Source organism: Pleurodeles waltl, chromosome 2_2 (genome assembly GCF_031143425.1).
Source record: "Pleurodeles waltl isolate 20211129_DDA chromosome 2_2, aPleWal1.hap1.20221129, whole genome shotgun sequence".
Taxonomy (NCBI): domain Eukaryota; kingdom Metazoa; phylum Chordata; class Amphibia; order Caudata; family Salamandridae; genus Pleurodeles; species Pleurodeles waltl.
This window is the reverse complement of record NC_090439.1, coordinates 1,140,046,830-1,140,623,545: the sequence shown is the minus strand read 5'-3', so window position 1 is coordinate 1,140,623,545 and position 576,716 is coordinate 1,140,046,830. Positions and strand designations below refer to the sequence as shown.

At 46.2% G+C, this 576,716-nt stretch overlaps 1 protein-coding gene across 1 annotated transcript; it reads left to right on the top strand.

The window, feature by feature from the left end:
- The first annotated feature begins 112,965 nt into the window (after positions 1 to 112,965).
- Positions 112,966 to 572,285, top strand: LOC138282969 (NFX1-type zinc finger-containing protein 1-like). The gene is made up of 17 exons (XM_069221050.1): positions 112,966 to 113,123; positions 166,167 to 166,288; positions 188,880 to 190,764; positions 243,484 to 243,558; positions 244,785 to 244,859; positions 245,869 to 246,160; positions 260,073 to 260,198; positions 274,527 to 274,672; positions 285,609 to 285,743; positions 304,207 to 304,339; positions 345,429 to 345,564; positions 400,750 to 400,869; positions 443,952 to 444,106; positions 467,451 to 467,596; positions 498,748 to 498,858; positions 527,881 to 527,976; positions 564,852 to 572,285. The coding sequence occupies exons 2-17, from the start codon at positions 166,254 to 166,256 to the stop codon at positions 567,252 to 567,254; spliced, it is 6,069 nt and encodes a 2,022-aa protein (XP_069077151.1). The 5' UTR covers positions 112,966 to 113,123; positions 166,167 to 166,253; the 3' UTR covers positions 567,255 to 572,285.
- The last annotated feature ends 4,431 nt before the right edge of the window (positions 572,286 to 576,716 follow it).

The window sequence follows — 576,716 nt, the reverse complement described above, 5'->3', positions numbered from 1 at the left end:
CTCTATTTGAGGTGTATTATGTTGTCTTGTAAACATAATCTCTAAACATTTATTACTATAATTTCATATTATTATTAGTATTAATATTTGAACTTTTATTTTCTTCAGTGGTAGCCATAAAACCTCAATTTTGAGTTTTGCTACAGGTCACCAAACCATTGCTAATGCCACCAAGGAAACCGCCAATCGCTAAAGAAAGCCACTAGTTTTGATTTTAATATACAGTTCCAATATTCTACAGCACCTGCTGCCTGAGGGTGATAAAAGCAGTGACATTTTTGTTGAATGCCCATTGCCTTGCTCACCCACTGCATCACTTTATTGACAAAATGAACACCATTGTCATTAGAAATGATCCATGACAAACCAAAATAAGGAAACAGTTCTTTCAATAAACATTTAGTCGTAGTCAGCGCATCATTCTTTTTTGTCAGATATCCCTCCATCCATTTGCTAAAGAGGCACACCACAGTCACAATATACCTTTAGTTGTTATTAGGGGACAGTTCAGCAAAATCCATCTGGAGGTGATCAAACGGTGCTTCTGCTGGTGCAAAATGCCCTGTTGGCAGTGGTATTCCCTATCCTGCGTTATATTGTGAATACCATGCGACTTTTGCAAATTCTGTCTGCCGTTTTCCTTATAATGTTGTTTTCCCAAGATAGTCTCTTGCTATTCACTATGACATCTCGACCTATGTCTGAGAGTCCATGCATCATCAAAATCATAGGATATAACAGTCTATCTGGTAACATATACCTGATACCTGTTTTGTCTTTCCAGTATTCATTTATCAGATACCGTGCTCCTTCCATCTCTGAAATTCTTCTAGTGTAGTTTGTTTTTGTAAATCAACTATACCCCTTTCACTAAAATCATGTTCTATAATTTCATTTAATTGCACTTTTGACCTAATCACATAAGTCCATGATGAAATATTCTGTGCTGTTTCTTTTGCTACCATGTCTGCACATGCATTTCCCTTTGTTACAACATTCACTATTTTCTTATATGCATTACATTTCACAATAGCAACTTTAGCTGGTAGAGATAATGCATTCAAAAGTCGTTCAAACGACAGTCCATGTTGAATTTTTGTTCCTTGAGATGTGACAAATCCTCTTTCAGCCCACGGTTTCTCAACGTTGTGGGCCACACCAAAAGCATACTGACTACCAGTATAAATACTAACAGTGAAACTCGTACTCAATTCACATGCTCTTGTGAGAGCTATCCGTTCTGCAGCTTGGGCAGATAATTCTGTCAACCTACATGTTTCTACTATTGTCTGGAGAGTTGGTATGGCATATGCTATGGTTGTGGTGCCATCTTTTAACTTAAAACATGAACCATCCACCCATAGATCTCCATCTCTTTCTTCCATGGAAGTATCCTGCAAAACTATACAGCCCTTGTTGTGTTCCTCTGTTAGTAATAGACAATCATGTTCAGTAGTGTCTTTTCCTGCCAAGAATAGTAGTAGGGTTGCTGGGTTGAGTGTGTCACATCTGTGTATTTTGACATATGGACTAAATAAACATAGTTCATAATGAGTTAGCCTTGCGTTGGTCAGATGTTGTGTCTGTGTCCTATTTAACAGGTCTACAGAACGTGGCATATGTAGATGGACGGGATGCCCCAAAGTCAAAATCTCGGCTTGCTTTAAAACTGGGGTGGTTTTTTGCATTACATTTGACTGAGCCAAAATATACACACTGAAAGGAGTCAAAAAGATTCTCAGAAATGCACTTCTTAATCTGAAGAAGACATTTATTATAGCTTTTCGCAAGGCTTGTGAAGGAAGGCTTGAATAGCCAAAAGTGTACTTTTAAAATGTGCAACAATGAAGTATGACCCGGTATAAAGAATCTTCATTCTATAAACAGCAAATATATACATGCAAGGATACAAACAGTTATATTATTAATATATGTATATATATACATACACACTCTAAAGCAAATAATTAATAAAAATGCATCACTGTAGGGCCTGTCAGGTGCTTCATCTTCCTTCTGCCAGCAAGCCGATGACCCCATTCGATCTCGAGTAAGAGAGATCTCTACCCTTACAGGAAATATATCAGGCATTCGACGTTTAAAATCCTGATTGAGGTCTCTGAATCTCCTACTGTCGATTTTGGTCTCCTTCATGTCTTAAAAAGCCAAAGAAGGAGCTTTCTGGAAAAACCCCTCCTGCTTGCACAAGAAGTATTAAAAAATGCTGGTTATTTTAGGTCAGAGTTAAAAGAAGAAACAGGTTGGAACTGGCCAGTTTCCCAAGGTGTCTCTCCCAAGCCTAAGCCGTTCCCTGCTGTACCATCCTTTTCGTGCTGACTGACTAACCCCTCCATATTATGTCCTAGCTCTTCGGTAATAATATATCCTAGCTCTTTGGTGAGAAAGAGAACACACAGAATAGAAAACACGTTGCATAACATGTTTGTACTGAAAACTACTCGCACCCTTAACGTGGCAATGAAGCTAAGGCTATGCTGAATACAAAATGGAGTCTGTAACTGGTGATCACTAATGTGACGGTGGACAGCTCAGCCAAGTGCAAAGTGGTGCGACACAAAGTCAGTGGTCAAAATACAAATATCACTACAGGTGGCCACTGGAACTGCACACAGGCAGGCCAACAGGCCCTTGGGTACAGCATCAAGTGTTGTGAAAAAATATGCACATGGTCTCTCTTGTTTCCCTGTAACTATGTAAGGACCCCCAGGGAGTGCCCATCCTGTTCATGCACAAATAGGTGGAAGTCCTTTGTATAATCAGGCATGCCTAATGCCGGGGCATTACAAAGGGCCTGTTTGATTGTCCCAAAACTATGCTGATGAACATCTAACCAAGGCAGTTCTATTGGAGTATCTTTTGTGGTCAATTGTAACAAAGGCTTAGATATTAGTGAAAAATTTGGAATCCATTGTCAAAATCCTGACATTCCCAGAAATGCGCACACCTGCTGTTGTTTGTGGAGGTTGTAGTTGCAATATTGTTTGTATTCTATGAGGGTCCAGATATTGCTGCCCTTTCGACAGGAGGTGTCTCAAATTGACAATCTCCTATTGAACAAATTGAATTTTTTCAGAGGAACCCTTATGTCCATGTTGTGCTAGGAAATTCAGTATATTCAGAGTATTTATAATACATGTATCTTCAGAGGTGCTGGCAATCATATGATCATCTGTATACTGTATTACAGCAGTGTCCGGTGTAGGGTGAAAATTGTCTAACTGTTTTTTAAGTGCACATGAGTAAATGGAAGGACTTTCTGTATACCCTTGTGGAATTCTTGTAAAACAGTAACTCTTATTCCGAAATGTAAAACGGAATAGATATTGTGAATCTTCATGCAAAGGTATAGAAAAGAAAGCATTCCTTAAATAAATAACAGAAACATAGCATGCTGTCTGTGGTATCCCAGCCAATATTGTAGAAATGTTAGGAACAATGGCAAAACGGAGCTGCACAATTTTGCTAATCTCACGAAGGTCAATTAAGAACCTCAAAACATCTGGTTTGTGGGGAGGGGGTTTCACTTTTTTTTTTTTTTTTTAAACAAGGAGTATAGGACTATTACATGGGGAACCCTGTGTTCGTTCATTGATATTGTAATGAATGAGGTCTTGTAGCTCTAATTGCAAGCCTTGTTCTCCTTCGTGGGAAGTGTGGTATTGTGTAAGTGAGCTCCTGCCCTCAAGGTAACATATACTGGAGCAATACCCATTCTACCAACATCATTTTTACTGCATGCCTACACTCTTTTGTCCACCCTGCCATACAACCAGTCTGGCAATGCAGTCTTTGTTCTCAATACATATATAGGCCTGCCATCATGTACATTTTATGTTAACATGCACTTTCTTCAACAGGTCTATTCCTAATAAATTTAATGGGCATTTGCATATTAATACAAATCAGTGTTTATCCATATTGGGCCCTATGGTATAGGTCAAAGGTGCAGAAACAGGACTCTTTATGGGGACAGTTGAACATCTTGCATGTGTTGTACTTTCCTGAGAGGGGTCCAGGTAGGATCAATCTATTCGAGATACAGGGATTGGTGGCTCCGTTATCTACCAGGATTTTTACTCTTTCCCCTTGAATGGTACCCTCAATGTAAGTCCCATTGGGATCTACTGAAATAGTCACCATTTCCCCATCCCCTCTCAGGCCCCTCTATTCAACAAAGTCCCAGTCTGTTTATGAAATGGCGATCATGTTTTTCCTATAAACATAATTAACAGTGTCATCAAAGATGTCATCTGAGTAATCTATGTCTGGATAATTCTGGGACAATTAGAAGCGTCTGTGCCATTTCCTGCTCCCCTTTGTTGCCATCCCCTCTGTACTGACCCACCCCTTTAACCCCCCTTGTGAATGACAGCACTCCGGTACCTAACGGTCGGGAGACTTGCAGTAGTGATATCCATTATAAATTATAAGACCTGGACGCCTATGCAGGGGTGCCGAATGTCCTCGTCTTCCTCTCCTGTACCCACGATGTAGGGTGTGTCCACTTCTTCTCCTTTGGAACTTTCTGCAGTAATACCTTACGTTTTAAATCATTGTGCTTTTTATCTTTAGATACTTCTTCTTAAGCCTGTTTATCTTTATAATGTGTGATGGTCAGAACCTCGGTGAGTGATTTAACTCCCTATTTCGGTTCCTACATATGAATAAATTTTTTTATCTCATCCTGCAAACCATTTACAAGACAACTTGATTAAGCTTGTTGTGCTCCCTCATCTCCAGGTCATCGATTCCACTATGAGCTGAAAAAAGCTTTCCTTTTGTAATCTACAGGGAGTGCAGAATTATTAGGCAAATGAGTATTTTGACCACATCATCCTCTTTATGCATGTTGTCTTACTCCAAGCTGTATAGGCTCGAAAGCCTACTACCAATTAAGCATATTAGGTGATGTGCATCTCTGTAATGAGAAGGGGTGTGGTCTAATGACATCAACACCCTATATCAGGTGTGCATAATTATTAGGCAACTTCCTTTCCTTTGGCAAAATGGGTCAAAAGAAGGACTTGACAGGCTCATAAAAGTCAAAAATAGTGAGATATCTTGCAGAGGGATGCAGCACTCTTAAAATTGCAAAGCTTCTGAAGCGTGATCATCGAACAATCAAGCGTTTCATTCACAATAGTCAACAGGGTCGCAAGAAGCGTGTGGAAAAGCCAAGGCGCAAAATAACTGCCCATGAACTGAGAAAAGTCAAGCGTGCAGCTGCCACAATGCCACTTGCCACCAGTTTGGCCATATTTCAGAGCTGCAACATCACTGGAGTGCCCAAAAGCACAAGGTGTGCAATACTCAGAGACATGGCCAAGGTAAGAAAGGCTGAAAGACGACCACCACTGAACAAGACACACAAGCTGAAACGTCAAGACTGGGCCAAGAAATATCTCAAGACTGATTTTTCTAAGGTTTTATGGACTGATGAAATGAGAGTGAGTCTTGATGGGCCAGATGGATGGGCCCGTGGCTGGATTGGTAAAGGGCAGAGAGCTCCAGTCCGACTCAAACGCCAGCAAGGTGGAGGTGGAGTACTGGTTTGGGCTGGTATCATCAAAGATGAGCTTGTGGGGCCTTTTCGGGTTGAGGATGGAGTCAAGCTCAACTCCCAGTCCTACTGCCAGTTCCTGGAAGATACCTTCTTCAAGCAGTGGTACAGGAAGAAGTCTGCATCCTTCAAGAAAAACATGATTCTCATGCAGGACAATGCTCCATCACACGCGTCCAAGTACTCCACAGCGTGGCTGGCAAGAAAGGGTATAAAAGAAGGAAATCTAATGACATGGCCTCCTTGTTCACCTGATCTGAACCCCATTGAGAACCTGTGGTCCATCATCAAATGTGAGATTTACAAGGAGGGAAAACAGTACACCTCTCTGAACAGTGTCTGGGAGGCTGTGGTTGCTGCTGCACGCAATGTTGATGGTGAACAGATCAAAACACTGACAGAATCCATGGATGGCAGGCTTTTGAGTGTCCTTGCAAAGAAAGGTGGCTATATTGGTCACTGATTTGTTTTTGTTTTGTTTTTGAATGTCAGAAATGTATATTTGTGAATGTTGAGATGTTATATTGGTTTCACTGGTAATAATAAATAATTGAAATGGGTATATATTTTTTTTTGTTAAGTTGCCTAATAACTTTTGGGACCCTGTACTATTAAAGTACATGGTGTTGGATTAACGGTTACGCATTTTTTGGGACCCCACTCGGGAAGTTGAATTAGATTTTTCTTGGATAAAACTGATTGACAAGATGATGATGGGCTAGGTCCACCGCGACTTTCCCGGGATCTCGAAGCTTGCGAATGGAGAGAAAGGAGATGTGGAAACAGCGTTGGCAGTACTAGTGATGGTATGAGTGAAGTTAGGGTTTTTGCGCTTGCACAGCTTATTGCTGCAGGGTGTGTGAAAAGGTTGCGAGGATTTTTCTTTTAAGGATAGCGGAGGTGCGACTCCGAGTGTAGAAGTAGAGAAGTCGTCGAACTTCATAGAGATAGCGGAGGTGCGGCTCCGAGTGTGAGAGTAGGGAAGTCGTCGAACTTCATGTGCGTCTGGCGCTTTGTGCATAAAAAGGTCCACGTGGTTGTTGTTGTTGAGACGGGCCCTGCGAGGTCAAGAGACTCCGGAGTATGTTGATCCATGTTGTGGTCTGGGCGGTTTAGTAGGTTGATCGGGCGTGGTCAACGAGTGGGTACGGGTGTTAGGGAGTGAAAGAAACTTCGACTTCGGGCTTTGACAAGATTCTAAGTGCACTAGAACAGATCATTGACAAGTTGAGAGTAGGTCTGCGGGTCAGATTTGCTTGCGAATGTGGGGACTGAGAAAGACGGAATAGCGGCCAGAGGCTAGTGAAAAGTCCCGAGGCTAGTGAAAGGTCCCTAAGGTCCTGAAGCGATTATGTTACCCTTCCTGTAGTAAACCGACAGATCTGTTTTAGTTTTTGGTAGCTCGCGATACATGCAAAAAGTTTTTACGGGAGGAACTGAGTGAAGGAGGACTAGCCGCAAGGCTTTGTCAGCCGCAGAGTGTGTGAGTGTGACGTCACTAGGAGCCGCGCTGGGATAGGTTGGTTGGAGAGAAGGGTCGCGCACGGATTGGACGCAGTCCGTGGGGCTCGTGTGGAAGGGGAAAGGCAAGTGAAGAGTATTCCGGGAATTAAAGTCACCCATTGATTACAAATTTTGTGGAATAAAAGGTGATCTATTGATTATAAACTTTGGGAAATAAAAGACGAGAAAATGAAATTCCTTAAAGCATTCAGGAGCGCGATGAAGGGGGAGTCTTACATTAAAGCGAGTGTAGGAGAGGAGACGCCGCCCGAGGGTACACCAGCTTACATTGTAATGGAGGAAAAAGGGGTAGCTCCATGTCTTTGGCTAAAGCAATGGCACAAGTGGACAGAGAAACATGGGAGCGTAGCATTCCCGATACATGGGACATTCAATATAAGGATTCTAGAGAATTTGAGATTCACGATGTATGACATGAAGGTGCCCCCAAGGCCAGCACAGTTTGAGGCTCTAGCAATATGGGAACTCATGGCTAGACAGCAACAGAAGAATAAGTTTGAAAAAAGGATGAGGAAAGTAGAAAAGACACTAGCGGATGCTAGGTGGGATAATGCGCAGAAGGTGTGGAGGTCAGATGTATTGCAGGGAATAAAATTGTTCCCCGCAATTACTAAGGAGGGAGAAGAAACAGGTAAGAAAGCTACCTGTAAGACAGACAGGAAGTGTTCCAAGGATAGAGAGGACGAGGAAAAGTTGAGAAGAGAAGAGGAGTTAGAGGATGAGGAGTTGATAATGCAATTGCTGAACGACCGTCCACCACCTTATGCGGAGAATGGACAAGGTCCAAGTACCAGTTCTGCCCCTCCGGCATCGGTACAGAACAGTGAAACCCAGAGTCCAGGAGCACCATCGGGATCTAAGGACCCGAGTTTACTGTTCACCCCGCAGATACCGCAGGTTAGGAGAATATATCCAGATGTGCCCGTGTTGAAACCAGTAGAAAATTATCAACCGCAGATGCCAGGGTACTACAACAGTGATAACAGTGCAGGAATGATTCTAGATCCAACCGTAAGGGGAGTACAGAATGGTTACAACCCAACAATGGCACAAGCTGAATCAACTCAGTTTGTGATGCCTCAAAAGCAGATGCAGGGAGGAAACGCATATGCTCAAATGACGGGGAGCCAGATGGGCATGCCGGCAATGATGACCCAGAATATGGGGATGAACATGCCTCAGAATATGGGAAATGGACAGAATCCAGATGCAATATCACTGCCCATTACCGTAGGTCCAGTGGTACCTTTGTATAGCCAGCCTAACTCAGGCATGAACAGTCAGGGATCAATGCTGCAGAATGGGACAGAGAGGAGGTGCATAGAGAACACTCCAGGGATAACTCCAATAGTGGCTCAGCCAAGTGGATCTGGGTCCCTGATGGAGTTTAGTCCCATATGTGCTCAGTCTACACTGGTGAGGTCAAGTCCTCCACTGATAATACCTTTAACATCGAATACTGAAAAGTTGCCGCAACCATCGATGGCAGTCGATGTCAATGCTACACTGATGGGGGTAAATGCGCAACAGCTGACACAGTGGTTCAACAGTCTAAATTCCACACAAAGTTCAGACAGTGGGAAAGGAGAAGATTACTTGAATAGGATGAGGCTGAACATGGAAGCACAAGAATTGGTGGAAGGGAATATGGGTGTGAACAGATTAGAGTCCTACACGGAAGAGGAGTTGAGGTATCTATGTCCAAAGATCACGAAAGAAGTAAACAAGGTACATAAAAGTTTGCAGGAAGTAGCAGACAGGAACGGGATTGACATAGGCAAGACGAAACACTTGAGCAGGAGCTATAGGTTGGATTTTGGGACCACAGATTTTGAACACATGAGATCAGCAGGCATGAAGGCACACCTTAGAGAATTGTTGCAGAGTGCACAAGTGTGGAGGTGCTTAGACAAGTGGGAAAGCAGATGGGTAAAGAGGAAGGATAAGAGGAGGGACAGTGCTACAGAACACAGTGAGAAAAGACCGCAGAGCAGCGAGACAGTGACCATGTTACCAATGAGGGAGACAGCAGGGGGAAAATTAGTACATGTACCATGGCACAGAAGCGACATTCAGTCTTTTACGAATGATTTTCCCAAACTGAGAGAGAAGCCGATTGAATGGTATCAACAGACTGATAGGTTTGTGAAGCTTGCGAAATGTCTCTGGGAAGACCTGAACACTCTATTCGAGATCGTGGTTCCGGCAGATTTGTGGGAGGATTGCAAAAGAGCTGTAGGTTGGCCGACAAGTGAACCAGAGAGAGACAGAGAGACGGGTGCACCATCACCTATGGTGATGTGTTTGTACTATAAGGTGATTGAGCATTTGAAGACAAAGGTTGCCGCGAAAAATGTGGATTGGCAGAAGATTGATCGAACTGCCCAAGAGGCTAAAGAATCGATTCATAGTTACTATGAGAGGTTGTTGAAGGCGTTCAAGAATTACAGTGGCACGGAAGCAATCGAGGCGAAAGATATGCTTCATTTTGTGTTCAGATTTGTGGAAGGGCTGAGACCAGAGATAAGTCAGATGATAAAATCGCATTTGATTTGCTGGCAGTCGAAACCGATTGATGAGGTCTTGACTTATGCGAAATACTGTAGCGACGAAATTGAAGTGAAACAGAAAAAGCTGAAAGAGAAGGTGATGATGATGCAGCTTAAGGCGGCTCAGACAGGCTTGCAAGGTCTGCAAGGACTGCAAGGGTTGCCAGGGATGCAAGGGTTCCAACAGCAGATGCCGCAACCGCAGCCGCAGTTGCAGGGAAACATGGCGTTTCAGCAGCCGCAGTTGCAGGGAAAAATGGCGTTTCAACCACAGGCCAGAGGCAGAGGCAGAGGCAGAGGAGGTTTTGTGAATAATGGTCCGGATTTGAACACTGTTGTGACAGGTGTGCAGGCAATGAAGAAGGTGATGCCGTGTCACGCGTGCGGAAACGTAGGTCATTGGAAACGCGAGTGCCCGATGGTGGTGCAGGAAGGTGCAGGTGCAGGTGTAGGTGTTGGTCAGCAAAACAATGATGTCAATGCATTTCAGACAATGAGAGGACCGAAAATGAGAGGTCCAAACCCAAATTTTCAGACCATAAATCAATTGCAGGGATTACAACCTATGCAGCCGCAGCAGATGCAGATGCCCCGTATGCAGATGACGCAGATGCAGCCGATGCAAAAGCAGTTACCTATGGTACCTAATCAGCAAATGCAAATACCTTTGGCACCAATGAGTCAGCAGCAAGTGATGGTTCCTCCACAGGTAACGGGTCAGGTAATGAGTACAAATGGCACAGTACAACAGTTCCCATTACACAGTGAGAGTGGAATAAACAATGTATGGGAGAGTGAAAGCTCAGAAGAGGAAGGAGATTGTGTGCTTGCGGCATCCTTGGAAGTTGATCAAAGGGGTCCGTACGTAGAAGGAAGAGTAATGGGTCATCGTGTCTCATTCTTGGTTGACACGGGAGCCACACGTTCAACTGTTAAGAGCAGTGAAGTACCAAATTTGCCGCTCTCAGGGAGGACCGTTCAAGTGGTGGGAGTAGCAAACAGACATCTGACGAACCCAATTACAGATCTGGTACCAGTCAACATTGGTAACTATCAAGGGGTACATCAGTTTGTGGTGTGTGACTCAAGCCCGATAGCACTGTTAGGAAGAGACCTATTGTGTAAATTGGGTTGCTCGATAATGTGTTCAAACGAAGGAATAACAATACAGACGAGCAATGATGGGGAAGAAGAGGACAGTGTAGAGGGGGATGAGATGGAAACAGTCGACGAAGAGTATCCTCTGATTAGTCTTTTCCCGATGATAACCGAAGAAGATATCCCAGCAGAATTACGGGAAACAGTCGGAAAGGAAGTGTGGGACATGACAGGGAAAGAGGTGGGATTGATGAAAGGAGTGGAACCAGTAAAAGTGATGGTAAAGCCCAATGCGATCTTTCCCCAGACCCCACAATACCACATGCCACAAGATACCCTCATGAAAGTTTACCAACTTATTGATGAATTCGTCAAGCAGGGAGTACTGAAAGAAGTATTAAGCAGCCCATGTAATTCGCCGATAATGGGACTAATAAAGCCAAGTGGGAAAGTCCGACTCGTGCAGGATTTGAGGAAAATAAATGACATCATAATAAAGTGCTGCCCTGTCGTGCCGAATCCAGCTGTGATAATGTTTCAGATCCCTTGCGATGCTGAATGGTTTTCAGTCATCGATTTGTCACAAGCATTCTTTTCTGTGCCTCTTCAAGAGGACAGCCAATTCCTCTTTTGTTTCAAATTCCTAGACAGAGTGTACAGTTGGTGTCGCATTCCTCAGGGTTTTTCTGAGTCACCGTCGATATTCAATCAAGTTCTAAAGAAAGATTTGGAAGAGTTAGAATTGCCATTCGAGTCAACCCTAGTACAGTACATTGATGACATACTGGTTGCATCAAAGACAGAAAGTGGCTGCACAGCCGATACCATTGCTCTGTTGAACCATTTGGGAGGGAATGGACACAAGGTGTCTCCTTCCAAACTGCAGTTCTGTCAGAAGAAAGTGAAATACTTGGGTCACCAGATAGAGAAAGGATCACGGAGAATAATGAAGGAAAGAATTACAAGTGTACTTCAAATGAGTCCACCAAAGACAAGGAAGGAGGTGAGGAAGTTTTTGGGAATGGTGGGATATTGTCGCCAGTGGATTCCCAACTTCTCGACTCTAGCGAAGCCTTTGCTGAAATTGACCCAGAAGGATGCCTTGGATCAGATCGAACTGAAAGGGGATGAGATGGATGCTTTTGTTGAATTGAAAGAGTGCATGTGCAGGGCTCCAGCTTTAGGTATGCCTGATTACACAAAGCCTTACACATTGTTTTGCCATGAACGTGATGCATGTTCTTTGTCTGTCTTGACTCAAGCCCATGGTGGCGTAAATAGACCAGTAGCGTATTTTTCAGCTACTCTGGATCCGGTTGCAGCAGCACTCCCAGGGTGTTTGCGCGCCGTAGCAGCAGTTGGTATCAGCCTCACTCAGAGTGAAGGAATAGTGATGGGACACCCAGTAACAGTCATGGTCCCTCACTCAGTTGAGATACTTTTGACCCGCTCCCGAACGCAGCACATGACTGGAGCAAGACTCACAAGGTATGAAACGATTATTCTGGGCTCACCGAATGTGCAGCTGAAAAGGTGCACTACGTTGAATCCAGCTACCTTGCTTCCTGGAGAAAATGCTGAAATTGAGAACGCTGAAGACGTCGAGCATGACTGCCTTCAGGTGACTGAATTTTGCACAAAACCCCGACCGGACATCAAGGATACAAAACTTGATGAAAATGACCAAATTCTTTTTGTTGATGGTTCATGTCTAAGAGATGGGATGGGAATCTTGAAAGCAGGATATGCTGTATGTACGGTAACAGGGATCTTGGAAGCGGGATGGCTCCAAGGAGTCTATTCTGCACAAGTAGCAGAACTTGTAGCCCTTACTAGAGCATGTCAACTGTCTGCATTGATGAAAGTCACCATTTACATTGATAGTCAATATGGGTTTGGGATTGTGCATGACTTTGGACAACTGTGGTCACAGAGAGGTTTCCTGACTTCTTCAGGATCCCCAGTGAAAAATGGGGAGAGAATAAGGGAATTGTTACATGCCATTCAAGTGCCAGCTGAAGTTGCAGTGGTAAAGTGCAGTGCTCACACGAAAGGACAGGATTATGTGTCTCTGGGAAATGCATATGCAGATCAAGTCGCAAGATTTTGTGCTTTGAACTGTATATTGCTAAGGGATGATTGGAATACAATAAGTGAACCAGAACTCGAACCAGCTGAAGCATTTGCCTTGAAGGTCGTAGATACAATAGAAGAACTAAAAGCACTACAGAATAATGTCAGGGAGGATGAAAGAGATTCCTGGATTAAATCACAATGTATAAAGAGACAAGACGAGCTATGGGTTTCACATGAGGGAAAATTTGTTTTGCCAAATAGTCTCTTATCACAGCTTGCGCGGTTCTATCATGGGCAAGCTCACCTAGGGAGAGATGCCATGATAAGATTGTTCAAAACTGATTGGTTTAACCCCAGATTTCGTCAAGCTGCAGAAGCAGTTTGCCATCGATGTGTCACTTGCCAGCAGATGAACCCAGGAAAGGGAACAGTTGTGAACGCGAGTCACATTGGTAGGGCAAGCGGACCTTTTAGTCGTATGCAGATGGACTTCATTGAGATGCCTGTGCATGGAGGTTTAAGATATGTGTTGGTGATTGTGTGTATTTTTAGTCATTGGATTGAGGCATACCCCACACGTAGAAACGACAGCCTTACAGTTGCCAAGCTATTATTGAGAGAGTTAATACCACGTTTCGGATTCCCGATCTCTTTAGAATCAGATAGGGGAAGTCACTTCAATAACGAGGTGATAAAGTTACTCTGTGAAGCACTGAACATTGAGCAAAAGCTGCACTGTAGCTATCGCCCTGAAGCATCAGGACTGGTGGAGCAGATGAATGGTACACTGAAATCAAGAATGGCGAAAATATGTGCATCGACAAATTTGAAATGGCCTGACGCATTGCCCTTAGTGCTAATGTCAATGAGAAACACTCCTGATAGAAAAACTGGACTGTCTCCGCACGAAATTCTCATGGGCAGGGCTATGAGACTTCCTGCAGTTCCCGCAAACATGCTTTTAAATATTACAGATGATATGGTGTTAGACTACTGCAAAGGACTGGCTGACGTGGTTCGCTCTTTCTCTCGCCAGGTGGAAGCGACCACCTTGCCACCGATCCAAGGTCCAGGACACGCACTGAAAGCAGGTGACTGGGTCGTGATAAAGAAGCACGTGAGGAAGTCGTGTCTGGAACCCCGTTGGAAAGGCCCTTTCCAAGTGATCCTGACGACAACTACCGCTGTGAAGTGCGCGGGGGTTCCCAACTGGATCCACGCCAGTCATACAAAGAAGGTGCTGTGTCCCACAGATGAGGAAGTTGAAGCGCTGAAATTGCCAGTGCCTGATAAAACGGTGCCGAGTGCTGAGAAAGAACAGAAGTGAACTGAAAGAGAACAAGCAGAAGCAGGAGAGAAAGAAATATTATTGAAGGGCGAAGAGTCTGACTCGCTTGGGGAAGACCAAGGAGAAAGTTCAGACAGCGACGAAGAAGCTGCAGGTGACAAAGAGCCTGAAGCAGCTGAGGGTAGCAAAAAGCCTGAAGCAGCTGAAGGTGACAAAGAACCTGAAGCAGCTGAAAGTGATACAGAGCCAGAAGAAAGTAACGGTGACGAAGGGCTCGAAAAAGGTGAAAAGGCAGGAGAGCCTGAGCAGAAGGGGGCTTTCCCAGAAACAGACGATACAGAAAAAGAAAAAGAAAACGTGACTGATTCCCCTGAAGGTGGGGACAAAGAAGAGCAGAACGAAAGAGTTCAAACCTCTACAGAAAAGATCGCAGGTCCATCAAACGGACACGGTGCAAAAAGAAGACTAAGTATCTCACCGATAAAAGAAAAGGGTAAAGAAGGTTTGAACGAGGGAGGAAGGCCAAAAGTGAAAGAGAAAAGAAAGGAAGTGACTGTCGTGGAACAATCGTCAAGTGAAGAAAAAGACTTGGCGAAGGAGGAGAGTGCCAGCGAAGGAGAATCGAAAAGAGAAGCAAAATTGAAAAGGAAAAGGATACCAAACAGGAGGTATTCCGGTCCTGAATGGGCATATGCAGTAAATGATGATTGGACTGATGAGTTTGTATCTCTAAGCATCGAGAACGAGGAAGAAGAAGAGATACCAATTGAAAAGAAAAGTTTCATAGACTCTGTTGATTGAAACGGTAGTAAATGGTATTGCTTGTTGCAATCTAACGTGAGACAAACAACCAGTTGAGACATTGCTAAACCGAATTGAGACAAATGCTGCTAACCGATAAGTGACTGGCCTTTTGAAGAAGACGGTGTGAACATTGTGCTCGTTCAGCTTTGTAACTGAATTGCTAAGTAGTTTCATTTATAAGTGCTTCTAGCTCTCTGATTCTATACAGATCATGACGCAAAACAATAGAAAGAAATATTGTAAATACGTGTGTATAGGCTTGGTAGTAACATGTGTACTAATAATAATGGCAATTGTGTTTGGAATGCATGGAAAGGGTGAGAGTGAGACTATTGCTGCTTCTACTATTGCTCCTGTTACTGTCACTGAACTAACACCATTGAAAAGACTAGCAATGGATGAGAGGCTCTTGCATGATAAGAAAGAGCTTTCGTATAACGTTTTCTATCGCTTACTAACAGAGTATGTTGAGACTATGGATGCGAAAGATTGTTATGTGTGTACCCAGATACCGACATCAGTAAAGGAAGGGGTGACTTATCACCACATGCCTCTTACATACGGGATTACATGTAGTATAGTAATGTCTAGGTTTTATGGTCAAACTAACATACAGTATTTTTACTCGAATTATGATGTTACATTTGCTTATGTTCCTATAATAGCGCAGCTAAGCCAGACTGCAAAAGATTGGGATTTTAAAATTATGAGGGAATTTTTCGAGCCAATGCTACCTTTTGAAACGGCTCATGCTCATAGGGAGAACCTTACTTGCTCCGTCTCTGCTGTAGAAATAAGCTTTTTAGATTGCACAGATGATAGAAGGGCACAAATGAAGGCGAAATTAGAAAAAGAGCTACATAAGAGGACTTCAGTAGATAATTATGATTTTGCTGCTATAAAGACACAAGGGAAAATTGCTTTAGATGCTTGGCATGTAGGGAAGTTTTGTATATATCGAGGAGAATCTTATTATGACAATATTTTTGTAGGAGCGAGTGAGTGCAAACATACGTTTATCTTTAAGGCCAAATGGACATTCATGATGAACGGACTTGACCCTGTCATTCCAGGGGTGTATTACATTTGTGGGCATAATGCCTATTATCGTCTTCCAAAGGGATGGTGGGGAAGATGTTATTTGGGTATAGTGTTTCCAAAGGTTTATCAACTGGATGACATATCGATGATTCAAAAGACACCTGGATCCCATCGTATCCAGAAAAGAGAGACCGCAGCTGCTGTGGTAGGTGATATATTTGGAGCCATGATTCCTTCATTGGGAGTTGTGCTGAATTCCATAAAAATAAGAAAGTTGTCTACTATAGTGGATAACATGTTTACAAAGTTTTCAGGTGCTATAATCCTGATAGATGCTGAACTTGCAGCGGAAAGAGCTATGACTCTTCAAAATAGGCTTGCTTTAGACATTCTTTTAGCAAAGGATGGAGGCGTTTGCAAAATGATTGGTGCACGTCACTGCTGCACCTATATACCTGATAATAGTGTGAAGATTAAAACTATGCTTGCTAATCTAACAAAAGAAAGTGCAGATTTGAAAGAACTGAAAGAACCAGGGGTGTGGGAGAAGGTTGGAAAGGGACTTGCTTCAGTGGGACATTGGATTGGGGGAATTTGGAATGGAATATTATTGAAAATAATAGAAGGAATATTAATAGTGATAATTTGTGTATTTGGAATTTGGGGAATAAAAAGGGGAATAATAATGATTATGGAAAGAATTAAGAGAAGAAAAGAAGAGAAAATTATGAAAAGAATGGCAGAAGAATATAAAGCGCAAACTAGGGGAACTAAAAGGAAAAGGGAGCTGACAGAATTTTAATGGGATAAAATTTGTGGGCTAAATTTGTGTGATGACAAGTAGTCATCAGAGGAGGGATTGATGAAGCAGAAAATGAAGGTTTTGATTTATTAACGCATAAACGCAGTGCTGACATAATCATGTGTGACATTAACCGAACTAACAAAGATTGTACGGGGACAAAATGTGCCCTCAGAGTAGTTTGCCAACATTTATATGCGTGCTTTATATAACGTGGTGTATTAGAATTGCACTAATCCGACATAATCATAAACGTATGCTACGATTCGCTTATTTGAAATGCTTTAGCTTAGCATTACTTTAGCGGAGGCTTTGGCCTAGCTGCCTGGTCTCACGATTTAGATGCTCGTATTTTTCCACTGTGCTATTAAACGTGTATTTCTGCTTGAAGCTGTACTTTTCCACAGAAACTGTTCACATGCTTATCTTAAAGTTAGTGCCAGCATGGCATATTTTCTCTTTAATTCAAGGTCGACTTGCAGGTGCGGACAATGGAGGCTCTGAGAGTAAGCTAATCGAGAGACAATGTTGCAACTTGCGTACCCATCTCCAAGGATAATGTATGCTTAAGTAAAAGCTTGAGAACTGTCGTTTTTGATTGGTCAATTTGAAGCTAACCTATGAACCCTCCAATGGAGACCCTACAGGATTCGAACTGTTGTCTATAAAACCCAGGTACATGAGAGGAAAGCTCTCTCTATCATCGGACATCCCGCCATTTTGACTTCGTAGCTACTATGGCCCATTTTGCTGCGACGCCATTTTGAGAGACTTCGATGCTTTCTCTAGTCGAGAGAAAGAGACTTTGACGATTCTTGCCCTAGAGACTTTAACTTTGATTTGTCCCTTTGCATGAAGTAGTAGTTTTACCTTGCCGCCGTGAGGCAATTGCCCCATCCACCCCTACCCATTGGTCCCGTCCCATGCTGATCGAGAAACGGTACCTGTGAGACGAAGACTTCATTGATTGCTGATCGGAATTGGTAATTATGAAAGGAAATTGTAAAATTGCATTGTGTTTCTTTTAGGTGACCAACTGCTGATTTTGATAAGGACCCTAGCTAGGAGTTTTCTAAATTGATGTTGCTAAATTGTTTTTGCATGAAGTCCCACATGCTGATGCTAATTTGAGGTTAGACGAGGATTCCATATGTCACACGATGCAATTTGAGATCTTGTTATGCTGACTAAATGTACGCAATCAGCTCATTACAGATTATCGTATTAGTGCTTTGCATTGCCATTATCGAATGCCTTGTGATTCAAATGCTACATAGATTACACTTGTTTCGACGATATGGACAGCTATTAATGTTCATTTATGTTTATCATTTGGTGTTGAGACACATCTATATCGTGCTAGCTTTGTTAATATAGGGAAATAAATTCACTAACTTTGCAATAAACTGGTGTGGTTATTCCTGGCTGAAAGGTCAGGGTTCGCCGAAATGTATTCTGGATTAATTGTTAAGTGTTATGTTGTTCAAGGGGTTGCTTATGTTCGTTATTGATTATTGATTGATGTGACTGATCGATATAAGAGTACAGAGAGTTCCCACTTAGTCAAAAGATTCATCGGCCTAAAGAGCGTCCGAACACAGGTAAATTGTTACCACGTTCCGCTCTATCACTCAGACGCCAGCAAGGTGGAGGTGGAGTACTGGTTTGGGCTGGTATCATCAAAGATGAGCTTGTGGGGCCTTTTCGGGTTGAGGATGGAGTCAAGCTCAACTCCCAGTCCTACTGCCAGTTCCTGGAAGATACCTTCTTCAAGCAGTGGTACAAGAAGAAGTCTGCATCCTTCAAGAAAAACATGATTCTCATGCAGGACAATGCTCCATCACACGCGTCCAAGTACTCCACAGCGTGGCTGGCAAGAAAGGGTATAAAAGAAGGAAATCTAATGACATGGCCTCCTTGTTCACCTGATCTGAACCCCATTGAGAACCTGTGGTCCATCATCAAATGTGAGATTTACAAGGAGGGAAAACAGTACACCTCTCTGAACAGTGTCTGGGAGGCTGTGGTTGCTGCTGCACGCAATGTTGATGGTGACCAGATCAAAACACTGACAGAATCCATGGATGGCAGGCTTTTGAGTGTCCTTGCAAAGAAAGGTGGCTATATTGGTCACTGATTTGTTTTTGTTTTGTTTTTGAATGTCAGAAATGTATATTTGTGAATGTTGAGATGTTATATTGGTTTCACTGGTAATAATAAATAATTGAAATGGGTATATTTTTTTTTTGTTAAGTTGCCTAATAATTATGCACAGTAATAGTCACCTGCACACACAGATATCCCGCTAACATAGCTAAAACTAAAAACAAACTAAAAACTACTTCCAAAAATATTCAGCTTTGATATTAATGAGTTTTTTGGGTTCATTGAGAACATGGTTGTTGTTCAATAATAAAATTAATCCTCAAAAATACAACTTGCCTAATAATTCTGCACTCCCTGTAGAAAAGAAGGACGTTACACTCTCATCCTTCCCTTGTTTACAGATATTCAGTTTCTTCCAACTCAATCTCTTATGGGGCACTATCTGTTGTACTTGCACCAGTAGTTTAGAGTGCAAGCCTGAAATTACTTGAGTACCATACCCATATCAGTGTCTCTAATATTTTACACATTCTGTGTCTTCCCAGGAGATTTCAGGATCTTCATACATACATGTGTGCCATGTATCGAGTGACAAGTTGCACAAGAACATTTCCTCAATGTCATATAGGGTTGGTTGGCCTATCCGTAATATTTTTCTGTCTGAGAATACCACTCTTCCGGGTTTTCGGTAATATTTGGGTAATCTTTGGAAAAGGAGAGTAATTCTGACTTAGTCCAATGGACGTGGTCGTGGTATACAGGCTTGGTGTCACCAAACCCAGGTACTTCTCTCAAGGGAGCCATTTGTGTGCCTCCTCTCCTCCCCTCGTTTTGTTATTAACGTCTTGACAAACAAAAGAAAGATATACAAAACATTTACAGAAAGTCTGTAAATTTTTTTATTCTGATGTTGAAACTATGTCTACACCTAACACACACCTATCTACTTCTTTATGATTTGGGGGCAGGGACAGAGGGTATTTTTCGTCATTTGGAAATGTGTCTCTAAAAGTTTTCTATTCCTTCCACATATAATTGTTCAACATCCTTGTAGGAAAGTCACTCTTTTGGCATGGTTACCCCCACATTTTGCCTACTATCAGTGTGCTTAGACTGTCTCACTGGGATCCTGCTAACCAGGATCCCAGTGATTGTGCTCTCTTTCTCTAAATGTGGTTGCCTTGGACCTTTGTGCACTCCACATTTGACATACTGGTGACCCCTTATGAGTCCCTAGTATATGGTAATTAGGTGTCTAGGGCATTGGGACATCAGGGGTCCCCCAGGGGCTGCAACATGTATTCTGCCACCCCTGGGAGCCCAGGCAAAATGTGTCTGCAGGCCTGCCATTGCAGCCTGCGTGAAAAGGAGCATGCGCCCTTTCACTAAATGTCACTGTAAGTCACCCCTATGGTAGACCCTCCTAGCCTAGAGGGCAGGGTGCAGTTCCTTGTGTGTGTGGGCACCCCTGCATTAGCAGAGGCGCCTATGAACTCCAGCCCCATTGCATTGGACTTGGTAAGTGTGGGGAAGCCATTTTACCCGAGTACTGGACACAGGTATAGGTGTCAAGCTACATAATGGTAACTCCAAACCTGGGAATGTTTGGTATCAAAAATGTTGAAATCATACCCCAATACTAATGCCAATATTGGTTGTATGATTCCATGCACTCTGGGGGCTCCTTAGAGAACCCCCCAGTATTGTTCCTACCAAACCTCTAGGGTTTTCTGGGCAGCCCGCGCTGCTCCCACCTCTCTGAAAGGCTTCTGCCCTCCTGCTGCTTGACCAGCTCAGACAGGGGAAGGCATAACAAAGGGTTTCCTGTGGGAAAGCGAGGCAACACCCTCTCCCTTGGAATTAAGTGTTACAAGGCTTTGTTAGGGGTAGTCTTCCCAAGCCACCAGTTTGCTTTGAAGGGCACATTTGGTGCCCTCCTTGCATAAACCGGTTTGCACCAGCCCAGGGACTCCTGGTCCCAGCTCTGGCGTGAAACTGGACAAAGAAAAGGGGAGTGACCACTCCCCTGTCCATCACTATCCCAGGGTTGGTGCCCAAAGCTCCTATAGGTAGCCACTCGATTTTGCCATCTTGAAGTCAAAATGTGCAGAGGCCCCTGGGAGCATCTGAGTGGCCAGGTCAGGCAGGTGATGTCAGAGGCCCCCTCCTGATAGGTGGTCACTGTACAATTTGACCAAACTCCCTTTTAGGGCTATGTAGGGACTCTCTTGCGGCTGGGTCCCCGGATTCGACATGCAAGACTCCCCCAGGACTCCTCTGCATTGTTTACTTTGACTTCTGGCCACTGGAATCACAACTGGACTTTTCATGATCCAACAAGACTGTAAATCCTGAGACAACCATGTCTTGCAACATTGATTCCCTGGCTCCTTTCAGCAACTGCAACATTTCCCCAGCTGTGCATCCTCTGAGGTTGGCGAGACTTCAGCCTGCATCAAGAAGCAAGAACGAATCTCCCTTGGAGTGAAGGAGTCAGGCACCTACAGCAACGACGTCCGGCTGCATGGATCTGTTCTCCTCTGGAACTCTGTAGATCTTGCATCACAGGTGGTGGTCTGGAGTGGTTCCCTTGGTCCCCTCTGCCTGCTGTACAACTTGGGAGACGATGAGCCCTTGCTTCTCCTTGCAGGACAGTACCTCTGTGCACTGCGACTCTTGCAGCAACCAAGGCTTGCTGTCTTGCGCTACAAGGGATCTTCAGGCTCCGAGTAGCCCCGGCCTCCAGCACTTCATCCTGCCAAGAACAGTCTTGTCTCTGCTGTTCCAGCGACGGGGGCTCCTCTCCAGGCCTGCCGATTGGGCCTCACTGAAACCTACTGTGCTTGCTGCCAGTGGATTGCCTGTGGAGGCTGCAGCTGCCAGACTCCCCTCCAAGGGTCGGATCCCCTGGTCCTTGCTGGTCCTTTTCAGTCTTGCAGCTCTTCTTTTGCTTCTTTTTGCATTTGCCAAGGCTTGTTGGTAGTTCTCCTAAACCACTGATCCACGACTCAACGACCAACGTGGGACACCATCTGCACCGCTCCAAGGACCTCTTTTCAGCTCCAGGGCCCCACACCTGGTCTTCTTCTGCCCACTGTCGACTCAGATCTTCATCCACAGAAGGGTGGGAAATGGCTCCTGCCCCACTGGACACTCCATCGTAGACTAGACTATCGCCTTCTTTTGCAGGTCGTTTTCTGCCAGAATCCACCTTTGGTGTCTTCTAGTCTGGTCCTGTTTTGCGCAATCCATTTTTTAAGTCCTCTTGTTAGTCCTTGGTAAGACCAGGTCCTTACCTCTCCTGGTCACTGGGGGTCACTTAGGTCCTCACCTCTTGGGGTTCCTAGGTGTTCCCGCTCCCCTCTAACTAATCCAAATCCTTGGGTGGGGGAACTTCACTTTGAATTCCACTATTTAAGTATATGGTTTGGTCCTCCCCTAGGGTCCTAAGTTTTTTCACTAATTCTTACCAATGCTTGTTGTTTCTTGTGACAATTCCTAATTATTACTCTGTGTGTGTGTGTATATATATATATCTAAGTCTCAATAGTGCAATTTATTTCAAAATAACAACCACCAACGCGTTTCAACTCCACATGGAGTCTTGTTCACAGTGAATGAGTCCCTCTTCCCTTTATATATATATATGTATATAGTGTGTACTTATCTCCAGTTGGGGGACTGTCTATAAATAATCCAGTGTTGTGTTACTATAATAAAGTACCTTTGTTTTTGAAACTCTGTGTGATAAGTTGCTGTGCGACTATTGTGGTATTGCATAAGCTTTGCATGTCTCCTAGACAAGTCTTGGCTGCTCATCACAGCTACCTCTAGAGAGCCCTGGTTTACTAGACACTGCCTACATGAATTAATAGGGGTCGCCTGGACCTGGTATAAAGTGCCAACACCATAGGTGTCCACCACACACTAGGCCAGCTTCCGACAATCCTCACAGCTTGATGCTGCTTGTAGGGGTTAAAGTCACTTATAAATGCAATATCTTCCTCTCTGGTGGTGCAGTCCTGCACCCTGGTGGTAAACTGAGTAATGTGTCATATCTCCTCCACCGATAAATTCCTACACATTTTTTAATCATCTTCCTCATCACTTTGACTGTCTTTCTGCACACTACGAGAGGGATAAGCTATGTAGGGGTAAAAATGGTCACTAGCCTGTTAGTGACAATTTGAAAGTAATGAGAGAGCATAACCACTGAGGTTCTGGTTAGCAGAGCCTCAGTGAGACAGTTAGGCACCACACAGGGAACATATACATGCACACCTATGAGCACTGGGGCCCTGTGTGACAGGGTCCCAGTGACACATACATATAGGCCACAAACCTATGAGCACTGGGGTCCTGACCAGCAGGATCCCAGTGACACATAACAAACATACTGAAAACATAGTGTTTTCACTATGAGCACTGAGGCCTGGCTATCAGGATCCCAGTGAGACAGTGAAAACAGTGACAAACACCCTGACATACACTCACAAACAGGCCAAAAGTGGGGGTAACAAGGCTAGAAAGAGGCTACCTTCTCACAGTTATCAAATAACCACATTTTGAGTTGTTTCCGGAATACAAGTGTTTTGCCTACTGACCCCTGGGCCAAGGTGCTCTATAATTTGGAGGCGAGGAAACTGAATGACCGACCGTCTTCTGCTTCTAGTTCTTCAGATGAAAGGGACAGCAGCCCTCTATGCAGTGGAGAGTCGAAGGACCCTCTTCGGTGTGTATGGGGGCATTAGCTGACAGGAGATAGGAGGTCCCTGCCCTCAAAGCCCTCTGTGAGCAATGCACAGTGCCTTGAATTTGATTCTCTAGGCTACTGGTAACTAGTTAAGGTCTATAAGACATTTCCTGTCTGAAGTGCATGTTGGTATTTCTAGTAAGTTACGTGCAGCTGCATTCTGCACGACTTGTAGTTTGCTAATGGCTGCTTTGGGTGCTCCCAAGTAAAGAGAGTTGCCATAGTCCAGGCGAGAAAGGATCAGTGCCTGGAGATCATCAATTCGGTTTTATTCCCATCCAGTTTGAGCCAGGATTTGTCCATCCAACTGGCTCCCACCTCCATGCAAGGTCCTAGGGTGGAAGAAGAAGGAGCCTGGTCTGTGGTGAACGAGAAAAAAAAAACAGTTGAGTGTCATCTGCATAGGTAACTATGGAGATCCTGAACAGTATAACGACGTCCGCAAAAGGATACATTTATAAATCAAAAAGTATTGGGCTTAAGGAGGAGCCCTGCGGAACTCCACATTTGAGAGGGAGTGTATTGGATATGAAGGACTTCTCAAATACCTGGAAGGATCTTTCGTACAGAAAATACCTGAGCCAAACCAAGGCAGTTCCTGAAACTCTGACCATGTGAATCATTTTGAGGAGGATGTCCTGATTCACAGTGTCGAAGCAGTAGCGTAACACAACTGGTGGGGGGCCCCCTCTGGACTCATTAAGGCCAGGTGATGTGCTGAGGGGTCCCACTGGAGCTCGGGGGTCCCCGCACCACAGATGCTGCGGGAGCCTTTGTTACATCACTGTGTCAAAAGCAGCATTTAAATCATGGAGTATAATGGCTGCTGTGCCTCCTTAGTTGAGCCTCCTTTTAAGGTCCTCCACCACTGCTAGAAGGGCTGTTTCAGTACTATGTATAAGCCAGAAACCACTTTGGGTGGGGGGAAGAATATTGTTTGTTTCCATTAATTCAGAGGAATGCATACTAACGTGTTTTCCCAACAATTTACCTAATCCTGGAAGAAGAGTTATAGTTCGTATTATAAATATTCCTTAGCTCCGATGATGTTCTTTAAGTAATAATTTATTTGCAAAATGAATTAACAACAGCCTCCAGCCACAACCGGTAGCAAGCATTTCTCCTCACAGCTGTCAACTGTCACAGCGACGGTTATAGAATGCTGGTAGGAACCAACTGGGAAGGCAAGGGGAAATGGGGAGGAATGGAATGGTACACTTGGATCCCTACGGGCAGGTGGGTACACAATGAAAGGAAGGGGGAAATAGAGAATGTACATTTTATACAAAACGTTACTTATGATAAATTACAACAGTTCGATAATTGGCCATGCAAGCGGGATCTAAGTTAGGTGTTTTTTTAAAATTACTCTGACCATTGTGTGTTCCCACGCCAGAGGAACCACTCCCCTCTCTAAACACAAGTTAGCTATTTGGAGCAGAATAGGGAAAATGTGTTCAGCACCTAAGGAAAAAATCTGGGTGGGGCTAACAAGGGAAGCCCGATTTGACTTGGCTGAAGAGAGTAGCAACATTTTCATATGATTTTGGGGGGGGGGGAATTCTGAGAAAACATTAAGGGCCTCATTATGAGTCTGGTGGTCACTGGACCGCCAGACTCGCAGATGGCGGTCTGACCCCTGGCAATGCTGCATTACAACCCTGGCAGTCGGGCTGCCAGAGAACTGCCAGGATCAGAGATCCCGGCGGTCTGGAGGTGGTAGCGGTCCTAATTTGCCAGGGTAGTGCTACCTTGGGGATTACCACCCCCTACTCTGCCAGCGGTTTCATGAAGGTACAAGGGGGCCCCCTGGCCAGCACCCTCGCAATGTTCACTGAGCATTGCAAGGGTGCTGGTGCACCCTACTCGCTACAGCATTGCTGCCGGCTCGATTACAAGCCGGAGACAATGCTGTAGGCTGTTTCTTGCTAGGCCAGTGGGTTGAAACTCAGGTTTCCGCCCACTGACCTAGCAGGAAACTCTTAATGGGGCCATCGGGGAGGTAACCTGTGTGGCAGCAACCTCCCCGTCGGAAGTTCGGCTAATGATAAAAACCATCTGCCAAACTCATATTGACCCCCTAAATCTACCTTCCTTGAACCTGGAATGGACATACAGGTCTAAGGTTCCTGCTGTGGTTTGGGAAGGAAAGATAGATGTCAGTTACTTTTTCTTGGCAAAAGATGGCTAAGTGGTTATACCTGGCATTGAAAGGTTCAGGGTCCGGGCCATTAGACCTGGGTCCAAGTGGTGCTTTTGTGATTTTAAACATCTCTCTGGGGGAATTTGCTGCCTTGTTAATTCTGGTTTCATAGTAGGTGGCTTGAGCAAGTTTAATCTCTGCATGGTAAGTCCAGACTGTTTGACAATATTGTGCACAGGACAGTGCCTTTGTTCCTTCTTTTTGGTCACCTTTATCTCCATTTTGCTACTATTCTTTTCCTTAATTTTTGCTTCTTACAGCCAGATTTCCCCTTTTCACTTCCTCTACAGAACGTTGCGGCATGACGCCTCTCTGCGCTGATGTCCTAGAAGGTTTTCCTATTTCCTTCTTCATTAATGTTTAATCAAGAGCTAACAACCAAGGAAAGTTGTTACCTTAGTGGCATTTTCTACTGGGAACCTGTTATGGGGACACTGGGCGTCATTCACATTTATTAAGTTCAGAGACACACAATAGGTACTTGGTGGAGTCCTTCTTTGGGTAATCAAGGTGATTACACTTAGATTGTTTGATTGTTGACTGTAAATGAGATGGTGACTGTATCAACATTATTTTTGGGGCTTAAAGCTGTGGCAGAGTGGATATTGGTTAATTGTCTAAAATTAAATTCTGATAAAACTGAGGTTGTGTTGCTAGGTAGGTCCCCTGCATGGTAGCCTGATGTTGTGGGCCTACCCCTAATTCCAGTATGGTGTCTGGAAAACGTAGGAATCATGCTTGATGAGGCTCTCTCAGTGTATATTTAGATCAAGAAACTTATATCCTTCTGATTTCTACATCTGAAGATCTTAGGAAAAATCATCTTCTTACTTCCTTAGAAGGTCTCACTAGACAAGCTGTAGTAGAATCCAATTTTGACTATTTCAATGCTGCCTATCTTGGTATCCCTATTCAACAATTTCAACTGGTCCAGAAAAGCGCTGCTAGTCTGCTGTGGAAACTCCAATGCTGTGGCTTGATTACAAACCACCGGTGGATCTTGCTTCTGATCCAAAAACAAATTCTTTTTAAAACTTGTATGTCTCTTTTGAGGCCTTGTATTACCACAGTCTTCTTTTATTGACAATTTTTCTCCTGGCACTCCTTTACTGCTTGTTGGAGGCTGTCCCTCTATGTATTGTATAAACTAGGCATACTGGAGGTCCAGGCAACCACACGTTGGTTTACAGAGGTAAAAACTAGACCACCTATTGCTCTAATGTTTATGGTAGCTTGGTCGAGCAATTAGGCTAATCTTGGAGAAGTGCAAAGCATTTGTTGTACTCACAGTATCAATAAATGAGACCACACACTCAAAAGAATAACTCAAGACCAATTTACAAAAATACTTCAGATTTTTATAAACATTTTAAGACCAAGATCATCAAAATCATGTAAGTACTTTTAAAGTTATTTATTTTTGAAATAAAAACAAAAGTATTTTTGTGTGTAATTACGCACCATAGTAATCAATGGAGAAAATACTTTAAAAATCCATATAAAATCAAGCTGTGTGTTTACCAATGTCTCCTTTCGCAGGTTTGTCGAGGTCATCAGTGTGCACTATGGAGCAGCTGGAGAGGTTTGGGCGGCTTCTGGTTTCAGTGGGAGCAGCTGCAGGAAGTTGTTGAAGCTGGTGCCAGGCCACGGCGGGGGACCACTTGGAAAATCGCTGCACAGGTGGACTTACTGGTAAGTCTGGTGGGTCCCCTTGAAGTGTCAAGGTTGCAAGGGGTGGGGGACCCCTGGGGCACAGCTGGATCTTTGGTGCAGGGCGGCCGGGTGCAGAGCGAATCAGTGAGCCAGGAGCTGTGCACAAAGGATCCCTTGGAAACAGGAGGTAGGTCTCTTGGAGGGTTGCTTGCAGGTCAACAGGGGCACTCTGGTGGGAGGTCCAGGTGGTTCCTGAAGTCCTTCGACTAGGGTTCCTCCTGGTCCTTTTTCAGTCCGGAATGGACTGTCCTTCTGGTTGTCCAACGTGAGGTGACCAGTACCTAGGGCTAATGCATAGTCCAACCACTGGAGGGCACAGTGCCACCAAACCTGGCACAGTGGCAGGGTTTGTCCTCATGGTCCGAAGGGCAATGTTTGGTCCAGCTTTGGCATCCAGTTCCTTGGTCGGCAGCCAGTCAGTGAAGTGGCCTTCAGTGGGTCTTTAATTCCTTGGTTTGGTGTTTTAGTGTGATGCCTTCACTCTGGAGGGAGATCTTTGGCGATTTGTAAAGAGTGGAGGTCCTCTGGGGGTTTATAGAGTTCTTTCAACGTCCAAGCAACCCCTCAGTGGCGATAGCAGAGTCCTGGGTGCAGCAGGTAGGGTTTGGTGCAGGTTCCTGGTGCAGCAGGGCTTCATTTCTCGAGCCTTGGGTCTTCTTTATTGTTGGTCTTCTTTTGTTCTTTGAATCTGATTTCTTGGTCTAGGGATGCCCACTAAATTCTGTATTTAGTGGGCATTTTAGGGGGTACCTAATAGTGACCCATAGGTCAGCTACCTAACGGTGGCTACACCCACTAAGTGACCACTTCCTGTGGGCAGAGGTCACTTCCCTAACCTGATTGGCTATTTTCCTTCCATGCAAGATGGAGGAAAATTAAATGGAGGAGTCACCTCACATGCAATTCCTTAGGGTTGGTGCAAGCTAGGACTGACTCCTCCCCCTGCCCTTTGTCTGGTTTCCAGACGTTGCTCCCACCAAAAGAGGGAGTTTGCAACAGTAGCAGCCATCTGCTGCTAGCAGCAGGCCTGGGGGTTGCGTTTCAAGGGCGGTAAGCCCTTTGAAACTCGGTAGAAGGGCAGTGCGCATTCCTGAGGGATGGGGTGTTAACAGCTCCACCCAGGAATGGCTTTGTTCTGAGTCCCAGAGAGCAGGTTCTCTCACCCCAGGGGCTCAGAATCTTGTCTGGTGGTGGCAAGCCAGTTGTGACCAGCCAGCAACTATGCCAGGGTAATTAGCTTTGGCAAGGGGCACCTCTAAGGTGACCCCTGGGGACATTTTGTAATAAATCCAATATAGGTACTGGTTTGGATTTAACATTCTACAAAACAACCCAGGGTTCAGGGTAGCCACCATGTAGCTGTGAAACGCGTTCGGACCAGTGTCCAGCACATGCAAGTGGCTGCCCTGTTCACTTACTACGTCCCAGGTTTGGCAAGGATACAGTAGGGGCATATTGATCATTCATCTATGCCCACACATACAGGGAGTGCAGAATTATTAGGCAAATGAGTATTTTGACCACATCATCCTCTTTATGCATGTTGTCTTACTCCAAGCTGTATAGGCTCGAAAGCCTACTACCAATTAAGCATATTAGGTGATGTGCATCTCTGTAATGAGAAGGGGTGTGGTCTAATGACATCAACACCCTATAACAGGTGTGCATAATTATTAGGCAACTTCCTTTCCTTTGGCAAAATGGGTCAAAAGAAGGACTTGACAGGCTCAGAAAAGTCAAAAATCGTGAGATATCTTGCAGAGGGATGCAGCACTCTTAAAATTGCAAAGCTTCTGAAGCGTGATCATCGAACAATCAAGCGTTTCATTCAAAATAGTCAACAGGGTTGCAAGAAGCGTGTGGAAAAGCCAAGGCGCAAAATAACTGCCCATGAACTGAGAAAAGTCAAGCGTGCAGCTGCCACGATGCCACTTGCCACCAGTTTGGCCATATTTCAGAGCTGCAACATCACTGGAGTGCCCAAAAGCACAAGGTGTGCAATACTCAGAGACATGGCCAAGGTAAGAAAGGCTGAAAGACGACCACCACTGAACAAGACACACAAGCTGAAACGTCAAGACTGGGCCAAGAAATATCTCAAGACTGATTTTTCTAAGGTTTTATGGACTGATGAAATGAGAGTGAGTCTTGATGGGCCAGATGGATGGGCCCGTGGCTGGATTGGTAAAGGGCAGAGAGCTCCAGTCCGACTCAGACGCCAGCAAGGTGGAGGTGGAGTACTGGTTTGGGCTGGTATCATCAAAGATGAGCTTGTGGGGCCTTTTCGGGTTGAGGATGGAGTCAAGCTCAACTCCCAGTCCTACTGCCAGTTCCTGGAAGACACCTTCTTCAAGCAGTGGTACAGGAAGAAGTCTGCATCCTTCAAGAAAAACATGGTTTTCATGCAGGACAATGCTCCATCACACGCGTCCAAGTACTCCACAGCGTGGCTGGCAAGAAAGGGTATAAAAGAAGGAAATCTAATGACATGGCCTCCTTGTTCACCTGATCTGAACCCCATTGAGAACCTGTGGTCCATCATCAAATGTGAGATTTACAAGGAGGGAAAACAGTACACCTCTCTGAACAGTGTCTGGGAGGCTGTGGTTGCTGCTGCACGCAATGTTGATGGTGAACAGATCAAAACACTGACAGAATCCATGGATGGCAGGCTTTTGAGTGTCCTTGCAAAGAAAGGTGGCTATATTGGTCACTGATTTTTTTTTTTTTGTTTTTGAATGTCAGAAATGTATATTTGTGAATGTTGAGATGTTATATTGGTTTCACTGGTAATAATAAATAATTGAAATGGGTATATATTTTTTTTTGTTGAGTTGCCTAATAATTATGCACAGTAATAGTCACCTGCACACACAGATATCCCCCTAACATAGCTAAAACTAAAAACAAACTAAAAACTACTTCCAAAAATATTCAGCTTTGATATTAATGAGTTTTTTGGGTTCATTGAGAACATGGTTGTTGTTCAATAATAAAATTAATCCTCAAAAATACAACTTGCCTAATAATTCTGCACTCCCTGTACAATATAGTGCGCCCTACCTTAGGGCTGAAAGACCTGCCAGAGGGGTGGCTTGCCTATAGTACATGCAGTGTGTAGTGGACGGGCCGTGTCAAGTTTGTCTTTTATGAATGCATCAGAACACTCAGCCTGCAATGGCAGTTCTGGATGCATGGCCCTAGAGGGTGGCGCAATCTGTGCTGCAGCCCTCAGGGTCCTACCCTTAGTACCCCATGCCCCAGGTACATAAGTACCACTTATTAGGGAATTATAGTGGCAGCTAAAGGTGTTGCCAATTGCGCCAGTGCATCACAACAGTTGTAGGGAAAGAGATCTGACCCAGGGAACCTGGTTAGCAGGGGCCCTGGGCACTAACAACTTTGAGACTAATACCAGGCAAAAGGTGGGCGCTAACCATGACCAAAGAGGCCTTTTCTCACACTGCTACAGTCTTCCTCAGCCTTACCTTTACAGATTCCTAAAGTTACAAAAACTGTCAAGGTGGTAGATGTTTTGTCTACTCGGTAGCCAAAGCCTATAATTGTCTGCCGTTAGAACTGAGATGTCAGACTAACTTTCTCACGCTTAAGAAACAGCATGAGTTATGGGTATTTATGATGTAGCCTGGAGCTTGGTGTAGGTAGTCTGATTCTCTTTTCAGCACCAGCACATCGCTTTTGTTTATCGAACACTTTACAAAGATCTTAACTAAAGAAGAAGGACATTTGTCAGACGTTCCCGGAGTCCAGCACATTACACATGCATAGGAAACATTTCTGAATAACTCTACAGTGCAGTAGGTCTACAAATCTCATATGACAGCAAACATTACATACCCGGTCTTTGTCAGCTATATCTCATTGCTCGTATGTCAGTGTCAAAATCCAAACCTGCAGGAAGACATCCTATTTCAGCACCCACTTCACCATATTTTACACACAACACAGTGCACTTTGCTGTACAATAGCATGACTAGGACCCATGCCACTAATCGATCAGCTCCTGAGGGTGGGCCATTTTTGATAACCAATGGCATGTTTATGGGTAGGTATGGCCACTAAGCCCGTCCTAATATCACCCTACAGCAGGGGTCTTCAAAGTGGGGGCGGGCCCTCTATAGGGGCCTCAAGGTGTCCCGGGGGGGTGCCAGGCTCTGGCCAAAAGAAGGATTATGCAGATAATATTACTTTGTTTTAACCAGAAAAATGTTTATTGCATTTGTAAAAAGATAACAGAACTTAACTGCAATGTTTAAGTCTAGACCTATTTAAACATTGCCAATTTAATAGAATAGCCCATCAAATATGATAAGCAGACTAGACAGCTAAGGCATCATGTGACTTTGTGTATTATTCTTCATTTGGCATTTTTTTCTGTTTTCTCAGTGGTGAAAGCCCATGGAACATCTAGTAATTGCTTAACGTTTTTCAGCCTGGTACAGGAAGCATTTGTTTCTGTCTTGAAGGACCTCTAGTGGGAAATCACTTGCGACTTAGTGGATAAGGTCTTTTACTTTCACTCAAAGGACCTCTAATAACCGCATAGGATGGTGCAGTGTCCTACATAAAAGTCTTGTGATTGACTCAGGGGCCCTCTAGTAACAAAAGAACTGTAGCTTTCCCTTTCAAGGGGCTCCTGGAAACGGCTAGTCCTTGTGTCTTTGGTCAGGAAGAATCTGGTAATGGCCAAAGGCACTGCAGCATGTCCATGTGTCGGGATCAGGGGCCCCTGGAAATGGTCTAATCTACTGCAGTCGGCCCTTTAGCTGACTCATTGGACCTCTGGGAATGGCTAAAGCTAATGTAACCTGCCCAGTTTCTAACTCAAGACAATTCTAGTGGTGGCTTAAAGTAGTGCAGCCTGTCTGTATATGACTCTAGAGACAGCTAGTAATGAACTACATCAGAATAGTGTAATTACAACTCTTCAAATGATTGCAAATGTGCTCTTTAAAATAGTGAGATTGTCGGCTTTGCCACAATTTGTTATTTCGTCTGATTTTAATTTGATATCCTAAACAATTTTATGAATGTTCTTATTTTATATTATTTTTATTGTTTTTGGAGGGCCCCAATTTCTCCTTTTAAAGAGGTTATAAATATATGTTTAACTTCTCATAGCTACCCTTATTTAACGCTTTAAATTAAATTTTAATGTTTTTCCTCATTTTCAGGCTACATATTATTTGGGAAACACCCCAAATAACTATTATTCGCTTCTATTTTTACTATGAATTAAGACATGATTAAAATGCAATAATGTGTACCCTAATTGTAATTAATTGAAATGAGTTACATGTTTAGATATTAACAATTGTTTTTATATGAATACATTTTTGGGGGCTTTAAATTCATTTGTAAAAACGTAGAAAATGTATTTTTTCCACCAAATAACTTTCTATACTATTTTTATCTAATTTTAATTACATTAAGTACAATCCTTTTTATTGTTGTACATTTACCTATGTTCATGCAGAGCCTGGGAATGTAGTGGTCATTACAATGTCAAGGCAGCAGTGTTGTGTCCCATTCAACCTCTGCTCAATGCGACACAGTTGTATCTCTAATCAGACCACGCCATGCCCAACCTGGTCTGGCCAGCATCTAATCCAGTCGTCTCTGAGCATAACCTGCCTGAACCAGCTCTTCATTCAACCTTACCCAACACAACTTTCAAATGCAGCTCCTAATTGCATACTTGTCCTGCACAACCCTTCTGTGGCAACTGAAGGCGAAGGGACTTCCATGATATTTCCAAAGGGCTCCCAGTACCTAGTTCACACAGAGTTTTTGATGGAAGAAGAGCTAGGAAGCCAGACCACGGGGAACCAGAGGTACAGGGAAAATCGGGCAGTAGGGCTTACGAGAACTTGTAACAAGATTGTTTTTGTAATCATAAATCATGGACAAGTTATGGATAGATTAAAGATTCAAAATCTCTTGGTAACAGTTGAAAGCAGGGGTACTTATTGGCACCTTTGCTTTTCTGTTTATTGTTTGCCATTTCATTATGATCTTTCTGCTTTCCCAGAAGATATACCTCAAAGAATAGGGCATCAATTATTAGTGCACTACGGTATGGATTCTAGTGGCAATGGAATAATTTAGTTGAGTATTGTAAATCTAAACATTTGATGTTTCTTGCTCAAAAGACTGAAGAGTTCAACTCATGTGCAAGATGCACTGAAGTGTAGTGGATCTGACAGCACACACACGGTAATCATTGTGGGAGGCTGCAGGGAGTAACAGTGTGTGAAGGCAGTTCGAGTAGCTGCGCACCGCGCTTTCTGCTTGTTGATGATCTCTGTGGCTCCCCGGGTGCAGAGTCCACGCACGGGATCCTAACAGCATGCCAGCAAGAGAGACGGAGGGGCAGTGTAGCGCCGCGTCATACAGTGGGCACACTTTTGGATGCGCTGATTTCACCAGTTTTCAGCAAACCTCAGATATCAGCCGATACAATGAGGCAGCCTGTGTTTCACTGTGTTCACAGTGTGAAGCCCTGTTGAGCCATTCAGCCTTCTCCAGGTCTGCCTGTCAGGAAAACTATTGCCAGCATTGTTAAGTTCTTCCCCTTTTCCTTGTACCCACGTTGGTTGCAGCGGTGTCATCACTCCTGATGGCTCTTGCGGAGGCTGTTCTTAGAACTAGCTTCTTCAGGTTTAACCTCCACTCAAGATGGTGGCCGCAAATCCTTGTGAGGTCAGCGCTCTAGTGTTTCTACCTTAGTCTTGTGCTGAGGCTTCCCTCCAGCTGTTTCTCTCTGGGAGCCGTGCACTTCAACTGTTATCCAGAGGAGAATGAGCAGTGTTCCTGAGGCGCTTCGTTTCATAGAGAATGCTTCCAGTTGTGAGTAATTAATTCTTTTTCTTGTTACGGTGTGCACACCAGCTACTTTTTCCCTTTTGAAGAAGCTGAATTTTTTCCTTCTTCCAACAACTGGCTATCGGCTTTCTGAGGAGAATTAGCTTTGGCTTAACAGAACTTTAAGCATCTGCAGTAAGGAATCCTTTTGTATGATTTCCAGACTTGCCAATATATATACGTACATATATATTCAAGAACTCTTTGCTTTGCAGACTTGTCAGTCTTAGAGACAAACCTCAGTGCTCAGACTAATTCCTAGAGACTGTGAATGAGAAAACTGAACCTTGAGAAGGAGTTTTCATTTCCTGTAAAATACATTAGTAGTTTGTATATTTGTGAACTTTTGAACTGTTCTCCAGAGAACCTTTGAAACCACTGACTCCTGGAGAAATCAAGATATTAAGTTAACGTTCTCTTAGAGAGAGGCTAGTCTCTCAAAAGATCCAGGTTAGGAGAATGATAGAATTGGGTGAATGTGAATGGCTGAACAGTTGAATGCACAGTAGGAATCTACTTATCTATGCTCTTATCACCCGACTGCAGGTCCTTCCTTTAAAGAAATCCCAATAAAAAGAAAGGTGCAGGTTTTCAGAGACACACACTGAATATCCTATATTCAAGTGGGAAACACGGGCTGGAACTGGATCTGGAGGCGGTCTCTCTTTTTCTATTCTCATTCCCCTTTCCCCCTAGCAGAGGCAGGGTTCAGATAATCAGTTAAAGTCTGGGGCACGCATCTGTTGGAGGTAGTTGAGTAAAAAGCATCTGCTCTAGTGAAAGTTTGATTTATTGAGTAATCTCCTGACACTGCCTATCGGCTCCCTTGGGTGTAGTGGGTTAAGCTTCAGCAATTTTTTTTTTGTTTGCCCATAGCTTTTCCTGCTTCGCCTCCCAGTTTACGTACATCTTGTATATCTGCATATGTACTTGTACATCTCTGCTCGTTTATGGAGAAGGGTTGGAAGCCAACTCTGGCATGTGACATATGTCACACATCATGTCATGTTTTTTGGACATGGTGCTTTATGTAGAATTGTGTTATTACCCCCCCAAAAGTGCCAGTCGGTTATTCTAAAGACTACTTTTTCCCTTGGATTAAATTCAGATTTTTTTTAAAAGAAAATATATAAATGAACCATCTGTTGGTGGAGCTTGAACCTTAGCCAAAATACATACTAATAACTTGTAGGTATTGCTACACCATTTAATAGTTTGAGTTAGTTTTTTGGCTCTAGTTCGTATTAACCTCTGCAGACTACATACGTCCTTCTTTTATTTACGTGGCGATTTTCTTTTGCACGCCACAAATTCACAGTTGCTTTTCATGCTTTATAAACAAAATGAAAAACAACATACAAAAACTAATTCTCCAGGTGGGGTTCGAACCTGGTAAAAAGCAATGCAAACTCATGCATTTAACCACTTTACCAACCAAGCTATTGATAGCTCACTTTGACTGAATGCCTTGTAGTCACGGCAATGGTGATGAAGTCTTTCTTTTATTTTCATGATGATTTTATGTTCTATGCCACAAATTCACAGTTGCTTTTCATACACTGATGACACCTCATATGACATCACTGATGACATCCCTGATGACATCATCCAGTGATGGTAAGTGGCGCTCCTGTTAAGCACTGCTTAGGACCTCACATATGACATCACTGATGACATCTCATATGACATCAATGATGACATCATCCAGTGAGTGTCAGTGGTTGTATATATATCTATATATATATATATATATATTCACTGGAAAAACAAAGGTTACATGGACATTATAGTTAGATTTTGAATTTACTCGTACAAAACACTGCTTATGACATCATCCACACAGTCATACACCCACTCATTTGCTAATACAAACTCTTGGATAGCCACACACACACACGTCTATTCACATACGTATTCAGAGATGCATAAAAGTAGTGATATACAGATATTCATTCAGTCAAACAGCCACTGACACAACCACTCACTCACCCATACACTACTAACTGAGGTACTCACAGATTCATAGTTACTTACACACCCACTCACACACCCACTCATACTCACGCAGCCCATTAATAGATCACTATTCTAGTGACACATCCAGTTAATCAGCCGTAGAAACACTGACACACCCACACACTCACCTATACAGTCACTGACACAGTCAGTGACTTATTATTACAGTCACTTATACACGCAATCGATCAACTATACAACTATTCGCACACCAACTCACTCACATGAACAGTCACTTACATACCCACTCAGTCACCCATGTAGCCATTCACTCAGCCTCTTACTGACCAACCCAAGTTCTCACATTTCCACTCAGTATCCTATATAAAAACTGACCCACTCAGTTTATGATACAGCTACTCATACACCCACTTACTCTCATAGTCACTGACTCAGCCACTCAGTTATACTTACAGATATACGGTAAGTGGCTCACCAAGTCACTCACCAATACATTGACACCCATTCACTTACCCAGACAACCACTCTGACTCCCACTCACTCACACATGCAGCCACCCACAGACCCACTCACTAAATGAAATGTAGCTGCTCACACAGTCACTTGCTCACCTATACAGCAACTTAGACATCCATTCAGTCTCGCACACAGCAAATGATTCAACCACTCATTCACCCATAGACACATTCACACAGTAACTCACACATCCATACAACCACTTACACTCACTGGATGATGTCATCAGTGATGTCGCTGACCTTGTCATGAGTGATGTAATATGTGAGGTCATAAGCAGTGCATTACTGAGGTACCTATAACTGCTGAAGTTCTACAGTTTCGTACGAGTAAATTCGGAACCTAACTATAACGTCCATGTAACCTTTGTTATTTTCAGTGAATTCTAAGTTTTAAAAAAATATATATTTCCTAACTATAACGTCCCTGTTACCTTTATTTTTTTCGGTGAATTTCTAAGGTTTTTTAAATTCTATTTCCTAAATACGTGCAGGGGACAGAGATGAAACTTCAGATTTTGACTGCCAGACCTGCTTTAAAGGTCATCTGTCAAAACCCGAAGTGTTGCTGTGGCTTTGCTTGGCACGGGTGTCCGAAAAGGACCTCCTACATTTTTTAGAACATTTTCCCTGGGGAGTGGTGGTCCCCAGGGCAGCGGGGGGGGGGGCACAGGCCAAACCCCACATTTATTACAAGATCAACCTCCCAACCCCAATTTTTATTTTTTATTTTTTATTTTACGAGCGGATTTGCAGTTCCTCTGCTGAAGCCGAGTCCCAAGATGGCTGACAACACTTTAACAGCTTCTGTTGTTGAAGTGTTATCAGCTAATCAGATCTCAGTACTAGATCGGCAGGGGTCGGCAGGGGTCGCGAATCCTTAGCATCCCTAGATATACAAATTTGTTTTGCCCCTTAATTTCTCAAAAACTACTGAATGGAATTACACCAAAACAAAAAAGCAGTCTTTCTGGACCAGGACTTACCTTCCTGTCACATTTGGTGTAATTCCGTTCAGTAGTTTTTGCGCTATCACTGTTCAAAATCTTACGGAAAGATGAATGGGGAAAATTAGTTTTGGGACCTCCCACATATTTAAACCATACTGATGACATTCTCTGCATGAATAAATTCATGCAATAGTGTTTATTCAAGTTTTCTGAAAACCAGTAATTATTCTGGACGTGCAAATAAATACATTTTCTCAGCCTCAAGCAAGGAGTTTTCTGACATCATCAGTGTACGTCAGGCTATCCCCTTCTGTGCCCAGGATGTAATGGTTAAGTCCTGAGGCACAGTGCGCGTGTGCCCAGGACATAACCATTACGTCCTGGGCACAGAGCCCAGAGGGAGCGCCTCTGTGGGGTTCCCCCTCACCCCCACAAGGCAGGGATGGAAGGAGAAGCCCTTCCCCTTCCACTTACGACCCACCCTCGCCCCCTGTGACGTCAGCGCGCGATCGCGCACTGATTGTCACAAGGCCTCCTCCGATCGGAAGAGAAATGCAAAAGCATTTCTCTTCCGATCACGTGAAGGAGGGCGAGAGGCTTCAAAGGGAAGGAAAGTTATTTCCTTCCCTTTGAAGTCTCTCTCAGGGTTTTAGCAGCAGATTGCAAGCAATCGGCTTCTAAAACGCCCACTAGACACCAGGGATTTTTTTTTTTTTAATGGAATTGGCATGAGGGAGCGATCCCTTGGGCAAGGGTTACTCCCGGGGGGGGTGGGAGAGGCATTTTTTTAAAGGCCTTTTCTGCCCCCCCTGGGGGCAGATCAGCCTATAATTAGGCCTTTTCTGCCCCCAGGGGGAGCAGAAACCTGTAGCACCAGGGATCCATTTTTTTTTTCTTTTTGTATTTTTGAGTTGGGGAGCGACCCCGTAGGCAGGTTATATTTAGGCCATTTCTGCCCCCCTTGGGGGCAGATTGGCCTATTTGTTTTAGGCCAATCTTCCCCCAAGGGGGACAGAAACTACTAGACACCAGGTAGGTTTTTTCCGTGTATTTCACGCAAGGGGTGCGACCCCTTAGGAAAGGGTCACTCCCATTGGGGGCAAATTATATTTAGGCCATTTCTGCCCCCCTTGGGGGCAGATTGGCCTATTTTTATGAGGCCAATCTGCCCCCAAGTGGGGCAGAAACCACTAGGCACCAGGGATTTTTTTTGTTGTTGATGTTTTACAGATGGGGAGCGACCCCTTAGGCAAGGGTCACTTCCCTGGAGGGGCAAATTGTATTTAGGCCATTTCTGCCCCCCCGGGGGCAGATCAGCCTATTGTTATTAGGCCGATCTGCCCCCAGGGGGGGCAGAAACCTCTAGGCGCCAGGGCAAAAAAAATGTTGTGGTTTTTTTTGTTTGTTTGTTTAGAGATGGGGAGCGACCCATTAGGCAAGGGTCGCTCCCCTCGGGGCAAATTGTATTTAGACCATTTCTGCCCCATTTGGGGGCAGATCGGCCGATTTTAGGTCAATCTGCCCCCAGAAACAACTAGGCACCGTTTTTTTTTTTTGCGCCATGCAGGGGGAGCGACCCCGTAGGCAAGGGTCGCTCCCCGGGGGGGTTGGGGAGGCAAATTTATTTTAGGCCATTTCTGCCCCCCCTGGGGCTGGCTGAGCTAGAGGCCAAAATCCACAGGTAGGCACTTTGCAAAAAACACCTCTTTTTCTGTGAAAAAATGTGATGTGTCCACGTTGTGTTTTGGGCCATTTCCTTTCGTGGGCGTTAGGCCTACCCACACAAGTGAGGTACTATTTTTATCGGGAGACTTGGGGGAACGCAGGGTGGAAGGAAATTTGTGGCTCCTCTCAGATTCCAGAACATTCTGTCACCGAAATGAGAGGAAAAAGTGTTTTGTTGGCCAAATTTTGAGGTTTGGAAAGGATTCTGGGTAACAGAACCTGGTCAGGGCCCCACAAGTCACCCCATCTTGGATTCCCCTAGGTGTCTAGTTTTCAAAAATGCGCTGGTTTGCTAGGTTTTCCCAGGTGCTGGCTGAGCTAGAGGCTAAAATCCACAGGTAGGCACTTTGTAAAAAAAATACCTCTGTTTTCTGTGAAAAAATTTGATGTGTCCAAGTTGTGTTTTGGGCCATTTCCTTTTGTGGGCGCCAGGCCTACCCAGACCAGTGAGGTACCATTTTTATCGGGAGACTTGGGGGAACGCTGGGTGGAAGGAAATTTGTGGCTCCTCTTAGATTCCAGAACTTTCTGTCGCCGAAAGGAGAGGAAAAAGTGTTTTTTGGGTCAAATTTTGAGGTTTGCAAAGGATTCTGGGTAACAGAACCTGGTCAGAGCCCCACAAGTCACCCCATCTTGGATTCCCCTAGGTGTCTAGTTTTCAAACATGCACAGGTTTGGTAGGTTTCCCTAGGTGCCAGCTGAGCTAGAGGCCAAAATCCACAGGTAGGCACTTTGCAAAAACACCTCTGTTTTCTGTGAAAAAATGTGATGTGTCCACGTTGTGTTTTGAGCTATTTCCTTTCATGGGCGCTAGGCCTACCCACACAAGTGAGGTACCATTTTTATCGGGAGACTTGGGGGAACACAGAGTAGCAAAACAAGTGTTATTGCCCCTTGTCTTTCTGTAATGTTTTTCCTTCCAAATGTAAGGCAGTGTGTAAAAAAGACATCTATTTGAGAAATGCCCTGTAATTCACATGCTAGTATGGGCACTCCGGAATTCAGAGATGTGCAAATAACCACTGCTCCTCAACACCTTATCTTGTGGCCATTTTGGAAATACAAAGGTTTTCTTGATACCTATTTTTCACTTTTTATATTTCAGCAAATGAATTGCTGTATACCCGGTATAGAATAAAAACCCACTGCAAGGTGCAGCTCATTTATTGACTCTGGGTACCTAGAGTTCTTGATGAACCTACAAGCCCTATATATCCCCGCAACCAGAAGAGTTCAGCTAACGTAACAGTATATTGATTTCAAAAATCTGACATCGCAGGAAAAAGTTACAGAGTAAAACGTGGAGAAAAATGGCAGTTTTTTCACCTCAGTTTCAATCTTTTTTTATTTCAGCTGTTATTTTCTGTAGGAAACACTTGTAGGATGTACACAAATGACCCCTTTCTGAATTCACAATTTTGTCTACTTTTCAGAAATGTTTAGCTTTCTGGGATCCAGTATTGGTTTCTCACCCATTTTGGTCACTAACTGGAAGGAGGCGGGAAGCACCAAAAATAGCAAAAATGGGGTATGTCCCAGTAAAATGTCAGAATTGTATTGAAAAATTGGGTTTTCCAATTCAAGTCTGCCAAGTTCCTGAAAGCTGGAAAGATGGTGATCTTGCCACCGCAAACCCTTTGTTGATGCCATTTTCAGGGGAAAAACCACAAGCTGCCTTCTGCTGCCCTTTTTTCCCATTTTTTGGAAAAAAACTAAATTGTCACTGTATTCTGGCTAATTTCTTGGTCTCCTTCAGGGGAACCCACAAAGTCGGGGTACCTCTAGAATCCCTAGGATGTTGGAAAAAAAGGACGCAAATTTGGCGTGGGTAGCTTATGTGAACAAAAAGTTATGAGGGCCTAAGCGCAAACTGTCCCAAATAGCCAAAAAAAGGCTCGGCACAGGAGGGGGAAAAGGCCTGGCAGCGAAGGGGCTATAGGTCACAGGCACCTAATAGAATACACAATGTAACAACACATTTGCTGGGAGCTTCTTGCTAAAATAAATATTTTACTCTAGATTATATGATGGGGGTCTAAAAATGTTTATTAATCCAAGACCATTAAAAACATGTTGTACTTAATTGTATAGAAATTATTAAAAATGTGTTATTTTGCAATAATCATTACAAAGCCATGTTTGATTGGTTTAATACAAATCTCCATTATAAAAGTTTTAAAATAGTCATTTATAGAATCAATAATTGAATTATATATTAAGTTACCATTTTATAATTTAATATTTAGCAAAGCCCCCAAATATATTGTTTTCTTAATGTTGATTCAGTCATGAATAAAACTAGATTTTAATATGTGATCTATATTTTGCAGGTGGTGTCTACAAATGGGCTGCATTCATTTATTACAGTTCTCCTATGTGGTGGCAAGAATCAGTACGTGATCATGCAGATGGGTTGCCAGGTTTTTTATATCCACCTTTAATCTATATACCTGAAATTGCTGGTCAGTTTGCTAGAAACACCAACAGCTGAACACAGCAACAATTCTTTCAACCCAATGATGGGCGACAATGTGCAGCAACTGAGTGTAGGAGGCTGGACTGGCTTGTAGTGAGTACCAAGGGGTACTTGCACCTTGCACCAGGCCCAGTTATCCCTTATTAGTGTATAGGGTGTCTAGCAGCTTAGGCTGATAGATAATGGTAGCTTAGCAGAGCAGCTTAGGCTGAACTAGGAGACGTGTGAAGCTACTACAGTACCACTTAGTGTCATATGCACAATATCATAAGAAAACACAATACACAGTTATACTAAAAATAAAGGTACTTTATTTTTATGACAATATGCCAAAGTATCTTAGAGTGTACCCTCAGTGAGAGGATAGGAAATATACACAAGATATATATACACAATAGCAAAAATATGCAGTATAGTCTTAGAAAACAGTGCAAACAATGTATAGTTACAATAGGATGCAATGGGGAAACATAGGGATAGGGGCAACACAAACCATATACTCCAAAAGTGGAATGCGAACCACGAATGGACCCCAAACCTATGTGACCTTGTAGAGGGTCGCTGGGACTATTAGAAAATAGTGAGAGTTAGAAAAATAACCCTCCCCCAGACCCTGAAAAGTGAGTGCAAAGTGCACTAAAGTTCCCCTAAGGACAAAGAAGTCGTGTTAGAGGAATAATGCAGGAAAGACACAAACCAACAATGCAACAACTGTGGATTTCCAATCTAGGGTACCTGTGGAACAAGGGGACCAAGTCCAAAAGTCACAAGCAAGTCGGAGATGGGCAGATGCCCAGGAAATGCCAGCTGCGGGTGCAAAGAAGCTTCTACTGGACAGAAGAAGCTGAGGTTTCTGCAGGAACGAAAAGGGCTAGAGACTTCCCCTTTGGTGGACGGATCCCTCTCGCCTTGGAGAGTCGTGCAAAAGTGTTTTCCCGCCGGAAGGACGCCAACAAGCCTTGCTAGTCGCAAATCGTGCGTTTGGCGTTTTTGGACGCTGCTGGGGCCCAGGAGGGACCAGGAGGTCGCAAATTGGACCTGAAGAGAGAGGGCACGTCGAGCAAGACAAAGAGCCCTCACTGAAGCAGGTAGCACCCAGAGAAGTGCCAGAAACAGGCACTACGAGGATGCGTGAAACGGTGCTCGCCGAAGTTGCACAAAGGAGTCCCACGTCGCCGGAGACCAACTTAGAAAGTCGTGCAATGCAGGTTAGAGTGCCGTGGACCCAGGCTTGGCTGTGCACAAAGGATTTCCGCCGGAAGTGCACAGGGGCCGGAGTAGCTGCAAAGTCACAGTTCCCAGCAATGCAGCCCAGCGAGGTGAGGCAAGGACTTACCTCCACCAAACTTGGGCTGAAGAGTCACTGGACTGTGGGGGTCACTTGGACAGAGTCGCTGGATTCGAGGGACCTCGCTCGTCGTGCTGAGAGGAGACCCAAGGGACCGGTAATGCAGCTTTTTGGTGCCTGCGGTTGCAGGGGGAAGATTCCGTCGACCCACGGGAGATTTCTTCGGAGCTTCTGGTGCATAGAGGAGGCAGACTACCCCCACAGCATGCACAAGCAGGAAAACAGTCGAGAAGGCGGCAGGATCAGCGTTACAGAGTTGCAGTAGTCGTCTTTGCTACTATGTTGCAGGTTTGCAGGCTTCCAGCGCGGTCAGCAGTCGATTCCTTATCAGAAGGTGAAGAGAGAGATGCAGAGGAACTCGGATGAGCTCTTGCATTCGTTATCTGAAGTTTCCCCAGAGACCCTAAATAGCCAGAAAAGAGGGTTTGGCTACCTAGGAGAGAGGATAGGCTACTAACACCTGAAGGAGCCTATCAGCAGGAGTCTCTGACGTCACCTGGTGGCACTGGCCACTCAGAGCAGTCCAGTGTGCCAGCAGCACCTCTGTTTCCAAGATGGCAGAGGTCTGGAGCACACTGGAGGAGCTCTGGACACCTCCCAGGGGAGGTGCAGGTCAGGGGAGTGGTCACTCCCCTTTCCTTTGTCCAGTTTCGCGCCAGAGCAGGGGCTAAGGGGTCCCTGAACCGGTGTAGACTGGCTTATGCAGAATTGGGCACATCTGTGCCCAAGAAAGCATTTCCAGAGGCTGGGGGAGGCTACTCCTCCCCTGCCTTCACACCATTTTCCAAAGGGAGAGGGTGTCACACCCTCTCTCAGAGGAAGTTCTTTGTTCTGCCATCCTGGGCCAGGCCTGGCTGGACCCCAGGAGGGCAGATGCCTGTCTGAGGGGTTGGCAGCAGCAGCAGCTGCAGTGAAAACCCCAGGAAGGGCAGTTTGGCAGTACCAGGGTCTGTGCTACAGACCACTGGGATCATGGGATTGTGCCAACTATGCCAGGATGGCATAGAGGGGGCAATTCCATGATCATAGACATGTTACATGGCCATATTCGGAGTTACCATTGTGAAGCTACACATAGGTAGTGACCTATATGTAGTGCACGCGTGTAATGGTGTCCCCGCACTCACAAAGTTCAGGGAATTGGCTCTGAACAATGTGGGGGCACCTTGGCTAGTGCCAGGGTGCCCTCACACTAAGTAACTTTGCACCTAACCTTTACCATGTAAAGGTTAGACATATAGGTGACTTATAAGTTACTTAAGTGCAGTGTAAAATGGCTGTGAAATAACGTGGACGTTATTTCACTCAGGCTGCAGTGGCAGGCCTGTGTAAGAATTGTCAGAGCTCCCTATGGGTGGCAAAAGAAATGCTGCAGCCCATAGGGATCTCCTGGAACCCCAATACCCTGGGTACCTCAGTACCGTATACTAGGGAATTATAAGGGTGTTCCAGTAAGCCAATGTAAACTGTTAGTGACAATTTGGAAAGAAATGAGAGAGCATAACCACTGAGGTTCTGATTAGCAGAGCCTCAGTGAGACAGTTAGTCACTACACAGGTAACACATTCAGGCACACTTATGAGCACTGGGGCCCTGGGTTACCAGGGTCCCAGTGACACATACAACTAAAACAACATATATACAGTGAAAAATGGGGGTAACATGCCAGGCAAGATGGTGCTTTCCTACACTGAGGAAAATATCCAGAAGGCCACAGAGAAGACTCTGAAGATTGAAATTCCTTGGCTAAAAAATGTAATATCTAACGATCCCACGGAATACATTAAAATGTCTGATAAGGAATTTTATCAGAAAGAGCATCCATTTATCTGGCACACAGAAGATTGTCTTTGTATGATCGATTTCACGAAAAGAAACAGAAGAGAGCAGAATAGAAATTAAGAAAAATTGCTTTGACTCCAGACTTGCTTGGATACATAAACACTGCTGAGGCTGGGCAAGTGAATTGTGCTCTTGCATCGAACCTGTACTTTGTCAGCGATATGAAAGAGTTGCATTTCTTATTTTCCTTTCGTCTTCTATTTCATTTCAACAATGAAAAAATTAATGAAACATGTGAAAAGTAAATGGAAACAATTACATCCGCCAATTTTACTTTACTTTGCTAATGCAAGGATTGCACTTGAAGGAACAAGTCACAGATTTAGACTGAAATTCAATTTTTAAACATGATTATTATTGAAACTATTTATAACAAATAACGTATGAAGTGTAATTCTGCAGGCCGACTTTACAACACTCATTAATGCAATTATCAATTCATACACTTACTGTTCATTAACTTGAGAAGGTCATAATTTAACTGCAGCTCTCTGTGACATACAAGGATATAAGCTACTTTTACTTGGTAGATGCAAAGGAGAACCAAAGAAGAAAATCCAAGGAGTGAATTAAACCTGAACCCAAGCAAGATTTAACACACAAACACTGAAAGAGAATATGAGTCACAGATTTTCTGTTGAAGATTTTCCAATCATTTCAAGTGATGAGATTAATAGAAATAGGAAAGTAGTATTTTAAATTATTAATGTTTGGTACTGTGCCACATGTATGCTTTACTAACATTGACTGAGTCAGGAATTATGCATTGCTAAAAAACACTGTTTATGATATAACAAGAAAAACGTTTTTTTGGTGGGGATTCATGTTTGTAACAAAAGTGATTATTAGTTAAGGTGGATGACTACCCACATTATGTAACAAGAACAAAACATGCCAGGGTGGAACTCCCCCAGTCACTAGAGTAACTTGAGCTCAATCTCTTGGTAGTTAAGGCACAGAGCAGACAGTCTTAACTTGGAGCAATGTGTAATGCATTTATCAGCACCAAAAGAGTAATGAAGCTAAAATAAAACACAATAAATATCTGAATCATAAAATAGTAGAGTAAATACTTATTAATAACATTACTCTAAAATGCCAATAATCTAATGAGGGGACCTTTAGATATGAATTTTTAAATTTGTAGGAAAAATAATTCTCCAAAAAGCGCTAATCACCAATAAGGTACAACTGGCAGTTGTAGACTGGGACCTAGGCATACAAAAGATAGTGGGTAGTTGGATATAGAAACCAGGTTCGACCCTTAACTAATTTTAACCTTAGGACCTAGTCTCAAAAATGTAAGCCAAAATCTTTCAGTGGGACAGCAGGCTATAGCTAGAGATGTTTCCACCAGGTGGGATAGCCATGAAACGATGTCTTCATGAAGCCATTGGTTTAGGAAAAAAAAGCTTCAGAGTGTAAAAAATTACATTTTGCACCTAGAGAAGTGCTCAGATTGTGAAATTCTTTGGCACCTTCACAAAATCAAGATTTCTGCGTTCACAGTCTTATTTTCAGAGCTCAGAACCCTTCAGCGGAATAAGGCTGTGGACTCTATCTGACAACGACTTCACAAAGCAGGTATCCACAAGGTCACTCGGAATAACATTTGATGCTGGGGAGCAAGCAAAATCTGTTTCTTTAGCCCAACAGCAACCTACCTTTGATGGATCGCCTTGGCAGGTTTGTCCCAGTCCTCCAGAGCTCTTCAAGTCAAAAAAGTTTTTAAGTCCCAGGTTTCCACTGGTGGTAGGAGAAATTCAATGAACACAGCCAAGATTTCCAAGACCTCAGGAACATCACTTGGGTTCAAGATTCAATCCATCAGAGGCTACTAGCAAGGTCCAGGGACCCGATCATCTATGTAACTCCAATAGCTATAGGTAAAAGTAAATCCAGCAGACTGTACCGTCTAGCAATAGGATGTTGGTAAATAATCTATCCCTTTCAACAAAGAATCTTGGGCAAAGTGAATTGATCCTAAAAAGAATAGTATAGTTTTTATGAATGAAAAACACTCTTAAGAAAATAAATGGTCTGCCATTAAGTTTGTCTGATCTGTCGTAGTCTGTCCTTATAAAACTCTCAATATCATTCAATAGAATTAAAATCCAACCAAGGAGAAAATCAAGTACATGTGAACCTTCATGCAGGGTGTAATGACCATCAGCATTTTCCTTTCCAAAGTCATTCTTTGATGGCCTTAGATTTGTGTCTGATTTGGGAGGGCACCTTTCACATTGCTCTTGATCATGCTACAGTGTCGGCTTTTACATTGCTCTACCACTTTGTCCAACTCAGAACATACTGAAAGGAAAATAAATTACAAATCTTCCATTCTTTGTATCACCACTGGAGAATGACCCAAAATAACATTTTTGAAAGTAGTATCAAGTGTTTTCGTGTTCATCATGAACCTACACCTCAGAAGTTTTGCCATTTATCCATCCGCCCTACTTAGAGCGAGCAGCAAAAGAGCAAGTTTTCACTGTCAGTCACCACCTGGTAAAGTCTGTTGTAAGGCACAGTGAAAACTTCAAGATGACCTCCAAGAATGGGAGAAAGCTCCCATTGCCAAGGCGTCATTCATTTTTTCATTTTCAAAAACAAAATCCTCCTTCGGGATTTTGTTTTTGAAAACCAAAAAAAAGTTGAAACATGTCAAACTTTCAATGCATATACGGGAGCCACCATGACGGTGGCTCCTGGAAATACAAGTGAGTTCCATTTATCATCGGATAGCTCTAAATGTGGCAGGCGTATTACCTATGCCAATGGCAGAAATGAAGTGTTTCACCATGGCAACCACCCACCAATGTATAGATCAGGCCTTGGACTTTTGAGAAACCACTGTGGAACTTCTAAAACTTGCACTTTCTGAAGGTTGCCTGCCTTATTTGAGTAGTGAATAAGCACTGTCCTCAGAGAGGAACCTGGGACTCAAAGACTTACCGGGACAATGCTAGAGTGCAGGCCATTTCACTTTTGGTCATAAATTAGGGTTGCTTAACATGTTTTGAGTTGTAAGACTGTGTACACCTTGCATCAACCCTCTCTCGCAAGAAGCCTTGGCCCGGTGGACCCGCGCCACCACTGAGACTCAAGTGCCACAGGGGTAGTACTTAGCCCAGTTACTCAGAACCCATAGTAGACCAAGCCTCTGGACATCCAGAGTAAAAGACCTCAGCCACCGTGGCTGGGCTCAGGAACTCCTGCTTGCCCTGTGGCCTTCTAAAAGGGGTCTGACAAGGGGTCTCCCCTGTCACAAGCAGATGACACTTTAATGGCCTCAGTTTTTGTCCTCCAGTCAGGAAGGCACCAAGCCCAGTGGGGGAGGTCTGCCCTCAAATCTGGCGCACAAGGGGAGAAGAGGTTGGGTATTTTGGGGATTTGGGGAGTGAGGGGCACTGTGAGATTGTTTGTTATAAGGGAAACAGGAAATGCTGAAAAGTTGGTATGGTTAACACAAGGAACTTTTACTAAATTGGTTGCAGGGTTAGGCCAGGAATCCCTACACCCGTTAGCTCATGCTTGGCATCTAGCAAATCTAGGCACCCACTTTAGAACACTTTCCTTTCTGGAACTGTAGGAGAATAAAAGAGGACTGGACCTGCTGTCTGAGACCTGAGAGGAGGCCTGAATGACTATATTATGCTTCCTCCTGCCCCGAGGGCAAAGAAGTGGACCCCAAAAGTCAGCTGACCCCTGGGTGACTACAGGGACACAAGCTGCAAGTGGCCTTTTCCCTGAAGTGTCCTGCTAACCGGTAGCACCATGACCTGCCATAGAGCCTGCTGGTGGCCTCTGCCTGAGTGAGACTTTACCCCCCAAGTGCTCTTCCTAAGGTGCTTGGACCCTTTGCTGCATTTAACTGAACTTCTCCCACCACACCTAAAATTGTGGCTTAGAACTTTTTCAGACTTGAAGACTGCCGGAGGCCTGGGACATACCACCCCAGCCTATTAGGCAAGATATCTGTCAAATTTGTGACAGAGTAACATATCTCCAAACTCTAAATCAGGCCCTAAATCTAAAGCTAGAAATCATGACAGGGTAAAGTTGCAAAAAGTATCTGCCAATGAGAGGGCTTCCCTGGAAGGGAATTTTGTATTTTCTCACTTGGAGCTTTTCCTGCCATAACCAACGTTCCAAAGTAAAATCTCCAACCAGGTGAATCCAGCTTGATGTTTCTGATATTTGCTCCTTTGTGGACTGCCTGAGATCGCACCTGGTTCCCAATCTATTGTAATCATTGCCTACCATTGGCGCTGTGCACTTTGTGGTGCAATTTTGCCTTAAAATCATTACAAATTCATATTGCCCTGCCTACCTAGTGTAATCTGTTGTGAAACCCCTTCCACTGCCCTCTCTTATCTGTGTATAGACACTACCCTTCCCTTCTGTCCTCCATGATCTTTTGTACATACCTCTGCCCCCTCCCTCTTGCCTACCATGGTGGTTGTGTTGCCACTAACCCTCCTGCCTGCTATCCAATGTCTTCTGTGCTGCCACAGCTGCCTCACCTGCCCTGTGTGGCCAGCTTGCTGCCCCTGACTCCCTCTCACCTTCCCTCCATTGTCTGTGTTTATACCATTATAGTCTCACTGTTGCCCTCCATGGTGTGTTGTACTTCCAGTGCCAATCCTGCTTTCCCTCCATGGTCAGCTTGCTGCTCCCTTGCACCCTGCCTTCCGTTTTCCATGTGCAGGCCCTATCCCCTTCCTCCTGCCTAGTCTGGTCCCTTGTTGTGCCCCTGCAACATCCCTCCTACCCTTCACGGTATCTTATCTGCAACGGTCCCTCCTGTCTGTCCGCTATGGTCAGCTTGCTGCTCTTGCCTCTTTCCCCTCTGTTCTCTGTTGTCCATGTCCATTGCCCTGTCCCCTCCCAATTGCTTTCCATGGTCCGTTTTGCTGCACTGCTGTCCTGCTTGCCCTGTGTGGTGTATTGTGCTGCTGCAACCCCTGGCACCTGCCCTGTAAGGTCAGTTTGGTACCCCTGCCCATCTCCCTCCTGACCTTTGTTATCCGAGTACCTATCATTAGCCTCTTCCTTCTACCCTCCGTGATCCAATGTACCATATTTGCCAACCTTTTGAACTTTGTAAGAGGGAGATTTCGAAAAACAAACCTGGGAAATTGATTTTACCCATTGACTAACATTTAAAAAGAGGATTTTGTAGGCTGGAGACAGATAAAATAAAGCCCTTTTATTAAGGGCACAGTCTCTCCGGTCTTGACATAAAATTATAGTTAGTGCTCTGAAAAACTAAAATGAGGACCTATTTTCTGAGTTCTCAAAGAGCGACAAAGCACTTTTAAATTATTTGCTATCTTTATGTTTTTTTTAATCTAGTTCATCACTTGATTTTATGTCACTCTTAGGGTAAAGGATGTGGCATTACGGCCAAAGCTGCAGACTTTGCAACCGGAGGACCAGGTTTGAGTTTCGGTGTCAGCTCAACATCCTATGATTGTGGGCAAATCACTTCATCGCTCCATGCCTAAAACCAAAATGAATGTATCCTTCTGTAATGTAACCGATGTTCATGTAAAGCACTCCAATACCTTCGGGTCAGGTTTGTGCTATTTAAAACTGCAAAAAAACTGAAAAAAGTGTTTTGCACTTGTCATTTGGCTATACTTGGGCTACATTTGGGTAATATGAGTGCTATATTTGGGCCCTTTGTTCTTTGGTGGCCATCTTAGGAGACTTATTTGTTATGTAGCTCCCTAATTTCCTCCATTACTGCAGGATCCTCAGTAGAAACTGCTTTCAGTTTTCCACTTAGATTCCATCAAGATGGCATTCAGATGTGACAAGTTTGACATACATTCAGAATGTTAGCACTCTAGTTGCTCATTAGAACACTCTAGTAAAGCTGCTGACCACCAGGGAATTAACTGGCAGTCTGCAGCAGGTGTTGGAAGTGCATCTTTCAGTCTGCATATATGAATGTTTTAAAGAAATAGAAGAGGAAGATATTTGAGAACTCACTTAAAACGTGTCCTTAATTTTTCTTTCTATAGCACTTACCATAATTTCTCTGACAGAATGAACCCCCTCATTGCGTTCCTTACTCAATTAAATGTTTTAAGTTTTACCTGTTTGATTCAATCAAGATGGCTTCAGGTGTGCCACAATTTTGTCAAAAGTAAGACATTAGTGATGACGCTGTTCTTTAGAACTCTCTGGGAGGCTTCAGTAGGACACAAGGTAATCAAGTGACAGGCTGCTTCTGTTGGGCGTTCATGTTTTACTGACAATTTCAGACTTCATTCTCATATGGCTGAGAAAGATAGTGGGAATTTACAGAATATTTGCTCTCATTTTAGCTTCTCGGGCACCTTCCATAACCTCTATAGGAAAATCATGAGAGAACAGTTTTCTTCCAACATGATTCTTGAAATTCCAGAAGGAGGCTTTTTCACAGGGTAAAATCATGTTGAGCACACCATGATTCCTAAAATTAGGATGGTACCATCAAAAAAGTATTTATATTGTAACTACAATCTGTTATCACCCTTTATATGTTCTCCTTTTTGTGATCTCAAAACTTGCCTTTCACTACAATGCATTTCAATGGGGTTCTATCATGTATATTGGTCCTAAGATGGCTTCCAGCACTTCCTGAATGCAGTGCTGAAAGCCAATCAGATCTCACCATGAGATCTGTGCTTAGGGTCTTCCCAGGTCTCCATATTTCTTTGTCCTTCAAAAACTCCAAAACTACTGAACGGATTTACACCAAATAACAATAAGCAGAATCTGCGCACCAAGATCGTTCTTTCTGGCAAATTTAGTATAATTCCGTTTAGCAGTTCGGGCTGTAGTCGTGTCTAAAAACTCTATGGGAAAATGCATGGGGAAAATGTGTTTTGGGAGCCACTGCATGACGAATCACCCCAAAAACTTTCAAGACATAAGCTGAACTGACTGTCAGAATGATTTAAAAAATTTAGTGAAGATTTGTCAAAAGGTGCCAGTTATTGGCACAACAGAAAACGCTTTTCCAATGGAAACTAGGACATAAATATAACAACCATGAAATGTACTCTGTTTCCGATTTGAATGTTTTTAACGCAATCAGTAATAGCAACAGTATTTTTCCATATTCTCTTTAGGGGGAGGATACACAGAGCACTAAAAGTGGTGCACTTTTAATTTCAGATTGAGAAAGGCTGGTGTCCAGCCGAAACGCGTCTGTTCTTTTTGGAGCTGACTGGTGCAATAAATGAGTTGACTTTCTCCTGTCTCCGAGTGCAGGTTCTCTTGATTTAAAGAGACTTAGTGGTAGTTTATGGCGCCAGAGGTAGTGCCTTTCCTTCAACACCTACGGCCAGGCGCGTGCTGGCAAACCGCAACCTTTGGAGGTTGTATAGAGGTCAGTGTGCCCCCAGACACGAAGAGTGACCAGAGATGGAGGGGGCGAGGGGCCATATGTACGAACACTTTTTCCCATAGACACAGAATGGGTAAAAACCTTTTTCTACATCTGGCCCGAGGTCACTGCTGCTGTTGTTTGAAGCAGGGCACCACTGAGGCCTAGCGGTGGGGATTGGAGACTCTCATACTGTTTGGCCATCAGACTTCACCAGATTGAAGGTGGCATTAACTGATTCGCTGCCCTACTTTTGAACGGTAATTGTACTGTGATCCGGGGATTGTGAATGATCAAAGTTATGAACATAGCGTAACAATTCTGAGAGCAATAAGAAAGCCAAAAGGATGTTGCTGGCCACGAAAAAGCTACAATGGATTAACTGAGGGCAGCGTTTATTTTGGAAGCTGTTTTATGTGCCCTTCGAGAGACATGATTAAGCTGTAATGCAGACGGGGTTAAGCACAGTGAGGTGACACGTATTTCATTATTGAAACGCAGAAACCGATAGAAACTTTTACATCATACACGCAGAGTTACACGGAGACATTTATCTGTTATTTACTAACGTTAGGATTAGTAAAGGCATTGCGTGTAGAAGTGCGCACAGGTGAAAGGGAGTGTGGGCTAAGTTGATTAACATACATTCATCTATTTAAGAATGAAACATGAACATTTAGGTGTTTAATTGCTGCACAGAGTATTAATGATATTGCACATATGTGAAATGTACTATGTACTATGTTTCTGATGTGATAACACATTTGAAATGTTTTTGACGCTTTTGACATTGCTGCAGTCAGAAAGAGCAATAATAGTTTTTCCATATTCTCTATAGGGGGAGGATATATAGGGCACTAAAAATGGCGGACACACACGCTTGCTCTCTCTCTCTCTCTTTCTGTCTCACTCTCTCTCTCTCTGTTTTCCTATGAAACTAGGTCCTAACTGTAACTAATATAGGTGCTAGGTTCTAACTATAGCTACCTAGTGGCTACTGGTGAGGTTTATATATATATATTTCAACAGTACTGGATCTTTCATAGATTCACATGCTTGAATCATCCCCATTGTCGAAGTGGGAGTCCCACAGTACATTAACATAGCAGTACACATCATTACCATATGCCCTAATGACAATGAACAGTCTTTTTAACCCCTTCGCTGCCAGGCCTTTTCCCCCTCCTGTGCCAGGCCTTTTTTTGGCTGTTTGGGGCAGTTCGCGCTTAGGCCCTCATAACGTTTTGTCCACATAAGCTACCCACGCCAAATTTGCATTCTTTTTTTTTCAACATCCTAGGGATTCTAGAGGTGCCCAGACTTTGTGGGTTCCCCTGAAGGAGACCAAGGAATTAGCAAAAATACAGCAAAAAGTTTTTTTTTTTTTTTAATGGGGAAATGGCTGCAGAAGAAGGCTTGTGGTTTTTTCCCTGAAGATGGCATCAACAAAGGGTTTGCGGTGCTAAAATCACCATCTTTCCAGCTTTCAGGAACAGGCAGACTTGAATCAGAAAACCACATTTTTCAACACAATTTTGGCATTTTACTTTTTGTGCGCTTTCAGCCTCCTTCCAGTTAGTGACAGAAATGGGTATGAAACCAATGCTGGATCCCAGAAAGCTAAACATTTCTGAAAGGTAGACAAAATTCTGAATTCAGCAAGGGGTAATTTGTGTAGATCCTACAAGGGTTTCCTACAGCAAATAACAGCTGAAATAGACAAATATTGAAATTGAGGTGAAAAAAAAACAGCCATTTTTCTCTATGTTTTGCTTTGTACCTTTTTCCTGCGATATCAGATTTTTTTAAAGCAATATACCGTTATGTTTGCTGGACTCTTCTGGTTGTGGGGATATATAGGGATTGTAGGTTCATCAAGAACCCTAGGTACCCAGAGCCAATAAATGAGCTGCACCTTGCAGTGGGTTTTCATTTTGTACCAGGTATACAACAATTCATTTGCTGAAATATAAAGAGTGAAAAATAGGTATCAAGAAAACCTTTGTATTTCCAAAATGGGCACAAGATAAGGTGGTTATTTGCACATCTCTGAATTCCGGGGTGCTCATACTAGCATGTGAATTACAGGGCATTTCTCAAATAGACATCTTTTTTACATACTGTCTTATATTTGGAAGGATAAAATGTAGAGAAAGACAAGGGGCGATAACACTTGTTTTGCTATTCTGTGTTCCCTCAAGTCTCTCAATAAAAATGATACCTCACTTGTGTGGGTAGGCCTAATGCTCGTGACAGGAAACACAACATGGACACATCACATTTTTACACTGAAATCTGACATGTTTTTTTGCAAAGTGCCTAGCTGTAGGTTTTGGCCTCTAGCTCAGCCGGCACCTAGGGAAACCTACCAAACCTGCGCATTTTTTGAAAACTAGACACCTAGGGGAATCCAAGATGGGGTGACTTGTGGGGCTCTCATCAGGTTCTGTTACCCAGAACCCTTTGCCAACCTCAAAATGTGGCCAAAAAAACACTTTTTCCTCACATTTTGGGGCCAGAAAGTTCTGGAATCTGAGAGGAGCCACACATTTCCTTCCACCCAGCGTTCCCCCAAGTCTCCCAATAAAAATGGTACCTTACTTGTGTGGGTAGGCCTAGCGCCTGCGACAGTATATGCCGCAAAACAAAACGTGGAAACATCACATTTTCCCAAAGAAAACAGAGCTGTTTTTTGCAAAGTGCCTAGCTGTGGATTTTGGCCTTTAGCTCAGCTGGCACCTGGGGAAACCTAACCAAACCTGCGCATTTTTGAAAACTAGACACCTAAAGGAATCCAAGATGGGGTGATTTGTAGGGCTCTCACCAGGTTCTGTTACTCAGAATCCTTTGCAAACCTCAAAATGTGGCCAAATAAACACTTTTTCCTCTCATTTCGATGACAGTTCTGGAATCAGAGGAGCCACAAATTTCCTTCCACCCATCGTTTCCCCAAGTCTCCCAATAAAAATGGTACCTCACCTGTGTGGGTAGGCCTAGCGCCCACAACAGGAAATGCCCCAAACACAACATGGACACATCACATTTTCCCAAAGAAAACAGAGCTGTTTTTTTGCAAAGTGCCTAGCTGTGGATTTTGACCAGTAGCTCAGCCGGCACCTAGGGAAAACTACCAAACCTGAGCATTTTTGAAAACTAAACATCTAGGGTAATCCAAGATAGGGTGACTTGTGGGGCTCTCACCAGATTCTGTTACCCAGAATCCTTTGCAAACCTCAAAATGTGGCCAAAAAAATACTTTTTCCTCACATTTCGGTGACAGAAAGTTCTGGAATCTGAGAGGAGCCACAAATTTCCTTCCACCCAGCATTCCCCCAAGTCTCCTGATAAAAGTGGTACCTCACTTGTGTGGGTAGGCCTAGTGCTCAGGAAATGCCCCAAAACACTATCTGGACACATCAAAATGATCAAATACAAAACTACCTGTTTTTGCAGGACGGCACATGCGTTTTTGGTCCTGGGCTCAGCAGCCATGTAGGGAAACCTGCCAAACCCAAACATTTCTGAAAACTAGACACCTGAGGGAGTCTAGGGAGGTGTGACTTGCATGGATCCGCCAATGTTTTCTTACCCAGAATCCTCAGCAAACCTCAAATGTAGCTAAAGAACAAAAACATTTTTCCCACATTTCTGTGTGGGATCACTGCACAGGGACAGATTTCTTACCACCCAACGTTCCCCTAAGTCTCCCGGTAAATATGATACCTCACTTGTGTAGGTGGACCTGTGACAGGGAAGAGACAAAAACATGTCAAATTTGAACCAAAGCAGGTCCAAAAGGGCAGTTTGAAAAAAATCATTTTTAGGCTGAGAAGAGCAGCAGAATTTTTATCGGTATAGATTAGACAATGTTTGGTGGTAGGAATTTTGTGGATTCCTGCAGATTCCGGAAGGTTCTATCACAAAAGTGTGGGAAAAATGTGTGATTTCCAGCAAAGTTGGAGGTTTGCAGGGCATTGTGGTAAGAAAATGGTGCGTGTGCATGTGAAGCACACCACCCCGGAATCAACCAGATGTTTAGTTTTCAGATGTGTCTAGGTCTTGCGCCCCAAGGTCTAGGCAGCGCCCCAAAGTCCAAAAAGTGAAGCCCCCACCATTCCAAGTGGGATGATTTTGAGAGTTACCAAGCTCTCATGACCCAAATGAAAACCAAAACCCCAAATAATCAAATGTCCTCTTGCTTGCCGTGGGATAAGATGTTTTAGTGTGTGGGGGAAGAGCTGAAAGACTGTTACCCCCTTTATTTGGGGTGAGGGCATAACCAAGCCCATACTGGCTGGTAGCCCACACCCCACTATTTAAAAAAAAAAAAATCTCTGGCATCTAGTAGACTTTCTGCCGCCCCCGCCCCCAAGGGTGTGGATTGGGGGTAATTGCCCAATCTGCCTACTGGTGGGCAGAACAACTTTGGCCCCATTTATTTGGGGTGCCTCTTATTTTGAAAAAAAAAACTTCCGTCGCCTCTGGTGGGCTTTCTGTCTCCCTTGGGGGCAGATGAGCCTTCCCAAAATAGGCGGGGCAGATATGGCCAACAGTAATCTGCCCCCATGGGGAGCGGCCCTTGCCTAAGCGGCTGCTCCCCCCCAAACAAAACACACACCAATCCCTTGCGTCTAGTGGTTTCTGCCCCCCATGGGGGCAGATTGGCGTAACAAAAATAGGTGGATCTGCCCCAAGGGGGACAGAAATAGCCTAAATCCAATTTGCCCCCCAGGGGAGTGACCCTTGCCTAAGGGGTCGCTCCCCATGCATAAAAACATAAAGTAAATAAAAAAATATATATATCCCGAGTGTCTAGAGGTTTTTGCCCTCCCCCGGGGGCAGATCGGCCTAATTATATTAGGCCACTCTGCCTCCGGGGGGCAGAAGAGGCCTAAAAAAAATGTGTCCCCCATGTAGAGCGACCCTTGCCCAAGGGGCCACTCCCCTTATGCGTAAGTATTAAAAAAAAATCCCCGGTGTCTAGTGGTTTCTGCCCCCCCAGGGGCAGATCGGCCTAATTATATGAGGCCGAAATGGCCTAAAAATAATTTGGCCCCACGGGGAGTGACCCTTGCCTAAGGGGTCACTCCCCACATAAAAAATAAAAAAATATATATATATTCCTGGTGTCTAGGGGATTTCTGCACCCCCCGGGGGCAAATCGGCCTAATTATATTAGTCAAATCTGCCCCCAGGGGGGGCAGAAATGGCCTAAAAATAATTTGCCCACCCGGGGAGCGACCCTTGCCTAAGGGGTCACTCCCCACATACAAAAAAATGTAAAAATAAAAAATATCCCTGGTGTCTAGTGGTTTTCTGCCCACCGGTGTGCCGATCGGCCTAATTATATTAGGCTGATCTGCCCCCGGGGAGGGGGGGAATGGTCTTAAAAATAATATGCCTCCCCCCCAGGGAGTGGCCCTTGCCCAATTAGCTGAGCCCCTTATGTGTGAGTATTAAAAAAAAAAAAAAATCCCTGGTGTTGAGTGGCTACTGCCCTCCCCGGGGGCAGAGCGACCTAATTATATTATACCAGTCTGCCCCCGGGGGGGTGCAGAAATGGCCTAAAAATAATTTGACCTCCCCGGGGAGCAACCCTTGCCTAAGGGGTCGCTCACCACAAATAAAAGAAAAAAAATAAACAAAAAATAAAGTTATGCCTGGTGTCGGTTTTCTGCCCCCGTGGGGGAGAAATGGCCTAAACATGATTTTGCCCCCTGGGGAGCAGCCCTTGCCCAAGGGGCCACTCCCTTCTTGACAATTACCTACAAAAATAAAATTCCCTGGTGTCTAGTGGGCATTTCTGCTGCCCGATTGCATCGCGATCGGGCAGCAGAAATTCTTGCAGAGACATGAAAGGAAAGGCCTTTCCTTTCCTTTCATGCCTCTGCCGGCCCCCTCCTCCCAAGCAGAAGAGAAATGCTTTTGCATTTCTCTTCACATCGCGCTGGAAGCATGCTTCCAGAGCGATGGGAGGTGACATCAGATGTCGCTGGGGGGTCGGGGGGTGGGGGGGAGTGATTCCCCTGCCAGCCCTGACCTGGAGGGGTGGCCCTCGGGGGGAGCGCTAGGGCTGGTACCTGGACGTAATGGTTACGTCTGTGGCGCCTGAGAGGCGAAGCCACGGACGTAACCATTACGTCCATGGCTGTCAAGGCGTTAATAACACATCTGTGTCCTTTTTAAACAAAAAAGAACCAAACTTGGCTTCTGACCAATCAGACAACAGCACCCTGTAGCCCCAAGAGAGGCTGATTCCCTCAGATTTTCTACCACATGTAGTGTGATAGAGAGTCTCCCCAGGCTCTGCCCAGTTTGTCTTCATATTTCAGGTATTCCACCTACTGATTCAGTTTGGATATGGCTGATACACCTAAAAAAGTATTGTTTTGATCCTGGGGCAAAAAGGCTACATGTAGATGATCCTCATAATACTGCCTTCATCCTCACCATAGAGTGAAGGACTGTAAGATGCGGCGCAAATTTTCATCAAAAACTCTTAAAGATTGAGAGGGCAGACTCTTATTATGGCTACATAACTCTCAGCCATCTAAAACACTCAGTTCAGAAGAGGACTCTGACTCCTCTGCTGTTCCTCACAAGAAACCATCAAAGAGGAATGTATTCCCTGAGGAACAACCTGATTTAAAAAAAAAGCCTTGAAAAAGTCTCATCATGAGACTGCCAAGGGCGCATCTCATAAAGATGGAAAAGAAAGACATGTGGCTAGTCATAGTAGATCCCATTCTTCTACTCCGTGCAGAAAGTCTGTTACCTCATCTAAACCATCTTCAGAACCATCAACGGGTAAACCACCTTTGAAGTTCACACTGACTGGAGCACCGTCGATGCTACCATCGACAACGACTAGAACAAGTACTATATCATCTACTATGGCTTCATTAACGACAACAACATCGTTGACGTTCGCAGTGACACCTATCCCATCAACGATGACCTTGTTGGCGATGATTTCGGCTACGTCGCAATCATTACTGCCGCTGACAGTACATCCAAGAAAAAGCCTCTGCCATTGTCAACATTACCGTTGATCACGCAACCAACGACATCCTTGTCAACGGCAGAACCAGTTACAAGACTACCACCGCTTACAATTTTAAAAGCAACATCAACGGCATCGTCGACGACACAGTCAATGATAATTAAAATAATAAAGAAGATAATTAAACCAGAGCACACCTCTCCCAGCAAGGTCTCTTTGTTTCCTACTAGCCATCTTTTGGATATAGATGATTCTGACAACGAGGTCGGCCCATTCGGAACAGCGTATAGTCCTTCAGAACTGTGAGTAAAATGCCAAGATTTGGACGAGGAGGATGATGATGAGCAATAGTATGGTGCCTCTTATCAAGAGCTACGATACGCTGATAGACCTTCCCCTTGCCAGCGCTACAGGTCCCATTAACAACTGCAGGTGCCTCTACACTTGGTGCAAGAACCTTTGAGGTTACTGCAGGATTTATGGAAAATGTTGAAGGGTTATCAGACTAGATGCAGAACAGGTATCTGCTCTGCCCCGTCAACTACAAACAACTCCAGAGCATCTTCCTCCTCTGGTTACACCAAGGATGTCAAAAGAAATATAAAGGGTACCCTAGGTCAAAATATAAGGAGCGGGTCAGGACAAACTAGAAGGTGTTTGTTTTCCGCAGGTCGAGCCGGGGGCGTCGGGTGCAGAGTGGAAAGTCTCTCGCTTCCGGCGGGAAACGTGGAGTCTTTAAAGTTGCTTCTTTGTTGCAGAAAGTTGCAGTTTGTTGAACAGGGCCGCTGTTCTCTGGAGCTTCTTGGTCCTTTGGATGCAGGGCAGTCCTCTGAGGCTTCAGAGGTCGCTGGTCCCTGTTGTATGTGTCGCTGTTGCAGTTTTCGTCGAAGTAGGGAGATAGGCCGGTGGGGCTGGGGCCAAATCAGTTGTCGTCTCCGTCTTCACTGCAGGCCTTCAGGTCAGCAGTCCTTCTTCTTCTTTAGGTTGCAGGAATCTGATGTCCTGGGTTCTGGGTGACCCTAAATACTAAATTTAGGGGGGTGTTTAGGTGTGGGAGGGCAGTAGCCAATGGCTACTGTCCTTGAGGGTGGCTACACCCTCCTTGTGCCTCCTCCCTGAGGGGAGGGGGCACATCCCTATTCCTATTGGGGGAATCCTCCAGAACCAAGATGGAGGATTTCTAAAGGCAGGGGTCACCTCAGCTCAGGGCACCTTAGGGGCTGTCCTGACTGGTGGGTGACTCCTCCTTGTTTTTCTCATTATCTCCCCTGGACTTACCGCCAAAAGTGGGGGCTGTGTCCAGGGGGCGGGCATCTCCACTAGCTGGAGTGCCCTGGGGCATTGTAACACGAAGCCTGAGCCTTTGAGGCTCACTGCTAGGTGTTACAGTTCCTGCAGGGGGGAGTTGTTAAGCACCTCCACCCAGAGCAGGCTTTGTTTCTGGCCTCAGAGGGCACAAAGGCCCTCACCCCAGGGGGTCAGAAACTCGTCTCTCAGCAGCAGGCTGGCACAGACCAGTCAGTTCTGCACTGAAGGATTGGGTAAAATACAGGGGGCATCTCTAAGATGCCTTCTGTGTGCATTTTGTAATAAATCCAACACTGGCATGGCTTGAGTGCTTAATTTTTCAAACAGTACACTTGGTATTGATACCATTTCAGTGAAAACTTATCTTATATTTGATTGTGTATGACTATTTGAACTTTCTTTATTAGAGGGATATTTTCTATGAGTGCTCCATTCTTATTTTTTTCACAGTAGTTACTTGCGGGTACAGGTGTCCCTGTCCCGATATACATGCTTGACAACAGGCATGTTTTGGATGTAAGAGCACCGAAACAACACTTGTTATTATAGGAATGTGCGGCAATCATAGGTTTTCTGTTGTCTATTATCTCTAATGATAAAAAGAATAAATATGATAAATCAAGCATGCTGGCAAACCTTATGAATAAAAATAAAACCTCCAGTGTAAAATTAAACCCATCAAAAACCTGTTAGATACTTGTTAACAGGTATTGGAAACAGCTAACAAAGTCAGTGTTTTAAACAAACTGCAGTAGCCCAGAATGTGTAGAAACATGCAAAAGGAATCTAGCTTTTCTCTATCTAGGAGGTGCAAATAATATTCTGTCTGCTTATCATTGTAAGCTATTAAAATAAAGCAGAAGAAAGAAAAGCAATGCTCTGTTTGTTGCTTAAACAGCCACTTCAGGTATGCTCCATGACCTGACCTTCCTTCAACCTCATCTTTTGACTCCGGCAGCAGGCATTGTGATGTCAGACCTCAACTCGTAATAGTCAAGTTCTGACGTCTTTTCTTTCTAATTGGCAACTTGGTGCATGACAAGTTGCAGATTATAACGAAGTTAATGACTGCCATTTATACAGGGATTACAGGATTCCTTGTATTATAAAATGATACATGCAACATTATCACTTGGATATTCACATACTAGGTTGTTTTATTGGTGCAATTAACATCATGCACAATTTGTTTTAAAAACTATCACTGTACAGTAATGTATTTAAGGATCATAAATGGTGGAAAGGTCATGGATTTACTGAATAACTTGTTTATAAACATTTTATGCACCATTTACTGAATACCGAATAAATGCATACATCTATAATGCATGATAAATATACATATGTGTGTGTGTGTGTGGTGTATGTATTCTTGATCAAGGCTGTAGTGCTGGTCGAAACACGTCAGTTTCTGAAGTAAAACTTTTACACTTCGCAGCCTGAGTGAGTGTGTTTGTAGGCAAATGCCTCTGATGGCATGGTTACCCCCTAACCTTTTGCCTTTTGTTGATGCTAGTTATGATTGAAAGTGTGCTGGGACCCTGCTTACCAGGCCCCAGCACCAGTGTTCTTTCCCTAAACTGTACCTTTGTCTCCACAATTGGCACAGCCCTGGCACATAGATAAGCCCCTTGTAAATGGTACCGCCTTGTGTCCAGGGAAGGTCTCTAAGGGCTGCAGCATATATTATGCCACCCTGGGGACCCCTTACTCAGCACATGCACACTGTCCCACAGCTTATGTGCGCTGGTGGGGAGAAAAAGACTAAGTCAACATGGCACTCCCCTCACTTTGCCATGCCCACAACCCACTGCCTGTGGCATAGGTAGGTCACCCCTCTAGCAGGCCTTACAGCCCTAAGGCAGAGTGCACTATACCACAGGTGAGGGCATAGTTGCATGAGCACTATGCCCCTACAGTGTCTAAGACAATTCTTAGACATTGTAAGTGCAGGGTAGCCATAAAGAGTATATGGGCTGGAAGTTTGTCAAACACAAACTCCACAGTTCCATAATGGCTACACTGAATACTGGGAAGTTTGGTATCAAACTTCTCAGCACAATAAATCCACACTGATTCGGATTATTGAGAAATGCACACAGAGGGCATTTTAGAGATGCCCCCTGTATACCAGTCCAACTACTAGTGCTAGGCTGACCAGTTTCTGCCAGCCTGCCACATCCAGAAGGGTTTCTGGCGACATGGGGTGAGTGCCTTTGTCACTCTGTGGCCAGGAACAAAGCTTGTACCGGGTGGAGGTGCTTCACACCTCCCCCTGCAGGAACTGTAACACTTGGCCGTGAGCCACAAAGGCTCAAGCCTAGTGCTTCAGTGCACCATGGCATTCTAGCTAGTGGAGATGCCCGCCCCCCGGACACAGCCCCCACTTATGGCTGCAAGTCCGGAGGAGATAATGAGGAAAACAAGGAGGAGTCCCCCTCCAGTCAGGACACCCCCGAAGGTGTCCTGAGCTGAGGTGACCCCTGCCTTAAGGAATCCTCCATCTTGTTTTGGAGGATTCCCCCCAATAGGATCAGGGATGTGCCCCCCCTCCCCACTAGGAGGAGGCACAAGGAGGGTGTAGCCACCCTCAGGGACAGTAGCCATTGGCTACTGCCCTCCAGCCCTAAACACACCCCTGAATGTAGTATTTAGAGGCGACCCTGAACCCAGGAAACCAGATTCCTGACGACCTACAAAGAAGAAGGACTGCTGACCTGAAAGACCTGCAGAGATGACGGAGACAACAACTGACTTGGCCCCAGCCCTACCGGCCTGTCTCCAGACCCAAAGAACCTGCACAGAGTTGCATCCAGCGGGACCAGCGACCTCTGAGGACTCAGAGGACTGCCCTGTAACCAAAGGACCAAGAAACTCCTGTGGTCAGCGGCTCTGTCCAAAACAGCAACAAAGAAACCATCTTTAAAGGGACTCCAGCCTCACTCCGGAAGTGTGAGTCCCCAAGACTCTGCACCAGACGTCCCCCGCTCATGTCCAGAGGAACCAACACTGCAGAGAGGACCCCCAGGCGACTCCCATGAAATGGACACCCTGAGACGACCTCCCTGCACCGCCACAGCGACGCCTGCAGAGGGAATCCAGAGGCTCCCCCTGACCGCGACTGCCCGGTAACAAAGAACCCAACCCCTAGAAGAAGCACTGCACCTGCAGCCCCCAGACCAGAAAGAAACCAACCACTGTTGCAGGAGTGACCAGCAGGCGGCCCTCATCCTTGCCCAGTCGGTGGCTGGCCCGTGATGCCACCCTCTGCCCTGCCTGCATCGCCAAAGTGACCCCCGGGTCCCTCCATTGAATTCAATTACAAATCCGACACCTTGTTTGCCCACTGCAGCTGGCCGCTCCTGTGCCGCTGAGGGGGTGCTTTATGTGCCTACTTTGGACCCCCCAGTGCTCTACTAAACCCCCCCTGGTCTGCTCCCCGAGGACGCAGGTTACCACCTGCCAGCAGAATGGAACTGGAGCACCCCCTGTCTCCATAGGCACCTATGTTATTTGGGTCCTACTTTGACCCCTGCACCCGACCGGCCCTGTGTTGCTGGTGCTGGGTGTTTGGGGTTGCCTTGAACCCCCAACAGTGGGCTGCCTATGCCCCGGAGACTAAACTTGTAAGTGCTTTACTTACCTGAAAAACTAACCAATACTTACCTCCCCCAGGAACTATTGATTTTTGCAGTGTCCACTTTTAAAATAGCTTATTGCCATTTTTGCCAAAACTGTGTACATTACTGTTTTAATTCAAAGTTCTATATTTACCCATGCCAAATACATTACAATTTATGTACTTATTTGAATTCTGAATCTTGTGGTTGTAAAATAAATGAAGAAAATAATATTTTGTCTATATAAAAACCTATTGGTCTGGAGTTAAGTCTTTGAGTGTATGTTCTCATTTATTGCCTGTGTGTGTACAACAAATGCTTAACACTACCCTCTGATAAGCCTACTGCTCGACCACACTACCACAAAATAGAGCATTAGAATTATCTTTTATTGCAATTATCAACCTCTAAGGGTAACCCTTGGAATCTGTGCACACTATCTCTCACTTTGAGATAGTATATACAGAGCCAACGTCCTACAGTGTTTATTTTGGAATTTGTGGCTATAGGTCGCTGGTGTGCTCCTCTGGCACACCCTCCACTCCCCACGGGTATCAGGTCTGATCCAGGAGCATTATTTGGAAAATATATATATATATAGATATATATATACATATATATATCTATATATATATATATACACACACAGACATACTTATATACAAGAGAGAGACATACAAAGATAGAGACATATATAGAGAGAGCTAGCACAAAACTGCAAAACCAGCTGTTACACAAAAAAGTGATGAATGGAATGCTTGAATTATTCTCAACCACTGATAACTACTTGGACCGCGCATCCCAGTCCATTGTTTCTGGTCCTGCCTGCACGCTGAGTCACAGAAAACAAGCTATCCCTGGCTGGTGAGCCTTAACAGGGGCAAAACCACTCCTAGGGTTCTTTTGTTCTGGTTCAGGGAGGACCGGGCCAAGCAATAGGCCACTAACCCCCACTTAGGTTCAGTTTGGTCTCAATAAATGAAACCCAGCTCAACCCTTGGTAGCTTGGCAATGAGCAACAAGGCTCTTAGAGACAAGTGTGTAAAGCATTTTAAAATCACAAAACAGTAAATAAGTAAAACACCAAACACAATAAGAATCCAATTTATAGAAATAGATTATATTTTTATCTTTAGAATTACACCAAAACTATTAGAATCGGATAAGGGGAACCGGAGATATGAATTTTTAAGAATTAAAGTTTTATAGCGCATAGAAGCAATTAGTGCTTAAAGGGTTAAAAAAAGGTCACACTGGAAAGGGACAAAGTCCAGAGTTCAGGCCACCAACGAGGTAACACTGTCACACTTATTTTCAGAAGTGTTTCTTGAATCAGGAAAGTGGTCCACAGTGCCAGCCAAGGGTTCAGGGGCCCTGGTTTGACTCTTGGGGTACGGGACTACAACTCCCACACTGCACCTCTTCAATTTATGGAGTTGCTCCAAACATCTCCAAACGTCTGGATCTTCTTCCAGATGTCCCTTTTGGGTCCTTGAAGTGTCCACAAGTTGATCCTTGAAGCTTTGAGTTGCTCCTTGGGAGTTAGGACTACAATTTCCAGAAGGCACCTGGTCAGAATCCTCAAATGGCCACTGGACGCTGGTCAGCTGAGCTCTGCTTGCAGGACGTGATGCAGGGGTCTCTGGGCAGCTCCTTTGTACCTGTAGCAAACAGGGAATCCCTTCTTGAAGCAGTAGAAGACAGGCAAAGTCCTTTTAGTGGTGAAGCCCAAGTGTGCAGCTGGTGCAGTACTTTAGAGTACAGTGTCCAGGTCAGGGGTCCAGCAGGTCAGTCCTTCTTCCTCTTTGTCTTGTTCCTTGTAAGGATCTGAGGTATGGGTGCCATAGTTATCCTTGTTACTGGGTAGAAAGCAGGGGGCCCTGGTTATCCAATCACAGGCAGGCTTTCACCTTTGATGACCACTTCCTGGGAAGTGTGGCAAAAATCCATCCCAGGAAGCAACATTCCTCAAACATCCAGCATGGCTGAAAGTTATTTTTGGTGTTTAGATCTGGCTGAGCCTACCCACTGATGTGGCTAAAAATCCTAAACACACCCCTCTCTCCTGCCCTCTCCTAATCTAATCAAGAGGGCACCTAATTGTCTGGGGTTGCCGGATGTGAGGGAGCTCCTGAGCTGCTCCAAATGTCCCTCCCTGCCTCTGAAGATCAGATTGGCTGCTCTCCCCCCTTCCTGCTTCCCCATCTGCTGAGGCAGGTCTCCTTCCCCAGGCACATCCTTTGTGTTCAGCCCAGGCCACTTCGCACCTCATCAGAGGCTGGCCAATCAGAGAAGGGCACTACAGAGCTGAAGTTGGCAACTTTCAGGTAGAGTTTTAACACTCTCTACCTGAACTAGTTATATTAAATCCAACAATTGTAGGTTGTGGGATTTATTATGACAATTTGATCCCAAACTCAAGGTATCTGGCACTTAAGTGGGCTTTGTTAATTCAAATAAAGTCTTCCCGTTTTACCCTATGGAGGCCATTCACTACAGTGAGGGGAAAACAAATTTGGCTGTTTTTACCTCACCAGGGCTTATAAAACAATTTTTATAAGTTCCCTGCTTATAGTTACAAGGCACCCAACCCTAGGGGCACATAGGGCACACCTTAGGTGTGACTTATATGTAAAAATAAGATAGTTTAACACTTTGGAAGTACTTTTAATTCCAAAGTTGAATTTGCATATATAACTTTAGTTTAAAAGCAGCCAGCAAGGCAGGCCTGCCTTTAAAATGACACTGGGCACCTCAGCAGTGCACCTATGGGTGCACTACCTATGCTGGGGTCCCTAAACCTACATGCCCTACCATATACTAGGCACTTATAGGTAGGTTGACTTAGCCAATTATAATTAGCCTAATTTGCATACTCATTTTACACAGAGCACAGCCCCTGGGACTGGTTGGCAGTACCCAGGGCACCATCAGAGTCAGTAAAACACCAGCAAAAAGTGAAAAATGGAGGCAAAACGTTAGGTGGGCTCTGCAATCAGCCCTGTTTTCTCAATGTTTCCATTAGAGCAGGGTCAAGACTCATTTGTATAAGGCTGTGTCCAAACTGAGGTGAATGCTGCCCAAGTAATTACCAGTGGCTGTGATCAACTCAAGCATTCCATCCATCACTTTTTGTATGCTTTACCACATGTTATAAGCACACAATAGTTCAAAATTTCAAATTAATAAGAAGCCAGTAGAGTATTATAGGGCATCTAATTCGTGGTGTAGTCACTTTGCCCTAAAATTCTAATTTCTATCTTGCTATATCTCCTTTAATTATAACAATTCCTATAGCAGTTGGTAAAACTTTCAAAATTGATTGCAGCCTTTTTGTGGTGAGGCCATTTGATAATTGTTTCTAAGTAATACTGCCTAAAACAGAATACTATATTGGTATATTACTATAGACATTAAGTATGCATGCTTGTGCTTCTGTAAAGGAACAATTGTTATTATGATACCTTGACGTTAAACATTTTTTAAGCTATCAAACAACTACTACAAGCAAATTAAAGCAGCCCCTCACTAGACTGTGAAACTTTTAACCTGCTCTTCTAACAACCGAAGAAAAATACCGTAACAGATTTCAGTTGTGTCACTTACTGTAATTATGATATAATACATTTGACAATATTTAGTATTTCAATAGCAAAACCGAAAACCAAAGAGCAAACTATAGATCTGGTGAAATTCTATGGTATCAGATTGTTGAAATAAATAACATTGTCTGGACTTTTATTTCTTTAAACCTAAATATGTTATTTGTTGACATCTGTTCAGTGCCTTTCAATTTCATGTATTCGGGGCAAATACAATAACAGATAGGAAACAGAACTTATTCCATTACTATAGTATACATAAATTATGGCAGTAACCAGGTCCCATATTCTTTGGTGGCCTCTTCTACTATTCAAATAATTTCTTGTTATTATATGATTGATTAAATGAGCGGTAATCCGCATATCCCATAATATAATTTTGTGAACCTCAATTGATGACATAGGATAAGGTAACCAATTGTAAATTTTACAGTTTCACAGGCGATTGAATTTAACATTAAATAACTGTGTGTGTGTGTGTGCGTGTGTGTGTGTGTATGTGTGTGTGTACCACATACAGGGTATGCATTTTTGAGCATGTATGTACACTACATGAGGTATTTGAGCAGTGCCAGAGAACAAAAGAAACATTCCTTTACAATACAATGATAGTTTTATGCATTCTTAGCACAGCATGATTGAAACATTCCGGTTTGTTTTCTGGTGGAGAAAATTACAAACTTTAGGAACAGTGAAACAAAACATCTCAAGTTTAAAGGTAAGCAAATAACAAAGTCTACATTGGGTTTTTTGAAGCAAATAACAAAGTCTACTTTTGAGTTTTTCCTATAAAGCTCAAACTTCATTATGAACAACGTATTTTCAGGGAAGATCTTGTTTTATAGTTATTCAGAGTTGATGGACATTTTCTAAATTAATTGGTATTTATTGATTTATTTTATTGTTGAATATTGTTGAAATTCAGAGTTACAATTGCAGTCCGATACAGTACAATAATCACAGTGTTCTAAGAAGATGGTAGAGAAATGTAGTGGATGGACATTTTACCCCGATAATTAATCTAGGTCCACTCAGTATTGTAGCTCATATGCACCATTATAGATAAGGATTAACTAGTTTTGCCCATCACTCTCATAAATGGACAACCTAAATTAAACTGGTAGCCAATTTATAACCTCAACAGAGCTCAGTAACCTCATGTGTATTTTTGACTTGCTGAAGCTCATTGAAGATCTGTAAGTGTTTATTTAGTCCTAGCAGTTCAGACATGTACATCTCATTTCAATGGTATTCTTAGAATCCTACTTGGTATTCTCCTTCAACCTTTAGGAATTAATCCAAAAAAACTCATTGTTGCTGTGCATATAAAATCTTGTATTTCTTTCAGAATTTTTGAGAGTGACATAATGTTGATAACATACTTCCAAGTACGAGTGTTGATGTGACATCTGACACGTTTCACTTTTGTTCAGTTAGCAAATATGGCTTTTTCAAGGCTCAGTATATTTCAGTCAAAATGAAGAAGTCAAAGATAAGACCTTGTGTCTGGTCAGTCATGCCATGTCCTGTCATGTGTACCTTTAAAGCACCCATCTCACCCAGGAGGAAATCCTAGTGCAGGTAAGCAAGAGGGGGCTACCCTGGCTGCTGCTTATGGGAAGTGCCACATTTTCAGTTTCTTTCTGAATTCAAAGACTGAGGGCCTCAATAGCAGTCTGGCGGGTGGAAAAGGCCGCCCGCCAAATTCCCTCGTTCAGGAGACCACCAGTGTGGTCTCATTCCCACCGGCTCTATTATGAGTTTCCCGCTCGGTCACCTGGTGGAAACACAGCTCCACCTGCTGGCCCAGTGGGAAACACACAACAACATTGACACCGACTCATAATACGGCCGCCAGCAATGCTGTTGTGCGTCGGGTGCATCAGCACCTGTCGCGCAAATCACTGTCTGCAAGGTACCAATGTGTAGTCTTCACTCACCAATGGGGACACCTCCTAACATGTCTGAGTAAGTGCAGCAAGTGTGGCATGTAAAATGTCAGATTGAGATCACAACCTCACAGTAAGTTGACACTCACTGGAAACCTCAGGAATAGAAGGACTGTTATCAACTTGTCAGACTGTATGTTGCACATAGAGATGGATCAAGGGGCATTGGAATGACAGAGGGCAAAATACCAGGACAACTTACCATCAGGATATTGGGAGTATGGATCTGTAGGTGACAAAGATCAACCAGCAGGGTATTAAGAGCAGTATACTGGTACACATATGACACAGTCACATGTGCATCAGCATATGCTACTGTACAGAAAGGATGAAATAGGTGAGTAATATGTCATTATACACAATACTATGTACACACCTATGTACCAATGTGGAGGACTGTACGTCTCGGTGTTCCTAGGAGACATTTTACCTTTTTCACTTACCACATTGTCACAGTTCTGAGTCGTTCACATCATACACTGACCTGGCAGAGAGATGTAAATTAGTGTAGTCAGTACTTACCCCCCTTGTAGCTGCTGTGCTGCCCTCAAATGCCCATCCAACTCAGGGTAGGCATCACCAATATGCGGGCCATTAGGGAGGGTCAAGGTCCGACAGGCACCCCTTCCTCCTTGGGAGGACATCCCCAGCTGGACCTCTGTGGTCCTCCGGGCCCAGCATCTCAGGTCCTCCCACTGCTTCCTACAGTGGGTGTTCCACGGGCTGTGGACCCCCAGGGTCCACACTTTCTTCGTGATGGCATTCCAGATCCCCTTTTTCTGATGGGTGTTGACCAGCATGGATGACACAGACAAGAGGAGAAAGTCATGTCCACATGCTCCATCCCAAAACACATAGGGTGAAAAATCAAGTTAGTGCAAGTAGCCAAACATACCCTTCCTCGCACTTCAAAATCTTTTTCAAGTCACCATCTGCAGTCAGGCCATGTGTGAAGTGGAGTCAGGCATACAACATGCATAACCAGTACCAGGTTTTGGCAAGAAACATATGACCAGACCACAAGAATGTCCTTAAAATGTTATATCTCTACAACTATTTGTCACACCAACATTGATGTTAATGATGTAATGAGCATTTGTGGATCAGCGTATATACATCACACACTACCTACTATGTATCAGGGGCAACAGTCTTTCTATGCACATGTGCCCATGTCCATCTACCCACAAATGATGGCTCAATCCTTCATTCCTGCACATTTCATCTACATCATCATACACTCCACATTTCACCCATTGGTATTGCACTTGACTCACCTGCTCCTCTGGTGCACCATATAGCTGTCCATACAGGGGTATGCCCTCCTCCATAAGCGTGTCAAACTCTTCCAGAGAGAAGGCAGGGGCCCTATTAACTGCAGGACATGGCATGATTGCTCCCAGAGGCAGTACACAGCAGCTCAGGTCGTGGAGGTCTTGCTGGCAGCAGTGTCAGGAGTCAAATGAGGGATTGTGGAGGAGAAGACGATCATGTCTGCCACATACAGGACCGTTACCGCCAGCGGATGTCACCATTGGCCCAAGTGCGCCAAAGGCAGCAATGTATTCAAATGGCAATGTCCACCGCGGTTGTAACCGCCTACCACCACAAAGACATCCGCCGGCGTAGTCAGGTCACTTCCTGATGTCCAGCACAGTAGGTCAGGCAGCTGCGATTTTAGGGCCCATGTATATACGATAAAGTAATGAAAATTGCATCATTTACTGAAAACGCAGTTCTATGAAAATGTGTTAAGTGTTGGCTTACGGTTTAGAAGTATCAATGTGCATGTCATTAGTAGAGGAAATTAAATGAGGTATTTTGGGTTATGTACATGAAACAGTGTTGTCACCATACATACTAATGACAATATGGAGATAGTATATGTGCAACAAATATGTGTTAAATGTCAACTAGGTTGATGTAATTTTTACTGTCAGTGACATGTATCTCCATTTGGAGAACATGCAGCGGTTTAGGGGATTTGAATACAGTACACTTTCATATGTGCTGAATACCACAATGCATGTGACATGATTTAGATATATGTGTGACATTGGTGTGATCTTACCCAAGATTTATAGATCGAGTCATTCATATACATTCTGGGGTTGTCCCACATAATTACCCTGGCCTGAGGAGAGCAAGACAACCTCCAGTGTACTGTCCACTAGCAGACCTGCAGACCATGGAGGATCAACATGTAATCCAAATACATTGCCTGGATAGGCATACAATTATGGATCTATGTCGTCAGTTGGAGCCAGATCTGATGTCTCCCATTCGCAATCCCAATACCATACCTCCAATCATTCAAGTCATGTCAGTGCTGCACTTTCTGGCCACTGGGTCATTTTAAAATGCAGTAGCCCCAACTGCATGGATGTCTCAGTCTACGTTCAGTCTGGTTTTGAAGGCTGTTCTGTCTGCATTGTTAAAACACCTGGACAGCTACATCAGATTTCCTGAACTTGAGGATTTGGCCTATGTGAAGGCAGATTTCTATGCTTTGAGAGACATTCCACATGTGGGTGGAGCCTTAAATGGCACCCATGTAGCCTTGGTTCCCCCAAGGGCTAATGAACAGGTATATTGAAAAAGGAAAAGCGTCCCCTCCATAAACGTCCAAGTGGTCTGTTTGGTTGACCTATGCATTTCAAAATTTTGAGCAAGTTATCCAGGATCAGGCCATGATTCCTTCATCATGCAGAACAGCAATATCCCACTGCTGATGACACGACTATACACAAAGATGACCTGGCTGGTTGGTAAGTCATATATGTCATGTGTGCCTGTTCCTTTTTTCCTGCAACCATATATGTGGATGTCCAAGATTAAAGTTTGGATTGGTGTAACTATACCTTACAGGGGACTTTGGCTACCCAAACCGTCCTTGCTTATTGACACCAGTGAGGTACTCAACGGCGCCAGGGGAAGTCCGCTTCAAGGAGGCCCACGGAAGGAAAAGGCATGTCAAGGAGCGGACTTTTGGGCTCCTGAAGGCAAGATTTCGCAGCATAGACCAGTCTGGAGGAGCCCTCCTCTACTCACCCTACTAGGTATGTCAAATAATTGTTGCCTGCTGCATGCTCCACAACCTTGGCCTGAGACGTCAGATACCATTCATGCCAGATGAGGGGGAGCCTGCAGATCCTGTGGGTAGAAATGTAGATTTACCAAAAGAGGATGAGCATGATGAGGATGAAGCTGGAGACGTCAGGGCAGATGTAATCAATCAGTACTTCAACTGACTCAAAGTATGTGATGTGATGTTACAAATGTGGTTCCTTTAGGTATTGTTTAGGTTATGCATGCTAGGTAATGTTCTATTTACCACCATCAGTGAGGCCTTAGAGGCTCCAATGCTTCATATATGCATGCAGACTATTAATTGGAGTTGCATTATGTATAGAGTCTATTGTTTTGTAAATGCATATTCAAAGTCACATTTGTAGTTATGCATTGACAGTGTGATGTCTGTTGTCCACTCTGGCCTATACCTAATCTTTGGCAATCACAGATTTGCAGATTAGCTGTTTGGCTCATCCTCATCTGGCAATCTCAGACAGTGTCACAGGCAGATGGGATTTGCAGACTGACATGAGAAGTGGACATGGATTACACAGGTACTGTTTAGCATGAGATTTGTGGTGTGCGTGTTCTATGCCCAGACTGTTAGGACAGTGAGATGGAAGTGTCCTTTTCCACAAAAAAGACTGGTTAGGTATTGCAGGTGGCTCAAACAGTGCCATGTGTGTGTGTACATTTGTGTCTAACACATCATGATGTGGTATCCAGACCCTCAACCATCATTATGGTTTGTGTTGTCTGTGTACGAACTGGTGCATAGCTGTCAGTGTGTTTCCTCATTGCAGACCAACGTGTATGTGTCTGAAGACTGACATAGGTGAATGGCAAGCCTACAGATACCTGACCACAGTAATTGTAAGGTTCCATGACTGGGGAAATTAGTACTGACCTCTGTCTGTTTCATGGGCTATGGTTATTTGGAAGCTAAGGTATGGGTATGTGATAAGGCTTTATCTGATGATACATGGAACCAATGTGTCTGCCACTGGGGATGGTGAAAGATTGACATGTCCCTAACTTCTGTATTTTGTGGGTTGGTAGTGAATGACACCTGAGTAGCAACACTGACGTTCACAGCAGTACTTCGCTATGTGCTGATTGCCATACTCCAAATAAATATGTGGAGATGTTCAATACAGGTGATTTGTGTCATGTCTATGTTACAATCCCAATGCAATATGTATCCTGGTTATCCAGTACATGTGATGACCATGACAAAGTTTAACATTGAAGAGTAACATTTGCTACAAAAGGTATCATAGGAGACAGTTGTCTGTGGCTGATACATCACACTTACACAGGATCTGTGGTTAAGAGGTATTTATTGGAGAGTGCACAGCAAAATGAGTGAATTGAAACAAAAATAACATAAAGTAAACAGTGAAGGGTTCAGTCATGGTGAATGAAATCATCAGGGTAGCTGCTACACCATTTGGAAACACAAGTCCAGTGTCCTTGCACCACAAGAAAGTGGAGTTGGGTTTCAGAACAGTCAACAGGGTGTATCAGTGACACACAAGGGGAACCAGGAGAGGTTCACTCCCTGGCAGTGTGTTTGATCTTGGGTTTTGCTCCTCCTGGATGTCTGGGTGGACGTCCACTTTTGCGGGGGGTTCTTCTGCTGCAGAAGGTGGGGTGTCTGAGGCATTCCCTTCCCCTGGCTGGGCCTCAATTCCACTAGCAGCCACAGATGTAGAAGAGCCTGATGTCTCATTGCTAGTGGAAGAGACCTAATGTTGGGTGCCAAACCTACTCGGGTAGTGTCCATGTCCCTCAGCACCCCAGCAATGGAAGCCAGTATGGCATTTTGGGTCTGGTGGTTGTCCCTCTACAGCCGTTGGATCTCTCCCATCATGGTCAGTACCTGGCCCATCATGCCTTGGGAATTTTGGTAGGCTCCCAAGACTTGGGAGGTGGTCTCCTGGTCAGTTTTGTCCTTTGGAGCCCCCATCCTCTGGTCCACACTACACCATCCCTCCCACTTACTGTACCCCCACATACCAGTGCCCCTGGCACAGTGTGTTCACTCCTACTGGTGGCAGGACCATCATTGTCAGAGGTGACATTAGGAGACTCAGGTACCTGTACTAGAGGGCACACAATGGAAGAGACTGTCCTTGGGACACAGGTTTGGGGGCAGATGGTTGCCTGTGATGTGATAGCAACAGGGCAGGGATGAGTCGTTGTGGGCTGGGTGAGGCTGAAAGTTGTTGACTGACTCGGTGTCCCTGATGGGCCAGCTTCGTCCTCAGTGTCCAAACATCCAGGGGTGTTTTCCTCACTGGGCTTTCATCCAGAGGGGTTGTGTCAGTCACTGGCGTCCTCTCCATGTTACCTGTAGGAGAAGTGAAACACACAATTGCTGTAAGTGATGCAACAAGTGATGTATAAATTGGACAACTAAACATGGTATTTGAGATGCACACACTGCCTTTACATGATCGCCTGAAATGACAATGACAGCTGCTACTAAATCTGGGTTAGTATGTTGTTGTTTAGATGGCTGCTGATACCCTCATATCTCGCCTGAGTAAAGACATGACAATGTACATTTCTCTCCTAGTAGGTTGTATGGCATCATTGAGTCAGCTAGAAGCTGAACAATGCACAATGGTGTCAGAGCTGGCACACAATATAGGAGTTACAATTTGGCCTGGGCATCTGTTTGGATGCACTGGAAGTGCATCCAGTTTGCTATTTAGTTGTCCCCCCCAGGTGTGTATATGACATTATTAGTGAGCTCAGAGGCCAGTTTGATTTGGGACACAGCTTTAGTTGTGATTTGCTTGTAATGGTACTGGTAGTGGTTATTTGCATAACTGTAATTGCTATGAAATGTTGGACCATTCAGGATGGATTACTTTGATTGTTAGTTTCACATGCCAGAAATTTCAAATTGAATGCACTGTTCTGGTTTTCTAAATGGTGGAACAGTGCCTTCTGTGAGTTTTAGTGTTGTCAGTTCCCAGTACTTCACATGCCCTTCCCAAACACTATGGTCCAAGGTGAGGTTACTTGACATGTGGCATGGCAGAGAGGGGTATCTGGAGATCTGGACAGAGGAGTGGTGGGCAGTTTGTTCATTGGGGTGGGGAAAGGTGATCAGTGAGCATGCAAGACATAACTGTTTGATAACATGAATGTTGTTGTTACTTACCTGAATCCACTCCCCCAGGTATTCCTGTCAGGCCCTCAGGATGGAGGATGTCTAAAACCTTCTCCTTCCATGATGCAAACTGTGGGGGAGAAGGTGGGGGCCCACCGCCAGTCTTTAGCACCACCACCTGGTGCCTGGATACCATGGAACGTACCTTCCCTCTTAGGTCATTTCACCTCTTTCTGATGTCCTCCCTTGTTCGTGGGTAACTGCCTACAGCATTCACCCTGTTGACTATCCTTTGCCACAACTCCATTTTCCTGGCTATTGATGTTTGCAGGACCTGTGATCCGAACAGATATAGCTCTAGCCTGAAAATTCCATCCACCATGAACCTGAAATCATCATCAGTGAAAGTTCGTTGTTTTTATGGGGACATGGTAGTGGTGTTAAATACGGTGAGGTAGTGAAAAAAGGATGGAAAAATATTAGTATGAGGTGTGGGTGCTGTGGTGGAAGTGGGTGATGGTTGTGTATTTTGTGGGTTGGAAAATTGTGTGTTGTGTATGTTGTAAAAGTGTAGGATGGATGCTGAGTGAAATGTGGAGGAGTGCCTATTGTTTGTTTAGCTAGTTCTTTTTGTTTTTTGGCTACTCGCTGGCTGTGAGTGGCGTTCTGGTTGCAAAGGATTGAGGGTTGTGTAGGGGTATGTTTTATAGTGCAGTGTGTAGATGTCTCAAGTGTATGAATGTGTGTTAGGTGTGGGGTATTCAAACTATCTAATGTGGTGTAGTGTTCTGACTGATGTGAGTTCAGACTGCCGCGGTTTGCACCGCTAATGGTTTTCTGCCATAGAAGAACAGCTCTTGTGATTTGTGGATCGTAATTAGATCAGTTGATTTTTGTTGGCATGGCGGTGCTGGTGGTCAAACAGTCTTTTTTCCGTCCGCCAGTGTCTTGGTGGTTTCGGGAAATTGGCTGTTTTTTTGGTAGTCTGGTTGTGTACCTCTTAATACGGTGGACAGATGACCGCCAACATGGCGGTCTTTTGGCAACCACCACTGTGGTGGTCGTACCGTCACAGAGCCAAACTCATAACGAGGCCCCTAGAGTTTATTTTACTGAGTAATGTTCAATATTGATGTGTATTTTATGTGGCTTGTGAAATTTTGGACTGTGAGTTTGTGGAAAATATATGCAAAGAACGGACGACATACGTTAGATGTTGTAGATCATAAAGTATAAGCATATTTGCTTCTGGACTGTCAGTCCTTAATTAGGAGCAACTGGGGCGTGTCTACACTTGTCATAATAGTAAGTTGTTATCTTATTCACCTTGCCATAATTACTCCTCCTCTTACAATAGAATTTGAAACTGTTATGACTGATCCTTTTTTTTTTCAAACATGCATATGTTTAGCCTAATATGGTTGCACTCTAAAACAGATAAATGTTTAATGCCATGATCTGCACTTTTGCCAACTCCACCCGAGACAATGTATCAAAGCAAATATCGACCAAGCTATATTGTTCATCTCACTGTAGCTCTTTGATGTTGTGGAGTGTCTTACAATCACCAGAGTGTTACATATCTAGCAGCCTTAAAACAAATTATTATCATACAAAATTTTTAATTACTTCCATTACAATATGTACATTTAGCCCTACTTTTCAGATATGTTTGGACTATTTTTAAAAGTGATTTATCAATTGTATGCTAGTATTATACTAATGGATACTTCGATGTTAATTTAGCAATCATTAATGTTTTTGTTAATAATTCCTGTTAAAGATTTCTTTTTCATAAAATAAAGGAAGTAAAGCACTGCTAAGTTGTTGGAAATCTAATGTTCACAGTCACACTTTACTAAGAACTGTTCTTGTCTTCCTTTGGGAATTCTTATTCAAAAGCCAAAGCATCTTCTCATGAAAACATATAGCACATCTGCATTTATGCAGGCATGTTGTGCAACCCCATCTGCAATTGAACCTACTATATTTTTGTATAAACAAAGAAAACAAAGAAAACATTTTATCTTGGGTGAAAAACTACTCCCCTGTTACACAAACAACCATGAAAACAGATGTATTTGTGTTACTTAGTTAAACCTAGGCGCACAAATATTTTTGTGAAAGGGGTCCTTGTTCACTGTGTAGCCTAAAGCCATACAGTAACCCGAATGAAAATAAACCTTAGTAAGTATATCTTTCTTTAAAAGGCCATTGAGATGAAAGGTATTCTCAGTTCCCCAAGGGACTAAACTGAACACTGAACAATTAATCCCAAAAGATGATAAAGTAGGAGCAGCCCAAAGAGCATTTAAAAAAGTGAGACAGGCAAGAGCCTAGTTCAAGTAATGGATACACAGAATGCATGGCTGTAAAGGTGATGGTCTGCCTTTACCAAGAAAGTGAAGATCTGAAAAAGAAGTAAGTTAAGTCATGTCTGTTAATATTATCGCTATGTGTTGTGTAAATATTTGTGACAGTGAGAAGTACTGGGATGTCATCAAATATTAAAATCCACAACTAAGATAACAAATATTGTTAGAGCGAATGTAATATAAATGACTCTGTAGTGATGCTGTTTCATGTGTAAATCAATAGTAACCTTTCTAATCTGAAAAATAAGACATCATGCTCCATTACATTTTATTGACAATGTGTTTATGTTGCTGTGATGATTTTTGAGAAAGTATGACAAATGTAATAAATTGCTCTTGTCTGAAAACTGGTTAAAGAGATGAACATTGTATTAAATATTTTTACATTTCACAGTCGAAAACCTGTTCTTGTGATATATTTGCATGAGTGGATCACTGTATCCCAAAGAACAAAAACTAGAATGGATAGTGTTTGATGCACCAATAAGAGATCATTTTTTGGACACACCATTTTATTGCGGATGCCACAAAGAATTTCTACTTGCATTGGACAGGTAAATATGCTTCCTAATATTGCAATATATACACTGATTCTTGAAAGGGAAAGTGCCAAGCTTTAAGGCACAGTAAATATGGATAATAAGAAAGACAGTTTGTACTGCATAACTCTACATTTATATTTTATGAAAGATACAAGTGATACGTTCACTGTTCTTCTTACCCTATTTGCAAATGAGAACTCATAATAAATGATTAAGTGGTGAAGGATAATGACTTTTGACAAATACACTAGAACCAGGAAAAACATATTTCTTTTATTCAATTTATCTCCCATGACATTATTTGAGGCTAGAATTTCTGCATGTTCTCCCTTTAAGTTGGATCCCAGGCAAGCTGCTACAGACAGATTTTCTCACATTTGTTATTACAGCAGAATACTGCAGTGTTATGCATAGTAATGTTTTATCCAATTGTTTTGGCATTTCCAATGTAGTCTTGCTATGTAAGCAAACTCCCACAAATGTCAAATTATGATCATTCAAAAGTTTTTATAAGAGGAAATGTCAAACTGTTATCAGTAAAAGAACACTAAGGGCCTCATTACGTTTGTGGCGGTCTTCAGACCGCCACACTCGAGGTGGCAGTCAGGGCAACCGATGTTGCGGTGGTCCCACCACCACATTAAAAGCCGCCAGGGTTCCGTCAGCACCAGGGCAGCGCTGCTTGCAGTGCTGCCCTGCGGATTCTGACCTTGCTCTCTGCCTTCCTTTTCATGGCAGTAACACCGCAATGAAAAGGCTGGCAGAGATCAGGTGCAAGGGGCCACAGGGGGGCCCCTGCACTGCCCATGCACTTGGCATGGGCAGTGCAGGGGTTTCCCTGCCCAGCACCCTTGCAATGTTGGCTGTCTGCTTTGCAGACAGCCAACATTGCAAGGGTGTTGGTGCAACCTGCGAGCTACAGCATTGGGACCGACTTGATTACGAGCCAGAGACAATGCTCTAGCTTGTTTCCCACTAGGTTGTCAGGCGGAAACTGAGATTTCCGCCCGCCGACCTAGCGGGAAACTTTTAATAACTCCGGGGGGATGATCGCCATGAAGGAAGTGGTCACCTTGTTGGGAGTTTGGCGGACAGGCTTTCCGATCCACCAAACTCTTAATTAGACCCTACGTAATTAAATAATCAAAACTGATTAAGTTTAAATTAAGTCACAGAATTCGTGAAATTGTTCGATAAAAATGCATCAGAAAACATTTTAAAAGCATGATACTGCAGAATGCATTGTATTTCATGGCTTGATAGGACCAAAGAAGAAATGTGCTCTATTAAATTAATACATTGAAACATTTAAAATAATTTTTAAGGGCTATATGTTACTATATTTTAATATGTTGAACAAGTATTTGTTAAAATTAGTTATATATAGACATGCATTCCATTCAGTGACTTTGCTTTTCTAATAATAATGCCAAATTAACTAACAAACAATTAATATGTAAATATTATTTTTAGACTAAGAAATAGCCTGGAAATCAGCGGTATTGAGAATTTACTTACTGAAGATGAGATAAAGGCATGTATCTTTAAGTAGTTCTCTGAATCTTCCCGTTTGTGTGTTTAAAACATGTATTCATAGTTACAAATGTACTGAAACAAAATGCATTCACCATATTAATGTAAAGTGTATAAGAACCAGTACATACTACAGGAGGTTACTTGGTGTTTGAATATTAGTCAAAACATAGAACAATCATACATTTCTAAGTTCCTGTACTCTTGGAAAAAGTTTAGTTAATAAAGACAAAATTTATGAACGATCCATATCTCTTCTAACCATTAATCAACTTCTTTTCAAAAGCACATTCCTCCATAATGACATAGCTTTGTCATAGAAATACTTTACTACGTTAACCAGGCTCTCCAGCTGTATGAAATATACTGAGACTCATGGTCCCTGTTGAACATGCAACATAAGTGGGCATTAATATCTGAACATATGGTTAAGAAGTAATGTAAACGTGTTGATGACTCTTAAAATCTATGTCAGAGATTTGTGCAATAACAATACTTTCCTAAATCGAGAAATAATGTGAAGTGCTTTGCTGAATATATTTATCAAAAAATAACATATGTCTAACTCATAGACTAGGAAATTAAATGTACACCAATGTCCAGATTTACAAAGGTTTTAGGCAAGCACATGTGCATCACTTACGGGCCTAATCACAAACTGCATTTTATAAAATGCTATTAGCAAACCTACTTGCAGACTGTACACCTCTGCCTTTCCTGTGTTTTTTGTGAGGAGATCTCCACCCTAACTGTTGAGTCTCTGCATAGGTTAGTATATGGTATCAATCAATCAATAAGTCAAATGCATTTATTAAGCACGTGGCTGCTTTGCCCGAAGCTTACTGGCATTCAACACCATGTTAGAGTAATAAATATGGAAGGTACTGAGGGGACTGGCTGGGAAATAGGGAATACTTATGTTTAAAGTGAATTGGATTGGGGGGAGTAAGGAGGTGTTTAAGGAGGGGGTCAAGGAACATGAGGGAGGGGGTTAGGGAGGAAAGCTGACCCACCAACAAAAGAGTAAGACCACTTCGGCAGTTACTACAGCCCAAAATAGTAGTAAATCAGTCCAGCTCAGAGCTGAAGTAAGCCCAGCACCACACATGGCCAACAACTGGTAATGTAATACCCTCCCATGGAAACTAATTGAGATAGGGACTTAAAATAAACACCCCGTAGAAAAACATCTTACAAAAAGATAAATTATAATAAATAGTTAAAAATATAAATAAATATATTTTAATTTTAAAACTAACGTGTAAAAATAGAACTTTTGTATTTAATTACAAAACATGTATTACATTTTTTGCATTTAAAAGTTCATGTAACAATACATTTTCTAAAAATATAAATAAATACATTTGGATTCATTCTGTGCATCCTCTTTAATAATTATTAATGCACAAAAAATATTGCTTCTACTTTAAGTGTGATTTAATTTTTTTATTCAAAATTCCCAAAATTTATTACAATTCAATTTGTATTTACATTAAATAAAGCTTTATTTCTCAATTAAGTTAATAACAGTAACCCATTTGCCTTTAGTTCTACATTTCAAATAAATACTTAAAGTTAATTTCCATTAATATTTATCATAAAAATATTTTTGAAATGTTTTGTTGGTCCATTTTAGTAACGGTGGAACATATAAAATTATGATACAAAACATACACACCATATGCAGTCAATCAATTCAGGTTTGTAAAGAGAACTTAAAGAGTAATATTAATGGTCTTAAATGAAGTGAGGGTTGACCATGAATCTCTAGGAGCAACTAATGTGGTGACCATAGTAAAAAAATGGAGAATGTGAAGGAAAGAAGGTATGTCCCCTCCTAGCTTTTGGGTGGCCCTGAGCAAGTAGTGCTTTCAGGGCCCTGAGTAGGTCCATTGAGCCCATCCCACGTTCCCTTCATCCTTCTTGACCCAAATTCCCTTAGTCTGTTGATCTACAGAAAATACAAGGCTGGGCTCTTACATCTTTCTAGTAGTGCTCCCAAAACTTGCCAGATGACATGCAAACACACACTTATATAAGTTAGGCAGAAACCTAAAAAGACACCACAGGCTTGCGCTCTCATATAAGCAAATAAATTAAAAGGACATGCTCAATAACATACATGCTGACTTGCACTTATTACAGGTGCAGATACATGTAGGTATGTAAGGCCCTACCTTAGCTGTGTAATCCTTCATGATTTACCTCCTGTGCAAAAGTGGTAACATCTGGCTCCCCAGGAGTGGTTCCACTTTTATTTTTCCTCTGTACAATTTTAGCTCTCGAACATCCCCTGTTGTATGCTGCAAAGGCAACAGGTGACTAGAGGAGAAGGCTGTGGGACTTGTGAGATCAGCCACATTGTGCTAATCTCCAGAAAGGTTCAAGAGAACTGCAACTCTTTGTCTCCTAAACCCTACTGAAGATGAACAGTGAGTCAAGTGAAGCTCTTGGAGGTGCCAGAATTGGGGACACTTGGGATTGGAGAGCCATGGACTGAGACAGGGCCCTTGAAACATCAAAAGACATCTGAATTTGAGATTATAGAGGAAGAATGTTGGCAGTTGTGAGTAACGTAATAAACAAACATCAGTAGCACCCTCGAACTTTACCCCTCCCACATCCCACTTGCTCATGTCATAGGCTAACAATTTAAAGACAATCAACAGTTTGAGAGATGGGGAGTAATAAAGGTCGAGCAAAAACACTCCTGGGTATCTAGTGAAATAACAAATATACTGTTCCTGTTAATCCTCCAGGTAAGCACTACTAGTGTATCCAGAGAGAGTGAAGATCAGAGAAATGTTTATATTTTGGAGCAAGAGCCCTCAACCACTGAGATTGGTAGCATTCTTCACCATCAGGCAGCTTCTCATTGGCCCAGCAGTGCAATGCACAACAGGCCCCTCAGGGGTCTCTTTGCCGGAGCTCTTTTTCCAATTATGCCATAAAAAGGTGTTTAATGATGATGAAAGTTATTGCTAATGGTGTAAATTAGTTAGGATGTGACTGTTTAAAAATAACGAGGGACCCCCCCACCTCACTTGTTTAATATTATGGTGGTCCTTGTAAAAGAGTTAGAAACAAAGTGGCACAGGAAGGAAATTAACATTCCTTCTTTTCTTAGAATGTGGTCAACATGTTTCTTGCCTTTATGTAAAGTCAGCAGATCTATGGCAGTTCATCAGAACTTAGAAATTCCTAATCCTTTCTACTTTGGGACTAAAGTTCAGTAATTAAAAAGTACCCAAGTATTGCAGCTACCAAGCAAGCGTGGAAACCAGAGTACCTCTAGTAGACTCTAGAAATACTGTCTTTGAATCCCTGGTTCAGGTTGGATTAGGCCCCTTTTGGATTTGCGGAATCTCAACAGACCGCTGACTTTGTGGTTGGACGCCCTCAAGGAGAATGCCGGTAGACCCACCCCGTCCCCACAATTCTGGTGCTAACAATATATTTTAAAATATATATATTAGGAGGATAGATCTGGAGGACGCAGCTGAGCACACGTATGGCCTTCAAATGAGTTATGGCCAAATATTCCCTTTTAGCATCAAAATCCAGCCCTCACCAGTGCCTTGCACAAACAGATAATGAGCATTCAAGACTGGGATAGCATTGAAGTCAAAAACATACTAAACTTCAAAGTATGTGCCTCTGCCAAGCTCTGCTACTCTTTTACTGCCAGGATCACCAGTGGGAGGATTTTAGACTATCGGAACAGATTGTCAATCTCTTTCTCCTTCCTTCTCCATGAGTGAAGGGAACCACCCTTACCAGATGCATTGACAAGGTGTGCCTATTGTAAACAGATTCAAGGAGATGTCATTGTCAAGAGGCTCCTTTTTCAAGAAAGCCTTGACATGAGGGGAGGAAAATAACACAAGGCCATCAGTTAGTAGGTGTTGGATAATGGGTCATTGATAAGGGCAGGTAAGTACCTACATTTAGCAATAAGCCACTAACCCACTTAGGTCCAGTTAGGTCTCAGTAAATTAAACCTAGCTCAACCCTTGGTAGCTTGGCAGTGAACGTCAAGGCTTAACTTAGGAGACAAAGCGTAAAGCATTGAAACATCACAAAACAGTAATTAAATAAAACACCAGAAACAGTTTAAAAATTCTAAATTAATTTATAACAATAGGAAATATTGTTAGCTTTAAAATGACACCAAAACTAATAAAATCAGATAAGGGGAACTGACTGGAGATATGAATTTTTTAAGAATTAACGCTTTCTAGCACATAGAAACAAAAAGCGCCAATCTGGTCGCACCTCGACTGGGGCAAAGTCAAAGTTTAAGGCCGACCGCGATGGAGCCCAGATCGGCTACAGCCCGCGGGAGGCCTCGGTCAAATGTTTACCTTAGGACTTAGATGATTTTCTGGAGATTTTCTTCAGCGGGACCAAGTCACCAGTCCAATCCGACCTCCTGGAACTCTTTCTCCGATACGCGTCGCAGGAGCCCTCGGTAGAAATGTTTACCTTCGGACTTAGTTGTTTTTTTCATTGTGAAAATCATTCGACCGGAGCAAACCTGAATCTTGATCCGACATCCTTCTAGCCCTCTTCGGATACACTGCCTGGGAGGTCCCGGTCAACTACCTACATTTGGACTTAGTCACTTTTTCGGAGATTTTCTTCACCGGGACGAACCTGCAAGTCAGGCTGGTTCGTGGTTGAGGCAAGCCGGCTAGAGTTGCCGCAGCGGGTCAGTCCCTTTATGGAGCTTTTTACCAAAAGTTCTCCAAACTTCTGGATCTTCTTCCAGATGTTCCTTTAAGGGTCTTTTGAGGTCCACAGCTCACCCCAAGGTTCCAGAAGCTCTTAGATGCTCCTTGAGGGTGCGGACTACAACTCCCAGAATGCACATGGCGCAAACTCCTTTTTGGCCACTAGGCAGTGGTCAGCTGTTTGGTTTCTTCAGGAGTTGGTGCAGGGGACTCTAGTTAGCAAGTTTTCACCTGTAGCAAAAAGGGAGTCCTTCCTTGAACCAGTTGAAGCAAGGCAAAGTCCTTCTTGTGGTGAAGCCCAAGTGTGCAGCTGGTGCAGTTCTCCTGAGTGCAGTGTCCAGGTGCAGGTCAGGGGTCCAGCAGAGCAGTCCTTCTTCTTCTGTAGTTCTTCCTTGTTGGAATCTGATAGGGATCTGAGGTGTGGGTGCAGGTCTGCCAATTTTATCCTTGCTCCTGGGTGAAAAACAAGGGGGTCATGGTTCTCCAGTCAGGGGCCGGGTCCTTTCCCCTGTGATGACCACTTCTTGGGAAGTGTGGCAAAAAACAATCCCAGGGAGCAACATTCCTCAAAAATGCTGAAAGTGATTTTTGGAGGTTACATCTGGCTGAGCCCACCCACTGGTGTGGCTAAAAATCCTAAACACACCCCTCTCCTGCCCTCTCCTAATCTAATCAAGGGGGCACCTAATGGTCTGGGTTTGCAGGATGTGAGGGTGTTGCTGGGTTGCTCCAAATGTCCTTCTCTGCCTTTGAAGACCAGTTTGGTAGCCCTCCCCCCTTCCTGCTTCCCCATCTTCTGAGGGGAGATCTCCTCCCCCGGGCACATCTCTTTGTGTCGAGCCAGGCCACTTCACACCTCATCCAGGCAGTCTGGCCAATCAGAGCAAAGCAGCAAAAACACTGCAGGGCTGAAGTTGGCAACTTTTCAGGTAAAGTTTAAAACTCCTAACCTGAACAAGTTTGGCTGTTTCACCTCACCAGGGCTTATAAAACTATTTTACTGCTTATAGTTACATGGTACCCAGCCCTAGGGGCACATAGGGCATAACCTTAGGGGTGACTTATATATAAAAAAAGGTAGTTTAAGACTTTGGAACTACTTTTAATTCCAAAGTCGAATTTACATGTAACTTTAATTTAAAAGCAGCAAGCAAGGCAGGCCTGCCTTTAAAATGACACTGGGCACCTCAGCAGTGCACCCATTGGGGCACTACCTATGCTGGGGTCCCTAAACCTACATGCCCTACCATATACTAGGGACTTATAGGTAGGTTAATTTTGCCAATTATAAGTAGCCTAATTTGCATATCCACTTTACACAGAGCACTGGCCCTGGGACTGGTAAGCAGTAACTAGGGCACAGCCAAGAGTCAGTAACCACCAGTACCTGTCCAAAAAGTTTGGGGGTGACCAGGGCAAAAAGGAGGACTTTTCTACAGTAGGTGTGTCACAAAAATGTGTTCATAGGCTGTAGGAAAGGGAAGATAGATGGTAAAGTATTTTTTTAGGGGCAAGTATGCAGAAACATACAAGATATTTTACAATTGGGTATATGGAGTGTGAGAGAAAAAAAGAGTTCAAACATAATAGATTGTAGAGCTTAGATAAAAAGAGCAAACAACTAAGCTAGCAGCCCTAATACAGAGTTAGATGAAGTTGAAAGTCTTTCAAATAAGATGAGAGAGGCAGGTATTGTGAGAACAGAAGTAAGCTAGTTGTAGCTTATTAGCATTTCATAGGCGGATTTGGAAGTTTAAAGACCATGGCGGAAGGAAGGTCTAAATGTTCCTCATCAGATGAAGTTGTAAATAGAGCAGATAGGAAAGCAGGCATCATCAACACCCTAAGTAAGAAAATGAGAGCAACACAAACCCATCAGTGTAAGAGTCTATGAGAATGAGGTGAAGAAATGACCACAATATATACTCGGCACTACGGGGCATATTTATGAGTGGGTTGTGCCATGCTTGCACGATCAACTTGGTACATGTATGGCACAAACCACTAAGTCATATTTTTTAACCCACGCAAAGCTACTTTGCATGGCTTACAAAATATGGAGTGAGGCAATGCAGCACAAATCATTGCGTTGTCTTACTTTGCCCTGCGTAGGCGTTCCCTAGGCAAAGGCTTGGATGTTGTCACACAACTCCTATGGATTTTGACACATTCCCAGTTTTACAAGGACTTGTAAACCTTGGAATACGCCAAAATCTTACACCTATCCAGGAGAGGCGTAACAAGGAGAAATATATCTTGCCACATGTATTCCTCTTTCTATGTGTGTTGCATTCTGCAGCACACATAAATAGAGGGAAATACCTCTCAGGATTGTATTTGGGGAGGCAGGGTGCACCTTCCTGCACAAAATCAATCCTGCCTGCAATGCAGACACTCTTCCACCATGGTGCAAGGGTGCCTGCATTGATGCTAGGCTGCCACAAGGGCACCAGGGCAGGGGAAAGGAGAGGAATGTACTGTATTGGATAAATACGGTGCATTCCTGCCCTTTCCCAGTGGCGCAGGACAGTGAGGCAAGGTGACTTGCTGCGCTGCCCTGCACCACAAAGCCCATAAATATGGGGGTAGGTAGTTAGCATTTTCAATAAAAGTAATAGTAAGATCACCCAGGCAAGGCAGTATTGGTAGTGAATACCAGCAGAGGGCCAATTACAAAGACTAGCTAACCTATCAGTATAGGAATAGAATATGAAGCTGTGACTCCACAGCACCATAATGTCTTCACTGAAGAGTGTGAAGTTAGGTATCAAACTCCTCAGCACTATAAACCCACACTGATGCCAGTGTAGGATTTATTGAAAAATGCACACAGAGGGCATCTTAGAGATGCCCTCTGTATGTTAGGCCAACTGCTAGTGTAGGACTGATCAGTCTGTGCCAGCCTGCCACTTTCAGATGTGTTTCTGACCACATGGGGTGAGTGCCTTTATACACTCTGTGGTTGGAAACAAATCCTGTCCTGGGTGAAGATGCTTCACACCTCCCCCTGGAGGAACTGCAACACCTGGCAGTGAGCCTCAAAGGCTAAAGCCACGCGTTACAATGCCCCAGGGCACTCCAGCTAATGGGGATGCCCGCCCCCCCGGACAAAGCCCCACTTTTGGCGGCAAGTCCAGCAGGAAAATTAGGAAAAACAGGGAGGTGTGACCACCCCAGCCTGGACTACCCCTAAGGTGTCCAGAACTGAGTTGACCCACTCCCTGCAGAATCTTCCATCTTGGTTTGGAGGACAGGGACCAATAGGGATAGGAATGCCCCCCCCCTCCCCAAAGGGAGTGGGCACAAGGAGGCTGTAGCCATCTTCAGGGACAGTAGCCATTGGCTACCCCACTCAGAACCCTAAAATGCTGCTAAATCTTGTATTTAAGGGCTCCCTGAACCAAGCTAGTAAGATTCCTGTCGACCTACAAAGAAAAGAAGGACTGCTAAGCTGAGAAACCCCAGCAGAGATAAAGGAAGACAACTGATTTGGCCCCAGCCCTACCGGCTGGTCTCCTGCTTCAAAGAACCTGCAAGAAAAACAGTGATGCATCCAGCGGGCCCAACGACCTCTGACAGCTCCAGAGGACTGCCCTGCACCCCAAAGGAGCAAGAACTCCCGAGGACAGCGGCTCTGTCCAAAAGAAACTTTCAACCAAGGACTCCCACCTCACTGGATGTGTGAGTCCTGACTCCTGTGCAACCGACGCAGCCCGTTTCCAGCCCGTGTCCAGGTGGTCCACCAAGCAAGAAAGAGGCTCCAGGCCCACCCTGGGTTGACCCCCCCACACCCCTACGACGACGCCTGCAGAAAGAATTGAGAGGACCTCCGTCATTGCGAGCTCTGGAGAAAGATATCTGACACCTAAAGGACCCATTGCACCCACAGCCCCCAGGCCTTGGAGAACCTGACCCCCATGCAGCATCGACCAGCAGGGGGCCCTTTTACCTGTCCGACCCGTGGTGTGCCCGAGACACGCCCCCCCACCCCCTTACCCCAGACCTCGCCGGAAGCCTCAGATTGACCCCCGGGATCATTAGACTGCCCTCTTGTGCTGCTACTGCAAAGCAAATGATCAAGCTGAAAAAAATACTTTTTCCTTGAAGACCAGTTGCCCAGGTCCAACTGGACCAGCCCTGGTTAGGGCGAAAGAGAACGAGATCTGCAAAATTGGGACTTAGAACATTTTTGGACTGCTAGAGCGCTGAAGGACCAGGACCTACAACCAGAGTTAATCTAGTGAATGTGCCACAATCCTGGTCTGAAGAAACAGGTTTGTCCTCCTAGGAACTTCTTTGGAGCAATACATCTGTTTCAGCAGGACCATGAAGAGAAAGTATCTTGTCTCGTGTAGTCCTAACCACATATAACCTGCCATTTTACCCCGCTGGAGGAACCGGAGCTTCGAAAAAGAGAGCAAGTACCTAATTTAAACTTTGACTGACTGGTCCTTTGTTACAGATGCGACAAATATCCTGCCCACCTCTTTACAAGTGCATTGAGATAGTAAGCACTTGTAACAAGGTGGACGGGATAAGCAGCTCATTTGTGACAGCGCACCTTTCTACCTAACTCAAAATTAGGCCCTAGGTCCCGCCACAGATTTTGGGACCAGGTTACAATGTCAACCGTAGCTGACCAACATGATGACTTCTATGGGCACGAAATGTGAACTTTTCCTGCTCTGTGCTTTTTTCTCAAAACCAACAGTTTAAAAGGGACCTGACCCAACACCAATCCAACTTTAGTGAAACATTCCTGCATACAGCCTGCTGCATTGCTTGATTTAGAGGGGCTGATTTAGTTTTTGGCACAGAAGGCATTCTGATGAAATGGCTACATAGTACCCTCTCCTCCAAGCTTTTGGTTTATCTGCCCAATTTACATGTAAATAGAATGCCAAGTTTACTCGGAAAAATCAAAATAGACTCTGTGGGCGTAAACCTGTCTCCATCCGAAATATGGCCCTAGTTAGAGCAGGTGGGTGCAAGGCTTTTGTCACCACAAGGTGTAGCTTGGTGGTGAAGGGCATTAAAAAAAATGACCACCACACTATGAGTCATTAGGTCTTTTTATTTTTCAAAACCAAACTTCCCCTTTGTTTTTTTTCTGAAAAATATAACACTTTGTAAAGGTTTGACAAATGGCCCTCATGTTCGTGGGAGCCATCCTTCAAACCTTTCCTACATTGATAAGAATCACCATGACAGCCGTTTCTGCCAATCTATACAGATGTGGGTGGGACCTCTGAACATCTCTAGATGCGGTTGGTGGAGGAAAGGCAGTGTGACTGACATAGGATCATCCAAACCTGACCTAATCCGACCAGTCAGATATTAGTTACAGTTTGGCATCACCATATACATTAGACATCTTAGTCTGAGCATAAATTGGTTTAACAGCTTAGCCCTTTCACACATGTCAGCATGTAACAGCATGGTCCATATAGGGCCCTGAGGACTCTCCTAAGAAAAAAGCTATAGCTTGTAATTCAAATGTGGCTGGTAACACCATTTATAGGTCCCATTTGAATGAGCTACATGGAAATACTGTCTGTTTACTTTCATCAGTAGATTTTGGATGCTAAAAGGGGATATAATTCACAGAAATAACTCCTGGGGAAATGAGGCACTAAATGGATAATCAAAACCAGAATGGCAGATTACCAAGTAAATCTTCTTTTCACAAGAGACTGCCAGGGTTCAACACACAATTTTGTTAAATCGGCAGCCCCCATCAGAATTAACGTTACCAAGAGTACTGCTAATTCTGGGGAGCAAAGTTGATATCCCGCACCAAAGCTCTCCAATGAGTAGCCCAGGACCTGCATGTAGCTATTCAGTACCCTGGAAGTGGCTCTCTGAAGTGTAGTCCATCATACTATACAATTCAGACGGTCTAGCCATTTTGGAATCTTTGTGAGTCAAACCAACAGCAGGGCCACAAACACACAATGGGATGACAAATTTTACCTGCAAAATAATCACCTGTCTCCACCTTCAATTTAGTAAAGTCACATAGATGTTAGTCACTTTACAAAGATTAATCTATTGATCATACACCAGCTGTGGAAACTGAGCCAGAAGATCAGTGTCTTCAATAACCAAGTCAAGTTGCTAGACTCTGGGACTTCTGGAGATAGATTGAAAGTATGTGATGACTGGGTATTCATAGCCTTCTAGCCAACAACAGAAGATACTAGATTGAGAGCAGAGACAGGTATTGGCCTTGTTTGTTTTCGACTGTTAAAATGGTTTGTGTATGTACGTGTGTTTTTCTGTGCATACCAGTGGCGGCTCCTCCGCTAGGTTGGAGGACTGTTGCCCCCCGCCAGCAGAGGCAGCTGCAAAACCTTTACAAGAAAACAATAATAAACTGTATTTATGATTGTTTTCTTGTAAAGGGGTAGGGCTACAGGCTCTGACGAGCACTGCGGAGTGCACAGCACTCCCCCTCAGTGTGCATGCATGTTTGGCTGGCCGTCTCAGACTGGCCAAACACATGCACATAGGGCTTTCTTCAGCCCGGTACTGTGTTGCCGAACTGGGGAGAGCATGCACAGGCTCCCAGTCTGCCTGGGAGTGCCCTGGCTGGGCGCTCCTAGCCAATCCTGATGCTGCTCTGAGCAGCATCAGGATTGGCTGCAGGGCAGATGGGCGCCTGTGCATGCGCCAGAGGAGCGGCGTGCTGGTGTTGGCAGCGGCAGCGACGGCATTCCAAGTAAGTGTTTTTTTTTAAATTGTATTTGTATAGTCCCCCTCCACCTGCACTCTGCCCCGCCCCTTCAGCATGCCGCGAGCCGCGACTGGTACATACGTACACATATCTGTGATATTAAGTATGTGTTGTGTATGTGGTTGGTGATGTGTCCCTCCACGAAAGACAGTGTCTGAGCCTGCCTTTGTACACAGTGTATTAGGTCAAGTCGAAGTGTATCAAAGTGTATGAGAAAAATATAAACAGCAGTCTGATGGAATATTGAAGTGGAAAATATTGTGTGGACAGAATATTTTGTCAAAAATGTTGGAGAACAAAATATTGAGAAGGTAAGTGCAAACAGGTATGTATAGATTTACTATTGTTAACTCCACATCTATGTAACTTGATTATTATATATATATGTACGCGACCCCCAGCTGATTGATGTCTATATCACATTTCATATATTTATCTATTTATATATAACTTATTTGTAATAGTGATATTAAAAACTATGTATAATCCAAAGAAAAACATATATATATATAGTTTTCCCTTTTCTCTGTATATTGTTGCCAACAATTGGAATAATGGATATTTAGAAATGATCAGTTTTGGAAGAGGTTGTTATAAGGGATCATAGGAGACATATATAGTGTGATATTTATAATCTAGACTCAAGTACATGGACAGGAATTGACAGATTGAATTGAAGTCTGTTATGTTACAATATGGCCGCCGTGTTGCACAATTTGTTAGTCAAGTTGCTAAACATTAAAGAAGGACTAGAACATTTAAATAGATAGGTGTAAAAATGTCTGCCAATGTCCAGTTGAAGGCTTTTGCCGAAACGCGTCGACATTTGGCCGGGACAGCGTGTGAGAGTTGTTCTTTTTGGGCACTTAATTGATTATTATTTTGTACATTTTTTAAAAGTGCCGTTCACTTATTATTTGTATGAATTTTCTCAATAAATGGAGCCGACGATTTCTCATATGACTGATTTTTTAAATTGTGCTCATTTTCTACTTTTCACGAGCGTTTGGATATTGTGCAGCCTGTTGGTGCTTTATTAGGCTGCACCGTTCTTCGAAAATTCTCAAATCCTTCTTAGGCTTGGCAGAATATATGCAAAGTATGTCAAGAACTTTGCTAGCACAACAGCTAATTTAAGAGAATTGTTGAAAAATCATACTCAATACAAATGGCTGGATGAGCATCAAGAATCCTTTGTGGAGCTGAAGGGTGCTATCCTTATAGCTCCGTATCTGTGCAGCTTCGACCCCAACAGAAAAACCATACTAACCACAGATGCCAGCAACAAAGCTCTGGAGGCTACCCTCTCCCAAATGATTAATGACAAGGAAAGAATAATTGTGTTTGCCTCACGATCTCTCAGCAAATCCAAAAAGAACTACTTCGTAGTAGAAAAGGAATCCTTGGCATGTGTCTCGGGGGGTCAAACATTTCAAGTTCTTTTTGTGGGGGCTGCAATTCAAAATCCGTACTGATCACAAGCCCCTGACGTACATGTTCACAAACAAAGGAGCTTACAAGTGCACTCCACGTATAGCCAGATGGGTATTAGCATTGGAGGGCTTCTGCTTCAAGATACAATACGTCCCAGGGAATCTTAACACGGCTGCAGACTTCCTTTCCAGGGCTCCATTGAACAAGGAAGAAGAGTATGAAACCTTTGAATATCCCATTTTAGACATTAATTCCTCATCTATCACTAGCAAAGAATGGGAAGATTGCACTGTTGAGGACGAGGTGTTGCAACACCTGAAAGATTACATTTTGCAAGGTTCGCCTAAACGTAAGAGGAACTTAAGGGAGGATATCAGACAATTCTGGGAGGTACGTCAGGAACTCAACATGAATAACAACTTGATAATGAGAAATTACAAAATAATCCCACCAGATGCATTGAAAGGAAAGGTTATATACCTTGTACATGAAGGCCATTTAGGCAGAAGCCTCACAAAGGCCAGACTAAGGGAGCATTACTGGTTTCCTGGCATGGACTCTGCCATTGAATCTAAAGTTAAGAACTGTATCATCTGTGCTAACAGTGATAAATCCAAAACGATTCGTAAAACTCCTATATCCCCAGTGTCTGTTCCAGATAAACCTTGGGAGAAAGTAGCTCTTGACATAATTGGCCCAATCAACCGTAAAGGCCTAGCAAAAAGATTTGCATTTGTATTGGTCGACTATCACTCCCATTGGGTATTTGCACGGTTGATAAATCAGATTACCACAGACTCTCTCATAACATTTTTAAAAGATACTTTTACAATGGAAGGTATACCTTCTACTATTATTACGGACAATGGGGTACAATTCACTTCTCTTGCAATGACCGAATTTTTAACAAATCTTCGACTCAGATGGCATTGTACTGCCCCAGAGCCAATGGAATGGTTGAAAGAACAAGCAGGATGATAAATGAGTGCATCCAATTAGCTTGTGCAAATCACATTCAAGTGGAGAAAGCAATCCAAGACATGCTCTGGGCATATCACACCACCCCTAACCTAATTACAGGGATCTCTCCTTTCACAGCACTCAAAGGAAGGAAACCTTGAACTAATTGTTTTCCTGGTTGGTTAGGAGGAGGAGCTGAAGTAGTGTACAAAACAGAAAGAAGGAAGGATAAACTCATTCAACACCAGAACAAATACACAGAACATTATAACACAACGCACGTAACCAAACAACAAAAATGGGAAATAGGAAACTGGGTCTATGTTACGAAACCGCTAAGAAGAGGTGATGACATCTCCAAATTCTATGGCCCCATGCACAGCGCAAAAGTAAAACACAATGTAGTCATAATGGACAATGGTCAAATGTGGAGCATGGAGAGATTGGTAAAACAACATCCCACGGGCGACAACATGAGTAATGGCACCGCATCAACGCCCAATACCATGTGCTGGAAAGGGAGACATTGGAGTCCTCCCTTTTGGCACAAGGACTATGGGCCAGATGTAGCAGAGGTTTTTACCCATTCTGTGTCTATGGGAAAAAGTGTTCGTACATATGGCCCTATGTCGTGAAGTAGTGTTTCATGTGACAGATCAAGGGGGGGGGTCAAAGTTGACTTTGTGATGCACACACTATCTTGCCAAATAAGTGCCATGTGTTGATGTACTGTAGCGTAACCATTGCTTCATCACATAGTTCAACAATTTATAGGTTGGGGGATGTGTTATAATTAGTATTATTAATATTCTGTCAATTAAACCTTTTGCTATTAGTATTCTAAATATGTAAGAATGGTACTGCCCGTCCTACCTCCCGTTACGCGCTAAATTGTATAACCCTTCGGTTGAGTGGGAGTCTGCTTTAGAATGTTGGTGTGAGGCAGACTGCAGATTGGCTGAATGAAGGGAGGAAGCGGCAAGCGGAGACCAATAAAGGATCCTGCAACGAACCTCGCTTTTGCCTCATACATACATACGTATATGTTGGAAGAAATATAAGAAGGCCTTAGCAAACGACAAGTTCATATTTTGTAAGACCTCTTGGGAGGATTTAGCTCAGGCCTGTGAAACTAGAGATAGTTCCCTGTTTTGGAGGGTGATAAATAGGCCTTGCTTTGCCAACGTAACTGTATTGCTTTATGTCACCACATTTTGGAGATACAATGGGTGGAACATTTTAAAGGGGTTTACAGCTTTGGCCTTAGTAAAGGTGTGGAGGACCAAGGTGGTATAGTGTTGGGCAGAGCTAATGCTGTCTTTACTTTTAGATGACGTTTGTCAGGGTATTGAGGCATTGTCTTGCAATAAGGCCCCAGGACCCAAGAATATACCCCGACTTGTTTGTGGACAACATTGAGATCTGGGGGGCAGCCTTGACAATGGCTCTCAATGCCGCAGTAAGGGACGGTACCCCCCTCGTGGTCTCATAATTGTACCGATATCAAAGAAGGGGACAAGGACAACTCACATGGCGATCGGCCGATATCACTAATTGACGCCTAGGTGAAGGTCCTTGGGAGGGTACTCTTAAATTGGTTGATATTGAAAGCAGATGCAGATTATATATTTTCTGAGGTTCAATATGGCTTTCGGCCAGGCAGACCGACAACAGATCAATGATCAAATTTATACTTACGCATAAATAAGTATACCTTTGCTCTGCCAGGATCACTTCACCTGATATTTATGGACCTCATGTCCGCTTTTCACAGGGTCAATTGCAGGAAGATGTGGGGCCTGCTTCTTGCAACGGGGATGGATCCAGACATTGTGCATCTTTTATCAAACTTGCATGCCAACACTTAGGCTTTAGTGCAGTATTCACAGCGCAGGCAGATAGCACCCAGCACTTTAGCACCAGTAGGGATGTCTACTAGGGGTGTATACTCGCCCCTTTCTTGTTCACCATTTACATTGATGGACTTCAACAAGTTCTCCTCTCACTACAGGCTGACTGCCAAAGGATGGGAAGTAGACCGCTCCCGGTTTTATTGTACGCCTCATGGCATGTACTGCGGTGGGCTTGCAGTCACTACTGGACAAGTTTGTTGCTTTTATGGACAGTTTTGACTTTGTGGTAAAGATTACAAAAACATATGTCATGGTAGTTGGGCCCAGTTCCAAAACTATTAAGGTGGGAAATCAGTCATTGACCAAAGTTTTGGCTTTTTCTTACCTACGGTGCCATTTGATGTGAATAACAATTGTAAGTCCCTGATTGGGGAAAGGAAATATGATCTCATTAAGGCCACAGGGGCAGTAGCCAGTTTTGCCACGAGGTTGGGCTCATGGTCCCAGAGCACTTTAGTTGAGCTACATCAGGCCAAGTGCATCTTCATGGTTCTATGTGGCTCTGAGGTATGGGAATACACAAGGGATGATAAGATCCAGGCCCATATTTATACTTTTTTAGTGCCGCAATTGCGTCATTTTTTGACGCGCCCCAGTTTGCTGAAAATATGTTTCTAAGACAGATTCTGCAGTTATCGCAAAACACCCTGGCCTTCTCCAGCCATGGCACGCCTGGGGAAAAATACAAAGGAAACATTGTTGCTAATATATATATAGTCACCACTAAGTAGTTATAGTTAGGACTTAGTTTCTATATAAAAAGCATATTTTACTTGCCTATATCTTTGGCACCGCTTGATGAATCTTCACAAATCTTTCAGAAAAACAAATTACCAGTCACGTTAGCTTTTGCTTGGAAAGTTTTGAGGTGATCCGTACGAAGGGGGCGAGAAAAAAGGGGGGATCCCAAAACATTTTTCTCCATTCATTTTTCCATAGGGATTTTGAGCAGTGATAGTGCAAAAACTACTGGATGGAATTACACTAAAGTTGGCAGAAAGATAGGCCCTGGTCCAGAAAGAGTGTTTTTATTGTTTTGGTGTAATTCCATTCAGTAGTTTTAGAGAAATTAAAGAAAATCCAAATGTGTACATATTGGGACGCCAAGGATTCGTGACCCCTCCCGATCTTGTGCAGAGATTTGATTGGCTGATAACACTTTAACAGCAGAAGCCCTTGGAGTGTTGACAGCCCTCCTGGGACTCGGCTGAAGTCCTAAAAAAAAGTAAAAAATAAAGAAAAGGGGCAAAATATATATATATATTATATATATATATATATATATATTATATATATATATATATAAATATAAATATATATATATATATATATATATATATATATATATATATATATATATATGTGGAGTTAAGCATAGGAAAACTTTATTTTCCCATAGAAATGTACCTTGCGTCATCTGAATTAAAAAGGAGCTGCGTCAATAGGTCTACAAGAAACAGGAATATCAGTACTCAGAGCAACTCTGATATTGGACTTCTTTACGCTGCATTCTGCAAAGTTTACCGGGGGTAACTAAGGTTCATATTTCTTGTTTGGGACATGCACCTTACTAGGAGGTATTATGCACGATAATTGGAATATAGTAACAATGGGGACAGTGCAATTTTAATGAAAGTATAATTAGATAGGCGTTCGTTTGACAATGTGTATTTTGAATTTGGTTTATATCTTTTAAAATATAAAGGTCTGGGAAGTGTCAGGCAGATACATTTTTGGATTACTGGAATGGGTGTTAGGAAGAATATGCACAAACATTTTTAAAGACTGTGTAAGAAGGGCTTTAGGAACCTGTGAGGGGTGGGGGAGGCAAAATCTGATGTAATGGTTTTAATTAATCTTAAGAAAATAAATAAATACTTTCACAATATTTTTTCTCAATATTCTTGACACAGTATTTTGTCCAAACAATATGTTCTTTGCAAGATTTTGGCCGAGCACTATATAAACATGGTTAGATGTGATTTGTTAGTGTCATGTCTTTCAGAGGCGGGTAATAGTACTTGATTCAAAGCTGAAAAAAAGGCAGGAAAAAACTATATTTTTCAGATGGAATGTGGGTTAGAAAATGTCTAAATGTAGTAGAAACAATGTTTCCATCCAGCTTAATTCAATTAATTCTTGGTGTTTAGGCAGAGGTTCAGTGCTTCCATATTGCTTCTGGTTACGTTAGCTAAAAATATGGGTTATAACACTTTATGTCTTTCTGAGTATAGGCTTGGTAAGCAGTAGAAAAAGTGACTTTGTCACAGTAGCAGAGTCTACAGTATCTGGACTAAGATGGAGAATCCCTGTGCTAGCTGCTATGGGAAGCACTATCAAGACATTCATGGGATGATGTTCTGTCTGCATTGTAGGTTAAGGGTTTCTGAAAGTTATGGCTGTTTTGATAAGATGTTATAAGAATTAAACCTAATTTTGCAAACCATATTTTGCAAGACTTCAATGTAGTCAAATGCTTGTGACATTAGGATGGGTGGTGTTGTGAATACTACTTTAAATAATGAGTAGGATGTTCTGGGTCTAGATAGAGTTCATTCTTAGATGACTTAGGCTGGGTAAACAAATGTTCCCAGGGATTTGAAAGTTGATTGTTAACATGAATTGTTGTATATTGGGTTGCTTTTTAAATGCCCAGCTTTCCCAGTCGTTGTTTATAAGAATATTTAAGAAATTAAGTTTGGAGATCTTGCTTTAGGAGTCCACATTCTAGGCAAATCAGCACCCCAGGACATTGTAAGTGCAGGGTAGCCATAAGAGTTTATGGTCTGGGAGTTTGTCAAACACGAACTCCACAGTTCCATAATGGCTACACTGAAAACTGCGAAGTTTGGTATCAAACTTCTCAGCACAATAAATGCACACTGATGCCAGTGTGCAATTTATTGTAGCATACACCCAGAGGGCATCTTTGAGATGCCCCCTGAATACCTACTCGACTTCTAGTGTAGGCTGACCAGTTTCTGCCAGCCTGCCACACACCAGACTTGTTGCTGGCCACATGGGGAGAGTGCTTTTGTCACTCTGTGGCCAGGAATAAAGCCTGCACTGGGTGGAGGTGCTTCTCACCTCCCCCTGCAGGAACTGCAACACCTGGCGGTGAGCCTCAAAGGCTCACTCCTTTTGTTACAGCGCCCCAGGGCATCCCAGCTAGTGGAGATGCCCGCCCCTCCGGCCACTGCCCCCACCTTTGTCGGAAAGCTGGGGGAGATAATGAGAAAACAAGGAGGAGTCACCCACCAGTCAGGACAGCCCCTAAGGTGTCCTGAGCTGAGGTGACCCCTGCCTTGAGAAATCCTCCATCTTGAGTTTGGAGGATTCCCCCAATAGGATTAGGGATGTGCCCCTCTCCCCACAGGTAGGAGGCACAAAGAGGGTGTATCCACCCTCAAGGACAGTAGCCATTGGCTACTGCCCTCCTAGACCTAAACACACCCCTAAATTCAGTATTTAGGGGCTCCCCAGATCCCAGGAAATCAGATTCCTGCAACCTGAAGAAACAAGAAGGACTGCTGACCTACAAGATTGCAGAGGAGGAGGAAGACAACAACTGCCTTGGCCCCAGCCCTATTGGCCTGTCTCCAACTTCGAAAACCTGCACCAGCGACGCATCCAACAGGGACCAGCGACCTCTGAAGCCTCAGAGGGCTGCCCTGGACTAAAGGACCAAGAAACTGTCGCGCCGCGCGGTGCGGCGCGAGCCGAGAGCTCGACTTCTGCCGGGCGTTCGGCTCGGGCCGCGCACCGCGTTATTAAGACGCGGCGCGCCCCCAGCCTCTCCTGCGCGTTTCGAGGCCCCAGATTTGCTTGGGGCCTCGTTCTTCCTTCTGCCTTTCACTGTCCCAGGGGTCTCTGAACCCTCTTACCTGTTTTTCTTCGTTTCTTTGTCCTTTCTTCTTTTTGCAGTCTGTTGTGTGCCTTTCTTTATGTCTTTTCCTCCTTCCCAGATTCCTGTGCTTTCCCAGCATTCCTTGTTCCCTATTCTCTATGGTTCCTCTACTATTCTGTTCTATATATTGTTTCCCTATCTAAGATGGTGTCCTTTTACTTCCTGTGGGTCACTTCCTGTTTTTTGGTATATAAGGGCTGTGTTTTTCCTCTTTCTTTGCGCTGCAACACTTTCTGCTCAGTTGGTGTCTTCGCTCCTGATTTCCTTGCCTTTTGGTTTTGGACTCAGCATTCTGTGTTTTCTGATTTTTGCTCCTTTTGGATTCCTGTTTGTTTGTTCTTGTTTTTCTCCAGGACTTTTCCTGTTTGGAGGTTTTTCCCCTTTGGAAGGGGTTTTTCCCTCTGGCGCTACTTTCTGAAGGGCACGGTCTGTTCTTGGTGTCTCCATTGCCTACAGCACCGTGGCTACCAGAAAGAGTCGCCCCTTTTTGGGCCAAAGCCGAACATTGAAGATTCACGCCACCAGATCTGCAAATTCCAGGCGCAAGCAGCACGTGAGTCGTGACAGATTGCAGCGCCCAACCATTCCGACGTCCTCAAACACCATGGATAATACAGTGGCGGCTGCTGCAGATCCGGAGCAATCTCTGTTAACCACGATTCAGCAACAAGCCCAGGAATTGCAACAACTACGTAATGAAAATGCTGCGTTACGACAGGCTTTGGCCCTCCGCACCAGTGATGTTCCGACAATCTCCGCTTCTACCCCTTGTTTCTCTGGTGAACCAACCAAGCTTCGCGAGTTCTTGGATGCTTTAACGGTGTATTTCGCCTTCCGACCTACTCAATTCTCCCACGACAGGACCAAGGTGGGTTATCTTATCAGTGCCTTATCCGGTCCAGCCTTGGCCTGGGCAACCCCGATGGTGTCCTCCGACGACCCTGTATTGTCAGACTATTCCGCCTTTGTGAGTCACTTCAAACAAATGTTTAGCCGTCCTGGATTGGAAGCCTCCGCTGAAGAAGCCTTGTGCGACATCCAACAAGGCTCCCAAGACGTCCTGCAATATATAACCCGTTTTCGTCAGCTGGCGGCAGAGACCACTTGGGTGGAACGTACTCTGGTAACATTATTTCGTAGAGGACTCAAAGAAGAAATAAAGGATGAACTAGTGCATTCTACCAGAGCGGAAGATCTTCGTGGCCTGATGGATCAAGCACTGTCCATCGAATATCGTCTTCAGGAACGGAGATCGGAAAAGAAAAGGAGTAGAGGGTTTACCCAGCCAAGTAGCTCACGTGCATACCTGCAGCGTTCCGAGGAACCTCGCACTCCTGCTAGAGACATCGAAGGGGAACCCATGCAGGTGGATACTACCCGAGGTCCGCTCTCTGCTAGTGAACGAGAAGACAGACGCAAGAGAGGGTTGTGCCTGTATTGTGGTTCTGCTGGTCACATACTCCGTACCTGTCCAGTACGTCCGTCCAGACCTTCGGGAAACGCCACCTCCCGTCCTCTGTAAGAAGGGAGGGGACGGGATCTACAGCTATACCTTCCATCAGCTCCTTTAATGACAATACAACTGCCTTGTTCATCTTTCCTGTCCTGTTACAACTTCCTGACGGTCGTCAAGAAAAGACTATGGCATTACTAGACTGTGGTGCTAGTGGTATATACATGGACAAGACATGGGCTACTGCTAACCTAGTTCCTACTCAAGCAAAAGAAGTACCCGAACAGGTACACACTGTGGATGGATCTTTGATATCCTCTGGTCCTGTAGACACCACTACCCTGATGTTAAGTCTACAGGTGGGAAACCATCAAGAACACATCTCCTTCGATCTTATTACGTCCCCTAACCATACCATCATTCTTGGAATTCCGTGGCTCATTAGAATTAACCCATATATAAATTGGGTTACCCGGACAGTCTCTTTGTCTTCGCAATTTTGTCATGAGAACTGTTTTACTTCCGACAAGTATTGGTCTCCGAAAAGATCCTTAGCTACTGAAGGTGCCACTGGTATGTCCATTAATACGGTCCAAGGGGTCCCAGACCACTATTTGGAGTTTCAGGATATTTTCCAAAAACCGTCAAAACCTGTGCTACCTCCACATCGAGAATATGATTGTGCAATTCCATTAGAACCCGGCACAATTGTTCCTTTTGGGAGGATGTACTCCCTCACGGAACCCGAAAGGAAAGTTCTAAAGGAGTATCTGGACGAAAATATACAGAGTGGTCTTATTGTTCCATCGTCGTCTCCGGCTGGGGCCCCTCTCTTTTTTGTGCCCAAGAAGACTAAGGATCTTCGTCCGTGCCTGGATTTTCGAGGTCTGAATAAAATCACCATTAAAGATCGTTATCCTTTGCCTCTCATCAGGGACATACTGGAAGCAATCAGAGGGGCCCAACGTTTTACTAAATTGGATTTACGAGGAGCCTACCACCTTTTACGCATAAGAGAAGGCGACGAATGGAAGACAGCATTCAGGACCCCATTTGGCCATTTTGAATATAGGGTTATGCCGTTTGGTCTTACTAACGCCCCCGCAATCTTCCAGAGATTTATGGACTCAGTGTTTTCAGACCTACTTAATCAGACAGTCGTGATCTACCTAGATGACATTCTTATTTATTCTAGAAATCCTGAACTCCATACTTCCCATGTGAAACAAGTTCTTCAAAGACTTCGTGATCATCAACTATTTTGCAAACCAGAGAAATGTGAGTTCGACATAACGGAAGTCAAATATCTGGGCTATCATTTAAGTCCCACCGGCATAGCTATGGATCAAGAAAAGGTACAAGCTATCCTAGAGTGGCCTTCTCCTTCTACCATAAAAGAAACACAATGTTTCCTAGGTTTAGCAAACTTCTATCGACAATTCATTCTAGACTTTGCCAGTCAGACTAGCCACATAACTCACACCTTAAAGAAGGACAATTTAAAGAAGGGGTTTGTCTGGACTGAGGCTGCTGAAGCAGCCTTTCAAAGCTTAAAGAGAGCCTTCACCCAAGCCCCCATCTTAAGACATCCAGATACCACCAAGCAATTTATAGTAGTAACTGATGCTTCTGAGAGAGCCATCGGAGCTGTCTTACTCCAACGACAAGAGGATGATGGCCTTGAACATCCTGTTTTCTATTTGTCTCATATCCTTTCCACAGCTGAACAACATTATTCCGTACTTGAAAGGGAATTATTGGCTCTGAAAACAGCCTGCCTTGAGTGGAGACAGTTTCTGATGGGTTCCAAGGAACCATTTGAGGTGAGGACAGACCACCGTAATTTACAATGTTTAAGAAATTTTGTATGCCAGAATAGTCGTCAGGCCCGCTGGGCCTTTTTCTTCAGTCAGTACCATTTTTATATTACATATATTCCAGGATCTCAAAACATTCTGGCTGATGCTCTGTCTCGCCGATATCCAGAGTGTTCTCCTTCCTCATCCCAGTATCTTCTAGAACCCAGTAAGATCATTGGAGTGGCTCAGTCTTTCCTGGAAGAAGTACAACAAGAATACGCCAACCTATCGGACCATGACATAGAAGAACTAAGACCATTATTGTACAAGAAACAAGGATATTTTTATTACCAAGACCTGATATTCCTCCCTACAAACAAGGTGCAAAAGAAAGCATTACAAATGTGCCATGATTCCCCTGTAGCTGGTCACAGAGGCATCAAAGCCACACAAGAACTACTTTCACGATTTTTTTGGTGGCCTACCTGGAAACTGGATGTGGAAAGATACGTTCAGGCCTGTCCCATATGTGCCCAAGTCAAAATACCTCACACCAGACCGGCAGGATTACTACAACCTTTGCCTGTTCCATCGGCCCCATGGCATACTATCTCTACTGATTTTATGTGTTCGCTCCCACCATCAGCAGGAAACCGGGTTATCATGGTCACAGTGGATTCTTTCACAAAAATGGCTCATTTCACTGGCCTAAAAAAGCTGCCTACTTCCCAAGAACTAGGTCAAATATTCATAGATCATGTCTTCCGTCTCCATGGACTTCCACATACCATAATCTCTGATAGAGGACCTCAGTACATCTCCCGATTTTGGAAGCATTTTTGTAAAACACTGAATATGAATAGAGCCCTGTCTTCAGGGTTCCATCCTCAGACCAACGGACAGACTGAGCGTCTGAACCAAGGACTAGAGCAATATCTTCGATGCTTTTGCAATTCTACCCAAAGTAACTGGAGCACTTACCTCTCTTTAGCTGAATTTTCCTACAATAACTCAGTCCATAGTGCCTCCAAGGTCACTCCCTTTTTCTGTTCCTATGGTTTTCATCCTACCTCTTTCCCTACTTCTCCACAATCCAACTCTCCTCTACCTGCTATTAACTATTTCTCCAAACGCCTTCTCCAACTCCATAAACTAATTCGATCTAATTTGTTACATACCAAGAGGTATATGAAGAAGGCTGCAGACAAGAGACGTACAACCAATCCAAATTATCATCTGCAAGATAAAGTCTGGCTCTCCTCCAAATTCTTGCCCTCACGTCTCTCTCAAAACAAGTTCACACCTCGTTACTATGGGCCTTTCCGTATTCTCCAGTTGGTCAATCCTGTCACTGTCCGTCTTCACTTACCCCATACATGGAAGATCCATCCGGTTTTTCATGTTTCTCAGCTTAAACCTTATGTGCCTGATCCTTACTCACGTCAGTTTCCTTGTCCACCTCCTGTCCTTGTGAATGATGCTCCTGAATATGAAGTGCAGGAAATCTGTGACTCTCGTCTTTTTCATAAACGACTTCAGTATCTGATTCATTGGAAGGGTTATCCTCTCAGTGAATGTTCATGGGAAGATGCCTCTTCCGTTCACGCTCCTCTCCTGACTCAACGCTTTCACTGTTTATTCCCTCTTAAACCTGGGCCTTCGGGAGGGGGACCTACTGTCGCGCCGCGCGGTGCGGCGCGAGCCGAGAGCTCGACTTCTGCCGGGCGTTCGGCTCGGGCCGCGCACCGCGTTATTAAGACGCGGCGTGCCCCAGCCTCTCCTGCGCGTTTCGAGGCCCCAGATTTGCTTGGGGCCTCGTTCTTCCTTCTGCCTTTCACTGTCCCAGGGGTCTCTGAACCCTCTTACCTGTTTTTCTTCGTTTCTTTGTCCTTTCTTCTTTTTGCAGTCTGTTGTGTGCCTTTCTTTATGTCTTTTCCTCCTTCCCAGATTCCTGTGCTTTCCCAGCATTCCTTGTTCCCTATTCTCTATGGTTCCTCTACTATTCTGTTCTATATATTGTTTCCCTATCTAAGATGGTGTCCTTTTACTTCCTGTGGGTCACTTCCTGTTTTTTGGTATATAAGGGCTGTGTTTTTCCTCTTTCTTTGCGCTGCAACACTTTCTGCTCAGTTGGTGTCTTCGCTCCTGATTTCCTTGCCTTTTGGTTTTGGACTCAGCATTCTGTGTTTTCTGATTTTTGCTCCTTTTGGATTCCTGTTTGTTTGTTCTTGTTTTTCTCCAGGACTTTTCCTGTTTGGAGGTTTTTCCCCTTTGGAAGGGGTTTTTCCCTCTGGCGCTACTTTCTGAAGGGCACGGTCTGTTCTTGGTGTCTCCATTGCCTACAGCACCGTGGCTACCAGAAAGAGTCGCCCCTTTTTGGGCCAAAGCCGAACATTGAAGATTCACGCCACCAGATCTGCAAATTCCAGGCGCAAGCAGCACGTGAGTCGTGACAGAAACTCCTGTGAACAGCGGCCCTGTTCAAAACCAGCAACTTCTTTGCAACAAAGAAGAAACTTCCAAGGACTTCACGTTTTCCGTGAAGCGTGAGACTCTACACTCTGCACCCGACGCCCCCGGCTCGACCTGTAGAAAACCAACACCACAGGGAGGACTCCCCGGCGACTGCGAGCCAATGAGTAGCCAGAGACGACCCCCTGCACCCCCACAACGACGCATGCAGAGAGAATCCAGAGGCTCCCCCTGACCGCGACTGCCTGTAACAAGGGACCTGACGCCTAGAACTAGCACTGCACCCGCAGCCCCCAGGACCTGAAGGGACCGAACCTCAGCGCAGGAGTGACCCCCAGGCAACCCTCTGCCTAGCCCAGGTGGTGGCTGTCCCGAGAAGCCCCCCGTGCCTGCTTGCACCGCTAGAGTGATCCCCGGGTCCCTCCATTGTTTTCTACCTGAAACCCGACACCTGCTTCGCACACTGCACCCGGCCGCCCCTGTGCCGCTGAGGGTGTGTTTTGTGTACCTACTTGTGTCCCCCCCAGTGCTCTACAAAACCCCCCTGGTCTGCCCCCCGAGGACACAGGTACTTACCTGCTGGCAGACTGGAACCCGAGCACCCCTGTTCTCCGTAGGAGCCTCAGTGTTTTGGGCACCTCTTTGACCTCTGCACCTGACTGGCCCTGAGCTGCTGGTGTGGTAACTTTGGGGTTGCCTTGAACCCCCAACGGTGGGCTGCCTATGCCCCAAAACTAAGACTTGTAAGTGTTTTACTTACCTCCTAATCAATCTAACCTTTACTTACCTCCCCCAGGAACTGTTGATTTCTGCACTGTGTCTTGTAGTGAGTACCAAGGGGTACTTGCACCTTGCACCTGGCCCAGTTATCCCTTATTAGTGTATAGGGTGTCTAGCAGCATAGGCTGATAGATAATGGTAGCTTAGCAGAGCAGCTTAGGCTGAACTAGGAGACGAGTGAAGCTCCTACAGTACCACTAATGTCACTTGCACAATATCGTAAGAAAACACAATACACAGATATACTCAAAATAAAGGTACTTTATTTTTATGACAATATGCCAAAGTATCTCAGAGTGTACCCTCAGTATGAGGATAGCAAATATACACAAGTTATATGTACACAATACCAAAAATATGCAGTATAGTCTTAGAAAACAGTGCAAACAATGTATAGTTACAATAGGATGCAATGGGGACACATAGGGGTAGGGGCAACACAAACCATATAACTCCAAAAGTGGAATGCGAACCACGAATGGACCCCAAACCTATGTGACCTTGTAGAGGGTCACTGGGACTATTAGAAAATAGGGAGGGTTAGAAAAATAGCCCACCCCAAGACCCTGAAAAGTGAGTGCAAAGTGCACTAAAGTTCCCCAAAGGACATAGAAGTCGTGATAGGGGAATTCTGCAGGAAAGACACAAACCAGCAATGCAACAACGATGGATTTCCAGTCGAGGGTACCTGTGGGACAAGGGGACCAAGTCCAAAAGTCACAAGCAAGTCGGAGATGGGCAGATGCCCAGGAAATGCCAGCTGTGGGTGCAAAGAAGCTTCTACTGGACAGAAGAAGCTTAGGTTTCTGCAGGAACGACAAGGGCTAGAGACTTCCCCTTTGGAGGACGGTTCCCTCACGCCGTGGAGAGTCGTGCAGAAGTGTTTTCCCACCGAAAGACTGCCAACAAGCCTTGCTAGCTGCAAATCGTGCTGTAAGTGTTTTTGGATGCTGCTGTGGCCCAGGAAGGACCAGGATGTCGCAAATTGCGTCAGGAGACAGAGGGGACATCGAGCAAGACAAGGAGCCCCCTCAGCAGCAGGTAGCACCCAGAGAAGTGCCAGAAACAGGCACTACGAGGATGCGTGAAATGGTGCTCACCCGAAGTTGCACAAAGGAGTCCCACGTCGCCGGAGACCAACTTAGAAAGTCGTGCAATGCAGGTTAGAGTGCCGTGGACCCAGGCTTGGCTGTGCACAAAGGATTTCCGCCGGAAGTGCACAGAGGCCGGAGTAGCTGCAAAAGTCGCGTTTCCCAGCAATGCAGTCTGGCGTGGGGAGGCAAGGACTTACCTCCACCAAACTTGGACTGAAGAGTCACTGGACTGTGGGGGTCACTTGGACACAGTTGCTGGCTTCGAGGGACCTCGCTCGTTGTGCTGAGAGGAGACCCAAGGGACCGGTAATGCAGCTTTTTGGTGCCTGCGGTTGCAGGGGGAAGATTCCGTCGACCCACGGGAGATTTCTTCGGAGCTTCTAGTGCAGAGAGGAGGCAGACTACCCCCACAGCATGCACCACCAGGAAAACAGTCGAGAAGGCGGCAGGATCAGCGTTACAGAGTTGCAGTAGTCGTCTTAGCTACTTTGTTGCAGTTTTGCAGGCTTCCAGCGCGGTCAGCAGTCGATTCCTTGGCAGAAGGTGAAGAGAGAGATGCAGACGAACTCGGATGAGCTCTTGCATTCGTTATCTAAAGTTTCCCCAGAGACAGAGACCCTAAATAGCCAGAAAAGAGGGTTTGGCTACCTAGGAGCGAGGATAGGCTATTAACACCTGAAGGAGCCTATCAGAAGGAGTCTCTGACGTCACCTGGTGGCACTGGCCACTCAGAGCAGTCCAGTGTGCCAGCAGCACCTCTGTTTCCAAGATGGCAGAGGTCTGGAGCCCACTGGAGGAGCTCTGGACACCTCCCAGGGGAGGTGCAGGTCAGGGGAGTGGTCACTCCCCTTTCCTTTGTCCAGTTTCGCGCCAGAGCAGGGCTAAGGGGTCCCTGAACCGGTGTAGACTGGCTTATGCAGAAATGGGCACCAAATGTGCCCATGAAAGCATTTCCAGAGGCTGGGGGAGGCTACTCCTCCCCTGCCTTCACACCATTTTCCAAAGGGAGAGGGTGTAACACCCTCTCTCAGAGGAAGTCCTTTGTTCTGCCATCCTGGGACAAGCCTGGCTGGACCCCAGGGGGGCAGAAACCTGTCTGAGGGGTTGGCAGCAGCAGCAGCTGCAGTGAAACCCCAGGAAAGGCAGTTTGGCAGTACCAGGGTCTGTGCTACAGACCACTGGGATCATGGGATTGTGCCAACTATGCCAGGATGGCATAGAGGGGGCAATTCCATGATCATAGACATGTTACATGGCCATATTCGGAGTTACCATTGTGAAGCTACATATAGGTAGTGACCTATATGTAGTGCACGCGTGTAATGGTGTCCCCGCACTCACAAAGTCCGGGGAATTGGCCCTGAACAATGTGGGGGCACCTTGGCTAGTGCCAGGGTGCCCTCACACTAAGTAACTTTGCACCTAACCTTTACCAGGTAAAGGTTAGACATATAGGTGACTTATAAGTTACTTAAGTGCAGTGTAAAATGGCTGTGAAATAACGTGGACGTTATTTCACTCAGGCTGCAGTGGCAGGCCTGTGTAAGAATTGTCAGAGCTCCCTATGGGTGGCAAAAGAAATGCTGCAGCCCATAGGGATCTCCTGGAACCCCAATACCCTGGGTACCTCAGTACCATATACTAGGGAATTATAAGGGTGTTCCAGTAAGCCAATGTAAATTGGTAAAATTGGTCACTAGCCTGTTAGTGACAATTTGAAAGAAATGAGAGAGCATAACCACTGAGGTTATGGTTAGCAGAGCCTCAGTGAGACAGTTAGGCACTACACAGGGAGCACACACATATAGGCCACAAACTTATGAGCACTGGGGTCCTGACTAGCAGGGTCCCAGTGACACATAACAAACATACTGAAAACATAGGGTTTTCACTATGAGCACTGGGCCCTGGCTAGCAGGATCCCAGTGAGACAGTGAAAACACCCTGGCATACACTCACAAACAGGCCAAAAGTGGGGGTAACAAGGCTAGAAAGAGGCTACTTTCTCACAGTTTTGGGCACCTCTTTGACCTCTGCACCTGTGCTGCTGGTGTGGTAACGTTGGGGTGCCTTGAACCCCCAACGGTGGGCTGCCTATGCCCCAAAACTAAGACTTGTAAGTGTTTTACTTACCTCCTAATCAATCTAACCTTTACTTACCTCCCCCAGGAACTGTTGATTTCTGCACTGTGTCCACTTTGAAAATAACTTATTTCCATTTTTACAAAGACTGTATGTGTTATTGCTTTAATTCAAAGTTCCTAAAGTAGCTAAGTGAAGTACCTTACATTTAAAGTGTTTGATTTAAATCTTGAACCTGTGGTTCTTAAAATAAACTAAGAAAATATATTTTTCAATATAAAAACCTATTAGCCTGAAGTAAGTCTTTGAGTGTGTGTTCCTCATTTATTGCCTGTGTGTGTACAACAAATGCTTAACACTACCCTCTGATAAGCCTGCTGCTCGACCACACTACCACAAAATAGAGCAGTAGAATTATCTACTTTTGCCACTATCTTACCTCTAAGGGGAACCCTTGGACTCTGTGCACACTATTTCTCACTTTGAAATAGTATATACAAAGCCACCTTCCTACAGTTTGTGTTCCCCCTAGGCTCATTTCTAACTATTGTGATTTTCACTAATTGCACTGTTTTCTTGCCTAATTTTGGATACTAGTGTATATAATTTGTGTATTACTTACCTCTTAGGGGAGTATAGTCTATATGGTAATTTTGTCACCAAAATAAAGTACCTTTTTTTGTAACACTGGGTATTTTCTTTCATGTGTGTGAGTACTGTGCGATTTCTGTGGTATTGAATGAGGTTTTCGTGTCTCCTAGATAAGCCTTGGCTGCTCATCCACAGATACCTCTAGAGAGCCTGGTTTCTAGACACTGCCTACACTTCACTGATAGGGGATACCTGGACCTGGTATAAGGTGTAAGTACCACACGTACCCACCACAAACCAGGCCAGCCTCCTACCGAGGGGGGGTGGTTCTTGTGTATTGGACATGGAGTACTGTTAGATTCTGCAGCTTCTCTGTTTCTTAATAATTCACACTCTTTTTCATAGAGTTTTATGTGTTCTCCCAAGGTCAAGCTTCAACACCCCAAACAACAAATGTAAATTAGTGCCAAGAAGCCGGTTTTGTTGATTGTTGTGTTTTATAAAAATATTCTTGAAGGATTAACTTTCACATTTGGTAATGTTGCTCCTCTGTCACTGGGTAAAGCTGGATGCATAAGCCTAAGAAGCTGGGATGGACCACAGGTGCCACTCAAGGTGGTCACGTGCTGCCGCGTTGACTGAAGATACTTGTCAAACTGGTTATTTTTTTTTATTTTTCTGGTCTGCATAGCGGACAGTCAAAATCGTCGTGTTTCCCATCTGATCAGCATAACTCAATTCAAACTCGTTCGGAGGGTGTCACCCTCGGAAGTAAAAGAAATGTCAGTGTATTCAGCACTTAATTTGTAAAAGGAGTGCTCGTACCTGGGCCTCTGCTCGGAAGCCCATTGTTGGTACCAGTGTGCTAACACCGAGCCTGCGTAAGTGAAACCCACCTCATGCCCCTTTCATCCACCCGACACTCCCTGCGCCTTTCATCCACCCCGGACACTCCCTGCGGCTTCCATCCACCACGGACACCACCTGCGCCATTCATCTACCCGGACACTCCCTGCCCCTTTCATCCTCCTGAACACTCCCTCCCCTTTTATCCACCCCGGACACCGCCTGCGCCTTTCATCCACCCCGGACACTCTCTGCGCCTTTCATCCACCCCGGACACTGCCTGCCCCTTTCATCCACCCCGTACACTCCCTGCACCTTTCATTCACCCCAGACACTCCCTGTGCCTTTCATCCACCCAGGACACTGCCTGCGTCTTTCATCCACTCCCGACGCTGCCTACGTCTTTCATCCACTCCCGACACTGCCTGCCCCTTTCATCCACCCCGGACACTCTCTGCACCTTTCATCCACCCCGGACACTCTCTGCGCCTTTCATCCACCCCGGACCCTGCCTGCCCCTTTCATCCACCCCGTACACTCCCTGCACCTTTCATCCACCCCAGACACTCCCTGCGCCTTTCATCCACCCCCAGACACTCCCTGAGCCTTTTATCCACCCCGGACACCGTCTGCGCCTTTCATCCACGTCGGACACCCCCCTGTACCTTTTATCCACCCCAGACACTCCCTAGGTCTTCCATCCTCCCCGGACACTGGCTGCGCCTTTCATCCACCCAGGACACTCCCTGCCCCTTTCATCCACCCTGGACACTTCCGCCCCGGACCCTCCCTGCCCTTTTCATCCACCTCCGACACTCCCTGCCCCTTTCATCCACCCCGGACACTCCCTGCCCTTTTCATCCACCTCCGACACTCCCTGCCCCTTTCATCCACCCCGGACACTCCCTGCCCCTTTCATCCACCCCGGACACTCCCTGCGCCTTTCATCCACCCCGGACACTGCCTGCCCCTTTCATCCACCGCAGACATTCCCTGCGCCATTCATCCACCCGGGGCACTGTCTGCCCCTTTCATCCACCCAACACTCCATGCGCCTTTCATCCACCCGGACACTTCCTGCCCATTTCTCTCGCTCCTGCATGTTCCTGCTTCTTCCCTCTGTAAGTGTTTCTCCGTCTTTCTTCTACTCTGTCTCTCTACTTCGTTTGGTTTCCATCTCTTGCTCAATGTCTGCTCCGTGAAAATAAGTTCCGGTCTCAAAAAAAGCAGCATCTCGAGTGAAGCAGCGACGAGGCGCGCGGGGCTCCGGGTCCCCGGCCCAAGAGAGCGGTGCAGCCCCCCAGATCTCTGGCCCCGGGGCTCGGAGCCCCCGGCCCCTCTCGCCTCAGCGCCGCAGCTTTCTCTTCCCTTGAAACGAAACTCATCTATGTGTGTTCGTCACCTGCAGGAGTGAGCTCCGCTCTCGGAAAGAAGCACCGAGTGCCCACGGGGGCGCAGGAGCGAGCCCCCCAGGAGAGGGCCCCCACAGAAGCCTCATCAGATGCCGGGCTGAACCTCTGGCTGCTGCGCGCCCCCCGGACGCTTCCTTCTCACGGTGAGACCCCGCTGCTGACCCCTAAAACCCTTCACATTACTCTTCCCTGAAGTCTAAAAACCACGCATCACCCCTTAATGCTACCTTTCCCTGAACCCCAAGAACCCCACACGACCCGTGAACTCTTCCTTTCCCTGAACCTTAAAATCTCACTACCCCTGTACCCCTAGTCTAAAAACCCTTACTACCCCTTAACGCCATCAATCCCTTTACCTAAAATCTCCTTAGTAGCCCTCAGTGAACCCTTCCCTGGACCCTGAGATGTCCTCACTGCCCACTGACACTACCTTTCCAAGAACCCTAAAAACTCCATACTCCTGTTAACGCCACCCTTCCCTGAACCCTAAAAACTCCATACTCCCCCTTAATGTAAGCGTCCCTAACCCTAAAACCCCCCTTCCTAGCCCTTATCACTGCCCTTCCGCGAATCCTAAGAACCCCAATACACCCCTTAATGCTTCCCCTAACCCCAACACCCATTACTATCCCCTTGCTTGAACCCGGAAAGAGCCCTACACCCCTTAAGCGCTATCCATCCATGAATCCTAAAAAACCCTTAGTACCCCATAACACTGACCTTCCTTTAAGACTAATGCTACCCTCCCCCGAACTCTAAAATCCCCTACGCCCCCCCTTAATGCAACCAATCCCTGAACCCCACAAGCCCACAATTCTCCTTAGAGCCACCCTCCCCTGAATGCTAAACACACGCGGCTGGTGCCCGCCTCCCCAGGCGCTGCCGTGTACTTCGGGAGGTGTACGTCTCTTTACTCCTGTCTCCACTACACTCCCCTCAGCTCTGTAACTTTTTTTTTTAGCTTTGGACACCCATGACTTTTTTTCATTCTCTTCTATCAGTTTGTGACATTTTGATATGACTGGCGGTAAAGTGCCCCCTCCCGCTCCCCCCGTAGCGTTATCCCTGGATGTTTTGTTATTTTACATTCTGTAACCAGGTCATAGGGGTTTAGAATATTGGAATATTTGTTGGCAGGTGTATGTTTTGGAGACGCACACGTGTTCCTGGGTCTTTGGACAATGTGGTCGTTGGCTGTTCATTTCATGCTGTTTCCGAGTCTCGGGAATTCAGAATATACCAACCTTTGTGGCTCGGGGATATATGTTATATTGCGAGAGCTTCATTTGTTCTGGGAATGCTCACCTATTTTAGAAGGAATGCTTCCTGACGTCATCGGAGGTCAAAGGTCGCGTGTTGATGAGCTTGTGAAGGGGGCGACAGAAGTGTGTAATTTGTAAAAGCTCTTGTGCCAGCCCTGACTCAGCGTCTGAACAAGGAGACAACAAACCCCACCCGGACCAAGCGAGGGTTCAAAAACGAAACTACACAGAGAGTTTCGTTTCAAGGGAAGAGAAAGCTGCGGCGCTGAGGCGGGAGGGGCCGGGGGCTCCGAGCCCCGGGGCCAGAGATCTGGGGGGCTGCACCGCTCTCTTGGGCCGGGGACCCGGAGCCCCGCGCGCCTCGTCGCTGCTTCACTCCAGATGCTGCTTTTGTTGAGACCGGAACTTATTTTCACGGAGCAGACATTGAGCAAGAGATGGAAACCACACGAAGTAGAGAGACAGAGTAGAAGAAAGACGGAGAAACACTCACAGAGGGAAGAAGCAGGAAAATGCAGGAGCGAGAGAAAGGTGCAGGGAGTGTCCGGGGTGGATGAAAGGGGCAGGGAGTGTCGGAGGTGGATGAAAAGGGCAGGCAGTGTCGGGGTTGGATGAAAGGTGCAGGGAGTGTCCGGGGTGGATGAAAGGGGCAGGGAGTGTCCGGGGTGGATGAAAGGGGCAGGGAGTGTCGGAGCTGGATGAAAAGGGCAGGCAGTGTCGGGGTTGGATGAAAGGGGCAGGGAGTGTCCTGGGTGGATGAAAGGCGCAGGGAGTGTCCGGGGTGGATGAAAGGCGCAGGGAGTGTCTTGGGTGGATGAAAGGGTCAGGCAGTGTCCTGGGTGGATGAAAGACGCAGGGAGTGTCGGGGGTAGATAAAAGGGGCAGGGAGTGTACGGGGTGGATGAAAGGCACAGGGAGTGTCCTGGGTGGATGAAAGACGCAGGGAGTGTCGGGGGTGGATAAAAGGGGCAGGGAGTGTACGGGGTGGATGAAAGGCGCAGGGAGTGTCCGGGGTGCATGAAAGGGGCAGGGAGTGTCCGGGGTGGATGAAAGGGGCAGGGGGTGTCCGGGGTGGATGAAAGGGCCAGGGGGTGTCCAGGGTGAATGAAAGGCGCAGGGAGTGTCTGCGGTGGATGAAAGGCGCGGGGAGTGGCTGCGGTGGATGAAAGGCGCAGGGAGTGTCCGGGATGGATGAAAGGCGCAGGGAGTGTCTGCGGTGGATGAAAGGCGCATGGAGTGTTCGGGATGGATGAAAGGTGCATGGAGTGTCCGGGGTGGATGAAAGGCGCAGGGAGTGTCCGGGGTGGATGAAAGGCGCAGGCAGTGTCTGCGGTGGATGAAAGGCACAGGCAGTGTCCTGGGTGGATGAAAGGCGCAGGGAGTTTCTTGGGTGGATGGAAGGTGCAGGGAGTGTCCGGGGTGGATGAAAGGCGCAGGCAGTGCCCGGGGTGGATGAAAGGCGCAGGCAGTGTCCGGGGTGGATGAAAGGCGCATGGAGTGTTCGGGATGGATGAAAGGCGCAGGGAGTGTCAGGGGTGGATGAAAGGATCAGGCAGTGTCCTGGGTGGATAAAAGGCGCATGGAGTGTCCGGGGAGGATGAAAGGCGCAGGCAGTGCCCTGGGTGGATGAAAGGCGCAGGGAGTGCCCTGGGTGGATGAAAGGCGCAGGGAGTTTCTTGGGTGGATGGAAGGAGCAGGGAGTGTCCGGGGTAGATGAAAGGCGCAGGCAGTGCCCGGGGTGGATGAAAGGCGCAGGCAGTGTCCGGGGTGGATGAAAGGCGCAGGCAGTGTCTGCGGTGGATGAAAGGCGCAGGCAGTGTCTGCGGTGGATGAAAGGCGCAGGTAGTGTCCTGGGCTGATGAAAGGCGCAGGGAGTTTCTTGGGTGAATGGAAGGTGCAGGGAGTGTCCGCGGTGGATGGAAGCCTCAGGGAGTGTCCGGGGTGGATGAAAGGCGCAGGTAGTGTCCGGGGTGGATGAAAGGCGCAGGCAGTGTCTGCGGTGGATGAAAGGCGCAGGTAGTGTCCTGGGTGGATGAAAGGCGCAGGGAGTTTCTTGGGTGGATGGAAGGTGCAGGGAGTGTCCGTGGTGGATGAAAGGCGCAGGCAGTGTCTGCGGTGGATGAAAGGCGCAGGGAGTGTCTGCGGTGGATGAAAGGCGCAGGGAATTTCTTGGGTGGATGGAAGGTGCAGGGAGTGTCCGTGGTGGATGAAAGGCGCAGGCAGTGTCTGCGGTGGATGAAAGGCGCAGGGAGTGTCTGCGGTGGATGAAAGGCGCAGGGAGTTTCTTGGGTGGATGGAAGGTGCAGGGAGTGTCCGTGGTGGATGGAAGCCGCAGGGAGTGTCCGGGGTGGATGAAAGGGGCAGGCAGTGTCTGGGATGGATGAAAGGCGCATGGAGTGTCCGGGGTGGATGAAAGGCGCAGGGAGTGTCCGGGGTGGATGAAAGGCGCAGGCAGTGCCCGGGGTGGATGAAAGGAGCAGGCAGTGTCGGGTGGATGAAAGGCGCAGGGAGTGTCGGGGTGGATTAAAGGGGCATGAGGTGGGTTTCACCTACGCAGGCTAGGTGTTTGCACACTGGCACCGACAGTGGGCTTCTGAGCAGAGGCCCAGGTACGAGCGCTCCTTCTTTTACAGATTACGTGTTGAATACACTGACATTTGTTTTAATTCGAGGGGTGACACCCTCCGAACGAGTTTGAAGCGAGTTATGCTGATCAAATGGGAAACACGGGGATTAGGCTGGCCGCTGAATACCTAGACCAAAAAAACACACTAACCAGTTTGACAAGTATCTTCAATCAACTTTTAGGCTGCACCCAGTGACAGAGGCGCACAATTAGAAAACGTGAAAGTTAATCCATCAAGAATATTTTTATAAAACACAACAATCAACAAAACCGGCTTCTTGACATTGATTTACATTTCATATTTGGGGTGTTGAACCTTGACCCTGGCAGAACACATGAGACGGTTACAGAATCCAGCAGTACTGCAGGTCCAACACTCAAGGACCATCTCCCCTGCAGTAAGGGTGGGCACGGCTGTGCCCCTCTAGCAGACCGAGCCTCACGAAGCCTTGTCCTAAGTCCCTGTACCCGGGGTTGGAAGAAGCCGGGAGCAGGTTATAACTGTGCAGAGCTGGAGGCCACCCAGACACTCTCAGCAGGACAACCTTTACTAAGCCGTTGCATTGTGGGAATTGTAGTGTTAGTTGTTATTACACCAAATGGACTATTGCACCGACACCAATGAGCCAATGTTTTGTAAAAACAAGAGCCCAGGACTGGAAGATTGGCCCCCAGCTAACTGAGCCATAAGCACATAGCATGGGTGGGGGCTCTCAGCTGTGGCTAGACCCCCCTTCATCACAGATAGAACAGGGGTATGTGTCTAAGTCCATAGACAGTGGAGTGTGTACAGTGTGAGCACATGACGCCTGGCTGTGCCACAGCACCACGTCACCCGGTGCTGCAGCTGTGACGAGCCGATCAGTAAATGCTAATTACAGGGGAAAGAGAGAGGTTTTTAGGGCTTTCTTGAACTTGACATGCAGAAGGTCAGCAGCAGATCTAAAGAAACTGGTAATTTAATCCGGAGCTGAGCCGCTCTGACCATAAAAGCTCCGCCCTCCCGTCGTGTTTTAGGACATTTCGGAACGCAGATAAGCTTTGCAGTTGCTGATCGGAGGTTCTTCTTGGAATATACCTTTTTCATCTTCTTTGCAGGCGCCAAGGGTCCTTGCCCTGAAGTGCTTTAAAAACTATTCAGAGCGATTTAAAGGCAATCCTTTGTTTTATTGGAAGCCAATGAAATTCCTTCATAGCGCTGGAGGAAGATGATATTCTTGGCCTGTTTAATACCAATTTTACAGCTGCTCCTTGATGTACAGTCTATTTACCAAAATAATCAGGTCTTCCTAACAAGAGAGCATTGCAGTACCAGCGTGTTAGCTTGGGAGGGCAGCATCGGCAGGAGTTTCCTTGGACTTCAGGGAAGTACACAGAAGATAGCAGCAACTTTATCAAGGTGGGTCTCCGTGGGTTGCTTATTGTCCAAGATGACCCCCAGATTGCGAACTGCCTCGGAGTCTTCTGTCAGTGGCCAGAAATTCGAAGGAAGTGTCATGGGGACAGTTAGCTGAACAACACACAAACTCCGTTTTGTCCCCATTTAATTTTATTTTAGGGAGTTGTAGTCTAGCCAATTGACAGTGTTGTTCATACGATTGTGGAAGGAGTCTAAACATCAGGCTTATTGCTTTCTGTAGACCGCACTGATTGGGTTCCATCGGCATAGTTGACCCGCCTCATGTTATGGGTTTTAATAAGTGTTATTAGATGCCACTTATAAATGTTAAAAAATATTTGGGCTCACTGCAGACCCTTGTGGGATCCCAGGTTTGACAGTTTTAAAATCAGAGCAATAAGGGGGTAAAGAAACCGCTTGGCAACAACCTGACAGGAGTAACCACAGCCAGTTAGATACCGTGCTACTAGCTCCACTCATACCTAGTCTTGCTAGTAATGTTCTGTGGTTGACCATGTCAAGAGCAGCTGATAGGTGGAGTAGCACCAGAACTGCTGACTGACTGCTAACCACCCTCATCTGGAGCTCATCCAGTGCCAGTAGCAGCGCTGGTTCAGTTCCATGCCCTGGTCGAAATCCAGACTGCTCCTTCTAGAGGTTTTTCATCTTCGGGATGCATGAACTATTTCTTGCTCGCGTAGTGCTCTAGGATTTTTACAGGAGAAGGTATTAGTCTGTGAGTACTAAGAATCTGAGGATCTGCAGAGGGCTTTCTCAATAGGGGGTGACTGTAGCCTTCTTCCAGGCCCGTGGGACAGACCTAATCCTAATTGGTTACATGTCAGTAGTACTGGGGGGAGTAATTCATCAGGCATGTCTTTCCAGACTGTGGAGTAGAGGATCCAGGCGTGAGCCTGAAGTTATAGACGATGCTGTTCCTTGAAAACAGTCCTTAGACATTGGTTCGGATGGTTCTAACTTAACAATTGGCTAAGTGGAATATCAGCCACACTGGAGGCCTTTATCCCTGATAGGACAGTCATTAATGCTTCATTTCTCACATCTCATAGGCCAGCTTTAGGGCCACCATCTGTCATTTGGTGAGGGTTTCCAAAGTCCTCAGACATTTTTAATCTTGTCAAAGAATTCAGCAAGATTATCATAGAGTGCTTGGGAGGGTTTAGTTATTGCCTGATACACTCTTGATTTGGTAGTTCACGCATAATGTCATACTTGTTTTGCGCTATTTGGAGCTTCTAGAAGTGCATTAGCATAATAATTGGCTTTTGCCTTACAGACCCCCTTTTTATATTTAAGGCGCTCTTTAATCGTTGTTTATCCATGATAGGTAGGAGCTCTGCCATTTTCTTTCCAGATTTTTCCAAGCTTGTTTTGTTGCTTTAATAGTGTACTACATCAGCGAGCTGACGTCTACGCCAAGTTTTAATGTTTTTAATGGGTATTTCATTATCCATCTTCTCTAACATTCTTTTCTCTAAGGCTTCATAATTGTCATCTATTGTCCCAGTAGAATCAAAAGTTGTGGCCAAATGAAATATCTTTCCTTGTGTTGCCCTACTTAATTTATGCCAGGCTCTGCGATGTCTCATCCTGGCTGATTCCATATTCCATGGATTTAGGGCCATATGTACGAACACATTTTCCCATTGACACAGAATGGGAAAAACCCTTTGCTACATCTGGCCCTTAGTTCCTTTCTCTTAAAGTGGAAAGCTGCCAATGTGTGGTCAGCCTAACACATGAGTATAACATCTTCAATTGCAATCAACTCATCTGTTGAGAATATGAGATCCAAAGGGTGGCACCTTGGTGAGTGGGACCATGGATCAATCGTCGTGGCCCCATTTCACAGGATCCTCACAGTTCCTTATAGGAGAGTGATGGATCCCTCCTCCGCCCCATATTGACATCTCCCAGAAAGAAAAAAAATTGAATGTGTTGAAATGATCTCTATGGACGATTGCAAATAGTGACTCGTTGGGCCCGGTGGTCGGTAGCGCAGAATTCCTGAGAAAACCCAGCCCTTTCCCGATTTTAGTGTAAAACCCATTAATTCGGGGCCTACCAGTTGATCTGAAGCCAAAATGGTGAGATTCTATTTCTCTTTAAAAATGATTCCCGTTCCTCCCCCGTTCATGTTTTCCCGTGGCCTGGGCAGGATTATGAAACACATCCCGCCGAAATCTGTGGCCCTTCCCTGTGAGGCCCACGTTGCAGTTACAAACATAAATTATCCAATTATTGGTCTCTCTCATCAGATGCATCTCAAGGGAGCCTTTTTACGAGGGACCTCGCGTTAATAAGGCCGCATTTCGTTGTATCAAATGATTCCTTGACAATGACCGAGTTGTCACGTTTCCCAGGTAGAAGCATGATGTGCTCCATTCCAGCCAAGGTTTTTTCGGTTGTTTTCTGGGACTTGAAGTTCTGTTTTATAATGGAATACACAAGTCTGGGAATTCAAGGAGAAACCCTGCACCGGAGCCGCACATCACGGATGGGTCTGGGGAGGATGCAGGGCTGCTGCTGTGACCAGGGACGCATGTGTGGCCACGTAAGCAGTAATGCAGCGAGCAGTGCTGTGGAGCTAGGGGCCTGGGACTGCGGCTAGCTGTGCCTTGCTCCTCATCGAGGCATTTACTCAGGGCATGATTTATACTTTTTTTTAGCGCCGCATTTGTGTCATATTTTTGTTTTACGCAAAAGCGCCGCAACCGTACAAAATATAATTGAATTTTGTAAGTTTGCGCTGGTTTTGTGTAAAAAAATTGACGCAAATGTGGTGCTAAAACAGTATAAATCAGGGCCTCAGTGCTTAATTTGAGCCGGTTGTTTCCGGCGTGGGGCACGGGCACTTATGTTTGAGGGCCGCCACTTCGTTTTCTGTCTCAAGCGTTCACTGCCTGGAAAAGACACATTTGGGAAAGACGGAGGAAGAGAAAGACGGGAAAGCGTTACAATGGGAGAAAACAGAAAGCTGCAAGAGTGAGCTGAAGGGGCAGGGAGTGGCTGTAAATGGTTTAAAGAGGCCAGAGAGGGCTTCAGGATTACACAGCCTCTTTAGTCAGTGTTCACACTTTTAATTGTAGACACTGTGGGGGTGATTCTGATTCTGGCGGGCGGCGGAGGCCGCCCGCCAGAATTCCGCCCCCATTATACCGCTCCGCGGTCAGAAGACCGCGGAGGGTATTATGAGTTTTTCCCTGGGCTGGCGGGCGGTCTCCAAAAGACCGCCCGCCAGCCCAGGGAAAAACTCCCTTCCCACGAGGATGCCGGCTCGTAATCGAGCCGGCGGAGTGGGAAGGTGCGACGGGTGCAGTGGCACCCGTCGCGTATTTCAGTGTCTGCAAGGCAGACACTGAAATACTTTGCGGGGCCCTCTTACGGGGGCCCCTGCCGTGCCCATGCTATTGGCATGGGCACGGCAGGGGCCCCCAGGGGCCCAGCGACCCCACCTACCGCCATCCTGTTCATGGCGGCTTTCCCGCCATGAACAGGATGGCGGTAGGGGGGGTCAGAATCCTCATGGCTGCGGAGCGCGCTCCGCAGCCATGGAGGATTCAAACGAGCAGCGGAAAGTCAGCGGGAGACCGCTGACTTTCCGCTTCTGACCGCGGCTGAACCGCCGCGGTCAGAATGCTCGTTGGAGCACCGCCAGCCTGTTGGCGGTGCTCCCGTGGTCGGTGGCCCTGGCGGCCACCGGCCGCCAGGGTCAGAATGACCCCCTGTGTGTTTCAGAGGAGAGCTTTGGGATCTGGCACGTTTTTATTTACAAATTAACCACCGGATGCACTCATACCTAGTGACTGTGAATACACCAGATTGGAGTGTATGCAGTGTGTACAGCACTTGAGCTCAAGCTATCCCACACAAGCACAGTGCTGTGGTGCTGGGGCCACAGGGCTGTTCCTGTTCCTGCACTGCTCCTCAGTGCGGGATGCTGTCAAATACTGGACAGTGAAAACATACTTTGCTGTCAGTTCAGTATCTGTTACCTGAGCTCTGGTTGCACCACAGGTGCACACTGCTGTGGTACCAGGGTCCTGTTGCAGTGGCTGGTCCTGCCGTGCTCCTCACCGACGGATGCTGTAAGTCCCAGTGACTATGAATAATACAGACTGGTGTGTATGTTGTGTGTACAGCACTTGAGCTGTAGCTACCCCACAGAAGCAGTGCTGTCATGTTAGGGCCCCGGTACTGTGGCTGCTCTACCATGCTCCTCAGTGAAGGATACACTCAGACTCTGTGAGTGAGAATACATACAGGTTGGTGTGTATGCAGCATGTCCAGCACTTCGTCTCTAAGTTCCACACTAAAGCACAGTGCTGTTGCGCAGGGGCCCCAAGGCTGCGGCTTGATCCTGCCTGCTCCTCAGTGAGGGATTCACTTGAGCTCTAGCTGCCACACAGAAGCTCTCTGCTGTAGCCGGTCCTGCTCTGCCCCTCAGTGAGTCCAGCATTTGAGCTCTAGCTGCCCCACAGAATCATAGTGCTGTGGTGCTGGGGCCCCAGAGCTTTGGCTGGATATTGCCTGCTTCTCAGTGAGGGATGCCCTTGAGCTCTAGCTGCTACACAGAAGTACAGTGCACAATTCTGAGGCACGTCCTTCCCTGCTCCTCAGTAAGTCTAGAACTTGACCTCTAGCTGCCACACAGCAACACACTGCTGTGGCACGTCCTGCCCTGCTCCTCAGTGAGTCCAGCACTTGAGCTCTAGCTGCACCCTATAGGAAGTTGGCTCTCTATATAGTGTACCAAAATAAGGTGCACTGTACAGAGTGTCCAGGTATCCCTTATTAGTGTACGGGGGATGGGATTGCTGTAGCAATCCCAAGGTGCTTTATTTATGGTAGTGTGGTCAAGCAGCCTTAGGCTTATAAGAGGGGAGTGTTGGGCATTTGTTGCACACAGAGAGTCAATAAATGAGACATACACTCAATAAGAAAATCCAACACCAATTTAGAAAAATACATTTTTATATTTATTTAGACACCAAGATCTACTAGTTTAGCTAACTACTTTTCGAGTTATCAATTTTTTGATGGATACATCTACCTGTGGATTCCTCACCTTATGAAAATCCTCAATGCACCAGCATTCCACTGAAACCTTTCTTCATAGCTCTCCACCTCGATGAGAACGTCATAAAGCCTCTGCTCCATGTGCTGTAATCGGAGCCATAAGAAGCCCTCATTGGCATGCTGATGCCAATTCCCTTTTTAAGGCGCCTTCGATGCATGACCTTTTTTTTTTCATCTCTCCCTTAGGTTAGTACTGATGACAGTGTTTCAATTTAGGAAAACAGTAGAGCCTGTTTATTTGCTACAATGTCTCCACTGAGAAAGTCCGAATTAAAGCCCTGCTGGGAGTGTGATGGTCAGATGTCGATCACTGACCCTCATGATGATTGTCTCTTGTGTCTCAGCTCGGACCACGACATTGACACCTGTTCTTCTTGTCATAAGATGAACTCAAAGGCTTTGAAAGGAAGAGAGGCAAATATTGTGGGTACACTAGCACATCCAAGAGCTCAATTACAGTAAGATGCTGTTGCTTGCAACATTCCGACTTATTTGGGTATATTTATTACATCCTTGAATAGAAAGTTTGCAATAAGCAATGCTTGTTAGATGTTTCATTTATTATAACCAATGCTTGTTGATTATGCACATTGTATTCCACCTGCTCCAACTGTAACTGCCAAAACATGTGCTCTTCACAATGTGATCTGTATTGGACATGTGCCACAATCAGGAGGATAATTGCTTGTTTCCCTAACAAGCACTCAACTGCCAAAAGGCACATGTGAACATTTGATTATTTAAGGATGCTTGCGAGTCTGAGGCCTTGCTTGGCTTCGTACCTATTGCTCTGCGCAACTGTTTCCAGTCAAGTCAAGTTCCTTGTACTCCAGCCTGCCTGCAGCCAAATTCCAGTGCAAGTCAAGTTCCTTCTTCTCCAGCCTGCCTCCAGATGAGTTCCAGTGTTCCTCGTTCTCCGACCAGCTTCCATATGAGTTCCAGCATTTCTTGTCCCCCGGACAGCCTCCAGTTGAGTTCCGGGTATCCTCACCCTCAGGTCAGCTTCCTGCAGAGTCCCAGCTCTCCTCTTCTATCTTCTGCTGACAAACCTGTATTTCCTGTAAACAAGAGAAAATAAGAAAGGTGAAAAAACCCAGTTTGGGTTCTTCTGAAAATTTCAAGCATGTAACTTCATTTCAAGGTAAAGAAAGATTAATTGCTTGAATGAAACAAAACAGAGCTTGGTCTTTCAAATAATTTATGACAATAAAAACTAGTGTGATTTATCGTTTGGGTGGGAATCCAAGCTACCGCTAAACAGACATTAAGGAAAGATGCATTTCCTGTAGCAAGCGCTACGCTAAGAATTAGAAGCTTGGAAGTAGAGCAAGTTTATCAAAACTATTATTGACAAGAGATTACGCCAGAACACCAAGTCAAGTTGGTTGTTTTTGAGTTTTGGCATTGTTTCAGAGACTCTGAAAGTATTGTAAAAAGAGGAAGAGACTTGTTCAGCCTTATAGAAATGTATGCACAATGTGTCAACAATAACTGACATTAAGCAATATACAATGTCGCAATAGTTTATGCAAGTTCATTGTATTAATGAAGTAATTTTTTTGGAGCCCAGAATCCTAAAAACCAAGAACCCAGTATTTTGAGAAATCAGAAGCCCTGATGTCCAACACGACACGCAGTCCAGGGTCCAGCAGTCCGATTCTACAGTCCACGAAGCAGAAGTTGGTATTTTCTCCTTTTCTCTTCCCAAAACCCCCTTCCCCTTGAGGACTCTTCATCACGGTCATGTTAATCCTCACCAGGATTGGGGAATTGTCATAGCCCCATCGGAACGCCTGGAATTCATGTGAGTGGCTTGCACAGAACAGCAAAGTTCTTTATGGCCAAGGCAAGGAAGGACAAAAGAAGCTGTCAGAAGTCCCGACCTCGTTTGGAGTCGCCCTCTCCTCACTTCTCGAAGTCATCTAGAAGGAAGCATTTCATTTTGGGTCAGTCAGTGCAGGTCTTGACAGACAATACTACTGCGATGTAGTATGTCAGCATATTGCTACAGTGCTAAGGTTTATTAAAGGACTTACTAATAGGTATCCTCCCACTCCCTTTATCATGCCTTAATTTGGTACTAAATTACCTTATGTGTACTCCCTTTGAACCCTTACATAGTTGCCTTCAAAGTTATTTACTTTCAAAACTGTTTTTCTGCTTGCCATAATGTCTGCTAGACATATTAGTGAATTGCAGGCATTAAGTGTGAAACCTTCTCTCACGACTTTCTATGCAGATGTTGGTGTTGAGAACCAGGGCTGCTTTCCACTTAGGCCAATCTATCACCCCTCCTACTTTCTATCCTCCTCCACATCCATCTAAAGAGGAGGAAAGGCTTCATTGTTTGAACCCTTGAAGGGCAGTGAGCTTTTATGTGAACAGAACTCGTGGTCACCAGCTGGATGATCAGCTGTTTGTTGGCTATGTGGGCACAATGAAAGGAAAAGCAGTGCAAAAGAGGACATTGTCTAGATGGATCGTCTTGTGCATAAAGATCTGCTACGCCAAGGCTAACAAAGATCCACCTGAAAGTATTAGAGCTCATTCCGCTATAGTTAAGTCTTCTACTTCTGCCTTAGCTAGAGATGTCCCTGTGGTTGACATTTGTAAGGCAGCATCCTGGTCCTCCCTCTACATGTTTGCAGGAGCGGCTCGCGGCAAGCAAAGGAGGTGGGGCAGCGTGCGGGGGAGGGGTAGGAGGGAGAAATTTAAAAAAAAAAAAACCACTTACCTTAACCCTGCGTGCCGCCGCTCCTCTGTCTCCTCGCTGCAGGCACAGGCTCCCACCCTGCGGCCAATCCTGACGCTGCTTCAAGCAGTGTCAGGATTGGCTGGGAGTGCCCAGCGAGGGCGCTACCAGGCAGACTGGGAGCCTGTGCAGGCTCTCTCTAGCCCGGCAACTGTGTTGCTGGGCATGAGAGAGCCTACTGTGCATGTGTGTTTGGCAGGCCCGAGACGGCCAGCCAAACACACATGCGCCCTGAGGGGGGGAGCTGAGCACTCCGCCTTACTGCTCGTCACCCCCGTGGCCCCGCCCTTTTACCAAAAAACGATAATAAATACAGATTATTGTTTTTTGGTAAAAGGTGTGCAGCTGCCACTGCTGGCGGGGGCAGCGCTCCTCAGCCCTAATGGAGGAGCCGCCCCTGCATGTTTGTGAAGCACTATTGCTTGGACTCTGAAGTGAGGAGGGACAGTCATTTTGCTCATTCTGTTTTACAGGATTTTTTGGTATAGGCAGACAGGCACCCACCTCTGAGTGTGGAACTGTTTGGGGAATCTATTCAAAAGGTGAGGAATCCACAGGTAGATGTTTTTCGGGTGGATACAGTATCTACCTGGAAATTCATCACTGACCCCCCACCTCCCCGTTGCTTATCAGCCTATGCAAAAAAGAATTCTGTTTGTATATTGTTTATGTACTTTCATTTTATGTACATATTTATGTACATATCTGAATTGGGACATGTTGTTGCACCTGTGATGTTGGTTTCGCCCGAAGGCATGAAAAAAGTGAGTGGAAACTGACTTCAGCATGCCGACGAAGGCTTCTCATGGCTCCGGTGCCGGAGCCACGTGCAGAGCCGTGGCCTTATGATGTTCTCGTCAACGTGTAGAGCTATGAAGAAAAGTTTCCGTGGAATGCTGGCGCAGTGGGAGTATTCAAAAGGTGAAGAATTCACAGGTAGCGACTGTATCCACCAGAAAAAGCCTTTCCGAAGGTAAGTTTTTTGTTCTTCAGACAAAATACACCTATCATATTTGATGCATGATCCTCGAACGCGGTAATGTTATCCAATGGGAGAAACCTACACAGCATAGGGTCACTTGCAAATGACTTACATCCTTGTAATTCCGGACTTAAGGTAAGTAGGGGCCAAGGTTCTTAGAACTACCAGCACTTTTTGTTTACCTGCCCTGGGGTGTCAGGGTACAGAGGTGCTAATCGCCAAGGTATCCTCAAACGCTACTGCTGAAGTCAATGGGGAAACCTGTAAGCAGAAAAATGCTGCAAGTGGGGACTTAGGGACAAGTCCGTCAGGACCTGAAGGGGGACTCAGTTCTTGAGGGTCTCTAGAGCAAGGGTGCACTGTTGGTAGTCTTGAACTCAGGCTGTGGGGCTCAGGTGCATAGGTGTTTGTTGGGCGGGTCGCTTGCATTGGAGGCTCTCACTTTTGGGGTTGTCCAGTCGATGGGGCCAAAACAGGACAGCAGGGCCACTCTTAGTGCTGGCCTTGGTGATGCTGATGTCCCACATCGGTAGGTTGGTCTTGGCGGTGTTGATGTCTGGGCTGCACACAGAACAAGCATTGGTTGCTGCAAGGGGACCGGTAATCTGGGTATTGGTGCAAGGCGGCTCCTGGGTGCCCTGGCGTCTCCAAACTTGGTGCGGAGATGGATCTGACCTCCTAGAGCAAGGCAACCTCCTGCTGGTTGGCTGCTGCGTTGTTGGATGTGGTGGTCAGCAGATGGTTGAACCATACATTGCGGTCCTTGGCTGCAGGGAAGTGACTCCTTCACTTCAAGGGAAATGTTGACGGGTTGGCGAAGTGCTGGCAGACCTCGGAGGCTTTTGAAGGATGCACAGCTGCAGGACAAGTCAGGTCTTTGCAATTGTTGAGACAGGTGCAGGCAGGCATGGTTTCGTGCCAAGTCCACAGGTAGTCTTCAGTTCTTGCTGTCTTCGGCCCTTCTTTGTCCTTCTTCTTCTTTGGTCAGGTGAATCTGAGTTCCAGGTGTCACAGGGCCACCTAAATACTGAATTTCGAGGTGTTAAGGGAAGTAAAAGGTAGTTGCCAATGGGCTACTTACCCCTGGAGTCACTACATCCCCATATGAGTAATTCCTGTGGTGTGTGGGTATAGCCCTGTCCCAGAGTTCCTAATTCCACAAAAAGCAAATGGTGGAATCTCTCTTTCGTGGAGCACATCATGTAGCCTACCTTAGGGGAGTGACTAGCGTAGTGGTGCAACACATCTACTGCATAGCTAATTTTCTGCCTGTCCTGATGTCAAATGAGCCGCAGGGCAGGGGGTGGCATCTCCCCGGTCTGCCGATAGCCAGGGTTCCATATCTAAGGTAGCATGGAGTTTGAAGTCCCTGGCCTTGATATGCTAAATCACTAGCCATCCTGCTGGAGGAAGTGTGAACACCTTCCTCCAGAGCAGGCATTGTTTCTTGCCTCAGAGAGTGTGGGCTCTCACCTGCAAGGGGTCAGAAACTTGTCTGTGGTGGGAGGCTGGATGTTATACATGACAGACTTACAGTGGTCTTCCCTCAGCTTTTTGATCCCTCCATTTTTCTGATCTCCTTTTTGCTGGTTTTCAGACTCTGTGCACTTTACCCCTGCTGACCAGTGCTAAAGTGCTTGTGTTCTCTCCCCTAAACATGGTAACATTGGGTCATATCCAATTGGCATATTGTACCTGTAAGTCCCTAGTAAAGTGCACTAATGTGTGCCCAGGGCCTGTAAATTAAATGCTACTAGTGGGCCTGCAGCATTGATTGTGCCACCCACATAAGTAGTCCCTTAACCATGTCACAGGTCTGTTGTTGCTAGGCCTGTGTGTGCAGTTTCACTGCCACTTCAACTTGGCATATAAAACTACTTGCCAGGCCTTAAATTCTCCTTTTCTTCCATATAAGTCAGCCCTAAGGTAGGCCCTAGGTAACCCATCAGGCAGGTACTATGTAAGTAAAAGGCAGGACATGTACTTATAAGTTTTACATGTCCTGGTAGTAAAAAACTCCCAAAGTCGTTTTTCAATACTGTGAAACCTACTCCTTTCATATGCCAGCATTAGAGATTCCCTTATATGTTTTTAAGCGGTAATTTCTGATCTGAGAGGAATAGAATTGTCATATTTGGTATGATTGGAATGGTAGTGAGAAATCCTACTTACTGGTGAAGTTGGATTCTACATTATTATTTTAGAAATGCCCCTTTTAGAAAGTAGTCATTTCTCGACACTTACTGCCATCTGTGCCTTACAGCTTGTCTCCAGTCCACGTCTGGTCTGTGCTGGTTGACAGCTCACCTTGTGCATTCCACCCAGGCAGCCATAAACACAGGACACTCAGCTACATCTGCATACAGATGGGCTTTCCTGGGCAGGAAGGGTGGAGGGGCTCTTTCTTCCACGTCAAAGGTCAGAGGCCTGTCCTCACACAAAGGACTGATAACCCCACACAGGGCTCTTGGCAGACAAGGCTGGGTTGAAAGGGGAACTTGTGCACTTCAAAACCACCTTTTGAAGTTCCCTCCCACTTCAAAGTCACTTTGGGGTATACATGCTGGGTCTGTGACCCCCACCAAATCAGATACTTCTGGACCTACAACTAGACTCTGCCCAAAGTACTCATCTGGACTGCTTTTCTGGAAGGACTGCTGGCCTGCTTGTTGCCCTGCTGCTTGCTGACCCCTGCCCCTACTAGAAGGACTGTGCCTTCCTCCTCAAGAGCTCTCCAAGGGCTTCGATTGAGCTTGCCTCCCGTTCTGAGGTCGCAGGGCTCTCAAAAGCTTCACCAAAGAGAAGAAAATCCAGCACATCGGAAAATTGACGCAATGCCTGCCAGATCAACGCAATGCGTGAGTTGCGACTGAAAAATCAATGCATCGCCTGCCAAATTGACGCAGCGCCTGTTGCCTCTGTTCAATGCGTTCTGAGTTTTCCATGCATCGTCCCTGGGCGTCAAAATAACCCTGCTTTGCAGTGAGAAACCAAGGCTGCACTCCTGGAAACCGACGCATCGCCTTGCAGCGTGGAAAGAAATGATGCATCACCTTTGCCGGGCCAGAAAAATCGATGCATCGCTTCACTTTTTGACACATCTCCTCCTCTGAGGCCCCTCTGCATGGTTATGTTTGATGCATCCTGGGTACTATGTGTTAAAAGGATACAACAACTGATTCTTAAGGATTGAGACTCATTTAAACATTTAAAAAGTGATTTCTTGACTTGTGCATATTGGACTTTTGTCTCTTTGGCCTTATTTTATTCAGATAAATATTATCTATTTTCCTAAACTTCCTTAAGTGGAGTACTGTTTGTGGTGTTTCACTGTGTTACTGTATGAACCATTGCACAAATACTTTACACATTGCCTTCTAAGTTAAACCTGCCTGCTCTGTGCCAAGCTACCAGAGGGTGAACACAGGATACTTTAGGTTGTGTTGTGACTTACCCTGACTAGGACTGTGGTCCATACTTGGACAGGGTGCATACCTCTGCCATCTAACACTGGGCAATACCAGTCAGCCAGCACACTCGAGGATTAGTAGGTTTTATGGGGCACCTCTAAAGTGACCACTGGCTGCATGTCATAAGAAATCCAATACTAGAATTAGTATGAATTTATTTAGACAAGGTGTTTGATACCAAAAACCATAGGTTTCAGTGAAGCCATTATGTAGCCGGGGAACTCGCAATGACCAGTACCCAGTACATATACTTAAGATGGCTTCCCTGTTCACTTGTGCCATCTGGTAATTGAAGAGAGCACAGGGACACATCTGCTCATGCGGCTATGCCCTCATATGTAATATAATGCATGTAATATAATGCACCCTGCAAAGGCTGCTGTAGGGGTGATTTACGTATATCACATGCAATGACTTTGGCATGGCACACAGTGAATGTGCCACATTGTGTTTTCACTCATGGTTTGCACCATGACACGCAGTCTGCGATCGTAGGATGAATACAATTCTATGGGGGTCCCTTAGTGTGGCATAATACATGCTGCAGCCCTTAGGGACCCTCTTTGGTACCCTTGCCCTAGATACCAGGGGTGCCATTTAATAGGGACTTGCAGGGGTGCAAAAGTCCTTGCCAATTGGTTTCCTTTTTTTAGGGAAATAGCACAGGCACTGGGGCCTGGTTTGCAAAGACCCGGTGACATCAGTCAAAAAACATTAGTACCCATGTGAAAAAGTGAGAGTAACCATAACAAAAAGGGGCACTTTGCTTCACCCTATAGAAGCACAGTGCTGTGGCATCTTCTGCCCTGCTCCTCAGTGAGTCCAGCTCTAGCTGCCCCACGGACGCACAGTGCTGTGGCATCTTCTGCCCTGCTCCTCAGTGATCCAGCTCTAGCTGCCCCACGGACGCACAGTGCTGTGGCATCTTCTGCCCTACTCCTCAGTGAGTCCGGCTCTAGCTGCCCCACGGACGCACAGTGCGGTGGCACGTCCTGCCCTGCTCCTCAGTGAGTCCGGCTCTAGCTGCCCCACGGACGCACAGTGCTGTGGCATCTTCTGCCCTGCTCCTCAGTGATCCAGCTCTAGCTGCCCCACGGACGCACAGTGCTGTGGCATCTTCTGCCCTACTCCTCAGTGAGTCCGGCTCTAGCTGCCCCACGGACGCACAGTGCTGTGGCATCTTCTGCCCTGCACCTCAGTGAGTCCGGCTCTAGCTGCCCCACGGACGCACAGTGCTGTGGCATCTTCTGCTCTGCACCTCAGTGAGTCCGGCTCTAGCTGCCCCACGGACGCACAGTGCTGTGGCATCTTCTGCCCTGCTCCTCAGTGAGTCCGGCTCTAGCTGCCCCACGGACGCACAGTGCTGTGGCATCTTCTGCCCTGCTCCTCAGTGAGTCCGGCTCTAGCTGCCCCACGGACGCACAGTGCTGTGGCATCTTCTGCCCTGCTCCTCAGTGAGTCCGGCTCTAGCTGCCCCACGGACGCACAGTGCGGTGGCACGTCCTGCCCTGCTCCTCAGTGAGTCCGGCTCTAGCTGCCCCACGGACGCACAGTGCTGTGGCATCTTCTGCCCTGCACCTCAGTGAGTCCGGCTCTAGCTGCCCCACGGACGCACAGTGCGGTGGCACGTCCTGCCCTGCTCCTCAGTGAGTCCGGCTCTAGCTGCCCCACGGACGCACAGTGCTGTGGCACGTCCTGCCCTGCTCCTCAGTGAGTCCGGCTCTAGCTGCCCCACGGACGCACAGTGCTGTGGCATCTTCTGCCCTACTCCTCAGTGAGTCCGGCTCTAGCTGCCCCACGGACGCACAGTGCGGTGGCACGTCCTGCCCTGCTCCTCAGTGAGTCCGGCTCTAGCTGCCCCACGGACGCACAGTGCTGTGGCATCTTCTGCCCTGCACCTCAGTGAGTCCGGCTCTAGCTGCCCCACGGACGCACAGTGCGGTGGCACGTCCTGCCCTGCTCCTCAGTGAGTCCGGCTCTAGCTGCCCCACGGACGCACAGTGCTGTGGCACGTCCTGCCCTGCTCCTCAGTGAGTCCGGCTCTAGCTGCCCCACGGACGCACAGTGCTGTGGCATCTTCTGCCCTACTCCTCAGTGAGTCCGGCTCTAGCTGCCCCACGGACGCACAGTGCTGTGGCATCTTCTGCCCTGCTCCTCAGTGAGTCCGGCTCTAGCTGCCCCACGGACGCACAGTGCTGTGGCATCTTCTGCCCTGCTCTTCAGTGAGTCCGGCTCTAGCTGCCCCACGGACGCACAGTGCTGTGGCATCTTCTGCCCTGCTCTTCAGTGAGTCCGGCTCTAGCTGCCCCACGGACGCACAGTGCTGTGGCATCTTCTGCCCTGCTCCTCAGTGAGTCCGGCTCTAGCTGCCCCACGGACGCACAGTGCTGTGGCATCTTCTGCCCTGCTCTTCAGTGAGTCCGGCTCTAGCTGCCCCACGGACGCACAGTGCTGTGGCATCTTCTGCCCTGCACCTCAGTGAGTCCGGCTCTAGCTGCCCCACGGACGCACAGTGCTGTGGCATCTTCTGCCCTGCTCCTCAGTGAGTCCGGCTCTAGCTGCCCCACGGACGCACAGTGCTGTGGCATCTTCTGCCCTGCTCCTCAGTGAGTCCGGCTCTAGCTGCCCCACGGACGCACAGTGCTGTGGCATCTTCTGCCCTACTCCTCAGTGAGTCCGGCTCTAGCTGCCCCACGGACGCACAGTGCTGTGGCATCTTCTGCCCTGCTCCTCAGTGAGTCCGGCTCTAGCTGCCCCACGGACGCACAGTGCTGTGGCATCTTCTGCCCTACTCCTCAGTGAGTCCGGCTCTAGCTGCCCCACGGACGCACAGTGCTGTGGCATCTTCTGCCCTGCTCCTCAGTGATCCAGCTCTAGCTGCCCCACGGACGCACAGTGCTGTGGCATCTTCTGCCCTGCTCCTCAGTGAGTCCGGCTCTAGCTGCCCCACGGACGCACAGTGCTGTGGCATCTTCTGCCCTACTCCTCAGTGAGTCCAGCTCTAGCTGCCCCACGGACGCACAGTGCTGTGGCATCTTCTGCCCTGCTCCTCAGTGATCCAGCTCTAGCTGCCCCACGGACGCACAGTGCTGTGGCATCTTCTGCCCTGCACCTCAGTGAGTCCGGCTCTAGCTGCCCCACGGACGCACAGTGCTGTGGCATCTTCTGCCCTGCTCCTCAGTGATCCAGCTCTAGCTGCCCCACGGACGCACAGTGCTGTGGCATCTTCTGCCCTGCTCCTCAGTGAGTCCGGCTCTAGCTGCCCCACGGACGCACAGTGCTGTGGCATCTTCTGCCCTGCTCCTCAGTGAGTCCGGCTCTAGCTGCCCCACGGACGCACAGTGCTGTGGCATCTTCTGCCCTGCTCCTCAGTGAGTCCGGCTCTAGCTGCCCCACGGACGCACAGTGCTGTGGCATCTTCTGCCCTGCACCTCAGTGAGTCCGGCTCTAGCTGCCCCACGGACGCACAGTGCTGTGGCATCTTCTGCCCTGCTCTTCAGTGAGTCCGGCTCTAGCTGCCCCACGGACGCACAGTGCTGTGGCGCTAGGCCCCGGGGCTCCTCTCACACTGCCAGCCCCCGCCCCTCCCTGGTTCCTTGTTGACGGTGACTTCCGCCTCGGGTTACGGACAGACCGGTGAGGCCGGTGAGTGTCCCCCGGGTGCCCGGCCCTGGGCGCCGCACCTGCCTCCCCCAGAGCCCGCTTCCGTCGGAGTGCGGGGGTCTCCCCGGCGCTGCGCACGTACAGAGCCGCTTGACCCTCGACAGCGCCTAGAGGCTGAGAGTGCGGGGGTGGGGCGAGAGAGACACACGGGGTAAGTGCCAGAGGCTCAGTGTGTGCATCAAGGAAGGGGTGAGGTATAAAAGTGGGAGGGAGGATTTGAAAGTAAGGGGACACCCAGCGAGAGCAGGGGTTTAATTTGGGCCGGATCCTGCCAGTTACAGTTAAAACCACCGACCGACTTCCAAGAATGAGTGTAAAGCTCCGGTTTACACATCACCTTTTAGTTCACATTAGAGTTCATCAGAGCATTTGCTTTTTCACACACGGTGTGTTTTTGTGGCTGTGTTCATACGACGCGTGACTCTTGTATGATGCGCACTGAAGTGAGTCGCCGCAGGGTCGGCGGGGGAGGTCTGGTTCTGGGGGTGCATGTACTGGGACGAGGCTGAGGGAGGCTGGAGGCTGTGCCCGTGCCTCGCTGGTCAGGTCAGTGGGGCATAAAGGCGTTCAGGCGAACTGCTCATCCAGTCCTTGGCCTCTCCGCAGAGCGCTGCTTGCGCACTTATACCTGTAGTTGTGATTCTGCAGGCGCGATCGTGAAGGAGGCACTCGGCGGTGGGAATACTGACTGCACCAAAAGAAAAGAAAACGCTTCATTTACAGGCGAAGGGAGGGAAAGAAGGGGTGGGTGTGTGAGGGAGAGGGCACAGTGGGTGCGCAGCCAGAGCCAGTCAGGCGAGGGAGGGGCCTGGGTTACCCGAGGAGGGCAGGGGGTGAGTGAGTGGGCACCCTCTGAGTCGAAGGACACTGGAGTGTTGAGGGGGCACAGAGCGGGTCAGGGAGGTATGGGGCACACCCCTGCACACGGCGGAGGAGCCAGACAAGGGGGTGCATTAGCAAGGGGTCACCGAGGCGGCGAATACCCCGACTGATCGAGGTGCTCAAAGGGTGGGCGAGGGAGGCGTGGGCTTGAGACGGGGGGTGACGGGGTAAGTGGTGCATGGTGTGGGTGAAGGAGAGAAAGGAAGAGGTGACCTGATTGGACAGGGTGGTGGTGAGGGTGTCACAGAGTGGGTAAGGTGGCATGGGGTGGGGGAGTGTGTCACAGAGTGGGTAAGGTGGCATCGGGTGGGTGAGTGTACCACAAGATGGGGAAGGTGGCATAGAGTGGGTGAGGATATCACAGAGTGGATAAGGTGGCATAGAGTGGGTGAGGATATCACAGAGTGGGTAAGGTGGCATGGAGTGGGTGAGGGTATCACAGAGTGGGTAAAGTGGCATGGGGTGGGCGAGGGTGTCGCAGAGTGGGTAAGGTGGCATGGGTGGGTGAGGGTGTTCCAGAGTGGGTAAGGTGGCATGAAGTGGGTGAGGGTGTCACAGAGTGGGTAAGGTGCCATAGAGTGGATGTTGTCACAGAGTGGGTAAGGTTGCATGGGGTGGGAAAGGTGGCATGGAGTGGGTGAGGGTTTCACAGAGGGGGTTAGGTGGCAGGGGTGGGTGAGTGTTTCACAAAGTGGGTAAGGTGGCATGGGGTAGTGAGGGTGTCACAGAGTGGGTAAGGTGGCATGAGGTGGGTGAGCGTGTCACAGAGTGGGGTAGGTGGCAAGGGGTGGGTGAGGTGGCAAGGGGTGGGGGAGTGTTTCACAGAGCAGCTAAAGTGGCATGGGGTGGGTGAGGGTGTCACAGAGAGAGTAAGGTGGCGTGGGGTGGGTGAGGGTGTCACCGAGTGGGTTAGGTAGCGTGGGGTGGGCGACTGTGTCACAGAGTGGGTAAGGTGGCATGGGATGGGTGAGGATGTCACAGAGTGGGTGAGTAGGCACAAAGTGGAGGAGGGAGGCACAGTGAGGCCATGGGGGCACTGCGTAAGCAAGAGAACTATAGCAGGGGAGGGTCATAGATTTGGGGTAATGAATGTGTGAGTGGGGTGTACTCTGGGTGAGGGGGAAGAAGTGCCTTGATTGGACACAGGAGGCACATAATGGGTAATGGGCATGCAGTGATTGACGGGGTATTTTCACAAAATATCAGAACCCAGAAATATCAGGAAAAAAATGTTGTGATACAAAAATCTCGTAATGCAGAAATATCGTTGTCAAGAATATAGCATTTTTCAGGTAAGTAATATCTTTACTAAGAATATCGTTGTTGTTAATATAATTTTCAATACTTTAGTTGTAAAAATTATTGTTAATTATTTTATTGTGTTTTAGTTCATATATCAATTTTATGTGTCATTATAGTTTGTATAATTATTATTCATTTCTTTAAATACAGTTTGTAATTTTAAGTGATTTACGATTTTTAATTTAATTGTTAACAGTAATTTCTAGTGTCATAGCAGGTTGTTGGGTTTGCAGGGAGATAGGGTGAGAAGATAATTAAGTCATAATTATCTATGAATTAATATTTTTAAAGTAAGTATCTGATTTCTATTAATCATTTAGATTATGTAATATTGACGAAATTAATTGTATTATAGGGGCAGGTGGCTATTTTTGTAGGGGTATAGGGTGGAAAGGTAATTATGTAATAATTAACAGTTAATTTGTAATATATTATTAATTACTTAACTGATTATTATGTATGCACATTATGTAATAGTTATGTAAAAGTGAATTATTTTAGTTACATTTTAGTTGTGAGTTCTTAGGGTTGTAGGAGTATAGGGTGGACAGTTAAGTAATATGTACACAATTATTGTATAATTAATGTGAACTGTGTAACAATTATACAGTTTATATTTTTGGTGTGGGCTGCTGGGTATGTAGGGATGTTGGGTGGGAAGATAATTAAGTAATAATCATTTAACAATTAATTGTTAATCAGGTATTTAGTTGATTATCAATTATGTAAATGGTGTTATACTTCTGTATTATAGTTATGGCTTGCTAGGCTTGTAGGCGTATAAGGTGGCAGGTTAATTAAGAAATAAGTATTTATAAATTGAAAATTAAATATTACACTGTATATGCATTTTGTAAATTGGTTAATTGTTTTTCATTTAATATTTTTATATATATAAATATATATATTTATATATTTTTTGTTAAGTGATGTTTATATTAAGAGTTTTATATTTTTACTAAATTAATATGGTTATGCAAATATGTAATGTGTTTGAAGTGGAGTAGTTTACATACTGTTGCTTAGACTGGCATAGGAATAGTAAATTTCACCCATCTGAAGTCCAGCGCTTTCCCTAATGGTCCTTAGACTGGAGTGGGAATAGTAATTTCACCCCCTCCGAAATCCAACACTTTCCCTACTAATGCACAGACTGGAGTGGGAATAGTGAACGTATCCCATCTGAAGTCCAACGCTTTCACTACTGTTGTACTGTTCGGAGTGTGAATAATATATGTAGCCCCTCTCAAGTTCTACACTTTGTCTACTGTTGCATTAAGTGGAGTAGAATAGTGTATGTATTATTCCCAGACTTAAATACATTTCCTAATAATGTTAAAATATATTTATTGTTCAATTTTGTTTGTCATTTTGAATTTATAGTATTTATTTATATTTTTAATAGTTTCTATATGTTTAGAATATTTTTTGTAAATGTCTTTTTTGTACATTTTTATTTTATTTGTTTAGTAATTTATAAAATGTTTAGAATTGAATTGTTACTGTTTTATGTTTCATGTAAGAAAAAACTATATTTATATTTTTTATATATTTGTGTATATATAAATAGATCTAATGTGCTTTTTATAGTACATTTAAAACAAATTAAAAAATATGTGAAATATATATTTCAGTGTGTTTATATATACATAATTCACACACGTATGTGTGTTAATATAAGTATGTATGTGTATATAGTATTAAATATTAGTGCGATTTATTTAACTAACATCTTAATGTTATATATTAAAATACTTAAGATTTACTACTTTAAACTCTATATATTAAGAAATTGTATTTTTGTATATTTTTAACAAGATTTTTTTCGATATTTTTGTACTTTCCATTACAAGGATAGGGATACAATATTTTTAACACAATCTTTTTGTCACACAATATTGTTGGCTCTTATATTATGTCAGTGATCCGGTTGGGGGTGCCTTAGTGGTTGAGGTGACACCAAATGGGCAAGAGAGCATGAAGTGGTGAGGTGGCGCTAAGTGGGTAATGAGGTAGTGGGTGCATGAGGGGCATGGTGCCGGTGGGAAGGCCCAGCATGTGTGAGGGGACACGCAGCGAGAGAGGGAGGCAGGGCGAGTGAGGGGCAAAGAGTGGATAAATAGACAAAGTGAACGAGGGGCCTTGAGAGGTTGGGGGCGCAGTGTGTGTGTGTGTGTGTGTGGAGGACTCACAGTGCACCCAGGGCCACAGATTGGATAAACAGGCAAAGGGAGGAGAAGAGACACAGATGGGTTGCAGGGAACGTAGAATGTGTGGGGGCAACAGAGTGGGTTGGAGCACTGAGCGGATAAAGGGACAGTGAGTGAAGGGGCGTGGATTGTTTGCGAGAGGTGCATGAAGGGGCAGAGAGTGAGGGGAAGAGTGCCTCCATGCGTAAAGTGGGCAGAGAGGGCACACATGAGTCAAGGGGCAGAAAGTACACATGCGTGGAGGACAGAGAATGTACACATGCATGGGGGAGCAGAGAGTGCACACATGCGTGAGGGGGCAGAGAGGGCGCACATGCGCGGGGGCAGAGAGTGTACATATGCTTAAGAGGGTAGAGAGTGCATACATGCGTGAGGGAGCAGGGAATGCATACATGCGTGAGGGGGCAGAGAGGGCACACGCGCGGGGGCAGAGAGTGTACATATGCATTCTGGGGCTAGAGAGTGTACACGTGTAAGGGGGTAGAGAGTGCATACATGCGTGAGGGAGCAGAGTGCACACATGTATGAGGGGCAGGGAATGCATACATGCGTTAGGGTGCAGAGAGTATACACGTGTGAAAGGGGCACAAAGTGTACGCATGTGTGAGGGGGCAGAGAGTGTACGCATGCGTGAGGGGGCAGAGAGTGTACGCATGCGTGAGGGGGCAGAGAGTGTACGCATGCGTGAGGGGGCAGAGAGTGTACGCATGCGTGAGGGTGCAGCGAGTGTACAGATGACGGGAGAGGACAAGAACACATGAAGGGAGAATGAGACACCCAAGAAGGGAGAAGACAGGCGCACATAAAGAGAGAATAAGACACACATGAGGGGAGAATGAGACACCAATGAAGGAAAGGAGAGGACAGGCAGACATGAGGGGAGAACAGGGGGCACATGAAGGGGAATTGAGACATGCATAAAGGGCAGACCTACATGAAGGGGGGATGAGACACCAATGGATGGGTATGAGACATGCATGAAGGGAGAGGGCAGACCTACATGAAGGGGGAACGAGACGCCCATGAAGGAAGAGGACAGGCATACAGAAAGGAAGAATTGGACACACATGAGTGAAGACGACAGACACACATGAAGAGGAAATGAGACATGCATGAAGGGGGAATGAGACATGCATGAAGGGGGAATGAGACATGCATGAAGGGGGAATGAGACATGCATGAATGAAGAGGACTGGCAAATGTAAAGGGGATAAGATGCATTTGAAAGAAGAGGACAGGCACACATGAAGGGGGAGTGAGACACCCATGAAGGGGGAATGAGGCACACATGAAGGGAGAGGACAGTCACACATGAAGGGGGAATGAGACACCCATGAAGGGAGAGGACAGTCACACATGAAGGGGGAATGAGACACCCATGAAGGGAGAGGACAGTCACACATGAAGGGGGAATGAGGCACACATGAAGGGAGAGGACAGTCACACATGAAGGGGGAATGAGACACCCATGAAGGGAGAGGACAGTCACATACGAAGGGGGAATGAGACACACATGGAGGAGAAGTGAGGCACACATGAATAGGAATGGTACATTCATGAAGGGGAATGAGGGATACATGAAGGAAGAATGCAGGCTTATGTGAAGGAGAATGGTACACACATGAAGGGGGGATGAGACATACATGGGGGATCAGACTCACATGAAAGGATATGACAAGCACACATGAATGGAGGACGATACATACATGAAGAGGGAATGAGACACATACAGGGAGAACGAGACATATAAAAAGGGGAAATAAGACATAAATGAAGGTAGAGGACAGACACATGAAGGGAGAATGAAACACACATGAAGGGAAAGTGAGACATCAATAATGGGGGAATAAGACACCCAAGAAGGGAGAGGGAATGAGATGCCTATGAAGGGAGAGGACTGGCACACATGAAGGGAAATGAGACATACATGAAGAGGAATGAGACATGCACTCATGAAGGAGAATTAAGCACATATGACGTAAGAAGACGGGGGAATGAGACACTCTGAGGGAAGAAGACAGGCACACATGAAACTGGGATTAGACACACATGAAGAAAGAAGACAGGCGCACGTGAAGAAAGAATGCAACACACAAAGAAAGAAGACAGACACACATGAAGGAAGAATGGACACATGAAATGGGGATTAGACACAGATGAAGAAAGAAGACAGGCGCACATGAAGGAAGAATGCACACATGAAACGGGGATTAGACACACATGAAGAAAGAAGACAGGCGCACATGAAGGAAGAATGCAGACATGAAACGGGGATTATACACACATGAAGAAAGAAGACAGGCGCACGTGATGGAAGAATGTAACACGCGAAGAAAGAAGACAGGCACACATGAAGGAAGAATGCAGCACACATGAAGGGAGAGGACAGACACACATGAAAGGGGGTTGTGACCCACATGAAGGGAAGTGAAACACACATGAAGAGGAATAAGACATCCATGAAGTGGAGTGAGGGTCACATGAGGGAAGAGGATACGCTCATGTGCAGTGGGAACGAGACACCAAAGAAGGGAGAATGAGACACACATGAAGGGGCATTAGACACACATGAAGGAGGAATGAGACACACGAAGGGATAGGGCAGGCATACATGAAGGGAAAACAATACATACATGTAGAGGGAATGAGACACATACAGGGATAATGAGACACACATAAAGCGGAAATGAGGCACACATGAACAAGAATGAGGAACAGATGAAGGGAGAGGACAGGTACACATGAAGGGGGAACAATACATGCAGAGTGAATGAGAGACGCTGGAAGAATGAGCTATATCTGAAGGGGAAATAAGGCACACATGAAGGGGGAAAAGGCACATATGAAAAGATAATGAAACACATGAAGGGGATGTGTGGCACACATGAAAGGGAATGAGACACATGAGTGTAGATGACAGGTGCACGTGAAGGGAGAATGAGGCACATGAAGAGGTCACGCACACATGAAGGAAGAGAAGGGGCACACATGAAAGAAGAGGACAGGCACACATGAAGGAAGAGGACAGACACACATGAAGGGAGAGGACAGACACACATGAAGGGAGAGGACAGGCACACAGGAAAGGGGAATGAGGCACACATGTAGGGGAAATGATACCCAAATGAAGATGAATGAGACACACAGAGGAGAATGAGACATACATGAAGAGATCTAAGACATATGAAGGGAGAGAACAGGTACACATGAAGAGGGAAAGCTACATGACTAGGGAATGAGACACATCAGGAAAATGAGATAAACCTGAAGGGGAAATGAGGCACACATGAGGAGGGAATGAGATACACATGAAGACGACATGAGACATATATGAGGGGAGAATGAGACACGTATGAAGGGGAATGAGAGACACACGAACAGAGACTATAGGCACATGATGGAGGAATCAGGCACACATGAAGAGGAATGAGACATTCACAGGGGCGGCTCCTCCACTGGGGCGGAGGAGTGTTGCCCCCGCCAGCAGCAGCCGCTGCACACTTTTAACAACCAAATGATACTAAACTATGTTTATTATCGTTTGATTGTTAAAGAGGCGGGCCATGGAGCATGCCGAGGACGAGGGGAGTGCACTGTGCACTCCCCTCAGTGTGCATGTGGGTTTGGCCGGCCGTCTGGGGCCGTCCAAACACACATGCGCACAGGGCTCTCTCAAGCCCAACAACACAGTTGCCGGGCTGGAGAGAGCCTGCACAGGCTCCCCGTCTGCCTGGGAGCGCCCTCCCAGCCAATCCTAACGCTGCTCAGAGCAGCGTCAGGATTGGCGCAGGGCAGGCTGGGAGCCTGTGCCTGCCTGGAGCAATGAGGGAGAGAGGAGCAGGTAGGTTTTATTTTGTATATATATGTTTGAATTGTATTATTATTCCCTCCCCACTCCCCGCCCCGTCATGCGTCGCGCCGCCCCTTTTAATCCCTGCAAGTCGCGACTGGACATACATGAAGGGGGAACGATACACACATGAAGTGGAATAAGGCACATGAAAGAGGAGTGAGACAACCATGAAGGGACAACAAGAAACACCTGAAGGAAGGATGGAGGCACAAGAGGGGAAAGTGAGACCTGCATGAAGGGGGAATGAAACAGATGAAGGGAGAACGAGACACACAATCATTGTTCTTTCTCCATATAAATAAACTGGAAGTGGGGTTGCTGGGTCTTGGGACAGACACCGTAAGCCGTAGCCATCTACCTTTGCTTCTATATGCAGATGATGCAGTACTGATTTCCTGCAGCTCAGTCCTACTACTCAGGTTCAGGGCCTTTAACAGTGGATATAGCCCATGGCGTTGGACTGCAGGGCTGGAGTGCTGCCACTCTGGTTCAGGGCCTTTAACCCCTTCTGTGCCGCGGACGTAATGGTTACGTCCTGAGGCACAGTTCTCGTGTGCCCAGGACGTAACCATTACGTCCTGGGCACAGAGCCCAAAGGGAGCGCTAGCGCTCCCTCTGTGGGGTCCCTCCCCACCACCCCAAGGCAGGGATGGAAGGGGAAGACCTTCCCCTTCCACCACCTTCCCACCCCGACCTCCCCCAGCCCCCCGTGACGTCAGCACGCGATTGCGCGCTGATTGTCACAGAGGGCCTCCTCCATCGCGCTGGAAGCTCAGCTTCCAGCGCGATCGGAAGAGAAATCCAAAGCATTTCTCTTCCGACCACGTGGAGGAGGCAAGAGAGGCTTCAAAGGGAAGGAAAATAATTTCCTTCCCTTTGAAGTCTCTCTCAGCGTTTCAAAAGCCGGATTGTAAAGCAATCCGGCTTTTGAAACGCCCACTAGACACCAGGGATTTATTTTTGTAAATGTAATTGGCATGAGGGAGCGACCCCTTGGGCAAGGGTCGCTCCCAGGGGGGGCATTTTTTTAAAAGGCCTTTTCTGCCCCCAAGGGGGGCAGAAACTTCTAGGCACCAGTGATCATTTTTTTGTTGTTGTTGTTTTTGTTTTGTTTTGTAATTTTGAGGTGGGAAGCGACCCCTTAGGCAATGGTCGCTCCCCTAGGGGGCAAATTATATTTAGGCCATTTCTGCCCCCCTTGGGGGCCGATTGGCCTATTTTTATGAGGCCAATCTTCCCCCAAGGGGGACAGAAACCACTAGACACCAGGGAGTTTTTTTTTTTCTCACAAATTTCACGCAAGGGGAGCGACCACTTAGGCAAGGGTCGCTCCCCTGGGGGTCAAATTTATTTGAGGCCATTTCTGCCCCCCTGGGGGGCAGATCAGCCTATTTTAATTAGGCCGATCTGCCCCCAAGGGGGGCAGCAACCACTGGGCACTGGGGATTTTTTGTTGTTGTTGTTGTTTTACAGATGGGGAGCGACCCCTTAGGCAAGGGTCGCTCCCCTGGAGGGGCAAATTGTATTTTAGTCATTTCTGCCCCCTTTGGGGGCAGAACGTAGGATTTTGGGTCAATCTGCCCCCAAGGGGGGCAGAAACCACTAGGCACCAGGGATCTTTTTTTTTTGCGCCAACGTCACGCAAGGGGAGCGACCCCGTAGGCAAGGGTCACTCCCCAGGGGTGTGGGGGGGACAAATTTATTTTAGGCCATTTCTGCCCCCCCTGGGGGCAGATCGGCCTATTGTTATTAGGCCGATCTGCCCCCAGGGGGGGCAGAAACCTCTAGGCGCCAGGGCAACATTTTGTTTGTGTTTTTTTTTTTTGTTTGTTTGTTTTTTTAGAGATGGGGAGCGACCCATTAGGCAAGGGTCGCGCCCCTGGGGAGCAACCCATTAGGCAAGGGTCGCTCCCCTGGGGAGCAAATTGTATTTAGACCATTTCTGCCCCCCTTGGGGGCAAATCGGCCGATTTTAAGTCAATCTGACCCCACGGGGGGCAGAAACAACTATGCACGGGGATCTTTTTTTTTGCGCCAATGTCACGCAGGGGGAGCGACCCCGTAGGCAAGGGTCGCTCCCCAGGGTGGTTGGGAGGCCGGCTGAGCTAGAGGCCAAAATCCACAGGTAGGCACTTTGCAAAAAACACCTCTGTTTTCTGTGAAAAAATGTGATGTGTCCACGTTGTGTTTTGGGCCATTTCCTTTCGAGGGCGCTAGGCCTACCCACACAAGTGAGGTACCATTTTTATCAGGAGACTTGGGGGAACGCTGGGTGGAAGGAAATTTGTGGCTCCTCTCAGATTCCAGAACTCTCTGTCACCAAAATGAGAGGAAACAGTGTTTTTTTGGCCAAATCTTGAGGTTTGCAAAGGATTCTGGGTAACAGAACGAACCTGGTCAGAGCCCCACAAGTCACCCCATCTTGGATTCCCCTAAGTGTCTAGTTTTCAAAAATGCGCTGGTTTGCTAGGTTTCCCCAGGTGCCGGCTGAGCTAGAGGCCAAAATCCACAGGTAGGCATTTTGTAAAAAACACCTCTGTTTTATGTGAAAAAATGTGATGTGTCCACGTTGTGTTTTGGGCCATTTCCTTTCGTGGGCGCTAGGCCTCCCACACAAGTGAGGTACCATTTTTATCGGGAGACTTGGGGGAACGCTGGGTGTAAGGAAATTTGTGGCTCCTCTCAGATTCCAGAACTTTCTGTCACCAAAATGAGAGGGAAAAGTGTTTTTTTTGGTCAAATTTTGAGGCTTGTAAAGGATTCTGGGTAACAGAACCTGGTCAGAGCCCCACAAGTCACCCCATCTTGGATTCCCCTACGTGTCTAGTTTTCAAAAATAAGCTGGTTTGCTAGGTTTCCCCAGGTGCCGGCTGAGCTAGAGGCCACAATTCACAGGTAGGCACTTTGTAAAAAACACCTGTGTTTTCTGTGAAAAAATGTGATGTGTCCACATTGTGTTTTGAGCCATTTCCATTCGTGGGCGCTAGGCCTACCCACACAAGTGAGGTACCATTTTTAGCTGGAGACTTGGGGGAACACAGAATAGCAAAACAAGTGTTATTGCCCATTGTCTTTCTCTACATTTTCTCCTTCCAAATTTAAGGCAGTGTGTAAAAAAGACATCTATTTGAGAAATGCCCTGTAATTCACATGCTAGTATGGGCACCCCGGAATTCAGAGATGTGCAAATAACCACTGCTTCTCAACACCTTATCTTGTGGCCATTTTGGAAATACAAAGGTTTTCTTGATACCTATTTTTCACTTTTTATATTTCAGCAAATGAATTGCTGTATACCCAGTATAAAATAAAAACCCATTGCAAGGTGCAGCTCATTTATTGGCTCTGGGTACCTAGAGTTCTTGATGAACCTACAAGCCCTATGTATCCCCGCAACCAGAAGAGTCCAGCTGACGTAACGGTATATTGCTGTAAAAAATCCGACATTGCAGGAAAAAGTTACAGAGTAAAATGTGGAGAAAAATGGCTGTTTTTGTCACCTCAATTTCAATATTTGTTTATTTCAGCTGTTATTTTCTGTAGGAAACACTTGTAGGATCTACACAAATGACCCCTTGCTGAATTCAGAATATTGTCTACATTTCAGAAATGTTTAGCTTTCTGGGATCCAGCATTGGTTTCTCACCCATTTTGGTCACTAACTGGAAGGAGGCTGAAAGCACAAAAAAATAGTAAAAATGGGGTGTATGTCCCAGTAAAATGTAAAAATTGTATTGAAAAAGTGGGTTTTCCAATTCAAATCTGTCTGTTCCTGAAAGCTGGGAAGATGGTAATCTTGCCACCACAAACCCATTGTTGGTGCCATTTTCAGGGGAAAAAACACGAGCTGCCTTCTGCAGCCCTTTTTCCAATTTTTTTGAAAAAAACAAAATTGTCACTGTATTTTGGCTAATTTCTTGGTCTCCTTCAGGGGAACCCACAAAGTCTGGGTACCTCTAGAATCCCTAGGATGTTGGAAAAAAAGAATGCTAATTTGGCGAAGGTAGCTTATGTGAACAAAAAGTTTTAAGGGCCTAAGCGCGAACTGCCCCAAATAGCCAAAAAAAGGCTCGGCACAGGAGGGGGAAAAGGCCTGGCAGCGAAGGGGCTAACAGTAGATAGAGCCCAAGACGTTGGACTGCAGGGCTGGAGTGCTGCTACTCTGGTTTTCTCTGCTGTTAGTTTCAATCAGACGGGGCTGCGTGCTTTCACTACCTATTCAACTTGTATGCTGAATCTATAATGAGAGCAGCTTATATGAAAGATGAGCATGGATACACAATTAGCAAAAGAACAACCTTCCTTGTGCTGATTTCACATCTGTCAGAGCCCTAATAAATAATAAAAGTGAAGGAGGGTACTGAAAGAATGGGACTGCAGCTAGAAGTAGCAGAGGCCAAAGTAATGACAACAGGCGCAGCCGCCAACTTTAAAGTTGAGCATGCGCACTGCTAGAAGGAGGCCCTATATGTGTTACTCTGCAAAACCCTAACTAAGTATAAAATGAAACACAGTGAAAAAAAGATAGGAGTGATGAAATATTGCTATAATGTATTATTTTTTTGAACATATGTGGACCTGAAGAAGTTGTCCAGTTGCAAAGCACCTGTTGGTCTGACCTTTAAATAAAGCTCATGGATTGAATTTTGAACTTTGTACTCTCAAATCATTGATTGAATCAACTTAAAAGTTGAGGATGAAGACCTAGACGTGACGGACAGCATCTGTCTCCTGGAATCTGCTATCGATAATAAAGGTTCCAGCAGAAAGACAAAAGCCACAGACTAGCACTGGGCAGAGCTGAAGTAATATAGTGATGTGAATACAAGAATAAAGGTCCAAACTGCGCAAGTGATAATATTCCTCTAAACAACGCATAGACGTGAAAGTTGGTGGCTGAAGAAACAGGAGAGGAAGAGCATAGATGCCTTTAAACTCTGGCATTGAAGGAGACAGCATAGAAAACCATGTGCACCTGGGTGAACAAACAGATATATTTTTGATCAAATCAAGCCAGAACTTTCTCGAGAAGTGAGACAACCAAATTGAAGCTGTACCTTGGACACATAGGGGGTCATTACAAGTTTGGTGGTCCCAGAGCTGCCAACAGGCTGGCGGAGAAGACCCCCAAATTATGACACTGGCAGTATTCCCTACGGAATAAAGCCAAAGCACCGCCGGCACTGCCACTGACCGCTGTAGACGACTAAAGGCACCTGCAGGCCGACGAAGAGCATGTTTCAGTCGGACCTATTATGAGGCTGCATACAGCCAAGATTTCCACTGAAGTCGCACCACCACGAAAACCCAGACGGAAACGAACTGTATGAAAGGAGACGCTCCCCTTCAGCAAGCCATACATGTCTGGAGCCACCATGGAACCATAAGTAGACGTCATCCCGCTGCTCTTGCTCGCCAAAAGACTACGGAATCTTCATTGATGACAACAACAGCAACCGTAAGTACATCTCACCTGTTACTGCTATATATTGTTAATTTTTGTACACTTACACAACATACCATGGGGAAGGGGGTGCGAGGGCGACACTCAAGCGTAACTGTACACTGACACGCTCACTCAAATTCAGCCACACAGACATCCACACATACACACACAAACATGTAAAAAAACACACACTTACACACAAAAATACAGCACAGGCCAAGTTTCTCACAATACACCACAACAGGTCACATCAACACCACAACCGCATCATCGTCAACACAATGGCAAGCACTCACAATAGACACTACCCAGGGACACATCACACATACAACACAACGTACAACCAACAGGAAACAAACGCACACAATTACACAATCATACAACTTACAAATCAACACACACATCACACTCACAGCACATCATATCTATCATACCATGCACAATACACACACTCTCACACATTTCAAAGCACACAAAGCCACACGCCACAACAACAAACACATGTCAACACAAACAACACAGAACACCATCACAACAACATGTCTGCAACATACACATGCCAATCACACAACACACACCCTATCCCTAGGGGACAAAGCACTACACACACACCCTCACACACTGCCCACACAATACAGGAAGCACAAGTACCACAAGCACACAAATACTCACACACAACCAGTGTCAGCCAGGAATAAGTGAAACCTAGGATGGGAAAAGCGAGACAAAGATGTAACCAGAAAATCAACAATTGGTTGGTCTGAATATATTTGTGACACAACAAATAGAAAAGTCCAAAGCCAGATGCCAGTCCAATGTAAAAACAATGTGGTGCACAACTGGCACAATATGGTGCCCCAGCTTGACTCCTGACTGCCATGTAACCTCCACAGGTAGGGGCATCAAGGGGACAGGCAGGCACCTCAGGGATTATCTGCAGGGGGTGGTGGCGGAAGGGGGGGGGTCGGGTTTAGGCTTGGGAGGGGGGCTTTGGGAATTTTGCTTGAGGGGGTTAGTTGTAGGTTTGGGGGAGGGTTGGGTCATCTTGGGAGGGGTAGACCTCTTGGCGAAGGGAGAGGCATGGGTACTTGCAGGGAGGTAGGGGAGGCCTTGGAGGTGGAAGGGATGGACTTGGCGAGGGAAACAGCACGTTTAGGGGTTTCACGGAGGCAGAGAAGTAGGGAAAAGGGCAAACTCAGAAAGAAAGATTTTTTACACACATGGGGATGGTCATAGCAAGAGGGTTTGGGTGTGGAGGGAGAGGTAGTGGTTGTATGAGATGTTGGTGTGGACATCTTGGGTGCATGTGTGTGGGAGGTATGCTTGTGGTTGGCGGGTGTCTGTTGGGTGGGTGAGTGACAGCGTTTTTGTGTCTTGGGCTGAGGGGGCTAGAGGTGCTGGGAGATGCTGTGTTAGGTGCGTGGCTGTCTGTTGGGGTGGTGACTGCAGGTATGTGGATGTGCTACATGTAGGAGTGTCAGTGGTTGTGGTGTCTGTGGGTGTGATGACTGAGGTGGATGTCTGAAGGGTGCTGTCTGTGGGTAGGATGGATATGGTGGCTGGATCTGTGAATGTTTGTGTGATTTCTAAAGGTGTGTCAGGTGTGCTGTCTGTGATGCTTGAGGTGGTGGGGGTGCCAGGGCAGGTTGTGACTGTTACCCTGTGTGCATCTAAATGTTGCTTGTGTGTATGCCGGTGGTGTGTACTATGGTGCTTTAGTTTGTCTGAGCTGCCCGTGTATGTTGAGGTGGATGCATGCCTGTCTGTTCGTGTGCTTTCGCTGGGTCGGGGAAGGGGGGATTGGGAATGGGAAGAGGAAAGTGGAGGGGGACGGTAGACAAAGGTTGACTGGCTGCCGCCAGTGTGGAGGCCAGTCCCTGAAAGGATCTCTGTAGGCCATCCAGTGCACCTTGTATCCCCTCCAGGAACACATTACTCTGTTGGATTTGAGTTGCCAGCCCATGGATGGCATTCAAGATGGTCGACTGACCCACAGAGATCAACCTCAGGAGGGCAGCAGGGCTAAAGGAGATGCCCTCCCTCTTGGGTGAGCAGGCATGGCCAGCTGGGTGGGGAGCTACAGGGATGGCGGTGGTAGAAAGGGGCGTGGCGGACAGAGATGGTGCTGGGATGGTCCCAGATGGGTCCGCCACCGCCAGGGAGTGTCCACTGGAGGAGGATTCCAAAGATGATGAGGTGAATCCCGTCTCCCCCGTGACACTCCCCTCACCCTCCGGGCCACTGGGTCCCTCGGTGTCAGTGGTATCATGACTTGAGGTCCCATGGCCAGCAGCTTCCCCACTTGGGTGTGCCCCATCTCCTTCACCTGCTGATGCTTGAAAACAGAAAGAGAGGTAGGGTCATTACATTCTTTTCATACACTAACATCACACTGTACACATCATTTACATTGCATCTAGGTGTACTACACCCCCAGGTAGAACCAGGTTAGTGCCAACATCATGTCACAAAAAGATACAATGTAATCCCCAATATAACTACATTGTCACACACCAGCTAAGCTACCTATTTCACACCTACAATGCCATCATATCAGTAGAACTATCACATTAACCATTCTGTGACAAGCTGACTTTACAACATGATTCAGGGTCCCTATCCACAGCAACATAGTCAACCAACAACCAAGCTATGGGAAGTAGTGGTAACATTGATTTCCACATATAACATTCACAAAATCTACACATACTTGCATTACCTGATGTCATGTACCAGGAAAGGAACCTTATCATATGCTAAACACAAGACAGCATGTTGCAGACAAGCCAAGTCACAGAGTTTGCAACGTTCACAATGGAAATTTGCAAACTTGCACCTACTGTATTTGGCATTTCCAAATTTGGGGTATGATAGCGTCTAAACACATGTCACCAATACATGTACCAATAGTAATGTAGGAAAGCATGATACGTACTTTGTTGACCTACTCATCTTAGTCATTGCCCACCTGTAAACAAAGTCTTACACACTTATAGGGGCCTATTTAGTCCAGAGCATTTACTCACAGACAAGCACAGGTGGCATAACTACTCCTTAAATACAATGGGTACCTGTCATGTGCATGAAAGCCACATACAGTTCAACATATCATGATGAGTGGCAACATCAATAGCCCAATGATTAAGTGGCAACATCACTATCCACACATCAGACATGAGTAGTCTTGCATCTGTATAGGAAAATATCAGTGACACAAACCACATGCGTGGATAACATGATAGAGACATACACCTTGATGCAAGTCAAATGACTGACTACACATACCATTCTACCCAGATGTGAATGTGAACTACACCTGCATCACAATGTAGTCAGTGCAAAGAATATGCTTCCGTACTAAAAGCATTCAAAACATAACCAAAATTAGCAGAAAAAAATATGTTTAAGACACATTACAATGTTGATTTATGGCAGAACCTTACAAAGTACACACAATGTTGGCAAAAACCAGTGACAAATGTAACTGTTAATAAGATGTATAAGCCCACAACACAATGGCTAAGGAAATAGCTGTGTAGCCACTTACCATCCAAAGAACATGTACATGGTACTGACATTCAGAGCTCTGATATCAATGTATGTGTTGCAATATGAGTCTAGCAATACCTCCATGGTTGCCTACATGTAGGATGTCCACTCAGATGACACATTACAGGGGCCAATGTACAGCTCGCACTTACCAAAGGGGTTCACCTACTAACATCTCTGAGTATGTTTAGCAAATATGGCATGTGAAATTTCAGATGGACATCACAACCTCACATGAACTTGTCACTCATCAGAAACCTCATGAAAAGATGGAATGACTTAAACTTGTCAGACTCTATGTTGCACATAGATATGGATCAAGGATCATTGAATTGGCCAGAGGGCAATGACCTGGCCAACTTACCATCATGATATTGGGAGTATGGCTATGTAGTTGGCAAGGAACAACCAGCAGGGTATATAAAGCAGTATAGCGATACACATATGACACAGTCACATGTTTATTATCATATACATTTGTATAGAAAGGATAACATAGGAGAGTAATATGTCCCTATACACAATAGAATGTGCACACCTGTGCCCCAATGTTGAGAACTGTACATCTGTGTTCCTTGGAGATCTTTGACCCTTTGCACTTACCCATTTTCACAGCTTAGATTGTGTCACCTCATACACTGACCTGGCAGAGGGATGAAAATGTTTTAAGTCTGTACTTACCCCCTTGTGGCTGCTGTGCTGCCCTCAAACGCCCATCCAACTCAGGGTAGGCCACCAACATGTGGGCCATTAGGGGGTTCAAGGTCTGACAGGCACCCCTTCCTCCTTGGGAGGATATCCCCAGCTGGGCCTCTGTGGTCTTTTCCGGGCCCAGCATCTCAGGTTCTTCCACCGCTTTCTACAGTGGGTGCTCCGCCTGCTGTGGACTCCCAGGGTCCGCACTTTCTAGGCGATGGCATGTCAGATCCCCTTTTTCTGATGGATGTTGATATGCATGGATGACACAGACAGAGGAGAAAGTCATGTTCACATGCACAATATCAACACAAGAAGGGTGAAACAAAAGTTAGTGCAAGTAACCATACATACACTTCCTCCAAACTCCCCTAATTTGTGGAATGACCATCTGCAGTTAGGCCATGTGTGAAGATGAGTCAGGCATACAACATGCATATCCAGCACCAGGTGTTGGCTAGAAACATATAACCAGACTACTAGCATGTCTTAAAACATCCTATAAGTATACACCTATGTATAACACCACCTTCAATTATAATGTTATACAGTTTGTAGATGGGTCAGAGTACATACATCACACTCTCTCTACTATGCATCAGGGCTCACAATCTATCTATGCACATGTGTACATGTCAATCTACCCACACATATTATCCCACATATTCATTCAACCACATTTCCTGAACATCATCAATCACTCAACGTTTCAAACATTGGTATTGCATTACACTTACCTCCTCCTCTGGTGCACCATAGAGCGGTTCATACAGGGGTAGACCTCCTCCACAAGATTTTCCAGCTCGTCAGCTGAAAAGGCAGGGGCCCTATCACCTGTAGGATGTGGCATGATTGCTCCCAGAGGTAGTTCATAGCAGCTCAGGTTGTGGAGGTCTTGCTGGCAGTATGTCAGGAGTCAGGTGAGAGATGAATTATGAGATGGTGGTCACATCCACCAAGTACAGGACCGTCGGCGGACGCTGCCATTGCCCCAAGTCGGCCAAAGGCAGCAATGTGTTCCAATAGCAATGTCCACCACGGTTGTGACCGCCTACCGCCATGATGACATCCTCCGGCGGAGTTAGGTCACTTCATGATGTCTAGTACAGTGGGTCAGGCACTGCCATTTTAAGGCTTATATATGTATGTTTAGCTTATTAAAGATGTGCCATTGACTAAGAATCATATTTATGATTATGTGTGAACTGCTGGCTTTATGCAAACATGTAGCAATGTGCATGTAATATTTAGAGGATGTTAAAATTATGTATCCTGAGTTATGTACATGAAACAGTATTGTCAGCAGAGTAATGACAATCTTAACATAGTATAGGCGTACTACAGATGTTTCACGTGCTAAGTAAGTTAATTTCACTTTTACTGTCAGTGACATGTTTCTCCATTTAAAGAACATGCTAGGGGTTAGGGGATCTGATTGCAAATTTTAGGCAAATGTTGCCTAGGTATGTGCTGAGTACAACATTTTCACTGTTCCATGTGACAAAATGTAGCTTTATCTGTGACATTAGTGTGATCATACTTATGATGTATAGATTGAGTCATACACATACAATCTGGTGTTGTCCCACATAGATACCCTGGTATGAGAAGAGCAAGACTACCTCCAGTGCACCGTCCACTAGCAGACCTGCACACCTGCACACCATGGAGGAGCGACATGTCATCCAAATATACCGCTTGGATAGACAGGCAATCATGGATCTCTGTTGTCAGTTGGAGCCAGATCTGATGCCTGCCATTCGTAATCCCAAAAGCATACCTCCCACTGTCCAAGTCATGTCAGTGCTACACTTCCTGGCCACTAGGTCCTTTCAAACTACAGTGGCCCTAACTGCAGGGATGTCTCAGCCCATGTTCACTCTGGTTTTGAAGGCTGTACTGTGTGCAGTGTTGAAACACCTGGACAGCTACAACAGATTTCCCCAGTGTGAGGATTTGGCCCTTGTAAAGATGGATTTTTATGCTTTGGGACACATTCCACATGTGGTTGAATCCATAGATGGCACCTCTGTAGCCTTGGTTACCCCAAGTGCCAATGAGCAGGTATATAGGAACAGGATCCAAGTGGCCAGTTTGGCTTACCTCTACATATCACAAGTTTCTGCAAAGTATCCTGGGTCAGTCCATGATTCCTTCATCATGCTGAACAGCAATATCCCACTGCTAATGACACAACAATACACAGAGAGGCCTAGCTGGTTGGTAAGTCATATATGTCATGTGTGTCTATAGCTTTTATCTGCTACCATATAAGGGCATGTCCAAGATTAATTTTTGGATTGTTGTAACTATACTTTTCAGGGAACTCTGGCTACCCAAACCGTCCTTGGTTGTTGACACCAGTGAGGTACCCAACCACGCCAGGTGAAGTCAGCATCACTGAGGCCCATGGAAGGACAAGGAGTGTCGTGGAGCAGACTTTTGGGCTCCTGAAGGCAAGATTTTGCAGCATTGATAAGTCTGGAAGAGCCCTCCTCTTCTCACCCAACAAAGTTTTTCAAACTATTGTTGCCTGCTGCATGCTCCACAACCTCGCCCTGAGATGTCATAATGATTTATGTTGTATGTAAACTAACTTATACATAGCTGTCAGATTGTTTCCCCTTTGCCGACAATGTGCATGTGTCTGAAGATTGACATAGGTGAGCGGCAAGCCTCCACATACCTGACCATGGTAAGTGATAGGTTCCATGACTGGGGACATTAGTACTGACCTCTGTCTGTTACATGGTGTATGGTAATTTGGGAGCTATGGTATGGGTATATGATAAGGCTTTAGCTGATGATGCACTGAAGCCATAAGTTTGCCTCCTGGGATAGTGACAAACTGACATGTCCCTATCTTCAGAAGTCTGTGGGTTGGAATAGTATGACACCTATGCTGAAACAATGAAGTTAGCAGCAGTACTTCAATATGGGGTAATTGGCCGTCTCCAAATAAATATGTGAGACTGTGCAGTACAAGTGATTTGTGTCATGTACAGTATATGATACATTGCCAATGCAATATGTATCCTGGTTATACAGTACATGTGTAATGACCATGACACAGGTTTTACATTAGAGAGAAACATTTTAGTACAAGAGTTGTTATACATGACAGTTGTATATGGTCGATAAATCACACCTTCACATAATCTGTGGTTAAGTGGCATTTATTGGGGAGTCCACAGCAAAATGAGTGAATTGAAACAAACATACCACAAAGTAAACAGTGAAGGGTTCAGTCGTGGTGGATGAAATCATCAGGGCAGCTGCTACATCATTTGGAAACACAAGTCCACTGTCCCTGCACCATAGGAAAATGGAGATAGGCCTCAGGACAGTCAGCAGGGTGTGTCTGTGGCACACAAGGGGAACCAATCAGTAGAGATTCACTTCCTGGCAGTGGTTTTGGTCGTGGCATCTGCTCCTCCAGGATGTCTGGGTGGACGTCCACATTTGCTGGGGGTTCTTCTGTTCAGAAGGTGGGGTGTCTGAGGGATTACCTTCCCCTGGCAGGGCCTCCATTCCACCAGCAGCCACAGATGTATAAGGGCCTGATGTTTCATTGCTGGTGGAAGAGGCCTGATGTTGGGTACTAAACCTACTCAGGGTGGTATTCATGTCTCTCAGCACACAAGCAATGGAAGCCAGGATGGCATTTTGGGTCTGCCACTGCTGCATAGTTACCTGGCGGTTGTTCCGCTGCAGCTGTTGGATCTCTCCCATCATAGCCAGTACCTGTCCCATCATGCCCTGGGAATCTTGGTAGGCTCACAAGACTTGGGCAATAGTGTCCTGGTCAGTTGTGTCCCTTGCAGCCCCCATCCTCTGCCCCACACTATCCCTCCCATGGACCCTATCCCCACGCACCTGTGCTACTGGCACAATGTGCCCACTCCCACTGGTGGGAGGTCCATCATTGTCAGGGGTGACAACAGGAGGCTCAGGTACCTCTATGGGGAGGGGGTCAGCAAATACATGTTGAAAGACACTGCCCTTCGGATACAGGTTTGGGGGCGAATGGTTGTCTGTGATGTGGATGCAACAGGGCTGGGAGGAGTTGATTTGGGCAGGGTTAGGCTCACAGATGTTTACTGACCAGGTGTCTCAGATGGGCCAGCTTCGTCTTCAGTGTGCAAACATCCAGGGGTATTTTCCTCACTAGGGCCTTCATCCAGAGGGGTAGTGTCAGTCTCTGGTGTGTTTTCCATGTTGAGTATGGTAAGGTTACCTGTAGGAGAAGTGGAACACACAGTTGCTGTAAGTGATGCAATAATTGATGTTTAACTTTGACAACTAGACATGCAATGTGACATGCATACAATGCTTTTACATGATCCCCTGAGATGACAATGACAGCTTCTTCCAAATCTGGTTTAGAGCAATGTAGGACAGAGAGATTTGCAATTCCATACACCATGCTCCAAGCAGACATGACAATGTACATTTATTACCTAGTACGGTGTATGGCATCATTGATTAAACTAACAGCTGGAGAGTGCACAATGATGACAGAGCTGGTAAACAGTGTGGAAGTTTGACCTGGGCCTCTCTATTGTTGTACTGCGAGTACATCCAGTTTCCCATATAGTCCCCCTCCCCAGGTGAGTATGTGACATTGTTTGGAAGACCAGTTTGGTAGGGGACACAGCTGTAGCTGTGTTTTGCTTGTCATAGTACTGGTAGTGGGCCATAGCATTGTTGTCACTGCCATGGACTGTTAAGTAGCGGTGCATTCAGGAGGGGTTATATTGATTGTTAGTGTCACATGCAAGACATTTTAAAATGTTGTACACTGTTCTGGCTTTGCAGAGTCTGAGAGGCAGGACCTGATATTCACACAACCCACATTTTGTATGGAATTATGTTCTTCATAATTCCCTGAAGCTTCTGAATCTAAATGTCCTGATACCTCCTTTTTTTGACCTTGTGACAAAATCACCCGCATCAAACTATCATAAGAGCCGCAGCTGTCTGCATAGTATTCGCTACCTACCTAAGAACAGACTTGAATTCTTTGCTCTACAAGGCAGCTCACTTATTTGTCAAATAACCTGGATTTCTGTTAGCTGTGGCCTCACAGTGGTCAATGTCATGGACGCTTGGCTTTTAAAGGTTCTTTTTTTATTAAAAAAAGTCATAGCCTACAACAGTTCAGGCACAAATAATGTACACATCTTTCTCTCTCTGTCTTTAGATATGGGCTGCCTTATACTGCTTAATTGCACAGACCCAGTTGCTTTTTTGGTCTTTTCTGAATGACATTCAGATTAGTGATTATCCAATCGCACCACAAAGTTTGTGAGCTTTTCACACTTCGTAGGAGGATTAACCAGGACATCCATAACTTCCTTTTCCTTCTGGGAATCCGTCTCGACTGTCAATTGATTAAACAAGGCAATACAGTTTAACAGAGCTTGACGGCCCTGTTTAAAAATTAACAGCTCATTATCTGAAGACATAGGGGGTTATTCCAACTTTGGAGGAGTGTTAATCCGTCCCAAAAGTGACGGTAAAGTGACGGATATACCACCAGCCGTATTACGAGTTCCATAGGATATAATGGACTCGTAATACGGCTGGTGGTAAATCCGTCACTTTTCCGTCACTTTTTGGACGGATTAACACCTCCTCCAAAGTTGGAATAACCCCCATAGTGCCTGATTACGAGTTCGCTGGATGGTTTTGCCAGCCTACCGAACTTCTGATGGGGAGGTTGCTGCCATAGTGGCTACCTCCCCGCCGGGCCTATTACAAGTTTCCCACTAGGTCGGCGGGTGGAAACCTGAGTTTCTGCCCGCCGACCTAGCAGGAAACATCCTACAGCATTGTCTCCAGCTTGTAATCGGGCCAGCAGCAATGCTGTAGGATGCAGGGTGCACCAGCACCCTGGCAATGTTCACATTCTGCAAAGCATACAGTGAACATTGCGACGATGCTGGCCAGGGAGGCCCCTGCACTGCCCATGCCAAGTGCATGGGCAGTGCAGTGCACCTCTTCTCCGCCAGTCTTTTCATTGCAGTGTTACTACCATGAAATCGCTGTGGGAAAACTAAGTCGTAATCCCCAGGACATCGCTGCTTGTAGCGCTGCTCTGGCAGATTAGGACTGCCACAACCGCCAGACCGCCGGGACAACTAATCTTGACGGTGCTGGCGTTCTGACCGCAGCACGACCACCATGGTCATAATGTGGTGCTCATACCGCCGCATTGGCAGCAGTCCGAAGGCCAATGCAAGTGAGACTCGTAATGACCACCATAGCATGTGTTTTCTTGTCAAACAACCTCTGCGTCTGATCAAAGAAAGCAGAGGGATTATAAAGCAAAGATTATTGCTTCAATTTTCTGTATTTCTGCTTAATTAAGACAAAGAAAAAGCTTTCTTATTTTGGTCATCAGGGAAAATCATGGGTTTTCCCAACATGTGTATCTGCCATCATTGGATCTCCAGAAATTGGATTAGAAGGAGGAGGGAGGCATAGGCGATATGAGTGGGGGTGAAAGGTGGGGAGTAGGGCTCAGCTATGGCGTGAGACTGAGTTGCAAGGCAAGCTGGTGGGTTAGAGAACCCTGGGGGTGAGAGATGAGTACAGCTGTGGAGGCTGATTCTAGGAAGTGGTGGGACTTTATATTTGATTCATTTGGACGGGGGTTGATAGGGAAGGCACAATATGGGAACCAAGAGATCCTGTGCTTTCCCCTAATTCTTAATTTCCTTGTAGCAAGTGACATTTTGGGTTTTGGCTGATTTAGCTGTGCATAGATGGATTTCTGTTGCAGTAGCTTGATTTGTGGCCTGGATGTTGGTGTGTGAGGGCTTCACATCCTGGCAGTCATTATTAACAGATTCAGATGTGACTATTTACATTCTCTGGAGGTGGGAGTGGGTTGATCCTGGTGTTACTGACATTGGAGTAGCTGGAAGAGGCCACAGGGGTGATTGCCTTCGCCCTGCAGAATTTGAGTTGTATAACTCCTAGGTGTGTCTCTCAGCCTTGGTGATGGGCTGTCCTTATAGCCCATTAAGTATGTGTGCACTGTGTGTGTCTGGGGTATGTTTTAAACTTCTACATTGTAATTTCAGAGTCTGAGACATCATTCAGAGATAAAAATGTATTTTTTAAGATATTTTATTGACATTTTGATTTAGCTTCACAAGTGCATTAGAGATCACCTTAGTATCGTACTTTTTGCCATCATGCTTCCACGGGAGATGGCCTCATATAACACTCAGTACATGTGTTCAAGGTACAGTGATGCATATCAATCTACTGGTCCCCCTTTCTACTCCATCAGGCACATTCTGTTACAGTTCAAAAGAAGTCACTAGGGAGGACATTCAGATGACCAGTGGAAAGAATTTAACATAATAGCAGTAGAACTGTTAACATAATTCACTGATTGAACAGTGAGTTCTGGGAGAGGTAGCCTCTAGTATCCCATTCAGGAGTCTTTGCTGGAAAGGGAGGGTAGGCAAGGTCCCCGTGTAGATACCTCAACCCAGCAAGCATGTCTCAGCCATGCCCTCATGGCATTTGTGTCACTTCTTGTAGTCTGGACACTCTAGTTAACGGGCGAACAGTCGCTCCAGGGGCACCATCCTCCACAGGGTCCAGGCATTCCTACAAGGCCATCGGAGTCCGTGCCCAGGTTGTGCTAAACATATATCGAGATGTAGTCCCCCCGCTAGGTGTCATTTTCCAGGGCAGTGGGGCAAAGACACAACACTGGGGTTGCCAGTCTATCCAAACTCAGTTGAAGTCCTATAAGTAATGGATTATGATCTGAGGTAGTGCGGCCTAGATACTTGGTGCGAGAAACAAATGCAGAAAGGGGTGCTGAGCATAGGACCTTACCTAAACAGACATGGAGGGCAGAGGCTAGAATAATAGGAGTAATAGGAGTAATTCCTTTCTACGCCATGGTGCATCCTCAAAACATCATCCAACCCCCAGCTGCCTGTCCAGTCCCAACACCCCTTTGCGAGTCTACGAGCAGTCGCCCCCAGAAGCAGCAGAGTGAAGCAGTCAGGACCAGTGGCTGCCACACAGTTAAAGTCCCCTCCCATAATGATGTCCCTCCCAGTAAGAGAGCCCAACAGTGCTGACATTTGGGCTAGGGATATTAGCTGACCAAGATTATGAGCATACACAGGAGTTTACCATTCAGTCTCCATTCCATGAAAACATACCTACCTTCCTTATCTATGTGGATATTAGTGGCTTCAAAGGGAATGCCTGACAGGACCCAGATCTAGGTGCCCCAAGCATAGGCAGAGAATTCCGTGGCATACACTTGCCCCATCCAGCGCCTCCGGAGGAGCTGTATCTCCACAGCAGTAAGGTGCATCTCTTGCAGGAGGGCTATATGCCCTGCAGACGGACTGCTGTACCCATGCCACTAATGTTCCATGTCATTAAACTAAACTCTATGAGTGTTGTACTCAGATGAATGTGGCTCGGGCTAATTCAGGGCCTCCCCATTACGCCCTTACCAAAGAGTGACCACACAGCTCCCGGAACCCCCAAAACTGAGAAACAATTCCCCAACCCCACTACCCCAAAGCAGTCTGGCAATATCCAGTCACACAAACGTAGGCATGACAAAAAATACATAAAGTGTAGAACCATTACCCATTATTCAGTGGTCACGGGTGAGTGTGAGGGAGTGGTTAACCTGCACAACCAGTGCATGTCAGTGTCTGCCCCGGCCTCACACCCCACATCCTGTCCATTGTAGCTCTCACTCATAAGTGGCATGGCAAGGGGAGCTAACACAGCCCCCAAAACTCCTCTCAGGCAATGCAGGCAGTAGCAGGAGTCCAAGCTCCCCCAGTGAATAACATGCGGCATGGCAATAGAAATGCTAACAGCAGCAACATTGCAAAAGAACCAGGAGGTGCCATAGGCCACAGTCAGGAGAGTCTCTGCATGTTTACCTGGGAACTCCTGATATGTCCCCATGAAGCAGGTGAAGTAGTGCCCCCCCCCAATCCCCTTGCCCAGAGACCTTACCAACTTGTTAACATACAATCAAATTAGGTCGTCCGTCTTCTGTGGAGTCACAAGTGGTAGACTCCACTTGTCCACTGATGCTTCATCTGAGGTGATATCAACAGAGTATTTGTCCAAATGAGCCTCAGTGTCAAGAGTCCGAAGTGTGGCTGTAGGTGAGGCCTAACAAAGCCAATAGGGCCACCACCTTGTCTCTGTCCACTTAGGCCTTCGTCAGGCCTCAAATGCGGCTTGTGTTTGACTGATCCCGACATCTCCTGTGCGGGCATCGGCGCAGTAAGGGTCGATCCTCCTGCACAATGTCGGTTGTGCCCTCCGCCTTGTACTTGCCCAACCAGTCCCAGGCATTAGTTCAGTTCAGAAAATTGTGTGTGGTGTCATCTACTATTACCAACAGCTTGGCCGGAAATAGGAGGGAATGGGGACATCAATAGCTTGTTACTCTTGATTAACCTCCAGAAAAGAGGTTCTTTTGGTCTGCACTGCCATGATAAAGTCCGGGAACAAGGTCAGTGCTAAATTGTCCACTCGAAACGGGCCATTCTTGTGGGCTTTCTGAAGCAAGATATTCCAATAAAGCAGCAATCTGGCCACCACTGGTCTTGTTGGGTGACCCCGGGCAGGGGGCCATGCGAGCACCCTGTGTGAACGGTTAAGGGCGAAGAAGGGAGTAAGTCGTGCTGGTGCTACCTGAGTAGTCATCCAGTTTTCCAGGGGCGCAATCCTAGTGCTACCTTCCATACCTTCAGGTAGTCCCATGACCATCATGGTATTGTGCCGATTACAGCCCTCAGTGTCCTCGGCCCTCCTTTCCAGAGTTTTCACAGTCTCAGTGAGTTTGGTCAGCTGTTGCTGTATCGACTGTTGTGCTAGCCTGAGCTCCCTGACTGCCATCTGCGTCTCCTTGAATTTATCTGCAAGCCTATGGTGGTCCGCCGACAGGAGGCCCAGTTCCTCTGAGATACTGCCTATCTGCGCCTTTAGGGAGGTCTTGGAGTCCATTATTGCCGCCAGGATTTTCTCCAGGGTCTGTTAGAGAGCTGGCAACACTTGCTCTGTTCCACTCATCGGTGGCTGTTCACCTGCCGTGTGCGACCCCTGTACTCCTGCATTTGCACTAGTACCCCTCGCTCTGGACTTACCTATATTGTTGTGATCTGTGGCAGACAGTCTGCGATATAGCCACCCTTCAGAGCATCTCCCCAACAGTCTGGTGGTAAAGACCAAATCCATCAAGGGAGACTCGCTTCCAGCTCCGCATTGCTATCTCCCAACAGTGGCACACCCTCAGGAAATCTCAACCAGAGGTCAAAGCCTACAATCACTGGGGGAGGGAGGCACTCCATGCTGCTCACGTGTCGGGACTTCACTGTCTGTCTCCAGGCCCCATACAGCATTACGGCTGTCCAATGGTAGTGGAGGGGTGGATCTTCGGTTTAACTGCTTGGGTCCAGGCCACCCAAACAACCATTGCTGTGCAGCTCCCCACTGGCTATGTGCCGTCCAAAGGGAGGTCCTGCCATTGGACCAAAGGGTTGGAGCACTTCTTCGCCCCAAGCTGCCTCACAGGGACTCATGAGGCCTCCACAGGGCTGAAGGGAGGGCCAATGTTACCCCTCCATTAGGTTATGAGTGTCCCAGCACACCTGAGCCTCTGCCAGGGCCCAGGAGCGCAGTCCAATGGGTGAGGGTAGGGGCCAAAGACTCATGAGTGTCTCACGCCCAAGGTGCACCTCTGCAGGAGGTCCAACTGCCATGCCCCAGTGCAATCGGAGGTGCTGTAGACCTGTTTGCAGACCCCAACAGGGTAACGGGAGTCACCACAGCCACGGCACTGTCATACAGATACCCCGCCTGCATGGCCTCTCACAAGTCTCTACAGTAGACCCATGTCGGATCGCTCCCTGCCGGTACTTCCAGCTGTGCCATGCTCCCTCATGGAGAGTTGAACCACCCTGCCTGGGCTGCGTCTCCTCATGCTCTGGGCACAATGCACTGGCTGACATTTTGAAAGCCCTATGGCAGCTGCACAATCCTCAATTCTCTCGGCCCCCAGGCAGACTCAGTCATCGCTACAGTGCCCCCCAGTCTCTCTGCCATAGGGGGCAGGCCCTTTGGTCAGTGCTGCCGGATGGGGTTCATGAGAATACCAGATGGATAAATGCAGGCGGAAGCTCGCCAAGATGCTCCTCACTCCATTTTTGTTTGGAAAGAAATAAAAAGCCTCAGAAAAAACTATAAAATTGTTCAAAAATCTTTTTATATTAAAGTAACTTGATATTGAGAGTAAAAAAAGTCAACAGAACTTTGACAAGGACTACCTGGAAAGGAACTATAGGTTAACAAACATTCTGAAAATTAACAGTTTAAAGAATACTCTCAGCTCAGTAATCAAGCTTTTCAACTTAGATTATCAATAACCTGTTCCTGCCTACTGTTATCAAAGCATCTGTGGGTCTCCTTCGAACATCTTTAGCAAAATGCTTTAAATCCACGTTTGATGGTGGGGTGGCAGTTGTCAACATACATCTTATTATGGAGCTGTCAATTTAGTAATTTTCAACGATTGGGGGCACGACACAAAGGGAGACCCCGCCTTCCCATCCCAAAAGAGGGTGATGCAGGGGGGTTAAAATATTATAGTCACTTTGGAGGAGTGATTAATCTCTCCCTCCCCCTGGCTACCCAAATGATATTCAAAATCTGGAGGGACATTAGTAGAGATCTGGAATGGAAACTGAGATTCAGAAGAAGTTTTTGCCAGGTTGTGGATTCACAGGGATTCAAACAATGGGATAGTTAAGAATCCCCTGGTTGAGGGGTTGATGTAGGGAACAGTGATGAAATCATTTGCTGATTCCATGAGACCTCCATAAGGGTCAATTCTTCAGCTATCTTCAGCCCAGCTATACGTTGACTTCCTGTGTGTCTGACCTGGAGGAACTCCTAGATTTCAGTCCACTGGAGGCAAATATTGATGGATGTGCTGAAGTATCGTAAGATCACACAAATGTATTGCTCCTTACTTAGAAATAGCCCAGATTCCTTTGATCGGTTGCATCATGCTTTTGGAACATGACTTGGAACCATTCTCCGAAGAGGACTGGGGGAAGATGCAAGCATCCTCTTGAGGATCTGCCATTGCACTAGAATTTCAATTAATCCAACTCAATTAGACACATCTTACTTACCTCACACAAGGCAGGTTGTGGATGTTTGGTGTGCTAGTCTCCCTGCTTTGCACATCACATACGAGAGATCGTATCCAAATGATATGGAGTTGCAGGTGTATTGCTCCTTTCCAGGAGGGAATACTTCATTCTTGGAGCAAGGTGTTGGGTTTAGTGCCTGCAGTTCACAATATGGCCATTCTACACGTTAGTGTTGACTTGGACTGAAATAGATATGAGAAGGTCCTCCTGTGGCTGGGGGTTCTCATTGTGAAATGAGACATTGCCAAGCTCTGAAAGGAGACAAGCTTCCCTGCACTAGAGGGACGTAAAGAAGCCCTCGGCCACTGTATGAGCCTTGAGAAACGTTTATTTAACTAGAGGGTCCCACAGGAGCAGTATAAAACCTGGAAAGAATGGTGTCATTATTGGGAGATCTAGTTAGATCCACGAGGGACGAAGCCCTGGTCTGCCAACAATGAAGTCTGTAGATACAGATATGAAGAAGTTGGAAATGTAGTCGTGTTTACAGCTGTGCAAAGCTGTTAAATTTTAAACTGTTTATTTTTGTGGGAGCTGTCATTGCATACTACCTCTGACTTTGGTTGTACTCTTCTTTGTTGGTATGATGTTAGAGGGAAATCTGTTAATAAAATAAAACAAATCATTTTGACACAATAATATAGGTTTAATCGATTTTCAGCTGGGAACAACAGGCAGTCTCACATAGAGGCCATGACTGAAGTTCAAAGTTCTGGTTCAAGCACCAGTAGCATTTATACTGTAAAAACCACAAAAAACTGTGGTCAAGAGTTCAGCATTTACGTAAGCAACTACAAGCAGTACAGATAAGATAATGAGGTGCCTCTGGAAAGAAGCACTTGCGCTTGTTGGCCTCATGGGTGTGTAAGTTACAATGATGTCATTCACCATATCTATCTTTCTGCACAACAAGAGATTATATGTTGCGTGCTGCTCATGGTAGCCCTCCCTTGCAAATACTTATCTGACCCTTTACACAGTTCCCCTTAACACAATATGAATGACTTGTGGTTTTTAGGACCCCTGTGCTAAGGAAGGATACGCCCTTCTGTTCCACCCTGTTCATGCTAAGTGAACATTTTGAAAGCAACCGTTGGTGCAGCTTTAAAGAAAAACTCTTGTTCTAATGTGGCTTGGGCCTCTTGTGTGTTTCAGCACAGCTAACTTAACAATGCAGCATGTGTATAAGTTTCCTAAGTAATAAGTGTTTGTTTGTCCTAAATATGACCTGCCTTGTCTATTGAAACCCACAGTCTGTCTTCTTTTAACATGTCATGTATTAAGCCTTTCACTACTTACATTGGTTTACAACTGTATAGCCTAAAATGTTTGTATTGGGATTTGGGAACTTTTGTTTGTTTGTATGTGATGTATTCCTATTCTTCCTACATCAATGAACATCCATAAAAAGTTTGCAAAGCTATCGAATTGATCTAATGTACATAGGTGTGTATGTGGCATTTAGACAGCACAAACCTAGCCGAAAAACAGCATTACCTGCAGAAACTGCTCCTATCAGTTACACTCTGTTTAGCGCGGCTAAAGCTTTTGGTCAGAGGGAGACACGTTAAGAAATTGCAATTGAGCGACGTGTTTAACAAGGAATTCATGAGTTCATTATACAGTAGATTTATTTTCTGAACTGATTAACAGGTTTAATCAGGCTTTTGTAAAATGTATATTATGATGTATAGTTTTGTTTTATTTGTAAGGATGATGCCTTTATCTAAATAAAACATTTTCATTTTTATATTTTGGCAGTGTGTAGGGGGTTCGGCTTCTGATCGCCTTCTGCGCTCATCATCCATGTTGTGATCTGGGGACTCCACACCACCATCGTGCCACGGAATGGCGGACTTACCTCAAAGGGACTTACGTCATCGGTCAGTTCTGTGTTCAGGTTTGGATCCAGGCATGGGATGTTTGTTAAATTTGTTGGCCCTGAAAGCGCCCTGGAAGTGTCTCAACCGCTTCCTTGGTTAGTTCAGGCAACGGCAGGCCTAGCGTTTCTCAATCCTGAATGTGCAGGAGCTCACCATTCCAAGAAACAAGCCCAAGCTCAAGTCACTGGAGACAGCCATCTTGGATATGATATCACCTTTGCAAGATCTGGCTTCATGCTCTTCTCAAACACGTTTTGCTACAGCTTTTGGCTTTAGGCCTTGGCTGAGGACATAAATAGATAAAAACTAAAACATAAAATCATCCAAAGCATGAAGCTTGTTTACAAATATGTGTATTCAATATCTTGCATACCGCACGTAGGATACACTGGTAAACTTAAACTAAATTGGGCCTGGTTGGAAACTGATATGGTTGATGTCAATCAGTCATGGTCTGAACATTGAAATTATAAATTCAATCAACCATTGCTGCAAATAGTTCATTTAAACAGAATGGGACAGATTTAAGAGCCCCTAGCGCCTCCTTGCGCCACATTAGTGTCGTTTTTTTTACGCTAATGTGGCCCAACAAGGCCAATATCGCAGCACCAGATTTACAAAGAGGCTCACTGCATGCATTGCGCCACTTTGCAACCCTTTGCGCCACATTCTGCCTGCACCAGGTATTATGTATGCAAAGGGGGCGTTCCACCGTTATGGGGGCCAAAAAAATGACGCACAGAAATCCAAGAGATTTCATGACATCATGTGTTTTTTGCACTTTTAATGTCTGCTCAGAGCAGGTGTTAAAAAGAAGCACTCCATTGATTTCAATGGGCCTCAATGGGCTTTGCAGGATTAGCATCACATTTTTTTACGCTAGTCCTGCAAAGCTCCAAACTAGCGTCAAAAATGTTAACACTAGTTTCCATAACTACCGCCATGGTGACCTTATCTCAGATACGGTGCACACATGGTGGCATTAGGGGGCGCTAAGGGGTGCAAGTAAAGTGGCGCTGCACAGAGCGCAGTGCCATTTGCCTTAAATCAGGCCCTATGTTTATTATCACACAGTTTTCCGTGGATATTAAATCATGAATATCTTTCCTAACCCGATCTGGATAGATCTCCCTAAACCCTCAGGAAAGCACAGGTATGTGAACTTATTTGCTTAAGCAAGGAGAATAGGCAACTTGTGACCCACACATTTTTCTCAACCCGACCTGGAGCGCATGCGGATTAGGCAAGTAACAAAGCTGTCAGTGATCACAGCTATGTAATTTATTGTTGTGGGTTACGGAAAGCCTTTCCTTAAAACAAGCACACATCAAAAACCAACATCCAACAACCAACAGCCCATTTAAAGCCCATTGTGGTGCACAGCATGTGTAAAAATATAACAGCAGATGTAAAGAAAATAGTAGCGGGCAAACAATGAATGAGCAGAATGTAAACATTATATATGTAGCCAACGGATGACATCGTGGATAGCCCCCTTGCATCTTAGCCCTTAGCATGAAATGATTGACATTTTATCAAGATTCTTTTTACATATTGGTTAGTTGACTGGGGTGTGAGCCTTAGCCAAAGAGCAACTACAGTTCTGGTCAGGGTAAGGTAGAGGCAAACCCTAAATTAACCTTTGCTCACCCTCTGGTAGCTTGGCACAGAACAGTCAGCTTTAACTTAGATGCAGTGTGTAAAGTATTAGTGCAACACCTCAAAAAGTGAAAACACCATACAATAGATACCACACCAAGTTAGAAAAATAGACTTTCATACATAAAACAGGAACAAAACTCCAATAAGTTGAACTTGTGTTATGAATTTTTAAAGAATAAACTGTAAGGTAGACCTTAGAAGCAAGAAGCACCAATCAGGGATAGGGATATCTAGACCGGGACAAAGTAAAAAAGTCAGGCCGACAGTGATGGAGCACAGACCAGCTACTGGGACCCAGTTAGGCCTGCTCAACTAAAGTACCTTAATCCGGGTTCTGGAGCGTTGCATCAGTTCTCACCCATTCAGTAGAGGAAATGTGTCGGTTCTTCCTCAGGCAACAGCAGCAATGCATCAGTTTCAAGATGCGGGGAGGGTTCCTGATGTGTCGGCGTTGAGGATCCAGGCGAGTGGGCTTGTGATGTGATGCGAAGACGGGTGTCGAAGATGCGCTGTCCAGTGGAGACAATGCGTGGGGTCCAATGAGTTTCAGCATCTCTGTTGACGCTGCCATCGACGGGAATGCGAGGTGCTTGCGCCAGGAAAAGCATTGTAGAGTCTGTTGCATCGGTTCCGACCCACACAGTAGAGGAAATACTTAGTTCTGCTCCACACAGCAGCGATGATGCTTCGGTTCTGCTCCTGCAGCAGAGGATGCGTTGGTTCCACTAGCATAAAATACCTAGGTCCACTTTCAAGGGTTTAGAACGGGGGTGGAATGACTCGACAGGGCAGACTCACAGATGGCAGCATCCATGTGCAGAAGCAGGGTGGTTGAAAATCTTTTATATCCCTGAGACTTCAAATCAGGAGATCAGCCAGCTAGGGCTTGAAGTCACTCTGAGTTCAAGCGATGCAGGTCCAGTCCTTCTCACCCAGGCAAAAAATCAGCAGGCAGCAGGGCAGCATTCAAGTAAAGAAAGCATGAGCTGTGATTATTAGGCAGATAAAACATATAATTGTAACCAGTGTTATTAGAATGATGAAAAAGTTGTACAATTCAACCATGATAATTGTTGCTAATGTTGTAAAGTATTTGGGCAACACACACACAGTAACACAATGAAAACACTACAAAAAGTACTCCACACAGGCTTAGAAAAATAGATAATATTTTAATGAGTAAAACAAGACCAAAATGACAAAAAAACAATCAGTAGACGTTGAGTTATGACTTCTAAAAGAATAAACCAAAAAAAGCGCTAAAAGATTACTTGAGGCCATGCTAGACCAGGGTAAATCTAAAGTTCAGGCTGACCGCGATTTAGGGCTGGCCTGCCACAGAACCCACGCAGGGTCCACTCATAAAGTACCTCAGATGGAAGAAGTGTCAACATCGAGGACTTGATGCATGGAGCAGAGGAGGAGAGGTGTCCAGGAGATCTAGGCGATGCGTCATATCAAAGCTGTGCAGCGTCAAGGTTGTGTTGAACATTAGGCAGTGTTAAGCATTGAGGCGATGCGTCGTCATTAAACTGCTGGGTTAGAGCCAAGCTGTGCAGGGTCGAAGATGCATTGAAATCTAAGGAAGATGCATCGCTTAGTCGGTAATGTGGTGCCCGTGGTTCAGGTAGCAGCGGTGATACCCTGGTTTCCTTGGGTTTCAGCACAGATAATGTCTTTCAAGGGCCCAGGACTGGATTGGCACCACTTGGCTGAGAAGGACTCACAGCAGACAGAGTCCAGGTGCTGGTTGCAGGCAGTCTCTGATGTCCGTGGGGCTGTAGGAGAACAGGGGGCAAGTCAACAAGCCCTTGGAGTCACTCTGGGTTCAGATGAGAGGGGTCCAGTCCTTCCTCAGCAGAGCAGAGATCAGCAGGCAGCAGGGTAACTCAGCAAAGCAGAGAGCAGTCCTTCTTGGAAAGCAGTACAACTGAGTGCCACTTCTTGTAGCACAGCAGTCCTTACTCCTGGCAGAGTTCTTCACAGGTCCAGTGGTGTAATGACTTGGTAGGGTCAAGGACCCGGTTTATTCTACTCAAATGTGCCTTTGAAGTGGGGGTGATTTCAAAGCCGGGTCTTTGAAGTGCACACAGGTCCTTTCCCCCAAACCCTGGCTCCAGACTGTAGGAAGCTGGCCTGGTGTGTGGAGGGTACCTATGGTACTCACATATTATACCAGTTCCAGGTATCCCCTATTAGTGTAGAAGCCAGGCTCTCTAGAGGTAGCTGTGGATGAGCGGCCAAGGCGTATCTGGGAGGCATGCAAAGCTCATGCAAAACCACTGTCTCACAGCACTTCACACGAGAGAAAACACTCAGTGTTACAAAAATATAGTACTTTATTTTAGTGACACAATTACCATAAAGTACTAGAGAGGCAACCCTCTAACAGGAGGTAAGTAACACACTAGTAATCAGAAATAGGCATAAATAGCAATAGAAAACATGCAAATAGCAATAGACAATAGTGACCCTAGGGGGAGCCCAAACCATATACTGAAAACATGGAATGCTAATGCAGGGCCCCCACCTAGGTAAGTGGAATGTGTAGAGGGGAGCTGGGGAATCTAGGAAACACAAAAGGAAAATACCAAAGTGTCCCCCAGCGACCAGGAAGAAAGGAGTAAGTTACTGGATTTTCCCCCAAACCACTCAAAAGGCCTAAAAATAAGATAATGCAACACCCAGACAAGACTGCAAGAAACCAGCAGTGGATTCCTGAAGAGGAAGACCTTTGGAAGAAGGGGACCAAGTCCAGAAGTCACAGATGCCTCCGATGGGGGCAGGAACCACTACCCACTGGGCTGTGGTTTCAGGAGTTGGTCGACTGTAGGACAAAGACAGTCAGAATTGCAGCCGTGGAGTCGGTGAACAGTTCCTGGAGGATGCAGTCGATGTCCCACACTGGATGGAAGATTGCAGTTGGTCAGTGGCATGGAAAAGCCACCAACAAGCCTTGGCAAAGGCAGAAATCCCTGAAGCAAAAGTGGAGCTGCCAGGGACCCGCAAGGTCCAGGAGGACTCAACCCACAAGGGAAGTCATGGGGGGGACCCTCGACAAGGCAGACAGTGCACAGACGAAAAGGCAGTCCCCACAGGAGACCCACTGGAAGAGGAACCAGGAGTCGCAGAGGAGCCCACGCAGCACAACTGAAGAAATGTACGCAGAGGGCTGTACATCGCAGGTAAGAGTGCTGGGGGTGGAGCCTGAAGATCCCTTGGAGAAGATGCCAACAAGCCTTGGTAGCTGCAAGAGACACAGTGCATGGGGGTATTGTCCTGTGTGGGAAGTCAAGGGCTTACCTCCACCAAAATTGGACAGCTGCTAGAGAGGACCAAAAAACCCACTCCAGACCACTACCCATGATGCAGGATCCAAGCAGCTCAGGATGAGATGAGATCCACACAGCAGGTCGTTGTTGAAGTTGGTGCTTGCGGATTCAGAGGAGTGACTTCTTCACTCCAAAGGAGATTCCTTCTTCCTTCTCATGCAGGCTGAAGACTTGCCGCTCTCAGAGGATGTACAGGTGGGGAAATGTAACAGAAGCTGGAAGGGCTGTGGAAACAGTGTTGCAAGCAGAGTCTTTGTTACGGATGCAGATTGTTGGTTTCTGGAGGGTCCAGTCACAATTCCAGTGGTCAGAAGTCAAAGTGGAGTTTGCAGAGGAGTACTGCTGGAATCTTGCAAGCCGAATTTGAGGACCCACCCAAGAGGGAGTCCCTATAGCTCAGACAGGGGGATTGGTTGCCTAGCCAGGTGACCACATTTCAGAAGGGGGCTCTGATGTCACCTACGTGACCTGGCCACTCAAATGCTCCCAGAGGCCTCTGCCCACCCTGGATTCAAGGTGGCAGAATCAAGGGACCATCTGGAGGAGCTCGGGGCACCACCCCTTGGGTGGTGATGGATGGGGGAGTGGTCACTCCCCTTTCCATTGCCCAGTTTCACACCGGGGCAGGGACTGGAGATCCCGGAACCGGTACAGACTGGTTTATGCAAGGAGGACACCAAATGTGCCGTTCAAAGCATACCAGTGGCTTGGGGAAGCTACCCCTCTAAGCCATGCAACACCTATTTCCAAAGGGAGAGGGCGTTATCCCCCTATCCCAAAGGAAATCCTTTGTTCTGCCTTCCTGGGCTTAAGCTGTTCACGCAGCAGGAGGGCAGAAACATGTCTGAGGGGTGGCAGCAGCTTGGGCTGCAGAGAAGACCCCAGAATGCTGGTAGGAGCAATGCTGAGGGTCCTTTAAGGAGCCCCCAGAATGCATGCAATCATACTTTACTTCCAATACTTGCAACAGTATTGTAGTATGATTCCAACATGTTTGATACCAAACATGCCTAGGTTCGGAGTTGCAATTATGTAGCTGGAGATAGGTAGTGACCTATGTCCAGTACACGTGTAAAATGGTGTCCTCGCACTCACGAAGTCCATGAAAATGGAGCTGTAGTTTGTAGGGGGACCTCTGCTCATGCAGAGGTGCCCACAAACACAGGTACTTGCACCCTGCCCTCTGGGCTGGAGGAGCCTACCATAGGGGTGACTAACAGTGACCTGGTGCAGTGACCTGTACTGAAAAGGGTGCATGCACCCTTTCATGCAGGCTGCAATGCAGGCCTGCTAATACACTTTGCATGGGGTCCCCACAGGTGACATAATACGTGCTGCAGCCCATGGGGAACCCCTGGTAGCCCAATGCCCTGGGTGCCATATACTAGGGACTTATATGGGGGTACCGGTACACCAAATGTGGGGTGTATGTGGTTCATGTAACCAAGTTTAAAGGTAGAGAGCAGAGTCACTGGGGTCCTGGTTAGGAGGATCCCTGTGAACACAGTCCAAACATACTGACATGACAGCATGCAAAACGTGGGGTGTAACCATGCCAGAAAGAGGGTACTTTCCTACATAGACTACGAGTAGAGGGTAATCAGCCCTTTGTGTGGAGACAGGCACTCCCTTTTCAGGTGTAAGTATCAGCTACCCCTCCCCCTTCTTTCCCAGGAAGAGCCTACCACTGCAGAATGCAGATGAGTACTCGGACACACCTAACCTTTCTGTCTAGAGGGCTGTCTATAGGGAATGCACAAAGTGTAGCTGTCACCCATCCCAGATGTGAATTGCAGACAAGCTGCAGGCACACAGATCTATAAGAGCAGAGACATGCCCACTTTCTAAAAGTGGTATTTCTAAAATAGTAATGTGAAACCCGACCTTACCAATAAAGAGGATTTATCATTACCATACCAATTAAATGAAACATGATGTAGCTACTCTTTTCTGATCAGAAATTACAGCTAAAACCTTATCAAGGAATTCCCAATGCTGGCCTATGAGAGGAGTAGGTGTCACAATAGTGAAAAAATAACTTCCATGATGGCTTCACCGAATGCTGGGAAGTTTGGTATCAAACTTCTCAGCTCAATAAACGCACATTGATGCCAGTTTTGGTTTTATTGCAAAGTGCACATAAAGTGCATCTTAGAGATGCCCCCTGAAACTCACCCAACCCTCTTGTGTGTGGCTGACCGGTTTCTGCCAGCCTGCCACCACCAGGCAAGATTCTGACCCCATGAGGTGAGAGTCATGGGGTCTCTCTGGAGTCAGAGTCAGGAGTCAGACTCTGGAGTCAGAGGCAAAGCCTGCTCTGGGTGGAGGTGCTTCACACCTCCCCCCTGCAGAAACAGCAATGAGTGCTGAGCCTCAAAGGCTCCCGCCTTTTGTTCTGCTGACCCAGGGCACTCCAGCTAGTGGAGATCCCCACCTCTGGACCAAGCCCCATTTTTGGCAGTAGGTCTGGCGGGAAAATTAGTAAACAGGAGGTGGAGTGTCCACCCCAACTGGGACCAGCCCTAGGATGCCCAGAGCTGAGGTGAACCCCTTCCTCTCTGAAGAATCCTCCATCTAGTTTTGGCAGAAGATAGCCAATAGGGCTAGGAATGTGCCCAACTCGCCAGAGGGAGTGGGCAGATGAAGGGTGTAGCCACCCTCAGGGCCAATAGCCATTGGCTACTGCCCTAAATCCTGTATTTAGGGGCACCCTTGAGCCTTGCTCTTCAGATTTCGGATAATCTAAAGAAGAAGGACTAAAGAGCCGCACCAGCAATGAAGACTCCAGATGACAAATGACTTGGCCCCAGCCCGACTGGACTGTGCAGCTTCAAGTACTGCAGGACCATTGACTTCTACAAAGCCTCAGAGGACTGCTGGCCTTCTCTAAAGAACAAGAACTCCTGAGGGCAGCTGCCCTGTCCACAATGAAACCGCCAACAAGGACTCCAGAACCCTCTGGATTTGCGAGTCCTGCCCACTCTGCTTACGACACCCACGGCCCAAGTCCAGGTGGCCCACCGGACCAGAGAGAGTCCTCAGGCGATTCCGACCTCGAGTCCGCCCTGGGTTAACCCCTCTTGGCCCACACAATGATGCCTGCAGCCTAAATCCAGAGAACCCCGCTGACCGCTACCGGCTCCGGTGAAGATACCTGACCCCAAAAGGTACCCCTGCATATGCAGCCCCCTGGCATTGGGAAACCCAGCCGACAGCCACTGATGTCCAGAGGGATCCCAACTTACCAGTCCTGACGTTAGTCTTCTTCAGCCGACTCCGAGGACCAAGCCTGCAGCCTCTTTGTGAACCCCTAGTTCCTCATTGAATTGTATTGGGTGCCCAACGCTGTGTTTCCACCCTGCACCCAGCTGCCTCCACGCCACTGAGGGTGTATGTTTGGTGCTGACCTGCGGCTCCTTGGTGATCGACCCCCTTGGGGGCTTGTACCCTGAAATCACGGGTACTACCTGCAAACCGTCCGTTTCTGAGTGCCCCCAGTCTCTGTTGGAATATATTGGGTGCCCAACACCAACTTTGACCTCTGCAACCGGCCGGCCCCCTGTGGCTGGTGGTGCGCCCTTGGTGTCTTCCTAAACCTTGCCCTCTGGACACTTTAATCCCCGAAGACTAGGACTGTAAGTCGAGTACTTACCTGTAAACTGTGCTAGTACTTTACCTCCCCTAGGACTGCATTGCCTTCAATGATTTTGCCATTGGAAAGTATTACTTACCTGAAACCTGTGTTCACTGTGAATTACAAAGAAAGTGCATCTGATATTGAAAGCAATACATTTTTGGAACTGTACTTACCTGCAATAAAGATCCTTTTGGTTCTAGAGATAAAGTAACAAAGTATATTTTTTGATACATAAATATTTACCTGGAGTTAGTCATTGAATGTGTGCCTCACTTCTTGACTGTGTGTATGTACAACAAATGCTTAGCACTACCCTCTGATAAGCCTAACTGTTCTTCCACACCACCACAAAAGAGAGCATTAGTATTATCTACTTTAGCCTCTGTAAAGCCTCTGGGGAACACCTGGACTTTGTACACACTATACCTCATTTTGGTGTAGTATATAGAGAGCCAGCTTCCTACATTGGTGGATCAGCAGGGGAGTCTACAACTTTGCATTTGCTGGACTACTCATCTAACATCTGATCACAAGACTAAGGGGGTCATTCTGACCCTGGCGGCCGGTGGCCGCCAGGGCCACCGACCACGGGAGCACCGCCAACAGGCTGGCGGTGCTCCCACGAGCATTCTGACCGCTGCGGTTCAGCCGCGGTCAGAAGTGGCAAGTCGGCGGGCTCCCGCCGACTTACCGCTGCTCGGGGGAATCCTTCATGGCGGCGGAGCGCGCTCCGCCGCCATGAGGATTCTGACCCCCCCTACCGCCATGAACAGGATGGCGGTAGGGGGGGTCGCGGGGCCCCTGGGGGCCCCTGCCGTGCCCATGCCAATGGCATGGGCACGGCAGGGGCCCCCGTAAGAGGGCCCCGCAAAGTATTTCAGTGTCTGCCTTGCAGACACTGAAATACGCGACGGGTGCCACTGCACCCGTCGCACCTTCCCACTCCGCCGGCTCGATTACGAGTCGGCATCCTCGTGGGAAGGGAGTTTTTCCCTGGGCTGGCGGGCGGTCTTTTGGAGACCGCCCGCCAGCCCAGGGAAAAACTCATGATACCCTCCGCGGTCTTCTGACCGCGGAGCGGTATAATGGGGGCGGAATTCTGGCGGGCGGCCTCCGCCGCCCGCCAGAATCAGAATCACCCCCTAAGTGCCCAAATTACCTTTAAATTCAAGTGATTTTTTAATTGACAATTTTTCCAAATTTTCTAAAGCTTTTGCTAAGGCCTTGGTTAAGTCCCCTGTAGCATTTCTTTAATAGTTAAAAAAATTATTATAGTTAGCGGTAATCTAGGTATCTAGGTATCTAGAAGTAGTTTCAGTTCCTAAATGAAACCCCCAACTTTAGTAAAGTAATGAGCAACTCAGAGAACATGGTTGCGGAGCTCGACCTGACCCCTTACCTCCATCTCAAGATGAGAGAATTAAGGACTCTATGCAGTCTCAAAAAGATTAAAACTGGTTCCAACCCTACCAAGGTCGAGCTCCAGGAACTCGTCACAGAGTACACGAAGGAACACCCTTCTGAGAAGGATGACCTTCCCTCAAAAGAGGAAGTTCGAAAAGAGGACAACTCCCCCCGTCCTACCCTAACTAAGGAGGACAGGGCTCTTGTGCCTCTGATTCATAGAATAGCTTTGGAAGATAGGTGCATAGCTATAGAGAGGGAGAGAGTAGAAATGGGACTAGCACCTATTAATGGTGGCAGCAACCTAATAACTAGGGACAAAGAGAAATCTTATGACCCTAAAATCCCCAAAGGGATTGTCCCCAAGTATGAGAATAGTGATGATATCACCAAATGGTTCACAGTCTTTGAGAAGGCCTGTCGAATGAGATGAGTTAAAAAGTCTCACCGGGGAGCTCTCCTTTGGAGACTATTCACTCGTAAGTGTAGGGATAGACACCTCACACTCACTGGAGCAGATGCTGAGTCCTATGGCCTCATGAAGGGTACCCTGAATGAGGGCTTTGGACTCACCACTGAGGATTATAGGATGAAATTCAGGGGGGTTCACAAAACCTAGAGACAGTCTTGGGTTGACTACATAGACTACTCACTTAAAACACTAGATAGCTGGTTAACTGGAAGTGAAGTGCATGATTATGATGGGCTATATAATCTGTTTATGGAAAAACACATCTTAAGTAATTGCAGTAATAAAAAGTTGCATCAATATCTGGCAGACCTAGGTCCAATTTCTCCCCAAGAATTGGGAAAGAATGCAGACCACTGGGACAAGACTAGGGTGACCAAGACTTCCACTGGGGGGGAGGAGGGGGGGAGTGGTGACCAAAATAAAGGGGTTACAAAGCCTTTCCAGGGGAAGGTGGTGAGACACCTGAGGATAAAAGTAAAGAGTCTTTCAAAACCCTGCTCAGGATGGTGGGCCTTGAACCTCTTCAGTATCCACACGTGGGTACAAAAGTAAAAACTTTGATCCCAAAAAGGCCTGGTGTTTGAACTGTAAATAGACTTGGTCTGTTCCACAAAGAATACCCCTAGTACTGCCCCAGCTAGCACTGGTGTAGCCAGTCTCCAGATGGGATTTGCATTGTGCTGAGAGGAAATCAGGGTACACACTGAAGCTATTTTAATCTCTGAGGGTGGGGTAGATGTTGCCACTCTTGCTGTCTGGCCCCCTAACATGAATAAATACAGAAAACACCTGTAGGAAGTTGGCTCTGTATATACTATCTCAAAGGTTCCCCTTAGAGGTTGATAGTGGCAAATTTAGATAATACTAATGCTCTATTTTGTGGTAGTGTGGTCGAGCAGTAGGCTTATCAGAGGGTAGTGTTAAGCATTTGTTGTACACACACAGGCAATAAATGAGAACACACACTCAAATACTTAATTCCAGGCCAATAGGTTTTTATATAGAAAAATATTATTTTCTTAATTTATTTTAGAACCACAAGATTCAGAATTTAGGTAAGTACATAAATTGTAATGTACTTGGCATAGGTAAATATGGAACTTTGAATTAAAACAGTAATGTACACAGTTTTGGCAAAAATTACAATAAGCTATTTTAAAAGTGGACAATGCAAAAATCAACAGTTCCTGGGGGAGGTAAGTATTGGTTAGTTTCTCAGGTAAGTAAAGCACTTACAAGTTCAGTCTGTTGGGCATAGGCAGCCCACCGTTGGGGCTTCAAGTTAACCCCAAACACCCAGCATCAGCAACACAGGGCCGGTCAGGTGCAGAGGTCAAAGTAGGGCCCAAATTACATAGGCGCCTATGGAGAACAGGGGTGCTCCGGTTCCAGTCTGCTAGCAGGTGTGTACCTGGGTCCTCGGGGAGCAGACCAGGGGGGTTTTGTAGAGCACTGGGGGGGGGGTCCTAAACAGGCACACAAAATACAACCCTAGTGGCACAGGGGCGTCCGGGTGCAGTGTGTGAACAAGGCATCGGGTTTTGTAGTGAAGTCAATGGAGGGACCCGGGGGTCACTCTGGTGATGCAGCCAGGGCACAGAGGGGCTTCTCGGGCCAGCCACCGAATACTCTAAGATGAGGGCCACCTGCTGATCACTCCCGCGCTGGTGGTTGGTTCCTCTGGGACCTGGGGGCTGCGGGTGTAGTGCTTCTTCCAGGCGTCGGGTTCCTTTGTTACCGGGCAGTCTCAGTCAGGGGGAGCCTCTGGATCCTCTGTGGAGGCATCGGTGTGGGGGTGCAGGGAGGTCGACTTAGGATGTGCACATCGCTGGAGTCACCTGGGGGTCCTCTCTTCGGTGTTGGTTTCTCTGGAAACGAGCCAGGGGCATCGGGTGCAGAGTGTGAAGACTCACGCTTCCGGAGTGAGGCTGGAGTCTTCTTTAAACTTGGTTTCTTTGTTGCAGTTTTGGACAGAGCCGCTGTCCTCTGGAGTTTCTTGGTCCTTTAGGTGCAGATCAGTCCTCTGAGTCCTCAGAGGTCGTAGGTCCCGCTGGATGCGTTGCTATGCAGGTTCTTTGAGTCTGGAGACAGGCCGGTAGGGCTGGGGCCAAGTCAGTTGTCGTCTCCATCGTCTCTCTGGGGCTTTCAGGTCACCAGTCCTTCTTCTTTCTTCAGGTTGCAGGAATCTGATTTCCTGGGTTCAGGATCGCCCCTAAATACTAAATTTAGGGGTGTGTTTAGGTCTGGGGGCATTAGCCAATGGCTACTGTGCTGGAGGGTGGCTACACCCTCTTTGTGCCTGCTCCCTTTGGGGAACGGGGTACAACCCTAATCCTATTGGGGGGAATCCTCCAAAACAAGATGGAGGATTTCCTAAGGCAGGGGTCACCTCAGCTCAGGGCACCTTAGGGGCTGTCCTGACTGGAGGGTGATTCCTCCTTGTTTTTCTCATTATCTCCTCCGGACTTGTCGCCAAAAGTGGAGGCTGTGTCCGGGGGTGGGCATCTCCACTAGCTGGAGTGCCCTGGGGCATTTTAACATGAAGCCTGAACCTTTGAGGCTCACTGCTAGGTGTTACAGTTCCTGCAGGGGGGAGGTGTGAAGCACCTCCACCCAGTGCAGGCTTTGTTTCTGGCCTCAGAGAAAATCTGTGCATTTTGTAATAATTCCAGCACTGGCATCAGCGTGGGTTTATTATTCTGAGAAGTTTGATGCCAAACTTCCCAGTGTTCAGTGTAGCCATTATGGAACTGTGGAGTTCGTTTTGACAAACTCCCAGACCATATACTTAATATGGCCACTGTGTACTTACAATGTCTAAGAATAGACTTAGACACTGTAGGGGCATATTTGCTCATGCAGCTATGCCCTCACCTGTGGTATAGTGCACCCTTCCTTAGGGCTTTAAGGCCTGTTAGAGGGGTGACTTACCTATGCCACAGGCAGTATTTTGTGTGCATGACATCCTGAGGGGGATGCTATGTCGACTTTGCCTTTTTCTCCCCACTAACTCACACAATATGCAATGGCAGTGTGCATGTGTTAGGTGAGGGGACCCTTAGGGTGGCACAACACATGCTGCAGCCCTTAGGGACATTCCCTGGTCACAGGGCCCTTGGTACCACTGGTACCTTTTACAAGGGACTTATCTGTGTGCCAGGGGTGTGCCAAGAGTGGAAACAATGGTAATATTTAGTGAAAGAACACTGGTGCTGGGGCCGGGTTAGCAGGGTCCCAGCACACTTCTTAGTCAAGTCAGCATCAATATCAGGCAAAAAGTGGGGGGTAACTGCAATAGGGAGCCATTTTCCTACAACATCCCTTGATTAATCGGACTAGAGTAGAAGCCCCGAGGGATACAGGTGTCAGTGTCACCATGGTGAAAGAGAAACTAGTTTCCCCAGGACAGTACTTGGCTGGACAAGCATATCCAATTATCAATGCTGATAATGTGACTAAGGTGCACCCCATGGCAGTGGTGACCTTTAAATGGGGAGGGGTTACTGGCCTAAAACAGGTAGTGATCTCAACTGCAATCACAGTTGAATGTCTGCTAGGGAATGATCTGGAGTCCTCAGCTTGTCCTGAGGTGGAACTGAAAAGCCATGGAGACATGCTGGGAATTTCTGAGGTGGTATGTGTCAAAACTAGAGCACAAAGCTGAGCACAGGGTGAAAAAGAAGTGTTGGAGCCTGGACTAATGGCCCAGCCTTCCAGAAGGAAGGGCGAGAAGACTGGGGGACCAGCTTTTGAACAGCTAAAAGTTCAGGGCCCCTCTTCCCAGGAAGAGGACTTATCCACCCCGGAGCCCCTGGAACTTGAACCTTACCAGGTTGAGCTCTTGGGCCCAGGGGGGCCCTCTAGGGAACAGCTATGCCAAGGACAAAAGACCTGTCCTACTCTTGAAGACCTGCAATAGAAAGCTGCTGCACTGGAGACGGGGGATGTCAGTGGCTACCATTGGATCTCTTGTGGTAGTGCTTCAACAGTTCAGAGAATTACTCCTCACCTTAGCCTATGCCATCCCCCCTAGCTGGGCATCTGGGCCAAACCAAAACTTGGGATAGGCTTGTCAGCCATTTGAATTGGCATAACATGTAACAAAAGGTGAAGACATTTTGCAACTCCTGTGTCACCTGCCAACTCAGTAGCAAGGCAGATGGCCACCCAAAAGACCTCTTAATTCTACAACCAGTGGTTGTGGTTCCCTTTGAAAGGGTTGGTGTGGACATAGTGGGTCCACTTGAACCACCCCAGCTGCAGGAAACCAATATATACTGGTAGTAGTGGATCATGCTACCACTATCCTAAAGCAATTTCCCATAGATCTACTACAGCCCCTGCAGCAGCCAAAGCCCTCATCGGTATTTGTACCAGGATAAGATTTTCTAAGAAGGTGGCTTCTGGCAGAGGTGCCAATGTCATGTCAACTTACAATAAAACATATTTGGAATAAGTGTGGGGTAACCTACGAGTTCACAACACCTTATCACCTACAAAGCAATGGACTTGTCGAAAGGTTCAACAAATCTTTGAAAGGTATGATCATGGGTCTCCCTGAAAAGCTCAAAAGGAGATGGGATGTCCATTTGACATGCATGCTTTTCACGTACAGATAGGTGCCTCAGAAGGGAGTAGGGTGTTCCCCCTTTGAACTTCTGTTTGGCCATCCTGTTAGGGGATCCTTTGCTCCTGTGAAGGAGGGTTGGGAGCAATCTCTCCGTGAAGCTAAGCAAGATGTGTTGGACTGTGTACTAGGCTTACCTTCCAGGATGGCAGAGTATATGGAGAAAGCATCCAAAAACCAAAAGGCTGCACTGGCGGAGTTCCAACCAGAGCAGAAGGTGTGGATTATGGAATATATGGCTCCAAGGGCTCTGCAGGCCAGATGGAGTGACCCTTACCCTATGCTTGAAAAGAGAAGTGAGGTCACCTACCTGGTAGATCTGGGCACTAACAGGACCCCCAAAGAGGGTGATCCATGTGAACTGCCTCAAGCGTTTCTGTGACAGGGCTGATTTAACCATGCTGATGGTTACTGATGAGGATCAGGAAGCAGAGAGTGAACCTCTCCCTGACCTCCTCTCTTGCAGTCCTACAGATGGGTTAGTTGATGGAGTTGTCCACTCAGACACCCTCTCTGCCCAACAGCAGGCTGACTGCAGGCAAGTCCTGCAGCAGGATGCAGAGCTCTTCTCCTTAACTCATGGACAGACACACTGGTGTAACCATGAAGTTGACACTGGAGACAGCTTGCCTGTCAAATCCAAGACCTGACGGCAGTCTGACCAAGTTAAGGAGTGCATCAAAACTGAGGTCAGCAAGATGCTGGAGTTAGGGGTTACTGAACCCTCTGACAGCTCCTGGACCAGCTCAGTGGTCTTAGTCCCCAAGCTTCATCCCCAGGGTGGAAATAAATAAATTAGGTTTTATGTGAAGTACAGAGGTCTTAACTCTGTCACTAAGACAGATGCACATCCCCATACCCAGACCGGTTGAGCTGATAGACAAACTAGGTGCAACAAAGTTTCTCAGTACTTTTGACTTAACTGCTTTGCACTGGCAGATTCTCATGGCACCAGGAGCGGAAGAAAAGACAGCATTCTCCACACCTGATGGGCATTATCAGTTCCCTGCTATGCCCTTTGGTTTAAAGAAAGGCCCTGCCACCTTCCAAAGGTTGGCGAATCAAGTCCTTGCTGGATTGGAGACCTTCAGTGCAGCATATCTAGATGATATTGCTATCTTTAGCTCCACCTGGCAGGATCACCTGGTGTACCTTGGGAATGTTCTACAGGCCCTGCAATCTGAAGGCCTCACTATCAAGGCATCCAAATGCCAGATAGAGCAGGGTACAGTTACATACCTGTGCTAACTTGTAGGTGGAGGCCAAGTGAAACCCTTACAGCCCAAGATCCAGACAGTCCTGGACTGGGAAGCCCCTACCACCCAGACTCAAGTCAGGGCATTCCTTGTCTTGACTGGATATTACATGATGTTTGTGAAGGGGTGTGGGTCCATTGTGACCCCTCTGACAGAACTCACCTCCAAGAAGATGTCCAAGAAAGTAAACCTGATGGTTAGTTGTCAAAAGGCCTTTGACACCCAGAAGGAGGCAATGTGCTCAGCACCAGTTTACAAAGCTTCAGACTACTATAAACAGTTCATTGTGCAGACAGATGCCTCTGAACATGGGATAGGACCAGTCCTGTCCCAAACCAACAATGATGGCCATGACCAGTCTGTTGCTTTTATTAGCATGAGGTTACGCCCCAGGAAACAGCATTGAAGTGCCATTGAAGTGACATTGAGAGGGACGCCTTTGCTGTGGTTTGGTCCCTGAAGAAGCCGAGACCATACTTGTCTGGTACTCACTTCATTGTTCAAAATGACCACAGACCTCTCAAATAGGTTATGCAGATGAAAGGCGAAAACCCCAAAGAATTGAGGTGGTCCATCTCCCTACAGGGACTGGACTTTACAGCGTAACACAGACCTGGAACTGCCCACGCCAATGCAGATGAACTTTCCAAGTTCTTCCACTTTGTCAATGAAGACTCTCTTAGGAAAGGTTAGTCTCATCCTCTTTTGTTTGTGAGCGGGTTGTATAGGAAAGTGCCACTTTTAGCATAGTCACCCTCCACTTTTTGCCTGATATCTGATGCTAACTTGACTGAGTGTAGGCTGGGATCCTGCTAACCAGGCCCCAGTATGTGTTCTTTCTCTAAACTGCACCATTGCTTCCACAATTGGCACACCTCTGGCACACAGCTAAGTCCCTTGTAAAAGGTTCCAGTGGTACCAGAGGCCCTGTGGTGAGAGAGGGTCTCTAAGGGCTGCAGTATGTATTATGCCACCCAAAGGCACCCCTCACCAAACACACGCATACTGCCATTGCGTATTGTGTGTCTTGGAGGTGAGAACAAGGTAAAATTGACATGGCACCCCTCCCTGGCAGCTGTACCCACAAAACACTGCCTGTGGCATAGGTTACTCACCCCTTTAGCAGGCCCTACAGCCCTAAGGCAGGGTGCACTATACTACAGGTGAGGGCATAGCTGCATGAGCAATATTCCCCTACAATATCAAAGCCATCCTTAGACATTGTAGGTGCAGTGTAGCCATATTGAGTACATGGGCTGGGAGGTTGTTACTACAAAATCCACAGCATCATGATGGCTTCACTGAATGCTGGGAAGTTTAGTATCAAACTTCTCAGCTCAATAAACTACACTGATGCCAATGTTGGATGTATTGCAAAAAGCACACCAAGGGCATCTTAGAGATGCCCCCTGAAAATCACCCAACTCTCTATGAGTGGCTGACCGGTTTCTGCCAACCTGCCACCACCAGACAAAGTTCTGACACCATGAGGTGAGAGCCTTTGTGCTCTCGGGAGTGAGAGACACCTCCCCCCTGCAAGAACAGCAACACTTGGTGGTGAGCCTCAAAGGCTGCTGCCTTTTGTTATACTGACCCAGGGCACTCCAGCTAGTAGAGATGCCCGCCCCTCAGACAAACCACCACTTTTCGCGGTAGGTCAGGCTGGAAAATGAGTAAACAGGAGGAGAATTGTCCACGCCAGCTGGGGCCACCTCTAGGGTGTTTCAGGTAAGGTCAACAACTCTCTGTAGAGTCCTCCATCTTGTTTTGGAGGAAGATAGCCAATAGAGTCAGGAATGTGCCCCCTTCCTAAATAAAGTGGGCACAGGAAGAGTGAAGCCACCCTCAGGGTCAGTAGTCATTGGCTATTGCCCTCTAACCCCTGTAACGCCCCTAAATCTAGTAATTAGGGGCACGCCTGAACCCTGCACTTCAGATTCCTAGCGACCTAAACAAGAAGAAGGACTGAAGAGCCAGACCAGCAATGAAGACTCCTGACGACCACTAACTTGGCCCCAGCTTCACCGGCCTGTCTGCATCTTCAAAATGCCTGCTACAAGAAGAAGGCTCGTCCTGCAGGACCAGTGACCCCTACAAACCCTCAGTGGACTGCCTGCATTCCCTAAAGACCACGATTTCCCGAGGGCACTGGCCCTGTCCACAAAAGAAACCTCCATCCAGTACTTCAGACCCCTCCGGGTCCCGGAGTATTGCTCACTATTACTGCCCTCGGCCCGGGTTTCGGTGGCCCTCAAGTCCACCCCAGGTTGACCCCTCCTGGCCCACACGATAACACCTGCCCCCTAAATCCAGAGGACCCCCCTGACCGTGACCAGCTTTGGTGAAGATACCCGACGCCTAAAGGTACCCCTGCACCCGCAGTTCCCTGGCCTTGGGGAACCCAGCTGACAGTCCACCAATGTCTAGAGGGATCCCAATTTACCTGTCCAGCCTGTGGTCTTCTTCAGCTGACTGCTTGGACCAAGCCTGCAGCCTCTTTGTGAGCCCGAAGTTCCTCATTGAATTGCATTGCTCACCCAACGCTGTGTACCTTGTACCCAGCTGCCCCGCTCCGCTGAGGGTGTATGTGTGGTCATGACCTGTGCTCCCCCCGGTGTTGATCTAACCTCCTCTTGCCCCTAGAACCCCCCTCCCCGCCCTGGGGCCTGTGCCTTGAAACCGCAGGTACTTACCTGCAAACCATTCATTTCCAAGTGCCCCCAGTCTCCATTAGATTCCATGGGGTGCCAACACCAACTTTGACCTCTGCACTCGGACGGCCCCTATGTGGCTGGTGGTGCACCCTTGGTCTCTTCCTAAACCTTGCCCTGTGGAAACCTTAACCCTTGAAGATTGGGACCGTAAGTCGAGTACTTACCTGTAAACTGTGCTTGTACATTTCCTCCCGTAGGACTGCATTGCCTTCAATTATTTTTACAGTGTGCCTACATTTGCTATTGAAAAGTATTACTTACCTGAAAACGGTGAATTACAAAGTACATTTGATATTTGACAGTGATACATTCTTGGAACTGTACTTACCTGCACAATGATCCTTTTGGTTTTAGACATAAAGTACCAATGTATATTTTTTTATACATAAACATTGGCCTGAAGTTTGTCATTGATTGTGTGCTGCATTTCTTGACAGTGTGTACAACAAATGTTTAGCACTACCCTCTGAGAAGCCTCACTGCTCAACCAGACTAACACAAAAGAGAGCATTAGTAATATCTACTTTGGCCGCTGTAACGCCTCTGGAGAACTCCTGGACACGCTATACCTCTCTTTGGTGTAGTATATACAGAGCCAGCTTCCTACATATGGCAAACACATATGCGCCCAATTTGGATGATAGCATTTTTCTGCCCAGTCTTTGATCCAATAAATCCTTACCTGACATCTCCATATGGTGGGTGGGGGCTTTAGCTGCATACTGCATGGGACAATGGATAGACACTCCCCAAAGGATTGCATGGAGCCAGACATGCCTGGGGAACTTAGACCGATCATGGAGGATGTAGGCTGCAGGGATGTGTGCAGACCTTGCACCCACTCACAAAGGAATTCTCATATCATTCCGCAGTGTATATCACTTGGAGTTGGCTGGACCGGTTTCTTATCTAACAGACACTGAAAACGTGACAAAATACTTGGGCAGATTCCTCTCAGATCACTTTTCTTTGCCTCGCATATAATAAAAAACAATGCAGAGCAACGATTCCCACATGGCGACTGGCTCCAGAGGCACACAGGGTCCCCGCATTTAGGCAAGGGATAGGGGAAGTTATAGACACTTGCATAGAAAATAATTCTGAATCAACAGGGCACAGAGGGATGGAATGGGAGGCTCTGAAGGTGGTCTCAAAGAGGGAAGTGCTTGAAAACTGTCTATGGGATTCGTAGGCAACTACAAAACACTCTAAAAAGAGTGAGGCCCGCGTGGCAGATTTACATACGGTGGACACTGAGGTCACTACTGCGGACCACCTGGCAGATCAATGCAAAGTGATTTAGACATGGGATGCATGCAGCAGATTTGGGTGCACAGAATACAGACAGCGGCTACATGCGCAGGGTGGCAAATCTGGCTGAACGCTTGCATGTCCCTTGTTCACTATTCTCACCTTAGTACACATGAATGGAACACAACAGTGATTCAACAGACTATGAATGAGGCTCTGGGAGAACATCTGAGTGGGGTGTACAAAAGATGGCAAGCACCATAGATTGAAGAAATACAGACATACTTAGGGGACACCATGATACCAAGGTTCTCCCAGCCCTAGGCACAGAAGGTAGACAGAGAGCTTCACCCAGAGGAGATACTGAAGGCCATAAAAGACATGTCCCGAGAAAAGACTCCAGGAGCCAGTGGGCTACCAATAGAATTATATTCTATGTTACGGGGAAGACTAGTTGACCGGCTTCTAGGTGTCTACAATGAGGCGAGGCGGATTGGGAAAGATTGCATTCCTCTATGAGGGAATTCACAATTATAATGATTCCCAAATCGGATCGAGATTCTGAGGCCCTGGGGTCTTACAGACTCCTTTCCACAATAGATGTAGCGCTGTGAATTCTTGCCAAGGCACTCGTTAATAGACTGGGCCAAGTTGTGGGTCATTGGTGCATGAGGACCAGTGCAGGTTTGTCCCAGGCCGTGGCACCCACATGAACCTGAGAGGACTGTGTCATGTACTCCATAGAACTGCAGGCAACAATATAGAGCGAGTGATGGTTTCCTTAGACATTAAAAAGGCATTTGACACCGTAAAGTGGGCATTTGTGATGGCAGTGCTGCCCATGGTTCTGGACCTGGGTGGGCCTTCTTTACACAGACCTATGCCGCTGGACAGTAGAAATGGGCCCAAGGCAGGGGTGTCTGTTATCTCCAGATACACACAGTATACCCGCAGTGGGTATCGGCATGCCCCAGATGCAGCACCCACCGGGCCACATTCCCACACAGTGACTCAGGCATTTGCCCCTGTTCAGGATTTCTGGAGGGAGGTGGTGACGAATTTCACCAGGAGAAGTCCCATCTCTATACAAAGCGCAATCAGTCATTGCTTGTTGGCGCGAATACCGCACCCAAGATAGGGGAAAATAGATATAGATTTGCCTCTCTGCACTTGGTCCTGGGAGGCGTAAGTTTCCAATACACTGGTTGACTCCCACGGTGCAAACATACGTATCCTGGCCAAATGCCATTAAGAAATGGGCGCTAGCGGAGGAAGGATGGAGCTGCATACAGACAAAAGGGTGGAGTACTATTTACATCTGCGGGTAGACATGCTACTCAAACGTATGGAACCTGAGGTGAAGGGTGCTTAATTTGTAAATAAAACCGCGCCGGTGCCCAAAGCTCTCCTCTGAAACACGCGGCTGCTGCAATTACATGAGCGAGGACTGAATACTGAGGCGGCATAATCCTGAAGCCATCTCGGGTCTCTAATCCATTTACAGCCACCCCCTGCCCATACAGCTCAATCTTGCAACTTCTTGCCTTTGTGATGCTTTTCCGTTTTTCTCTTCCTCCGTCTTTCCCATATGTGTTTTTGCTCGTAGTAAATGCTTGAGGCAGAAAAATAAGTGCCAGCCCTCAAAATAAGTGCCGGTGCCCCTCACCGGAAACCACCGGCTCAAATTAAACACTGTGTGAAGGAGGATACCGGGCAAGAGAAATCACTGATGTGACCTGGCAGCTAAACCCAATGGGCTATCCAGACTGGGAGGTGCCCATGTAAGAGCAGCGGGGGCCACACCTGCAATCACAACACCTCTCAATATGAAGACTGTGACAGACCAGACTAAAAAGCATCTTAGAGAAAACACTCGGCAGGGGTCCAGGGTGAGGGGAGCAATCAGGCTTACAGGTGGGGGGCTTTATGGTGTACATCGACGTTCTGACTGTGTCACACTAGGAGAGCCCACATCTGACCTTCTGAATCTGGATCAAAGCACTGTATCCATAGCGCTCCTTCTGTATCCATCACACCAAAGGTCACATGTTTAATGTTGATTGTGTGTTAGGAAATAGCCAATCTCCCAAGGATGAAGAGTTTGATTTCAGTAAGCTGGGAAGATCTAAGATTGTATAAAGGCTGTGCAAGGTGTTGTGTATGTAAGAAGATATGTATATGTCCAGTAAATCCGGATGGTCATTAATGCATATCTGATTTCTCTTCTGCTAACCAGGCTGATTCGTTCCTCCAGCAAGGAAACGCAAGGGAGAAAAAGGCAGTGGCTGGACTTTTCAGAAGATGATCGTGGCTGCAGCAAAAGGCCCTGCCTGTCAGTGAATGAGCCAAGTCTCAGTAGAGTTTCCAGATTCTTTGATGACTTGACTCATGTGTGCATCAATTCCCCTCAACAAGTTCTCTTGTTTCTGCAGAGACACTGCTTTGAGCTCAGCCTAACGGTGCGGTACCCCGACTTGAGCTCCACGGAAGTCTACACCCTGATTAGGGCACTCATTGTGGCCCTTGAGTATGCAACAACAGTGGGGGACGTCCAGCCTGTACTCACAGAGGTGCTGTGCTCAACATTCATGGCCAGGGATTTGCTGCATTTCATTGCACAACTTGAAACCTTTCGGTACCAAGGACATGTTATCAGCAAGGTGATAGGAAACACTGTAGTTCTGTTACACCACCTGGTCACAGCGGCACCTGAGAAAACCCAGTCACTCCTTCACCTCCCAGTGGACCTTCTGTACTGGAAGGTGAAGCGACAACAGAGTTGTGGCCTTAAGGTCTCCTGGATTACTCAGAAGCAGCTTCAGGATCTGAAATGGACGGTGGATGCAGCTTTTCCAGAGGACAGCACTGTAGGGAAATTCATGTCACCTGCCACTGAGGAGCAGATGCACCGCATCTCAGTTTTCCCAGTCCCAGAAGATATATTGACTTCGCCTGGTCGTTCTTTACGCCGCAATCCCAAATGTGGTCCGCATCAAAGTGAACAATCCTACCTGGACCTTCATTTCCGCCTCCTGCGTGAGGATTTCATCAAGCCTTTGCGGGATGGGATCGCCTCTTGTTTTAGTCCAAAGACTCTCTTCTCTGGTACAGGGAGAAGCAAGAAGGGTCTGAGGCTCTACAAGAACGTGTTCATTTTAAAAGTGGGCACAATGCCAACTGGAGTGATCTACATGGCTCGGTTTGACTCTCCCTTCACCTCTTTCATTTCATCCAAAAGGCTCATGAGTGGTTCCCTAATATCCTTGATTTCTAATGACTGTGATGATATCCTGTTTGGCACTGTGGTGAGCTACGATAGGAAGGAGCTTGCTGAAGGATTTGTGTGGATTGAACTAAAAGTAGACCCCCAGGATCTTTATAAATACATGTTTAAAACAAACTTCACCATGGTGGAGTCACCAGCATTCTTTGAGGGATACCGCCATGTTCTGGAAGGTCTTAAAGAGATGGATCACAGGTGTCTGCCGTTCAGAAGGTACATTGTGGAGTGCAACACTTCAGTCTTCTCTCCGCACTATTTAGATGGACGTAGAATAGAATTTGACCTCACAACTCTGAAACCTTGTCTCAGTGATCCTGTTGGTGAACCACAGCTTTCATCTGAGATGGTGACAAAGTCAAAGAATACTGCCACTGGTCCAAGCTACAATGTCATTTATCCAGACACTCTGACTACTCCGTCTACCTCCTGCTGTATGAGTTCTGCGTTCACAGCTGAAATACCAAGCAACAGTCCTTCCCATTCAAGGTGCAGTCTCACAAGTCCAACTTACTGCCCTACAAGTCCAACCTACTGCCCTACAAGTCCAAGCTACCGCCCTACAAGCCCATCCTACAGCCCAACCAGTCCAAGCTACCTCCCTACAAGCCCATCCTACAGCCCAACGAGCCCAAGCTACTGCCCTACAAGCCCATCCTACAGTCCAATGAGCCCAAGCTACTGCCCTACAAGTCCAAGCTGCCGCCCTTCAAGCCCATCCTACGTCCCAACGAGTCCAAGCTACAATCTGAGTTGTCGCATTTCCATGCCCTCTAGTGCGAGTGAAAACCACACTAGTCTGCAGTATACTACCGGTACTACCAACTGCGGTGCAGCAGAGGTAAGTCAATTTATCTGTAACTAATGTCTTCTCTTCCTCATTATTTCCACCTAACAATTTCCATGGTGAGTTGCACAGTATAGAGCTAGTTAGCTGTTACTCTATGGTTAGGAGCCAACAGCATTAATTGTCTGAGCAGTTTATTGAAACCCGTCCATTGGTTGGTTGAGACTCTGCTGAGGGCGCACTTCATTCTTTATCTTCTCCAGGTTAACCTGGCATGGGGCGGGCTGTGGCATATCAGCATTTGCGTCAGAGCCTCTAAGATACTTGCTTTTCTAAGTTCAGTCTCAGTGTGAAGCAGGAACATGAGCAAACAGGTGCAGTTGGCCTGTTTATCTGCCTCTCTGGGGGATATCAGGAGGGTGGGAGTTAATAGCCTTATCGTCCACGTGCTGCTAGTCTCAAACTGCTGTTAATTGCCCTGTTTCTCCTGCACCCTCAGTACTTGCTAATAATTGCAGGCTGGCAATTAACAGCACTTAACACTCTCCGTGGAGGGTGTTAACCAATGTTACCACTCTGAGCAGTGGGGAATAAGCCTTAAGCGGTGTCAGGATGGTGGTGGGAGCAGATTGTTTGAGTCGGGGGGAACTGGATCGAGAATATTTATATATCTCTATCTTCAAGTCCTGTTGGTGGGGCCCTAAGGTGAGATCATTGACAGTACAGGAATCTGGAGGATGATCCATAGCTCGTCATCATTCGCTCAGGCACTTGGGCTCTGTTGGCGAGTCACCGATGGGCCCGCAAGAGGATCTTGATTTGGTCCAGGCTCTGACTGGCTGACCATAGAGCTTATTTAGGGATGGGGGTCAGTTTTCTAGATCACAGCGTTGGCAGCTGTCATCATTATAGGCCTATGAGTCACATCTAGAACACCAGGGATGCTCAGGATTCAGAAAAATACAAGTTTAGTGATAGGTGATGGGAGGGTTCATGCTGAGGCCACCTGAGGCATTTGCCAAAGATGCCTGGCCTTCCTGAAAGCTGGGGTGTGCAGAGGGGAGGGTAAGGGAGAGGTCATTAAGTAGTTGAGGGAAGGTGCATGCATAAAGGAGAAAATACTTATCTTGAAAATGATATCGAATAGAGGAGACTTCAACTGGTTAAAGTGATTTCCGAAAGGCAGGCTGGAGTGACAAGTAGAGTCAGTGCCGGAGGGTTCAGGGGGATCGAGTGTCCTGAGCCTGGCTAAGCATTGGAGTTGTCTGAGACTAGGATGTCACTCATTTTCTTACTTCAGGCCAGCAACAAGGTTACTTGGCCTGCCTGCCAAATGGAACTTGTACTATGGCGGGTGGGATATCCATCACATTTGTGAATGGGTGATCCCCTGCGCCAAGGTCATAATCAGGCCCTAAGTCTTCAGAGGGGACCTCCATTGTGACAGCTCCATTAAAGGTACTGATTTTTTGCATTATGTTATTTTGTTTGGCAAGAACACACTGACAAACCAGGAGTTTCTTCTTGCAGATCCAAAGAACAATCGCCAGATGTGCAGAGTGTTCTCCCTGCATGAGGAGACCAATGTGCGATTTCTCTTTGCTCGACTAGTGTGTAGTGCATGGTATGCCTGGGTAGGCAAAATCAGTGATGATTCACTCGCTGTAACCAGACCAGGGTGACCGCCACTGTGAAGAAATGGGATATAACAATGGTTCTCAGCCTTTTCATTTCTGTGGCCCCCCAGTTAATCGTTACCGGAACCCGGGGTCCTCCACTAAATCATTATTGCAATCCGTGCAGCTCCAATTAGTCTTTACTCAAAATCAGGGACATTGACCTAAATATTTGCTTATCGTTTGTATACTATGTGATTGAATTATTAGAACATCATGATTAAACAGACAGTATCTTAGAGTAAGTGTCATTTATTTTCCCGCCTCCCCCAGTGGGATTTCCATCTCCCTTTGTATCGCTCCCCACAATGGTGCTAGCAACTGCACAGGTCAAGCTGCATCTAGCAATTGTATTTATGCACTTCTTAGTTGCCCGAGTGTGGCCAAGGTCCGTCCCATTCATCCCCCGGGTCTCCTGTGGCTTTCAGTAAGTACATGGTTTGTCCTCTTCCACTCATCACCTCCAAATTTTACCAGATTTTTTGTGACAGTCTCTCCCTTTATTAGGTCGAGCCTAGACAGCGTTCCTAGGATAGGTCCTGTTGGATGGAGTATAGGCATTTGCTCTCGCCTGCCGCTGCCTGCCACTTTTCAATAGGTCAAAGGCAGTGTCGCTCTTGTGCGCCTCCTAACTGGTTTGGCAGCCAATGCGTCACCTCCTATACTTGGCTAAGGAGCACTGGCCAAGTACAGTTTAATTACGCTTGGAATGTTTTTCTGTTGTTTGGATGGACTATTTTTCTTTGTTTTCTGCCTCTCGTGTTTGTCAGTGACCACTTGTGTTCATGCACGCAGTTTGTTTTCTGCGTTTGCCCATTATTTGGTCCTTACTTTACATAATCAATAATTACAAGTAGTTGCATTGTGCGTTTGTTTTGTACTTTTTTTTGTTACTTTTTATAGCATGAAATCGACCCAGGAATAAATCCTCAAAAGCGTCTCTCCCGGTACTACACTCAGGGAAACCCACTCCATAATGCTTTAGAGGCATTCCTTTTACAACACATTTTTGGCCATAACTTACCCTGTGGTGGTCCTAGGACAATGGGATCACCACCAAAACATTCAGATCAATATGCTCTTTCTGTTCAGGCCATCTTGTGGGTCACACTAGATGAGAGTGGGGCCAAAAATCATAACCTCTTCCACCATTCAATGCATATTTACATTCTCTCGTAGCTGAAACGTTTGTTTTTACAGCTGACAGTACTTTGTGTTAGGGCCTTATTTGTAATAGTATTCTGAGAGCCCTGCTCGGCCTGCAAATATGTAATGCTATGTTCTCTAAGGGCTGAAGGATGATAATTGCTCCAAGGCACTAGTAACTCAGTTGGCTTGACAGGGACAGCTAGCCACCACCAGTGGTGTTGCACCTTCTGCTAATTCACAAACACAGTTTATTTCTGTTAAAAGTTTAACCCCTTCGCTGCCAGGCCTTTTCCCCCTCAGGTGCCAGGCCTTTTTTTGGCTATTTGGGGCAGGGCGCACTTAGGCCCTCATAACGTTTTGTCCACATAAGCTACCCACGCCAAAATACAGTAAAAATGTCGTTTTTTAAAACAAATTGGAAAAAAGGGCTGCAGAAGAAGGCTTGTGGTTTTTTCCCTGAAATCGGCATCAACAAAGGGTTTGCAGTGCTAAAATCACCGGCTTCCCAGCTTTCAGGAACAGGCAGACTTGAATCAGAAAACCCAATTTTTCAACACAAGTTTGGCATTTTACTGGGACATACCCCATTTTTACGATTTTTTGTGCTTTCAGCCTCCTTCCAGTCAGTGACAGAAATGGGTGTGAAACCAATCCTGGATCCCAGAAACCTAAACATTTCTGCAAAGTAGTCAAAATTCTGAATTCAGCAATGGGTAATTTGTGTAGATCCTACAAGGGTTTCCTACAGAAAATAACAACTGAAATAAAAAAATATTGAAATTGAGGTGAAAAAAACAGCCATTTTTCTCTACGTTTTACTCTGTAAATTTTTCCTGCAATGTCATATTTTTGAAAGCAATATACCGTTACGTCTGCTGGACTCTTCTGGTTGCGGGGATATATAGGGCTTGTAGGTTACCCAGAGCCAATAAATGAGCTGCACCTTGCAGTGAGTTTTCATTCTATACCGGGTATACAGCAATTCATGTGCTGAAATATAAAGAGTCAAAAATAGGTATCAAGAAAACCTTTGTATTTCCCAGATGGGCACAAGATAAGATGTTGAGGAGCAGTGGTTATTTGCACATCTCTGAATTCTGGGGTGCCCATACTAGCATGTGAATTACAGGGCATTTCTCAAATAGATGTCCTTTTTTACACACTGTCTTATATTTGGAAGGAACAAATGTAGAGAAAGACAAGGGGCAAGAACACTTGTTTTGCTATTCTATGTTCCCCAAAGTCTCCCCATACAAATTATACCTCACTTGTGTGGGTAGGCCTAGTGCCCGCGACAGGAAATGCCCCAAAACACAACGTGGACACATCACATTTTCAAAAAAAAAACCTGAGGTGTTTTTTGCAAAGTGCCTACCTGTGGATTTTTGCCTCTAGCTCAGCTGCCACCTAGGGGAACCTACCAAACCTGTGCATTTTTGAAAACTAGAGACCTAGGGGAATCCAAGACGGGGTGACTTGTGGGGCTCTCACCAGGTTGTGTTACCCAGAATCCTTTGCAAACCTCAAAATCTGGCTAAAAAACACTTTTTCCTCACATTTCGGTGACAGAAAGTTCTGGAATCTGAGAGGAGACACAAATTTCCTTCCACCCAGCGTTCCCCCAAGTCTCCCAATAAAAATGGTACCTCACTTGTGTGGGTAGACCTAGCGCCCGCGAAAGGAAATGCCCCAAAACACAACGTGGACACATCACATTTTTCCACAAAAAACAGAGGTGTTTTTTGCAAAATGCCTTCCTGTGGATTTTGGCCTCTAGCTCAGCTGGCACCTAGGGAAACCTACCAAACCTGTGCATTTTTTAAAACTGGAGACCTAGGGGAATCAAAGACGGGGTGACTTGTGGGGCTCTCACCAGGTTCTGTTACCCAGAATCCTTTGCAAACCTCAAAAGTTGGCTAAAAAACACGTTTTCCTCACATTTCGGTGACAGAAGGTTCTGGAATCTGAGAGGAGCCACAAATTTCCTTCCACCCAGTGTTCCCCCAAGTCTCCCGATAAAAATTGTACCTCACTTGTGTGGGTAGGCCTTGTGCCAGCAACAGGAAATGCCCCAAAACACTATCTGGAGTCATCAAAATTATCAAATAGAAAACTACCTGTTTTTGAGGGGGCACCTGCGTTTTTGGTCCTGGGCTCAGCAGCCATCTAGGGAAACCTACCAAACCCAGACATTTCTGAAAACTAGACACCCGAGGGATTCAAGGGAGGTGTGACTTGCGTGGATCCCCCAATGTTTTCTTACCCAGAATCCTCAGCAAACCTCAAATTTAGCTAAAAAATCACATTTTTCCCACATTTCTGTGTGGGATTACTGCACCGGTACAAAGTTCCTACCACCCAACGTTTCCCTTAGTCTACCAGTAAAAATGATACCTCACTTGTGTAGGTGGGCCAAGTGTTTGTGACAGGGAAGAGCCAAAAACACATTGAAATTGAGGGGGAACCAAAGTGGGTCCAAAAGGGCAGTTTGATGAGACAATGCTGGGTGGTAGTAATTTTGTGGATTCCTGCAGATTCCGGAAGGTTCCATCACATAAATGTGGGAAAAATGTGTGCTTTCCAGCAAAGTTGTAGGTTTGCAGGGCATTTTGGGTAAGGAAATGGTGGGGGGGCATGTGAAGCACACCACCCTGGAATCAACTAGATGTTTAGTTTTCAGATGTGTCTAGGTTTTGTGGATTTTTCTACATGGCAGCGTCCCAAAGTAAAAAAAAAAAATGCAGACCTCACCATTCCAAGTGGGATGATTTTGAGAGTTACCAAGCTCTCATGGCCCAAATGTAAAACAAAAACCAAAAAAATCAAATGTCCTCTTGCTTGCTATGGTATAAGATGTTTTAGTGTGCGGGGAGAGCTGAATGACTGTTAGCCCTTCAGTTCGGGTGGGGGCATAACCAGGCCCATACTGGTTGGTAGCCACCACCCCACTATTTTCTTTTATTGTTTTTATTCCCTGTCATCTAGTAGACTTTCTGTCCCCCCAGGGTGTGGATCGGGGGTAATTGCCCAATCTGCCCACTGGTGGGCAGAACAACTCTGGCCCCATTTATTTGGGGTGGGGGTATGACCATACCCCCAACCTCTTATTTTGAAAAAAAAATCTTCCCTGGTCTCTGGTGGGCTTTCTGCCCCTCCTTGGGGGCAGATGGGCCTTCCAAAAATAGGCCAATCTGCCCCCAAGGGGGGCAGTTATGGCCAACAGTAATGTGCCCCCATGGGGAGCGATCCTTGCCCAAGGGACTGCCCCCCCAAAACAAAACACACACATACACACACACCAGTTCATGGTGTCTAGAGGTTTCTGCTCCCTTTGGGGGGAGATTGGCCTAACAAAAATAGGCTGATCTGTCCCGAGGGGGGCTGAAATGGCCTAAATTCAATTTGCCCCCCAGGGGAGCGACCCTTGTCTAAGGGGTCGCTCCCCATACATAAAAACATAAAGTAAATGAAAAAATATATATATCCCTGGTGTCTAGAGGTTTCTTCCCCCCCTGGGGGCAGATCCGCCTAATTATATTAGGCCGATCTGCCTCTGGGGGGGGGGCAGAAAAGCCCTAAAATATTTCCCCCCCCTGGGGAGTGGCCCTTGCCAAAGGGGCCCCCCCCCCTTGTGCGTTAGTATGAAATAAAATAAAAAACCCTGGTGTCTTGTGGTTTCTGCCCCCCTGGGGGCAGATCGGTCTAATTATATTAGGCCGATCTGCCCCCAAGGGGGGCAGAAATGGCCTAATAATAAGTTGCCCCCCCCCGGGAGCGACACTTGCCCAAGGGGTCGCTCCCCAAACATTAAAAAAATAAAACATTTTTTTTTTTTTTTATCCCTGGTGTCTAGTGGTTTTTGACCCCCTGGGGGCAGATAGGCCTAATTATTTTAGGCCAATCTGCCCCTTGGGGGGGGGCAGAAATGGCCTAAAAATCATTTGCCCCCCTGGGGAGCGGCCCTTGCCCAAGGGGCCGCTCCCCTTATGCACAAGTACAAAAAAAAAAAAAATCCCTGGTGTCTAGTGGTTTCTGCCCCCCCTGGCCTAATAATAATTTGCCCCCCCGGGAGTGACCCTTGCCCAAGGGGTCGCTCCCCAAACATTAAAATTTTTTTTTTTTTTTAAAATGATCCCTGGTGTCTAGTGGATTTCTTTAGGCCGATCTGGCCCCAGGGGGCCGCTCTCCTTATCAGTAAATGTAAAAAAAAAATCCCTGGTGTCTAGTGGCATTTCTGCAAATGCTCAGAGAGACATGAAAGGAGAGGAAAAGCCTTTCCTCTCCTTTCATGCCTCTCTGCCCCCCTCAACGTGATCGGAGGAGAAATGCTTTTGCATTTCTCCTTCGAGGCCACTGATGAGGTCAGCGCACAAAAGCGCGCTGACGTCATCAGACGCCACGTGGGGCGGGGGTGGAAAGGGAAGCGATTCCCCTTCCATCTCTGCCCAGGGGAGGGGGGGTGCGCGTCCATCTGGAGGAGCGCTCCCCCCGGGGGCCCGTGGCCGGACGAGGTGGTCTCGTCCTCGGCACGGGCAACCAGTGCCAAGGACGAGACCACCTCGTCCAGGGCACCCAAGGGGTTAATGTATGCAGGGAAACCCACTCCATAATGCTTTGGAGGCATTCCTTTTACAACACATTTTTGGCCATAACTCAGCCTGTGGTGGTCCTAGAGCAATAGGAGCACCACCAAAACATTCAGAACGATATGCTCTTTCTGTTCAAGTCATCTTGTGGGTCACAGTAGGTGAGAGGAGACCCAAAAATCATAGCCTCTTCCACCACTCAATGCATAATTAAATTCTCTCTTAGCTAAAACGTTTTTCTTTACAGCTGAGAGGAGCTTGCGTTGTAATGGCCTTGTTTATAATAGTATTCTGATAGCCTTGTCAAATGTGTTATGGGTTGTGCTTTTTAAGGGAAGGATGATAATTGTTCCAAGGCACTACTAATTCAGCTAGCTTGACAGGGACATCTAGCCACTACCAGTGGTACTGCACCTTCTGCTGTTGACTCTACAGGGACATATAGCCACGACCAGTGGTACTGCACCCTCCGCTGTTGACTCTACAGGAACATCTAGTAATGACCTGCGGGACTGCACCCTTGTGACACTGACTCCACAGTTAAATGATATTTAAAAGGCCTGCTAGTCCTGAAAATGCGTAATACACTATGCCCTCAAGGGGCTGATTATATGATTACACTGGAATATTCTTTATCATTTTCTATGTGATTATGCCCTCTAAGGGCTCAATATATGTTTACATGACCATGTTTCTTCTAAATGCTGTACTTTGGTAGTCTGTTGGGGTTGTTCAGACCATACAGTCTAATGCCAATTGTATGAAGGAATGCACAAACACAGTTTATTTCTGATAAACGCTTAATGTGCTGCATGGCTAAATATTTATAAGGTCTCAAATGCAAGGTTGTAATTATCCTTTACAACCCCAACAGCTCTAACTCTTGCCAATGCATGACCTGTTGCATTGCAAATGCTTGTATATCATGGTTTCTCACAAATGGCAAATGTTCATTTCTTGTTCCCAGTCTCATACTACCGGTACCACTGCGGATCCCCATTGAAGCACCAGTTCTTGTTTGGCCAGGAGAAAGCATAGATAAGGAGTTTATTGTAGGAGGAAGCAAAGTATTTTCAATGATTTGAACCGCAAAGCAATACACAAAAAATATAGCAATAAGCATTCATCAAACAAATACACAAATGATGAAATATTATATTTCATTCACAAACAGATATTAAAAAAATAATTTTAATGTGAAGGTTGGAGCTTTTCTTAATTCGATTGAGACCACTCCTCATCCATAATCTGTTTGATGCAGTTGTACTGCTCCCACAAATCAATCTGAAGATACTACCTTAATTTGTAATCTCCACTTTCAAGTTCTTTTATATTTACATGACCTTATAGAAAACGCTGCCCCCCTGACTTGGCTTCGTGGACCCCAGGGGTCCCCAGACCACAGGTTAAGAACCATTGGAGTATATGGTGTGGTTGTGCGATCTCACTATGTAGTACACACAGCAATCCTTTCTTGGTGCGAGAGAGGGCCTCTTTTTGACATTGATAGCCCCCCACGTTTTGCCTGATGTTGATGTGACCTAGAAAATGTAGTGCCCAGGGCCACTACTAACCAGGTTCCCTGGGTCAAAGCTCTTTCACTAAATCTGTTGTGATGCATTGGCATTGGATACACACTTACCTAACACTATAAGTCCCTAGTAAATGGGTACCTAAGTCCCCAGGGCATAGGGTACTAGGGGTAGGCCCCTGAGGGCAGCAGCACTGATTGTGCCACCCTCTAGGGCCATGCATCCAGTGGCACCCAGCACTGCCATTGCAGACTGAGTGACCTGGTGCAAATCTAAAATACAAACTCGATAGGGCACACTGCCTGTGTGCCCTGTCCACCATACACTGCATTTACTATGGGTAAAACACCTCTCTGGCAGGCCTTGCAGCTCTAAAGCAGGGTGCTCCATACTACATGTGAGGGCATAGCTGCATGAGCAATATGCCCCCACTATGTCCTTGCCAAACCTGGCACATAGTGAGTGAACAGAGCAGCCATTTTAATACGTGTGCTGGACACTGGTCAAACACGGGTTTCCCAGCTACATGATGGCCACACTGAACCCTGGGTTGCTTGGTATCAAACAACTCAGACTGATAAAGCCAAACTGGTACCAGTATTGGATTTATCCCTAAATGTACCCAGGGGTCACCTTAGAGGTCCCCCATGCCCCTTGCAAAAGCTATCTATCCTGGCACAGTTGCTGACTGGTGCTATCCAGCTGCCACCTCCAGACAGCCAATATACAAACTTTGGGGGAGAGCCAAGACAATGCCCTTCCTGAGTGGATTAGCTAACACCCGCTCCCTCAGGAATGTGCACTGTCCTGGGAATGAGCTTTAAAGGGCTTACCGCCCTTGAAACTCGACCCCCAAGCCTGCTGCTAGCAACAGATGGCCTCCCCCTTTGCAAGCCCCCACTTTTGGCAGGAGCAAAGGGGGGAAACCTAACAAAGGGTAGGAGGAGTGGCCTCACCTGGCATGCACCACCCCTAAGGAGTTGCCTGCGAGGTGGACCCTCTACTTCACTTTCCTCCATCTTGGGTGGACGAAAATAGCCAATTAGGTTTAGGGAAGTGACCCTTCCCACAGGAAGTGGTCACTATAGTGGGTGTAGTCACCCAAAGGTAAGTGTCCCATTGGACACTGCCAGGTTCCCCCTAAAACACCCACTAAATTCAGTATTTAGTGGACACCCCTGGACAGAGAAATCAGATTCGAAAGGACAAAAGGGGAGACAGCACCAAGATGAACCAAAGCACGACATACCTGCTGCAGACAGAAAAGGCGCCAAACCCTGCCTGCTGCACCTGGGTCACGACAATCACTGCTGCGGAGGAGCTAACCACTGGACTGACCTTGAGAAACTCAGAGGACTTCCAGGGTTCACCAATAGCCCAAGATCTCCCTCTAGGTACCACTCTGCACCACAAGGAAAGCAACAACCTAGTGAGGGTCACTTCACTGGCCGGCTGACAACTCCCGAACCGGAAGTCGCAGTCAGACCTAAGGACACGCCAAAGACCACACAGACGAACCCTGCAAGTGTGCAAAGTTTGGTGGCACTGCACCCTCCAGTGGCCGAACTGTCTCAATACCCTGGGTACTGGGCAGTGGTCATTGGACTCCTAGAAAACCAGCTCTCCCAGAGCTGAAACTAGACCAGAATGAAGCCCAAGTCGAAAGGACTTCAGGAACACCCCGGAACTCCCACCAGAGTGCCCCCGTTGTCCAGCAGTCAACCCTTGACCCGACTTACCTCCTGATCCTGAGGGCATTTTTGCGCACAGCTCCTGGCTCACCGATTCGCTCTGCACCCGGCTGCCCTGTGCCCTGCACCGAAGAACCTGCTGTGCTCTAAGGGTTCCCCACCCATTGCAACCTCGACACTCCAGGGGGACCCCAAGGATCCATCTCTAAACTTACCTGTGCAGTGCTTTTCCAAGTGGTCTCTTGCAGTGGCCCTGCACCAGCTCCAGAGACTTTCTCCTGCTGCTCCTGCTTGCTGGAACCTGGAGCTACCCGAACTTCTCCAGCTGGCACAGTATGCCCACCAATTACCTCGACCAACCTGCAAAAGCGGAACTTGGTAAAACAACTGTGAGATTTTATATTCATTTTTAAAAGTGACTGTCTATTGATTCCTATGGTGCATAATTACACACAGAAAGACTGCATTTATTAAAAGTTCAAAAATTCATATTTTAAAAAGTACTTAACCAATTTAAAAATCTTTGTCTTAACATTTATATAAAAATCTGAAGTATTTTTATAAATTGGTCTCGAGTTATTCCTTTGAGTGTGTGTGGTGCATGATTGATACTGTGAGTACAGGATCAGGAGGTAAGTCGGTTCAAGGGTTGATTGCTGGACAACGGAGGCACTCTGGTGGGAATGCCGGGGTGTTGCTGAAGTCCCTCAACATTTTCCTCCTGGTCCTTTTGCATCCCTGGGTGGGCAGTTTTTCTTGGTTTCTGACGTTAGCTGACCAAGACCCACGGTATTGGCACAGTTTGAAACTTTGCACCCATCGTCAAGGTCAAAATCTACCATCAAAGGGGAGGGGGCATGTGGCCCCCCTCCACGAGTCTTAAAAGGCCCTGGGGACCCCATCCCCTGGGGCCCGCTCTATTACTCTGTCCTGGAAGCCCACCTCTGGGACAGAGTAGCTTCCCTGCCTGCATGAGTGCAGACAGCCAAACATATGTTTACTCCCACCTGGCGGCAGCATTTTTAGATCTCCTGCCGGGCGGGAACAAACATGCCTTCCCTGCCTGCAGCAGCAAGGCAGGAAAGGCATATCTGCTCTCACCTGGTGGTAGCTTTAAACATGGTCCCGCCGGGTGGGATCAGACTTTTTTTTCCCTGCCAGCACTCCTGCACCATGTGGGGAGCCAGCTGGGAGAGCGGGCCCCTGGGGCTTCACCCACAGCCACCAACTTGTTGGTTGGTGAGTACCATGGGTGGGTACTGGGGAACTCACCTATATTTTACAAATGACTCAGGGGTTGTGGCCGCAATAGGCTTGGGGAGGGCTCGTCTTTATAATACCAGGTGGCCATGGGTGATGAGGTCCCTGAGGATTATTATGACTCAGGGAAGGGGGCACACTGCCCCTTCCCCTTTCTATTGGAATTCAGTCCCGAGAGACTGGGTCCCTGGGGCTTATTAAGACTCAGGGAGGAGCATCACATGACCCCCATCCCCCATTTATTGGAATTCATCCCCAGGGGATGAGATCCCCAGGGCATTTTAATACTCAGGGAGGGGGGTCACGGAGTGCCCTCCCCTTTTTATTGGAATTCAGCCCTGGGGGATGTAGACCCTGGCCCTATTAAGGGAGAGGAGGGGGACTGCATGCTCCTTCCCCTTAATAGGTATGCTTCGGCCCTGGGGATGGGGTCCTGGGGGGCCCCTTCTGCCTTGGGGTGGGAGGCCATTTGCACCTTCCTCTTTACAAATATCATTTGGCCCAGAGAACAGGGTCCCTGGCATCCGAAGTTGCTTGGGGAAGGGGGCCATGTGCATCCTTGTTATATGGTTCCTACAAATAGAGCAGGAATGTGCATTAGACCAGCATGGTGTATGGACTTAGTTCACTTACACCATCAGTAAGTGTTGGTAGGGTTTTGGGTAGCCCACAGTACCACATCAAATCCCTAAACTGACCAGGGAAAGATGTTGTTGGCAATCTCAAACATGACACTCTGATTCCTAAGAAATAGATCTCTCCCTTGCTTTAGTCACTCTGGGATGCTCAAGGTAACATAAGAAAGATAGGACAAAGCTTTTTCAAACATTTATTGAAATGATTGTATTTTTGTATAAAAACCATGAGCTGTGATTATTAGAAAGAGGAGACATGTTATGGTAATCAGCATTGTTAGAATGGTAAACAATATGAAGAATTCAACCATGTTAATTGATGCTAATGTTTGCCTACTCCTGTCTGTGCCTAGCCCTACTCTAGCGAGAGCATAGCGGGTGTACCCATCTGCTAGATCAATTGGGATAGTCTAAGCCCCCATACTTTGGTATGAGATGTGTGGAAACTGGTGCAGGTTGTCCTTCTTAGCAGAATGGAGTTCAAGGTCAGCAGGGCTGCATCTCAGTCACGGTTGATAGAGGTTCCATGATAATCCCAGCAGGAAAGTGCTCCTCTCACTGAGTTTCAGCACAAAAGCTGTTATTATAATAATGTGTTATTATTATCACACTGTGTCGAAGACACAGAGCAGCTCATGTCCTACTGGCTAACTAAAATAAGGTGTCTCCTAATGGGCACATCAAGAAAGCAAAATAATGACATTTTGTTCCTAATTGTGCGACCCTCAAACTAACTATACAGACTACAGGGCGCCACTGCCTATCAGAAATAAATATACAGCACAGTCATTCATTAGTAGAATAGAAGTGTGGCAAACGTCACCACAAGAAAGAGATGTCAACTTAAGTAGTCAGCTCTAAAATAGAGAACACGTCAGGAACACTACATCCTCCCTTTAATCGGAAGAAGACTTTAAAAAAACTAGAAAAAAAGAAAAGCATTTAAAATGCACAGCAAGAAAATACTATAAAATCTCAATAATATAGGCACAAATTAAAGCCTTTAAAAATTGCCAATAAAAAGTCATGCAAAACTACTTTAAAATCAACTTAAAAGCAAAAAGGCCGAATCAATATTGGCATGAAGCGTCAGTACCACAGGACGGTAGTCCTAAGAGGTTCACCATGTCCAGAAAGTTATTTGGGCCTTAGCAGGAACCTGCAACAGTTCCACAGTAGCTTGAAGAGCCAGTTCCAAAGAACAAACTTGGCCAGTCCCAGCCTCATCAGCCAGAAGTGCAGCCTCAGACCAGGAGCCAGACTCCATTGATCCTGGGTTGGAAGCATCCACCCAATCCGGCGGTGTCAGCCCATATTTTGCATCCTGCAGCAACAGTAACAACATAGGACAATGCTGGGTGAGAACTCTCAATGGATAAACCAACAGGTTCATGTACGTAGTCTGCACCGATTGCAAAGTAAGGCATATGTTTAGTGTACGCTCGAAAGAGCACCAGAGGCAGTTAAACACAGCCTGAACACACTGAAACCACAGGAGCTGGAAAGACAAAGACCAGTTGTCGTTCATTTCCAGTAGCATAGACAATCGGAAGTACTGCACTAAACGTTTACGGCACAAAAGGACAAGTGGCAAGTCGATCACCAGTTGGCCCTGTTGTAAAACAGCTTTTGCGTAGCAGCAAAAATAGAGCTAAAATAGCAAATATGAGGAAAAGGACTAATGGGTTGCCTCCAAAAACGCTTGAAACAAGAGAGTGCAAAAAAAGACTGAATCACTCACAATTAGTGTCTGAAATGCAGAAACAATCCAGACCCAATTGCTTTGAAAAAGTGTACATCAGTGATGTTTGAAGCATTAAAAATGTGATGCACAGCTTAACCGAAATGTAGTGGCAATTTATTGCGCACTAGCGATTGTACTTCTGAAGATGAACAATCAATTTGGTGATCAAACGTTTCTTTGGCAGTCGTTAATTCCACGTCCTTTTGAAACAAAAAGTCTTACAGTCTGCTTAACTTATCAAAGTTAATTTTGGAAATAGGGACTGTCAGCCACAAAGTCATTTCCCCCTCTGTGTGCACAGGTGGCTAACTCACATTCATTTAGCAAGTCACGACTTTAGAAACTGTCACAATGTAGAGGACACCTGGCCTCATTTCACAACAACCTTAGTTGGTCAGAATCAAGTAACTTCCATTTAAAAGTAACGAAAAAACTTGCTTAATCAATGATGTGAGATCACCCTTCATATGACAAATTGGCCATGGATGCTTTACACATGCCCTGCAGTGTTATCTCTTTATAAAGTAATAAATGACCCAAGAAAATTCTGTATTTATTCCCACTCAGAAAAACCTTGCAGATACCACTCACATTAGTAATTGAAAGGAAGAAACAATTTCTCATGCAAGAAACATCTGCCCATCTGTTCGTATCTACTCACTTTGTTTTTTTGAAACACTATTTAATTTTTTTTCATCAAGCCTACAGCTTGGTATGACATATGGTACATTGGTATCAGCGTGAATCCAGTAATACAAGTTGTACAAACATTGTGAAAACAAAACACTTAGGGGGTCATTCCAACCCTGGCAGTCGGTGATAAAGCGGCGGCCAACCCGACAACAGTCCGGCGGTCCAAAAAATGGAATTCTGACCCTGGCAGGAACCGCCAACACAGCCCGCCACTTTAACACTCCGACCGCCACGGTGGGACACACAAACAGCGCGGCGGTCACCGCCAACAGGCAGGCGGCAGACAATGTACCGCCCACCCTATCACAACTCACCAATCCGCCACCTTTTCCGGGGCGGGAGCCCCGCCGATAAAAACACAGCGGAAACAGACTACGAACGGGAAAACGCTCACCTCTATGCACTCCACGAGGAACCTGGACAGCATGGAACCCGAATTAAACATCCTACCAGCTATTGTCTACCTGCTCATCAACCAGGAGTACGAACTCCGGCACAGATACAACGATGAGTACTGCACCTACGACACAGGGGATGGGGGAGGAGAAAAGGTTACGGGCACACACATATGCGATCCCCCCACCCCCCCAACTATCTACACACCAATGCAGAGCACCAAGTCACAGTGACACCACCCAAACCCCCCGGAATAATGCAAAGACATAATTAAACTGAGAAACAAAATGTATGTATAAAATAGGTTCATTGAAGTCATGGTAAAATAGCAATATGAATTGTAAAAAATCAAGTAAAAACATAGCGAAAACGATAAACATAGGCAATAAGTCCTGCACAGTCACTTAAATTTCCACTGTCCGTGGGCCAAAGTGTAGCAACACATGGGCAAAGCCCACACAGGAGACCTGAGTCCGTTGGAGAGAACACTGCTGGGGCATCAGATGACAAAACTACAGGCACCTCAGGGGGAAGGGAAGGGGGGGCACCTCAGCCACATGAGTCCACGACGCCAGATCCACGAAGGGGCCACCATGCCCACTGTGCCATCCTGGGGAGTGCAAAGCCACAGTCTCTCAAGTCTCTACAGTGGGTGGTCTGCCCACTGTGCCATCCTGGGGAGTGCAAAGCCACATTCTCTCAAGTCTCTACAGTGGTTGGTCTGCCCACTGTGCCATCCTGGGGAGTGCAAAGCCACAGTCTCTCAAGTCTCTACAGTGGGTGGTCTGCCCACTGTGCCATCCTGGGGAGTGCAAAGCCACATTCTCTCAAGTCTCTACAGTGGGTGGTCTGCCCACTGTGCCATCCTGGGGAGTGCAAAGCCACAGTCTCTCAAGTCTCTACAGTGGGTGGTCTGCCCACTGTGCCATCCTGGGGAGTGCAGAGACTCAGGCCATCAGGTGGATTACAGACTCCACTGGTCATGGAGGAGGCAGGGTGGCCCGAGTGCAGCGGAAACACTAGCTCGACACAGAACCGGCACTGTCAATGACAGGAAGGGCCCAGCGGAGCGGTGCTTGACAGGAAGGGCCCAGCGGAGCGGTGCTTGAGACGGCGGGGCCCAGCGGAGCGGTGCTTGACAGGAAGGGCCCAGCGGAGCGGTGCTTGACAGGAAGGGCCCAGCGGAGCGGTGCTGGAGACGGCGGGGCCCAGCGGAGCGGTGCTTGACAGGAAGGGCCCAGCGGAGCGGTGCTTGAGACGGCGGGGCCCAGCGGAGCGGTGCTTGACAGGAAGGGCCCAGCGGAGCGGTGCTTGACAGGAAGGGCCCAGCGGAGCGGTGCTTGAGACGGCGGGGCCCAGCGGAGCGGTGCTTGACAGGAAGGGCCCAGCGGAGCGGTGCTTGACAGGAAGGGCCCAGCGGAGTGGTGCTTGAGACGGCGGGGCCCAGCGGAGCGGTGCTTGACAGGAAGGGCCCAGCGGAGCGGTGCTTGAGACGGCGGGGCCCTGTTCAGCGGTGCCTGTCTTGGCGGGGCCCTGTTCAGCGGTGCTCTTCCCGGCGGGGCCCTGTTCAGCGGTACTCTTCATGGCAGGGCCCTGTTCAGCGGTGCTCTTCCCGGCGGGGCCCTGTTCAGCGGTGCCTGTCTTGGCGGGGCCCTGTTCAGCGGTGCTCTTCACGGCGGGGCCATGTTCAGCGGTGCCTGTCTTGGCGGGGCCCTGTTCAGCGGTGCCTCTCTTGTCATTCTAGGGAGCCAGACCTGGCCAGGACTCCATGCTTAGTCGCCCTCCGACCGTGCAGTTGCTGGACCCTTTTGTGACGGAGTCCTGGGCCCTTGGGTGTCCTCCCTCACACCCGGGATGGGGCTTGTGGGGCCCTCCTGGTCCGCGCTCCTGCTGGCTGACTTCTCCGCCCTGCTGCCCTTGCCCTCCTTCGATGAGGCTCTCTGGCCCTTGCCTCCCCTGGATGGTGTGGCAGGTGACGGCCCAGGACTTTGCTCCTTGGGGGCAGCCGTGTCAGTCTTCTGGCGGCGGCCCTTGATTTTACGGGTCCTCTTTCCAGGGGGGGTGCTGGCTGTCCCCTTGCTGCTGGCCGATGTATCAGTGCTGGGAAAGGGTGGACTCCAAAACCCGTGCACTATGGTGACACTTGAAGCCGGGCTGGTGGTGGCTGAGGTGCTCTTGGGACTCTTAGCAGATGGAGGGGGTGGGTCAGGTGGGTCAAAGAGGTTAAGTTTTGAGAGGTAAACTTTTTTATGACCAAGGTAAAGGGTAGGTGTAGTGGGAATGGGAGTGGAGGAAGAGGATGTGGTTGTAGGAGAGTCAGGTGTGCTGTCTTTGGGTGCAGGTGCTTGTGACGTAGGCTGTGGTGATGTGGTTGGCTGTTGGGTGGGTGGCTGCCTGCGTTTGTGTGTCTTGGAAGAGGGGGTGACAGACACAGTGGGAGAGGACACAGGGGACGTGTAAATGGCAGTGGGGGTGGTGACTGCACGTGTGCGGACTGTACTGGAGGGTGTGCTGGTGATGGAAGTACTGGCTGATGGTGGTGTGCATGCAGGTGTGAGTGGAGACGTCACAGGGAGGGAGGAGGGAGACGAGGAGGAGAGGGACACAGAGGTGGTAGTGACTGTTAGCATGTCTGCATCTGGGTGTTGCTTGGGTGAATGTTTGTGTGATCTGGATGAGAAGGCCTTGGGTGTTGAGGTGTGTGCAGGCTGGTCTGATGGTGTGGATGGGATAGGCTGAGGAACAGGAGACAGAGACAGGGTGGAGGCAGTTAGAAGAGGGAGGCTGGAAACAGGGACAATGGCTGCCGTCAGTGCTGAGGTCAGAGCATTGAACGATCGCTGATAGGCAGCCTGACCCGAATGAATGCCCTCCAGGTATGCATTGCTCCGATGCACCTCCCTCTCTACCCCCTGGATGGCATTCAAAAGGGTAGACTGCCCAACAATGATGGTCTGTAGGAGGTCAATGACCTCCTCACTGAGGGCAGCAGGGGTAACAGGGGCAGGGCCTGAGGTGCCTGGGGCGAAGGAGATGCCCGCCTTCTTGGGCGAGCGGGCACGGAGCGAAGGCTGAGGGGCTGCTGGGAGGGCGGAGCTGGTGCGCTGGGTGGCGGCTGTACCTGTAGAGGCGGGGGGCCCGGATGTTGCCGCCACCGCTAGGGAGCTCCCTTCCGAGGACGTGTCGGTGTCGCTGGTGTCACCACAGGTCCCCGTTGTGGTGCTCCCCTCGCCCTCCGTATCACTGGTGACCTCGGTGTCTGTACCATGGCCCACCGGGGCCTTGTGAGTTGCAGCTCCCTCGTGCTCCGATGCCAATTCTCCTCCGCCTGATGATGCTAATGCACACATGCACAAGAAGATAAAGAAAAAGGGTGGGGGGAGAAATAAAAACAGGTTGAGTGCATGCATTGTCAACACCGTGGCGGAGAGGACAGACACAGGAGCCTCATGCACTACGCCGCGCAATCGGGGTACATTACTCAGTACTTGTGACTAGTCCAACAGGTCTATGGACAACAAATGCTCACATGGGTGATGTTGGACCATCGATTGCTGTAGTTGGCACCCTACAGAGGTGGGGGGCGGGGGCACAGGGCCATGCCTAAAGGAGGGGACTACACTACAGAAAACGCCCTGGCCTAATGTCACCCACAGACCTCCTCCCCCACCCAGACGCCTCCACTGCGCGTAAAGATAGCAGAATGTGCTGGTACTCACCCCCTTGTGTCTGCTGTGATGTCCTCACGCGCCCATCCAAATCGGGGTAGGCCACCGCCACGATCCGGGACATCAGGGGGGTCAGGGTACGACTGGCACCCCTCCTAGGTTGGGAGGCCATCCCCAGCAGTGACTCTGCGGTCTTCCTGGTCCCGCGGCGGATGTCCTCCCACCTCTTTCGGCAGTGGGTGCCCCGTCTGTTGTGGACCCCCAGGGCCCGGACGTCCTTGGCGATGGCACGCCAAATGTCGACTTTCTGATGGGCGCTGACCTATTTGACATGTACAGGGTGGGAAAGGAAATATCATAATTTTTCTGCATGTTAGATGTGATTGGCCCCCCTCCCCAACCTTGCCATGTGGCACATGCTCTCATCTGTCGTACCATAGAGTAGCGCATACTGGGGGAGGACCCCATCCACAAGTTTCTCCAATTCTTCTGAAGTGAAGGCAGGGGCCCTTTCCCCAGTCGCAGCAGCCATTGTCTCTTCCAGACCGAGGTCACAGCAGCACTTGCAGTATAGGTCCTCTCCTGTGGATGATCAGGTCTCGAGTGATTAATCAGATAGAAAATGGCGGTCACGCCCGCGGCGGTGCGTACCGCGACCGCCGGCGCACATCGTCATTGGCTCCTGAGACCCATAGGGTTCAATGTTAACCAATGCTGCTTTGCGCCACGGTCTTCGACCGCCTACCGCCACGGTGTGTCACGCCAGCGCATTGACCTCACATCCCACTGTCACACTTCACAGGTCAGGCAGCCGCCATTTCAAGGGCCCACATGGCTTAATTTCTACTGCGTCACACAGGCCTAGGCCTTGCATTGCCACTCATACAAGCCATTCACTGCATAGCGATTCGTGTACTGTGCAAGCTGTGGTTACGTACCTGTGGGTTGCTTGACTCTGTACTCCATGTTGTCCTTCCTAGGCACCGTCCGCTGGGACTTGCGAGGAGAAGGAGGAATCCTCCCGTGTACCGACCACTGGTGGACCTGTTGACAATGGAAGAACGACATATTATTCTTCGATACCGACTTGACCGAGCCACTATACATCAACTGTGCGCCCAGCTGGAGCCAGCCCTGATGTCCCCCATCCGCCAACCCACAGGAATTCCCCCTCTGGTGCAGGTTCTGTCAGTCCTCCATTTTTTGGCAAGTGGGTCTTTTCAGATAACAGTGGCCATGTCATCAGGGATGTCTCAGCCTATGTTTTCTAAGGTTTTGTCCAGAGTGTTGTCTGCCCTGATGAAATACATGCGGAGCTACATTGTTTTCCCTGAGGAGGGTGATTTGGCCACTGTGAAGGGTGATTTCAATGCCCTTGGACATATCCCCAACATCATTGGGGCCATTGATGGGACCCATGTGGCTTTAGTACCCCCAAAAGACAATGAGCAGGTGTACAGAAACAGAAAGAATTACCATTCGATGAATGTGCAGGTGGTCTGTTTGGCTGACCAGTACATCTCCCATGTAAATGCCAAGTTCCCTTGGTCAGTGCATGACGCGTATGTGATGCGAAATAGCAGCATACCTTATGTGATGGAACAGCTACAGAGACAACGTGTGTGGCTAATAGGTGACTCTGGTTACCCCAACCTGCCTTGGCTATTGACCCCAGTGAGGAATCCCCGGACCAGGGCAGAGGAACGGTACAATGAGGCCCATGGGCGAACTAGGAGGATCATAGAAAGGACCTTCGGGGTCCTGAAGGCCAGGTTTAGGTGCCTGCATATGACAGGTGGATCCCTCATGTACTCACCAAAAAAGGTGTGCCAGATCATCGTGGCCTGCTGTATGCTTCACAATCTTGCATTGCGACGCCAGGTGCCTTTCCTGCAGGAGGATGGTCCAGATGGTGGTGTTGTAGCAGCTGTTGAGCCTGTGGAGAGTGAAGAGGAGGAAGACGACGGGGACGACACGGACAACAGGGACACAGTTATACAACAGTACTTTCAGTAGCACACAGGTAAGAATCACCCACGCCATTTTACATTTACTTCAGGCCTCCTGCATCTCTACTTTCTGTGTTTCCCCCCAGTTCCTTTTAACTGATTTTTGACTTCCCCTTCACTTTTCAGAGCTGTATGACCCACTGCGTGACTTCTGCTTTGTTTGCCCATGGACTAAAGCTCATTGACATTGGTATGTTGTCATCACAATGTAACTGAACATTATTGAACCGTTATGTGTTATACATTTGTTAAGAATACAAGCTGACTCCAGATTTTTGAAGTGCAATTAGTGATTTATTTTTAGTGCTACATATAGGTCCATGATAGTAAAACGGTGATGGGTGGGGGTGGAGTAATGTCCATGGCAGAGTCCAGTTCTCAGTTTCACAGGTGCATTGTCCATATGCCTGTGGAAGGATGGAGCAGAGGCTGTTTAAGGTTGGACAGGGTGACAATGTGGGACAGTGGGATGACATCAGGGGGTATCTTATGCTGGCGGGGGTCTTGGCATCCTACTCTGTCTTCTTTTGTGATCTCAGGTTCCTCTTGCGGGGTGGTTGTTCTTCAGCAGGAGGTGGGGTTCTGGTGGCCTGTCGTTGTGTGGGGGCCTCCTGTCCACTAGCGCCGGCGGAGGTGGTAGGCTGTTCCAGGTCCAGGCTAGTGACAGGGGCCCTTTGGAACACCACATGGTCCCGCAATGTGGTGTCTATCCGGTTGAGGGCCAAGACTATGGTCCCCATTGCGGAACCGATGTTCCTGAGTTCGTCTCTGAACCCCATGTACCGTTCCTCCTGCTGTGCCTGGATCTCCTGGAACCTGGCCAGTACCGTCGCCATCGTCTCCTGGGAGTGGTGGTATGCTCCCATGATGGTGGTGAGGGCCTCTTGGAGAGTGGGTTCCCTGGGCCTGTCCTCCCCCCCCTGTCGCACTGCAGCCCTCCCAGTTCCCCTGTTTCCCCGGGCCTCTGTCCCCTGGACGGTGTGCCCACTACCACTGCCCCCAGGTCCCTGTTGTTGTTGGGGTGGGGGGTCAGCCTGGGTGCCCTGTAGTGGCGGACACACCGCTGATTGACGCGTCCTGGAGACAGAGGCATGGGCCCGCTGGGTGGGAGCTGTGCTGATATTCCCAGAGGGGGTTGGGTCTGCTGTGGCCTGTGTCTGTGTGTGGGGAACCGACTGTCCAGAGGTCCCCGATGGTCCGGGCTGGTCATCAGGTTCTAGGTCGACAGAGCTGCTGTCATCACTGGGGGCCTGTTCTGGGGGTGGGATGGACAAATCTGGACCCTCCTGGCCGGTGTGTTGCCGTTCGGGCCCTGCAGGGGTAAAAGAGTATGGTTATTGCTTCTGTGTGTGCCATGGTGTGCGATTTGTGGGTGCCCTTGTCCCCCAGTGCTGGCATTCCCTTGTGGGAGGAGATGTGAGGGTGGTTTGTGGGGGAGGATGGGTATGTGCAGTGGTCATGCATAGGTGATGGGTGTCCATGGTTTGTGTTGGCATTCAGGGTTTGGTGTTGGGTTGGGTGGGTTGTGCTAGTGAGACATTGGCAGGGAGGATGTGTGCTGGGGGGTTGGGGTTGGGGGTGAGGGTGGGGGTGTGGGTTGGCATGCTGGTGGTTGTGGGGGGGGGGTGAAGTAGTTGAGATTAGACTCACCAGAGTCCATTCCTCCGGCTACTCCAGCGAGGCCGTCAGGATGCAGGATGTTGAAGACCTCTTGCTCCCATGCTGTGAAATCGGGTGGAGTGGGTGGGGGTCCGCCGCCAGTCTTCTGCACAGCGATGTTGTATCTTGACACCATCGAGCGCACCTTCCCCCGTAGGTCGTTCCAGCGCTTTCGGATGTCTTCCCGATTTCTGGGATGCTGTCCCACAGCGTTGACCCTGTCGACGATCCTTTGCCATAGCTCCGCCTTCCTGGCTATTGTGGTGTGCTGCACTTGTGTGCCAAAGAGCTGGGGCTCTACCCTTATTATTTCCTCCACCATGACCCTGAGTTCTTGGTCCGAGAACCTGGGGTGTCTTTGGGGTGCCATGGGGTGGTGTGGATGAGGTGTGGGGTGGTGTTTGTGGTGATGTGAGTGGTGGTGTGTGGTGATGTGTGTGTAGATGTGGTGTGGGTGATGATGTTGGGTTTCTGTGTGTGTTGTGGTTTGCGTTCCCTGTGCTCTCTCTCTGTGTATTGCGCCTTGTCTCTGATTTTTTATTTGTGGGGGTTTGTGGTTGATGTGGGTGTGTGTTTTATATTGTAATGGGTGTGTGGGAGTGGTGTGTGTATGTGTATCAGGTGTGTGTATTTCGAAGTGTCCAATGTGGTTGTGTTTTGTAAGGGTGTGTGTATTTTGAGCGCGGCGGTGTGTACCGCCAATGGAATACCGCGGTTAAAAGACCGCCGCATGGATTCGTGGGTCGTAATGGCATGGGCGTATTTCTGTTGGCGTGACGGTGGAGGTTTGGTCATCTCCAGTTTATCGCTGCCCGCTGATGAGGCGGCCTTCCGTGGATGTCGGGTTTTTGGCGATTTGCCAGTTGGAGGTCAGAATGACCGTGGCGGTTTACCGCGGCGGTATTATGGCGGACTTCTGACCGGCGGTAAGGGCCTTTTACCGCCGAGGTCAGAATCACCCCCTTAGTTAGGGTGACCAAAGTCCCAGTGTATGGTACCGCTACGTGATGAGTCACACAGTTCACCATTTATGTTTGCGCCAACATAGGCCTCCAGGCGTGGATGTAACCCAATCCATACAGCAATTGATACCAACATCAGGGAGAGATATACATGTCGCATTCGTACAGAAGTGTAGCCAAGCATAGGTATCCTCAGTCAAAGAAAGGACCCTTGCATAGTTCACAACCCACTGGGTATTGTCAATTCTGCAGTTTCACCTTCCTTATCCTCCTCCGCAAGCTCTTCTGATTGGACCCTAGTTAGGTAAGCCTCATGTGGTCCCCAGATGTCCCAAGGGCAGCTGCAGCTTGGGAGCAACTCACAATATGTGTTTGACTTCATGTTACAGTATGCCATATCCTTGTGCCATTCCCTCAGAGTCTGGAGTAGGCCGTGGGCACAATGCATTGCTACCATGCTCCTCACAAGCAGCAGGCCTATCGCTACCATTTGCCTAACAGCACCGTGCAGCTCTCTGTCATATCCCAGCATCGCCAATAGGGGCACCAGTTCCACTGGTTCACCAGTGATCACACCCAGTTCCTTGAACACAGCCAGCCTAAAGCCCTGTGCTCCAGGACAAAACCAAGCTAAATGCGTCAATCACGCCTCCACCTCATCACAACGTGGGCAGCCGGCACTTTCACATAGTCCATATAGAAAGAGAGGGGCTGGCGTGTATTACACTCTGTTGACATATTTGAAGTGCAATAGCCTGTGTCTGCTATTCAATGAGATAGTCTTTACAACCAAGCAGCAATACTTCCATTACTTATCACTGATTAAGATCTCCAGGTCCCTCTGCCATTCGAGCCTGGCCTTTGAGACTCTGGGCCTTTAGCCCTCCTGCACAAATGCGTAGAGTCTTGCCACTATACAGCAGGGTGCTGCTGTTTATAGAAGACTGGACAGTGGGGCATTTCTGGGGGCTCCAATACGTCATCTATCAATAGACCCCCAAGGATATGACGCGTTCTGTTATAGTGAAATGGTATTAGGGCGGTGGGTCAGTCGCTCTCCTCCAAAACAGCTTCCCAATTACATATTGCGCTGTCACAAAATAAACCCCCCATTATTTGTTTACCCAACTACCTCAGTACTGTCACAGCCCCTCGTTCCTGACCCTTAGGGATCCATAGGCACCTATCCAATGGCACATGGATGAGTATAGCAAAGACCCAGCCTACTTCTCCAGGAGGCACTGCTAGGAGCAGATTGTTGTGTTCAGTGAGTCGAGGACGTTGTGGTGACAGACGGTCACCTAAACAGGGTCTGGGATAACGTATGAAGAGACCCTGCATCCTTTTCTAGGCACAGATATGGCAGATCTTGTGGGCCATGAACTCAGTAATGATCGTAATGGCCCTGTGCAGCCCTGTAGTATGTTTCGGAATCAGGGGCATTGAGCCCCCCCATATCATAAGATAAAGTGAGGGTTTCCAAACTCACTCGCGGCTGTTTACCTGCCCATACCAGGTGGACCATTAAGGCCTAGAGCTTATTGAATACTGTTACAGACAAGAGCGTTGGGGTATTCATAAACCGGAATAAGAATCAGGGTATGACTACCATTTTCATGATACCTATATGCCTGGCAAGCAATAGTGGCAACCTAATCCAGCGATCCACCACCTCCAAAATCTTCTGCACTGCTCTGCCGTAATTGTCTAGCATCACAACTACCAGATCTGTGTGCACCCGAATTCCCAGATATCGCACCAAATCAGTCGTCCACTGCAGTGGGTAGTCAAATAGCACTGGCATCGTGGTGGAGGTGAGTGAGAATATAATGGACTTATCCCAATTTACACAAAGCCCCGAGTGTAACCCCAAATAATACCACCTCAGCACCAGCATTAGTTTAAGCTTTGGGTCACGTCTATAAAGCAAAGTATCATCAGCATATGCCTTGATGATTAAATCGTAATTTGGGAACCGCAGGTCCCAGTACAAATGATATTCATGGAGGGGACAAGCCAGCGGCTCAGCCACCAAGGCATACAACAAGGGAGACAGGGGGCAACCCTGCCTTGTACCCCTTGTGATGGCGATGAGAATGGTGACCATGCCGCTAACTCGAACATGAGCAGTCGGTTGTGTATAAAGTAGCATAACCAATTGGAGGAATAATTACCCACCCAAATGTGCCTCAGGACCACCAGCATGAAGCCCAACTCCAGTGAGTCAAATGCTTTTTCTGCGCCAAGAAATACTGCTGTGGCACGCACATCAGGGTCTAAGTGCTGAATCACGCAGGACAGTGTCCTGAGGTTGAATGCTAAACTGTGACCCAGGACAAAGCCGGCTTGCTCGGTGCACACCACACCCAGAAGCAGTGGATCCAAAGAGCTAGCCAGTAACTTTGCATAAGTTTTGGTATCTACATTTAAGTTTAAGTTTAAGAGTGACAACGGTCGATATGACGAGCAACAATCTGCCTGTTTGCCTGGCTTCAGATGGGCAGCAATAGGGTCTCATGCATTGTAGGGGGTTTACAACACTCCATGGCCATTTCCTCATATAATGTGACCAATTGAGGGATGAGCTGGTTCTGGTAGGTCTTATAAATGCCACTGTGAGCCCATCAGTACCCAGCACCTTCCCTGACGGCATACCTTTGAGGATACTGTGGCAAAAATGCCAATTAGTTGCAGTCCCAAGACCAAGGCAGGGGCTGCCCCATATTGTTTTTTTAATCTGTTTAACATTTCAGGCAAAACAGCAATTGAAGGGGTGCTATGTGTTATAGTATGTATGGTAGCAAAAACAGTGCCCCATGTAGCTCTATCTTCAGTTAGGGGATGCATACCAAGTGGAAGACAATAATGAGAATTTTAAATTTATCTTGGGGTCCCATGTGGGGAAAAACTGCTTCAAGCTGGTTTGTTTTTGCATGGTATTTTACCCATAATGGCATTAATAGTAACTGGACTAATAGCAGGCACAGCTGACTATGGCTGCACAGTATGAACAGCCCTTGGTGGGGAAGTTGTTATAGTACGCATAACAAACTGCATTAGACTTCTCTATGGTCTAACCTAATTTGTGTAAAGACCACAAAGTTCCACATTATTTAATGGGCCTAAATTTGGATATGGTGTACAGCTTGACTGAGACTGGCCATGTTCCCCCGTCATTGCTGAGAGGACCCAGTCTAACGTGTTGTAAAGTATGTGATAGGGCGCCTTGAAACCAATTTTGATGCTACTGGAATGTTATTTCTATTTCTAAGTATCTGTATGGTCTATATTGAGCCGGTATTGCTGCTTCATTGTATGTATGAAATGTTTGTGTGCTAGCGTCTACTGCAGAAAAGTGAACCCAGAAATAGAATTCTTTGCATTTATAATTATCCTGTGCCTCAACCATGAAGGTGACATCTCCTGCTGAGGGCGACCCCATGTAACGTTAAATGTGCAGTTACTACCTGTCTGTAGTTAATATCAATAACAATTTGTTGTGCCATGTTTAATGAATGATATTCAAAGAAAGGTCGCACTCTAGTGGGGTAATCCTTTTTACAAGGTTCAAGCTTGAACAACCTACAGACATAAATAGATGCACATTATTAAGCTGAGCAGGATAGAACCTTTTCACTGTGTGTAGAGATGAAAAGGAAGCCTTCTGCACACACAAGAAAACTACTCAGGAGATTTGTTAAGTAAGTAGCTGGCCTAAAACATTGGTGGCGCCATGTTATATAGTTTCTACAAATATAGGCCAACCTCGCTGCTTGGCAGAGCCATGGGATTCACTGCCTGCTGGGGGGTTGGTCGCAGGGTCAACCCTCCAACCACACACCGACGAATGTCATGTGCGGCGGGGGTTGACTTTATGTATGGTAATGAAATATTACTTTACCTTTTAACTAATAATTAATTAAAAAAGCAAAGGTTAAAGTGACATTATAGTTAGGAATTGTTATTATATTTTAATTACATATGAAACCAGGCTATTTGCAGGTTGTCCCCCCCATTTTGCCCCCATTTGAACTACTAGCTGCTGGTTTGCGACTGAGAGTGCACTGGATCCCTACTAACCAGGCCCCAGTGCCCATGGGCCAGATGTGCAAAGCCTTTTACCGTTTGCAGACTGTCCGATGGACTGTTTGCGACCGGTAAAATGCTTTTTGGCTTGTACCAAACATATTTTGCAAGTCGGTAACCTACTACTGACTCGCAAAACAAACAGGGTTTGTGAGTAGCTATTAAGAAGGGGCATGTTAAGAGCATCCCTTCCTAATAGCGAGTCACGCAGGTATGTAGGGATGTTTTGCGACCAGGAATGTGGTCGCAAAACAGTCACAAATTACCACCAACTTCAAGTTGGTGGTAAGCCATTAGGGACCCCTTTCCATTTGTGAATGGTGCACCAACGTTTTTTCAGAGCAGGCAGAGGTCCCACGGGCCACAGCCCACTCTAAAAAAAATTTTTAACAAAATTGAAAAGACAACTTTTTATGATTTATTTTTTTAATGTATCCTTAAAGGAAAACGGGCTGCATTTAAAAAAAATGCTTTATTTAGACTTAGTCACAGACTTTGCTATGTTTGCTGCTTTATTTTAAAAATCAATAACTTCTAAAGTACCTACCCAATATTGATGATCTTGGTGTCTAAATATATATATAAAAATCTGTGTTATTTTTCTGAATTGGTCTCGAATTTCTTTTTGACTGTGTGTCTCATTTAGTAACTCTGTGTGTCTCAGCATTCCCCTCTGATAAGACTAATCTGCTCAACCACACTACTACAAACAGAGCTCTTGGGATTAATAAAGCAATCCCCTGTAAACCAGTAGGGGTCATCTAGACTTTTTCCATGGTGTATCCCTACCCTGGTACACTACATATAAAGCCAGCTTTCTACACTTTACGTTTATAAAAAAAATAACAAAAAAAGGTGAAAGTAACATCATAGTTAGGTGAGAAATTCAGTTACAAAGTAACATTTTTTGCATAGAAAACCACTGAACTATACCTGTTATAGTTAGGTCTTGTAACAATAACTTGTGCTCTAAGGTGACTATAAGGTGTACCCTTACAATGCACTGCTAATTACCCCTCATATTCCATCAATCATGACATCTTCTATGACATCAGTGATAGTATCACTGCAACATTTGCATAATTATGATCCAATTTTCTTGAAAGGATTGAAACACCTTCGAAAAATATATACAGACCCAGCAATTAATGCAAATCAGGGGAATCATGGAGCAATCCTGTTGTGTACATTAGCCATCACGTTTCGACCTCTGTATATACTGGGCAAAAGCATCCAAATGAGGTCATCGTCAGGGCTTTTGAAATGAGGTCATCGTCAGGGCTTATACATTAAACACCATGATGCAGATGCCACAGTTTGTCATTAGTCCTAGGCTGATCTAGGATTCGTGCACACTTGTTCCGGTCCCTGGTTTGTTCTCCTTACGTCAGGCGCACTCGGTAGCACGTCGGCGTCTTCTCGGTACTGCCTTAGGACACATGAGTGGGTGTAACTGACAGTTAGGACTTTGTGAATTCCTCCCAGACATTCAAAAAATTGTGGGATTAGCAGAGCCTAGATGGGCTATTAACTGGCTTAACTGGGGGAGGAAGCTAAGCACAGCCCCACTTGAACCGGAATAGGCTGTGGTCTGCCACCACACAGTAGGCTTAACAACCCTGTATTGTCAGTGCAGCCAGCAAGGAGCCAGGGCAGGGGAGACTCCTGGAACTTCAAAGAATCCTTCTGGAAACTTCTCCAAACTTGTAGGAGCAGGACACCAGGGTATAATTATAGGGCTCTCAGACCCACTCTACATTTCACTACTGAACCTGCAGAAGGGCTCTCTGAGGACTGCCTGCTGCTGTGACCTGCTGTGCTTTCTGCCAGACAGCTGCTGTACCTGGAAGGACTGCTATGCTGCCTGGAGCCTGCCTTGAATCTTCAGAGGTCAGCCATGTATCTTCACCTGTACCCAGGTCTTCTAGAAGTGACTCCAAGGGTTAGTTTTCCTGGCCTCCTATTCAGAGCTACAGGGACATAACACACTTCTACCATCTTGAACCAACACCTGGCACCAGCCTGAATGAGTCCTGAGCCCACAAAAAGTCTCCATACACCCCTGGACACTTGGTGGTTGTGGTGCTAAAGGTGACTAGATATCTGTGGTAGGTGCGTTTATCTTTTAGGTGCTATTTTGAACCTTTTAAACTTTAAAAAATCATAACACTAGTTTGACCAATCAGAGTTTGATGGTTTTGGTGTCAAATGATTTCTTAAAATGTTCTCTATTTTTCTAAATTGTTTTGGATTTTTTATTGTGTTGTGTTTTCACTGTACTACCATTTGTATACTGCATAAAAACCTAACACCTTGTCTCTAAGGTAAGCCTGACTGTGTTTTGTGCCAAGTTACCCAGGGTTAACCACAGGTTAATTTAGTGACTTTTGTGGTTCACTCTGTAAGGGATTGTGGCTGCTGCTTCACCAGGGCTCACATCCCAGTCAACCAACAACCCAATTTCTCACAGAGAACCAGCACAAAAAGACCGTGATGAACTGGGTAAGTGTACCTTACGGAGTAGTAGGATTAGTTGTGTGGAACTAGATCAAAATGATTCGATTTTTTTTTTAATTATACTGACTCACAACTGTATGGATGGCAGCATCCATAGGCCTGAAAATGGCTAAGAATGTATTTATCATCTCAGAAACTCTTGCTGCATTACACAGAGTTTTAACAGCTATACTCCTGCTATTGGAGAAATCTTTAGGGGATCAGATTATATAGCTTTTTTGTTCACTTCCATATTGCAAAGTTTTGTTCTATGAAGACAAAATACCAATGAGACCACTGAGACGGAAGATGGACTGACTGTTGTAGGCACTAAGGGATCTAATAGCACAAACATTGATTTAAGTCCTGCTAACAATACTAAAGGTTCACCAGCTGGAAAGCTGGATCAAAGTGATCATAATTAAATCAAAGCCAGCAGTAGCGAACACATAATAACAGGTTTGAAAGAAGTGAAGAGAAGAATGAGGGGGAAACTGTGAAATAGCTGTAGGCTGTTTTAGACATGTCAAAGGAGGATGGTAATTCCAACAAAGAAGCCAATGTGCATGTGGGAGATCGTAGAAAGAGGAAGACAAAAGGAAAAGAAAATGAGGAGGAAAGCAAACTACCCTGTTTAGTCACCATAATTGTTATTGTCTGAATCTACTTCTGACTCAGCGAGGCCTGAGCTCAAACGTGTTATGGGAATGGAAATTATTGAGAATCGAGATTCAAGATTCAATACCCACTCATCCCATTTTTCAACCAATGGTGATCCAGAGAACAGTGCGCAAAGCAAATCCAGCATGAGGAAGTGGAGTGAGCAAAATAAGGTTAAGGGAACCATCAAGAAAACTGAAAAGGTCTAAGAAAAAAGTGCAGAAAAGGAAAAGTTCTCCTAAATGAGAGAAAGGGGCGTGAAATAAGTCATCAACAACAGAGCCTTTTTTAGAGCCAAGTGGTGTGATTATGGTCACGGATGAAGTTACAAAGATTGACTGCACTACCACAGGACACCTAAATAGCACTGAAGTATCACATTTGTAGGGATATAAAAGAACTCAGTTAATAAAACTGTGTTCAGCATCCCCTCATCAAGAGAGGTGTCCAAGAGCGATTCAGATGTAACCACTTGATTTTTGGAATTTATTGATCTCGTTCCTGATGCGGGCATCAAGAACTCATTGAATAGATCTAGGTTAATTGTTCTCTTTGATGCAATCGCTGATTTAAGGGTAGTGACTTCAAAGGATACAAAAAGAATAACTCTAGTTACCTAAGAAGGTGTGGCTGGGGTGAATAATGCCCAAACTACGGAAGTGGAATGTGCATCACATAACAGTAGTCCTAACAAACCAAGAAGAGTTTCAAATAAAGGAGGGGTAGATGTCTTTTTATGCCACCAGCAACCTGCCAGGGACAACATTTCATCAAGGAACAAATGGCCTCCTGTAAGATTGCTGGGATGTCAGTTTACAAAGAGTACAATCCTCTGCTGAGCCCTGGAAAAAAAACACCTGCCTGGGTCTTAAAGAGGCCAACTTTGACAACTTATGTATAACAGAAAGCGATCATTCAAGGAGAATTAAACTTCCAAATGCTGGAAAAAAGGTGGATAAACTAGGATGTCTGGATTGGTCATGGCTAGCCACAGCCCTAGCAAGCAGTGGCATCAATACAATGATGAATTGAGGCCCCCAGCTCATTGCATAAAGGGTTCACATGGAGTTCCCAAGAATCAAAAGATGCCTTGTGTTAATGAGGAGCGCTTTGACATTTTATCCTGGAACATCGCTTGGCTATCCAGCGAATTGGAGGATGAGGACATGTTAAAATTTGTTAGTAACTGTGAAATGTGTTACCTTCAGGAGACCTAGGCCCTGTCTTGAACAATGTAAATGGTTTTGTAGAAATTGATTGGCCTGCAAAACGCTCTACTAGGTGGCCCATGGCAGGGGGTTTATCAGTTTGGGTATGCTGTAAGTTGAATTGCAAGACAGAACAAATTGATGGGGTAAACTCCTCCACTGATATGCTCCATTGGAGGCTTACTAATGTTAGCCAGGAAGTTGGTGTGGTTGACATCAAGAATGTATACATTCCTCCTGGGTGGTCACCTGAGGTCCCATCAATTTGGGTAAATTTTGCTACTCACGTTGAACATATTAGATAGGACTGTGACTGTCATACCACTAGTGAGAGTGAGAGACAAAGAGAGAGAGAAAGAAAGGGAAAGAACACTTGATAGTAGTATGCGGTTATTTTAACACACCACTATCAGACATTATTGTTAACAATGAGGTACTGGCGGAAGACTATTGCTTTGGAATTCCTAAACTAATCATGAATCTGTCTAAAACGCCTAAAGAAAGCAAGAGTATTTCACTTTTTTTTTAATGGTCACACTCCATCTGAGTACCCTACAAACTTGACTTATGAGAATGGCAGGGGGGGGGGCGACATTATTAGACTACATTATAGTAAATATAGAATGGTGGAATAAGGTTCTGGATATGGTGGTTGTCAAGAAAGTTGAAAGTCACTGTGACCCTATTATATTAAACTTTACATTGGGTAACAGGTGTCAGCCCAATGCAAGCATGCCCAGAGATGTTTAAGGTCAATAAAAGAAGTCTACGATGGAACAAAGAGAAATATCAAAGTGAGATTCAGCTATTTTAAATTATTGTGGCAAAATATTGCACCATAATCCGGAATGCCCCAACTAGCACTAATCGTGATATTTTTTCTGCATATGGTTTTATGATAAAAGAAATAGAACTGCTATGGCCAAGGCCAATGGAAATAAAAAGGTTAAACTGTCCTGTAGAAGTTACTGCAGTTGGTACAACACTGACTGCCATATTATGAAGTGTAAAGTCTTGCAAGCTTTAATACAGTGCCACGGTAATAGGCAGTGTCAACCTGTTCTTCAAACCTCTAAGCAGAATATAAATCCTTGCTCAGAAACTGGCAGCACAGAACACCCTATGGGTGGAGTTGAAGGAGAGTGTAAAAACAAAAAATGGAAAAGGATTCTGGGAAGCAGTCCTCTGTGTAGAGAGGGGTTCAGTTAATAGGTAAGAATGTCATACAGGTCCAATGGTATGGTGCCTGTATGTGTTATAGAATGTTATTAAGTCATTTGGGGCCAGATATATGACCCACAGTGTTTGCGAATCGCGATTTGCATTTTGTTTGCGACTCGTAAATTGTGCGTCCCAAACTCTGATATACAACAGTGTCTGAGACACTGTTGTGATTTCCAAATGGGTCACAAGGGACCTGCCTCATTAATATTCAGGAGGCAGTATGTAATTTATGACCCATTGGGAAAGGCTGGCACTCAGAGGGATGGTGGCCTGCTGGGGTCAGCAGACCACCCTGTCTGTGACTGCTTTTAATTTAAACCAGTTTCTTTCTTTTTAAATGCATCCTGTTTTCTTTAAAGGAAAACAGGATGCATTTCAAACAAAAAAAATTAACTTTTCTGTTTCATTTTTTAAGAGTAGGCAGTGGTCTTTTCTGGCAATCACAAAGGGGAAGGGGTCCCCTTGGGACCCCTTCCTGTTTGCGACTGGCTTACCACCTACTTGAAGTAGATGCTAAACTGAGATTGCTTTACGACTGCATTCCGGTTAAAAAACAGTCGTACATCGCCCTGCGACTTGCTATTAGGAAGGCATGCCTTTCGTGAACCCCCTTCCTAATGGTGAGTCGCAAACCCTATTTTGTGAGTCAATAACCAGTTTCCCATGAAACGGCCAGGAAATCCAGTGCTTGGGCCACCATACAGCTGTCATAGCACTGCTACCCATGACCCCCCAGCCCTTCGGCGACCACTATTAGTCCTCCCCTGCCTGCGTCATTCCAAAGACACCAGCCGCCATGAGAATCAACAGGTACTGTCCGGGGTCACTTGGCATCCTCCCATGGTTAACCCTACACCGCCATTTTCAGCACTTCACAATTTACTCACTGTTGTAAAGATTTCAATGCTTTTGTATTTGCCTTGTGAGGGACCTTAGGTAGGACAGTGGAACTGCATCTACATTTAAAAATGTCAATGTTTTTGCATTTGACTTGAGAGGGACACCTAATAATTACTAGTGGAATTGTAGCTTCTGAAATAATTTCAACAGTGAGCTCTAGTAATGCCTTGAGGAACTGCAGATGTGGGAATGAATTTTGTAGATTTAGCATCTGACTACAGAGGGACCTCAAGTAAAGGTTTGATGAATTGCATGTCTAATTTTATATATATAAACTTTGATGCAATTTGGAAGTATGATTGGAAAATTTGGTTGTTAGTTGAGGCGGTGTGAGCCCTTCTTAAACCACAATCCTTGTCAGGGTGAACCACAAAAGTCACTAAATTTACCTTTTCTTAATCCTCAGGTTGCTTGGCACAAAAGCAGTCACACTTAGTTTAGAGGCAATCTGTAAAGTATTCATGCTGCACACAAACAGTAACAAAATTAAAACACAACACTAGGAACATCCCACACCAATTTAGAAAAATAGAATAAAATGTAAAGTTATGCCAGTTAAAAGGTTTTGGAGAAAAATAGCACTTTGAAGCAAGAAGTGAAAATTATGTTTATCTGGTCATGTTTGACTGGGACCAAGTCACAAGTTCAGGTCGAGCATGATGGAGCGTGGGTCGAGTACAGGACAGAGTTCATACCAGTGTCAAAATGTATTCTGCATCAGTCTGCGCAGCACTGTCGATGAGGAGCCATGCAATAGATGCTAAGGTGTGAGGTCCTGCATGTGTTGCACTGTGTTGGTGCTCATGAAGCCACCTAACAGGAGCTGCAATGAGGGAGTCGAAAGGTAAAGCACTGCATCGAGCCGATGAAGCTGCCGGTAACTATAACTTGTGCCTTGAAGTAACTCACACCTTTGTCATGCTCTGCCTCTACTCTTGCATATTACATCGCTCTTGACATGTTCAGTGACTGCATTGATAACATCCCTAATGACATCTGAAATGACATAATTGATACCAACACTGTGCATGGTGGGGGTGGGGGTTATAGTTACTTTATGACGCAAGGTATAGTTACTTGAAATAACTTATACTCGTGAATTTCTGTGGTTTTGTTAATTTAAAACAGTATGTTTCAAACTGAAAAAACATACCTATAGTAACTATAACTCATGCCCTGTTTTGTCACCAATGTTATCATTTCAAATGCTGTAGTGATTTTTCAGTGATGTTATAGAACATTTCATGAGTGATGTAATATGTGGGTAATTCGCTATGCAATGGCAAGGGAAGTCATAGTTCCTTTAGGCAAATGTAAAACGGAGAAATGTTTCAATTTCTCCTTGTTTTTCCAACATTGCATGTGAGCTACATTGTACAGCACATGTACAAAGTAGGAAAACCCTTAAAGCATAGTTTTTGTAATAGAAGGGACCTCTTTCAGTTCAAAACCTATGCTTCAGAGAAGTCACAGACCCTTTCAATATGCACAAAAGTGTGTATATTGTGACATTGCTCCATGTGCATGAGTTAACCAGCAACTCTTCTCATCCCCTGGTAAAACACCCCACAAAAACTTAAGTGGGCGATTTCTCACAATATTTTGAATAAGAAAACAAAGTGTAAACCAAGTCCCTCGGGGTTAGCTAATATGATGTTAAACTTCGACGAGGTACATCTCTGAACAGGGGGTAGTTGCCCGATCCCTTCGCTCTGCGAGTCAATCAATCTTCACTGTTTAGGGGCAGGGGGGCCTCTATGATCCATATTCACTATCCCTAATACAATCAGTTTTTACAGGGTTCAACACTTCCCAAGGGCATCTCCCAGCAGGACTTATATTCCACCCCTGCAAGTTAACAGTAACTCTTGTGTAACTTCCCTAATACATAGTCAATCTTCATGGTGTCCACTTATGAGACACCATTTGTTCCATGCTCGACTCAGTGTTCCGTATAAGTATTGTACCCAGTCATCAGTTTTGCAGTCCATCGTTGTCTTCATTTAGCAGTCTTTCAGAATAGTGTGGCCCGAATTAGGCTCTTCATCTCTCAGGACACCAGGGCATTTGCAAGGGGGATCTCACTCTGCTCTTCCCAGGTGTATCAGTAGCAGAATTCTTCATGGCATCGACCAGTTCCAGAGTGCCGTATGACCATGCCTCAACCTGGGAAGTAGGATGCTTTACTATCATGCCCTAGCTTCTCCTTTCAGTTGATCCACTGGATGTGCTGCGGTTCCTGGATTTTCACTCTTGCTGTCCGGACTTCCTAGGTGTCCCTTCTATGCCAAGACTTTCGAGCCAATCCGACACAGTTTCTAAAGTGATGTGTATGTTCCTTGTAGGTTACTCGCAACTTTGCAGGACACATGAGCATGTATAGGATGTTGAGTCTTCTCAGGTGTTGCTTCATATCCAGACACAACTTTCTCTGGGCATGCACCATCTTTGTATGTCAGGGAAAAGGCGGATGTATGGCCAGCAAACTTGGGGTCCCATTGGCTTGTGGCCCACTTCAGTATACCATCTCTGTTCCTATATTTGAGCATGCAGGCTATCATAGATATTGGAGGTGCCCCCGGGGGATTCTGGGGATCAAAACCCTATGTGCTCTTTCAACAACAAAGATGGAGAGAGTTTGTCAGGGTCTAATATGCCTTGGAGCTAGTTTTCAAGGTACAATGCCAGATTGTCCTCCTCAGACTTTTCTGGGAAGCCCACAATAAGCAAATTGAACCTCCTGGACCTAGCCTCTGCATCTTCAAGCAGCTCATCAAGATCTATTGTTCAGTACTTAAGACCATGGGTGGTTGATTAGAGCTCTTCAACCTCTTTTGTAACTTCAGCTACAAGTTGTTCTGTGTCCAGATAATGCTCATTCACTTTGCGGAGGTTAGCTCTCAGTAGATTAATCTTGATTGATATTGTGTCCATTTTGTGTTTTCTGGTGTCTGCTTGGAGTGCTTGATCGACACTTTGATCTGGGTGCTAGATGATTCCAATGGAGAGGACGACAGTGGATTATTCTCCTACTGTGTCTTCAGTTTGCTACCTTCATCACTGTGTATTAATCCATTTTAGTTTGCTCCCTCATTCTGGAGGTGCTAGCACAGCACATAATTGCCCTCACTGTCAAAACCTGGATGCAGAGGTGCCACTGTTGGGGCCTAAACACTGCCCAAATCCCAAATATTCTGATCCGTAGTGCCCCCCTGTAGGAAGTTGGCTCTGTATGTACTATTTCAAAGAAAGAAATAGTGTGCACAGAGTCCAATGGTTCCCCTTAGAGGTAAGATAGTGGCAAAAAGAGATAATTCTAATGCTCTATTTTGTGGTAGTGTGGTCTAGCAGTAGGCTTATCAGAGGGTAGTGTTAAGCATTTGTTGTACACACACAGGCAATAAATGAGGAACACACACTCAAAGACTTACTCCAGGCCAATAGGTTTTTATATAGAAAATATATTTTCTTAGTTTATTTTAAGAACCACAGGTTCAAGATTTACAAGTAATACTTCAAATGAAAGGTATTTCACTTAGGTACTCTAGGAACTTTGAATAATCACAATATCATGTACAGTCTTTGTATAAATGTCAATAAGCTATTTTAAAAGTGGACACTGTAAAAATCAACAGTTCCTGGGGGAGGTAAGTAAAGGTTAAGTTCACAGGTAAGTAAAACACTTACAAGTCTCAAAGTTGGGTCCAAGGTAGCCCACCGTTGGGGGTTCAAGGCAACCCCAAAGTTACCACACCAGCAGCTCAGGTCCGGTGTGGTGCAGAGGTCAAAGAGGTGCCCAAAACACATAGGTTTCAATGGAGAACAGGGGTGCCCCGGTTCCAGTCTGCCAGCAGGTAAGTACCCGCGTCCTCGGAGGGCAGACCAGGGGGGTTTTGTAGGGCACCGGGTGGGACACCAGCAGGCACAGAAAGTACACCCTCAGCGGCACAGGGGTGGCTGGGTGCAGAGTGCAAACTGGGGGTTGCTCCTGCACTGGAGTTCGGTTCCTTCAGGTCCTGGGGGCTGCGGGTGCAATGCTGGTTCCAGGCGTCGGGTCCCTTGTTACAGGCAGTCGCGGTCAGGGGGAGCCTCTGGATTTCCTCTGCAGGCGTCGCTGTGGGGGCTCAGGTGGTTCATCTCTGGCTAATCACGGGCTCGCAGTCGATGGGGAGTCCTCCCTGAAGTGTTGGTTTTCCGCAGGTCGAGCCGGCGGCGTTGGGTGCAGAGTGGAAAGTCTCACGCTTCCTGCGGGAAACGTGAAGTCTTTAAAGTTGTTTCTTTGTTGCAAGAAAGTTGCAGGTTGTTGAACAGGGCCGCTGTTCACGGGAGTTTCTTGGTCCTTGGTTGCAGGGCAGTCCTCTGAGGCTTCAGAGGTCGCTGGTCCCTGTTGGATGCGTCGCTGTTGCAGTTTTCTTCGAAGTTGGGAGACAGGCCGGTAGGGCTGGGGCCAAAGCAGTTGTCGTCTCCATCTTCACTGCAGGGCTTCAGGTCAGCAGTCCTTCTTCTTGTTAAGGTTGCAGGAATCTCGTTTCCTAGGTTCTGGGGAGCCCCTAAATACTGAATTTAGGGGTGTGGTTAGGTCTGGGAGGGCAGTAGCCACTGGCTACTGTCCTTGAGGGTGGCTACACCCTCTTTGTGCCTCCTCCCAGTGGGGAGGGGGGCACATCCCTAATCCTATTGGGGGAATCCTCCATCCACAAGATGGAGGATTTCTAAAAGTAAGGGTCACCTCAGCTCAGGACACCTTAGGGGCTGTCCTGACTGGGGGGTGACTCCTCCTTATTTTTCTCATGATCTCCTCCAGCCTTGCCGCCAAAAGTGGGGGCAGTGGCCGGAGGGGCGGGCATCTCCACTAGCTGGGATGCCCTGTGGCACTGTAACAAAAGGGGTGAGCCTTTGAGGCTCACCGCCAGGTGTTACAGTTCCTGCAGGGGGAGGTGAGAAGCACCTCCATCCAGTACAGGCTTTGTTCCTGGCCACAGAGTGACTAAGGCACTCTCCCCATGTGGCCAGCAACATGTCTGGTGTGTGGCAGGCTGGCAGAAACTCGTCAGCCTACACTGGAAGTCGGGCATGTTTTCAGGGGGCATCTCTAAGATGCCCTCTGGGTGTATTTTACAATAAATTGCACACTGGCATCAGTGTGCATTTATTGTGCTGAGAAGTTTGATACCAAACTTCACAGTTTTCAGTGTAGCCATTATGGTACTGTGGAGTTCGTGTTTGACAAACTCCCAGACCATATACTCTTATGGCTACCCTGCACTTACAATGCCTAAGGTTTGGCTTAGACACTGTAGGGGGATAGTGCTCATGCACCTATGCCCTCACCTGTGGTATAGTGCACCCTGCCTTAGGGCTGTAAGGCCTGCTAGAGAGGTGACTTACCTATGCCACAGGCAGTGTGAAGTTGGCATGGCACTCTGTGGGAGTGCCATGTCGACTTAGTCATTTTCTCCCCACCAGCACACACAACCTGTGAAGCAGTGTGCATGTGCTTAGTGAGGGGTCCCTAGGGTGGCATAAGACATGCTGCAGCCCTTAGAGACCTTCCCTGGCATCAGGGCCCTTGGTACCAGGGGTACCAGTTACAAGGGACTTACCTGAGCGCCATGGTTGTGCCAATTGTGGAGACAAAGGTACAGTTTAGGGAAAGAACACTGGTGCTGGGGCCTGGTAAGCAGGGTCCCAGCACACTTTCAAATCATAACTTAGCATCAGCAAAGGCAAAAAGTCAGTGGGTAACCATGCCAAGGAGGCCTTTCCTTACACCACCCATGCTTGATGTACCCTTCCCCTCTGGGAGGGACTCTCTCTCCAGCCTCCTCCTTATGTGATTTGTTATTAATTGCCTCCCCACCCACACCTTCTCTCATTCAGCTTCCACCCTATGTGATTTAAAAAAAAAATTTTTTTATTGAGAATTAAGAAAGGATACAAAATAATATAAGATGCTGTACGCAGTACAGGGCAACTTCCATATGAATTTGACATAGGTTAAGTTCTCAGTTGACATGCCCAATATTTTAGCAGGGATAAAACATATATATTGTACATATTGTGTGATAGAGTACGAAACGTACAATATAAAATAAAATAAAGTAAAAAGAATAGAGTTGGATGTGGGGGAAGCGTGATGATAGAATAAGGGGGAGTGATAAGGCGCAGGAGGAAGGAAGGGATGGAAGGGAGGGGGAAGGAGAAAGGGAAGGTGGTGAGGGGGAAGGGTTGAGTGAATGAGGAAGGGTTTGTACGTAAGAATGGCATAAAGAGTGTGATATTGATTTCTGTTGATTTCTGTTGTGATGTCTGTGATGCAGGATGTCATGGTGGTTATTATGTAGATGTAAACTTAGTTGCTTATGGTGTAGAAAAAAGAAAAAAATAGAATTCGAAGTAGAAGAGTAGAGTAATAGTTGGAGAAGTAGTCGGGTGCAGCCTACATGTGTGTCTTCGAATCGTGTGAGGTTCAGATTTTCTTATGAATTAGCCCTATGGGTCAGTGTTAATGTATCTGTAAAGAAATTAAGTATGGAAGAGGGAGGGGATTGGGGGGGGGGAAGGGAGGGAGCAGGGACTCTGCGATTCAAAGGGAGAAGTGGGGGTAGTGGGGTTATTGGTTACAACTTGAAGCGTCTCCGAAACTGGGAAAAATCGCCCAGTATGTGAGAGTCTGGTATCTGAAAAAAGAATGGGGGATGGGAAAAATATCTCAGAGAAAGAGAGAGAGAGAAAGTTAGAGCAACAGGTCGAGCTGTATGCTGTACTATATATATAGAAGGAAGGAAGGAAACGGGGGGGGAGGGGATGAGGGTAAGGGGTATAGGATGTGTTGGCCTCCATCAGCTGTCCACCGCTCCTCGGTGTTCCTGGATGGGACGGGGGAGAGGGAGGAGGCAGTGCAGACAGTGGGGACCCCTACGGTCCTGACAGGGAGGTATTCCAGACTTCCATGAATAGAGCCGCTTGATCTTGCAGATTGTAGATTACTCGTTCATGCATGGCTGTTTGGATCATAGCCGTCACCATTCTGCCGGTGCGGTTGCAACGCTTGATCTCCAATGTCGAAGTACACAGATCTTGGCTGTGGCCAGCGCAGTGTGCAGTAATCTTTGTCGTGGGCGCGATATGGGAAGATAAGGGCGCATGTCGTGGAGGAGGATGAGCGACGATGGAAACGGGTATGGTATCTGGAGGGTATCCTTTAAAGCATGACGCACAGTATGCCACAGGGGTTGTATCGAGGGGCAGAGACATAAGATTTGCACTAGGTGGCAGTGAAGGTGCGTGCAGCATTAGACCCGCCCTGAATAGCCTCACAGGGGTCCAATACCAATCCTGGAGGATTTTGAATAGGCAGAACTTCAGCCGAGCTTCCCGTGCCCCTCTGTCGAGTGCTTCCAGGATATCTGACCAATCTTCCTCGGTGTATGTCATTCCCAGCTGGTCTTGCCACCTGCCGCGCAGGCCGTCAAGAAGGGGTTGCGAATACAGATGATTGACTAGTACTGCGTACAAGCTTGCCATTACGCCTTTATGACGGCCCCACTTCTGCAGGTAGGCGACAATTGGTGAGGTTTTGACTTCCCATGAGGGGGTTCCCAGTATTTTGTGTAGACAATGTTTAAGCTGTAGGTATCGCCATTCCTGACTCTTGTGTATGTTAAACTCGGTTCTTAAAGTGGCAAAGGGTCGGAGTTGATCACTGTCTACGATTTGGGCTATATTGTTAATGCCAGCATTACTCCATTGGGGCCATTTTAGGGTGTTACCCCCAATTTTAATGGTTTTGTTCCCTTCTATAGGGGCTTGTGAGTGTAAAAAGGGGTGTATTCCCAAAAGACGGTGAGCCCTGCGCCACGCCGCATTTGTTGCTGTGAGGACCGGATTTGGCCGTCTGGGGCGATCTGCATACACTCCTCCCAGTCCCTCGCGATTTCCTCGTAGGAGGTTCTCTATAGTCACCCGTTGTGGGGGGGTCGATGGTTCCGGGGAGTAAGTACGTCAATTGCAACAGCTGTAGGGCCAGCGAATAGTTCTCCACAGAGGGGAGGCCCAAACCTCCGTGGGACCTCCTTGCAAGTATTTTTGCTGGTGTCAACTTCGGGCATATGGAGCCCCATACAAAGGTTCTTATTGAGGCGTCTATTCCCCGGAGCAGGGTCAGAGGGACATGTAAAGGGAGCATGCCTAGTATGTACGTGAAGCGTGGAAGGGTGACCATCCTGACCGCCTGTGTCCTGCCCCACATGGAGAGTCCTAGCTGCGACCACTTAGCAAAGTCCTGTTTCATTCTGTATATAAGGAGGTCTAGGTTGTCCTTGATCATATGTTCCAAACCTCGGTTGACAAGTGTCCCCAAGTATTTGAGGTGTGACGGTGTCCATTTAAATGGTAGCCCATGGATTGCGGCCCTCGTTGTCATTCGGGAGAGGGGTAGTGATTTGCTCTTGTCCCAGTTCACTCGATATCCTGACAGGGATGCGAAATCCCCTATGATTGAAAGTAGCGCTGGGGGAGAGCTGTCCAGATCAGATAGGGTGAGCAAGATATCATCCGCATAGAGGTAGATTTTGGAGGTTCCTCCTGTTAGGGGGATACCTTGTATCTGGTGGGAATTACGTATGGTGGCCGCTAGGGGTTCCATTGCTAGCAAGAACAATAGCGGTGATAGGGGACAGCCCTGCCTCGTGCCTCTACTAATAGGAAATGGGTCCGACATGAACCCCCTGCAATTAACTTGTGCTGTGGGGTGGTCGTATAGTAGGTGGACTTTGGAAATGAACTGTTCTCCGAGGCGGAAGTGCTTCATGATAGCAAAGAGATAAGGAATTCGATGCGGTTGAACGCCTTCTCTGCGTCAAGGGACAGGGCCAGGGCTTCAATCAGCATGTTGAGAGATCCGTGGAGAGTGTGGCAGAGGGTGCGCATATGGTTTCTGGAGGTGCGGCCTGGTACGAATCCCACTTGTGTGTTGTGGATCAGGGATGGTATTACTTTCCGTAGACGGGCTGCCAGCACACTGGCTAAGAGTTTGACGTCCCCGTTTAGGAGAGAGATAGGACAGTAGCTACCACATAGTAAGGGGTCCTTGCCTGGTTTAGGCAGGACAACAATGGTGGCCATATTGGAGAGGGCGCCAAGAGAGCCCTCCTTACATGCTTCCGTGAGAGCTTCATGCACTGCAGTAGTCACCTCCTCTCCCGCCCATCTGTAGAATTAGGCCGGGAAACCATCCTCGCCTGGGGATTTGTGGTAAGGGAGGGTTTTGATAACTTGTGCTATTTCTTCTTTGCTTATATCACCCTCCAAGAGAGCCTGGCCTGCCTCTGAAAGGTAAGGTAGATTAGCTGCAGCGAGGAAGGCCTCTGTTTGCTCCGTGGTGGTTGCTGTTTCAGAGGTATAGAGATGACGGTAAAAGGCCGCAAATTCGTTTGCTATGTCTTGTGGTCGAGTTATCACTGTTCCTAATGGGGACGTAATCGCCGGGATGCTGGAGGCAGCTTCTCGCTGTCGAAATTGTGCCGCCAAGAGTCAGTCCGCTTTCTCGCCCTGTTCATAATGACGGCTGCGCAATCTTTGCAGTGCATACTCTGCCTGCGAGGTATATAGCTCATTGTGGTTCATGTGGGCTTGTTAAAGAGAACGGCGAAGTGCTAGGGATGGTTGTGCGGTGTATTGTCTGGTGAGTCTCTGGATGTCTTCTTCGAGGGTTCGTTGGTGCAATTGTTTCTCTTTATTAGCTAATGCTGCATCGCGCATCATGTTACCTCTTAGGGTTGCTTTTGCCGCGGCCCATAGGACCCATTTAGAGGACACTGTGCCGGCATTGTCAGCCATATAGGTGGATATGTGGGTCCTCAGGTGTTCTTTTCCTTGTGGGGAGCGGTACCTATGTACCGCAAAGTGCCATGGTTTACGACCAGGGAAGACGAGACACGTCCGAATCTGAAGGAGGACAGGAGAATGATCGGAGTGTCCGCTTTCCAGTGTTCTAGAATCGTGAAGTTGGGGGACTATGTTTCGTGACACCAAAAAATAGTCCAGTAGGGATTGGGTGCCGTGAATTGAGGACAAGTATGTGTATTCCTTGTCTTTTGGGTGCAACAGTCTCCAGTAGTCCGTTAAGCTTGCATCTGCAATGAGGTCTGTCAGCAGTGCTCTGTTATGATTATTGCCCGTGTCAATAGGTCCCGTTCTATCCAAAATGGCGTCCTGGGCTAAGTTCCAGTCCCCTCCTATAATGTAACGTGTGGTCCCTATATCCGTCAGGAGGCGGTTGAGCCGTAGAAAAAAGGATTGTTTAGAACCAGTCGGGACATAGACTGAGCCGACACATGGGGATGTGTCTCCTACCTTCAGTTTTGCAAATGCATACCTCCCCTCCGGATCATTCCATGTTTTAATAATTGTAATCGGGAGGGCTTTGTGTATCAAAATCTCTACTCCACATTTATGGGGGGTGCTGCCTCCGGGCTCTCGTTCTGCTGAATAGCAACTATAAAAGACCCTTCCCACCCAATCTCGGCGGAGCTTGCTGGCTTCCTCGTTGTCCAAATGGGTCTCCTGTATCAGGGCTATGTCCGTTTTTTTTGATTGAAGAAAGGACACTACTTTTTTCCTCTTTATGTAGTTCGTCATACCATGCACATTCTATGAGATGACTCGCAGTGAAGGGGTCGCACCGGAAGCTGCTCCCGCCATATTTAAATATGGCTGTTGAGGCTCACCAATGCAGCACGGAGTGCTGGGGGGCGTTTAGGTCGTGCTGGGGCGGGGGGGTGGGGGCGTGGCTGTGGTATATATATATATATATATATATATATATATATATATTTTTTTTTTTTTTGGGGGGGGGGGAGGAAGGAAGCAGCCGATAGATGCCGGAAAATTTCTCGGGAGGGGAGGGGAAGGGAAAGGGAAGGATAGAAAAAGTTAAGGGGACTGTGGGGTAGAAATATGTTGGGGGGAAAGAAGGGGAGAGGGGTGTGGGGGAAAGATATCCCAGGAAAGGAGGTACAAGGAAAAGAAGGAGGGGGAAAGAGGGTGGGGGAAAGGGATAGGAGGAAATAAGATCAGAGATCTAAATGAAGAACTAAAGAGAAAGAGGTTTGGGGAAAAGATAGAAGAATTCCCCTAGGGAGATTAATCTACAGGCTACTGGGTCCTTTTCCTATAGGGGCTCCTGATGCTGTCGGTCGGGCAACTGCCGGTGGGGGGGCGGGGGGGCCAAGGCGCGGCACTTTTGTCTTTTATTGGGAGGCTTTCTATCTGGCACGTGGGGGGGAGAATGGAATGTGATAAATGAAGTGCGAATGGAGCATGTGGAGGGACGGCCACACTGGAGTCGCTGTTTTTTTTTTTTTTTTGATAGGGGTGGTGGGACGGGGAGGGGAAGAAAGAAGGGGGAGAGGGATCAGTGAAGGCCCAGAGGAGGGTGTGCATGCGTCTTCTTCCATAGTGTCCTGTGACCAGTTCGGGGCAGCTGGTTGTTTGGTCTGGGTTTGGAAGGAGTCCAGAAAGAGTTTTAGGTCCTCTAGGTTGTAGAAGTCTTTGGAGACCCCATTTTCGGTGATCCACATTCTCGTGGGGTCGAAAAGACCGTATTTTATCTCCAGTTGACGGAGTCGAGGTCGTAAGGATAAGAAGGCCTTCCTGTGTTCGGTGGTATCTTTGGAGTAGTCGGCCGTTATGCGTACCTCGAGTTTATCCATCCGGAAGGGCCTGTGAGTTCGTGCTACTTGAAGGATCTGACGGGTCTGGGAGTGACGTAGCAAGCAGGCAATGATCGGTCGGGGTCTCAAGGCCCCGTCCTGGCGCTTCGGGCCCACTCTGTGTGCTAGTTGAAATTCCAGCGGTGGTTCAAAGGCCAATGATGTTAGTTTGGGTATAGCTGAGCTGAGGAAGGCCTGTACGTCTGTGCCCTCTTCATTTTCTGGGATTCCGAGAAGGTGAATATTGTCCCTCCTGCTTCTGTCTTCCAGGTCAGTCACTTTGCTTCGTAGATAGGAAGGATCTTGGTCTCTATCCTGGGCTGTGGACATATGAGTTTCCAAAGTCACCACACGGTGTTCCAACCCCATCACCCGTGAGTGAAAGCCTGCGATGTCGGCCCGTATGGATTTGGTTTCCAGCATCAGAGAGGAGATGGAAGCGTCCATCCCCTCTATCCTGCGGCTGACAGCGGTAATTTCCTGCAGTATCCGTTCCATGGTTGCAGGTTGGTCTCAGTCTGCCATTGTTGAAGGTGGATTTGGCTTTGGTGCCATAGCCGGTCCTGCCGTTGTGGACACGATATGTTTGTGTTGGAGCGCTTCTGAGAATCACAGTTGACGTGCCAGTTTAACTGCGGGTTTTTGACTTGGTTTGCCTCCGGGCATCTCAATATTAGTCTATGGGGTAGGCCTTATGGATTCTGAGGCCCTTGTCCCCTCTGTCCTATCTTCCGAATGACTGGTGGGGGTGAGGAAGCGTGATCTAACCCGTGTTCAGTCCCCCTGTTGGCGTTACAGAATCATATTCTCCATACTGGGTCTGTGCTTTTTCGTCTTAATTTGTGCAGCTACACAGGGCTGTTCGGCGAGGTCCACGTCTTGCCTTGCCCTTCATTAACCACAGTGCTTTGTTCACCTCGTGAGAGCTGTGACAATAACAACAAGGGGGGGGGGGCTCCGGTTGTTGGGTTGGTGTTCGTGCCCTTATAATTGCACGGTAGGTTGAGGTGCTGTGAGGGAAGATCAGCGTTGGTCCAACTAGGCGGCTCCGTTACTCCTTTGGGTCTCTGCGAGGGTGAGCATCCTTTCCCCCCTATTTGCCTGTTACAATTCACTGATAAGGGGAGGGGGGTCTCAGATTATTGTACTGGAATATGCAGCGCTGCTGGGTTGTTTACTGGTGTTGGGAGAGGGCAATGGTCCTCATTCTTGGGGAGCAAGTTTGTTCCAGCCTCTGGGGTTGTGGCATTTTCCTCTGTCCCAGCCCGTCTTCCCAGGGCGTTGTGGCTCCTTCTGGCTATGTTCTGTATCCCCTCACTTGAGGTCAGGACTTCCTGGGGTATGGGTAGTCGGAGTCTTTCTTCTCCCCCCCCTTTTTTTTTTAAAGTGTTTTTAGTTATTTTTTTTGTTTTGTTTTCCCCCCTTCCCACAGGATTTTCCATTTATAGACTTATGTGTGTGAGGGGAGCTCCAGGGGTGTTGCCCTGTCGTTTATGGTGACTGCTTCATGTCCATCTTCTGCTCTCCGTCTGGTGCTGGCTGGCAAGCTCACGGGTTGGCAGTGCTGGGAGGAGAGGACGGGCCGCAGAAGAGAGAAGAAAGGGGGGGAAGCACGGTGTCCAGGGGAGTTGTGTAGCGTAACGTTGCAAAAGCCATCCAGTTGTAAATGGACGGGAGGGGGGTGCCGCCCCCACGTCGCCGGGCCGCGTTCCCCGGCCCCAGGAGGCGCGTCTCCTGTCCAGGGGCAGGGCAGGCCCCGTCCGCAGAGACATCCGGCGGGCCTCCCCGCCGCCTCCCCACCTCGTACCTCCTAGTCCAGATCCTCGGTATGTTCTCGGCGAAGCGGGGAGTCCCCCCGCTGGCTGATACTCGCTGGTCCGCGTTGGTCTTAAGGACGCTGCTCCTCCCCCTGTGCAGGCCTCAGTGCTCTGGGCACGCTACGGTCTCTCTCTCTCTGATTCTCTGGATCTTATCATGGAGACATTCGAGGCTCCGGTGTCTCTGGAAGCCTCCGAAGGACAATGGGCATTCTCCTCTGCCGCCGCTCGGCCCCCGCCACCCACTCGTGTCCGACCTGACGCCGAGCTCTGGGGTTAAGTGGCCATCTTCGATCCCGATCCGGCCACGCCCCCCACCCTATGTGATTTGGTATTTATTGCCCCACCCTTGCCAGGCAAGTCAGCGACATTAGTAGATTGGGGGAACATTCATTCGCCTTAGAGTCTATGCCTGGAATGGCTACTGTAGATTTCAAATCATATTGATAATAATGATCTTTATGTTTCCAAAGTAATAAAGGTATATAGAACATTCTATTTGACTAATTATTAGGTAGGTTTGAACTATGGGTAAGATTAAGGGTTAGGTGAAGGTTAAGGGCACGGCCGGATTACGTTTTGGGATATCATAAGGGTTGGGGCAAACGATAAGGGTTAGGGCTACAGGTAGAGTTAGTACAAGGGTATGGGGTAAGATAAGGGTAGGAGATAAGGTAACAGTCATAGCTAAGGTTAGGTTTAAGACTAAAGTTGGATATGAGAGTTGCTGTCAGAATGATGTTCCAGTTAGGGTTAGAGGGAGAGTTATGATTTGGGGTAGGGCTAGAATTATATTCAGGTATTTAAGTGGGTAAAGTTTAGGAAGAAAGTTCAAGTTAGGGTTAGACCTGTGGTGATTATCCTTAAATTGAAGGTAATACTAATGCTATGACTAAATTTACAGATATGATTAGGGTTAGGCTGAGATTTGTGTGTACCATCCATAGAAAATCATAGTTAACCCCTTGGGTGCCCAGGACGTAACAGTTACGTCCTTGTTTGCACCGCTCGGGTGCTGAGGACGTAACCGTTACGTCCTGCTATGGGCCTTCGGGGGGTTGCTAGTGCTTCCCCCGATGGCCTGCCACCCCCCCTCCCATGGGCAGGGATGGAAGGGGAATCTCTTCCACTCCCATGCCCCACCGACCCTGTCAGTGACGTCTGATGACGTCAGGGCGTGATCGCACTCTGACCTCATCAGAGGCCACTTCCATGGTGCTGGCTTCCAGCGTGGATCGGAAGAGAAATGCAAAGGCATTTCTCTTTCTCTTCCGATCACGTGCTGGGGCGGGAGAGGCATCAAAGGAAAGGAAAGGCCTTTCCTTTCCTTTGCTGTCTCTCTGAGCATTTCTGCTGGCAGTAGAAATGCCCACTAGAGACCAGGGATTTTTTTTTTAACAGATGGGGAGCAACCCCTTAGGCAAGGGTCCCTCCCCGGGGGGCAGTTTTATTTTAGGCCATTTCTACCCCCCTAAGGGGCTGATAGGCCTATTTTTATTACTGGGGGGTAGAAACCACTAGGCACAGGGATTTTTATTTTTTTGTGACTATTTCATGCAAGGGGAGCGCCCCCTTTGGCAAGGCTCGCTCCCCTGGGGGGCAAATTTATTTTAGGCCATTTCTGCCCACCTTGGGGGCAGATCGGCCTATTTCTATTAGACCGATCTGCCCCCAGAGGAGTCAGAAACCACTTAGGCACCAGGGATGTGTGTGTGTTTTGTTTGGGGGGGCAGCCCCTTGGGCAAGTGTCGCTCCCCATGGGGGTACATTTTTGTAAGGCCCATCTGCCCCCAAGGGGGTAGAAAACCCACCAGAGGGCAGGTGAGATTTTTTTTTTTAAAACAGAGGGTGGGGGTATGGCTATACCCCCACCCCAAATAAATGGGGACAAAGATGTTCTGCCCACTGGTGGGCAGATGGGGAAATTACCCCCGGTCCACTCCCCGAGGGGGAACAAAGCCTACTAGATGCCAGGGAATAAAAAATAAATAAACAATAGTGGGGTGGTGGCTACCAACCAGTCTGGGCATGGTTATGCCCCCTCCCCAACTGAAGGGGGTAACAGTCTTTCAGCTCTTCCCCGCACACTAAAACATCTTATGCCATGGCAAGCAAGAGGACATTTGATTATTTTGGTTTTGGTTCTACATTTGGGCCTTGCATGAGAGATTGTCTAACTCTCAAAATCATCCCAACTGGAATGGTGAGGGCTGCACTTTTTGACTTTGGGGCGCTGCCATGTAGAAAAATCTACGAGACCTAGACACATCTGAAAATTAAACATCTGGGTGAGTCCAGGGTGTGTGCTTCACATGCACCCCACACCATTTTCTTATCCACAATGCCCTGCAAACCCCCAACTTTCCTGGAAATCACACATTTTTCCCACATTTTTGTGTTGGAACCTTTCAGAATCTGCAGGAATTCACAAAATTCCCACCACCCAGCATAGTCGTATCTATACCAATAAAAATTCTACCCACTTGTCAGCCTAAAAAAGTTTTTTTCAAACTACCCTTTTGGGCCCGCTTTGGTTGCCCCTCATTTTCGATTTGTTTTTGGCTCTTGCTTGTCACAGGCACTTGACCCACCTACCCAAGTGAGGTATCATTTTTACCGGGAGACTGAGGGAAACGTTGGGTGGTAGGAAATTGTGCCAGTGCAGTGATCCCACACAGAAATGTGGGGAAAATGTGATTTTTTAGCTAAATTTGAGGTTTGGAGAGGATTCTGGGTAAGAAGACACTGGGGATCCACACAAGTTACACCTCCCTTGACTTCCTCGGGTGTCTAATTTTCAGAAATGTTTGGGTTTGGTAGGTTTCCTTAGATGGCTGCTGAGCCCAGGACCAAAAACGCAGGTGCCCCCCCGACAAAAACAGGTCATTTTGTATTTGATAATTTTGATGTGTCCACATAGTGTTTCGGGGAATTTCCTGTTGCGAGCACTAGGCCTACCCACACAAGTGAGGCGCCATTTTTATCGGGAGACCTGGGGGAACGCTGGGTAGACAGAAGTTTGTGGCTCTCCTTAGATTCCAGAACTTTGCAGCACCGAAATTTGAAGAAAAAGTGTTTTTTTTGCCAAATGTTGAGGTTTGCTAAGGATTCTGGGTAACAGAACCTGGTGTGAGCACCCCAGGTTACCCCATCCTGGGTTCCCCTAAGTGTCTAGTTTTCAGAAATGTCCAGGTTTGCTAGGTTTTCCTAGGTGCTGGTTGAGCTAGAGGCCAAAATCCACAACTAGGCACTTTGCAAAAAAACAGGTCAATTTTCTTTGGGAAAATGTGATGTGTCCACATTGTGTTTTGGGGCATTTCCTGTCGCGGGCACTAGGCCTACCCACACAAGTGAGGCACCATTTTTATCGGGAGACTTGGGGGAACGCTGGGTGGAAATTTGTGGTTCCTCTCAGATTCCAGAACTTTCTGTCACCGAAATGTGAGGAAAAAGTGTTTTTTTTGTGCCAAAGTTTGATGTTTGAAAAGGATTCTGGGTAACAGGACCTGGTGAGAGCCCAACAAGTACCCCATCCTGGATCCCCCCAGGTGTCTAGTTTTGAAAATTGCACAGGTTTGGTAGGTTTGCCTAGGTGCCGGCTGAGCTAGAGGCCAAAATTCACAGCTAGGCACTTTCCGAAAAACATGGCAGATTTCAATGTAAAAATGTGATGTGTCCATGTTGCGTTTCCTGTCATGGGCATTAGGCCTACCCACACAAGTGAGGTACCATTTATATTGAGAGATTTGGGGGAACATGGAATAGCAGAACAAGTGTAAATGCCCCTTGTCTTTCTCTACATTTTTTCCTTCCAAATGTAAGACTCTGTGTAAAAAAGACATCTATTCGAGAAATGCCCTGTAATTCACATGCTAGTATGGGGACCCCGGAATTTAGAGATGTGCAAATAACAACTGCTTCTCAACACCTTATCTTGTGCCCATTTTGGAAATACAAAGGTTTCCTTGATACCTATTTTCCACTCTTTATACTTCAACAAATGAATTGCTGTATAACTGTTATACAATGAGACCCCCTTTGCAAGGTGCAGTTCCCATATTGGCCATGGGTACCTAGGGTTCTTGATGAACCTACAAGCCCTATATATCCCCCCAACCAGAAGAGTCCAGCAAATATAACGGTATATTGCTTTCGAAAATCTGACATTGCAGGAAAAAGTTACAGAGTAAAACGTGGTGAAAAATTGATTATTTTTACCTCAATTTCAATATTTTTTAATATCAGCTTTTATTTTCTGTAGGAATCCCTTGTAAGATCTACCCAAATGACCCCTTGGTGAATGCAGAATTTTGTCTACTTTCTAGAAATGTTTAGCTGTCTGGGATTCAGCATTGGTTTCACATCCATTTCTGTCACTAACTGGAAGGAGACTAAAAGATCAAAAAAATTGTAAAAATGGGGTATGTCCCAGTAAAATGCCAAAATTGTGTTGAAAATGTGGTTTTCGGATTCATGTCTGCCTGTTCCTGAAAGCTGGGAAGATGGTGATTTTAGCACCGCAAACCCTTTGTTGATGCCATTTTCAAGGAAAAAACCCACAAGCCTTCTTCTGCAGCCCTTTTCCCCATGTTTTCCCTGTATTTTGGCTAATTTCTTTGTCTCCTCCAGGGAAACCCACAAACTCTGGGTACCTCTAGAATCCCTAGGATGCTGGAAAAAAAGGACTCAAATTTGGTGTGGGTAGCTTATGTGGACAAAAAGTTATGAGGGCCTAAGCACAAACTACCCCAAATAGCCAAAAAAAGGCCTGGCATCTGAAGGGTAAAAGGCCTGGCAGTGAAAGGATTAAAAAATAAAATATTGGCTTGTCTTTGATTAGTATTCACTACACATTAATTTCCTACTATTTTACATATTCATAGGATCACAGTTTTATCACAAATGCCTATCCTGATTTTTGGCAATAACATCAAGTGGTGAAGCTGTTAAATAGATTATTTGTTTTCACCTGAATCTAACTTCCACAGTGTAACTTCTTTGCACACAGATGAAGGCTGTCAGTGACCCACAGCTCTTGAGTACTGCTGCCACACCAGGCTCTCCCCTCACGGATACTGAAAAGGTGAGATGAAGTTTGCATTTCCTACAAACACCTGTAACATTAGCAGGGTGGTTGGGGAAGGAGTTTGAGTTATGGAAGCTAGAACTAGACTTAGGGGGTTATTCTAACTTTGGAGGAGGTGTTAATCCGTCCCAAAAGTGACGGAAAAGTGACGGATTTACCACCAGCCGTATTACGAGTCCATTATATCCTATGGAACTCGTAATACGGCTGGTGGTATATCCGTCACTTTACCGTCACTTTTGGGACGGATTAACACTCCTCCAAAGTTAGAATAACCCCCTTAGACACAGGGAAGAGAGAGGGTTTAGGGTAGTGCTGGAGTAAGGGTTGGGCCTGAGGTTTGTGCACCTGTTCTGTTCATCTTATTTGGAAATATTTAATCACGTTTGGAAATGTTTTGGTTATCCCTTGTGTGTGATTTTTGCGCACCAATTTATTACATGTCAATGTCATTCATGCAATCATTGTTTTAAAAAATGTTTGCAGAAAATAAATGTATGACTTGCCTTTATCTTCATCAACAATAATTCATTTAGGGCCAGATGTAGCAAAGGTTTTGAACGTCGCAAACAGTGAATTTTGTTGTTTGCGACATGCAAAACCCACATCGCGATGCCCAATTCCCGTTTTGCGAGTCGGTAACCTGGTTACCGACTCGCAAAACGGGACTGCGAGTCGCAAATAGGAAGGGGTGTTCCAATGCTGCATTGCTTTGTGACCGCGAACACGAAGCAATTGCAGTTACCACTAGTGTCACACTGGTGGGGTCCCCATGGGACCCCTTCCCCTTTGTGAATGGCCTGGAAAACATTTTTTCAGAGCAGGCAGTGGTCCTATTTTTTCGTTTTGTAATGCATCTCGTTTTCCTTTAAGGAAAAAGGGCTGCATTACAAAAAAAAAACTGCTTTATTTAAAAGCAGTCACGGACATGGTGGTCTGCTGTCCGCAGCAGGCCACCATCCTTGTGAGTGCTGCGAGTCACAAGGGGGTCGCAAATTGCGACCCACCTCATTAATATTAATGAGGTGGGCCTTTGCGACCCCCTTGCGAGTCGCAGATGGTGTCCGGGACACCATCCTGCATCCTGAATTGCGACTCGCAAATTTCAAGTCGCTCTGACTCGCAATTTGCGATTCGCAATTCAGGACATACCTACATCTGGCCCTTAGCTCTTAAATCGCATCTCTTTTTCACTTGCTTGTTACACTGTTTTTGTTTTCTAGGAGAAGGCTGTGAGTGACCCACAATTAATGGACAGTGCTTCTGTGCCCCAGGCTGTGACCACAGATACTGACAAGGTAAAAAGAATGGTGCATTTCCTATTGACATTTAAGTAACTGGCGACAACTTAAGTTGCCTCTTGCGACCACTGTTGGACTGCTTTATAATTTTTACGAATGCCAGTCAGTTATTTATTTCTATGTGTTAAACAATGAGTAGTGTGAGTTTTTTGTACCTGAGTGATAGCAACACACATTTGACTATTTGAAATAAATGTTTTTAGAAAAAAGTTCAATGGTCCATCATTGAAAGATTCTATAAATTCATCTAGAATAACGAGGATGTGAGCTCCCATAACATCCCCTATAATTTGGGTGAAATTGCAGCCTCCGTCAACAGGTGATTTGTAAAAAAACTTTAAGAGCAGTTGAGCGAGGCTAAGTCTGGTCATGTTTGAGATGGGGTTAATAAAGCTATTTACACAGGATTACTTCTGAGTCAAGTTACACTACCTGTAGGAAGTAATTCACTACTGGGCTTGTTCTTCCTTCTTTCATGAGTCATGCCATGTTACAGAGCAGTCACTTATATACAGGACAGCTTTAGAGAACAGCAGACTATATAGGGTGGCATGCCCCCATCTGCAAGGGCAGAGCTCACAGCTCATTGCCCTTCTTATTACTGCAAAACTGATCTACATATCCTTTTAGATTTAGTTGAAGGGATACCTTAGCCCTGCATAACTCTGTGCCTGCTGCTTCATGGCAAGAAAGTCTTCCCTGTGGCAGCACCAGCCAAAGTTTTCTCTTTGGAGGTAGTATTATGACAGAATTCGTTTGAAATAGCGCTTCGCACATCCACTTTCAGCTGTCTGGCCTGCTGAGTTCCAACATTATTTTCACCTCCAGGGATTTCCGCTTGATAGCTTCCACCACTGAAAAGTATCCAATTATTTTAGAAAGGTTACACGGTCAAGAGATTTGCAGGTTGCACCTCAGACTAGCTTTAGTGGTGCCTGCAAAGTCATCTTGCAGGTCTGTTGAGCATGACATTCTGATTTTCTCCTGTCCTGTCTTGGATTTACAGGGAAAGACCGAAGACGTAGCATACTTGCATGATTCACCTGAATACCTATTACCAGATCGTGAAAACACCGAAATGAAGGAAGTTGAAAGCCCTGCTTCCCGGGAAGTGGCACCCTGTCTTTCCACCCACTCTCACTGTACGAAGAGCAGAATAAATATGGTCTCAGCGGATCCCTTCAACACTCAGGTGTGGATGCCTGAGAGGTTTCCTCTACTGGATGAGTCTCAGATTAAAGCTATTGAAACCGCTTTAACACGAGAGTTTGTGTTGATCCAAGGCCCTCCAGGAACAGGTAGGTTGGCAATGTAGAGTAGAGGTTGATGTTTCAGGACTGCCCATTGATACAACGTGAGTTGACAACAATGCCCTTACATGGTAGAGGGATGGCATACAAATTATGTATGGTGTTTGCAATTTGTCATGCTTTGTGACATTATAGATTTCTTACACCACAGGTGAGTTTACTTCGATTTCGAGTCGACAAACCGGGGTTTCTGTACAAGAGTGGACTGGTCTGGTATTTGTAGTTGGTGAGACAGGGTCTCCTGGTAGCTGTACTCAAGTCACTCTCTCTCCTCCACACACTCTAGCAATGTTGTCCCCCCAGGTGAGTTTACTTCACTTGCAAATTGATATACAGGGGTATCTGGACAAGGGAGAACTGGTCTGGTGTTTGTAGTTGGTGAGACAGGCCCTCCTGGAGCTGTAGTCAAGTCACTCCCTCTCCTCCACACACTCTACTAATATCCCCCCACGTGAGTTTACTTGAATTGGGAGTTGACAAACAGGGGTATATAGACGAGGGAGGACTGGTCTGGTGTTTGTATTTGGTGAGACAGGGCCTTCTAGGAGCTGTAGTCAAGTCACTCCCTCTCCTACTCACACTATAGCAATGTTTTCCCCCCAGGTGAGTACAGTTCATTTGTGAGCTGGTATACAGGTGTATTTGGTCAAAGGTACACTGGTCTGGACGACGCATTGATTTACCTGGAGAATGGTTGGACAACGCTACCTGCAGTGATGTCCCTGTTGGATGCATATGGACAGATTTCGGGGTTGAGGGTCAATTGGTCTAAATCCAGTTTGTTCCCTTTGACTGGTCTGCCCGCGAGGATGAGAGAGAATTCTCCTGTGGGGAGGTTAAAGTGATGTTATGACACATTTAAATACCTGGGAGTGCATATATATCATAAACCTGAGGATCTGAGGGATGGCAATTTGGGACGTGCGCTTAGCTCTATGAAGGGCTCGCTTCGGTTCTGGTGCTCTCTCCCTCTGTCTCCTCTGGGCAGGGTGGCAGTTGCAAATATGTTGGTGCTCCCACAGTTCCTTTACTATTTCGCTGCATTGCCCATAGTTGTGCCCAGGAGTTTTTTTCCACGAACTGAATAGATTGTTATTGGGACTTATATGAGGGAGTGGCAGATAACGTGTGGCCCTTGCCACTTTGCAACGACCGTTGCGGGGGGGTGCCCCGAACTTTGAACACTATTATGATGCAGCACAATTGCAATGGGCACTGTATTGGATACACAGGCCTGAGTCGTCGGAAGCACTGTGGATTCGCATGCAATTGCAAGGTGTTCCTGTTTATATGTGGCTGACGGATCGCACGGTGAAATACAACACTGGCAACTCTTTATTGATAGCAGCTCATGCCTATTGGAGGCGATATGTTAAAAAGGGATGAACGGGTTCCTCATACTCACCCCTCATTCCCCTGGGCCAGATACCGGGAGGTATAAGTTTGCTTAGGGCTCACTCTCTTGCCCCGTGGGCGGAAGCAGGGATAGAAACAGTGGACGATTGTTTTGATGATTGGCGTCTTGATGTTGTTTGAGGGCATTAGAGACCTTGCCTCGGTGGGATTGGGACAATTCATGTCGTATTACTCCATATGTCATTTAATTAGAAGCCTATCACTTCTCCCATATTACATTATTTGCTCTCAGATAATGGCCTCACAAAAGTGATTACAAATTTGTATAAAGCCCTTAACGGAGTAGATGGTAACAGACTGGAGATTGCAAGACAGAGATGGAATGCAGCTCTCCCTGTGCCCTTGACTTCCAAGGCTTGGTTGCTGGCCCTCCAGCAGGTACAGTGCGTATCGTGAAACCCCAGGTTCCGATATACCCAATTTAATTTTATGCACCAGACATATCTCTCCCCATCCCGTATTCAGCGCATGTACCCTGCCTCTAGTCCGATGTGGCTTTCCGGTGGCTCATTTTTATCACATGGTGTGGGAGTGTGGGCCTCTTCAGACAGTCTGGCATGACATAGTGACAGACATTACTGACATCACAGAACATTTGTTATCCCTGGAACCGAGATCTTGTCTCTTGGGGATATGAAACAGAGATAAGCAACACATTTATATTCATAGGTTCGCCGATTTGGCATTTATCATGTATAAAAGGTTGATTGCCATGAACTGGAAGGTGCCCAGGGCACCGGAGCTCCAAGGGTGGCGTGTCATGACATTGCGCTGGACACGAATAGAGTCCCGGGTGTTACAGGCATTGCGATACAAGGGACAGGCGCACATGGGACATGATACTTGGGAAACGCTTGTCACTAGACTGGAAATTAAGAATGATGAGCGCCCGCCGTGAATTAAGGGAATATGGTAACCACGTCTGTAGGGTGGCGCGTTTGGAGTTTTCATGCAGAGTGGGAGGGCACCGGGCAGTTGGAAGGGGCCTTTGTATATGGTAGTGTGCTGATGTTGAGCTTCCCGGAATGCCAACAAAAGATTGTTTATATCCAGTTGATTGAACCCCCGTATGTGTACAGCATTATAATGGACAAGCCGAACTGGATTACATGTTTGTAATGGGATGTAATAACGAGCTGAGGGGTGAGATGTGCAATAGAATAGATCCACACAAAACATGCAGGCAGCCGGAGGTGACACATGATACATGTTATTGTACTGTACCTTGTAACTATTTTGCTCCGTGAGTGTATCGCTTGCTACCACTTGGAAAGTTTGTACAATGAATCAGCAATTAACTGCGTTGTTGACTATTGGAGAATGGAATACTCTGATCCAGTTTTTGATATCTGCATCTGTAACTGATTACATGTGTTGAAAACAATAAAATAGATATATAAAAAAAAGGTACACTGGTTTGGAGTTTGGAGTTGCAGAAACAGTGCCTGCTGGGAGTTGCAGTTAGGTCCCTCTCTGTACTATGCACAGTAGACAAATGGTATCCCCCCAGGTGAGTAAAGTTCATTTGTGGGTTGATACACAGGTGTATGTGGTCACAGGTACACTGGTCTGGTGTTTGGAGTTGCGGAAACAGGGCCTATTGGAAACTGTAGCCCGCTAACTCCCTCTACTTCACACAGTAAACAAATGGTATCTCCATAGGTGAGTAAACCTCATTTGTTAGTTGATACACAGGTGTATTTCGTAACAGACACATTGATATGTTGTCTGGTGTTACAGAAACAGTGCTTGCTGGGAGTTGCAGTTAGATCACTCTCTCTCCTACAACACATATTATACAAATGGGCATTACATATCTGTATACAGACTGCATTTAAGGTTTGGGCATACATTTACCTGTTGAGACATACTATGAGAGCTGGGATTGTTGTTGTATATTGAAAGACTTACAGGTCCCATTTGGAACAATGACATGTGATGGACCTTAGCAGCTGTAATGTTGGGTCCAACAATACAGATTGACAGTGTGAATGTTGGTGTGGTACATGAATAAGACAGTGGCAAAAGGGGCGGTATGAGCATGCATGACAGGGAAAGAGATGTAATGGGGCACTGGGAGGGCCACTGTCAGTCTTCTTGGCCTGCAGCTGGTGCCTAGAGACCAGGGAACGCACATTGCCCCTGAGGTCAATCCACCTCTTCCTGATGCCGTCCTTTGTGCACAGGGTGGTGCCTATAGCATTCACTCTGTCCACTATCCTGTTCCACATTTCCATTTTCCTCCTGAGAGGAGAATGCTGGACTTGGAATCCAAACAATTGTGGCTCTACTCTAATGATTTCGTCCACCATGACTTTTAACTCATCCTCAAACAAATGTGGGTTTTTGGAACCTGGCAGGGTGGAGAAAAAAAAACGGATGTCAGTGACTTATTGAACAGGGGAAGTGCATAAGGGCATGAATGGACAAAAGTGCGTGCAGGGTGTTGTATGTATGGTGAAATAATTGGGGTGGTCAGATGGGAAAATGATGCTGAGTTGTTGGTCGTGCATTGGAAATGCGACGGATTGTGGTCTGCGAAGGGGTGTGTTTTATAGTGTCCTTTGCAGGTGTGTTCACTGTGACAATGTGTGTCAGCTGTATTGTTTTCAAATTCATCCAGTGTGCAGTTGTCTCTTACTTTGCAGACCGCGAACCGCTGTGGTTCAGACCACCATTGGCTGACCATCATGAAGGAATCACCACAGCGAATGTGTGCTTGTATTATGCTCAGTGGTTTGTCGCAGGGCTGATAGCGCAGTTGGTTGGACTGCCTATTTCCAGGCCGCTGTGCCGCTGGGAGTCTGCCATTTTTGCTTGGGGGTCAGTTGTCCTGCCTGTGTAACTTGTAATAGGGCGGTCTGGAAGACCGCCAACATGGCAGTCTTTTCAGGATCACCAACATGGCGGTCTGGCAGTCTGACTGCAACTCGTAATGAGGCCCTATATCTCTACAAGGCAGAGCAGTGCTATACATAATGCTATACATAATGATTACACTCCCAAAATTCCTCTACATACCCCAAAATAGTCCCCATGAGGTATCGGATGACTTTTTCGGGTTGGTGGAATCCACCACACATACACTAGATGGTGAGGAACCGCAAAAATCCTATCAAGCCCTGATGCAAGGGCCATATGAGGGGATTACTCCCCCAAAATCTTAAATACTACTGCTTGGCGACCCAACTGCTGGTGACAAATGAATGGGCCTCTGCTTCTCAAACAAAACCGATGTTGATGGCTAACAGAGAGGCGATGGGCCCTGTGAGTTAAGATCCCCAGGGTGTGGAAAACAGCCATAAGAGTGATCGAATGGAGGTAGCAGTTCCACTATGAGAAACAGATATACTTGCTAAGATGCAGCACCTGGATGCGTGCCACCAGTGGGACCTTATATGCCTGGCCAAGGTGGCGAACATCCTGAAAGAGGGCGGGATGGTACCATTTGCGGAACTGCAGCCAAAATATGACATGCCTGATGGACAATTTATGAGATACCTCCAAGTAAAACAGACACTAGGGGGCATATTTATACTCCGTTTGCGCCGAATTAGCGTCATTTTTTTCGACGCAAATTCGGCGCAAAACTAACGCCATATTTATACTTTGGCGTTAGACGCGTCTAGCGCCAAAGTATGGGCAAATAGCGTCATTTTTTTGCGTGAACGCCTTCCTTGCGTTAATGAGATGCAAGGAAGGCGTTCCCGTCTAAAAAAATGACGGCGACGCAAATGCGTCGTATTTATACTCCCGGGCAAAAATCACGCCCGGGAGTGGTCGGGTCAAAAAACCCCGCATTTGCGCCACTTTTTAACGCCTGGGTCAGGGTAGGCGTTAAGGGGCCTGTGGGCTCAAAATGAGCCCACAGGTGCCCTCCCCTGCCCCCAGGGACCCCCCCTGCCACCCTTGCCCACCCCAGGAGGACACCCAAGGATGGAGGGACCCACCCCAGGGACATTCAGGTAAGTTCAGGTAAGTATAAACATTTTTTTTTTATTTATTTTTTTGGCATAGGGGGGCCTGATTTGTGCCCCCCTACATGCCACAATGCCCAATGACCATGCCCAGGGGACATAAGTCCCCTGGGCATGGCCATTGGGCAAGGAGGCATGACTCCTGTCTTTACTAAGACAGGAGTCATGTAAATGGCGTCTGGGCGTCGTTTAAAATGGCGCAAATCGGGTTAAGACGATTTTTTAGCGTCAACCTGACTTGCGCCATTTTTAAGACGCCCTAACGCCATTTTTCCCTACGCCGGCGCTGCCTGGTGTACGTGGTTTTTTTCCACGCACACCAGGCAGCGCCGGTCTGCTTGCGCCGGCTAACGCCATTCAATAAATACGGCGCCCGCATGGCGCTTCAGAATGGCGTTAGCAGGCGCAAAATTTTTTGACGCTAAACTGCGTTAGCGCAGTTTAGCGTCAAAAAGTATAAATACGGGCCTAGGGGGCATATTTATACTCCGTTTGCGCTGAATTAGCGTCGTTTTTTTCGACGCAAATTCGGCGCAAAACTAACGCCATATTTATACTTTGGCGTTAGACGCGTCTAGCGCCAAAGTATGGGCAAATAGCGTCATTTTTTTGCGTGAACGCCTTCCTTGCGTTAATGAGATGCAAGGAAGGCGTTCCCGTCTAAAAAAATTACGGCGACGCAAATGCGTCATATTTATACTCCCGGGCAAAAATCACGCCCGGGAGTGGTCGGGTCAAAAAACCCCGCATTTGCACCACTTTTTAACGCCTGGGTCAGGGTAGGCGTTAAGGGGCCTGTGGGCTCAAAATGAGCCCACAGGTGCCCTCCCCTGCCCCCAGGGACCCCCCCTGCCACCCTTGCCCACCCCAGGAGAACACCCAAGGATGGAGGGACCCACCCCAGGGACATTCAGGTAAGTTCAGGTAAGTATACATTTTTTTTAAAATATTTTTATTTGGGCATAGGGGGGCCTGATTTGTGCCCCCCTACATGCCACAATGCCCAATGACCATGCCCAGGGGACATAAGTCCCCTGGGCATGGCCATTGGGCAAGGGGGCATGACTCCTGTCTTTACTAAGACAGGAGTCATGTAAATGGCGTCTGGGCGTCGTTTAAAATGGCGCAAATCGGGTTAAGATGATTTTTTAGCGTCAACCTGACTTGCGCCATTTTTAAGACGCCCTAACGCCATTTTTCCCTACGCCGGCGCTGCCTGGTGTACGTGGTTTTTTTCCACGCACACCAGGCAGCGCCGGTCTGCTTGCGCCGGCTAACGCCATTCAATAAATACGGCGCCCGCATGGCGCTTCAGAATGGCGTTAGCCGGCGCAAAATTTTTTGACGCTAAACTGCGTTAGCGCAGTTTAGCGTCAAAAAGTATAAATACGGGCCTAGGGGGCATATTTATACTCCGTTTGCGCCAAATTAGCGTCGTTTTTTTCAACGCAAATTCGGCGCAAAACTAACGCCATATTTATACTTTGGCGTTAGACGCGTCTAGCGCCAAAGTATGGGCAAATAGCGTAATTTTTTGGCGTGAACGCCTTCCTTGCGTTAATGAGATGCAAGGAAGGCGTTCCCGTCGAAAAAAATGACGGCGACGCAAATGCGTCGTATTTATACTCCCGGGCAAAAATCACGCCCGGGAGTGGTCGGGTCAAAAAACCCTGCATTTGCGCCACTTTTTAACGCCTGGGTCAGGGTAGGCGTTAAGGGGCCTGTGGGCTCAAAATGAGCCCACAGGTGCCCTCCCCTGCCCCCAGGGACCCCCCCTGCCACCCTTGCCCACCCCAGGAGGACACCCAAGGATGGAGGGACCCACCCCAGGGACATTCAGGTAAGTTCAGGTAAGTATAAAAAAAAAAAATTATATATTTTTTTTGGCATAGGGGGGCCTGATTTGTGCCCCCCTACATGCCACAATGCCCAATGACCATGCCCAGGGGACATAAGTCCCCTGGGCATGGCCATTGGGCAAGGGGGCATGACTCCTGTCTTTACTAAGACAGGAGTCATGTAAATGGCGTCTGGGCGTCGTTTAAAATGGCGCAAATCGGGTTAAGACGATTTTTTAGCGTCAACCTGACTTGCGCCATTTTTAAGACGCCCTAACGCCATTTTTCCCTACGCCGGCGCTGCCTGGTGTACGTGTTTTTTTTCCACGCACACCAGGCAGCGCCGGTCTGGTTGCGCCGGCTAACGCCATTCAATAAATACAGCGCCCGCATGGTGCTTCAGCGTTAGCCTGCGCAAAATTTTTTGACGCTAAACTGCGTTAGCGCAGTTTAGCGTCAAAAAGTATAAATACGGGCCTAAAAGACTACACAGACTTATTGGTGAACGTAGCAAAAGAGACTTTGTTGGAGTTTTGGAGCCTGGCAGCGCCGTTACATAAACATGCAATCCCACACATCTATTGAATACTTGTGACAAAATATCAACACCCCATTATTTTACACAAAGCCTATTACAGTAGAACAAAGTTATTTCAGATAGGTAGAGTCAGTGATGCTAGGGGCCAGATGTAGGTAGACAGCAAATTGCGACTTGCAATTTGCGAGTCAGAGCGACTAGCAAATTGCAACTCGCAATTTGCTATGCAGAAAGGTGTCTCAGACACCTTCTGCGACTCGCTATGGGGTCGCAAAGACCCATCTCATTAATATTAATATTGCGACTCCATAGCGAGTTTGGACATTCACGGGGATGGTGGCCTGCTGGAGACAGCAGACCACCATGTCCGTGACTGCTTTTAAATAAAGCAGTTTTTTTTTCTATCTGCAGCCCGTTTTCCTTAAAGGAAAACGAGCTGCACATAGAAAAATTCCCGAAACCTTTTTTTTTTTTTTTCAGAGTAGGCAGTGGTCCATTGGACCACTGCCTGCTCTGAAAAAATAATTTTGTGATCATTCACAAAAGGGAAGGGGTCCCATGGGGACCCCTTCCCGTTTGCGAATGAGTTACCATCCACTTCAAGTGGATGGTAACTGCGAGGTGATTTGCGACCACTTTCGCGGTCGCAAATCAACTTACATCGCGGTGCGAGTCGCAAATAGGAAGGGAACACCCCTTCCTATTTGCGAGTCGGAAATGCATTTTGCGAGTCGGTTCCGACTCGCAAAATGCGTTTCTGCATCGCGGGCGGGCATTAGCGCCTCGCAAACGGCGTTTTTTTACGTTTGCGAGGCGCTAATGCCTTGCTGCATCTGGCCCTAGGTGCCTTAAGGGATGCGGCAAGCCAGGAACTTTTGTTGACACGCTGTGGAGCTGCCCTTGACTACGGATATTTTGATAGCGAGTGCAGCACTGCACATCAGAGGTGGTAGAGTACAAGATAACACTCACAATGCCCTTGACACTGCTGGGATTATGGGGCAAGCCTGAACCTGTACCTGATGAATCTGTATCAGTCTGAAATTGGACACCTGTGCCCAGAAGTCTAGCTACTAGGTCCGTAGGTGAGGAAGTCCAACGATTTTACACGTCCCAACTTTTCAGACTTTCTGGGGCAGTTCCTCCTAGCCACTTCTAAGGCTCCCAGAACCTCAGCGTAGCAAATACTGACCAGGCCCACTGCAGTAGATGCCACTAGCAAGGTCTAATCCATTTCCATTTGTAACTGACCCACTGGTCACTGCATGAAAGAGGCCTCTTGCAGCCTGCTGCCACAGAAAAGCTCTGCCAACTGACACCTGTAGTCCACCTCTTTGTCCTACATACAGGTGGGAACAGGTCCAGCCCTTCTTGTCTCCACACAGGTCACAGACAGCAGGTCCAGTCCCCTTCTGTCCTGCTTAAGTTCCAGTAAATGCTCTGAGGAGTTTGTGGTGAGGTGCTACCTTTGTTCAAATCCCCAGCCAGTGGCTGGGGGTGAGTTCTGGGCACTCTGGGGGTCATTCAGACCTTGGCGGATGGCGGAGGCCGTCCGCCAAGGTACTGCCGACAAATGACCGCACCGCGGTCAAAAGACCGCAGCGGCCATTCAAACATTTCCGCTGGGCCGGCGGGCGCTCTCCAAAAGAGCGCCCGCCGGCCCAGCGGAAATGCCCCTGCAACGAGGACGCCGGCTCAGAATTGAGCCGGCGTAGTTGCAGGGGTGCGACGGGTGCAGTTGCACCCGTCACGTATTTCAGTGTCTGCAAAGCAGACACTGAAATACTTTGTGGGGCCCTCTTACGGGGGCCCCTCGGCACCCCCTACCGCCATCCTGTTCATGGCGGGTTTCCCGCCATGAACAGGATGGCGGTAGGGGGTGTCTGAATCCCCATGGCGGCGGAGCGCGCTCCGCCGCCATGGAGGATTCAATGGGGCAGCGGTAAACCGGCGGGAGACCGCCGGTTTACCCTTTCTGACCGCGGCTGAACCGCCGCGGTCAGAATGCCCTTGGGAGCACCGCCAGCCTGTTGGCGGTGCTCCCGTGGTCGGTGACCCTGGCGGTCACCGGCCGCCAGGGTCAGAATGAACCCCTCTGTGTTCAATGGCAAAAAAAAATCCCAAGGACTAATCTTTCCACTTTTCCTGCGCATCCTGTTGGACTCACCCAAACTATCCCACAGTGTATCATTCTCAGTAAAACATAGAATGTAAAAATCTTTCTACCCCTTGAGGGAACTTGTGGCACACCTACGGGTGTGCTTAAGGTAATGAGCGGTCCCTTCCCTCTTAACCACTTCATATGTTGGTTATGGGGTAGTCTCCCTCTGCCGCTCAGACTAAAGGCAGGAGGCTAAGTGTGTTTTGGAACCAAATGACCCCTCTCTCCTCCTGGCATCATTTTTCACTAAACTAGAAAAGCAAAGGTCTCTCCTGGTTCCTTTTAAAATGAACTTCCTGGGCACTCCTAAACTGCCCTGCTTGGCTTAATCTGTGTTACATTCCCCCGCCACACCATCCTGCCAGTCCCAAGACATTTTCTACGTCCTAAGAGTGATATTTCACACCTCATCAACACAGTGGTTGCAGGCTAGCTACAGGCAAACCAATGCTTATTAGCCTGCAGGAGCTTTAGGCAGGGAAAGTATCAATTTTTAAAAGTCAAAAATGCATCCTTACTTTTGAATTGAATTTTATTAAATAGTAAAAACAGTGTTTGAACCGTATCTGTAATTTATTCCAAACTCAATATACAGAATTAATATTAGGCCTGGGCTAAATTTAAATGAGGCTGACGTAATTCACATAATTTCAAAACTTTTGCTTTACGCTTGTTCCTGTGAAATTACCACAATTACTCCATCACATCAAATTGTGTAGTTATGTGCTGTTCGCTATACAAAATTTACCATGAACGCACAGGAACAACAGAATGTGAGTGGCTTTTGTTCGCGGTTCTTTTGTTTCTTTTGCGCTTTTTTTTGCGCAAAATACACCTTCGATTTAAAAATTGCCACCTGGATACATTTCACACTAAATATAGCACTAAATGACAGATTTCGATGCTCATGGAACTTGAAATGTCACTTGAAATTGTGTGAATTTTGCAAACCCATAATTAAACAATAACATACTTACGTTTTTTCTTCAAAGAACTAGTTATAGCCCTAATAGTGAAAGTGTCTGTTGGAATCCAGTCTCTGTAGGAACATGAAAAGATTAAGGCCAGATGTACGACTGTATGTTTTGCGACTCGCAATTTGTGATTCATTTGCGAGTCGCAAAATACGACAGTTTGTGACTGCTTTTTCAATAAGGCAGTTTTTTTTTTTAAATGCAGCCTTAAAGGAAAACTGGATACATTTCTAACAAAAAAATGAAAAGTTTTCTTTTCATTTTTTCAGAGCAGGCAGTGGTCCATTTGACCATGACCTGCTCTGAAAAAATATTTTTGCTTCCATTCACAAAGGGGAAGAGGTCTCCGCTGGACCTCTTCTCATTTGCGAATGGGTTACCAACAATTTGAAATTGGTGGTATATGTGATTGTTTTGCGTCTGCAATTGCGGTCACAAAACAATCGTACATGCCACTGCGATTCGCAATTAGGAAGGGACGCTCTTGGAACACCCCTTCCTGATTTCGAGTCGCTGTCCCTATTTTTGAGTCAGTATTTGCATGCGGGCTTGCAAAATAGGGATGGTACATTAGAAAAGGCCATTTTGCGGTCACAAAAGTTGAAATTTGCCTTTTGTGACTGCAAAATCACTTCGTACATCGGGCACCAAATTGTTACATGTTCCACTTTTAAATGCCATTCACCCTACCTCATGGGCTACAAAGCCTACTTAGGGGTGACTGACTTAGTATTTAAAGGTACGTTTCCCTCCTATCAAAGTATTTATTTTGACAGGTCTGTCTGCAGGTTTAATAGCTGCAGGAGTCAGGCTACACATGTATGCCTGAAGCCATATTCTTATTGTCAGCCAAGTGAATGACACATTACCTGCCGCAGCCCACAGATGGCATTTAACTTTTTATGCACCAAATACGAAGGCCCTTCTGAAACTTTAAATATGCCAATAGACTATTTGCCAATTTTATCATGTTTTAGGGTTCAACGCACATGCACTGCATACCGGACAGCAGTTTCCCCAGTGCGCAGAGTCCAAAAACCAGCAGCATCATTGCACAAAAAACGGCGATGGCCACACAAAGAGTCATTTTCTCATTTATAGTACTACCAATATGACTGGTGCCTAGAGGCACAAGGGCCTACAGTGCACTATTTAAGTGCCTACTCAGTCACTCTTTCAATAATGTATTTGTGATGTTTGTTGCCTTTGTTCAGAAGTACAATCCTTCTTCTGCCATACTGCACAGGTGCATTGACTCAGCTATTTACATAGCATTCTGTTTAGCCATGATAGATGTATCAGGTGGAGAACAGCTTCATTGGTTGAACTTCAAGGACTCTCTAAATTGGATATTTGTAGTGATGTTGCACGGTTGCATTCATTCAAACTCAGTACCTTCACGTTGCGGAATCTTTCCACTACTACCTTGGTCCTAAATTCATCTGGACAGTGGTCAAACAAGGACTGCTTTGTGGTTTAATGTTCTCTAGCACATGAAGGAAGTCTTACTGTAAGCAAAGGAATTGATCACATGTCCTTTTCATTCAATCAATGAGCAATCATCATAATTATATTTAAGTGCAGTAAACCAGCAGTCACCATCCTCTCTGCCATAGTTTACACATCTACATGCTCTACTTATGCATTACCCTCAGAGATGTTGATATCCAGGCAGGAAAATAATTTTATCTTGTTAAAGTCTATGTCCCTCCGAGTAACTATCATACCTTTTTCCTAAAGAAAATGTTACTTGGTTGGCACTAGTATTTTGACATCCATTTAATTTTGCTTGGTATACTTTACCATGAAATCTCTGTAGTAGAGTTTGGGCAGAGTTGGACATGCACAGGATACCTCAAGGTGAGCAAGTAAAGATAAAAAGCATCTCTAACATTTTTTATTTACATTAATATTATATATGGAATTGGATAATTAATGAAAGTAACAATTCATGAATTCCTTAACATTGTAATATCCTCAAATTGGTTCCTCACTCTACATGATCAAATGGAGGTTTAAAATATTTGAATCTATAGTAGATTCCTTTTCTTCTAGGTTTTCAGCTTTCACCTAGATTGATTGTTAATTTAGGGTTGCATGAATGTATGAGTATATTTAAAATGGAGCAGACTTTTTTGAGGGTGGTGATTCCTAATGAGTAATGGTGTAGTGCTCCCTGAAGATGGATTCTTCAACTTCTCTGTGAAATACAGGAGAACTGGGGCAGGTCTGGTGCTGACCTGGATATTGTTCAAACATTGGGAAGGTCTGTCTTCACTTAAAACAAATATTACAAAGAACTTGAGAAGTATTACAAAAACTTTGAGAAGTATTTCAAGGGTTTTGCGAAGTATTATGAAGACCTTTAGAAGTTTTCAAAAACTTGAGAGGTCTGTAAAAGAACAATATTGATATATCAAAGTTTCTTTCTACCACATCAGTGATAGTGAATCGAAGAGTCAGGATCACTCATGATTACCCTAACTTGAAAGTAGTTCTTTACGGTGACCTTTCTGCATATCTGTCTACTTATTTTCCTGCCACCTTCCTGCCTGTCTGATTTTCTGAATACCTGTCTGTTTGCATTATTGCCTCCGTCCTTTTCTTTCTTCCTGTTTGCTTTTCTGCCTGGCTTCCTGCCTGCCTGTGTGTTTGTCTGCCTGCTTGTTTGCTTGCCTTACTGCCTATTTACATGCCTGGATAACTCACTGCCTGCTCAACTGCTTGCATCTCTCTTTGCCTGCCTACCTACCTGCTTCCTATCTGTCTGCTTGCCTGCTCCCCAATTTGCCTGTCTGTCTGTTTGTCTTGCTGTTTGTCTGCCTGCCTGCCTGCTCACCTCCTCTGTATTCCTGCAGGCCTGGCTGTCCTGTATTGGTTTCCTGTTTCTGCTTGTCTGTGATCTTACATAACCGTGTACTTGCTTGATTCTCTGTCATCCGAATCAATCATGTATAAACAGTAGACCAATAGTACATTTCTCTGATTCATTGTAGGTAAAACTTTCATTGGATTGAAGATCGTGGAAACCTTACTACGAAATAATAGGTACTGGAATACAGACAAAAGCTGCATTCTTGTTGTGTGCTACACAAACCATGCCCTGGACCAGTTTTTGGAAGGTAGTACACCTTTTAGTATGTTTTTTTGTTTGATCTTACAATTGACATGTATCGCTCACTAAGCAGATTAGAATTACCCGGATAAATTGCAGATTGTGGATGTACAGATCAGATGAGGATAAGGGAAGTGGCTGCACTTAGTGACAGGTGTGTCTTTTACTGAGAAAATCATTCAGCTGATCCGCCTTCCATCCACTCAGTTAAATATCACTGTCCTCCTGGATCTTAAAAAAGCAATTATGAAAGAAGAAAATAAAAGTTACTTACCTGTAACTGTGGTTCTCCAGTATTGGTATCTTTCACAGGTTCACATGCTTGAATCATTCCCTGTCATTGAAGTGGGAGTCCCACGGTACATAGAAAGCAGTAAATAAATTTTTTACATTGAAGTTAATGGAAAAAAACATTCACTTTAATAGCTTATCAGTGTTATTAGAAATGACCCAAAGTCCAGCCAATCAGGCAAGAGCACCTTTTAGAACCCTCACCACAGAGGCTCCAGCCTCTCAGATTTTCTAGCATAAGTGATGTATAGAAGAATAAGACATGAGGCGAACCTCTCTGGGGAGGAGGGTGGGTCGCATGTGAATCTATGAAAGATATCAATACTGGAGAACCACAGTTACAGGTAAGTAACCTATTTTCTTCTCCAGTACTGGGTTATGTTTCATAGATTCACATGGTTTAATCAGAATAATTAGCAGTAAACATAATAATAATACATATATATATATATATATATATATATATATATATATATATATATATATATATATATTTATATATATATATATATATATATATATATATATATATCAAATAGAGGATGGTGGGAAAAAATAATAAGTGTCTCAACTTATGCAAATAAATTCTGTAGAACCGCTCGTCCTACTGCTGCGTCCATCCTGTCTGCAGCATCGAGGCAGTAGTGCTGAGAGAAGGTGTGCCTACTAAACCAAGTTGCTGCTCTACATATTTGTTGTATAGGCACTCCTGCGAAGAGAGCTGCAGAGGTGGAGACAGCTCTGGTGGAGTGGGCTTTGACCTTGTTTGTCAATGGTTTTCCTGCTAGCTGTTGACAAAATTGTATGGCAGCGGCGATCCACCGAGTTATAGTCTGTTTAGTAACAGGATAGCCCTTTTTTAGTTATCCATAGCCTACAAACAATTGATCTGCTTTGCGAAAGCTGCTAGTCTTTTGGATGTGGAATTTGAGACATAGCATGATATGTAGGGAATGTAGCGCTCCTTCTGCTGGAGTTTGAGGATTTGGGAAAAAAGTTTTCAATATTACTGGTTCCTTCAGATGAAAGTCCGAAGGAACTTTGGGGGTAAATTTTGAATTAGTACTGAAGATGACAGTGTCAGACTGAGATTAGAGAAAAGGCTGAGTGATTGTGAATGTCTGGATGTCACTGACCCTCCTTGCTGAAGTAAGTGCTAGGAGAAGCGCTGTCTTCCAGGAAATGTAGTGAATGCAAGACTTCTGTGAGCCATTCAATGGTTTGTAAACAGCTGTCCTTGCACGGGGCGTGTAATGCCTCCGCATTAAATTTGGCTTGTTATCTGAAGGGAGTCTCAGTCCCCTTGATTAGACCTGTGTTCCAGGTGCGCTCCAATGGCAGCTATGTGCTCCTTAACAGGGAGAGCTGTTGTGGAATGCGAGCCGGAATAGTTTACGTCGTTTCGGTCTCCCAAATTGTTACATGCTGTGGGAATGTCCTTTTTCCCCCTACGCAGTTTCAATGAGCAGCAGACGTTTGGCCTCATATTGCTACTCCTGATGGGAATTCTGACAAGTTGAGCAGACTAAAGTCTTTATTGTTTCAAAAACATGTGGCTTTCATCTGCACGCAAGACCTGTGCGCTTCAGGTTGCGAGGTCATAGGGTCAAATGGATGCTTCATCAATTGTGAAAGTACAACATTGAGAAGCCAGGGAGGAGGAGGGATTTTTACTGGAGGAAACAACCTGAATAGTCCCTTAAGAAATTGTTTTACTATTCTGGAGGATCATAAAATGGAGAATTCACGGTACAGTGAAATCTAGAAATGGATGAGTGGGAAAGACCCAATTTTGCCAAGTGAAGAAGATACGGAAGTATCTGTTCTGGAACAGATGTGACAGGGTGGACATCGGAATCCTTACACCACATACAGAATCTTTTCCATTTGAGTTTGTATGTTTTATTTTTAGTCTGGGCTCTAGCATTAGCGAGCACTTCATGACAATCGGTTGGAATATTTAGCTCAGCAAATTCACTGAATTCAGGAGCCAGGCCGATAACCAAAGAGAAGTCAGGTTAGGAGAAGCCCTGTGAACCAAAACAGGTGTGGCCACTTGGGAGCTATCAGTAACAGCTGACAAGGTTCCATCTTCATTTTCTTTAGAAATCTTGGGATCAGTGGAAGCGGGGGAAAAGTGTACGCATAGATTCCTGACCATTTGAAAATGCATTCCCCGCGACCCTCTCTGCAGTTGCCAGCTTGCGTAGTACTGGCATTTTTTGTTTTCCTTTGTCGCGAATAAGTCAAAACTGTGCTTGCCCCAGTGAAGAAAAAGATGATTGAGAGTTGGCTGGTTGAGCTCCCACTTGTGGCAGGTTTTCGTGGTTGTAGTAGGTAGTGACGTATCTCCAGTACACGCGTAAAGTGGTGTCCCTGTACTCACAAAGTCCAGTTAAGTGGGCCTGGAGTTTGTGGGGCCACCTATGCTAGTGCAGGGTTGGCCTCACACGCAGGTACCTGCACCCTGCCCTCTGGGCAGGGAGGGCCTACCATAGGGATGACTTACAGTGACCTGGAGTGAAAATGGGTGCATGCAACCGTTTCACGCAGACTGCAATGGCAGGCCTGCAGAACCCTTTGCAATACTCTGGGTACCTAGGTACCAAATACTTGGGACTTACATGGGTGTACCAGTATGCCAATTGTCGGAAGAAAAAGGTACCGTTACCAATTTAGGAAGGAGAAAGCATAGTCACTGGGGTCCTGTTTAGCAGGATCCCAGTGAACACAGTCAAACACCCTGACAATCAGACAGGAAAAAAAGGGGTAATCATGCCAAGAAAGAGGGTATTCTCCTACAGTGGCCAATATTCTCTCTTCTTAGGGTTGAACGCCTGTTCTAGACTTATTGCCAAACACACCAACCTAGGCCAATCAATGCAGACACTTTCTCAGATTACTTAAAAACTTTGCTAGTTGAGAGCGGTACGTGTACATGGGATAACCCATTCTTATCTGAATGGATTAACTGAGGCATTAGTGGGAGAAGTCTGTATGCTAATACTTTGCTCAAGATTTTATAATGCTTCTTCAGTATGGACAACAGTATATATAAGAAGCCATTTCCGCTAGCTCATGGCTTGGCTTGAGAACTGACTTAACCACTGCCTCTCTGGTCATAGGGGGTAGGCACCCCTTGGTTGTCGCTGCTTTGTATAGTTTAAGTAACGTGGATACCAGTATTGATTTGTGGGAGGCATAAAACTCAATTGGTAGCCCGGCTGGTAGCCCATCGGTTCCTGGAGTCTTCCTTTATGCCAGTGGGTGGATTGCTTGGCATATCTCTTGTTCCGTGATAGGGCTCCCAGTGCTTCCACCTGTTCTTGATTAGGGCGGGTGGTACCATTTCCTCCAGGAACCTATCTAGAAGGTCTTTATCAGTGATTGTGGTATTAGGATAGAGTTCTGCAAAGTAGTGTTAATGGTCTCTTGTGTATGCACTGCTTCTCCCTGTCGGGTTCATATTTTTGTGATTGGGGTAACTGAAGGTGAGTGGTTTAAAGGCCATGCCTTAGCCTCCCCACTATATCTCCTTTTTGTGTACTGTCTCTATGTACCTCATCTGTTTCTATGTAGCTAATCCGATGTATCCAATTGCTCAGTGTATTTTCCCTTTCCCTGTTAAGTTCCTCTGTTAATGCTGTGTCCCAGATCACTGTTTTCTCCAGATCTTCGAGGGATCGTTCAGCCCGGTTAAGGCTCGCATCCAGCGCTCCTCTTGCCCTTTCGTGGTTTGAATACATGCTCCTGGTATAACATCTTTAAATGCTTCCCATTCTATGATCAAGGAGGAAGTCATAACTTCATTGTCTTGTAAGCAGTTTTGAATTGCCTGCTTCAATTCATCTCTAACCACTGGATCTTCTAACCATTCCAGCTGTGGACTCCACATGAGTATAGTAGTAGGTATCCTGCACCATTTCAAATCTGCATCCAATGGGCTATAATCAGATAGAGTTTTACCCAAATACTCTATTTGACAGATTTCCATTCTGAGCATCCCAGAGCAGACCATTTGTGTAGGAGGCTGGCCTGGCTTGTAGTGGGTACCAGAGGTACTTACACCTTGTGCCAGGTCCAGTTATCCCTTATTAGCGTAGAAGAGGTGTTTCTAGCAGCTTAGGCAGATAGAAAGTAGCTATGGCAAAGCAGCTTAGGCTGAACTAGGAGACATGTAAAGCTCCTACTATACCACTGGTGTCATATGCACAATATCATAAGAAAACACAATACACAGATATACTAAAAATAAAGGTACTTTATTTTTATGACAATATGCCAAAAGTATATCAGTGAGTACCCTCAGTATGAGGATAAGATATATACACAAGATATATGTACACAAACCAAACTTAGGTAAGTAATAGCAAGAAGAGTAATGCAAACAGTGTAGAATTACAATAGATTGCAATAGGAGCACATAGGTATAGGGGCAACACAAACCCTATACTCCAAAAGTGGAATGCGAACTACAAATGGACCCCAAATCTATGTGAGCTTGTAGAGGGTCACAGAGATATGAAAAATAGCCAACCCCAAGACCCTGAAAGGTAGGTCTAAAGTGCACCTACTACTCCCAGAGAGCACAGAAGTCGTGATAGGGGGATTCTGCAGGAAGAACAAACACCAGCAATGCAACAACAGTGGATTTCCGGACCTGAGTACCTGTAAGACAAGGGACCAAGTCCAATAGCTGCGACAGTGTCGAGAGTGGGCAGGAGCCCAGGAAATGCCAGCTGAGGGTACAAAGAAGCTGCCACCGGATGGAAGAAGCTTGGAGTTCTGCAAGAAAGAAGAGAGCTAGGGACTTCTCCTTTGGAAGACGGATGTCCCACGTCACGATGAAGCTTGCAGAGGTGTTCCCACGCAGAAAGACAGCAAACAAGCCTTGCTAGCTGCAAGGGTCTCAGTAGAGGTTTTTGGGTGCTGCTGTGGCCCAGGAGGGACCAGGATGTTGCCACTTGGAGGAGGAGACAGAAGGGGCGCCCAACAACTCAGGGAGCCCTCACAGAAGCAGGCAGCACATGCAAAAGTACCTGAACCGGCACTTGGAAGGAAAGTGAACCGGAGTCCACACGAAGTCACAAAAGGGAGTTCCACGACGCCGGAGGACAACTCAGAAGGTTGTGCACTGCAGGATAGAGTGTCGGGGACCCAGGCTTAGCTGTGCACGAAGGAAATCCTGGAAGAGTGCACAGGAGCCGGAGCAGCTGCAAATCACGCGGTACCCAGCAATGTAGTCTAGAGTGGGGAGGCAAAGACTTACCCCCACCAAACTTGGACTGAAGAGTCACTGGACTGTGGGAGCCACTTGGACAGTGTTGCTGAGTTCCAGGGACCACGCTTGTCACGATAAGAGGGGACCCAGAGGACCAGTGTTGCAGTCTTTTGGTGCCTGCGTTAGCAGGGGGAAGATTCCTTCGACCCACAGGAGATTTCTTCAGAGCTCCTGGTGCAGGGCGGAGGCAGGCTACCCGCAGAGCATGCACCAACTGGAAACAGTCGAGAAAGCCGGCAGGATGAGGCGATACAAGGATGCTAGTAGTAGCCTTGCTACTTTGTTGCGGTTTTGCAGGCGTCCTGAGCAGTCAGCGGTCGATCCTTTGGTAGAAGGTGAAGAGGGAGATGCAGAGGAACTCTGGTGAGCTCTTGCATTCGTTATCTAAAGAATTCCCCAAACCAGAGACCCTAAATAGCCAGAAAAGGAGGTTTGGCTACCAAGGAAGGAGGATTGGCTACCAAGAGAGGTAAGAGGCTATCAGAAGGAGCCTCTGACGTCACCTGCTGGCACTGGCCACTCAGAGCAGTCTAGTGTGCCCCCAACACCTCTGTTTCCAAGATGGCAGATGTCTGGGACACACTGGAGGAGCTTTGGGCACCTCCCCTGGGAGGTGCAGGTCAGGGGAGTAGTCACTCCCCTTTCCTTTGTCCAGTTTCGCGCCAGAGCAGGGCTGGGGGATCCCTGAACCGGTGTAGACTGGCTTATGCAGAGAGGGGCACCATCTGTGCCCATCAAAGCATTTCCAGAGGCTGGGGGAGGGTACTGCTCCCCAGCCTTCACACCTATTTCCAAAGGGAGAGGGTGTAACACCCTCTCTCAGAGGAAATCCTTTGTTCTGCCTTCCTGGGCCAGGGCTGCCTGGACCCCAGGAGGGCAGAAACCTTTCTGAGGGGTTGGCAGCTGCAGCTGCAGTGGAGACCCCGGAAAGGCAGTTTGGCAGTACCCTGGTACTATGCTAGAGACCCAGGGGATCTGACAATTCCATGATCTTAGACATGTTACATGGCCATGTTCGGAGTTACCATTGTGACGCTATACATACATAGTGACCTATGTATAGTGCACGCGTGTAATGGTGTCCCCGCACTCACAAAGTCCGGGGAATTTGCCCTGAACGATGTGGGGGCACCTTGGCTAGTGCCAGGGTACCCACACACTAAGTAACTTTGCACCCAACCTTCACCAGGTGAAGGTTAGACATATAGGTGACTTATAAGTTACTTAAGTGCAGTGGTAAATGGCTGTGAAATAACGTGGACGTTATTTCACTCAGGCTGCACTGGCAGGCATGTGTAAGAATTGTCAGAGCTCCCTATGGGTGGCAAAAGAAATGCTGCAGCCCATAGGGATCTCCTGGAACCCCAATACCCTGGGTACCTCAGTACCATATACTAGGGAATTATATGGGTGTTCCAGTATGCCAATGTGAATTGGTAAATTTAGTCACTTTAGCCTGTTAGTGACAAATTTGGAAAGCAGAGAAAGCATAACCACTGAGGATATGGTTAGCAGAGCCTCAGTGATACAGTTAGGCATCACACAGGGTCTCATACAGGGCACATACTTATGAGCACTGGGCCCTGCCTGGCAGGGCCCCAGTGACACATAGACTAAAACAACATATATACAGTGCAATATGGGGGTAACATGCCAGGGAAGATGGTACTTTCCTACAATTTGGTCCAACCTAACATGGACCGGATCGTGTTCCCAAGATCCTGATATGTTCAGCAGGAGGAAGATCCTTCTCCTACTTAGCAGCCTGGACATGGAACACTGCCCCTCAAGCTCAGGCAGACCACTTCTCTGAAGCAGTTCAGGAAGGACCTCAAGACCGAGCTCTTCGACCGAGCAGCACACCTATATTCAGCGCCTTAAGACCCTATAGGTGATTAGCCGTGCTTTACAAATCCATGATTGATTGATTGAGTGCGGAATAGACAAAAAGGAGTGTTTCTGCATGCCCTCTACTGCAGTAGACCTCTATCAGGTTCAATCATCTTTCTAGAGCCTTGGCATCATGGGCCACTGGCCCACCCAGTAGCACTGGGTGTGAGTGGTGGATATCCATGTTCAAGCCACAGTTAAACTTTCATTCAAATACCCACAGACTATCAGCCCAGGTTGCTAGTTTCTGTGACAATATGTGTTTGCCCCACCTTAAAATCCTCCTGAATCTTCCCTCAATGCCTCCCCCTTTAGTGTAAGTGTTCCCCATTTCCTAGTACCCCCCTCTGCCCCTCCCACATTCACTACTATGATATATCCTTATGCGTGGCGAGATCTCTGCTGTCAGGGTGGAGCTCTATGCATAGAAAAGATGGGAAACATGAAGGTGAAGACCTCAGCATATAGGTATGTGAATAGCATTTTGTGGTAGGTTGGTAGTACTATTGTAGTAGTACCAAGCATACTACAGAGGGCACAATGTATATTATAAATAGGAATAGCATACATTAATCAACATTGGATTTATCTGGTATATTGGAGTATATAAATATCTACACATGCATACAAAGTCAGATTTAAACATTCTAAGCAAACAACACTGGTTTGACATGAAAGGTAGATGTTGGTGGCAAGGAGCAGTGTTGGATTGTTTTTTGTCTCGCATCCTGGCACATCCTACTTCCTTGGTCCTGGGTCTCAAGAGGTGGGGGAGCAGGACAAATAGTGCCTGGACACGGGCCCCACACCCACCAGCCCAACCTTCTAGACAGTGAAGTTCAAGGTTTTTGGCTCAGTATTTTCTCCCATAATGGCCTAAAGGGGGCTGGCCTTAGCTGTGAGGCACAGGTCAGACGGTGGAAAAATACACATCTTCTGAGGGTGGACCTTCTGCTTGCTGGAGTGCAGGTTCACATTAAGAAGATATGTGGGGGAAAGTGAGGAAACGTTACTTGTATATGCTTCATCTAGTTTAATGATGAGACTGACTCTTCATCTGCAGATCTTCTCGGGCAGAAACACCTTGTTTAATAGGGAGAGTATGATGACGGACGTTCATGAACTGGGAACAGTACAGATCCAGGGCCCACTTATTTGACTTGTTAGTGAGATGGCATGATGTGTGGCCCTAAGATGGAGAAAGTAGGTTAATAGGCCTATTTACTTCAACAGACATGTGTTCTTTCAACAGTTTCCCAGCGAAGGCACTAGATATCTGTGGGGTAGGCAGCCCACAAGGAGGTGACTTGTAAATTGCTCTTCTGTTCGGGTGCACCAGATGACAATGGAATCTAGTGTGAGGTACCAGGGAGACGGGTGCACCAGGTGACGATGGATTCCGGCGGGAGGTACCAGGCAGGTGAACCTTCTGTAGTGTGTAATAAGGAGCTGAGTGCACCAGATCACGATGGAATCTGGTGTGAGGTACCAGGTAGACGGGTGCACCAGATCACAATGGAATCTGGTGTGAGGTACCAGGCAGGTGAACCTTCCATAGTGTGTAACAAGGAGGCGGGTGCACCAGTGACGATGGAATCTGGCTGGAGGTACCAGCAGGTGAACCTTCCGTAGTGTGTAAAAAGGAGATGGGTGCACCAGATGACGATGGAATCTGGTGTGAGGTACCGGAGAGACAGGTGCACCAGGTGACAATGGAATCTGGTGGGAGGTACCAGGGAGACGGGTGCACCAGGTGACGATGGAATCTGGTGTGAGGTACCAGGAAGACGGGTGCACCAGATGACGATGGAATCTGGCGGGAGGTACCAGCAGGTGAACCTTCCGTAGTGTGTAACAAGGAGACGGGTGCACCAGATGACGATGGAATCTGGTGTGAGATACCAGGCAGTTGAACCTTCCATACTGTGTAACAAGGAGACGAGTGCACCAGGTGATGATGGAATCTGGTGGGAGGTACCAGGGAGACGGGTGCATCAGGTGACAATGGACGCTGGTGGGGAGTCACAGGCAGGTGAAATGTCCGTAGTGTGTAACAAGTAGATGGGTGCAGCAGGTGGCAATGGAACCTGGTGGGAGGTACCAGGGAGACAGGTGCACCAGGTGACAATGGAATCTGGTGTGAGGTAACAGGCGGACGGGTGCACCAGGTAATAATGGAATCTGGCGAGAGGTACCAGGCAGGGGAACCTTCTATAGTGTGTAACAAGGTGACGGGTTCACCGGACGATGATAGAATCTGGTGTGAGGTACCAGGCAGGTGAACCTTCCGTAGTGTGTAACAAGGAGACAGGAACACCAGGTGACAATGGAATCTGGTGGGAGGTACCAGGCAGGTGAAACTTCTGTAGTGTGTAACAAGGAGACGGGTGCACCAGGTGTTGATGGAATCTGGTGGGAGGTACCAGGCAGGTAAACCTTCTGTAGTGTGTAACAAGGACACAGGTGCATCAGGTGATGATGGAATCTGGTGGGAGGTACCAGGGAGACGGGTGCATCAGGTGACAATGGACGCTGGTGGGGAGTCACAGGCAGGTGAAATGTCCGTAGTGTGTAACAAGTAGATGGGTGCAGCAGGTGGCAATGGAACCTGGTGGGAGGTACCAGGGAGACAGGTGCACCAGGTGACAATGGAATCTGGTGTGAGGTAACAGGCAGGAGAACCTTCTGTAGTGTGTTACAAGGAGACGGGTGCACCAGGTGACAATGGAATCTGGTGGGAGGTACCAGGGAGATGGGTGCACCAGTTGACAATGGAAGCTGGTGGGGAGTCCCAGGCAGGTGAACCTTCCGTAGTGTGTAACAAGGAGACGGGTGCACCAGGTGACAATGGAATCTGGTGGGAGGTACCAGGGAGATGGGTGCACCAGTTGACAATGGAAGCTGGTGGGGAGTCTCAGGCAGGTGAACCTTCCGTAGTGTGTAACAAGGAGACGGGTGCACCAGGTGACTAGGGAATCTGGCAGGAAGTACCAGGCAGGTGAACCTTCCCTAGTGTGTAACAAGGAGATGGGTGCACCAGGTGACAATGGAATCTGGTGGAAGGTACCAGGCAGACGGGTGCACCAGGTGACAATGGAATCTGGCGGGAGGTACCAGGCAGATGAACCTTCTGTAGTGTGTAACAAGGAGACGGGTGCACCAGGTGACGATGGAATCTGGTAGGAGGTACCAGGCAGAAGGGTGCACCAGGTGACAATGGAGCTGGCGGGGAGTCCCAGGTAGGTGAACCTTCCATAGTGTGTAACAAGGAGACAGGTGCACCAGGTGACGATGGAATCTAGTGGGAGTTACCAGGGAGACAGGTGTACCAGGAGACAATGGAATCTGGTGGGAGGTACCTGGCAGGTGAACCTTCGGTAGTGTGTTACAAGGAGACGGGTGCACCAGGTGATGATGGAATCTTGTGTGAAGTACCAGGGAGAAGGGTGCACCAGGTGGCAATGGAATCTGGCAGGAGGTACCAGGCAGGTGAACCTTCCGTAGTGTGTAACAAGGAGATGGGCGCAACAGGTGATGATGGAATCTGGTGTGAGGTACCAGGGAGACGGGAGCACCAGGTGACAATGGAGGCTGGCGGGGAGTCCCAAGCAGGTGAGCCTTTCGTAGTGTGTAACAAGAAGACGGGTGCACCAGGTGACAATGGAATCAGGCGGGAGGTACCAGGCAGATGAACCTTCCGTAGTGTGCAACAAGGAGACGAGTGCACCAAGTGACGATGAAATCTGGTGGGAGGTACCAGGCAGACAGGTGCACCAGGTGACGATGGAATCTGGTGGGAGGTACCAGGTAGATGGGTACACCAGGTGATAATGGAATCTGGTGGGAGGTACTAGGCAGGTGAACCTTCGATTGTGTGTAACAAGGAGACGGGTGCACCAGGTGATGATGGAATCTGGTGTGAGGTACCAGGCAGGAGAACCTTCTGTAGTGTGTTACAAGGAGACAGGTGCACCAGGTGACGAAAGAATCTGGTGGGAGGTACCAGGGAGATGGGTGCACCAGGTGACAATGGAGGCTGGCGGAGAGTCCCAGGAAGGTGAACCTTCTGTAGTGTGTAACAAGGAGACGGGTGCACCAGGTGACTATGGAATCTGGTGTGAGGTACCAGGGAGGCTGGTGCACCAGGTGACAATGGAATCTGGCGGGACGTACCAGGCAGGTAAACCTTCCCTAGTGTGTAACAAGGAGATAAGTGCACCAAGTGACAATGGAATCTGTTGGAAGGTACCAGGCAGATGGGTACACCAGGTGACAATGGAATCTGGCAGGAGGTACCAGGCAAATGAACCTTCTGTAGTGTGTAACAAGGAGAGGGGGTGCACCAGGTGACGATGGAATCTGGCAGGAGGTACTAGGGAGACGGGTGCACTGGGTGACAATGGAATCTGGCGGGAGGTACCAGGCAGGTGAACCTTTGGTAGTGTGTAACAAGGAGACGGGTGCACTAGGTGATGATGGAATCTGGTGTGAAGTACCAGGGAGAGGGGTGCATCAGGTGACAATGGAATCTGGGGGGAGGTACCAGCCAGGTGAACCTTCTGTAGCGTGTAACAAGGAGATGGGTGCAACAGGTGACAATGGAATCTGGTGTGAGGTACCAGGGAGACGGGAGCACCAGGTGACAATGGAGGCTGGCGGGGAGTCCCAGGCAGGTGAGCCTTCTGTAGTGTGTAACAAGAAGACGGGTGCACCAGGTGACAATGGACGCTTGCGGGGAGTCCCAGGCAGGTGAACCTACCGTAGTGTGTAACAAGGATTCTGGTGCACCAGGTGACGATGGAATCTGATGTGAGGTACCAGGCAGGTGAAACTTCTGTAGTGTGCAACAAGGAGACGGGTGCACCAGGTGCTGATGGAAGCTGGTGGGAGGTACCAGGTAGGTGAAGCTTCTGTAGTGTGTAACAAGGAGACGGGTGCAGCAGGTGATGATGGAATCTGGTGGGAGGTACCAGGGAGATGGGTGCACCAGGTGACATTGGAGGCTGGCGGGGAGTCCCAGGCAGGTGAAACTTCCGTAGTGTGTAATAAGGAGACGGGTGTAGCAGGTGACACTGGAATCTGGTGGGAGGTACCAGGCAGACAGGCGCACCAGGTGACGATGGAGTATGATGTGAGGTACCAGCAAGAGAACCTTCTGTAGTGTGTTACAAGGAGTTTGTGCACCAGGTGACGATGGAATCTGGTGTAAGGTACCAGGGAGACTGGTGAACCAGGTGACAATGGAGGCTGGCGGGGAGTCCCAGGCAGGTGAAACTTCTTTAGTGTGTAACAATGAGATGGGTGTAGCAGGTGACAATGGAATCTGGTGGGAGGTACCAGGCAGACAGGTGCACCAAGTGATGATGGAGTATAGTGTGAGGTACCAGCAGATGAACCTTCCGTAGTGTGTAACAAGGAGAGGGGGTGCACCAGGTGATGATGGAATCTGGTGTGAGGTACTAGGGAGACTGGTGAACCAGGTGACAATGGAGGCTGGCAGGGAGTCCCAGGCAGGTGAAACTTCTTTAGTACGGGTGCAACAGGTGACAATAGATTCTGGTGGTTTGTCGCAGGCAGATAAGCCTTCCATAGTGTGTAACAAGGAGACGGGTGCACCTGGTGACAATGAAATATGGTGTGAGGTACCAAGGAGAGGGGTGCACCAGGTGATGATGGAATCTGGCGGGAGGTATCAGGAAGGTGAACCTTCCGTAGTGTGTAACAAGGAGAAGGGCACACCAAGTGATGATGGAATATGGTGTGAAGTATCAGGAAGAGGGGTGCTCTAGGTGACAATGGAATCTGGTGGGAGGTACCAGTTAAGTGAACCTTACCGTAGTGTGTAACAAGGAGACGGGTGCACCAGGTGATAATGGAATCTGGTGTGAAGTTCTAGGGAGACGGGTGCACCAGGTGACAATGGAGGCTGGCAGGGAGTCCCAGGCAGGTGAACCTTCCGTAGTTTGTAACAAGGAGACGGGTGCACCAGGTGATGATGGAATCTGGTGGGAGGTACCAGGGAGAAGGTACCAGGCAGGTGAACCTTCCGTAGTGTTCAACAAGGAGATGGGTGCACCACGTGACAATGGAGGTTGGCGGGGAGTCCCAGGCAGGTGAGCCTTCTGTAGTGTGTAACAAGGAAACGGGTGCACCTGGTGATGATGGAATCTGGTGTGAGGTACAAGGGAGAGGGGTGCACCAGGTGACAATGAAATCTGGTGGGAGGTATCAGGCAGGTGAACCTTCGGTAGTGTGTAACAAGGAGACAGGTGCACCAAGTGACGATGGAATCTGGTGGGCGGTACCAGGCAGATGAACCTTCCATAGTGTGTAACAAGGAGACGGGTGCACCAGGCGGGGATGGATTCTGGTGTGAGGTACCAGGGAGACGGGTGCACCAGGTGACGATGGATTCTGGTGGGCGGTCCCAGGGAGACGGGTGCACCAGGTACTCACTTAAAACATTTTAAAAGATCCGTATCAAGAAAAAAATTGCTTTCTGCGTCCAGTGCCTATTTGAGATGAAGAATGTAATGTGCGAATATTCAAAGTACTATTCAAGTAAAACAGTGGGTGCGGCCTGGCAGTGCAGCGCTTCGTAGGAGGCGGAATCAGGCAGCAGTAGCATCTGGCGAGAGACAGGGTAATAGTCCTCTGGGCGCTGCCGAACCCGCCTCTGTGTGTGTTGTAGGGAGGGCAGCAGTAGGTCTCTCCACAGCCGGGCCCTGAAGCAGTACTAATGTCCCTGTTGTGCGCAGGAGTTCAGATCTGCAGGAATGTGTCCGATAACTTCGCCTGCAGGACGTCACTAAACCTGTGCAGGACTTAAAGCTCCTAACAGTGATTGATAAATATCTCCAATTCTCTCCTCAGGCATTCTTCAGTTCCAGAGTTCTGGGGTGGTTCGAATTGGCGGAAGGAGCAAAAATAAAAACATGGAGAGCTACTCCTTGAAGAACATTCGGGCTCGGCGACTGCACCAGGTGCTGCTCCCGTCGCAGAGAAGGCGCTTCTCTGAGGTACGAGCCCCCCGCGGCGTCAGCGAAGGCGCGCTGTTGCACCAGGTTCTCGTTCACACCTCGCCGCTCGTCCTCAGCTGAAGAGTGCTCAGGCCTCACGCGCACAATGTGTGTTACGCTGCTCTGGTACCATCCCAGTGTTTACAGCTCCCAGCCCGCCCTTCTCTGCTCTCTCCAGACACTATTCCCCATCAGTGCATTTATTCATCTCACTCGCTACACTCCACACCAGACTGTAGACGTCGTGGAAAACAAGAGCCCCTTTCTGCTAAGCAGGCACTAGTCATTTTGTTAGGAGTATAGTGCTTGAGACAAATTAGAACTAATATTAACTATCTTCTGCAACTGCGAGCTCACCATAGCCCTTCTTTATGGCTACGGTGCTGTAGACACAAAAGAAGGACCGTCTTCTGCATTGAAGAAGATGCCCTCCACATTATCAACAGTGCTTTCAGGCGTAATGGAAACACTTAGGGGGTTATTACAACTTTGGAGGAGGTGTTAATCCGTCCCAAAAGTGACAGTAAAGTGAAGGATATACCACAAGCCGTATTACGAGTCCATTATATCCTATGGAACTCGTAATACGGCTGGTGGTATATCCGTCACATTTGGGACGGATTAACACCTCCTCCAAAGTTGTAATAACCCCCTTAGTACGATCTCTATACAATCCCTGTAGTATCTATGGATGTAGGAAAAGGCCCTTCTCCTGAAACACAATATCAGGTGTATCTTTTGCACTTATGAACACCTGTTGTGCTTAGTATTGCATCATTTGCTGGGCTAGTGGCGCAGAGTGGTGGCAGGTTCTGCATTGCAGTGGTGGGTGAAAAGGTGAGCGTCCTGTGTCCAGGCCTCTCACCCCCACACAGGATGAAAAGGCATTTAATAATGTGGTTTATTGAATAGTTATCAGCTCTTTGGGGATACAACTGAGCCACACAAAAAATGTCAGTGATCCAAAACGTGTAGATGAGTTTTTAAAAATGTTGCCTGGCATATTCATCACTTGACCATTCAAGCTACACAGAAGAATAGATGTAACAAAGAATATCCCTCCAGCTTTCGTTATTCAAGATGATTCTCCAGGGCCCCTAAAGAGCCCCAACAAAAAAGACAATGCAGCATTACTACAAGATTGGACAGCTGCACAACCACAATTGCATCTGAGGCGTCACCAAACCTGCACACTAATACACAAAGCAAAAACTATTGTTCCTGAAAATTGAAGTAAGTCGATCGCAAATGTCCATAGTTCGCCCTTCAACTCTGGGCAAGATGATGACATTCAATAAATGGATGCCAGACATCTCAGACAGAGGGATCTGGATGTCATAAACAACAGGTGCAATAACATCCTCATTGACGTTTCCAGGGACAAGCAACACAAACCCTGGGGTGCATCATACAATAAGATCTTAAACCGGCCTGGGTGACTTTACTCATAAAGATATTATCCTGGCTAAGGGATCAGGCAGGCTTGAGGGCATCAGAAACCTGACGAGAGATTACACTCTAGCATGGAGCCCTTCCTGTGTAAGACTGTGTAATCATTGCTTTTATATCCAGTATTTATGGAATGTCAAAGCACAGCAAGGAAAATCATCATCCCTAAAATTTGATCCTTTCCACTTAAAAGCTTTGGTATTCTCCAGCATTTGATCCTTCAAAATTCACATGCTTAAAATATTCCCTGTCTTCAGACTGGAAATCTTAAGAAGTCGAATGTTTAGGTGTTTGTATATGCACACAATAGATTGACATTTGAATCAGCCTTGTACAGCCTTGTGTGTGTCCACCTCAGTTGACCTGAAGTCTCTCCAATGAAATGACGAGATACAGAGCTCAAGTCCCCTAAAAGGCGCCAACTGCTAGATTTTCTACAACATGTTTAGTTTGGGGGATCTTCTGCCAGACACTTCATTTAATCTGCTTTTCACAGTTGTTCCTACCTGGAATATTTCAGTAATACTTGCCAAGAGGAAAATGTGGGACCAGGTATTTATTCAATGTTTTGTCAGTGTAAGGCTGAACTCTCAAGATTTACAGTCACTGATGCTTGAACAGTTTTCGTGCTGAGGGTGCTGCTATCAATGTTACATCACCAAATCTATTGACAGTCAATGACTGGGCCTTTTTCCACCACAGCGGGAACCCTCACTAAATTCAGATTACTCTGCCGTGACCGCAGAGGGATACCAGCACTGACTATATGGGGAAAAGGGACTCCTCTCCCTGTCCCGACACAAACAGTAATCACCAAATGGAAAAGTGCAACACAAGTGCTGGGGTGGTGGGGTAGAGTGGCAGTATCGACCCCACTCTGGGACTCTGACTTGCTTCCCGACTTGAGAGGTATTGAAGGTCGTCAGAAGTGGGACCTTTTAAGAATCTCCCAATTAGGGGATGTCTGGAGAGAGGGAGAAATAATGTCTTTCACAGACATGCAAGCGGAATATGAATTGTCCGAGAGCCTATTCCTCCGATACCAAAAGCTGTTATTTAGTCACGAAAAGTGGAGTTACCCAGGGTGAGATTGAGAATAAGTCCCCACTGGAGTGTAGAGTGTTGGATTCCCCTCTGACAGGTCACGCAGTATCCTGCATCTACTCCACACTTCTGCAAAATAGTCTCCCCTCAATGGACCTGTTGTGAGAAAAAATGGGAAGGTGACCTGGGCAGAACAGAGGACAATGACTGGACCAAGGCATGCGGGTACCCTAGAGACATTGCGATTCAAGCAGGTTTCCGCTTGATCCAACTAAAAACTCTTCACAGGGTGTACTGTACCCGAACACGCCTGTTTCGCCCGGGTCAGACACAAGGTGATCGATGTCTTAAGGGATGAAATATGAAAGGGACTCTGATATTCACACAGTGGGACTGTCCAAAACTGGCACCATACTAGGTAGGGGTGGGGGAATGACTCTCCAAGATCGTGGGTGCTGAGGTGAAACTCTCACCCCCACTGGTCACACTGGGAGTATGGAGCGATCAAACACTGGAACGATGCACTCTAATTTTCTGTAACATAGCTCTAATGGTGGCTCGCAGGGACATAGTAAAAAGATTAGGTACATCTAACCCGCCCTCATTGCGGGAACAGGAGGAAGGATTGAACTGGTGGATGGGTGCTGAAAAATTGGTGTACCAGGCAAGGGGTTGCCCGCGTAAAGTCGAAAAAATATGGGGCACATGCAAAGAAAAGAGGGAAGAAGTTGAGGGATGATAGACTAAATAGCCCACAGGGACAGAAGAGGGACCTTAGAGGACCACCAGCATTGCTCCTTCCAGCCTACTGAGGTTATCCGGGAAGCCCAAGCTGCTGCCACCCCTCAGACAGGTTTCTGCCCTCCTGCTGCTTGAACAGCTCAAGTCCAGGAATGCAGAACAACGGATTTCCTTTGGGAGAGAGGGGTAACACCCTTTCCCTTTGGAAATAGATGTTACATGGCTTGGGGTATGCCACTGGTATGCTTTGAAGGGAACACTTGGTGCCCTCTGTGCATAAACCAGTCTACGCCGGTTCAGGGACCCCCAGTCTCTGGTCTGGCAAAGGCGAGTAACCACTCCCCTGTCCATGACCACCCTAGAGGTTGTGCCCAAAGCTCCTCCAGAGGGTCCCTGGGATCTGCTATCTTGAATCCAAGGTTGGCAGGGAGCTCTGGGAGCATCTGAGTGGCCAGGCCCCCTCCTGATAGGTGCCACCTGGCAAGGTGACCAATCCCCATTTTAGGGTTATTTAGGGTCTCCCTCTTGGATCTTCATATTTGGCTTGTAAGATTCCAGCAGGACTCATCTGTAACCTCTACTTTGACTTCTAGCCTCTGAAACCGTGGCTGGACCCTCCAGGAATCGACAATCTGCATCCACGATGAAGCCTCTGCTTGCAACATGGTTTCCAGGCCTCCTTCCAGCTTCTGCAACATTTCACCGGCTGTGCATAATCTGAGGGCAGCAAGTCTTCAGTCTGCATGAGAAGGAAGAAGTAATCTTCCTTGGAGTGAAGGTGTCACTCCCCTGCATCCGCAGGCACCAACTGCAATGACGAAAGGCTGCGTGGATCTCCTCTCATCCTGAGCTGCGTGGATCCTGCATCATGGGTGGTGGTCCGGAGTAGTCCTCTTGATCCTCTCTGTCAGCTATCCAACTTTGGTGGTAAGCCTTTTACCTTTCCACGCAGGACAGTACCTCCATGCACCGCGTCTCTTGCAGCTACCAAGGCTTGTTGGCATCTTCTCCAAGGGATCGTCAGGCTCCATGTAGCCCCAGCCCTCAGCACTCCTTCCTGCGACGCACAGCCCTCTGCATGCTTCCCCTGCGGCGTGAGACCCTTCTCCAGTTGTGCTGTGTGGGCTACTCTGCGACTCCTGGTTCCTAATCCTGTGGGTCTCCTGTGGGGTCTGCCTCTTTTTCTGTGGACTCTCTGCCTTGCTGAGGGTCCTCCTAGGACTCCCCCTGTGGGTTGAGTCCTCTTGGACCTTGCTGGTCCCCGGCAGCTCCACGTTTGCTTCAATGCGACTTCTGCCTTTGCCAATGCTTGTTAGTGGCTTTTCCACACCACTGACCAACTGCAATCATCCATCCGACATGGGACTGCATGCCCCAGGAACTCTTCATTTGTTCCAGGGCTGCATTCCTGACCGTCTTCGTCCTACTGAGTGGGTAGTAGCTCCTGCTCCTCCTAAACTCGACTGTGACTCTTGGACTTAGTCCCCTCTCTCCACAGGTCTTCTTCTTCAGGAAACCACAGCTGGTTTCTTGCAGTCTTGTCTGGGTGTTGCATTTCTTAATTTCCTTCCTTTTGAGTGGTTTGGGGGCAAAACTGTAACTTACTCCTTTCTTCCTGGTCGCTAGGTGGCACTGTGTTACTTACCTTTGGGGTTTCCAGTACTCCCAGATTCCCTCTACACACTCCATTTACTATGTGGAGGTCCTGCATTCACATTCAATTTTTTTAGTATATGGTTTCGGCTCCCCCTAGGATCACTATTGCCTATTTTCATTTGTACTGTTTTTTATCACGTTTTATGACTATTTCTGATAACTAGTGTACATAATTAGTGTGTTTACTTAACTCCTATTGAAGGGTTGCCTCTCTAGTACGTTTTGGTATTGTGTCACTAAAATAAATTACCTTTCTTTTTGTAACACTGAGTGTTTTCTTTCATGTGTGTAAGTGTTGTGTGACTACAGTGGTATTGCATGAGCTTTGCATGTCTCCTAGATAAGCCTTGGCTGCTCAACCACAGCTACTTCTAGGGAGCGTGGCTTCTAGACACTGCCTACACTGCCCTGATAAGGGATACCTGGATCTGGAATAAGGCATAAGTACCCTAGGTACCCATCACGCACCAATCCAGCTTCCTACACTTCCTAATCTGGTTTTAGACCAGATTTCAGTACGGGGTCTACTCCTGTTGATGTCTCGGACACCATTCAGTTGGAGGTGGACCAGGGGAAGCAAGTAGTATTGCTGCTCCTGGATCTATCAGCAGCTTTTGATACTGTGTGCCACTTCACTCTACTGCAACAACTGGGAAATACTGGTGTTAGTGGGCCCACTTTGGACTGGATTTTTTCTTTTTTATCGAACCATAGACAAGCAGTTTGGATGGTACTCTCCTCTTCTGAACCTAACCCCCTAGAGTTTGGCGTTCTCCGAGGCTCAATTTTGGGTCTAACACTGTTTAGCATGTATATGACTCCACTTGTTGTGCTAATCAAAGCCTTTGGCGTGCAAGTGGTGTCTTACTCTTATGACACCCAGTTTGTCTTCATATTAGACAGGAATGCCGCTAATCACTTAATCAAGTTAAAGGCATGCCTCTCAGTTGTGTTCCGGTAGATGCGTTTGACCAATTTGTATTGCAACATGAGTAAAACACAGATTATGTTATTTGGTACACCTCCCCCTTCATGGGATGGCCACTGCTGGCCTAGTCAGCTCCCATCTCCTCCGCCCCCAACCTCTATATAAAATCCATGAAGAAATGTTTGTGCCTTTCACCCGGCCAATATCAGAAAATGGTTGTTCGTGCCCTTGTCACGTCTTGACTGGATAATGTCAATGCCCTTTATTGGGGCCTACCAGCTTACCAAGTAAGAAGATTGCAGTTAGTTTAGATTGTGGAGGCTCAGCTTCCTTTAAAAGTACCTCAAATAAGTTATATTCAGCTTTATCTTAAAGAGCTGCACTGACTTCCTATCAAAGAGAGAGTGATGTTCAAATGACTCATGTTGACTCACAGACTCTTTTACCAATCAAGATCATGGTACTTAACAAAAAGGATTAGGCCGTTTCATCCAGCCTGACCTCTGCGGTCTTGACATGCATTGTTGACAGTGGTTCCAAGGACAAAGAGAAAAACAGGGGGTGGACCCTTATTTTCTTTCCTTGTATCCACCACCTGGTTCTCACTCTGTTTGCAGCTTTGCATGTTAAAAGACAAAGGGGGTGATTCTAAGCTTGGCGGGCGGCGGTAGACCGCCAGAAGACCGTACCGCGGTCAAAAGACGCGGCGGTCATTCTGGGTTTCCCGCTGGGCTGGCGGGCAACCGCCAAAAGGCCGCCCGCCAGCCCAGCGGGAAACACCCTTCCACGAGGAAGCCGGCGGAGTGGAAGGGGTGCGACGGGTGCAGTAGCACCCGTCGCGAATTTCAGTGTCTGCTAAGCAGACACTGAAATTCTAAGTGGGGCCCTCTTACGGGGGCCCCTGCAGTGCCCATGCCATTGGCATGGGCACTGCAGGGGCCCACAGGGGCCCCACGACACCCCATACCGCCATCCTGTTCCTGGCGGCCGAAACCGCCAGGAACAGGATGGCGGTATGGGGGTCGGAATCCCCATGGAGGATTCCCCTGGGCAGCGGGCAGCCGGCGGGACACCGCCGACTTTCCATTTCTAAGAAGCCCAAAGGAGCACCGCCAGCCTGTTGGCGGTGCTCCCGCGGACCATGGTCCTGGCGGTTTTTACCGCCAGGGTCGTAATCAGGCCCAAAGTCACCTTTAAACGCCATTTGAGACCTGGCTGTTTGAGAGCGCATTTAAGTAACCTGTTTTAGCACTTATAATCTACAAGTCTTGTTGGTGCTGGGAGACTCATTGAGTAGTTGTGCGCTCTATATAACCGATGATTAATTGATTGACTTAGTGTCAGTATGCTCAGTACAAAGTCATGCTATAGGTGCTCTTTGTTGCAGTTACTGCCCCACTTTTTGCCTGATATGGATGCTGACTTGACTGAGAGTGTGCTGGGACCCTGCTAACCAGGCCCCAGCACCAGTGTTCTTTCACCTAAAAGGTACCATTGTTTCCACGATTGGCACACCCCTGGCACACAGGTAAGTCCCTTGTAAAAGGCACCAGTGGTACCAAGGGCCCTGTGAACAGGGAAAGGTCCTTGAGGGCTGCAGCATGTCTTGTGCCACCCTAAGGGACCCCTCACCTAACACATGCACACTACCATTGCAGATTGTGTGTATTGGTGGGGACAAAAAGTCAAAGTCGACATGGTATCTCCCTCAGGAAGCCATGCACACAAAATACTGCCTGTGGCATAGGTAAGTCACCCCTCTAGCAGACCTTAAAGCCCTAAGGCACGGTGCACTATACCACAGGTGAGGGCATAGCTGCATGAGCAATATGCCCCTGAAGTGTCTAAATACATTCTTAGACATTGTCCATACATTGTGGCCATATTAAGTGTATGGTCTGGGAGTTTGTCAAAACAACAGTTCCATAATGGCTACACTGAACACTGGGAAGTTTAGTATCAAACTTCTCAGAATAATAAACCCACACTGATGCCAGTGTGCGATTTATTTAAAAAATGCACACAGAGGGCACCTTAGAGATGCCCCCTGTATTTTACCCAATCCTTCAGTGCAGGACTGACTGGTCTGTGCCAGCCTGCCACTGAGAGACGAGTTTCTGACCCTCTGGGGTGAGAGCCTTTGTGATCTCTGGGGCCAAAAACAAAGCCTGCACTGGTTGGAGGTGCTTCACACCTCCCCCTTTGCAGGAACTGTAACACCTAGCAGTGAGCCTCAAAGGCTCAGGCTTCGTGTTACAATGCCCCAGGATACTCCAGCTAGTGAAGATGCCCAGCCCCCGGACAAAGCCCCACTTTTGGCGGCAAGTCCGGGGAGATAATGAGAAAAACAAGGAGGATTCACCCCCTCAGCCAGGTCCACCCCTAAGGTGACCAGAGCTGAAGTGACCCCCTCCTTGGAAAATCCGCCATCTTGTTTTGGAGGATTTAGCCCAATAGGGATAGGGATGTGCTCCCCTCCCCAAAGGGAGGGAGCACAAGGATGGTGTAGCCACCCTCAAGGACAGTAGCCATTGGCTACTGCCCTGTGACCCTAACACACCCCTAAATTCAGTATTTAGGGGTGACCCTGGACCCAGGATTTTAGATTCCTGACGATCTACAAAGAAGAAGGACTGCTGACCTGAAAACCCTGCAGAGAAGAAGGAAGATGACAACTGCTTTGGCCCCAGCCCTACCAGCCTGTCTCCTGATTCAAAGAACCTGCACCAGCGACGCATCCTGCGGGCCCAGCGACCTCTGCCGACTCAGAGGACTGCCCTGCAACTACAAAGGACCAAGAACTACTGAGGTCAGCGGAACTGTCTACCTCAAGCAAGAAGAAACCATCTTTAAAAGGACACTCACCTCACTCCAGAAGCGTGAGTCCCCACCACACTGCACTCAATGCCCCCTGGTCCGTGTCCAGAAAAACCAACGACCCAGAGAGGATCCCCCGGCGACTCTGACGACATGTCGTCCCTGAGCTAACCTCTCTGCACCCCCACGACAACCCCTGCAGAGGGAATCCCGAGGACCCCCCAACCGCGACTGCCCGGAAAGAAGAAACCCGATGCCTGGAAGAAGCACTGCACCCGCAGCCCCCAGGCCTGTGAAGAACCAACCACCGGTGCAGCAGTGACCAGCCAGCGGCATTCACCCTTGCCCAGTCGGTGGCTGACCCAAGAAGCCCCCCTGCTCCCTGCTTGCTTGATTTCAGTTACAAACCCGACACCTTGTTTGCCCACTGCACCTGGCCGACCCTGTGCCGCTGAGGGTGTGCTTTGTGTGCCTACTTGGGAGCTCCCCCCAGTGCTCTCCCCTGGTCTGCTCCCCGAGGACGGAGGTACTTACCTGCCAGCAGACTAGAACCGGAGCACCCCCTGTCGCCATATGGCCCTACCTTCTCTGACTTTTGCACCTGACCGTCCCTGTGTTGCTGGTGCTGGGTGTTTGGGGTTGACTTGAACCCCCAGTGTGGGCTACCTATGCCTGGAGACTGAACTTGTAAGTGCTTTACTTACCACACTAACCTAACTGTACTTACCTCCCCCAGGAACTGTTGAATTTTGCAGTGTCCACTTTTAAAATAGCTTATTGCTATTTTATGCCAAACTGTGTACATTACTGTTTTGATTCAAAGTCCTATCTATACCTATGCAAAGTACCTTACAATTAATGTTCTTACCTGCAATTTAAATCTTTTGGTTCTAAAATAAATTAAGAAAATAATATTTTTCTATTTTAAAACCTATTGGCCTGGAGTTAAGTAATTGAGTTTGTGTTCTCATTTATTGTGTGTGTGTGTGTGTGTGTGTGTGTGTGTGTGTAGAACAAATGCTTAACACTACCCTCTGAAAAGCTTAACTGCTCGACCACGTTACCACAAATATAGCATTAGTATTATCTATTATTGCCTCTGTCAAGCCTCTTGGGGAACCCCTGGACTCTGTGCACACTATGGGGGTGATTCCAACCCTGGCGGGCGGCGACGGGAACCGCCATATGGCCGCTCCGCGGTCGGAAGACCGCTGGGGCCATTCTGACTTTCCCGCTGGGCCGGCGGGTGCCCGCCAAGGAAGCGCCTGCCGGCCCAGCTGGAAAGCGGCCTGCAACACAGAAGCCGGCTCCGAATGGAGCCGGCGGTGTTGCAGGTGTGCGACGGGTGCAGTAGCACCCGTCGCGCTTTTCACTGTCTGCTAGGCAGACAGTGAAAAGCTTAATGGGGCCCTGTTAGGGGGCCCCTGCACTGCCCATGCCAGTGGCATGGGCAGTGCAGGGGCCCCCAGGGGCCCCAGGACACCCGTTCCCGCCATCCTGTTTCTGGCGGTGAAAACCGTCAGAAACAGGCTGGCGGGAAGGGGGTCGGAATCCCCATGGCGGCGCTACTTGCAGCGCCGCCATGGAGGATTCTCCCAGCCGGGGGAAATCCGGCGGGAAACCGCCGGACCCGGCTGGGCGACTGCGGCTGTACCGCTGCGGTCGGAATGCCTGTTGGCGGTGCTTCCGTTGACAGCCACCCTGGCGGCCTATGACCGCCAGGGTTGGAATGAGGGCCTATATCTCACTTTGAGACAGTATATACACAGCGAGCTTTCTACAGCAGCATTGGATCAAAATTTGGAAATAGCTGAAGTCAAGGATTACGTAGTTCAGGGTTGGCCAGATTGTGAATTACTGGATGAGGTTTTTAACAAGATAATCCTGTATCTGAAGAGCTGTATCTAATCAATAATCTTTTTCATTGTAGTTGTGCTTCACGGCATAAGGAACAACGTTTTGACTTATGCTCATGAAGGGCATATTGGTATGCGAGCAATGAAAGGGAGAATTAGAGAGAATTTCTGGTAGGCAGGTTTGGATAAAGGGGTACAACAGTTTGTACGTGATTGTATTTCTTGTGTGATGAGTGATAAGTCACAATTTACTATTCCCAGTCCCACTGAGGGGTTTTTGGATGACAATATGGCTAAGCAATAAAGGTACGAATGGACACTCTACATTTGTTGTAAATGTAGCTTTTTTCTTGCATAATTGACTTTGAAACTATACTGTTGCCATCTAAAACTTAGCACACTGATAAAACTAGGATGGATTTTGTATTTCGTCTTCTCAAAACAGATCATGGAACCTCTGCGTGCCATCAAGAAGCAGATCCCTGACTACTCAGCAGTCCTGGAGACCCTTCACCAAGGGATCCTGACTGAGGCAGAGCTTGAACCAGAAATCAATGCAGACAAACTGTGGTTTCACAAGGTGAGCCAAAGTGGGCAGAGGAGGGGATGTTTGTTAACAGTGACACATTGTTTCTTTCCCTTGCGGTTTTTATCCCTGAGCATGAAAGAGTGTGCTGCAGAGAAAATTTATTGAGACCCAAGGATGGAGAAGTCAAACAGGAGTTATTAGGGGTCATGGGAGATAAAAATGATCAAGGAAAAGTGCATTATGCATCTTAAGGAACAGAAACAACCAAAAAATTATCAAAAGTCTTGATGACTAGCAGCTGGAATGAACATCAGACCATACATTTCCCAAAGTAGATATGATCGGTGAGGTTGGTGGTGTCCATAGTTCAGATTTTAAATGCATTCAGTATGTATGCATTTGTCAATGAACTTATGTAGCCAAAGCCTAACTTTGAAGCTATGCAGCAATGTATGTATTAGGAATGATTTAAGACTACACAAAAGTGGGGCGGAAGGAAGGGACTGGGGAATGCATTTCATTGTTTGGCCCAATGTAGGATGAAAGAGTTGTGAGTTTTCATACTAGTGATGGAATAATTGCTTCTCGATGGCTTCTCGGTTCATTACTGAGCGGAGGAGTGGATGAACAAGTCTCATCTGTGCTGAGATGTAGCTCAGAGTTCTGTTTGCATAAATCAAGAAGGCTTGTCCTTAGGTATTCTTTCCTTTTTGCATTTCTTAATTTCAGGTCTGGCAACATAGCAGCTTTGTGTGATACATTGACCAGCTGAGATGGTGATTTCATTCTGGCAAGAGGGGCAACATTGGATTGTTTCTGTTTTGTAGACATTGCAGCAGGTCCTGGAGATAATATGGGCTTCATGGGCAGCCAGGTGTTTCAGGTTAGTAGTGGTATGGTTGTACTTCTTGAAAGTGAAGTGGTGTGTAGAATCCCCTTCCTTGCAGCAGGGAAGGGTATGGAATTCTGATAATTAGGGTATTGTCAACATCAGGGTGGGAGAAGACAAGGGTTTTGTCAGTGGTTCTGCAGTCCACTTGTGGAAGCTATTGTTTTATTCTGAGCAGAAGGGACACGTTCTATATGATGTCTGTTTTTCTTGGCAAAGTGCCTTCTGAGAGAAGGGTCACTGTGGATGATGAAATCAAGTGGCTTTACATTTGTTGAGAGTTGGAATATGGATATGTTCAGCTTTTTGGTGGAGCTAAAGTTTTGATTGGTCTTAATATTAGTAGTTATTTTTTATTATTTTATGCATTTTAATTAGTATAGTATTATGTTCAGCTTCTTGATGGAGCTAAGGTTTTGATTATTGTTGCTATTATTAGTTATTTTTTTATTCTTTTATGCATTTTAATTAGTATATTATTAGTCTAAATTGTCAGAACAGAATAGTCACTGAATGCAAACAGTACAAGAGGTAATGCATACAGGAAGTCACATATGACAATCACAAAAAAAAACGAGCAACATAACAGCCCAAGGCTCATAGGTACATAGCCACATGAATAAGAGTTGAAACAAAAGGCGATCAGAAGCTGACCACAGTGACCACACCTGGAAACAGAATAAATGGTATCGTTCTACTGAGGCACAGAATGTAAGATAATGGGAAAAGTATACACCAGCAGGGCATGCATCAGGAATCTGCAGACATAAATAGGCAATGCAGCAATTCAGCCTCCGCTGGAGGAGGGTCGACAGGGCTATCAGGTGAAGTTCAGAGTAAGTAAGATCCAAAAAGGGCCCAGGCTTGCTCAAGGATTGGAGGTAGAGAAGTTGTAGCAGTGCAAAGAAACAGGTTTTGCAGGTTTACCCCCACAGTTTGCTCCCAATTTGACTACTAGGCATTGGTGGAATGACTCTGAAATGCCCTGATCCCTACTAATCAGGGCTCAATGCATGCTCTTCTACCCTTAAATTGGGGTATGTTTAATTGGCTGGTCCCCAGTTTGCATTTCTTGACTTACCTGTAAGTCCCTAGTATATGGTTCCAGGGGTGCCTAGGGTCTATATGTTAAGGTATCTCTCGTGAGCTGCAGCACTAGTTGTGCCACCACAAGAATGATAAAGTAAAAACATGGCTCCCAGCCTGCCATTGCAGGCTGGCAGAGCAATTTCAAATTGCTAACTCGACTTTGCTATTGCACTCATTGGCAAAACCCAAACTATTCGTTTGATTTATAAGACACTCCTATACCAGGCCTACTGACCACTAAAGTCAGGGTGCAGAGTTAGAAGGTTGAGTTCGTAGTTTCATGTTTTCATGGGCCTAACAGTAAAAACCACCATTGTTGTTTTTACCTGTAAAAGGCTAGTAGCCCCACTGGGGAGTGCAGAGTTACAGGCTATAACCTCAGCCCTGATAACCTCTGAATTGGACTACAAAAGCTGGTACTGCACTGTATCTAAAGAATTAGTGTATTAAATCCGATCTCATGGTGAAATCGCATTTAATGTCACTAGTGGGCAAAGTGCAAATTTGAACAGTGCGACTTTGGCTGTCCGAGTTTTCCAGTGCTTGTTTACAGTTGTACACAGGATCTGCCCTTCAGATAGCTTTCTGCCTTCCTGGGAAGGCATTGAATGATTTCCATTCCTCCAGCCTGCCACTGGAGGTGATATTACCTCTCCCAGGCAGGATGCCACACAAGATGTAGTTGCCTTTGATGGACATATGGTGGGCAGACATGGGAGGGGTGGCTCTATTGTCAGGGTAGACAGGCTGGCAGCAGGGACTGAAAGGGGAAGATAGTTGCCAAACTGGTTTTCCCATGGGTGCATAGTCCACAGGTAGCCAGACCCCATGGGATAGCTACAAAACTCTTGAGACCAAGAGAAGGACTCTGCCATATTGGGAATGTGCAGAATGGAGCCTTCTGGGATAGCTAGATGCCACTCTTTGCTGGAAGTTGTCATCAGGAGGGAAGGGACCTAGTAGTCCATTGTCTAGTGACTGCAACCTCCATTTAGGGCACTTTCTGGGCATATAAGGGGCATCCCTGGCACCCAGAATGTAGATCTCTCTTGACTGGAGGAAGAGCACCGAAGAAGGACTGCCCTGCTGACCAAAAACCCAGCAGAGGATCAGCTGCAATGAAGTTGCACTGTGCCTGCTCTACCTCAGGCTAGCAAAGGAAGGGATTATGACTGCTGTGTCTTGCCGATGGATAAGTCATTCTAGGACCCGAACCAGAAGAAGAGACTTCAAGGGTCAGTTGGATGATCTCCTTTTTGCAGCATAGGGCCACAGTAACTGCGGTAGCCTGCCTAGCGGGTTGGTAGCTGATGTCCCAGGAACGTCGCTCTTCACCCCCGTGCAGGCTACAGGACAATCTCTGAACAAATCCTAAGCAATCCTCACCAGTTTGTTCACCCAAATCAGCTTGATCAGGAGGGCCTAAAATGTGGTGAAGAAAGGCTTACTGAGGGGTACTTGGATATTATTAATAAATATGTGTAATAGTTTAGGAATAACTACCATTTTCAGAATGGCCACTCTGCCCTCCAGAGACAGTGGGTATTTGCACTGCATACCAACTCGGGGACAGAAATTGTTGATTATTGGGCCATAGTTGAGCTGGCTGGCCTGGTCTGGCCTATGATGCAGGAACAGACCCAAATATTGAACAGACTGTGTGAGCCAGCTGACAGGGTGTTTAGTGTGACCAGCACAGTACAGTCTGTGATTGGGAGCAGGTCTGATTTAGACCAGTTAATTGAAATGCTAGGGTATGTCACAAATCTAATAATTTGTCGAATGGGGAGAAATAAACAGCAAAATATCATCAGAGTACATGGGCAACAAAAGTCATCCATGATGAAAGCTGAAGCCCCTAGGTAAATGTGTGTTCTCCAGTATTGGATCTTTCATAGATCCACATGCTTGAATCATTACCCGTCGTCGAAGTGGGAGTCTCACTGTACCATTATAAAGCAGTAAGTGTCATTGCCATAGGCTATAATGGCAATGAACAGTCACTTCAATAGCCGATCTATGTCCTTTTAAAAAAAAGGATCAAACATAAGCTATAACCAGTCAGGTGACAGCACCCTGTAGAACACTCCCAAGAGAGGCTGAGCCAATCAGCTTTTCTACCACACGTCGTGTGAGAGGGAGCCTTATTGAGCTCTGCTCAGTTCTTCAGTTTTTTCCTAATTTTTGGTGTATCCAAACTTCTCTGCTGTGTCACCATGTCAGAAACCTCCAGGGAAGGACTCTTGCAACCTTTTGAATCTTGTGGTAAGAAAAGGCTACATTCTGAAGATCCTCATAAAGACTGCATTTATTGCCTGCATCCACATCACAAGGTAAAATACTGCAAAATTTGCAGAACATTTCATTCTAAAACCCTCAAGGATAGAGAGGGAAGGTTGAAATTGTAGCTACAAAAACTTAAAACTAAGACTGTTGTTGTCTCTGAGGAGGAAGACCTCACCTCACAGGAAATATCTAAGAAGAGGGAAAAGTCATAAGGATCACCAGAAGGACATAAGAAAGCCTTTAAAAAGATGCACCGTGAGCCTTCCAAAGGTTCCTCACAAATAGATTATTAATCGTGACAGCACTGGTGATAAAAAAGAGTTTACTAATCCCAAGAGACGATGTAATCAGCCCTGCACCAAGATGAAAGATGAAACTATGGAAAGCGGAAAGAAGAGATGGAGAGAAAGTGCTGCTGAAGATCTCAGCGAAAGAAAGGGAGCGCGGAGACTGGGACGTCCGGAGTGGTCCAGATGGGAAATAAACTGTGACATCCCAGTCGCTCGAGGGCACAACACAAATAACAGAAAGGGAAGGCGGATGCTGGACCAGAGAGAGATGCAGGAACACATCAGTAAAGGGTGACTCAGAGACTTCCGCAAGGGCTGGAGCGACGCACTGAGCCAATCGGCCTGGTGAGAGGTGGCGGTGATTGAGAGGAGGCCCCTGCGGTGTCTGTCTTGGAGATGAGAAGGGCAGATGCTGTTGGAATTGGCGGCCTTGTGGGGCTGGGTACTGCAGATCCTCACAGCTGGGGATGGAGCTGAGGGCTGACGCGGAGAGCGGTGGTGATCTTTCCGCGCGGTCAGACCGGGTGCAATCTTTTCTCGGTGGCCTGCTGTGTGGTCTCCCGCTCAGAGGAAGTGGAAGTAGAGACCTCTGAAGAGGTCCAAAGTGAGCACTGAGCACCTTCCTTTCACCCTGCCTTTCCCACCGGTGTGTCCCCCGCTTTGTGGGTGGTCGCGCCAAGAGATGGTATTAAGGGCCGTATTTATACTCTGGTTGCGCCGAATTTGCGTCGTTTTTTTCGACGCAAATTCGACGCTAAACTAACGCCAACTAACGCCATATTTATACTATGGCGTTAGACGCGTCTAGCGCCAAAGTTCCCGGAATGTGCGTCATTTTTTAGCGTGAACCCCTTCCTTGCGTTAATGATATGCAAGGGAGGCGTTCCCGTCTTAAAAAATGACTCCCAGGCCTTTACGTGGAATTTATACTCCCGGGCAAAAATGACGCCCGGGAGTGGGCGTGGCCAAAAACGGCGCATTTGCGCCGCTTTTTAACGCCTGGGTCAGGCATGGCGTTAAGGGACAAGTGGGCTCAAAATGAGCCCAGAGTGCCCTCCCCTGCCCCCAGGGACCCCCCCTGCCACCCTTGCCCACCCCAGGAGGACACCCAAGGATGGAGGGACCCATCCCAGAGACATTAAGGTAAGTTCAGGTAAGTATTTTTTTATTTATTTTTTGTGGCATAGGGGGGCCTGATTTGTGCCCCCCTACATGCCACTATGCCCAATGACCATGCCCAGGGGACAGAAGTCCCCTGGGCATGGCCATTGGGCAAGGGGGCATGACTCCTATCTTTACAATGATAGGAGTCATGTTGATGGGGGATGGGCGTCGAAAAAAAATGGCGCAAGTCGGGTTACGACGATTTTTTAGCGTCAACCTGACTTGCGCCATTTTAAGACGCCCTAACGTCATTTTTTCCCAACGCCGGAGCTGCCTGGTCTACGTGGTTTTTTTCCACGCACACCAGGCAGCGCCGGTCTGATTGCGCCGTCTAACGCCATTCCATAAATACGGCGCCCGCATGGCGCTTCAGAATGGCGTTAGACGGCGCAAACTTTTTTGACGCTAAACTGCGTTAGCGCAGTTTAGCGTCAAAAAGTATAAATATGGGCCTAAGTGTACAAGGGTCGGGCAACGAGGATACAGACCTGCAACTATGGAAGCAGGTGCCTGAAGCTTGGCAGCAAAGCCCCACTGCACGCTGTGAACACTGCACAGAACAGGAACAACAGGATGTAAACAACAAAGACACGTAAGAGAGAGAAAACAGGGATTACGCTGTGGGGCAGCGACTGCGGGACTGTCAGTGGGAAAGAATGATGTGAAGGAAAGCGAGGAGGGGGCCCAGGCTCGACTAAAGATGGTGGCAAGTTACAGCAACAGAGCCCTGGTTTCCACGGCAAGGGGCCCGAGCGAGCGGCTGGCTCGGGAGGTAGTAATGAGATTGGCAGCCCTGACTAGAATATGCAATATTAATCCAGCGGGCGACTGCATAATGGGCAAGGAAAAGGCACTGAAGGGGCATCAGAGTAATACGATCACCCAATATGCGCAACCACAGGGTTAGCAACAACAGATGACGAGACAAACAGGGGCCATGGACACAGCGGCGGAGGAGGAGCCCTCGAGAGCCGCCTGGATGCAAGCCACTGTGACGCTGGAAGTGGGATTGCTGCAGGCAGAACTCCGAAAGGTGACAGGAAGAGTGACAGATATGCAACATGGGTGAGGAGATAACTGCCCTCAAGGTACAAGTCACGAAGTTAACAGAGGCAACAAAGACACTGGAAAATAGAGAGGAAGAAGCAAGGGCTGTTCCCGCCAAAATAAAATGGGCCTCGTGGGTTTCCCAGAGAGAGTGGAAGGGAACTCGACAGAGACTTTTCTAGAGACATGGATCACAGATACGCTGAAGCCCAAAGGCCTGTCTCCGATGTTTGCTGTTGAGAGAGCTCACAGAGCACTGACAATGCGCCCTTCGGCAGGACCTCCATCGAGAATGCTGATTGCGTGCATGTCAGCCATCGCGACAGAGACTGCATGCTCAGGGCTGATAGGGAAGCTAGAACTCTATGGTATGAAAGTCATGTCATAACCATTTACCCTGACTACACAAGCAAAGTACAGGCTCAGAGAAAGTCGTATGTAGAAGTTAAACAAAAGCTGAGAGCCCTGGGACTCTCCTAAATGCTTCTTTTCCTGCCGCAACCTAGAGTGGTGGCACACGGAAAAACATTTTTTTTTCGACACGCCGGAGGAAGTATGGGTCTGGTTGGAACATTGGGACAAAACACCTCTTGGGCCACTGGGTCGCCCGGGCGGAGGACTGCGGCAGAGGGGAGGGCGCAGGAGAGCGACTAATTAGAGTCTATCTCTGAGAGACTCACCAGCGAAGAACACAGAGCCGTGGAGATATGGGAGCGGACGATTATTAGGGTATTTAAAAGACCACCATTTGCCTGGGACCTGGACATTTGGATATTCGTCCCATTCCAACGTGCAAATAAGATCATGTCCATGACAAGATGGCGAAAGGGGGGATGCCTAACATTGGGGGACCTGTTCTTGGGAGAGGCATTTCAAACATTTATGAAGGTGAGGGAGCGGTTCAATATGGGAGGAGGACAATTCTTACAGTATGCAAAGTTAAGGGATATGACACCCCAGATTTGGACTGACTTTCCAAACACTCCAGGAGTCACGATGACCTTACAACTGCTGTTGACAGTGGGTGTGGGCTAGACATATGGTAAGTCAGATATACAGGACACTACAAATGGACAGAAAGTTGACACCACCAACGGCTAGAGGGACGTGGGAAGAAGACTTAGTTACACAATTTGTGGATCCCTACTGGAACAGGGCATGTGAACTGGTGAAATGGGTAGCTTGCAACACCAGATTCAAACTAGCACATTTTAATTTCCTACATCGCACTTATCTAACTCCGATTAAACTCCAAAGGATGAACCCACACAGAGGGGCGAGATGCCCCATATGCAACATAGATGGGACCTCATTCCTATATTTGGCCTGGGAATGCCCCGCAGTGCAGCGCTACTGGCTAAGGGTGGCATAGAAGCTGAGGGAGGTGACCACACTCACATTTGAGACAAACCCATAGACATGTTTGTTGGGCATGATCACACACCATAAGAGTGGGAAGAGGCAGTGGAGATTTTTTTAGTTGGCGCTGACACTGGCAAAACAGAGGGTGGCCACGGGATGGCTGGAGATAAGGACACCGTCTACTAGCCTATGGTGCAGAGATGTTTTAGAATGGATTAAAGCGGAGGAAATACATATGAAAAACTCCTGTAGGGATGAAAACTTGGGAGAAGACTTGGAGGACTGGGCAGACATGATGGATAGGATGCTAGCACACGAGCCAAGAAACGAGGGGAGCACAAGCACCACACAAAATACAGATTTGTCCGATACCCTAGAGTAACATATAACTAACACAGGACCAGAAGCGGCCAGTCAAACTATGCAATGATGCCGGGGTGCTGATAATATGGGAGTAAATAAAGAATTCTAATAACAATGCCACTAACGGAGAGGAAAGTGGCAAGGGGAATGGTATTCCTATGGAGAAATAAAAAATACACATCAATGATACATTGAAGGATTATATGAGCTGAACGTAAACCTGTACCAGGGGTTGGGGGTGGCCTTGTTCATAATATTATTGTTATTTTTGACCATTTATTAAGTAGATGAAGAATAATTGGGATGATGAATCGAATGAATGCAGAAGGTTTGACTAGATACATACGTTTTGATTGTATAAGAGCATAAAACGCAAAATGTAATATTTTGCACTGCAGATGTAGTATACTTCAGAATCCTAATTATTGCATTGCATTGTAAATTACTTACTGAAATGCCAATAAAGAGATGTATAAAAAAAAAAGTAAGTCTATGATGGGTCTCTGGCTGGAATTGATCTGAGGTTGTAGCTATTGGTTATACAGAGGTTCTTGCTTTTATGCCGGTCTCAGATATATCCGTCAGCCTCCAGGTCTCCTCCATGTATTGTTCCAAAAAATGTCTTGAAAATAACTCCCTGCTTAATGACTCTGGTTATTAGTCAGCATTCACTGCAAAAATAGGCTCCAAGGTACACTTTCAAAACAAGTTGTGCTCTATTCTAAAAAAGATTTGGCAATCTTCCCTGGGTACCATATATTAGGAACTTATATGGGGCCACCAGTATGCCAAATGTGGTGTGTGTGTGGTCCAAGAAACTAAGTTTAAAGGGAGAGAGCATAGTCACTGGGGTTTTGATAAGCAGGATACCAGTGAACACAGTCAAAACATACTGACAACAGGCAACAAGTGGGGGTATCCATACCAGAAAAGGGGTACATTAAGGCTAACCTTGGCCAGATAAGTTTTCATTGTCTAAGTGTAAATATCTGGAGAGTCCATCTGCATTGGAGTGGTTACTCTCAGATCTATGTTCCACTGTGTAGTCCATTAGCTGTAGGGATATGGACCACCTCAACAGTTTGGGATTTTGACCTTGCATCTGTTTTAACCATAGAACAGGTTTATGATCTGTCTGAACAGGGAAGTGAGTACCACACAAGTATGGCCTCAGCTTCTCCAAAGTCCAAACCACAGCAAAGGCCTCCCTTTCTATGGCTGGCTAATGCTTTTCCCTGGGGGTCAGCCTTCTGCTTATAAAATCATCAAGTTGGTCCTGGCCCTCTGTATAAAGTTGTGACAAAACTGGCCAAACCCCCCACCTCAGAAGCATCTGCCTGAACTATGAACTGCTCGGAGTAGGCAGGGCTTCTTAAGTTTGAGATCTTCAAAAGCTTTTTGACAGCCAGCCGTCTATAAAGCTTTCTTGGGCATTGTCTTTGAGGTGAGGTCATTAAAAGGGGCTAAAATGGAGCCATAGTTCTTAATAAATCTTATGTCATACCCAGTGAGGCTTAAGAAGGCCCTGACTTGGGTCTGAGTAGTAGGGGGAGTCTGATCCAAAATGGTTTGAATCTTCCCCTGCAGTGGTTGAATCTGGCCCCCACCTACCAGGTGGCCCAGATACACAACCTTTACCTGCCCTATCTGGCACTTAGAGGCCTTGATAGTGAGGTCTGTTTTCTGTAGAGCCTCCAGAACATTCCACAGGTGGACCAGGTGATCCTCCCAGGTGGAGCGAAAGACAGCTATATCATCAAGATAAGCTGCAGTATTGGCTTACAATCCTTGGAGGACTGTATTCAAAGCCTCTGAAATGTGGCAGGTGTACTTTTCAGGCCATAGGGCATTACTATAAAGTGATAGTGGCCTCCAATGGTTCAAAAAACATGTTTTCGGTTCAGCATCATTTGATAGTTTAATCTGCCAATAGCCAGCAGTTAAATCAAATGTGCTCAGATACTTGGCAGATGCCAATATATCTATTAGCTCATCTGCCCTAGGGATAGAATGAACATCTGTTTTGGTTACAGTGTTGAGCCCTCTATAGTCAACACAAAACCTCATTTCTCTTTTCCCATTGTGGAAGTGAGGTTTTGGGACCAGAACAACTGGACTAGCCCAGGGGCTGTCTGAGTGCTCAATGACTCCCAGATCTAGCATCTTCTGAACTTCAGATTTGATGCAGTTTCTGACATGATCAGGTTGCCTGTAAATTTTACTTTTTATTGGCAAACTATCCCCTGTGTCAATGGTGTGTTCAGACCAAGTGGTTTGACCAGGTGTCAATGAGAACAGTTCTGAGAACTGTCCGAGGAGATTCCTTCAGTCTTCTTTTTGTGTCGACTCAGAGAGGCAGTCAGCAAGGACTACCCCATCAACTGAGCCATCAGCTGCAATGTGGGAGAAGAGGTCAGGAAAAGGGTCACTCTTTTTTTCCTGTCCCTCATCAGTGGCCATGAGCAGGGTGATGTCAGCCCTGTCATAGTAGGGCTTTAGGTGGTTCAAATGAAGCACCTTGAGGGAGCTTCTGTGAGTGCCTAGATCTACCAGGTAGGTCACCTCACCCTGTTTCACCACTATTGTGTGGGGACCACTCCACTTGTCCTGGGGTGCACTGGGAGACACAGGCTCCAGAACCCACACTTTCTGTTGTGGCTGATATACAGTCAGTACAGCCTTCTGGTCATGCCATTGCTTTTGCAGCTCCTAGCTGGCCTGAAGGGTTTTAGTGGTCTTCTTCATATACTCAGCAATCCCAGATCTGAGGCCAAGCACATAGTCCACTGTGTCTTACTTGGGAGGCTTGAGAGGTTGGTCCCAGCCTTCTCTTACGAGAACAAGAGGACCCCTAACAGGGTGCCCAAACAGAAGTTAAATTGGGCCATAGCCCACCCGCTTCTGAGGGACCTCCCTGTAGGCGAAGAGGAGGCATGGTAATAGGACATCCCATCTCCTCCTGAGTTTTTCAGAGAGTCCCATGATCTTGCTTTTGAGAGTTTTATTGAACCTCTCTACCAAACTATTAGTTTGGGGGTGGTAAGAGGTGGTGAACATATAAGTAACACCACATTCCTTCCTCATGGCTTTCTGGTATGCAGACATGAAGTTTGCTTCTCTGTCTGACACCACCTCTTTAGGAAAACCCACTTTTGAGAAAATTCCAAGAAGGGCTTTGGTCACTGCAGGAGGTGTAGTGGTCCTAAGAGGAATAGCTTCTGGGTATCTGGGGGCATGGTCCACCACCACCAGAATAAATCTGTCCCCAGAGGGTGTGGGTGGGTGTAGGTGGCAACAATATCCACCCCAACCCTTTCAAAGGGTACCCCAACTACTGGAAGTGGAATTAAGGGGGCCTCTGGGGTGCCACCTGTCTTACCACTGGCTTGACAGGTGACACAAGAGCGACAAAACTACTTTGTGTCTTCTGACATATGGGGCCAGTGAAAGTGAGGGATAAGTCTGTCCCAAGTTTTGCTTTGCCCTAGGAGACCTGCCAGGGGAATGTCATGTGTTAGGGTTAACAAAAATTCTCTGTACTGCAGAGGGACCACCAGCCTCCTGGTGGCACTAGTTTTGGGGTCCCTTGGCTCTGAGTACAAGAGGTTGTCTTCCCAATACACCTTGTGGGTGACACTGACATCTCCTGCCTCTTGAGAGTAGCTTGCTGCCTTAAGTCCTCCAGTGTGGGACAAGTCTTTTGTGTCCTACTGAAATCCTCCCGGGCAGGGCCCCCTGGACCCAAGAGCTCAGCTGTGTCAGCTTGTAGCTCCTCTGTTTTAAGTTCTGCCAAGGAAGTGGATTCTTCCTCCTCTGGGGTTGGAACCTCACTGGAGGCTGGAGTAGGGGGAATTTTCTCGCCCTTTCTACTCTTAGGTTTGGGAAGTTCTTGGGCCATTGTTACAGGCTCCAAGTTTTCCTGCTAATTTTGTTTCTTTGCCTGTGCTCTAGACAAGGCAGACATATGCCCTGGGAAGCCCAGCATTGCTGCATGGGCCTCTAACTCCACTTCAGTTCTAGCTGAAGTCTCCAAGTTGTTCAATAGTAAACACTCTACAGGTAGGTCTGTGGACACCACAGCTTTTTTAGGACTCGTAACCCACCCCCCCAGCTGAAATCAACAACTGCCATGGGGTGGCACATGGTGTTGTTATGAGCATCAGTCACTTGGTACTGGTGACCAAGTAGGTTTTGCTCAGGAGACACCAGTTTTTCAGTCACCATAGTGACACTGGCACCTGTGTCCCTGTAGGCCTCAGCCTCAACACAATTTATCAGAGGATGCTGTCTGTACTTACCCATATTAAGGGGACAGGCAGCAAGGGTGGCAAGTGCATTGCTTCAGTTGTCTCAGACACCCAACCCAGGCCCCACTACAGTCCCTAAAGTGAGCCCAGCTACACCCTGAGACTGACTACTGTTAGTAGTCCTACCACTACTGCTATTGCTAGGGGCACTAGAAGTAGAAGTGGGGTTGGTATTTGTGGTTGTCTTGGTGCTTTTCTTAGGGCAGGAGCTGTCTCCTGGCCTATGGCCTTTGTTTTTACAGACAAAATACCAAGGCTTTTGGAAGCAGGAGGAAGAGGATTTGCCCGCACCCCTAGAGGTATTTTGTGGGCCTGATGAAGACTCTTTGGATTTGTCCCCACCCTTCTCCTGGTGCTTACCTGTATCTTTCTTTTTGTGGTTGCCCCCTGGGTGAGCTTTTCTGCTCACCCTGGTGCGGACTCATTTGTCTGACTTATTTCACAATTCTTGGGAGTGGTCAGATAAGAGTCCACCAGGTATTGATGCAATAAATCAGACACACAGTTATTCAAAATATGCTCTCTCAAGATGAGGTTGTACAAGACCTGATAATCACTGACTTTGCTCCCATGTAACCAGCCTTCCAGAGTTTTCACGGAACAGTCCACAAAATCTACCCAATCTTGTGAGGACTCTTTCCTGTTCTCCCTGAACTTTATTCTGTATTGTTCAGTGGTTAGACCAAACCCATCCAGAAGTGCTGTTTTGAGAACTGAGTAATTGACTGCATCCTCCTCTCTGACAGTTAGGAGTGTCCCTACCCTTGTCAGAGAAGCCACTGCCTTTGGGGGACACCCTGTACTCTACAGGCCCTCTCCAACACAGTGAACCACTTGTAGATGTCATCCCCCACCCTGAAGGGGGGAACACCTTGTTCAAGTTTCTTGAGTCAAAAGAGTCCTCCCTGACCCTAGGCTTCCTGAAACTAAAACTGCTGCCACCATGGGGTGCTAACCTCAAGGCGCCTGGACGTTGCTACTACTTGCACCGCCCCACCAGAAGGACGCCGCCAGCCGAATTAAGACCATTAATACGGCCTGGTGGTGTCCTGCTGGTGGAGGTAGCAGCGCCCCTTCCCGTACCCTGCCAGACGACCTCCTTTCCGGACAAGGTAAGTCAGGTGTCCGACAGGGGTGGGGGGTGGGAGTATGGGGGGTGTTGTATGTGAGTGTGTGGTGTCTGTGTGTGTATGAATGTGTGTGTGAGTGTGTGAATGAGTCTGTGAGTGTTTTGGTGTATGTGTGGTTGTATACATGTGAGTGAATGCGTGTATGAATGTTACAGTGAGTACGTGTCTGCATGTCAGTGTGTATGCGTGTGAGCATGTTAGTGTGGATGTGTTCCTGAATGCGTGTGAGTATGTGTGAGTGAATGAGTGTATGGACGAGTGTGAGTGAATGCGTGTGAGTGAATGGTGTATGGATGAGTGTGAGTGGATGCGTGTATGGAAGTGGAGATGAATGGGTGTATTCATGGTGTGTGGGTGTGGGTGTGCATGTATGTAAGGAAGGGGGATGGGGTGGGGGCGCTGTGACTTTAGGGGGGTGGGGGCACAGTGACTTGTAGGGGGGCAGGGGGGAGGAGTCAGGTGATTGCTGGAGGATGGGGGAGCCGTCTACTGGTGACAGGGAAGGAATTCCCTGTCACCAGTAGCCATACCGTCATGGTTTTCGTGGAGGTGCTACTGCCGTGGAAACCATGGCGGTAGGCCGGCTCATTATGCTGCCTGTGGTCTTCTCTGGACCGCCGGGTCAGAGATGAACGTCTCCGGCCTGGCGGTTAGAATGAGTGAAGATTTGGTGATATACACAGCTAGCCTGTTGGCAGTGATACTGCCACATTAACCTCATACATAATGAGGGCCATAGTTTGTTGTCAGAGTGGTGTAGGTGTTCCTAACTACTCTAACTCTTAGTCTCCCTACAGAAGTTTGGAGCGAGGGCTATGCCTTAACCCCTAGCTTACCCAAACTTGAGGGACTAATTCCCTGACACTAAGTACAGTGTGTAGCCCTAGTCAGTAAGTGGTCTTTCCTGTGGAAAGCACCAAGTGACAGAGTGGTAAGGCAATTGCAAGTGCTTATCCCACTGCTGCACCACCAATGTAGGAAGCTGGCCTACTGTGTGTTGGGTATCTAGGGTACTTACACCTTATACCAAGTATCACTTATTAGTGTAGTGAAGGCAGTGTCTAGAAGCCAGGCTCTCCAGAGGTAGCTGTGGATGAGCCGCCAGGGCTTATCCAGGAGACATGCAAAGCTTATGCAATACCACTGTAGTCACACAGCACTTTTACACATGAAAGAAAACACTCAGGCCCTAATTATGACTTTGGCGGTCTTTGAGCAAGACCGTCAAAGCCACAGGCACCAGAAGACCACCAGTGCTGGCGGTCTTCTGCCCACCATCGTCCGACAGGGAAGGGGGATGGGAGGGGGGGCGGTGTTGTGTGTGGGTGTGTAAGTGAGTGTGGTCTGCGTGTGTGCATGAATGTGTGTATGCGTGGTTGTATACATGTCTGAATGTAGAAGTGAGCGCGTGTATGCATGTAAGTGTGTATGCGTGTGTGTATGCGAGTATGAGTGTTGTGGTGAATGCGAGTATGAGTGTTGTGGTGATTGCGAGTATGGATGCATATGAGTGAATGCGTGTATGTCAGTGTTGGTGAATGAGTGCATGCGTGGTGCGTGTGTGTGCATGTATGCGGGGAGGGGGCGGGGGTTGGGGCGATCTACCTGGAGGAGGGGGGAAGGTATTTTTTTGGGGGTGGGGGCACTGTGCTTGCGGGGGGATTCCCTGTCACCGGTAGCCTTTCCGCCAGGGTTTTCGTGGTAGTGCTACCACAGCAGAAACCCTGGTGGAAAGGCGGCTTCTAATACCGCCGGCGGTCTTCTGTAGACCGTCGGGTCAGAGATGTTCATCTTCGTCCAATGGGTCCGACCATCCTGGCGATATGAGTGGGGATGTGAATATGGCGGTGTTCACCGCCAGCCTGTTGGTGGTGAAACCGCCACCTTTGCCCTGGCGGTCAAAAGACCGCCAGGGTCATAACAACCCCCCAATGTTACAAAAACAAAGGTACTTTATTTTAGTGACACAGTTACCAAAAGCACTAGGTAGGCAACCCTTCAGTAGGAGGTAAGTAAACACACAACATATGTACACTAATAATCAGAAATAGGCATAAATAGCAATAGAAAACAGTGCAATAGCAATAGACTATAGTGACCCTAGGGGGAGCCCAAACCATATACTAAAAAAAAGAATGCGAATGTAGGACCCCCACCCAGGTAATTGGAATCTGTAGAGGGGAGTTGGAGGAACTAGGAAACTCCAAAGGTAAGTAACCACAGTGCCCCCCAGCAACCAGGAAGAAAGGAGTAAATTACTGGATTTTCCCCAAACCACCAAAAGGACTGAAAAGAAGAATACTGCAACACCCAGACAAGACTGCAAGAAGCCAGCGGTGGATTCCTGAAAAGAAAGACCTGAAAAAGAAGGGGACCAAGTCCAGAAGTCAGAGAAGTGTCTGGTGGTGGCAGAAGCCACTACCCACCCGTCTGTGGTTGCAGGAGTTGGTCAACGGTAGGATAAAGACGGTCAGCACTGCAGCCCTGGAGTCAGTAAAGAGTTCCTGGAGGATGCAGTCAACATCTCAACATCGGATGGAAGATTGCAGTCTGTCGGTGGTGTGGAAAAGCCACCAAAAAGCCTTGACAAAGGCAAGAGTTGTGGTAGAAGAAAAGTGGAGCTGCCGGGGACTAACAAGGTCCAGGAGGACTCAAACCATGTGAGGGGGTTCTGGGGGGGTGAGTCCCAGGGGACCCTCAGCTAGGTAGAGAGTCCATAGAAGAAAAGGCAGCCCCCACAGAAGACCCACTGGAAGAGGACCTAGAAGTTGCAGGGGAGCCCACACAGCACACCTGAAGAAGGGAACCACGCTGCAGGAGAAGGACGTAGAAGGGCTGTGCGTCACAGGGAAGAGTGCTGGGGCTTCACAGAGCATGAAGATCCCTTGCAGGAGATGCCAACAAGCCTAGGTAGCTGCAAGAGGTGCCGTGCATGGGGGTACTGTCCTGCGTGGGAAGTAAAGGGCTTACCTCCTCCAGAGTTGGACAACTGGCAGAGAGGACCAAGGGGACCTCTTCAGACCACCACCTGTTCTGCAGGATCCAAGCAGGCGGTTGTCATTGCAGTTGGTGTCTGCAGGTGCAGGGGAGTGACTCCTTCCCTCCAAGGAGATTCCTTCTTCCTTCTCATGCAGACTGAATACTTGCCACCCTCAGAGGATGCACGGGAAATGTTGCAGAAGCTGGAAGGAACCGTGGAAACAATGTTGCAAGCAGAGTCTTTGTCGTGGATGCAGATTGTCATTTCCTGGAAGGTTCAGTCGCAGTTCCAGTGGCTAGAAGGTGAAATAGAGGCTGCAGAGGAGTCCTGCTGGAATCTTGCAAGCCAAATCTGAGGACCCACCCAAGTGGGAGACCCTAAATGGCCCTGGAAGGGGGATTGGTCACCTAGCCAGGTGACCACCTGTCAGGAGGGGGCTCTGACGTCACCTGCTTGACCTGGCCACTCAGATGCTCCCAGAGGCCTCTGCCCACCTTGGATTCAAGATGGCAGAATCAAGGGACTCTCTGGAGGAGCTCTGGGCACCACCTCTGTGGTGGTGATGGACAGGGGAGTAGTCACTTCCCTTTCCATTGTCCAGCTTCACGCCAGAGTTGGGATTGGGATCCCTGAACTGGTGCAAATTGGTTTATGCAAGGAGGGCACCAAATGTGCCCTTCAAAGCATACCCGTGGCTTGGGGAGGCTACCCCTCCCAAGCCAAGCAACACCTATTTCCAAAGGGAGATGGTGTTGCCTCCCTCTCCCAAAGGAAATCTTTTATTCTGCCTTCCTGGGCTTGAGCTGTTCAAGCAACAGGAGGGCAGAAAACCGTCTGCGGGGTGGCAGCAGCTTAGGCTGCCCGGAAAACCCCAGAAAGCTGGTAGGAGCAATGCTGGAGTCCTCTAAGGACCCCCTAGATTGTATAGAATCATACTTCTAATACTGGCAACAGTATTGGGGTATGATTCCAACATTTCTGATACCAAACATGCCTAGGTTTGGAATTACCATTATGTAGTTGGACATAGGTGGTGACCTATGTCCAGTACACGTGTAAAATAGCGTCCCCACACTCATGAAATCGAGGAAAATGGAGCTGGAGTTCGTGGGGATACGTCTGCTCATGCAGGGGTGCCTCACACACAGGTACCTGCACCCTGCCCTCTGGGCTAGGAGGGCCTACCATAGGGGTGACGTACAGTGACCTGGTGCAGTGGCGTGTAGTGAAAATGGTGCATTCACCCTTTCATGCATGCTGCAATGGCAGGCCTGCAGATACACTTTGCATGGGCTCCCCATGGGTGGCATAATACATGCTGCAGCCCATGGGGGACCCCTGGTACCTCAATGCCCTGGGTACCTGGGTACCATATATACTAGGGACTTATATGGGGGCACCAGTATGCCAAATGTGGGGTGTGTGTGGTCCAAGCAACTAAATTTAAAGGGAGAGAGCATAACCTCTGGGGCCCTGACTAGCAGGATCCCAGTGAACACAGTCATAACATACTGACTACAGGCAAAAAGTTGGGGTAACCGTTCCAGAAACAGGGTACTGTCCTACAGTGCCCTCTGCTCAACAGTTCTCCTTTCGATTCTCCGCAGGGCATGGAACAATCTGAGATGCTGGCGTGGCTAGAGATCCGTGGAAAGCCTCAGCAGCAGAAGCCTAAACAGAAGCAGAAACAGAAGCACATCACAAACAGACACAAAATAAAACATAAGTTCTGGAACATCTGTAAGTTTACATTGAAGACTGCTGAACTGAGCTAAGTGCCATGGGTGTTGGGGGCTTATAAGTAATCGTACGTAAAAGCGCCACAAGACCAGGAGGTCTCTAGCGTTTAGCCTAGAGACATATATCTGTCTGGCAGAAGTACTTGTGCTTGGCATCTCTTGGGCCCTGCATTATATTCAGAAGGAAGCAAGTGTGCCATCCTTGGGCTGCAAATGGGCTGCATCTGTTGAAGGCACAGCAAGAGGCTCAGGGGGATTAGAAGGAAATTAAAAATCTAATCATAATAAAAAATAACAGCTTGCCTGAAAAAGTATCTGCACATATGAAGATCTTGTAAAAATCCTGGGCCCGTATTTATACTTTTTTTAGCGCCGCATTTGCGCCGCTTTTTTACGCAAAACGGTGCAAACCTACAAAATACAATGGTATTTTGCAAGTTTGCACCGTTTTTGCGTCAAAAAACTATGCAAATGCGGCGCAAAAAAAGTATAAATACGGGCATTCAGTGGGTTCTTATGCTTCAGATTAGGCTATAAAAAATCTATATATCTGGGCCTTCTAAAATGTCTTTCTGCAGTCTTTCCATAGTGCAGTTATTACTCTTTTTAGTGGTGGCCTCAAATTTTGGCGCATATTCTCCTTCCTGCATTCCCTTTGCTCCCTTGTTGCAATGCGTTCAGTTGACTGTAAAATTTTGGAGGATTCAGCATGCAGTTGTGATTATAACAGTGTACGCTGGCTGGCTAGGCAGCTTTATGAAGTGTGAACCCAGGTTGCTGATATATCCCTTTTTCATAGTTTGTGTGACCTGCAACTTTTGTGGCGAGAATGTGCTGATCCCCAAAACCTTTCTGAGTAATATCACGCTGATATGGTCCGCAGAAGATTCCACAATCCTAGGCTGTTATATGCCAGAAGGGCTCTGATCCCTATCTTTCTAATTTGGGTGGCGCAAGTCATGTCGATCAGAAAGTCCATTAGTTCTGGGGCAACCTCAAAGAAGAAGTCTCTTGCTGATTTTTGAAGAGTCCATCGGAATGATCTGAGAAAGTGGCCCTCGTCAGGAATCCAAAGCCACTACCCCGTGATGTGCCATTTGTGCCACCCAATCAGGATTTGATTTCAAGCACCTCCCGTAGACAATTCACTTTTACATTTGCTGTGATGTTATTCAGGCATGTCTCAGTCCCTCTCCATATGTCATCACCTTACAGACCTTACTCACAGCAGGATACTCAAAGTGACAAATCTTTGATGTACTTAGATGTACTTTTAGTAATATTGATGGACTGGTCTGACAGATGTTTTGCAATCTATGCATTTTATCTCCACATTCCTCAAATTGATACATGTAATGACATATTTAAGCAGTCCCAGATCTCGGCCCAGAATCTCCATGTAAGCACCCCTTCTTCCACATTCAACAAATTCCTGCATCCAGCCCCTGTACATGTCTAGGACAGTTGCAGCCCGCAGCACTCAATTTTGATAAACCTTCGAAGAAGCTAGTTAACAGTGCAAGGTGTAGGAGGCTGGCCCTCTATGTAGTGTGCAAAGCTCAGCATGCTCTGGTGGGGGTCCACCACACGTTGATTTACAGGGGTAAAAACTAGATCCCCTAATGTTCTAATTTTGGAGGTAGCTTGGTCGAGCAGTTAGACCAATCTTGGAGAAGTGCAATGCACTTGTTATACTCACAATATCAATCTTGCAACTCACAGTCTCAAAGCAATAACTTGAGACCAATTTATAAAAATACTTCAGATTTTTATATAAATTGTAAGACTAAGATCATCAGAATTAGTTACGTACTTTTTGATTTATGTATTTTTTAATTTTAATAAAAATAGTCTTTTCATGCGTAATTACGCACCATAGGAATCAATGTAGGATCACCTTTAAAAATACATATCAAAACATAGTTAGTTTAACAAGTTCTTCTTTTGCATGTTGATGGTGGTCGTCGGTGGCCACACTGTGCAAGCTGGAGGAGTTTGGGTAGCTCCTGGTTCCACTTCTGCTATCTCAATCTTAGCCAGGGCGAACCCGAGCTTACCCAAAGAGGCTACCCATAACTAGGGTAAGCCCTCCAAGACCAACAGGGTCAAGGGGCCTAACGTACTATTTGGTATGGGGATCAGACCACCATGCCAAGGACAGTGCAGCCATAAAGGCTAACACCCAGCAGAGGCAACTGACAGCTGCCAGTGTCCAGAACCACACCTTTAGCTCCATACCCACAGGGAACAGGGCTAACTTACAGGCTTCTTTGGGTTCAGGGTGCCTGTCTGCTGTATGGGAGTGGGGGATCTCTACATCCTGCAGAGAATACCCTCCTTCCACTCTCTTTTTTGTCAGCTAAGGAGCCACTAACCCAGGATGAGCAGGTGCCTGACTAGTCAGGCTTTCTTGGGGGTCAAGCTGGGCTTCACCAGTTCCAAAAGTGAAGTTCTTCTCTAATGGAGCAGAAGCTCATTGGCTTTCTGTTATCTTAGTTAAAGCTTGCCCACCTTTCCTTTTTAGGGCCAGGCCTGCGTTTCATGCGCTTGCGCAGTCGTTTCGCTTGCAAGACGCTTTAGTAGATAGAAATGGGCTCGGAGCCCCCTCCATGTTATGTCAGTGTCTTTCAATGGTTCGTGGGCATGCCTTTCAAAATCTGCTTGCTTTCATTAGTAGAAGGCACGCATACGTCATGCCTTTTCCAGTGGTTAGCCCTCCTCGAGCGCAGTGACCAAGTACTGAAAACATGCGAGGCTTGCTGTTTCCCGTCAGGTTTGTGGACTACTTTTTATCTTTTTTTCGTAGTGCGATATCACTTGGCAGAAGTCCAGCGCTTTACATGACATCGACCCTATTACATAGTTAATTGCACTTTTGCCGGTTATGTACATAATTATACTTTTGCCGATAGGGTTCACTACGAGTGAACTGTAGCAGCGCGATCATGCTGTTTTGTTTTCCTTTAATGTGGCAAGAAAAGTCCGGTTGGGAGTTTACAACTGGTAATAGCTTTAACTCGGAGAAATTTGAGACCCTATTGCATTGCAAATGCTTGTTTCATTTGTGGTCTACTTGCACTCACTGTAGGAGCAGCACCTTCAGAGTCCTTGGGAGAGGACTGACACTGGACCAGTTCCTCTTTTGAGCTCTGACCAACCTCTGAGTGGTCATTTCCAAGGAGACAGTCAAGGTTGGGGTCTGTACTGATTACCACCCTTCTCCAGCTAAGGGACCCATCTATCTCTATAAGGAATACAGCTACTGGCCTATCAGTGAATTTCCCTGGGATAACCCTTACCCTGGCAATCTTTCCTGGGATATACTGGTTTGAGAGCACCAGCCTTTCATGCACAATTGTGGGACTGGCATGGGTGTCTCTCAGGGCAGTGCTTGGGATTCCATTCACCAGTAGGTGGTGGAACTATCTACTCCCCTCTGGAACCTCATATTACCTTTGGGGCCTACTTTCAGTTAAAGGCTATGAGGACCTTCTCATCTGAGGAGTTATCCCCAATGGCTATATTGGTTACCCCTGGGGGCTTACTAGTGGGTTTGTTTTTAGGATACGAAGTGTCCTTGGTGTGGTGCCGTCTTTTGATAGTTGTGGTACCATACCTTAGTTGCATTCCAGTTTTTAACCTGGTACCCACCTTTGTTTTGTGAGGTGTCTCTGGATCCCCCCTCCTGGACAGATGTTTGGGGGCCTAAGGACTCCTTTTCTTTATTTCTAGGAGGTTCCACCTTTTTCTCTTGGGAGAGGGCTTCCCTGAATCTTTCTTTTGGTCAACCCCTCCATTTCTGGTTTTGGACACCCTAGTTCTCACCCAATGATCAGCCTTCCTCCCAGACTCTTGCGGGGAGACTGGCCTCAAATCTACTATGTACTGGTGCAACCCGTCATGGACACAATTACTCAAAAGGTGTTCTTTTGTCAATAAATTGAGCAGCCCTCCGTAATTATGTACCTTGTTGCCTTCTAACCAACTACCTAGCATTTTTACTGAGAAGTCCATAAATTCTACCGAGGACTGAGTCAGGGATTTTTATGTCCCCCAGAATGTTATGTGGTATTCCTCAGTAGTAAACCCAAAGACCTCAACCAGGGTACCCTTCATGAGGTCATAGGATTTAGTATCTGTTTCACTCAGTGTCAGGAGCCTATCTCTGCACATTCCTGGGAACAATTCCCATAACAGAGTGCTACAGTGCTTCTTTTGGACATCCCTCCCAATGCAGGCTCTCTCAAAGACAATGAACCATTTCTGGATATCATCTCCTTCTTGGTAGAGTGGGGACAGCTCCTTTTGAGAGTCCTAGGTTGAAAGGTTTCTCTTCCTCCCTATTTATTAGTATGCTGCCACCAGAGAAGGGTCTTAGGCCCAACACTTTCCTCTGTTTCTCTATTTTCAAAAGCTGCCTCTCTAAGGCCAGCTGTTTGGTCAGCCTGGCAATGTTCCAGGTCTGTTTATTTGGGTACACTAGTGTTGGAGTGAGAGGAGCTACCCTCACCTCCATTGTCCACAGCGTCTTCATCCACCACAGATGCATCATCATCTTTCTCATCTGGGGGATTATTGTTTTCGTGGTGGGCCACCAGAAACCTACGTTTCTCTGCACTGGGGCTTTTTCCAGTATGAATTTGGTACAGTCTACAGAGTCTCCTTAGTTGGTCATAACTATATGCCTCATAATGTACCAGGTTGAGCTCCTGGTTCTTGGTCTCTGCATCTGTCATTTTTATTTCACTAAAGTTGGGACCTTTTTAAGAATTTAGAATCCCCTTTTTGAATAGGCCCACCAAAGTAAGGACTTTTAAAACTTTTTGCTAAAGTTCTAGGGACCTAACCAGGGCCCTCATTATTATTTTAAAAATGTGCACAAAATGTTTAGCCAATGGAAAATCAAAAAAAATACTGAACTAAAGGCAATTTGGAGAGTTATTCGTGTGCTCACAAAATTAACAAAGTGGTTTCAGCAAATGCAAAGTCTCTTATTCCACCACTGATACACCAAATGTAGGAGGATGGGCCTCTATGTAGTGTGCAAATCTAGGCACACTGTGCAGGGGGTCCAGGCAAATACATCTTGGTTTACAGGGGTAAAAGCTAATGCTCTAATTCTGGAGGTAGCTTGGTCAAGCAGTTAGGCCAATCTTGGAGAGGTGCTAAGCATTTGTTGTACTCAGTATCAATTTGCAATTCACACACTAAAAGGAATAACTCAAGACCAATTTATAAAAATACTTCAGATTTTCATATACATTTTAAGACCAGGATCATCAGAATTGGTTAAGTACTTTTGAGTTATGGATTTTTGAAGTTTAATAAAAATAGTCTTTTCATGCGAACTTACGCAACATAGGAATCAATGGAGAAGCACCTTTAAAAAGACATATAAAATCATAGAGTTTGGTTTACCGAGTTCTTCTTTTGCAGGTTGGTTGAGGTCGTTGGTGGGTACACTGTTCCAGCTGGAGGAGCTCGGGGGGCTCCCGGTTCCGGCAGAACAGCGGGAGTATGTCCCTGGAGTGGGTGCAGGGCCACTGCAAGAGAACACTTAGAAAAGCATTGCACAGATGAGTTTAAAGATTAATCCTTGGAGTGTCGAGGTCGCAAGGGGTGAGGAGTACAGTACCTTAGAGTACAGCAAGTTCTTCTGTGCAGGGCATAGGGCGGCCGGGTGCAGGGCAAATCGGTGAGCCAGAACCTGTGCACAAAGATGCCCTCAGGAGCAGTAGGTAAGTTGGTTTAAGGGTCGTTTACAGGACAACAGGGACACTCTGGCGGGAGGTCTGGGTTGCTTCTGGAGTCCTTCAACTGGGGCTTCCTCCTGGTTCTGTTGCAGCCCCAGGTGGGCTGTTTTTCTTGATGTCCGATGTGGGCTGACCAATACCCCTGGTATTGGTCTGGAGGGCACAGTGCCACCAAACTTGGCACACTGGAAGGGTTTGTCCTTGCAGCCGGTGGTTTGCAGCTTGGTTCAGCTACGGTGTCCAGGTCGGAAGTTAGTGGCTAATCACTGAAGTGACCCTCACTTGCTTACTGGTTCTCTTCGGTTGTAGAGTGGTCCCTCCACTGTGGACTGAGTTCTCTGGTGATCTGCAAAGCCTAGAGGTCCTCTGGGGTTTTTGTAGAGTTGTTTAGTTGTCCAAGAGCTCCTATATACCTATATAACCTATAACAAAAGTTATTTATAAATTATTAAAAGAAAAGGGAATCAATAACTAGTTTTCAATGTCAGTCTATAAATTGGTTGATTCAACAGTACCCAAAATCTGATCTGCATTACTGTGATAGAATCATTGAAAATGTAACCTTCAAGGCATTACCGTGTTTTTTTTTTTCTGGACCAGTGTAAAAATCACTATATCAAAACTGCCTCTACTAACATTAGGGAGAACAGCTAAGAATGTACTGTTTCTCTCAAATACCTCCATTCATTTAAATTACATTTATGGACATGTTTCCAAATTCCTCAGGGTTTGTTTGAACATTTGTAATAATGGCCAGTAGCTTTTTTTTCAAAACTTTCTTAAATAGCATAGTAGTAGTTAGTCACACATTCTCTCTTCTAACTAGGAAATGTGTTTATTTATGTTAGTTACCATCGAAGATGCAGTGCATCCTAACTCCCCCAAATTTGACTTAACTTTCGCAGATTGATCATGTAGTTGAACCTGCATTTTTTTCTGAAAAGAGCAGAATGAAGCAACCTGGAAGTATGTGTCCAGGATTATTTAAGGAAGTGAATGTAGATATTTTTGGCATATTTTTACTCTTTCTATTATTTATAACAGAAACTGTTTGCATGCTGACTTAGATTTTGGGCACATTTTACTTGTTATCTTAGAATATTTGTTTTGGTGTTGATTGTCTTTGGCCAGAGTGTAGCCTCCAAGTCTTTTCCCCTATGTCCCACTCCAGTGTAGATTTCTTATTTAGTATGTTACTTTATCTAATTCTTTTACATGCAGGCCCTCCTCAGTGTGCATGCAGGAAAGCCACATTATGATAGCTAACAAACTTGACAAATTTTCAATAGCTTCTATTGTTGGACTAGTGTAGTGCTTTCCTCTTATTTAGTTTCTAAGCACTAACATAACACAACAGAAATGCACTTCTGAGGTCAAAGAAGACTTTTATTGTTATTTTATTCTTCCCCAACCACAATGTTTATGAATGAATGACGAATTAGTAGCTTTCAAGTCCGCGTTAATCAAACAAAATATATCAGTTTGCAATATACACAGCAGGTTATATTTATAAGATATTGTATGCAAAGCAAAACAAATACTTCACCGTGTAGGAACTATTTACAGCTACATCTTTCTAAGGTCTGCAAGCTGGGGACCCCTGTCAGCCGCGAGAAAGAGTGTCATCTACCCACACGGGATGCTGGCAACTGGCGCCAAGCTCCAGCACGAGGTCCGGCAGATTCGAATCTGACTCTCTGCAGCCTGTTACATTCGTTACAAAGGTGTGCCCCCTCCTCTCAGACCTGGGAAACTGAGCAAGCCTTTTGGAGACTGGCCAGGTCTCCAAGACTACTCCTGTTCCCAAGCTCAAGGGAAGAGAAACAACGCCCATGTACTCTCTCTTATCAGGTCTAGTCTACTGTGAGAGCAAAACATCTTGGTTCTCTGGTGCAAAAACACAGCTTGGAAAAATACAGAACTCCACGTTAAAGGCAATGGGCAGCTAACCTAAATATCAAATGCAATGTCATGTTAAAGGCAATAGGCAGCTAACCTAAATATCAAATGCAATGTCTAGTGTCATGTCAAAGCCAATAGGCATCTAAGCTGAATACAAAATGCAATGTCTTATATCATGTCAAAGCCCATAGGCAGCTGAGCTGAATATAAAATGCAATGTATAATATCATGTCAAAGCCAATAGGCAGCGGAGCTGAATATCATGTCAAAGCCAATAGGCAGTTAAGCTGAATATCATGTCAAAGCCAATAGGCAGTTAAGCTGAATACAAAGTGTAATATATGATATCATGTCAAAGCCAATAGGCAGCGGAGCTGAATACAAAATGTAATATATGATATCATGTCAAAGCCAATAGGCAGAATATCTAATAGCATGTCAAAGTCAATAGGCAGCTAAATTGAATACATCATGTCAAAGTCAATAGGCATGCAATGTCAAAGCCAATAGGCGGCTAGACTGGATACAGCATATCAAAGCCAATAGGCAGAATACAGAATGTAATGGCTAATGCAATGTCAAAGCCCATAGACGGCTAAACTGAATACAGAAAGCAATGGCTAATGCCATGTCAAAGCCAATAGGCACAATACAGAATGTAATGACTAATGCAATGTCAAAGCCCATAGACGGCTAAACTGAATACAGAAAGTAATGGCTAATGCCATGTCAAAGCCAATAGGCGGCTCAACTGAACAAAACATACCATGTGCTACTGGTGAACATTGAGCAACTAATATGCGCAGTGGTGAAACACAAAGTCATTGGTCAAAACAAAACTCCATCAAATAGCAGGACATTCCGCCCTTTGACCAATGAATTTTTGTTTCACATATCTCATATTTCAAACAAACAAAAAAACATCAGCACAAAAAAAACATTATGATCAAAGCAATCCCTGTAAAGCAATAGAAGTGAATTAACACATTGATCTCATAACCTTTCACATCAGATACATCTACATAGAAAAGACTGGGCAATTTATTTTTTTTTTTTTTCTGAATGAGTCTCTAATTCAACAGTGTTAGCAATTTGATGTGGCATGAGTTCTGCTCATGTAAAGGTGCACGGTCCACCTGAAAGGTTTTCTGGAAGGTAAGCAAAAGTCAGAGTTCCATACGAGAGGGAAAAAAAAAAAAAAAACACAGCAAACAAGTTGAACTTGAACTGAAGGCGCAGTTTGCGCAAAATGGATCCATGGTGCTGGCACTTTACTCAGCCAGGTTCAGGTTGGGGATTCGGTCCCTTCCCCGACCCCACACGCACACACCGGAAGGGGGACCACACAGCGCACTCAGGGACAGTGGCGAAACGTGGTAGGATCTGCAAAAGAAACAAGTATGACTTTTCTTGCAAATAACATTTTTCATTTAAACTGCACCCTTCCTCTTTCTTTCCCTGTTTTATAATCAGCAGGACGTTTTTGGGGCCCTTTGTTATATTCTCTGCAGGTTCTGGAGGGTAACTTGGGGCGTCAGCCCACACATCAGCACTGAGGTTTTTATCTGCTGCACCACAGCTTCCCTTTTCTTGCACTGTCAGAAGGGCTGGGGCAGACTCCTTCTTTACCAAACCTCCATTCACTGCATTTTCGCCAATTTGGGCCATTCTGTCTCCAATTTGTATGAATAAATCAGATTCTTTTCTAGGTATCAGCATAATTTCGATTTTTCCTTGGTAATTTGCAGCAATCACTTTCCCTAAAACCTGATCAATTTGCCATTTCTGTTCTGGTAACTTTCCTCTCCCCAACTGCTCTGTGACTGCTTGCATGACATATTGCTTTTGTGCATGCTGCACAGTTTTTATCAAATCTAGGGGAATGGGCATCTCTCTCATCTCTGCCCACCTGTAAGTGGCCTTTTCACATTTCTGGGGCACCCACATAGCCATCCCCACTAAGGCAGAATTCTGGGTGAACACTTCTCTCTCTGCATTTTTCTCATTAACATCTGCAAGGTAATTGAACCAGTTAGGTGCTAAAACATTATCAAAGAACCAAAAATCAGCATAAAAATGACACATCTCACGTAGCTCTTGCTTTAAAATCTGACACACATTATACAACTCTGTTCCTTCTACAGTGCCAGAAAACAACATTTCAGTCAATGAATCATCAGTAAAACAAACATGCTTTATATCTTCAGTAGACACGAATTCAAATGGTGCACACAATTTCATTGATAATTCTTTTACCTGTGGTACTCTAGCCCTGTCTTGCAAGTACCAGATCCATTGTATGATTCTAGCTAGGGGCACTATTTTCTTCCCTTGTTCATGATTTAAATGTACATCAGTTTTTCCTTCTTGCACTGCGCAGAAACCTGAAGTCTGCATTATTTCATTGGCCAAATCACAAGCGCGCAGCTGCATATTATTTTTCACAGTGACCATGTACAAAAGTGTTAGGATTTCTCTCAAATGAGGGCTATTCTTTTTCCAAAAATCAAACAAGCTAATGAAACTCGGGGTGTCTTGCTCTAAAATCCTTCGTAACTCCTAAATCACATTCTGGTCTCTCGTCCCTGTTATCAGTTAAGGAATGCACTTTGGCTGCCAAAAACCCTGGCTCACACGGAAACTCAGTGCAGCTCGGAGCTGTCTTAACCCCCTCATTACTGGAATGGGACAAGAAAGATTCTTCAAAAACAGCCTTTTTATAACTTTCAGTCGGGCTAATTTGCTCACGTAAATTCCTATTTTCATGTTCCAACTTCCTACATTTCTCCTGCATTTCTCTGTAAGCAGATAAAGGTATCCAGACCTTTCTGTCATCATTACTTCCAAAACACACGTTTTCTACATATATACAACGGGAATTATTTCTCAAAACATTATCAGGCCTTTTAGCTACACATGCATTTTCTTCTGTAATTCCCCAAACAGAAAACAATTCACAGTTTTTCTTAGCACCATCAGGCAGTTCATCAACACATGTATTCTCAGACATGGTCTGCCGTGCTACTGTGATTCTCCAAACAAAACAATTTCTGTAATTCTCCAAACAACAAAAAACAATTACACTTTTAAAGTGTGCACTTAGAAATCTACTAACTCGTCAAACCCCTTCTTAATCACCTCTTAATGACCGACCCCACGACTCCAGGTACCAATTGTAGTGCTTTCCTCTTATTTAGTTTCTAAGCACTAACATAACACAACAGAAATGCACTTCTGAGGTCAAAGAAGACTTTTATTGTTATTTTATTCTTCCCCAACCACAATGTTTATGAATGAATGACGAATTAGTAGCTTTCAAGTCCGCGTTAATCAAACAAAATATATCAGTTTGCAATATACACAGCAGGTTATATTTATAAGATATTGTATGCAAAGCAAAACAAATACTTCACCGTGTAGGAACTATTTACAGCTACATCTTTCTAAGGTCTGCAAGCTGGGGACCCCTGTCAGCCGCGAGAAAGAGTGTCATCTACCCACACGGGATGCTGGCAACTGGCGCCAAGCTCCAGCACGAGGTCCGGCAGATTCGAATCTGACTCTCTGCAGCCTGTTACATTCGTTACAAAGGTGTGCCCCCTCCTCTCAGACCTGGGAAACTGAGCAAGCCTTTTGGAGACTGGCCAGGTCTCCAAGACTACTCCTGTTCCCAAGCTCAAGGGAAGAGAAACAACGCCCATGTACTCTCTCTTATCAGGTCTAGTCTACTGTGAGAGCAAAACATCTTGGTTCTCTGGTGCAAAAACACAGCTTGGAAAAATACAGAACTCCACGTTAAAGGCAATGGGCAGCTAACCTAAATATCAAATGCAATGTCATGTTAAAGGCAATAGGCAGCTAACCTAAATATCAAATGCAATGTCTAGTGTCATGTCAAAGCCAATAGGCATCTAAGCTGAATACAAAATGCAATGTCTTATATCATGTCAAAGCCCATAGGCAGCTGAGCTGAATATAAAATGCAATGTATAATATCATGTCAAAGCCAATAGGCAGCGGAGCTGAATATCATGTCAAAGCCAATAGGCAGTTAAGCTGAATATCATGTCAAAGCCAATAGGCAGTTAAGCTGAATACAAAGTGTAATATATGATATCATGTCAAAGCCAATAGGCAGCGGAGCTGAATACAAAATGTAATATATGATATCATGTCAAAGCCAATAGGCAGAATATCTAATAGCATGTCAAAGTCAATAGGCAGCTAAATTTAATACATCATGTCAAAGTCAATAGGCATGCAATGTCAAAGCCAATAGGCGGCTAGACTGGATACAGCATATCAAAGCCAATAGGCAGAATACAGAATGTAATGGCTAATGCAATGTCAAAGCCCATAGACGGCTAAACTGAATACAGAAAGCAATGGCTAATGCCATGTCAAAGCCAATAGGCACAATACAGAATGTAATGACTAATGCAATGTCAAAGCCCATAGACGGCTAAACTGAATACAGAAAGTAATGGCTAATGCCATGTCAAAGCCAATAGGCGGCTCAACTGAACAAAACATACCATGTGCTACTGGTGAACATTGAGCAACTAATATGCGCAGTGGTGAAACACAAAGTCATTGGTCAAAACAAAACTCCATCAAATAGCAGGACAACTAGGAATCATAGTTCTATGAATCTTCAAAAAAGAAGATGCTGAGGGTAACAAAAAGAGATTTTACCATTCAAATGAAACTTCAACAAACTCTTTTTATCTCACTAGAGTTGATGTTGGGACGGAAAAGCCCCATGCATGGTGGCAAATATGCTCTCCTACTCTGAGTGCCCCAGCTGCATGGATATCTGGACCCTAGGTACTGATTTCTGGTCATAAGTGAACATGGATCATCTCATGGTAATGCAGTCTCGGATCCGGGGGGCGCACCAAGCAGTGCCCTCAAAATGGTAGAGCAACAGTCTTCGCCAGGAGTTAAGTGACATAGACGCAGTGTCATACACGTTTTGTGTTATATTGTAATAAGTAGTGTTTACAGGCCTTTTCATCTGTGCCACTGAAGTGGTGCCTACCAGCCCACTCATATAAATGTCCACTGCTGTGTACTTAACTCACCCTTGGCCTACATGATGACTGGATGTAGCGTGTGATGCTTTTATCTGTTTTGTATGTCTGTCTGTGCTTGGTAGATAACGTGGAGGGCTGTGAGTTCCATTTTGAAAGACAATGTCCTCGAAGGGCTAATTGGAGGTGAGGCGCAACCCCAGGCAGTAGATGTGGATTGCTGAAATTCCTGAAGGCTAGGGTGGGAATGCACACATTGAAAGAGGGGAGCAGAGCATCCTCTGTGCACATCAAGCTCTCTTTATTTCCGAAAGAATTACTGGTCAGTGGGCCTGGGCTCATTGTAAGGAGAGATGGAGAGTTTGTAGGCCAGTGTATCAGTGAGGAGAGGGCTTGGGTCTTTGAAACTTTGTGGTTCAGTCAGAATTACAGATGCTTCTGCTGTGGCTGACTGTCCCTCTGACAAAGGACAGGAAAGAGGAGAGAGCACTTCAAAAGAGTCAAAATCTACACACAAATTTTAAAAGACTCAGCACTAATTCACATCTGTGACTGGATGCGGACTATAAAAGTGGAGCAGAAGACCAATGAGCTGTTCATCAGCTTGGAAAGAATATCACCAAGACTTTGAGGTGCTGCAACCAGAACTAGGAACCAACGTCTGCTAGTCTACTGAGTGAACAGCCATCTCCAAGGAAGTCAAGACCACTTTCTCTGAGCTTGAAGCGCCAGCCTTTTGCCTGCCAAGACCAGCGTACCCTGTGAGGAGGAGAGCACAAAAAAAGGAGCGAGTTCTAGCGAGGATCCTATTGAGTGGATCCTGGTCAGGACTGTTGTGAGAGTGCAGGCCATGTGCCCCTCTCTTCATCAAGGCGGTGATGTTCGACTGCCAGGTGTGGACCACTGTGAAGATTAGGGCCATTGCCTTGGAACATCATGCCAAGAGTGTCCTGACTGAAAGACCCTCATGGAAGGACCTGCCTTTCAGACCACTGATTATGGTAACACTTATCAAAAGCTAAGGAAGCTGCAGAGGAGATGTCTGACATGGTTTGACATGTCATTTGGATGAGACCCCAAAACCGGCAGCCCTTCAGCATCGAGAGACTGGATCACAAGAAGACACACCACAGTCCACCTTGAGCTCGCCAACTACCCTTGGTCGAGTAAGACCGTTTCTGCATCATAGGATCTTCATTGATAGTCATAAACCTTGAATAATTCCAAGCTGCCTGCCTGGAACACCTTCTTCAATATATAGATTTTAAGAGTCAAGGTAAATATCTGCCTAGTGTTCATCACTGGAAGTCATTTTCCATATAAAGTCAGTGTAGACTGTTGGAGAATGCTGGAGGAGAATAGCAGGTTGTACCTACTAAAAAGGGCCTTTTTGGACACTTGCAACACATTGTCATGGAAAAGGCTGCCCACTGTTAGGCACAGCATAGAAAGGAAAAGACAGCCTGAAAGGCTAACACTGGGAAGCTTAGAAAAAAGGACCTGAACCTTTAAAGACCTCAGAGAGACCCTATCCCAGAATGCACTGTAGTGGCAGTTTGCCTGAAAGTGCCAGTTTTTTCCCATCTCCTTCAGGCAGTATCTCAGAACACCTCTGGCATTTTTTCTTCACCAGGATTTTGATTTAAAAAAAAACCTTCTCAAACCTTTAAAAGCATTTTTATTTGACATTTGAAAACTTCTTTTGTCAAGTACTTTTGATTTTTCAGTAATTATGAAGAGATTCCCTTTCAGAATGCCAGCACTCTTCACAAAATGCCCTGCTTGTGGCAGAAAGAAAGCCTCCTCTGATGGTTTCAAGTTGTGTTTGGAGTGTTTGCCTCCTGAACATCTTTCCAAGGGCTGTAATATCTGCAGAAAAATGCCAAAAAGAACCCTGAAAGACAGGGAAGGCATCAGGCTGCGTGACTGCGTGGAAGACATGAAAGCAGGCCAGGAAATGGAGAAAAGAATGGAGAGGTTTACCTCATTCCACTTTCCAGAAAAGCGGCAGAAAACAGGTACTGACTCCCACAAAAGGAGATCTAGGGCTGAAAAATCTCCCTCTCAGCATTGGCACCATCATTATTCCCATCAACGTAACTCACCGATGTCACAAACTTCGACGTCACCATCGAGAGGTTAGGCGCCTACCTGTTTACCCTCAAGGGAAGGTTCCATGTCGACAGCATTTCTCCACTGTCACCGATGACATCAAGATCAGCCACAGGACTTACCTCAGTGCCAAGAAAAGCCACAACACCGACGTCTGGATTGCGAGCAATGTTGAGATCTCACCACTCGATTTCAAGATCCCACCAATCAATATTGCATTCATGTCACTTGGTGTCAAGTTTTGACCGTTCACTGTTGAAATCCTACCTAGCTACGTCATTGTCGAAGACCAAGTCCCACTTGATGCCGAAGTGACACCATTCTCCACCTAGGACACCAGCTATAGTTAAAAGAGCATGTACGACGTCGGTGACTCCACTCTCGACGTCGAGAGTCACTCATATGGAGATTACCTCTTCTCATTGGTCAGGATCATCGCATCAGTCAGAGACTCCTTCTCAAACTACTGGTCTTCCACCAATTTGACCCATAATTCCATTGTCTGACCTTGTTCAAGAACCTTTACAACCTTTACATTTGTCACCAGTGAGACAGTTCTCTAGAGCAACATCAATGTCCCCTATTCGCAAGTGTAAAGCTCCTCCCTGATTAGAAATTTGCCCAGAAAATTCTTGACTCCCTCCATGAGATCAAGATTCATCTCTCTGGACACAACTTCTACTTCATCTTACACTCAAACGGCTCCGGCTCAGTCACCAACTAGGGTTTTGCCAGTGGATGATATCCGCACCTTCCAAGATGCCCCGTTGAGGGGTGCTTTTGAACTTAACATTCCAGTAGACACTTCTCAACCAATGGTGTCTGTTATCCTGGAGATCCTGCACCCTAGAGTGACCCAGATACCTCTTTTACTCTACTACCAGGTCCCATGGACATTGTCCAAGAAAACATTTTGACCCCAGCAACAGTCAAATCTGCAACACCTAGGCTGTTGAAAAAATACAAACCTCTGCAACAGGATCCAGAAATTGTTAAAACCGATCCTAAGCCTGATTCTATCATTGTCACAGTAGTGAGAAGAAGACATGCCTCTGCTTCAGAAATGAGAACTTCACAACACTGAGAAAGCAAAAAATGGACACTATCAGAAAGATGTATGGCACAGCATCGACACACTTACGCAATGCCAATTCAGAAGCACTCTTGTGCAGATACCATCGCGAGTTTTGGGGAGGCATGAAATCTTTTATGGATGAACTACCATCTCACAGGCAGCAAGATTACCTTGAGATGTTTAATGAAGGTTCTCTAATTGTCAATCAATGCATTAGTGCTGCAGTGGACTCAGTAGAGCTTTCAGCCACTGCTTCTTCTCATGGCATTTCTCTCTGTTGTATATCATGGCTAAGATTGTCAAATCGTAAAAATTGTGAACTTACCCTTCTCTTCTCTCTTTGAGCAACGTACACAAGAAGAGCTGCTTTGCATGAAGAATGAAGCTAAGGCACTCAAGGCTGTTGGCTGGGAAGAACAGAAGAAGACCTTTAGCAACAATACAAGTCATGGGACCGGAGATACTGCTACCACAGGGATCAAACTCGTAGGAGGCCTTACCAGTGCCTGAAACAACAACGGCAAAATCAAAAGAACTTTTCAAAGCTGTTATCACAGACTCCGATCTTTGCCACAAAAGCTCTCATAAACAAAAGGCAAAAACTCTTTGAATTAAAAACAATAAGATGTGCACACCCCTTCCACAATTCCCCACTGGTGTGGGAGGAGAGGTGAAATATTTCCTGGACGAGCGCAAAAGAACAACAACGGAAAAATAGGCCCTAACATCATTCGCAATGGATTTGCTCTCTGCTTCACAACCACTCCACCATCTGTCCCTCCACAGCAAGTTGTGACAGCACAAACGGGAAACATCTATTCTGTTGGAGGAAAAAGCAATAGAAGAAGTCCCATTACATCAGAGCAACCTAGGGGTTTATTCCAGATATTGTCTTGTCCAAAAGAACAATCAATTTCAACTGGATCTCAGGATCCTCAACAAATTTCTAAAAAGAGAAAAATTCTGAATGCTTTCACTGCACCTAATCTTCCGGCACATCAGAAAGAATGATTGGCTTTGTGCAGTAGATCTACAAGACGCGTAATTTCACATTCCAATCATTCTCCATTACAGAGAGTTCTTGAGATTCATCCATAGCCCTCCACAAACGACCGCCACTCAGACCAGATCGCCTCACCAGACTCCACTGCAAGATTCTGTATTCAACAATCCAGTCTTTGAATTTTGCAGCATGGCTCCTGAGATCATCAAATTTGGTCATTTAAACCACCCAGGAGATTGCTTGAACATCCTTAAAGAAGCTAAACGTCCACCCTCAAGAACCTGCTATGCTTATAAGTGGGAAAGTTTTTTCTATTAGAGTAAAAGAAAATGTCATTCTACCTTATTTGTTACATCTCACCAAGTCAGGACTACAATTATCCTCTATCAAAGAACACTTAGCAGGTATCACTGCGTATCGGAAGACACCAACGCAACAATCTTTTTTCAAAACCTCAGTAATCAAAGACTTTCTTGAAAGGCTAAAGAAGGCTTTTCTGCCAGTCAGAAGAACTTCTCCTCCTTAGGAGCTTAAAATTGTACCCATCCATAAAGCAACACTGCAACACTTGTCATGGAAAACAGCATTTCTAGCGGCAGTCCCTTCCACTCGTAGAGTTGGTGATTTGCAAGCCCTCTCCTCAGTAGAACCTTTCATAGTTTTCCATCACAATAGGGAAGTTCTAGGTACACACATCCTTTGTCTCTACCTAAGGTGGTGTCAGAGTTTCATATTAATCAATCTATCACTCTACCTACCTTTTTTCCTAACCATACCCTACCTCCTCAGTGATAAGGTCTTTACATTCCCTTGATGTTAAAAAGGTACTATGCTTTTATTTGGATAAATCCAAATATATTAGAAACCCACTTATTTATTAACTATGGTCCTTTACGACAAGGCTTAGCAACATCCAAACAATCCATAGCTCGATGGATTGTCTCTTGCCTTTCTTTATGCTACCAAATTGCAAACAAACCCTTGCCAGGCAAACCTAAAGTTCACTCAACAAGGGGGATGGCTTCAACAACAGTTTGGATTAGACAAGTGCCAATTTTAGACATCTGTAAGGCAGCCACTTGGAGGTCACTTCATACATTCACAAGGCACTATTGTCTAGACAATGACGCTCATGCTGAACCTAGATGTGGCCAAGAAACTCTTGGAAATGTATTAAGATAATTGAATTGTTCACCTCAAATCTATTTTTTTTTTAGATATACAGAAAACGTTATAGCATGACAGCCACTGTAAGGAGCTTATGTTTTTAGCTGGCTACTCTATTCAAGGCTTATGACTATCAATAAAGTTCTCACAATGCTTCCGAGTGTTAGCATATCAGGTTTTCTTTTCCTTTCTATGCTGTATCTAGTATTGGGCAGCCTTTTGTATGACAATGTGCTGCAAGTGCCCAAAAATGCCATTTTCAGTATATACAATCTGCTGTTCTCCTCCAGCATTCTGAGGGGAAAATAAATTTCTGACAGTCTACACTGACTTTATATGGAACATGACTTACAGTGATGAACACTAGGCAGATATTTTCCTGGTCTCTTAAAATATATATATTGAAGAAGGTGATCCGGGGTCCGTGCAGGCAGCACAGAATTAACCAAGGTTTATGACTTCAATGAAGATTACTGTGATGCAGATCTACGTCTACAGGTATGTAACATTTCCTTCTAGGCCGCTAGGCCTCCCTGGGACTTACACAAACGTAGGGCTTGGCGCTACTTCATTTACTCTAATGGCCAGAATGAGATTTTGTTATGTGTTGAGTACTGCGGGCCACACCTGCAAGTTGCCTCACTTATTGAATGGGAAATAACCAACCCCATTTGAAGGGAAGGGGGACTCATGAACACTACCCAGGATGATTCTAGCACCCTGACCTTGACAGTCTGTTGATATTGTTTAGTGCGCTGTGTATATACTATATTTTACATGAGATACTACTTTTATCACAAAAGTAAACATTTGACTGGACAATCAGTTCAGCAGTGTTACTGTTTGCACTTTGAGTCTTATGTCTACATATGCCTTGCACCTACCTCCCTCTGAAAAGCCCAGGAGGTAGATGGAGTGAGCGTCCTCACCCAGTGCTTCCACTAGAAGTCAAGTGCATAAGTTTAGTACTTGGCCCAGCTGCCCGGGGTCCATAGTAGGGACCGGCCTTGGAACAGCAGGATTAGAGGGCCACAAACTGCACGGTTTGGCCCAGCAATTCCTGTCAGCCCCGTGGTCCACTGAAAGGGGTTCTGAAAGTTGGTAAGAGACTCTTGGTTGTAATCGGACAATTATACCCCTAATATCAACACCTTATATTTCATATGTAACTCTTTATTTTCCAGAATGTTTTATTAAGATTTAACTTTAACAGTGGAAAACAATTGGTGCCCAACCTCATCATCAGTAAGACATATTAGCACTAGTTTTCCACCAGTCCACACCACATACTGAAAAAAAGGGTCGAAATTCCATTGCTCAAATATGACTTGCAATCTTCATATTTCTACCACATGTCAGGTAGAAGAGAGGCCCTCCAAGAGCTCTGATTAGAGATCTTCATCTCTTGGAATTTTCACAGATTTGTTCTGATTACCTCTGTGTAAAGCATTATTTCTATTAATGCTACTGGGATTCTTTCTTGAAAGAAGAGGAAAAATAAGAAACTTCTGTGCTAAATAATGTCTGAATCACATAAAAACAGTCCCTTTTCCTGACTTGTAGTTAATGTGGAAAAAGGTTCTTTATAGATATCACCCATACTAATTGTAACCATTTCTCCCAGCCCAGGCATCTCCAACGTTTAGCTTGTAAGTTACTGGCAGTCCACCAGTACTCTTGAATTAGCTTTCAGAGGTGAAGGTGAGCCTATTATCTCATAATGTTTTTGTGTATTAAAGAAGGCAGCACTGCTCTGCCCATGAGCCCAGACAATTATGAGCCACAAGTGCATTCATCTGTGTGTATGCATTTGTATACATTTTTGTGTGTGCCTATGCTTGGTGACATTTTGTACCTACTTATTAAACAGTACTGCTCCCTGTAAGCTATCCCAGGTGACCAGGATCACTAACTGATCCAATCTTATGAGGTTTATTTCTAGGACACTTGTGGCCATTTATATTATAACATTGGTAATGGCATAATAATGTTGATCCCTAACGTAGTGTGGCCATTTTTGGTTTAATTTGGCATACTGCTAGCCATCATTAACATAATAGGAGCATGACTGACCTATGTTTATTCAATCCACTACATCGTGGTGGCCACCCTCATGTAATAGTAATGCCTATGCCTGATATATGTTGAGTATTCTGGTCATTCTGGGTCCGACTTGGTACAATAGTCACCCTGGTACAATGCTGGGCTTTACAGACACATTACAGACCTTCTTGGTGTTAGGGTGAGCATCCATGGTCTATAATTGTAACACCACAGCATTTGAAACAGAATCTGTCTACGTGAGGTATTTGTATGTGAGCACTCAATTGTATTTCCTAAAGTTGAACACGGATGTGATATTTTGAAGGCAGAAATTACTTTTTTTCAGAAAAGGGGTTTCTTCTGTAAAATTGTTTGCCCAAAATGGGAAGTGGTGTTTGATTGAAAAAATATGGGTTAGTTCATAAAATATTATGTAGATCAAGACAAAATGTTCCAAGTCCAAAGCCCATTTTAAGTTCAGGATGAAAAAGTTCACTAACATCTGAGACCTATGACTGATCAATGGGATGATTACATAGCTTCTATCACCCAAAGTGCAAGAACCATTCACCAACTAATTTGCCTCTGTTTTGATCATTAGGTCCCACACCATATCAGGAGTGGAGTTTAGATCATGCCAATGCTAGGTTGTGTTTTTGTGATAATTCCCACGCTTGACAAGAAATACAGGGTTCTGGACTATACGCCTACATGCTTAATGGGGAAGCTCACACCCGATTCAGTGGTAATAATTTAAGTTGCATAGAGGAGCACACTGGATTCAGTGGTAATGTAAGTTGCACAAAGGAGTTCAAGAAATGATTCTTCCAGATAAAGAAAAGAGGAAGGTAGATCATTTTGGAAAACAAGTATCCACCTTTACAGCGTCATCTATTAACATGGCTAATTGACTAGCTATTGCTGGCCTCAAAGAACCTTCAAATGTGGATGGACATGTTCCCACACCTAGACCACCTTCTGGAAGGGAAGAAGGTAAATGCTCTGGCTCAGTGGTTACTAACCTGTGGTCTGGGGACTCCTGGGTGTCTGCGAAGGCTCCTCAAGGGGTCCGTGACCACTTAGAAAATTAAATATTATTAACAGATTAGGTCCCCGGCCTTCAGTAATGACTCAGTGGGGGTCCCCGGATTCCAATAATGATTCAGTGGGGGTCCCCGGGTCCAGTAATAATAAAGTGGGGTCCACAGAAGTCAAAAAGTTAGGAAACACTGCTCTAGCGATACTCCATGAAGGAGAAAGCGCTTTAGAAGCAATGGTTGACGGAGCAGTGGAAGTGACAAATACATGATCTAGACATGTGGTTGGGATGATTGTCATCAGAAAATGAAGGCAGTTTTGATCAACATTTTCAGACTTTCAGGGCAGCATCCTGTGCTAGACATTTAATTTGACAGTGAACCATTTTTCCCAACACCTTGATGATGCACTGCAGTTGATCAAATCAGACACTGTATCAGCCCACTCCTTAGGAGCTTTGAAATCCTATTGGTTGGTGTCTATTCATGGTACAAATGACAGAAGATTATCATACTTTACATGTCCCTACCAGCCAAATAACCTCTTGCTACAACAACACACTCCACAGACACCATACTGTTGGCAGCTCTAGTAACCACCTCTAGCAAACTCACTGCCATATTCCTCCTGCTTTGAACAGCCCCAGACATCCATCACTCACAACAAGCTAAATTTGTCATGTTGACAGCTGGTCTTGGTTTCCTTACTTCAAAATCATGTCCTCAATCAGCAACTTTCCATCCAGACTCTATTGAAGGCATGATCTTTGCCAGTGGCAGGTCATTACACCCAACCAAAAATGTTGGACCTAGTGAAACTTTGACATGCACTTAAGTGAATCCAAGGAACTACACACGTTCTGCTGTGGAAAGCCACCAAGTAGCTTCTACAAACCTGCCATGCAAGCAGAAATAAGGTCCAGGCATCAAATCCGGACCCTGGAGCCCATCCCCAAGTCCCAGCGATAGAGAGGGTTCTACTTCATCAGTTTCCTGATCAAGAAATCATCAGGAGAATGGCGACCCATTCTGGATTTTAGTCAGCTCAACAAATATCTATGAAAGCAGTAATTCTTGAAAGTAACTCCAAGAGGTACTGCAGTTAATTGAAGAGGGAGAGTTCATTACCTCTCTAGACCTGCATGATGCCTATTTTCATATACTTATTCACCCCAAATGCCACAGTTATCTACGATTTGAGATATCCTGGCTCCAATACTTATTTTAGGTTCTGTCCTTTGGAATCAAGTTAGCACCAAGGATATTTACCACATGCATAGCGCAGGTGGCAGCTTAGATGTATCAGCAACTGTATTGCTCTGTTTGGATGACTGGCTGGACAAGGGAAAGAATCTGTCCAAAGTAGAGAGGTCAATAAGGGTGAGTATTGAACTGTCTAACATGCAAGGCCTCTCACTCAATTCAGCCAAATCTCATCTGGAGCCAACCATCTCTATTCAATGCCTTCTTGGATAGAAAATCAGACAAGGGCTTGTCATCAGCAGACAGAATTCTTTGAGTACAGTCCCTCTCTCAACAGGTGCAGAACATGAAGGTGATTTCCATCTCACTCATGGAAAGTCTACTGACGATAATTTCCTCATGTATGTGTTGATACTGTATTGTAGGTTGAAGATGCATCCCGAAAACACACAGTGCATTCAGATGTCCATATCATTCAATGACCATATTCGGGTAAAAAATAACATTGAGGCTGCTATAGAGTGGTGGAGGATAACATCCAAACTGGAATAGGCCTGAATTTAAATCTGTAAATGGTCCATTTGTAATGACTTCAGATGCATCTCTATAAGGCTTGGATGCCCACTTTGAAGAACTGGAGGCAAGATGTCCTTTCTCTACCCAGGAAAAGGCCTTTCACATAAACATTTTAGAACTCTGGACAGTCAAAAAAAGCATGTGAGTCTTTTCTTCCAAGACTACAAAATGTATTACTGGTAGTAATAATTGACAGTACTATGGCCATATTTTATGTTAATAGAAGAGTGGCAGGTCTCGACCACTATCAGAAGAAGGACAACTTCTGTGGGATTGGACAGGATGTTACAGAACCTCTTAAACAGCTCAACACTTTCCAGGGGCAATCTACAAATGTGTGGATGCTTTAAGAAGGTTCAAAAGAAGATCTCATGAGTAGGAATTTCATGAAGTAATAATCAAGATCTTGGGACATTGTAGTCATCAAGCATTAGACCTCATCACAACCCCATCATCGAAGAGGAAATGCTAGTAGTTCACCAGCATGCAGTGACATCCAGGGACAAAGGCAGATAGATGCTCAATCTTTTGATTCAAGCCTTTGCTGATACCTTTCCACTTCTTCCCCTTGTTCAGAGGGTGCTCAGAAGAGCCAAGAAAGAACCCTGGAAGCGAATACTAATCGCCAAAGTATGGGTCACCCGTGTTAGTATGTGGATATCCTGTAGTGGCAGTGACAACTTTCAGGCTCTCATCTAAAACATTGTCTCTCCTTTGAGTGAGGATCATAAAGGAGCTTCTCAGATAACTGTTCATGGTCTTCCTATCAGTGAGACCTCTAGCTCATTTATAGGAATTAAACACTGTTACTTTTTGGACCTCTACATAAAGCGGACATCAGCTTTGTCTCATGGAAGACTGCTTTGTTGCTAATACTCATCTCTGCTAGGAGAGTAAATGAAATCCACAGTCACCATCACACTACCCTTTTTACACTTCTGCAAAGACAGGGTAGTGTTACGTACCAATTCAAAATTCATTCTGAAAGTGCCATTAGACTTTCATCTGATTGAAGCTATTACTCTTAAAGCGTTCTTTCAGAGAACCCCACTACAAATGCAGAAAAAGCACTGCACTCATTGGATATTCATAATCATAATCCTTTATTTCGATTCTTTTGAATCATAAAAGGTGCAATAACAAAACGAAATGAGACCATCATAAAATAGTAACATATATACTCCCCAATTCACCTTTAAGTAGTCATCATTGGAAATTTTCCTTGGCACTTAGGCGGTCATTCTGACCGCGGCGGGCGGCGGTCGCCGCCCGCCATGCGGTCACCGCCAATTGCCCGCTCCGCGGTCAGAAGACCGCGGATGCCATTCTGGCTTTCCCGCTGGCCCGGCGGGCGACCGCCAAAAGAGCGCCCGCCAGCACAGCGGGAAAGGCCCTGCAACAATGAAGCCGGCTCCGAATGGAGCCGGCGGAGTTGCAGGTGTGCGACGGGTGCAGTTGCACCCGTCGTGATTTTCACTGTCTGCTAAGCAGACAGTGAAAATCTGTATGGGGCCCTGTTAGGGGGCCCCTGCACTGCCCATGCCAGTGGCATGGGCAGTGCAGGGGCCCCCAGGGGCCCCACGACACCCGTTCCCGCCATCCTGTTCCTGGCGGTAAAAACCGCCAGAAACAGGATGGCGGGAAGGGTGTCGGAATCTCAGCGCCGCCATGGAGATTCAGCCCATGCAGGGGAAATCCGGCGGGAAACCGCCGGATCCCCTTTTCTGACCGCGGCTTTACCGCCGCGGTCAGAATGGGCTGGGAAGCACCGCCAGCCTGTTGGCGGTGCTTCCGTGGTCCCCGGCCCTGGCGGTCTTGGACCGCCAGGGTCAGAATGACCCCCTTAATGTCTTTGTCCGAATGTGCCATGCTGCTATTAAAAACACACAACAGAACCATGGGAATAGAATATTAAATTTTTACTCCACAGTTGACATTTAATCAGTCATTGTTAAAATATTTCTTTGGCACTTAATATCTTTGTCCTAATGTGCCATACCGCTATTAGGAACTTTGCTGTGGCACACACAACAGAGCCATGGGTACTATTTTTACATATCCATAGGGCGGAGTTGTTAAGACCCAGCAATTTACCCAGGGGTCTAACCCAACGCCCTCTGTTTCTTATAAGCAGTAAAAAAAAAAAACATGGCTGATATTCTCTTGGGTCATACGCCCCATGGGGCAAAGGTCTGATGGTCCATAGTTCTGTTTCCATCTAGTGGTGAAATCACGCAAAGGTGAAGACCCAATTGTAAATCTAATGTAAAATGTATGTGCAAAAGGCTGTAAAACAGTGTTGAAATAATTTTCTAATTTTCTAATTTCTAAAAACATTTAGTTGACTAAAAGCTGTTGGTCAAATTACCAGAAGGCAACGTTACTAGTTCATCCCTTTGAACCCTAGCCCAGTATGCTTCCTTAAGGCTCTGTAAAGCATTGCTGGGAAGATGTAAAGGGTCTGACGGATTAGAGCCCAATCCTAACTTAAAAAACACAGTTCTTCACAGCAGCACCACACAATTTTCTCAACATTGGATATAGACAGGTATTTCAAATTCTATATTGACCTACTAAATCTTGTACCTAAAAAAGTAAAAATATTTTGACATGGTTAATGCTGGCAGCATCCTAGTGCTTTTTTCTTTAAATCATGTTCCACAGTAGTTTGTGTTGCTGTGCAACATGTAAAACATTTTTTACAAAGCCAATAGATTTCACATAGGTGAAACCAATTGACTTTGCCAATGCGTCTTTTAGTTTTTTTTGTAGGAGCAGGGAGATTAAGGGAATTGGCCAGAATCACAGGATGTTGCGCGGATGCTGAGATTCAAACCTGGTTTCCCAGTTCTGAAGTTGGCAGCTCTGGCTGTAATGCCAAATCCTATGCCCACTCTATCAGATCGGTTTGCCCGTTGTAATAGTGGGGATACAGTAAATTTCCATATCATGGTTATCCCCTGCTTCGCCAGTACCATCGCCAAATGCACAAACCATGCTTTGTCTTTTTGCTACAGCTTCTTATATCTAATATACATTGAGGCAGGTCTAGCGGGAGCAGCACATTAGGTACTTTTGATCCCCTCCTTAACACTAGACCATGCTGCACTGTATACTGGAAGTCTGCCTCAGTGTCTGCACAGCTGCAGCAGTCACTAGAAGCTTCTGGGTTCTGTTGCATGCTTCTGATATGTTGCAAGCACTTGGGGTTGATAGAGGTATGATGAATGTATTTGCACTGAGTGTATCTCAGTCTGACAGATCAGTTTCACAGAGCTCCAACTCCTCAGCCAGGTGGCCTCTGACATTCCCTCTCCCTGTTTGGTCTCCCACTGCTCTTTAGTGCCCACATCCTGTGTCCTGTGGGTGGAGCAGCTCCATACAAGCGTGTGATTGCTCTTCTGCCCACTCCATGTACCAGAAGGATGTTAATACCTGAGGGCCCGTCAGCTCCTCATTCACTGTGCGCGATCTTTGAGTCAACTGATGAGTGAGTGAAATGTAGAAAAGAAAGTGGCATGATCCTAATTCCTGGACTTCCTTCAGTGTTCCAAAAGATCTGAGTTTGCCATCTTCATACATGTCCTGCCATACAATCAGCTTTCAGTCCAAGGTGTGTGGCATGATTCCGTTTTGTATGAGTCGCAAGTATGTAATGCCTCCAAAGCAAGGCAGGTGCTAGGGGGGCAGTGTAGGCTCTCCAGCAGCAATGTGCTACCTTCATAAGCATGCCCAGGATGTAAACGATGAATTTCCCATTAACCATTCTACAACCTGTCTACCTAGCCCTGCCAGCACGTCCACGCACACTGGGATAATCATCCCGCTAAACCACCACATTGGCCATTGCATATGTGCTGCAGCATAATACATTTCATAATTTGGTGCACCATGTCCCCCTCTGCCACCGGGGCATATAATTTAGCCATCTTTACCCTATGTCTCCCTCAGGGGTGTGAGGTAGGCCTCTACAGCCCGGCACTGCAGAGAGGCCACAACCCTTCAAATTGTCAGGGGGGACCCGTTCAGCCCAAGGCCACTGTATATGTGTGTGCATTGCCACCCTTAATCCTAAACAGTTTGAACCATCCCTGCACGACATGCTGTGCAGAGACTGTACAATCCCAAGGTGCGGTTGGATCCCACACCTGAATCCAAGTCCCTGGTGCAGGTGGGAACTAGTGGGTACATCAGATGCCCCAGCGCGTGAGAGTGCCATTTTTAGGAGCTGCAACCCCGTAAAGATGACACCCCTAACTGACCTATGGAGGACGCTATGAACAGTCTGGCGACAGTAGGCCTGTGTTTTAACTTTGCAGACCTGTTGGTGCTGTAACTCTTCTCCCTTCCAATGACTCCGGTCACTGATGTCCGCATGTTAACTGGACTTTCAAGCTTGGAATCTGAGTTCTTTGTGTGACTAAAGACATGGCTGTTGTTGGAATGTGCATGATACAAAGGACTGTGCACACATTAGTAATGAGGGGAGGCCATGATGAATGATATGCTCTCCCTTCACAGCTCTCCCTTCCTTACAATGAGTGATATTCTCTGCCCCTCACAGCTCTCCCTTCCTTATAATGAGGGGAGGCCATGATGAGTGATATTCTCTGCCCCTCTCAGCTCTCCCTTCCTTACGGTGAGGGAGGCCATGATGAGTGATATTCTCTGCCCCTCACAGCTCTCCCTTCCTTATAATGAGGGGAGGCCAAGGTGAGTGATATTCCCTGCCCCTCACAGCCCTCCCTTCCTTACAATGAGTGATATTCTCTGCCCCTCACAGCTCCCCCTTACTTATAATGAGGGGAGGCCATGATGAGTGATATTCTCTGCCCCTCACAGTTCTCCCTACCTTACAATGAGTGATATTCTCTGCCCCTCACAGCTCTCCCTTCCTTACAATGAGGGGAGGCCATGATGAGTGATGTTCTCTGCCCCTCACAGCTCTCCCTTCCTTACAATGAGGGGAGGCAATGATGAGTGATATTCTCTGCCTCTCGCAGCTCTCCCTTCCTTACAATGAGTGATATTCTCTGCCCCTCACAGCTCTCCCTTCCTTATAATGAGGGGAGGCCATGATGAGTGATATTCTCTGCCCCTCACAGCTCTCCCTTCCTTACGGTGAGGGAGGCCATGATGAGTGATATTCTCTGCCCCTCACAGCTCTCCCTTCCTTACTGTGAGGGGAGGCCATGATGAGTGATATTCTCTGCCCCTCACAGCTCTCCCTTCCTTACAGTGAGGGAGGCCATGATGAGTGATATTCTCTGCCCCTCACAGCTCTCCCTTCCTTACGGTGAGGGAGGCCATGATGAGTGATATTCTCTGCCCCTCACAGCCCTCCCTTCCTTACGGTGAGGGAGGCCATGATGAGTGATATTCTCTGCCCCTCACAGCTCTCCCTTCCTTTCTCGAGCTATGGTTTGTCTGTACAGTTAGACCCTTCCTTCCTTTCAAACGTTCTCACAATCCTTTGCACACTGCCTCCATCACTCCCCCATGCTCTTTGTTCAAAGGAAATGAAAAAAAACAACAACAAAAAATGTTCGCTAAAGGTCGGATGTACGAAATACTTATTTTGCATTTCCTAAATAGTGACTCGGTAGAAATAGCTATTTTGGAAATGCATAATGGTATACACAAAAATGGAGATTCCCTAATAGTGATTCCTACGGTGTAGGAATCGCTATTAGGAAATTGCTATTTAGGTTAGGCTATTTAGGTAATACTAAACTATTCGTTCCTATAGGTACAAATGGTTTAGCATTTCTTAATTTGCAACTTCTTAATAGGAAATTTCTAATTAGGAAATGCTAAAGCAAGGGTGACGTTCTGCCTAAGCCCCTTCCTTGCTGCACCCCGAAAAAAGTGGTGCACATATACAGTAATGTGTGTGCTCTATTGCACTTTAAAAAAAGCTTTTTCGGGTGTTTTTTTTAAAATTGCACATGGTTATCATCTATTTGAAGTCAATGGTAATTGTATTTCCTAAAAGCTCATTTTGCATTCATGAAATGCTTTGTACATGTGCCAAGAAATCGCGAAATGGAAATCCCTATTTGCGATTTCCTAAGGGCCTTTGTACATAGAAAAGGGATGTTTTTCATTTCTTAACGGGCCGAAAGTGTGATTCGGCCCGTTAAGAAATACAAAAGGCCTTTGTACATTTGGCCCTACATGTATTGTCACTCTCAATATATTTGATACAAATATTTAGATCTGTGGTGGCACTCACCACCCCTTTTATAAATCCCTTTGGAATAATATGCTAGATATTGACAATAGCTGATGATGCTTGGGTCCACCTATGGCACAACGCCTAAACCTTCTCCCACTCCGTGGCATGCAATGAAGCCCACTGTAGGGTTATATTTGACTGATACCTTTAGCCTTCCAAATTAGCAAACCTTTAGCCAACCATGAGTGTTTTATGTTGGAGGGGTTGCGGGACGCTGGTGGGATTATCCTCATATCAAGCCTTACTGGAATGATATTCCAGCTGAAATTAAATTACATTAACATTAGAGTATCCCATTCCAGCCACCCCTGCATTCATCCTTTCAGGTTTAATCACACCTGAACTTAAACATCAAACATACTCTGATCATTTAATAACTTGGAACCGCCTAGTAGCAGTAAAGAAAAAAGGTTTTAGGAATATATGGAGTCCATTAATAGATCGCCTCCCTAAAGGTCTTCCTTTAATGTCCTGATCTGCACACGAATGAGCCCTTAATCTCATTTGTTACAATGTAAGACAAAGATGGTGATATTTTACCTATGGTTCTCTCTCGGAATGAGTTGTAGGGTGGGAGTGGAGAGGAAGATTTGTTTACTGCATAAGAAGCTGAGGAAATTTCAGACACTGGAAACCTATTGGCTATGATGTTGGCATCTAATGGCATGCTAACATAGTAAATTGTGTTAATCTGTGAATACAAATCTATTTAGATATTTAGGGGGTGATTCTAACCCTGGCGGTCGGTGTTAAAGCGGCGGCCAACCCGCCAACAGGCTGGCGGTCCAAAAAATGGAATTCTGACCCTGGCGGGAACCGCCAACACAGCCCGCCAACTTAACACTCCGACCGCCGCGGCGGTACAGACAAACAGCGCGGCGGTCACCGCCAACAGGCAGGCGGCAGACAATGTACCGCCCACACTATCATAACTCACCAATCCGCCACCTTTTCCGGGGCGGGAGCACCGCCGATAAAAACACGGCGGAAACAGACTACGAACGGGAAAACGCTCACCTCTATGCACTCCACGAGGACGGAGGACAGCATGGAACCCGAATTGAACATCATACCTGCTCTCGCCTACCTTCTCATCTACCACGAGTACGAAGTCCGGCGCAGACGACAACGGTGAGTACTGCACCTACGACACACGGGAGGGGGAGGACGAAAGGTTACGGGCACACACATATGCGACCCCCCCCAATCATGTACTCACCAATGCAGAGCACCAAGTCACAGTGACACCACCCAAACACCCCTGAAAAATGCTAGGACATAATCATATTTTGAATAAACATTTATGTACCAAAAAGCTCCAGAAAATTAGCGTACAACCATGAAAGATATCCGCAACAAAACAAATGACATACACATCAGTGTATGACTGAAGTACCAAGTCCTGCACATCCTACCAATTCAGCATGTCCGTGGGCCAAAGTTTTGAGAAACAAGGGCAAAGCCCACACAGGAGACCTGAGTCCTTTGGAGAGAACACTGCAGGGGCATCAGATGTAAAAACTACAGGCACCTCAGGGGGAAGGGAAGGGGGGGGGCACCACAGCCACATGAGTCCACGACGCCAGATCCACGAGGAGCCACCATGCCCACCGTTCAATCCTGGGGAGTGCAAAGCCACAGTCTCTCAATGTCTCTACAGTGGGTGGGCTGCCCACCGTTCAATCCTGGGGAGTGCAAAGCCACAGTCTCTCAATGTCTCTACAGTGGGTGGGCTGCCCACCGTTCAATCCTGGGGAGTGCAAAGCCACAGTCTCTCAATGTCTCTACAGTGGGTGGGCTGCCCACTGGACCAACCTGGGGAGTGCAAAGCCACAGTCTCTCAATGTCTCTACAGTGGGTGGGCTGCCCACTGGACCAACCTGGGGAGTGCAAAGCCACAGTCTCTCAATGTCTCTACAGTGGGTGGGCTGCCCACTGTTCAATCCTGGGGAGTGCAAAGCCACAGTCCATCATGTGGATGACAATCTCCACTGGTCAAGGAGGAGGCATGGTGGGCACAATGAACCATCAACGGTGCTTGAGACGGCGGGGCCCAGCGGAGCGGTGCTTGAGAGGAAGGGCCCAGCGGAGCGGTGCTTGAGAGGAAGGGCCCAGCGGAGCGGTGCTTGAGACGGCGGGGCCCTGTTCAGCGGTGCTTGAGACGGCGGGGCCCAGCGGAGCGGTGCTTGAGACGGCGGGGCCCAGCGGAGCGGTGCTTGAGAGGAAGGGCCCAGCGGAGCGGTGCTTGAGACGGCGGGGCCCAGCGGAGCGGTGCTTGAGACGGCGGGGCCCAGCGGAGCGGTGCTTGAGAGGAAGGGCCCAGCGGAGCGGTGCTTGACAGGAAGGGCCCAGCGGAGCGGTGCTTGAGAGGAAGGGCCCAGCGGAGCGGTGCTTGAGAGGAAGGGCCCAGCGGAGCGGTGCTTGAGACGGCGGGGCCCAGCGGAGCGGTGCTTGAGAGGAAGGGCCCAGCGGAGCGGTGCTTGAGACGGCGGGGCCCTGTTCAGCGGTGCTTGAGACGGCGGGGCCCAGCGGAGCGGTGCTTGAGAGGAAGGGCCCAGCGGAGCGGTGCTTGACAGGAAGGGCCCAGCGGAGCGGTGCTTGAGAGGAAGGGCCCAGCGGAGCGGTGCTTGAGAGGAAGGGCCCAGCGGAGCGGTGCTTGAGACGTCAGGGCCCAGCGGAGCGGTGCTTGAGAGGAAGGGCCCAGCGGAGCGGTGCTTGAGACGGCGGGGCCCTGTTCAGCGGTGCTTGAGACGGCGGGGCCCAGCGGAGCGGTGCTTGAGAGGAAGGGCCCAGCGGAGCGGTGCTTGACAGGAAGGGCCCAGCGGAGCGGTGCTTGAGAGGAAGGGCCCAGCGGAGCGGTGCTTGAGAGGAAGGGCCCAGCGGAGCGGTGCTTGAGACGGCGGGGCCCTGTTCGGCGGTGCTTGAGACGGCGGGGCCCAGCGGAGCGGTGCTTGAGACGTCGGGGCCCAGCGGAGCGGTGCTTGAGACGGCGGGCCCTGTTCAGCGGTGCTCTTCTGCACCGCGGGCCCTGTTCAGCGGTGCTTATCTCCACGGCGGGGCCCTGTTCAGCGGTGCTCTTCTGCACCGCGGGCCCTGTTCAGCGGTGCTTATCTCCACGGCGGGGCCCTGTTCAGCGGTGCTCTTCTGCACCGCGGGCCCTGTTCAGCGGTGCCTATCTCCACGGCGGGGCCCTGTTCAGCGGTGCTTGAGACGGCGGGGCCCAGCGGAGCGGTGCTTGAGAGGAAGGGCCCAGCGGAGCGGTGCTTGACAGGAAGGGCCCAGCGGAGCGGTGCTTGAGAGGAAGGGCCCAGCGGAGCGGTGCTTGAGAGGAAGGGCCCAGCGGAGCGGTGCTTGAGACGGCGGGGCCCAGCGGAGCGGTGCTTGAGAGGAAGGGCCCAGCGGAGCGGTGCTTGAGACGGCGGGTCCCTGTTCAGCGGTGCTTGAGACGGCGGGGCCCAGCGGAGCGGTGCTTGAGAGGAAGGGCCCAGCGGAGCGGTGCTTGACAGGAAGGGCCCAGCGGAGCGGTGCTTGAGAGGAAGGGCCCAGCGGAGCGGTGCTTGAGAGGAAGGGCCCAGCGGAGCGGTGCTTGAGAGGAAGGGCCCAGCGGAGCGGTGCTTGAGACGGCGGGGCCCTGTTCAGCGGTGCTTGAGACGGCGGGGCCCAGCGGAGCGGTGCTTGAGACGGCGGGGCCCAGCGGAGCGGTGCTTGAGACGGCGGGGCCCTGTTCAGCGGTGCTCTTCTGCACCGCGGGCCCTGTTCAGCGGTGCTTATCTCCACGGCGGGGCCCTGTTCAGCGGTGCTCTTCTGCACCGCGGGCCCTGTTCAGCGGTGCCTATCTCCACGGCGGGGCCCTGTTCAGCGGTGCTCTTCTGCACCGCGGGCCCTGTTCAGCGGTGCCTATCTCCACGGCGGGGCCCTATTCAGCGGTGCTCTTCTGCACCGCGGGCCCTGTTCAGCGGTGCCTATCTCCACGGCGGGGCCCTGTTCAGCGGTGCCCATCCAGCAGGTCAAGGGAGCCAGACCTGGCCTGGACTCCCTGTTCAGTCGCCCTCGGACCGTGACGTATCTGGCCCCTTCGGGGACGGACTCCTGGCCTCCTTAGTGTCCTCCTTCCCAAGTGGGATGTGGCATGTGGGGTCCACCTTCTCCGCGCTCCTGCTGCCCTTCCGCTCCTTTGATCGGGCTCTCGGGCCCTTGCCTCCCCCAGATGGTGTGGGTGGTGAAGTGGCCGCACATTGCTCCTTGGGGGCAGCCCTGTCAGTCCTCGCACGGCGGTCCTTGGTTTTGCGGGTCCTCTTGCCGGGGGGGGGGCTGGACGTGTCCTTGCTGCAGCTCGATGTGTCACTGCTGGCAAAGGGTGGGCTCCAGAACCCAGGCACAACAGTGACACCCGAAGCTGGGCTGGTGGTGGCTGCGGTGCTCTTGGGACTCTTTGAAGATGGATGGGGGGGGGTCATCGGGGGGAAAGAGGTTAAGGTTAGCCAGGAAAAGTTTTTTAGGGCCAAGGTAAAGGGTAGGAGTAGTGGAGATGGAAGTGGAGGTAGAGGAGGTGGTTGTAGGAGAGTCAGGTGTGCTGTCATTGGGTGAAGGTGCTGGTGCTGTAGGCTGTCGTGAGGTGGATGGCTGTTGGGTGGGTGGCTGCCTGCGTTTGTGTGTCTTGGAAGAGGGGGTGACAGACACAGTGGGAGAGGACACAGGGGACGTGTACATGGCAGTGGGGGTGGTGACTGCACGAGTGTGGACTGTACTGGAGGGTGAGGTGGTGATGGAAGCACTGGCTGATGTTGGGGTGCATGCAGGTGTGAGTGTAGACGTCACAGGGAGGGAGGAGGGAGACGAGGAGGAGGGGGACACAGGGGTGGCAGTGGCTGTTGGCATGTCTGCATCTGGGTGTTGCTCGGGTGAGTGTTTGCGGGATCTGTGGTGCTTGTGTTTGGATGAGCTGCTCTTGGGTGTTGAGGTGTGTGCAGGCTGGTCTGATGGTGTGGATGGGATAGGCTGAGGAACAGGAGACAGAGACAGGCTGGAGGCAGTCAGAAGAGGGAGGCTGGAAACAGGGACAATGGCTGCCGTCAGTGCTGAGGCCAGAGCAGTGAATGCTCGTTGATGGGCAGCCTGACCCGAATGAATGCCCTCCAGGTACGCATTGCTCTGTTGCACCTCCCTTTGCACACCCTGGATGGCATTCAAAAGGGTCGTCTGCCCAACAATGAGCGTCCTTACCAGGTCAATGAGCTCCGCACTGAGGGCAGCAGGGGCAACAGGGGCAGGGGCTGAGGTGCCTGGGGCGAAGGAGACGCGCGCCTTCCTGGGCGAAGCGGCACGGAGCGAAGACTGAGGGGCTGCTGGGAGGGCGGGGATGGTGCGCTGGGTGGCGGCTGTACCTGTAGAGGCAGGGGGCACGGATGTTGCCGCCACCCCTAGGGAGCTCCCATCCGAGGACGTGTCGCTTTCGCTGCTCTCACCAGCGGTCCCCGTCGTGGTGCTCCCCTCGCCCTCCGGATCACTGGTGCCCTCGGTGTCTGTTCCTGGGCCCACCGGGGCCTTGTGTCCTGCAGCTCCCTCGTGCTCCGATGCCATATCTCCTCCGCCTGATGATGCTAATGCACACATGCACAAGAAGATGAAGAGAAAGGGTGGGGGGAGAAAAAAGAAGACCAGGTTGAGTGCATGCAATGTCAACACCGTTGGTGGAGAGGACAGACACAGGTGCCTAATGCACTAAGCCGCGCATTCGGGGTACACTACTCAGTACTACTGACTAAGACAACCGGCCAAGAGACGTCAAACGCGCACATGGGAGATGCTGGACCTTCAATGGCTGTACTTGTCACCCTACAGAGGTGGGGGCCGGGGGCACAGGGCCATGCCTAAGGGAGAGGACTACACTACAGAAAGCGCCCTGGCCTAATGTCACCCACAACCCTCCTCCCCCACCCAGACGCCTCCACTGCGCAGAAAGATAGGAGAATGTGCTGATACTCACCCCCTTGTGTCTGCTGTGATGTCTTAAAGCGCCCATCCAATTCAGGGTAGGCCACCGCCAGGATCCGGGACATCAGGGGGGTCATGGTGCGACTGGCACCCCTCCTAGGTTGGGAGGCCATCCCCAGCAGTCTTTCTGCGGTCTTCCTTGTCCCGCGGCGGATGTCCTCCCACCTCTTGCGGCAGTGGGTGCCCCGTCTGTTGTGGACCCCCAAGGTCCGGACTTCCTTGGCGATGGCACGCCAAATATCGATCTTCTGATGGGCGCTGACCTATTAGATATGTACAGGGTGGAAAGGAGGAAATCATCAATGGCCTGCATGTTAGATGTAATTGCCCCCCCCCCACCCACTTTGCCATATGGCACATGCTCTCATCTGTCGGGCGTTGCACTCCTCATTCGCCCCCCACCCCACCCCACCAACTTACATCCACCCCAATCCACACAGGCATAGCCCATTCCATTAGCACCCGGGGTACTCACTTGTTGGTCTGGAGGACCGTAGAGTAGCGCATACTGGGGGAGGACCCCATCCACGAGCTTGTCCAATTCTTCAGACGTGAAGGCAGGGGCCCTTTCCCCAGTCACAGCAGCCATTGTATCTTCCAGACCGAGTTCACAGCAGCACTTGCAGTATAGGTCCTCTCCTGTGGATGATCAGGTTTCGAGTGATTAAGCAGATAGAAAATGGCGGTCACGTCCGCGGCGGTGCGTACCGCGGCGGTGCGTACCGCGACCGCCGGCGCACTTCGCCATTGGCTCCTGAAACCCATAGGCTTCAATGTTAACCAATGCGGCTTTGCGCCGCGGTCTTCGACCGCCTACCGCCACGGTGTGCCCCGCCAGCGCAGTGACCTCACATCCCATTGTCCCACTTCACAGGTCAGGCAGCCGCCATTTCAAGGGCCCACATGGCTTAATTTTGACTGCGACACACAGGCCTAGGCCTTGCATTGCCACACATACACGCCTTTCAACCCATTGCCATTCTTTAACTGTGCAAGCTGTCTGTACGTACCTGTGGTTTGGCTGACTCTGTGCTCCATGTTGTCCTTCCTAGGCACCGTCCGCTGGGACTTGGGATGAGAAGGAGGAATCCTCGCGTGTACCGACCGCTGGTGGACCTGTCGACAATGGAAGAACGCCATATAATACTTCGATACCGACTTGACCGTGCCACTATCCATGAACTGTGTGCCCAGCTGGAGCCAGCCCTGATGTCCCCCATCCGCCAACCCACAGGGATTCCCCCTCTGGTGCAGGTTTTGTCAGTCCTCCATTTTTTGGCCAGTGGGTCATTCCAGACCACAGTGGCCATGTCATCTGGAATGTCTCAGCCTATGTTTTCTAAGATTTTGAGCAGAGTGTTGTCTGCCCTGATGAAACTCATGCGGAGCTACATCATTTTCCCCGAGGAGGGTGACTTGCCCACAGTGAAGGGTGATTTCTATGCCCTTGGACATATCCCCAACATCATTGGTGCCATTGATGGGACCCATGTGGCTTTGGTACCCCCAAAAGACGATGAGCAGGTGTACCGAAACAGAAAGAATTATCATTCGATGAATGTCCAGGTGGTCTGTTTGGCTGACCAGTACATCTCCCATGTAAATGCCAAGTTCCCAGGGTCAGTGCATGACGCGTATGTGATGCGAAATAGCAGCATCCCCTATGTGATGGAGCAGCTACAGAGACAACGTGTGTGGCTAATAGGTGACTCTGGTTACCCCAACCTGCCGTGGCTACTGACCCCAGTAAGGAATCCCCGGACAAGGGCAGAGGAACGCTACAATGAGGCCCATGGGCGAACTAGGAGGGTGATTGAGCGAACCTTTGGCCTCCTGAAGGCCAGGTTTAGGTGCCTGCATATGACTGGTGGAGCCCTAATGTACTCACCAAAGAAGGTGTGCCATATCATCGTGGCGTGCTGTATGCTTCACAACCTGGCTTTGCGACGCCAGGTGCCTTTCCTGCAGGAGGATGGTGCAGATGGTGGTGTTGTAGAAGCCGTGGAGCCTGTGGAGAGTGAAGAGGAGGAAGACTCTGAGGACGACACAGACAATAGGGACAGAGTGATACAACAGTATTTCCAGTGACACCCAGGTAAGAATCACCCACGCCATTTCACAATTGCTTCTAGGCTCCTGCATCTATACTTTCTGTAGTTCCCCACAGATGTTTTTTATTAATTTATGCCTTTCCCTTCCCTTCTCAGTGCTGTCTGACTCAGTACCTGACTTCTGCTTGGTTCGCCCATGAAATACAGCGTATTGACATTGGTATGTTGTCATGACTAATTGACAGAACAGAAATTGAACAGTAATATGTTATCCCTTTGTTAATAATACAGCATGACTCAAAACAGGTTTGTGTGCAAAATGTGATTTATTTACAGTGCTAGATACCGGTACATGTGATTCTAATGGTGATGGGTGGGGGTGGAGGAATATCCATGGCAGAGTCCAGTTCTCAGTCTCACAGGTGCATTGTTCTTTTGCCTGTGGAAGGATGGAGCATAGGCAGTTCATGGTTGGACAGGGTGGCAATGTGGGACAGTGGGAAGACTTGAGGGGGTATGTCCTGCTGGCGGGGGTCTTGACATCCTACTCTGTCTTTTTCTTTGGTCTCAGGCTCCTCTTACGGGGTGGTTGTTCTTCAGCAGGAGGTGGGGTTCTGGGGGGCTGTCGAGGTGTTGGGACCTCCTGTCCACTAGCGCCGGCGGAGGTGGTAGGCTGTTCCTGGTCCGGCCTAGTGACAGGGGCCCTGTGTGGTGCACCATGGTCCCGCAACGCGTCCTCTATCCTGTGGAGGGCCAGGACGATGGTCCCCATTGCGGTCCCGATGATTCTCAGCTCCTCCCTGAAGCCCATGTAGCGTTCCTCCTGCTGTGCCTGGATCTCAGTGAACCTGGCCAGTACCGTCGCCATTGTTTCTTGGGAGTGGTAGTAGGCCCCCATGAGGGTGGTGAGGGCCTCTTGGAGAGTGGGTTCCCTGGGCCTCTCCTCCCCCCCCTGTCGCACAGCAGCCCTCCGAGCTGCCCGGTTTCCCCCGGCCTCTGTCCCCTGGCCGGTGTGCCCGCTCCCACTGCCCCCAGGTCCCTGTTGTTGTTGGGGTGTCGGGTTAGCCTGGGTGCCCTGTAGTGGCAGACACACCGCTGATTGAGCTGTCCTAGAGACAGAGGCATGGGCCCGCTGGGTGGGAGCTGTGCTGGTGTTGGCAGAGGGGGTCGGGTCTGGTGTGGCCTGTGTCTGGGTGAGGGGAACCGACTGCCCAGAGGTCCCCGATGGTCCGGGCTGGTCATCAGGTTCACTGTCGACAGAGCTGCTATCCTCAGTGTGGGCCTGTTCCGGTGGTGGGATGGACACTTCTGGACCCTCCTGGCTGGTGTGTTGTCGTTCGGGTCCTGCATGGGGTAAGAGAGTTTGGTTATTGTTTCTGTGTGTGCAATAGCATGCGTGTTGTGGGTGCCCTTGTCCCCCAGTGCAGGCATTCCCTGGAGGGAGGTGTTGTGAGGGTATTTAGTGGGGGTGAGGGGTTAGTGCAGTGGTCATGCTTAGGTGATGGGTGCCCATGGTTTGTGTTGGCATGCAGGAGTTGGTGTTGGGATGGGTGGGTTGTGCTGGTGAGACATTGTCAGGAAGGATGTGTGCTGGGGGGTTGGGGGTGAGGGTGGGGGTGTGGGTTGGCATGCTGGTGGGGTGTGGGGGATATAGTAGTTGAGATGGGACTTACCAGAGTCCATTCCTCCGGCTACTCCTGCGAGGCCCTGAGGATGCAGGATGGTCAAGACGTCTTGTTCCCACGATGTAAATTCGGGAGGGGTGGGTGGGGGTCCGCCGCCAGTCTTCTGGACCGCGATGTTGTGCCTCGAGACCATCGACCGGACCTTCCCCCGTAGGTCGTTCCATCTTTTGCGGATGTCGTCCCTATTCCTGGGATGCTGTCCCACCGCGTTGACCCTGTCCACGATCCGCTGCCATAGCTCCGCCTTCCTGGCTATACTGGTGTGCTGCACCTGCGAGCCGAAGAGCTGGGGTTCCACTCTTAGGATTTCCTCCACCATGACCCGGAGTTCTTGGTCCGAAAAGCGTGGATGCCTTTGGGGTGCCATGGGGTGGTGTGGGTGAGGTGTGGGGTGGTGTATGTGATGAGGAGTGTGTTGGTGAGTGGTGCTTTGTGCTACTATGTGGTGTGTGTGATGGTGTAGTGTGCCTCAGTGTGTCTTGCTTTGGATTATCTGCTGTGTCTCTCTCTCCTTCTCTCAGTATTTGGGGTCGCAGGGGTTTGTGGGTGATGTGGTTGTGTGTTTTATAGTTGGTTGATTGTGTGGGAGTGGTGTGTGTATGTGTATCAGGTGTGTGTCTTTCAAATTGTCCAATGTGGCTGTGTTTTGGTGCTGTGTGTGTATTCTGACCGCGGCGGTGTGTAGCGCCAATGGAATACCGCGTTTGAATGACCGCCGTGTGGATTCGTGGGTCGTAATGGCATGGGCGTATTTCTGTTGGCGTGACGGTGGAGGTTTGGTCATCTCCAGTTTATCGCTGCCCGCCGATGTGGCGGGCTGCAGTGGAGGACGGATTTTTGGAGGTTTGGCCGTTATGGGTCAGAATGACCGTGGCGGTTGACCGCGGCCGCGGCGGTGTTATGGCGGTCTTCTGACCGGCGGTAAGGGCATTTTACCGCCGAGGTCAGAATCACCCCCTTAGTGTTTTGGTAGGCACAACCTTTCATGTCTTCATTGACTTATAAACAACGTTTTCCACTTTCACCGTTGAATAGTATGAATTCCATACTTCAAGAATATGTTAGTTTGATCATACAAGAAAATGTGCACACAAATATTCACAAAAACAAAAATGTCTAGTTTAACCCCTTTCACATGTTGACACTTCACTAGCTGTCTACAAAAGTATTATTCTTGCTGTATTCAGGTTTCAAGGTGCTATCTTGTTTTTTGTCATTATAAATCATCAGATGCAACACGTTTCTGACTCATAATGAAAAGTATGTGATGATGATGATGACAGTTTACAATTTCAAGAATGAATTTGTGGAGACATTTGGGCCTGATTTGGAGTTGTGTTGTCCTGGGAATTCACATAATCTTTGAAGAAATGCTCAGTCTGGTGTAGAATCAATGTATGCACCTAGTTTACTGAAGAAAATCCAGCATCTCAAGTCTTCTGCAAACTTAGCATTTATTCCAGAATTGGAAAATTTCCCATTACCAGTCAACTCTAAATCCGGCACAGATTGGTTGTTTAGGGTTGGCAGACTGCTAACATGTCCGAGGCTCTGCAGCCGCGGTCCACTTGCAAAATCTAGAATTTTCTTCACAGAAAGTTCTTACTTTGACAAGTTGGGAGCATATTCAGTGACATTGTTTGGTGCTGGCTGGCTAATGGGTCTACCTGCACATCTAAACATAGGAAGAACCATTTTCTTTTGTTTTTCATGGACCAACTACTAATGCAAGGGTTTGTTTGTGAAAAACATAACATTCAATGTCACTGATTTGATAGTGGTTTTCTCCTAGCACTCATAGGACAGTATTCTTATTGTCCCACCAAAACTTTTGTGCTACCCCTAGGGGGCCATCTTCTGATACCATGAACCTGCTGCTCTTGCAGTGGGTACTTCGCTACATAGGGAGTTCTATCGGCCGTGTTACTGAGGTGCCACTGACCTAAAAGAAGCAATTCCTCCAACTGTACATGAGGCAAGGGAACTGCGAGTTGGGCAGATGAGGCATGACGGTTTTTAACTGCTACCTTGACATCAGATTGGTCTAAATAACCCACGTAGTCCTTCTTTGAAACATATGAGTTGGTTCATGCTAGATGTTCCTGGAGAATTGAAAACAAGATCAGTATTGTTGTCGATTAATAGCAGGTTAATTACAGAGATGCTTTACATCTCCCAAGACTATCTTGCCTCTCAGCTGCAAATGTCTATTCTGTAGTTCAAGACAACGGTGGAACTGGGCAGGATGCTGATGAGCGCTATCTGGATGAGTATGACTTCGAAGACCACGAAGAGTCACAAGCGGAATGGGTGGAATCAAAGTTTGCCTATATTGTTCCTCCAGACCACCACAGGTAAGTTTGAAAAAAATGTGCCTTTGTCATTTGTACCTACTTTCTTTTTTATGCCTTTTGCTCTGAAATTGTTTGAGTAGGTAATGAGAAGAAATATCAGAATGTGTGTTCCTTTGATGCACTTTTATCATTTTACTCTTCAGTTATCTATGCTTTTTGATTGTGCAGACATGCTTCCTTGTTGTGCTCTCCATCCTAAGTCACTTTGATAAAGCAGAAATTAGCTGTCCTCGCTGTGAGAATAATCCCAGGTTGCATAATCTACTTTTTGCTTCAATGAAGCTCAAATGATTTCCTCCATTCACACTTTGTAAAGGTAAAATTCTGCAGTATTGGTTCTTTCATAGATTCACATGCTTGAATCATTCCCCGTTGCGAAGTGGGAGTCCCACGGTTCCATAGAATGCAGTAGCCAATGATATTCAGAATAGTTCATGTTAAAAAACATTCACTTTCATATCTTATCCTCATCATTTAATAAGAACCAAAGTCCAGCCAATCAGGCAACAGCACCTTCTAGAATTCTCACCACAGAGGCTTCATTCCCCCAGATTTTCTACTGCACGTCATGGGATGGGAGTTTCCCTGAGCTCTGCTCAGTTTACCACAGTTTTAGCTCCAGATTTTAAGAAGACTTCTCTTCAGGACATGACTAACATCTATTCTGACCCAACAACTATGTCAGAGCCAGCCAAGAAAGGTCTGTTCAGGCCATGTATGGCTTGTGGGGAAAAAAAGACTGCACTCAGTGGCTCCGCACAAGGAGTGCATCTGCTGTCTACACCCTGAACACAAGGTGAAAGACTGTAAGATATGTCATACTTTTTCCCAAAAGACTTTGAAGGACAGAGAGGAAAGATTATTAATTTGACTCTAAAAATAATAATTCAAAGAAAACCCTCTGTCTGAAGAGGACAGTGATGTTTCTTAGAGACTGAAAAATCCTACAAAAGAGATAGGTCTAGTGAGAGGGTGGCCTCAAGGCCAGCTAAAAAAGTATTGAAGAAGACCCACCATGGCTCTTCAGGGCTCTCTAGGAGATGAGAGGAACATCCACATGGGTCAAAATAGGTAAACATCTCCTCATAAAAGGTTCAGTCTGAACCTACTATCCCCTGTAAAGAAGGCACGCTTGAAGAGGCCCTCTAAGTCTCTGCCGTCAACATTAAAACTGCTTAAAAAGGTTACCACTTCAGAGTTTGAGTTCTCGTCGAGGACGACGTCATCATCAATTGCGTCAACGGTTAACATAACTATGCCAACATCAACATTTACCTCTATGACATCGCCTATGATCCTCTCGTAGTTGCCGATCACTATGACAACGATAATAACCATGAAAGACCTTTCAACCAAGAAAGCACTGTCAGTGAGGATGACACAGTTGATTACAGCACCGTTGACAAGAACACCATTGATGTCAACACCATCAGCAAGAGTCCCAACACCTCCATTGAAGACATGGTCGATGACGGTTCCAATGACAGCATTGTTGACAAAAGCAGGTTTCATGCCTTTGCATCCTGTGAGGGGAATAAAAAACCTGCTGAGGCAATATTACTTGCTCATATCTCAACCAGCAAGGTTTTGCCTTTTCCACTAGCGAATCTATAAGATGACAAGGAATCAGAGGACAAAGGTACTTTTGGAGCCGCACACATTCCTTCTGAACTACATGGACGTGCCAGGAACATGATGACAAAGAGGAATATTATAGGGAACCATATTATACCTCAGCAGAGCAACCCCATGCATATCAAGAGAATATACTGGATAGGGTCGACAGGAACCACAGGATGAGTCAGTTCAAATGCCTTTGAATTTAATCAATAATCTGCAAAGCTTGCTCTAAGACTATTACAGAAGGTTCCAGACCCTGTGACCACGGATCCTATGCAGACACCAAGTTCAATGTGATTGCCTCTGATCCACACACTTGTTATGCACCCACAGCGTATTTTAACCATGCTGCCGACCCCATTGCCAACACTAGCTAGTACATTAGCTGAGCCACCAGTGGACGACGCACTGCCCACAGACGACAACAGCGAGGAGGGAGGGATTAGAGACACTACTTCAGTCCCTAACGAGTGGGATGACCACCTGATACCAACACCATCCCCACCAGTACCACCACCAGTGGATTTCCTGCCAGATGACCTTGGTGATTTCCATAACTTTATGGAAAGGGCAGCAAAGAGGTTCCAATTGCCCCTCAAGACTAAACAATCAAATTGTTTCCTTTATGATTTCAAGAAACCAACAGGAAAATTAATCAGGGCCATTTCCTTTGTACATTTTATCTGGGAAGAAGGCATAAAGACTATGAAGAGTCCAGCTACAGTGTCTGCAGTGTTGCCTAGACTGGATAAAAAATACAAAGCACCAGATGATTCACCGCCATGTTTGATTGGCCTCCCTCAGCCAGACTTGATAATATCAATGTGTGGCACAGTGACGCTCAAAGAATCCGCCTACACCCATTACCACACCACTGGATACAAGCGGGCATAGGTTGAATAATATTGGAAAACGATGCTCGTCCACAACAGCCACTACTGTCAGAGCAACTGATTCTCTAGCAATATTGGGTTACTACGACATACAGATGTGGTCTGATATCGCTTCATACATCGATCTCTTGCCAGAAAAGGCAAAAGGTGAAACCAGAAACATTCTACAAGACGGGGGAAGAGAACTTCGCTGACATAATCGACTGTGCAATTGATATATCGTCCACTGGTTTTAGACAACAATCATTCAGAAACCGCCAAATACTTCCCCGAAAGGAGCACCTCCTCTTCACCTAAAGTTACTTTTGCAGGAGATCGCCACCATGCTTAAGAAAGGAGCAACTGAAGAACTTCTGAAGACTCATAGAGGAATCTGTTTTTACTCCTGTTTCTTCCTGGAAAAGAAAAAATCAGGAGACTGGCGCCCCATCTTTGACCTTTGGAAACGCAACAAATAATTTAAGAAAAAAAACCAACCTTTTGAATGGTCACCCTTCAAGATATCCTGCATCTCCTCAATCATGGGGACCACATGATAGCACTAGATCTCCTGGGTGTATATTTCCATGTCTCAATCAACCCAAAGCATTGCAAATTTCTACGATTGAAAGTAGCCGGTACCCACTACCAATTCAGAGTTCTCTCTTCCGGGCAGAAATCAGCGCTCCGTAATTTTTCCCATATGTCTGGCTCTGGTGGCAGCCCACTTGAGGCAAAAAGGAGTGCAGGTATTCCCATACCTAGGTGACTGGTTGGAAAAGGCAGCTGTCCCAAAGAGCAGCACAAGACACGACAATCTGTCTCAGAATACTTGACAATCTAATCCTTACAGTAACCAAGCAAATATCCTCTCTTGCCGTCCACTTCGTTGACCTTTTTAGGAACGGTCTTAGATACCATCCAGGACAAGGCATTCATCTCACAAGAAAGACAACTGAGGATTCAACAGTGTTATGTCATGTGTTATGATAATATCAGGCCAAGATGAAACTGTAGGGCTTATGGGTTGGTAGGTTAAGAATGTGTTATTGCGGGCCGTATTTATACTCTGGTTGCGCCGAATTTGCGTCGTTTTTTTCGACGCAAATTCGACGCTAAACTAACGCCAACTAACGCCATATTTATACTATGGCGTTAGACGCTTCGGGCGCCAAAGTGCCCGGAGTGGGCGTCATTTTTTAGCGTGAACCCCTTCCTTGCGTTAATGATATGCAAGGGAGGCGTTCCCGTCTTAAAAAATGACTCCCAGGCCTTTACGTGGTATTTATACTCCCGGGCAAAAATGACGCCCGGGAGTGGGCGTGGCCAAAAACGGCGCATTTGCGCCGCTTTTTAACGCCTGGGTCAGGCATGGCGTTAAGGGACAAGTGGGCTCAAAATGAGCCCAGAGTGCCCTCCCCTGCCCCCAGGGACCCCCCCTGCCACCCTTGCCCACCCCAGGAGGACACCCAAGGACGGAGGGACCCATCCCATGGACATTAAGGTAAATTCAGGTAAGTATTTTTTTTTAAATTTTTTGTGGCATAGGGGGGCCTTATTTGTGCCCCCCTACATGCCACTATGCCCAATGACCATGCCCAGGGGACATAAGTCCCCTGGGCATGGCCATTGGGCAAGGGGGCATGACTCCTATCTTTACAATGATAGGAGTCATGTTGATGGGGGATGGGCGTCGAAAAAAAATGGCGCAAGTCGGGTTACGACGATTTTTTAGCGTCAACCTGACTTGCGCCATTTTAAGACGCCCTAACGTCATTTTTTCCCAACGCCGGAGCTGCCTGGTCTACGTGGTTTTTTTCCACGCACACCAGGCAGCGCCGGTCTGATTGCGCCGTCTAACGCCATTCCATAAATACGGCGCCCGCATGGCGCTTCAGAATGGCGTTAGACGGCGCAAAATTTTTTTACGCTAAACTGCGTTAGCGCAGTTTAGCGTCAAAAAGTATAAATATGGGCCTGCATGTTTCTAGCAGTGCTTAACTTGTAAATAAAAACGTGCCGGTGCCCAAAGCCCTCCTCTTAAACGCGGCTGCTGCAACTAAATGTGCGAACACGGAATTCTGAGGCGGCGTAATCCTGAAACCATCTCTGGCCTCTTCAATCCATATAAAGCCTCTCCTTGCCCCTTCAGCTCACTCCTGCAGCTTTCTGCTTTCTCCCATTGTGACGCTTTTTCGTTTTTCCCTTCCTCCACCTTTCCCATACGTGTCTTTAGCTCTCAGATAATGCTTGAGGCAGAAGAATAAACCCCGGCCCACCAAAATAAGTGCCGGTGCTCAGCACCGGAACCAACAAGCACAAATTAAGCACTGGTTTCTAGGCGGTATTCTACAGATTGTCAGTTGCTGCTGTACACTGTGTAAAGGTCGTTGAGGGACGCGGTAGCTGCATGCTTTCAATCATTAAACTCACAACTACTTCTCATCTGGAGTTTCCGCTTTCACCGACAGGACATAAATCGGCGATGAGTGGGAAGTGTATGTCATCGACTGGCTGTACGGGCAAGATATCTATGTTAGAATCAGCGTCGCACAATGATAATGACCACTTCACACTCTCAAGCTGCCTTTTTTCTGATGCGCGTTGTTATAAGGTAGTTTTATTGTTCGGGGACTGGAATGGTTGAATTTAGTTCAACATTGAATTTTTAAAGAACTGCGTTTGTCGTCGAGTGAGGAAGAAGTGAAATTTTCTTTAAACTTCAAGGATTAGAATTTTCAAATTGGAAGGCTTGAATCTTACCTTTCTGCAACTTAAACCTTGACTGGTGCCTGGGTTTCAATTAATATCTTGCAGTGCCATTTCACGCATTCTTCCTCACAATACTGCTATATGGAGCCAAGTCACCTCGCGCTGCGATCTCCGTGTTAAGGCCAGTATTTATACTTTTTTAGCGCCGCATTTGCGCCGCTTTTTGACGCAAAAGTGGCGCAAACTTACAAAATGCAATTGGATTTTGTAGGTTTGCGCCGCTTTTACGTCAAAAAGCGGCGCAAATGCGGCGCTAAAAAAGTATAAATACGGGCCTAAGGCCCGTATTTATACTTTTTGACGCTAAACTGCGCTAACGCAGTTTAGCGTAAAAAAAATTTGCGCCGGCTAACGCCATTCTGAAGCGCCATGCGGGTGCCGTATTTATTGAATGGCGTTAGCCGGCGCAAGCAGACCGGCGCTGCCTGGTGTGCGTGGAAAAAAACCACGTACACCAGGCAGTGCCGGCGTAGGGAAAAATGGCGTTAGGGCGTCTTAAAAATGGCGCAAGTCAGGTTGACGCAAAAAAAAACGTCTTAACCCGATTTGCGCCATTTTAAACGACGCCCAGACGCCATTTACATGACTCCTGTCTTAGTAAAGACAGGAATCATGCCCCCTTGCCCAATGGCCATGCCCAGGGGACTTCTGTCCCCTGGGCATGGTCATTGGGAATTGTGGCATGTAGGGGGGCAAAAATCAGGCCCCCCTATGCCAAAAAAAAATAAAAAAATAAAAAAAATGTATACTTACCTGAACTTACCTGAATGTCCCTGGGACGGGTCCCTCCATCCTTGGGTGTCCTCCTGGGGTGGGCAAGGGTGGCAGGGGGAGTCCCTGGGGGCATGGGAGGGCAGCTGTGGGCTAATTTTGAGCCCACAGGTCCCTTAACGCCTGCCCTGACCCAGGCGTTAAAAAGTGGCGCAAATGCGGGGTTTTCTGCCCCGCCAACTCCCGGGCGTGATTTTTGCCCGGGAGTATAAATACGACGCATTTGCGTCGCAGTCATTTTTTTGGACGGGAACGCCTACCTTGCATCTCATTAACGCAAGGAAGGCGTTCACGCTAAAAAATGACGCTCTTTACTCATACTTTGGCGCTAGACGCGTCTAGCGCCAAAGTATAAATATGGCGTTAGTTTTGCGCCGAATTTGCGTCGAAAAAAACAACGCTAATTCGGCGCAAACGGAGTATAAATATGCCCCTAAATGTGTTATCAGATGCGACGCTGACGCCACGCGGTGACATCATTTGGAGGCATGATTTCCACAAATTAGAGGCAGGGTGATATCATTGTTAAAGGTACGGAGCTTGGTATGAGTGCACGTGCCTCTATTCGGTGATGTGCACACCTTGATAAAACACATTTTTTGCAGTGATGCGCACACCTTACTAGGCTGCACAGAGAAGCACTATGGAATGGACACCTGCATGCATATGCTGTTGAGTAAGGGGTGCATATATTTAACACATGGTGATGTGCAGACCATATAAGATTTCAGGAGTACATTATAAGTGCACATCTTTTTTGCAGTGATGGGCACATCTTAAAAAGGCTTTGTCAAGAAGCACGGTGGAAAATATACCTGCATTTAACTGATTTTGGGGAATGAGTTGCATATATTTAATACACGGATATGTGCAAACTTCATAAGATTTCAGAATTGAAGCTTCTGCCTCCCGATATACGCACTGTAGCATTTGGAGGACAAGAAATTGATATGATTTGCTATTTTATGGAGATGTATTACAATAACAGATCAATCCATTCAAAAGTTTATGTAGCCAAAAGAGGGTACAACATTTTGGGGTGGAGGGATCAAAGAAAGTTTGGGATGGTCCTCAGACCTGGAACAGAACATCCTATTTCCTTGTTTGAAAGAGTTAATGAAGAAAAGAAGACGGTAAAAGATGCCATGTCCAAACATCACTCAGTATTTGCTGATCGGTTAGGAGTGGTCAACGGTTATGGACATAAGATTATTCTTAAACCTGATTCTGTTCCAGTGACTCATAAAGTACGTAATGTTCCATTCGGCATCAGGGGAAAGCTTAAAGAACATCTTAAGAAATTATATTTGGATTGAGTACTTGAGTCTATCCCCTTCGCTGCCAGGCCTTTTCCCCCTCCTGTGCCAGGCCTTTTTTTGGCTATTTGGGGCAGTTCGCTCTTAGGCCCTCATAACTTTTGGTCCACATAAGCTACCCACGCCAAATTTGCTTCCTTTTTTTCCCAACATCCTAGGGATTCTAGAGGTACCTAGACCTCATGGGTGTAGGAGGCTGGCCTGGCTTGTAGTGGGTACCAAGAGGTACTTACACCTTGCACCAGGTCCAGGTATCCCTTATTAGTGTAGAGGGGTGTCTAGCAGCTTAGGCTGATAGAAAAGGTAGATTAGCAGAGCAGCTTAGGCTGAACTAGGAGACGAGTGAAGCTCCTACAGTACCACTAATGTCATATGCACAATATCATAAGAAAACACAATACACAGATATACTAAAAATAAAGGTACTTTATTTTTATGACAATATGCCAAAGTATCTCAGTGAGTACCCTCAGTATGAGGATAGCAAATATTCACAAGATATATGTACACAATACCAAAATATGCAGTAATAGCAATAGAAAACAGTGCAAACAGTGTATAGTCACAATAGAATGCAATGGGGCACATAGGGATAGGGGCAACACAAACCATATACTCTAGAAGTGGAATGCGAACCACGAGTGGACCCCAAACCTATGTGACCTTGTCGAGGGTCGCTGGGACTGTAAGGAAACAGTGAGGGTTAGAAAAATAGCCCACCCCAAGACCCTGAAAAGTGGGTGCAAAGTGCACCTAAGTTCCCCAGAGAGCACAGAAGTCGTGATAGGGGAATTCTGCCAGGAAGACAAACACCAGCAATGCAACAACGATGGATTTCTAGACAAGAGTACCTGTGGAACAAGGGGACCAAGTCCAAGAGTCACGATCAAGTCGGGACTGGGCAGATGCCCAAGAAATGCCAGCTGTTGGTGCAAAGAAGCTGCCACAGGATGGTAGAAGCTGTGGATTCTGCAAGAACGACAAGGGCTAGAAACTTACCCTTTGGAGGATGGATGTCCCACGTCATGAAGAGACTTTCAGAGGTGTTTCCGTGCAGAAAGACCGCAAACAAGCCTTGCTAGCTGCAAGGGTCGCGGTTAGGGTTTTTGGATGCTGCTGTGGCCCAGGAGGGACCAGGATGTCGCCAATTGCGTGAGGAGACAGAGGGGGCATCCAGCAAGACAAAGAGCCCACTCAGAAGCAAGCAGCACCCGCAGAAGTGCCAGAACAGGCACTACGAAATGGAGTGAACCGGAGCTCACCCGAAGTCACAAAGGAAGGTCCCACGAAGCTGGAGGACAACTCAGGAGGTCATGCACTGCAGGTTAGAGTTCTGGGGACCCAGGTTTGGCTGTGCACAAAGGAAATCCTGGAAGAGTGCACAGGAGCCGGAGCAGCTGCAAAACACGCGGTTCCCAGCAATGCAGTCTAGCGTGGGAGGCAAGGACTTACCTCCACCAAACTTGGACTGAAGAGTCACTGGACTGTGGGAGTCACTTGGACAGAGTTGCTGAGTTCAAGGGACCTCGCTCGTCGTGCTGAGAGGAGACCCAGAGGACCGGTGATGCAGTTCTTTGGTGCCTGCGGTTGCAGGGGGAAGATTCCGTTGACCCACGGGAGATTTCTTCAGAGCTTCTAGTGCAGAGAGGAGGCAGACTACCCCCACAGCATGCACCACCAGGAAAACAGTCGAGAAGGCGGCCGGATCAGCGTTACAAGGTCGCAGTAGTCGTCTTTGCTACTTTGTTGCAGTTTTGCAGGCTTCCAGAGCAGTCAGCGGTCGATTCCTTGACAGAAGGTGAAGAGAGAGATGCAGAGGAACTCTGATGAGTTCTTGAATTTGTTATCTAAAGAATTCTCCAAAGCAGAGACCCTAAATAGCCAGAAAAGGAGGTTTGGCTACCTAGGAGAGAGGATAGGCTAGCAACACCTGAAGGAGCCTATCAGAAGGAGTCTCTGACGTCACCTGCTGGCACTGGCCACTCAGAGCAGTCCAGTGTGCCAGCAGCACCTCTGTTTCCAAGATGGCAGAGGTCTGGAGCACACTGGAGGAGCTCTGGGCACCTCCCAGGGGAGGTGCAGGTCAGGGGAGTGGTCACTCCCCTTTCCTTTGTCCAGTTTCGCGCCAGAGCAGGGCTGGGGGATCCCTGAACCGGTGTAGACTGGCTTATGCAGAAATGGGCACCATCTGTGCCCATAAAAGCATTTCCAGAGGCTGGGGGAGGCTACTCCTCCCCAGCCCTAACACCTTTTTCCAAAGGGAGAGGGTGTAACACCCTCTCTCTGAGGAAGTCATTTTTGTTATGCCGTCCCGGGCCAAGCCTGGCTGGACCCCAGGAGGGCAGAAACCTGTCTGAGGGGTTGGCAGCAGCAGCAGCTGCAGTGAAACCCCGGGAAAGGTAGTTTGGCAGTACCCGGGTCTGAGCTAGAGACTCGGGGGATCATGGAATTGTCTCCCCAATGCCAGAATGGCATTGGGGTGACAATTCCATGATCTTAGACATGTTACATGGCCATGTTCGGAGTTACCATTGTGACGCTATACATATGTCGTGACATATGTATAGTGCACGCGTGTAATGGTGTCCCCGCACTCACAAAGTCCGGGGAATTTGCCCTGAACAATGTGGGGGCACCTTGGCTAGTGCCAGGGTGCCCACACACTAAGTAACTTAGCACCTAACCTTTACCAGGTAAAGGTTTAGACATATAGGTGACTTATAAGTTACTTAAGTGCAGTGGTAAATGGCTGTGGATGTTATTTCAATCAGGCTGCAAGGGCAGGCCTGTGTAAGAATCGTCATAGCTCCCTATGGGTGGCAAAAGGAATGCTGCAGCCCATAGGGATCTCCTGGAACCCCAATACCCTGGGTACCTCAGTACCATATACTAGGGAATTATAAGAGTGTTCCAGTATGCCAATGTAAATTGGTGAAATTGGTCACTAGCCTGTTAGTGACAATTTGGAAAGAAATGAGAGAGCATAACCACTGAGGTTCTGGATAGCAGAGCCTCAGTGAGACAGTTAGTCATAACACAGGTAACACATACAGGGCACACTTATGAGCACTGGGGCCCTGGCTGGCAGGGTCCCAGTGACATATACAACTAAAACAACATATATACAGTGAAATATGAGGGTAACATGCCAGGCAAGATGGTACTTTCCTACAATGGGTTACCCTGAAGGAGACCAGGAAATTAGCCAAAATACAGCGAAAATTTAGTTTTTTCAAAAAATGGGGAAAAAAGGGCTGCAGAAGAAGGCTTATGTTTTTTTCCTTGAAAATGGCATCAACAAAGGGTTTGCGGTGCTAAAATCACCATCTTCCCAGCTTTCAGGAACAGGCAGACTTGAATCAGAAAACCCTATTTTTCAACACAGTTTTGGCATTTCACTGGGACATACCCCATTTTTACTATTTTTTGTGCTTTCAGCCTCCTTCCACTTAGTGACAGAAATGGGTATGAAATCAATGCTGGATCCCAGACAGCTAAACATTTCTGAAAAGTAGAAAAAAATCTGAATTTAGCAAGGGGTAATTTGTGTAGATCCTACAAGGGTTTCCTACGGAAAATAACAGCTGAAATAAAAAATATTGAAATTGAGGTGAACAAAACAGCAATTTTTCTCCACGTTTTATTCTGTAACTTTTTCCTGCAATGTCAGATTTTTGAAAGCAATATACCATTACGTCTGTTGGACTCTTCTGGTTGTGGGGATATATAGGGCTTGTAGGTTCATCAAGAACCCTAGGTACCCAGAGCCAATAAATGAGCTGCCCCTTGCAATGAGTTTTCATTCTATACCGGGTATACAGCAATTCATTTGCTGAAAAATAAAGAGTGAAAAATAGGAATCAAGAAAACCTTTGTATTTCCAAAGTGGGTACAAGATAAGGTGTTGAGAAGCAGTGGTTATTTGCACATCTCTGAATTCCGTGGTGCCCATACTAGCATGTGAATTACAGGGCATTTCTCAATTACACATCTTTTTTACACACTGTCTTACATTTGGAAGGAACAAATGTAGAGAAAGACAAGGGGCAATAACACTTGTTTTTCTGTGTTCCCCTAAGTCTCCTGATAAAAATGGTACCTCACTTGCGTGGGTAGGCCTAATGCTCGCAACAGGAAACGCAACATGGACACATCACATTTTTACATTGAAATCTGATGTGTTTTTTGCAAAGTGCCTAGCTGTAGATTTTGGCCTCTAGCTCAGCTGGCACCTAGGGAAACCTAGCAAACCTAGGGGAATCCAAGATGGGGTGACTTGTGGGGCTTTGACCAGGTTCTGTTACCCAGAATCCTTTGCAAACCTCAGAATTTGGCCCAAAAAAATCTTTCTCCTCACATTTCGGTGACAGAAAGTTCTGGAATCTGAGAGGAGCCACAAATTTCCTTCCACCCAGCGTTCCTCTAAGTCTCCCAATAAAAATGGTATCTCACTTGTGTGGGTAGGCCTAGCACCTGCGACAGAAAATGTCCCAAAACACAACATGGACACATCACATTTTCACAAAGAAAACAGAGGTGTTTTTTGCAAAGTGTGTAGCTGTGGATTTTGGCTTGTAGTTCAGCCGGCACCTAGGGAAATCTAGCAAACCTGCACATTTTTGAAAACTAGACACCTAGGGGAACCCAAGATGTGGTGGCTTGTGGGGCTCCTACCAGGTTCTGATACCCAGAATCCTTTGCAAATCTCAAAACTTGGCTAAAAAACACTTTCTCCTCACATTTCGGTGACAGAAAGTTCTGGAATCTGAGAGGAGCGACGAATTTCCTTCAACCCAGCGTTCCCCCATGTCTCCTGATAAAAATGATACCTCACTTGTGTGGGTAGAGCTAGTGCCCGCGACAGGAAATGCCCCAAAACACTATCTGGACACATCAAAATTATCAAATACAAAACTACCTGCTTTTTTGTGGGTGTTGGGGGGCACCTGCGTTTTTGGTCCTGGGCTCAGCAGCCATCTAGGAAAACCTACCAAACCGAGACACCAGAGGGAGTCCAGGCAGGTGTGGCTTGCGTGGATCCCCCAATGATTTCTTACCCAGAATCCTCAGCAAACCTCAAATTCAGCTTAAAAAACCACCTTTTTCCCACATTTCTGTGTGGGATCACCGCACCGGGACACATTTCCTACCACCCAACGTTCCCCTCAGTCTCCTAGTAAAAATGATGCCTCACTTGTGTAGATGGGCCAAGTGCCTGTGACAGGGAAGAGCCAAAAACATGTCGAAATTGAGGGGGAACCAAAGCGGGTCCAAAAGGGCAGTTTGAAAAATGTGTGATTTCCAGCAAAGTTGGAGGTTTGCAGGGCATTGTTGGTAAGAAAATGGTGCGGGTGCATGTGAAGCACACCTCCCTGGAATCAACCAGATGTTTAGTTTTCAGATGTGTCTGGGTCTTGTGGATTTTTCTACATGGCAGCTTCCTAAAGTCAAAAAAGTGCAGCCCTCACCATTCCAAATAGGACGATTTTGAGAGTTACCAAGCTCTCATGGCCCAAATGTAAAACCAAAACCCAAAATAATCAAATGTATTCTTGCTTGCCGTGGGATAAGATGTTTTAGTGCGTGGGGGGAGAGCTGAAACCCCCTTCAGTTGGGGTGGGGGCATAACCAGGCCCATAGTGGTTGGTAGCCACCACCCAACTATTTATTTTTTATTTTTTAATTCCATGCCATCTAGTAGACATTCTGCCTCCCTGGGGTGTGGCTCGGGGATAATTGCCCCATCTGCCCACTGGTGGGCAGAACAACTTTGGACCATTTATTTGGGATGGGGGTATGGCCATACCCCACCCTCTTATTTTGACAAAAAAATCTTCCCTGGTCTTTGGTGGGCTTTCTGCCCCCTTTGGTGGCAGATGGACCTTCAAAAAATAGGCCGATCTGCCCCCAAGGGGGACAGATATGGCCAACAGTAATGTTCCCCCATGGGAGCGACCTTTGCCCAAGGGGCAGCCCCCCCAAACAAAACACACACATACACACAAACCAATCCCTGGTGTCTAATGGCCTAACAATAGACTGCTCTGCCCCCAAAGGGGCAGAAATGGCCTAAATACAATTTGCCCCCCAGGGAAGCGACCCTTGTCTAGGGGTTAGCACCCCATACATAAAAACATAAAGTAAATAAAAATGTATATATATCCCTGGTGTCTAGAGGTTTCTGCCCCCCGGAGGCAGATTGGCCTAATTGTATTATGCTGATCTGCCTCCAAGGGTGGCAGAAAAGGCCTACAAATATTTTGCCCACCAGGGAGCGGCCCTTGCTCCCCTTATGCGTAAGGATAATAAAAAACAAACCTCCCTGGTGTCTGGTGGTTTCTGCCCCACCGGGGGCAGGTCAGCCTAATTATATCAGGCCGATCTGCCCCCGGGGGGACGGAAATGGCCTAAAAAGAATTTGGCCCCCAGGGAGCGACCCTTGCCGAAGGGGTCGCTCTCTACACATAAAAGAAAAAAATGATCTCAGGTGTCTAGGGGTTTTTCTGCCCCTAGGGGGGCAGATCGGCCTAATTATATTAGGCCGAATGGCCTAACAATGATTTGCCCCCCTGGGGAGTGGCCCTTGCCCAAGTCAAGATTGTAGGGATATATAACAGTATTTAATTCACCTTTTGGTGCATTTCACTTCTTAAGGTTGCCTTTTGGCTTGGCATTTAATGAATCAGTTATTGGGGGACAAGAAGGATGTGTTCACTTATCAAGATCAAGTCTTACTTGAGTAAACTAGACAGACTTTTATGTATACTGGAAGATTACATCATCACAGTAAAAGAACAGAAATGCAAATTTGTTGTGCCTGAAGTAGAATACTTAGGTCATATGATATCCTCCCAAGGGATCACACCTAAGATTGACCTGTTGATTGCCATAGAAAAATGTTTACAGCCCATGGATAAAGACCAATTGTTGTCTTTTCTGGAATTGTGTAAATATTATTCTCAATGTATGCAGAATTTTGCATTACAAAGTGAATCTTTACAAAGATTGCTGAGAAAGAATGAAATATTTGTTTGGGAGAAAGAACAAAATGAGGCTTTTATAACTCTAAAGGAACTGAATGTAGGAGTGCCTGCCATACAACTGTTTAATGATAAAGCTGTAACTATTGTAACAGTAGACGCACCCAATCTAGATGTTGGGGCAGTGTTCACTCAAATAATTGAAGGACAAGAGACCACAGTGGCATTTGCATTGCGAAGACTCACTGAACCTGAAAAGAACTACAGTACTATTGAGAAAGAAGCTTTGGCCTGTGTTTGGGGTTTGCATAATTTTTAGACATATTTATGGGGTAGGGAATTTGTGGTGTTTACGGACCACAAACCATTAGTGTTCATGTGGAATGACAAAGAATGGGAAATGCCAGTCCTAGGTTGATTTGACTGCTGTCCAGAATGCATGAATTAAATTTTAGGATGAGACACATTCAAGGGGGAAAACATTTTAGAGCAGATTTTCTTTCAAAATGCCGTTTGCCTGGTGATGGAGAGGAGGTAAATGGTGAAGAGAAAGAGATTGTGATTGGGTTGATGGTATCACCACATCTGAAGAAGTGATTTCTTTAGAATGTTGGAATGAGAAAGTTGATGGAGATCAGTGCCTCAGGGCACTTAAGAAGTACGTAATGCAGGGTTGGCCCAGAGCAGGGCAGGTCCCTAATGATTTAAAACCTTTTGATAAAGTTAAGGAGGAATTGAGTGTGGAAGGAAATTTAGTGATGAGGGGTTCCAAGTTGATCCCTCCGAGCAAGGTGAGATGTTGGCTGATTAGACTACCACATAAAGGGCATGTTGGTATAACAGAAACCAGGAACCAGGAAAAGATTGCGCCTGTACTATTGGTGGCCCGGGATAGATTATAATGTTGAAGTATTGGTTGCCATTTGTGGTATGTGTTCCCAAGCTGAAAAGTCTATCAGCACACACAACACCCTACTGTGTCAGGTCACTTTTCCTGAATGGCCCTGGGAAAAAGATTGGCATAGATTTCATTGGAGCTATTGGAGGAATTAATGAGGGCAAGAGGTTTGTATTGGTGGTTGTCGACTACCATTCCAAATGGGTGTCATACACATTTTTGAGGAAGCCCAATACTAGTAGTGTATTGGATTTTTTGAAAACTCTTTTTTGATTAGAAGGGGATCCTGCCTTTTTGGTCACAGATAATGGTGTTCAATTTGTATCACATCATGACAACATTCCTGAACAGTCTAGGAATTAAACACTTGACCACTGTGCTTTATAGCCCCCAAGGTAATGGCATGATAGAGCCTGTCAATTACATGCTTAAGGAAACTGAACAATTGGTTGTTTCGGTGGATGAGCATGTTCAAGAAGCTGTGGCTGACTGGGTGTGGTGTTATCACACTACTCCACAGTCTACGATGGGGGTTACCCCGTTTTGTGAGAAAGGCACTTATTTAACACACTGTCTCCCAAATGGATAATTGAAAGATCTGACCCTGACAGAGGTATTCTCAGTGTGGAAGCCATCAAATGTAAAGTAGAAACCTCCCAAAGTAAAACCAAAAGTAGATATGATGAGCTCAAGAGGGTGAAATAAATGGATTTCTGAGGGAACCTTTTCTGAGGGAACAGGTCAAGATAAGGAGGCCAACTAAAAAGAGAGGTTCTAAATTCTTTCCAGAAACAAATATTGTTCAGGTAGCTAAACACTCTGTTAAAGTGGAAGGGGTAAAATGGTGGAGCAAAAGGAGAGTTGCAAACATACGTGAGAATGTTGAAGGGAGTGAAAAAAAAACCTGTGAGGATGCCTTCCTTAGAGGAGTGTTGGTGACAGAAGGCTACCCAATGGTGATATGAGTGGGGTTCATTTAGCTCTCTTTGATGGGATAGATGAGGGAGTTTCCAGTTGGATGGTAATGTTAACTGCTGCAACATCAAGAGTGCAAGGGTTGTTGAAGCATTGGAAGGGCATGAGATAGAGTCAAGATTGAATGAAGAATGCTCCATAATTGTTGAAGATTTGGAACAGGATGGGGTCAGTAATAGCTTGCAAAGACCCAAAAGAACAATTATCAAACCTAAATATCTTCATGACTTTGTGCTCTCTTGAATTGCATTTTTAGGCAACCTATTGAATACTAAGGTTATTAGTAGTGTTGATTGTTTTACCATGTTAGATTAGACTAATCTAACATTAGCTTAGGTGTCTTGTAAGAGGGTTGTTTTGGAAAAAAAGGGATATGTGTTATGTCTTGTTTTGGGATAAAATTGAGCCAAGATGAAGCTTTAGGGATCATGGGTTGCTGCTGTGCTCTGTGTGAAGGTCGTTGAGGGACGCTGTAGCTGTATGGTTTCATTCATTAAACTCACAGAAAAACTACTTCTAGTCTGGGGTTTCTTCTTTCACTGATGGAACAAACAGCAAGAACTCTATCATGAAAAAAGTCAATTTCAGTCCGAGTATACTTTTCATTCCTCTAGATGATATCGTCTTGCATTCTATTAATTTTAAATTGCTGCCTTCACATGCGACCACAACAGGAGGAGTTAGACAAACAATGGGTACAGACCCAATGGTCATTCTACAACATCATTCAAATTACTCCAACCATGATAAAAGCCATGCAATGGTGGGCTCAGAGTGCTAACCTATCCAAAGAACTAACATTTCTCACACAGATCCCTGACTTTGTTATAACAACAAATGCATCCCTGGAGGGGGCAGACATTCATCTACAAGATTTAACAATCAGCTGGAAGTGGATTCTTCTTTCAGAAGCAAATGCACATAAACTTGCTGGAACTCAAAGCCATAGCACTAGCCTTAATTTATTTTCTTTCCTCCCCAGGATAGAAAACTCATCAGTACTGATCTGCACAGACAACACCACCAGCATGCATTATATAAACAAAAAGGGAGGTACAAGATCATCAGCTCTGTCTCAACAAACGTAGGAGATTTGGCAATGGGCTTTCTAGCACCAGATTTCTCTCAAGGCGGAGCATGTTCCCGGAGCAAACAATATCCTAGCAGACAACTTGAGCAGGACAAAAACCAGTTGTCACAAATGGGAGCTCAACCAACAAATGAAGGAAGACATTTTCAATCGCTGGGGCAAACCAAACCTAGACCTGTTTGGGACAATGGAGAATCAGAAATGCAAGTTCTTTGCAAGCTGTCGCAGGGATGTGGGGGAATTTGTTTTCGATGAGATGGTCGTGAATCTTTCCTTACCCTTTTCCCCCGATCCCATTAATACCAAAGTTCCTCAAGAAACGGAAGAGGAAGCCTTGCTGGGTAGTCCTGATTGCTCCCAGGTGGACCAGACAATTCTGGTTCATGGAACCACTGCTGCCTTCGGAACAAGATCATTCAATTGAAGCTCATACCAGCTTAATTAACAATGAATCACAGCCAGGTACTTCATCCAAATTCAATATCACTACATTTATCGGCCTAGCTCCTGAATTCAACAAATTTGTGCTAAATGTTCCTACAGACTTTAGAGAAATTCTTGCAAAGGCCAGGGTTGATACCACCAACAAAACCTACAACTTAAATGTAAGCGTTTCTGCTTGTGGTGTTGGGAGGCTGGTGTTCATCCTCCCAGCTCCTTCCGTACCTGCTTCACTTGGCAATATCTGGTCCAGCTCACTCTCCCGTTAAGGTTCACCTGGCAGTGATCTTAGGTTAAGGAGATCTGGTACATCACCTTTGCTAAGGTGTAGGAAAATAATCATGCAATTTCTAAAGGGCCTTTTCAGAGCGTTTCCTCCTGTCTAAACACCTCCTCGTTCTTGGTGCTTTAATATAGTGCTTGGACAATTATGGAGGCCCTGTTTGAAACTATTCACAAAACAGACCTAAAATACCTGACCTGGAAGACAGCACTTTCTATAACCTCTCACGTCAGCAAGAAGGATCAGTGATATTCAAGCATTCACAATCAACAGCCATACAAGCAATACAGCTTAGTGATGAGGGCCAGTCCGAAGTTCATTCCAAAGGTTCTCTCAGATTTCCATTTGAATGAACCCATTGAACTGTGGACATTTTTCGCCAACCCCAAAATGATGGCAGAAAGATCCTTACATACATTAGACATCAAGAGATGTATCAACTTTTACTTACACAGAACATGACAATTCCGCAAGATGGAGCAGTTATTTATTGCTTATGAAAAAACTCCATAAAGGTTTCTGAGTTACCAAACAAATCATTGCTAGATAGATTGCAGCAGCTATCCAGTTCTGCCACAGTCAAGCCGGAAATCGTTGACAAGGCCAAAGCTCACTCTACTACGGCTGTGTTCACTACCCCAGCTCTCTTCGCAGGTGTGCTTATCCAGCAAATATGTCAAGCAGTGACATGAACCAGCAGACACACTTTCACACAGCATGATTGCCTGATTTCCTCTGACAAGAGTGATGCGGCTGAGTGACAAGCAATGTTGCACCATCTATTTCAATAAGGTGAGCCATATCTAAATGTATTTCCCACCATCAGCTATATTCTGATCATGTTATTAATTATAACTGATTTAACTGCTAACTACTCTGATTCAAGAATGTGAATCTCTGAAAGATACAATATTGGAGAAGAAAATAAGTTACTTACCTGTAACTGTAGGTCTCCAGTATTGGTATCTTTCATAGATTTGCATGCGGCCACCCTCCTCCTAATAGTGGATACCCTTATGATCTGGGTTCTAATATCCCACTTGTGCTAGAAAATCTGAGTAAACAATGTTTCTGTGGTGAGTGTTCTAAAGGGTGCTGTTGCCTGATTGGCTGGACTTTGGTTCTCATTAAATGATGAGGATAAGTTGAAAGTGATTATTTTTAACATTAACTATTCATGAATGTTATTCACTACTGTTTTCTATAGTACCGGTGGGCTCGCACTTCGACGGGGAATGATTCAAGTATGTGAATCTATGAAAGATATCAATACTAGAGAACTACAGTTACAGGTAAGTAACTTATTTTGTTTCTTTCTTTATTCCTACAGTCATTCTTTAGGAGCTTGTTGTGATTTTAAAAAGTCACTAGATTATTCAACAAATCTTATATGGGTTAAACCATCAGATCATAAATCATTCATCACTGTAGTAATCATCCAAACCCTCTCGATGTCTGATAAGCGCGTTAAACACCCGTTAAGGTGCAATGTCAATTATGATACCAACTTTGGGCTTGGTGAAAAATGGCCCTAATCTGTACTTAATGATTTTTTAAAATTATGTATGTTAAGTATGAATGTGAAGGGATGGTGAAAAAATTTGCTCTACACATTTATGATGTATAGGGAACTCATTACGTTTGTGAGTTATTCATCTGATTGTGTCACATGCAACATCAACTAAATCAATGTGTGCTTGAAGAATATTATCTATTGCATCACTGTTTGCCCTTGCGCACCTTATGTTAAATTAATCTCTAACAAGCTGTAATACCATACCCGGGGATAAAGAAACCTTTGGTAGGTGTGTCAGCGCCATCCTAAGGTGCCTATAAGGCGTTTAGCATCATGATGCACAGTGAATCTATATCAATTTCAATCACCCCTTTGGCTACCATCATAGTGTATGATGTAAACGTGATGTAAACTATGAGTCCACAAAGATCCTTGGTCTAATCCAAGGACTTAAAGGATGTTCATGTACCTGTCATTGTATGTTGATGTGAAATGACAATAAAACGTTCTGAATTCATAATAATGATTCAACAAAATCCTGTTATTCATAAACATACCTTCCATGGCAGCCATATTGCAATTTATAGTAAAAGTGATATGTGGTGTGTACTATATAAGTAAACATAGTTCCAAAATAGTGTACTGTCTCATAGGTGTGGAGGCAGAAATCCTTCTACATTCAGACTGTATCAGTCACAAGTATTGAATGATGATAGTAACCGGAGCTCCATACTCTTGTAGCTAAGGCACTAGTGTAAACAGCATATTTTGCAGTTGATAACATACCATTCATATTCCACAATAAAAAACAATGATATACTGACAAAGCATAATATTATTTGAACAATAAATTTGCATTATCCAACTCATTACTAAATCTCAGGCACAACAAGCAAGTAATTTCAATGCATTCATTCCCTCCTTTTGATTAAAGAGTGTTTCATCCATATATTTTCTCTCTGCTGTGGTCTTTCGTTCATGTTATTATTATTATTATAGTATTTGGATTTGGTTATGAATTATGTTGTGTTCATTTTCGTTGATATACACAGCTGCACTTGATTATTTATTGTGTTTCCTAATATTATGTTGGTGTTCTAAATTCCTGGTTTTAACCTTTGTTTTGTCTTTCCTACATATAGCAGCCTACAAGGGTACATGGATGCATAAATGCAGTTTTTACTATTGCAGGTTGCATACTTTTTAATGGGTATATTGTATGCTTTGCAAGGACAGGCATCATAGTTACCAGTTATAACCTTGTTAAAATGCATACAATTCCTATAGGTTTATTGTCAACTTTTTCTTTTTTTGTTTTTTGGTAATGATCTCCCTAATGGTGCATGACTGTTGAAATGCAAACAAAAGATAATCATTGAAAAGGTCTCAAAAATCTTTTTCCTTCTGCTACATTTCCCAACAGCTATTGATGATTTTCTTGACACAAATGTCAATCTAAATTGATTATTTTTAATGGAGTTTCCAATGATTCAGCTCTGTTCTCATACTCAAAGCAATTATTTGATGCTTCAATGATGTGTCTAGGGAAAGCCCTTGACCTGAGTCTTTCTTTCTACTCTTCTTCTGTATCCTTGCCGTCAATAGGGTATGAGGTTATTCTCTTCAACATCATAAACTGAAAGCAAGGCAGATCTTTTTAGAGATTCAGGATGAAAAGTTAGATTTGTTTATGTTTAATTCTGCAATGTTTCCTTCAGGTTCTTGCAACAGTCCATTCCAGATGATAAAAATATAATCTATGCCTTTAGAGTACATGATTCGTTTTTCCATCCAACTAACATTACTGTGATGTGTTCCTCTTATATTCGCATAGTTGGGGGCTGTGGTAAAACCCATGTAAGTTCCAATTCTTTGTAAATATTTTTTTGCCATTGAAAATCGCTCTAGTAGAGGGTGAAATGTAGACATTCAAGCAGAAAGACCTTGATGGTCCCCACCTCTTCAGTGTATAACAAGACCCATTCAACTGCTTCAATTCCCTGCACGTATGGTATGAAGGTGTCCAAGAAGATGACCTCCATTGTGCCTACCCAGTACTCATATTCTTCTGTTCAATTTGTTCCTTATAATTGTTTAAAAAAATCAGTGGTACATTTGACGTATGATTTTATAGTCTGTACAAATGGCTGCAAGAAATCATCAATATGCCTGCCGAGTGGTTCATGAATAGATCCTGCTGCATTTTTAATTACTCTTGATGACATGTATAGGTGAAGTCTTCTATGGTACATTGTCTGGAGGGTTTTTTCGTCTTTTCGGAGATCCATTGATAATCAATGGCCTGATATAGAATCTTGTCTCAAATTTTTGAAAATCTGTTGTGGGGTTGCTTTGATTTTCATATAAATCTTATCATCTCCAACATGTGCAGTTTTTTATTCATGTAAAACATTGTATCCTAAATCCTCCCTTGTCGCCATTTGTATAGTGACATCTATACTGTTGGCTAATGATTTTAGAGTACCACAAACAATTTTTGTTAAATTCTTTAGTAGCATAGTTCAAATGGTTATGGTCACTGTATACTAGAATCTTAGAGTTGTCTACAGTTTTGTGAAGTGAAAATACTGATAGGTCTGATTTTTCATATTCACTGACCTCTGATGTGTTGTTCTCCTATTGTTTTGAAGAATAATATTTCAGATAAAGGTTCCTCTTAAAATTGAACATAGACATCTCAGTCTCCAGTTGATTGATTGGTTCTGTAAGCTGGAACAAGCAAGTTCCTTTGCTCAGTACTTCTTTCTGATGTTTCCTCAATTGGAAATTGGAATTATTTATTGATAGATTTTCGCATTGCTCCTTGGACTTTTTTCTCTTTTGCCATTTATTTTTCTTTGTCCTAGACTGTTTTTCTTTGCCTTTGATGTTTTTGGTTTATTGTTTGCTACTTGACTGACCAACGAAAAAAGATGGGGCTTTACTTCTTCGGTTTTGACAAGTGTTGATTGGTTTTGCATTTTTATATGTATTTTTCCCAGAAGGTAGCACTCTTTTTGAACATATTATACCATTTTTCTCAGAAATGCTACTTTCTTCTGAAGTTTCAGTTGAAAGTGTTTTATTGATTCTCCTCTTTGACTATACATCTGCCCATTTGTAGACTTGGTCTAAGTTATAGTCGATTGTATCTCTTTCAATTTTTTTGTTATTTCCCCAGTATTGGCTCTTTCATAGATCAATATGCTTGAATCATTCCCGGTCATCTAAGTGGTAGTCCCATTGTATACTTAGAAAGCAATATAGTGTTACACATAGCCTAAGAGGGCTAGAAACATTCACTTCAGCAACTTGTCCAGAACATTTAATTAGCACTAAACTCCAGTCAGTCAAGCGAAGGCACCCTCTAGAATACTCCCTTCAGAGGCTTCACTCCCTTAGATTTTCTACTAGATTTGTCTCCCCAAGCTCTGATTAGTTGGTTTTAATCTTCATATATATATATATATATATATATATATATATATATATAAAGAGTTTTTGGTAAGAAATCCAACTGCCACCTAACATCTACTTAAGGACCTGAATGTTCACAACATCAGAATCAGTAAAGAAAGGACTATTCAAACCTTGTAGAACATGTGGAAAGAAAAGACTCCACTCAGAAGATCCTCACAAGAAAAGGATCTATTATCTCCATCCTTCACATAAGGACTATAAAATCTGTAGCCTTTGTAGCTGTACTTTCTTTTCCTACAACATTCAAGGATAGGGAGAAGAGGCTTCTTATGTGGCTCCAAAAACTTAAATCTAGCAAAGCCCCATTTATGAGAAGGAGAGTGAGGATTCCTCAAAGACACAAATGAGGCCTTTTTTGAGGGAGAGATCACAAGACTAAGGGCGAGTTTGGCGGTCTGACCGCCAGACTGCCATGGTGACGGCTGTCAAAAGACTGCCATGTTGGCGGTCTCACAGACCGCCGTATTACACGTTGAACAGGCAGGACCGCCAAAACACAGCCAAAAAACCAACACCGCCAGGACTCTTGAGGGCGGGAAATAGGTGGTCCAACCATCAGCCCGTCAACCAACCACCTACCGTATTAAGACTCACAAATCACAATGGCGGTTCATCCATGACGGGTTTTTTGATGGCGACGCAAACTGTGACGTTCGGCGGTTCCCACAGTAATACGCAACACCACATTGGATGGATTTAAAATCCACACAGCTGACACACATTCACACACCTGACACACCTACAAACTTCACTATAAAACACACCCCTTTACAAACCACAATCAGTTGCATCTACAACGTCACACATAGAAGCCAGAGCCCACAATCAGAGACCCAGTACCATAGATTAGGCACCACTCCAACTTTCACATAGCACTTATCCCACACCCAGCCCAACACACCAACCACACATAATAGCACATCTACACATCATTTACTAACCGTCAATCCCTCACCACACAGCACCTACACCCCTTCATCCTATTTTGTATTGTCTACCATCACCATATCACCACAAAAACATACAAGGACGAGTTAAGAGTCATGGTGGATGAAATTATTAGAGAGAGCCACACTCATTTGGAGCACAAGTCCAGCAGAATACAATTATGAGGAACATGGAAATGTGTACAGAATAGTCAACACTGTGAATTCTGTAGGCAGCTACCCACGCACAAGGAAGGATATCAAGAAGAGGTGGAACGACCTCAGGGGGAAAGTGCGTTCCATGTCCGCCAGGCACCAGCTGGTGGTCCTCAAGACTGGCGTTGGTCCCCCACCTCCTTCCCCACAGTTCACATCATGGGAGGAGAAGGTTTTGGCAATTCTGCATCCTGAGGGCTTGACAGGAATACCTGGGGGAGTGGAGTCAGGTAACTCACTACACCAATAATGCCATCAAAATGTGTTGTCATGCATGCTCACTGATCACCTTTTGCCACCTTCACAGTCAACCCACTCACCACCCCTGTGTTCAACTGTCCGAATACTCCTGCCTGGCATCTCACATGTGAAGGTAACTCACCTGGGGCATAGTATCTGTGCATGGTGTGGGTAGTACAGGGACTGATAGCACTACAACTCCCAGCAGGCACTGTTCTACCATTACTAAAACCAGAACAGTGTACCATAATGAAAATCACTTTGCATGTAAACTAAACAATGGAGTATACTCACTTGAATGGTTCACAATTGTATAGTCTGTGAGAATGACAGCAATGCTATGGATAGCTGCTAGTAAAATATCACCAACACACACCTACATCTGTGTCCTCTGCTTCCTTCTACCTCCTATCACCTATCGAGCTGTAATCACCTAGGGGGATAACAGTTGAATAGTCTGTTGGAATGACCGCAATGGCATGGACAGCTGCTAGTACAATTCCACTAACACACAGCTACAACTGTGTCCTCTGCTACTTTGTCCTTTCTACCTCCCATTACCTATAGAACTGTAGTCACCTAGGGGGATAACAATTGTATAGTCTGTTGGCATACAACATCTATTGACAGGAATGCTAAGGACAGAAGCAACTGACATACTCCTTGCACACAGCTACAACTGTGTTCTCTGCTACTCTGTCCTTTCTACCTCCCATCACCTATTGGACTCTACTCACCTGGGGGGATCTCACATATATGCAGTGTGATGTACTTGGTGTAACCTTTCACAGATGGCCAGGTGGAATAGTTACTCTAAATCTGATGACCAGGTCAGTGTCCACATGACATTGTGCAGCTGTCTGTTAACTCAACAATGAAGTTTTGCTAACTGGGAGGTGCCCTGAAACATATAATGCTCCACTGCTGCCAAGATATGAGCCAATGAACAGATATCCAAGTGCCAAGATACTCTGACATCCTGTAGCAAGGTAACTTAAAAAGGAAATGTCTGTACCCCAAATGTCAGGTCTTTATAATTGAAAGCAGGTGTCACTGTCACATAAGGGGATCAAGCAAAGCCAATCTGTATATGGCCCAAAGCATATCTACCTGTACCAATTGATACTACATGTCACAATACAACCTGTAACTGTCTGTTACTCATCGTCAACAAGTCTCCTTGCCACTGGGACCATGGAAAGCACTCCTGAGACTGTCATTTCACCCCTGAATGAAGCCCTCAATGAGGAGACCACTCTTGGATGTGTGGACGATGAGGACGTCTCTGGCCCATCTGGACAACCTGGTCAGACGACAACTGTCCGCCTCATCCTGCCTACACCGACTCCTCTGAGCCCTGTTGCATCTACATCCCAGACAACCAGTTGCCCCCAACCCTGTGTCCCAAGGACAGTAACAACCATCATGTGTCCCCCAGTCCAGGTGCTGGAGTCGCAACTCGATCCCTTGCTCACTGTGCCAATGGATTCAAGAGAGCCTGGCTGATGAAGGGTGATACCCTGTAACTGATCCCAGGATGCTTGTTTCTGATCCAGGGAGGACCTGGCCTGGCAGTTCGGGCTGGACTGTTTCCATGGGGAACAGGGTCAAGACTGATTTGCATATGTCTGGGTCCAAACTGGGGTGGCATGGTGAGCAAAAGAACGATGGATTAAACCCAGATCTGTGATTGGGGGTGAGTGTTTGAAAAGTTTTAATACTCCGTCCATCATCCTTTTGTGTTGCTAAAGTTGTTCTAAGTGGAAAAGGTATGCCCAGATGTGGGTCCCTTGCTCATTGTTCCACTGGATTCAAGCTAGCCTGGCTGATGAAGGGTGATACCCTGAAAGTGGTCCCAGGATGCTTGTTTCCGGTTCAGGGAAGGACCTGGCCTGGCAGTTCGGGCTGGACTGTTTCCATGGGAACAGGGTCAAGACTGATTTGCATATGGCTGGGTCAAAACTGGGATGGCATGGTGAGCAAAAGAATGATTGATTAAACCCAGATCTGTGACTGGGGGTGAGTGTTTGAAAAGTTTTAACACTCCGTCCATCATCCTTTTGTGTTGCTAAAGTTGTCCTAAGTGGGAAGGGTATGCCCAGACGTGGGCCCCTTGCTCACTGTGCCACTGGATTCAAGCTGGCCTGGCTGATGAAGGGTGATACCTTGAAACCGGTCCCAGGATGCTTGTTTCCACTCCAGGGAGGACCTGTCCTGGTAGTTTGGGCTGGACTGTTTCCATGGGGAACAGGGTCAAGACTGATTTGCATATGGCTGGGTCCAAACTGGGGTGGCATGGTGAGCGAAAGAACAATGGATTAAACCCAGATCTGTGACTGGTGGTGAGTGTTTGAAAAGTTTCAACACTTCGTCCAACATCCTTTTGTGTTGCTACAGCCGCTAGTAAAATAGCACTAACACACAGCTACAACTGTGTCCTCTGCTACTTTGTCCCTTCTACCTCCCATTACATATAGAACTGTACTCACCTAGGGGGATAACAATTGTATAGTCTGTTGGCATAGGACATCTATTGACAGGAATGCTAAGGACAGCTGCCACTGATATACTCCTTGCACACAGCTACAACTGTGTTCTCTGCTACTCTGGGTTTTCTACCTCCCATCACCTATTGGACTCTACTCACCTGGGGGGATCTCACATATATGCAGTGTGTTGTACTTGGTGTAACCTATCACATATGGCCAGGCGGAATGGTTACTCTAAATCTGATGACCAGGTCAGTGTCGACATGACATTGTGCACCTGTCTGTTAACTCAACAATGAAGTTTTGCTAACTGGGAGGTGCCCTGAAACATATAATGCTCCACTGCTGCCAAGATATGAGCCAATGAACAGATATCCAAGTGCCAAGATACTCTGACATCCTGTAGCAAGGTAACTTAAAAAGGAAATGTCTGTACCCCAAATGTCAGGTCTTCATAATTGAAAGCAGGTGTCACTGTCACATAAGGGGATCAAGCAAAGCCAATCTGTATATAGCCCAAAACATATCTACCTGTACCAATTGGTACTACATGTCACAATACAACCTGTAACTATCTTTTTCTCATCTTCAAGAGGTCTACCTGCCACTGGGACCATGGAAAGCAGTCCTGAGACTGCCACTTCCCCCTGGATGAAGCCCTCAGTGAGGAGAGCACTCCTGGATGTGTGGACGTTGAAGACGTCTCTGGCCCATCTGGACAACCTGGTCAGACGACAACCGTCCGCCTCACCCTGCCCACATCTCATCTTCACAACCCGAAAACCCTGACAATGAAGGGCCTGGTACCTGCTGCAGTGGGCAATCTGTGCCAAGGGCCAGGCATGTGGGGGTAGGGTGCGTGGTAGGGATGGTGTGGGCCAGTGGCATGAAGCTGCTCAGGATAGTTCTGGCTAGGACACCATCTCCCAAGTCTTGGGAACCCACCAACAGTTCCAAGGCATGATGGGCCAGGTACCTGCCATACTGGGGGAGATCAGGCAACTGCAGAGGGACAACCACCAGGAAGTCAAGAAACAGTATGGTGCTCACAGTGCCCACATGGTCTCCCTAACAGGGATGTTGAGAGACATCAACACCACCCTGAGCAGGGACCATCCACAACACCGGACCCATTCTGTTGGCCAAGTTACACCAGCCCCTTCAACATCTGGCCAGTGGAATGGAGGCCCTGCCAGGGGAAGGATCTGCCTCAGACACCCCTGCCTCTGTAGTTGAAGAACCCCCCAGGCAAGCGTGGACGACTACCCAAACAATCAGAAGTTGCAGATGGCAAGACAACAACCACTGCCAGGAAATAACCTCTAACTGATAGAATCTCCTTGTGTGCCTCTGATGCACCCTCTTGACTTTTCTGTAACCACTTTCAAATTTTCCAGGATAGTAGGACTGTAGAGTTGGGACTTTACAGTTACTCTAATGATAACATCCACCATGACTAATCCCTTCACTGTTTGAACATTATTTCCTTCCTCGCATCCACCCTAATCTCCTGTGCACATGAAAATAAACACAACTAATACACTATATATGTATCATAGTCATTTTTCATCAATGTGAGTTGTTGACTCTGAAATTTATTTCATGCTCATGATTAACTCTAAAGAAGGAAATGTGAGGAGGGACATGTCATGGGTAGTGTCATGCTGGGGATCACTACCAGCACAAAGACACAAGTGGACAATCACCAAAATCTATTTATTACACAGTGCAGCACATAGGCTGCTCAAATGGCAGGACTGACATAGTCGAGTATGTCTAAACATTGTTTGCAACATCACAAAACAAAATAGGTTCTGCCAAGGTGTCACTAAGTAACATCCCACTGACCACTGAAGTAAGGGTCATGTCAGACTGTGTCCCTCATAATAGCCCAACAGATTGGTGGATATTGTCATCAGCTTGACCCTTATCACATACCAATACCATGCCTTCCAAATCAACATACTCCATAATACAGACAGAGTTCAGTACAACAGTCCTTAGTCAGAGAACCTTCCACTTACAATGGGCAAGCATCTGTAGGCATATCAATCACCTATGTCAATGTTGACACACATGCACAGTGGCTTGCAATGAGGGAACATAATGACAGGTACATACAGGTACATACACGTCAAACAGAATCAGTGTCAACACAATGTGAAGGTTGAAATAATTAATTGCACAGGATGAAGTGTCAAAGACATATGATCACACACATGACACCATTGGACCCACATGCCATGGCAAACAGGTCTATTGTGTAGTACAGATCTGTGCCATCCCACTGTCCTGGCAGCATGGGCATGAGACTCATACACCCCCAAAAATGTAACACAGTACCTGGATCAATCCATGTCCACTTCACATGTCAGACAAGATAAAGCTACCTGCCACACTCAGTAATGTCTTCATGAGGATGGCATTGTGAAGAGGCCTGAAATGACAAAGTGATAAACAGGAGTTTAGGCAGGTAAAGGCTTATATGAGCTAGAAAAATCTCTTCCAAATATTTTTGGTTCTTTGATTGTGCATTTTGACTACCCCAAACCAAGGAGATCCTCACGAGAGTCACAACTCCATGTCTAAACTTGCCTGAAAACCAGAGCTACAGGGAGTGCAGAATTATTAGGCAAATGAGTATTTTGACCACATCATCCTCTTTATGCATGTTGTCTTACTCCAAGCTGTATAGGCTCGAAAGCCTACTACCAATTAAGCATATTAGGTGATGTGCATCTCTGTAATGAGAAGGGGTGTGGTCTAATGACATCAACACCCTATATCAGGTGTGCATAATTATTAGGCAACTTCCTTTCCTTTGGCAAAATGGGTCAAAAGAAGGACTTGACAGGCTCAAAAAAGTCAAAAATAGTGAGATATCTTGCAGAGGGATGCAGCACTCTTAAAATTGCAAAGCTTCTGAAGCGTGATCATCGAACAATCAAGCGTTTCATTCAAAATAGTCAACAGGGTCGCAAGAAGCGTGTGGAAAAACCAAGGCGCAAAATAACTGCCCATGAACTGAGAAAAGTCAAGCGTGCAGCTGCCACGATGCCACTTGCCACCAGTTTGGCCATATTTCAGAGCTGCAACATCACTGGAGTGCCCAAAAGCACAAGGTGTGCAATACTCAGAGACATGGCCAAGGTAAGAAAGGCTGAAAGACGACCACCACTGAACAAGACACACAAGCTGAAACGTCAAGACTGGGCCAAGAAATATCTCAAGACTGATTTTTCTAAGGTTTTATGGACTGATGAAATGAGAGTGAGTCTTGATGGGCCAGATGGATGGGCCCGTGGCTGGATTGGTAAAGGGCAGAGAGCTCCAGTCCGACTCAGACGCCAGCAAGGTGGAGGTGGAGTACTGGTTTGGGCTGGTATCATCAAAGATGAGCTTGTGGGGCCTTTTCGGGTTGAGGATGGAGTCAAGCTCAACTCCCAGTCCTACTGCCAGTTCCTGGAAGACACCTTCTTCAAGCAGTGGTACAGGAAGAAGTCTGCATCCTTCAAGAAAAACATGATTTTCATGCAGGACAATGCTCCATCACACGCGTCCAAGTACTCCACAGCGTGGCTGGCAAGAAAGGGTATAAAAGAAGGAAATATAATGACATGGCCTCCTTGTTCACCTGATCTGAACCCCATTGAGAACCTGTGGTCCATCATCAAATGTGAGATTTACAAGGAGGGAAAACAGTACACCTCTCTGAACAGTGTCTGGGAGGCTGTGGTTGCTGCTGCACGCAATGTTGATGGTGAACAGATCAAAACACTGACAGAATCCATGGATGGCAGGCTTTTGAGTGTCCTTGCAAAGAAAGGTGGCTATATTGGTCACTGATTTGTTTTTGTTTTGTTTTTGAATGTCAGAAATGTATATTTGTGAATGTTGAGATGTTATATTGGTTTCACTGGTAATAATAAATAATTGAAATGGGTATATATTTTTTTTTGTTAAGTTGCCTAATAATTATGCACAGTAATAGTCACCTGCACACACAGATATCCCCCTAACATAGCTAAAACTAAAAACAAACTAAAAACTACTTCCAAAAATATTCAGCTTTGATATTAATGAGTTTTTTGGGTTCATTGAGAACATGGTTGTTCTTCAATAATAAAATTAATCCTCAAAAATACAACTTGCCTAATAATTCTGCACTCCCTGTATATACTGCAAAGCATCAAATGACCTGTCTGATGGTCACACAGAGACCATTATCAATCAATCCTGACTACCACAATACTGCAAGGAGTCAGTGAAATCACAGAACATCACATACTTAGACTCAGGTGAAGTACTGATTCATGAGATCTGCCCCCATTTCTCCACCTTCATCCTCATCACTGTCATCCTCACTTGGCATTTCTGCATTCTCCCCCTTTGGAACTGCTAGCTCCCCCTCACCTGGAATATATGGGTGTGTCACCTCAGGGCAAGGTTAAGGAGCATGCAGCAGACCACAATGATCTGACACACTTTAACGGGTGAGTGGAGGAGGGCTCCACCAGACTTATCAGTGTTGCAGAATCTTGCTTTGAGGAGCCCAAAAGCCCACTCCACAACACGCATGTCCTTCCATGGACCTTGTTGAAGCGTTGCCTCTGTAAGGAATTCTGACATGTGTGCAACCATGAGTCCAGGGCATCATCACATGTGGCAGTAGACATATCATACAAACACACATGACATATGTGATATACCAACCAGCCAGGCCCTCTCTGGGTACTGTCATATTATCAGCTGTGGGATAGCGATGTTCCGCATGATACCTATGGTATATCATGGACTGCACTTAATTGGGAAATGTAGAGGTCTGCCAACAAACTACTTGGACATTTATGGAGTGGAAGTTCTTCAGGTTCCGATAGACCTGTTCATTGCCATGTGGGGGAACCAAGGCTACATAGGTATCATAATTGGCTCCCACTACATGTGGGATGCGTGCCAAACCATAGAACTCTGCCTTCAAATGGGCAAAATCCTCACGTTGTGGAAATCGGATGTAGCTGTCCAGGTTTTTCAGTATTGCAGAGTACATCCTTCAAGACCAGACTGAACATAGGCTAGGACATCTCTGTAGTTAGGCCACTGTATTTTAGAAGGAGCATGCTGCCAGGAAGTGCAGCTTTGACATGGCTTGAACAATGGGTGGTGTACTATTTAAATGACTAATGGAAGGCATCAGATCTGTCTCCAACTGATGACAGAGATCCTTCATTGTCTGCCTATCTATGCAGTAAATTTGTATGACATGTTTATTCTCCATCGTGTGCAGGTCTGCTAGTGGATGGTACACAGGAGGTTGTCTGACCTTTCTCATTCCAGGGTAACTATATGAGAGAAAATAAGAAAGTATATCTATCACTCATTGTGTCCCTTGTAAGTGACATTACATACGTCTCATAAAAACTGTGACATGCCATTTGATACAGTAAAAACATGATACACAGCACATTCCAATGGTAAAAGTGCCACATTAGTTACATGTTATCCCTTTGCCTCAAATAACATATGTATATATAAACTAATATGTCAGCGAGACTATGTGATACTAACATCAAACAATACCTATGATTAAAAGGCCAAAAAACAAGATTGCCCCTACCCGAGAAGGTGGTGATCCTTCAATCAGTACAAAAATACATCTTTAGACAATGCAGCACTAAAGATTATCCTTCGCAATGTTTTCCACATCGTGACACATAAAAAATGAGCTTTTCCAACCATCGAAAGGCTTTAAAATGGTAACTGCCTGACCTACTCCGGTGGACAATAGGAAACGACCGTGACCACCAACAGACGTCGTCATGGCGTGAGGCGGATGCTATTGCGGCGGACATTGGTACTGGATAACATTGCTGCCTGTGGCGGTCTTGGGACAATGGCAGTGTCCGCCGGCGGTGACGGTCGCGCATGTGGTGGACGTGACCGCCATCTCCTACTTAATCTCTCACTTGACTCCTGACACTGCTGCCAGCAAGACCTCCACGACCTGAGCTGCTGTGTACTGCATTCGGGAGCAATCATGTCACGTCCTACAGGTGATAGGGCCCCGCCTTCTCACCAGAAAAGCTGAGGAGTTTGGGGAGGAGGTCCTACCCCTGTATGAACAGCTCTATGGTGCACCAGAGGAGCAGGTAAGAGCGCCATGTGCACATAGTTTCTGTAGCTCTACTAATCTTTTCTTTAGTTGGCCTAGGCTTATGGGCAAAATGTCAGAATGTGTTATTAGAGCCCTGTAGGTGATGCTATCAGTATGTTTAAATGGTTGAGTTCCTGGGCATGTACCTATGTGAAGTGACAAGTTTAGAGTCCTGAGACATTGTGGAGAGTGTGCAGTGAGTGCTCCCTGAACTACCTTGTGATTGATGGTTAGCTGAGGTGTCATGACAGCCATCACCAGGTAAATCCTATCATTAGATGTGCTTGATGTGTTGCCATATGTGGTAACATGACAGCAGGAGGTGTTGATGCCTGGGATTGTCCCCATACTTTTGCCCTTTCTGTATCTGCACATACATCTGTGGCCACATCTGGCCTTGTAGTGTTGTAGGGAAGCCAGCTGACACTCTATAGCCGTAAGCTCTGCACAATGACACCCATTGGCAATTGGCTATGGGATACATGAAGTATTGTGATGCATCTAACCTTCTGGGACATGGCATTATGGCCCTCATTACAACCCTGGCGGTCCAAGACCGCCAGGGCTGTAATGACGGAAGCACCGTCAACAGGCTGGCGGTGCCTCCATGGACATTACGACCGCAGCGTTAGCGCCGCGGTCGCACCAACGGGGCCGGCAGTTTCCCACCACATTTGCCCCGGCGGTGATAATCCGCCAGGGCAGCGCTGCTTGCACCGCAGCCCAGGGGGTTACGAGTCCCCGACCGCCAGCCTTTTCCTGGCAGTTTGATCCGCCAGGAAAAGGCTGGCGGTACGGGGAGTCGGGGCCCCTGGGGGCCCCTGCACTGCCCATGCCACTGGCATGGGCAGTGCAGGGGCCCCCTGACAGGGCCCTGTGCAGCTTTTCACTGTCTGCATAGCAGACAGTGAAAAGCGCGACTGGTGCAACTGCACCCGTCGCATGACCGCAACACTGCCGGCTCCATTTGGAGCCGGCTCCCATGTTGCGGCCCACATCCCCGCCGGCCCAGCGGGGATGTCATTATGGGCACCGCGGGAATGCGGCCGCACGGCGGTTACAACCGCCGCCCGCCAATGTTGTAATGACCCCCTATGTGTTGATTTGTGTGGTCTGCCTGCAGAGAAAGTTGCTTTTCAATTGCCACTTTCTGTCAATATTGCCATGTGGGCTGTTAATGAAAAGCTTTTGCAGTGCACGTGTGAGCCTGTAGCCATACCCTGTATCCATAAACAACATGTGAAGGTTGAAAATCATGCCTCATTACAAAGGTTAATCGACTTGAGCCTATGCCCAGTGATTACTATTGTCATTGCATTGGGGGCATGGTGGAGAGCTGTGACGGATGTGCTCAGATCAACTCTGACCATTTGTGTTACATATCCTGGCAGGTCCCATGATCACACTGACCTGTTGGCTCCTTAATCCAGCTCTGATGCATACTGTGCATGCTCCTAATTATTTGGGCATTGAACCTCTGCAGTGTTTTGTGCACTGATGTGCCATGATTTTTTAGTCTGTGTTTTGGACATGAAATAGCAGCATGTATGATGCAAGGCCAGGTGTCTCCCACTTTAACACAGTTTTTGTGTGCACAAATTTTTGGAAGTATATTTAACATTTTTTGGACTGACACAAAAACGCTCCACTCCCTGAAGTAGCATGTGGGTGCATGTGTATGTGCATAGGTGCACACATGTAAAGACTTGCATCTTTGTGTGCACAACATGTGACTCCCTTGTATGTTGGCCTAGCAATATGGGCCTGTCTCTAGCCTGGCTGTCACTTGTAGGGACCATATGCAGCTTGTGATCATCAGCGGTTGTGGATGTTTGTGCGCAGTGTTTGCTATTTAGTGTACCTGTCACTTGCCATTTTGTGTGATATGTTATATTGTGTTCCTGGTCAGTGTCATGTGGATTGTTCTTGTCACACAAAACACACTGCTTTACTAACTGGTCAGTGCAGGGGCTGAGCTAATGGTTGTGATGGGTACCCTTCTGGGGGGGTGTTAGCAGTAATGCCCCCCTATTAAATGACTGCTATGTGCTATAGGCGGACAGGATGTTCAAGACAGGTTGTTATTGGCTTGTTGGACTGACATACTTAACTCTGCCTGTTCTTGTGTGGGAGTTGTAGGCATGATTTTCTGTCTTGTCTTTTGCATCCATGTGGGTCAACGCCCATCAGAAGAAGGGGATTTGGTGAGCTATCAGCAAGAAGATGTGGACCTTGGGGGTCCACAGTCGGCGGACCACCCACTGTCAGAAGAGGTGGGAGGACCTGAGACGCTGGGCCCGTAAGATCCCAGAGGCCCAGCTGGGGCTGTCCTCCCAACAAGGAGGGGGTGCCCGTCAGACCATGACCCCTTAATGGCCTGCATTGTGGCAGTGGCCTACCTGGAGTTAGATGGGCATTTGAGGGCAGCACTGCAGCCACAAGGGGGTAAGTACAGCCCTAAATCATGCTTGACCCTTTACCAGGTGATTGAGTTAGGGACAGAATGCTAGCTCTGACAATGTGGGAAGTGTGATGTGTCACAGATCTTCTGTGTTCACATTGGTGTACACGGGTCATGTATTGCCAAAAGGTGTGCACATTAATTTGGGTTTGGGACCTGGTACTCAGCTATGGGGATCCCTCAGTCCTGTAGCACAGAATGGAGCACATATGACTGTTTTGTGTTCCTGTAATCTGCTTTTACTACCTGGGTGGGTGTTAGTTCCAACCAACCATTTTAATTCTGGCAGGGGCAAGTCATTTCCAGTATATGTTGGTTTCTGATGTGTCACAGCATTATGTGATGCATGGGTGTCCATCAAACGTTACATGACTTACATAGCTAACATCTTCACACCTGTTGCAAGGTAATTCCCCTTGGTCAGTGAGTAATGTTCATTGACATTTATGATGTCTCATCAGAGTTGACAAAATGCATGTTGGGTACCATTGAGCATATGCTACATTTCCACTGGGACACATACGTTTGTATCAGATGTAAGCATGTAATAGCCATGCTGAAGTCCTGATAGCAGAAAGTTATTACATTTTTGTCCATGGGATACATTTGTAGATATGATACATAGGCAATAATTGTCCATTCACAGCTATGGCTCAGACAGTACTGTATCAACATCATGTGTATTCTGACATCAAAAGTCATGTCTCATTGTTTGCATTTTGTCATGTGTACCTTCTGTAGCTGTGAAGGATTTGACACATGAGGCCAGGGTGTTTGGCCACTTCGTTGCTTCATGTTTGAAGATAAACTTATTTGTTTCAGTTGTGGTAGTTCCTATACACCTGTGTGTAGTTTCGGAGGTGTGGGCTGACTGTTGGCTTGCATCATGGTTGGTGTATCAGTGACACTTTGCCTCTGGGTTTCCTCCACAGAAAGATGCCATGCTTGCAAGTCGGATATGTGGGTAATAATGTTGCTTCTCATTCTGCAGCAAATTAGTTTACTCACGTTATTAAGTGCAAGGTCTGTCTCCCTCTTTCCTGCCTAGTACAGTAGTCTATTTGATACATGCACAAAAGGTTAACTTTTAAATGTGTGTGGGACATTGGTGTGAGCATACTTGTCCTTACATGACTATTATTGACAGGATCTGCAAAATCATCTTCAGATTCCTCCTCCAGTGGCCACTCCCTAGTGGTGGCCCCTCCAGTACCATCTATGTCCGCCACCCCCGTTCTATCACTGCCCTAACTGTAGCTCCCCACCAGTTGGCTGTGCCCGCTCACCCAAGAGGTGGGTGTCTCCTTTGCCACAGGCACCTCTGCCTTAGCCCCTGTTACCATTGTTACCCTCAGTGAGTCACCCCTTGTTTACCGTCTCCCTCCATCTTCCTCTTCCCAGTCCAAATCTCCTCTTCCCCGATGCAGCCAAAGCATATAAACAGACTTGCATGCATCCACCTCAACAGAAAAGGGAAGCACACCCAAACATAAGCACCACTAGACACACCACTGCCACGCACACAGACAACATCCTCCTACAGACACAGCCACAAGCATGACTTTCCCTGATGCCCCCATGACCCCCAGCATCTCAGACACTACACCTGGCATACCTACAGACACTAATCCACCATTCACTGATCCAGCCACCACATCTATCCTACCCACAAACACCACCCCAGCAGACCTACGCATATCCACCACAGTCACTACACCTGCTGACAACACAACTACTGACACCCCTACATTCAGCCATCCACCATACCTGCAGTCACCACGCCAACAGACAGCCACCCACCCACCACGCCATCCCCCAACACCAGCCCAAGACACATAAACGTCCCACCCAACAGACACCCACCACAGACAAGCACACCTCCGCCAACATGCATTCAAGACATCCACACCTAAACGTCAAACAACCACTCCCTTACCATCCACACCCAAACCCACTTCTGATGACCGTCCCCATGTGCCTAAAAAACATTTCCTTTCTAACCTTGACATCCCCAAAAGAGCTGTTTCCCTCCCCAAGGCCCTCCCTTCCACTTCCAAGGCCTCTCCTGGCCCACCTGCCAGCAACCATGCCCCTCCCCCACCAAGAAGAGTTCCAACCCTCCCAAGAAGGTCACCTTCACAATCCCAAGCCCAACCCCTGCTCCACCACCAACTCCCAATAATCCCTGAGGTACCTGCCTGCCCCATTGATGCCCCTACCTGTGGAGGTTGCTGTAGGAAGCTGACCTGGTGTGTGGTGAGCACCTATGGTGGTATCACCTTATACCAGGTCCAGGTATCCCCTATTAGTGAGGTGTAGACAGTGTCTAGGAGGCCAGGGCTCTGTAGAAGTAGCTGTGGATGAGCAGACAAGACTTATCTAGGAGACATGCAAAGCTTATGCAATACCGCTACAGTCACACAGCACTTACACGCATGAAAGAACCACACAGTGCTACAAAAATAAAGGTACTTTATCATAGTAACACAAATACTAAAATACTGAATAGGCAATACTCCAATAGGAGGTAAGTAAACACACTATGATGTACACATTAGAAGTCAGTCATTAGCATAAAAAATCAATAGCAAATAGTAAAAACAATAGCAAATAGTGAAGGCCCTGGGGGAGACCAAACCATATACTAAGTAAGTGGAATGTGAAAGGCAGTTCTCCACCCAAGGAAGTTGAATCAGTAGAGGGGAGTTGAAGGAACTAGGAACCCCCAAAGTTAAGTACCAGGATGTCCCCCAGCAACCAGAAGAGAAAAGGTAAGTACCTGGTTTTCCCCCAACCCACAGGAGAGCTTTGGAAAAGGACTGTGCAAGACCCAGACAAGACTGGAAGAAACCAAAGGTGGATCCTGACAGAAGAGGACCTGCAAAAGAAGGGGACCAAGCCCAGTTTGAGTTGGAGTGTCCGCTGTGGCAGGAGTCACTACCCACCCTTCTGTGGATGCAGGGCCAGGTTGACGGTGGATGAAGAAAGTCAGCAGTGCAGCACAGGAGCAGAGGAGCAGTTCCAGAAGTGATGCAATGGATGCCCCATATTGGTGGTCATGATGCAGTCAGTCAGTGGTGCTGGAAAACCACCAACAAGCCTTGGAAAATGCAAGAGCCTGAGAAGAAGGTTTTGCAAAGCTGAAGAAGACCAGCAAGGCCCATGGGACCCTAGGAAGGGAGACCGAGGTGACCCTCTGTAGTTGGGAGAGTCACATGAAGAGGAGGCAGCCCCCACAGGCCACCCACAGGCAGCAGGCACAGAAGTCGCAGTGAGGCCCACTCAGCACATCTGAAGAGAAGCCCCACATCGGGAGAGCAGCAGGCAGGAGACTGTGCTTTGCAGGGAAGAGTGCTGGAGGCCGGGGCTACACGGAGCCTGAAGATCCCTTGGAGGAGGAACAAACAAGCCTTCGTAGCTGCAAGAGTTGTAGTGCACAGGGTTACTCTCCTGCAAGAAGAGGCAAGGGCTTACCAGCTCCCAAGTTGGACAGCTGGTAGAGAGGACCGAGGGAAGCACTCCAGACCACCACCTGTGATGCAGGATCCATGCATCTCCGGAGGAGAGAAGATCCACACAGCCGGTCGTTGTTGCAGTTGGTGCCTGCGGATGCAGGGGATAGACTCCTTCACTCCAAGGGAGATTCCTTTTTGCTTTTTGTGCAGGCTGAAGACTCTTCACCTTCAGAGGATGCACAGCCAAGGAAATGTTGCAGTTGCTGGAAGGAGACAGAGAAACAATGTTGCAGAGTAGAGTTGTCACTGGAGTTGCAGATTGTCGGTTCCTGGAGGGTCCCAGTGGCCATAAGATGAATTAAATTATGCAGAGGAGTCCTGCTGGAATCTTGCACATCGACTCAGAGGACCCATCCAAGAGGGAGACCCTAAATAGCCCAGGACGAGGGATTGGTCACCTAGCAGGGTGACTACCTATCAGGAGGGGGCTGTGAAGCTCCCAGAGGCCTCTGCCCACCTTGGATTCAAGATGGGCAGAGGGGGCTGTGAGGCTCCCAGAGGCCTCTGCCCACCTTGGATTCAAGATGGCAGAACCAAGTGGCCACATGGAGGAGATCTGAGCACCACCCCTGGGGTGGTGATAGACAGGGGAGTAGTCACTCCCCTTTCCATTGTCCAGTTTCGTGCCAGAGCAGGGGCCGGGGTTCCCTGGACTGGTGCACACCGGTTTATGCAAGGAGGGCACCAAATGTGCCCTTCAAAGCATACCAGTGGCTTGAGGAGGCTACCCCTCCCAAGCCATGTAATACCTATTTCCAAAGGGAGAGAGTGTTGCCTCCCACTCCCAAAGGAAATCTTTGTTCCTCCTTCCTGGGCTTGAGCTGTTCAAGCGGCAGGGGGCCAGAAACCCATCTGAGAGGTGGCAGCAGCTTGAGCTGCCGGGAAAACCCCAGAAAGCTGGTAGGAGCAATGCTAGGGGTCCTCTAAGGAGCCACGGGGGCATGGAATCTTACAATACTGGCAACAGTATTGGTATGATTCCAACATGTTTAATACCAAACATGCCCAGGTTCGGAGATACCAATATGTAGTTGGACCATAGGTAGTGAGTGACCTATGTTAAAAGCCAGGTTTTAATAGCCTTTCGAAAAGTAAGTTCATGGCTAGTTATACGAATACTAAGGGGGAGGGAGTTCTATAATTTAGCTCCCGGATATTCCATCGTAGCGCCACCCCATCTGGCTTTTTTTACTTTAGGAAGTAAAGCTAAAGCTGTAGACACAGATCTAAGAGCTCTAACCGGTTTGTAAAAAGTAGCTAAGGTTTTTATCCTGTGAGGTCCTCTATTGTGTAATGATCTATGGATAATACATAGGGTTCTGAATTGTATACGCTGTTCCACCGGAAGCCAGTGGAGAGAGCAGGACCAGTTTAACTGAAGTATGCCTTGAAATATCTAGCAGAAGATGCGCTGCAGCATTCTGTACCACCTGCAATTTACTGACCACATATTTGGGAGAGCCCAGAAATAGACTATTACCATAGTCAAGACAGGACAGAATGATTGCTTGTACAGTAAGTCTTTTTGCCAGAGGGGGGAGTATTACAAATACCTTTCTCAGAAGTCTTAATGACCCAAAGCAAGCAGCGGAAATTTTCTTGGCATGATGTTCCAAAGTTTGATGAGGGTCTAACCAGATTCCCAAGCTTTTAGTATAGTTCTTAGGAGGAGGCAAGTACTCCAACAGGGAAGTAGCTAAGGGAATATTCCCAGAGTTAGGGTGGTGGCTGAGGATCATTATTTCTGTTTTATCCCCATTGAGTTGGAGCCTACTATTGGTCATCCAACTGGATATTACCTGTAAACACAAAGGCAGTGCTGATCCTTCTGACCCTTCCATTGCATAGAAGACCAGTGATAATCCAAAGGACTAAATTAGCTCTGCCAAGGGAGCCATGTATTTATTAAATAGAGTAGGGCTAAGCGAAGAGCCTTGTGGGACCTAGCAGCTCAAATTAAACCGTTCAGAGAAGTAAGAGCGGTCCAAAACCTGAAATGATCTATGCTCAAGAAATGAGGTAAGCGAATTGAGTGCGAGACCTTTGATTCCAGTCGCCTCAATCCTTTGAATAAGCAGATGATGATCTACTGTGTCGAAAGCAGCACTCAGTTCTAGCAGTATGACAGCTGTCATGTGACCCTGATCCATTCGCTTTCTGGCTTCTTCCATGACCACTATCAGTGCCGATTCAGTACTTTGAAGAGGCCTAAAACCCATCTGAGTGGGATGAAGAATATGATTCTCTTCAAAAAATATGGATATTTGAGAGTTAATATATTTATCCAATATTTTAGACATAAAAGGAAGTAGAGATATAGGCCTATAGCTTTTTAGCTCCGTAGCATCTACATTTGTTTTTTTTTAGCAGGGGCTTGACTATCGCATGTTTCCACTGTTCCGGGACATGGCCTTTAGAAAGGGAGAAGTTCACCAGTTCAGTGAGAATGAGGCAACAGCCGGAGCCCGGAGAGCTAACACATAAGGAGGGGCTGCATCCAAAGGTGAACCTGACTTTAATACAGTGAGAAAAGAAACAATCTGTTTCTGAGATAGCAGAGGGAAATGTGACAAAGTAGCAGTACTTTTTGGGGGGATTCTAGCTTGACTTACCATCTTGTCCCTTGATAGGTTTGAATAAATGGCACTAATCTTTTGTTGAAAGAACCTGGCTAAATTATTACTGTGTTCTTCTGAAGCTTCAATTGGATCTACCTCTATAGGGGAATGAATAATTTCTTTAAGCACCTGAAAGACGTCTTTGGGAGAGCCTGAGGCCTGTTCAATTCTGCCAGAATAATATGACCCTTGAGCTGATCTTATTTCTGCATGGTAGAACCTGAAGGCTTGCCTATATTTCTCCCTTGCAGCCGTGTCTAGGGATTTCCTCCACTTTCTCTCCAGGCTTCTACAATTCCTTTTGAGTGATGACAGATGTGGGGTGAACCACTGGGCGTCGACTCTCCGACGTATCCAAGTTATAGTCTTGTGAGGGAGAAGGGTATCAAGACAGTTGGTGATCCAATCATTAAATGGGTCAATTTCTATATGGTTCGCTTCAAAGAAGATTGATTTCTGGCTATTTAATAACCTGATCCATTCGCCAGGATTAAGACTGTGCCAACGCCTACAAGACCGTAATGTGACCTGAGCGGAACCTTTTACAATAGAAATACCTAATTTTAGCAGGATCAGTGAATGGTCAGACCATGCCAGAGGAACGGAGGGCATGGAGTGAAGCACTGCCAAGTCACTAAAGACTAGATCAATGGTATGCCCCTTGTCGTGCGTCGGCCTTTGACTAATTGTCTTAAACCGAGAGCTTCCATGTCCCCCCAAAAGGCGTCTAGTTGATATCAGTTCCAAATTATCTAATTGGATATTGAAATCACCTAAGATAGTTTGATTAGGCTTATTACATATTAAATTGGCCAGTTTTCGGGGAGGGCATTTAAAAAATTATCAGAAGATCCAAGGGGACAATAGAGCAGCACTCCTGTGAGAGTGAAATTAGGATTAAAAGTTTTAAAAAAAGAGCATACTTCGCAGCCCGTTAGCTGCAGGGGGCAGAAGCTAAGCTTAAATTCTTGCTTCTAAATAATTGCAATTCCCCCACCTCTTGAGGTAGTTCTGTCAGTCCTTGCTATCAAGTACCCTGGGGGTAAGGCCAAAGCTATGTCGGGGCCAGACCCCTCATGCAGGAACAGTATTGGTCAACAAAAGATTAATCTCTAATTTGTGTGCTGACAATGAGCGGCAGTTTGTTAACAGAAGTGTAGTATAAGGATTAATATCAGCGGGAACCATTGCTCCTCTATACTGAGGGGCCCATTTACAAGAAGGGCAAGACCACGTACCGTCTCTCAATTCCGGGCAGACCAGACAGGTGTCAGGGATGCCTTGTCTAATGTTCTTAAGAGTTTCCGCATCATAAGTGCCACCCAAACTCCTGAGCGGGCCAGGGGGGCTGGCCCCTGGGCCCATTCTGGCGCGGACGGGCGCAGATGGGCTTGCTTTAGGTGTGCCTTCGGCGCGCCAGTGGTGCGCCCGCTGCGCAACCGCAGCATCGTGCGTTTTATCCGAGTCTAGTTTTGATCAACTAGACCGCTGACTAAACACGGGCCAGGAAAGCTACCAGGTCAAAAAGCACCCTAAGGTGGCAGAACACAGATCAATAAAAATTTACTAAAAATGAAGCACACAGACTAAGAACAATTGTCACACCATAATTAAAACAAGTAAAATATCTTAAAATGAGCAGAACCTAGTCCTGTTGACATCCGCTGCATGACTGCAGCATTGTGTATTTTTATCAGAGTCTAGTTTTGATCAACTAGACCGCTGACCATCCAAAGATGGTGGCTATCAACATGCCGCTGACTCTGGAGTAGAAATGGCGGCTGCGTCTAACGCAGCGGCCAATAAATGCCCCAAAGAAGTATTGCAGATAACCCCCAAATAGATAGGAAGGGGGGAACAAGTAGAGAGAATCGGGAGGGAAGGAGGAGCCCCAAATTAAAAATAAAAAAAAAACAAGAAGCTAACTGGCCATTAACGAGTACACAAGTAAAATATCTTCCCCGCACTTATGAAGTCCAGAGTAATGGAGCTGGAGTTTGTAGGGGTACCTCTGCTCATGCAGGGATGCTCTCACACACAGGTACCTGCACCCTGCCCTCTGGGATAGGAAGGCCTATCAAAGGGGTGACTTACAGTGACCTGTAGTGAAAGGGCGCATGCACCTTTTCACGCAAGCTGCAAAGGCAGGCCTGCAGACAAATTTACATGTGCTCCCATTGCTGGCACAATACATGCTGCAGCCCATGGGGAACCCCTGGTGAACCAATGCCCTGGGTACCTAAGTACCATGTACTAGGGACTTACATGGGGACACCAGTATACTAATTGTGGGGTGTGCTAAGTCCTAAGTAACCAAATTTAGAGGGAGGGAGCACAGTCACTGGGGTCAGCAGGATCCCAGTGAAGACTGTCAAAACACATTGACAGCAGGCAACCATGCTAAAAAGAGCGTGGTTTCCTACAGTTACTTGGCAGTCAGGAGTTAAGTTGGTGCACCATATTGTGTCTTTAGTGCAAAAAAAGACTTTTGGACTGCCCAATGGCCTTGTACTTTCATATTTTTTGCACTTTTAGATTACATGTTTTGATTACATCTTTGTCCTGCATTTCCTTTCCTTGGTTTATTTTGTTCCTTGGTGACATTGGTTGTGCTGTTTGCTGCTTCATGTTTTGTTTCAGCAGTATGTGAGTTTGTGTGCAGTGCTGTTGTCTCCCAACAGTAGGGTGTGTGTTGTGTGATAGGTATGTGTATGTAGCTGAAATATTGGTGTCATGGTATTGTGTTGTGTATGAAGTGTTATGTGTTTGTTGTTGTGATGTGCAGTGTGGTCCTGTATGGTGTATGACTTGTCCCCTGATGTGGTTTTTGTGTACATGTGGTGTGTGTTCTGGAGTTTTGTCAGTTGCAGACATGGAGTGTGTTGAGTTGTGCAAGTTTGCTTTGCTTTTGTGTGCATCTGACTATTTAGGTGTGTGACCCTCAGAACTGGCTGGTTTCTTGCATGGTATCTGGAGTAGTGTGTGCTTTGTAGCCTTGCCCTTCACCATATGTGTGACTGTGCATTACACTTGTTATTTGTATTTCTTGCCCATGAGATCAAAATAGTGCCTGTTCGTGTGGGCATGTTTTTGTGGGCCTTGTTCAACATGAGATGTGTCCCAGTATGGCCTCCTTCCATGTATGGTTTTGCTGCTGTGGGGTCTTGTTGAAATGTGTTGCTTTGTGTGTTTTGACTGTTATGTCTGTGTGTATTGTGCATGGCATAATAGGTCTGAAGTGCTGTGTGTGTGTGTGATGTGTGTGTCGTTTGCTGGGTTGTTTGATGGTGGTGTTGTGTGTGTTCCATTACACATGGATGTACATGTGTGCTGTATGTGCGTCCAGTACCTGGCTAGTCTTGGGTGTGAGTGTGTGAAGTGTATTTGTATTTGTGCAGTTAATGTGTTGTTGTCACAAGTTTGTATGTTGTGTGGGAATCTGTGACACTGGGCCTATGCTATGTTGCGCTGCATATATGTGTGGTATTGACGTGTGGTGTGTGTGTGCTGGCTGAAATGTGCGTGATGTGTATGTGTGGGTGTCCTTGATGCAGTATGTGAGTGTGTGTGTCACTATGCTATTCCGTATAAGTGCAGCCCCTCGCTCCCCCTCACTAAAGTATGTTTTGTAACTGTACAAGTGTCTACAGTTTACAAAAATAACAGGTGTGTGTGTGTACTTATGGTTGTTGACGTTCTCGTCGGTGATGATTTTGTTGGCTTTCAGTGAGCAGGAGCAGCAGGATGACGTCTGGCCTCCTGGAGGTGAGTGTCTCCCTTTATTGTGTCCATTTCCACCTCCTGATGCTTGGTGGTTGGACCACGGCGGTCACATAGGCGATGTGCAACCTCCTAATACGTCCAGTGAAAGCATGGTCTCCACCGGACTGTTTGTGCCATTAGATGACCGCCGTGGTCTGTGCTGGCTGGCCGTGCTGGCCGTGCTGGCGGACCGCTGGTGGTCTTCTGTGTACACCACTGCCAAACCCATAATTTGGCGGTCCGCTCTGCCAGCCTGTTGGAGGTCGGATCTCCACCACCAACGTGGCGGTCCTCGGGCCTCCAGACTTGTAATGAGCCCCTAAAGGAATCACCAAAAAATTAATTTACCCCAACAGGTGAACTTTCTCAGAAGCATCAAATGGAAAAAGCCTACTTAGAAAAACCCAGGTCTAAGCCTACCACTCCCTTTCCAAGGTTGGTATTGCATTTCCTCAGTGCTTTCAAAGGAAAAATCTGCCTTAACAGCAACTAACACACCTCCTATAAAATCATCTTTGACAGCGATGATTGCGGCAACCACGTCAACAGAGATGACAACGTTGTCAGCAACATCTACGCCACCTACTGTGATTACGGTAATACCATCAAAAAAACTCCATCAACGATGCAGTCAATGATGGAAATAGTAACATCATTGATGATTAAAGCCTTGATTACATCGTCAAAGGCATTGTCGACACCATTGTGGATGAAACTGTTGACTAGGAAAAAAATGCATTCACAGCCAACATTACTAAAGTCTCACCACTCCCACCAACCCATTTATTGGACGAGCTAAATTCAGATGATGAAGGACCAATTGGAACACCCATAGTCCTTCTGAGTTAAATGTCAAACATCAGGAAGAAGAGTAAGATGAGGAATATTTTGAAGAATATTATACTTCAGTAGTAGAACAATATGCAGAGAAGCCTATTCAGTATTTAGACCAATACCAACCCTAGAGTCATCATCAGCTCCAAGAAGGCATGGTACAGGTGCCAAGGACTTTGGTGAACAATTTACAGAGCATGTTGCAGGACTGCCATCCCAGAACCCACAAAGACTGCATTTCTGACACAAACAATGCTGTCTCTGCAGTCTACAACCTCCTACTACGCTTGCAAACCTCGCAGGATGATGGAATATCCTTCAATGACAATAGAGAGGAAGGTGAAGTACCAGATGTTCAAGACACACCCAACGAAAGGGATGGCTACTTGATTCCAACACCAAATACTGTTGGCGTAGCAACCAGTGGATTCTCCACCTGACGACATTGGATTATTTCACAATCTGATAGAAAGGACTGAGAAGAGATTTGAATTACCAATGCCTATAAAGCAATCAGAGCGCTTTTTATATGACTTTTAAGAAACTGCAAGAAAATCAGTCAGGGCAATCCCTATCATTAATTTTATTTGAGAGGAAGGTATAAAAATCATGAAAAATCCAGCTACAGTCTCTGCTGACTTATCCAGGTTGCATAAGAAACAGAAAGCACTAGAAAGTTGACCAACATGTTCAATAGGTTACTCAAACCTTACTTAGTAATAATGCAAGCACCTGAACACTGTTCTAAGAGTCTGTTCACACCCATTTCAGTCCCCGCTAATGGAGAAGCCAGTGTTTGGATAATATAGGATATTAGTTTTCCACCAGCGAGCACCCCTCATCAATTCAAGGTTCTCCATTTTGGACTGAAATTGGCTCCCCTCATTTTCACAAAATGCTTAGCTCCAGCTCATCTGTGACAGATAGGATATCAGGTATTCCCACACGTCAGCGATTGGTTGATAGAAGCACCAACTGGTCTGCGGGTGATAAAAGGACCAAGAGCCTGTCTAAATCTATTCAGCAACCTGGGCCTTACGCTCAATCCACAATAATCATTGCTTAGTTCATCAAGAAATATGTTGTTGGGAGCAGTTCTGGATACTGTCCAGGTAAAAGCATAGTCCACTGAGGAATGACATGCCACGCTCAGGCTACTAATGCTAAACGTATTGAAAAAAACTTTGTTTTAGCTCACCTGTTCGGGTTGCTTCTAGGGATGATGTCATCTTGCAATTCTCATTTCCCATTTTGCCCTCTTCGAATGCAGCCTCTACAAGAAGAGTTGGACAAACAGTGGCTGTAAACTGAAGGTTCGTTTGATGATATAATCCAAATCACTTGGAGCATGAACATGTTTCTGCCTTGGTGGACACAAGAGATAAACCTTTCAACAGGATTTAGATTTCCACCTCAAATAGCTGCTTTTGTTGTTAAAGCAGATGCTTCCCGAGGGGAGTGGGTGCTTACCTACAGGATTTAAGGATAAGTGTAAAGTGGGCTCCAAACCATTTGAATCTACATATAATTGTACTGGAACTCAAGGCGGTGGCATTGAGTCTGCAAACTTCCCTACCCAGAGTATGCAAACTTCCCTACCCAGGATGAAGAGGTCATCGGTACTAATTCGCACTAACAATATCACCACCAAGCATTATATTAACCCCTTCACTGCCAGGCCTTTTCCCCCTCAGGTGCCAGGCCTTTTTTGGCTATTTGGGGCAGTTTGTGCTTAGTCCCTCATAACTTTTTGTCCACATAAGCTACCCAGGCCAAATTTGTGTCCTTTTTTTCCAACATCCTAGGGATTCTAGAGGTACCCAGAGTTTGTGGGTTCCCCTGGAGGAGAACAAGAAATTAGCCAAAATACAGCTAACCTTTCGTTTTTTTTTTAAGAAAAAGGGGAAAAGGGGCTGCAGTAGAAACCTTTTGTTTTTTTCCCCTGAAAATGGCATCAACAAAGGGTTTGCTGTGCTAAGATCACCATCTTCCCAGCTTTCAGGAACAGGCAGACCTGAACCAGAAAACCACATTTTTCAACACAATTTTGGCATTTTACTGGGACATACCGCATTTTTACTATTGTTTGTGCTTTCAGCCTTCTTCCAGTTAGTGACAGAAGTGGGTGTGAAACCAATGCTGAATCCCAGACAGCTAAACATTTCTGAAAAGTAGACGTAATTTTGAATTCAGAAAGGGGTTCTTTGTGTAGATCCTTCAAGATTTTCCTACAGAAAGTAACAGCTAAAATAAAAAAATATTGAAATTGAGGTGAAAAAAAAGAGGCATTTCTGTCCACTTTTTTCTTCTATAACTTTTTCCAGCTATGGCAGATTTTTTTAAAGCAATATACCGTTACGTCTGCTGGACTCTTCTGGTTGCGGGGATATATAGGGCTTGTAGGTTCATCAAGAACGCTGTGGCCCATATTTATACTTTTTGACGCAAAACTGCACTAACGCGGGTTTTGCGTCAAAAAATTCGCGCCGGCTAACGCCATTCTGAAGCGCCATGCGGGCGCCGTATTTAAGCAATGACGTTAGCCGGCGTTAGCCACAGGCGCTGCCTGGTGTGCGTTGAAAAAAACGACGTACACCAGGCAGCGCCGGCATAGGGGGATATGGAGCTTGGGCGTGAAAAAATGGGGCAAGTCAGGCTGAGGCAAATTTTTCGCCTCAACCCGATTTGCGCCATTTTTTTCCACTCCCAACCCCCATAGAAATGACTCCTGTCTTAGCAAAGACAGGAGTCATGCCCCCTTGCCCAATGGCCATGCCCAGGGGACTTCAGTCCCCTGGGCATGGTCATTGGGCATAGTGGCATGTAGGGGGGCACGAATCAGGCCCCCCTATGCCATAAAAAAAAAATATATATACTTACCAGAACTTACCTTATTGTCCCTGGAATGGGTCTCTCCAGCCTTGGGTGTCCTCCTGGGGTGGGCAAGGGTGACAGGGGGTGTCCCTGGGGGCATGGGAGGGCACCTCTGGGCTCCTTCAGAGCCCACAGTTCCCTTAACGCCTGCCTTTTGCTGGCGCTAAAAAACGGCACAAACGTGGCCGTACGTCATTTTTTTTGACCCGCCCACTCCCGGGCGTGAATTTTGCCCGGGAGTATAAATACGACGCACATGCCTCGGAGTCAATTTTTTAGACGTGAACGCCTCCTTTGCATCTCATTAACGCAAAGAAGGTGTCCACGTAAAAAAATGACGCAAACTCCATGGACTTTGGCGCTAGACGCGTCTAACGCCAAAGTATAAATATGGAGTTAGTTTTGCGTCGGAATTGCGTAAAAAAAAACGACGCAATTCCGGCGCAAACGGAGTATAAATATGCCCCTAGGTACCCAGATCCAATAAAGGAGCTGCACCTTGCAATGGGTTTTCATTGTATACCGGGTATACAGCAATTCATTTGGTGAAATATAAAGAGTGAAAAATAGGTATCAAGGAAACCTTTGTATTTCCAAAATGGGCACAAGATAAGGTGTTGAGAAGCAGTGGTTATTTGCACATCTCTGAATTCCGGGGTCCCCATACTAGCACGTGAATTACAGGGCATTTCTCAAATAGATGTCTTTTTTACACACTGTCTTACATTTGGAAGGACAAAATGTAGAGAAAGACAAGGGGCAATAACTTGTGTTCTTCTATTCTGTGTTCCCCCAAGTCTACCAATAAAAATGGTACCTCACTTGTGTGGGTAGGCCTAGTGCCTGCGACAGGAAATGCCCCAAAACAAACATGGACACATCACATTTTTATATAGACAACTGACCTGTTTTTTGGAAAGTGCCTAGCTGTGGAGTTTGGTGTCTAGCTCAGCCGGCACCTAGGAAAACCTACCAAACCTGTGCATTTTTTAAAACTAGACACCTAGGGGAATCCAGGATGGGATAACTTGGCGCTCTCACCAGGTTCCGTTAGCCTGAATCCTTTGCAAACCTCAAAATGTAACAAAAAAACACTTTTTTCCTCACTTTTCGGTGCTGCAAAGTTCTGGAATCTGAGACGAGCCACAAACTTCCTTCTACCCAGTGTTCCCCCAGTTCTCCTGATATAAATGGTACCTCACTTGTGTGGGTAGGCCTAGTGCCTGTGACAGGAAATGCCCCAAAACACTACGTGGACACATCAAAATTATAAAATAGAAAACTACCTGTTTTTGTGGGGGGGTCCTGTGTTTTTGGTCCTTGGCTCAGCAGTCATCTAGGGAAACCTACCAAACCCAGACATTTCTGAAAACTAGACACTCGAGGGAGTCCAGGGAGGTATGACTTGCATGGATCTCCCAGTGTTTTCTTACCCCAAATCCTCAGCAAACCTCAAATTTAGCAAAAAAATCAAATTTTCACCACATTTCTGTGTGGGATCACTGCACCGGCAGAAATTTCCTACCACCCAACGTTCACCTCAGTCTCTTGATAAAAATGATACCTCACTTGTGTAGGTGGGCCAAGTGCCTGTGACAGGGAAGAGCCAAAAACATGTCAAAATCAAGGGGGAACCAAAGCGGGTCCAAAAGGGCAGTTTGAAAAAAAAAATAAAGCTTTTAGGCTGACAAGTGGGGCAGAGTTTTTATCAGTATAGATGCGACAACGCTCGGTGGTAGGAATTATGTGGATTTCTGCAGATTCTGGAAGTTTCCATCACAAAAATGTGGGAAAAATGTGTGATTTCAAGCAAAATTGGATGTATGCAGGGCATTATAGGTAAGAAAATTGTGCGGGGTGCATGTGAAGCTCACCACCCTGGACTCACTCAGATGTTTAGTTTTCAGAAGTGTCTAGGTCTCGTATTTTTTTCTAGATGGCAGCATCCCACAGTCCAAAAAGTGCAGCCCTCACCATTCCTTTTGGGGGGATTTTGAGAGTTAGACAAGCTCTCATGGCTCAAATGTAAAACGAAAAACCCCAAATAATCAAATGTCCTGTGCTTGCCGTTGGGATAAGATCTTTTAGTGTGTGGGGATAGATCTGAAAGACTGTTACCCCCTTCAGTTGGGGTGGGGGCATAACCATGCCCATACTGGTTGGTAGCCACCACCCCACTATTTTTTATTTTATTTCCTGGAATCTAGTGGTCTTTCTGCCCCCCTGAAACCCCTGCCCGGGGAGTGGATCTGGGATAATTGCCCCATCTGCCCACCGGTGGGCAGAACAACTTTGTCCCCATTTATTTCGGGTGGGGGTATGGCCATACCCCCACCCTCTTTTTTTGAAGAAGAATTTTCCCTGGTCTCTGGTGGGATTTCTGCTCCCCGTTGGGGACAGATGGGCCTTACAAAAATAGGCCAATCTGCCCCCAAGGGGGTAGAAATGGGCAACAGTAATGTGCCCCCATGAGGAGCGACCCTTGCCTAAGGGACCCCCCCAAACAAAACACACACACACTAATCCCTGGTGCCTAAGTGGTTTCTGCCCCCCCGGGGCAGATCGGCCTAATAGAAATAAGCCGATGGGGCAGAAATGGCCTAAAATAAATTTGCCCCCCAAGGGGAGCGACCTTGCCTAAGGGGTCGCTCCCCTGCTGTGAAATTGGCGCAAAAAAAAATCCCTGGTGTCTAGTGGTTTCTGCCCTCCTTGGGGGCAGATTGACCTAAGAAAAAATATGCCGGTCTGCCCCCACGGTGGGCAGAAATGGCATAAAATAAAATTGCCCCCAGCGAAACGAGGGTTGTTTTTCACATGTAGTAAAAAAAAAAGATCCTTGGTGTCTTTTGTTTTCTGCCCCCCCAGGGGCAGATCGGCCTAATTAAAATAGGCAGACCTGCCCCGAACGGGGGAAAGAAAAGGCCTAATAAAAAATGCCCCACAGGAGAGCGACCCTTGTCCATGGGGTCGCTCCCCTTATACATAAATACAAAAAAAAACATTCCTGGTGTCTAGTGGGCATTTCTGCAGCCCGATCGCTTTACGATCGGGCTGCAGAAATGCTCAGAAAGACATGAAAGGAAAATAAGTTTTCCTTTCATGTCTCTTTGCTCGCCCCCACTCCCGATCAGAAGAGAAATTAAAGCATTTTTCTTCTGATCGTGCTGGAAGCTGAGCTTCCAAGGCGATGGGGGTGACCTCTCATGAGGTCAGCACGCAATTGCGTGCTGACGTCATCAGATGTCACAGGGGTTGTCTTAAGGGGAAGCGATTCCCCTTCCATCCCTGCCAAGGGGATGGGCGTGAGAGGCCCAACCGGGAGCACTAGCGCTCCCCCGTGGGCCAGGTGCAGGACGCGCTAGTCTCATCTTCGCCACACGGCAACCGGGGCCAAGGGTGAGACCAGTTCGTCCTAGGCACCCAAGAGGTTAACAAACAGGGGGGTACAAGATCTCAAACACTATCCCGGGAATCCCAGGAATTTTTGGAAGTGAGCTCAGCAGCACCAAGTGATGATCAAGGTGGAACATGCTTGTTAGAAATTGGTTCTCTAGTTGAATTTGGGAGTTTTTCACTATCAGGGCACGTAAAACTTACAAGTACATGTCCTGCCTTTTAGATACATTGCACCCTACCCTGTTGGTCACATAGAGCCTACCTTAGGGTTGACTTATATGAAATGAAACTGGAGTTTAAGGCTTGGCAAAGGATTTTGAATGCCAAGTCAAGCTGGCAGTAAAACTGCACACACAGACCTTGCAATGGCAGGCCTGAGACATGGCTAATGGGTACTTATGTGTGTGTCTCAATCAGTGCTGCATACCCACTAATTACATTTAATTCACAGGCCCTGGGCACATGTAGTGCACTCTACTAGGGACATATAAGTAAATTAAGTATGCCTATTAGCTATGAGCCAATATTACCTTGTTTTAAAGAGAGAGCACAAGCACTTTAGCACTGGTTAGCAGTGGAAAAGTGCACAGAGTCCTAAATCTGGCAAAAATGAGGTCAGAAAAAGAGGAGGAGGAAGCAAACTGTCTGGGGACCACCCTGCATAAAGGGCCATTTCTAACAATGTTTGAAGAACAAACAGTGTTTTCGCTGAAACATTGAGTAGGGCCAAGAACAGCTATTACAAATAGAGGAGCTTAACCAAGAGATTCTTGACAATATCTTCGATATTTGGGTCAAGCCAAATCTAGATCTGTTTGCAATTCAACAAAATTTAAAATTGCCAGTTCTGTGCAAGTCGTGGGGAAATGCATTTTCGAGCAGATGGTCAGGAATCTTTGCTTACGCTGTTCACCTGATCCTGTTACTTCCAAAACTTGTCAACAAAATGAAGAGAGAACCATGTAGAGTAATTTTAATTGCCCCAAAATGGTCCCGATAGCATTGGTTCACCAAGCTACTTCTCCTATCAGAGAAAGGTCACATTGGACTGAACCATTTAATTAATTTGAATGGGTGCTCAATAGGAAGTACCCAAATGTCAATGGAGTGAATAGACAAAATTTAAATTGGTTCATCATCAATGATTATCAATCATAGTTTTAATCAGTTTTATATGATGAAGACCAAGATTAAAAACAAATCAGAGAGTAATGGGTGATAGACAATGGTCACCTACTCCCAAAAAAAAGAGGATAGACACTGTATGGTATCTCTCTATAGCGGGTCTACATGTTTCGCGTCCGAATGGTCCAACCGGATCCCATGACGCTTCCTCAGGACCGAAAAAGAAAATCTACTCTAAAATTTTCCAAAATGAGATGGAAGAGAGACAGTGACAGGACCGCAGGGGGAGTCTCAAGCCCCCCGCGAACTAGCAGGGAACTGCATTAAATAGCAGCTATAACTATAACTACTGAGTGCAAGCGCCACTGCATATATATATATATATATATATATATGTGTGTGTGTGTGTGTATAGGGTTTTCACTTAACTTGCGTTGTAAATGCATGCATGGTAAAGGCAATGCATGGCAAAGGCATTGCATTGTAATTAATGTGCCGGAGAAGCATGTGTTGTAAATGCATGCATGGTGATGTCATATAACACACTTGCTCCCCTCTAGTGGAAGTCTCATTTAAGAGCACTATTAGGGGTCCATTCACTGCATTTACATGAATGCAAATATTATTACAGTAAATTTATGGCACAAACCCTCACAGTGCTACTAAAAGTAACTGTATTTTGCTTTCTCTGTTTTTCTGCTACTTTTGCATGTTTCGACCTTCAACTGAATAGTGTACCCACCCCTACTGCCCTCCCCCTTCGAACGAACTCAATTTTCAATTTGTGATATACAAATCTTGGATGGTTTAGGGGGAATTGTTTTCACAGTTTTTTTTCTGTAAAAACTGAAAATAAACCCTCACAACCCTCACCCCCTAATCCTAAACTACCACATATTTTTCTTTAGGAAAACAGTTCTTGAGTTGGGAGAACATGAAAGGAAATTTAGACTCCTGTACAGGGTATTTGATCATCTTAAAGATGCTCGGTAAGCCCTACGTTGACCACGATTGGTACATCCAGTTGCATTGGAGACAGGATACAGTTTGCATACTGGTTCAATATCCTAGATCTTTATCCTGCGTGGCTTCCTACTCTCATCTGTCACATATATAAAGATTTCAAAATGCTGTTCTAATTGCACCAGCAAACTTATACTTCTTTAGGAACTGGGTAGGCTAGAATGTGTGAAAGAGCAAAATAAACTATTCTAATTTCAGAATGGAACTAAAATCCTGGTCTTTATCATCTACACCTCAAATTGTTATAAAGCATTTATTTTTATTTTTACACAAATTAAGCCCTGCAGGTAAGTAACGTGTTTCTTCGGTACACTTAACCTAATGCAAGAGCAGGCATAGGCCTCTGGCATTACAAATGGTGTGCGTGATGTGATAAGGGCTCCCTTCCACACACTGGATGGAGGAGAGCACTCAACACAGCTGACTTGGTTGAACTATTTTTGAGTGGTGATTGTTAGTGTGAATCACAAGCTACAATATACTTAATCCTGTTCAGGTCTAAGTTATTTGTCATCTGTACTGCTTTTCTTCTCCATTTTAGTGAATACGATGTCAGAATTCTTTCCAGACTGAAGGAAGAGGACATAATGAGCCAGGCGGAGGTTCCGCCAGTTCGTCTGCTCTGGTCACTACCAGTGAATGATCGATGGCGTCTGTACAGGTAATTTACACCGTCTCCCCATCTCTCACTTGTTTGGACCAGTAGACTTCTGGTGCTTCCTTGAATCCTCTTCTTGAGTTATTTGTTCATTTGATTTTCATGTGTATGGTAAGCAGGGCTGTAAATAAGCAGAGACATTCAGGAACCAAATATTCACAGTTATTGAAAGGGTGCATACCTGCACTTAATAATTTTAGGAGGAGAGTACTAATCAGGTCTTCTCTGACAGTGAGGTTTTGCACTTTTATATTCTCATTTGAAGCACTGATGGGAAGAGAGCAACAATTCTACCTCAACACTATGCTCTACAGCAGTGATGTTATATAGGAAGAATCTTGTACCTGAAGTCACAGCTGTAAAGAACAAAATGACCTCCAAGTAAAGTTTTTGGATCTCTTTGCCCTTGATGGCTGATTGTCACTAATTTTGAGTTGATGATCACTACACAAAAAAGATGCACTAGCAATGTTAAAGTGGTGGACCTCAGGGGAATTATTACTGTCTTTAGAGGCTGTCACTCTTATATGTGAAAGAAATCCCAGCATGCCAAATGCTACTGGCATCACCACGCTTACTCCAAAGCACTACAACCCAGCACAGGCGTTCTGACACCAATCCTGATGCCTCCACCTCTTCTGTGACTTCCTAAGACTCTTAGAAACACAACTGTCCTCCCATTGTAGAAGAAACCCTATGCTGACACTTCAGTGCTCACCAACTACAGCCCAGTCTCCCTGCTACCATACTGGGCGTCTTAGAGAAAATCAGCCCCCGACACCACATAGAATTCTGCGGTAACCACCAAATCCTCTACCAACTCAGCTTGGCTTCAGACCATAGCACAGAATCTGCCCTCATCACTGCCACTGACGTCATCCTCACGACTCTGGACAGAGGAGACACGGCGGCCCTCATCCTCTTCCTCTTGGTCCTCTCTGCAGGCATTTGACACTCTCCCACCCCCATCCTCATCAAAAGCCTACACAACATCAGAATCCAAGGACCTGCATTTTGATGGATCTGCTCCTTCCTGACAGGAAGGACCCAGTAAGACCACCTGAACCCATACGCCTGGATGTCCACAATCTCATCTGAGAACTTCCACAAATATCCTCCCTTAACCCATCCCTCTTCAATGCATATATGTTCCCTCAAGCCAAAATCATCTTCTCTCAAGATATCAATGTCTTCTCCTTCGCTAATGATCATAACGCCCAAGTCAGTGCGTCACCATGTTATACTTCCATACCCTGAAGATTTAGAGGAAGATTGTCAATGGCTCAGAATCAGCAACCGGAAAACTGTCATGCATGCCCTTGTCACATTGAAGCTGGACTATAGGAAGACCTTGTATAGGGGGATCAAGAAACTCATCAGAAAGTTGCAGACTATCCAGATTTCGGCAGCCCTAATCACCCCCAACTTCCCATGCCACAGTCCCATCACCCCACTCTTAAAGGAGCGCCCTGGGCTCTCCATGCACAAATGAGCACAATACAAATTCCTCACCCACATGTTCAAGGCACTACATAACACTGGCCTAAGCATACATCAACAATCACATCTGCCAGACTCCTTACACTTGTCCAAACTTCTACCAGCACACATCCCACGTAAATGGAAAACTATAACTGGTAGTTGAGCCTACTCCTGCATTGATCCTAAAGTATAGCCTTCCCTGACGCATCACATTAGAGCCTCCTCTTCACTTCTTAATTTCTATAAGAAACTGAAGAACTTGCTTTACGAGTAGTCCCACTAGGCCATTTTCTTTACATTATACAACTTTAAGTCCAGCATTTATTATGGGAGAAATACTTCAAATCTCAAAACTCTAAAAAAATACAGTACTACTTGAACTGCTCAACACCTTAAATAGACTAACCTGAAACTTCTTTGACATCAAACACCATGCACCATCCCGCTGCACAGTCATATGTGTCTGCTATTGCATGTTACTAAGTGCCTGGATGGTATATGCACATCACTCTAGCAACACAAAAGAGTGATGGACGGAGTGCTGAACAATGCAAACACTCACCCCCAGTCACAGATCTGGGTTTAATCCATCGTTCTTTTGCTCACCATGCCACCCCAGTTTGGACCCAGCGATATGCAAATCAGTCTTGACCCTGTTCCTCATGGGAACAGTCCAGCCTGAACTGCCAAGCCAGGTCCTCACTGGACTAAAAACAAGCATCCTGGGACCGGTTTCAGGGTTTCACCCCTCATCAGCCAGGCTAGCTTAAATCCAGTGGCACCGTGAGCAAGGGACCCAGGTCTGGGCATACCCTTCCTACTAAGGGTAACTTTAGCAACACAAAAGGATAATGGACGGAGTGCTGAACAATGCAAACACTCACCCCCAGTCACAGATCTGGATTTAATCCATTGTTCTTTTGCTCACCATGCACATCACTCTATACCCATAATGCACAACACCTGGTGCCCTTCAACTGTGTAGTCTCGAGTACTCACTTCATGCATGGAACTCAGTGTTGCCCTGGTGTGCATGCCTGAAGTCTCAAATTATGCCCAGCAAGAAGTGCTCCTCTGATGTACAGTACTCAGATGAACATCTCTCAGTGCCCTTGTGAGACCCATGACGTTACTCACTAAGTGCTTCTCTGTATCTCATCACCCAGTACTCAACAGAGGCGTGTCACTAATATTTCCCATTTGTGTTTTACTGCTGAAAAGCACCCTGGGGTCCTATAATGCACATTACCATGTTTGCCCTGGTGCACTTCATCCTGTGTTCTGCTAATGCACATCATTCTATGTCCCCTGCTGCATGTCATCCTTTGCTCTGATGATGCACATCATTTTAAATTTTAAAATATTTAAAATGTATTAATTCAGTTTATAAATATTATTTTCATTTAAACTAAAACACCCACAAATACAATGATTTTGCAAGCTTTGATTTTGGCCCATTTCTATTACTGCAATGTCCTGTATCTGGGAGCACACGGGCTGTCAAAAAACGACTTCAGATAGCCCAGAATGCTGCAGCTAGACTGCTGTTCTCTCTCTCGAAATTCTCTTCTGCCTCAGGGCTCCTCCAGAAGTAGTATTGGCTCCTTGCAGATAAGCATATTCACTTTGTCACTGTGTATTGCTACAAGACCCTACACGCCCCTCATCCTGGAGGACCTCATGTCACCTTGTCTGCCATCTCATCTTCTCCTGTCGGCCGATCTTAATCTGGCTGTTGTCCCCTGAGTCAAGAGAGCAAAAGCCGGAGGATGCTCCTTTCGAGCTCTGGCCCAGACCATGTGAAACAATCTGCCTCTCCCCCTCAGGAACACCAAGAACCATTTGCATTGTAAGAAGTCCCTTAAGACCAGGCTCTGTGCTATCTAGCTCTGTCCTCTCCCTTTCTGTCTGGCCTCTGTTCTTGGGTCCAGCTCTTCGAAGTCCCATTTTTACAAGATATTGTAACATAACATATGTAATTAATATTTTTTAAATTTAATTGTTATGTTTTGTATTGATTGAAAATAATTTTATTTTGTTTTTTAACAAAAGTAATTTAGTTACTTTGAAAATAAGTTCATTATTAATTTCTAAAATAAAAAAAATCTAACTTTTTTACAATAACTGTTTATATATATATATATATATATATATATATATATATATATATATATATATATAATTTTACAGTGGAAATAGTTTAATTTAATTAGTATATTGGTCCTATGGGTTGTTATATTAAGTCCCTGACTGCAATATTTTCTGTGGGAGTGAGTTGCAGTACCAGTGAGTGGACATGTGTGGTGCTAGACCTATTCCAGTCTCTTAGCTGGAGTACATTTACTACTTGTGAGAGATTGGGTTGTTGGCTGACTGGGATAAGAGCTGTGGTCAAGCAACAGCCACAATCCCTTGCAGGGTGACCACAAAAAGTCAGTCATGTAACTTGTGCTTCACCCTGGGTACATGAAGCAGTCAGACTAAACTTAGAGGCAATGTGCTACATATTTAAGCAGTACACAGCAATACAGTAAAACCATAATAACAATCCCAAACCAATTAAAACAAATGGATTAAATTTGAATAAATTATTTGACACCAAAACCATCACAATCTTTTCTTTCTTTAGTTTACTTTATTCGGTGCAAAAAGACCATAAAAGACATAAAATGAATAAATAACATACAGATTTCACAGTCATAAAAATTTCTAAAAACGTTGTTGATACATTTTCCGAACACCATAAGCAGCATGTATAAAATTTAGCACAGCCTGGATTATGTCCATGTTTCCCAAATCATGTAAGTGGGAATTAGCAAGTTGGCTAGTTCTAATACTGTTAGACTTAAATAGCGGACGTAAAAACCTTTTTCTTGGAGCAGTATATAAAGTGCAAAAAAGCATAAAATGTAATGTACTTTGAGATGTCTTTCCATCGCAGCAACAAGGAGGAAGGTTCTTAAACCAGGTTCCAGCAACTGGAAATGCTACCAGATAGTGTAAGGTATTTAGACGTAGTCTTGTGAGTAAAAACCTTTGTCGCTCATGATTAGTGATGGTCAGATACAGCTTTGGTTGAAGTTGTTGTGTCTCAAAACTTGTCCATAGTCTCATTGAACTAGAGGGTGGGTCCATGTCCTGATTTTTCTGCCAGAATATGTCTTTAACCTTCTTAATGTCCTGTCTTGTTAAAGTATCTGGTTTGAGGAAAAAATCTCCTAATCCTAATGATAGGAGAGAGAGATAAAAATATCTAAGCCAGGGTATATCTAGAAATCGTGACAGAAGGAGACAGTCCTGTATCACCTTTCTACATAGAAGCGCTTCAGGCTTAGTCCAGATTTTCACCCACAGTATGAGAGGTTGAAGTTTTATATTGAAAAAACAAAAGACATCAAACGACTCCAGCGTATCCAAAATGCATCCGCCCGCCTGATCCTCGACATACCCCGCCGATGTCACATCTCCCCTCACCTGAAGGACCTCCACTGGCTCCCCGTGGACAAGAGGATCACCTTTAAACTCCTCACCCACGCTCACAAGGCTCTACACAACACCGGACCTACCTACCTCAACTCCAGACTCAACTTTTACGCCCCCACTCGTCAACTCCGCTCTGCCAATCTCGCCCTCGCCATCGTCCCCAGGATCCAGCGCAAGACCTCCGGCGGCAGATCCTTCTCCTTCCTCGCCGCCAAGACCTGGAACTCTCTCCCCACCTCACTACGCCAGACCCAGGACCTCCTCACCTTCAGGAGACTCCTCAAGACCTGGCTTTTCGACCGCTAACAGCTCATCCACCCCCCCCCCCCAGCGCCTCGAAACCCTGACGGGTACATAGTGCGCTTTATAAATGTAATGATTGATTGATTGATTGATATATAGCTAGATATGTATCTCAAACCTACTTCTTTATGACAGAACTTTACTGATGTAGATTGGGGGACTGATAGTAGCCTTCTTAGAAATTTATTTTCTATAATCTGGAGCCCTGTACATTCTGCAAGCCCCCAGACCCCAGCTCCAAATGTCGCGATAGAGAGGCATTTAGAAGTGAAGACAGTCATCATTTCCTTAACAGGTTTATGCCGGAGACTTCTTGCAAACCTAAAAACAGCTTCAATGGTTTTTTGGAATTATATTGAGCGTATATTAACTAAAAACTTCCAGTTCAAATCTACATCAATGGGGACCCCCAGATACGTAAAATGTGGGACCTTAAGTATCTCATGCCCATGTTAACGCGTCCGTCTATGTCAATTTATACACATCAGGACTCGTTTTAGGTCGATGAATCTTTGGGCCCAGTGATTAGTCTCCGTAAGACGAGATAACCAATCAATAAATCAATAACATTGTTAAAAGTTAGCATCAAAATATATTTCACATTAACCATTAATAAACCTTCGACGCAATCATTAGTTTTCAGACACAAATAACCACACCTTAACAGAGATTTTGTGAATTTATTCCCTATTGATTACAATCTACTAATAAACGAATTAGTCTCAAAACCATGAAGCATAAGAGTATAATCACAATGTGACAACTACAATAAGCTTCAGAAAGATCAGAAACATAGGATAGATGCATCGACAAGAATAGATCACAGCGCATAATAGTTCATAGGGTCTCAGTTCAGCATAGCTATATGTCAGTCACGTCAGTTCCGTCAATCAAATGAACACCTCATCTAACCTCGAATTAGCATTAACATGTGGGGCTTCATGTAAAACAATTTAGAACATCAATTTGGAAAACATCTAGTTAAGATCTCTATTCAAAATATACACAGCAGTTGGTACCTAGAAAGCAAAGGCAAAATAGATTTAATTAGTAATATTATTACCCTCCTCTGGACAGGTCAGCATACAGGATCAGTCTTCGTCTTCAGGACATCAGTTAGAATCACCGTCAGTCTATCTAATTAGAAGCAAGGAACACTCTCCCCTTAAGGGGGAAGGTTAACAGGGCAGTCTATGGACAAGGATGGTTTTCTAAGTCTCAAGTCACCAAATAGAGTGACAGAGTTTCTGGATGCAATCAATATCATCCCCTACCTAATGTGTCTCGTCTCCCGTGTCATGGGTTTTTATCCCCTTTTGCGTGATACATTCCCCCAAGATTCTATTGGTCAGTCACTATACCCCACTATTAGTAACCAATCAAATTATACATTAAGTAATGCATTTGCCATTTCTTGATATCTACTCAAATCCCAATTGGTCTTTATAATTGACGTTTTTCGTAGGTGGCATATCCAGGGTTACTTCACCACTTTGGCACACGTCTCAGGTCAAGAGTTCTCTTCTCCTCGCTTTATTGTCCTTGAAAGTGTCCATGTTTGTTTCAAAGCTTCATAATCCATACTAAAAGCTACTAGCATGCGAATGGGAGAATTCCATAATGTTTCTATTTAAGTACAGAAAAGAACAATCGCTGGGTCATGGTCGTTTGCAAGTCAGCACACTGAAGAAGCAGAAAAATACGCTTTTAATATGAGAGTTACACAGCTAGTTCGCGACTCATGCTAACTTAAGATGTACGAGTTCTAATGAATGCAGTTTTAATCATAATAATACATACAATTATAAAATGATTATTTCTTCTATTCAGCATTAGTGTACACAAGTGAATAATTCTCCACGTTTATTAATACATTTCAATTATTAATTATTAATGTTGCATTGTTAAATGTAAGCATTTCACGTCTATAATATGTGATATTTAAACTACGCTCTCTCACTCCCTCCTCTGATGACGCTCGTCATCACACAATCTTTGACCTTTAATTTTTCGCCTTGCGCATAATACGCATTTCAACATCTTGCCCTTTATGTGAACTTTCCCATATTTCATTGAACATTTTCTCTCTTTCACTTTCTTCGTTCAGTCTGGCTCTTTTTGACAAGTTTCTTTTAATTTTGTCATTAATTTTGCATGCCCCCCATAATCCTAATAGACAAATCAAAACAATTAATAGACCTATCATAATTTTTGCAAGTACCCCATTCCAAATGTTGGTAAACCAGCTTCCCACTCGGGCAATTCCCTTTCCAAATTTCTCCCAAACTCCAGGTTCTTTTAAATCCTTTAAATCTGTACTATCTCTAGTAAGGTTAGTAAGCATACTTCTAATTTTCTTACTATTATCAGGTATGAATGAACAGCAATGACGTTCATTAAGCATTTTGCATACACCCCCACTCTTTGCTAAAAGAATGTCTAAAGCAAGCCGATTTTGAAGAGTCATAGCTCTTTCTGCAGCAAGTTCAGTATCCATCAATAGTATTGCTCCTGTAAAATTTGTCAGCATGTTATCCACAATAGTAGACAACTTTTGAATTTTCATAGAATTCAAGATAACCCCAACTGATGGGATTATAGCTCCAAATATGTCACCAATGACAGCCGCCACTCATTCTCGTTTTTGTCTAGTATGTTGTATTTCAGAAGATTTAGGTATTTGTGTTAAGTCATCAATCTGGTATATTTTTGGGAAAACTATTCCCAAATAACATGTCCCATACCATCCCTTTGGGAGACGGTAATATGCATTTAACCCACAGATGTAATAGGTTCCAGGAATCGCTGGGTCTTGTCCATTTAACATAAAGGTCCATTTACTCTGAAACAAAAACACATGTCTACATTCACTCGTACCCACAAACAAGTTGTCTTGATCGGATTTTGGCCTATATATACATAGTCTACCTATGTGTAATGCATCTATAGCTAATTTGCCTTGTGTTTTAATGGCTGTGTAAGCATAATCATTTGCATAAGTACGTTTTTCTAAGCCTTTTTCTAACTTCTCCTTTAATGCTTTGCGTCTATCATCTGTGTGGTCTAAAAAGCTTTTCTCTGCAGAAGACAGTAAGCAAGTCAGATTATTGCGATGTGCGTAAGCAGTTCCAAATGTAAGTGTTGGCTCAAAAAATCCTCTAACTAGTTTAATATCATGTTCTTTAGCTAGCTTATTCAAAAATTCAATTACAGGCACAAAATAAAACACAACATCCAGATTTGAGTAAAAGTATAGTACATGCTCTTGATTATAGAATCTTGTTAGTAGCAAGCTGCAGCTAATCCCATAAGTAAGAGGGAGGCTATGATAAGTGACTCCCTCCTGCACAGATGAAGGAATTTTAGTACACACATAACAATCTTTCGCATCCATAGTTTCCACATACTCATTTAATAAGCGATAGAAGACATTAGTAGAAAGTTCCCCTTTTGTATTAGTTCCCTCATGCAGATGTCTAGCATCTTGTTCAAATTTCTCCCATGGTGATAATTTATTAGCAGTAGTAGTAGTCTCAGGTTTTGAAGTTGCGTTAATAGTTTCTCTCTCTTTCCACGGCATTCCTACAATCACTCCTACAATCATTATTGCACATACAACACCTACCATAAGTCCTAACCAACCACACACCTTACTTCCTTTGCCACTATAAGCCATGTTTGTATAGAATCAGAATAGCGGATCAACAATCAACTCAAGATGGTAAACTCTTTCTGCGTATTTACAGCGTCTTCACTCACTCCAGGACCTTTTTTCGTCAATTCAGGTTAGCAGCTTGTCGTAATTCTGTTTCTTGATGTCAAATCCAGGTTTAATGTCTCTTTCCGGTAAGTTTATAAAGTCTCTTTCTTTTCAGTTTTCACGATTTTAATTTTATCAAAGTTTTCTTTTGTAGTTTACCTTCAAGTACCGTAGTATTGGGCTGGCACTTCTCGATCAAAGCAGAATGCTAAGAATTCTTGTTGCCTTTCAGAAGTTGTAGCATATGCCCATTCAGGACCTGTGTATCTTCGGTTTGCTATTCTCTTTCTTTTTAATCTTCGTTCACCTTGCTGTTCTCCTTCACTCAGATCATCTGCCTGTGAGGTATCGCTTTCTTCTACTATTGTTTCGTTAGTTATTTCTTTTATTCTAATGTGCGGCTTGTCTGGCCAGTTATCACCTCTGTGTGTCTTGTTTCGGTGTTTTCCTTCAGGACGCTGAACAGCACCCTCCTCTTGTGATTTGTTGATTTCTCTTGACGGACATGTAACCGATTCAGAAGACTCTGATCCGTTTTGGTTTAAATCTACGGTTTCTCCTTCTCTGCCGACTTCCGCTTCTATATTGTATTCAGGCTCGGAATTGTATTTGTCTGCTTCTGGGAGAACCTCTCCTTGTCTTAGTTCCCCTGCTGCCTCAACTGAGATAGGCACTCTGTCACCTCTCTCGATCTCACTGTCAGCTTGAGGGACAAGGCTGTCCTCAGTGGGCTCACCTGCAGTCTCAGATCTTTCTTGGCTGATCTCTGTCTCTGTGACCTCTCCACCTGAAGTTACTGTACCAGATTCTTCAAGTTCCTCTTCGACAGGACACGTCACCCTCTTTGTGTGACTGGCATGTATCCAGTTGGGAATTCCGGCACACTTCACAGCAGTAGTTGTAGTCAGTATTACTTGATATGGCCCCTTCCAGCGTGGTTCAAGACACGATTTCCTCACGTGCTTTTTGACAACCACCCAGTCGCCAGCTTGCAAAGAATGTCCTGGTTCACCGATTGGTGGCAATCTGTTAGCTTCCACCTGGTGAGAGAAAGAGCGAATCACGTCAGCCAAACCTTTGCAGTAATCCAACACCATATCATCTGTAATATTCACTAGTCCATATGCAGGTACCGCTGGTAACCTCATTGCTCTACCCATGAGGATTTCATGGGGGGACAGTCCCGTTTTCTTATCTGGTGTGTTTCTTATGGACATCAGTACTAGCAGTAACGCATCTGGCCACTTCATGTTTGTTGCTGCACACATTTTCGCTATCCTTGATTTTAAGGTACCATTCATCTGTTCAACTAGTCCTGATGCTTCAGGGCGATAGCTACAATGCAACTTCTGCTCGATGTTAAGTGCTGCACACAGAAGCTTGATCACCTCATTGTCGAAGTGTCTTCCCCTATCTGATTCTATAGAAACCGGAAACCCGAATCTTGGTATTAACTCTCTGAGTAGTAGTTTTGCAACTGTGAGACTGTCATTTCTACGTGTAGGGTATGCCTCAATCCAATGACTGAAAACACACACAATTACCAACACGTACTTCAATCCTCCACAAACAGGCATTTCAATGAAATCCATTTGCATTTTATTAAATGGACCTCCAGCTCTTCCAATGTGGCTCAAAGTTACCACTGTTCCTTTTCTAGCATTCATCTGCTGACAGATGACGCACCTGTGACAAGTAATTTCTGCGGCATGTCTGAATTTTGGATTAAACCAATCCATTTTAAAAGATCTGATCATGGCATCTCTTCCTAAATGTGCTTGCCCATGATATAATCGGGCAAATTGTGACAGAAGACTATTTGGTAAAACCAACTTTCCTTCGTCTGAGACCCATATATCATCTGCTCTTTGTACACATTGCATTTTCTGCCAGGAACGTTTTTCTTCTTTGCTAGCACGATTTTGTAGTGTCTTTAATTCATCTAAAGTATCAACCACTCGTAATGCTAGACTCAAAGTTGTGTCGTTTTCAGGCTGTGGTACCAATTCCCACTGCTCTTTAAATGATATACAGTTCAATGCACAAAACCTTGCAACCTGATCTGCATAACCATTCCCCATTGACACAAAATCTTGTGATCTGGTGTGTGCACTGCACTTTACCACGGCAATTTCAAGAGGTAACTGAATTGCATGTAACAAATCTCTTATTTGTTCTCCATTTTTCACTGGTGAACCAGAGGAAGTCATAAAACCCCTCTGCGACCAGAGTTGACCAAAATCATGTACAATTCCGAATCCATATCTGCTGTCAGTATAGATTGTAACTTTCAAATTCACAGCAGCATGGCAGGCTTTTGTAAGAGCTATTAATTCTGCCACCTGTGCAGAAAATACCTTTTCAAGCCAAGAGGCCTCGACTATGCCAGATATAGTACATACTGCGTAACCAGCTCTCAATGTCCCTGTTGAATCTCTTAAACAGGACCCATCCACGAACATAATGCAGTCGTTTTCTTTTAACTGGGTATCCTGTATGTCTGGGCGAGGTTTGGTACAGAGGTCAGTTACCTCAAGACAATCATGCTCAAAGTCTTCCCCATCTTTGATTTCCGAATTCTCATTGGGAAGTAGAGTTGCCGGGTTCAGTACTGTGCATCTTTTCAGTGTAACATGTGGTGACCCCAAAATAATCGTCTCATATTTGGTAAGTCGTGCATTTGTCATGTGTTGTGTTTTTGTTCTCGTCATCAAGATTTCAACAGAATGTGGGACCAATACTGTCAAAGAGTATCCCATGACTATGCCCTCACATTGAGAAAGGCTTTGACCAACTGCTGCGACTGCTCGCAAACAACCCGGTAAGGCTGCTGCGACAGGGTCCAAAGTAGCTGAAAAATATGCTACAGGGCGATTTGCATCTCCATGGACCTGTGTTAAAACAGACAAAGAACAAGCATCACTTTCATGACAAAACAACAGAAAAGGTTTCTCATAATCGGGCATTCCTAATGCTGGTGCCCTGCACATGCATTCCTTCAGCTCTAAGAATGACTCAAGCTCTTCTTTTGTCAAAGTGATTGTGTATGGTTCATCTTTGACATCCTTTCCTGTTAATTTTATTAAGGGCTTTGCGATGATTGAGAAGTTGGGTATCCACTGGCGGCAGTAACCCACCATTCCCAAAAACATCCTGACATCTCTCTTTGTTGTTGGGGGATTCATCTGTAAGACAGCTGTTATTCTTTCCTTTGATATCCTTCGGGACCCTTTCTCAATTAGATGCCCCAAATATTTTACTTCTTTCTGACAATATTGCAACTTCTTAGGTGACACCTTATGCCCATTCTTTCCCAAATGGTTCAACAATGCAATGGTATCGTATTTACAACTGTCTCTGGTTTTGGATGCAATTAACAAATCATCGATGTACTGCACAAGAGTTGAATTAAAAGGCAGCACAAGAGGTTCCAGATCTTTCTTCAATATCTGATTGAAGAAGGATGGTGACTCAGAAAACCCCTGAGAGATTCTGCACCAACTGTACACCTTATCCAGGAATTTGAAACTGAACAAAAATTGGCTATCTTCATGAAGAGGTATTGAGAAAAACGCCTGTGATAGGTATACTACAGTAAACCATTCAGCATCACAAGGAACTTGGAACATTATTACCGCCGGGTTAGGTACCACAGGGCAACATTTTATCACAATTTATTTTTATTTTTCTCAAATCCTGCACAATTCGAACCTTCCCACAGGGCTTCTTCAAACCCATAATAGGTGAGTTACGGACTGCTCAAAACTTCTTTCAAAACTCCCTGTCTGAGAAAATCTGCAATTATCTGTGTCACTTCAATGAGTATATCCTGAGTCATGTGATATTGTGGTACTTGTGGGAATACTGCATTTGGTCTTATTTGCACCTTGACTGGTTCAACCCCTTTAATTAATCCGACCTCTTTTCCTGTCAAATCCCACACTCTCTCTGTTACAGACCCTTGTATGTCAGCAGGTAAGTCGATTAGAGTGAACACTGGGAATAAAGTAATTAGAGGGTAATCTTCATTCGTTTCTCCTCCTTCTATGAACTGACCCTCATCTCCTTCATCATCACTGTTTGTCTGGACTTCTATTCCATCGTTGGAACAGGTAATTGAACATTTAGTCTTACATAGTAAGTCCCTTCCCAGTAGGGATACTGGACTTGAATCGCACACGACAAACCTATGCAGGCCTTGGAAATTCCCAAATTCAACCTGTACTGGGTCAGTAATTGGATTTGTCAGATACTGGTTAGCCACACCAACCACTCGTATGGTGCGCCCTGATAGAGGTAGTCTCGGTACTTCTACGCTGCGGACTGTAGAGCGTGTAGCTCCGGTGTCAACTAAAAATTAAACCTTATAGCCCATTACTTTTCCCTCTACATATGGGCCTCTTTGATCTACCTCTAACGAGGCTGCAAGCCTGCACTCTTCACTGTCTGAACTGTCATCTGACCATTCCTCATTCATCTCATTTCACCTCGTAATGGGAATTGTTGTACAGTGTTGTTTTGGCTTGTTACCTGACCTGTGACCTGCTGAGGAAGCGTCACCTGTTGCTGTCCCATCGGAGCTAGGGGTAACTGCATTTGCTGTCTAGGCACCATAGGGATCTGCTGTTGCATCGGTTGTACTGACACGTTTTGAAAACGCGGCATTAACATTTGTTGCATAGGTTGTACCCCTGGCATTTGCATCAAATTATTCTGTAAGTTCGGGTTCTGATATCTCATTCTTGGACCTCGCGGATTCTGTTGTGCACCAACATTAATGCTCTGCTGAACTGTACCATCGTGCACCATATTTGGACAATCCCGTTTCCAATGTCCCACGCCCCCGCATGCATGGCGACATCCTTTTCATTACCTGCCCGTCATTTTGAACAACGACATTATTCATGTCCAAATTACGATTCACAAAACCTCGACCTCTACTTCTCGGCTGTGCCTGAAACACACCGTTCATTTGCGGTTGCTGTTGCATCATTTGCTGAACACCATTTCCCTGAATTCCAGCTTGTGCAGCTCTTATCTGCATCACCATCACTTTCTCTTTCAGCTTTTTCTGCTTCAACTCAATTTCATCACTACAGTATTTCGCATACTGTAACACCTCATCAATCGGTTTAGCTTGCCAACAAATCAAATGATTCTTAATCATCTGGCCGACTTCTGGTCTCAGCCCTTCGACAAACCTGAACACAAGATGATTCATGTCTTTCGGTTCGATCGTCTCAGTACCACTGTAATGTTTAAATGCCTTCAACAATCTCTCATAATAGGCATGTATTGATTCCTTAACCTCTTGCGAAGTCCGGTCGATTTTCTGCCAATCAGTCACCTTCGGTGACACCTTTTGTTTCAAAAACTCAATAACCTTATGATAATATTTCATCACCTCTTCAGAAGGTGCTCCGGTCACCTTAACCCTTGCCGGTTCCTTCGTGGGCCAATCCACCCCTCTTTTGCACTCGAGCCACAAATCCGGCGGAACAATAATCTCAAATAAGGTATTTAAGTCTTCCCAAAGACATTTCGCAAGCTTCACAAATCTATCTGTCTGTTGATACCACTCGATCGGTTTTTCTCTTAACCTCGGGTAATCATTCGTAAAGGACAAAATATCTCCCCTAGACCAAGGCACATGGACTAAAACACCACCAGCTGTTTCTCTCATTGGTAGAATTTTTACTGTATCCAAATTGGGTGTGGTCGTTGTTTCAATAGACCCTGGACTATCCTTTTTCCCTTTGTCTCTTTTCTTTGCCCACCGGCCTTCCCATTTCTCTAGGGCTCCCCAGATTTGTGCACTTTGCAGCAATTCTTTCAGGTGTGTTTTCATGCCTGCAGATCTCATGTGTTCAAAATCTTTAGTGTCAAAATCTAACCTGTAACTTCTCTTTAAATGTTTAGTATTTCCGATATCTTGGGACATAAGTATCTTAATTCTGCTTCAGTGTATGATTCCAACCTATTCCCTCCCATAGTCCCTTCCACTAGTTCGGCAGCTTCTGCTCCTAATCGTACAAGATTCAGGTATTCATCTTGTCTTTCTTTTTCAAGATCAATTGCGGTTACTGTAGTCTTTTGTGAAGCACAAGTCTTCTCTAACCACTTGTTTAACTGTTGTACTGTAAACCCCTGCAGTGAAATGTTTCCTGCATGTATCATTGGTGTGTGAGAGGTATTCGTACTCATAGTTTGGGGAGTCAAAACTCCCAACCCTGCTTGTCGCATTGCTTCAAGAGGTGCCCCTATTGGACTAAGATCCATTAAGGGTCTCGGCTGCTCATTTATCTGTTTTCCTGGAGGCATTATCTGTGGAGTCCCTATAGGCCCTCCTCTTATCGCTTCATGAGTCATGACTCCTTGTTCACATGTCCCTGTTTTCTCTTGTGCGTATAATGGCACCAGAGGACCGACAGTAATAGGTAGTGATATGGCAGCAGGTGTCTGACCTGGTCCCAAGCTTCTGGGAGCTGCAACACCATAGGTCTGTTCTAACGTACCTGGTACAGGTACTAACGGAGGTCCTGCTACAGGGTTATACCCAGGTATCAGCTGTGGCGGTTGAGACACTAACTTTGCGGTTGATTCAATCTGAATCAGCCTTGGCTTTGTGTATATCGGTTCTGGCGGCACCACCAAGTTCGTAGTAGTCTCAAGCACTGGAACATCAGGATAAATCCTTTTTATCTGCGGTGGAGGCTGCAACGGTATCGGTACGTCTGGTGCAGTGGGTACACTGTCACCATTCTGTATCAAGGCTGTATCGCTAGTCTGTACCGTATCAGTAACTCCCTTCTCCTGCGTCTGGTTCCCAGGATCCAAGCTAGTACTCGGAACATCGTTGCTCACCGCATAAGGTGGTGGACGATCATGTAGCAATCTATCCATAAACTCCTCATCCTCTGAATCATTCTCTTCTTCCCAGGACTTTTCATGTTCTTTAACTTTGCCTGAATCTTTGTTAGTTTTGGAAGAAGCTTTCTTTCCCTGTGTCTCTTCCCCCTGTGTTATCGCTGGAAACAGCTTTAACCCATCTACTATTCCCCGTCTCCACATTTTATTCTCATTGTCCCATCTAGCTTCTGCATAGGACTTTTCTGCCCTTGTCAATCTTCTGTGAAACCTTTCTTGCCTATGTTTAAGAGCCATCAGGTCCCAAATCGCCAAAGCCTCATATTGTGCCGGTCTCGGAGGTGGTTTCTGCGTACTTAACATCCACCTCAAGTTTTCTAATACCTTTGGATTGAATGTCCCATGTTCTGGAAACGCTAGACACCCCTCTTTTTCTGTCAATTTGCGCCATTGTTTCATCCATAAACAAGGTGCAACACCCTTTTCCTCCATAACTGTATAAGCTGGAGTACCCTCAGGTGGTGTAGGTTCCCCATCGGTTGCGACAATGTACACATCTCCCTTCAAAGCGCTTTTGAATGCCTTAACAAAATTCATTTTGAAACTTTTATTTCGTATTTGATCAGAAAAACGGCTTAATTCCCAGGACACTCTTCACCTACCCTTTTCTTAACCTATTGCCTCTCACGAACGGCAGCCAATCCGTGCGCAACCCCTCTTAACATCCGACCTATCTCAGCGCGGCACCACTGACGTCACACTCACACACACTGCAGCTGACAAAGTCTTGCGGCTTGTCCACACCTCACTAACTCATACAATTCATACAAACTAATGCGATTTATTGCAGACACTTTAAAATGACAATACAAATCTGCCGGTTTACTACAGGAAGGGTAACACATTCGCTTCAGAGCTTTACAGAGATTTCACTTGAAGCCTCGGCCGCTACTCTCTCCTTCTCAGTTCCCACATACGCAAGCAGAATTGGACCCGCAAATCCTACTCTCAACTTGTCAATGACTCCTTCTAGTGCACTTTAGAACTCGTCAAATCTCCATCGAAGGGTTCACACATACATTATGACTCGAACTTGACTTGTCAACCACGCCCGATTGACCTATTAAACCGTACAGATTACAACATAAACCATATTTCTTATCATACTCTGGAGTCTTAGACCTCAATAGGCCCGTATACAATAACCAACCACGTGGATAATTTTTAACAATAAGCACTGCATTCACATGAAGTACGCCAACTTCCCTACTCTCATACTGTGGAGTACACCCACTCCCTCTAACTAACACTTAATTTGTTCTAAACACACACATTTTCCACAATCACCTGCAAAGATGCATAAGATTTAATAAGCGCTAAAGACCCTAACCACACATACTATGGCGCCAAGAACATTCCCAACTCATTTAGGCAGGCTCCGAGATCCCAGGAAAGCCATGGCGAATCTAGCCACTCATCGTCTTACCAAATTTCATTATCACAGAAAACAAAAATTAACAATAAAAACTCCGTCCTAGGGCCCCCCAAGGGCCAAACCGTCGCTCTGCTACCAGAACTGTTAACGCGTCCGTCTATGTCAATTTATACACATCAGGACTCGTTTTAGGTCGATGAATCTTTGGGCCCAGTGATGAGTCTCCGTAAGACGAGATAACCAATCAATAAATCAATAACATTGTTAAAAGTTAGCATCAAAATATATTTCACATTAACCATTAATAAACCTTCGGCGCAATCATTAGTTTTCAGACACAAATAACCAAACCTTAAAAGAGATTTTGTGAATTTATTCCCTATTGATTACAATCTACTAATAAACGCATTAGTCTCAAAACCATGAAGCATAAGAGTATAATCACAATGTGACAACTACAATAAGCTTCCACTAATGCAAAGATCAGAAACATAGGATAGATGCATCGACAAGAATAGATCACAGCGCATAATAGTTCATAGGGTCTCAGTTCAGAATAGCTATATGTCAGTCACGTCAGTTCCGTCAATCAAATGAACACCTCATCTAACCTCGAATTAGCATTAACATGTGGGGCTTCATGTAAAACAATTTAGAACATCAATTTGGAAAACATCTAGTTAAGATCTCTATTCAAAATATACACAGCAGTTGGTACCTAGAAAGAAAAGACAAAATAGATTTAATTAGTAATATTATTACCCTCCTCTGGACAGGTCAGCATACAGGATCAGTCTTCGTCTTCAGGACATCAGTTAGAATCACCGTCAGTCTATCTAATTAGAAGCAAGGAACACTCTCCCCTTAAGGGGGAAAGTTAACAGGGCAGTCTATGGACAAGGATGGTTTTCTAAGTCTCAAGTCACCAAATAGAGTGACAGAGTTTCTGGATGCAATAAATATCATCCCACACCTAATGTGTCTCGTCTCCCGTGTCTCGTCTCCCGCACCAACCAAGTAGGAGGAGGTGTCGCCATCATCTTCAAAGACTCCATCAGCGTCACCACCTCCACCGAAGACCCCCCCCTCGCCGCTGAACACCTGCATTTTCAGATTCGCACCGACCCAAGGACCACCCTCAGAGGATCCCTCGTCTACCGTCCTCCCGGACCTCGCGCCTCTTTCAGCGACGCCATCGCCGACTTCATCTCCCCGCACGCCCTCGCCTCACCGGACTACATCCTCCTAGGCGACCTCAACTTCCATCTGGAACAAAACAACGACCCCAACACCACCACCCTGCTCGACAACCTCGCCAACCTCGGCCTCAAACAACTGGTGAACACCGCCACCCACATCGCCGGACACACGCTCGACCCTATCTTCTCCGCCAGCAAACACGTCTTCTTCAGCCACACCTCTGCCCTACACTGGACCGACCACAGCTGCGTCCACTTCACATTCCGACGCGAGACCTCCCACCTCCGCACTCAACCCATCCCTCATCGACAGTGGAACAAGATCCCTGAAGAGCAACTCTTCTCCGCTCTCGCCGCCAACCAACCCACCCTCACCACCGACCCCAACGACGCAGCTCTCAACCTCACAAACTGGATCTCCAACTGCGCTGACAACCTTGCTCCCCTCAAACGCACGCATCGACAGACCAACACCAAAAAACCTCTCTGGTTCTCTGACACCCTCAAAGAATCAAAGAAAACTTGTCGTGCCCTTGAGAAGGCCTGGCGCAAGGACCACACCGCTGACAACATGACCGCCCTCAAGAACGCTACACGCGAACACCACCACCTGATCCGCACTGCCAAAAGGAACTTTTTCACCGACAGACTAGACAAAAACAGCCACAACAGCAGAGAACTCTTCAGCATCGTCAAAGAGTTCTCCAACCCCAGCGCCAGCGCCAACGCCGTCACGCCCTCACAGGATTTGTGCGAATCCCTCGCCACTTTCTTCCATCGCAAGATCAGCGACCTCCACGACAGCTTCGGACACCAGACCCAACCATACACCACTGAACCCGCTTCCCCGGACATCACCCTCAACAACTGGACCCACATCAACACGGAAGAAACCAAATCCATCATGAACTCTATCCACTCCGGTGCCCCTTCGGACCCCTGCCCGCACTTCATCTTTAACAAAGCCGACGACATCATCGCCCCGCACCTCCAGACCGTCATCAACTCTTCTTTTTCTTCTGCTACCTTCCCCGAATGCTGGAAGCACGCTGAAGTCAACGCCCTACTAAAGAAACCTACGGCTGACCCAAGCGACCTGAAAAACTTCCGCCCCATCTCTCTTCTACCTTTCCCAGCCAAGGTAATAGAAAAGACCGTCAACAAACAGCTGACCACCTTCCTGGAAGACAACAACCTGCTCGACCCTTCACAAACCGGATTCCGAACCAACCACAGCACGGAAACCGCCCTCATCTCAGTCACAGACGACATCAGAACCCTGATGGACAACGGTGAAACAGTCGCCCTCATTCTCCTCGACCTCTCGGCTGCCTTTGACACCGTCTGTCACCGCACCCTAATCACCCGCCTACGCTCCACCGGGATCCAAGGCCAGGCCCTGGACTGGATCGCCTCCTTCCTCGCTAACCGCTCCCAAAGAGTTTACCTCCCTCCGTTTCGCTCAGAACCCACCAAGATCATCTGCGGCGTACCTCAAGGCTCATCGCTCAGCCCGACACTCTTCAATGTCTACATGAGCCCCCTCGCCGACATCGTACGCAAGCACGACATCATCATCACCTCCTACGCCGACGACACCCAACTTGTACTCTCCCTCACCAAGGACCCCGCCAGCGCCAAGACCAACCTACAAGAGGGTATGAAGGACGTCGCAGATTGGATGAGGCTCAGCCGCCTAAAGCTGAACTCTGAAAAAACGGAAGTCCTCATCCTCGGCAACACCCCGTCCGCCTGGGACGACTCCTGGTGGCCCACGGCCCTCGGCACCGCACCGACCCCCGCAGACCACGCCCGCAACCTCGGCTTCATCTTGGACCCTCTTCTCACCATGACCAAGCAAGTCAACGCCGTGTCCTCCGCCTGCTTCCTCACTCTCCGCATGCTCCGCAAGATCTTCCGCTGGATCCCCGCCGACACCAGAAAAACCGTGACCCACGCCCTTGTCACGAGTCGCCTGGACTACGGCAACACCCTCTACGCCGGGACCACCGCCAAACTCCAAAACCGCCTGCAACGCATCCAAAACGCCTCGGCCCGCCTCATCCTCGACGTACCCCGCAACAGCCACATCTCCGCACACCTGAGACACCTGCATTGGCTCCCAGTCAGCAAAAGGATCACCTTCCGTCTTCTCACCCACGCACACAAAGCCCTCCACAACAAGGGACCGGAATACCTCAACAGACGCCTCAGCTTCTACGTCCCCACCCGCCCCCTCCGCTCCGCTGGCCTCGCACTTGCTGCCGTCCCTCGCACCCGCCGCTCCACGGCGGGTGGGAGATCTTTCTCCTTCCTGGCGGCCAAGACCTGGAACTCCCTCCCCACCAGCCTCAGGACCACCCAGGACCACTCCGCTTTCCGGAGACTCCTAAAGACTTGGCTGTTCGAGCAGCGATAACCCCCCCTTTCCCCCCTAGCGCCTTGAGACCCGCACGGGTGAGTAGCGCGCTTTATAAATGTTAATGATTTGATTTGATGGGTTTTTATCCCCTTTTACGTGATACATTCCCCCAAGATTCTATTGGTCAGTCACTATACCCCACTATTGGTAACCAATCAAATTATACATTAAGTAATGCATTTGCCATTTCTTGATATCTACTCAAATCCCAATTGGTCTTTATAATTGACGTTTTTCGTAGGTGGCATATCCGGGGTTACTTCATCACTTTGGCACACGTCTCAGGTCAAGAGTTCTCTTCTCCTCGCTTTATTGTCCTTGGAAGTGTCCATGTTTGTTTCGAAGCTTCATAATCCATACTAAAAGCTACTAGCATGCGAATGGGAGAATTCCATAATGTTTCTATTTAAGTACAGAAAAGAACAATCGCTGGGTCATGGTCGTTTGCAAGTCAGCACACTGAAGAAGCAGAAAAATACGCTTTTAATATGAGAGTTACACAGCTAGTTCGCGACTCTTGCTAACTTAAGATGTTACGCGATCTAATGAATGCAGTTTTAATCGTAATAATACATACAATTATAAAATGATTATTTCTTCTATTCAGCATTAGTGTACACAAGTGAATAATTCTCCACGTTTATTAATACATTTCAATTATTAATTATTAATGTTGCATTGTTAAATGTAAGCATTTCACGTCTATAATATGTAATATTTAAACTACGCTCTCTCACCCATTTAAAGTAAAAAAAAATGTTTTTGCTAATTTAGGACCTCACTTCATAACAAATGACTTAGTTCTGTTAATTTTAAGACCAAGGTTCCTCATAAGGGTATTAAAAGCATTCAATAAAATCTGGAGGCCATTTGCTGTCCTTGAAATTAGTACTGCATCATCCGCATATAAAAGTACAGGGATTGGGGAGTTATTAATAACTGGGGAATCTTTCCCTGATTCACAAAGAAATTTCTCCAGCCCATTTATATACAGGAGAAAGAGGAAAGGGGCAAGAACACATCCCTGTCTGACCCCTTTTTGTGAGGGGAATTTCTCTGTCAGGCCTCCCTCCCGGGAGTAACGGACCCGAGCCTCTGTGCAGGCATGAAGTTTACTAAGTAATATAACTATGTCTTTATCCACGCCCATACCCAGCATTACCTTCCACAATTTCTCCCTGCTAACTGTATCAAAGGCGCAGGAGAGATCCATAAATGCTAAGTGTATACAGCCCCTTTTGGCTTTGGTATATTTCTGGACTATAAGTGTCAAATTAAGAGTTTGTTCGACTGTGCCCACCCCTGGGCGAAAGCCAAATTGTATTTCTGAGAGGGAGGGAGTATCAGTCGCCCATTCTTCTAACTTATTTAAAATTACTCGGCCTAAAATTTTTACTGAACTGTCCAGCAAAGTGATTGGGCGATAGCACAGAGGGTCTGCCCTATCTCCCTTCTTAAAAATCGGGACGATGATCGCTTCTTTCCAAGAGTCTACTAGAGGGCCTACCACAGCCGATCTCATGACATTGGTTAGCAGTGGACCCCAGAAATATGGGAGTGCTTTATATAAGTCAGCAGGAATTCTGTCTGGGCCAGGGGCTTTCTCAGATGGACTACCTTGAATTGCTTGTTTAACGTCATCCACGCTTATAATATTACTAAAAGCCAAACTTAGCTGATCATTTCCTGCAGGTTTTAGACAATTTAGCATTTCTGATTGGATATTTGTCTCTATTGTGAAAGTTTTTTTAAAATAGTCCACCCAAGTCTTGGCTGGAATGACAGTGTCCATGGGCGTCTCATATTTATCGCTCAATAGTGAAGAGTTAACCACACGCCAGAATGCAGTTGTATCTTTGATTTTGCTTGCAGCCATCAATTCCTCCCACGCAGATTCACTTAGTTCAACTTTCCTTTTGGCAAGAACTTCTTTATAGTTTTTCCTGGCAATCTTAATTGCTTGTAGATCTTTGGGAAATGCATTGATTGTTTTTTTAAGCTTGCTTAGGGATGTGGTACATGCGTGGTTAAACCATCTTGGGCCATGGACTTTATTAGCTCGTGGAGGCTGTAGTTTCTCCGACATATATTTTGTCAGAGAGGAGAATGCACGAATAATTTCATGTGGGGCCTTATTTTCATCCAGAGATGTCATAACGTCTGGCCATTTATTCAAAAATAAATCTCTAAAACAAATATTACTGTTTATCTTCCCCCATTTGATTGTGAGCCCTTTTTGGGATGAGAGCTTCATGGCAGGGTGTCGCTTCCATCTTCTTGAATCACTTGTCATATCTAAATTAATCACAATGGACAAGGGATTATGGTCACTAAAACAGGTCGGGGTAACCCTGAATTGTCCTGTAATAGGGGACAGTTCTCTAGAGTAAATAATATAGTCAATAGTGGTGTGAGTGTCCCCCCTTACAAATGTTGGTATCCCTCTAATAGCGGGTGTGGGAAAGGAAAGAGAGTTTACTGTTATCAAGGAATTAAGGGCGTTCCCATACGGGGAATGTTTGAAGTGTTGAATGGGATTGTCATTCTCGTCCAGGAGTCCACAGCAGTCAAGGAACTCTGGCTCGCAGAGATGGGCATTAAAATCACCAACCCAGACTATTCTTATGTCCTTTTTACTGGAGACTGTTACCTTATGTATTAAGGTCTCCAAACTACTGACCACGCTAATGTCCGAGTTATCAAAGGTGTTGTTATAGTAATTGATCAGTAGTATATCGAATGGCTCTTCTAATTTCAGAGATAGGGCCAGTAAAAAAGGCTATATGCCCTCAACACGTGCTTCCATCCCTCCAGTCTCCACAGATAAGAAGGTGGCCAGACCGCCCTTAGCTCTACCTGCGGGGGCCTTGGTTGCAGGAACATAATATGTGGTATAGCCATTAATATGTGGTGATTCTGTGAGCCAGGTCTCCTGACAACAGATAATAAGGTTTCCCATCACTAAATCTATCCAATCAGGATTTCCAATTTTTGATTTTAGACCTGCAACATTCCATGAAATAATCCCTAGGGGTGTCATACCCTGTATATCACGTATATCAGGGACTCCTTTCGATGCTAAGGGGGACTGTGGGAGTACGTTTGTCTCCAAGGGGCCTTGCAAGGAGGGCTCAGTTACTGATGGTCAATCTAACTGCTCTAGTGAGGTCAGGGTATCATACCTATTAGATAATGTCAAAGCAGTGTCAGGGGGGGTAGAGAGACCAAGGTTGCTTGGATTCTGATTCCCAGAGTAGGTTGAATCAGGATAGCATGGATTTGATAACGGAGGGATAAACTTAGTCAGACGTTGGACTCTTATAGGTCCTACAGATGATCTCATAGTTGAGAGGTGGTGATACAAAGCATTAACAGTCCAGGGGGTCCTAAACTTTATTATAATACAGTCCCCAGGTGATGTTTTAGGAGATGAGCCAACCCAAGGTACCCTTCTTACAGTTAGAATGTCCCTGTGGAAATCAACCCGCCCTCCCGTGTGTTTTCCTACCCAATGAGTCACCTTATTCAGCAGTGACATGTGGGACTCGGGGTGGGTGCATTCCAATGTAGGGGCATTTTCCAAGATTAAAACATAGGGGGCACATGCCAATGGTATCCTTGGGCAGGCTAGCTGAGTACTCATGGTCTCCTGGCCCAACCGGCCTTCCCGTTTGTTTGTACCCCACTGATACTGTAGGTTTGTAGAATCCTGTGAAGCCTCTACGTTCAGGGGTTTTTGGATTGGGTTCTGGGCAGGAGATATTCTGAAGTTCTGATGCTGATGAGTATATGGAGCTGGTAAACATTCAGGAATGGGATGGATGTTCTGAGATTCTGCCTTCGGTGGTTTCGGTTTTATATTCGTTATAGATTCAACCTTCTGCTCGAGAATGGCCACTCTCTCCAGAACTGATGAGCATAACTTTTTAATGTCTCTAAGTTGATCTTCAATTTGCAAAAAACAAGTTTTAATTGGATCCGAATTTTTACAGTCTTTTGGTTGTTTCCCTATAGTTTGTTTTATTGTTGGGGATTTAAAAAGACATTTACTCTTTGTCTTCTTAGTTCTTGATGAGGACTCTCCAAAGCCATCCCTATCTGCAGGGGGTCCCACTTGGTGTATGGGGGTTACTACCGTATGGGGGGAATTATTTGCCTGCTCTTTTTTAGGGTGGACTCTCTGGAGTTGTAGGAGTAATTAAATAAATTTCTGTTATTACACAAGGGTTTCTTTTCTTAGTCTTACTCAGCAGTGATGTTGCCGGCAGAGTCCTTACCCCCTACCCAGCCTTTCCTGCTTTCTCAAGAGACGACTCTAGAGTAGCTTCTACCCTCCCTATCTCTGTCTCAATGGCACCCATTACAGACGTTAGGTAACTTGTTATTAACCTAGGTGGGGGGGCCTCCTGAGTGGGTTTCCTTCCCCCATTGTCTCCCTTACGTTTTCCCATTTTGACAGGCTAGTCCCTTTATCCAAGATAGGGCGCCGTATATTTCTTTAACGGGTATATCAGAATCAGATCCCCTGACTGGGGGGAAAAAAAGAACCAAATTATACTCAGACCCTACTTGGTTCAAATGTCCAGTCACAGCCTTTTGCCACACTGAGCCCCCTGCAGTTCTAGAGCAGTAGGCCTGACTTATGTCTTGTGCGTAATTCGCCTATGTCAGTCCTTGCGCGAGGCAGGAGCACGCCCTTCAATTTAGAATTCAGTACTCCTTCACAGCGGCACCAAATACGCACTTCCCGAAGACCCCCTTTTATTTTGGAGAATAATCACCGACACAGTACCTTCAGGTAGCCATGTACATTTGGGCTGTCTGATCCAGACGTCTTTAGATGGATGTCAAGGGGGTGGCCCTGCCCTGCCTCTTCCTGGCAATGACGGGCAAGGACGGGCCCGCCCTTGGCCCGGGCTTTGCCCGGGCGCCGCCCGCGCGCGTCCCGCGAGGCGGGAGCGCAATCCAAGTTTTAAAGGGCTCCTGCCCCCTCCTCGCCACACAACACGCTTCCCGCGACGGCGGGAGCGCAATCCAAGTTTTAAAGGGCTCCTGCCCCCTCCTCGCCACACAACGCGCTTCCCATCACAATCCAATTAGTAGAACTGGAGTTATGAATTTTTAAAGGTTCAAAATAGCAAGTCCACCGTTTTGGAAAATGGGCACCAGCGCACATTTAGCACCACAACCAAGGGTCCAGGAGTGAATGAAGACCTCTTGGGGGTTCAAGTCTAACTCAGGCTGGCTCCTTCAAGATGGTGGGAGCTTGTTATGTCCCTGTGGCTCTGAACAGGGTGCCAGCAAAACTAGCCCTTGGAGTCACTTCTGGAAGTCATGGGTACAGGTAAAGATGCAGGGCTCCACAGCAGGGCAGGCCTCTGAAGGTTTAAGGCAGGCTCCAGGCAGCAAAGCAGTCATCCCAAGTACAGCAGCAGTCTGGCAGAGTGCACAGCAGGTCACAGGAGCAGGCAGTCCTCTTAGAGTCCTTTCACAGGTCCAGTATTGAACTGAAGAATGGATCTGAGAGCCCTATTTTCATACCCTAGTGCCCTAGAAGTGAAGGTCCAGGAGTTTACTGGCTCCCCTACACTGGCTTTTAGGTCTCTGCACTGACAATACTCGGTTGTTAAGCCTATTGTGTGGTGGCAGTCTTTTCGGGTGCAAGTGTGCTAGGCTTAGTTCCACTCCCCACCCATCAAGTCATTTAATGGCCTATTCAGCTTCTGCTAATCCCACTATTGTGTGACTGTCTGGGGTGAATTCACAAAGTCTCAACTGTCAGTTACACCCAGTCATGTGACCAAAGGCAGGCTGCAGACATAGAGGGCCAAGAGCAGAAAGTTCCCAACTTTCTAAATGTGAATTTCAAAACTGTAATAATAAATCCAACTTTACCATTAAAGAGGGTGTATCATTACAAGTTTATAGATACCAAACATGACCTATCTACCACCTCTGGTTTAGGAATTACAGTTTATTAAATATAATAAGGATTCCCCAATGTTATCACTACTAGGACATGTAAAACTAAAAAGTACATGTCCTACCTTTTAATTACACAGCACCCTGCTCTGTGGACTACCTAGGGCCTACCTTAGGGGTAACTAATATGCAATAAAAGGGGATTTTAAGGCTTGGCAAGGGATTTTAAACGCCAAGCTGGAATGGCCATGGGACACTGCCTTCAGGTTGCTATGACAGGACTGGGACATATTTTTAAGTTAGGGGCATTACAGGGGGGCCAGGTGGTAGCCAATGGGCTACTCACCTTTAGGGTGACGATATCCTGCTTATGACCACTTCCTTTAAAAAGTGGGCCTAGCCCTAACCCTATTGGCTTAATTCCTTCAATACAAGAGGATGGAGGAATTTTAAAGGTATTGTCCACTTCAGCTTGTCCACCTTTGGGGTGGGACTGACATGAAGTGGTCACTTCTCCTAATCAGTCTAATTTTGCCGCCAGTCCTGCTGCCAAAAATGGGGTCAGGAACTGGGGGTCGGCCTTCTCTACAATTGGGAAAGGTCTGGGTTGCATTACAATGTGGCAAATCTTTTGAAGCTCCCCGCCCTGGAAATTCCATCCTGCCTGGGAGAGGAGGTCACAACTCAGCCTAGTGCAGGATTTTATTCTGAGCCCTCGAGAGCGTGGGCTCTCACCTCAGGGGTCAGAACTCTGTCTACAGTAGCTGCACTGGTTCTGACCAGCCAATGACCGTGGTAGAAGTTGGTAGGTTTTCAGAGGATATCTCTAAGATATCTCTAAGATTTTTTAATAAATCCATCACTGGGTCAGTGTTTAGGAGACATGGCGCACAGGCTGTGTGACATGTCGTGTTTGTAATTTTGGAAGCACCTTGTCACATAACCTGCAATGGCAGTCTGCATAAGGTTGGTGCTGTGTCCCTCAGAGAGGCACAAGTTGTGCTGCAGCTCTGAGGGGACCTTTTCGGTACCTATGCCCTAGGTACCAGGGGTACCATTTACTAGGTGCTTATAGGGGCTGAAGGGCCTGGTCACTCGGGGATCAAGTGACCAGATGTCTTGTTTTAGGAACACTGGCACTGGGGACCTGAATAGCAGAAGCCCAGTGCACTTCAGTCCAAGTTGCATCCAAAAACCAGGCAAAAAGTGTGTGGGGGGGTTTAATGCAACCAGAACTCAGCTCCTTACACCGAAATGTAACATTTTTAAGTCGAGCGTTAGCGTTTGACGTGATGTATATTTTTAGTATACTTATACTGTGAAGAAAAGCTATTTGATTTGTTAGTTGCAGTGTCCTTCAAAAATCCTTGCTTGCTAGTGGTCAGTTATGCCTCTTTGTCCTGCCCTTTTTCCTCTTTGGGAGCCTCCAAACTACTGTCTAATTAGGCTATGTCCTGTTTATCTCTTCTGACTGGAACTTTTTCTTTCAGTATTGGCCTGTTTGTCTCACACTGTGGGTGTATAATCAGCCCCTCCTCCCTCTGTAAACATAAACCAACAGCAGTGGGGGGCTTTTCCAGGGCCAGCTCGCTCTCGCTCTCTTCCTCTTGTTACTTTCAGTGTGTGTGGCAAGAAAAGTCCAGTCAGTAATTTACAACTCTAAGAGCTCTTAACTCGAGCAAACAAGAGACCATTGCATTCCAAATGCTTGTTTTCTTTTCTTTACAGAAACATCCACAGCATTCTCTCGTCTAAACATTATACGGAGACATTGCTAAGTTGATTTGACTCCTTTTGCATTTTTTATTACTGTCAAGCGTCTCCTTTGCCTTTCCTGTTTGGTGCTTGCAGCAAGCGTGTCTCCAGCTCACTTGGGCAACCCGCCTCGGCTTCTATTTACATTCCTTGAACGAATAAATTAGAACGAAATAGCGAGCGAGAAATTCCGCACCTTGGGAAATGAGAAAACATACCGGACACAGCGTGTTTTTACAAGGCCGACGGTGCTTCGCGCACGATCACGGGGACAGGAGGGTTGGGTGGGGGAAAGGTCTTTGCTCTGTAGCTGCTCGGTTGTATTTCAGGAGCCAGGGCCCAGCCAATGCCCGAATGTGCGAGCCATCGCAGCTGTGACTAGCTGGGTGTTACAATGCTGCAGGCCGGGGCTTAGCTTTTTCTCACTGCCAAAGTACACAACCCTGGCTTCCGGAAGCACAAGGGAGTGGCGCATTATTATACCTCAGTCTATTTATCATCTTTATAACTACTTGACAGTGTGCTCAGGTGGAGGCAGCAGGGGAGGAGGTTAGGTGATGTCCCTATTAACGCAGACAGACAAAGCCTGGCAGAAGTGGCAGGGTAATTTTTTCTGTTCAGCTGCACCGGAGTATCAGGCTCTATCTTGCAGAAACACGGATGTAGAAATACAAGGGGGCAGTAGTGTGTTAAGATAGCTCAAAGGGTTTGTCCTTACTGCAGCAATCTGTCTAAAAACTTTCCGAACAGTTTTGAATCTCAAAGGAACATCCTCCAGAGTTCTTAAAATGACCACTCTCGTGTCTTACACATTCAGCCAATTGTATTTTCTTTTTTTTCATCTTGCAATGCGAGAAATACGGTGCTTCCAGTTTTTATGGGCAAGCACAAAGCACTCCGTCCATGCTGTTATCTCTCTTTGGGCTTCAAACCATGCCCATGTCATGTATGTTAAGAAACGTTTACCAGAGAGTAGAGCTTGGGTTACAATGCAGCAATATGAGGAATTTCCGGCCTCCCTTGCCATTCCTACACACGGTACAGCCCCCTGTCCCTTGTCCCTCCTCCTCCCCGCCCCCAGCACTCCTCTCTCTCCATGTTCACACTGCCAGCAGCTTCTGTGATCGATCGATCGATACCGGTATCCTAACTCCAGCCAAATAAGTGGGCGAGCAGGCAAGCAATATGCTGAAGTGAACGCCCACTCGTGATATAAGTAAAGCTCACCAATCATGCCCACTTGTTTTTCCTGTAACTGCTTTGCCCTCCCACTCGCTATTTCTCCATGTGCTGTCCACTTCCCCTCACCCTCTACCCAAGTCCTTGCTTGCCCATCACTGAGACCGCATCGGGTTTCCTAACCTTGATCGCACCAAACTGTGTTCCCATCCCCAGGGCTTGAAGTGGGATTAAAAAACTGGGGGTGTCTCAAAAAGGGGTGGCCGATAGAATTATGGGCCTGGTTTAAAAACACGTAAGTTACAAATCTCTGCTTAGCATAGTGTGCCGCCCGGCTGGTATTTTTGCCGCTTCTTTCTGTTGTTGCATCCAGGGATATAATACAATAAGTAACATTACACCTACACAAGTCAGGACTATTGGCTTTGTCAGTGGTTGTTAGTTGTAGAGTTGATCAATTTATGTGGCAAGAAAAGTCCAGTTATGCATTTGCAACGGCAGTAGCTCTAACTCTCGTAAATGCGAGACCTACTGCATTCTAAATGCTTGTTTAAGATGTACCAGTTCCTTGGGGCCAATGTAACTGCTGTCAGAGCTTTCCTGTAGTACTGAGAACATCTCCTCTTGAATGTCTTTGGTGGGATCTGCAGGGATTTTCCAGTAATAATCTTAGTCTAAGAGTTGTCTGTTGCCTTTCTGGTATTTCTCTTTTCCCCAGACTACTATTGCCCCCGCTTTTATCAGCTTGCTTAATTACTATTGCTTTGTCATTTTATTAACTGGGCAAGGGCTTTTTGTTGATTCCATGACAAACTGCGTTTGCAGTAATCTTTTTGTTTTCCAAATGACGAATTGCCAAGAACACCATTTGTTTCAAGGTTTTAACTCCTTTTGGAATTAGGTTTGGAGGGGGGCAAAAAGTTGATTTATTTCTTAGGCCAGAAGGTTCTTCCACTGGTTAGAGTTTATGTTTCAAGAAATAGGCCTTTAGGCAAATTGTCCTAAAAACTTAAAAGCTTCAGTTTTTAACCAAGCAAAGTTTGTCTTTTTTGCGGGAGCAAATGTCAGGTCTTTTTCCAATAAGACTATTTCATCTGTTGAAAAGATTCTAGGGGATAGATTCACTATAGAAGCTTTCACTGGTTCTTGTAAAATTGAAGTGTCATACGCCTTTCTCATGGTTGGTTGTTGGGTCTTAGTCCATCTCAAAATATGTGGATGTTTTCCTAAAAACTTTTTTTAAAGAAGCTCCATCTTACTTGCATGATACAACTGATTTTCTTAACAAGATTGAAGGATTAGACAATAGCTAGTTAAGCTTGATGTGGTCTCTTTGTATACTAAAATTCCTTAGATAATGAGCTTGAAGCCATTGACTATTTTTTTAGAGGAAAGACCAAGACCACACAAAGTACTTACACAATTCATTCTTCAACTAGCAGGCATGGTGCTGCGGAAGAACTACTTCAAATTTGAAGAGGAATTTTTAATACAAATCAAAGGGACTGCCAGGGGTTGTTCCTTTGCTCCAGAAATGGTCATTTTATATATGGCCTTATATGAAGAAAAATGTGTATACAACAACAATCCCTTTTGAAACAGTGTGACAACTTGACTTTGGTTTATCAATGATGTTTTTTGCATCTGGGCAGGAGGAGGAGTCTCTGGAACTATTTTGAGACTGGCTTAATAACAGAACACTGTATATACAGTTTATGGTGAGCAAAAATAGAAGAAAATCATCACATTTTTGGATGTGGAAGTCATAGCAGATAATGTGCAGTTGATCACTATAATGCTCTTCATTTTTCAAGCTTCCACCCCAGGAATGTAAAGGAAAATCTGCCTTATGGCCAATTTCTGAGAGTAGGCAGCAATTGTACACTGAAAGTCGATTATTTCAAGTATGCATCAATCTTGTACAACAAATTAAAGGAAAAAGGATGCCCTCATAATTTACTGAAACATTTCCTCAAGAGAGCCTGGTACAGCCCAAGGGAATCGCTGTTGGAAAATGAAACCAAATATGATCGACTAGTATGTGTATATATTGAGCCTGCAAACAAACGAATAAAAAAAAAAGAATCTACAAAATTGGCATCTGATTTCGAAATTGGACAGTACATTTGAGTGACCATTGTTTGCACTAAGAAAGAACATGAGTATAGTTAACCAGTTGGTCAGGGCTTACATTCCTCCCAGTGAATCACAAAATAATTTAGGCAGTATTGGAATCTTTCCTCCCTTCAGGGACACTACAGATGTGGTACATGTTTCACTTGTAGTCAGCCGATAGAAGGATCTGAATTCATACTGGAAACACACTGCTTTCTCTAATTGTTGAACAAAAAATGTAGTGTACGCCATCTGCCTCTGTAAAAAATTATACATCGGAAAGACCATTCAGGAAGTACGACAAAGAATCATGCACCAGAAATCCAGAATTCGGAAAAGAGTCAGCGCAGCACCTTTGGTTAATCAGTTTGAAGAAAAAGGCCGCACAGAAAATTATTTTAAATGGGCAGAATTGGTAGTGGTCTCTCCTAACCCAAGAGGGGGCGCTCTTGAAAGAACATTCATTCAAAAAGCCCTTTAGTACTGCGTTTAATACAACTGAGAAAGGGCTAAGCACTGACTTTGAAACTCCAAGGAGCGGCATGAATGGGTCGTCTACTACAGGTCCATCAGGATCAGATTTTTACATTCAAGAAAATTTTTAACATAAACAGCTGTAAAACTGTATGAATAAAGAACACCACTAGTTGAGAACTGAGATAAACCTTGAATTTTATTTCAATGGCGATGTTGACATCGGAATGGTTTAAACAATGCAGAGGCCAGAGAAAAACGTCATATACAGAAGCTGGACTCCAACTACCAGCATGCACCAGCTCTTATCACCAATCGATTGAATTGGTCCAAATGGGAGGCCATTGGCACCAGCACAAAATAATGGCAGCAGTCCCTAAACGCCATCTTTCATTTACGAACTAACAAAGCTGGCGGCAGAGAAGTGATTTACGCAGTGAAAGTGAAAACTGTAGAATGAAGTAAGTTCTCTCATAGGAGATTTCCATTGCTCTGAATAGTCCCACCCACATGCAGAGACCCCGGAGCACTTTTTCACAACATATCTTCTTAAGTGTAGATGTTTGCCTTTCTTCGGGAAGGCCTGCAAAGTCACTTAAGAAAGAAAAATATTATACAGCTTCAGTGAAGCCATTTAGTTGGGCACGTTATTTGAATAGGCCTGCAGCCTGCTGCTTGTGCCCTTTGATCTAGTTACATTTCATTTGATTTCATTTTATTCTTTTAGAAACAATCACATTTGTGGTGATGTTTTATTTTCCTGTTGCTGGCATAAAGTGATACATCGCGTCTCTAACATTTCACAGAAACATACGTATTTTTACATATGGACACTTTTCTCAGAACACTAGCTGTTTTATAAGAAAATATCTCTCGGCCCCCTGTATGTTAGTGGGAGGTTCCAGCCAGATGTCTGTCACCGCATGCTGTTTGACTTCCCTACAGCTGCTTGCTCAGACTGCCGGTTCCCTGGCATATATGGGGAAGGTGTCTCAATAGATAACAGTCTTCTTCACCAATTCCATACTCCGGTATGGGGGATGATGTCTTCCCGGGAGGTCCTGAAGGGCGGATTAGGGCTTATCCTGCTGTGCTCCAACATAGAGCATTAGTGGAGTAGGTAGGAATTATACATCTTGCATAGTTACAGTTAGATGGGACTTTTCTTGGGTTTCACTTTTCTTGTCCCCATTCGGTTTCTAGTATGTTTTATCATCCTAATTATTGCAGTCCATGTCTTTTTATCTAGAACCCAGATGATTCAAGGAAACCTATTGAACCATTTTTTTCTTCTGTTTGTCTTTGCATGTGTGATCCACCACAATTTTCCTGAGAGGTCATAATGTCATGCGCCCAGCTGCCACAAATCACTCCTCCTCTTGGGCATGAGAGGCGCTGCTAGCTGGCTGGAAAGGGATTGGGCTGACAGTTTTCACATGGTGTGTGATCAAACTCAGTTCCCCCAAATTCAGATGATGCTTCCACCCAAATCCAGTAGCCTCATTGGTACAATGAGAGCCAATACGACACAGCTGATAGGACTAGGCTATAGTGGTCCAATTCTTCATCTTGTAGTTAAAAAAGGGGCCAGGAGAACTTTATATGCGTATATATTCATGATGTTTTTGTAAAGCAGCATACATCTCTTTCACAAACCCTTTTTTAATAGACTATAGAGATGAAGGAGAGCAGGACATTGTAGCCCCCACAATTAAAAATAGAGGCTGTACTTTTAAGAGCCTAGTGACCACCAGTCTCCCGTCATGCTCAGCAGGTGACATTTGCTTCAGTTATTTTTTCTGGTTCCTGCTTACAGGATCCTGGAGCAATAGGCTTAGCCTTTTTTAGTCTTTTTCCTATAAGATCCACGTGGATTTTGTTGTCACCTGTATCATTCGACAACCTTCATCTCTCCCTAGCATTTTCTTCAATTTTCTGACAGAAAAGTGAAGAATTTAGTCAAACAAATGCCATCTTTGTTAGATAAGTGCCCTGCCTGCAGGAGAAAGAAGGCCAAAACAGACCCCTACAAAGTCTGTATGATCTGGCTTCCCTCAAGTCATTTTCCTCAGTCTTACCAACACTGTAAGACCTTTTCCAGGTGCACCCTGAGGGAAAAATCCATCTTCATGGCACAGAGGAGCAGCAAAGGCAACATGCTCTATCTGAAGCTGGGACCTCAGGGCAAGGAGAGGGTCGGTCCTCTATCAGGGCCCTGCCACCTGTCTCTCAGCTATCCAGAAAGAAGGTGACTGTGAAAAAAACAACTTTGGTCCCGGTCGACATCAAGAGGATCGACGTCGAGGAGTGGTAGAGCACTTACTTGTTCACCATCAACAGCCGGCTCAACGTCATGGAAGTGCCCAAGATCAACATTGAGACAAGGTGGGCTGGCATCAAAGACTCACACAACATTGACACACAGACCTCGTTCAACGTCTAGGAATCCATCGACACGAGGTGCCAGCAACACTCGCTGGCAAGGTTGCCATCGACGGCAAGACACCGTTAAAGGTCTCCATCAAGGGCAATATCGACATTGAGGTGCTGCTGAAGATCCCCATCAAGGAGTAGATCGACTTTGAGGCATCAAAGGAGGTCGACATTGAGCAATTTTTCCCCATCCTCAACACTACAGGAGGAAAAGAAAAAAAGCAGATGCATTTATTCCTCTCCAGATTCAGAGTATTCCAGAACATACTCCCCTTCTTCAAGGGTTGAACTATGTTCTCCACCACCAGTTAAACTGGCTCCATTGAGGCACGAATATAAATATTGCCCTCTGGAGCAAGATCCTGCCTTCCTCCGTACTGACCTGTCTTCAGATTGTAGTAGCAGCAAAAAAGCCCCATGCCACTACTCCTACGTCTGCAGTACCTCCTGATAAGGAGAGAAGAAAGCTGGACTCAGTGAGTTGAAAAGTCTGAAGCATGGCAGCAACTACCAAGAAAGCGGCCAGTGCAACTGTTCTTCTCAGCCGGTATGATAGGGCATTATGGGAATCCAAGCAACAGTTTGCAGAACCTCTCCCAAGCGATAAAAGAGAAGGCTTTATAGAAATTCTTAATGAAGGTTTAATGGTTTACAATCAAATAATAAGTGCTGCAGCAGACTCCTTATTAGCAGCACATAACTACTGCCATGGCATTGCTTTGAAAAGAAATGTTTGGCACTGCCTCTCATTCCTCAAGATAGAGTCCCAACAGAGAATACCAAATCTCCCATTCTCTAGCTCCACTATATTTGAAAGCCACACAGATGATGAGATGGCATGCATGAAGGCTGAAATGGAGACTCTAAAAACAGTAGGATTACAGAAACCCAAAGAGCAGAGAAAATCTTTCCGGCCCTATCAATGCCGTTTCTACACCCAGAGGCTTCAAACCCCTCAATAGTATCAGGGTCGATAACAATCACAACATCAACGACCCTATCAGCAACACCAACTGAAGCACACTAGGGGAAGATCCACCCAGCCGCCTGCTCAAGGAAGTAAACGACCATCAGGATCTAAACCCTGAATTATTACTTCCCCCTCTTCTGTTCCCCACTCCGGTAGGGGAGAAGCATTTTGCACTATCTGACAGAGTGGAAAAACATAACAAAAGACACTTGGGTTCGGAATATTGTGCAGAATGGCTATTGTCTCAGATTCACCAGTCCTCTGCCGTCCATAGCTCCGAAACTGTCCAATTTCCATCTACCATTGCTACGGTTAAAAGTCAACACCCTCTTACAAAAACAGGCGGTGGACCCCGTTCCACACAAACACAAGAAACAGGCATTTATTCCAGATACTTTGTGGTGAAAAATAAAGGCAAGAAAAAATTCAGACCCACACTGAGCAGCCAGGTCTTATCTAGGAGACATGCAAAGCTCATGCAATACAACTGTAGTTACACACAGTACTTACACACACACACATGAAGGAAAACACTCAGTGTTACAAAAATAAAGGTACTTTATTTCGGTGACACAAATACCAAAAATACCATAGAGGCTATACTCCCTTAGGATGTTAATAATACACAAGTTATATATACTAGTATGCAGAAATAGGCATAAAAACAGTTAGAAAACAGTGCACTATAGTGAAAATCACAATAGAGATTAATGCCCCTATGGGGAGCACAAACCATATACTAAACAAATGGAATGCGAGAGTCGGTCCCCACCTAGAAAAGTGGAGTGCGTAGAGGGGAGCTGGGAGTACTAGGAAAGCCCAAACATAAGTACCACAACACCCCCCAGCTACCAGGAAAGCAGGAGTAATTCACTGTAAATTTGCCAGAACACCCACTTAGAAGAAAAGAAGAATAATGCAAAGCCCAGAGGAGACTTAAAGACCCCAACAGTGGATTCCCAGACAAGAGGACCTGTGGAAGAAGGGGACAAAGTCCAGCAACCACAGCAGAGTCCAGGAAGGGCAGGAGTCCCTACCCACCAGACTGAAGGTGCAAGAGATGAGTAGATGGTAAGGAAGGAGAGTCAGCACTGCACCCTAGAAGATGGAGTCAAGTTCCTGGAGGATGCAGGTGATGTCACACGCTGGAAGGAGGATTGGGTTTGCGTCTTCGGATTCCAACAACAAGCTTTGGCACACGTAAAACCTACGGTTGGCGGAAGGTGGTGCTGCCAGGAACCAGGAAGGACCAGGTGGACTTTACCCGGGAGGGGGAGTCAGAGAGGGCCCTCAGCAACACAGGAAGCTCACAGAAGCACAGACAGCACCCAAAGGAGTCCCACAGGATGGGGACACAGAAGTCAAAGAAGGAACCCATGCAGCACTACGAAAAGGAGTCCCACACTGCTGCAGGACCACTCAGGGAGCTGTGGGTCACAGGATGGAGCGCTGGGGGCTTGATCTTCAAGATCCCTGAAGATCCCTTAGAAAGGATGCCAACAAGCGTTGGCAGCTGCAAATGATGAGGTGCACGAGGGTACCGTCCTGCGTGGGAAAACAAGGGCTTACCTCAACCCAAGTTGGACAGCTGGAAGAGAGGACCATCGAGACCACTTCTGTCCACCACCCCTGTTGCAGGATCCACATAGCTCAGCAGGAGAGGGGATCCACGCAGCCAGTCTTCGTTGCAGTTGGTGCCTGCAGTTGCAGGGCAGTGACTCCTACACTCCAAGGGAGATTCCTTCTTCTTTCTTGTGCAGGCTGAAGACTGGCTGTCCTCAGAGGATGCACAACGGGGAAAAAGTTGCAGTTGCTGAAAGGAGCCATAGATACAATGTTGCAGGCAGAGTCTTGCTTCTTTGTTGCAGCTTGACGGGTCCTGGGGCATCCAGATGCAGTTTCTTCAGTCAGAAGCCGAAGTGGAGGTTGCAGAGGAATCCTGCTGGAGTCTTTTAAGCCAAATCTGAGGAACCACCTAAGAGAGAGACCCTAAATAGCCCTGAAAGGGGGATTGGTCACCTAGCTGGGTGACCACCTCAGGAGGGGGATCTGATGTCACTTACCTGCACTGGCCACTCAGATGATCCCCGAGTTCCCTGCCAATCTTGAATCCAAGATGGCAAAACCCAGGGACCCTCTGGTGGAGCTCTGAGCACCACCCCTGGGGTGGTGATGGACAGGGGAGCAGTCACTCCCACTTCCTTTGTCCAGTTTCGCACCAGAGCAGGGACTGGGGGTCCCTGAACCGTTGTAGATTGGTTTATGCAAGAAGGGCACCACATGTGCCCTTCAAAGCATTACCAGTGGCTTGGGGAGGCTACCCCTCCCAAGCCTGCAACACCTATTTCCAAAGGCAAAGGGTGTAACACCCCTCTCCCAAAGGAAATCCTTTGTTCTGCCTTCCTGGGCTGGAGCTGCTCAAGCAACAGGAGGGCAGAAACCTGTCTGTGAGGTGGCGCAGCTGGGGCTGCCTGGAAAACCTCAGAAGGCTGTAGGAGCAATGCTGGGGGTCCTCTAAGGAGCCCCCAAAGTGTATGGAACCTTACAACCAATGCTTGCAAAAGCATTGGGGTATGATTCCAACATGTTCGGAGTTACCATTATGTAGCTGGACATAGGTACTGACCTATGTCCAGTACACATGTAAAATGGTGTCCCAGCACTCACAAAGTCCGGGAAAATGGGCATGGAGCTTGTGGGGGCACCTCTGCTAGTGCAGGGGTGCCCTCACACACACAGGTACTTTGCACCCTGCACTCTAGGCTATAGGGGTGCCATTGGGGTGACTTATAAGTGACATGGTGGAGTAAAAAGTGGCAGTGAAAGGATGCTTGCACCTTTCCACACAGGCTGCAATGGCAATCCTGCAGAACCCTTTGCTTGGGCTCTCTATGGGTGGCCAACTATATGCTGCAGCCCATAGGGATCCCCTGGACTCCCAATGCCCTGGGTACCTAGGCACCATATACCAGGGCCTTGGAGTGGGGCATCAATGTGCCAATTGTGGGATGAAATACAGAGTTTTGGGAAAGAGCATAATCACTGGGGTCCTGGTTAGCAGGATCCCAGTGAACACAGTCAAACACACTGACATCATGCAGAAAAAGGGGGTAACCATACCAAGAAAGAGGGTAGTTTCCTACAAAATCTATCTCCAATTACACCAAGGGTATTGGCATTGTTCCATTGACCTTCAAGAAGCATACTTTCATATTCCAATAGCCAGAACACATTCAAAGTTCTTGAAGTTCGTGTTGGGGCAGAACCACTGTCAGTACCAAGTACTTCTATTTGGCCTGAAGTCAGCACCCAGAACGTTCTCCAGGGACATGAAAGTAGTAGCTGCCCACCTCAGGAAACACCGAATCTTTGTCTACCCATACCTAGACAATTTGCTAATCAAGGTGTCAACGTCTCAGGAAGCCCAGCTTCATTACAACTGGACTTGCGATCGCCTGCAATGGTTGGGGCTTTTTGTTAATCTCAGCAAATCAACACCTATTCCAGTTCAAACTCTGCATTATTTGGGAGCCTCCATCGACATAACACAGGCAAGAGTGTGTCCTTCGGAAGAGAGACCCTTATCCATCCTTCAGAAGACTAATTCCCTCATTAAAGGCTCTCATCCAACAGTGAGGACAGTATCATCTCTTCTCGGCTCGATGGCTTCCTGCATCTTCCTCACACCGAATGCTCGCCTCCACATGCACCCTCTCCAAAATGTCTTGAGGGCCAATCAGACCAACTGATGGGTGACTGGGAAGACAGGATAAGACTATCACTGCATGCAAAGCAATCCCTGAAATGGCAGTGCTCTTCAGTCATCCTGCTTCAAGGAATGCCTGTTATGCTATCAGAAAGCTACCAAGACACTCTCAGCCAAACCCGAAGCAAACTCCACTGGGGGTAAAGTAGCTACTGCTACTTTAATGAGGAAGATCCCCATGGCGGAGTTATGCAAAGCAGCCACACAGAGTACTATTCACACATTCACCAAGCATTACTGCCTGGAGTCTGATGCTAGGGCAGGTGCTCAAGTAGGACAGGCCTCCCTAGGTAATCTGTTTGCCTAGATAGTTCCATTATTTTCCTCTATCTTTTCCAATGCTCTTAGTGGGGATGGGCTTGCTATTCTATTCAGTGCCTATGACTATCAATGGAGGTCCCCTTTGAGAACGAATAGTTTATTACCTGTAACTCCAGTTCTCTCGTAGGTGAATCTCCAGGGATGTCATAAGCAGCCATCCCCCTCCTTGGTGGACTGAAGAGAGGTAACCATGGGATCTATCTATCATTCAGTCATCACCTCAAAAAGAACTGAAGCAACTGTTATCTGCTGAGCATGATGGGATACTGGTGGTCACTAGGCTCTTAAAGGCACATCCTATTTTTTTTACTCTTATAATTACAGCCTATGAGGCTACACTGTCTTGCTCTCCTGAAAGTGATTTATCCTTTTTTACAAAAACATAATGAATTTATATGCATCTACAGTTCTCCTGGCCCCCTGCTTAACTAGAAGATGAAGAATTGGGCCAATGTTTCCTATTCCGATAGGCTGCATAATGTTTCTTTCTTAAGTGACTCTGCAGGCCTTCCCGAAGAAAGGCGACCATCAATACTTAAGAAAATATATTGTGAAAAAGTAGTGCAGGGTTCCCGCACATGGGCAGGACTATTCAGTGCTTATGACTTCAATGGAGATTCCCCTACAAGAGAACTGGAATTACAGGTAAGAAACTATTCCTTATCATATATCAAAGTTGCTGAATGTAACTGGCTCTTGTTATAAGTTAGAGCAGGGAAACGTTTTTAATGCGAAGCTAGACAAGGATTGGGGAGGCTGTTTTTCACTGCACTAACATTGTGTTCTTAGATTGTTCAAATGTTCTGGAAAAAGCCCAGGTAAAAATGTTGCGAGGAAAAGCTGTACTTCAGGAGGTTATTTGGAATGGTTAACAGTGGTAGTTCCAAGCCATGAAAAACAGATGGAAGACACAAATGTGGGATAGCCCGGCTTATTAACATCCTTAATGCTTTACTGAAAAGTCTTTAATCATTCATAAGAAAGAGATACATTGTAAATGCTAGTACATATTTTCTAGAAACATCAAGGAAAAAGTGTATTGAATTAACAGCGATTGGAAGACAGCAGTGTATGTGATGCTTCAAAATAAAAGCCTCTTATGTCAGAGTGGGGTCAGCCATTGCCCAGCTACTTGTATTTGAGATTTAAATAATTTAATAATGTGCTTCACATGGAGAATTTTCTTATTCAAGGCACCATCGCTGCAAAAAGTAAACTTCTATAAATTAAGGAAATTGACCCTGCTGACTAAAACAGCACCGCCCTCAGCATAAGTACGAACTGCTGTGCACCCTTAAGTGATAACTTGAAGAGACAAACATACATTGAAAGTAAAAGGTAAAGACTGTTGGCTAGGAGAGGTATGGTGTGAGAATGGGATGAAGCAAAAAACTCTTGTATTTAGTCACTACACACATCTTTTTCTGTTTTAAATCTAAAGATATCCAGTCTTGGTCCTGAAGAGTCCTCTGAACAAATGTGGTTGAATCACGACAACTTACAAGCATCAGTGAGGTGTGAGATTCAGCTGAAATAGAGAGGCAACCTGATTTAACAAAGGGTGCATGATACTTGAAAATTAATAAAAACTACAACCCCTGGACATGCAATGAAATTAAAAGCCCTCATAAAATAAAATTAAGTGGAGTCTGTAATTGTATAAAATTCAGAACTGGTATAATTTATTGAAGAAGATGAAATGCATAACCGTTCCCCTTTTTGTAGAAAGTGCCCTTTAAATGTTGACTTAGGGATAAGGGGAATTGATCAATGTGAAAAATGTTTGAGTGAAAATTGTATGTTATGATATCATTGTTGATTTGCTGATCTGTAGTTTGAAGGTTTTTACAATTGCTATATGTGCTAATCTGAGGTTTGTGAAGCAATACCTTTGAAAGAATTTGACTAAAGTTTTCAAATTTACATGTAAGCAACTCATGGAGAAGTTAATGTAGTTGCTTGTACTACACAGCTGAGGTAAATGTGTGTTGGTGTATTGTGATGAAAGCCCCACGTGGATGCATAAAAGGACCCAACCCCTTGATTTGAAAGAACTTCCTAAAAGTGAGTGTCATTTTCAAGCTTGTATTGATAAACCTGACTTTACCATTAAAGAAGGGTTTATCATTAGTTTAGTCGATAGATACTAAACATGATCTACCTACCACCTCTGGTTTAAGAATTACAGCTTATTAAATATAATAAGGAATCCCTAATGTTATCCTATGGGAAGGGTAGCGTAGTGGTAGTAAAAGAACGCATTTGGGAGTTTTCCACCAATCTAAAAAGTACATGTCCTAACTTTTCATTACACAGTACCCTGCCCTTTGGACTACCTAGGGACTACCTTAGGGGTGACATATGTAATAAAAGGGATGTTTAAGGCTTAGCAAAGGGTTTTAAATGCCAAGCCGACATGGCAGTGGGACACTGCCTTCAGGCTGCAATGACAGGCCTGGGACATGTTTAAAGTTCTACTTAAATGGATGGTACAATAAGTGCTGCAGGTCCACCACTAGTATTTCATTTACAGTCCCTGGGTATATGGTATACCACTCTATAAGGGACTTACTTGTAAATCAAATATGCCAATCAGGTATATGCCAAACAAATTATGTTTTAGGATGAAAGCACATGCACTTTAGCACTGGTTAGCACCACTAAAGTGCGCATAGTCCTAAGGCCAACAATCAAAATGTTCGAGGAGGAAGGCGAAAAGTTTGGGGATGACCCTCTAGAGAGGGTCATTTCCAACACTACTATTTTGAAACTTTTTTGCTTACTTTATGAATAACATTTGGGAATATTCTTTTGTGCCCCTCCCTAAACCCCCTGGTATGCCGCCCTCATTCATTAAGGAGTATATATTCACCAATTTCCAGCCACTCCCATTGGTCCATCTCACATTTACTACCACAATGTACACCTACGTGTGCAGAGATCTTTGGCAAAATCTGCACAGAAGCATTGGGAGAGGTGGAAGCAGAGGTCTTTGCATGTCATTTATCGAACTGTATTTAGTAGTATGTGAGAAGTACTATTGTAGTATTACTAAATATACCGCTAAATTTAGTTTTTGAATGGGGCCCTACGTATATAGGGCTTTTATTTAGTAAGTGCTAATAAATAACCTGAAATTAAAGCTTGATGTAATAGTCAGTGATTTTACTCAGAGACTTTATGGTTTCTCTCTCTGCAGAAAGTGGCTTGTAGAGTACAAGAACAAGCTGAAGGAGCAGCTGTGTTTTAAGATTCAAGAGTACACAAAAGGTACAGCGGCCATGATGGCACTGACTGTGCAAGAAAATAAACTCATCCTGGAAAACGCACAGGTCATTGGCCTGACCACAACAGGTGAGCAAGCAGAAATGTCCAAAAGACACAGATTTTATACTGAGTTCAGAAAATGTAATTTCAAACGGCCTGTCTTTTACCACAGTTTCTTTCTCAGTGTCTAATTTTAGCCAGAGGTTGAAGGTGGGGGGGCACTGGCACTCTTTTTTGGGGATCAGCACTTATTTTCCTGCAACAGATATTTACCGAGAGCAAGAAAGGGAAAATGCACAAAGCAGAAAGACAGAAGAAAAGAAAGATGGAAAAACTTCCTCAAAGGGAGAAAGTAGGAACCTGCAAGAGTGAGATAAAGGGAAAGGGAGTGTCTGGTGGTAGATTAATGAGGCATGAGGTAGATTTACCAGTATGCAGCCTGTTTATTTGGTGTGCCAGTGCTGAACACTGAGGAGGGACAAGGGCCGGTAAAGTTGAAACTCACACTGTACGGCTAGGAAGGAAGGAAGGACCAGAAGAGGCTTGGAAATACCAGGGGCCCTATTATACATAGGAAGCACTTTCTCTGTTTGTGCCACAGCGCACCTGAAAACAGGTGTGGTGGGCGCACAGTGTGCCCTATTACATGTAATGCACTGCTCCCAGGGCAGTTGCGAACTCAGGCTGCCCTGGGAGCAGCACATTTAAGTGAAAAAGCTCATTTAAAACCACTCTGTGGTTCACTGTGTAGGCGGCAACCCACATGCACTTTTCAGGGGGATTATAGATCCCCTTGCAAGAGGGTGCAGTGAGTGACTGGACCAGCCTGCAAAGGGATTTCTGAGGGGTTCATACAGCCCACTTCCCCCCTCCAGAGGGCTTTCATCAGAGGGATGCACTGACAGTGCACCTCCTGACAGCTTCTTTGCCTCTGTGCCAACATCTATAACACCGCAAAGGTGCAGAGGCAAAGGCATTCCCTCAACACCCTCTGGCGATAGGGCTATATGTGCGCCAGCGCTACCTGTATTACAGAAAGGGCCGCACAGGGGTCTGCAACCCTTTCTGTAATACCAAAGTGCCCTGGGGGTGCGCATGGGAGGCGCAAGCGCCCTTTGCAGCCCTGGGGCACTTTTTGTAATACGGCTCCCAGGCGGGACAAAACAGAGCATGGGAAGCAAGGCATTGGTGTACTGAGATCCGACCAAACGTACAAGAGCCATGAAGTGCTGAGAGGCTGGGAGTGTGGTGGAGGCCCTGACATACAAGAGTACCAGCTCCAGACCTCTGAAGTTTGCAGGTGTGTTATACGCAATGTTGGGGCCATGGCCTTTCAGTGTGACAAGTGCCACACCTCAGAGCTGTGCAGTTGTTCTTGTTCAGACACCTTATTAGGCCCACGGTCTGGAAATTGTTGCTACTGAGACCCTCTGACCTTGTGGATTCACAATATCAAAATTTTAACATAGAAATACAGTAATAACTCTACAATATCGACTTACGCAATATTGTCTAGATACAGTGACGTGGAGTTAGAATAGTAAATCCACACTTTGTTATATGCACTCACTTTGAAAATGCAGTGATAGTTGATATTGTGGAGTCGATATTTTGGTAGCCAATATCACCATATTCAGCACTCTAAGGTGCGCAGACACACTGCATCATGTTCTGTTGTAAGAAAAGGTGTGTTACTGAGACAATAACTATCTGACTTTGAACTGTCTGCGATGTACAGACAGGGGATGGTTTGGTAGTCTTCCTTCCCGGAGATGTGCGCACTATACTATGCTCTGGTGCTCATTTGGAGGGCATGTCCCCACTCCTGCACCAGGCTCTGATATAAAAGAAGGTATGTCAGTGACAGAGAAATTCTGGGCCTGATTTAGATTTCAGCGGACGGGTTTCTCCGTCACAACGGTGACAGATATCCCATCTACTGAAATACAAATCCCATAGGAAATAATAGGATTTATATTTCGACGGACGGGGTATCCGTCACCATTGGGACGGAGTAACCCGTCCGCTGAAATCTAAATCTAAATCATGCCTTTTGCCTCTGAACTTTACAGATGCTAAATGCTGCTGTTAACCTTTGTAATGACTTATTAGAAAAAGTGATGGTCCCACCTTCAGACTGGCTTTAGAGACGAGTTGGTATTGGCAAACTATTCTCTATGCTTGGTGATGTGCAGACGCATAGTGTTACCCTGTGTCTTCATCCTTTGTGGTACTTTGTTACTTACCAAGAAGCTCCCTGCCTCTGAAGTGGTCAGGCATATATAGTGGTCAGGCTTGTATTCGCCGGTGTTGGCTTGGAGGTAATTTGTTTCTTACTAATAGGCTCCCAGTCTCTGAGATGTGCAGGGCCACAGTGCTGCACTCTAGCACTGGCCACGGGGACAATTTGCTACTTTCCAAGAAACTCTCTAAGTCTGAAGAGTAGAGAGATGAGACACATAGTTATATACTTTAGTGTTGGTTTGGGTGAGTTGTTTTGTCCTTACCAATAAGCTCACTCCATCAGAGGTGAAAAGGCACATAGTTGTGTACACTGATTGTCAGGAAATGGAGTGTATTATATGGTGCCAGAAGGTTCCTAAGATACTTAAAGAAACAATAAATCACAGCTTTTTCACTTAACTGCAACCTAGCATTGGCAAGTGCCTCAAGTAAAACTTGCAGCAAAGTTGAGTGTGGTTACTGTGGGTTACTTTGGTCAACCAACTCCGGCATGGTGCCAGCAGGAACATCAAGGTCCAGCAGGATAGTTGCCTTAAAGAGAAAGCAGTCTTCAGTTCGGTTCTAGGGTTGATGGCAACTTGCCATAATTGGCACGCCATACAGGATGCTGAAGAGGCTGTAGGATGCTGAGTATGCTCAGCGGTCAATAGGGGGATTCCTGGGTTTACTCCTTGGTCCAAGGTCTTTCTAGGGTGATTTTGGCCACAATGGTCGATGCCCAAAGAAGTCCTGGTGGGGTCCAGGACAAGTTCAGTTGCCACTGGACTATTGGTTCCTGGTCACAACAAAATCAGTAGTTCTCCAACATTGAGGCGGTCATTATGAACACGGCGGTAACAACCGCCGGGTTCATGCTGGCGGTGAAAACACTGACCAGCAGCATCCCCGGATCCCTGCAGGCTGCATAAAGATCCATCCTGTGGGCCGGCGGGCAGAAACACTGTTTCCACCTGCCAGCCCACAGGAAGACCTGGCTGGGACATTGGCCGGGACATCGGCGGCTCCACATGGAGCCGCCACCAATGCCTCTGTGCGGCAGGTGCAGCTGCACCTGTCGTGCAGATCACTACCCCTTCCGCCAGCCTTTCTCTGGGGGAGAAACCCACCAGGGAAAGGCTGGAGACTGAGGAAACATTATCCGAGGGGTAGCACCGCTGCCCTGTTGGATAATGTTTCCGCCCGCCGCCAGCTGCCTGACGGAGGAAGCCTGTCGGTGAGTGAGGGCTACCGATGGTGGCCCTCACCGGGTTCATTATGTGGCGGTTTGGCCCGTCATGCCGGCTGGCGGTTTCACCCGCCAACGCCGGCATCGAGGGCCAAACCGCCATGTTCATAATGACCGCCCAAATCTTTTTTATATTCACATGCTTGAATCCCCATCGTCAGGATGGGAAACACTGGTACATTAAAATAGTAGTATATAGTTTTTAGCAGCATATCCACCTCATTTGAAAGAACTCAAACTCCAGTCAATGAGGTGGAAGCTTAAGGTATCCTACTCCCCCTAGAGGCTATCATAGGTCATATTTCTACAACACGTGTGAGGGAGTCACCTGGTAGAGCTCTGATCTAACTTTTCAGTGAGCCTAAAATTATCACTATTTGAATCTTCCCTGGATTTGAACCAGCCCTGTCTTCAGCACTGAAGTACTTTGAGCTGTTTTTAAGGAACTAAGGGCCAGATTTACGAAAGGATTTTACCCATTCTGTGTCTATGGGAAAATCCTTTCGTACATCTGGCCCTAAGATTCTATATGTTCTGTGCCAGGTAGAACTTTTTATCTGACAGCCAACTGTCCCCAACTGTCACCACGGTTGACAGAGAGAAGATATTCCTTTTCAAACCTTGTTCATCTTGTGGAAAAAAGAACACTTACCCTGATGACCCACATTTTCAATGTATTGATTACCTTAATCTATCCAAAATCATAAAGCACCAGAATGCAATGTAAGACTAATACAACTGAAGCCCTTCAGGACAGACAAAAGAGGTTGGCATTAGTCCTTTAGATAAAGAGAATTTCCCTCCTTCTAAAGGAGATGTCTTCAGGTAATACGCAAGAAAAGCATACCACTAAGCACTATAGAGAGGATCAACCAGTAGAAATCCTCAAACAATTTATCTTCAAAGGAAACATCATCCGACGAGAGCATCAATGACACAACCGTTTGCAGTGACCCTGCAATCAATGACCACACAGTCGATGGCGTAGTTGACAACATTCATACTGTCGATGACATTTATACCGTCGACGCCACTGTTGATGATGAAATCCCCAATGACAATGATATCCCTAAAAGGAGATGTTTTTTTACCCCTGAAGGTGTCATATTTACCTCCAGCTCAAATATTACAGTCAAGCCAGCTTACATCCCAACTCAATTAAATGTAAGATTGTGTTACAGATTTTGAAGAAGAAATGGAGAATAATGAATCCTACAACAAATATGATTATCAACGAGATTGTAAGTCCTAAGCATTTCATACTAGTATGACGGAGAAACCACCAAGATATTATAGGGAACCTGATGTGGTCCAAGTGCCTATGGGTTTTTTATATATGTTGCAGCACATGATGGATACTTTTAATAGGTTACTGCCTCAACATCCGGCGGTAATCCTCAGATGGTATTACCTGCTGCACCCATTCTGCCATCTCCTCTACCTATTCTTTAACCAAATACTCCTCCTCGGCAACCGTCACCACTACCTCTTCCGCCACTCCCAAAGGAACCATCTTCCAGACCTGTTCATAGTGAGGACATGGATGATGTTAACGCCAATAATTCTATATATTCGGATGTGGAGGAAGATGAGCTTCCACATGACGATGGAGGGCAAGGTGATAATGGATGGGAATTCACTGTCCTAAATGGTCTTGATGATGGGTTAAATCCACAGGAGGTCAATCAATCCTAGTCAGAACAGGCAACACAACATCTATGTTCTACATAGCGAAGCAAGGAGGAACACAGTTCAGTCCCCTTTCAGAAGAGACTCTGCTGCTGTGCAACTGGGCCATTTCTCACAAGATAGACGTTGCTGTGGTACAGCTGCCAGACCGCCAGAATGAACAGGCGGAAACACTCAGTGTGCAGATTTCAGAGTGTCACAAGAAGGAACTGCACCAAGACCAGGTGGGTTATATATTCAGTCTATGAGGTCATCCCATGATCGATCTGTTTGCCACTATGGGCAACTGCAAATGCCAGTGCTTCCACATCAGGTTTCAGAGTCCAGGGATGATGGGCAAGGCCCTTTCAATCATTTGGTTCAAAGTCTTTATTTACACTTTTCCTCCGTTTTGCTTGATCCTCAGGGTGTTGAGGAAGGCGAAGATAGATCATTGCACCAAGATCCTCTTTGCTCCAGCATGGCCATGCCAATACTGGTACAGCAATCTCCTTCAATTGTCAGCATGTCCAGCCATATATCTAAAGGTGTATCCTGAAATACTCTCCAGGCACCATGGAGAGATTCTCCATCCCAACCCCAAGTCGCCGATCAATCAATCAATCAATCAAAAAAAAATTGTAGAGCGCGCTACTCACCCGTGAGGGTCTCAAGGCGCTGGGGGAGGGAAAACGGGGGGGGGCAGGGTGGGTCACTGATCGAACAACCATGTCTTTAGGTTCTTTCTGAAGACCAGTAGGTCTTTGGTTTTGCGAAGGTCGTGGGGACGGAGTTCCAGGTTTTGGGGGCGAGGTAGGAGAAAGACCTGCCTCCTGTGGTGGTGCGTTGGATGCGGGGGACTGTGCTAGGGCGAGGTCGGCTGATCAGAGGTTGCATGTGGGAGTGTGGAAGTTAACTCTTTCATTGAGGTAGGTTGGGCCGGTGTTGTGGAGGGATTTGTGTGCGTGGATGAGGATCTTGAATGTGATTCTCTTGTCTATGGGGAGCCAGTGAAGGGATTTGAGGTGTGGTGAGATTCGTTCGTGGCGGGGGAGGCCAAGGACGAGGCGTGCAGCTGTGTTCTGGATTCTCTGGAGTTTGCGTTTGAGTTTGAGTGTGGTGCCGGCGTAGAGGGCGTTACCGTAGTCCAGTCTGCTGCTGATGAGTGCGTGGGTGACTGTCTTTCTGGTTTCTGGGGGAATCCATTTGAAGGATTTTTTTAGAGTGCGGAGTGTGTGGAAGCAGGAGGAGGTTAAAGCATTGATTTGCTATGCCATGGAGAGGGAGGGGTCGAGGATGATGCTGAGGTTGCATGCGTGGTTTGCGGGGGTGGGTGCGGGGCCTAGGGTGGTGGACCACCAGGAGTCGTGCCATGTGGTTTTGTTGGGGCCGAAGATGATGATCTTGGTTTTGTTTGAGTTGAGCTTGAGGTGGTTAGTGGTCATCCAGTTGGCGTGTCGAGGAGAGCGGCGTGTAGGTTGGTTTTGGCGGTGGTGGGGTTGCGGGTGAGGGAGAGGATGAGTTGGGTGTCATCTGCATAGGAGAGGATAGTGATTCCGTGTGCTCGGAGGATGTTGGCTAGGGGGATCATGTAGATGTTGAAGAGTGTGGGGCTGAGGGAGGACCCTTGGGGGACTCCGCAGGTGATCTTGGTAGTGTTAGAGTGGAAGGGCAGAAGGCGGACTCTATGGGTCCAGTCGGTGAGGAAGGAGATGAGCCAGTCTAAGGCTTTGTGGTGAATTCCTATGTTGTGGAGGCGTGTGCGGAGTGTGTGGTGGCAGACGGTGTCAAAGGCTGCGGAGAGGTCTAGGAGGATGAGTGCGACGGTCTCGCCTTTGTCGACTTTGGTCCTGATATCGTCAGTGCATGCGATGAGGGCGGTTTCCGTGCTGTGGTTTTTGCGGAACCCGTATTGTGAGGGGTCAAGATTGTTGTTTGCTTCGAGGAAGTGGGATAGGCGGGTGTTGACTAATTTCTCTGCAACCTTGGCGGGGAAAGGGAGGAGGGAGATGGGGCGGTAGTTGGAGAGGATCTCCGGGTCGGCTTTTTTTTTTTTTAGGAGAGCAGTAATTTCCGTGTGCTTCCAGGGGTCTGGGTAGGTGGCGGAGTCGAAAGAGGGGTTGATTATGTTGTACAATATGGGGGCGATGGTTAGGCTAGCTTTGTTGTAGATGCGGTGTGGACAGGGGTCGGAGGGGGAACCGGAGTGGATGGAGTTCATGTTTTTTTTCGGTTTCTTCGTGTGTGGTGGGGGGTCATGAGTGGGGGTTGGGTTGGGTGAGTGAGGGGTTTGTGTGGTGGGTGTGTGAGGTATGAAGCTGTTGTGGATGTCCAGGATTTTGTGGAGGAAGTGGTTGGAAAGGGCGTCACATAGGGGCTGTGTGTGTGTGGGGGGTTTATGTTGCTGGCTTTGGGTTTGGCAAGTTCATTGATGATGGTGAAGAGTTCTTTGCTGTTTTGAGAGTTGTTGTCAAAGCGTGTCTTGTAGTGATCTCTTGACAGCGTGGTGGCTGACCACTTAGAATTTGGCCATTTGGATCTACCGAAAGACTGCAGAAATATTTTGGCACAGGCTCGAGCGACAATGACCACAAAGACCAACAATGCCAAGTGGAAGCGTTTCAGTACCTGTTGCAAGGATTTAGGTCATCAGCCACCGAATAAGGTATCATGAAATGTTTCCGTATTTGTTGGATCTAGCCAAAAGCAGACCTAAATATTCTTCATTCAGGGTCCATCTGAGCTTTTATCATCTACTCTGTTCTCACAACAATTACTAAAACAGTTCATGAGAGCGCTCTTCAGAGCATTCCCCCCTCTTTGTCAAAATCCAGTTCCTAAAAACACCTTTACATCCCTATACCCTTACCCGTCCCTAAACCGTAAAAATACCCTACCACCCCAGCCCGTACCCACACTAAACCCTAAAAATACCCTTGTCACCCTATACCCCTACCACCATTAAATGCTAAAAATCACTTATTGCCCTATGCCCTTACCTACACACAAATCCTAAAATAACCTTACCACCCTACACCCCTACTAACCTCTAAACCCCAAAACACCCTTACACCCAATACCCTTACCAACCCCTAAACCTAAAATTACTCTTTCCATCACATGCCCCTACCCACCCCTAAACCTTAAAATACTCTTTCCACCCTATACCCCTACCAGCCCCTAAACCCTAAAAACAGCCTTACAACCCAATACCCTTACCATCCCTATACTCTAAAAATCCCCTTATCACCCTTTATCATTCCTACACCTAAACCCTAAAAATACCCTTACAATCCAATATCCTTACCCACTGCTAAACCCTATAGAAACCCTTACCACCCTATACCCCTACCCACCCGTAAACACATAAATATGCAGTCTACAGTAGGTAGTTAGATCCTTAATTCCCACAGACAAAGCATTTTATGTTTTGCCAATAACTTTGGTGCCATTTGATGAATCTTCACATAAGTGTTAAAACCTGTGCAATACTTTGTTCAGCTGCTGTCTTGTAAGTTATGGGGTGATCCGTCAAGCGCGGACCGAGAAAAAGGGAGGGTCCCAAAACTCGTTTTCCCTGTGCAATTTTCCATAGGGATTTTTAACACAACTACAACCTGTGTTGCTGAACGGAATTACACCATATTTGGCAGAAAGGTAAACCTTGGTCCAGAAAGATCTCTTTTTGTTATTTTGTAAATCAGTTCAGTAGTTATTGAGATACTTAAAGAAAAAAATATAGATATCTAGGGGAGCGAATCTGAGAGCTCTCATGCGAGATCTGATTGTCTGCCAAAACTTCAACCAGGAAGTGTTGGCAGCCATTTTGGGATTCTGAGTCAGCCGAGACCCGAAACAAAAGTTAAAAAAAGGGAAGGGAGCATGGTGGTAAGACCCAGATTCCCTAGGCCTGGTGGTGGGGCCCCCAGGGACACCACTGCAGCCAAAAAAGCTTTTTTTTTAATTTGTGAGGTGAAAATCACAGAGAATCCTCAATTTTTAAAAAAAGCTGTCTCCTGTGCTTGTTTAAACTCGACCTCCAGTGGGCCAGGTCTCGGGGGCAATTTTTAATTAAAAATGTGGGCAGGGGTGCATACGCAGCTCCCTTCCCCTTGGCCAATCTCGCCTCGGGGACCACCACCCTCCTCAGGGCAGGCCAAAACAGTGGTGGAGGAGTGCCACGCGGCCCCCCTCCTAAGGGCTTTTACAGCCCAAGGGGCCTCCACCTCTCTTTAAATGAAGAGGGGGGCCCATGCGAATCACCCTCATGGACATAAATTATGCTTTGTTGATCACTATCTTCCCAGGGTCACGGAAAAATTAAGTAGGAGCATAACTCATGGGCTGTTTTCTCCCCTGGGGATCACCACCTCCCTGGGGCAGGTCCTACAAAAACAAAGCATGGGGGCTGTGCAGCCCCCCTCCTGAAGCCGTTAATGGCCCTGAGGACCACCCCCCCCCATGGCTGGATTCCTGTGTCCTAAGGCCCCCCCTTTGCACATTCTTGTTTGCTGTGGCCTGCTGGGAGCTTTGACAGCTCCCGCAAGCAAAAGCAAACAGTGAGTCCGCTCTAATCAGGCAGGAGCAGGAAAACTACGCCTGCTCGTTTTAAGGGGACTTTTCATCTGTTTTTCTGCCGCTGTCGAGCAGGCAGGAAAACACATGAAACAACTGCTCTATAACTCGTGCTCTGAGGTAACTATAACTCATGCCCTCGCCATGCACTGCTAATTACCTCACATATTACATCAGTAATGACATCTTCTATGACATAATTCATGATATAACTGGAACATTTCCACTAAAATTAGTGATGAGAAAACTGAATGGTGGAGGTGAGAGCTATAGTTACCTTAGAGCACAAGTTGTAGTGTTTTGAGATAAGTATAACTCTAACCATTGAACTTAATTATAACGTCCCCCTAACATTTGTTTTTTTATTGAATTTCGATTTTTTTTTAAAATCTATTTCCTAGCTATAATTGGGGACAAGTGTTATGTATTTCTCTTGGTCCTTAGATCAGAATCACAGGAGCATGATACGGTGGCCCCCGTGCTTTGTTACTTTAATGCTCCCGGGACTTGACCCAGGGGCTTTTAAAAAAAATAAAAGCGGGGGGTCTGTGGCCCCCCACTGCCCTGGGACTACTACCCCTGGGGCAAGACTGCAGTTGGAGCTGGGGGGACAGCGTGGTTCCCCCCGCTCCTGGGGACCACCACCCCCCGGAGCAAATGTTTTAAAAAACAAAGGGGACCCCCAAGCCTTGGGGCCACTACCTCTTGGGGCTATTCCCATTGGAGGGGACCATGTGGCCCCCCTCGAGGAGTCACTGATGGCCCTGTGGACTGCTACCCCCCAGGGCTGGCTCCTGCTATGTCCCGGGGTGCCCACCCCCGGGACATAGCTGTTTGCTGTGGCTTGATGTCATCAGTGATGTCATATGAGATGTCATCGGTGATGTTACTGACCATGTCATGAGTGATGTAATGTGTGAGGTCATAAGCAGTGCATTACAGGAGCACCAGTTATAGTTAGCTGAGGGAGCTATAACTGCTGAATTTCTACGGTTGTGTACGAGTAAATTCAGAACCTAACTATTACGTCCATGTAACCTTTTTCCCCCCAGTGAATATATATATATATATAAATATATATATATATATATATACCTTAACTATACTTACTGTGCATGGTAAAGACATGCGTGGTGAAGATTCGCCTGGTAAAGGCATTTCATGGCAATGCCTGCATTGTAAAGGCTGTTTCCCACACAGAAGCTGCCTGTAGGAAACTGGCCCCTTGTTTGCAGTACTCCCCCTCTTTTTGCCTGATATCTGATGCTAACTTGACTGAGTGTGTGCTGAGATCCTGCTAACCAGGCCCCAGTGTTCTTGCCATAAAACAATTGGCACACCCCTGGAACACAGCTAAGTCCCTTGTAAAAGGTACCAGTGGTACAAAGGGCCCTGTGACCAGGGAGGATCCCTAAGAGCTGCTGCATGTATTGTGCCACCGCAAGGAACCCCTAACCAAGCACATGCACACTGCCAATTTAGCGTGTATGTATTGGTAGAAAAATGTCAAAGACTACATAGCACCCCACTCAGGGTGCCATGGCCACAAACCACTGCCTGTGGCATAGATAAGTCACCCCTCTAGAAGGCCTTACAGCCCTAAGGCAGGGTGTACTATACCACAGGTGAGGCCATAGCTGTGTGAGCAATATGCCTCGATAGTGTCTAAGCCATTTCTTAGACATGATAAGTGCAGGGTGGCCATAATAAATGCATGGGCTGGGAGTTTGTCATCACGAACTCCACAGCTCCATGATGGTTACACTGAAGTCTGGGAAGTTTGGTATCAAACTTCTCAACACAATAAACCCATACTGATGCCAGTGCTGGATTTATTGAAAATGCACACAGAGGGCATTTTAGAGATGCCCCCTGTATTTTACCCAATCCTTTAGTGCAGGACTGACCAGTCTGTGCCGGTCTGCCACTAAAAGACACGTTTCTGACCACATGGGGAGAGAGCTTTTGTGCTCTCTGAGGGTAAAAACAAAGCCTGCACTGTGTTGAAGTGCCTCACACCTCCGCCCCCTGCAGGAACTATAACACATAGTGGTGAGCCTCAAAAGCTCAGGCGTCCTGTTACAATGCCCCAGGGCACTCCAGCTAGTGGAGATGCCCGCCACCCGGACAAAACCCCACTTTTGGCGGCAAGTCCGGCGGGAAAATTAGGAAAAACAAGGACGAGTGACCACTTCAGCTAGGATCATCCCTAAGGTGTCCAGAGCTGAAGTGACCCCCCCGCAGAATCCTCCATCTTGGTTTGGAGGACAGGGACCAATAGGGTTAGGTCTGTGTCCCCCTCCCTAAAGGGAGTGGACTCTGGAAGGGTGTAGTCACCCTCAGGGACAGTAGCCATTGGCTTCTTGCCCCTGACCCCTGTAACACCAGTATTTAAGGGCCTCCCTGAATCCAGCTCTTCAGATTCCTGGCGACCTCAAGAAGATGACAAGAAGAAAGCAGAAGGACTGGTAAGCTGACCCCTAGCAGAGAAGCCTGAAGACACCAACTGCTTTGGCCCCAGCCCTACCAACCTGTCTCCAGCTTCTGAATCCCCTGCTAATAAAAAGGCGACGCATCCCGCAGGACCAGCGACCTCTTAAAAGCTTTAAGAGGACTGCCTGCACACCAGAGGACCAAGATCTCCCGGGGACAGCGACCCTGTCCAGGAAGAACTTCTAACTGCTCGACCGCACTACCACAAAAGCATTAGTATTATCTACTTTAGCCTCTGTTAAGCCTCTGGGGAACCCCTGGACTCTGTGCACACTATATCTCACTTTGATATAGTATATACAGAGCCAGCTTCCTACACTGACCCTCCAATGGGACAGACAGTACTGAGAAATCTGTTTGGATAAAGGTGAGCCTGCTTCCCTGTTGTATTATGATGTACAGTGCTTGCTATTCTGGTTCAAGCATGTGAATAAATAAAGCTGGTGAAGAGATTAGTTACCTGTAACTCCAGTTCACCAACATCTTTCATATGTTTACATGTGACCCTCCCTCCTCCCCAGTCAGAGGCTGATTCATTATAATATGCTCTTCTCACACTTGTGCTTTGAATTCTGAGTTATGGTGGCCTCTAGGGGGAGCAGGAGGGTTAAAACTTCCATCTCATTGACTGGAATTTGGGTTCTGTCAAATGAGGTGGATATGCTACTAAATAGATAATGTTGTTTGAGGCTTTTGGCCATTTTGTACATTGTATACTGCTATTTTCATGTACCGGAGATTACCAACATGAAGAGGGGGAATGATTCAACCATGTGAATATATAAAATATACCAATGTTGGAGAACTGGAGTTACAGGAATTTAACTCATTTCTTCCCTTCTTCTGGTGATAACGTCCTCTGGGAGATCAAATGCAGTCTAACGAGTCCAGCAGACTCTGGTGCAACATTTGAGCATTGGTACTCAATCTCCCAGGTTGCACTTGAGCAAAGAGTAACAATTGCATACTTGCCTAGGAGCCTCCATTGGTGCTTGGCAGCACTCTGTGTGCCAGTGCAGGTAGAGAGCAGGAATGCTTCATATCTTAGAGAATATGGTGCATTCCTGTTCTCTCCCTGTCATATAATGCAGCACAGCAAGTTGCTTGCTGCATTGCGTTGCATGACTTTTTGATAAATCTGTCCCCTTGTTTATAATCTAGTGTTGATCTTTGGGAACTTTGTCACTAACTAGTAAACTCCCTGTCTCAGGGGTGCAGGTTACACATTGTTGTAGTCTGCATTAGACTCGGGGTCAACTTGTTACTTGCCAAGACACTCCTTGCCTCCCAGGTGTACAGACCCATAGTAATAGACTCTAATGTTGGTTTTGGAGGGTAGTTTGATTACTAAGACCTTTTTGCCTTTGATGTTAGCTTTGGGGGCAGTTGATTGCTTTCTGATCTTGTGTGAAAGGTAGGTGCGCTGTGTTGTACTCTGCTGTCGGTTGTGAGTGAAGTAGTTTGTCCTTACTAAGAAGTGTCTTGTCTCTGAAGTGTGCAGGAATGATGTGTTGTCCTCTGGTATTGGTTGTTGTGTGGGGGGTGGATTAGTTTGCTCCTTACTAAGAAGTGTCCTACTTATGAAGTGTGCAGGTATAGGGTGTTGTACTCTAGTGTTGGGCGTGTGGGGAGCTAGTTTGTGCCTTAGTAAGAAGAGTAAGCGTCCTGCTGCATATGAAGTGTGCGGGTATGCAGTGTTGCACTCTGGGGCTGAATATTGGGGGGGAAAGGGGTTAGTTTGTTCCTTATTAAGAAGTGTCCTGCCTATGAAGTGTGCAGTTCTGCAGTGTTGTACTCTGATGTGGGGAGTAGTTTGTTCTTAACTAAGAAGTGTCCAGCCTATGAAGTGTGCCGGTACAGTGTGGTACTCTGGTGTTGGCTTTGGGGGCACTTTATGTTTGACTGAGAAGCACCCTGCATCAGGCTCTGGTCCTGAGGATGGTGTGCTAGTAAGATTCACTCCATGTAGTTGCGCCTAACACTGTTATGTTCTGGTGTGGATCTTGGAAGTACTTTGTTAGTGACAGTGAAACTGCTGGTCCCTAAAGTGTGCAGGTACACAGTGTTACACTCAGGTGTTGGCTGTGGGAGTTAGTTTGTTGCTTACTAAGAAGTGTCCTGCCTCTGAAGTGTTGAAGGACACAGGGTATGATTACGACTTCAGCGGATGGAATTACTCTGTCCCAAATGTGACGGATATCCCGCCCTCCGTATTATGAGTTCCATAGGATATAATGGACTCGCAATTCGGCGGGCGGTATATCCGTCACATTTGGGACAGAGTAATCCCCTCCGAAGTGGTAATCAGGCCCCCAGTGTTGTACTCTGGTGTTGGCTTTGGGGGCAGTTTTACTTACTGAGAAGCTCACTGCATCTGAGGTCTACAGTCACACTAATTCAGGCTCTGATGCTGGGGATGTGTTAGTGAGGTTAGCTCTGTGTGTCTTAGTAGTTCTTACACACTATTAGTTGGCCTTGGCATTTGTTAGTGATAGGAAGGTTTGCTGTCCCTGAGTGTTGCACTCAGTCCTCAGCTATGAGGAAGGTGTGTACTCACAGGGAAGCTCTCCGAGGTGTACAGGCACACTGCATCAGGCCCTGGAGCCTGGATGGTTTGTAAGTGCTTGTTCTTTGAGGGGGGTGAGTGGGAGTAAACACATGTATCATTATAAAACAATATGTTATTTTTCATTAAGTTACTGTGCTCAGTAATGTTGATATGGTTTGTAGAATTAACAGTACTACTTAACGTGTATCTAGTTACCTTGTAGTAATTTTCTGCTCTGCTGGGGGAAGGAAGCATGTACCAAGGGACACAGGTGCAATTCACATGAGGCTACGTAGGATGCTACTTCAGATCTTTAGTGTTCTCAATGGGGAAAGTCCAATAACCGGTTTCAGTTCTCTGGCTTATATGACTGTACCCAGGCTGCAAGCTCAGGACAGCTAGGTAAGGGAGTGGGTACACTCACTCTGACAACAAGTGCAACACTGTTGAGATCAGGCAGCAACGGGCGCACTCACACTGGCAGCAAGCTTGGCACTGCTGAGGTCAGGCAGCAGGCATACTCACTCGGGCAGAAAGCTTGGCACTGCTGAGGTCAGGCAGCAGGCATACTCACTCGGGCAGAAAGCTTGGCACTGCTGAGGTCAGGCAGCAGGCATACTCACTCGGGCAGAAAGCTTGGCACTGCTGAGGTCAGGCAGCAGGCATACTCACTCGGGCAGAAAGCTTGGCACTGCTGAGATCAGGTAGCAGGCGTACTTAATCAGGCAGCAAGCTTGGCACTGAGGTCAGGCAGCAGGCGTACTCACTCAGACAGCAAGTTTGGCATTGCAGCCATACGTCAGGCAGCAAGCCTGCTTACCCAGGCTGCTAGTGCACCACTGCTCAGGACAGGCAGCAGACGCACAGGATCTAGATCATGGGTACTCACGAAAAGTTTACCAGGGGCCGCAAAGTGTGAACTGAGGTGTGTCCGAGGACCACCCTAACCTAGCCAGCCTGGTGGAAGTGTGGCTCTGAGAGGGGACAGGTTACGGTGGGCATTTTATCTAGCTTGGGAGATTCAAGTGTAAAAAGGAAATAACTTGATTATTGAATTGGAATGAAATTGAATTTAACAATGTGAAATGATAAAACCTGGGATCAATCCTGGCATCTCTACTTGACCAAATTGTGTGATCCTTGAAAATTGTCTAATTTCACTTTGGCTCTTTTTTGTTCATTATTATATAATACGAGCACCTTGAAATACATGAGTTCAGGATATGCACTGTACAAAGCCTTCTCTTGTGTCTAATTTAATAATAAGGTTCTCTGTGAAAACTGATTTGCCTTTACTTCAGTACTGGCACTGCTGCCAGGGTGGGCGTAGGAGGCATAAATGTTTCTATGTTCATGTTTTTTAAACTATCATTTTAAAACAAAAACCTCTGAATGCTCTAATATAATCTGATATACTAAGGTGAAACACATCTGCATGTTAATGAAGTACACTTTTTTTAAAATTTTGATGAGACTTTGGCCCTCATTATGATTCTGGCAGTCCTGGGATCGGGAGACTCACGGTGGCGGTCCGCCTGCCATATTATGAACATGGCGGAGCCGCCACGGTCGAAAAGCCGGTGTTTGTAATGCTCCAGGGTGGCACTGCATGCAACGCCACGCTGGGGATTATGAGTCCCCTACCACCAGCCTTTTCTTGGCGGTTTCCACTGCCAGGGAAATACTGGCGGACTGGGTGACTCAGGAGCCCTCTGAGGGCCTATGCACTGCCCATGCACTTGGGGTGGGCAGTGCAGGGGCCCCCATGCACAGCCCCGTCGCGCATTCCACTGCCCCAGTTACGGGCAGTGGAATGCACCACGGGTGCTGCTGCACCCGCCACACCGCCACATTGCTGCCGGCTCGACTAATGGAGCCGGCTTCAATGTAAAGGCATCGTGCGCCGCCTGCCAAACTCATAATGAGGGCCTACATCTTGTTTTTCAGATTTGATGTAAAATGTCTTAAAAAATGAATGTGTTTCTAGAATTAAGTGGTGCAGGACACCTTATTTGCTTCCTCTCTTCTACTTCAGTTAGTTTAAATAAACGCATGCCATTCAACATATTTCTTGAATGTTACTGCTCCAGCAAGCAATCCAGTTCAGACGTTCTGGTGGGGGCCGCATGTGAAGCTCAGGAAGGCCGCATGTGGTCCCCGGGCCGTACTTTGACTATCACTGCTCTAGAGAATAGTGGAGTGCAGAGAGAAACAAGTAGTCACAGCTAGTAAATCTCGTACTTGACTGCTTTGGAGGAATAAACATTCCTCACAAGCATTGTCATTCCTACTATATAGAATCACACTGACATCATCAGTAGACAGGACAGATGTCAATGCTGTGTTGCTTGCACAAAGGCCTCATACAAACAAGGGCATGTCAGCAGACGTGGTGTAAGGAAATCTAGATGGGTCTCACAAGGACACCATCGCAGTACACAGGGTGCACATTTTTATGTTCTACTGTTGCCATGTATGTTTAAGGGGAAGTGGATTTTCTATGTGGAAGATAGAATATTGAGGTTTGTGGTGGAATACAACGGCGGACAGCAGAGTGAGAAGGACATGTCCAGCCAAGTGGGCTCTAGACAATAAAGTTGTGTACTCTGAAACTTGTGTGCCACTTATTCCGACACAACAACTTGACGACACGCATCTGGAGCTAGAACCTACGCGAAAAGAAGGAGGCTTCATGAAAGGACCGCAAGGCGAATAGTGTACTGCGCCAGTCGTTGTGTGCTTTGGAAACGTCACGCATCTTGCGCTATCAGCGTACATTGAGCGACAGTGCACAGTGCAGGGAGCTAGCGCTCCGTTCCTTAGCGCGCCCCACAGGAAGTGTGCGCACTTCCAAAAGAGGCTGCTTGCAGAATGCCCTGCAGGGAGCGTGCGCATTTCTAAAAGATGCATTTGTGAAAGGGGGCATGCGCACAGGGAGAACGTGTGTAGATTGTATGATGTGCCCCGTGTGCACCTATTCAGAACTAGAGCGCCGTCACGCGCCATGTCACTGCCTCATCGAATATTGAGGCATTAATGCATTGCAGTTTGGCACAGTTTGAAGTGTGGAGCACGACGCATGACGTTGCAAATGTCGCGCAGCGTGGCCTTAAGTGGGCGCTAATTTTTGTAATTTTTTTTTAACTTGCTCATAAACCTTCTGTCACTTGTTTTGGATAGTATGCTCTGTCAGCATAGGATTAAGTCCTTACAGGCGCTAACCAAGTAAGATTTATTTAAAAAGAAAAAAACGATAAGTAATTAAACCCCTCATCGTTGTAGACTCTGCAGTGTATTTCAGTGGCATTTTCACCATGTAACAGGAATTGTTTTGCGTGCAGGGAATGTGGAAAGGCCCTATTGAACTTTTTAGGCTTTTTTAAAAAAAAAGTATTTATTGATTTTGCAGTAAATACAGTGGAAGTAAAAACATTAAATACAAATGTAACTTCCCACAAGCCACACCCTCTATCTGCTTTGCATGTTGTTATACACACATTTATATAACAATAAGTACATTGACTAAGCGTCCCCACCTCCCTGCCTCTGTCGCCCATTCCGTATTATCCAGCATGATTATACGTTTTGCTCTTGACCACATGTACTTGAGGCCTATAGCGTATTGTCTGGGTTCTGGAGCAGGTGTGCGTTCAATGGTCCCCATATATCCTTAGGACGTGAGGTGGGGTCTGCAACCCTGCATAAATCTCCAGCTGGTCTTTATAGTATAGTAAGTCTGATAGCCATTCTTTGAATTTGGGAGCCCATCCTCTCCCCCATCTACATGCCACCCTTTGTTTTACCGGTAAGAGACCTAGGCCCGTGTATCTACGGCGTGCACCCTCCAGCTCCTCTGTATATCCCAGCAGAGCTATCTGTGGTGTAAGCTTTGATGTGGATATCATGAGGGAAATTGCCTTTTTGACTTCTTTCCAGTATTGCAGTACTGGTGGGCACAGCCAGGCCAAATGTAGCAAACACACATTCTCCATCCCATTCACACCTAGCGCAATCTGCATCTGGCCTTAGACCATATTTATGGAGCTTTCTGGGTGTGTAGTATGACCTGTGTACGAATTTATAGTGTATAATTCTCAGCCAGCATCTAGCTGTGACCTTACCGGTCTGCTGACGGCAATATACCCATTGCTGGTCCAAAAGAGGCATCTGCAGCTCCTAGTCCCAACCCTCCCGTGCACCCCCACCAATCATCGGCTGTTCTTGCTGCATGTGGTGGTAGAGTGTAACAACCAAGTGCCGAGGTGAGTCTGCTTGCAGCAATATAGAAAACGTGTTCACCTTGGGCGGCTCTAGTGGGAAGGTCAGTGTGATGTCTCTGATGCTGCGCTTAACGCGTATATACAGGAAATTATCCAGTGGAGATGGCAGCATACCGTTTGGGAGCGCATCTCTTTCACGAAATTGGGCATCTTTGTACAGATCTCCATGTGAGCATGTTTAACTTCGTTAATAACTTTGTACCTGCTGTTTCGCATGTGACTGAGACCACTCCTTGTTTCAACAGTGGCATGTCCGGAGAAACTTTTGAGCCTTTTACACTATTGCAAAGTTTTAACATATGCCCACCACATGCGTTTTGACCATCTGGCTCAGAGTCCACTCTCAAGGCGATGGGGTGGAAAGAATACTTCCTCAACTATATTGCTACTGTAGATGATTCAGGCAGGATGCCAGCTGAACAAAAGAACATAATTCTGCTACATTCTCTAGGACCTTATGGGTTGAAAGTATACAACCAAATGTTAAAAGCTCCTATTGTGTGGGAAATAAATGTTTTTGAGGCAGTATGCATTGGGATAACAAGATATACGTTTTTCCAAGGCAAACAGGAAGTGGGAGAGTCGATGGACAATTATGTCACTGAACTAAAAGAAATTGGCCATTGAGTGTAAATTTGGTGTGTTGCAAGATGACCTAGTCAGAGACCAGTTAGTCATGTATATCATTAACTAGGCCATCCAAAAATGCTTATCTGTGAACGGCGATTTACCACTTGAAGATGTCATTCATAACATGCGTAGGGCTGAAATCTCAGGCGGATGCGCAAAAGAGTTAATGTCTAAAGACAAGGGAACATGCATAGTTTGTAAACTAAACAGCAAGTCCATGAGCAAGGCCTTCAAAGCCCAATCAAGATTTTCTGCCGAGGATAAAGGTAGATGCTATAGGTGTAATAGAAAAGATTGCCTTGCTTGTAGTAAGAACTGCCCAGCGTTGAAATAGAAATGCAGTAGTTGCTGGACTATTGGGCATTCTGTGAAGCTATGCAAGAAAAAAAATACTTTAAATGTGTTCTGTTATAAATGAGGAGATGCGGAGGGAATAGTTCAACTGAAAAATTGGCAGTGATTTGTGTGAGCGAGACATACATTCCCAAGGGTACAGTGGAGAAAGCATCAAAATGTTGGGTTACAGGTGGTTAACGTTCAGGTTTAAAAATGGGCGCACAGGAGCAAAACTGTGTGTAGTGAAAAGGGGTCTCCTGGTACTTGGTTTGATCAGGAGAAGTTACACATCATCCTAATGGTAAAGATCAGGTGAAAGTAGTGGAGGAGGGGTCCACTGTTGCTAAGAGATGCTATGTATCTTTGCAAGAGTTTTCAGCACAACCTTGGGAAACCTCACAGTTTTTGAACACCACATTATCTTGCAAACCAATGCCACCCCTTGAAAACCAATGCCACCCGCATTATCTTGAAAACCAATGCCACAAGGTTAGGAACGTTCCTATTATAATAAGAGAGGTGGTGTCAAAAGAACTGGATGAATTTGTAACAACATCAGTTATAGCACCTATTGAGCCCTCCAAATGGATCTCCCAATTGGTGATGGCCAGGCGCAGCAATGGAACGATCCGTTTATGTGCAGATTTGCGCCATTTAAATGAAAATACCGATATCTGCTACCTGCGATTAATTAAATGGCCATGTGTCTCAAGGGAGCTAGAGTATTTTCCACCATTGACTTGTGGGCTGCATACCACCAGATCTTTCTAACAGCTGACTCTATGGAGCAGTGGCGGCCGGTCAATTTAGAAAGGAGGGGGGCGGGACACACATGCACACTCACACTCACTCATTCATTCATACACACACACACACACATTCATTCACAGCACTCATTATCAAATATTGAAAACATACACGCATGCGTGCACCAAACATTGATTTTAAAAAACACACACACTTACCTTCAGCCTCGAGGTCCCAGGAGGGTTGGGACTGCTGCCTTCCCTCATTGGCTAACCATAGGTCAGCCAATGAGGGAAGGCAGCAGTCCCAACTTCGTCACAGAGTGGGATGGGCTCAGTGAGACTGCTGACCCCACCCCACTCTGTGACGAGGTGTCACTGATTGACACTCGCCCTGGCGCTTCAGGGCTTAAACCTGAAGTGCCTAGGTTGGAGTCAACGGGTCACCGAGGAGGAGGGCCTCAGGGCACCTTTGCCCATAGGAGCTGTGACCTCTTCAGCCCAGCAAAGTTCAGCTCAGGCAGCCAAGAGTCTATGCATCCCTATGCATCTATAAATTTGAGAATGATGGATTGCTGTCAAAAGTTAAGGAATTCATTCAGGGAAACTGGCCTAACAAAGGAAACTTAAAAATGGACTTCAAAACGTTTTGGATGTTAGGGCACAGCTGACAATGGATATTGGCACTATTTTGAGGTGCGAAAGGATTGTGCCTCCAATGGTCTACAGAAATTGATCATTGAGTTATGCCACAAGGGCCATTTTGATATTGTAAGAACAAAGGGTTTAGTAAGGAACCTATTTTGGTGGCCAAGCATGGACGCAGAAGTAGAGAGGTTTGTGAGGGAGTGTCCCAGTTGTACTGGTGCAGATACAACCTTACGAACTTTGAGGCCACTCATGTGTGAGAACTTCTCCCCTAAGCAATCTTGGGAGTTAGTAGCTATCGATTTTGTTGGCCCTGTAGGTAAGGAACAAAAGTTTATTATTGTACTCACTGACTTTTTTCAAGGTCGCCAGTGACTGAGTGATTAAAAGTCAGATACAGTCTCCGTGTTGGAATATCTAGACAAGAGGTACAATTCCTTTTCAGTGCATCCCAGGAGTACTTTAATAAAGTTGGAGTTCCACACAAAACCACTTCCCTTTACAACCTAAGTGGGAACTGTATGGTTGAGAGATTCAGCCGAGTTGTCAAGGAGGTTATTCATTCTGCATTGGCTGGTAACACTGATTGGGAGGTTCAACTACACAAGGCGTTTTTGGCAAATAGGGTGACTAATAATGAAGTCAGAAGGTTATCGCCATTTGTGATCATGAGGGGAAGTAATCCCACATCTAAATTCAACCCAAGTTGGCTGCATCATTCAGGTGTTGAACAGTGGTCTCTTAAGTCTGTCCAGAGCAGGATGGCGGAAAAACTTGTAAAAATGAAGAATTGTTATGATGAGAAACACAGATTTAAACTAGTCAACATTGGTTATGGTGATTGGATTCGTGTTAAAAACCCAGCAAGGTTAAGAAAGGTCAGAGTCAGTTTTACGAACTGGAAGAAGAAGTGGTGGAGTTGTTAAACAATGCATCCAAATGATTAGAGAAAAGGTGTGGAATTTTATATGGATGGCACAAGGTTCGAGGAGTTATGAAAAGAGGGGCAGTATTACCCTCCAGAAAATGATTTTCAGTGGCTGGATTTTGAGACTATGGCTGCTGGCTATACCATAGGCTCCCCTAATGAAGATATGGTGAATGACAAACTTCAAATCCGAGTGTTTCAAGGGATCAGGATGGGGATGTGAATGATAGTGGGGTGAATGTCAATGCAGAAGGAAGTGGTGAGGTGATGGAGTGAATATTGAGCTGAATGAAGAGTAAAGTACTGATGGGAAAGGCACAGAAGTGAGAGAAGGTAAGAGAGTAAGGAAACACCTCAGATGGTTGGAAGATTTTGTGTGTGGAGAAAAGGCATTTCTTGATAAGGAGTAATTCTATAAACAAAATTGCATTTGTTCTCATTTTTATAGAGCATTCATAAGAAGTATTGTATTTTTATATATTTCATATTATAATAAGCTTTGTATTTGGTTTTATTTTTTTAAATTTATTTGCATTTTTATGAGTATTAAAAGGGTGGATATTATGTTCTACTGTTAATATGTATGTTTAAGGGGAGCTGGATGTTCCATGGGAAACAGAATATTGGGTTTTGCGGTAGAATACAACGGCAGACAGCAGAGTGGGAAGGACGTGTCCCTACCAAGTGATCTCCAAACAATAAAGTTGTGTATTCTGGAACTTGTGTGCAGTTTATTCCGACACAGACACAGAACAGGAGCTGTGTTTAGGCTGGCTCTCTGATTTGGAGCCCAAACGTAAGGTGGAGTCTACAAATGTGAACATAGGCCACTTTGAGCATGGTGGGAAGTGAGGTGCCCATCTACAAGGTGCAAACATCTCATGGTAAGTGAGGGCCGGGGGACAGGACCTTCAAGTGGCGGCAATGGTGGCCACGCCTCAGCCACAGGCTATGCCTATTGATATATACTCAGGCGGAATTATAGGGGATCCAGTGGCTGGAATACCGTATTACTAGTGGCCCTCATCTGTGCAGGTCTCTTCTGGACTAGAAGATACCGAATCAGCTGGAGCAGTTTAACAATAACAATCCTACGTTATGTCCTTCCAGGTGCGGCCAAGTACAGGAGTCTTCTCCAGAAGATCAAGCCAAAGATTGTGGTAGTCGAGGAGGCAGCAGAGGTGCTGGAGGCTCATGTTCTGACCACCCTGAACACATCCTGCCAGCATCTTATCATGATCGGAGACCACAAGCAGGTATGTTCAAGGCGAAGGCACAAGACCTGACCCTAACAATGCTTTTCAACACCATGCACCAGTGGCATTAAAGTCAAACCTAATACATCGTTCAGCAGCCGAAGTGTTCAGGTGACACCCTCCCTACTATCCACATAAGTAGTGCAAATCTTGTAATTCCAGTGCAGCTTTTAACAGGAATTACCGGCTCCACTAGAATGGCAGGGGAACAGAATGAGACACTCAAATTGAGTGGAACCTTATTATGAGTACACAATGTGCAGAAGCCCCCCTGTTGTCTCCTGTGTGTGGAAGCGGTCCACAATCGAAAAATGGGCCAATAGTTCCAATCATGCATATTAGTCCTCAACCCAGAAGTTGTGTGCTTCAGGTTGAGAATTGCCAGTGATCCACTGTCTCCAGCTCTGGTAATTCTGGGGCCCTTGCACCTCTGATTTGTAGTAGTGGGAGATTTAGGCCCTGATGGATATTTTGGAGGATGAGTTGCTCTGTCACAATGGTGACGGATATCCTGGCCACCGACATATAAATCCCATTATTTCCTATGGGATTTATGTTTCAGCTAACAGGATATCCGTCATCGTTGTGACGGAGTAACCCGTCCACCAAAATATAAAAAAGGCCCTTAGTCTGTTGGTGGAATTCCTAGTTCCAAATGTAAAGTTTCAGTTTACATAATGACAAAGTGATGTGTTATTGTGTTAATTTGTCAACAATTCACACGGTATTCTTATGATACTATTGTCAATTTAAATTGTAACAGAAGTAATCTACAATAACTATTCTGTACCTTTTCCTATTGATTGTGTGCTTAAAAAGCTTGAATCACTAGCTGGATACTTCTGCATGCTGCCAGGGCTGTCACAAGTGGGGAGTAAATGGGTCTCTTCCCCCAAGGCACAGTGCTTTCTGGGTCACACATTCCTGCTACAAAGTTTATTCAGTGGATTAAGCAAGCATTGGCTTTGTCAATTGGCATGGGTGTTGGCAAGGATTTGTGGCTGAGATGTTCAGCACCTTGGATGATTTTCAGTGAGGCTGAAAGGAATTTTAAAAAGCGCTATGATACAGCCATCATTTTTTTTAAAGTGCATTAGCGCCGGAAGCATCATAGTCCTTTTTTTATTATCATCTTTCAGCCATGCTGCACAGCAACAAAGCTACTATACAGCATGACTGCATATCATTGCCAGAGCCATAAGTGCCCATGCTGTACAACATGAACAAAAAGCAATGGCAGAGTCAGTAATCTCAAAGGTACAACCTATTGCCTTGGCCAATGCTTGTTGTCTTTGTGATTCTGAGCAAATCAGTTAATCTCGCCATGTGTGAAAAAGAAAAAAAAATGACATTTGGCAAAAAATCCTACCTCATAAGGAAAGCAATTGCGCCCATGTCATGTCTTAGCGAAAATACATTTAGAAGCAAATAACATCTGCTGTTACATTGAAAACAGATAACATCTGTTGTCACAATAAACATCCATTTTAAAGGAGAAAATGGCTTCTTTGAAGTGCATGTGGCACAGTAAGACATAGCTAGAAATGTCAAGAGTTTCTGCAAGTATGACAGGGAAGAAATTAAAATAAAAGTGGTGCCTTAATCACAGTGTGGTCAGTGGAAGGACATCAGTCAAGCTGAAGCAATCAATAGTTAGGACATGCTCCAGACAAAAGAAGACGAAATGACGCCAAGACATGCTGGCCAATTAGAAGGCAGCAAATAAGAGTGACAAAGACGCCAAGAAACTTTAAGCAATGGGAGGCTGCAAGCCCCTTCTTTTATACAATATCTCTATAAAGTGAGAGCACGTGCTCGGTCATGGGGAGACCTAAAAAGAAGCCTGCCTGTTGGATCATGGTGCGGCAGTGCAGAGCCAATATAGGTGGTGCCAGCGCTCGGCATAGAATGAGCTGCTCTGATTGACCTAACGTCTGACTTTAACCATCTGTTGTAGTGCAAGAAGCTGCACAGGGTACAACTTAACTTCCACCTCCTCATTCCTCTGCAGTATTCTACTAGCATGACACTTACATGGTCTTCTGCTCCTGGTTTGATGGAGCTCTAGGCCCCATGGCTTCAGTTCTCTGGTCTCGAAGGTCCCATCAAGTCTGACGTGTTACAATTCAGATGGCGGCCACCACTTGCTAACCCGAAGGCTCACTACCCTTGGGGTTAATTAATTTGAAACCCCATGATCCTACAACTCAAAGCAATCTTGCTTGTTTTGAAGTACTTCCCCACACTGGTCCCAGTTTCAGTCTGTAGACATGATCTTCTTTGAGGAAGAAGCACAACTGGTGTCTGTGCAACGTAAAACACAATATCAGGCAGCAATGTTATCTAGTTGCAATAATAACCAGGAAGATTCTTAAATATGATCACGATGCAGACCCCCTTGAAAAAGGAGACCCCACATTCAGATATTGTAAAACTACGAGCAGGAGATGTTATAGTTCATGCACTGTGGGTGGGTGGGTGAGGTGGGTTGCTCCCTTTTGTATACATGCACACTGAGTAATCACTGTATTATCATGTTATCTACCATTTGACTTATGATTAGTAGTTGAGGCTTGGCAGATGCAAGGGTCAAGAAGGTGGAAATGGATAGGCACCTATGCCTTCATCAAACCCGGCTTGAGTGGCTGCTCTTTAGCACATGAAGACACCATAGGGTATTCTTGTCAAAGATCAGAAGATCTCTGTGTGCCCCCAGCGTCCATCACAGCCTGCAGGGCTTGGCCCCTGCTGGGGAACGTCTTCGTAGCTGCTCATCAGGAGATCTGTACTTCTTCTCTTGTCACAAGAATGGCATAGGTCTTTAGCATCCCTTGAACGAGGAGTCTAATGGCCAATATCTGGCTGGAATACATGTGGGTTTGGAGCATATGTTGTTGTAGATCAGTGGTTCTCAACCTTTTGACTTCGGTGGACCCTCACTTTATAATTACTGGAATCTGGAGACCCCTACTGAATCATTATTGAAAACCGAGGACTCCCTCTACTGATTCATTACATAAAGCAGGGGACCTCATCTGTTAAGATTATTTAATTTTATAAGAAGTCGCAGACCCCCTGAGGAGCCTTCGCTGACCCCCAGGGTGGGAACCACTGTTGTAGATCATGTGCTGGTCATTGTCTCTGCCAGCTTGATTTTCCCGAAGTCTAAAAACACTGGGAGTCTACCATCCAAGTGACTGAGTGTGGAGTCTGTGGACATCCTGCTCAGTCGACTTTCTTGCATTATGTTCTGTGAAGTGGATTTATATTGATGAAAATCTGTTCTTATCCCTTTCTGGGGTTTCTGAACTGAACCCAGTGCTTTCAGGGCACCTCGCGTCATGAGAAGTCATTAACAAATAGTGATTTCGCATGTAAATGTGGTTTGTGGCCCTGAGTTTAACATTTACCAGTAAGTGTGTTTGTGCATCCCTGTTGAAGCGTGAATCTACACACCCAAATGTCACCTTGCTGCAAAATGTGCTGCTACAATGCTGTTTACATTGTACCATGGGCACTTTTGCTCCTAAAAGTGATTTTATGCTTAAATGTCACGTGTGCTTCTAAACGTTCTCCACACTCATGCAAATGATTTTGCTTATCAATGTGACGTCAGCCCAGGTGATCCCATACTGATGCACACATTTTACACCTAATGTAACATCCTACTTCCACATTTATTTACTTTTTGTACTGAGTGAGTTTGCATCTAAATGTGATACAAAATGTGTTGATTTTGTACCACAAGAGATTTTGCTCATAAATGTGTTTTCTCCTGAGTGTGTTTTTGCACCAAAGTGTACCTCTGCACTGGTAATAGTTATTTTGCACCAGAGGGTGTTTTTGCACCAGATTGCTATTTGGCTCCTTAAGTGCTTCCACACTCTTGCTACAATTGCACCAAGATGCCTCTAAGGGTCTCATTCCACATGCCTCTGTAATTCCAGTGAGGGAGGTAACTTGGGTTACCGGCCCCATCACTGTCTCACCCAGCGAAATCTTCGACTCGGCTAGGTGGGATTTCAGGGGATGGATTACTGGGCGAATCTGGTGCAATATTCCCGGTGCTCTTAATGACACCCCATTCCTCTGGAAAGCCTCAGGGATTACTTTGTAATCCCAATGTTTACTCGCCCACACCCCAAGAAATACCGGCGTCCCTGGTATGGGAAACTCTGGGGGTCTTTACAAGACTGATTTACAGCCATCTTCACTTCTGACCTCTAAACATGCAACTGCACTCCGTGTTTACTTTGGATTTAAGGGATCCTGCACCTAAAAGTGATTTTTGCACCTAAATGCTTTTTGTGCTTAATATTTTCCACACTGATTGTGACTTTGCACCTGAATGTATTGTGAAAGGTTTAGAGGAAAGGCAATAGTACATATGTTTTTCACATGATCTCCAGGGTGCACCTAGGAACACGTAAACGATCCTTATCCCCTGGCATTCCCAGAAACACCGATCCCTGGCAGGCAACCCAGACACCTTGGCCCATGGTCTCCATTAAAACAGACCTATATATTTTGTGTGTCTTTTTTACTCTTACAAAGCAGCTTTTTTGCCACTAGTACCAACTGCAGATAAGGTCAGTTTAACTCTCGGGTGACCAGAGATGTGCTTATTTGTGCATTTGTTGACCTCAAACTGCTCGAGTAGAAGAGGCAGCGGGACCGCAAGCTAAGCTACAGAAAGGAGAGAATTAGTGATGGGAGCACAAAACCTACACAGAAACAGGCTTATTAAAATCACTATAGATGGGAGGTTGGTGGACATAAATCCACCAATGCGTCTGTCTGTCCCTATGTGGGTCCGGTACCTGAGTGAAGGGCAGGGTGTGTCTCTCTCGGAGGCTCCACTCTCAGAGGTCCTGGGTGTTGCTTTACTTCACAGGGGAGGACCTTGTGGTCTCATCAGAGGAGTCCCCTGTCCAAGCCCTAACCTCCACTTTAGCAGGGATAAGGCTACATTTGTGCATCTCCTCCTTATGTGATGCAACGCACATCAAATAGGGGACACCTGGGTTCCATCGGTGAACACCTCTGCTTTCTTGACACAAGACATAAACTGCATCTCTTATGTCACCTTTACCAATCTGTTTTTTTCATTGCTCCCGAATCCCTGAAGATTGCTGACATCCTGTTTGTTTCGTCCATTTTTTAAAATTCTATTAACTTGTTGGTCATCAGTTGAACGGCACCTGCCTGGGCTCTCTCCTCGCCCTCTTCCTCCACAGCTCCAGCCCCTTAGAGATGCTGTCGAAAAAGAAGAATTGTAAAGTGAGGCATGTTTGTGCACACGTACCTTTGGCCTCACTATCATATGGCGTTCCTGCAGCTGCCACAAAGTGCCATGGTAGACTGTCATCCTCACTGGATCACTGCCCATTTTGTGAATAATACCAGCACAAGTTCTCTAACTGATTTCTTAACTAACACCTTATAGGATATACCTAGTACCCTCATCCCTGACAATGGGTTCAGCTTGTCTCTGAAGAGCTCAACAAGCTCTTGCAAGGTTTATCCACATGCCCTATGAAGACTATGGGGAGGGTCCACAGAATGATTAAGGACACCATTTAACTGTCCAACACCATGGGGTATGTAGTAGGCAAGTCCCTAAAGGAAATGTTATGGTCGTACCATACCACACCAAGGGCCAGATGCATGAACGCATTTTCACATAGACATAGAATGGACAAAACCCTTTGATATATCTCGGCCCAAATGCTGTAACTGTTATTTCTCCTTTTGGCCTACCGAAAGGAAGGACACCGGGTACAACATTCACTTCCAACTGGCTCAGTGGAGTTAAACAAGTATAAGTGGACAGGATATTGGTTTCTGAGAAGGTAAAACAACATAAGCCAAATATGATGCGTGGTATGATGACAAGTGGGGTGCTATCTGTAGAGGTTGGAAAGAAGGAGAAAGGGTTCTAATTAAAAAAACGGTGACATCTAAAAATAAATTCCATGCATATTATACACCAGCAAGAATCAACAAGGTAAGACAAAATGTGGTGGTGCTGGAACATGGACGTGCTTGGATTATGGATTGGATTGCCAATTGTCCTGAATCTCTGATTCCTCTTAATGGACAAAACAGTGTAACCCAGAACAGTGCACTGGAGTTGCCTGCAAGGAGAAATGCAAAAATCAGTTGTCCATCTAAGGGGCATTCGGACTATGATTTAAGTTAAATATTTTGTATGTTTTCACTATACTGTACACTTTTCCTTTCCTAAGAAAATGTGTTGTAATGTTATTGTTATATCTTGGTACGCCCTTTCTCCCCTTTTACTTTTCCCTGTTTGTTTAACCCTAGCCTGTTGACAGTTTAGAATCCTCAAGTGGAGGGTGACTTAGAATCTCGGATTGAGCATTCAATTGGGGAACTTGAGAGAAATAAATCTACTTTGTTTTACCAATGTGGACTCTTTACTACAAAAGCATTATTTATTTTTGGCAAGGGCATTCAGTTATTAGGGGAAGGGCATAGCCTATGTTTTGGTGCCAAGTCACCAAACGTTCGATGTAGCAGATACAGCATTCCCACCTCACCGCCAGCTGTCGAGTGGACATGTCCATAGATACCTGCTCATGTAAGAAGAGTTGTTCCACCAAAGAGGCTCCTGACTGAAGGGCGGGAAACTTTTGGGGGTTAAAATAACAGTAATGGCAGATCCTCTAACTCTAACAGTATTAGATACTGAACTGCCTTCTGGAAAATCTCTCTTGGAAAAAGAACCTAAAATGGAATGTGTTCACGTATACAGAGCAGCACTGTGCAGGACGACCATGATTCCAGTGGTAGACACAAAGAAGGGACGCCTGCAGCAGTGGTGGCAGAAGCCAATACCTTTGATGTCATGCCTGCCAAATGGGGACTCAGCTTTGGGCATCCCTCTTATGGCACCCTCTAAATGGCGTGGCATAATACAGAGGACAGCGGATTGGCCATCCTTCTGTTTTTTGGTAGATATCTCGTTCCAGAGCTCTATAAAAAAAACACTAAGGTGGTCATTACAACCCTGGCGGACGGTGTTAAAGCTGCGGTAATACCGCAAACGGGCCGGCGGACAAAAAAAGGGAATTATGACCGTGGCGGAAACCACCAACATAGACAGCCACTTTAACACTCCGACTGCCACGGCGGTACAGGCAAGCAGCGCGGCGGTCACCGCCAACAGACAGGCGGAAGACAATGTACCGCCCACAGTATCACTACCTGCCAATCCACCACCTTTTCCGGGGCGGATTCACCGTGGATAAAAACACGGCGGAAACAGCTTTTGCAATGGGAAAACGCTCACCTGAACACACTCCACGAGGAAGGAGGCTACCATGGAGCCCGAACTACAACTACTCCCTGCGCTTCTCTTCCTGCTCATCTATGATCACCAGCAACGTAGGCGCCGAAGACAACGGTGAGTACTGCACCTACGACATAGGGGAGGGGGGAGGCAAAAGTCAGGGGGACACACACGCAACACCCCCACCCCCAACCCGACCCTTGCACACTACAACACACACACCAATGCAGTTCCAAACAGCACAGTAACAACCCACAACCCCCCGGAAGAATGCAAAGACAAAACGAAATCAGTTCAAACATTGTAATGTATCAAAATAAAGTAACCTACTATATACAGATATATATACACTTTCCAAATATATACATCACGATTAGTAGTGCAGGTATTCACATTTCAATGTCCGTGGACCACTGGGCCCAAAATGCATGGGCGAGGCCCACACTAGATACCTGTCCACAAACGGAGAGAACACTGCAGGGGCATCAGATAGAAATACAACAGGTACCTCAGGGGGAAGGGAAGGGGGGGCACCTCAGCCGGATTACAGCACCACGCCAGATCCACGACGGGGCTCCATGCCCATTGATATATCCTGGGGAGTGCAAAGCCACAGTCTCGCAAGTCTCTACAGTGGGTGGGTTGCCCACTGTTCAATCCTGGGGAGTGCAAAGCCACAGTCTCTCAAGTCTCTACAGTGGGTGGGTTGCCCACTGTACCATCCTGGGGAGTGCAAAGCCACAGTCTCTCAAGTCTCTACAGTGGGTGGGTTGCCCACTGTTCAATCCTGGGGAGTGCAAAGCCACAGTCTCTCAAGTATCTACAGTGGGTGGGTTGCCCACTGTTCAATCCTGGGGAGTGCAAAGCCACAGTCTCTCAAGTCTCTACAGTGGGTGGCTTGCCCACTGTTCAATCATAGGGAGTGCAAAGCCACAGTCTCTCAAGTCTCTACAGTGGGTGGCTTGCCCACTGTTCAATCCTGGGGAGTGCAAAGCCACAGTCTCTCAAGTCTCTACAGTGGGTGGGTTGCCCACTGGACCATCCTGGGGAGTGCAAAGCCACAGTCTCTCAAGTCTCTACAGTGGGTGGGTTGCCCACTGTACCCTCCTGGGGAGTGCAAAGCCACAGTCACTCAAGTGGATAACATTCTCCACTGGTTCTGGAGGGGGACTGGTGCCCAGAGTGCTTCATCCTGTGAAGGACAGACAGAGTGGATGCAGGTCTCCACTGGTTCTGGAGGGGGACTGGTGCCCGGAGTACATCACGCTCCCCGTGACAGTCCCTGTTCCGTCACTGTCCCAGCTGCACATGGGCTAACGATGCTTGATTTGGCGGTGCTTTGCCCTGTTCAGCGGTCTTCACCATGTCAGTCTTTGCCCTGTTCAGCAGTCTTCACCATGGCGGTCTTTGGCCTGTTCAGCGGTCTTCACCATGGCAGTGCTTTGCCCTGTTCAGCGGTCTTCACCATGTCGGTCTTTGGCCTGTTCAGCGGTGCTTTGCCATGGCGGTGCTTTGCCCTGTTCAGCGGTCTTCACCATGTCGGTCTTTGGCCTGTTCAGCTGTGCTTTGCCATGGCGGTGCTTTGTCCTGTTCAGCGGTCTTCACCATGTCGGTCTTTGGCCTGTTCAGTGGTGCTTTGTCATGGCGGTGCTTTTCCCTGTTCAGAGGTCTACACCATGTCAGTCTTTGGCCTGTTCAGCAGTGCTTTGCCATGGTGGTCTGTGCCCTGTTCAGCGGTGCTTGCCTTTGCTGTCTCTGACCTGTGCAGCGGTGTGTGGCATTACGGTCCCTCAGTGCCCAGCGGGGCCGTGGCTGCCGGGGCCCTCCAGGTCACTGACGCTGGCAGTGGTCTCCTGACCAGTGACGATACTGGTGCCCTCCTGGACACTGATTCTGGCGGTGGTCTCCGGATCAGTGACGATACTGGTGCCCTCCAGGGCACTGCCTCTGGCGGTGGTCTCCGGGCCAGTGGCGATACTGGTGCCCTCCTGGACACTGACTCTGGCGGTGGTCTCTGGACCAGTGACGATACTGGTGCCCTCCAGGGCACTGACTCTGGCGGTGGTCTACTGACCAGTGACGATACTGGTGCCCTCCTGGGCACTGACTCTGGCGGTGGACTCCTGACCAGTGACGATACTGGTGCCCTCCAGGGCACTGACTCTGGAGGTGGTCTCCGGACCAGTGACGATACTGGTGCCCTCCTGGACACTGACTCTGGCGGTGGACTCCGGACCAGTGACGATACTGGTGCCCTCCTGGGCACTGACTCTGGCGGTGGTCTCCTGACCAGTGACGATACTGATGCCCTCCTGGACACTGACTCTGGCGGTGGTCTCCGGACCAGTGACGATACTGGTGCCCTCCTGGGCACTGACTCTGGCGGTGGTCTCCGGACCAGTGACGATACTGCTGGCGGTGGCGTCCCGGCCGGCGGGGAAGATGGCGGCCTTCTCCGCCGTGCTGCTCTTCCCAGACTTTGGAGACTTCTTCTGCCCCTTCACCACCTTGGGAGGAGTCACAGCAGACTCTGCACTCCCCCCCGGGACCCTTGTGAGCTGTTTTGCCGGCAGGAGTCTTCACCCTCTCCCGTCGGCCACTTTCCAACTTAAGGTGCTTTACAGGGGGTGGACTGGCAGTGCTTTGGCTCCGTGTCACACTGGCTGCCCTGGTGGCCGGTGCACTCCACACACCTTTAACACGCACCCCTGGTACCGGACTTTTTTTGGCTGAGGTGCTACTACGGGACCTATGAATTAGAGGGGTGGGGGTGGTGGGAAAGAGTTCAACATCGCTGAGGAAGAGTTTCTGACGAACACTGGGATGGGTAGCTGGAGGGGGTCTGGGAGTGGAGGAAGAGGAGGTGGTTGTAGGAGGTGTAACTTTAGGTGATTTGGGTGCAGGTGCAGGTACTGGAGGCTGTTGTGAGGTGGATGGATGTTGGGTGTGTGGGTGCCCGCGTTTGTGTACTTTGGGAGGGGAGGGGACGTCACAGACACACTGGGAGTGGACACAGGGGACGTGTAAATGGTAGTGGGGGTGGTGAGTGCAGGTGAGCGGATGTGGTGCTGGGTGTTCTGGTGCGAGTCCTAGTGCCTGTAGATGTAGTGCATGCAGGTGAGAGTGTAGACGAGACTGGGAGGGAAGAGGGAGGCGACGAGGAGGGGGACACAGTGGAGGCAGTGGATGTTGCTGTGTCTGTATGTGGGTGATGCTTGTGTGAGTGCCTGTGGGTTGTGTGGTGCTTATGTTTGCCTGAGCTACTTTTGTGTGTTGGGGTGTGTGCATGCTTGTCTGATGGTGTGCTTGGGATAGGCTGGGGTACAGGGGATTGGGTCTGGGTGGAGGAAGTTGGAGGGGGAGGCTAGACACAGGGACAATGGCTGCCATCAGTGCTGAGGCCAGAGATTGCAGGGTTCGATGAAGGGCAGCCTGACCAGAATGAATGCCCTCCAGGAATGCATTACCGTGTTGCAACTCCCTTTCTACACCCTGGATGGCATTCACAATGGTAGACTGCCCAACAGTGAGTGACCTGAGGAGGTCAATGGCCTCCTCACTGAGGGCAGCAGGGGTGACTGGGGCAGGGCCTGAGGTGCCAGGGGCGAAGGTGATGCCCACCCTCCTGGGTGAGCAGGCACGGAGCGAAGGCTGAGGGGCTGCTGGGAGGGCGGTGCTGGTAGGGGGGGTGGCGGCTGTACCTTTCGAAGTGGGGGGCACAGATGGTGCCGCCACCACAAGAGAGCTCCCATCGGCGGACGAGTCCGTGTCGCTGTTTGGTGATCCGGTGACCGACGTGAAGCTCCCCTCGCCCTCCGTCCCAATGGTGTATTCAGAGTCTGTGGTGTGGCCCTCCATGGCCATGTGGGATGCAGCTCCCTCGTGCTCCGGTGCCTCTGTACCTCCGCCCGATGATGCTGATGCACAAAAGAACAGGGAGAGCACAAAAAGGGGGGGGGGGGACGACAGAAGAAAGACAGGTTGAGTGCATGGCTTACCGCTACAGTTGGCGGACAATACAGACACAGCAGCCCCCTGCACTACGCCGTGCTCTTGGCCTCTACAGATGCAATTCCTGGGATCTGGCCTACATGGCTATGGTGGACATCTGCACACATAGATGACACAGGGGCATGTATACCTGTAATTGGCACTCTACAGAGGTGGGGTGGAGTGCCACATGGCATGCATTACGGAGGGGCCTAGCCTACGTAACTCGCCCTGGCCTAGGGAAACCCACAGCCCTCCTCCCCCACCCAGACCCCTCCACTGTGTGCAAAGTCCGCAGAATGAGAGTGTACTCACCCCCTTGTGTCTGCTGTGATGCCCTCAACCGCCCATCCAACTCATGGTAGGCCACTGCCAGGATCCGGAACATCAGGGGGGTCATGGTGCAACGGGCACCCCTCCCACGTTGGGAGGTCATCGCCAGCTGAGCCTCCACCGTCTTCTTGCTCCAGCGGCGAATGTCCTCCCATCTTTTACGGCAGTGGGTGCCCCGTCTCAGGTGGACCCCCAGGGTCCGGACGTCCTTGGCGATGGCATGCCAAATGTCCTTCTTCTGGTGGGCGCTGACCTACATGACATGTACAGGGGAAGAAGAGAAGTCATTAACAAGTGCACTGTCAAAGTGAGTGGCCCCCATCCCTATCCTTACCATGGTTACACTCGCACCTGTATCCCTCAAATTCTTCACCTCCACTCCTTTGATTTTTGGTGGTCATTGATGGTATTTCCCCATACTCGGACGCCAGTAGGGCCAGAGGGTTCTCCACACCCAGGGACACTAAGGTAGCCTGGGAAATGCAATGAAAAGAGAATTTGTATATTGCAACTATACCCAAAGATGTCAAGGTGCTAAAGCCACCTAAAACATAAGCACCAAATGAGGAAAAGAAAGGCCTGCACTGCTCCATGGGCTAGACTAAGAAAAGCCAAGGTTTCAGATGTGTACGAAAAAGAGATCTTTTCGGATCTTGTGATATGCAGAGGTAAGGTGAGCCACAGTTTGGTCACAGCATAAGAGCCCCCCTATCTGGTTCTGCGAATCTTGGGAACCACAACCTTCCTTCTGTAAGCAGAGCGGAGCAACCTATTAGGCACATACCACAGAAGAGTTGGCCAAAAATCGGCAGTGCCATTTGTTGCAGTGCCAAAAAAGGCAATGCATAGCACTTTGAATATCCTTTGCTTTCTAACTGGAAGCCAGTGAAGGGCCCAAAGACCCTCAGTCACTGAAAGATGTTCAGGGATGCCTAGTAAAAGACACGCCATTGCATTTTGAATGACCTGGAACTTGTTAAGATATGAATTATTGATATGCAGACAGAGAGCATTACAATAATCCCGTCAGGAGAAGACTTAAGCCACAAATTTGTGGAGCTCTGGTAGAATAAATGGGAAGACCTTTGATGATGTGAAAGCAAGTGCTGATAGTCTGATGAACCTGAAAAATGAAGGTCTGGAGTTGTCAAAAAGGACCACTACATTTTTGCCAGACTCTACCGGGGGAAGTAAAGGACCAGAGTTCTGACCAGATGGGCTGCTGTGCTCCAGAGACCAACCACTTGGTTTTATCAGCATTCAGTGTACGAAAGTTGTCTGTCATCCAATTACTAATTCCTACCATACAGTTCTTTAACTTATCTGTCACTAAAGGCACACTGTTTGTAATTGACACAATGATTTGTGTGTCATCAGCACGGGACAAAACCTGAAAACCAAAAGAATGGACCCCAGTTGCCAGCTGTTAAACATAGAGGTTAAAAAGGATGGGGCTAAGTGAGGAGCCCTGCAGGACCCCACACAGAAGACTAAACGCCTTAATCCTAAACTGTCCGCAGCTAACAACTTGCACCCATCCACATGGAAGGAGTACAAAAGTGCCTTGCCTTCCACACTTAGACGCCATAGGCGATAGAACATGCACTTAGGAGAGACCATATTAAAAGCAGCAGACAAGTCCAGCATGACCAAAGTTGCAGCTCTGCCATGATCAACCAGACCTGTGATACAGTCTGCCACCATTACTAACATGGCCTCTGTCCTGTGGCCACTCCAGAATCCAGTCTGAGATGGATTAAGATAATAAGAATCAATAAATGTAGTCAATTCTTGATTTATATGTTTCTCCAAATTTTTGGCAGGGAAAGGCAGTATTGAGAGTGGATGATTGTTTTTTAAATCCTCAGGGTCAAGGTTAAATGTATTTGGCAGAGGTATGATGATAGCTTCTTTGAAGAGACTGAGAAAGATACCAGTCTCCAAGATCTTGTTAAAAAGTCATAGCCAAATCTTCTGCAACTATATCAAAGACAAGTTGTAGGATTTTAGGGGTAAAGGGATTTGGAGGGGAGCTAGATTTAATGCCCATCAGGCGTTCTTTAACCTGTGGTACTGTGACAGCAGCAAAGGAAGCTGGTACCTGTGAGTGCTTCAGAGAAAAGGGATAGATCATGGATGAGAACGCCTGAATGCTGGAGGACTCAAAACCTGAATAACATCTTCTTCTCCTCCACTATCTTGGGGCAGTTCCTTCCTCGGATGGCGAGTTACCTTGGTGGCCTCCTCCCAAGGTCTGAGATCAGTGCTCAGCTCACTTTTCTTGGCATTTGCCCCCATTTTGATCATCCTATCTACAAAGTGCCCTCAGCTCATCTCCCTTGATAGAGAAAAGGTTTGCCATGTCGAGGTTCATGTTTTCTTGGTGAAAAAGCAGCTTCTGAAACTTTTTCAAAACTTTTTGGAAATTTGTTTAAAATTTGAACTTGCAGGAAACTTTGCCACAACTTCTTCAAACATTTCCCAACTCCTTGAAAGTATTTGTATCCCTTTGCAAACAGTCCTCTGGAGTTTAACACACTTGACAGAATCTTGGGAGCAACGTCTTTTCTAGGGGTCCACCTATGCATATTTTCAGTGGTCTCAACCCTCGGCAAGTTTGTTACTCCTAAACACACCTTTGGTCTCCCAGTGATGCTTTAAGAAGCTGCCCTTGTGTGTGGTGGACACCTATAGTGTTGGCACCTTATACCAAGTCCAAGCAACCCCTATTAGTGAAGTGTAGGCAGTGTCTAGGGAGCCAGGGATCTCTAGAGGTAGCTGTGGATGAGCAGCCAGGACTTGTCTAGGAGACATTCAAAGCTTAAGCAATACCACTATAGTCACACAGCAACTTATCACACATGAAAGAACCACTGTTACAAAAATAAAGGTACTTTATTATAGTAACATAACACTAGAATACTTATAGGAAGTCCCCCCAACTGGAGGTAAGTACAAACACACAATATGGAATGCGGAGAGAAGGCTGTGGCATGGTTAGAGGGGAGCTGGAAGAACTAGGGACCCCAAGAGGTGAGTACCTGAGTGAACCCCAGCGACCAGGAGAGCAGACGTAAGTACCTGGTCTTCCCAAGGACTAACAGGAGGACTTAGAAAAGGGATTGTGCAAGATCCAGACCGGGCTTGAAGAACCCAAAGTGGATTCTGGCAGAAGAGGCCCTGGAAGAGAAGGAGACAGAGTCCAGTTCAAGTTGGCATGTCGAGTGTGGCAGAAGCCACTACCCATCCTTCTGTGGATGCAGAACCAAGTCGACAGGGGAAGAAGAAGACCAGCTGTGCAGCGCAGGAGCTGAAGAGGAATCCCTGGAATGGTGCAGATGGTGTCCCATGTGGGCTGTCGGGTTGCAGTTGGTCAGTGGATAGGGTACCACCAACAAGCCTTGGCAAAGACCAGAAGAAGCACAGGAGGAGTTGCAAGGCTGAAGAGGACCAGCAAGGTCTTGGAGTGGAGTCCAGGCTGACCCTCACCAGTCGGAAGAGCCAGCAGAAGCAGTCACAGCCCCCACAGGCAACCCGCTGGCATCAAGGACAGTAAGTTGCAGTGAGGCCCAGTCAGCATACCTGAAAAGGAGTCCCTTGTCGCTGGAGCAGCAGAGAGGAGACTTTTCTTGGCAGGATGAAGTGCGGGGGGCCGGGGCTACTCAGAGCCTGAAGATCCCTGGGAGCAGGAGAAAACAAGCCTTGGTAGCTGCAAGAGTCGCTGTGCACAGGGTTACTGTCCTGCAAAGAGAGGCAAGGGCTTACTGTCTCCCAAGTTGGACAGCGGGCAGAGAGGACCAGGGGGACCACTGCAGACTACCACCTGTGATGCAGGATCCACGCAGTTCCAGAGGAGAGCAGATCCACACAGCTGGACGTCATTGCAGTTGGTGCCTGCAGATGCAGGGGAGTGGCTCCCTCACTCCTAGGGAGATTCCTTCGTGCTTCGTGCAGGCTAAAGTCTCGCCGACCTCAGAGGATAAACAGCCAGGTTAATGTTGCAGTTGCTGGAAGGAGCGGGAGAGACAAAGTTGCAAAGCAAAGTTGTTGCAGAAGGTGCAGACTTGTCAGGTCCTAAAGAGTCCAGTTGCAGTTCAGGTGGCCAGAAGTAGAAGTAAACAATGCAGAGGAGTCCTGGTGGAGTCTTGCATGTCGAATCTGGGGACCCACTGGCAAGGGAGTCCCTAAATAGCCCTAAAAGGGGGTTTGGTCACATTGCACGGTGACCACCTATCAGGAGGGGTCTCTGACATCACCTACCTGACCTGGCCACTCAGATGCTCCCAGGGGTCTCTGCACATCTTGGTTTCAAGATGGCAGAATGAAGAGGCCACCTGTAGGAGCTCTGGACACCACCCCTGGGATGGTGATGAACAAGGAAGTGGTCACTCCTCTTTCCTTTGTCCAGTTTCGTGCTATAGCAAGAACCAGGGTTTCCTGGACTGGTGCAAAACAGTTTATGCAAGGAGGGCACCAAATATGCCCTTCAAAACAAACCAGTGGCTTGGTGAGGCTACCCCTCCCAAGCCATGTAACACCTATTTCCAAGGAAGAGGGTGTTACCAGCATCTCCCACAGGAACCTGGTCAAGCAGCAGGAGAGCAGAAACCTGTCTGAGGGATGGCAGCAGTGTGGGCTGCCTAGAAAACCCTAGAAGGCTGGTAGGAACAATACTAAGGGCTCCTCTAAGTAGCCCCCAGAGTGCATGGAATCACAGTCTAATACACTGTTGCCCGTTTTGGTGTATGATTCCGACATGTTTGATACCAAACATGCCCAGGTTCGGAGTTACCATTATGTCGAATTTGGGGACTCACCCGCAAGGGAGTCCCTAAATAGCCCTAAAAGGGGTTTTGGTCACATTGCACGGTGACCACCTATCAGTCCCGTGCAATGGAGCTTGAGTTCGTAGAGACACCTTTGCTCTTGCAGGGGTGCCCTCACACACAGGGACCTGCACCCTGCCCTCTGGGCTAGGAGGGCCTACCATAGGGTGGCTTACAAGTGATCTGGTGTAATAACCTGTGATGAAATGGTGCATGCACCTTTTTACGTAGGCTGCAATGGCAGGCCTGCAGACACATTTTGCATGGGCTCCCATGGGTGGCATAATACATGCTACAGCCCAGAGGGGTCCCCTAGTGTCCCAATGCCATGGGTACCTAAGTATCATATACTAGGGACGTATAAGGGGGCACCAGTATGCCAATTGTGGAGTGCACAAAGGTCCTACACAACCAAATGTAGAAGGAGAGAGCACAATCACTGGGGTCCTGGTTAGAAGGATCCCAGTAAAAACAGTCTAAGCACACTGATAGCAGGCAAAAAGTGGGGGTAACCATGCCACAAAGAGTGACTTTCATACAGATGCCACCAATCTTGAGGAAATGGGGTGTATTATATGGTGTGGTTGTGCAACCTCACCGTGTAATACACTCACCAGCCCCTTTAGAGACAGTGGTGTCATTTGTCAAACCTTCAGCTCAACCCTGGATAGCTGTGGCTCTGAGCAGCAAGGCTTACCCAAAAGAACAAGTTTAAAGCATTTGAACAGCACCAAAATAATTGAAGAAGAAATCACTGACACTCAAGAAATTCACTACCAATTTATTAAAATAGACTGTATTTTATGTATTTTTAGACATCACAATGAAAGAGATCTACAGGAGGATTCCACAGATCTAGATTTGACAAAGGTATAGTTAGGCAAAGTATTTCACTCAACTGAGAACAAGCATTGTCAAATTCAACAAATTTGATACTTAGAAACTTTTTAATCAAATAGTTGGGCAGGTTGTAATTCAGTCTCCTTGAGTCATTTTAGGGGACCAACTCGACAAGGGAGCCAGTCAGAGGGAACATCAAGGTACTCAGAAACAGAACAGAGTGTAGCTCAGAACACGAGGTCAGCCACCTGACCCTTGACTGTTTTACTTGTCACAGATGCACTTGAACTGGGTTTTGCATTGCACGAAGGAGCACCTTGTATCTGAAAGCACTTTCTTTTGTGTCTCCAGAAAGCAGCTGAAGCCTTCAGAATGCCATCAAGGATTTTTGAGCAGTAAACAATTGTAAAAGTATCAAGCAAGGAAAGAGCTGACATTTGTCAACTTTCTACTGGAGCAATGTGCCACCAATGGAAAGAAAGAACTTAAGACCTGATTTAAAGTTCAGCGGACAGGTTACTCAGTCACAAACGTGACGGATATCCTGTCCACCTTATTACACGTTCAGAATATCCAATGGCACGTGTAATATGACAAATGGGATATCTGACCTTTGTGACGAAGTAACCTGCCTTTATCAGAGGGTAAAAGGGTGCATTAAGAAAAGCACAGCATTTAAGCCAAAATACTGAAAAAAGTCATATGTGTGCTAATCAAACCATAAATTGAAACCTCTGAACACAATACTTCAAATCGATTGTTATGGTTATCATGACATAAGAACGTAGATGGGTCTAAGTACTGGAGGATATTTCCCGTAAGCCAGCTGGTATAACCTATACATACAGCCGGGGTGGCTATAGGCGGTTGTCTGACAGACTATCGAAGTGAGAAATACTGTGTGGACAGTATATTGTGTCAAACATATCGAGGACCAAAATATTGAGAAGACAAGTGCAAATAGGTAACTCTGTATTTACTATTCTTAACTCCACATCTACGTACCTTGAAGAGATATAGTAAAAGTTTGGTTTCCCTTAGAAACTTACCATCATGATATTTTTCTCCTCATCATTCTCGACACATTATTTTGTCTACACATTATTTTTCTTTTATATTTTGTCCAAACACCAGCAGGCACCGGAGAGCACATCAGTTGCTGCTTTGGTGGTGAGCACTGTAAAGGATGCTACAATTCCTTGCTGCTGTCATTGCAGCACGGCTGCTGTATCAGAGTTGCCTGGACTTGAAACAAAAGCTCACTGGTTGCCTGGTGGGCAGACCATCGAGGAAGTGACTTCAGAAATTACTGTTTTGCCTTTAAATAGTACTAAAGGAGCATTTTTAAGGTGGATGTGCCATGTTGGACTTGGACTATTCGGGGTTACCCATAAACTTTTTACCTTCATCTTCCTGTTTGCTGGGCCTGTTTTTATTGGCTTTTAGGTCTCTGTGCACTTCACTACTCCTAATCTGTGTTAAAGTGCTTGTGCTCTTTCCCTTAAATATAGTAAAATTGTTTTACACCCAATTGGCGCATTTAATTTACTTTTGAGTCACTAGTAAAGTGGTAGTACACGTATCCAACAAAAAAAGAGGTATAAAGTGCACCTTAACTTTAGATTGTGATATTTCCTTTTAGCGACAATTCACCTCAAAATAAATTCACATCACATCTTCTTTGTCATTTTAAAAAAATCCATCTTATTTTCAGTCTAGCCTTCCCCCATCCTTGGCCGAGGGACAGACACACCTCAAAACAATTTCCTTCACCTCAAAAGGTTGTTTATCGCAGCAGACTAGACTGAAGAGAAGGCTTATGTGAGAGATAGAAAGTCAGCCTCTGTGGACCCACGGAGTAGATACCGGAATGAAGTAATGAAAAATACATAAACTAACATTTCTACGAGGAGAAAATAACAATGTTTTAATTATGTTATGCAGATGGATTATCAGCCTAAGGAAGAGGGTTTGCTCCCTTAAGACACTTGTTGACTGACTGTCTTCTTTTTGGTAAATAAAGATGGATTTGTATAAAATGGCAAAGGAGATCTGATGTGAATTTATTTGTAGATGAAATATCGCTAAAAGGAAATATAATGTACTAAAGCTAAGGTGTACTTTCTACCTCCTTTTGAGTTGGATTTAACTTACATGTGACCAGTGGGGCTGGTCTTCGAGAAGACGGCACCAGGCCATAGATCCCTAACCCCACAATTCCTTTGGCACTGCATGTACCCAGGGCCTGTATATTAAATTCTGCTAGTTGTCCTGCAGCACTCATTGTGCCACCCACCAAAGTAACCTTTCAGAACATGTCTCAGGCCTGCCACTTCAGCTTGTATGTGCAGTTTTGAACTGCTATTTCAGCCTGGTGCAATAAACTTTTTGTCAACCCAAACCTTCCTTTTTAAACCCTATAAGTCACTCCTAGTGTAGGCCATAAACAGCCAACAGGTTGGGGTGCATTGTATTTAAAAAGTAGTACATGTTTGTCTACGTTTTACATGTCCTGGTAGTGAAAAACTCCTAAATTTGTTTTTCCCTGCTGTAAAGCCTCTCTCTCCCATTGGATAACATGGCACTACCTTATTATATTTAATAACTTAATTCGGAGCAGGTAGCAATGTTATGTTTTCACTCTGTTGAATTGTAATTCAAACCCCTCTTTAATGGTAAAGTGGGATTTGAAGTCACGATTCTGAAAATGCCACTTTTAGAAAGTTGGCTTTTTCTTGTTCTAATCATTTGGTGTCACCTAGCAGTGTCCTGGGTCATATGACCCTGCTGTTAACTTTTGTGCATTCCTCACAGACAGTGGGCCTAGATGTGGGCAGGTTGGGTGTCCTTTGCTCCTCTTGCACTTCAGTAGGACTTGGCATCACACACACACACACACAAAGCACCCTAACAACAGTTTCTTGTCACCCCAGACTTCTTGTAACCTGGCAGGTACAGAGAAGAACTTTCCAAATCTAGATTTCGGGAAGGCCAGGGCATTACTCCCACTTCAAAGCCTAGCACCAGGTCTAAATATTGTGCCTCCTGAGTCACTCTTCAGAACACTCCTGGATCTATGGACACTACAGAAAAAGGACTGACCTCCTGATTGAGGACTGCCTTACTATCTGAGAAGGAAAGCTGGATCTGCCCTCTTAATTCCAGGTTACCTGGGTGATTCCACTGGTCAGTTGGCTGACCTCCTGTTTTGAGCTACAGGGACACAACAAGCTCCAGAGGCCTCCCTGCAACTGCTCAGCTGACCTACTACAGCTGGACCAGCCTGAACCTGCAACTGGACTTGCCTGGGCGATGCTGACCTCTGTAAGAGTAAGTCCTTGGTTGGCATCAGAGAGAACTCCTCTGTAGTAAAAAAAAAGAAATCCTGAAGTTTTGGGCTCCTCACAACCACGAACAGACCCGTTTGCACCAAGACTCTGCCGTCCATGCTGGCCGCCAAATGAAGCTCCGGTGACCCTGACTCTTCGCGCTATAGTGACGTCCAGCAATGACCGGCAACGCGAGAACTGCATGATGTGCTAAAGCAATGACAGTCCGTGGTGATAGCCAGTGGAAAGCTTCAGCAGCAACCGTCTGCGCCACTAGACTGCTCTTCGCACTACAATGATGACAGCCTGCACCACCTGGCCTGCTTTTCACACTACAGTGACGACCATACGTGACGCTCTCTCTGCCCTCTTGGTCTCCTCCACTGCCAATGGAACTCTTCACGTTTGACTGAGAAGCTGAGAAGGTAACTTTTTTAGGGGGACTATCCCCGTTTCTGTATCTGGCCCAAGCTCCGTCACAGTTGGCTTGAACTTGTGACTTTTCCCTGGTGTCACACAACAGATGACTGCGACTAGCCCTTTGTGCTTTTAGCTGCTAGACTTACTTGAATCTTTGAAATTGCATATCTCCTACTCTATTGATTGGAGTTTTGTTGTTTTGGTCGCATTTTATTATTCAAATTAATACTATTTTTCTAAATTGTTGTGGGGTTTTTAATATTATTGTGTTGTGTTTTCACTTTATTACTGTTTGTGTGCTTCATAAATACTTTACACTTTGCCTTGGAGTTAAGCCTGACGGCTTTGTGTCAAGCTACCAGAGGGTTAAGCACAGGTTTATTTAGTGACTGTTGTGGTTCACCCTGACATGGATTGTGGTTGTTGCTTGAAAAGGGCCCACATGCCCCTCAATCAATAAAATCAGTAACCCAATGTTCTATGTGCACATTGTGCACAATCAAACACTGAAGGCAGCCAGGGGTGAAGCAGGCAGTCTCACTGCCCAGGCAGGATGCTGTGCTGGGTGGAAGCAAAATGTGATTGACACTACGACAGACCAATAGATGAAGAGAGCTGACTGGCAGCCCCTCTGTGTGCATCAAATCAAATCATTAACATTTATAAAGCGCGCTACTCACCCGTGCTGGTCTCAAGGCGCTAGGGGAAAAGGGGGGGTTATCGCTGCTCGAACAGCCAGGTCTTTAGGAGTCTCCGGAAAGCGGAGTGGTCCTGGGTGGTCCTGAGGCTGGTGGGGAGGGAGTTCCAGGTCTTGGCCGCCAGGAAGGAGAAAGATCTTCCACCCGCCGTGGAGCAGCGGATGCGAGGGACAGCAGCGAGGCCAGAGGAGCGGAGGAGGCGGGTGGGGGTGCATGTACATGCATATTTTTAAAGATTTGTCTTTGGAAAACAAAAAGGTTTTGGTTAACGTCAGACCTAAAATAAGGAGAGCGCGTAATGCAGAAGTGCTAATAGATTAAATACTCTGAAACAACACATGCCCTGCATCAGCCCAGCCTAAAATAAACCTGTTACAAGTGCACCTGATGTCAAGCAACTAAACAAGCAACTTAACATTTAAAGTACACAGTAGGTTCTCATTGATGCCTTCAGACAAAGGAAGCCCCAAGAACAATGCTAGACACCCTTCTTCATCCCCTCTTCAGGTATTACTACAGGAAAAGTTTTCTAAGTAGTAAGAGAACACCACTGACAAAATCAATTTCCTTCTGAAGACTGTGTACCAAGCACTTTTACAATATTGCTAGAATCATTCCCCGTCGTTGAAGTGGGAGTCCCTTGGTATCTTAGCTAATATGGCAATGAATAATCCAAAGGACCAAACTTGAACTATAACCAATCAGGAAACAGCATCCTGTAGAATACACTCAAGAGAGGCTGAGTCTCTCAGATTTTCTACTGCATGTCATGTGAGAGGGAGTCTTCCTGAGCTTTGCTCAGTTTTCTTCAGTTTTACTCAATTTTGGTATATCCAAACTTCTCTGCTGTATCATCATGGCGGAACCTTCTAAGAAAGGGCTATTCAGACCATGTGGCTCTTGTGGTAAGAAAAGAAAAGATCCTCATAAAGACTGCATCTGTTTTCTGAATCCATGCCACAAGGTGAAGAACTGCAAGATTTCCAGAACATTTTCATCTAAGGCCCTCAAGGGCAGAGAGAGAAGGTTGTTGTTGTGGCCACAAAAGCTGAAAACCAAGACTATTGTCTTTGAGGAGGACATTGAGAGTTCCACTACCTCACAGGAGAAATCTAAGAAGAGAGAAATGTTGCTGGGGTCACCAGAAGGGCATAAAAAAGCTTTTAAAAAGACACACCAGGAGTCTTCCAAAAGCTCTTTACACAAAGGAAAACAAAAATCCAATCCTTCTGAGGTAAAATCTGCTGCTTCTACTCAGTCTTCTGCCTTGAGTTTAAAGTCTACGAAATCCTCCTCAGAAGCAGCATTGGTTAAAATCAAACTAGCCATGAAGCTCTCATCGATAACTGCAGCGCCGTTGAAACGATCATCGATGCCTACAAAGATTAAATCAATGACGACGATGGATACTTCTACTCCGTCAACGATTACCATCTAGTCAATGAGATCTGCACCGTCGTTGAAGAACGTTGGTGATGACCACACTGTTGACGACGACCACACAGTCAACAATAACAACTTTGTTGACGACAACCTTGTCGTCGATGACCATTATACACATTCAATGGCAACATCACCAACAACGGCACCGTTGACTAAGCCTTTGTCAACGACACCATTGTCAAAGTCAAAGAAACCATTAATGCTATTCCTCACCTTGGATTTGCCACCATCAACAACACTGTCGACAAGACATTTTCTGCAAGATCCTACGTAAATCTCTCCTCTACCACCTAGTCAGTTGTTGAATTTCAAAGATTCTGATAACGATGATGGACCCTTTGGACCAGCTCGCAGTCCATCACAACTCCATGTAAAATATGTTGATGATGATGATGATGATGAGCAGGAAGAGGCTTCTTTAGCACAAGACTTGCAAGCAGTGTTGAAGGACTATCATAAATATTTTTCTTCACCCGCGGGGGCAACACCCTCTCTTGCACATCCACCACCTCTGGCCCCACCATCTCCACTGCCTATGCCGCCTCCCATGCCTAGGATGACACCAGCTTCAAGCATTCTCATGCCTCCAAGAGACAATCCATCCTCATCCGAACATGACAGAGAAGAGGCAGAACTTCGTTACATCCAGTCAGCTGCAATGAGTGTGACAAATACCTCATTACCGCAACATCTCCTACAGAGCCTCAACCAATAGATTCGCCACCAGAGGATATTGGTGGTTTCTGCAAGTTGATGGAAAGGGCAGCTACGAGGTTTCAACTTCCAATCACAGTCAAGAAGTTCGACTGCTTTCTCTGTGACTTCAAGGCACAGTCAAAGAAGACTGTGAGAGCAATCCCTATGATTACATCTGGGAAGAAGGTATAAAGATAATGAAAACACCAGCTACAGTAACTGCAGTTCTTCCTAGAATTGATAAGAAATATAAGTCCCCTGATGATCCTCTGGCATGTTTGGTAAGACACCCAGACCCAGACTTAGTGATTACACATGCCGCTCAGCAAGAACTCTTTGATGCCCCTCTCATCTCCACCAGACAAAGAGGGTAGGGGCCTTCATAATATTGGTAAACGATTTGCCACCATCTCTGTCACTACTGTCTGTGCTGCAAATTCTTTGGCAATCCTGGACAGATATGACTCACAGATGTGGTCAGACATCACCCCATATCTGGATTCTTTACCGAATGACAAGAAAGCGGAAGCAAGAAAAATATTATTACCGAAATGATCGATTGCACTATGGACATAGCTTCCTTTGGCTTTCGCCAGCTCGCAGCATCTGCGGTCCTTAGACACCAGGGCTGGCTTAAAGTAAAACATTCTGCCCTGAAGTACAGACCAAGATCTTAGACATGCCACATGATAGTTAAGCGTTATTTGCGAAGCACATTGATGATGCTTTACAAGCAATAAAATAGACACAGGCACCACAAGGTCATTAGGAACACTCCAGTTCACGGAAACACCTTTCAGAGGGGTCCACGGATGAGGTACCTATTCCTTTTTGCTGTATCCCAATGATATCAATCATACCAGCCTTAACCTGGCCTACCTGTCTTCAGCACCAATCATATTGTGCACCACCAGCGGCTGCATATTGAAAACAGCAACCACAGCAAAAGCAGCCAACACAGTCAAGAGACGCTGTCAGAAAACAGTGACACCATCTCAGTGCCTGCTGCACCCCCCATTAGCACCTCGGTCTCTGGTTGCACGTATTTTTCATTATTACCATCAATGGCAGAACATTACAACAAACAAGTGGGTCCCCGAACTTATCAGGAATGGCCAAACTTTGGAGTTCATGACAATTTTACTTACTCATCCACCTCAAAGATCACCTCCATCTCATCTCCACCTATTCATGAAAGAAGCGCTAGACATGCTGATCAAAGGTGCCATAAAAAAAGACCCACACTCTCAAAAGGAAATGGGCTTCTATTTTCGCTTCTTCCTAGTAAAGAAAATATCTGGAGAATGATATCCCATTCTAGATCTCAGTAAACTCAACAAGTACCTGCAGAAAAATTATTTTTCGTATGGTTACTCTCCAAGAGATATAGCAACTCCTCAATCACGGAGATCATATGCCCCGCCTGGATTTGCAGGATGCATACTTCAATATCCCTATCCATCCAGACATTGAAAGTTCCTCTGTTTTATGGCAGCAGGCACTCACTATCTGTTCAAATGTTTTTCCCTTCGGTCGAAGGTCATTTCCCCGGATTTGTATCAAATGCCTTGCTCCAGTAGCAGCACATCTCAGAAAAAAAGGCCTACAAGCTTTTCTGTACCTCGACAACTGGCTTGTTAAAGCACCATCCCATCACCAAGCATTGGAGGCTACTGCAACTTACATACGATTGTTTCAATCTTTGGGACACACGGTCAACTACCAAAAATATCTCCTCTCGCCCTCAACCAGGATAATCTTCCTCTGAGCAACCCTGGATATGTCACAGGACAAAGCATTCATGTCCGCACAGAGGCAAAGAAGCATCATGTTGTTGGCTCATAATCTTTCCAAAAGAGAGTTCACTTCTGTCCGTCTCAAATCACTTCTCGGCATGATGTCATCAGCCATTATTTTGGTGCCCTGTGCCGGTGTCAGAAGGCCCTTTCAAGAACAACTGGACAAGCAATGGGTTCAAGTGACTGGTTCATTCAACACTCTCATTTGAATAACACCGACTATAAAATATGTGCTTCCTTGGTGGCAAACCTCCAAGAATCTCTCATCTGGGCCAACATTCCTGTCTCTGAATCCTGAATACATAATCACCACAGACACTTCTCTAGAGGGCTGGGGACCCCATCTTCAAGATCTCCAAATAAGTGGCAGATGGAATCTTTCGCTATCCAAGAAGCACAAAAACTTCCTGGAGCTGAGAGCAATTTTTCTAGCCCTTCAGCCCGTCCTACCAAGAATACAAGGGTCATCCGTTTTAATACATACAGACAGCACCACAAGCATGCATTATCTCAACAAGCAGTCTCACATTTTGTCTCTGGCAGCTCAAAGAATTTGGAAATGGGCTGTACTACACCAGATATCTATGATATCAGAACACCTGTCAGGCATACGCAACAATCTAGCGGACACCTTCAGCAAAACCAGTTGATCCTGCCACAAATGGGAGATCAATCAACCACTTGTCAACACCATATTCCGACAAAGTGGCAAACCAAATTTAGATCTCTTTGCCTCTCAGGAAAATCAAAAATGCTGGCTCCACGCATGCTGGGAACCTCAGAAGGGGCCATGGGGAAAAGCGTTTTTGAACAGATGGTCAGGGATTTATGCATACGCTGTTCTCCCATCCCCTCTCATTACTAGGCTTCTCAGGAAAATGAAAAGGGAATCATGCCGGCTAATCCTTATTGCTCCACAGTGATCCCGACAGCATTGGCTCATGGAGCTCCTTCTACTCTCAGAATCCGAACCCATTCACCTCCCAGCAATGAAAACACTGTTAACAATGAACAAAGGCCACTTCCTGCATCCGGATCCCACCTCTCTTCAGTTATATGCTTTGCTCTTGAATGTAACAAATTCAAAGACCCAGACATTCCCAGGACTGTAGGGGTATATTGTCCAAAGCAATAGCTGAACCCACAAACAAAACATACAAATTGAAATGGAAACAATTCCATTCATGGTGTCAACAACATAACCTCCATCCACTGGAAGCCCCACTGGAGCAGATTCTACCTAACCTCCTTTGACTTGCTAGATCAGGATTAGTATGTGCGTTTGTCAAAGTTCACCTTGCTGCATTTCAAGATACAGATATTCTTCACAATCTTTTTCTCTCTGTTCTACAAGAATAGTCAAGCAATTCATTAAGAGGTTATTCAGAGCTTTGTTCCCAATTCGAGCTCCTCCTCCGGAATGGCATCTCAATGTGGTTCTTTCCCAGCTTATGAGCCCACCATTCTACCAATCCACAAGGCAAAACTGAAGATCCTTAGTTGGAAGGTTGCATTATTATTTGCTCTCACTTCCGCTAGAAGAGTCAGCGAAATTCAAGCTTTCACAACACAGAAACCTTTTCTATATTTGACTGAGGACTATGTGCTTCTCAGGACGAATATAAGATTCATTCCCAAGGTTCCATCTCAGTTCCATCTCAACAAACCTATCATAATTTGTGCCTTTTTTTCAAGCCACTCTTCACCAGCTGAGACATCTCTCCATACTTCAGACATTAAGAGATAGCTTCAATTGTATATGCAGCACAGTAATCAAATTCTGAAGTCTGACCAGCTGTTAGTCTTGTATGGTCCATCCAAACAAGGTGCTTCGGTCACAAAAGCAACTATCGCAAAATTGATTTCTATTATTAACCAGTTTTGCCATTCAAAAGCTGGCAAACCACTCACAGCAAAGACTAAGGAGCACTCCACAAGAGCAGTGTCCCCCTCGACTGCTCTGTTTGCTGGCATGCTGTAGGAAAAGATATATTCATGCTGCAACGTGGAAGAGCACCCACGCAGCACTACTGCCGGGAATCAGTACACCCCAATGATGCAGCTGTGGGGCGGCGGTGTTAAGTCATCTCTTCAAGTAAGGTAAGCCTCTGTTCAAGGAGGTGTTTTATAGCTTTTATATATGAATGCATATAATGTCATTATATAATGCATGATTGCTTTATTACATATGCAGTAATTATACTTCAGATGTATAGATATGTTTTAAGTTGTTACCCACCATCGTCTAATTGGTTATTAGATTACTGCAATGATTAACTACAATTACTGCTTGCTATTCTGATTCAAGCATGTGAATCTATGAAAGATCCAATGCTGGAGAAGAAAATGAGATACTTACCTGTGACTACGGTTCTCCAGTAGTGGTATCTTTCATAAATTCACATGTGACCCATCCTCCTCCCCTGAGAGACTTCCCTCATATAACTAGACATAATTCTTGTCACGCTTGTGCTTGAATATCTGAGGGACTCGGCCTCTCTTGGGAGTGTGCTACAGGATGCTGTCGCCTGATTGGTTGTAGTTCAAATGTAGTCATTTTTTTAAAAAAAGAACATAGATAGGCTATTGCAGTGACTGTTCATTGTCATTATGGCCTATGGTAATGTCACTACTGCTTTAAGATACCTCCCACTTCGACAACGGGGAATGATTCAAGCATGTGTATCTATGAAAGATACCAATACTGGAGAACCATAGTTACATGTAAGTATCTCATTTTCTTACTCAAAAGTGTGTAAGGTAAGCCTCTGTTCAAGGAGGTGTTTTATAGCTTTTATATATGAATGCATATAATGTCATTATATAATACATGATTGCTTCATTACATATGCAGTAATTATACTTCAGATGTATAGATATGTTTTAAGTTGTTACCCACCATCATCAAATTGGTTATTAGATTACTGCAATGATTAACTACAATTACTGCTTGCTATTCTGATTCAAGCATGTGAATCTATGAAAGATCCAATGCTGGAGAAGAAAATGAAATACTTACCTGTGACTACGGTTCTCCAGTAGTGGTATCTTTCATAAATTCACATGTGACCCACTCTCCTCCCCTGAGAGACTTCCCTTATATAACTAGACATAATTCTTGTCACGCTTGTGCTTGAATATCTGAGGGACTCGGCCTCTCTTGGGAGTGTGCTACAGGATGCTGTCGCCTGATTGGTTGTAGTTCAAATGTAGTCATTTTTTTTTAAAAAGAACATAGATAGGCTATTGCAGTGACTGTTCATTGTCATTATGGCCTATGGTAATGTCACTACTGCTTTAAGATACCTCCCACTTCGACACCGGGGAATGATTCAAGCATGTGTATCTATGAAAGATACCAATACTGGAGAACCATAGTTACATGTAAGTATCTCATTTTCTTACTCAAAAGTGTGTAAATGCATAGACCGTAGCTAGAAGAATCGTAATCTCTATAGGATACTCACATACATAACTGCTCCCCAGTGCTTAAAGAGGACAGCCGAGGCGCCTCACCACTGCCTGAGTGTAGTGCACTTCAACTAGCTCTAACCCAAGTAGCTAACTCCTCAAGATAAAAACACTGAATTGTGTACTGAGATCCAACCGCTACTAAAACAACTTTGCTAGTGCCAGTGGAAAATATGTCTGTAACCTTAACTTTAAGCTAAAAATATTTGATTTTGTAAAAACAAAAATAACATGGAGGCCTACACAGAATAGTGACAGTTCATACACGTCTATTCCCTGGAAATGCCTTGTAATGTAAGTGGTGAATAATTATGACATTCCTCACACCTATAAAGGTACAGGTTATTGTTTTCTGAGTATTCAACAAACAGCTGGTGCTGAAAACGTCCTTCAAACTGTGTTTTAAGTCTGAAAATTTTAGTCTAGTTCATCTGTGGCAATAACTGAAACAGGTCTATGAATTACTTTGATATAATGAAGAGTATACAGCGGGCACATCATGTGTTTCCTGGTAATACTTACGTGTAACATACAAGCCAGCCCTGATTATATGCCAACAGGAGAGCATTTTCTATTGAGAGCAGATTTGGCTTAATGGGTCGAGCTGCCCCTTCTGGTTCAAATTTCAGCCTCTATGCTAGAGTGACGTTTGTGTGATTCTATGCAAATCACTTAAAATCTTCTTGTGCCTAAATGTTTGTAAAATGCATTTTTGTAATCCCCACTTGATGTACGTTATCTAGGATTGTCTCCCCACACCTCTTGTAATGTACAGTGGTCCTCTGCTTCACATGTGTGTCAGGCTTAAAAACTAATATTTAACTCTAGATTCTAAATAAGTAATGATAACAATGTGTGTATTAAATCACCATATTATTTTTAGAGCTCTGAGTTGACATTATTCACACTAACAAGGTGATGAACTGAAATTTTCCAGTCTGTGAATGCTGAGTGAGTATGTTGAATAATTAGATCTGCAAGGCCATCCAGCCTCACACAAATCAGGCCTGGAAGGAAGTAGAAATGCAATATTTGCTTGATTTTCATCCACCTCTGTCACAGAGGCATTGACAGTCTTCTGGAGCAATATGATGGGAAGATCTGTAGGACTCCCTCCCTCTCCTCTCCATAGGAAAACAGTAGAGAGGGGGCATAACGAGAGGAGGGGGCATAAGTGTACAGGGGGTTTGGGTGGGACAGGCATGGCTTTCTGAGGTATGTGAGGATACCTACATGGCTTGGCATATAAACAGATAGGGAATTCTAAGAATCATTCAGCCAGTACAGTAAGAATGAAACTGATAACATATGTGTAGATATTGGGTAGTGATTAGACTAACCTACTAGGGAAAGCAGGGATGTCGGATGTAAATAGTTTGAGGTATTTCTAATAGTCACCTTCTTTTATATTATCACTGCTGTGATTACTTTCATTATTACCATAATTCCATTGCATTAGATTAATGTGTGAATAGGGCTTAAAATAGCCTTTTATTGTAAAATCCCAAACACTGTGTGTGTCTACTGCAGATGAGAGTTACTCTAAAAAGGTTTTCTGACTTCTAACAATCCTTATCTGAATGAGCATAATTCATCGTCATAAGGAGTAAAAGAGACCTCTCCAGTCCCTTTTCTGCAAAAGGAGTTTGTTAACTGTAATTCTTCTTAGGGATTAGGAGATCCACAAGAGAACTGGAGTTCACAACAGGATGCAGTTAAGAGAGCAGCTAAATCACACAGTGCTTAAAAAAAGAGTTTTCTTTAGTCGAAACAGACTAGACCCCATATAGTTTAAAGGGCTAATGACAGGTATCACTCATGCATACTATATCGACCACTGAACCCAGCAACTGTTACTACAAAGGAAAGAAAATTGCATCTGGGTGGAACCAGTAACTCTCCTGGTACACTGGATATTTGTTTTTAATATTGACGTAGGTGCTTAGATATATCCCTATTTAAAATTCAATAATGTGTATTTTTTTTTGTAGCTGAGACCAAAACCTGCGGACTACACTTTGGAGAAGAAGTACAACCTTGGTATCTCTTTGTTTGAGCGAATGATTAACAACGACATGCCGTACGTGCAGCTGGTCTACCAGGTACCTACCTTAGATGTCTTAATCTTGCAAGTGTTGTGACCCCAGATCAGCATCTCTGTAACCCTGTGAGCACTTCTTTCATGTGCCTTGATGTGAGTGGAAATCACAACTGGTCTTCCAGAGCACAATACCTTGATCAATAGTTAATTGTAGAGATTCAATAAGAAAACTAAAGAGGCTCTTAATCGCGGCAGACAGAGTATCCTTCCCCCCAGTAACGATAGATCTCATAAATCCCAAAATGGATATCAGTAGGTTGTAGCAGGGTCACTTAGACACTTGTGTTAAGCTGAGATGGATTTAGCTGCAGATTGTGCACTCCTGGCTCCTACTACAAGTTGAGAACAAATTGCACTAGCCCCAGTTTCATCCCTGCATGTACCACCGGGTTAGAGAAGACCGTTCGAGCCCTACCAATGCCGGTTTTACCCTCAGAGGGTTCAACCCCCTGTATCCTTGCAACATTAAAGTGTGTTCATGAGTTGTTCAGCTGAAAAAGGAGGACCTGTTTTCCGAGGCGGATCTATTTCCTTCTGCACAATCAGGCGGGACTTAAGGGCTCATTATGAACCCGGTGGTTCAAACCGCCATGCTGGCGGCGGCGGAAAAGACCGCCACCGGCATGGCGGTCTGAACTGCCATATAATACACACAGTGGCAGGGGCTTCTGTCCTTCCTGGAACTTCTTTTGACTTCTGGACTTGGTCCCCTTCTTTTGCAGGTCTTCAGGTCCAGGAATCCAATAGTTGTTGTTTGCAGACTTGGTTGGTTATTGCAATAATCCAAATCACGAGGTGTAGTGTGTCCTAAGGAAACTTGCCTTACTTCACTCCTGCTTTTCTGGGCTCTGGGGTGGGGTAATTTACTTACCTTTACTGTATTCTTACTCTCCCAGCGATTCTGCACACACTACACTTGTCTAGGGGGAAATTTGTGATTTGCATTCCACTTTCTTAGTATATAGTTTGTGTTGCCCCTAGACCTATTTTCTCCCATTTCATTATATAGCATTTCCTATTGTTTGCATTGTTCTATGTCTATTTACTTGTCTTAGTTTGGTGTCTAATGTACATATTGTATATAATACTTACCTCCAGAAGGAGTATTGCCTCTAAGATATTTTTGGTACTGTGTCACCCAAATAAATACCTTTATTTTTGGTATTGTCTTTACTTGTGTATAAGTACTGTGTAACTATAAGTGGTATTGCAGGAGCTTTGCATGTCTCCTAGTTCAGCCTAACCTGCTCTGCTATAGCTACCTCTATCAGCCTAAGCTGCTAGAACACTACTACTTCACTAATAAGGGATAACTGGACCAGGTATAAGGTGTAAGTACCCAAGGAACCCATTACAAACCAGGCCAGCCTCCTACAGTGTCTTTAAGCATAGATGGTCCAGAGTCAAAGCAATGAGTACTTTAAAGGAGTTTTAATTTGTAGTACGCAGGGAAGGGTTATTTACTTTGTGAAACATTGATGGAACTGGGTAGGTCATATGGAAAAGGGGCTGGTGTTAGAACACAGCAGTGGTTAATTTGTAAATGAATGAGTGCCCAAGCTCTGCTCAGAAGCCAGCGGACGGCGCTATTAAATGTCTGAGCTCCGTATTCTAAGGCTGCGTAGTCCTGAATCCAAATGATCCCTCTTTAATCCACTGCCAGACACTCCCTGCCCGCTCAATCTCACTCTTGCAGGTTCCTACGTTCTTACTTTGTAACAGTTTTTCTGTCTTCGTGTTCCTCCGTCTGTCTGCTTTGTGTGTTTTTGCCTCTTTTGCTAACTGTAAATGTCTGTTGAGGGACAATATGTGCTGGTCCCAAAAAATGAGTGCCTATGGGCCCCACCAGCATCCACTGGCACAAATTGATCACTTGATCCCAGACAGAAGATAGGGCAAATTTCTATGTTGCTGTGGCACCCCGAAGCCTACTGGTACCTGCTTCTCCCCTCTTTCCCACAGGTTAGCAGCTTTGGCACGCATGGCAACCACAAGAGTTTGCAGGTAGAGTGCAGCACATTGGAGGAGAGAAGAGGCCCTGTCTGAAAAGCCTCGTTGAACTGCCCTGAGGGAAAACTGTTAGGAAATTAAGTGTATTATATGGTGTAGTTGGACGATCTATACTACCAACTTCTATAGAGCCAGTCAAGTTTCGTTGTCAAACCTTAGCTCCACCCTGGGTAGCAGTGGCATTGAGAAGACAGGCTTACACAAAGAAACACGTGTAAAGCATTTAAACAGTACCAACACAAAGGAAAAAGAATGAAACACAACTCTAAAAAAATCTCACACCAATTTATAATAATAAATTCGATTCTTATGAATTTTTGGGCACCAAAACGAAAAAGATCCATCAGAGGGTTCTGGAGATATAGAATTTACCAGAAACAATAAATTAAGACTTTTTACTCAACCACAAATAAACATTGGAAAAATCAACGATTTTGGCACATACAAAGTTTTTTTAACAAAAAGTTACTTCAGAGTTGATTGCAGTTACTTTAGTCACTTTAAGCAACCAACTCCGACAGGGAGCAGACCAGAGGCACCAACAAGATCCAAAGGAACCTTTGCAGGTCAAGCAGTCTCCAGTCCAGTTCGAGCGTTAATGGCCAGTTACTACCAACTTGAATGGAGTGGTCCTGATGCAAGGAATACAGGATGCTGTAGATGCTCAAGGATCCTGAAGATGCTGTGCATTTGATGGGACTCTTCCTGAGCTTCTCCAAGGCCCATGATCCTAGTGAAGCAGTTCTGGTCACAGGGGTTGACTTCCTCCTAAGCCCTCTTAGGTCCAGTGAAAGTCTATTCACCACTGAACTACAGGTCACTCTGCATAGTCAAATCGGCAGTTTTCTCCTTTTGGAAATAACTTGCCTTCTTGGAAACAAAAAAGCATTCCAACGGCTCTCTTGGGTACAGCAGACTCAAGTACAGCTTTTGAGTGTTGGGTCGCAGTCTCCCAGGCTACATGGGGTTGGGGAGTAATAATCCGGTAATCTTGACTACAAACTTGCACAAGCAGGCTTCCTCAGCTGTTGTGGCCCTGTGCTGCGTACAGGAGGTCTGCCAGCTGAGCCGGGAATCTTTTCTTCTGACTAAGGCTCTAGAATGATTTCTCCTTGAGTAGGACACAGCAGGCACAGTCCTTTCCTTCGCTAGCCTAAGAAGCAGACGGTGCAGTCCAAGGCCGATCCTGTCTCTCCGTTGCTGGGTCCTTGGTCGGCAGGACAGCCCTCCTTCGGTCCTCTTCTTCCAGTCAAGTGAGATCTGCGTTCAGGGTGTCAGGGGTGTCCCTTTTAGGCCTAGAAAGTGCCTTAGGTAAGGTTGTGCTCACTAGCCTATGGGCTACATGACTCCCTCCCGCCTGAGGACGAAGTCTGGTGAAGTATGGCATCGAGCTATGCCAGAGGCCCGATTCTGCCCACTCTCACGGTGGCAGAACCCCTCACTTGGCCTCTTGAGCTTGGTTGCTTTCTCCTGGGGCGTAGCTACCTGCAGGCTACACTCCTTCAGGAAAACCAGTGTAGCCAGTGTTTTCTCCTTGCTGTTCCTGGTGACCTTCTGTCTACCTAGATGAAGGAGCAGCCCCTCTAGTGTGTGCTTGCCATTTGTCCATCAAAGGCATCTTCTCCCTTGAATCTCGCCTTTTGGGCTTCACACCCTGTGTGGCTTTCCTTCCAGGAGGAGATAACATCTATTCCCCTGGCAGATCCTTTGTAGGCTATCCTGGGAGTTATTCACACATCCCCCAGGAGGCCAGCAGGCTGTCTATGGGACAGACCTTTGAGTGCAACAGTAAATGGGCACTAGAAACCTTGGGCAACAAAGTGCAACTTTTAAAGTAGCACTTTGCCCACTAGTGACATTAAATTCGATTTCACCATGAAATCTGATTTAATGCACTGATTTTTTGATACCAAACAGTACCAACCTTAGTGGTCTCATTCCGAGTTATCAGGGCTGAGGTGTCAGCCTGTAACTCACCAATGGAGCTACTAGCCTTTTAACAGTAAAAATGACAATAGCGGTTATACTGTTAGGAACTTAAAAACATGAAACCACAGGTCCAACGTTTCAGGATAATTCACCCTACCTTTAGGAATGAGTTGGCCTGGTATATGAGTGACGTAAAACTATTAAAAAGGAAGGCTTTGGTTTTGCAGTTTGGTGTAATGGTAAATTATAGTTAACAGTTTGCAACTGCTCTGCCAGTCAGCAAGCGCAGTTCAGGCATGTACCTTGTCACACACGTGGTGGCACTGTTGATTACGGGCAACCTGACACTACCTGAGGTCATAAAAATCGATTAGGGCATTGAGACTTCCGAGGTTTCTTTTAGAGAACTCAGTGATACTCTGTCCAAACCTGTTTGTGCTGTGCTGTGCTGCATAAGGCGCACAGTAGAATCAAGCAAACCAAATCAAAGGGCCTTTTTTGAGCAGTACAGTGTCTGTTTTAGATGTAGGTATACTAGTCATGTTAAACAGTTCGGTAGCCAGTGCTTAATTTGTGCTTGTTGTTTCCGGTGCTGAGCACCAGCACTTATTTTTGAGGGCCGGGGCTTATTCTTCTGCCTCAAGTATTTGCTGCGAGCAAAAGACACATATGGGAAAGACGGAGGAAGGGAAAAACGAAAAAGCGTCACAAATTGAGAAAGCAGAAAGCTGCAAGAGTGAGCTGAAGGGGCAGGGAGTGGCATTATATGTATTGAAGAGGCCCAAGATGGCTTCGGGATTACGCTGCCTCAGTATTCAATGCACACACATTTAATTGCGGCAACCGCGTGTTTAAGAGGAGGGTTTTGAACACCGGCACCTTTTTATGTACAAATTAAGCACTGTCGGTAGCTGAGGGCGGAACGGATCCGTTCTCAGCTACGGTGGTTGTGTGCTGAGGACATAACCATTCCATCCTCTGCACACTACCACCAATCCCTCTGCTGTTCACAGCAGAGTGATTTCCTTTTTTTTTTTTTTTTTGCCTTGGAAGCTGGGAAACAGCTTCCCCAACCGCCAGGGGCATTTTTTTTCCAATATAATGACAAATACATGCATGGCTTACTCAGTGACGTAACCCAGGACCCCACAGCCCCCGTACCCTGTATTGAGAGCTTCTGAGTGAGTTTGAAGGTGAGCCTCATCAGGTACTGCAGGGGGGCCTTCAAGTTTTGTTACGCCACTGGGCATGCTGATGTCATTACATTGAAAGTGAAAGTAAAAAGAGGGGATCAGCTCATTTTACTTTCACTGTTCCAGTGCTCATGGGGCTATCTCATGCCCCCGAGCAATGAAGCACATGGGAGGGGTATCGTTGGAAAGGGAAGAATCTCCCCCTTTCAATGGTTGTACCTTTCCCAAGTGGATCCCGCACAAAGAGGGTGATCACCATAGCAGCGATTCACCCCACTAGACACCAAGGATCGTTTTCTGGAGCAGGGAGCAGCCCCTTAGGCAAGGGCTGCTTCCCATAATGGGAAAAGCATTTTGGCTATTTTATGCCCCCTGGGGTTACATTGGCCTTATTTTTGGGCCAATGTGGCTCCCGGTGAAAACCACTAGACACCAGGGATTATAAGATTATAAATAATATATGTTTGGTAGCGGCCCCTTGGGCAAGGGTCGCTCCCCATTATGAGGGAAATATTTTGCCTGGGCAGAATATAGGTGGGCAGAAAAACCCTAGATTACTTTTTTGTTGAGTGGTGAATGCCCAGCATGGCTATGGCCATGCCCCCTCCCCATAATAGGGAAACAGTCTTTCTGCATTGTAGGCTCTTCATTGATAGTCATAACCCTTGAATAATTTTGTGATGCCTGCATGGACCCCGGAACACCTTCTTAAATATATACATTTTAAAAGTCCAGGAAAATATCTGCATATTTTTCATCAATGGAAGTTATTTTCCATATAAAGTCAGTGTAGACTGTCAGAGACGTATTTACCTGGAGAATGCTGGAGGATAATAGCAGATTGTATATATTGAGAAAGGGCCTTTTTTGGACACTTGCAACACATTGTACTAGATTGGCTAACACTGGGAAGCTTAAAAAAAATACTTTTACCTTTAGGGACCCCATAGAGACCATATCCCAGAATGGATTGTACTAGCAGTTTGCCTGAGAGTGTCAGTACTTTTCTGTGGCTCCTTCAGGCAGGATATCAGAACATCCCTGGAGTTTTCCTTCATCAGAATTTTGATAAAAAGAAATTTCTTAGCGCTTTAAAAGCCTTTTGTTACTTGACATTTGAACACTTCTTTTGACAAGTACTGCTGATTTTTCAGGAATTCTGAAGAACTTTTCTCTCAGAATGCCTTCTCTCTTCACAAAATGCTCTTCTTGTGGCAGAAAGAATGCTTCCTCTGATGCTCACAAGGTGTTTGTTGTGTGTTTGTCTCCTTAACATCTTTTCAAGGGCTGTGATATTTGCAGCAAAATGTCAAAAAGAATCAGAAAGACAGGAAAGGCATCAGGTTGTGTGGTTGAATGGAAGACATGAAAACAGACCAGGAAATGAAGGAAAGAAAGCGAATGGAGTGGTCTGCCTCATGCCACTATCCAGGAAAGTGGCAAAAAACAGAAACTGGCTCCCACAAAAGGAGAACTAAGGCTGAAAAATTCACCTCTCGGCGCCAGCACCATCATCATTCCCATCGACATCATTCACTTTCGTCAAAAACGTTGATGTTACTGTTGAGAGATTTGGTGCCTACATGTTCACCTTCAAAGAATGGCTCCACGTCGACGGCACTTCTCCACCAACACCGATCGATGTCAAGATCAGCCACAGGACTTACCTCAATGCCAAGAAAGGCTACAATACTGCCATCTGGATTACAAGCAATGTCAAGATCCCACCGATCTACGTCGCATTCACTTTACTCGGTGTCAAGTTTTGACTGTTCACCATTAAAATCCCACCTATCAATGTCAACATCAAAGGTCAAGTACCACTCAACATCAAAGCGACATTGTTCTCCATGCAGGACACCAGCTATCGTAAAGAGAACATGTACAACATTGGTGACTCCACTCAACATCGAGAGTCACTCATATGGAGATTTCCCCTTCTCATTGGTAAGGATCATTGCAGTGGTCAGAGACTCCTTCTCAAACTACTGGTCTTCCACCAGTCCACCAGTCTGACCCATAATTCCATTGTCTGACCATGTGCAAGTATCTTTACAGTTGTCACCAGTGAGACAATTCCCTCGAGCAACATCAATGTCACCTATTCGCAAGTGGACAGCTCCAGCCACTATCAGAGACGCAGATCTTCCCCGCAAAAGCCCTTACAAACAAAAGGCAAAAACTCTTTGAATACAAAACAATGAGAGGTACACGTCCCCTCTACAGTCTGTGACATATTTCCTGGGAAAGAATAACAATGGACAATTGGGTCTTAAACATCATTCTCAACGGATATGCACGCACGTTCACACCACTTCACCATCTGTCCCTCCTCAGCAAGTTGCGACAGCTTATTTAAACTATCTCAAACGAGAAACATCTATTCCATTGTAGAAAAAAAGCAATAAAAGAAGTTCCATTACATGAAAGGAATCAAGGGGTTTATTCCAGATATTTTTTTGTCCAAAAGAAAATTCAGAACAATCAATTTCAACCGATATTGAATGTCAGGATCCTCAACAAATGTATAAAAGGAGAACAATTCTTAATGCTGTCACTGCATCTAATCTTCCCGCACACCAGAAAGAATGATTGGCTTTGTGCAATAGATCTGCAAGACGTGTACTTTCACATTCCATTCATTCACCATCAGACAGTATCTAAGATTTGTAGTATGAACGGTCCACTATGAGTGTGCTGTACTTCTGGTCGGACTGAAATCAGCCCCTCAAACCTTTTCCAAATGCATGTCAGTGGTAGCGGCGCATCTCAGGAAAAAAGGTATTTCCGTATATCCACACCTCGACGACGGGTTAATAAGAGCAGACTCGCTAACCAAGGCAAACAAAGACTGCGCCATCACAAAATATCTTCTAACAAAGACTACTCAGAAAAGTCAATGTCCACACCAGCACAATGTCTCTCATTTCTAGAAGCAACTTTAGACACCTAAAAGGAAAAAGTGTTTGCTTCCGAGGAAAGAGTGTTATCAATCCAAACAAAGTGCACACACATCCTACTGCAGAAAAAAACAACAGTTCGCAAAGTAGCATCTTTTCTAAGATCAATAGCATTTTACATTGCCATAGTCCCCAATGCACATCTTTATATGGGACCTCTCCAAATGTGTCTAAAGGATCAGTGGTCACAAAGGAAGGGCCACTGGGAAGATTGTGTTCTCCTAACAGAAAATGTGTGTCACTCTCTCTCTTGGTGGAACAACCCTCAGAATCTTCTGCCAGGAGTCCCCTTTCAGAAAGTAACACCATCTCAGTCCATCAGACGGGTCACTGAAAGGATGGGGTGCTCATATTAATCACCTAACCATTCAAGGTGTCTGGTCTCAAAAGGAACAATCATATCAATTTATTAGAACTGAAACTCGTTCACCTAGCTCTCAAGGCTTTTCATCATCAGACCTCATGATTCAAACAGACAACACCGCTACAATGTATTATATAAACAAGTAAGGCAGAACAAGATCAAGACAGTTGTCTCTGTTATACCTGACAGCTTTAGGGTGGTCATCCCCCAACCTTTTGCCTGCCCCCCTCCACTTTTCTGACACTGTTGTTGCTGGTTTTAGGACTCTGCACACTTTACCACTGCTAACCAGTGCTAAAGTGTATGTGCTCTCTCCCTTAAACATGGTAACATTGGTTTGTTCCCAATTGACCTATTTGATTTACTTGTAAGCCCCTAGTAAAGTGCACTACATGTGCCAAGGGCCTGTAAATCAAATGCTACTATTGGGCCTGCAGCACTGATTGTGCCACCCACATAAGTAGCCCCCTAACCATGTCTCAGACCTGCCATTGCAAGGTCTGTGTGTGCACTTTCACTGCCACTTCGACTTGGCATTTAAAAGTACTTGCCAAGCTTTAAACTCCCCTTTTTCTACATATACGTCACCGCCAAGGTAGGCCCTAGGTAACCCTTAGGGCAGGTTGCTATGTAGGTAAAAGGCAGAACATAAACATGTGTTTTAAATGTCCTGGTAGGGGAAAACTCCTAAATTCGTTTTCCACTTCTGTGAGGCCTGCTCCTTTCATAGGATAGCATTAGGACTACCCTCATATACTGTTTGAGTGGTAGATTCTGATCAAAAAGGGGTAACCAGGTCATATGTAGTACAGCCAGAATGGTAACAGAAAATCCTGCTTATTGGTGAGGTTGGATTTTATATTACTACTTTAGAAATGCCACTTTCAGAGCATTTCTCTACACTTAAAATCCTTCTGTGCCTTACAGCCTGTCTTCAATCAACGTCTGGGCTGGGCTAGTTGACCGCTTCCTTGTGCATTTCACCCAGACAACCACAAACACAAGACGCTCAGTCACATCTGCACTTATCTGCATACTGAATGGGTCTTCCTGGGCTGGAAGAGTGGAGGGCCTGACACTTACATTTCAAAGGCTAGTGGCCTGCCCTCACACAATGGGCTGCTAAAGCCCCTACTGGGACCCTTGCAGACAGGACTGGGCTGAAATGGGAACTTGTGCACTTCAAAACCACTCTTTGAAGTCTCCCCCACTTCAAAGGCATTTTTGGGTTTACAAACTGGGTCTCTGACCCCACAAACTCAGACACTTCTGAACCTGAACCTGCACCCTGTCAAGAGGAACTGCCTGGCTGAACAAAGGACTCATCTGGACTGCTTTGCTGAGAAGGACTGCTGCTGTCCTGCTGCCCTGCTGACCTCTGACTTTGCTGAGAAGTGCTCTCCAAGGGCTTGGATTGAGCTTTCCTCCTGTTTTTCTGAAGTCTCAGGGCCAAAAAGACTTAGGCCCTCATTATGAACACAGCGGTCGAAACCGTCGTGTTCATGTTGGCGGTCAAACCACTGACCGCCAGCGTCCCCGGATCCCCACCGGCCGTATAATGTACATTCCTGTGGGCTGGCAGGCAGAAACATTGTTTCTGCCCGCCGGCCCACAGGAATGCCTGGCCGGGACATTGACAGCGACACCACATAGAGCCGCCGCCAATGCCTCTGTGTGGCGGGTGCAGCTGCACCCATCGCACAGATCGGGCAGTGACCTGCGCAATTGGGCACTGCACAGGGGGCCCTGCACTGCACTGCCGGTGCACCCCTTCCGCTAGCCTTTCCCTGGTGGGGAAACACGCCAGGGAAAGGCTGGAGGCTGAGGAATCATTATCCGAGGGGCAGCACTGCTGCAGGCTGGCAGGCTGCCTGATGGATGCATCCTGACGGTGAGTGAGGGCCATCGATGGCGGCCCTCATGGTGTTTATTATGTGGCAGGGTGGCCCGCCATGCCAGCTGGCGGGTTTCCCCCCACCGCAGGCATGGCGGGACACACCTCCAAGTTCATAATGACCACCTTAATCTCTTCAGGAAACTCCTTGTGCACTGAAAATCGATATACAGCCTGCCGTAAACGATGCACAGCTGTTTTGTGACCGAGAAATCGCCGCACAGCCGAACCGGAACAACACATCCCGACTTCTAGAGTGAAGATGCGACGCAGCGCCTGCCTTGCAACAGAAAATTTGACACACAGCCTTACCGGATCGACGCACAGCCGAATTGGAATGACACAGCCAATCCCCGAGTGGAAAATCGATGCAGTGCCTGCTGTGGTACAGAAAATTCGATGCATCGCCATACCAGATTGACGCAATGCCTGTGACTTCTTAAAGCGTGCTCAGGATTTCCCCACATCATCCCTGAGCGTCAAAAAGATCCCTGCATCGCAGTGAGGAACCAAGACTGCGCATCGCAAAACAACGCAAAGCCCCTAGCAGCATGGAAAGAAACAACGCATCCTCTATGGCGCGTCGGAAAATACGACGCACACCCTATTTTTCCATGCAACTCTCTATCTCCATGCGTGTTATTTTTGACGCAAACCAGGTACTTTGTGTAATCAAGAGACAACTGTTGATTTCTAATATTTAAGATTTAATCTTGCAAAAGTGATATCTCAACTTGTGCTTGTTGAATCTTTATCGTTTTGACCTTATTTTAACCAGATAAATATATATTTTTCTAAAACTGTGTGGTGTATTTTTGTGGTGTTTTCACTGTGTTACTTTATGACTTATTGCACAGATACTTTACATATTGCCTTCTAAGTTAAGCCTGACTTCTCAGTGCCAAGCTACCAGAGGGTGGGCACAGGATATTTTGGATTGTGTGTGACTTACCCTGACTACAATTGTGGTCCCTGCCAACTAGAGGCCCCATTTCTGACATTCTCTACAAGCTCAAACAATGTGGCATTGGGCTTTAGAAAGAGGTCTTTCCATCATGGCTTTCCATATACCTGGAGCTCAAAATATAGAGGCAGATTTTCTCGTAGATTCCACAGAGAAAATCATAAATGGGTCTTCCCCGTCAGTGTAATCTCTTACATCTTCAAAGAATGGGGAACTACCAAATAAGATTTGTTTGCCACTGGCCAAAACAAAATATGCCAAGGCTACATGTCCAGGGCACCAGAGCCACATTCTCTGGGGAATGCCCTTTTGATAGACTGGTCAACTCCATTTGTGTATGCTTTTCCACCAATTCCACTCTTTCTGAGGGTGATTCAGAAACTCATGAGATCGAACACCACAATGATTATGATTGCTCCAGACTGGCCGAGACAATGGTGGTACACTGACCTCATATAGCTATCCATGGCCCGCCACATGCGTCGGCTACTCGGACCGAATCTCCTCACCAGACTCCACGGCAAGGTCCTGCATCTAACAAACCAGTCTTTAAATTTGGCAGCATGGCTCCTGAGATCATCCAATATGGTCATTTAAACCTCCCAGAAGATTGCATGAACATCCTAAATGAAGCTAAATGTCCGACCACAAGAACCAAGTTATGACCCTAGTTCATTACAAGAAAATGTCATTCTCCCTCACTTGTTACATCTCGTCAAGTCAGGACTACAATTATCCTATATCAAAGTACTTAGAAGCTATCACTGCGTACCGGAAGTCACCAATGCAACAGTCCTTTTTCAAAATACTAGTAGTCAAAGACTTTCTTGAAGAGCTAAAGAAAGCTGTTCTGCCAGTCAGAAGACCTTCTTCGCCTTGGGAGCTTAACTTGGTATTATCAAAATTGATGGGCCCCCCCTTCAAACCCATCTTTAGGGCAATGCTGCAACACCTAGCATGGAAAACAGCATTTCTGGTGGCAATCACTACCGCTTGTAGAGTTAGTGAGTTACAAGCCCTCTCCTCAGTAGAACCATTCACTGTTTTCTATCACAATAGGGTTGTTCTATGTACACACCCTTCATTTCTACCCAAGGTGGTGTCAGAATTTCATATCAATCAATCTATCACTCTGACTACCCTTTTTCCTTACCCTACCTCCCGAGCAGAAAGGTCTTTACATTCTCTTGACGTTAAAAGCATACTACGATTCTATTTGGATTAATCCAAATCTATTGGAAAATCTATCCACTTATTCATTAACTATTGTATTGTATTGTAATAGTATTTATATAGCGCTTACTACCCCTGACGAGGCATTGAAGCGCTTTTCGGCGAGTAGCACGCTCCTCCGGAACCCAACAAGAATTAGTGATGGATTAGTATAGGGAAATATGAGTACAGTTTTAGTATTAGTATGAGTTAATTTGAGCCGCGGATATGAGAGTTTGTTAGTTAGATTGGCTGGAGTAATGGAGGGGTGGAGGAGGAAGAAATCCAGAAGTGTTGAACTTTCAGGAAGAGAGAAGCCAGTAAAATATATATTCTCCCCAAAACACACCTGTGCACTAGAATATTTATGTCCAGAGGTAGAACCCCTTTCAAAGTAGAGAGCACCGCATAAACTCTCAACAGACATCAGGCAGCAAAGCAATCTGCCCTCCAGCGAAGTAGGACAGCACTGCACAATAATGCTCCAAGACACAGCGGGATGCACTGCACAACCGTTTCAAAGAAAGCGGCCGGGCCTGTCGGAGTCTTCAGACAAGAGTCATCATGCAGGATCACATTTTAGGTCAGTCAGGCACCATGACTAGACATTTTAAAAAACTGTTCCATTCTCATTGCAAGTTGCAAAATGTAATGACATAGGTTTGCAATTATTAACCAGTATCTCCAACAATTAGCAAATAAACTGCGGCTCAGAAAAGTAAACATTTCTGGGTCAAAATTTGCCAAAAAATAGTGCTGGGCATCAGTCTGACAGAACCACAAGTGGACAGCATTGTTGGTTAGCAACCAGTGCAGGACACGCTTGTCACCATACAATCATCTCTACTTCTAATTCCCCCTCTCATTATGGTAAATGTCCCCTGCACAAGTGCTTACTATGCTAGTCTCAGCAGAGGTTCAACCACCAAGCTCTCCGGGGTGGGAGTCTGTGTGAGGACACTGGGGTCCACTGGGGAAGGGCGATGGCTGTGGGCAATGTCCTATGCACAGGAGTCCCTGTGCAAGGCTTGGACCAGGCCCCAAACAGAACATCGGTGCTAGCTTCACTGAAAGAGAGAAGTAGTTTGGATGGGTGACATACATCTTGACTACCACTGAGGACAATTGAAGGACAAAGACTTCAGTTGTCCTCTTCACCACCATAACGAATGAGGCACCCTCCTCCGCAGTCACTGGCTGGGGAGAGACCAGGCCAGTGTCTGGTGAGGTGTCCCGTCCACTGGCATCCAACAGATCCTCATATCAGGTGTCCTCAGTCTTCTAAAGGTTTGTAACTCCATAAGAGTCCTCATTCTCCTCCCATTCATCACCCAATCCAGGCCGGTCACAAGAATACGGCACTAACTCCAACATGGGGAGCCTGCCCCCGGTAGGCGCCAGAACCTTCGCCGGTCCTGCTGTGTCAGGAATGATGTGGGCCGGTACCACCTATGGGCGTTGGTGGTGTTGGCACTGCAGTGGGAACCGTGAAAAGGCTGAGAGATGAGCAGTAGTCGAGGTCCTGAAAACGCTTAAGTTATTTGATTGCTCTACTCCCTAAAAAGCCCACACACCTGACCTCCGACAACATGCTTGCATACTTAATCCTCAGATATATCTTAAATCCCAGTGTTATACCACTGATTTCCACCACTCCCAGGTGGCTGCCCCAATGAAGAACTGACATTGGTCAACACTGTCAGTTGTGGGTGGGGTAGGGAGAGGGTTCTGTAGTGGATCCGTAAGATCTTCAGGTGGATTCCAATCAACACCAGAAGGACCGTCACTCAAACCATTGTCACCAGCAGGCTGGACTATGGCAACACATTTTACTTAAGAATCACTGCATGGCTCCTGAAGAGACTAGACAATACAAAACTCAGTAGCATGACACGTCCTTGACCTCCCCAGACAAACACACATCACACCACACCGCAAGAAGCCACACCGGTTCCCGATCCAGAAGATCCAGTTCAGGGTGCTGAATCATGCATACAAAGCCCAGCACAACGAAGGACCAGCATACATCTACAAACAAATGACCCACCAACCAACCAGACAACTGTGATCCACCTCCCTACTCCTCGCAGACCTTCCCCACCGATCCAACAGCTGATCGTGCTCCTCTCACCTTAAGGACAAAGAATGCAACCACCTTCCCCTGCACCTCAGGAATGCTGCATTGCTCCGGGAATTCAGACAAGGGCTCAAGACATGGCAGTTCAAATGAACAGAGCACAGCAAAGCAGATAGTAACTTCAGCACCTTGAGACTCTCACAGGTGATTTTCCACGTTTTATATATCCTGACTGATTGAGCCAATCATGATCCAGTAAGCCCCACTGCAGATCTTTTGTAGTCTCCTCCAAAATCTGGATGTGGCTGGAGACGTCACATTGATGGTGGGCCCACTGAGACTTCAGATCTCATTGCAGAGCCTGCAAATGTCACCTGAAATGCTTTACCAGCAGGATACAGAGGGGCACCACTCCAAGCAGCTTAAGGGCAGACCTTACTGAAACCCTCGACAAAGGCGGAAAGATCAAGTTCTTAGCCTGAATATCCAGGACTCTCCTTTCCAGGGGAAAGGGATAAACCTGAACTGTGTCCAGAATGCCTCAGATGAAGTGGGGAGCATCAGCGAATGGGCCAGTTGTGATGTCAACACATCAATAGTGAACATGAAAGATGACAAGGAGGTGCCGCATAGTCAGCAGGAGTTTGACCACTGCCAGGTGCGAGCCGGTCTTCAACAATCTGTCACCAAGGAAGAAGACTGGGAAACCTGACCTCCAAAAGGTATGCTGCTACCACTGCCATTACTTTCGTGAACAACAGAGTGGCCCTACTGAGACCAAATGGGAGCACAGCAAACTAAAAATGCACCTCCCACAGCATAAGCTGCAGTTGGGTCCAATAGGCCTGCAGGACAGGTACATGGAAACAGATGTCCTGCTGGTCCAACGGAACCATCCAGCTGCCAAGATCGATGGAAGAGCAGATCTAGCCTAGCGTGAGCATTTTGAATTCATCCTTCTAGAGGGAGGTATTGAGAGTTTGCTAGTCTTAAACAGAAAGAAGGGGTACCAGGAATACCAGAAAATACCAGAAATAGCCTCAACTCACTTCTGGCAGAGGCATCCTTGATAGCCCCTTTGGCCAAAAGGGTTGCACCTCCTACCATATGACAGGCAGGAGGTCCTTCGTCAGTCGTTCCAGGGATGGTGTAAGGTGCAGAGGAGATACCATGAAGGCTAGGGCGTACTCATTCTGGATAACATTCAGGACCCACCTGTCTGATGTTATGGACTGCCAACCCAGCAGAAATCATTAAATCCTGATTCCAACCACATGGTTATGCTGGGCCCCCTGCTGAGGTTGAAGTGGCTGTCTATATGGGGTATCTCTACTTAAACTGCACAAAGAATGTAAGGATTAATGTGGTTGGCGTGGTGGAGTAGGCAGACTCAAGGAGCACACTTCGGGCCAGCACTCTTTGAAATTGCTCCAGAGCGGAATCTGCTTTGCCCCTAGAGAGGCACACCTCATTTGGACAGGTCCATAAGGGATGACAGGATGTTGTCTGAAAACCTGTTGACCGTAACCAGGAGTGGTGACAAATTGAGACACCAGTGCAAACGGCTCACACAATGGAATCAGTGGTATCCAAGTCACAACTGATTGTGAACTTGGCAGTATCACTGCCTTTCTGTATGGCCTGAGTCACTATACAGCAAAGGTCTTCCTGAACAACTTAGGGAACTAGAGCAACAGAATCCTAGACAGCCTGGGAATAACAGCACAGCAAGCAACTGGCACTGACCGACCGTCCGGCCAAACCAGTGAAAGAAAATACCCGCATCCCAAAGACTTCCACTCTCTTGAACTCCCCACCTGAAGGAGCTGTCAGGGAAAATATTGAGTTTTGTATGAGTGGTACACGTGTGCACCGCACCAAACTCAGGAAAGGGGTGCCAAGACAAAAAGGCAGGGTTGTCAGGGGCAGGTCAGTGGCACCGCCTAATTTGGCGGATTACCAGGGGGAAGACCAAGGCTTAGCGCAGGCCCCTAATAGGGTGTCGGTGAGTGCCTCAGTAAAGGGCAGCAGGGGCACAATACTAGTTTGCCCTAACTGGAGGACTGACGGTTAAGAATGTTAAGAACTTTTGCCACCTTCTGCTTGATCATTGAAAAGAAGCCACTTCCTTCAGTGGCAGGACCTGGGAGTGAGTCAAAGCCACTCTCAGGAGAGAGGTTTCAAGACCATCAATATCCTGGAGGTCATCAAACCAGTTTTCTACATGGTAGGATTGAACAATTTTGTCTCCTGCATTCTAGTTATTATCAGAATCCTTCCCAAACAAGGTATGTAGGATATGGGCATGCCATGCTTAGCTGAGAAGCTAATCAGCTCGGATGGAGAAGGTTGTGGTTCAACAAGGCGCAGACTCGGAGCACAAAGGGCTGCACCTTGTCTTCTGGCGTCCATGTGAGTCCACATTGGTATTGATGTTCCTAAACAGGCATGAAGTACAGAACCGGAGGTGGGGAGGAGGAGACGGTTTGAAAGGCTCCAATGGCACAGCATTCGAGTCAGTGTATCCAACTGGTGTCAAGGGCAAACTCGCCCACTGTATCCCATAAGGACAACTTCTTGGCTCAATGGGGCCCACAGGCACACGAGAGGGAGTCACAAGGGATCAGAAGAATAAGGCCTCACCACCCTCCTGGATCTGCCTTGGTGTTGCAGGTAGCCTTGGAAACTCAGATTGAGGTATCAGGAGTAACAGAACGGGCCCCAACGTCGACAAACTTCAGGAGCGAGATAAAGAGACATAGCGATGCCCTCTGTATGAGAGTAGAAGGACTGAGCTGAATGCTGCTTGGATCATTAGTTTTTTCTTCGACGTACCAGAAGATTTTAAATGTGCTGAAAATCAACCTCGTGATCAACTTCTGGACCAGAAACGTGACCAACACTGACCTCTTGATCAATCTTAGCAAAGATTCTTCTGATGATTGGCCACATATACTTTTGCTTTGCAGTCCTGCATAACCTTCAGGTTCATCATGCGCAATTACTGCAGGCCTTAAAGTTATGACTTCACCCCAGGCAAACCTAATGAGGATCTGTCGCAGACACTGGTTTGCGATAGTCACTAAAATGTTTAAGCCTGGTTGTCTTGGGAACTAACAAGTCTCTTGCAGTGTGTGAATTTTAGGGAAATGGGCCTCGAAAGGGACAAGAGGTAGCTCTGGATTTCAGTCTAATGGTCCTTTATGGCAAGGTTTAGCAACATCCAAACAATCCAGAGCTAGATGGATTGTCTCTTGCACTTCTTTATGCTACTAAATTACAAACAAGCCCTTGCCAGGCAAACCTAAGGCCCACTCAACAAGGGGGGTTGCTGCAACAACAGCTTGGATTAGACAAGTTCCAATTCTAGACATCTGCAAGGCAGCCACTCGGAGGTCACACATTCACAAATCACTATTGTCTAAACACTGACACGCAAGCCAAGTCTAGATTTGGTAAAAACATTCTCAGAAATGTAGTCAAATAATTGAATTGTTCACCTCAAACCTATTTCACTTTATACATCCACAAAAAGTACAGCTTGACAGCTGCATAAGGAGCTTATGCTTTTTGCTTGCTACTCTGTTTAAGGTTTACGACTATCAATGAAGACCCTACAATGCAGAAGGAATAGTTACATACCTGTAGACATAGTTCTGCATCTTAGGAATCTTCATTGAAGTCATAAACAGCCTCCCTTCTTCCCGGATGTCAAGGTGTATTCTGTGCATCATGTAAAAAAGAATTGACACTCTCAAGCAAATTGCCACTACAGTGCATACTGGGATAGGGTCTCTCTGGGGTCCTTAAAGTTATAGATCCTTTTTTCTAAGCTTCCCAGTGTGAGCCTATTAAGCTGTCTTTTCCTTCCTATACTGTATCTAGTATAAGGCAGCCTTCTCTATGACAATGTGTTGCAAATGTCCAAAAAAGGCCCTTTTTTAGTATATACAGTCTCCTATTCTCAAGCATTCTCCAGGAAAATAAATCTCTGACAGTCTACACTGACTTTATATGGAAAATGGCTTTCAGTTATCAACACTATGCAGATATTTTTCTGGACTCTTAAAATATATATATATTGAAGCAAGTGTTCTGGAGTATGTGCAGGCAGCACGGAATTATTCAAGGTTTATGACTTCAATGAAGATTCCTACGATGCAGAACTATGTCTATAGGCATGTAACTTTTCCTTCTACTCTCTCCGGGGGAGGCAGAAAGCCCACTAGAAACCAGAGATTACTTTCTTTTTGTATTATTTGTATTAGTGGGGGCTGCCCAGCATGGGCATGGCCATGCCACCACCCCCCCAAAATAGGGAAACAGTCTTTCTGCCGCCTCCTTGGTGGGAAGATGGGGGCCATTACCCCCATCTGCCTCTTTGAGAGGAGCGGAGGAGCAGAAAGCCCACTAGACACCAGGGATTACTTTTTTTGTTATTTGTATTGGTGGCGGTGACCCAGCGTGGGCATGGCCATTGCGCCCCCCAACCCGAAAAGATGGAAACAGTCTTTCCGCCCACTGGACACCAGGGATTACTTTTTTTTTGTAGGGGTGGGGGCTGCCCAGCATAGGCATGACCATGCCCACACCCCATCAAAATTGGGGATAAAAGTATTTCTGCTCCCCTGCATCCCAATGGCAAGCAAGAGGATATTAGATTCTTCTGGGTGTTGTTTTTACAAATCGGCCAGGAGAGTTTGGCTAACTCTAAGTATCATCCCACTTACAATGGTGAACAGCTACACTTTTTGGTCTTGGAAAGGCTGCCACCTGGAAAAACCAATCAGACCCAGACAGTTCTGAAAACTAGACATCTGAGGGAGTCCAGAGCAATGTGCTTCGCATCCATCCCACACCATTTTCTTACCTACAATGCTCTGCAAACCTCAATTGTTGTCTAAAAACACACATTTCTCCTCACATTTCTGTGATGGAAACTTCCGGAATCGGCAGGAATCCACAAAATTCATAACACCCAGCATAGCCCGACTTCTGCTGATAGAAATACTGTGCCACTTGTGTGGTTGGGCCTAGTGCCAGCGACAGGACCATATCGCACGATGTCATTAGGAGTCCCTATGCAAGGGCTCCCATTGCCACTGGTTTGATAAGTACCTGTCACTGGCACTAGGCCCAGCCACACAAGTCAGGTACAATTTTTATCAGAAGACTTAGGAGAATGCTGGGTGGAAGGAAGTGTTTGGCTCTGTGCAGATTACTGAACATTCCCCAACCAGAAACGTCAAGCATCCCTCCATCTCAAGACATCTGGGTCAGGTTAACCAACTTCTTCCACAGGATAATCAAAGACATATATGACAGCTTCGGATCCCAAGACCCTTCGAGCCCTCCAACAACCACCCAGATCCGACCCATCGAACCACCTCAGACCCTGCACCGCTGAACCACCCTCACCACAGACTAGACCCGCACCATCATGAGCAGCATCCACTCCGGAGCCCCTCAGGACTCCTGTCCTCAACACATTTTCAACAAGGCCAACAAATCCATCGCACCTGAGCTCCGACACAGATGACATCCACTTGCTTCTTGACTGCGGCCATATAGCAGCCCTCATCCTACTGGACCCATCACCCACCTTCGACAGTCTCATGCCTCACCCTCTGCTCCAGGCTCTACGCAGTTGGCATCCGCGGAAAGGCCCTACAATGGATACGCTCTTTTCTGCCTGGCAGAACACAGAGAGTCAGACTCCCACCTTAGCTGTCAGAACCCACGGAGATCAGCTGCAGAGTTCCACAGGGCTCCTCCCTGAGCCCCACACTCTTCAACATCTACACGGCAACATCCATTGTCAGGGACCATGGGCTGAACATCATCTTCTGCCGACAATACCCAGCTGATCTTCTCACTGACTGAAATCTCCAATACTGCCAAGAAGAATTTCCACAACAGGATGGAAGCTGTCACCGCCTGGATGAAGGACAGCTGCCTCAAGCTCAACTCCGACAAGACTGAGATCCTCATGTGGGGAACATCCACATCAGCGGGGGAGGACTCCTGGTGGCCATCAACCCTCGGCACCCTGCCACCCCACCCCAACAAATCACACACGCAACCTCAACTTCATACTGGACTGCTCAGCATGACCTGCCATTTGCATCGTCCTGCTTTCACACACTCCGACTTCTCCGGAACATCTACAAATGGATCCCAAAGGACTGCCGCAAAACTGTAACCTATGCCCTGGTCACCAGCAGACTCGACTATGGCAATGCCCTATATGCAGATACCACCCACAAGTGGTACTACCCACAAGAACCTGAAGAAATGACAGCACATCCAAAACTCCTCTGCCAGACTCATCCTGGACATTCCCCGCTGCAAACATTTCGCCAACCACCTAAGACACCTCCACTGGCTTCCTATAGAGAAAATACGTAACTTCAAGCTCTCCGTCCACTCTTACAAGGCCCTCCATGACCTAGGACTGCCTACCTCAACCACTGCATCACCTCCTACTCCCCCACCAGACATCTCTGCTCAACATGCACTCTCCACCGTACCCCATATACGGAAGGCCTCAGCTGTTTGAAGATCCTTCACCTACCTCGTGGCATAGAGCTGCCCCTGCACCTCAGCCAGTCACCATCACTGACTCAATTCAGGGAGGACCTTAAAACCTGGCTCTTCAACTGGAGCTTAGAGGACTAACCCCCCGAGTGCCTTGAGTTGCCCTTTATGTTTTGATTTGATTTGATCACAGACATGTGAGGGAAATATGCTTTATTAGTCAAAGTTTGAGGTTTGCAAGAGATTCTGGTATTGCACCATGGTAAGAGCCATGCAATTCACCCCATCCTCGGTTACTCTAGCTGTCTAGTTTTCAAACATGTACAGGTTTGATGGGTTTTTCCAGTGCCAGCTGAGCTAGGGCCCAAAAACCACAGCTGCTAACTTTGCAATAAATGGGTCAGTTCTACGTAGAAAAATTTGATATATCCATGTTGCATTTTGGTCCGTTTCCTGTTGTGGGCACTAGGCTTACCCACACAAGTGAGGTACCATTAGGAGAATGCTGGGTGGAAGGACGTTTCTGGCTCTATGAAGATTCCAGACCTTTCCATCACAGAAATGTGAGGAAAATGTGTTTTAAGTCAAGTGTGAGGTTTGAAAGGGATTCTGGGGAACAACCTGGTAAGAGACATGCAAGTCACCCCTTCCTGGATTCCCCTAATGTAGTAAGTTGGGCTCTGGTTGTAGTACCCCCCTTGTTTCTTTTTTTTGCCTGGTGTCAGTATGTTTTGATTGTAGTGCACTGGGATCCTGATAACCAGGACCCCAGTGCCTGTGCTTTCTCCTCTAAATTTGGTTGCTAGTGATCTGTACACCCCACAATTGGCATACTGGTGCACCCATTAAGTCCCTAGTATATTGTACTTAGGTACCCAGGGCATTGGTACACCAAGGGCCCCCATAGGCTACAGCATGTATTGTGCTACCCATGAGAGTCCATGCAAACTGTGTCTGCAGGCCTGCCATTTCATCCTGCGTGAATTGGTGCATGCACCCTATCACTACAGATGGGGTTTGTAAGGGTACCCTGCTCATGCCACAGATAAAAGGCATGAGCAGGATACCCCTACAAACCCCAGACTCCATTCCCTGAACTTTGTAAGTTTGTGTAAGCCATCTTAAGGTATGTAATGGACTCTGGTCAACACAAGTAATCCAACTACATAACAGCTTCTTTGAACCGAGACATGTTTGGTATCAAACATGTTGGAATCATGCAACTACACTGATTCCAGTTCTAGATGCATGATCCCCTGTAATCTGGGTGTTCCTTAGAGGACCCAACTGTGCAGATTCCAAAACTTTCTATCACAGAAATATGAGGAAAATGTTTTTTTTGTCAAATTGTGAGGTTTACAAGGGATTTTTGGTAAAATAACCTGGTGAGAGCCATGCAAGTCTTCTAGGTGTCTAGATTTAAATAATGTACAGGTTTACTAGGTTTCCCTAGGAACCAGCTGAGCTAGGGCCCAAAAACCACAGCTACCCACTTTGCAAAAAATGGGTCAGTTTTGCGTGGAAAAATTTGATGTATCCATGTTGCCTTTCTGGTTGCGGGCACTAGGCCTACCTACACAATTGAGGTACCATTTTTATCAGGAGACTTAGGAAAATGACGGGTGGAAGGAAGTGTGTGACTTCCAGAACTTTCCATCACCGAAGTGTGAGGAAAATGTGTTTTTAATCAAAGTTTGCGGTTTGCAAGGGATTCTAGGTAAAACAACCTGGTGAGAGTCACACAAGTTACCCATTCTGGATTCCTCTAGGTGTCTACTTTTCACAAATGTACAGGTTTGCTAGATTCTCCTAGATACCAGCTGAGCTAATGTAGGAGGCTGGCCTGGTTTGTAGTGGGTACCTAAGGTACTTACACCTTATACCAGGTCCAGTTATCCCTTATTAGTAAAATGTAGACAGTGTCTAGAAGCCAGGCTCTCTAGGGGTAGTGTGGATGAGCAGCCAAGGCCTAACTAGGAGACATGCAAAGCTAATAAAATACAACTGTAGTCACACAGTACTTACACACATGAAAGAAAAAACTCAGTGTTACAAAAATAAAGGTACTTGGTAGCTGTAGAAACAGTTAGAAAACAATGAAAATAGTGAAAATCACAATAGTTAAAAATGGGCCTGGGGGAACAAAAAACATATACTAAGAAAGTATAATGCAAATGTCGGTTTCCCACCTAGGCAAGTGTAGTGTGTAGAGGGGCGCTGGGAGTATGAGAAAACACCAAAGGTAAGTAATAGAACCCATCTCATAGCCCAGGAAAGCAGGAGTAAATCACAGTAACGTTCCGAGAACACACAAGAACACGAAAAAGAAGATTATGCAAGAACCAGAAGAGACTGCAAGACACCAACGATGGATTCCTGGACCTAAGGACCTGCGGAGGAAGGGGACCAAGTCCAAGAAGTACAGACGAATCCTTGGAGAACAGGAGCCCCTGCTAACCCGGATGAAGGTGCAAAAGAAGAACCACCGGTGAAGAACAATAGTTAGCACTGCACCCAAAAAGACAGATGTGGGTTCCTGGTTGGTGCAGATGATGTCCCACACCAGATTGATGGTTGCAGTCCGGTTTGCGTCGCTGGGTACTGCCAACAAACCTTGGCACATGCAAAGCTCGCAGTTAGCACAAAATGGCACTGCCCGGGACCTGGTGGACTCTACCCAGGAGGGTGAGTCATAGGGGGCTCTCAGCAACCCACAGATCTCTCAAAAGACCAGGCAGCGCGCACAGGGGTCCCACAGCATGGGGACAAAGAAGATGCAAAAGGAGGCCAACGCAGCACTACAACAAAGGGTCCCATGCTGCCGGAGAACCACACAGGAAGCTGTGCATCACAGGATAGAGTGCTGGGGGCTGGAGCTGCACGGTGAGTGAAGAACTTTGTGGAAGGATGCCAACAAGCCTTGACAAATGCAAAACATGTGGTGCACGGGGGTACTGTCTTGCGTGGGGAGACAAGCTCTTACCTCCACCAAAGCTGGACAGAGGGGTGTCAGGACCATCGGGACCACTTCAGTCCACCACCCGTGATGCTGGATCCACGCACTTCATCAGGAGAGGAGACCCCTGCTACTGGTCATCCTGCAAAGGGGTGCCTGCTGAAGCAGGGGAGTGTCTCCTTCACTCCAAGGGAGATTCCTTTCTTCTGGTGCAGGCTAAGGCCAGGCTGTCCTCTGAGGATGCATGACTGGGATACAGTTGCAGTTGCTGAAGATACAATGTTGCAGAAACCGTCTTTGCTTCTTTGTTGCAGTTTGTAGAGTTCCTAGGGGGTCCAGATGCAGTTTCTTCGATAAGAAGGTGAAGTAAAGGATGCAGAGGATTCCTGCTGGAGTCTTGCAATCCGAATCTGAAGAACCACCCAAGAGAGAGACCCTAAATAGCCCTGAAACAGGGATTGGTCAGCTAAACAGGTAAGCACCTATCAGGGAAGGGCTCTGACGTCACCTGCTGGCACTGGCCACTCAAATGCTCCCAAAGAGTCCTGCCAACTTCGAATCCAAGATGGTAAAACCTAGGGACCCTTTGGAGGAGCTCTGAATACCACGCCTGGGATGGTGATGGACAGGGGAGTGGTCACTCCCCTTTCCTTTGTCCAGTTTCACACCAGACAGGGACTGGGGCTCCCTGAACCGGTGTAGACTGGATTATGCAAGGAGGGCATCATTTGTGCCCTTCAAAGCATTTCCAGAGGCTTGGAGAGGCTACCCCTCCCAAGCCGGTAACACCTATTTCCAAAGGGAGAGGGTGTAACACCCCTCTCCCAAAGGAAATCCTTTGTTCTGCCTTCCTGGGCCCGAGCTGCTCAAGCAGCAGGAGAAGGGCAGAAACCTGTCTGAGAGGTGGCAGCAGCTGGGGCTGCCTGGAAAACCTCAGAAGGCTGGAATGGCAATACTGTGGGTCCTCTAAGGAGCCCCCAGAGAGCATGGAATCATACAACCAATGCAATGTATAATTCCAACATGTTTGATACCAAACATGCCTATGTTCGGAGTTACCATTATATAGCTGGACATAGGTAGTGACCTATGTCCAGTACACACGTAAAATGGCGTCCCTGCCCTCACAAAGTCAGTGAAAATTGTCCTGGAGGTCGTGGGGGCACCTCTGCTAGCGCAGGGGTGCCCTCACACACAGGTCCTCTGCACCCTGCCCTCAAGGCTGAAGGGGCTGCTACAGGGGTGACTTATAAGTGACCTGGTGCACTGTAAAGGGCAGTGAAAGGGTGCATGCACCTTTTCACTCAGGCTGCAATGGCAGTCCTGTAGAAGCCTTTGCATGGGCTCCCTATAGGTGGCAAAAGAAATGCTGCAGCCCATAGGGATCCCCTGGAACCCCAATGCCCTGGGTACTTCGGTACCATATACTAGGTACTTATAAGGGGGCACCAGTATGCCAATTGTGGGTGAAATACTGGATTACCACTATCCTACAATCATAATTTAAGGGAGAGAGCATAACTACTGGGGACCTGATTAGCAGGATCCTAGTAGGCACAGTCAAACACACTGACAAACAGGCCAAAAGTGGAGGTAACCATGCTAGAAAGAGGCCACTTTCCTACAGCTAGGGCCCAAACCTCACAGCTACCCACTTTGCAAAAAACGGGCCAGTTGGGCGTAGAAAGATTTTATGTATCCATGTTGCATTTTGGACCATTTCCTGTTGCGGGCACTAGGCCTACCCACACAAGTGAGGTAACATTTTTATTGGGAAATAAGGGAACACTAAATAGAAGAAAAGTGTTATTACTAATTGTATTTCTCTGCATTTTAACCTTCCAAATATAGAACAATGTGTAAGAAAGAAGTAATTTTGAGAAAGACCCCCTAACTCACATGCTAGTATGGGTAACCACAAATTCAGAGATGTGCAAATAACCCTTGCTTCTAAACTCCATATCTTCTGCCCATTCCAGAAATACACAGGTTTCCTTGATACCTATTTTTCACTATTTATATTTTACCATAGGAATTTGTCTGTACCCGGTACACAATGAAAAACCATTGCAAGGTGCAGCTCAGTTATTGGCTCTGGGTACCTTGAGTTGTTGGAAAACCCACAAACCTATTTAGCCCCACAACCAGAAGGGTCTAGCAGATGTAATGGTATATAGCTTTTGTGAATCCGCCATCATGATGACAAGTTACAAATGAAAACATTGTCACACATGCCCGTTTTGTTCTACTAATTTTCAATATTACATAGGATATAATGGAACTTGTAATAGGCGGACGGGATATCCGTCACATTTGTGATGGAGTGATCCCCCTCCGCCAAACTCGTAATGAGGCCTTTAGTTCAACTGGGAAAACCTTGAAGGCTCTACATAAATGACCCCTTGCTGAATTCAGAATGTATAGCTTTCCGGGACCCGCCATGGGTTTCACCCCCGTTTCCACCGCAAACTATAACGAGGTTGAAAGCAAGAAGAAAAGGAGAAATGGGCTATCTCCCAGTAAAATAGCAAAACTGTGTCAAAAAAATTGTTTTTTTTAATCAAGTCTGCCTGTTCCTGAAAGCTGGGAAGATGGTAATTTGAGCACCACAAACCTTTTGTTGATGCCATTTGCAGGGAAAAAACTGGCACTTTTATTTTGCAGCACTTTTTTTCACATTTTTTACAAAGAAAACAAAATAGCTATACTAGCTATAGTTTGGCTTATTTATCGGTCACCTCCAGGGGACTCCACAAATCGTGGCTACCTTTAGAATCAGTAGGGTGTTTGAAAAAAAGGATGTAAATTTGGCGTGGATAGCTTATGTGCACAAAAAGTTATGGAGACCTAGGGGTGAACTACCCCAAATAGCCAAAAAAGGCTTAGCACTGGGGGGGAAAAGGCCTGGCAGCGAAGGGGTTAAAGGTGGTACACTCTGACCGTGCAGGAGTGTTGTATGCAGGTCATGTGGGAAGATAGCCCATTTTGCCTCATTTTCTATCATATAATCTTAGATTTCCTTTTCACTTAGGCTAGGAATATCTCCATTTTATGTTCAGTATTTTGTGTGGATTAAAATACATTTTATTTTTAAAAGCAAAAAAAATTAAATACTTATGGTGGCACAACTAGTTCTACGCTCCACGAGAGACACTTTAACTTACAGGCTTAAGGTACCCCTGGTATATACTAGGGACTTATGTGTACGTTAAGCAATGCAGACTGGGGACAAGTCAATTAAACATATGCCATTTTAATGGTCAGAGTACATGCACTGAGTCATCGATAAGAAAGGCTCGGGCATTTTAGAGTCATTACACCAGTACCTAGTGGTCAAAAGTGAGGGCTAACCTGCAAAAAGCCTGTTTCCTTACAAGATCCAAGATACACGTTGCAAGTGGATCAGCCATTTCATGTCCTACTTTTCCCAGAATGTTGTGGGGGTCATGGAAAGAGGGTCAATGTACACAGGAAATATCACTGGATGATCTTGCTATCTAAACACATTAATGCCAGAGCATAAGGGGAGAAGGACATTATGTATTGTGTTATGTCCACAGTGGCACATGCTCCCTTTCTTTTCAGCCTCTCTTGTGTCTCTTTACGTGCCCAATATTCACAATTTTCTCTTTCCTTGCACCAGTGTCTTGGGGAGGAGGAAGGAGGCACAAGCCTCTTCCACCTTGGGTATTTCCAGGGGAGAGATCCATCCACGGGTTAGGACTGGGATTGTAAATCCTGATTTGGTTCCGGGAGATGTCTGGTGATCTGCCAGATATCTCAAAACCTCACACCTTACCCAGACATGTTTGAGCTGCTCCGGCGAAGAAGAAAGGAATGCACTTGGACAGTCACATCTGTGACATCACAAGCCAATGATAGGAGCTATGCTAAAGAAATGTTTTGCGCACTCGCTCAGTCCACCTCCTCAACAGCGCTCCTGTTGCCCTGATGCGGTAGTAGATCTGAATGGATTTGGAGGAGGGGTCGGACCCCTTTGAATGGTCAGCCCCCAGACTTCTTAGCTCAAGAGACCCTCTGTTACCTCAGAGTGTGACATGAATCCCAGAAATATCTCATTTAGGTTTTTGATCCTCAGAGCAAAACATTCATTCATTACAGAGACTTTCCAATAGAGGATAATATCTGGCATGGTATTATGAGGATGGGAGTTCAGAATCCTCGAATATGGCATCGTCTGGTAAGAATGTATTTGGAAGTGGAATTGCTTGGGCAGAGGTGGTGTGGTCAGAAGAAGTTTGGTTGGGGCCTGGGCAGCAAGGCATATGGCTTGGTGGAGCCTTGTCCAACAAGAGGCAGATCTCTTACAAGGGCCAGGAACTGCCACACATTTTAGTTTGGGAAACAGTTGCTGCATTTCATATCGGAACTTTTTGTGTTCAGAAACAATAAGTGCCAACACAGTATTTTTCATCTACAAAACAAATTACTTTTAGCCAATGCACTTGGAGAGCATGATTTGAAAAGTGCTATGTTTCCCTCATTTCAACAATCATTTGAGGGATTAGACTGACTTTCTGACAAAGGGATACAAGCCCTACCTTTATAGAGAACATATTTTCCTACTCACCCTTGTAGATCTAACACTTGTGACCATTCACAGCTTTTACAGATGTTTGACAGCAAAGGTGCATTAAGGTATTTGATTTGAAACATAATTACCTGTTTCTTTCCCTTACTAAATTGTTTTATCTAGTAGTTACCCTTTTCTGAAATTATGTCCTTAAGTTACCTTTGTGTTTTACTGATGGTGGTGATGTTGTTTATCTCCTATATGTTCACTCTGCTTGAGAAGGATATATGGAGGACACAATGAAGGCAGTACTAGTAGGAGATACTATTCTTTTTTTAGAATAGGGAGCAGACTCCCAAATTATAATAAAACATTGTCTTCTTTTCTTTATAGCACCGGATGCGCCCAGAGATATCACAGCTGCTGGTCCCTCTGTTCTACAAACATCTCAAGGACCATGAATCTGTGTCCCATTTCGAAAATGTCAGGGTAAGTGGAGATGCTGTCTTCAGCTATGTCCAAGAGTAATACCCATGGACCGCAGGGGGATCTGCGACTAAAAGTTCATAGTTGATTTACACATAATGCATCCACTGGACACGGTGCCCCAAAAAAACTGTATTTCAGCTAGTCCTTCTAAAATCATCTCATGACTGTTGCTCGTGGATATTAGCTATTCCCTCTGAGCGAGTGGCAAACCAGTCCTCTCAGGCCAATCCTCACGCTGCTCTCATGCTAGGTAATAGCATGAGAGCGGTGCAGGTATTGCACAGGGAATCTTCTGTGCTGTCCCAGGTACTGATGGGATCAGGAAGCAGAGAAGTGCAAGGCAGCCGGCAGCACCAGGTAAGTGTTTTTTTTTTTAGTAACCCCCTGCACACCCCCCCACTCGCACTCCCCTACACCCCCTCAACCCAACCCACCATTTATCATTTATGTCGGTCGCAGCTGGCATGTAGACTGATGCAAGTAGTTAGGATGAAAGAGACTAAGCTTTGGCTTATATAAGGCGGCCACCAGGACCACACCAGCCGTCCTGTAGTTCTTCCGATGTAATTGCAAGAAAAATGATTTTTTTTCATTTCAACATTAACTCCAGTTTACAAACCCCTCCAGCACAAGGAATAATCCGGGTCACTTGCACCTGGCCCATCCACTGCATATCTCAGCTGAAGAACAAATAAATAACTCTGTACTGAAGAAGACCTTCTAGATCCATATCAGGATGGGCTTTGCCTGCAGCACAGAGCCAAGCACCTGCTTTACACGCCTACAGGGCATGAACTGAAATAATTTAATCCAATATTTATCTGAGTTGGTGCTTTAATTTCAGACAGCTCAGTCCAGAAACAAAAGGAAGCAAAGCTTGCAAACTGTTTCTGCGCTGTACTTCTGAAAATAGTGCTCAAACTCAGAGAAAAATAGGGTTAAATAAAGGCACCTTATTCGATGCAGCTTCATACAAATGGTGCTTGGGTTTGCACTGCTCCAACAAAGCCCCTTATGGCCTATGTACCTCCTCATGCGTACCTGTAGGGCTGCGAGCAGAGCCTGCTTGGATTGAACATCTTGGTGCAAAAGAGACACAGAATCACCCGCTTTGCTTGAACTTGACTCCCAATTTGCTGAGGCCGAATCCAGGTGATCTGTCGGTGAACATACCATGCCAACCCTCTGTACTCCGAATGACTAGAGCGACAGAAGACACTGATGATCAGATGTTTCCTTCTGTTGACCCACTACTGAGTCAGTGTTTTCCTAGAAGAGTGGAACATCAACAAGAAAACCCTTATTGCTAAACTAAGATCTGTCACTACAAGGTTGTTCTCAATGTACTTTATTTCCTATAAATGGCCAAAAGTCTTCTGTGCTCCCTTCCTATTTTCATAAAAACTGATAAGTCTCCTTAACTGAACTGGATGAAAATTGAAAATATCTGTATCCACCATCCGTTATTTCCATCTGCCAGAAAGTTTTAATACCAACTTGGAGTATTCGTCAACCCAACCAAAACCTTAAGGAGTACCATTACAAGACCACTCTGAATGTCCCCAATCACAGGATTCCATCAAAGACAATCATTGCAGCTCATTATATACCAGAGATGTCTACATCAGCAAAAGAATTAAACAAAAGTTGAAGAAAATATGCCAACCCTTGAAACACTACAAGCTTTAAGTCCAAAGGCATCTTCTCCTTTTCACCGAGTCTGTGTGTTTCAAAAGCTATATTAACAAACCTAGAAAAGGCCCAGTAATGTCTAGCCTTGAATTGTATGTCAGCCCAAAAGAGAAACAAAGATTTCAGACTAAGAAGGGCGCAGATACTAGACTGCAGACATTAGTTGAACAATAATTTATTCATTTCCTGGCTTGAGGGTCACTTCCATGTAAAACTAGATGGAGCACTATTTAGACTCATTTACACTGTTAGGCTTTACCTGGGAATGTGTTGCCTAGATTCATCAGCTTCTCGCAAGAATCAGCAATTACAAAGCAGTCGGAATCACGCATGCCTTTACAACCCAGGCCTCACAACGCATGCGTCTTTACCACGCATGCATCTTTACCACGCGTGCCTTTACAACCCAGGCCTCACAACGCATGCATCTTTACCACGCGTGCCTTTACAACCCAGGCCTCACAACGCATGCGTCTTTACCACGCGTGCCTTTACAACCCAGGCCTCACAACGCATGTGTCTTTACCACCCGTGCCTTTACAACCCAGGCCTCACAACGCATGCGTCTTTACCACCCGTGCCTTTACAACCCAGGCCTCACAACGCATGCGTCTTTACCACCCGTGCCTTTACAACCCAGGCCTCACAACGCATGCGTCTTTACCACCCGTGCCTTTACAACCCAGGCCTCTCAACGCATGCGTCTTTACCACGCGTGCCTTTACAACCCAGGCTTTACAACGCATGCGTCTTTACCACGCGTGCCTTTACAACCCAGGCCTCACAATGCATGCGTCTTTACCACGCGTGCCTTTACAACCCAGGCCTCACAACGCATGCGTCTTTACCACGCGTGCCTTTACAACCAAGGCTTTACAACGCATGCGTCTTTACCACGCGTGCCTTTACAACCCAGGCCTCACAACGCATGCGTCTTTACCACGCGTGCCTTTACAACCCAGGCCTCACAACGCATGCATCTTTACCACGCGCGTGCCTTTACAACCCAGGCTTTACAACGCATGCGTCTTTACCACGCGTGCCTTTACAAACCAGGCTTTACAACGCATGCGTCTTTACCACGCGTGCCTTTACAACCCAAGCATTACAACGCATGTGTCTTTACCACGCGTGCCTTTACAACCCAGGCTTTACAACGCATGCGGCTTTACCACGCGTGCCTTTACAACCCAGGCCTCACAACGCATGCGTCTTTACCACGCGTGCCTTTACAACCCAGGCCTCACAACGCATGCGTCTTTACCACGCGTGCCTTTACGACCCAGGCCTCACAACGCATGCGTCTTTACCACGCGTGCCTTTACAACCCAGGCCTCACAACGCATGCGTCTTTACCACGCGTGCCTTTACAACCCAGGCTTTACAACGCATGCGTCTTTACCACGCGTGCCTTTACAACCCAGGCCTCACAACGCATGCGTCTTTACCACGCACGTGCCTTTACAACCCAGGCTTTAAAACGCATGCGTCTTTACCACGCGTGCCTTTACAACCCAGGCCTCACAACGCATGCGTCTTTACCACGCACGTGCCTTTACAACCCAGGCTTTACAACGCATGCGTCTTTACCACGCGTGCCTTTACAACCCAGGCCTCACAACGCATGCGTCTTTACCACGCACGTGCCTTTACAACCCAGGCTTTACAACGCATGCGTCTTTACCACGCGTGCCTTTACAACCCAAGCATTACAACGCATGCATCTTTACCACGCGTGCCTTTACAACCCAGGCTTTACAACGCATGCGTCTTTACCACGCGTGCCTTTACAACCCAAGCATTACAACGCATGCGTCTTTACCACGCGTGCCTTTACAACCTAGGCCTCACAACGCATGCGTCTTTACCACGCATGCCTTTACAACCCAGGCTTTACAACGCATGCGTCTTTACCATGCATGCCTTTACAACGACTTTTAGCTGTAAAAGCACAATGGTAAGGGCACATGTGTTGTAAACGTTTTACAGATAATTGTATCTCGCAGGTAAATATTAAGGGCCTTATTTCGAGTTTTGCGGACGGTTGTGACGTAGTAACCCCTCCACCAAACTCTAAATCAGGCCCTAAGTGTTTTATATATTTATAAACAGATAGATAGATAGATAGATAGATAGATAGATAGATAGATAGATAGATAGATAGATAGATAGATAGATAGATAGATAGATAGATAGATATTTTATATACATATATATAAGGAAAATTTAGTTTTTTGGATTTAGAAGGGGTGTGGGTTTCTGGGTGGCAAGAGCATTTTTAGGATTATGGTGGGCATGCGTCTTTGGGTGGCAAGGGCATTTTTTAGGGTTTAGGGTGGTATGGGTTTTTGGGTACAAGGACATTTTTAGGGTTTTTGGTAGGTATGGGCTTTTTCGGTGGCAAGTGTTTTTTTAGGGTATAGAATGAGTGTGATTATGGGTGGCAAGAGCATTTTTAGGGTTTAGGGTGTCGTAGTTTGACTCTTGCTCCAGGCAAGACTGCTGGTTTAAGGATGGCAGTACTTATGTTTGTAGGCGACTAGGCCAGTCCTACAACAAGTCGCAACTTTCGTCCCAACCCTCCTGGCTCACAAGCAGTACCTCACCAAAACCCAAACAGTAAAACATGATTTGTGTCAGTCTTTACGCATGGACTCGAGAGTGAGACATCTCAGGGAGGTCGTGGTTAAACAGAGATTACCCCTTTCTCACATGAGCAACATGTCTCAGTCAAACACACAGGCAATGAAAGAGATGCAGTGGAGGTTTCAATAGGTGTTATTAACAACACTGCAATCTACAATAAGTTGCATGGGCTGCAATGATTAGGATAATGAATAATGCAAGGAACAGAATGGTAAAAACAAGAGTCATGAATACAAAGACCCCAACTATCTTGCAATAACATGTAGTATGGAATAGATGTGAAATGAACCCTAATATCCTATCATGATGAACCTAATCTCTAACCTAAAGAGAGATAGGTGTGTTAAACCTAATTTTCCAGTACCATGTCCATGAGAAGAGCCCCCCCAAACCTCGTTACCTTGGAATGAGGTCTCTAGATTAGACTCTGTGGGAACACGAAGACTGGGTCAGCATCAAGGTGACGTGTAGCATAGATAGCGTTGGTGGCATCTGGTAGGAATCCCTCTGATTATCTTGTCTGTGTGAGATGTATTTATTTAGGTCTTGTAGGACCCCTGACGCAGGTATGTTCCCAAACAATAGATAAGAAGGTATGCTTGGGCAGCAATTATATAAACAATTCCCTGAAAATTTACATTATGGCCCTAATTATGACTTTGGCGATCTTCCTTGAAGACCGCCAAAGCCACGGGTGCCAGGAGAACGCCAGTGCTGGATGGATGTGGGTTTTGGGTAGCAAAGGCATTTTAGGGTTTAGGGTGGATGTAGGTTGTGGTTGGCAAGGGCAATTTTAGAGTTTAGTGTGAGTTTTTGGGTGTCATGGGCAATTTTAGAGTTTAGTGTGGGCTTTTGAGTGGAAAGGGTATTTTTAAGGTTTAAGGTGGGTGTGGGTTTTTGGATGGAAAGGGCTTTTCAGGGTTTTTGATAGGGGTGGGTTTTTGGGTGCCAAGGGCATTTTATTAGGGTTTAGGGTGGATTTGGGTTTTTGGGTGGCAAGGGTGTTTTCAGGATTTAGGGTGGATATAGAGTTTTGGGTGGCAAGGGCATTTTTAAGATTTAGGGCGGTGGTAAGGGCTTTTTTAGGTTTTAGGGTGGGTGCGACTCTTTGGGTGGCAAGAGTACTTTTAGGGTTTAGGTTGGGTGTAGGTTTTGGGTGTCAAGGGCATTTTTAGGGTTTAGGGTGGGTGTGGGTTTTGGGTGGCAAGGGTTTTTTAGGTTTTGGGGTGGGTGTGGGTTTTTGAGTGGCAAGGGTATTTTTAGGGGTTAGCGTGGGTGTAGGTTTTTTCTGGCAGGGGCATTTTTAGGGTTTAGGGTGGGTATGTTTTTTTGGGCAGCAAGGGCATTTTTAGGGGTTAGGGTGGGTGTGGAGTTTCGGGTGGAAAAGGCATTTTTAGTAGGTGTGGATTTTTGGGTGTCAAGGGCATTTATTAGGGTTTAAGGTGGGTTTGGGTTTTTGGGTGACAAGGGTGTTTTTAGGATTTAGGGTAGGTGTGGCTTTTTGTGTGGCAAGGGCATTTTTAGGGTTTAGGGTGGTGGCAAGGGCTGTTTTAGGTTTTAGGGTGGGTGTGAGTTTTTGGGTGGCAAGGGTATTTTTAGGGTTTAGGGTGGGTGTGGGTTTTTGGGTGGCAGGGGCATTTGTGGGGTTTGGGGGGGTTGGTTTTTGGGTGGCAAAGGCATATTTAGGATGGAGGGTTGGTTTGAGTTTTAGGTGGCAAGGGCAATTTTAGGGTGTAGGGTGGGTGTGGGTTTTTGGGTGGCAAGGGCCTTTTTAGGATTTAGGGTGGGTGTGGGTTTCTGGGTGGCAAGGGCATCTCTAGGGTTTAGTGTGGGTGTGGTCTTTTGAGTGGAAGGGCATTTTTAAGGTTTAAGGTGGGTGTGGGTTTTTGGGTGGCAAGGGCATCTCTAGGGTTTAGTGTTGGTGTGGGTTTGTGGATCGCAAGGGCTTTTTCAGGTTTTAGGGTGGGTGTGGGTTTTTGGGTCGCAAGGGTATTTTTAGGGTTTAGGGTGGGTGTAGGTTTTTGTGTGGCAGGGGCTTTTTTAGAGTTTAGTGTGGGTTTTTGGGTGTCATGGCCATTTTTAGAGTTTAGGGTGGGTGTGGGTTTTTGGGTGGCAAGGGCATTTTTAGGGTTTAGAGTGGGTATGGGTTTTTGGGTGGCAAGGTAATTTTTAGGGCTTAAAGGTGGGTGTGAGTTTTTGGATTGCAAGGGCATTTTTTGGGTTTAGGACGGGTATGAGTTTTTGGGATGTGGGTTATTAAGGTTATATAAGTAATTTACCACACTCCAAAGTTCCTTTGGGCAGATTTATTGATAAAACAGCAACCACCAACACGTTTCAACACCACTTGAGTCTTGCTCACGGTTAATGAGTTTTTTCTCTTAACACCCTTAAATAGTGTGATGTCATTATTACCGCCCCATTGCATTCTGGTTATGGTAGTTTTGGCATTATACAAAAAAATATATATAAAAATTAAAATAAACACTATCATCCAAATTATAATCCTAAAGTTGAAAGAATGTCCAATGAAGAATATTGATTTACAATAATTACTTCTATGTATATGAGACCTAAATCCAATGTTATTCTCTACATTTTCAACATATTTCCTCCCTCTGAAGAAGAGAATACTGGAACATATTAGAGCAATTCAACATCAAGATCTGAGTTATGCAGTGGCTATATTTGCTTTGATAAATGGAGCATGATAAGATTGGTGATAATTCCATCCTCAAAAAAATAAAAAATCAATTATTTTTATTTTTTTTAAATGAAAAGAAGAAAAAAGAAATCTAAAGAATTGAAAAAAGAGATATACATATACAAATATGCAAGTAGGTGTATGTATAATATTCTCATGGTGAAAATCTATCAGTTGTAAAAAGGGAGGAATGTAGAGAATAACATTGGATTTTTTTTACATTGGATTGAGAATAACATTGGAGTTAAGATTTTCCAATTACACCTACAATATATTTTTTACCTAAAATTCATAAGACTCTTACAAATCCCCCAGGAAGACCAATTATATCAGTGTGTGGTTCAGTTTTTGACAATATCTCTAGATATGTGGACTTCTATTTGGCTCCCACGGTAGCCTCACTGACTTCATACATAAAAGATACAAGAGACTTCCCAAAGGCAATAGCAGATATATCATCGTAACCTGATTTTTTCTTGGCAACCATAGATGTAGTGTCATTGTACACGTCAATTTGTCATGAGATTGGTCTCTTTGCCTTAGAATATTTTTGGAAACAGAGAAATATCAAAGAAACAAGTCATTCATTAATGCTGTTAGAGATGGTGAAAATGTGTTTCCAAAATAATGTCTTCCTATTCAATCGTCAAGTGTACAAGCAAAAACAAGGTACAGCTATGGGAATCTCATTATCTCCAAGTTATACAAACCTCACTATGGGATGGTGGGAAAGAGAAATAGCACGGCAAGATCAATATTTGGAATATGTGAATAGAATTGTTTTGTGGTTTCGGTACATTGACGATCTTTTCATAATATGGAACGGATCTAAAGAAGACTTAACATCATATTTTCAATTACTAAATGATAATATCTATGGTCTTCAATTCACCTTTGACATCAGTTCAACACAAATACATTATTTAGATATCAAAGTATATGTGGAAAACAATCAATTACATACAACATTATATAGGAAAGAAACATCCACGAATAGCATATTGCATGGGACATGTTTTCATCCTAAAGAAGTATTCCACTTGGTGAATTTCTATTAAGAAAGTATTCCACTTGATGAATTTCTGAGAACTAGAAGAAACTGTTCTAATGATGCAGAAATGGATACACAATTCAGCGCTATGAAACAAAGATTCTTCAGGAGAGGATACCCTAAAGTGAACGTTGCATTGGGAGCACTAAAAGCTAAAAAGAGAACACGTCAGCAAGACTTTGATTGATAATAAAGTCAAGATCCCTGAGAAACAAGAAGGGAATGAGGGACCGTGAGTAATATTAACTTACAGTAAAGCAAGCAAAACAATTGAGAAAATTTTCAAAAGATATTGGAAGATCTTAAGGAGTGATCAATACTTGAAACAAATAATAGGAACAAGACCACAAATAACTTATAGGAGTTCAAAATCGCTAAAAGACATGTTGGTCAAAAGTCGTTATGTAGAACATCCTAAAACAAACTGGTTAAACAAAAGTGTAACTGGGTTCCTTAAATGTAACAAGTGCAAGGCATGGCAAATTGCAAAAAATATGAAGTCTTTTGTGGATTACAAACAAAGTGAAGTACAAATTGTACAAAGATTGACGTGCAATAGCCAATTTGTGGTATATCTTATCCAGTGTGAATGTGGACTTCAATATGTGGGTAGTACCATTTGCCCTCTGAATAAGAGAATACTGGAACATATTATTGCAATTCAACATCAAGATCATAGTTATGCAGTGGCTAGACATCACAACAAATGCCACACCACAGATTGGAAAAGCATATCATTTTTTGGTTTGGCACAAGTAAACATTAGTGAACGTGGAGGAAACAGAACATTATTATTGAGACAACTTGAAAGCAAGTACATCATTCGACTCCGTACAAAGATCCCGTTTGGGTTAAACGTGGATGAAGAACTTTTTGTACATTTATAATATAATATACTAATAATGTACAGTTTAAGTGATCAATATAATGTTGAACTGAATGGTTATCAATAACTATTGGATCATTGGTTGATAATTACTAAGTTTCCCCTCAATTGATAAGACAATCATCATGACATAAAATTATTGTTTGAATGTGGAGGATATGGATAACATAACACTTAATTTAATGTAATGATACAACTTAATCTATTATTGAATCTAATATGAATGATTTAAGGCTATTATGTTCAAAGAATTCATTTTACTGTTGAAGTGATGTTGAAATCTATAGGCACTTAGCCGTTATTCTATGAACTATAATTGTTGTAATAAGTGATAAGCAGCAATGAAGGATTTCAACTGATTTATACTCTTCAGTAGATATGAGAAAATATCATAAGCAATATTTGATTTGATAAATAGAGTATGATAAGATTGGTGATAATTCCAACCTCAAAATAATGAAAAAAAGAAAAAAGAAATCTAAAGAATTGAAAAAAGAGATATACATATAAAAATATGCAACTAGGTGTATGTATAATATTCTCATGATGAAAATCTATCAGTTATAAAAAGGGAGGAAATATGTTGAAAATGTAGAGAATAACATTGGATTTAAGTCTCATATACATAGAAGTAATTATTGTAAATCAATATTCTTCATTGGACATTCTTTCAACTTTAGGATTATACTTTTAGGTGATAGTGTTTATTTTAATCTCACATTTTTATTTTTACATATGTTTTTGTATAATGTCAAAACTACCATAAACAGAATGCAATGGGGCGGTAATAATGACATCACACTATTTAAGGGTGTTAAGAGAAAAAACTCATTAACCGTGAGCAAGACTCAAGTGGAGTTGAAACGCTTTGGTGGTTGCTATTTTATCAATAAATCTGCCCAAAGGAACTTTGGAGTGCAGTAAATTACTTTTTGGATATTTAATAATTTTTGAGGGTGGTCTCCTTTGTTACCAGCACCGGCAGCTGAGTGAGCCTTAAAGAAAATGACTCTGACCATTTGGATAAAATATGTATGTATATATAAACATAAATATATAAATATATATATATATATATATATATATATATATATATATATATATATATATATATATGTAAATATCTAAATAATTATATACACTAGGGGATAACTAAATATTTAATCACGCATATGCGTTTTCCATTCATGCCCTTACAACGCGAAAATTTATTATAAAGGCATATTTGTGGTAAAAATGTGCATGGTAAAGACGCATGTGTTGCAAAGCTTGCGTTGTAAAGGCAGGCGTAGTAATGGCATGGTTCTGTCATACATCCACTTCTAACTCACGTTTTATTCTGCACCCATTTTTGCCTTCCCTCACATCTGTTGTTTTCCTTCCCTCTTTGTTTTCCCCCATTTTTCCTACTAGTGCCAGCATTGCCTAGCCTTGTAATGTGTTCTCATCTCTGTAGAGTCTTACTGCTGCAGCATCCCAGGGCGTACCATTTGTCTCCTGTTCAGCCTTGGGATCGTAACAGCTCTAATCACTGTTAGAACCATGTGAGGAAATGGGGTGTATTATATGGTGTGGTTGTGTAATCCCACAGTGTAATACAGTGCCAACCCCTCTAGGACAAGTAGGTTTGGTTTCTTACACCCTTAGCACAACTCTGGGTAGCTGTGGCTCTGAGCAGCAAGGCGTACGCAAAGGAACACATGTAAAGCTTTTAAACAGCACCAAAACTATTGAAGAAAAAATAACTGAAATACTCAAGAAATCCAGCACCAATTTATTAAAACAAAGACATTTTATAGGTTCTTGGACACCAAAATCAACAAGACCCACTGGAGGGTTCTGGAGATATAGAAATTTACAAAGTATAGTAGATTACAACATTTCACAAGCTTTAGCAGAATCAATGAATTTGCCAATTAGAAACGTTTTCACTAAAAGGTTTGGGCTATTGGTCACTTAGAGTTAGTTTGGGTGACCAATTCCATCTGTGAGCCAGTCAGGGGGATCAGCAAGGCCCTCAGAATAGTTACCTCCAACTAAGCAGTCTCCAGACAGTTCCAGGCACATTTCCCCCTTGCAATGGATTCCTACAGAACTGGCCCTGATGCAAAGGATACAGGACACTGGACATGCATGAAGGTGCTGTGGATGTGACACAGTTGACAGGGATCTTCCTTCAGCTACTGTTTGGTCCACTGGCTTGGTGAGGTGGTCCTGCCTACAGGGTTTGACATCCCTCGGGGTCGTCTTAAGCCTGGCAGAATTCCAATTGCCACCGGGCTACCAATCGTCCAGTGTCTCTGTCACAGCAAAACCTTTCCTGGGCTGTAGCTTCCTTTCCGGGCAATGAAGCTGAAGTCCAATGACTCTCCAAGGGTCTAGCGGACTCTGGTGCAACTTCTGAGTGTCAGGTCCAGGTCCCTGGTGCTTCATGGTGACCAGGAGCAGCGATCTGGTGATCTGGGCTACCACTCGCCTTAAGCAGACTTTGTCAGTTGTTGAAGCCCTGTGCTGCCAACAAGAGGTCAGCCAACTGACCCTTTGAGTCTCTTGCTACAGCAGGCACAGTCCCTTCTCTTTTGCTAGCCAGCAGGTGCAGTCCGAATTGGTGCAGCCTCTCTTTGCCGAGAACATGGTGCAGCAGGGCAGTCTTGCTTTGGTCCTTCTTCCTCCAGTTGCGATCTGAGTTTGATGTGCCAGGGGTGCCCCATTTATGGTCAGGAAATGCCCTTAGGGTAGGATGCAGTTGGTAGCCAGTAAGCTACGAGGTGCCCTCCCTCCTGATGAATACTTCCTATGAAGTGTGGCATCTGCCTATTCCAAGATGCACCATTCTGTTGCTACCAATATGACAGAACCTATTTTTCGGTGTCCAGAGCTCCCTACCCCAACCCAGACTTGTGGCTACCAAGGGTGCAAAAACTGCAAAAAACTGGTTTCCCCTCTCTTGTCCTTAGTGCCAGTCTGTCTGTCGAGACAATAGAGTAGCCCTTCTCCCAAGTGTTTCCCATTTGCCCTTCAAAGGCGGCTTATCCTTTGTAGCTCACCTATTAGGCCAACACCTCTGTGGCTTCCTGCAGGAGGAAGGTAACACCTCTCTCCAGTGCAGACCCCTATTGTATCCTTTCCCGGAAGAAGTTAGCACATCTCCCGAGGAGGACAGAAAGCCGTCTCAGGTACCAGACCCCAAGTGCAAATGTTAAGGACTCAGGAGACTAAAAGCAATAAAGTGGCAACTTTGTAAAAATTGCACACCACAGCATGCTACATTTTGTATGACTAGAGGATCAAGTCAGGCCTAATGTAATGAGCTGTTTGATACCTTGGAGTATCAACTTTAGTCACACAGTTCCAGAGTTATCAAAGCTGAGGGGTCAGCATGTAACTCTGTACTTACCATTTGGGTGAACATGACTTTCCACAGTTAAAACACTTGTTCATATTTTTACTGCCAGAACATGTGACATACATGTTCTTCCCATGAAATATGCTGCACCTTGCCTTAAGGCTTGGTAGTCCCTGCTACAGGGTGACTTACACATATTGCAGGGAGCCTTGGCTGTGCCATAGCTTTAAGTGGCAAAGTCGGGCCAACAGTTTAAAATATTTGGTTAGCAGGTCTCCATGCACTCTCGAAGTTGAAATATGAGCGGCATCAGCCCAAAAACAGGGGTGAACATACAAAAAGAGGCATCTCCTTACATGGCACTCTCCAGACAAAAGATAATAAGCAACTAACCTTTATCCTGTCAGTACCCATCAACTAAGTGAAAGAGCCTGGAAAGGCCATCTGCATTGGCATGATCAATCCCAGGTCAGTGTTCCACTGTAAAGTCTAGATTCTGTAGGGAAATGGACCACCTCAACAACTTAGGGTTCTCTCCTCTCGTTTTCATTAGCCATCTGAGAGGTCTGTGGCCAATGTCAACCCTGAAGTGAGTCCCACACAGATAGGGTCTCAGCTTTTTCAGGGAACAAACTGCTGCAAAGGCTTCCCTATCAGTGGCATTCCAACACTGCTCTAATAATAATGGCAATAATTAAGGCAACTGGCTGATCCTGTCCCAAATCATTTACTTGTCACAAAATTGCCCCAATTCCATGTTCAGTGGTATCTGTCCGAAGAATTAATTCCTTATTAAAGTCGGGTACCTTCAGGACAGGTGCTGAGCACAGAACATCAGTACACAACAGAAACCTGCCCCATCTGGAACTTACCTTGATAGTCAGGCCCACTTGCTGTAGGGTGTGTAGCACTTCCTTGAGGTAGCGAGGTGATCCTCCCAGGTGTAACTGAATCCAGCTATATCATTAAGATAAGCTGCACTGAAACTTTCCAGACATGAAAGTACTTAGTTCACCGACCTCTGGAAGGTGGCAGGTGCATTGTGCATGCCAAAAGGCATCAATTTGAATTGAAAGTGGGTTTCAGGTGTAGAAAAAGCAAACCTCTCCTTGGCTCCTGGGGTGAGAGCTATCTGCCAGTAACCTGAAGCTAGGTCAGAGGTACTCAGATACTTAGCTGCCCCCAAACTATTGATGAGCCCGTCAGCTCTTGGTAAAGAGTGGGCATCAGTCTTTGTAACTGCATTGAGGCCCCTGTAGTCCACACAGAACCTCATCTCAGGCTTCCCTTCCTTGGGGTTGGGCTTGGTCACTAGTGCCACTGGGCTGACCCATGGACTACCGAAGGATACCCCCAGCTACAACATCTTGGCAACCTCAGCCTTGATGCTGGCCTTGACCTAGTCAGACAACCTGTAGATTTTGCTCTTGATAGGCAAGCTGTCACCGGTGTCGACATCATGGGTAGACCATGTGTCAGACCTTGAGTAAGAGAACACAGCCCACCAAATTGCTTCACCAGTTAATAGTAGTTCCTTTGTTGTCGGTCTATCAGTGTGGAGGCGAGGACTACTTCCAACCTACCATCTTGAGCATTAGAGGACAAAAGGTCTGGCAGAGGTTCAATCTCCTTTTCCTCTCCCTCATCTGTTTCCATCAGCATGGTCATATCTGCCCTGTCATGAGCCTGACGTGCGCCTGTTCCCATGGATGACCCTATGAGGGTTCCTGTGGTATCCATGTCCACCAAGTAGATGACCACCCCCTTCTTTTCCAAAATTGGGGATGGCCTAGTCCACTTGTCCTATAGTATTCTAGGTGCCTAATGCTTCAAGATGCACACCAACTGTCCTGGCTGGCATTCCATGGAGGACTTTTGGTCACAGCAGTGGTTCACAAACTCTTAGCTGGCCACCATATTTTGTTCACCTTCTTCATGTACTCAGTCATCCTGGAGTAAAATCCAAGCACATAGTCCACTATGTCCTGCTCAGGTTTTGAGGGGTCTCTCACAACCCTCTCTCTCCAAGCTAATTGGACCTCTTACATGGTGTTTAAAGAGTAGCTCTAAGGGACGGAAGCCAACTACGTTTTAGGGAACCTCTCTCTAGGTGAACAACAGGCATGGAAGAAGCACATCTGATATTCTCCTGAGTTTTATAGGCAAACCCATGATCATTCCTTTTATGGTTTTGTTGGATCTCTCACCTTAATCATTTCCTTGGGGATGGTAGGGGTAGTGAATTTATAAATCACGCAACAGTCATCCCACATGAGCGTCAGAAAGGCAGATATGAAATGTGTGCCCTTATCTGAGATCCTCTCCTTAGGAAACCTACCCCTAGTAAAGATACCAAGGTCTGGCTACTGCAGTAGCAGTGGCTGTCCTAAGAGGAATAGCAAGAGGATACCTGGTGACATGGTCCACTACCACCAGGATCAACCTTCTTCCTGAGGCTTTAGGGGGTCCTAAGGGACCAGCAATGTCAACCCTCCACCTCTAAAAGGTTTCTCCTAGGTCTTGGGCTGCTCCATGTGTCCAGCTAAGGGAATATAGTGGCTGGATTAATTAGTAACTCTCTGTACTGCTGGGGGACCACTAATCTTCTGGATGCCCCTGGTTTGCGGTCCCTTGGCCCGCTGTACAAGGGCCCCTCCTCCCAGTATCCCTTATGGGTACCACTGCCATTTTCTTGTTCCGGTGTGACAGCTAACTCTTCCAGGTCTTCTAGAGTATGGCAGTTCCACTGTCCATTGCTCAGGTCCACTCTGGGGGGACCCCCCTGCTCCTTGAAGTTCTGCCAGGCCTTTCACATTATCAGGAGCAGTCCCTTCTTCAGGCACGAGGTCTTTCCCCTGAGGGTTGGGGTCCTTATGAACCATTGGACCTTTGGAAGCTGAGCGGCCAGCCTTTCTGTCCCTCCTCTTGGCGTTAGGGACCTGGTCCATAGTTTCAGACTCCAGGTTCTTGATTCTCCCACAGGGACTTTTCTGCTCTGGTGGTGACACACACCCAGACAGGTAGACCCAACATTGCTTCATGGGTTCTCCTTTCCACTTCTGCTCAAGCAGATGTTTCCAGAAAATTGCCCAGCAGGCACTCTACGGAGATGGCAGGAGACAGAGCTACCTTCTTTTGGCCACTATCCCCTCCAACTCAAAGTCAACCACAGCCATAGGGTGTGACTTTGTCACATTATCAGAGTTAACAATTTTGTGCACCTCTTCTGGAAGGATCTGGTTTGGGGAAATCAGTTTGGCCATGTCACACTGACACAGGTGTCCCACATAGCCTTCACCTCCACCCCATTGACTGTGGGCCACCGTTGGTATTTCTCCATACTGGGAAGCCAGTGGGCTAAAGATTCAATGTTATCTCCTTCCAGGGACATTAAGGTGGTCTTCTTGTACCCTTTGGGATATCAAGGACAACTTCCCAATCAATCCCTTCACTAGACAATCCTTTGGACTGGTTACCAGTGGGTGCCTTTGTGGTGCACACTGCATTTCTCCTCTTGTGTCCTGGCAAATTGCAGGCAAAACACACCCTAGACTTTGGGGGGTCAAACATCTTTCCCAGGTAACCCCTCCCCTTGGAATGGGATGTGGCTCAGGACTCCCCCCTTTGGCATCATTTGGGCACTCTTTGGGGCTGTATTTCTTTTTATCCTTACCCCCCTCTCTCTTTCCCCAGAAGAAGGCCCTGACCACTTTTCTTCTGGTCACCACCAATGGATTGTTTGGGGACCCAGGTACATACCCACTTATCAACTGTCTTGTACAGTAGATAGCTTAGAGTCCACAAGATGCTAGCACACCTTCTCTGAGTGACAATGTGTTAAAATGTGCTCCTCACAAATCAAATTATAGAGCCCTTAAAATGTCTGTACTTTTTTGCCTTTAATCCAACCATCTATTGCCTTAATTGAAGTGTCAACAAAGTCAACCCAAATCAGTGCCGCCTCTGTGTTGTCCTAAACCTCTACCAATACTCTTCATGAATTAAACCATAGATCTCCACATGATAACTCATCCTCAAAGCATACACCACTATTTCTTCCCCAAGACCGGCAACCAATTCTCTTCAGATTGACACTGCCCTCCACTATATGTCTGCAGCTTAAAATGTTGATCTGGAATGTCATTGTGCTCTTAGACAGGAGTAAGAGGGGGTAGTGCACAGGTACATAAAATGGTTAGCGCCGCCCATTCTTCTCCTACAGAAAACCCACTTAGTATCACTATCACTGCTTCCTCCTTGGGCAGAACCCCAGGACCAAACAGTTTTCTGGTTGAGTTCTATAAGTGGCTCTCTTCCCTCCTTGCCCCACACCTGCTGGGCCTCTTTGAAGAGGTGAGCCGCACTGGCTTGCTGCAGTCCAATCTCAGGATTGCTACAATCACTACTATAATTAATCTAGTAACTCACTGAACTCTGCACCTCATATAGACCTTTTTTTCCTCTTAAACGTAGAATCCAAGTTTCTGGCCAAAATGTTGGCCATCAGACACGCCAGATTTATCAATCCACTCGTACATGAACAACAAACTGATTTTATGCCTGGCAGAGGCACGCGCCACTGCATTCGCAGTCTTCAAGACACACTTTCCCAGCTTTATCGCCTACAGAGTCTGAAGGCTATGCTTTCATTTGATTATGAAAAGGCATTCAACATAGTCAGATGGTTCTTTTTCTTCCAAATACTTTGCTGAATGAATCTTGTCCCAAATTCCTAATCCTGGCTGAGGCCCTCTATGAATCCCTATTTTCTAAGGTATGTATCAACGGGACATTTTCGTCCTTTTTCCCATTCAAACACAACCTTTGCCTCTCATCTTCACCCTATAATGGAGCCATTGGCAGCATGGATCAGAATGGATGCTCGATTTTCGCTGGGAGGACGATCACGGGGATAGAGTGGCACTGTATGTAGGAGGCTGGCCTGGTTTGTAGTAGGTACCTATGGTACTTACACCTTATACCAGGTCCAGTTATCCCTTATTAGTGAAATGTAGGCAGTGTCTAGAAGCCAGGCTCTCTAGGGGTAGCTGTAGCTGAGCAGCCAAGGCTTATCTAGGAGACATGCAAAGCTCATGCAATACCACTGTAGTCACACAGTACTCACACACATGAAAGAAAATACTCAGTGTTACAAAAATAAAGGTACTTTATTTTAGCGACACAAATGCCAAAAATACCATAGAGACTATACTCCCTTAGGCGGTAAGTAATGCACAAAATATATACACTAGTATGCAGAAATAGCTGTGAAAACAGTTAGAAAACAGTGCAAATAGTGAAAATCACAGTAGTTAGAAATGTGCCTAGGGGAAACACAAACCATATACTAAGAAAGTGGAATGCGAATGTCGGTTTCCCACCTAGGCAAGTGTAGTGTGTAGATGGGCGCTGGGAGTATTAGAAAACACCAAAGATAAGTAATAGAACCCATCCCAGAGCCCAGGAAAGCAGGAGTAAATCACAGTAATTTTCCTAGAACACCAAGGAGATGAGAAAAAAGATAATGCAAGAACCAGAAGAGACTGCAAGGAAGAAGGAGACCCTGTCCAAGAAGCACAGAAGAGTCCAGGGAAAACAGGAGCCCCTGCTCCCCCAGGTGAGGTTGCAAAAGAAGAACCACCGGTCAGTCAATCAATCGGTTATTTGTAAAGTGCACTACTCACCCGTGAGGGTCTCAAGGCGCTGGTGAAAAACAAAAGTCAGTACCGCACCCAAGAAGAAGGATGTGGGTTCCTGGTTGGTGCAGATGATGTCCCACGCCGGATGGAAGATTGCAGTCTGGTTTGTGTCGCTGGATTCCGCCATCAAGCCTTGGCACATGCAAAGTTCGGGGTTAGTGGAAAATGGCACTTCCCGGGACCATGAGGGACCTGGTGGACTCTACCCAGGAGGGTGAGCCCGAGGGGGCTCTCAACAGCTCAGAGAGCCCTCAAAAGACCAGGCAGCGTGCACTGCAGTCCCACAGCACAGGGACAAAGAAGGTGCAAAAGGAGGCCCACGCAGCACTACAACAAAGGATCCCACGCCGACGGAGAACCATGCAGGAAGCTGTGTGTCGCATGAAGGAGTGTGGGGGCCGGAGCTGCACGGTGCACGAAGAACTTCATTGAAGGATGCCAACAAGCCTTGGCAACTGCAAAACACACGGTGCATAGGGGTACTGTCTTTAGTGGGAGGCAAGCTCTCGCATCCACCAAAGTTGGACAGTAGGACGCCAGGACCGTCGGAACCACTTCAGTCCACCACCCGTGATGCTGGATCCAAGCAACTCATCAGGAGAGGGGACCCACGCAGCTGGTCGTTGATGCAGAGAGGTGCCCGCAGAAGCAGGGGAGTGACTCCTTCACTCCAAGGAAGATTCCGTCGTTCTTCTGGTGCACAGTGAAGACAGGCTGTCCTCTGAGGATACACGGCCAGGAAACAGTTGCAGTTGCTGGCAGGAGCTGAAGATACAATGTTGGAGAAGTCATCTTTGCTTCTTTGTTGCGGTTTGTAGAGTTCCTGGAGGATCCTGATGCACTTTCTTCGGGAAGAAGGTGAAGTAAAGGATGCAGAGGATTCCTGCTGGAGTCTTGTAATCCAAATCTGAAGGACCACCCAAGAGAGAGACCCTAAATAGCCCTGAAAAGGGGATTGGTCAGCTAAACAGGTATGCACCTATCAGGGGAGGGCTCTGACATCACCTGCTGGCACTGGCCACTCAGATGATCCCAGATTTCCCTGCCAACTTGAAATCCAAGATGGCAAAACCCAGGGTCCCTCTGGAGGAACTCTGAGCACCACCCCTGGGGTGGTGATGGACAGGGGAGTGGTCACTCCTCCTCCCTTTGTCCAGTTTCGCGCCAGAGCAGAGACTGGGGGTCCCTGAACCGGTGTAGACTGGATTATGCAAGGAGGGCACCAAATGTGCCCTTCAAAGCATTTCCAGTGGCTTGGGGAGGCTACCCCTCTCAAGCCTGTAACACCTATTTCCAAACGGAGAGGGTGTAACACCCCTCTCCCAAAGGAAATCCTTTGTTCGGCCTTCCTGGGCTTGAGCTGCTCAAGCAACAGGAAGGCAGAAACCTGTCTGAGAGGTGGCAGCAGCTGGGGCTGTCTGGAAAGCCTCAGAAGGCTAGAATGTCAATACTGAGGGTCCTCTAAGGAGCCCCCAGAGTGCATGGAATCGTACAACCAATGCTTGCAAAAATGTTTGATAAAAAAACATGCCTATATTCGGAGTTACCATTATGTGGCTGGACATAGGTAGTGACCTGTGTCCAGTACACGCGTAAAATGGCGTCCCCGCACTCACAAAGTCCAGGAAAATGGTCCTGGAGGTCGTGGGGACACCTCGGCTAGTGCAGGGGTGCCCTCACACACAGGTACTCTGCACCCTGCCCTCAGGGTTAAAGGAACTGCTATAGGGGTGATTATAAGGGACCTGGTGCAGTGTAAATGGCAGTGAAAGGGTGCATGCCCCTTTTCACGTAGGTTGCAATGGCAGTCCTGCAGAAGCCTTTGCATGGGCTCCCTATGGGTGGCAAATGAAATGCTGCAGCCCATAGGGATCCCCTGGAACCCCAATGCCCTGGGTACCTAGGTACTATATACTAGGGACTTATAAGGGGGCACCAGTATGCCAATTCTAGGTGAAATACTGGGTTACCAGTATGCAGTGATAAAACTTAGAGGAGAAAGAGCATAATTACTGGGGTCCTGATTAGCAGGATCCCAGTGAACACAGTCAAGCACACTGACATCAGTCAGAAAATAGGGGTAACCATGGCAAAAAGAGAGTACATTCCTACACTGTACATAGACAATATGTTACTTAACTTTCAATCTCCCCAGAATACCCTGGTCTGCTTAATCCACATGCTTGACATATACAGGGGAGCATCAAGTCTGTGGGTGAATTGAGAGAAATCTCACTACATATATCTGAATGAGGCCCTCCCCTCAACTGTGCCACTGGGTCTGTACCTATATCTGGGGATCACGATCACCTGCAATATCTAATAGAGATATCTAGATGCAGATTCCTTACCTTAGAATTTCCCCAGACGTTGGATTGGATCAGGAAGATTTTCGTGAGCAGTACCCCTGAGCGCCACTGGGTGACTTTGTTTGGTTCAACATGGCGTTGCTGGCATCATACGCACCGTAGTGACCTAATGGTCACCTATATAGGTGCCACCTTGGTGCTTGGGCGTCAGTTACTTTTCACAACTTTCCACACCAGGAGCGCGTAGCCATGAACTGCACTGACACTGGTGTGCACAAACTACGGCCCTGAAAGGGATCATTCCTAAGCCTAGAAATTTGTCCACAGAGCAGGAAGGAATGGATGGGTCGGTAAGGAATCTCCATCTAGATATAGGGGGTCATTCCGACCCTGGCGGTCATGGACCGCTAGGGCCGGGGACCGTGGATGCACCGCCAACAGGCTGGCGGTGCATCCAGGCCAATTCTGACCGCGGCGGTAAAGCCGCGGTCAGAAAAGGGAAACCGGCGGTTTCCCGCCGGTTTTCCCCTGGCCTGAGGAATCCTCCATGGCGGCGCTGCAGGCAGCGCCGCCATGGGGATTACGACCCCCTTACCGCCAGCCTGGTTCTGGCGGTTTTGACCGCCAGAACCTGGCTGGCGGTAACGGGTGTCGTGGGGCCCCCTAACAGGGCCCCTCCAAGATTTTCAGTGTCTGCATAGCAGACACTGAAAATCGCGACGGGTGCAACTGCACCCGTCGCACCCTTTCCACTCCGCCGGCTCCATTCGGAGCTGGCATCCTCGTGGAAGGGGGTTTCCCGCTGGGCGGGCGGGCGGCCTTCTGGCGGTCGCCCGCCCGCCCAGCAGGAAACTCAGAATTACTGTGGCGGTCTTTTGACCGCGCAGCGGTATTCTGACGGCGGGACTTTGGCGGGCGGCCTCTGCTGCCCGCCAAAGTCAGAATGACCCCCATAGTCTGTACCAGATAATGCGTTACCAAAGGTAAGCAACTTGTTCATCTGATAGAGACATCTGGACCCAAGCAATACCATCCACAGCGATGGGCCACAGACAAAATTACTAAATTAAAAAGTCCTACAGGATTGAATGGCCGAAATGTCTCTCCCTGTGGACCTGCCTGTCCAGGCAATAGTGTTTGGTAAAGTTATGCAGAGATGCCCATGTTGCTGCCTGACAGATGTTGAAGACTGGGACTTGACATGCTAACACAGTGGTCACAGCTTTTCCTCTAGTAGAGTTGTCATACAGAAAACGACCCAGCAAGAAACGGGTTGCTTAAATACGGCCTGACCTTTTCTTCATTCCAACATACCCCATGAAGAGTTGGCCTTCCACCCAGAACTCTCTTGTGTAGTTAAGGTAGAACGACAATGCTCTTTTTGGGTCCAGACAGGGAAGTCACTCCTCCTCTTTAGAGCAATGAGGAGGAGAGTAAAAGCTAGGCAGGGTGACTGACTGGCCCACATGGAATGGAGTCACCACTTTCAGAAGGAAAGAGGCCCTACTGCTAAGCACCAGCTTGTCTGGGAAAACAGACAGGAATGTTGGCTTGGATGACAAAGCCTGCAGCTCACGTACCCACTCGGATGATGTTATTGCCACTATAAAGCTGTCTTGATGGTAAGCAGCTGGAGAGGACAATTATGCAAAGACTCAAAGAGAACTTACATTAGAGAGGTGAAAACCAGATTGAGATCCCACTGATGCATAATGAAGGGTGAAGGAGGGAAACATATGTACAAGCCCCTTAACCTGTTCGCTGTCAGGCCTTTTCTCCCTCCTGTGCCGAGCCTTTTTTGGCTATTTGGGGTAGTTTGTGCTTAGGCCCTCATAACTTTTTGCCCACATAAGCTATCAATGCATCCTTTTTTTTCCAACATCCTAGGGATTCTAAAGCTACCCAGAGTTTGTGTGTTCCCCTGGAGGAGACGAAGAAATTAGCCAAAATACAGCTCGAATTTTGGGTTTTTTCAGAAAAATTGGGAAAAAATGCTACAGAAGAAAGCATGTAGTGTTCCCCTGAAAATAGCATCAACAAAGGGTTTGTGGTGCTAAAATCACCATCTTCCCAGCTTTCAGGAACAGGCAGACTTGAATCAGAAAACCACATTTTTCAACACAATTGTGGCATTTTACTGGGACATACCCCATTTTTACTATTTATTGTGCTTTCAGCCTCCTTCCAGTTAGTGACAGAAATGGGTGTGAAATCAATGCTGGATCCTGGACAGCTAAACATTGCTAAAAAGTAGACAAAATTCTGAATTTGGCAAGGAGTCATTTGTGAAGATCCTTTAAGGTTTTCCTACAGAAAGTAACAGCTGAATTAAAAATAATATTGAAATTGAGGTGAAAAAAACAGCCATTTCTGTTAATGTTTTCTACTGTAACTTTTTCCAGTTATGGCAGATTTTTGGAAAGCAATATACCATTACATCTGCTGGACTCTTGAGGTTGCAGGGATATATAGGGCTCGTAGGTTCATCAAGAAGCCTAGGTACCCAAAGCCAATAAATGAGCTGCACCTTGCAAAGGGTTTTCATTGTATATCGGGTATACAGCAATTCATTTCATGAAATATAAAGAGGGGAAATAGGTATCAAGGCAACCTTTGTATTTCCAAAATGGGCACAAGATAAGGTGTTGAGAAGCAGTGGTTATTTGCACATTTCTGAATTTCGGGGTCCCCATACTAGCATGTGACTAACAGGGCATTTCTCAAATATACTTCTATTTTTACACACTGTCTTTCATTTGGAAGGAAAAAATGTAGAGAAACACAAGATGCAATAACACTTATTCTTCTATTCGGTGTTCCCCCAAGTCTCCCGATAAAAACAGTACCTCACTTGTGTGGGTAGGCCTAGTGCTTGAGACTGGAAATGCAACATAGACATATCACATTTTTACTTTGAAATCTGATGTGTTTTTTGGAAAGTGCCTAGCTGTGGATTTTGGCCTCCAGCTCAACAGGCACCGAGGGAAACCTAGCAAACCTGGACCTTTTTTAAAACTAGACACCTAGAGGAATCCAGGATAGGGTGACTTGTGGAGTTCTTACCAGGTTCTGTTACCCAGAAACCTTTGCAAACCTTATAATTTAGCAAAAAAACACCTTTTCCTCAAATGTTGGTGATGGAAAGTTCTGAAATCTGAGGGGAGTGTAGTAGGCTGGCCTGGTTTGTAGTGGGTACCTAAGGTACTTACACATTATACCAGGTCCAGTTATCCCTTATTAGTGGAACGTAGGCAGTGTTCTAGCAGCTTAGGCTGTCTAGAGGTAGCTATAGCAGAGCAGCTTAGGCTGAACTAGGAGACATGCAAAGCTCCTGCAATATCACTATAGTTACACAGTACTTATACACAATAAAAGACAATACTCTGTGTTACCAAAAATAAAGGAACTTTATTTTAGTGACACAAGGCCAAAAATATTTAGATGTTGGATGCAGGCTGTTTGCGTCGCTGGAATCCTCCAACAAGCCTTGGTTCAAGTAAAGTCCCGGTTTGCATCAAAATGGCACTGCCTGGACCCAGGAGGTACCTGGGGGCCTCAACTTGGACTGAGGAGGCATAGGGGGCTCCCAACACTGGAGAGAGCCCACAGATGACCAGGTAGCACCCACAGGAGTCCCAGGACATGAGGACAATGAAGATGCAAAATGCAGTTGGTGCAGCACAACAAAAGAAGGTCCCACGCCACTGGAGAACAACTCAACGATTTGTGCGTCACGGAATGGAGTGCTGGGGGGTACCTTCACAAACCGGGAAGGCAAGCTCTTACCTCCACCAAAGTTGGACAGCTGGACCTTAGGACAGTCTGGGTCATGTTGATCCACCACCTGTGTTCCAGGGAGCACGCTCGTCATCAGGAGAGGAGTCCCAGAGAAACGGTCATCAGTCAATGAATCATTAGTAAAACAAACATGCTTTTTATCTTCAGTGGACACGAGTTCAAATGGTGCACTCAACTTCATTGGTAACTCTTTTACCTGTGGTACTCTAGCCCTGTCTTGCAAGTACCAGATCCATTGTATGATTCTAGCTAGGGGCACTATTTTCTTCCCTTGTTCTTGAATTACATGTACATAAGTATTTCCTTCTTGCACTGCGCAGAAACCTAAAGTTTGCATTATTTCATTTGCCAAATCACAAGCGCGCAACTGCATATAATTTTTCACAGTGACCATATACAAAAGTGTTAGGATTTCTCTCAAATGAGGGCTATTCTTTTTCCAAAAATCAAACAAGCTAATGAAACTCGGGGTGTCTTGCTCTAAAATCCTTCATTTTACTTGTGCATTTTGCAACGGTAACTCGTAAATCACATTCTGGTCTCTCTCGTCCGTGTTATCAGTTAAGGAATGCATTTTGTCTGCCAAAAACCCTGGCTCACACGAAAACTCAAAGCAGCTCGGAGCTGTCTTAACCCCCTCATTACTGGAATGGGACAAGAAAGATTCTTCAAAAACAGCCTTTTTATAACTTTCAGTCGGGCTAATTTGCTCACGTAAATTCCTATTTTCATGTTCCAACTTCCTACATTTCTCCTGCATTTCTCTGTAAGCAGATAAAGGTATCCAGACCTTTCTGTCATCATTACTTCCAAAACACACGTTTTCTACATATGTACAACAGAAATTATTTCGCAAAGCATTATCAGGCATTTTAGCTACACATGCATTTTCTTCTGTAATTCCCCAAACAGAAAACAATTCACAGTTTTTCTTAGCACCATCAGGCAGTTTATCAACACATGCATCAGACATGGTCTGCCGTGCTACTGTGATTCTCCAAAAAAACAATTTCTGTAATTCTCCAAACAACAAAAACAATTACACTTTTAAAGTGTGCACTTAGAAATCTACCAACTCGTCAACACCCTCTTAATCACCTCTTAATGACCGACCCCACTCCTGGTACCAATTGTAGTGCTTTCCTCTTATCTAGTTTTTAAAGCACTAACATAACACAACAGAAATGCACTTCTGAGGTCAAAGAAGACTTTTATTGTTGTTAATTCTTCCCCAACCACAATATTTATGAATGACGAATTAGTAGCTTTCAAGTCCGCGTTAATCAAACAAAATATATCAGTTTGCAATATACACAGCAGGTTATATTTATAAGATATTGAATGCAAAGCAAAACAAATACTTCACCGTGTGGGAACTATCTACAGCTTCATCTTTCTAAGGTCTGCAAGCTGATGACCCCTGTCAGCCGCGAGAAAGAGATTCATCTACCCACACGGGATTGCTGGCAGCTGGCGCCAAGCTCCAGCACGAGGTCCGGCAGATTCGAATCTGACTCTCTGCAGCCTGTTACCTTCGTTACAAAGGTGTGCCCCCTCCTCTCAGACCCGGGAAACTGAGCAAGCCTTTTGGAGACTGGCCAGGTCTCCAAGACTACTCCTGTTCCCAAGCTCAAGCAGAGAGAACAACACCATGTACCCTCTCTTATCATGTCTAGTCTACTGTGAGAAAAACATCTTGGTTCTCTGGTGCAAAAACACAGCTTGGAAAAATACAGCTTGGATTCTCAACTGCAATGTCTAACTCCACGTTAAAGGCAATGGGCAGCTAACCTAAGTATCAAATGCAATGTCTAGTGTCATGTCAAAGCCAATAAGCATCTAAGCTGAATACAAAATGCAATGTCTTATATCATGTCAAAGCCCATAGGCAGCTGAGCTGAATACAAAATGCAATGTATAATATCATGTCAAAGCCAATAGGCAGCGGAGCTGAATACAAAATGTAATGTATAATATCATGTCAAAGCCAATAGGCAGTTAAGCTGAATACAAAATGCAATATATAATATCATGTCAAAGCCCATAGGCAGAATATCTAATAGCATGTCAAAGTCAATAGGCAGCTAAATTGAATACATCATGTCAAAGCCAATAGGCGGCTAGACTGGATACAGCATGTCAAAGCCAATAGGCAGAATACAGAATGTAATGGCTAATGCAATGTCAAAGCCCATAGGCGGCTCAACTGAATACAGAAAGTAATGGCTAATGCCATGTCAAAGCCCATAGGCAGAATACAGAATGTAATGACTAATGCAATGTCAAAGCCCATAGGCGGCTAAACTGAACAAAACATACCATGTGCTACTGGTGAACATTGAGCAACTAATATGCGCAGTGGTGAAACACAAAGTCATTGGTCAAAACAAAATGTATCAAATGGCAGTACAAACACCTATTTCCAAAGGGAGAGGGTGCAACACCCTCCTCCCAAAGGAAATGCATTGTTCCGCCTTCCTGGAACTGAGCTGCTCAGACCCCAGGAGGGTAGAAATCTGTCTGTGAGGTGATAGCAGCTGAAGCTACAGTGCAAACCACAGAGAGCTGATTTGGCAGTATGGGGGTCCATGGTGGAACCCCCAGGATGCATGGGATTGCCCCCCCCAACACCAGATTTGGAATGGGGGGACAATTCCATGATCTTAGACACCTCACATGGCCATATTCGGAGTTACCATTGTGAAGCTACATATAGGTTTTGACCTATATGTAGTGCACGCGTGTAATGGTATCCCCGCACTCATGAAGTCCGGGGTATTGGCCCTGGACAGCGTGGGGGCACCTTTGCTAGTGCAAGGGTGCCCTCACACTTAGTAACTTTGCACCTAGCCTTCAGTAAATGAAGGTTAAGCATATATGTGACTTATAAGTTACTTAAGTGCAGTGAAAATGGCTGTGAAATAGTGTGGGCACTATTTCACTCAGGCTGCAGTGGCAGTCCTGAAGAAAGGTTTGTCTGAGCTCCTTATGGTGGCAAAAGAAATCTGCAGCCCATAAGGATCTCCTGGAACCCCAATGCCCTGGGTACCTAGGTACCATATACTAGGGACTTATAAGGGGGGTCCAGAGTGCCAATTGGAATATGAAGTCATTAAACTATAGTGACTAATTTGGAAGCGAAGAGAGCATAAGCACTGGAGTTCTGGTTAGCAGAACTTCAGTGACACAGTTAAGGCTAGCAGGATCCCAGTGAGACAAGCAAAACACACTGACAAATAGGGTTTTAACTATGAGCACTGGGGTTCTGGGTAGCAGGATCCCAGTGAGACAGTAAAAACACACTGACATATACTCACAAACAGGCCAAAAGTGGAGGTAACCATGCTAGAACGAGGCTACTTTCTCACAGGGAGCCACACACTTCTTCCACCGAGCATTCCTTCAAGCCTCCCAATAAAATTTTACCTCACTTGTGTGGGTAGGCCTAGTGCCCGTGACAGGAAATACCCCAAAACACAATGTGGACACATCACATTTTCCCAAAGAAAACTGACCTGTATTTTGCAAAGTGCCTAGCTGTGGATTTTGGCCTCTTGCTCAGCCAGCAGCTAGTGAAACCTAGCAAACCTATACATTTTTTTAAACTAGACACCTAGGGGAATTCAGAATGAGGTAACCTTTGGGGATCTCTCCAGGTTCTGGCACCCAGAACTAACTCTTTGCAAACCTCACAATTTGTCTAAAAAACACATTTCCCACACATTTTGGTGCTGCAAAGTTTTTGAATCTGAGAGGAGACACAAACTTCCTTCCATCCAGCATTCCTCCAAGCCTCCTGATAAAAATAGTACCTCCCTTGTGTTGGTAGACCTAGTGCCCGCGCCAGGAAACGCCCCAAAACGCAACATGGACGCAAGTTTTTACATTGAAAAGTGACGTGTTTTTTTAAAAGCGCCTAGCTGTGGATTTTGGCCTCTAGCTCAGCCGGCACCTAGGAAAGCCTACCAAACATGTGCATTTTTGAAAACTAGACACCTAGGGGAACCCAGGATGGGGTAACTTGTGACACTCTCACCAGGCTCTATTACCCAGAATCCTTTGCAAACCTCAAAATTGGGCAAACAAAAAAAAACCTTTTTCCTCATATTTCGGTGACGGAAAGTTCTGGAATCTGAGAGAAGTCACAAATTTCCTTCCACCCAGCATTTCCCCAAGTCTCCCGATAAAAATGGTAGGCCTAATGCCCGAGATAGGAAATGCCCCAAAACACAACACAGACACATCAAAATTATCTATTTCAAAACTACCTGTTTTTGCAAGGGGGCACCTGCGTTTTTGTTCCTGGGCTCAGCAGCCATCTAGGGAAACCTACCAAACCCAGACATTTCTGAAAATTAGACACCTGAGGGAGTCCAGGGAGGTGTGACTTGCGTGGATCCCCCAGTGTTTTCTTACCAGTATCCTCAGCAAACCTCAAATTTAGCTAAAATATCACATATTCCTCACATTTCTGTGTGGTATCACCGCACCGGCACAAACTTTTTACCACCCAATGTTCTCCTCAGTCTCCCTATAAAAATGATACCTCACTTGTGTAGGTGGGCCAAGTGCCTGTGACAGGGAAGGGCTAAAAACATGTTGAAATTGAGATGGAACCAAAGTAGGTCCAAAAGGGCAGTGTGAAATAAAAAAGTTTTTAGGCTGACAAGTGGAGGAGATTTTTTATCGGTATAGATGCAACTATGCTGGGTGGTAGGAATTTTGTGGATTCCTGAAGATTCCAGAAGGTTCCATTACAAACATTTGGGGAAAATGTGTGATTTCAAGCAAATTTGGAGGTTTGCAGGGCATTGTGGCTAAGAAAAAGCTGTGGGACGCATGTGAAGCACACCACCCTGGACTCACCCAGATGTTTAGTTTTCAGATGTGTGTAGGTCTCGTAGATTTTTCTAGGTGGCAGCGTCCCAAAGTCCAAAAAGTGCAGCTGCTCACCATTCCAAGTGGGACGATATTGAGAGTAAGCCAACCTCTCTTGGCTCAAATGTAAAATCAAACCCAAAATAATCAAATGTCCTCTTGCTTGCCGTTGTGATAAGATCCTTTAGTTTGCAGGGGGGCTGAAAGACTGTTACCCCCTTCATAACCATGCGCATACAGGTTGGCAGCCCCCACCCCTCTATTTTCTTTTTTAATTCCCTGGCATCTAGTAGGCTTTCTGCCCACCCCCGGGGAGTGGATCGAGAGTATTTGACCCCACCACATTTATTTGGGGTGGGGGTATGACCATACCCCAACCTCTTTAAAAAAAAAAAAAAAATCCCTGGTGTCTAGTGAGCTTTCTATAAAAATAGGCCGATCTACCCCCAAAGGGGGCAGAAATGGCCTACAGTAATGTGCCCCATGGGGAGCGACCCTTGCCGAAGGGGCTGCCCCCCAAACAAAACACACCCCCACACACAACAATCCCCGGTGTCTAAGTGGTATGCCGCCCCCAGGGAGCGATCCTTGCCTGAGGGGTTGCTCCCCTTATGAAATTATAAAAAGGGGGGCAGAAATGGCCTAAAATAAATTCGACCCCCAGGGGAGTGACCCTTGCCTAAGGGGCCGCTTCCATCCTGTAAAATAAAAGCAAAAAAAAGAATCCTGGTGTCTAGGCTTTTCTGTCCCCTTTGGGGGCAGATCGGCCTAATTAAAATAGGCCGAACTGTTTCCAAGGGGGGCAGAAATGGCATAAAATAAATGCTCCCCTTGGGGAGCCACTGTTGCCCAAGGGGCCGCTCCCCTTCTTTGTTTACTAAAAGTAAACAAAACTCCATGGTGTCTAGTGGGCCTTCCTCCAGCACGATCGCTATGCGTTTGTGCTGCAGGAATTCTCAGAGAGACATGAAAGGAAAGGAAAAGCCTTTCCTTTCATGCCTCTCTGACCTGCCCCCTACCCCCGCCTGAGGAGAAACTAATCAGCTTCTCCTCGGATCGCGCTGGAAGCCATGCTTCTAGCGCTATGGGGGCGACCTCTGATGAGGTCAGTGCATGATTGCATGCTGACGTCATCAGACGTCACTGGGAGGGGTCGGGGTGGCAGGGGAAGAGCTTCCCCTGCCATCGCTGCCCAGGGGAGGGGAGGGTGGCCCACAGGGGGAGCGCTAGCGCTACCCTCGTGGGCCGGCTGCAGGACGAGCTGGTTATGTCCTCTGCACACGAGTGCCATAGCCGAGAACGTAACCAGCTCGTCCGCGGGACCCAAGGGGTTAAGGAACCTATTTACAATAGAGGACTTAAATAGTGGTAATAATTGACTAGCAGCCTTGCCCCATATTATATGGCTGGTGAAACCTACGACTCAGCTTCCCTGATGGGCTGGGATGTGGCTGAAACAGGTGTCCCAATCAACAGGCTTTCACAGGTGAGATCTAATTAGGATATTGACCTTGGATGACCTATGGGATGATGATCACATCATGTCCTACAATCAACTCAGGCTGGATGGAATATGGGTTCCACAAGTCCCAGTTTTCCAATTTTTTGCAAGTATATTGTACCTTTGAAGCTCATGGAGAGGCCCTTAAGGGAGTTCCGGATTACATTGCCCTGGAGGCCAAGCTGACAATGGGGCCATTGGGGAAAAAGCATGTTTCCCGCGTATAGTGATCCCTCCCACTCAGCCACCCGACCCCCTTCAAAAGCTATGCATGAATTGGGAGGATAACTTAGAGAAACTTGATGATCATGAGTGGTGCGAAGTTAAAATGGCCTCAAGAATGTTAAGTATCCCCTCTAACCTCAGGCTCATACTTTTTAACTATTTCCATCATATGTATCACAGTCCAGAGAAGTTGTGGAAAATGGTGCATTTAGGAACCTGACTCTGTATATACTATACCAAAATGAGGTCTAGTGTGCACAGAGTTCAGTGGATCCCCAGAGGCTAAAGTAGCTAATACTAATGTTCTTTTTTGTGGTAGTCTGGTCGAGCATTTAGAATTATCAGAGGGGAGTGCAAAGCATTTGTTGTACACACTCAGTCATGAAATGAGACACACACTCAATGACTAACTCCAGGCCAATGTTTTAATATAGCAAAAATATACTTTGCTACTTCATTTCTAGAACCAAAAGGATCTTTGTTGCAGGTAAGTACAGTTGTAAGTTTGTATCAATCTTATATATCAAATGTACTTTGTTTAGGTTTTGCAGATAAAATTGTTCACAAGTAGACAGTGCAATTTCTCATAGGAAGCAATGCAGCCCTAGGGGAGGAAAAGTGTTACTACAGTTTAGAGGTAAGTACTTGACTTACAATCCCAGTCTTGAGGGGTTAGGATGTCCACAGGTCAAGGTTAAAGTTGACCCCAAAAGTGCACCACCAGCGACACAGGGTCAGAGGTCAAAGTTGGTGTCGGGATTTTAATGGAATCCAAAGGAGACTGGGGGCACTCGGAAAGTAACAGGTTGCAGGTAAGTACCCGTGAATTCAGGGCACAGACCTGGGGGGTTTAGATGGCACAGAGGGGGCCACAGGTCAGCACAAAACACACACCCTCAGCGGCACAGGGACAGCTGTGTGCAGAGTACAAACACAGCGTTGTGGGCCCAATGCTTTTCAGTGCCAGGGGGTCACAAAGATACTGCAGGCTGGGTCCAGGGAGTCGGTTGCGGAAAACCAAAGGCTGAACAGGTAGGAGACTAGCCCGCTAGACATTGCTGGACGGTCGGTTGGATTCCCCAAGGCCAGGGTGCCCCGGATGCAGGGGTACCTTTCTGGAATCTTTGTTGGATCCGTTCGCGGTCAGGAGGTCCTCCGGATTCAGGCTGCATGCGTTGTCATGATGGTCAGGGTGGACTCGAGTTCGGAATCACCTGAAGACCTCTACTGGTCCAGTGGCCCACCTGAATACGGGCCGTGGGCATCGGCTGCAGAGTGAGAAAGACTTGCGGTTCCGGGGAGACTCTCGGGTCCTTTTGGAAGGTTTTTTGAGGACAGGGCTGCTGTCCTCTGGAGTTCTTGGTCCTCTGCTGGGCAGGCAGTCCTCTGGGGGTTTGTAGAAATCGGTGGTCCTGCAGGATGCGTCACCTTTTTGTAGCAGGAGTCTTGAAGCTGCAGACAGGCCGGTAAGGCTGGGGCCAAGTCAGTTGTTGTCTGGAGTCTTCACTGCTGGGGTCAGCTCTTCAGTCCTTCTTTTTCTTCTTGAGGTCGTCAGGCATCTGAAGAGCAAGGCTCAAGGGTGCCCCTAAATACTAGATTTAGGGGCGTTTCAGGGGTCAGAGGGCAGTAGCCAATGGCTACTGTCCCTGAAGGTGGCTACACCCTTTCTGTGCCCGCTCCCTTTGGGGAGGGGGCACATTCCTATCCCTATTGGCTACTCTCCTTCAGAGCAAGCTGGAGGATTCTGCAAGGAGGGGGTCACTTCAGCTCTGGACACCCTGGGGTTGGTCCTAGCTGAAGTGGTCACTCCTCCTTGTTTTTCCTCATTTCTGGCCGGACCTGCCACCAAAAGTGGGGCTTAGTCCAGGGGGCGGGCATCTCCACTAGCTGGATTGCCCTAGAGCAGTGTAGCAAATGGCAGGAAGCTTTTGAGGCTCACTGTCAAGTGTTGCAGTTCCTGCAGTGGGGAGGTGTGAAGCACCTCCACCCAGAGCAGGCTTTGTTCCTGACCCCTGAGAGCACAAAGGCCCTCACCCCATGGTGTCAGAAACCTGTCTGTTAGTGGCAGGCTAACACAGCCCAGTCACCCATCCACTAGATGGGTGGGTAAAATACAGGGAGCATCTCTAAGATGCCCTCTGTGTGTATTTTATAATAATTCCAACACTGGCATCAGTGCGGGTTTATTGAGCTGAGAAGTTTGATACCAAACTTCTCAGACTTCAGTAAAGCCATCATGGAGCTGTGAAGCTCGTAATGACAAACTCCCAGCCCATGTACTAAGTATGGCCACACTTCATTTACAATGTCTAAGAATGGACTTAGACACTGTAGGGGCATATTGCTAATGCATCTATGCCCTCACTTGGGGTATAGTGCACCCTGCCTTAGGGCTGTAAGGCCTGCTATAGGGGTGACTTACCTATGCTACAGGCAGTGGGTTGTGGGCATGGCACCCAGAGAGGGATGTCATGTCGACTTTACGGTCCCCTCCATCCCCCCTCTCCTCCCTCAGCGCCTTGAGACCCTCACGGGTGAGTAGCTCGCTATACAAATGATTGATTGATTTGCAGTGTGAATGTGTTTGGTGAGGGGTCCCTTAGGGTGGAATAATACATACTGCAGCCCTTAGGGACCTTTCTTGGCCACAGGGCCCCTGGTACCACTGGTACCTTTTACAGGGGACTTAACTGTGTGCCAGAGGCGTGACAATTGTGGAAGCAATGCTACAGTTTAGGGAAAGAACACAGATTCTGGGTCCTAGTTAGCAGGATCCCAGCACGCACTCAGTTAAGTTAGCATCAGATATCAGGCAAAAAGTTGGGGGGGGGGGGGAGTAACCATGCCAAAAGGGGCACTTGCCTATAGTGCAGTCCACATCAGTGAACTGCGATGACCCGGATTGGTCCTTCCTTCCTGTTATTTGCCCCTGCCCTATCACAGCCGCCTATTGGAACTCCATACATAGCAGTGTTGGGCCCCACCAGACACGTAGGATTATTAGCAGGCACTGGCTACCTAATAGCAAAAAGAGATATTGCTTGTAGCTGCAACTCCCGATCTCCAACCCCACTGCCCCCCCCCCCGCATCTCTCCCTTCTTGTGTCTGTCTGGTCATGGGAATGGACTATTGCTGTAGAAATGTAAAAGAAATATACAAATGGAGAAAATGCGCTAACAAGCATCAAAAGATTTTAGGTTCTTCCCACAGTAATAAAGTGCCTTAATTGTATTGCAACAGTGTATGTTAAAGATGGTTGATACGATGTACATTTGTTATGACGATGCTGGTGTGCCCAATGCTGTCTTGAAGTATTGTTCTGTTTATTTTATCTGTTTGATCTGAAATGCACTAAAACAATATCTAAACACATGTTGGATTTATTTTGGAGGGAAAGAACATAAAATTAGCCTATTTGTTGAGGATATGGTCCTAATGTTGACAGAGCTTGGCATACCACTGACAGGTCTTGACTCCCAGTTGGAGGCGTTTGAAAGAGTGTCAGGATTCAAAATTAAGAACAACAAATCCAAGATCTTAAATCTCACACTCCACAAAGTAGAGGTAGATAAATTGAAATGGAAATTCACTTTCAGGTGTGTGGAGAAGGGTGTACGATATATAGGTCCCAATACCACTGTCTTGTTGGCCGAAATCATTAATGCCAAGTGGGTCATTCTAAAAAGGTGAATCCAATCAGACCTTAACCAACTGGAAAGCACTGCAACTGTCCTGGCTGGGGAGACTGGCTGTGGTCAACATGAATGTCTTACCAAGACTTCTATGTCTATTTCACACAGTTCAAACCCTCATTCCCAGGGAGGAAATAACTTTGCTTTAAAAAAAAGTGGAACCATTAGTATGGGATGACAAAAATTCTAGGGTCCACAGAGAAATTATGTTGGCTTTGAGGATGAGGGACAATTCTGCCTACTCAACCACTCCTGCTAAGTTACACGTAACAGGAGTTAGACTAACACATTCTGGTACTGGTGAGGTGTGCTGGTGTCCGCATCACCACACTAAAATGTTGTAGTCACTCATTATAGCTCATGGACCCCTTAACAGGCCCTAATGGGACTGCATATCAAAATCAGCCTGCGCTTTGATGGCAGTGCCTGCCCTGCTGATGCAGCCTGCCAAGGCTAAATGAATTGTCATGTTGACAGTGTAAGCTGGGCAGGGAGGGGTAGTGAGCAGTCTGACATTGCTTTTCTTTTTTAATGACAAGAGACCAGAGGCCAAGCTTATAGATACAGTTCTGGGGTTCAGGAAGATGGCACTGCAGCCCCACACGGTAGATTCAGTAGCACCTTGCCTTTTGTTGTTTTCAGTCACCCCAACCTTCCATCCCTTACCCTGCTAGTCTGCAACTATTTGGGGACAAGCTCCCACACCTTCTTGACAACGTTGTCTCCATTCAGCCCCCTGGCTGACCCAGCACCTGCAGCACCGAAATGTCACTCTTGGATAGGAGGATGAACAACTATATCCATGCAATGCGGGCAACGGATGGCATGGTGAAAAGGGCACTCTTCCTCCACACCGGGGGCAAAGAGATGTACCAGCTCTTCGAGACCCTGCTAGCCAGAGGAGATGGCTATGACAAGGCAGTGCAGACCTTAAATACATACTTCCATCCTCAGTTAAACCCAGACTTTGAAAGGTTCAAACTGTGCCAGGCCCACCAGTGGAAGGATGATAACATTGACGCCTTCCATGCCCAGCTGCGCCACCTCACATAAAAATGGCTACACTACAGAAGCATAGAGAGTAACAGTAGATCTGGTGTGCTGCATCAGTGGAAGCATAGAGAGTAACACTGTGTCTGGTGTGCTGCATCAATGGAAGCATAGAGAGTAACAGTAGATCTGGTGTGCTGCATCAGTGGAAGCATAGAGAGTAACACTGTGTCTGGTGTGCTGCATCAGTGGAAGCATAGAGAGTAACAGTAGATCTGGTGTGCTGCATCAGTGGAAGCATAGAGAGTAACAGTGCATCTGGTGTGCTGCATCAGTGGAATCATAGAGAGTTACAGTGCGTCTGTGTGTACTATGTCAGTAGAAGCATGCAGGGAAACTGTGCGTATGTACTGTGTCAGTGGAAGCCTAGAGAGTAACAGTGCGTCTATGTGTCAGTGGACAGCTAGTGGAAGCATGGAGAGTAACAGTGTGTTTCTGTGTACCACATCAGCGGAAGCATGGAGAGTAACAGTGCGTCTATGTGTACTGTCAGTGGAACCATAGAGAGTAACAGTGTGTCTGGTGTGCTGCATCAGTGGAAGCATAGCGAGTAACAGTAGATCTGGTGTGCTGCATCAGTGGAAGCATTGAGAGTAACAGTGTAACAGTTTGCCTATGTGTGCTGTGTTACTGAAAGCAGAGAAAGTAACAGTAGTCGGTGAGGTATTGAGAGATGAGGTACCACAAGATGGAGAAGTTGAGATAGAAAAATTACCTGGAGAAAAGTGAGGTAGAAAGAAAGGGGAGAGGAAGAAAGAGAGTCATCATAGATGAGGAGGTGAGTCGAAGTAGACAGTGAAGTAGAGGGAGTGAGAGAGAGAGATAAAAAGGGGCTAAATCTGGTTGGTGCAGAGATGGGTAGAGAGGGGAAATCAGAAACAGATGTGAGCAGAGGGAGGACTGACAGATCAGAGACAGTCAGAAAGAGAGATAGAGAGGCAGAGATCATTGTACCAGGGGCCCCCTGGAAAGTTGGGCCCTGACCATTTGCCCACTTTGCCCACGTCTTAGAACGTCTCTAGATAGGTGTGCACTGCCAAACCATGGACGGAGTGATTACTGCCTGTTCCGGTGTATTGATAAACCTCATGAACAGCTGCGGTCCTGGTACTGACTCCTGAGGTCCCCCACGCTACTATCAAGTATGAATGTACTCAGCTTTTTATTACCCTCTGCCTGCCATTACTTAACATTCTATAACAATTTTAATCAAAAAGTTACTTTCTCAGCCCAAACAAAGAGTTACCATGTCATTAGCATCCCATGTTCATCAAGTATGATGCCATTGTGTGAGGATGTATGTCAGTGCCACAAACAAGGGTCATGTTTGTTATGTTTAATTTATTAAAATAATCCTGGAGTGCAATAACTTCTGCAAACTCTTCTCTTTGATGCAGGGCGTAGACAGCAATGTCTTCTTCGTTCGGCACGAAGAGGAGGAGGACAAGAACTCTGATTCGGAGAGCTACAGCAACACGTTTGAAGCCTTCTTCATGGTCTCACTGTGCAAGTATCTCCTGCAGCAGGACTACAAGGAAGATCAGATCACCATCCTGACCCCCTACACCGGGCAGCTGCAGATCATCCGCCAGAAGATGAAGGAGGAGGACCTGGAGAACGTGGCTGTGAAAGCCGTAGATGACTTCCAGGGTGAGGAGAATGACATAGTTTTACTCTCTCTGGTGCGGAGCAATAAAGAGGGACAAATAGGTTTCATGAAGGACAAAAACCGCCTGTGCGTCGCTTTCTCGCGTGCTAGGGTGGGGTTTTACTGCATCGGCAACCTGAGAGCTCTCTCAGATGGCTCGAAGAACCGTCTGTGGCAGGATATCCTGAAGATGTTGGAAGAGAAGAGCCTTACTGGGGATGGGCTGACATTGACATGTCGAAACCACCCTGGCAGCAAACTTATAATGAAGCGGAGATCAGATTTCAGGAAAGTCCGCCATGGAGGATGTGATCTTCCTTGCCAAACCCGCCTGAAATGCGGCCATCCCTGCACACGTTCTTGTCACCCTAATGACATGGAACATCTCAGATATGTATGTAAGTTTCCATGCAAGAAGGTTATTTGCCATCTCAATCATGAATGCCCCAAAAAATGCTGGGAACTGTGTGGTGCCTGCTCTGTGAAAGTGGAAAAAATCCTCCCAAACTGCGGTCATACCCACACAGTCCCCTGCGGGATACCTGCTGCCGACTGGCAGTGTCTGGAACCATGTGAGCGACAACTCAAGTGCATGCACCCCTGCTCATTAGAATGCTGGCAAGATTGCAGCAAATGCAAGTGCATGAAAAAAATTGACTTTAAGTTACCATGTGCCCATGTCATAAACATTAAGTGTTACAAGCAGAATATGGTCCAAATCTGTCAACAGGAATGTGAAGAGACTCTGGAGTGTGGGCACAAGTGCAAGGGAACCTGTCACGAATGCCTGAATGGAAAACTGCATGTTGGCTGTTATCAACCATGCACCCGCGTCCTTCTCTGTTCTCATGTGTGCAAAAGCACCTGCACAGAAATCTGTCCTCCTTGTCCGAAAAAGTGTCTCAACAAGTGCATGCACAGCCGCTGCGATAAAACCTGTGGAGCGATATGTTTTCAATGCACTCTTCCCTGTTCTTGGGCATGCAGTCACTGTAAGTGTGGGAAAAAGTGTCATGAGTTGTGTGACCGTCCCCGGTGCAACATGCCATGCCAGAAGATTCTTAAATGCAGTCACCCTTGCGTTGGCCTTTGTGGAGACCCATGTCCGAGGCACTGTAGGGTGTGTGACAAAGACGAACTCACAGAGATCTTTTTCGGAACTGAAGATGAACCAGATGCCCGGTTTGTCCTGCTTGAGGACTGTGGCCATGTTTTCGAGGTGAGTGGTCTGGACCAATGGATGGATGGAGGCGAAGGAGATGAGAACCAACACGTGCAGATGAAGATGTGCCCGAGATGTTCATTGCCGATCCAATGGAATACTCGCTACTGTGATGTCATCAAGAAGATCCGGTTGAAGATTGACAAGGTGAAGAAAATAATTCAGGGAAGTGAAGAAGAGATTGAAGACAAAAAGAGTCATCTCTTGAGATGTGTAAGATCAACCAGAGGGATTTCGTATTCACACGAAAAGAGTATGGTGGAAAAATTAAAGAATACGCTGACTCTGCAGGGCCTCAAAGACCAAGAGAACATGTTGAACTTCTTGACAATTCTTAGCAAGCGAAAGACTCAGGCAGCAAAATGCTCCAAAGAGAGAAGGGAATCTTTACTAAAAGCAATCGGGGAAATGGAGATGTGGCTTTGCAGGAAGGGATTACCTTTCACGTCCCAGCAGCTGAAAGAGTGCAAACATGAGGTGCAAAGGATATCCTACCTGGGCAATGTCTTTGAACGCATAACCGTCTATGAAATGAACAAATGGAATCCATCTGACGCAGCCCTGGAATGTGTGATTGAAGCCTTGGAGATGCTGAACCCTTTGGGTCCTTTCACAGACGCCACAAACAGTTTGCTCCAAGGAATACTCCAGAAGATTGATGAGTTAATGCCTGTTTCCGGCCTACGCCTGACTGAGGCTGAGCGAGTAATGATCGTTGGAGCCATGAACCTTGGAAAAGGGCACTGGTACAGCTGTCCGAAAGGCCATTTGTACACAGTGGGTGAGTGTGGTAGACCCATGCAAGAGTCCAGCTGCCCCGAGTGTGGCTCTGCTATTGGAGGCCAGCAGCACAATCCGGTCCAGGGCAATGCTACTACTGATGTTATGCTGCAGGCTTTACCAGCACAACTTCTCACTGAGCACCAGTGACACATGGCAAAGACATGGGAACTTAAAGTGAGGGACAAAAAGAAAACTCTGAAATAGTCTCTGCTATTGATGTCATCTTCGCAAACAAACATAAAAGAAACAAACTTTTCCAAACTAGGATTGCTTTGAATATCATCATATCTTAAGCATACATAATGACCTGAAAATTGCAAACGTTTAATTTGAAGGCCATAAGGATTTGCAGCGGACAAGTTCTCCAATGAATTCCCTTCATGCACAACTGATGGATTAGATTTTATGTCAATCGAAGTATTTCAGTCTGGTCCCTTATAGTGAAATGGGTGACCCCGCAGTGCCGTGCAACATTGCATTAACATCTGTCGGCAGCAAAACGAATGCAGGCGGTGACAACAAATGGCCATCACTTACACCTTCAGGGGGCCTGCTAAGAGTTTGTGTGGGGAAAGAAATACACCTCTTCTGCTAAGCTTAGGAGTGGGACAAACCAATTTCATCACACCACTCAGGATCTGTGCCACCTCTAGCCTTGCAGGCTGCCTGTCTCTTCCCTTTGTGTACAGTGTTAGCAGCAATGAAGCCAGACCTGCTGGGTTGCTAGAGTTGGGTAGCTGGTGATGGCAGGAGCTCTTGAAGAAGTTCACTGGAGCTCTCCCATCGGTGGCTCAAACTGAGATTGTGCATTTCCACATTTCCTGCTTGAGGTGTGGGAGCTCCACAGCTGGGATATTTCTTCTCTACTGCCCTGTTGCAATTATTTTAAATCAAGTATGGATGCTACAGGGATCAATCGGCATGCAGTCTGGACAAGTAGCCCGAGTGGGCATAAAATATTTGCTATGTTGGCACTGAAAGTGGTTGGCATGTTATTTACAGCACTTTGAAATGACAGAGGTGTAGTATGAAGCATTACTTAAAAAGGGAATAGAGAGAAAGAAACACAACTTGCCATGACAGAAAAATACATTTCAATAAATAGGAGAGTAGTAAAACGTATTTGAAGAGATGGCAGAATATTCGGGGTAATGAAAGCATCAGCGTGGCATGATAGGCATGACAGGACAAGAAAAGAAAAATCAGCTTCGTATGATGTGAGAGATGAATTAAGGGTAGCAGAGACCCCTGGAATTATTGAGAGCAGTGCCCTGCACAGCTTCACTGCGGCTAACAAAGTGTCCTGATGGCACAGCAGCATTGTAAGTGATAGCCTCCCATTCTGATTGCTCGCAGTAGGAGCTCTTCTTGGAAGGGTGTTCAAGTTGTGTCACTTGGAGCAGATAGCTACTGAATCCAGTCTCAGAGCAGGACGGTGCAAGAGGGGAAGTGGGTCTTACCATGCACCAGTGGCTTTATAAGGATGTGGTGGGCCTGCAGGAAGGTATAGTGCGACCGAAAAACCTTCTGGTCCAGGGAAGCATCAGTTGTGCAGGATGGGTGACGGTGGGAACTTCACGATGAGGTACTCTAGCATTGCATGGGATGCAGGAAGGGGTTTCAGGTGACTGAAGAAGGATACACCAGTCAATACCAAGCCTCCATACTGACTAGCTCAGGATGGTGATGCCAGAAGTATCACCTAGGGAGAAGAGTGTGGAAATGGGGTGTAAATAATGGTAGGACTAGATGGCAGGCGAAGGACGAACAGCACAGGCGAAGGGTACATATCTCATCTTTAAAGGAACTTATGCAGGCAATATCCTATGAACAAAAGTACATGGTCTCTTTAAGTCCACATTTGACAATCATGCAAAACATATTTAGTCATAAAGACGAGGCAAATAACAGTTAAAGTTTACCAGCTCCTCCAACTGGTTTGCACTATTCAGCCACAGAGCTATCGGCATTATGTACCATGACAGAATCAGGGGCGCTGATGCGATGGAAAGGAACCTAAATGTAATAGAATCAAGCATGAAGGAAAGAAAACCTAAAAACCATAATATGGACAGAAGAGAAAAAAATAAAGATAGTGTGGGACATGAGTGGGGTAAGAACTAGAGTGGATTCCATGCCATACCACAAACCTATGTTGCTAGGTGATCTTGTCCTGCTAGCTCACTCTCCAAAAAGGACTCCTTATTGTTGTTTTGTGCTCTGTGCATTTGGTTGACTCCAGCCGCCAGTCCTCGACTTTCCACCAGCACCACCGCAAGCGTGCAGGGTGGTACCCAACGGATTCTACAAGGGTGACATGGATTCTAAATGCACTGAGTCTGGGAAACCCTGACAAGAGTGTGTCTCAACATGCGACGGCTCCAGGAGAGCATCGCTGATGAGGATGGGAAACTGGGGGTGCTTCACTATTTGGCCCAACTATACTGTAGAACTGCAAGGAACCCTGGAGGGGTGAGGGCTATTGCACGTTCTTGTGGCCCTCTGAGGCTGTGGGGGATACAGGAGGGAGAGTTGGCATTCTCCAGTGGGGCTCTTAGGATGTGGGAAAAGAGGATAAAGTATGTTCAGAATTACTCCTTCACCACTGAGTCATAGGCTCACAAGGTAGTACTCGCACAGCGAGTCATAGAACATTTTAAAAACTATGGTTCTCATCAGTGAATGGGCAGCAGTGATCTCAGTGCATTACACAGACAGCTTCCCACCTAAGATCATTGCATAATTACTTTCATGTGGCACCCACCTGACATGAGGGAAATCCCTTTGTAACACATTAGTGTTTGTTCAGTAATGAGTGGTATATTTTTCCCCTTCGGCGCACTCGGTGAGCACTACATTGTGTGCTAGCTATAAACAAACTGATGGACAAAATGTAAACATTTGTAAAATGCAGTCGATGGTACAAAATGTGGGTGGCACCTCATCAAGGCACTATTTCATGGAGGAGGAGGGGGCACACAAAGAAGCTTGTGGCTGAAGGGGGATGATCGAAAGACCGTATATAAATGTAAGTTGTGTTTAAATGATCTCAGAAAGTTGCTAATCCATCTGTAGGTAGACCTAAATAGTGGTGGACAGAATGCTTGAATTAATCTGAGCCACCAGTAATCACTCTGTCTGTATTTAATGCCGTCAATGTTGCTCACTGTGCCACTGCAGACAAGGGACAGTCTTGAGCAAGTCAGCCTTGATCCCACTCTGGCCATCTTGGGGACAGAGTATGAGATAAATAGAAAAACCCTGCTTGACAGCATACAGTAGAATCTCATGATGATCAACAGTAAAACAGACTACCTGACAATCAGTAATCATCAGATGAGAGATTAGATAACAATCCAGATTTATAGATATGGCTGATCACCATATCTCAGACATTAAGGATAGAACTGCCTCGAGCAACAGAAGACTGCTGAAAATGGAGGTCATATAGAAGTCATCAAATCCAAAAATAATGCTCTAGATCTGAGGAAGAGGAGGAAAATATTAAGAATGGTGAGAGTGCCTGATTTGGCAGATGTGAGACAAATGGAGAAGTTCATAGAGACAATAGAAATCCTCTTTGTGATAAAACAACTCACCACTCATTGGTACAGAGATGCCCTAAAGGAGCCCCATCACATTATGGCCTATTTTACTATGCAGTCTTTTGTCTGGCTCAACAAAGGAATCTTCATTACAAGGGACATCCATCTCAATATTTCTTGGCTTTATGATGACAGCAGAATGCCACGGCTGTTATGAAATATTTCAACAGCCCAACATTCCGTATGCTATGTTTACCCATCCTGCTGCAGAATCACTTTGCTGGGCAAGCCCTACATCTTCCGTGATCCTTCAGTGATTGAAGGATGGTCTCTGACCAAAAACTACTGATTTATGTGGGCCCGCCACCCAGGCCTTGAATACAATGATTGGTCTGCACCAATGTTAAATATGTTGCTGAAAATGTTCCTCTGCACTATTAGAACTATAGGGATATTGTTGTTCTTACTAAAATAGAGCACTGTATGCAAGGAGACAAGAGTCAATGCCCACTCAACTGGTTTCATGCTAAAATAGTTTTGGTAAGGCTTAAGTATCAGTGAGAAGGTAGCGCCTTTTGAGATACTAACATGCACTTCAATTATTCGTACTGGTGCTTATGAAATACTGTTTCTGAGAGGAGTAAACCATGGCATGGGGCAATGACCTGGAGTCACCTTATGGAGTAATCCGAGGGCCCCCCTGGCTGTGCTTAGGTGACAGTATGGGGTATGCGAAGATGGAGGTGATGCACACTGCTATCCCGGCTGACCACTGCACCACAGCAGTGAACGCGCCTTCTGCTGACCCCCATGTGTAAAGCCATGTACACTGTAACTATTTTATTATAATTAGCAATTTTTTTTTTCTCTTAGGTATGAAGTAAATGTTTGTTTATGTTGTTTCAAATAGAAATGCACATGTATTAATGTAGTTGTCATTGCAATATAATAATTCAGCCTTCTTGAATATGTTGATTTAGTTTAAGTACAATTCAAATTTTATTTTTGGTGGTTGCTTCATCGAAGTTGATATCTTGATTTTTCACTTATTGTTTTTAAACAATAGGCAATGTTTTACGGAATGCAAGTAACTGAAAAGCTGCAAGGGCTTTACTGACAATTGTTTATTTTGTAAATGCTGAGCAATGTTCTGACAGAATATATAAAATAAAACAGAACGTTATTATATAAGAAGGAACTTTGTACCAGGGATTCAAGACTGAGGGTCAAACTGAAGCCCAGAAGAAATAATCGCTGTTCTGCTGAATGCTAGGGAGAAGGCACCAGCCTTCACTTGGCGTGTCTACTGATATTCAGATGCAAATGGGAAAAGCAGATGCTGTTTCTTTGCTTAACACTGGCTCCATTGTTCAGAAAAGTTATGCAGATGTGAGCCATCTATGAAACTCATATAGACCCTGTTTTGGTGCTATGTTTAGCTTAACCAACCGAGGAAAAGGAGGGCTTGTAGATACTGATGTAAAGAATTCATATAACGCCATCGTGTTACAATTGTCCCTATTATTCTGTCTTTTGACAAGTATTACTGCTACTTAATTGTTTGGTGTTACAATAGTTACTACTCATATTGTGTGTACTGGGATAGGACTGATTTTGATTTCAATAAATCTTGAAAGTATAATCCTTGTTTCCTAGTATTCTTGAGTGTGCCTATTCATGATAAAAAAGGGTTTGGGTTGCAAGTAATTCAGGTAATGTCCAGAGGGGGGCAGGGTGATGACAGTACACCATTTTTCTGTATCATTTTGGTACATTGACTAAGTCTTTATTGTCAGAGGGTCTAGAAAACGCAAATCCGACCCATGTTCTGTAGGAAAGTCCAGAAAACATATCACTTTGAGGTTAGTTGATTATTCCATTTATTATATATTGCTATATTCAGTGGAGGGAGAGAGGTACTTATTCCCAGAATACATACAGGTACAGCCACAAGGAGACTGAGCTACAGATCGTGCTGTTGAAGTGAAACATCAGAGTCTCAACAACCCGCTCAAGTCCAGGCAGCTTCTTGTATATTTGCATATTTTGACAGACATGACATAAGAATAGCGATGCTGCAGGAGACACACCTCAAAGAATGACAATAGATATGCTTTCAAAGGAAGTACATCTTATTCAGCTACTGAGAGGTCCCACAATCCAAATTTACATTTATTATATTATATGCTTAGTTAATAAAAGGCCAGTACATAGAAATTACAATTGAAATCATAAAAAAAATACAATTAAATACAATACAAAAACATCTTGAGTGCTCATAGTGGAATTGAATGTTGATGCCATTGCTAACGGGCATCTTACGTGGAAGGAACTGGGTTCATTAACTGATATTTATGTTACAGTTTATTCACAGCTAGTTAGTGATAACAGAAGCTGTTACCGATTGCCAGTATATTGACACTCCTTTTGTGTTGAAAGGTTGGTGCAGACGTTGTCGTCACTCGATCAGGAGTGCCGGGCGGGGGCCAATGATGTGCATTATGGTTTTGGGGGCTTGATTGCAGCCTCTGCATGATTTATTATATCCTTTTGTGAGCCATTTTGGACACAGATCCAATGTTGGGAGTTCTCTCATGTTGCATTTTCTAGTACCCAAGTATCCCTGCGTGCTAGGGTTCTGTAGGAGTGCCTGGGGATCCATGAGTGAGCAGAAGACGTTTTATCTTCCAATAGTGAGAGCTCGCACGTGATTTTGTTAACGTGTTTCCTAAAAAGTAGGAATGGTGTTGACTCATTTATTTGTAGGGACTTCATGCTAGATGATAGGTATTCTTTGTAGATAATTCGGACCGTAGCCTAAGATCTAGTGAGTCGCCCTTGACTGCTCCCAATTTGTGGCAGAATTTGATAAAGGCACGTTGTCTTGTGTACTTAGGCCTCACAAGCCCAGACTCCAGCCCGAAGGATTTCGGGGTAAACAAAAGAGCTGCTTGTATATGTTGAGATTGAATGTTTCAACCCGTGCGGATTCACTGCCAAAGAGTGCATCAAAGCCATGCGCATTGGTAGGCAGGAGCTTCTTTCTAATAACCTCCAACATGGGACGCAGTGAGTGACCTCCTATTCTCTTCTGGAGGGACTGCCTTCACTTTCATTTGTTCCTTGTGTCAGAGGAAGGCTCCTTGTGTAAAAATTTTGACTCCTGGGTACTTCTGGTTTTGCTCTTGGATTCATTGGTGGTCGTTTAGATGCCAAGGTCCAGCTTCCCCAAGGATTTTGCTGAGCATCAACACATTTGTTTAGGTGAGATTAATTTCCAACTGAGGTATAGCTATTTAATTTATGCAGCAGCCTTTGTAGGCTGACCTCAGTTCTGCTTAGTAGAACAATATCATCGACATATAGCATGCTTTTCAGAGGTTTTCCCCTAATTTGGGTGGATGGGCATTTATCTGGTCCAGATCTTGAGTAACCTCCGCCAAGAAGAGACTGAACAGGGCTGGGGCGAGCATGCATCCCTGGTTAAGGCCTGTTGTGGTCTGAATCTTGCAGGAGACCCTTGTTCAGTCTCCTATTTTTATCCTTATGGGGTTCGTGTGGAGCTATTGGAATGCCTTCAATAACTTCTCCAAGCTGGCTATGCAGGGAGCTTTTAAGTTCATGACCTTTACTTATTGTCAGTGCCATCCCTGGGCAACAGCCAAATTGTTTGTATGGAATTGTTTGCTGCTCATCTGCCCAAATGTTCAAGTCATGAAGTAAGAGCCCTGCATAATATTTGCCCTCATTGTCCAGTATGGCGATAGTTTGCTGGATCACCTTTTCTGCTGCCTTTGTAGATGGGTGACTGATCGCACCTTGGCAAGAATCTGGGATTTGGCTAGAAATAAAGCAGCAGTCGCCCAACTTTCAGTGTTTGATTTAGAGAGGGCATTGGTCAGACCCCACAACCCCAGGGTCCCATGCGTTTTATTTGTAATTATCAGTTTCTAAATCTCTCTAATATGATAGATTTTTGATTCCAGGTCATCCAGATAACACCCTGGTGAAGTCAGAGATGTGTCCTTACATGGATTTATTTTCACAGAGTCATTTAGGATGATGGCTTAATGTGCTCTGAGATACCACAATCCCTATCAAGCTTGGTGTAGGAAAGTTTCCTTTTTTGGCATGGTTACCCCCGCCCCACACACTTTTTGCCTGATATTGATGCTGACTTCACGGAGAGTGTGCTGGGATCCTGCACCAGTGTTCTTTCCCAAGCCTGTACCATTGTTTCCCCAACTTGCACACCCCTGGCACACAGCTAAGTCACTTGTAAAGGGTACCAGTGGTACTAACGGCTCTGTGACCAGGGAGGATCCCTAAGGCTGCAACATGTATTGTGCCACCGTAAAGGACCCCTCACCAAACAGATGCGCACTACCATTGCAGCTTGGGTGTGGTGGTGGGGAGAAAAAGGTAAAGTCAACATCACATCTCTCTCAGGGTGCCATGCCCACAAACCACTGCCTGTGGCATAGGTAAGTCACCTCTCTAGTAGGCCTTACAGCCCTATGGCAGGGTGCACTATACCACAGGTGAGGGCTGTATGAGGCTCGCCTAGATTATAGTGGGTACCTAGTGGTACTTACACCTTGTGCCAGGTCCAGTTATCCCTTATTAGTAGATTAGAGATGTTCTAGCAGCTTAGGCTGATAGAGGCAGCCATAGCAGAGCAGCTTAGGCTGAACTAGGAGACATGCAAAGCTCCTACTATACCACTTATATCATATAGCACTATACCATAAGAAACACAATACTCAGACTTACTAAAAATAAAGGTACTTTATTTTAGTGACTATATGCCAAAAATATCTCAGAGAATATATCCCTTAGGAGGTAAGTAAAATACACAAAATATATACACAGACCAAAATCAGGTAAGTAAAACACTTAGAAAGTTAGAGCAAACACTGTAGAATACAATAGAATGCAATAGGAGACAATAGGCCTTGGGGCAACACAAACCATATACTCTGAAAGTGGAATGCGAACCACGAAGAGACCCCAGGCCTAGTGTAGTGTGTAGAGGGTCGCTAGGAGTGTAAGAAAACACTAAGGGTGTCCAAGATACCCCACTCCAAGACGCTGAAAAGTAGGAGTAAAGTTACCCTACTACCCCAGAAAGACAGTAAAGTTGAGATAGGGGATTCTGCAAAGACAACAACTGACTGCAAAGCACTGAAGACGTATTCCTAGACCTGAGGACCTGTAAAGGAAGGGGACCAAGTCCAAAAGTCCCAAAAGTGTCAAGGGAGGACAGGAGCCCACTAAACCCCGGATGAAGGTGCAAAAGGGCTGCCTCTGGGTGGAAGAAGGCGAAGATTCTGCAACAACGGAAGGTGCCAGGAACTTCTCCTTTGTTCAGAAGATGTCCCACAAAGTGCTAGAGGATGCAGAGTTGTTTCGACGCAGAAGGACCGCAAACAAGCCTTGCTAGCTTCAAGAGTCACGGTTGAGGATTTATGATGCTGCCCGGGCCCAGGTGGACCAGGAGGTCGCCACTTGGAAGAGGAGACAGAGGGGGCACCCAGCAACACGGGGAGCCCATGCAGAAGCAGGCAGCACCAGCAGAAGCACTTGAACAGGCGTTCAAGAAAACTGAGCATGCTGGTCGACTCAGCAACACAAAAGAAGGTCCCACAAAGCCAGAGGTCAACTCAGTGAGTTGGGCAATGCAGGACGGAGTGTTGGGGACCTGGGCTAGGCTGTGCACAAAGGAATCCTTGCAAGAGTGCACAGAAGCCCTAGCAGCTGCAGTTCACGCAGTACACAGGATTACTGTCTGGCGTGGGGAGGCAAGGACTTACCTCCACCAAACTTGGACAGAAGGACCACTGGACTGTGGGGGTCACTTGGATCCAGCTCCTGTGTTTCAGGGACCACGCTCGTCGAGAGGAGAGAGGACCCAGAGGACCAGTGAAGCAAACGTTTGGTGCCTGCGGTAGCAGGGGGAACACTCCGTCAACCCACGGGAGATTTCTTTGGGATTTCCAGTGCAGGGTGAAGGCAGAAAGCCCTCAGAGCATGCACCACCAGGAAGCAGTTGAGAAAGCCGGCA

Excerpts from the sequence above, each read along its gene's own strand:
- LOC138282969 (XM_069221050.1), top strand. The coding sequence starts at position 166,254 with ATGGCGGACTTACCTCAAAGGGACTTACGTCATCG. Across the intron at positions 260,199-274,526 it reads CCTGGACCAGTTTTTGGAAG|GCATTCTTCAGTTCCAGAGT; the intron begins GTAGTACACCTT and ends TTCTCTCCTCAG. Across the intron at positions 467,597-498,747 it reads TGATCGGAGACCACAAGCAG|CTGAGACCAAAACCTGCGGA; the intron begins GTATGTTCAAGG and ends TTTTTTTTGTAG.